This window comes from Caretta caretta, chromosome 1 (assembly GCF_965140235.1).
Source record: "Caretta caretta isolate rCarCar2 chromosome 1, rCarCar1.hap1, whole genome shotgun sequence".
NCBI lineage: Eukaryota > Metazoa > Chordata > Testudines > Cheloniidae > Caretta > Caretta caretta.
In genome coordinates this window covers 141,992,751-142,500,596 of record NC_134206.1, presented here as the reverse complement: position 1 = coordinate 142,500,596, position 507,846 = coordinate 141,992,751, and the positions used below count along the sequence as shown (strand labels likewise).

Here is a 507,846-nt window from a genome sequence, read left to right as displayed (position 1 = left end):
CTGTCTGGCGTTGCAAGCTTCCACAGGGCTATCGCCACTCGCTTCTCAACTGTGAGGGCTGCTCTCATCTTGGTATTCATGCGCTTCAGGGCAGGGGAAAGCAAGTCACAAAGTTCCATGAAAGTGCCCCTACGCATGCGAAAGTTTCGCAGCCACTGGGAATCGTCCCAGACCTGCAACACTATGCGGTCCCACCAGTCTGTGCTTGTTTCCCGAGCCCAGAATCGGCTTTCCACAGCATGAACCTGCCCCATTAGCACCATGATGCATGCATTGTTAGGGCCCATGCTTTCAGAGAAATCTGTGTCCATGTCCTGATCACTCACGGGACCGCGCTGACGTCGCCTCCTCGCCCGGTATCGCGTTGCCATGTTCTGGTGCTGCATATACTGCTGAATAATGCGTGTGGTGGTTAATGTGCTCCTAATTGCCAAAGTGAGCTGAGCGGGCTCCATGCTTGCCGTGGTATGGCGTCTGCACAGGTAACTCAGGAAAAAAGGCGTGAAATGATTGTCTGCCCTTGCTTTCACGGGGGGGGGAGGGAGGGAACGGGGGGCTGACGATATGTACCCAGAACCACCCGCGACAATGTTTTAGCCCCATCAGGCATTGGGATCTCAACCCAGAATTCCAATGGGCAGCGGAGACTGCGGGAACTGTGGGATAGCTACCCACAGTGCAACGCTCCGGAAGTCGACGCTTGCCTCGGTACTGTGGAAGCGCTCCGCCGAGTTAATGCACTTAATGCACTTTAGAGCATTTTCTGTGGGGACACACACACTCGAATATATAAAACCGATTTCTAAAAAACTGACTTCTATAAATTCGACTTAATTTCGTAGTGTAGACATACCCTTTGATAGGCACAACTGAAGTCTGTCATTAACCCTCAAAATTGTTATGTTTTCAATAGTTAAAGAGCCTAGATTACTTTCGGTTTAGATTAAGTGTAAGAGTAGCCACTAGACCTGGGGTGGCAATTGGCCCCTGACAGATGTATTAAACTTTTGTAACACTGACCTATGTCAGGTTCTTGGGCCCAGGAAATAAAATTCAGTCTCTTACAAGTACTCCTACACATCACACCTTTATTATATTAAGGGAAAAAAACAAATGAACAAAAATAAAATTTCCATGAGAAAGAAAGCAATCAGCATTTCTCATTCTCTAAGATCTTCCATTTGAATCCTGTCATAATTCTTCCCACTGGTAGATTTTGTACATTTAATACTCAGTCATAACTTATTTTTTCTGATATAGGAAGCTATTTCAATCATTAATGTGTTGGATAAAGAGAATAATTTATCTCATACTGTGACCCAAGTCTCTGCCTTCCTTCCCAAACCTCTTCAAGCAAAGACAATGATATAAATGTACTATATTGCATGAATATGTACTAATTTGGGATAGTCTTATTTCTAGATATGACTTTCCCTGGTACTCAGCTATAATTTCTAGACCTAAAATTAAGTAAGGGAAGGAAGACTTTACATCCCCAAAGGGCTGTACCTGGTCCTTAGAGACGGACACCCAAGAACATTTTTTGATTCTCTTATTTTAAGAAGCCTTGCCTGTGTACAGCGAATGGAAACTGTGACTGCTCATTGTTATTTCTGGTGTTTTAGACTGCATTATACTGTTTGTGTTGCACTAAAGCATGTTGCAGTAAGATAGTATGACTGCTTTACTCCTGGGAATCTCAGGACAACAAGATCTGCGTCTCATGAGGCTATCCCAGTGTACAAAGTCTTTAAATAAATAAATTGCTAGGTGACCATCTAAAGAACCAGCTCTGATATTACAAGGTAAAGCATCTCAGTCAAAAAGTAAGATATACACAATCAATTAGTTTTATACAACTTCTATTTTCCAAGATAAAAAGTAGTGATTTTTTAAAAATAATGTGAATATGAATATGTTCATTAGATGAGCTTCTAAGAATGTGTTAACAGTATGTTTTGAACAAAAATATGTCTTTTCTATTACAAGTGAACTACTATTCCTGGTGTGTTCTCAGCATCTCATAGTACAGTACATAGTGATTCTGTATAATATATGTTATATGATGGTGTCTAAATTAGCTGTTGCCACTCAAGAAGGCAATCTTGCAGTCACCATGGATAGTTCTCTGGAAACTTCCATTCAGTGCACAGCAGTAGTCAAAAAGGCTAACAGTATGTTAGGGACTATTAGGAAAGGGATAGAAAATAAGACAGAATATCTCATAATAGCACTATATAAATCCATAGTGCACCCTGTGATGGGTTCAGTCACAGAGACCCTCTTAGGACTGTCACCTGACATGCTGAAGATACCTCTGAACCCATTTTCTTTGCCAGTTTGGGACTCCAGAACTCTGCCTTGTTGAGCCAGACACGCTAACGGCTTCCGCTTAATGTTTACATCAGTAAGACAAGTTTATATCTTATTCTCCTAACTCCAGACAAGAAATAATACATGCAAACAAATGGGATGAACACACTCAATAGATCATGAGCTTTTTAATGATACCTTACAAGAGACCTTTTGCATAAAGCATATTTCAGTTACATCGTATTCACACTCATAAGCATATTTCCATAAAACATTATGGCAGTGTTTCCCAAACTTGGGATGCCGCCTGTTCAGGGAAAGCCCCTGGCGGGCCGGGCAGGTTTGTTTACCTGCCGCGTCCACAGGTTCGGCCGATCGCGGCTCCCACTGGCCGTGGTTCACCGCTCCAGGCCAATGGGGGCTGCGGGAAGCGGCACAGGCTGAGGGACGTACTGGCTGCTGCTTCCCGCAACCCCCATTGGCCTGCAGCGGTGAACCCGGCCAGTGGGAGCCGCGATTGGCCGAACCTGCGGACGCGGCAGGTAAACTAACTGGCCCGGCCCGCCAGGTGCTTTCCCTGAACAAGTTTGGGAAACACTGCATTATGGAGTGCAATGTCACACACCCATACCTTGAATATTGTGCAGGTCTGGTGGCCCCATCTTTAAAAAAGGGTATAGTAGAACTGGAAAAGGTTCAGAGAAGCACAGCAAAGATGATCAAGTGTATGGCATGACTTCCATATGAGAAGAAACTAAAAAGATTAGGGCTGTTCATCTTAGAAAAGAGATGACTAAGAGCGGGATAGGACAGAGGTCTATAAAATCATGCTTTTTGTGTGGAATAAGTGCATAATGTTATTTATCCTTTCACACAATACAAAAACCAAGGCTCACTCAATGAAATTAATAGGCAGCAGGTTTAATACAAACAACACAAAGAACTTTTTCACACAATGCACAGTCAACCTGTGGAACTCATTGCCATGAGATGGTATGATAGCCAAAAGTATAACTGCATTTAAGAAAGAACTGGATAAGTTCATGGAGGGTAGGTCAATCAATGGCTACTAGCCAGAATGGTCAGGCACAGAACCCCATGCTCAGAGCAACTCTAAATCTCTGACTTCCAGAAGCTGGAAGTAGAAACCAGGGGTGGATCATTCCAATATTGCCCTGTTCTGTACACTCCTCTGAAGCTCTGGTACAGGCCACTATCAGAGACCTGATACTGGGCAAGATGGAGCATGGTCTGACCCAGTATGGTAGCTCTTATATTCTGTGGTCAACTTGTTAAATCAGCAACTGAATGTATGTGGCAGATGAATGTACAAGTTATGGGGTAGAATACATCTGTGGCTGTACACTGCAAAGCGATTGTAAAACTGGCATTTTCTTACTCAACAAGTCTGCTGTGACATTTTCTGACTTTAGTGACAAATTGTGCTTTTAATGATTTTTACTCCTTTTATCGCAATGTAGTTAACACAGCTAGAGATTTAACTTAATTCTCTTCCTTTTTGTGCATCAATAGGTTTGTTTAATAAATTTTTATCGTTTCCTAATGTGCAAATCTATTGAAGGAAATAGGTCTGAATCGATGTCATTCCAAGCATAATCTGAAGACAATGGAATTGCAGAGGTGCAAGTAAAGGCCTCATGTGGACAGCAGAGCCTTTATTTCTGGTGATGACATAATTAGGGAAAGAACCTGTTTGACTTTCATATCCTAGGAGGGTAAATATGTAGCATGCATGTTGTAGTATCAAGTGAAATACATGAAATGTACAGGACTGGCAGTTAGGAAATCATCTTTTTACCTGTAAACTGAATGCATTTGATATGGAAATCATTAAGACAATAAATGTGGACTGCCCACAATGCAGTTTTTAAAGAGTAACTTCACAGAATAAAGCTGCACCTTAAGGCAGGATCAATCCCCTCGCAAGCATGAGCTACGAGCGCATAATATATTGCAAAAATTCCACTGCTAGCAAAAATTTAAATGTATTATCAGTGCACTCTAAATCATGGCTCTGAAGTCATAGCTGTGAAGTTTGGCATGTTTTAAGTGTAAAAATCCCCTGGCCTCAAAAATATTTTAGTTCCTTCTCACAATAAAACTGGGGTACAAATGAACTAAAGCCAAATGGCAAGAACTTCAAACATAACTCTACTATATAGGCCGCCAAATGAACTGAAAAGGAAAAGCCAGCTGAAATCGCAATAAAACAGTTAATATTTCAGTATAGTTAAGGGAAAAAATGCTTTGACTTTGTTTTTCATATTGTATTGTGCAGTACCACTCATTAGCACTACTGCTGCCACGTAGGTTTATGGCTGCAACTAATTGGGCCCATAGCTGCTAAGTCTTGTGCAGCTTCTTGTGTGACATCTTCTGCAAATTGTGTAATGAGTTAATGTATATATTTGCAGATCATTTGCATATGACCACAGATTTCAGCTTATGGTCAATACACCCTGTTCCAAGCAGTGGTAGGTTCAGAACACAGAGTTGCACAAAACTTGGCAGCTATGATGGGGTAGGTGGGTGGCTGGTTGGAGAGTTCCCTGAGATATGTAGGTGGGCAAGCCACCTCATCGCAGTGTATCATGCCAGCAAATGCATCCATTACTCATAAGGGAGTGGAGCAGCATGACTCGGCACCATCCTGCAGATGATGACAGTGCAGCAACAGCAGCTCTCTTTGGTTTCTGCTGTCTTCTATTATTGGTGTCCTTGGTCAGATGCGGTGGGAGCAGCTGCAGCAGGAAGAATGTCGGTTCCCATGATGTCACAACGAACTGGAGGCTGCAGTCGTGTGAGTGTGAACATGGGGATGATGTCAAACAAATGTGATCCATTTCTTGTGATTCATGTGTGACCTGGACTGATGGGAAAATCTGCAGTTTGGTGCAAAGCACAACTGCGAGGGTATAGACAGATCGGGTTTTAAGCTCTCACTAAAGAGGATCAAGAGATGTCTAATGTGCATGACCAGGAGAGGTATTAGGGATGACTGCTCATGTCTGTGCTCTGCCATGATATAGTATAATGAGGTGGACGTATTGTTGCATTAATCGCAATGACTGCTCCCATTTGTACTTTCTAAGCATTTCTTAACCCAGATCCCTAACATTTAACAAATATTTGTTAGAGCCAACATTTTCAGAAGAATTCATTCATTTTGTGTGCCTCAGCTTTTGGGGGGCTCACCTGATGCCTGACTTTCAGAGTTCCTCTGGACCATTGCAGCTTCCAATGATTTCAGGCCCAAGGTGTGTCAAACTGGGTGCCCAAAAATTGAGTCCAAAAAATTAGTGAGCACCTTCTAAAAACATGGCTGAAAATGTATGTGTTTGTGAGCAATCCTTGGTTTGGTGCAGTGGTAAAGAGATAACATTGTGCAAGTGGTGCCTGAAACAGAATAGGGAAAGTTTAAGGATATGCACTGCCTTCTACCATTGTGTGCTTTGCTCCTGTGCACACCCAAAAACTACAGTAAGTGTGACAGCAAAAAATGACCCAAAGGTGTGTTTCATTAACAGCTATTGCTTGACACTTGAACCCTGTTTTTAAGAGTTCAAGTGTCTCAGAGGGAATGAAGATACAGGGTGTATCAAACTCTATATTTAGGAAGAACAACTGCAAGCTATGACAGGAATTCGCTTTTACACTTAGCTTCTAAACTGAGTTCCACTCCAGCCCTGAGCAGCTCTCAGAGCCATACAGGCACAAAGCACTCTCGCTATTTCAGACACATTTAAAGGCTCACAGTCAAGATCTCAGCTGACTGAAGAACGTGTCTCTTTCAGCATCGAAAAGAAGTGTCTATACTCACTTGACGGTTTGGAACTTTTTTTATATAAATAAATCAGTAAACTAAGCTGAAGGTCTCATTTGCAAACTTGAAAGATTCTGTGAAGTGTCCGAAGTGGTTAGAGGTCTCTGTTTATTTGAACATCTTGTGCATCATATTAATGTGTTTAGTGCAGATTGTTATTGCTACTGCTTTATAATCTATGGGGATCTTAAAAGATTTAAAACAGAAAGCTGCTTTAATACTTAGTGACATCACAAACAAAACTATGTAGCAGCATGCTTAATTTTTTCAAAAAATTTGTTACAGTTGGTAAAAAAAAATGTTGGGGGGGATGGGAGAGATGTAAGTTTTCTTCACTGTAATCATAGCTCCTGTGAACATACAGTAGTGGAGGCAGAAACAACCGTGTTATCGAAAACTTTACGTTATTATTGTATTTGCCTGCAGAATGTAGTAAGTTTGTGCCTGGCAAAGAGGAAGAAGCAAAGTGTGGGTTTCTCCTTCTCCTCAGTACCAGTTAGGTTTCACAGTGGTGTGTAGTTCCTGTCAAAGTCTTTTATAAGAAAACACACTGCAGCTTTCTGGCCAAAACACCCATGGTGTTTGATTTCATGAGTACAGCAGGAGGTAAGAGGACCGCATTCGGGGTTTGGGTTTTTGGTTTTGTTTTTTTGGTTTTGTTTTGTCCTGCTGCTTATGTACAGTAGGATTAAGAAAGATGGAAATTATGATAGTGCCTTGTGTATCTCAGCCACATTTAAAGCAAATTGACTAAGAAATCAGTCAGTCCAGACAGCTGCACATCTTTCTGCACCCCTCTCAGGAATTATTTTTAGCTGAAGGAGAGAAGATAACTTTGTTTTTTAAACTCGTTCCGGAATACTGACTGATTCCTTCCTATTAAATATTCCTGTACATGAGTGATTTCACTACAAAGTAAAAGAGTTTGCATTGGAAGTCAGGCATTAAATAGCTCCAAACCGAAATAAGAGTGTCATTGCTTTCAAAGTTTGCCTTTGCATTCAGGCCATAAAAGGTAAAAGGTAAGGTGTGGGGAAGCCAAAGAGGCTTGAGAACAAGGCTTTGTGTGTATCAGACAATTTGCCTGGCAAAGGGGGTTTGAAATTCTTAGCTGATACTGAATGTGAGCTGTGATTTGTTCAAGTTTGCAAATCTGCTCAAAATGCCAGAAATAACAGAATGTGGGTAACAGCATTTTGTTGAATATCTCTCAGATATACATGGCAAAATAAAAGCATTTATAAAAATATATATTTATTAATCCATGTCCGTCTTTGTGTGGTGTGAGAGAAAGATATTGAAGTAACTTAAGCTTTATTTCTAGACATTTGACAGTCAGTAGTTGTGCTAGAGGTGAATTGGGAGGAGGGAAGGAAGGGAGGGAATGCAGCCAGAGAAGGTTGTCTATTTTTACTCATCAGTGTGCTGTTGTCCTGATTTCTTTGGCAGTAATGAGGGCAGCATGAACTGGAAGGAAAAAATCACCTCCTCCAAAAGCAATCCTACACAATTGTATCATACATCTCTCTTTAGGAACCAGTGTCTGATTGCAATCAGTTTCAACACAGGTTTCTTAGGAACTCACAACATATTACAAAAACTAAGATGGCTTGGTTTAAAGAAAGACATTCTAAGTAAAGATTTAGTCTAATTCCTCACCCATCCATGTTTAAGTATGGCCAAAGGCTGGTGAAAGTATATCAGCTATTTCATGTGAGGTGGGGGAGCGTGTTGCCATATGCTAGAAGCCTTAACTGTAATTTCATTGCTGCTGTGGTTTTGAAGCACTCCCATTGTATTTTTTAAATTCGTATGTGTGTTAATTTCCTTTGCCTTTGTTTTCATTTTTAACTGATCAGAAAGGGGGGAAAGAATTACGTTTTCCCCTGTTATAAGACATAATAGATCATGTCTTTCTAACAGTTTGTGGGTTTTTATAATTCTTGAAATGCAATCACTGAATACCAACACTGTATCAGCATAGGTCCACTTTCTATCAGTCATCTGAGAAAATGATTACTTTCCAGGCATAGTAGCAACTTAAAAAAAATAAATGAATGCAAGGGGTAAAATCCTGAGAGTTTTGCCATTGACAGGATTTCGCCACCAAAGTCAGTCAAACAGACAACACAATGCACTTTGAAGTTACGTAAACTATGTCTGGTTTTAGGTTATCACAGTGAAAAAAAGCACCTGGAACTGTACAATTTATAATTTGTATGATGGGTTTTTTGGTTCGAAATCCTTACACAGACCTACCCAAACTGAAAACATAGCCCTCACAAAAGATAGTAAAAAGCAAAAGCAAAATTCAACCCAATGAGGTTGCTTGAGTGAAACTGATGGTAGAATTTGATTCTTGCTTTCCAGTCAGTCTTTATTGAGCTCCTTGACTTCAGAGTCAGTAGAACTGAGTAAGTGGCCTGGTGTGAATTTGTATATTAAGTCAGTATCAGTTTTTCCACGTTTATCTAAAATGGTCTCCATTCTTAATTCCTTCTTATGCTATTGATCAAAAACTTACTAAAAATCTACTTAATATAAATCTTTGAAGGGAAGGTTCTCTGTGGCCTGAAGATTTCCAAAGGACTTTATAATTTAACAGTGTCTATTCCCCCTCCCACACTCCCCCAGTCTATACACAAATAGATTTGAGAGTTTTTTTAAGCTTTGGGAGTCAGGCGATGGATACATTTTTATTTGTTAAAAGTGTATGCTCCAGGATTACATTTTTATTTGCAAAGGCCAGATGCAGGCTCAGGGCTTTTGTAACCTCTATTTCTATTATGAGGCAACAGTAACAGTACGTTGTTTGCCCCCAAACGTCTTCCTTTTGCTATTTGCTTGTTCTAGAAAGTCCTTAATGTCTTAAGAATTTCTGATTCCCCTCACTATTATTTTTTTTATGTGAAAGCAGTGTCACCATTTCTGGCTATGAAAGATTAACCAGGAAAGCTCAGGTGTTCTCACTCCCTCAGGTATTAGAAGGGAGTATCTAAGCAACTCTGAAACTGAGACTGAAAGAGTAGAAGGGCTGATGAAATGGATGCCTGTCAAGAAGCAGCATGGGTTAAGTTCTAGTTTATCAAGCTCTGCTATCTGAATGTCAGAGCCTGTAACAGTTTCTCATTTTGCTTGCAGGAATTAAGGTGCTCTCTTTAAGAATGTCAAAACAGCCAGTTTCAAATGTCAGATCCATTCAGGTAAGAGACAGTACTTACATTTCTAATATCAGAAAATAATGAATTTTTACATCAATTGCTTCACAATCTGCATTTTGTTTGTAATGAACAACACTTAAGTGTTAGCTAGTGATTATTTTAAAAAGAATAAAAGTTTAGCCGTGGTAGACATGAAAGCACATAAAAACATTGACCTGAGGAATTGCTGGTGATCTGAACAAAAAAAAAAAGATTCACAGATTTGATTTAAAAACAATAGCCCTTCGCATGATAAATACTGTTTGTTGATGGGTCTGCTAAACACAACAGGATAATCCACAGAATTTCCATATATACAGCCAATCACTATTATAAGCCAATCACTATTATAAGCAATCTCCCATCTCTGAAAACCCGAGGGGTTTCTTTAGAATTAATACACTGTGGTAGAAGTATGGGGATAGATAGATGGCACAGCTTTTAATGTTTGTATGTTTTCATCTTTTCATTCTTTTGAACAACAAAATATATAGTTCCAGTATTCAATTTAACTACATTGTTATTCAGAAAGACATTTTATGGGAAAACCAAAATAAAGTAATCAATGACAAGACTGTGCCAGGTAGGGGTGTCTACTCATTCTGGTTAATTGTAGTTCTTAGAGTCTTTTACAAACATTAACTACAGAACAGTCACAACACCTCTCGGAAGTAGGTGAACAAAGCATGGTGAAACTAACCCCTTAATTCTTCTCCCACTGAAGTCTATTGCAAAACTACCATTGATTTCAGCGTGAGTAGGAATTGGTCCTAAAACAGTAAGAGCTATACTTTTTTGTTTGTTTGGGTTTTTGTTTTTTGTTTTTTAAATGAAACCAAAGATGATCCTAGAAACTTCTAGGATGTCAATTCACAGAGGCTGGTTACTATGTGTTTTCTAGGCCCCAAAGGCTGGCTGTGCCAGCAAGTGCAGGATATCATTCCCAGACTAAGCTCATGTTAGATTTTAAACTGATAAAAACTTTTAATAAAGAATATTTAAAATTATAGAACACATACATTGTTGAATACACATTATAAATACCCCAGCCATGTCAATTCATGTTCATCAGAAATGATTTTAATATTGCAAATGAAGAAAGAAATAAAGAAAAATTGTACGAGCTGACAATTGCCTGTGGTAGAAAATACAGACAAGGGTTAGTGGTCAAGCATATAACATAATAAAAAGTACACTAGTTAGTTAAATCAGTTGATCTTAGCCTAAAGGCCAGGGTGCCTCCTCAAATACTAACTTGTACAATATTATTACAATTTTTGTTAAATATATTTTTGCAATAGATTTTCCCAGCATGTTGATAGGAAAAACAGTTTAAGCTTGAAATAGCATAAGAACCCCAAATAGAATTTATCATGGCTGATCTGCCCTAAGTTTTCCCATGATAATACTTTCCTAACTCACTGAGGTATTATGAAGATTAATTAACTAATGGTTGTGCAGCATTTTGAAGCTGCAAGGCCTATATGTGGGTATAGGAGAGAGGTATTATTATTATAAAGTGTGATTTAACTGAACAGAGCTGACTTTTTTGTACAAAAAAGGCATAACTGTTTAAGAGAAGTCTTGGCTATGAAATCAGTGGACATTTTGCCATTGACTTCAGACGGGGAGTCAGGATTTCACCTGACTGTTATGTTAGAAAAGCAACCACTGCACAGACTGAGTTTTTTACTACATTTCTAAGGAAAGCTGTTGGAAGCTGCTGTAGTAAGAAAACCTACACCGCAACTGATGCCTATTTTTCTTGCAGCTATCTCAGATCCATGATACAAGGTGTCAGTGACTTCTATACACTGTAGCTTGTAGTGATTCATGGATTATGAGCTTTTGCTACTACATACTGATACAATAGGTCCTACATCTCGGGAAATGACAATGTATATTGTGCTACAGATATGGAAATGTAAGGATCCATATCCATACACTGACATGAAAAAATGTAGCTGAAGAAGCTGTCAATAATCTGTGTGTGAAATGTTGTCTGTAGTATTAGCTGATAATACATTCTGTCAACATTTACTGCTTTTGATTTTCCTCTCATTTAAGTGCTTTTCTGGTTTAGTGTTTTAGTGGAGGTCCTCTGTTCTGTTCAGAGCTCTGAAAACGTTCATATTTTCTCAATTTATTATAACACAGTTACCTTCAAGTGGCCCTACAGTTTGTTCATCTGTCCTTCTGGATGAATAGGGGTGACCATGACTCATGGGTCTCACCAATAACACTCCTAAACTGGCCTTCTGGGTTGTTTCAGGGCAGTAGAAGGCACTCAGACTCTCTGGTCTGTATATTCTGTCTCTGCAACACTCCCAACCAGAGAATCAAGTGACTGTAAAAATAAGTCCAGCTCTAGTAGTCCAGATCACTGTATAATAGGCCATCAAGCTGACACATCATACATTTTATCTGTCCATTTATAGTCAGAGAGTAATATTATCTATTAGAGAGACAAGGTGGGTGAGGTAATGTTTTTTATTGGACCAACTTCTGTTGGTGAGAGAGACAAGCTTTCGAGCGACACAGAGCTCTTCTTCAGGGCTGCAACCATATTTATCTATCATTCATTCTCTTTTCAAAAATCTTTGTTTTAAAGACACATTTAAACTAGCCTGCAACTTTCTGTCTGAACTCTCGAATAGATAACAGATCAGACTCTGAACTCAGCTGCACTGACATAACTCTAGAGTACTGCCATTGATTCCAACGGGGAGAAGCACTGACCACTGAAAGGTCATGGTTAAGGTGGTCAGGGGTTTGTGCTGATTTGGCTTCCTCCACTAGTGAAGACCCTTTGGAACGGCTGATGAAATATTAAGCTGCCCTGACTGGCAAAGCCCACAAGAGGAGGAAGCAATAGAAACTCTGCCCACCCTTCCAGTTGGATGAATCCCTCCTGGGGTGCAAAGGCACAGGTCTAAGGCAAAGAGGTGAAATTTGCCATTCCCTTTACCAGCAGGGTGAATTTGACCCACGAATGACAATTCAAACACTATTAAGTGTAACTGACCAACTGGAGGCCAAACTGCTTAAGGTAATTATAACAACATACTTTCCAAATGAGAGGAATGGTGATCCAGTGTTGGAAAGCAAGCATGGAATTTGTGACCTGTTGTGCCACAGGCTTCCTATGTGGCCGCTTAGTTTCTCTTTGCCCATTTTATGGATGGGGACCTGAGGCAAAGAACACTTGCCTTCCTCACAGAGGTACTATGAAGTTAAATACATTAAAGATTGTAAGATGCTGAGATGCTCCTGGAGGCTATATGGGTATGTCTACAAGGCAATTAGACATCCATAACTGATTTGTGCTCGCGGAGCTCAGGCTAAACTGCTGTTTAATTGCAGTGCAGCATTTGGGCTGGGGTTGCAGCCTGAGCTCTGGGACCCTCCCACCTTGCAGAGTCATAGAGCCCAGGCTTCAGTCCGAGCCTGAATGTCTACAGCGCAACTAAACAGCCCCTTTGCCTGAGCCCTGCGAGTCTGAGTCAGCTGGAATGGACCAGCCGGAGGTTTTTAATTGCAATGTAGTCATACTCTGTAAGTACCTCAGATAGACATAGAACTTGCTCTCATTGCAGCCAATGTAGAGGGCTTTGCCACTGATTTTATTTACAGTAGAATTGAACATACTAGTGAACTTTCCTGAGCACTCCAACCTATTTGAACCAGAAAGGTGCTTGGGGTACTGGATCTAATTACTTCATGTGCTAATTAAACTGGATCCACATTACAGTATGCATTTTACTACAAATACTATTGTGCTTTCATTGCTCTAAAACTTTCATGAAGTCTGTAGATCTGCTTCTGGCACAAGGCACAAATCCATCAGCTATCAAGCAGATCTCCTTCCCACTAGCTGTGGCCCAATCCAGGATTCTTAGGAAGTCCAGCGGCTTTTCTTCTTCTTCTTTGTCCTTTATGCCACTTTTCCTAGTGAGGGTCATGGCGGAACCATGGAGAGTAGGGAGAATCAGACCTCCTTTTCCTCTGCGACAGATTCCAGCTCCTCCTGGGGGATTCCCCAGCGTTCCCAGGCCAGCCGGGAGATAGAATCTCTCCAGTGTGTCCTGGGTCAGGCTTGGGGCCTCTGCCCAGTGGGACGTGCCCAGTAGAGTTCCAAAGGAAGGTTCCCAGGGGGCATCCTTATCAGGTGCCTGAACCACCTCAACTGGCTCCTCTTGATCTGGAGAAGCAGCGGCTCTACTCCACGGCCCTCCAAAATAGCTGAGCTCCTCACCCTGTCTCGGAAAGTAAGCCCAGCCACCCTGTGAAGAAACCTCATTTCCACCGCTTGTACCCGCGATCGCGTCCTTTTGGTCATCACCCAAAGATCATGACCATAGGTGAGGATGGGGACATAGAGCGACCTGTAAATCGAGAGCTTCGTCTGAGAACTCAGCTCCTGCTTCACCACCACGGATCGGTGCAGCACCCGCATCATTGCCGCCACTGCACCAATCTGCCAGTCAATCTCCCGCTTCCGCTTGCTGTCACACATGAACAAGACCCCTAGATACTTGAACTCATCCACTAAGGGCAGGTGCTCTCCCCGGAGAGGACCATGACCTCTGATTTGGAGGTGCTGGTTCTCATCCCAGCCGCTTCACACTCTGCAGCAAAACGTTCAAGTGCACATCGGAAATCGCAGTCTGAAGAAGCAAGGACAACACCATCTGCAAACAGCAGAGATGCCACCTCCAAGTCCCCATACCAGATGCACTCCACAGCTCGGCTGAGCTGTGATATCCTGTCCATGAAAATCCAGCGGCTTTTTGACCAAGTTAATTAAAAAGCTGAAAAAACAGTCATCTTTAAGCACTGTTTGAATCTATTCCATCTAATAGCATTCCGTTGGTGTAAATCCAGCCTCAATCAAATTTGTGGGTAACACCAAAACTGGAGGGGTAGCAAATGTACAGGTGAACAAAACCAAACTGCAAAGTAACCCAGAGAACTTAAAGCAGTGGGGCTGCAGGCAATACAGGGAGCTAACTACTGATAAATATATTAATACTGTATGCACGGGGGAGGAAATAAGTAGCATGACTTCAAAAGGATGGTGGGTGTGGGGAACGGCCAAGCTGCCATTCTCATAATAGGAAAATGTGATTATTTCCATTTTGTCTCTCTAGTACCATCTTAATATTAAGCTTTTATGTAACTAATCACTATAGTTGCCACAGGCAAGGAGCAGGATCAGGAGCTGGAAGCTGGGTGGAGAGGGCCAGCAAGAGGATCTATATCTTCATAAGCGGCCCATAGAATGAAAGGGTTTGAGAGCCATCGCTCCAGCACCAACTCTGTAAAAACACTGCAGTGGCTACAAATAAAAAACACAGAGAGAGATTCACGCCGGTGATCCATTTTTTTGCAATTGCATCTTTGTCTGTAATTTCATTGCATTTAGACTTTTTTTTGGTGTGGTGAATCCATCATGGTTTCCTTCTGACAGGCTAATATCAACATCCCAATGGGAGCATTTCGACCTGGAGCAGGGCATCCTCCCAAAAGAAAAGAATTTATACCTGAAGTGGAGGAGGTAAGAAAAATAATATTTAAACTTAATGCAGGAGACTCTCTGCAGTTTATGTGCTATGCAGCTATCTAGGCTACAGTACAAAATGCCAATCCTAGTTATCACAGGCATGCGTATACCAATCCCAATTGGAAGTCAACCACTGACTGTTGAATACAGTTGTTATACCTGGTGTTATTTTTGAAGTCAAAACATACATGGTAATATAAACAAGTACCAGGGTATGTGGTCCTGCTTAGTTAAGAGAATGGCATCAGCAGTGACAGGTGAGGGGAAGGCAATGATGGGAAAGCAAACCAGCACTCTGGGGAGTATATATTGCACGGTGTATAGCCCTAGCATAGTTTACGCCTGACTGGGGCGATGGGAGACCAAGAGGGGGATTGTGACACCCCATTCTACTCCAGGGACACCGATGATCTATCCCTAAAAGGGAATATTTTTGGACAAATTATCAGCCTTTTTCCCCAGCTACTATAGACACTTCAGACTTGTAATTTTCTTACTGAAGGTTAATTCTTTCTTCTCCTCTTATCAGTTTCATTGTTAATCAAAACAGAAGAGGTTATTTTGCTAAATTCTCTTATATACTTTACAGTAATGATGCTCTGTTTATAAAGTCATTTTGGGGAAAAAACTGATCTAACTTATTTTTGAACAAGGCATTTTGGAAAGAAAATGTATAAAGTGACCTTGCAAGCACAGATGGTTTTCTCTTCTGAAAAAAAATTAAAACATATTTGCTATTTAGTAATTCAATTTTGAAGGAATGCAAAAGATATTAAAAAGAAACTAATAAAGCATGCACGAGGGTTGGTAGTATATTTGAGAAATAAGATAAATGGCTAGCACTGTTTGATTTAGTTGGATCATTGAATTATAGCTTTGCTCTTCAATTATGTGTATATTATATATGAAACAGGAACTATAGAATTAAAGTTTCTGCTCTGATCCTGTAGCCTTTACTTCCCCAAACCAATGGGACTATTCACATGAGTAAAGGTTCTGCTGAATTATACCTTGTGGTAGCAGTGGAACATAAATGTTCCCAGTGGATTTGTCTTTTCAGTTTTTTCTGTTTATTTAGCTTTTGCAGTACAATCCATGGTTCTATCTTTAAGGCCATTAGAGGCAAATCTATCTGAACATTATGGGCTATATTTTGAGAACCTCTCAAGGAAGATATGTGTCACATTCAATGGGCTGAAATCCTTGTAAGTTTTGTATGTGAAAAAAATTGAGTAAAAGGGCATGTAGCAAGCAAATTGAGTGGGAGGACATGGGAATTTCAAAAAAGAACACTGTCTCTTCACCTAGATATTTGCTTCCCTAATCTTACCACCATCCGGCATTTTATTGACTCTTTAGACCTCCTTTGATAAAGTTGGAGATCAAGTTCTAATCTCAGCTGCACAGTGCACATTGCACATGTAGTGGGGGATAATTTGAGGTACGTAGTTATGAATGCCACATATCTGAGATTAAAAAGTAACCCTAAAAATAATGTATAGAATGGAACATCTCCAAAACATGTCCAAACCTTACATGGTCCCAAAGACCAAAATGTAACCTAAGTCAGTTACAACACAGTACTACAAAAGAGAACTCTGTTGTAAGTGATTTAGGCAGCAATCATTTTTAAACAGGTCCTCTACAGATAGTTCTGGAATTGTAGTGCAACCAGGCCCTTATTCTTTTCTGCTTAGTCAAGTTATCAGGCAATGAAACTGTGTAAGAAAACAATACTGTCTGGTAACCATCTATGTCTCCTGAGACCTTCTGCTGCCTCCCTTCCACTCCTTCTCCATTAATTTACTTACTCTACTTGCCTTAATCCCAGATTGTGAGGTCACCTGGACACTGCTCAGTGCCTAGTACAATGTGGTCCTGATTCCTGATTGTGGTCCTCACACATTACCACAACAGAAACAATATATAATAGTAATAATAAATATAAAGGAAGCCAACACATATTCTTACTGTAGTACAGTATACTTTGTATGGTGCTTAAATGAAGTCAGAATTAGAGTTGGATTTATACTGTGATCAATTTTTTGTGATATCCACTCTAGTTTGTTATTTTTGTGCCCCATTAGCATTCTGTTTCCCCAAAGAGTAGTAGATTTACTTGTACTGGCTCTCACATTTGCAGTAAGCATGCACAAGTATTTCTATGAGAAATGATATATTTTAACTGGAACAGAATTCTGGAATAAACCTTTCACCAATACTCTGGCTCTTAGGCAGTGAAACAAGACAGACAAACATCTGATCACATCATTAGTAACATGCATGCACATGTAAGTTATTTTGCATGAATTAAATGACACAAAATTAAATACAAATGTATCAAGCCAATCAAACTTATAGTAGCCTAAATTTCCTGGAGATGATGCCTCATGAAAAGCCCTTGTGGCGAAGAAAAGGCAGAAGTTAAAATGTTTCTACAATTCTCTGCTGATCTGCTGCTTCTCCCTGAGAAATTGAAGCCACAGTAGATTCACTCTTCCTCCTGGAAAAACAATGAGAAATCCTTGTGGCACCTTAGAGACTAACAAATTTATTTCGGCATAAACTTTCCTGGGCTATAACCCACTTCATCAGATGCACGGAGTGGAAAATACAGTAAGCAGGTATAAATATACAGCACATGAAAGATGGGAGTTCCCTTACCAAGTGGGGGGGGGGGGGTCAGTGCTAACGAGGCCAATTCAATTAGGGTGGATGTGGCCCTTCCCAACTGTTGACAAGAGGGGTGACTATCAACAGAGGGAAAATTATTTTTTGTAGTGCTAATGGGGCCAGTTCAATCAAAGTGGATGTGGACCATTCCCAGCAGTTGACAAGAAGGTGTGAGTATCAACAGAGGGAAAATTATTTTTTGTAGTAACCCAGCCACTCCCAGACTTTATTCAAGCCTAATCTGATGGTGTCCAGTTTGCAAATTAATTCCAGTTCTGCAGTTTCTCATTGAAGTCTGTTTTTGAAGTTTTTTTGTTGAAGAATGGCAACTTTTAAGTCTGTTATTGAGTGTGCAGGGAGATTGAAGTGCTCTCCTACTGGTTTTTGAATGTTACAATTCTTGATGTCTGATTTGTGTCCATTCATTCTTTTGTGTAGAGACTGTCCGGATTGGCCAATGTACATGGCAGAGGGGCATTGCTGGCACATGATGGCATATATCACATTGGTAGATGTGCAGGTGAACGAGCCCTTGATGGTGTGGCTGATGTGGTTGGTCCTATGATAGTGTCCCCTGAATAGATATGCAGACAGAGCTGGCAACGGGGTTTGTTGCAGGGGTTGGTTCCTTGGTTAGTGTTTCTGTTATGTGGTGTGTAGTTGCTGGTGAGTATTTGCTTCAGGTTGGGGGCGCTGTCTATAAGCGAGAACTGGCCTGTGTCCCAAGGTCTGGGAGAGAGAGGAATCATCCTTCAGGATAGGTTGTAGATCCTTGATGAGCTGGAGAGGTTTTAGTTGGGGGTTGTTGGTGATGGCTAGTGGCGTTCTGTTACTTTCTTTATTGGGCCTGTCCTGTAGTAGGTGACTTCTGGGTACCCTTCTCGCTCTGTCAATCTGTTTCTTCACTGCCCACACTAACACGGCTACCCCTCTGAAACCTCTTCCTCCTGGAGCTATATTTGGTCAATCAATTACTAGAAATAATACTATTATTGTATTAATAGTACTATTAATACTATTGGACTGTCACCAGAACCTGAAATATTTTCAAAGGGGATTCCAGCAAAACAAGTTTCAGAACCCCTGATATAGAACTTAGGCTGGAAAAATCTTAAGTTCCTTGCTGGAAAACTACCTACCCACTTTAAAGTCAATTGAGATGAGATGTCCCGGTTGTAGACTGTAGGCACTGCCAAAGTATAAATGTTCAACTACTACAGTTAATAATAATAATAAATGGTCCTTTCTGGTCTTAATGTCAAGGAAACAGTAGGAATTAGAGATGGGAGGATGAGAGGGGAAGAATTAGGCTGTCTTCAATAACAGCATTGTACAGATGGCACCTGGCTTGACATCTTCTCACAGAGAGAAGCTGTCACCAGCTGTCTTGTACTTGTATTAAGACTAGCTTCACTGAAACCTAAATCCAAGAAACACAAGGTGATGTAATTGGGCAAAGAGAAAGATTCTGAAGACTTGGCCAAAACCATGACACCATCTTTTGAGGGCATCTACCCACCAATTGACACAACAAGGTAATACATAGTTCTGGGCTTGTTCTGTATGTTTCACTACTCCTGGACATCTGAATTACAGTTGGGTGAAAAACAGGTTTTTTTGTTCATTGGCAATTTAGAAAAGAAAAAAATGGGTTTGGATCAAACAAAGCATTGCATTTAAAAAGAATGAAATGTTTCCTTGTGATTTTGAGCATTTTAAAATAACTTTGAATTTTTAAAAATAAAATTAAAGGAAATTTTGAAAGGAAAAGTTGTTTCAGACTGAAAAATCAAAACATTTCATTTAGAAAATTTCAAAACTGACTGTTTTGATTTTTTCTGAACTTTTAAAAAGTTTTTTTCAAAATGAAAAATTCAGCAAAATCAACATGTACTCAAGAAGGTATGTGGTATCGCCGAATGTGCATTTTTGCTGAAAAAAAAAAAGTTGTATGTAGAAAAGTTCATCCAGCACTACTCCACATGGTGTTAGAAGCCAGAAATGCATCCCTTCCAGTCATAGCTGGACCAGCCAAAGTGATTTATCACCTCCAGCTTCAGTCATGGCCATGTACGACAAATAAGGGTTGTCAATGGAAGACCATGAAGAAGCTGCAGATAATACAGCATGTGGTAGGCCATGTTATAACTAACACAGATGACAAGAACATACCCCATCCTCACCTCCAATGCTCCAACACTCTACATTAGCTCCCTGTTTGAGTCCAGACCCAGGTCTTGGTCTTAATTTTAAAGATTCCCACTACGCTGTGTCGCAAATCTCTCAAAATCCATCTCTTCCACAGGGCCTGATCCAAAGCTCACTGAAGTCAATGGAAAAACTCCCATTGACTTTAATAGGCTTTGGATCAGGCCCTTAGTGCCCATGAGCTACCATCACAGCTCGGGAGTCGCAGAATATTAGGTTTCTCAGTAGCTAGAGCTCATGGCTATGTAACTTGACAAGATATTGGGTCATAAAAATGGACGTTTACTTTTCTTCCTTTTGACTGCCTATGGCACTCCACCAGATTCACTTCCCATTATTCCTTTAACATAGTAAATTGCTACTCACATGTAGAAAGATGTAAATCCTTGTGCATTCAGCACACTTTAAATGCATTTTTCAAAACATGTGCAGGCATCTCAAGGCATCTACTAACCAAGTTAATTCCTTCTTACAGCTGTCCAGTTTCCATTGTGATTACATTTAGCATCAAAAAAACCTTTTCACATTTCCCAATTAATCTGATCTCTGTTTATGCTCAAGAGATGTGTATGGTTATCGTAAGGTGACTATTTTCCCTTTGCACAGAGCATTCCTGCTTCTACAGAGGAGGAGAAGGAGAAGAAGCAGCTCCCAGGAGCCAAGAAACTTCCAGGCCCTGCTGTCAACTTATCAGAGATCCAGAATATAAAGAGTGAGCTGAAATTTGTCCCCAGAGCTGACCAGTAGTAGAAAAGAACAGGTGAGTAAAAGAGATCTTTCTTTACTGTGGCTTTAGGAACTACAGGCAGATCCAAAGCCCATTTATGTCAATGGGAACACACACACACACTCTCACAATTAGGAGTTTGTCTATGATCAGTAGCAAAGCTTTTAAATAGAAAAATTCATCAACATAGCAAAGACATTGATTTTAAAATTATTTTCACCTGATTTTGAACAAGTCTCTCTAAATCTCGGCCTCTGTTGTCTTACATTCTGGCTATTTTTGGACTTGAGTCCTAAAGCAAGGAACTTCCATCTCTATTAAAAAAAGCATTGGCCGATTTCCTTCAAAAGTCTGAATCTGTAAAGGTACATCAGGCAGTAACAACGAGGGTTCAGTTTTAAAGGGAGGGGGGGCAACTGAACCTGGCTAAAAATAGCAAAAGTGATTTGTGTCACATAGTATCTAACAGAACAGTTCATTTGCCAATTACTTCTATTGAAACAAGTCCTTTGTATCCTGGAGAAAGGGCAGAGGAGCTGTAAGTGAAATAAAAGAATGGCATCCGGAATCTTCTGCCTAGTCACATAAAAGAAGAAAAAGCAATATAGAACATAATGCAGGAGGATTCTGTAACTGCAGAACTGAAGAGTATCCGGGGCCTGGAAGGATATGATGTGCAATCAAAGTGATTTGGCCCAAAACACATTGTAACATTTATTTGTTTGTGTACAACATAAATGTGTCAATTTACAAAAAAACCCAACCAAACAAAAAAACCCTTTAATACTTTATTGTGTTTCGCCTTCTGTGGCAAAATGTTCCTGTGATTTTCAAGTAACAACAGAGGCTTTCTCCTTCGGAAACCTGGAAAAAGGGAAATTAACCTTTTTGTAAAATGTAATATTGTAGTCATCATATTAAACCAGTGCCCAGAGAAATATGAATTTTTAATGTAGAGCTTTAAAGTTTCCTCCTTCTATGAGAGATAGTCAGACCTAAATTTAACCCCAGATTTAGTTTCAGATGACTGTTATTCTTAGTGTTTGAAAATTGTTGTCTTATAATTAGTCTACTGGGGATCTGGCAATGATGATTATCACATGCCCTGAAGTGCAGTATAAGAAAATACATTGCTACATGGATGGATACCCAACTAAATTAAATCTTTAAAGCTGTTAGATCATCATACAGCAAAATAACTTGGCATTGCAGTTGTATTCCCTTCTTCCCCAACCCATCTTCTCATGCTTTTATTGCTTCTCAGGTTCGGAGAGTGACATGAATGGGGGTGCTGAGTCAGGTAGCTTAGGGAAAGTGAAGGGGTTAAAGAATGCCTTAGAAAGGGATGAAGGGGAACTTTTGGTTCTCTAGGGTCTTTTATATCCCAGCCCAGGGAGCTTCCATTAGGAGGTGGGGATGCTATGTGGTGCTGAATCACCAGCTGGGAGCAGCAAGGGCTAGTGCAGTGGGCCCAGTTCCTTCCCATTGGAGCCTAAGCTTTGGGTTGGCCATGACTGGAGGAGCTGCTCCAGGACTGGCAGCGGCATTGGTAGTCTAGTTGCAGGTGTGGGTAGAAGCAAAAGCGGAGACCACATGGTGCTGTAACTCCTTGTCAGGGCCGTGGGGTGGCAGGCCCAGCTCCTTCTTCTGGCCATGTTTATAAATGCGCTCACTTGGGTACCAATCATTTTAGCCAGAATTTGGTCTAAGGAGAGCGTTCAGCCATATGACTTGCCTATCATTGAAGTGTTGTTTAACTCACTAATAGGCTAACCTGACAGACCCTTGTACCCTTAGGTTGTTTGGCCACCATGTATCAACATTGTTATTTTCCAGCCTGTAGTGTGGCCCTGCTCCCCAGCCTTCCTCTCTCTATCATCACCCTTGTGCACAGACCATCTCGTTCACCTTCCTGTGAAGACAAAGTTCAGATTCCTTTGAGAACTGCAGCAAATAACTTTTCTCAGATATAACAGTCAAAACCCAAATCAGTTTACATTAAACAATAGAACTCTTAGGAAACAAGGAATGGCCACACTGGATCAGATCTGAGGTCCACCTACTCTGGTATCCTGTGGCTGACAATGGCCAGTGCTTCAGAGGAAGGTGTAAGAACTCCACAGGGGGGAAATAGGGGATAATCCGCCCCCACATTAGGGCTCATTCTGATCTCTAATAGCTAGAGATTGTTTTAAACCCTGACGTTTGGGATTGAGTTTACTGTTAATTTACAGAAATGAGTTAGGGTACATCTATACAGCAAAAAAGCTCCACAATAGCAGGTCTCAGAGCCAGGGTCAAATGACTCAGGCTTGTGCTACGGGGCTAAAAGTAGCAGTTTAAATGTTCCCGCTCGGGCTGGAGTCTTGGTGGATCTCAGAGCCTGGGCTCCAGCCCAAGTGGTTATGTCTGCACTGCTATTTTTAGCCCAGTAGTACAAGCCCCATGAGCCCAAGTCCCCTGAGACTCACTGCCGCTGGGTATTGTTGCAGTTTAGATGTACCCTTAGTCAAATAACAAGCACAGGAGGAGGAAGAGCTATGGAAAGATATCCTCAGCAGCCCTAGACTTTGTATGGTGGCGATTGTAGGGTTACCTCCTCAGTAACCCATTAGAAATCTGTCTGGCCTCTAAAAAGCTGTCAACAGAGCAGCATCTCTAACAGTGGCTTCACTTGAGAGAAATGAGCCTTCGGGTAGTAGGACTCTTTTACCCCTCAGTTATAAGAATGGCTTTCTTTGATGTGTAGATATCAATTATTTATAAAATATGTTTGTTTCCCTATTGTGGTGTTAGATGGTCACGTTAACTTTCCTTCCAATCAAACTCTTGCTTGTAAGTACAAAAGTATCATTTCTATTACCCAACATAGATTGCCTTTAAACTGCATCGTGCTTGAGAGGGTTTCCTTCTTTCTTTCCCCGGTCATTGATTCAGACATAGCCTTCAGTTAGCTTGTCCTTTGTCCCCCACATTTAAGCAGAACAAGAGGAAACAGCTAACACTGAAATACAATAATACAAACCCTAGGCATCTCCTCTAATGAACATGCGTTGTCCTGCTAACATTTGTACTCTACATCTTGCTTGTACTTTGCCATGGTATCAGCTCACATTGATAAGTCAGCACAGCCTTGGAGTTCCAGATTAAGGGGAAAACCTATCCACTTCCCTATGCTTGAGCAGCTGGGCCTGGCACTGTGGCACAGGGAGAAGGGGGCCATCAGAGCTGGGATGAGATTGCAGAAACCTCCCTCCGGGACCCTGAGTAGTAACACCGGCAAATAACAATAATAATAAAAAAGTCACTGCATGTTTGTTGCTTCCACCTCCAGGCTGCAGTAGAGTCTGCAAGTCTGCATTCCCCCCACACTCTGTACATCCAGCTTCCTGCCCTATCTCTCCCCACCAGGGTATATGACTGATGGATCTGATTGTCTGGAGCGTCACCAGCTCCATACACACTCCTCCCCAAAGCCCGCTGGCTGCTGGGGTACATTCCATCCCCACTGAGCTGGGCTTCCTGGCATGGAGTTCTGAAATCCTAGTTTTCTTCTGCACTGCAGTAATTGCGATGGAGCCAAGGGTCAGGGGGCAGGGTTGTCTCATCAGAGGATAGTACAATATGCTACCACATCCTGTGTATACCCCTCTTGCGCGGGGGCAAGGCGGTAGTGTCATAGAGAGCACAGTAGGGGAGATGAAGGAGTTAGTTTTGGTATTAGGCAAATATGAAAAATAAATTGCATTGCAGAAGGTTTTCTTAGAAAGATTTATATTTTTACTCTTTTTTGAGCTTTAAATGAAATAACATAGCAACATGTTTTATGACAAGGAGCACCTCAAGCTTACGTATATAAGGATCCACTATCACATATGTCTTAATAGCCTGTCTCCTTACATAATGCAGAAAAAACTCCCAGGATACTTCCATAGCACTTATAGGATTATCCTGTGGTGCCCTGATGGGAGAGACTCCTTAGGACTATGGCAAAGTACTGAATACCAAAATGGAAGCCTTCTCTCTCCTCCACACCTCCAAAGAGAGGTCCTCAACTTGGCTAAAGATGGAAGGGCACATTCATAGCCTAAGTCTTGCCAATAATTTAATATCCTCAACCTCTCAGTTTCCGTTGATCTGGGCAAGAATATAAAAAATATATATATAACTAAAGGCAGATCAAAGGATCCTTGTGTCAGATCTCACCCACTCTCTGAGCAGCTTGTAACAGTTTGGTGTAATGACTAACAGATGTAAAGGAAATCAAGATAGTGCAGCTGTGCTCCTGTTTAAGAACTTTAAGTAGGAGGCAGATCGCACAGTCCAGAGTGATGAGGGAAAAGTATGGGCTAGATGAGTTTTTGGCACTCAATTTAACATGATCGCTCATTAGGGTGACCAGATGTCCCAGGGGCTTTGTCTTATATAGGCAACTATACCCCTTTGCCTTAAAAAAAAAAGTATCCGATTTTTCACACTTGCTAGCTGGTCACCCTGCCTCTCACCCACTCATTCACTGTTTAGCCCAGTGTTTGTCTGAGGTAGGTTTTGCATTCTTTACCCCTAGTTTCTCTTTTGTCAACTTCAGAGAGGATCAATCCCTGATCCTCTGCTAAGGGGGCTATTTTCAGTATGGCCAACCCCAAGTGGTCAACAAGCATGTCAGACCTCCCAAAATTATGACATTGGCTTTAAAATTAATAATTGTAGTACATAATAAATAATAAGTATAATAATAACCATCAATAATAAATAATAGTACATTATTTTGGGTCGTTTTGGTTGCCTTCTAGTTTTTGAGCCTTTAGAGTGTGGTCAGGTCATGTTTTCAGGCTTCTCTCTGCGACCACAAGGGCTAGGAACGTTTCTTTTAAAAATGAAAACTGAGATTCCCACATAATCACTTGTCTCCAGGTGCTGAGACGTCAGGAAGAACACCAAATAGCATGAGATTCACAATAAAATCATCAGTCGGTGACACAGCCTCATTCCCACCTGCTCCAGTTCTGAGTCAATTACTCTCCCCTATCTTTTTCTTTTAGAGACCAATTTCTTCATATGTTATTTCCCATGACTAGACAGGGCAGTGAGCTCCTGGAAGCTGAGTAAATGGCGAGGCTGTTGCCTCTGAAGCAGACTCTCACTGCCACCAGGAGCCACTGCTGAGACCCTCCACTCCCTCTCCTCCACTACCCATCAAATGTTACTGAGAGCAGCTACCATTAATTTCCTGCCCCTTTGCAAATCAAGGAGAGTTTTCCTAGAGAGCCAATGACATCCTATGGCTTAAATGGGGGAATGGAGGTAGAGAAAAGATTGAGGAGACTTTGACTGCTTATATCCCTCAGCACAGATGAAGGACCCTAGGAAATTTTTATGAGAGTTACACAGGGTAGAGTGAGGGAAGGAACACACTCCTTCCTACTGATGGGCAGGAGCACCTATATGAGCCAATCAAACAGGCAATAACTGAGCGTTGCCCTTTTGGACATGAAAACTAACTGCACTGTCATCTTGTCAAGGTTCCTTCCCCACTCTGAACTCTAGGATACAGACGTGGGGACCTGCATGAAAACCTCCTAAGCTTATCTTTACCAGCTTAGGTTAAAACTTCCCCAAGGTACAAACTATTTTACCCTTTGCCCCTGGACTTCCACTGCCACCACCAAACTTTATCTGGGTTCCTGAAAAAACATAGTTTGGACACATCTTTCCCCCCAAAATCCTCCCAACCCTTGCACCCCACTTCCTGGGGAAGGTTTGGTAAAAATCCTCACCAATTTGCATAGGTGACCACAGAGCCAAACCCTTGGATCTTAGAACAATGAAAAAACATTCAGTTTTCTTACAAGAAGACTTTTAATAGAAGTAAAAAGGAATCACCTCTGTAAAATCAGGATGGTAGATACCTTACAGGGTAATTAGATTCAAAACATAGAGAATCCCTCTAGGCAAAACCTTAAGTTACAAAAAGGATACACAGACAGAAATAGTTATTCTATTCAGCACAATTCTTTTCTCAGCCATTTAAAGAAATCATAATCTAACACATACCTAGCTAGATTACTTACTAAGTTCTAAAACTCCATTCCTGTTCTGTCCCCGGCAAAAGCATCACACAGACAGACACAGACCCTTTGTTTTTCTTCCTCCTCCCAGCTTTTGAAAGTATCTTGTCTCCTCATTGGTCATTTTGGTCAGGTGCCAGCGAGGTTACCTTTAGCTTCTTAACCCTTTACAGGTGAGAGGATTTTTCCTCTGGCCAGGAGGGATTTTAAAGGGGTTTACCCTTCCCGTTATATTTATGACACACCTTCAAAGCAAGCATTCAAAGATTACAGAGCATTTTGCTCAACACTGGAAAAGACCTGCATTAATTTTTCTTTTAACAGAAATGTGCAAAACAATTCTTTACATTCACCAACATCTTTATTTTAAACAGATAATGTTTATACTTGGATGAGACATCCACAGATGAATAATTCAAAGAACTGTCATATTTTATAGAAAATGTGACAAGAAGCATGTACTGGTAGTTAAAATTTAAACAAATTATATCCCATTATAGCACCTCTTATGTTCAGGAGCTAATTTCCAGAGAGTTTGAAGTTGTGAACACTTGTGCATGCACCTCCCTGCCTCAGTTACGTTTACCCCCCTCAGAAGTTCTAATACACTCTAAGCAACAAAAAGTTTCTCACACGAGTGCTGTGGGGTCAGCAAATAGACCTTTTCATTTCAGTCTACAATGAGGGACAGAATTTTTCAGATCAGCAGGGAGAAGGTTCTAGCTAATTGGTTCAGAAGCAGACAATGCCCTACTTCCATATCATTTTGTGTGTGTGTGAATTAGGGCTAATTGGTTTCCTTCGATCATGGTGTATTACATAATACTGTGTGCTGAGCCTTTGTTGTGAGACATATTTATACACTGAAAACTAAGTTTCCAACAGTGCTGTTCTTGCATAACTTTCTAAGGATTAGGTTACTGTTTAATCACTGGTGAGTTGGAAGCATCCTACAAAGGAAGCCCAGAAACATAGGATGACTCTGGAAGCTACCGGGCTGCAGGTCTCCCTTTCGGTGGAACAGCTTACTTCCCTGATATGCTGGCCAGTATGTGGGAAGATGGAGCACAGCCATTGCTCTGCCTCTTGCCTGCCTCTCTCTACATATGCAATATAAATTACATCAGTTAAAAAAAAACAGTTGGAATGCAGTCTCCTTAGAACTTTCTGAACATGTGATTATCTAGCCCTAAAATCTAAGGCTCCATTTCTACAATCTGATCTGTGTAGACCAGAGGTGGGCAAACTACAGCCCGTGGGCCACATTCAGCCCTTGGGACCCTCCTGCCCGGCCCCTGAGCTCCTGGCCCAGGAAGCTCGCCCCAGGCCCCACCCCTGCTATCCCCTCCGGGGATACTGCTCTGGGCAGTGGAGCTGCGAGCTCTTGCCGGGCAGCACAGCTGCAGAGCCTTGGCCTGACCTGGTGCTGTGCGGTGGCGTGGCCGGCTCCAGCCAGGCGGCACGGCTGCCTGTCCTGGTGCTCTGGGTGGTGCATCTGTAGCGCCGCCAGCCACTGGTGCTCCAGGTAGTGCGTTAAAGGGGCAGGGAGCAGTGGGGGTTGGATAGAGGGCAGGGGAGTTCGGGGTGGTGGTCGGGGGTGGGGATGTGGATAGGAGTCAGGGTGGTCAGAGGGCAGGGAACAGGGGGGTTGAATGGGGGCAGGGGTCCCGGGGGGAAGTCAGGAATGAGAAGAGGGGTTGGATGGGGCGGCGGGGGGCAGTCAGGGGAAGGGGTTCCGGGGGTAGTCAAGGAGAAGGGGTGGTTGAATGGGGCAGAGGTCTGGGGGGGGGGCAGTCAGGAATGAGAGGAGGGGTTGGATGGGGTGGCAGGGGGCAGACGGGGCAGGGGTTCTGTGGGCGATCAGGGGACAGGGATCAGGGGGGTTGGATGGAGCAGGAGTCCCGTGGGAGGCTGTCAGGGGGTGAGAAGCAGGGGGGGTCGGATAGGGGGTAGAGGCCGGGCCATGCCTGGCTGTTTGGTAAGGCACAGCCTCCCCTAACCGGCCCTCCATACAATTTCGGAAACCCGATGTGGCCCTCAGGCCAAAAAGTTTGCCCGCCCCTGGTGTAGACAGACTCTGATTCCCACAGAAAGTCTCGCTGACATAAACGGAGCTTTGCATAGGCTTAAAGGCCCATGCATGTGGATCCAGGTGCCTTTGGTCAGTAGTTATATGGTCTGCAGGAGAAAAATACATACAGTAATATATGATTTTTCTTGGGAGCATCACACAGAACATAGTTACAGAGCTATGAATGAGATTATATAGTGGTTTTACCTACCTATACAGGGGAATTATATCATCATCTTAAGCCATGTGCAGTGCACCCATATATTATGGTGACAAGCCTGTAATAAATATTACAACTACTTAACCATACAAAGTTCAAGCACCATAGATTGTAAGTACCTTAATCAGAGTAAAGGGCTAAGTGCTCTCAAACACACAACATGCAACTCAATCCCTTATTAATGGCACAACGCTTTTTATCAAACTTACATAAATTGTAGTCAATTAAACTGACAGAGTGATTCGAAATATCATAGCTTGGACATGACAATCAAGCTAATTTATTTCTCATAGACTTAGTCCCCTCGTCATTTCATTTTATAATGTTTTCCTCCTGTCATTTGATAGGAGACTACCTAATTAAGTTTTCACAGCCCGGCACTCAGGAACCATCTAAATTACTTTTTAAATGTACTTTGGATTTTTTGTCATCTAATTTGAAACTTTGTACTGATGTCATACAGGCTACTTATAAGGAATATATTCTATTGCCTTTAAATAGGACAGTTTTAAACATATGGAGCCAAATCTAGAGATCCCCTTGCTCCTTTCTCCCTCAGTCTGTAGTTCGGCAAACTTTCATTGGGTTCAGTGATAGTTTGCCAGTCTTGAGGCCTTATCTGTATTTGGGATTAGCCCTGAGTCAGCAATTGATGGCCAACAACTGGTGCAGTTGCATGATTTCACCTGTACTTCATTTTGATGGATGTCACTCAGTTTAGTCCCGAGGTTACCTCAGTGCCACACAAATTGGATGACCTGTCACTTTTCTTGTTGAAAATTATTAGCATTGTAAATAAAGAGTCATGAAATTGAGGCTGAAGTCCAAATTGATTACATTAAGGGAATGAATCCCACAACATTTTCAAGTTTCCTCTCATTCTGAGCCTTTGTCACATGTTATATTCCACATTTGAGCATTGGCATGTTGTAACTGCTCTGGGGAAAACATCTAGTGTAGATAACAAAAGCCAGTTCAGCAAACCTCTGCTTGAAATCTCAAGTCAGCCAAACCAGTACGAACAGTGGCTTTCCTTGTCTACGTTTAGGGATTGCATTGGTGCAACTAGGTCTGTAATGGACCACCAATGCAATAAATCCCAATGACCAACAAGGACAGAGTAAAAGCCTCAGCATTGAGGCCCATAGTCAGAAGTTCCCCTTCCTTTGGTAACATTTACTTTGAGTTGATAACACTGTTATTAATCCTTCAGCTTTTAATTCTCTTGGGTCTTTGTTCATGTTTGTTGCCTTGGAGCAAACCTTGTTCTAAATTGCTACTATGCCCAGCACAACCATACAGAGCCACTCACGATGCACAAAGGCACTCCTGGAGCAAACAACAGCAATCAAAAAAGAGTGCAATCTCCACTCTTCCTGTTCCAAACAAACTCACAGACAAGCAAGCAAACAAGGGGCAGACAAAGAATATAAGAGCTTTTACTGAAGAAACATGAAAAAACGGAAAAAGCATTCCCATAGCAAGACTGCTTCAACTCATGGGAGGGGAACCCATGACAGTAAATATATAGTATTATTTTAAACCTTTGGGGATGCGGCCCTTATACTGAAAACTAAGCAAGCACAAATGTATACAGAAATGGAATAAAATGTCAATACACAAAGCCTTAGAAATGTATGTTCAGGCTTAAATAGGCAGAAGCCAGGGAAGCAGACTTACTGCTGTCACTGCTCTGTTGTTCCTGGGCCCTGTGTCAGTCCCAGAGTTTTCCAGTAATAGACACTATACCCTCCTCTGGGTATGCAGAGATGAATTAAGGACACATTGCCCTTTAGATATCAATTTCTGAATTCCCTTGCTTTTGTGAGTTGGTCTGTAGCCCATTCAATTGATCAATGCATCTATGGGTTTGAGTGCTTTTTTGTCTGGGGGAGGGAACAGGGAAGGACTATCAGAAGGAAGGTACAATTAAATTTTTAAAAGCAGAAAGGTTCTTTCAGGAAAGAGAAGAGACATTTTTCAAGCTGTCAGGACTGGGATATTCCTTCATCTAAGGCTTCCTCAAAGAAGTGTCTCATATGCGAGGACAGTTCAGAGGGTCAGGTACTCTGGTAAGGATGCCACCTAGGGAGCCAGTAGACTTCATTCAATATTGGGGTCCTCACATCACTGCTCCATTGAGGTGACCAAGGACCAAGTTTGTCCGGGTGGGTTCTATGGAAGGTTCTTGGGAGCATGTGTATAATGATCTGGTTCCCAGGACCAGTCTTCTGTCTCCAGTCAACGAGTTACCATATCTTCCCTCTTTGTATCTGGGGTCTAGGATCTTGTGGACAAGGTATTCACCTTGGCCTTGGCCTGGTAGAAGGAGAGGTTGTTTTCGTTTGGGAAAGGAATTGACAGAAGGGTTTAGGAGGGAGACACGGAATACAGGGTGCACCTTAAGATAGCAGGGAAGTTGAGTTCAAAGGTTACAGGATTGATTTACCTACAGATCTGGTAGGGTCCTACGTACTGGTGGTCCAAGTTTACATAAGGGTCTGCCTGTCTTCAGGTCTTTGGTGGGTAGCCATACCTTTTGTTTTACTGCAGATGTAGGGCCCTCCTGCTGGTGATGGTCAGCCTGATGTTTGTATGCTGTGTTGGTTACATCTAGGTTTTGTTTAAACTCTTCCTGTGTTTGGTGGATTTGATGAACCAGGAACTGTGGGTACAGTGGGCAGTGCATGGTGAAAACGGGAGTGGCAACCATAATTTGCACACACACACACAAAAAACAGGCTCATTTTGGTTGAGGCATGATCTTCATTGTTGTATCTGAATTCCATGTATGGAATCAGTGAAGCCCAGTCATTTTGGTGGTGGATTTTGAAGCATCACAGGTATTGTCCCAACACCTGATTCACTCTTTCTGATTGGCCATTGATTTGTGGGTGATAGGCAGTTGATACATGGAGACAACAGCTCTAAGAAGAAGAACACCTCCTGCCAAAACTGAGAAATAAACTGGGAACTCTAGTCTGAGGTAATGTGATCCAGGAGGTGGTGGAGGCAGAACACATATGTGATGAGGAGATGAGCAGTATCTTTGGTGGTGGGAAGATGTGCACAGAGAATGAAGTGTGCCATCTTTGTCAGTTGATCCACTACTATCAGTATGGTATTGTATGGTATCCCTCAGATTCTGGTAGTTCAATAATGAAGTCCATTGTAATTTAGCCCAAGGCCTCAAGGGGGTCTCAGTGGGTATTAACATCTCAAAGGTTTTAGTTTGGGGAACTTTGGTATGACCACAGGCATTGCAAGAGCTGACATAGGCCTGAAAGTCAGACCACAGTTTTGGCCACCAGAATGACTAGTGTGCCATGGGAGTGGTTTTTGCCTTGCCTGGCATAGGGGATGTCAAGGCAAATGCATAGGGCCTCCAAACAGGGGTGTCCCTGAGGGATTTAGATGTGCCCACAAATGAGGAGGAGTCCATCCTTTGTGTGAGCTTACCCTGGGGTTTAGTGTTGGAAGTTTGGAGTGTCTGGACGAAGGGGTCACTTGGTAGGGCAGAACATATGGTCATGAGCAAATCAGATAGCGATGATCCTCTGAGGAAATGATGTGGTTTTAGGATGCAGGAGGCTCTTCTTCAGGTCCCTTAGGATCATTGGCATATTCCCCTTTGTGGGACATAGCATCTGGCTTACTGTTGCAGGAGTCAGGGTGGTAGGTGATAGTAAAATCAAACCTAGAAAAAAAAGAGAGCTCTGCATAGCTGTTCTTGGGTTAGGACTTTAGCAGAATGCAGGTGTTCTAGATTTTTGTGATCAGTGAACACCTGAACTGGGTGTGTGGCTCCTTTTAGATAATGCCTCCAGGTCTCAAAAGCCACTTTGATGGCAATCAGCTCCTTCCCCAAAATTTCACAGTTATGCTTGCAGGTGTGAACTTGCAAGAACAGTATGCACCAGGATGAAATTCTGTTTCTGGGACAGCACCACACCAACGGTGACATTGGGGGCTTTGGTTTCCAGGATGAACAGTTGACTTTGGTCAGGATGTATGAGGATGGGCGCAGAGGTGAACGCCACCTTCAGGTGATCAGAGACTTCTTGGGCTTCTGGCATCCAAGAAAACTTGGTGGTTTTTTGCAGCAGAGAGGTCACAGGGGCCAGGATTCAGGAGTGGTTCCATATAAAGTAGTTCCATAGAAATTCACAAACCCAATAAAGTGCTGAATTTCTTGAATGCTTCACTGGGTTGCCCAGTCGTGAACCACTTCCACCTGCCAGGGATCCTTGCAGACCTCGTTGGCGGATGGAATGTAGCCTAAGAATTCCATGGTGGGTTGACCGAAGATGCATTTCTGCAGCTTAGCATAGTGCACCTATTGATGGAGTCTTTATAGGATTTTGCACACATGCTGGTGATGCATAACTTGATCTTCAGAGAAAATTAGGATGTCACCTAAGTAGGTGACCACATACTGGTCCAGCATATCTCGTAAGACATCATTAATTAGATGTTGAAAGGTTGAAGGTGCGTTAGTAAGTCCAAAAGCATCCCCAGATTTTTGAATTGGCCATACCAGATGTGAAAAGTGGTTTTCTATTAATCCCTGACCGGATTCTGACTAGGGTGTATACCCCCCTGAGGTCTAACTTGTTGAATACTCAGGCTGATCTTACCCAAACCAGAGCTCTGGGATCGGGGTAGCAGGTATAAATTCTGCACTGTGATTTTATTTAGGGCACAGTAGTCAACATAGAGTCTAAGAAAGCTGTCTTTCTGTTTCACAAAGAGGACGGGGCCCCAGTCATGGATGGGGAACTCTGGATCAAGCCGTTCTCCAGATTCTTGTGGATGCAGTGCTTAAGGGTGGCTAAATCAGGTACTGAGATGGAATATATTTAGCTAAACAGAATCTTGGCTCCAGGCTGTAAATTGATCAGGCTGTCATATTCCCGGTAAGGGGGTAGTATGTCTGCATTTTGTTTTTTGAATTTTTGTTTTTTAAAACTCTTGGTATTTTGCAGGGATTGTGACAGCTGACCCTAGTAGCAAGGAGGCCTTCCCTGTTGCCCAAGCATCTCTCCCTGTTTCTGAAGCCTGGACAAAGCGTCTGACCTGAGGTTCTTGAGGGTTGAACTTGGAAGTCAGGAGGCAGTTGTCCTTGCAAAACTCAGAATTAAATGTCATTGTGTGCTGATGCCAAGAGATATGCAGGTCATATTTCACCAACTAGGGGATTCTTCATAACAAAGGGAAGTGCTAGGGATTGGAGCAGGCTGAATCAGAGGAGCTCATGGTGCTCCCCAACCTTCACCTCCAAAATTGTAGTTTTCTGACTAACAGCAAGCGGTGATCCATGGATTGTCTCAATTAAATTGGGGGCAGAGTTCAGCTGTATGGGTAAGCCAAGTACTTGAGCCATGGTAGCATCCATGAAGTTATTATTGGCCTTAGAATCAATCAGGGCCCTTTGTGGGCGGGAAGAGGGTGGGGAGAGAAGTACCTATCCAAAATCCCAGAGCCAGAGTTGTAGCTGGAGTTGTAGTTGTGAGGACATTTTCAATGTGTCAGGCCAGGTGCCCAGAATAGGTTGCTAGAGGGGGCTTGGTGGAGTTTTCCCAATGTTGACGAGACTCGACCCCCTGACTGAGGCTGGGCATGGTTGTTTCCCATAACCATGTGGTTCAGAGACATAGGAGGACTAGACATACACCATGTGGCTAGTGCCACCAAAGTGGAAACACGAAGTTCTCTCGCCATCAGTGTTCCCATTCAGAATGGTCCAGTTAGGTCTGTGTTACGTCCACTTGCATGGGCTTGGGTGAGGAGGTCTTCGCAGGGGTTCTGGCAGTGTCTGGACATGCGATGGAATCTCTTTCCTGATGGTTCCTGTATGCTTTTTTGACTGCCACTGCACATTGAGCAGATATTTTCAGAGAACTAGCCACAAGGACCCCAAAAACCATTTTGTTGAGTGTTAGCAGCTAATTTAGACTCCATCTGTCATAGGATTGATACACCCTGCCATGGGGAGTCAGGCCGAGAAAGACAAAAAAACAGGGGTTACTGCTCAAGTGGCAAGAGTTCCCTGGACTGCCTCTTGCCCCTAGGGAAAGACAACTGCCACTGTCTTCAGGGCACTGTGGCCCAGTGGCTAGAGTTTATGTGGCTGCCCTTGTGTTCAAGGCGGCGTGGCCCAGTGTCCAGGGTCTATGCAGCTGCCCTTGCATTCAAGACATGTTCCTCAGGGTGGTGACCATACCCAATGTGGGTGCGGTGTGGGGTTGGGGGGACCCGGGCTCACCCTATTTCACCGGGTCTTGATCCAGGGCCCTGAGGAACCGATTCTCCTGCGTTCAGGCTCGGTCACTCTCTGTACCAGTTCTATTCCCTGTGTTGTTTTCTACCCTTACTTCCAGCATTGGTATTTTCCCTGTGCGAACAAATTCTTCTCCGTCATCGATGGTGGTCGATAGGGTTGCCGCAGGGACCTCAGCATGGTTGGCTTCTGTAGACTGGAGCTCCAGCAGCTTCCTGGCAGGCACCTGCAACACATGTCCACTCTCCTCCTCAGTCAGACCAGTTTGCGATGAGCTGCTCGTTTTTATACCTTGTCTCCAGTCAAAGCATGCCCAGAAGGGTGAGGGAGTTTGGCCTCTTCAGTCTACAGAGTGTGGTTAACCCTAAATGGGCCAGTGTCAGGTTGATACACCACGTCACACCATCATTTTGTATGTCTGGTTGGTATTAAGTTTTCCAATGTGCATTACTTTGCACATATCACTACTGATTTTCATTTGCCATTATCTTGCTCAATCACCCGGTTTTGTAAGAGCCCTTTATAACTCTTCACAGTCAGCTTTGGACTTAACTATTTTGAGTAGTTTTGACAGTCTACAAACTTCACCTCCTTGCTGTTTACCCCTTTCCAGATCATTTCGGAATATGTTAAACACCATAGGTCCCAGTACAGATCTTTGGGGACCCAGCTATTTACCTCTCTCCACTGTGAAAACTGAGCATTTATGCCTACCCTTTGTTTCCTGTCTTTTAACCAGTTATTGATCAATGAGAGGACCTTCCCTCTTGTCCCATGACTGCTTACTTTGCTTAAAAACCTTTCGGAGAGGGACCTTGTCAAAGGTTTTCTGAAAATCCAAGAACACTCTATCCCCTGGATCACCTTTGTCCAAATGTTTGTTGACCCCCTCAAAGAATTCTAATAGATTGGTGAGGGATGATTTCCTTTTACAAAAGCTGTGTTGACTCTTCCCCAATTTATCATGTTCATCTATGTGTCTGATAATTCTGTACTTTACTTTAGTTTCAATCAGTTTGCCTGGTACTGAAATTAGGATTACTGGCCCGTAATTGCCAGGACCTCCTGTGGTGACTTTTAAAAAAAAATCTGCATTACAATTATTTAAATTTAGGTTTTTCAGACATTTGATTTTTTGACAAAGATTGTAATATTCTGTGGAAAGCAGATACTTTGCTCAAAAAATTTCATTGAGAATCCCAATTTTACATCAAAAATCAGCTATGATGAAAAAATTTCAACTAGTCCTCCAATGCCTGCTGGTTCCTAATGCTATTCTGACCCTTCCTCTGTGCTTCTTTTCTAAATGCTCACTGCTCTTAGGTTGTGAACTCCTATTAAAATCAAGAAGAATATGTGAACAAATAAAATATACTGTATACAAACAGCATTTTAAGGTGTTTTAAATAGCAACCCTGTATTTCCATCCCAGAGGTGACTCATGGTGGGGACGGGCACGCAGGGTTAAGTGCCTCCCCAGATTTCTGCCAGGGTTTATATTTTTATTTCTTTTTTCTCAGGAATTGGGTTCAGAATTATGCCCTCACCCCCACTATCAATAGTCACTTGTTGCCTCTGTTCTCTCCCTCCTGGCCTTCCTCCTCACACCCGCTGTAACACACAAGCAGCTCTCAGGAAAGGCTCATTGTGGGCTAGAGGCTGCACAATTTAAATATTTAACTGAACAATAAGCTCTCAAAAGTGGTGGTAATTAACATGGTACTTGTAATAGTTTCAAAGAAACAAAGATAATGAAGGAAATTAGGCACAGCCCTGTATGGACTAGATGGCTTAATACACATAGCTCTACCATGGACAGTTCAGTGTCTGTGCAAACTAGCAGCATGAGGATGATGCCTTGCCTGGTTGCTTATCCAGCTCTGAGAAGATGTTGTCCATTATGCACAGGCTGGTTCTCCAGGTTCCTGAGCCTATGAAGACCTCTCTCGTACAGGTGTGAGGCAGAGAGGATAGTGTGAAGTCCAAGGCAAAAGTGTTAAACTTTCAAAAGAGGATGCAGGACATGTGGATCTGACAAATGTTGGCAGCTTGTGCTCACTTTCTTTCCACGTGCACCTTCCTCCTTCCCTTCTATCGCTTGGTACATTTATCTTGCTTCAAGTTAGATCATAAACTCTTCAGGGCAGAGACTTGGTCACTTTCTCAGGGTGTGTTAAGTGCTGCACACAATGAAACCCCCATTCCTGCCTGGGCTTTTTGAATGTTATCACAAGACAAACCTTCCACCTAAGCTCTTCCCACACATCCAAGGACACTTGGGCCTGGTGTCTCTTGTTTCAACTCCTTTTGCATACTGTACATGTCAGCATCACACTGAAAGAAACCAGATAGCTGAATTACACCATGTGTAATCCTGTTCACTACTTCACTGTGCAGCAATGCTGCATGTAACATATCCGCTGGACATTGCCTTTGAATGGAATGACACTGTCCCAGCTATCAAAGAAGCTGCTTTGAGAGGCTGAAAGGAGAACTTCTAAAAAATAGTAAATAAACAGCTCACCAAACCTGGGCCATTTTAGTGATTATGAAATATATGAGAGTGTATTTGGTGTTTAAACTTCATGAAAACTAGTGGGATGTTACTTGCATTGTTTTCTCTTGTCTGTATCCCTTTACAATGCAGTAACAAACATTTGCATTGTGCACACCCCTGCAACTAAATAACCCATCAAAGTAGAAAGAAGCCTTGTGGAATGCAAATGAAGAATTTTAACAGAAAAGTGCTCATTTCAAAGCAGGAGGTCACTGTGTGTGGTGAATGGAGGTCAAAGACTCAAAATGCATTCTTCATGCCCCGTCACCAAATTGTAGTGACATTGTCAGCTTGTTTTCTGTGAGAAGAAGCTATAAATGTGGACTCAAGGAAAGATCCTGAATCTATGGACTGTTTGGCCTCTTACAGAGAAGCAGATGCAAAGCAGAGATCCCCAGAGACAATCTGGGTACCCTGAAAAGACTTTTGGGAAACTGGCAGTTTATTACATCACTACCACCATTTGTAATTACAAACTGTGACTCATCTGTGCATAGATTTTACCTGCTTTAACCTCTCAATAACTCTCATTTCCTTTTTCTTAACTAATAAACCTTTAGTTAGTTTACTACAGAATTGGCTGCCAGCATTGTCTTTGGTGTGAGATCTGGAGTACCAATTGATCTGGGTTAAGTGACTGGTCTCTTGGGACTGGGAGCACCCTGATGTAGTATGATTTGTGGTTTAAGTGACCTTTTATCACAAAGTTCAGTTTGTCTGGGTAGCAAGATAGGCTGGAGAGTCTGAGGGAACTGTCTGTGACTCCATGGTTAGACTGGTAAAGTGATCCAGGAGTTCACATTTGTCACTGGTTTGATGAAATCTTATTATAGAACACACCACCAGTTTGGGGTGCCTGCCCTGTTTCTGACAGTCTGCCCTGAGGTAGGCACTCACAGTCGTGAGTCATTCCAGACAGCATCACACATGGCACAGATGCTTTTTGCTGAGAGTTCTTGGATGCATTAATGGGATTTCTGGGCATGAATTTGCCTGTTTTCATCAACAAGTCAGAACAGACCACCAAGCTTTGACTACTGCAATCTTAAAATGTCAGATTTATTTACACCCCTGAAAGATTTGAAACTCAAGCAGGGCTACTTGTGGCACCTTAGAGACTAACCAAATTATTTGAGCATGAGCTTTCGTGAGCTACAGCTCACTTCATCAGATGTATACCGTGGAAACTGCAGCAGACTTTATATACACACAGAGAATATGAAACAATACCTCCTCCCACCCCACTGTCCTGCTGGTAATAGCTTATCTAAAGTGATCAACAGGTGGGCCATTTCCAGCACAAAGCCAGGTTTTCTCACCCTCCACCCCCCACCCAAATTCACTCTCCTGCTGGTGCTAGCCCATCCAAAGTGACAACTCTTTACATAATCAAGTCGGGCTATTTCCTGCATAGATCCAGGTTTTCTCACATCCCCCCCACCCCCATACACACACAAACTCACTCTCCTGCTGGTAATAGCTCATCTAAACTGACCACTCTCCAAGTTTAAATCCAAGTTAAACCACGGCTGTTCCTCTGAAACCTGTCATTATGCAAGGCACTGCATTTAGCTGTATGGAGTGGAAATCTATCAACTGCATGAAAAAACTTGTACAGATACAGACAGACATCATCTTCCTTTCCAAATGCAAACAGATGGACATCGTACCAAAAGGACTGAAGGTCAAAAATCCATTACAATCTACATACCACACAGACTATGCTGACAGCTTGTGCCTCACGCTCTCAAAGAAACTGCGGAATCACCTGATCAAGATCCTCTACAGCAAACAGGGAAAGATTAAGAATGAGCTCTCAAAAATGGATACTCTCATAAAGAACCAACCTTCCACACAAACTTTCTCGTGGCTGGATTTTACTAAAACTAGACAAGCCATTTACAACGCACACTTTGCTTCTCTACAAAAGAAAAAGGACACTAAACTTTCTAAACTACTACATGCTACAAGGGGCCACAGCAATGGTTCCCTCACCCCACCTAGCAATATTGTTAACCTATCCAACTATACTCTCAGCCCAGCAGAAGCAGCTGTTCTATCTCGGGGCCTCTCCTTCTGCCCCTCCACCCCCACGAACATGATACAGTTCTGTGGTGACCTAGAATCCTATTTTCGACGTCTCCGTCTCAAGGAATATTTCCAAAATACCTCTGAACAACATACTAATCCACAGAGGTCTCCCTGCCAACACTACAGAAAGAGGGATTCTAGATGGACTCCTCCTGAAGGTCGAAACAGCAGACTGGACTTCTACATAGAGTGCTTCCGCCGACGTGCACGGGCTGAAATTGTGGAAAAGCAGCATCACTTGCCCCATAACCTCAGCCATGCGGAACGCAATGCCATCCACAGCCTCAGAAACAACTTTGACATCATAATCAAAAAGGCTGACAAAGGAGGTGCTGTTGTCATCATGAATAGGTCGGAATATGAACAAGAGGCTGCTCGGCAGCTCTCCAACACAAGTTTCTACAAGCCATTACCCTATGATCCCACTGAGAGTTACCAAAAGCAACTACAGCATTTGCTCAAGAAACTTCCTGAAAAAGCACAAGATCAAATCCGCACAGACACACCCCTGGAACCCCGACCTGGGATATTCTATCTACTACCCAAGATCCATAAACCTGGAAATCCTAAGCGCCCCATCATCTCAGGCATTGGCACCCTGACAGCAGGATTGTCTGGCTATGTAGACTCCCTCCTCAGGCCCTACGCTACCAGCACTCCCAGCTACCTTCGAGACACCACTGACTTCCTGAGGAAACTTCAATCCATCGGTGATCTTCCTGATAACACCATCCTGGCTACTATGGATGTAGAAGCCCTCTACACCAACATTCCACACAAAGATGGATTACAAGCCGTCAAGAACACTATCCCCGATAATGTCACGGCTAACCTGGTGGCTGAACTTTGTGACTTTGTCCTTACCCATAACTATTTCACATTTGGGGACAATGTATACCTTCAGATCAGCGGCACTGCTATGGGTACCCGCATGGCCCCACAGTATGCCAACATTTTTATGGCTGATTTAGAACAACGCTTCCTCAGCTCTCGTCCCCTAAAGCCCCTACTCTACTTGCGCTATATTGATGACATCTTCATCATCTGGACCCATGGAAAAGAAGCCCTTGAGGAATTCCACCATGATTTCAACAATTTCCATCCCACCACCAACCTCAGCCTGGTCCAGTCCACACAAGAGATCCACTTCCTGGACACTACAGTGCTAATAAACAATGGTCACATAAACACCACCCTATACCGGAAACCTACTGACCGCTATTCCTACCTGCATGCCTCCAGCTTTCACCCTGACCACACCACACGATCCATCGTCTACAGCCAAGCTCTGCGATACAACCGCATCTGCTCCAACCCCTCAGACAGAGACAAACACCTACAAGATCTCTGTCAAGCTTTCTTACAACTACAATACCCACCTGCAGAAGTAAAGAAACAGATTGATAGAGCCAGAAGAGTTCCCAGAAGTTACCTACTACAGGACAGGCCTAACAAAGAAAATAACAGAACGCCACTAGCCGTCACCTTCAGCCCCCAACTAAAACCCCTCCAACGCATTATTAAGGATCTACAACCTATCCTAAAGGATGACCCAACACTCTCACAAGTCTTGGGAGACAGGCCAGTCCTTGCCTACAGACAGCCCCGCAACCTGAAGCAAATACTCACCAACAACCACATACCACACAACAGAACCACTAACCCAGGAACTTATCCTTGCAACAAAGCCCGTTGCCAATTGTGCCCACATATCTATTCAGGAGACACAATCACAGGGCCTAATAACATCAGCCACACTATCAGAGACTCGTTCACCTGCACATCCACCAATGTGATATATGCCATCATGTGCCAGCAATGCCCCTCTGCCATGTACATTGGTCAAACTGGGCAGTCTCTACGTAAAAGAATAAATGGACACAAATCAGATGTCAAGAATTATAACATTCATAAACCAGTCGGAGAACACTTCAATCTCTCTGGTCACGCAATCACAGACATGAAGGTCGCTATCTTAAAACAAAAAAACTTCAAATCCAGACTCCAGCGAGAAACTGCTGAATTGGAATTCATTTGCAAATTGGATACTATTAATTTAGGCTTAAATAGAGACTGGGAGTGGCTAAGTCATTATGCAAGGTAGCCTGTTTCCTCTTGTTTTTTCCTACCCCCCCCCCCCAGATGTTCTGGTTTAACTTGGATTTAAACTTGGAGAGTGGTCAGTTTAGATGAGCTATTACCAGCAGGAGAGTGAGTTTGTGTGTGTATGGGGGTGGGGGGGATGTGAGAAAACCTGGATCTATGCAGGAAATAGCCCGACTTGATTATGTAAAGAGTTGTCACTTTGGATGGGCTAGCACCAGCAGGAGAGTGAATTTGGGTGGGGGGGTGGAGGGTGAGAAAACCTGGCTTTGTGCTGGAAATGGCCCACCTGTTGATCACTTTAGATAAGCTATTACCAGCAGGACAGTGGGGTGGGAGGAGGTATTGTTTCATATTCTCTGTGTGTATATAAAGTCTGCTGCAGTTTCCACGGTATACATCTGATGAAGTGAGCTGTAGCTCACGAAAGCTCATGCTCAAATAAATTGGTTAGTCTCTAAGGTGCCACAAGTACTCCTTTTCTTTTTGCGAATACAGACTAACATGGCTGTTCCTCTGGAATCAAGCAGGGCTAGAGTCCTTTGCTGTAGCTTAAAAATAAATATACACCTGCCAAGATATATCGCTAAGATATATGTCTGTGCAACTTCTAAAATGAAATTATCTAAACACCGAAGACAATTCTCCTTGTAAACTGAATTTCAGTTTAGTTTTCAAATGACTGCAGCACAGAGTGATGGTTGAGGTAAATCTATATGGCTATTTTGCTTTCTCTCTTAAAACATCCAGGAAAATGTTAATTCCACTGTCTGAACTGTGAAACTGAATTCAGGCACTGAAATAGATTTAAACTGCAGGAGCCATTTGCACCTGGAGGAGCCACTAAAGCTCCATTCACTAGAAAGTGCATAGGCTTCCTATCCAAAACATTTATGATCACCAAAGCTTGAGAGAGCAAAACAGGGGAACCTCATTTAGATGCCAGTCTGGTTTGAGTTTATTTCTTTAAATGTCAAGGAACCTTTTTGTTGTATTTACCAACAAAGGCCTCTGGACATTTCTTATCATCTCGGTCTCCTTCTAGGAACAGGATTTGTACAAATTAAACTGCTAGTTTCCTCATTTAAGTATTAAAGCAGAACAAAGTACTCCATGCTGTTCTCAGTTTGCCCTTGTGGGCTTCCCTGACTACCCGAGAAATGTTTCTAGTCCATCCTCTCCCCTTTGCAATAGCAATGTAAATACAGAATATGTTCCACCACTTCTCCAACAGAGTGAAGTGATACAATGCAGATGTCACTTCTTTCAAGAATCACTTACTGTTTCTTTTCGAGAGTGCTTTTGGTATATCTTTAAGTAGTGAAAGATTATTTTTCTTAGTACTAATTTAAGTTAATTTCTATTCCAGACAATACAATTTGTATAATTATTCTGTTTGGAAAAATTAATTCCAAAGATTAATGTTGAATCTAGTTGATATATTGTTGCTTTTCTAACAAGATGGGCAATAATTGCTACAGAAAAGTATAACTGTAGCTTGAACAGCCTCATATATACTGCACTATGACTAATAACTCTTTAGGGAAACCTTAGAGCTGATGGGGAACAGATTTTTTAAAGATATTTAGGCACCTGAAGCTATAGATAGGCACCTAGTGGTATTTTCAAAAGCACCTAGGCACCTAACTCCTATTGGTTTCAGTGGGAGCTAGGCACCTAGGCATTTTGAAAATTCCAGTAGGCACCTATGGGTACATCAACACTGCACTGTAAATCCAGATCTGTGGGACCTGGGTTTGTGGAATCAGTGGCCCAAGCCCATGCTTGAGCATCCACACTGCATTGTAAACCCAGGCTTACAATTGCTGGCCCCAGGTCTCTCAGCCATTCAGGGATTTCCTTATACCCCCTCACTCTGAACTCCCCTAACCTCACCCCAGTGGTCAACTAGTTCCAACTAATGTTTCCATTTTAATCATTTTTCAACCCCCCGCTCTGTAAATTTGACCATCCCCCTCTAATTTCAATTCTTAGGGAAAATACTGAGCCTAATGTGTTCATACTGTACTCCACAGACCTTTCGACTTGGATTGTGGCTTGAGCTGCATCCACACCGCAAAATGACAGGGCTTGGACCTGAGTCTCAGTGGGACTTGAGCTCTGACTCAGCCCCCTCGCAGGGTCCTAGGACCCAGGTCTTGAGTGCTTGCTGACTCCAGTCAGCCTGATTTGTGTGTAGAGTGAAGAAGGACATGGGCTCAATCCTGAGTCAGAACCCAGGCTTCGTGCATAGTATAGACATTCCCAGTCTTCACATGCTTAAATCCCTTTAAAAACCTGGCACTTTTGCATTAAAAAAACCAGCATTAATTGCTAGGCATCAATGACTGAGCAGCTGGCATTCTGACACTGCTACTTATTATTCCCGACATATTTGCTTCACTCTTACCGTGGCCCCTGGTTTATCTGTTTTGTTCATCTGTTGTCTCTTGTCATATACCGGTACTGTAAACCCTCTGGGGGCTGGACTGTCTTTTTGTTACATGTATAAGCAATGCCTATCACAATGGGGCTTGATCTGAGTTGGGTTCCTTTGGGCACTGCCACAAGCTCACATAGAGGCATGAAAAAACCTGGAAAAATGTGAACCCCTGAGGACTAAAACACCAAGAGGCAAATAAAAAGAATTCCAAATGTATTAAAAAAACCTCACAGTTTGGGGGAAAGGGGCGGAGTAATAATTTTTAAATGTGTGGGCTTGGAGGTACTGATATAAATAGTGAAGGGCAGCATCAGCTAGAGGAGTATCTGGCCTCACAGCTCTCGCGAAGTCACATTGTCAGGGTGCTGATGGTGAGGCAGGGGCTCCAGCACCCATTGGGAAGTAGCACTTTTATAGAAATGGGCGTGGTCTCCAGATGACTTCCTGAGATATATGGGGGTTTTGGGGGATATGATCCCACTCCTCACAGTGTGGAGGGGAACTGTAGTAGGATGGTCTGCCCCTTCAAGGGCTCAGGGCCAGCCAGCCTTAGTCAGTTATTAAACCCAGGAGGAAAAGGGTCAGCTGATCCCTATGAAGGTCTGAGAGAGCTCAGTTGGAAGGAGCTGCAGGAGGGAGATGGGCTCCGGCAGTAGGTCATCAAGCAGGGGGATTGAAGGGAAGGGCATGTCTACGCAGCAGTCAAATGTGTGATTGCAGCTTATGTTGGCATACCTTACCTAGTTGTATTCTAATTCGCACAGATAAAAATAGCAGTGAAGATGCGGTGGCAAGGGCTTCAGCGCAGGATGTACAAGCCCGCCCGGGACCCTGGGTATGTACTCGCATTGCTAGCCCATGCTGAAATCTCTACCACTGCATCTTCACTGCTATTTTCAGTCGTGCTAGCTAGACTAAAGTGAGCAGGCGTATGCCTACCGAACCTGCAATCACACTACCGATTGCAGCACAGACATAACCTGAGAGAGGCAACAGGAAAAGCCTCTGGGAGCAGTTTTGTTTTGATGTTAACGTAACATAAGAACAGTCATACTGGGTCAGCCCAATGGTCCATCTAGCCCAGGATCTGACAGTGGCCAGTGCCAGATACTTCACAGAGAATAAACAGAACGGCATTTGGTATTCCTGTTGTGCCGTCAAGTTCCCAACAGCATTGCTGGGTTTACAATGCAGTGTGGGCTTGGAATAGACCATGTTTGTTTTAAACCTGTGGACTATTCATTTCATTGGGTGACCTTAGCTCTTGTGAAGGGCTGTTGTGCCTAAGTTTTAGGGGGATAGGTAAATTGTGATTAATTTTTTTTATTGATTTTCATAAAGAAACAGACAATGAAAAGTACTGACAGGGTGAATGACTTACAGCGCCTCTATCTTTCCAAAGATCGCATGCTTCACGGGAGCTAATTATGCAATTAAGCAATTTTATAACTGGTCAAAGCTGCAGTATCAGACAATAACAATACTACATTGATATGTTAAGTGGGGTAACAGTAACAAAAGAGGAGGGAAGGAGGTGAGCTGGGGGCTGCGGAGAGGACAAAGCAGAGGGGTGGGTGGAATGGAGATTAGCATTCTTCACGCCATCTCACCAATTTTATCCAAATGTGTGTAGAAACAGGGTTCAAATTTCTTCACGTTCATATGATTGCTCACTATAGTGATAAGCCATTCTTTCTTTGGCTGCTAAGGCAGGTCAGCTCCAAATATCACCGTTTTATTCTGAGCATAAGCAACTGTGCCTGAAGGAAGGGCCTGAAAAGATTCTGGGCATGGCACTAGTCCTTCCTGGGCTGGGGCAGACAGGCCAGCAGCCTGACACGTATCCTCTCCCCATATTAACCAATCTGGGGAAAACACAGGAAGGTTAGAAAGTTTTCTTCTCCTTCCTAAGTCTCTTGTTGGATTTGCTGTGGAAGGGAGGCAAGTCTTTATTGTGTGTTGTAACCGATTGTTTCCATCATTCCCTCTTATTTCTAGTTAAATCTTTATTCTTTCTTAAATAAAGCTGCTTTTGTTTTATTGTAAGTGCTCACAAGTGCTGTGCAGTTTACAGGAGGAATGGCTTAAGGTAAAACTGGTAAATTGGGGTACACTGCACCTTTGGGCACTGAGGATCTGGAATTCCTTTCAGTAGCCAATATCAGGGACTGGATAACACAGACAAAGGCTTCAAGGGGAGAGTGGCTGAGGGGCTAGTGTCATCAGGTAGCTGCCACAAGAAAGTCTCCCTCTTGCTGGAGGCAGGGAATAACAAAGTGACTTACAGTCCTGGACACACTGAGAACCATCACAATAATTAACGACTGTGACAGTGATTCACCTATCATCTACCGTAATGTATATCTGACGTATCAATTGACTTCAGTGACACTATGGGTTCAGGTGAGAGGAGAATCAGACCCTCTATTTTAATTTATATATACACAAGACAGTTAGACTGTATCTTCATTACTAACTTTTACATTACTTGCTGTTTGTGGGATTAAGTTATAACCTGAACATTGTTTTAACATAGTGCTTTTGCATTTAATTTCCTAGCCTTTTTTTAAAATCTCCAGCTCTATAAACCTCACCAGTCAGCAAAGACTACTTATCAGTGTCACTTGTCATCTGCACACATGTGGACTTAACAAGCCCCAACAGAGCTTCATGTGTACCACAATTATGTATCTGCAGATTTTGCAATGCAATCTATCCCTGCTGCAAATCTGTACTCCAGAATCAAAGCTTTGTTTCTAGCCCATGTGGTTATGATGATAACCTTGAGAACATGAGCCAATCTTAAACAGAGGCAGCACTGTCTTCCTTGTAACTTCAACCTGGAGAACATGCCAGTTGATTGGGCCATCATGTGACTGGCAGTATGACAATAACACTGGACATCATCACCCATGTGAAATTAGAGAATAATTCCAGTGGCGTTTTGCTTCTAACATGTTTCATTCAGATTTACAATAAAGTTTTGTGCATAATTTAAAAGAAGGGATTCCTGTTTCATTGGAGAGCCACATGCCAGAACCAAATGAAATGTGAACATGGTTGAAATCTAAAATAAGACTCATGCTTCAGATTTTCCTTGGCTTAATAACATGGCTTACTTTAAAAATAAAAGTTTTATTAATAGTTTACTAAATCCAATTATTAGTTTTATGGCAGAGACAGTCTGATCTTATGGTTAAGAGCTCTGTCCTGCAAAGACTTATTCACTTGAATAATTTGATACATGTGAGTATCAATATACCTGTATATTCTGTTGATTTCAGTGAAACTATTTGCATGCATAAAGTTACTTATGTGCAAAGTCTTTGCAGAATCGGTCCTTCCAGAAAGACTCAAAGGAAATTTGGGTTTGTCTTGGAAAATGGTGTTTTTCCATTGAAAATTTCAACAAAAATGAAAAAAAACCACCACATTTTTGTCAAAATTTCAGCAGAAAATGTTTACTTTTGGGCAATGAAAGAAGACCACACAGTCTAAAGTGGTCAGTTTTTGGCTGAAACCCCGTGGGGTTTTCATTTTCCTGACAAAAATTTCCATTTTTTTTAAGGGCAGCAGACTCTTGCCAGGAAAATGTTTGGTTTTGTCAAAATTCCACTTTTATGTCGAAAAATGTTAAGATGGAAAGTTTTTGATCAGACCTAGTACTACTGTATTCCTGGCTTTGCCTGAATCCTGGGCATGACATTTATCTTCTCCATGCCTCACTTTCCTCATCTGTAACATAGGGGTAAATATGTTACTTACCTCAAAGTAATGTTAAAAGAGTATTTCATTAGTATATTTAAAGTACTTTGCTATCTTCTGATGGAAGACCCTATAGGGGTGCAAAGTATTATTTGCATTAACTCTTAACTAATCATTTTATTTTCTGACTAGCCCTTCACCCTTGATTCTTTTAAAAAAAGAAATGTGATAATTTGTGTGTTTCCTGTTGTGCTGGAAATGCCATTAATCATTAGGCAGCATCAAGACCATGACTGAATGAGGTTGGCATAGAGCTCTTAGCCCCTCAAGATTGTTAAAATGTTTCTTTTTTCCTCACCCTGTTGTTCTGTAATCATAACAGCTAAAGGCGATGACATTTACAGGGTTATAATTTTTTTATATACAACCAACACGCTGGTGTATATTTGTTCCTGAGTACAGTTGCTTGGGCTCACTGGCTGTTTTTAGCACATGATAGGACCTGACCAAGCCACAGCTTGTTCTTCTATGCAAATCTTGCTCCTGTGTGCAAAACAAGTCCAAATTCTGAAGTCCTTACTCAGTCAATGGGACTTTTGTGAGAGTAGGGAATAATGTTTCCAAAAGTATCTAGTGATTTTGGGTGCCTCAGTTACTGGGTGCCCAACTTGAGACACTTTTAAAGGGGCCTGATTTTTAGCAGACAGATGCTCAGCACTTTCTGAAAACTGGATGTCTCAGGAGGAACACACAAACATTGGGGAACTAGTCACTTTTGAAAAATCCTACTCAAGGACTTTAGGTTTGACCCTACGATAATGAGGCTGAGGGTAACAGTACACATATTGTACCTTCAGTGACCATGCCTCTTCTTGAGCCTCATCCTGGTAGGTGCCTATGCTCTGACAGCATCTGCCCTTTAGATGTTTCCCATCATGCCTTCTGTTGGCGGGCAACCAAGCCTTTGCTGGGATGATCCCTGTGGTATGGAACTTGGACATTCATATTTAGCCCATCACTCCCAAAGTATAATATATATATTGAAAATACTTCTTTTTCAGAGGTATTTCCTAGTTTAGATCCCAGTCTTGCAACTGGCTGTGGGTGTGTGGATCCCACATGGAAGCAATGAGTCACAGAGCCAGTTGCAGTGTCAGGGTCTTAATCACTGTCAGCCCCCACAGAAGATTCTCCTTCACCCTTTTAAAAAATGATGCTGCTTTCTTTGGCTTTTTGGCATTTGATTTTTACAGTTGTCTATTTTGTACTGATCAGGTATAGTTTTAACTTCTGATTCTTACTGAAGTTAAAGGGAGTTGATAATGCTCCGCACAGCTCAGGTGGCAATTAGTGCTTTGCCCTATGCCTTTACTTCCCTGCTGCTGCTGCAAAATCATTCCTGAGCTTCTAGTGCCTATATAGGATTTATCTCAGATCATCTGAGAGGCTAACTGTAATGAAATGCTAAATTGTATTATACGGTTCAGCCACGAGGTGGAGCTGCATGCAACATACCTTATTTAAGCTAACCTTAGCCATACCTGGCTGTGTGTTAAAGGATCTTATAGTGAACACACACATCTGGGGTATATTTCTCTGCGAAGGAAGCTTTGTGGTCAGTCCATATCCGATACAGAAGCCTGACCTGCTAGTAGCAGCATTGCAACCTACCTCGTACAAGTTGTCTATGACACTAATTATGGGTAATGAAGAGCTAGGGCTATTCTGTCCTTGGAAATTTCTTAATCAGCTACATCTTGTGAATTCTTTACTACTTTGATGCACTGAAATTTTCATGTAACTTTATTAATAGACTATTTGTGTCCACTAGTATGACAGTAAAGATCACCTGTTAGATCCTGTTAAAGGGGCTCTGTTCTATGCATTCAGTACAGCCTGGAGAGATTAATAAGACTGGGACTTTTCAGCTTGGAAAAGAGATGGCTAAGGGGAGATATGATTGAGGTCTATAAAGTCATGACTAGTGTAGAGAAAGTAAATAAGGAAGTGTTGTTTACTACTTCTCATAACACAAGAACTAGGGGTCACCAAATGAAATTAATAGGCAGCAGGTTTAAAACAAATAAAAGGAAGTATTTCTTCACACAATGCACAGCCAACCTGTGGAACTCATTGCCAGAGGATGTTGTGAAGGCCAAGACCATAACAGAGTTCAAAAAAGAACTAGATAAATTCATGGAGGATAGGTCCATCAATGGCTATTAGCCAGGATGGGCAGAGATGGTGTCCCTAGACTCTGTTTGCCAAAAGCTGGGAATGAGCGATTCCTTCTGAGGCACCTGGCACTGGCCACTGTTGGAAGACAGGATACTGGGCTAGATGGACCTTTGGTCTGACCCAATAGCGCCATTCTTATGTTCTTATGGAGTGCCCATCCTACTGTCTCCCAAAGCAAAGACAGGATTGGATGGATGAGAATAATTTAAAAAGTGCCTTGCTGAACTGAGAGAGGGTTTTTTCCCCCCTTGTGGTGCTTGTTATACATGCATATCTGTATCGACCTAAAGAGTGAAGCAATAAGGAGAGAAAGATATATGCTTCCTAGCAGTGTAGCTATACTCTCCAGGTTAACTTGTGCAACAGTATTCTCCTCAGTAGATGCAACTAGTGGATCTTGGCAGGCTCCACTCCATCTTGACGGTGTGATGATGACAACTTTCATTGTGTATCTGGAAGATATGCTTTCCTTGCTTCTCATTGGATATCACAAATTTCCCTAGAAACCTTCCAAAGGAAATTAAATGGGATTCTACAAGGCCTGTTTACACAGATGACAGTTTGGTTGATGGGAAGTCAGAGGGAAAACATAATGAAAAACTGAAATAAGTTGTGAAAGCAATTGAGGGTGCGCACAAGAATCAAATAGAGAAATGCATGCTACAGCAAACCAAACTACAGGTCTTAGGTCATGTAATTGGTGAAGAGGGAGAAGTCAGAGCTGTAGTTAAAGTGCTTCTATCTAAAAATATCCCAGAACTGATGTAGTTCCTCTACATCAGTGTTTCCCAAACTTGGGACACCGCTTGTTCAGGGAAAGCCCCTGGTGGGCCAGACCGGTTTGTTTACCTGCCGCATCCACAGGTTCTGCAGATTGTGGCTCCCACTGGCCACGTTTTCATGGCCAGTGGGAGCCACGATCGGCCAAAGCTGCAGACGTGGCAGGCAAACAAACCGGCCTGGCCTGCCAGGGGCTTTCCCTGAACAAGCGGTGTCCCACGTTTGAGAAACACTGCTCTATATGATTACTAGTCTGGAGAAAATTATACCTAGTCTGTCCTCAAAAGTCCAAGTTCTTTATGAACTGCTTTATTTCACATCTCTGTGGGTGTGAAATAAAGCACAGAATGTACTTTTGAGGCTATGAATAAACTGTTGCTCCCACCCCCAATACTGGCATATTTTGATATTTCTAAGTCTGCCGCTATTTCAACAGATGCCAAAAGCTGGGGTCGTGGAGAGTGCTACTTCAGTTACAAGGAGATACCTGGAAGTCTGTAGCCTATAATGCAAGACAATTTTCAGACTCAAGCCCAGCTATGCCCAAACAGAGAAAGAATGTTTGGAGGACGTATGGGCTTGCAAGAAGTTAACAAGACATTTGCATGGTCTTGATAGCTTTAGGCTTGGGACATACTACAAGCCCCAGAAACTCAGGATGAGAGACGATAAAAAAATGGAGCCCTTTTTCATTACTACTTTTGTGAAAATAGCCTCTTTTTTTTTGGAAAAATTTTGAAATTTGAAACTTTTCAACTGGCTCTGCTGTTACTGAAGCACATGTGTGTGTAGTTTGGAATGGGTTACCAGTGTCACCACAAAAACCAGAAGTGATTCAAATGGCCAATAGCAAGAGTACAACTATAAATCGTATCCAAACGTATACGACATGGTTACCTCAGGAATCCTATGTTCGGCCTATAATTTACATGTAATGAGAAGAATTCTCCATAGCTGGTCTGATTATCTGTGGCATTAATATTATACTTGCACAGTCCTTTCAGGACAATGTACTGGAAAATATATATGAGGGACACAGCCAGGCTTCAAAAAATGTTGCAATGTTGTCAACCTTAAAGGTTAAAAAAAATCCCCTTGTCCTCTATACTCTCGCTCAAAGGATACAGAGTGAAGATATGCCAAATCTAAGAGGACTCAGTTTTTCTTCTTTAATCATCAGAATCCAGTTTATCCAAACTTAAACTAGGAGAGCTAATTCTGATAAAAATGGACGAGGTAAAATATAGGTCGCAACATCAGCTGTTGTCATTGAATATAGCTATACCCCAATAGCCTCCATAATTAAGAGTGATCAAGGTACTGAACACAGACGACATGTTCTGCTGGTTCCAAACCTGGTTGAGAAGAGTTCTAAACCTCCAGCGCCCTTGGGATGTGGTAAACAAACTTAGCCAGCTGGATGAAATTCTCCTGAAGAGCAGAAAGCAAACACAGCTGGAGGAAGAGTGTAGCTGATGGCTCATCTGGACAATTTGTTGTTGAATATTGATTCTTGGTAAAGATTGTTCTTACAGCAAAGCATTTGATAAGAAAGAGAGGATCTGAGGGCATAGGAATGGTTTCTTCAAAACTATAATTCTTTACCATTATCACATGACTGATTTGATGACAGCCGATCACATGTGCTGATTTATCTGAATAAGAAATACATTTAATTGTTTAAGATCCTTGGAGAAGTAATTGGCATTTACCAAATTAATATCAGGACTTACATAAAACCTGGCCATTTCAATTCTGAAAGTAAAAAGATTTTTAATCTGAAAAAAAAAATTCTGTTGTGTTATTTCAACTGATTTAAAAGCTGAATTAAGATAAATACACCCACCCACCCTGAATAAAATTCTCACCTCTAATGTGTTCATTTATTTCCTTGTTCATGCTGATTAATGTCCACATCAATTGCTTACACAAATCAACCGGGGTGCCCCTGCAGTCTCCAAATGAAAGAGGGTAGCCTAGCAACCACTCAGAGACTAATAATACTGCATTTTGACCAAGAGTCCTCCAAACAGATGCAAACACATACCCTTATCTGTTCTTTTTTTATTACCTCAAACTCTCATGCTGGCAAATAGGTCAACACAATACCCTCGTTGGCAATTGCCTTGAAATTTACCCTTTGCATATTGGTCTGAAACAGCCCTCAGCAGCCACCATGCTAAATTGTCACTCTTCTGCAGGAGCAATTGTTAATTCAGCATTGGGGCAAACAGTAGCCTGGCAAGAAATGTGGCAGCAGAAATAACGACAGTGGTATCCCAGCAAGAAATAACGGGAGCAGCGCATCAGGTGAAATGGTTTTATGCCACACTTTGCCCAGCAGTCTGAAGGCCTATTTCTGTTCACTAGATATTCTGCTGCACAGACTCTATTGACGCTTCCTTGTGCACTTCCTACTAAGTTACAATACTGCAAAAAAAGGTCAAAATTTACCTTCATTCACACTGTTATCATCACTACACGGAGATGCAATTTAACTTGAACAATATTGAATGCATCCGATGAAGTGAGCTGTAGCTCACAAAAGCTTATGCTCATATAAATTGGTTAGTCTCTAAGGTGCCACAGGTACTCCTTTTCTTTTTAATAACAGGAAGGAAAGCAAAGGTAGAGATGTTAAAGCTGTTTAATAATGGTCAAAATGTTATTGTCAGCAAACGTGGTTTCAAGAATTTTTTTTGTGGGAAAATGTGATTTTTGTCTACATTGTTTTTTGATGATATTAAAAATATTTTTTTTTTTACTTTTTTTTCATTGTGTGGAGAAAAATGTCACTGCTCTTATTTACTTTTAGTGGTCATCCCCACCACCTGCCTTTCCTCCCCACTTGGTGAGATGAAAAATTATTTTTAAAAAAACTTTCATTTTTAAATTTGTCGTCAATTAACTTTAGTTAATGGAAGGTAAGAGGGCGAATCTCCCTTTGCTAACTCAACCCTCACCCGACATAAGCATGGATATTAGAGAAGAACTTCTCCCTCTAATCCTGTTCTCAGTGCTAATATGTGTGACTGGAACACATTTGGCTTCCTACTGTCTCTTCCACCTTTGCTGACTGCCAGTCCAGATATCCCACATATAATATAAATATTCAATCGAATGCAAAGGAGAAGGTGATCTCAACAGATGGCGTCAGTTGAAAGGAAGTAAGGGCAGCATGATAAGGCAACTAATTAAACCAACTAATTAAGACAGATCCCTTAAAATTGAAAGGTACCTTCTCAGGAAGGGTAAGTCTCTTGCCTGCTAACTGGCAAAAATGGATTATCTAAATTTTCCTTTCACGGCACCAATTCCCTAGAGTAAGCTGCGAACTAAGGATATGGCCCTGAATTTATTTTTTGCACGTTTTCCTTCTTTAGTTCTGTGTGTTTGAAATATCATACCAATTCTACTCCAGACTTGTGAAAGTTCACGAACTCTGTCCCCTTCTTACTTTACTGAATTTAATATCTTTCATTCCCAGGATGCTTATTGGCTTCGAGTGCCCAGCTATCATTTAAAAGCTCTGAGGACAAAAGTCTGTTCTATGGCTTCTGACATCTCTAAAGGAAACCTTTCTCGTTATAATTTGCTCCTTTCTCCCACTTTTAAAACTCTCACCCTGTCCATTTACTGACGTTTTCCAATAACTGCAATGATTTCTCGTTGCTGAAATTCTCATTGCTGAATTTGCATGTTGTCAGCATATAGCACATGGGAAATATGCTGGATGTTTTCTATTGATTATAGTGTATAAGGGATTTGTGATATGGGCACCTGGTCAAACTATAATGCTAAAGGGAAGGGTTAATCTTTATTCCAAACTGTAGAAAGAGATGCAGTACTTTTTCTTCTCTTTTATCGATGCATATGTAACTGCGGCAGTGGTGAGTAACGTGTCTATAAATGGGTCCTGGTGAGAAGTAAACATCATGTGGTCTCCAGTTTGGAAGCTTGTTGAGTGAGAGGCATTTACTGAATCTTTGGGCTCGCAGCACGATTACTCGTTTTCTATTAGGAACATATTTGGTGCTAATAATATGCACCTTTTTTGCAAAGATAATGTCACATGTAAAAAGTGGCAGAGTCAAGCACTCAGAGGCTAGGAGGGGCATGGATAGAGATTGATCATGAAACTTTAATTCAGCCTCCTAACACATATGTATTAGGATACAGTCTTTAACTACATAAGTGGACCACACATACATACCTCTATATTATAGTGCCCCTCCCCTTCTAACTCTACAATTAGAAAGGACAGTTCCATGTTTTTAGCATTAAACTTGGCCATTTCATCCCACAACATCCTGACATGCAACATACAAGATTTCAGCCCAAACACAGATTTATTTCTCTTTTTAAAAGATTCCTTCTCTCACATATTTTAGTCACCTACAGTTTAGTAAATTAGCAAAATGTATTGACAGTTTGGCATCTTTGCTGCTGCATTTTAGAATGTAATTTTTAATCCATTGCCAGTTAGTCAGCGTTCTGGTATGTTGGACAGGGGAAAAGATACAGGAGAGATTTAGGTCTGAAAAAAAAAATCTGAGCATTTGCAGGTCAGTAATGTTATTGCAGTGTATTTTGTAAGTTTATATCAATGTTCGGTGTTACCCAGATTAGATCGCTTCCCATTTTCAAACGCCCCTCATTGAATTTGTTACAATATTAGCAAACTACAATTCTCATTCTTGTTCCCATTGAAATCAATGGCAAAGCCTGATTGACTTCACTGGGAGCAGGATTGGGACGCCAAGAATCTTGTGATTTTTAGAATGAAAAAGTAGAGGGTCTTGGGGGTAGGAAGGGACATGAAGTCCATGATTCAGGAAAGCATTTAAGCACATGCTTAAGACCATCCCTAATCAGGACAGTGCTTAAGCATGCACTTAACTTTAAGCAAGTGTTTAAATCCTATTGATTTATTTTAAAATGATCAGAGTAGCATGATGAAAGGTGGGAGATGATTTGAGTGGCACAAGAGATACTGGTAGAAAGGCTACAGCAGCTGAAAAATAACCAAGGGAGTATAAGTATGAAAATTATTAATGCACCATCTAGTATCCTAGTTTTGAGTTCAAACACTCCCATTGATCTCTGTAGGAGTTTGTATTCTAAAAATAGACTGCATTTGGGACCTGAGAGACAGCAAATTGGAGCACAAAGAGAGAGTTCAGAGCAGATTGGAACCCCACAAGGAGCTAAAAGAGCGGTCAGTAAGCAAGGAAACTCATTTGGCAATAAGTAGCAATTCTAGAGAGCTGGGAGAGCATTGGAGAGTAAGGTAATTGTAACAAATATGGCAATTTCATGCAATTTCCTTGGGAGATCTTACTATATTAAATTTATGTGGGCCAGGGATTGTTTGTAATTCCATGGGGGAAGGTGACCACAGGCCTTTAGGAACTAAGAAGAGTGCTGGGTGATTAGACAAATTCACTCAGGTTGTAATGCCTCCAGAGAGCTACCACCACCTGGAAAGACTTGTATACACTGGTTCAAACTGGATTCTCCAGAGATCAACAGAGAAAGAAAGGACTTTTGGATAAACAGCCTGAGTTTAAATGGATTCAGGGCCTTCTTTCTGATCCAGCAAACTGAAGGACCTATTGTCCAAGGCAGCGGTAGGCAATCTTTGTGGAAGGTCGGAAGGGCTGACACAGACCAGAGGCTTTGTGGGAGCTGGAGTGAGCTCTGATAAGCTTATTAGCAGTTGTGTAGGTTCTCTGTAATGCTTTCACCTTAAGAATAAACATACTTGCTTAGAAAGGGCTGTGTGGTAACTTATAACTATGGGTAATTAACCTGTTCCAGAGAGAAAGCAAAGATCAGGCAGTCTGGCTCGCTAGGAACTCACAGTGTAAGTAGGGTATTGTGTACCTTGGAAAAACCCTGGTCAGGAGGGAGAGAGGTGCATGTCACTGCCCAGGAGAGGTAACGGCTGAGGAGCTGTGAGCCTAGAGTGGGAGCGTGTGCTGGACCACGGAGGGGGAATACAGGTGCAGTTGCCCTGAACTGGGACAGTAATATTATTAGTGTTTGTTAATTTATGAAGCATTGCTCATAACTATCACAGCAATTCACTAAATTAAAACAAATTAAAACATGAAGAGCTTGATTCTCCACTCCAGCTACACAGTGGGAATCCTCGACTGGGAGGCTCTGGCTGAGTTAGGCTCCCTATGTATTTCATAAGTGGTGCAAAGTGAACTTGGTGGAATAGAGCTCAAACTGGGGAATAGAGCTCAAAGAATTTAAAATGTTCAGTAAAAAAAAGAAAAGAAAAGAAAAAGAAAAACTCCTGCAAAGCATATAGATTGCTGGCATGATGCAGTAGGGGAAACAGTTTGGCCTAGTGGATGGAGCACTGGATTGGGAGTCAGGAGACCTGACTCTGCCACTGACTGGTTTTGTAGTATTGGACAAGTCGCTTCACCTATCTGTGCCTCTGTTTCCCCTCCCAAATTTTTATCTGTCTTGTCTATTTAGACTAATAAGCACTTCAGAGCAGAGACCCGCTCTCACCGTCTGCTTATAAAGTATCTAACACAATAAGGCCCCAGTTGAGACTGGGGCCATAAAGCAGTACAAAAATAATATGAATAAATTTAAAGCTTTTAACTTTGTCTGGCATATGCTATTGATTTCAATGGAAGTTGAGAGTCAAAGGACTGGATTTATAAGCAAGGGGCAGAGTTATTGTGTGGGGAAGGTCCTAAGAGCAGATGGAGGAACTGAGCAAGTGACTGAGGTGACCCAAGCAGTCAAACCACTTGGATATCAGTAGCATATTAATACTGTACATAGCAGCATGTGTTTTTACTTTACAAACTCCCATCAATATCAGCAGAGTTCAGCTTACACACACAGAAAAGTAGATCTTTGGAGGAATATAAAATGATATACATACCTGATGATTGGGTCTAAATTAGCTGCTACCACTCAAGAAAAAGACCTTGGAGTCTTTGAGCAGATGTTTTCAGAGAACTATCCACCATGTACAACGGCAGTCAAAAAGGCTAACAGAATGTAAGGACCAAATAGGAAATGAATAGACAAGAAGGCAGAAAATATCATCATGCCACTATATAAATCCATGGTATGCCCACACTTTGAGCACTGCATGCAGTTCTGGTCACCCCATCTCAAAAAAGATTATTCGAATTGGGATAAGTGCAGAGAAGGGCAACAGAAATAATTAGGGGTATGGAACAGCTTCCAAATTAAGGTGAGATTAAAAAAAGCTGTAACTGTTCACCTTTGAAAAGAGACAACTGGGGGGGTGGGATGATGGAGGTCTATAAAATCATAAATGGAATGGATAAAGTGAATAAGGAAGTATTATTTACCCCTTCCCATTCCATAATTATTAGGGGTCGCCCAATGAAATTAATAAGCAACAGGTTTAAAACAAACAAAAAGGAGTACTTCCTCACACAACGTGCAGTCAACCTGTGGAACTCATTGCCAGGGGATGTTGTGAAGGCCAAAAAGCATAACTGAGATCAAAGAAGAATGAGAAGATCATGGAGGATATCAATGGCTATTAGCCAAGATGGTCAGGGACACAACCCCATGCTCTGGGTGTCTCTAAACCTCTGATTGCCAGAAGCTGGGACTGGACAACAGGGCAAGGATCACTCAGTAAATTACCCTGTTCTGTTCATTCCCTCTAAAGCATCTGGCACTGGCCACTGTTGGAAAACAGGGCTAGATGGACCAATTGTCTGATCCAATATAGCCATTCTTATGTAATAGAGTAGAACTGAGAAAATAAGTGAGGCTCAAACTGGTGTAAGAGGGAGTTAAGGGAAGATTAGAGTGGGGAGATGGACCACAGGGGAGCTTTCTGACTTGCATTGACATCATAATGGCTCCTTTGTAGTTGTGCTGACAATGGAGATCCTCCTTTCTGGAAATACAATATTACTGAGTGAGATGTTTATTGTGTTATAGTGATGTTAAAAATCTGACTCGAGCCCATTAAACAAAGGAGCTCTAGTTAAAGCAGCTGCTCATGCTTTATATATATAAAACAATATCTTACACACTGGCATCTTTCAACTTGAAGGATCACAAAATACTTTATAAAGTAAGGGCCAAATTATGCTATAAAGTGTACAGAGCCTGGCTTGCACTGATGTCAGTAAGAGCCCTGCATGCATATGAACGAATATGTCCCCAGAAGTATTTCCATTCACCTATGAAAAGCATCCACACCTCTTCACATTCAGCAAGTCACACAGCAGGGAACTGAAACTGCAGGGAGACTATATGTGGGCAGAATGTAATTACCCAGGTTGGAAGGCATGTGTGTTTGTGTACTGGGAATCCACCAAGCAGACTTTTAAAATTTTGATGTTATTTTTGTCATTTTACGAATATAACAACTTGCAGGTGCAAGGGATTTCAGTATTCAGAGCTCTCAAACCAACAGTGTCTTTCTGGGGCTATGTAACACTTGAAAGGACAAATTCTAGGCACAGTCCGGTGTAAATCTATTGTAATTCCACCAACTTCAGTTGTGTTTCTCCACATTAACACTGGTGAAAGTGAGACCAGAATTTGAAAAGATGTCCAACGAAAGCCATCTGTCTGTGGGATGACTTGAAGGAAATTCAGGCTGAAATGAAGTGATAGGCAGTGGATAAATGTGCTAAGCCATACTGAGATGTGATCAGGCTGCTTTGGTTTCAGAGAAGCAGCCGTGTTAGTCTGTATTCGCAAAAAGAAAAGGAGTACTAGTGGCACCTTAGAGACTAACCAATTTATTTGAGCATAAGCTTTCGTGAGCTACAGCTCACTCCATCGGCAGATTATTATGAGGGATAAACAGCGTTTGAAACATTCTGGGAAAAATTCCTTACCTTGTTCTTTTCGACAACTAATTTATTTTCACCATTTCTTAATTAATTTGACTTCTTTTCCAAAAAGTACGTAACATGTCCAAGCTATCAGTATTAGTCATGCGGGATTATTTGATATAGCACTTCTAGGTCCTCTCTTATTTGTCTCTGCTGTAAACTGATCACTCCCAGTCTCTCTTCCATTCTTGTTCCGATTGATAAAGGCCCCCACATCTTAGGAAGAGCAACAAAACCAGTATTTATGTAAAATATTGTGAGCTACAAACCATGGTCATTTTTCGTGGTGTGATGACTGTTTAATTTTCTGAGAAGTTTAGTAAAAGTTTATTGAGTGCAATAGAGTTTACACCAAATACAGGTATCCTGAAAATACTTAAAATTTTACTGATTAAACAAATATCCCAAGAGATCAAATTTCCTGCATTTCAGATCTGGTATTTCCTCATTATTGATCTGATCTGTATGACTGAAATCAATGGTAACACTTCCCTTAACTTCAATGGGGACAGGATTAGACCCTCTGCAGGGTTATACCTTAACCGTAACTATTCAGGGGGAAAAACCTGAGTGCTAGCAGCAGCCGAAAAATCAAACTGTTAGGATGTGCAAAAATAGGGCAGAAAATATTTCATCATACGCTCTCACCTACAATAATGGTTCAGCGCTGTCAGTCAAAAAATATACAGCAGAAATAGAAGGGTGTGGAGAGAAGTGGCAAAAATAGAGGCGAGGAGAAACTTCCATATGAAGAGACTCGAAAAGGTTGGGGCTGTTTAGAGAGGCAATGAATAAGAGGGATATGATAATTGTGTAAAAGCTAATGAGTGGCATAGAGAAGGAAAATTAGGTCCTCCCATTTACTTTTTCTCATAGTTAAAGAGCCAGGGGACATTCACTGAAATTGAAAGGCAATACATGTTCAACCGAAGAAAGGAAATACTGGAGGGGGGGGGGTTATATTTACTCAATGCATGTTTATTATTTATCCTGTGGACCTCATAGCCACAGGATGCCATAGTGGCCAAGACCTTAGTCAGATTCATTAAAGGATAAGACAATTCGAAGAATCATGAGGACATCCACAGTTTCATTAGACAGATGTGAACTGTGGGTTGAGGAAGGTACCACATCAAAATGATGGTATTTTACACCCACTTTGTATTCCACTCTGCACAGATGTAAATGACTACACAATGTGCAAGGCAAATTGCAGATGCTAAGAATATATGTTCAGTAAGAACTTACATGAACTTTCATGATTTCTCAAAAAATATCCACAAATACAATGGTAAATGATACATTTCTTGTCTTTTTTTTTATCTTGCAGATCTGAAAAGAGAAACAGAATGAAATATAATGAGTGCAGATTATTGAAATATTTTATATATTTGTACGAAGATTATGAACTTCCTAAATACAAGATACTCCATAAAAATGTCCTCTTTGTACATTTATATCCCTTTCTTGTTGTCTATTTTGCATAATGTAAAAAGTACTGGTGACATAACGCAGCACAAAACAGAAAGTGGTGAACCTGTACATATTCAGGAATAAGTTTGATTTTATGAGCAGAGAATAATGTAACTCATAGTTTGAGTAAAAAAAAAAAAACCAAATAAACCATTTTTCCAGGGAGAAAGATCTTCTTACTAGTTGAATTTTTTCTCTTGCTGTTGAAAATAGAAGCTATTGACATAACAGTTTCATGGATAAAATGTTTTAATGAAAGCGCAGATTGCAGACTTTGTGAAAGATAATCTATTCCATGCTTTACTTTTACATATTAATTATTGGTTAACGGGTGGGTTTGAAATTCTGTAAAATAGAGAGTTAAAGTACGGTGAAAATCTTCACGTATGCTCTTTGAAGATGAGTTCATCCTAAATTCCTCCTTTGCTATAGAGCCACAGTATTTTCTTTTGCCTAAAAATGTAAAATGCACTGTTGGTCAGATATTTATGCATTGCTTTTACCTTGTACAGAACTTGGTGACAGAAATGCGCGGTAGAAAGATCCTTAAATAGACCCTGATTCAGGAAAGCACCTCTGTTCAGGAAAGTTCTTAAGCACATGCTTAAAATTAAGCACACACTTAAGTGCTTTCCTGGAATAGTGGGTCTTAAAACTCAATCCTGCAACCTTTAATGAAGCAAATAGTCCCACCAATCTTGATGCGACGACTCACCTGAACAAAAGATAAAGAATCAGGCCCTTAAAAGGTGATATAAAATACTGTCTCCTATATATTTTTCCACTGTATTAATATTGCACAGAAATTGAGTATGATCAAACAGAACTTTAAATATTATGATAAAATGTGAAACCCACATGCTTGTTTTATATGGAATGTACATAATGAAGATTGTTTAAGGAATATTCTATTTTTGGAAATGAAATTTTATTGTTGGAGAAATTCAATACATTGTATTTCCTTGGTCTCGTGTCATTTACTCACTGTGGAGGGACTGTTCTGGTAATGGTATTCATGAGTTTTCTACCAGTGACTGTACTTGTTCTACATGCAATGAAATCTGCCTGGAATGCTTGTAATTTATTCTATTCAAATAAGGATGATTATTCTGGTTAGAAAACAGGTTTACAACGGAATGTTACTAACAATGACATGTTTAATGCACGCAGCAGTTTCTCATTTGCTCCATGACAGGATACCGAAGTCAGCCACTAGCATCCTTACATTTTAAGTCATGACAGATAATATTTGCATGACTCTATACAGGATTCTCAGTCACTTCAACTCAGGAAAAAAGTACATGCTTGTATTTTTGCTTTAAATATGCAATATCAGTGTAGTTTACTAGTTTGCTTTACCCTGTACATGTGTAGCTAATTCCCCTTTATGCACTGAGCAGCCCTAAAGCAAGAGTGTCTACGGTGAAATTAGAGGAAGTGTCAAGATCCAGAATGCAGCAGGCGCATCTTTCATTGACACATTGACAAGATTAGCATGCCTATTTGATCAAGAAAGAACAATTTCCCATCTGCTGCATTATCACTCACTGCAATGCAAAACATTCTCTGGAAAAATGTCATCCTTTGCATTTTTACACAGTCTCCAACTGCTCACAAAATTCTCAAGTTGGAGATGTTTACTTTGTTCTATTTCCCAGGAATCTCAAGGCATGGAATTTTAAACAGACCACAAACATTCATAGCTGAATAAGATACAGATATGCATATTTCCCACTATTTTGTGATCTTTTCCTCTCTATAATTAATGAACAAATTCAATATTCTTTGCTAAAGTCCCAGGTTATCTCATCAACGCTCATGTTCTATTACTTAATATCTAACTTTCAGAAAGAAGAGGCTACAACAAGATGGAAATGGGCCTTTGAAAGAAAGGAAAGGTGGATTGAAAGTAAATGAACAGAATGCACAGATCCTGGAATCAGAGATATGGTATCAATTTTCTATTTTGAGCTACACCAGTTTCTATCACTACTGTAGTGATATGCATTCTTTTACTGGAGCTGGTAAGAATTACTTGTAAGTGTTTTAATGTGCACAGCAAATGTAGGTCATGCCAGAATGAAGGTTGCCTGTGCAATCTTAATTCCGGCCGCCTGTGTACATGCATTATGCTACAGTCTTTAATTACTCAATCACATACCATTTTTTTCCAGAGGACTCTGGCCTCAATTAAGTGATCAATAGCCATCCTGTGCACTAAATAATTAAATATTTTGTTTTCTTCTTGTTGCGCTGAAGACAGAATTATAATTTCCTCATGGGCTTTTCTGTGGAGCTCCTCATTATAGTATCTGACCACAGCATCACCAACAAAAATAAATGTATTTTCACAACACCCATGTGAGGTAAGTGGCTATTAGCCCCATTTAACAGGTGGGAACTGAGACACAGAGAAGTTAAAGTCAAAAGTATCCACTTTGCCCAATTTGATGCCCAATTTGAAATGCTGAAGACCTGATTCTTTACTTAGCATTACAGTGTGTTCAAACCACAGCTCCCAGCTGTAGCTGTGAGAGTTCAGCACTTCTGCAAGTCAGACCAAGAGTCTCAAGCCAGGCATCCAGAAAAGGAGCATCACATCAGAGCTCTGTGGCAGAGGCAGAGATAGACTCCAGTTCTCCAGGGCAGTATTCAACTTCCTTAACCATGAGCCCCATCCTTTCTCTTCCTGCAATCCCCTGCCTCATTCACTGCAAACCTTGCAGTTTCTGCAACAAATGAAGCAAAGATCCTTCAGTGAACAGCCTATTTTACTATATAACTCTGATTCATCCCCAGAGCAGGGCCATCCTGTGTACTGAATGAGACAGAGGTCTCATGTGGTCACGTACTCACCTCCTTCCCCTACCCCTCTGGTCTCCTTGCCCAGCTAGTCCCAGTTTCCCACCTGGCTCCTCAGCCAGCCTCAGTCTCACCCATAGCTACTGGCTTGCAGTCTCCCTTTACTATTGCTGCCCCAGTTCCCAGTACCAGTCTCCCTCTAGTTCTCAGTCTGCCTTTCCCCCAATTCCCAGTGCCATTCTCCCTCTGCCAGCCTCCAGTCCCAGTCTCACCCTCAGGCTCCTTGTCCCAATCTACCCTCTGCACAAATCTGGCTTTTATCCCTTCTGCATGTTAGACAGCTTCCTTCTCCACACTGCCTGAACCCAGAAGGAGGGGCACTGAGATCACAGGAGAGACTGCTCTCAGTTCAGGTTGCCAGGCCCAGACTCGGGATAGCCCACAATGGCCCAGCGCTGCAATTGCTGGGAAAGCCCTTGTCAGCCTGGACAACGTGGACAGTTTTGGGGAGTAATTTAGCAGCTATAAACTGAGAAGTCTCTATTGGGCACATGAAAACTGTGGTGTTTCAAAGACTTATAATTCAGTTATATTTGGGTGGATTTCCACAGGGCTGCATGACGGGGGTACAAGCCCCACACTGGTGAGGTAAGGGCCAAAGAGCAGCTCTGGGCTCAGAAAGCTCTGCTCCGTCTCTCCTGCTGAGCATGCTCACAGTGGAGGCTGAGGTCAAAAGGGAGCAGCTCATCTCAGTCTGGGTGGACAGAGCAGGAGAGCAGTTGTGTGTTGAAGCCTCCTGCTGAGAAGCTACTGAGGCCGGAGGCGGCTGGGACCAGGCCCCACTGCTGGGCCACTGCAGGCCCTCCAACCATGGAGGTGGATGACGACAAGCTGCAACTGAGAGAGGAAGACTCTCTGGAGTGCTACCAGAGAAGACTCCAGCGGGGACTCAGAACCAAACAAGCAGCACCAACAGAGAAACAGAACCTGGGGTAGGAAGTGGCCCATGGAGCAAGCCTAGGGGTACCCGCCCTCCCAGGCCACAGAGTGTGAACTACTATTTACTGGCCCCTGGGTTGGCACCTGGTGAGCAAGGAAGGCCCAGGTTCCCCCGCCCCTGACCACAGACATTCACCCCTGGGCGAGATAGCCATGGACAGTCACTGCTGGGCTACTCGGCCACTGACCCCCCCATCACTAGGTGACATGGCACAGAATATAACCAGTAGACCGTACTGCTGGGCTTGAGCCCCAACCCTTCTCCATCCCCTCACCAACAGACCAGTGAAAGGCACATCCCTGACGCAAAAGCCATTTCCCTATCAAATTTCAAGTCCCTGTTCGAAAGCACGGGGATGCTAGAACTTTTCAAAGAAAAGATCACCAGAATTTCAGAACATGTGAAAAACAACATGTTATTCCATAGCCTCATTTTCAGATATGGCTAAACGATTTTGGCTGAAATTTTCCAAAAACTTTGCTCTGAATTTTACAAAAACACCAGATACCCAGCCTGGAAAACTTAAGCCCAAATGCTTTTATTTTGACAAAGTTATCAGCAGAGCCCTATGACTTTTTACATTTTATTTTAATTTTTGGTTTATTTCATTTTATCATCCCTGGGGGAGGGGAGGGCATGTTTGGTTTCCAGGGGGATGAAATGAAATTCCTGAAAAATTCCCGGTGAGGAGGGGAAACTTGAGATGGGGTTTGGAGAGTGAGCCCACCCTCCCCTCACCCTGGGCAGTGGCATCTCCTGTGTCCCACGGCTTTAGGCCTGGCTCTCCACTCTGGGCATTGCGACCTGGGACACAGGATCATAGCACCTCACAGCTGTGGTGCTCTGTCATGATGAGGGAGGAATGGCTGGGCCAAAGCTGGACAATGCTGTGTCCCCTTTCGACAAGTCTGTTTTTGTTTTTTATTTTATTCTGCATTTGCCAAAATCACGGCGCTCTAGTTATATGCAACTGAAAACAGGGTCAACCTTAATAGGCGGTACAGCCAGCCCCACCAATAACTGTGCCACCTGTATTTGGTTATCTGACAACGTGTGTGGGGGGGTGTCCCATAGTCATGGGCTGTTACATATTCACTCCTTATTAAATTGGTACTCTCTGAATGTTCACAGACAGTGAAGCTAGAGGCATTTCAAAAGCATGGCTAGCACAATAAGGAGCTAATATTAGTGAACCACAATGGGAGGAAAAATAAAACACTTTAAATGTACAGCTTGCCTAATGAGGAACCTACTAAATAAAGTAGAATAGCTTTCATCACTGTTATCCTACACTGTGTTCTCAGAATGAACACGAAGTAACTGAGACTGACAGAGACGGTATTGCATTGTCATCACGAAACTCTGTATAGGTCATAGAATAATAGAAATGTGGGGCTGGACGAGACCTCAAGCAGTCATCTAGTCAAGCCCCTGCACTGCGGCAGGACCAAGTAAACCTAGACCATCCCTGACAGGTATTTGTCTTGCTGTTCTTATAAACCTCCAATGATGGGGATTCTACCACCTCCCTTGGTAACCTGTTCTCTTCCTTACCTATCCTATGGTTAGACATTTTTACTAATATCTAACCTAAGCCCTGGTCTACACTGGGGGGGGGGGGGATCGATCTAAGTTACACAACTTCAGCTATGTGAATAATGTAGCTGAAGTTGATATACTTAGATTGACATATCGTGGTGTCTTCACCGCGGTGAGTCGACTGCTGCTGCTCCCCCATCGACTCCGCCTGCGCCTCTCATGGTGCTGGAGTACAGGAGCTGACGGGAGAGTGCTCAGGGGTCGATTTATTGCGTCTAGACTAACTAGATGCGATAAATCGATCCCTGCTGGATTGATCACTGCCTGCTGATCTGGCAGGTAGTGAAGACAAACCTTAAGTCTCCCTTGCTGAAAACTCAAATAGAATAATGAAAGCCAGAGGAAGAATTTTCTGGGTTAACTTTCTACCCAATATTAGGCACCATAATTTCTTGCCAATGGCAAAAAAGGATCTAGCCTGGTTGTGTTTTACAGAGAAGTTACTGGGGCTACATGGCGGAGGAAAGTTCCCCCAGGAAATTAATGGTAGTCATTATTCTATACCTGCAGCAAGGGATTCAGTTAATGAAACACCAAGATCATAATGCTTCCTGGAGGAGGCTTTTTGTCCTCGGCCATTGAACAAAATATATTGTCAAGATTATTCACATGATCGGCATACAAACACAAACACACATAGCTTGTGGAGTCTAGAGATAGAAAGATCATTTCGTTTACATGACAAATTTAAATGCATGGAGGAACCCCTTCCAGGGTAACAAAGTCCAGCAAATGGTTGGCCTTCTCTGGGGTCTTCAGCCCCATCTCTGGGCCCATTTAAATTCTAGCTACTTTCTTGGGCTTTTATTATTGAGTCCTATCCCCTTTTGGGGGTTTATGTCACTTAGGCCACTTAGACCTGGGCCCACCCACTACTCCAGGTCCCAACCCAGGGACCCTATAAACAGCAGCCACATTCTGCCTCCCTTTAATAGTTGCTGTACTGCCTTCCCTGGGCTGTTTCCTACTGTCTCCCTTATGTGATGTCAGTAAATTATTTCTGGGAATATGCAAGAAGAATCCCATTTTGGAAACTTTGTGTAGTGAGACAAAATACAGAATTGACAAATTGTTGGGAAAACATCTCTGTATTAGAGGAGGTTGCCTTGGGGAAAAAGTTTTATTTTTCTTGTGAAGATTTTAGGGCCAAAAATGTTGAAATAATTTTGTGTTTTGGACTTAAATCCCCTGTTTTCTAGGGCATGTACATTTCAACTAAGAGTAAGTTTTAGCTTTATGAATGAAGCATTTTTAATCATTCACTTGGCAAAAAAATCTATTTCAGTCCATGAGCTCTAACAATTGTCTAGTACCATTCATGTGTGGATAAGTTACAAGGGAAAATCAGTAATGTTAAATGGGAGGATATCACCTTTGCATGTCCAGGCATATACTGAAGCATTCTCTTTTGGTCTACATCATGTGACTGGGTTAAACAGATCTTAGGAGACAAATAAGGAAGAGCTAGAGATAAGAGCAATAAACCATGATAAAAGTCTGTTTCCTATATGTTTAGAAGGAGTCAAAAACCATTTACAAAGTAAGCAGAGCTGCTCAAATGTTCTGGTGGACATTGCCTGAGACAACCTAAGGCAGACTTGTGACTAATTGCAAGTCACATAATCAAGTAGTGAAATATTAAAGAGCTCTAAGTGAAAATATTCTGGCCCTGGTAAGAACAATGTAGTTCACATTGACGGGCTGTCGGTAAATCACATTCGGTAGGCTGCCTCTACTGTGGGTTTGTCAGGATGGTATATTTTGAACCCTAAGACAATATGTTGCTGTATTTTAGTAAATTGCAATATTGGAATTTGAAGTTATTATTTAATTTTTAAAAGTAACAAGATTTTTTAAAAAGCATGATTTAAAGCAATCATTTCACTTTTTTAACAATGTTGAACATATCTATATTTATATAACTTCAGGTCTTAGTTGTGATCAAACTAAAACACAGTATGAGTACTTGGGTTTGAACGGGCTTGGTTTCATATTAATATTCTAGTGAGTAAACAGAAAAATTAACAAAGAAGAGAAAAGTGGATGATACTGTCTTTGTTGTACACAAGAGTAGTTTGTGCAAAAAAAAAAAAATTCTGTAGCTCTCAGTAATCACTAAGTAACCGACCTCAAGCTACGTTCAGCCAGTGAAGTGTATTCTCTTAATACTGGTTTTCTAAAGGTGGCATATATATTCACCGTATTGCCCATATGATTGGAATGAGGCTGAACTTTCCTTCTCCACCTTGCTCATTTAATGTAATTTATTTCATAACAAAGTTGGTCTAATTAGATGCTGAACTCTTAGCAAAAATTTACTTCAGCTACAATAAAAGCATCTCTGGATAGTTTACAGTTCTCCTCTCTGGCTCCTGGCATAGCTGAAATGAGTCTGGAGCCTCCACTTTTTAGCTGATGGGAAATTAAAATAACCTCCAACCTGAACAGAAATTTAACCACCACCTAGCAGAATGTGCGTGTTACAGAAAAACATTGCTGCAATAATAGAGTATCGCTTAGTACGTCACATGCTGGCTACTTTTAGAATTTGGGAGGTGAGGGGAAAATTAGAGAGGTCCAGCTTAATGGAGAGCACACAATATCTCCAGGCTCAAAAGAAGAACAAATCTCCAATGCCTCAGTTGGAGTGTTACCTTAGGAAAGACACCTTACATCTCTCTGGCTACAGCTACACTTGGAACCAGGGGCATGATTCCCAGCTCTCCCAGACGCACTCACCGTAGCTCTCAATGAGCTCTTGTGTTAAAAATAGTAGTGAGACCACAGTAGCCTGGGCAACAGCGAGAGGCTGCAACCACTAGGCACCCCGAGTGCAAACCCTCCTGGAGCACATGAGTAAGTATTCAGGACGTGCAGCTTGTGCCACTGCAGCTACGTGGCTACTTTTAGCGTGCTAGCTCAATGAGAGCCAGAGTGAGTATGTCTGAGAGCTGGGACTCACCCAGTGCCGATGTAGTCTCTGCGACAGTGAAGGGTCATCAAAGCGAATGCACAGTTTGTAAAGAGCGTTCAGCTTTGACAGCGTTCTTAGCACTTCTTGCCCACCTGCTCTGTGCACAGCCATGCCCTCATCCTCTTTTTTTAATGCTGAAGGTTAACTAGGATAAATTAAAGCTTCCAAGTCCATTTTCTGCAGCTCATTTAGATCCAATAGATAATCTCACTTCAGGTCACCTAACTCTTCTAAATGTCACATACGCATGTGACCTGGAAGCATATGCAGGCTGTCTGCGTGCCTGAATACCAGTGAGTCAGTCTCTACAATGTGTGGGTGAAACGGCATCTTTATTCCCTTCTTTGACGAAGGCGGCTCTCCATGCTGATATTTACAGCGGAGCAGTTGAACAGGACAGACTGAGTGGGAGAGCCTTGGATAAATCAGGAGCCTGACCCTGGGAAAGAGCATCCGTATCACATGGCTGAGGGAATCAGATTCAGTGTCAAATTCATATAATTATTGTGATACAAATGTGAATTCTCCACTGAAATGCTCCCACTTGGCAAGACTGTGATGTATGCGTCTGAACAAGGCAAATCCCTGTGTTCCCCACACCATTTGGCAGGTGAGTCAAATGAAGTACACACGTGCTGCAGCCACATAAATGGTCTAAAATGACAGGCCAGCTCCTCAGCTGGTGTACGTTGGCCTAGTTCCTTTCAGGACACTGGAGCTATGTAGACTGTAGACTTTAAAATATTCTGAGTGAGAAATGTTCAGAACAGTTTGTACTGAAAATCATATCAATATAACAGAAAAGGGGGCATTAAAGAAGAATCAGCCTTATTCACTGTCTCTATGTCATAGATACCAGTGGCTTAATGGTGCTCATGGTCTAGTGGTTAGAGCAGCTACTTAATATAATAATAAAGAATTTGCACTTGTAGGGCTTGATCCGGCAAAGTGCCCAGAACCTCCTGCAGGAGCTGAGTGCCCTTGTTCCCACTGCCCCTGTTTTTCTGAGATTTCAATGGGATTTTGGAAAACTCCATCCCCTCAGGAGTTACTCGGTACCTACCGGATTAAGCCCTCATCTGAAGATCTCAAAGGACGTTTACAGTAATTCAGTGCTTGTTTTTCTGAGGCAGGTTGGTGATTTTATGTTTATTTTACAAAGGGAAAAACCAGAGAAGGTAAGTAACTTGTCCAAAATAACCCAATAAGTCAGTGGCAGTGCTAGGAAGCTGTGGCCAGAATCCAGCCCCTTTGCATCACTCAAGCTGTGCCAAAGCATACATCTACACTTCCAGCTGGAGGGGCAATTTCCTACCCTCCTTCTGTTTGAACAAGTGTACTAAAAATAGAAATGTAGCTGCAGCGGTCTGAGGGGCAGCAGAGGGTAGCTGCCCCAAATACGATCCCATCCAAGTCACTAGGTCCGTATTCAGGGTGGCTAGCTCCTCCCACCACCACTTGCTCTGCAGGGGCTATACTCTATATTTTTAGTGTGCTAGTTGGTTCAGAGCTAGCAAGGGTCTGGAAATTACAATTCCAGCCTGAAATATAGACATAGCCAAAGGGATGGTACCGGGGGACGAGAATCTGACCTTTTAACTCCTGCTTCTTCACTGGATCACCTGGAATTTTCCATTGTCTCTCACTAGCGTAGAAGAGAAATGAAATCAATTGGCCTTTAAGAATGCAAGCTACTAACATCAAGAACAGGAATGTTTATATTCTTAAGCTTTCAACGAAGAGAACAAAAAACCACTTAACCTATTTTCCTTTTATGTGCAGGCAGCAAAAAATATTCTAACCTCAGCACTGTTGAAATATATTTTTATACTGTAGCCATGAATTCTTAAACATGCATTCTTATATATTGATCTCAGCAAAAATGCCGAAGCTGGGATATCCCCAGGGAGTAGCTCTTTAAACAGCAATGATGTTAGGCAATGAATTTTCAATCACTCTTCCTGTGAACAGAGGCAATAGACAGACATTCATCCCTTTGTTCTGTACTTTTTCAAATTACTGATATGCTGGGCAAATTTTCAAAACAGGGCAACTGTAGTGTCTCAAAAGTGCCAAATCTCAGTATGGAAACTAGGTTTGTCCTATTTAAGACCCTCAATTCAGGAAAGTCTCTCTCTTCAGGAAAGCATTAAGCACATCAGAAGGACTTAAGCACATGCTAATGTTAAGCATGTGTTTGAGAGCTTTCCTGATTTGGGGCCTATACTAACATTGTAACTTTATGCACAAATTCACAGACAGCATTTCAGGCAAAAGATATATTAGAAGGGGAGCGTCAAAAAGGAAGAGGAAAAAAATCAAAGGAAAATATGAATATGAAAAAACTAAATATGAGTCCCACCATTTCCACAGATTATATTTTAGGAAGAAAGGCTTTAAAAGAGCTTATTTTCTCTGAGATAAATTTACCCTAGTGCAGAGGTTTCATACAAGGCCCCATGTCCCACTTAAGCCTTTAGAGCCAATGACAAAAAAAATCAGTATTGGAAGAATAGCAGCTGGCTCAAGCTGAACCCAGGCAAGACTGAAATTATGCTTGTCAGAAAGGGGAAATGCTTCAAAGAACTGGCCAAGACATTGTGTTCACCTTCCGCGGAAGCCCCCAATTTGGCAAAGTGGTATGAAGCCTCAGACTCCTGTTTGACTGCTAGACTTGGATGACCAGATAGCATCGAGCACCAACAAGTTTGGTAGCTATTGGATGTCTAACATAGTGAATATCAGTGAAAATCACGTAGGATCTGAGGCTAAAATAGGGAATGAACAAGTTAAAAATTACTTAGACAAGTTAGATGTCTTCAAGTTGCCAGGGCCTGATAAAATACATCCTAGAATACTCAAGGAGCTGACTGAGGAGATAGCTGAGCCATTAGTGATGATTTTTGGAAAGTCATGGGAGATGGGAGAGATTCCAGAGGACTGGAAGAGGGCAAACTTAGAATAAGGAGAATAAGGACAACCCGAAGAATTACAGACCAGTCAGCTTAACTTCAGTTTCCAGAAAGATAATGGAGCAAATAATAAATTAATTTGCAGACACCTACGAGATAATAAGGTGATAAGTAACCGTCAGCATAGATTTGTCAAGCTTTCTTTGACAGAGTAACAAGCCTTGTGGATAAGGGGGAAGCAAAATATGTGGTATATCTTGATGCTAGTAAGGCTTTTGATACTGTCTTGCATGATCTTCTCATTAACAAACGAGGGAAATGCAGCCTTGATGCAGCTATTATAAGGTGGGTGTATAAATGATTGGAAAACCATTCCCAGAAAGTAGTTATAAGTGGTTCACAGTCATGCTGGAAGGGCATAACGAGTGGGGTCCCGCAGGGATCTGGCCTGGGTCCAGTTCTGTTCAATATTTTCATCAATAATTTAGATAATGGCATAGAAAGTACGCTTATAAAGTTTGCTGGCAATACCAAGCTCGGAGGTTGCAAGTGCTTTGGAAGATACTATTACAATTCACAATGATCTGGACAAACTGGAAAAATGGTCTGAAGTAAATAGGATGAAATTCAGTAAGGACAAATGCAAAGTACTCTCCACTTAAGAAAGAACAATCAATTGTACACATACAAAAGGGGAAATGACTGCCTAGGAAAGAGTACTGCAGAAAGGGATCTGGGGGTCAGAGTGGATCACAACCTAAATATGAGTCAACAGTGTAACACTGTTGCAAAAAAAGCAAACATAATTCTGGGATGTATTAGCAGGAGTGTTGTAAGCAAGATACAAGAAGTAATTCTTCTGCTCTACTCCATGCTGATTAGACCTCAGCTGGAGTTTTGTGTCCAGTTCTGGGTGGCACATTTCAGGAAAGATGTGGACAAATTGGAGAAAGTCCAGAGAAGAGTAACAAAAGAGATTAAAGGTCTAGAAAACATGACCTATGAGGGAAGACTGAAAAAATTGGGTTTGTTTAGTCTGGAGAAGAGAAGACTCAGAGGGGACACGATAACAGTTTTCAAGCACACAAAAGGTTGTTACAAGGAGGAGGGAGAAAAATTGTTCTCATTAACTTCTGAGGATAGGATAAGAAGCAATGGGCTTAAATTGCAGCAAGAGCAGTTTAGGTTAGACATTAGGAAAAACTTCCTAACTGTCAGAGTGATTAAGCACTGGAATAAATGGCCTAGAGAGGTTGTGGAATCTCCATCATTGAGGATTTTTAAGAGCAGGTTAGACGAACACCTGTCAGGGATGATCTAGATAATACTTAGTCCTGCCATGAATGCAGGGGACTGGACTAGATGACCTCTCAGGGTTCCTTGAAGTCCTACAATTCTATGATTCTATCATCACTGTCTGACCAGCTTTAGGAAATGCAGCAAAACTTTCCTCGTTGAAAAAGCCTTTCCATAATAAGAATGACACTCATTATACTGCCACCCCTTTCTACCTGTAAACCTCGAGCAAACAAAAAAAGGAGGAAATTAATTTTTTTTTAAAAAAACAACCTAAACCAATACCTCTATTCCATGCATATGTTTGACCGTGAAAAGGGAGGAGTACCAGGGACTCTGTGAAGTACACTAAGGACTTCACTGTAGCTATTGATTTCATGTGGAAGGAGCTCAGATACTGCAGTGATGCGTGGCAGTATAAAACCTCAAGAAAGATGGCAAGATGAACCTATTCCTAGACAGAAAAGGAGGGTTGGGGGAGAAGTTGGGGAGCTTTCCCGATGGGAGGGAGGAAAAGATTGAAAGGAAGTCACATCAGATGACTCCAAATTCCAAGAGCTCCAAATTCCAAATGCCAGTCCAGGTGCCGCAGCCCGTCTACCATTCCATGCTGCTCACTTCCCCAGAAAGGCGCCCCGACCTCCATCTACTCAAGTTGCTCTATACAGTTCTAAAAGATACTAGAACAGATCCTCAGTGAGCATAAATCAATGTAGCGCCAATGAAATCAACAGACTGAGGTTATGCCCCAATATCAGGAAAATCTGAGCATGCAGGTATTTCCTGGATGATGTGGGAAAAGAACTAACTCAAATTAAGAGCTATGTCATTCCCCTGAAAATGCATAATATAACCCCCTGAAAGATGTATCAAATGTTGAACAGATATTACACCTTATCTTAGTCAACGGCAGACTGACACATTTTGGGAGGATAGGCAGATGAGTGGCATAAATATTTCATTTCTGTCTGTACCTTTCCATTGCCAACTTCGCAACCCTTGCCACTACCCATTAATATAAGGTTCAGGTCCAGGATACAAGATCTATTTAAATCCTTCAACTACTACTTTTCAAATATTGCTATTTGGTAGAAGAGTGGAGCAGAGGGAAGCCACAGAAATGGTCATTTCAAGCCACCTGCTGGATCTAGGGCCCTGCGTGGATACAAATTTTGTATCCGCATCCGATCCGAAAACATGGTCTGGAGATTTGCACGGCTGTAGCTGGATCTTAATGTTTCCTTTTTTGCTTACAAGAAGATGTAATTGTTAGGGGGCTTATTCCTTCACCCACTTACTTCCCTGGTCCTTCTCGCATGAACAGAGAGCAACAATACCCGAAGTCCAAAGGTGCAAACAATTCAATGTTTATTGGGGTGAACTTCCAGCAAGCATGATTCCAGTTTCCTTCCTTAGTATCCTCCTTCCCAGTTCTGACACCACAGAGCCTTACACCTGTGTCCCTGTTCCCATTCCTGCCCTTAGCCAAACATGATTCCAATTTCCTTACTCCCATTCCCTGTTCCCATTTCCCCCTTTAGCAAAACATGATTCCAATTTCCTTACTCCCATTCCCTGTTCCCATTTCCCCCTTTAGCAAAACATGATTCCAATTTTCTTACCCCCATTCCCTGCTCCCATTTCCCACCCCCTCCCACCCATCACCCACTTCCTCATTGACTACAGATTATATAGTAAAACTTGAGTTCTGCTTAGCTATACCTTAACCAATCATTTTCCTGAAATTTAACTAACCAATCCTAACATATTGTAACATGATTATCTAACCAATTATATCCCACTACCTTAATTAGTTTACACCCAGCAAAATTAATTATACAGCAGACAGGAACAATCACAGAACCAGACAGAGATTATACAGACAAACAATAGCAAAGTGGGAACTATAATGACAAGACAATACAGAAGTGAGGATTTCACATCTCAGCTATTGATAAGTGAGTTCTTGACAGACAGGATGCTATCAAACTCAGTTTCCTTTTACATTTTCTAGGCACTTCCCTTTCTCTGGAGGTGATAGGAATACAATCCTGTCCTGATAGTGCCTGAAAGCCCAATAGCACCTTATTTCAATGTGACTAGTTTGGAATGTGAGGATGTGACTGTTCGCTTCCTAGCTTATGGCTGCCTCTGCTGCTTAGCCAAAGGCCTTAGCCTAAGAACAGGGCCTCAGACTGTCACAGTAAGAGAAGGCCCTTACACCAGCAGACAGTGATTTTGATTCTTTCTTTTATACCTCTAGAACTAGCCAAGTGATAAGAATACACCTAAATTCTTAAAGTACAGGCCTTTGCAGACAGGCCTGAATATCTTTATCCTAACACTCCACCCCCTTTTTTTTTTCTTTTCTTTTGGGATCCTCCTGCCCAGGTATCCCTGGAAAAGCATAGGACATATGGCGACACATTTCCTGATAGGGCCAGGCATCAAGGTGGAAGGTGTCGATATTCCATTCATTCCACTGCCCCTTGTGTAGTATAGTGCCCTGCACCTTCTCTCATACGGGCATACCACACCTATTCCAATTAGTGTTCCAGACTTCCCATTAGAGTGGGCCTGAGAAGGTTAGGTCCAGGTTGTTTAGTACACTGCAGGGTTTGGAGGGCTTATTACATTACTTATAGGTTATCTCCCTATGCAACGTAACACAAGTATAGTTAACAATTCAAAATCCAGAGCAACACTGAGACCTGACCACTGCAGTATGGTCCAACATCCGAGACACCCCCAGAACACTGCCTCTCCTCCTTCGATGGGGTCACGATCTTGTGAGTCCAGTTGCTGGTAGTTGCAACAAGCTACCCCTGCAGGTTTTGCTTGCTTTTGTCCATATCATAAGTCCATTGAATGTTCATAGAGAAATGGGATATTGTCCAAACCAGCTTGACCACTTGGTATGGAATCAGGCAGTAAGCCCTGGTTTGATTATTCACAGCAATAAGATTCACAGATCTATTTGTGCACCAAAGTCCAGATAGCAGCATGTAGATGTGTGTAGTTTAATTATAGGCTGGTGTAATTGTGCCCCCAGTAATACGTACATTCCCAGCAAAACACCTTATACACAGTATACCCAATTGTCCACCCCTTGCATAGGCCATTAATCCTCCTCCTCTATAGTCATAGGGGAGGGGCACATCCAAACATCTTCTATTGATTTACACTATTTTACATACCCCTCCATTGATTCCCAGTGAGCTCCTCCCCTTTTCATTATTTCCATAGGGCTTGTGGGGGCCACCTTAGTTGCCATTCCATTTCCAGGTACCACGGTAGCTATTACACAGATGCTGGCCTCCTAGTTGAGCATTTTGCATTCCCATACACATCTTTCCCCCCAAGGTCAGCCTTTTGAAGCCATCCCCCACCCATATCATGAGGTTTTCTGTTCATTAAAACACAACAATGCTAGCAACGAGACAAACACCACAGACAAACAACACAAAACATAGATCCCTGGTATTCTGCGTTATTCTTCCTGCTGGCGCCAGCTTGCTTGTAGAGTGTCTGAAAAACAAAAGAAACAATTTCCACCCCCCTGGTGGGGACAGATTATTGCTTAATAATAATACTACTTTCTTTTACAAATGTCCTTGCTAATTGCAGAAAAAACAGAAGAATTACCTCCAGGCTGTCCTTATTTTGTTCTATAGTCAGGCTAGTGAATTACCTCACTCACTGGTCATTTATGAAATTCATGAGATGGTGTACCTCAGTTTCCCCTCTTGTACAACAGACCAAGTTTGCAATAGTTTCTCTGCTGTACCAAGCTTTAAGTTTATTCTCAGGTAATAGCTGAGACACAGCTTCAGATTTTAGCACTGTACACACACACACACACCCCTTAAAGTTAACCTGTCCCCCTTATTTTCAGGCTTGACTTGTTTTTTTCACCTCCCTTTCCTGGAGGGCCATAATCTGAGTCTTCTAGTAGCTTGTTTGCTGACCAGATGTATTCGTTATTTGCAGCTCCTTTGTGCCCATCAGCTAGGTAATTTGCATTTACACACAGAGGCTTACTAGCTTGCTTCTGGATCCAAAGCTGTTAGCAGCTCAGACACTGTCTTAAAAGGGAAACATTTTACTTCCACCAGAGTTCTGATTACTTTCCACTTTCATCTCCTGCTCCAAAACACACAGATCTGAAAAAGAAAGCACAACCTATTGTGGCTCCTTTTGGAGCCCTATTAGGATTTTAATGAAGTATCATTTTTATTTGCATTTCATAGAATCATAGAAGGTTAGTGTTGGAAGGGACCTCAGGAGGTCATCTAGTCCAACCCCCTGCTTGAAGCAGGACCAATCCCCAATTTTTGCACCAGATCCCTAAATGGCCCCCTCAAGGATTGAACTCACAACCCTGGGTTTAGCAGGCCAATGCTCAAACCACTGAGCTATCCCTCCCTCCCTTTTACCCTTCTCCAATATACACCGCACACGTCCTGGGAAAATGCAAATTCCTTCCATATAGTTTAACCTCCATAACATCATATTAGCCAAATTAATTTTACACAAGGTATAACTGCCTCCCCCATGCCTACAGAGTTTTCATGCACACCCACCAAAGCAACAATCTAATCCCCCAGAGCCATCCCAAGGCTCAGTGTTCCCATCATTCCTCCCCTTTTCCTTTTCTTTTTCCCATGCACACACACAAAATTCTCTTTTGCCTAACATTTCTTGCACTGTGATTACTCCTTTTACACAACTGTACCCCGATTACACTTCCATTTTGTACAACTAGACACAACCAGGGGCAGCCAAGTTATGTTCCAAAAGAAACCCCTTCCATCCTTTAGTGATTTTGATTACATTACCCAAAAGTCAAATAATTTTGCTCAGATTCTCTCTCCGCCTGCTGCCTGCAGCAGCCCCTTATAGACCATTTCTGTGGGAAAAGGGCCCATTTTCCCTCAGAATAGCTGTAAAGGCTTCTGTGGACAGAAGCGTAGTGGTGATAGTAGCCACTCTACCTGACCCCCTTGGAAAATTTAATGACCAAGCTTCCATCCAATGTGACTGCACAGAGTTGCACATACAGTTACATGTATATAACTGGGTTTTATTATTAAACAAAAACTTCTTTCTTGACATCTCACATAAGTATCCAAAGTACCCTCCATTAAAACTTCAGAAAAACAAAAGAGTGTGGAAAGGCAGGTTGCATTTTGAAACTTTTTTTTTTTCTCTCCACTCCCCCAGGACCAAGTCCCAGCTCCAGTCTCTAAAGGTCATCTGTTAACTCTGCTTTTGACTATAGACCCTTTTGTGCCAAATCATCTTTCACCACCCCTAACTAATTTACAACCCTTCAGCAGCCCTTGCTCAAGCAGCACCAAACTTGAAAGATTACTGGCAGCTTCCCATAATGCTGCCCTTACTTCAAACCTCTCAAGAAGACTGAAGTGCCTCTTTTCCCTGGGAGGCATTCAGTCCCCATGGGCAGGGACCTTCTTCCACTACCCATATACCAAGGAGGGTGGGATCCTCAGCCACCCCCATCCCTCTGGGTCCCCTAACACTTCCTCCATTTCCTTTTTAATCTCATCCCAGGTTGACCCCTGTACCTGGTATGGGCCCTGGTTCTCCCTTATCCATTTATCCAAAAAATCCTTTACCCTGGCTTGCCAGAACCCGCAACTACCATCACAAGAGTTCGCGATACCCCCTCCAAGCAGCTGCGCAGACTGTTGGGGAGGGGGACTTACAGGCTGCCACTCACCTATCCAATGCGATGCATCCGAGTCACGGCACCAAGATGTTAGGGGGCTTATTCCTTCACCCACTTACTTCCCTGGTCCTTCTCGCATGAACAGAGAGCAACAATACCCGAAGTCCAAAGGTGCAAACAATTCAATGTTTATTGGGGTGAACTTCCAGCAAGCATGATTCCAGTTTCCTTCCTTAGTATCCTCCTTCCCAGTTCTGACACCACAGAGCCTTACACCTGTGTCCCTGTTCCCATTCCTGCCCTTAGCCAAACATGATTCCAATTTCCTTACTCCCATTCCCTGTTCCCATTTCCCCCTTTAGCAAAACATGATTCCAATTTCCTTACTCCCATTCCCTGTTCCCATTTCCCCCTTTAGCAAAACATGATTCCAATTTTCTTACCCCCATTCCCTGCTCCCATTTCCCACCCCCTCCCACCCATCACCCACTTCCTCATTGACTACAGATTATATAGTAAAACTTGAGTTCTGCTTAGCTATACCTTAACCAATCATTTTCCTGAAATTTAACTAACCAATCCTAACATATTGTAACATGATTATCTAACCAATTATATCCCACTACCTTAATTAGTTTACACCCAGCAAAATTAATTATACAGCAGACAGGAACAATCACAGAACCAGACAGAGATTATACAGACAAACAATAGCAAAGTGGGAACTATAATGACAAGACAATACAAAAGTGAAGATTTCACATCTCAGCTATTGATAAGTGAGTTCTTGACAGACAGGATGCTATCAAACTCAGTTTCCTTTTACATTTTCTAGGCACTTCCCTTTCTCTGGAAGTGATAGGAATACAATCCTGTCCTGATAGTGCCTGACAGCCCAATAGCACCTTATTTCAATGTGACTAGTTTGGAATGTGAGGATGTGACTGTTCGCTTCCTAGCTTATGGCTGCCTCTGCTGCTTAGCCAAAGGCCTTAGCCTAAGAACAGGGCCTCAGACTGTCACAGTAAGAGAAGGCCCTTACACCAGCAGACAGTGATTTTGATTCTTTCTTTTATACCTCTAGAACTAGCCAAGTGATAAAAATACACCTAAATTCTTAAAGTACAGGCCTTTGCAGACAGGCCTGAATATCTTTATCCTAACAGTAATTACCCATCCCTAGAAAAGACACAGGGTTTCTTTTGTGGTGTTGTGATGTGGGGGAGAACAAGTGTATTGTAATCTTTCTCTACAATGTTTGATTTAGCTTATACATTGGAGCCCACTTATGATGAACTAATATGCAGTGAAACTCCACTAATAGTGACATAGATTGAAAGTACAAAAATATTTCTTTACTTTCCATTGTGCAGATTAAAAACCTGGTCAGAGGAAACATAATTTTGTTAATTTTTATTCCTAGGAGGTGAGGGAGATCTAGATTTCACAGGCTGTGAGGCTCAAGGGTTGAAAAACCATGGCCTTTCCCCCTTTAATAACAGTATCACCAACAAAAATTGCATGAGTGTCAAGATGCTCACAATACCAACCAAAGCGACTGCATGATCTTATTGTTGTCTCCAGTGCTCTCTCTTCCTCCGTACAAGACTAATGATACCAATCCTTGCGATGTCAAGCCTCAATTTAATCTCTAAGCTATCTGAGTCAGTCACACTGGCCTTGATTCTGATCTTCCTTACACCAACTTTACACTGTTGTCCAATACCTCCATTAGGCTGAAGTCTTCATCTAGCTCCATCTCTCTCATATTGCAGGGGCAAGAAGGGGGCAAAAAATCTAATGGCAATAGTTGCTGATAATTACCACCTGCATCAGGGGTTCTTGGGACATCATGAAACCAGCAGATGGGCTCTATGCTGCCCCTCTGTCTCATGGGGTGAATAGGATGAGGAAAGGGAGGAATTAGACCTAACTGACTTCTCACAGAGGGCTCTAAAATGTCAGGAAAGGGCATGGCATCCTGCTGAAGAATACCAAAATACCTTGATGACAAAAGGATGATTTTGAATACTTAAGAGGGAATCCAAGCCAAATCCAACTGTGTGGGAATGGGCCAATGCTGCTCACCCCAGATTGCATACACTTACTCTAAGAACTTTGCTTGGCAGCTTGAAGAGGCTGGAGGGGGTCCAGTGAGTTCAACAGCCATCAGCTTACTGGGGAGCAAATCAATGTGCTCTGCTGAGGGTGGATAGGAGCCCTTAGGAGATGGGTCAGTTGTAGACTCAGGAGCAGACGAGGCAGCCTTAACAGCTAATGAAAGCTAGTTAGTTTTCAGGTATTTTGAGTATGGCCTTGCCTTCTCAGCAAGCGTCCACTGTTAGCAAGGCATTCTGCCCTTTGCTTTCCCCTGCTTGTCTGCCATTTTGTCCCTGTGGTGTGCTGAAAGGCCTAACATAAGCAGTGGCCTTTGCCCTGCTTTGGCAAAATTGAAAAGTTGCCCAGCAACTGCACAGCAGCAGGAAGACACACTTCGCACTGTTAGGCCTTGCCTGCAATGGTTTAACTTAGGCCTGGTCTATACTAGAAAATTAGGTTGTCACAACGACATCGCTCAGGGGGTTGTGAAAAATCCACGTTCCTGAATAGCTCAGTTAAACTGACATAAGTCCTCATGTAGACAGTGCTAGGTCAATGGAAGAATTCTTCCATCGACGTAGCTACTGCCTCTCGGGGAGGTGGATTACTTGTGCTGACAGGAGACCTATTCCCATTGGCATAGGTAATGTCTACACCAGTGATTCCCAAACTTGGTTCGCGGCTTGTTTGGGGTAAGCTCTGGCAGGCCGCGAGATGCTTTGTTTACCTCACAACTCCCAGTAGCAATGGTTCACTGTTGTTTCAGTTTAAGAGTGATTCATCTGATTTAGTTTAAGTCAATTGCTAACCAACTTGAGCTAACCTGAAATAAGACTGTTTAAACTGAAATAAGTGACTACACAGCCCTTTGAAATGGTTTAAGTAAATCATTGCTCTTGATTAGCAAGGCAATATTTGGGAGCTTGCTGGGACAAGAGCTAGTGGAGAATAATGAGAGCAAGGAGATAAATAATGCATCTCACATTTGATAAGGATTCCCAATGTAACCCTACTTCCAGGCGGTGTCAGCAGCAGCAAGGGCCAGGTCTACGGGTTCCTTTTAACAATACAAAACTGAACTGGCTCAAGCCCCTATATCCACCCAGAAATCTGGGAAAACTAAACACTACCCCAAGTGGCTCTAAGAGGCAATGTTTCCCCACTCATAAGCACTGAGTCTGTTAATAAAAAGGGGCAGGGAACACCTCATTAATTTGGGAAAACATCTCAACAATGACTCAAAAGTATGCAAATCAGGAACACTCACCCCATGGTATCTTGGGCAGTCGTCCCTGACCTCACTTTCCCACCTCAAGGTGTGAAAGTCCGACAAACGAATGCCCCTTTAGTGCACCACTCCCCTTTCCCTCTGCTGCACACCGCTCTCAGTTGCTCGTCCAAAGTCAGGCATGCATCCACGTGGCTTCACTTTCCACCCCGAAATGGGGGGAAGAAAGGGGGCAAGCAACGCCTCTGCTGCTGCTCGCAACGGTCGCCTTTGCCACTGCTCGCCACTGCTCGCTGCTTTTGTTATCTCCGCCGCTGTTGTTGCTGCCTTTGCTGCAAGCCGCAGCGCTGTGTTCTGAGGTTCCACCACTTGGCCCAGAGCTTAATGATTTCACTGGGTAGTGGGCACCTCACTGCTGCTGCCCCTCTGCGTTGTCTTTTGCTGCTACATTGTCCCTACGCCAGGTCAATGGTCCAGCCCCCTAGACCTGCTCGCCGGTGCCGACAGCTCTTGTGATCACTGAACAGAAACAAGGACTCTGCACTAAGGGAGGGGCCAGTGGTATCTAGGATTCTTTAATCAGAGTTCACACCACCAGACAGAAACACCTGCGCTCACCCCTTTCACTTGGATTTGGCAGCTCTGCTCTGCTCAGCAAGTGAGGTAAATTAAGGAGACCCCCTCAATTAGGGCATATTAAGTACAGTTCTGCTGCCCCGCAGCCATACAGTATGGGTGGCAACATTTCATTACCGATGGGTTCAAGACTAAAGTGAATTGTAACCCAAAAGAGCTAAAATTGATCACTTCAGCAAAGCAGGTCATGGCCAAGGGATGTTGTGAAGGCCAAAAGTAAAACTGGATTTAAAAAAGAATGAAATAAGTTAATGGAGGCAAGGTCCATCAGTGGCTGTTAGCCAAGATGGTCAGGGACGCAATCCCATGCTCCAGCTGTTCCTAAATTCCACCTGCCAGAAGCTGGAACTGGATGACAGATATTGCCCTGCTCTGTTCATTTCCTCTGAAGCACCTGGCACTGGCTACTGTCAGAAGACAGGGTCCTGGGCTAGATGGTCCATTGGTCTGACCAAGCATGGCTGCTCCTATGTTTTTACTGAGACCCATAAAACTGGGTGCTAGTTCTGAGCTAAAGCTGTTATGAACTGGTGACACAAAAGAGACCCCTCTGGGGGTTTTGAAGGACTCACCTGCCAAAGCCCAGGTTGGAGACAGTTGGGGTGGTATCTTGTAAGCTTATTAGCATGTGTGTAGGCTCTTTTATTGTTTTTAATATGTTTTATCTGTAGAACTTTTAAGTAAGGAATGCAATAGCCTTGCATAGGAAGTGCTGTGTGGTAATTTATAATGGTTGGCAATTACACTGTGAACCATTTCTGAGGGGAGAAGCAAGCAGGCTTGTTGAGGCAGACTATCTTTCGCTAGGAACAACACAGTCAATGCAGGGAACTGTTCACTCTGGAAATACCCCAGTCAAAAAGGAGAGAGGGGTGAGTCTACAGCCTAGAAAGGCAATAGCTGGGAAGCTGAAAGCCTGAGAGTTGAGCCACTGAGGGGAAATACAGGTGCAGTTGCCCTGAGTTGTGACAGTGATCTCTCAGGGACTGATCTGGTTCCCACTGAAGGCAAATAGGTTTGATTCACCTCCGCAAGCAGGGTGAGCCTGTGCAAATTTCCCATCTGGATCACACCAGGAGGGAGGTGGTGCTGCTGCTGTTTCCCAAGGGTTCGCACAACAGACTTCAGTTTTTACCGGTGGTCTGGTTCTCATAGCCAGATCAAAAATGTCAATGTCAAAGTTTCCAGGTAACTGCACCTGTATTCCCCCAACCCTCCCATGGTCCCTTGAGGGCACCCACTTTAGGCTTCTAGCCCCCAGTTGTCACCTCTCTTGAGCAGAGACCTGCGTCTCATTCCCTCCTTAATGGCGTTTTTAAGGCTGCACAGCTCCCTGCCTACGATATGCCCAGCAAACTAAGACTGCCGAAACAGGCCAACACCCGTGCTTTGCTGTCTCTCTGAATGAAGGTCACAACCAGTGTATTGCCCACAGTTACAAGTCACCACGCAGCCCTTTATAACCAAGTACATTTATTTCTAAGGTGAAAACATTACAGAGAAAACACATTACAACAATAAAAGAACTTCTCTGTATTCTAGAAAGCTTTCCAGAGCTCACCCCAAACTCCACCTTAGGGCTCTGGTAGGTTTTATTCCTTCCAAACCCACAAATGAGTTTTTCCCATGGTTACAAGTTCATCCCGCTTAGGGCTTGTCTACACTGGCAATTTACAGTGCTGCAACTTTCCCACTCAGGGGCATGAAAAAACACCCCCCCGAGCACAGCAAGTTTCAGCGTTGTAAAGCGCCGGTGTAGACAGTGCCCCAGCACTGGGAGCCGCGCCCCTCGTGGAGGTGGGTTTTTCAGAGCTCTCTCCCAGCACTGCACCGCGACTAGTGTTGCCAGTGTAGTCTAGCCTTCAGATCCAGAACTAGAACCAAGGCTGGGCCAGCTGCCCATTTCTCTATACAGCTCAGGCCTTTGATCTCGGCCTTCTGTAACAGGTAACCAGCAGACAGTCACCCTAGCCTGTGCATAGCTTCACAGGGCTGGGTTTCTGCATAAGCATTAACCTCTCCCTAGGGATTCCCCAGGAAATCCACTTAACACTTATTGTCCCAAAAGTCCATACTTGTCTAGCCCATTGTCAATATAGCCTTTTGAACTTCCAGGTCTCACATCTCCCTCCTAGAGAGGTTACATAGAATCCCAGCCCACAATAATACATTTAATATCATATGGTCTGTCAAGGATATTGCAGAAAAGTGCTGTATCTGTCACAGTCAAAACCAGAAAATAAACATTAAGCAAAAATGATTCGTTCCCCCAATTGTGGGAGCTACTGTGTGGAGGGACAATGTCTGGCTACCTTCCAGGTGAGCTGAGCCTCCAGCACCAAGTCTCTGGCCCAGTTATCTGTACATACTGTTTCTAATCTCCGGTCTGTGCTTGTCAAACTATCAGTGAAGACTGCTAGTCATGCACTTGGCAACAAACCCATGCCGGCTGGCCCTGTATACAATGTACATCACGCGTGCCTTTGCCACAATCAAGCCTAATCTTATTTAGTCATGCATCATTAAAAAAAATAATCTCTTTACTTGTGAGGATTGCCTTGCACATCATTCATTCTTCCTCGTAAGCTTCTCCACCGTTCATTTCAGCTGGGTTTCACCCAGTCTATAAAATTATGTTCTATTTTCTTACCAGTGAATAAAATTATTCAAACCTTTGTGTGTGTGTTTGTAAATTAAATATGTACAGCACAGCTGTGCATTCTCCCTCCACTCCTCACTCCTCGGGCAACTAAGCTTTTCTTATGGATTTGAAGAACAACGTGAAGATGATGATGATGTATGTAACTCCAGGAATTCTTAAAAACTTCCATTTCCATGTCATCAGTTGTGAGTTTGGATCCGACACTTGCTACCTGAAATGGTAACAGATTCAGTCTGTTTAATAATGTTGCATTATGCCACTGCCTCATTTTTGTGAAGAAGGAAAAATGCTGTGGCTTAGGGAGTACTGGAATGATTTTGAATTAGGGGAGCTGGAGAGGATTTAATTCTAATCATCTGATAGTAAACACATCTTGATCTCAGAAAGACCTCCGTAGTGTCCAGTACACTCTGTAAATATTCTTAGCACTACCTGATTCTGGCGGGGTTTTGATAAAGGAAACCATCATTTGTGTTCTTTCCTCTGCAGTCTCAGGGCATTGGGTGTTCCTTATCCTCTCTTTTCTGTCCATATAAAAGCAATGGGAGGTTAAATTGGAAGTGACCTCATCACATAGGCCACCCCAGCATTGTGGATCAGATGTACATCCCACTGCCAACTGGTGCTGTACGTTAGCAAGCTACTAGAGGCTTGTCACAGGGTAGCTGGTCCCCATGGATAGACTGAGGTGAGCACCCTGGACCAGAGCAGGTGGGTCCAACCAAGCTATTAGAGAGGGCTGGGCTATACCTGGGCCATAAAGTGCTCGTGGGCAGCTGGGGGAGAGAGCCACAGTGGAAGGGAGCAACTGCTGGTGATGGGTCCCTGGAGCAAGGGGCCAGATGCTTAGGGAAGCAGCCAAGCTGACTAGAACTGGGAAGCTGCCAGGAGCAGGAGTGACAGAGATGTGCAGGGGGGGTGGCCCTGAACCCTGAGGGAACAGAAATAAGTTAAAAACCTGTTTTCAGTCTGTTTACTTGCTGGTTTGAAGACAACAAACCTCCTTGGACGAGACTGGGCATGTGGCAGCACGGCACTTTGGAAGTGGGGAGAAGCCCAGCCCAGTAACAGGACCGAGGAGCGGCACACGTTCTAGTGCAGGAATTGTCAGGTTAGTTGTCCAGGCAGGACTGCTCTGTCGCAGCCTGGCATTCCTGCTTTCTAATCAGAAGTGGACAGTCAGTAAAATAGTTTTAATTTAGGGCCCAATCTGGTCTTCGCTAAGCCAGTTGCAAAACTCCCACTGTGTCTGATTCAGCCCCGAAGCTGGCCATACCCAGGGTGCAGGACCCTTGATGCTGGACCACCCATCTGAAGCCTGCAATTTCCTCCCCCCTCTCCCTGCTAGCACCCCAGCACAGCCTCCAAAGTGGGTCGCATTGGCTGGAGAGGGGGATTCAGAGCAACTCCTGGACAGCTTGGGGGCATGAGGCCGCTCTGGGCACCAGACCGCAAGGGAAAACTCCTTTCCCCAGTTGAGCTCTTGGGAGAAAGCTGCAGCATAACCACCACCTCCCTCCTCCTGGTGATCCAAAGCAGAAATTATATAGGTCTCTTTATTAAATATTCTACACATTATTTTCTATGTGCTTGCCCTCATTATTCCTTAGTAGCTCATGTGCTAGCAACAGCCCAAATATTGACATGCCCATCTCACAGCAATCACTCTGACACGTAAACCGTGTTTAAAAGCTTTCCCAACTTGCTTTTTATTCAACGTGGAACACATATTTAATCCATTGAGGGAGCAATAAACACGCTAATTAAATGTGTCCTCCTGGGAGACAAAAAAAAAGAGGACCTGAAAAAGAGAAGAGGGGGAAGAATATTAGAAATAACATCACAAGCTGGACCAGCAACTAAAAGAGATTTGCTTAAAGTGATGATGTCACTGGTGTGCAGCTCAAAAGTCAGCATGTTTTTTTTCCTTCTCATCTCTTTGTAGAGTCAGTGCAGTACCCGCCACATGCTGATTGCCTATGGAACATTTTGTAGCTAAAATCCTGCTCACGGTGCATCTTTGTAATGACTGTTTTACTGTGAACTACTTGTCACTGATGAGCCCAGTTTTAATTGTGTAAAATTGTACACTGTTTTTTCTCTTTTCTGTGCCCTTTTCTTACAAAATAATGGGAACGTTTAAAAAGGTAATAGAAATCTTTGCTAACTTGTGGTCTGTTATAAGCTATTTAATGACATTGGACAAAGTTTTGCAAAGTGTGATATTTCCCAGCTTTTCAACTGGAAAAAAATAATTGCAAAAGTCAAAGCCTAGAAGTTTTGCACTACCCATTCTTATCTGTTTTGTACAACCCATTCTCATCTGGCATTTCCAAGGTATTGAAGGCTGTTGGGTACTTCCATATAACTGAGGTTTTATTCCAAACCATTTCCATTTTAGATAGAAAATATGCTAAAAGTCTCTGCCAAGTAGCTTCACTAAATCTAATGGATGCATATAGTTTTTTTTTAAAAAAAGTTTGGTTTCCCAAGTAAATTATGTGTAATTGAAATATCAATTTTAACCTAACTTTAAAGGCTATCTAGGGATTCATGTAAAAGCATTGGGCTTGATCTTCCAACCAACCAATCAGTGAGAAAAGTTCCTTACTTTGAAATAAAAAATATTATAACCTTTCTCATTATGTTCAGCCAAAAACTTTACAGTTTGGCATAAGGGCATTGCTCTTATAACACCACACTCTGGAGAAGGACTCAAGAAAAGATTTAATTTTATTTCAACTCTTCGTTAAAAAAAAATAAACCACCCCAATGTTTAGGTCTTTCTGTAATTAATGAAATGACCAGTCAGACAATTAAATGCCCCAGATAAATATTTCTACCAGCTAAAATGAACGAAATTCTCCTCTCATCCACTTCAGATTTACATGGGCATAACTGAGGGCTGATCTGCATGTAACTATTGCAACAGTTTAGCTGAAATTGGTTTTAAATCAGTTTAGTTAAACCCATGTGGACACACTTCAATACATTTACAACTGGCATATATCAATTTAGCTTAAGTCAGAGTTTGTCTATAGGCAGGCGTTACACCAGTTGTAGGTATGATGTTAAATAGATTTAGTTAAATCAGCACAACTGTGTGTGTGGACACATATCAGTTTAAAATTGGCGCACACCAGTTTAGCCTGCACCTGTAATTTACACTATGTATTTACAATAGGTACTACTACACCTATAATTTAAAAATGTAAGGTAAACCAATATAAGCCAGCTTGCATTAACATCAGAGTGTCAACATAGAAAGCTGCACCAGTTTAACTAAGTAGGTTATCATTACCCTGATAGTTAAGCTGGTGCAACCCTGTGTGTAGACCAGGCCTCAGTTACTGATTTGAGTTAAACCAGTGCAGCTTTTGTATATAGAGAAGCCCCATTTTGTTCAGCTGCATTCACATCTCCTCTCCTGGTTACAGTGACACAATGGATCAGCTACAGTTTCTAGAGTCTTTTAAACAGTCTGGGCCTGATTGTACCCTTGTGTCATCCACATCATGTACAAAACAAAAGCAAAGGAAGTGTCACCATGACAATGAGAAATGTAGCATTTAACATCCACTCTGAACCCACAGGTGTGACTGACTGCACAAGTTTGATGGCAATGGGGAATCATTTTATCTTTAGTTGGTGCAAAAAAGAAAGGCAAAAGACCAATCAGATTGCTTGACCTAAATCATAGAATATTGCTTAATTTCCTCTTAAATGTTTTAAAATTTCCTCCCAGGGATACAGGAAGCTTATATAAGAAAAAATCTCTCTCTCTCACACCCCCTGACCAGTCTGTGTTAGTTTCACCTAGTTAGCAACACAGATTATTATTTCAACAAGACCCTGATTTATGGTCTCTCATATAATGACAGAAAGTGGGTCTCTGCAGAAAAATCATTTGTAAAATGCTATAGCAATGAACACGCACATTTTAAAAAGTCAGAGTAGGACACACTGTATAATTCTGATGCATGATCAAGTCACTCAGTCTCTGTTTTATCTACTGCAGCTTGTAATCATCTTCATTCACTGTGAAAACAAACCCTCCTAGAAAAAAACACTCCAATCAGCTGTGAAATTGTACCAGTGTACAGAGAATGAATAGAAATTATATCATGTAGCCACTCGAATGCTGAGAAACTTTACCTGTGGATGACAGCAAAGGACAACTGCAGGACTTTGCTCCAGAGTTTGTTGGTCCACAATGCAGCAGGATGCTCTAGCATTTTATCAACTCTGTCACTTTGCAAGCCTTGAGTGTTTGGAAGCAGGGGTGTCAAAAGGAAACTCCTGATTGTTGTCTGTCCCTATTTCAGAGCCTGAATCCAGGTCTACTCAAACAAAGCTAAATCCTCAAGAGACCAAGACATGTGGCCCATCCACACCTCCCTTCCCTGGTGGGAATTAGATCCCAGAAGGCGTAGGTGAGAAATCAGATAATCCTCCTTTATTTGTACTTAATTAGAACAAAATGAAAGTGGAAAAGTTAATATAGTCAGCTATGGACTATCCACAGAAGTTCAGGGATTTGTTTCTAGCTGGTAACAGATGCCAATTCTCTCTCCTCTATAAGCAGAGTTCAGTTTACTATGACATAACATGGGATCTATTTTTGTCACCACTTTATACAAATGTGTTACTCTCGTGATTTCCATTCAGGTCATTCAATGACAGATGCTTTGGCTCAGGCTGTTCATAAAACTACTAGATTCTTCCCCCACCCTATCCTTCTCCCCACCCCCAGCTCAGTTCAGCTCTTGGACAGCTATGTCACGGAGCTTGTGTTTGCATTCTATTCTGGTAGGTGTGAGTTATGGTGATACCATTTAAACCAAAGGGCTCAGAAATGCATGTCAAATTAACCCAGTGACTAATCATGGTATTTTGCCTTTCTTTCTGCTTCCAGGCACAAGATTTATACGCTCAGAAAACCCTTTTGCTCTGCTCCCTGGGTGCTGATTTGCTCTTCAGCCCAGATTTCCTAACACAGTGAGAGAAGATCACCAAACATGCTCTGTTGTCCCACGGTCAGTGAGATCTAAACTTATCTAAGTTTGAAATACAAACAAGGCTTAGACAGAAAAAGCAACAGCAAACGTTCGCCTCATCACTTCCCCCCTCTCATCGGTTTCTGCTCAACGCCATGCACTGTCAGCCACAGACGAGCTATTTGATCAGCCTGCCGAGAAAGAAGGAGCGGGAGAGACGCCTGAGCCGACGCAAAATTCCATGTGTAAAGACTGTCATCTAGCTCCCACATCTGTCACATGATGGCCAGCCAAGCAGTAGCTCCCCGCAACTGTGGACCTTCCATCCTTCTGCATGAAATGGAAACAAGAAAAGTAAGCATCCCAAGGCTGATACTAGGTTCAGCTGTTTTCTCATTGAGTGAATGTGTTTAATTCACTGCAAACGTACTAAGCTAGCCTGCTAGGCTAGGAAAGGGCCTGATTTTCTTGGTTGGGCTTTTCTCGAATAGATGGAGGCTTTGATGGGCATTCTTAAAAAGGGACCTAGAAGTTGATTTGTGCAACTGTTCTAATTGGTCATTGCATTTTAATTTTAATAAATTAGCTTAAAGCATCGTATTACGCACCATGAGTTACTTCCTGGCCTACTGCAAAGCACACTGCAGTACTGTGCTCTCCCAGTACCAAATGCTTAGAGCCGAAGGCTTGATGTGTGATATTTTACTGAAGGTGAAGGAAAATGAGTTTCCTGCGCACAAGTCCCTGCTGGCCTGCTCCAGTGATTATTTCAGAGCTATGTTCAAAAGCTACACAAAAGAATCCAAAGCCAGTGTCATTCACCTACAAGTCATCTCACCAACTGGTCTCCAGCATGTACTGGATTTCATTTATACCTCCTGGTTGCCCCTTTCTTTCGAGAATCTGGAGGACACCCTGGAAGCTGCCAGTTACTTGCAAGTGACCGAGGCTATTGGCCTGTGCAATCAGTACTTGGTTAACAACCTGACCCTGGAAAACTGCTGTTTTTCTGCCAACATTGCCACAAAGTTCTATCTTCCAGATGCTTTGTTGGCGACAGAAAAATACATCATCAGTAATCTCTGGAAACTTTTGGATTTGCATTTCATGGAGCTGCTCTTACTGAACTTCAGATCATTGAAGGCAGTGGTAGAATCCCCTGATGTCCCTATGGTGAACGAATCCTGCCTACTAAATCTAGTGCTCATCTGGCTGAAGCATGATAAATCCAGGTTGACTCACAGAAGTAACCTATTAGAACATATAAGATTTGGTCTCATCCCAGTGGAAGATCTGAGAAAAGTCTACACTCAGTCAGAAGTGTCTCTCACGACACCTATTAAATGCTTGATCATAAAAGCAATAAACTACCATTCATTAGTTTTTAAACAGCCCATCCTGCAGGATAAGTATAGCACTCTGAGAAACCAGCAAACGCGAATCATCCTACTAGGAGGGGGGACTTCAAATGAGGGGCTGGTCAGCGATGTGATGGCCTTTGATGTTTACAATCACAAATGGAGAACTCTAACACAGGTGCAGGACAGAGTACAGAATCACTGCATGTGCGTGATTGGAAACTACCTGTACGTGCTGGGTGGGGAAACAGCAGATTTGCAAAATGACATGAAAAGCACCAGCTTGTCAGTTACAAACAAGGTCCATCGTTATGACCCAAGATTTAACAAGTGGACCCAAATCACAGAAATGCTTGAAAAGAGGTGCCAATTTTCTTGTTGCATCCTGGACAACATGATCTTCGCAATTGGTGGAAGAGGCGAGACCGGATCACTGCATTCATCTGTTGAAGTCTATAACATTAGCAGAGACAGATGGATGAAGGCTACAGAATTGCCATGCAAGATGCATGGCCATGCCAGTACAGTGTGCAAGAACACGATCTACATCTCAGGTGGCAAATACACAGATCAAACCAACACAAGTAAGGATGTGTTCTCTTTGAGCAGCTTGGAAGGACAGTGGAGAAAGCAAGCGTCCATGAGCATTGCTCGATTTGGGCACCAGATGGCAACGATTAGAGAGGCCATCTTCACATTTTTAGGACTTTATGAACCATTCTCTGAAATAGAAAGGTATGACCCTGCCCCAAACCAGTGGACTCGCTTGCGGCCATTGATCTATGATCGATTTTGCTATGGTCTGGCTGTGGTAGAGGAAACGGCACTTCTCATTGGGGGAAAGAAATGGCAAGACTCACAGGAGGTGCCAACCCAAGATGTGGTGGGTTATGATATAGACAATGACTGCTGGGAAGAGATTTGCAAACTTCCCTTCCCTTGGTGTGGATTGCAGTGTGCAGTGCTACAACTCTCAGAATTGGCAGAAACTAAGGACACCCAGTAATAGTGGAGCCCAGCTGCTGAGTCATCGCTTCCAACGGTTGAAGAACAGGACAGCAGGGAAAAAAGAGGAAAAAAGACAATTGCAATGGCACTAAATGTAACAGAGTTGAGGGTTTGCTTTAGAAACAGCCCACACAGCGCTTAGGGACCGAAATTGGGCACTAGAATGGGGAAAATGTGCTGTGACTCGTGTAGCTGAAGGCAGGTTTTGCCAAGGCAGATGTGGCAAGCAGCACATCCTGAACGGATGATGTAGAGGAATCCCAATGCTGTACTTCCATGGAAGCATTTAAAAGCTGTCTAAAGTCAGATTTTGCAAGGGTTAAAAATGTAATCTCTATTTTTTTAAATTAAAGGTCATTTCCCCAGATAGTAAGTGGTATTGGATTTTATACTATAGGTAAGCAAAATGAAAGTGTAATATATAAAGAGCAGAAAATTGTTGCCTGTAACAGCTTTAATAAGTAACACTTAGAGGATGGTATTATTTGAGTAAATAGCTAAGCGAGCATGCCTTAGCTAATCAGCAAGAAATTACCGCACAGAGAAGAGTGATTGGATAAAATGTAGCCTTAATTATGGTTATATATTAAACCATTGATTGTTCGATATAGGAACTGAACCGAGAGGGGAAGCAACCTTTCGGTGAAATAGCTTTTGTTATGGCATGCCCTTCAGGGTGGGGCTTTAAAGTGTGCTCTGTACTGGCACAGTACATATTTGCTGTATCAAAACCACACATTAACTGAGGCAGCCAGTTCAGAATGGGTATAATTATTATAAGGTACAGTGGAACATGCAACAATAGTTGCTATATCCAGCTACTTAAGTGAGTACATCCTGCATACTGTGTCCTGCTAGATGATCAAGATGATGGTGAAATTCTTTTTAACGGTTGAACCAATACATGAGAGGGAAACAAAGTAATAAAAGCTTGACTTTTATTAAGGACTAAGAAGGAAAGAAAGTTAACTTGACTCCTTGAAATTCTATATTAAATGCCTGGCTATACCAGAGAAAGCAATTGCCTCACTTCGCATTGGCAATGCTGACAGAGTAATAGGGAATGGATTGGGAGGACATTTTAAGGCACTGTAAAATGCAGTTATGTGACTAGATTCCAGAGTCTGATTAAAGATTTAATTTACTCAAAACAAATTTAATAAATATTCATTTAAAAGCTAAATTTATTTTAGTTCATTTTGCAATGTTCCCTTTCTAGCCTGAAAGTTAACACGGTAAAAATATATCTGTCCAAGAGCATTTAGTATTCTATGAAGAGAAGGCAGCACAATGAATGGGACAAATGTTCTCCTCTCTTTCATGCTAGACTATCTTAAATGGTAATGTTTAATTTTCACCTTTTACAGCAATCAAGCTGACTTTTCTAAAGTAAAGTGCAGGCAGAATAGCTGTTGCATAGCAACAGATCTACATTGTCTAAACTGCCTTAGTTTCAACAAAGAATCAGCTACGTGATGTGCATATACATCCATCAGATATGAAGAATTTTTATATGAATATATTTACTTTTGGTCCAGTAAAACAATAACAAGGGTGTAAATGCTTGGAACAATAGTACAATTCATATCAGGTCAAGCATTTTTTGTTATGAGAAATATACAAAATCTCACAAATTTAATATACAAGTCAGTATCCATGCAGTAAATAAATGTCCAGTTCATACAAACAGATTCTTCTAAATGGTACAAATATTACACTGGATTCAGAATTCCATACAAACATTAATACATGATTCGTCAGCCATGTTGACTTGAATTAGAATTATTTCAAATGGGCTGCAGAAAGGCCACGCCTCTGTACAATTGTGCAAAATCTGCAAAACATTTGCAATCCAAAATGCATTAAAAAAACTTCAAAACAAATAAACAGAGAGACACTCCTCCTTTCCTGCCTTCATCCCAACAGCAAAGATAATTACCAGTAAACATCTGAGCTCTTAAAGTTTAAGTACATTCACTGAGCTGTACAGGCAACAGTCTAAAGCTGGTTCAGTGAACAACTCATGGTAAGGACTACTAACAGGTGCTTTTCCATTTGCCATGAGTATTATCAAACCGTGTCATGACTCTTAACTTCTGCAGCAAAACATTAAAAAGCAGCACAAATATTTTGTCATGCTCTGTTCACTTTTCATAAACACTAAGCTGGTAAAGGATAAATGCATGATTCAGGATTTTCCTCCTCCATGCCCATTCCAGGGCATGTGCATAAAGTCTAAGTAAATGTTTCGCTCCTGTTCCCTGGGTTGTTTCACATGTAGCTGAAATCTTATGTAAGTTTAAAACATTTTAATTGGTTTGTGAACTCAACACAAGCTGGAGACATCCTTTCCTCTTCAAAAGCAAAACAGAGGCTTTTTAATTGTCACTAGTTTTTCAGATTATAATCTTGACCTTGTTAATATCACATTTTTCCCTGCATACAAAATGTTGAATTTAACAGATTAGGAAACAAGTAGGAGACTAGTCGAAAAATCCTATTTACTCCCTCTCTGCCACCTGGGAGTTGACAAAGTGTTTCAGATGGAAAGCGTTTTGTCGGAATCCTTTTCTTTAGCTACTTTTTTTGGACGAGTTAAACATCCTTAACAAGCATGGTCAAAGTCTGGTTGCTGTCATTGCAAAAAGCTACACATGAACCTGATACCATCAGTGCAAAAGCAATCATATTATTAATGATAAAGAACCAACAATAAAATTAAGGGGGGATAACATACAATTTGGTCTTAATTAAAAATACAAAAACAAAAAAACTAATTTGCACTGATGAAAAACCTGTACTATAGCTCTCTTACAAACCAGCTTTTAAAAAGCATGGGATAGTTAATACCTGAACTTTTGATAACTGAACTTGTGTCAGTGATTTTTTTTTGTTTGTCCTTATTTATTTATCGAATGCTTGTCCGTTTTCATCAAAACTCAGCGATAATCACTGCATTACCTTTTTGTCTGTCACTTAAGAAAATTCCTAGAGTTTTTCATTAACTATAAAAAAATGTTTTATTTTCCACACAATCAAAATAATACCTGAACTCCAAAAATGTAATGCAACACTGGAATTATATAGTATAAAATTACATTTTTAAAGAGGTCAACTGACCTTCAGTCACAAAACCTTGATCCTCTAGAGCTTTCATTTTGAAGCTCACCATCTTCCAAAATGTATTTTTTAAATATATTTTTATTTATTAAAAACCATGTTCATTTGTTTTGCACAAACTAAACACAAGCTGAGCATTGGTAGCATAAAAATATACAAATTCCCATTAAAGACAATGGGATCATGGACCACGTAAGGTTTACTTCACATAGCCGAGTAACATTAAAATATAATTTACCAGACCTCCCAAATATTGATAGAAAAACTACTTTATGCACTGAGTAAAGGATTGGAATGTAGCAAATTGACAAAAAAAGACAACACTTATACATGCGTTTCAATGTATGAATGGGTGTGTGCTAAAGAGGCTATAAGTGCATCTACTTCAGAAGAGCCATTTACAGGGTCCCTTGGGGTACTGTTTTGACAAATATCCAAGAAGAGATCAAGGTACATTTGTTTCCATTCTTGAAAGTCTTTAGATGTCAAATCTGGATTATTGAGAACCTTATCTATAATGGCTACCTCTCCTTCTCTGGCCTGCAAAAGAAAAAAGAACAGACAGCGATAAATTACTAGCAAGAGTATCTCATATAAATGATGAGCAACTTAACAAAAGGGCAAGCACATGTAAGACACAAAGGCATTAGAAAGAGGGGGGCATAATGTGCCATTGATTTGAAGCCTCTTGAGGTCTACTTAAAAATGATGTCATACATGGGTCAGGGTGTTGGACATCACTTGGGCTGCAGGGCTTCCCTTCTTATTACCCCTTGATCTGTTATATAAAAACAAAATCCTAGCTATTTACTATTAGCTGCTTTAGTTTCTAAGAAACTGTTTCACACTGTGAAGTGCCATCTGTTGACTTTTCTTGATTTCATAAGAAATACTGTTAGTGTGTGGGATGCAAACAGATGGCCTGACATCAATCAGTTCAGGGAGGCTTTTCAGCTGTGCTCCTCACTTTGGCATCTGAGCACTACATGTGAAAAATTAAGCAAGGATGTTTTAATTAGATATAACTGCTCTTCATTAAAGATCATAAATACATCTAGTAGAGCCGGTGCTCTGGCCCTTCCCACTGTAAAGGATATGTCTACACTGATTCGCAGCATGGGTAGACAGGTTTGCGACAGCTTGAGATGAGTGAGCCTGCTAAAGATATCAGTGTAGACCTTGCACCACTGGTGATGGCTCAGGCTAGCTGCCTAGACCCAGGCAGGCTTGGACTTGAGCGGCTAGACCAAACCACAACATCCACACTGCTATTTTTAGCATGCTAGTTGGAGCTGAGCTAGCATGAGTCTGTCTACTGGCTCTGGGAATCACACCTCCCAGCTGCAGTGTAGACATACTCATAGGGGCGAGAACCTGGCTGGATCTCCTCCTCAAGTTCAGAGCCAGAAGAGCCCACTTGTACCCTATTCCCCTGCTGTCTGGGGTGCACACGGGTGGAGAAGGTGTGTGGCTGCTCTGTGCTATGCTTTTAACAATCCCTGGCTGGTGAAGGTCTCTTGAGGGGCCATACCCAGCAGGTGTAGATCAGAGCCGGCTTCAGGCTTCCTTGCAGTCACTCCACTCTACTGCAACCAAGGGCAGCTGGATGCAACAGACTCAAGCCTTAATAATACAATTAGCACCCAGGTTTAAGCTTGAGGCCTTTCCTGTAGTAGTGATCTGTTCATCAACAACTTCTCCTTTACTGTTTATTCCTACAGGAAGCTTCATGGTCCCCACTGCTAACTTATCTGTTCCATGATAACTGTACACATATGCTAAACCTTTCATCCATTTTGGTGAGGGTGATGGGTGTAGTTAAAAAAACAGCCTGCTCTGTCTTTCACCTGATACACTTGGAAGAGTCATGGTACCAAGAAGTAGTACATTTAAAATGTTATTAACATGTATAAAGTGATCTTCATGTTGAGAGTGCTTTGCAAACAATAGCTTTTTGATGTTCCCCAGAGTAGTCGCATATTCATTTTTGAGATAGGGAAACTGAGCCAAAGGTTCACATCAAAGCTGAGATTAGAACACAGGAACTCCTGCTTTCCAGACCTGTGCTGTAGTACCGCACTGTGCTTCCCTGGTGCTGTATTAATAACTCCTGGGTACTCTGTCCCTCCTTACTACTGCCCAGTGAGCTTGCACCTTCCAGGAGGAAGGACGGCCTTGTGATTAAGGCACAGGACAGGAAGTACAGCCTTGTGATTAAGTACAAAAACCTTGGTTCTGTTTCTGGCTCTTTCCCAGACTTCCTATGTGAGACTTTGGGAAAGCCACTTAAAAGCCTTACTTTCTCCCTCTATGTTCCAATTCTGCAAAGTGTGACATATACGTTTAACCTTACATACCCCGAGTAGCGCTATTGCCTGAAATGGGATGACACTCACTGTGAGTAAAGTAAATCCTCTGTGTAAGTCTTTGCAGGATCCGGGTCATATAGAATGGAGATAATACTGTTTAAGTGCCTCTCAGGGGGGTTGGAAGACTTAATTCATTAATGTTAGTAAAGCACTCTGAGACGAAAGCTGCTACCAAAGGCCAATGTATTTAGTATCTAGCGGCTTAAAATGTAGTAAGTTAAATTTAATATAGATAACTGGGCCTCAAGGAAGATCCAGCATAAGAGTATCTATTGTTTACTGTGCTTTAAAGGAACATCCCTGATGTAATCTGGAATAGCATGCACTGCGATAACTTTCTGATGATTAAGGGAGTAGACAAGGTGGTTAAAATTTCAAAATATAAATGCTCTGTTTTAAATGTAGGGCCATTATTACAATATTTGTATGTATCATTACTGCCATTTATTTCATAAATCTTTGTACAACCTTCAGGCAGAAAACAAATGTTCAATTATTTTCTAGACAAGCTTAGTAATCATAGAGCAGCAACATTTTAAATAAAACTGCCACTTTCCAAATGATTGACTTTAATTAAGCTTACTCTCAGGTAATGATATAGCACGTTTATCTTGGTAAATGAAAATGTTTTGGGGAAAAAGGGGGATTAATACCTCTTCTGAAAATTTCAGATCAAATCATGTTTAACTCGGTAGGGGAGGAGCTCACAGAGATTTTATCTATTGAGAAATAAAACAGATTTCTCCCCCCCAGGACACTTTTCCTCAGCTTTGAGAACAGAATTTTCCCATGTCTCTCTTTTGTTCTTTTCACACACAAGATTCAGACTGCCTTCCAGCTGAGTATAGTTAATCTTTGATTACAATATAATAAGATCCAACTCTTTGGTGGGATTTCCCCCACCTTCTACTATCTCACCTTTAAAGTGCTTTTCAGAATTCGCAGTTGGTGCAGTTTTTCATTGACTACTGGATCGCTACATCTTTTTATAAAAAACTTCTTGTACTCCAGCTTGGTGGAAATCCGGTATTCTCCTAAAGGCGACAGACTGGCCTGCTCCAAGGCTCTGTACCAATCTTGCAAGGAGTCTTCTGGCTTTTCTTCTACAGTTTCAGCTTTAAAAAACCAGGAAAAAAAAAAACCAAGAGAAAGGAACAGTGTATAATTAACATGGTTATTAAAAACCCATAAAAGCCTCCCTAAAAGCAGTATTTTTAACAAATCCAGAAAAGGATCATTTCACATATAGGGAGAGTATTCCACATCTGCCAAAATCTGCCCCCCCCCAAAAGTATTGCAAGTCAAACATTGCCTAAAGCTATTTTTCTCTCTAATTATTGCTTAAGTAAATCACTTCTAGATACGGTACTTTTCAAGTGAAACAAAAGCAAAACTTTTGACAATACAAAGCTTTCTACAAAGCAGAAAAAAAAGATTACAGGGTATAAGTTTACTGTCATAAGAGACACGTAATTACAAATAACCACCATAGTTAATTCATAAGCTATTGCAAGAAATGGAAGCAATAGGAGCTGCCTACGAAAAGAGAAGGAACTTCAGGTGAGAGATCCGACTGAAAAATAATCAGGGGAAGGAGGCTTAACATTGTCTTGGGGTTTCCCCCCCCTTTAGGGGAATACAAAAAGGGTTCTCAAAAACAAAGTAAAGATGTGCTTCAGTTCAGGAGGCGGCATTTCCCCTATGATTGTGTGTGTGTGTGTGTGTGTGTGTGGGGTGGGGTGGGGGGGCTGTTTCTGTTTTGCTTCTTCAACTGACATTACATTTTCTCTCTCTTTTGTCCCTATTCATGCACATGTGAAAAAAGTAATTTATGAGGTCACCTGTACTATCCTTTGTGCGACAGTAATTCCTAGAGGTTCCGCTTAAATTGGGGCCCTGTTGGGTTAGGAATTGTGCAAAGAGTAAGAGACAGCCCATGCCTGCACTTGTAGTCTAAGCAGACCAACACAGATGGGCGGGAGAAAGGATGAGCTATTCATTTTGCTTCACTGATTCTCCTGCACATATTGTTTAAAACAAATATGGCCTGTGAAAGCACTAAACGCTAAGACAGCATTAGAGAGAGAGAGAGAGAGAGAGGAGACCTCATTTCTTCCCCGTCAGTAGTGCATGTTTTCTTCCCCCAACCTAACCTGCCAGTCTCCTCAACCTGCTTCTGAAAGAACCACTTGTCAAAGTGAGATGGCCATTCAGACTTAAGCACATGCCTGACTTTAAGCACACAAGTTAAGTGCCTTAAATGTGAGCATTCACATGCTTAAGTACCCTGATGAACTGGGGCTTCAGCCTCCATGTATACTCAGACATTAGCTTTTCTACTAACACTACTGACAAGGATGCTAACTGGTGCAAATGGTGACCTCAGCTTTCTGGGGGGCAGATACATGCCAACCACAAACTGGACTGAGACCAACTACTCATTTTACAGAGGCCAAACAAACATCAGACAGTCTAGTAACTACTCACCTGGGTCAGTTTCAAACAGGGAAGTAGAGAGAAAAAAACCTCTGTCTCCCAGAATAATACTTACATTTATATAACGCCTTACATGCTCTAAGCACTTTACAATCATTAATATCAGCAGAAATCCTCAGAGACATGCAGTCCTTTGACTCTTCTGTACATTTCTGTAATCTAATAGTAATTTGTAAAGCACACATTTTGTTTTAAACGTCCTATAGGTGAGGAAGGATTACAGCTCTTCAACTGAGAGAGAGAGGTTGTGGCTTTGAAAAGAGCCTTTGGGTTGTTGCGTGTTCTTTCCCTAGATCCTCTTACTATATAATATGCTGCTGGGAGACAGTCACTGATTTAATCACATGTGTGTGTAGGCAACATTTAAAGACAAATCAAAATGACAAGATGCCATCGTCTTTTTTTTCTTTTCTGTTATAAAGACTGTTATTGTTAAAATAAAAGGAAAAGACTAAATAAGTGAATACTAATACACTGGCTCAAATCCTTTGTGTTCTTGATTTTTTCTGCTTTTTTAGAAATGTCGCTAGGCTGCAATTTTAGAATTTCCATGAGACATTACAATAAATAGGAACATTAGTACGGTCCATGTATTCATGTCTGTTTGCATCTTCCAATGTGTAATTCTATCGATTTAAGGTGCTATCTTAATGGTATCTGAGTGATTTACAAAGAAATCTGGATAAAGTTAGCTAAATCTGACAGCAGATTATTTTGTCTGTTTCTCCCTTCCTTTTATCCCTTGTTATATAAAAAGTGCATCTTTCTCCATCTCTTTCCTCCAGCAACAATTTTTGTTTCATAGGACCATGCTTTCTCCTCATGGGTGGTTAGTAGTTATTATGGGAAAACTATGCTGAAGAGATGAGTTTTTATAATTTAGCCTGAAGCTGTCCAGATTCAATGGCATGTTAATCTCTTGTGGCACGGTGTTCTGGGCCCAGCCACTAAGAAATCTCTCAACCCTATCATGCATTTCACAAGTTACTGAAAATCCCAGCTTTCCTAATGAGCAATTAAGAGGCAGTCCTTGAAACAGTTTAGGCTTAACCCATTTAGGGTTTTGAATAAGAAGAGCATTACCTTAAATTCATCTAAAAAAAGAACAGGAGTACTTGTGGCACCTTAGAGACTAACAAATGTATTTGAATATAAGCTTTAGTGGGCTACAGCCCACTTCACTGGAAGCATGGAATGGAACATATAGTAAGAAGATATAAATATATATATATATATATACACACACACATACAGATAACATGAAAAGGTGGAAGTAGCCATACCAACTGTAAGAGGCTAATTCATTAAGCTGCACTATTATCAGCGGGAGAAAAAACTTTTGTAGTGATAATCAAGATGGCCCATTTAGACAGTTGACAAGGTGTGAGGATACTTAACATGGGGAAATAGATTCAATATGTGTAATGACCCAGCCACTCCCTGTCTCTATTCAAACCCAAGTTAATGGTATCTAGTTTGCATATTAATTCAAGCTCAGCACTTTCTCGTTGGAGTCTGTTTTTGAAGCTTTTCTGTTGCAAAATTGCCACCTTTAAGTCTGTTACTGAGTGGCCAGAGAGGTTGAAGTGTTCTCCTACCGGTTTTTGAATGTTATGATTCCTGATGTCAGATTTGTGTCCATTTATTCTTTTGCGTAGAGACTGTCCAGTTTGGGTTTGAATAGAGACTGGGAGTGGCTGGGTCATTACACATATTGAATCTATTTCCCCATGTTAAGTATCCTCACACCTTCTTGTCAACTGTCTAAATGGGCCATCTTGATTATCACTACAAAAGTTTTTTTCTCCTGCTGATAATAGCTCATCTTAATTAATTAGCCTTTTACTGTTGGTATGGCTACTTCCAGCTTTTCTCTGTATGTATATATGTATCTTCTTACTACATCTTCCATTCTATGCATCCAATAAAGTGGGCTGTAGCCCACGAAAGCTTATGCTCAAATAAATTTGTTAGTCTCTAAGGTGCCACCAGTACTCCTGTTCTTTTTGCGGATACAGACTAACACGGCTGCTACTCTGAAACCTTAAATTCATCTGTAACTCTGCAGTTCCAAAAAGCACAGGTGAAGGATTTTCATCAGCCTGTATTACTAAGTAGTACATCTGCCACTATCAACATCAACTGAAGCTCTTCAGGGCTGTCACATTCATGCTAAGATAAAGAATTATGCAGTAATTGAACCTAGAAGCCATCAACGAATCTGTGAAAGGGCCTGAGGGGAAACTTGGGCAAGAGAATTTCCATTTGTGGTAACCAGATCAATGATTTAAGATGGGGGGAACATCTTGGCTGGATGGAAAATGGTATATTTAGTAGCAGACACTATTCTGATATTGGCAGCAATGAAGAGTCCAGAAGGCCCCCGTTTGCACCCCATCCTGACAACTGGCAGACAGATGTACTCAAAAGATAGTGCTATGGTGTTAGCCACTTCTTTGAAATATTTCCCCTCTATCCACATACCTCACCTCCACCTTGCTTGAGGTTATCTTCATCCAGGCACTGATATCAGTTAGTCATCTGCATTTGGGAGTAGGGCCGGGGCTTTGGTGTGAAGGATTGAGCAGTGAGGAAAAGAGAGCCAGTGAGGTGGCTCTGAGCATTTAGGATTCGCTCTGCATTTAGGCCCCTTTGTTAGTGATGTCAGATACCTTTGCAGAGGCTACAACATCACCTTGTTCCAGTGGACACCCTGGGAAATGATAAAGACGACAGCACTGCTCTTAGTGACTGGAGCCGCCCCTCAAGCAGCTCATGTGGGGGAGTGAGACTATTCACTTAATAACTTCATTTTAAAGCTTCACCCCAAATATGTAAATGCTGGTGAAACCTTTAGCTAACTGGCTAACATCCGGAGTTTTAAAGATGAATTACAAATATTTGCTTTTTTAAATACCTAAATCATGCTAAAGTTTCCAAAGACTTTAAAAAATACAAGCTGTGAAGGAATGGGTTCTCTTTCCCTGTTATTCCATGACAAAGGGGCAAAGGGTGAGGGACAAGAGTGACAGTTCATGGACAGTTAAATATTAACATGGAGGTCCAAGAACCAACACATATGTTAGAGGATTGAAGCCATTTATCCCTCTGTGGGTTCCTAAAAGAAAAGTTCCTGAGGGAGGATAGGCAGAACTCCCTATTCTCCTTCACTTCCTTTCCTGAGGGCAACCACCATCATGGTAACATCCATGTGGTAGCAGTTGTCATGCTGTTGTAGATGTTTGTTGTTTGTTTGCTGTAACTCCGTACTAACCTCTTGCACGATGTGAATTTGGGTATGAGTGGAAGATTGTCCTCTTCCCCACTCAGCTATGTCCTTTCCCTTCTATTTCTTTTTTGTCTCCGTGGCAGGTGTGGTTCTCTGGAACTGTGGTGGGGGCTGGGAGTTTACTCTTGAAATTGGTTCCTATGATTAGACGCTCCTGATCTCACAGATTGAGACACAGAGTATTTCTAAACTGCAGTGAGACACCTGCGGATGGCCCATGCCAGCTGATTCTGGCACGCAGGGCTCTGGCTGTGGGGCTGTTTAATTGTGGTGTAGACATTTGGGCTCAGGCTGCCGCCCAAGCTCTGGGACCCTCCTAACCTCTCAGGGTCCTACAGCCTGGGCTCCAGCCCAAAGGTCTACACCACAATTAAACAGCCCTTTGGCCCGAGTCCTGTGAGCCTGAGTCAGCTGACATGGGCCAGCTACAGATTTTTAATTGCAGTGTAGATATACCCTAAAGGATATGGTATCCTAAAAGCATCATGATTTGAGATTAAATTAAGTGTCTAAACTAGCTCATGGTTTAATCTAAGATAGCTCATGGTTAAGTGACTGGGTTAGTAATACATCAATTTGCCAATGGAAGGCCTCAGGTGGGGCTGTAGCTGTCTGATACGTTGCACCTGCATTACAGTCTTTTTAAGGAAGAATCAGGCCTCAAGGGATACCTGATTCAGATACAGAACAGATTCTGGAGGAGGGCTGTAGGCCTAGAGGGATTCACAGACTAATTTTAGAATGGCATCACAAACATTAGGTTGTTATTCATTATTCTGAGTTGGCTCCTGAGTCCCAGACTGTGTTTCTTTAGCCACCTGGCTCCTATGAAAAAAATGGTTTTAGGATTTCCATACATTGTTGCAGGTAAGAGTCCCTAATCTGGAACACGGATTGTTATTCCTGGCCGCATCCATTTCTTGAGCAGCGTTTTCACTTGGGTATAGAACAGCCCCCACATGTACTTTGCGGCACAGTAGGCCTAAATTCTATAGCGAGGTCTCCAATTGCTATACCACAGTAGCACCAGTCTGTGACAATGAAATTTCTGCTGGAGATTCAAGTATATTCAACATCAGACATTTTTTATTTAATTAAATGTGAAACTGAATAATACACGCAGCACAGAAGCCATTGCATTATTTTGATACTCATCTTTCAATTTTGGAAGGTTTCTGACATGTATTTTACACTGCCTCTGAATTTACAAAGATGCCATAAACATTTTATCAGGAAGGGAAGATGGAGGTTTTTTGCAGCTAATGAGGAGAAAGTTGCGGCTTTTGGTACAACATTAAGGGATGAGAAATGATTTGAGTTAAAGACATGCAGATGCACTTTGGGATTTTGGCAGTTCAATCCCACTTGTGAGTTATCTGAGTTTTGTGAGTTGGTGAGAGTTAACTAGTTTCCTGACCCAGAAATCCTTGTCAATAACTATATTCCTCTTTACATTATTTCCCCCAGTATATCCAAGATCAATAGGTAAAACATTAGCTGGATATTGCTATTAAAATTGTCAGAGTGAACTAGTTACCATTGCTGATATATACATAGTGGTATTAGGTTTCAGACATAACTCTTCATTGAGTTGAACAGGAGCAGTCCAGACCACTGAGAAGAATTACTGTCTGTTTGCAGGCTCAGGAAGACAACACTGAATCAGTGAATTCAGAAGGTTTCATATTCAATCCTATGGGTTAGAGCCTGATTCTGTGGCAGGGGATAGATGTTATAGACAGAGTCACAGAAAACACAGAGCCCTGAGCATAGATTTCTCATCACTCTTCTAATCTTAGTCTCTAAAGGTTTGTTATCTTCTTCAGAAGCTTTCCATATTATTGTTATTATATCAGCAGAGGTGTCTTCTTACACCTTCCATTAGTCCTCTTCCACTAAAGGGTTCATGCCACTACAGACCTGTGAAGCTTTTGCAGTTAAGAAAGGTACCAGAAGAACTACAGATTACATCCAACGCTATTAGCACACACATCATCTGTGAAAAGGTAACACAACACCATCAGCCCTCAACTTTGTCACCCACCAGACCGAGTGTGCAGGTGTTTCAAGGACCTACAGTCCTCCTTTTGAGGCTTGCAGGCTTTTAAGACCTGCTCATCATATTTCTGCTGTTCTTCCCACTGTCACTAAGATTCCTCTCCTCATCTTTAAGTTCCTCTTTCTTTTTAGGTTGCCAGCCATCTGAGCATATCTTCAGTATTTTGGGGAAAGAGAGCTTCTGCAGTTTGGTGAGGTTATCAAGGCAGTTGCCTCTTCCCATTTCCTTTTTGTGGCTGCATCCCTTTTCTCAATTATCCTCCACCTGTCTTCTATCCTCCAGGCTCACTATGTTGTTTTCTTCTTCAAATAATTAAATGTTTTGCTTTGCTAACTTTACTACTTGGTTACATGCTTCATCCAGCTATTCAGCGCCTCACTCGCTTAGCCCCTACTCACCTGTAGTTAATTAAAGATGCATTTGAACAAAATTACCACCTTCTGAAAACCCTGAGAAAGTTGAGCTATAGACTTACTGGTTTCTATGTCAGAGAGTGAGCAAGGTGAAAATGATCAAACTGAAATCCCTGTGCTTTACTGAAATCTAAACTCCTATTTTCATTCCTTTTAATGAGGTCACACTCTCTGGCTGAGAAACCAGCTCAGCTGAGCTTTCCCAGGATCATGGGGAGGTAATTTTATTAAAAAAAAGGCATTAATTACATTATTAAACAGCTACCTTCCCCCCTGGAAATCTCACATGATTTGCTTTGAACTTTACAGTAAAGCCTTGGCAGTTCATCTTTAGCACCTGGAAACTAACTTCATGAAAAGTTTTAAGACCTTTTAGTGGCTGCTAGTGAGTGCCATGCCAGGGACAAGGGTTGGTTTCTGGCCACAGGTAAGTGGACAGGTTGGGAGTATTAGGTAAAGGAAGTCCTGACCCTCCCTCCTTCCCCATGCAAAAATCTGCCCTCCTTCCTTGTTTGCCTTCTTGACACTGAGGGCACATCCACACTAAAAGGTGTTTGCTGACCACGTGTTAGCTAATACATGGTAACTAACATGAAGTAAAATCCTAGTGCAGACAAAGCACTTTCTAGCTGTCACATGTGTTAGCAGGTTGAGATAAACACTAGGTGCCTTGATTTAGCTAATACATAGTAAGCAAACGTGAACTTCTAATGAAGATAAGGCCTAAAACATGACCTGGTCCCCTTATTCAAAATTCCCAAACCCTTACTCAGTCGGTCAGCCAGCAGAAGCGTCAGAATGTCAGGCTTGGAGTAGGGCAGGACCAGTATGAATAAGGCAAGCGAAAAAGAACATGGAGGCAGGTGAGCAGGGTGAGGTGGCATTCTGCTTGGGAGATCTTCTGGTGCTCAACAAAAGAAGGGCTGAGGGAAAAAGGTAGGGAAATGGGAGGGATTCATTATGTTTAGAGAAGGGAGAGCAAGAAGGCCTAAGGAGAGAGAAGGTGGGCTTTGGATGGATGGGAAGAGCCACTGAAGAGAAGTAACCTATTCTTCAGATTCTCAGTGCAAAATACCAGAGTACCATAAATTCTTCAGTGCTCTAAGGGTTAATGTTCATGTGACAGGGATCCTAAGATAAGTCTACATAACACAAAGGGGGAAAAATCAAAGTTTATAATTCAAAGAAATGGGAATTTAAATAGTTTCTACATCTATTTAGATAGAAGACTGATGGACAAAACTGAATATTTTCTCTTTCTCTCTCTCTCTTGATTTAGCCTAAGGGCATGTCTATACTGCAATAAAACACCTGTGGCTGGCCCATGTCAGCTGACTCAGGCTCGCAGGGCTCAGGCTGCGGGGCTATCAAATTGCAGTGTAGATGTTCAGGCTTGGGCAGAAGCCAAGGGGGAGGGCCCAGAGCTTAGGTTCCAGCCTGATCCTGAATGTCTACACTACAATTTCATAGCACCGGAAAGCTAAGTCAGCCGCATGTGTTTTTATGCAGTGTAGTCATACCCTAAACCAAAAGAAGAGAACCACTCAAACCAGCAGAAGGTAAAATTTTTCATCTGCACATGAAGTCACCTCTCTGAGGCACGTTTATAAAGGAAGCCATAGTTAGATGGAAAATCAGCTCATAGTAGGAGAGCAGTGTAGTTCCCACGGGTGATTACTGAGAAAAGAACAATTGGCACAGTGTTTAAGTACAGCACAGAGTAGGCAGGAGATAAAATGTGATGCAATTCTGGTCTGCATGGAAACCAAAGGCTAATCAGCTGGTCAGCATGATTTAGGACAGATTCCTCTATTAAAGTGCAAAAGGAAACCTATATCACTTATCACCTCCTTCTCTGTACTTACAGTAAAATAAAGGTCTGAATGTTATTTGTTTCTTAAAATGAACCCTTTTTCAAAGGTAAATGCAAGCTGTATTAATCTCTGGGATTCTTTTGAAATTCTGCAGATCACTTTCCTTTGCATCTTCCCTCCCTTTTTGCCTTCTACCTCTCCTGCCCTCTCTGTTTCTTGCAATCCCCTTCGTTTTTGTTCTTCTTTCAAAGTAGTAGGATGCTAATATCTAAACTGCATTGTTAAATATATTCACCTAAGTTTGGGTCATTGCTGATTACGTACTCTATGTATCTTATGACTTTTAAAACAAAACTTGTATTTTTGGACAATATAAGCACTGTACCCAGATGTACCAACACTTTTTTCTTAACCTGTGTATTATACAATGTTTTAACATTAGAGCTCCCACTAAGTCAGTCAGCAACACAGAGTTGATGGAGTGCTTCAGAGAGGCCTGTGTACGGTGAAGGGGGTGGGGGATAGAAAAGAGTTTCCTAGAACTCTCCCTGAATTAGGGGAGAGATGCCCTTAAAAACGAGCTGACATACACATTTCCAGAGTAAGTGTTAGCAGCTAGAGAATCAGAGGACAGGAGTATTAAGGTAACAGGCTACACCACTGCCTCCTGTACAGAGGAAGTGTATCTGGGAGATTTTTATCCATGTCCTATTTATGCCTGTTATGTAACCTTCAAGACACAGAGGAAATTGTCGAGGAAGTCTGCACAGCAGAGCTGTGTACACTCCTGTACACTGATTTACACTCATCATCTGAGACCTAGGGCCCGATTCTCCTCTTTTGTTGGTGAAATTGGTTCCTTGAAATAAAAGGAGCTATAAAACTCATGTGAATAAGGGGAGAACCAGACTCCTAGTCTGTGTAGGGTCTGAGGTATATTAAGCATATTGAAGTTGCACCTTACAGGCCTCAGCCCCATTGTGATAGGCACAGTACAAGCACATACCAATATGATCCCTGCTCTGAAGGGCGTACATTCTCAGGCTATTTAACCTCCAGTGCTCATGATCCATCAGCTCAGGCATTAATGCCAGAAGTGACCTTTATGATCACCTAATCTGACCTCCTGCACATTGCAAGCCATGGAACCAAACCCACACCACCCCGTAATAGATCCATAGCCTCTGGCTGAGTTAGTGAAGTCCTCAAATCATGATTTAAAGACTTCAAATTCCAGAGAATCCACCATTTGCTCCAGTTTAAACCAACAAGTGACTCATGTCCCACGCTGCAGAGGAAAGCAAACACCCCACAGGGTTTCTACCAATCTGACCCGGCGATCAGTTAGACCCTGAGCATGTTGGAAAGACCCTCCAGCCAGAGTCCTGGAAAAGAATTCTCTGTAATAACTCAGAGCCCTCCCCATCTAGTGTCTCATCACTGGCCACTGGTGAAATTTGCTATTAGCAGTCACAGACAGCCACTGTAGGCAGTCTCATCATACCATCCCCTCCATAAAGTTATCAAGCTCAGTCTTGAAGCCAGTTAAGTGTTTTGCCCCCACTGCTCCCATTAGAAGGAAGTTCCAGAACTTCACTTAAGTATGACTATACTAGTGAGTGCAAAAGTGCATAGAAAAAATAAAATTCAAATAAAAATAAAATAATTCCTAACAGTAACAGGAAACTGATGATTAGAAGCAGAATTTATTGGCAATGACAAATATTTATAAATCTAACCTTTAATATTTGTTTTAAGTGCTTTACTTACATTATCTTCCATATGGAAATGTCAATTTAATTTTTATTTGCTGCTTTTTATTTTTTAGTGCCTCACTGGGAAAATTTTACATAATGAAAGAGTCTCTCTTGTCAATTTCCTATTTCTTTTCTATGCTACATGTGGAAATTAGTGTTTAATTTTGATGCAAACCGTTAAAGTGAAATAAACATTGCATTCACCATTACCATTCTCCCTGCAAGCTTCCTCTCATTCTCCTCAGTTCAGGGACAAAGTAAAACCATGCCACCCGGAAAGACAGTTGAAGTATTCAGGGGACAGTGCAACTGGAGAGACAGTTTGTGTCACTGTATAGATGGGAGCACTGTGACTTTTAAATGGATAATGATTTCCCCATGGATTAGTCCAGCAGCAACCATTTGGAAGCAAGTATTTCTTCAGCAAAACATTATTTTCATAAATCTAAACTGTAAGGGCACACGATGTTGCAAAAGGTTAAATGACAAATGGTAGGGACAGTTGGACATAGCTACATTACTCATCAGTCCAAATCGAGCAAAACTCACTCTTGTACAACAGCAATATCTGTCAAGGTTTATAGGGTTGGTAGCTAACTAAGTTTGAATAGAGTACATATTCCTAGTACATCACCTGTTCACAGAGAACAGGAACACTACTCCACAGGATAGTAAATGTCATATTGGTATGCTTTACTTTGCTGGATATTACAACACACAGGGTGAAATTTCCAAAAGCGTTTAAGTCCAATTTTCATAAGTGTCTAAGTCACTTAGGAGCCTCAATTCCATTTTCAAAAGTGTCTTAGGCACTTATGAAAATTGGACTTAAGCGCTTTTGAAAATTTTACTCATAGGTTTTATTTAGAACATGTCATATATGCCAATGTTCTTGCAGATTTCTTGATAAATGCATTAATTAGACCTCAGACTAATGAATCTGTAGCTTAATTTATATTTTATTTATTTAAGACGTGACATTGCAAGATGTAAAGCTTGTCAGGTGCTGAATGCCCTCAACACCACTGTAATCTGTTCTCCTCTAAGCACCACCTAGGACTGGGCCCCTATATAGCACCTTTGGTAACAAAACCTAAAATAACGACAACAAAAATTTAACAGCAATATACTCTTTACCACAGATTTCTTATGCAATTAAATGTCCAGATGCTGAATAAACTTTTGAACATGGAACGTGTGCACTTTATTAAAAAAACTTTCTCCGACAATTGGTACCATAATCATGATGGAAGAGACATCTGTCCCATATCCATTAGGAAGAATACGTGTGTGCATTCCCACAGGAAAAGGGAGAAACAGAGTTTATGGGCAAAGGGTATGCAGAGGCAAATCTGGATAATTTGCCAATGAGTAATATAGATTTTTTTTATTAAGCAGAAAATAATACCTTTAAAAAACCTAACCTCATGAATAAATCAACTGTCTTCATTAAAGAAACGTTAACTGCCATTTTCCAAACTTTATTTTAAGGCATACAGAAAAAATATTTGACAAATGTGTATGCAATTAATGTCATGGGCTGCTAATTGCAGCCCTTCGGAATCCCTCTCAAAAATGGTAATGCTCATTCAATACAGTCTGTGATAGGAAAAAATGAAGCTTGAGTTATAATGCACAGTGCGGCAGATATATTAGCTCCTTCTGGCCTTTGGCAAAAAAGAGTAAATGAGCCATCAGTGGAACCCAAAATGGCAGCCAAAGGACATTTTAGATTCTTATCTTGGCTTCTGGTACTCTAATTCATTTCCAAAACATTTAATTTCTAACTGATTCTGGAGTTTAATGACAGGATGCAAAGGACTGGTTCAGGTTGCAGGGCATTCCATCAAGGTTTTAACAATAAATCTTTCAGGTTGCAGAATCTTTATGCACTTAGCACTGATTTATCGACACTGGCAGAGGCAAGTATTTCAAAGGCAACATTATATAAAGAGATGAATTCTGCCTTTGTCAAGTGTTGGAAAGAGCAGTAAATTATATTTAAAAATCAATTCCTAAGGATACGCGAGTAATAAAAACATGGTGGGTTTATCTGTTTGGTCAACAGGCAAAAAACTGTATCAATTTTGTAAACAACAAGTAACACTGGGCATACTTTGCTATAATAGGCATGTTCAATTTCTTGATTGGTAACAATTAAAAATGTCAAAATCATGGTGTTAAATATATAGATTGACTTGTGAGAGGCCCATTAATGTTAAATTGAAACACAATATGCATACTGATGAATATCCAACTAGCATATATGTCATAGTATACTGGATTTTTATTTTATAAAATTAATATTAAAACTATTATAGCTTTGTTACTGCTGTAAAGCAGAGAGATGCAATTTTATCCACTGCACAATTCTTACTTGTGAGGAAAAAAGCATAGTCTACTTATATATAAAAGGGAAATATTTATATATAACTATATATATATAACTATATATATATATATAATTTTATTGGTATTAACAGAACGCAATACCATACATTGAGCCAACAGAAAGAAAACATTTCAAAATACATTTTTAAAAGTATCTCTCCATAAGATAATATGAAATATCAAGTAATTAGCATTGACATTATTACAATACACCCGTAGCCAAATATATAAAGGAAAATCCACATTCTAATCACAGAGATAGAGGCAAACATTAACTCACAGGGGAGCCAGAACATAATGATAAATAACAATATTGGAATCTACTTTGAGTGACATCCAGACAAATACTGGCCCCAAAACAACCCCATGGAGTGCGAGTTCTATACAGAGAATACTTGATGCCTGTTCTGTGAGGCAGCATCACTCACATGTAAGTCCTAGAAGATAAAGAGGATTTGTAGATTGTATCTGTGGAGTCTAATAAATCCCAGCATGAGGTATCTTCTCCATCACCGTCATCCAAATCAGTGTGCCCTCTGATAATTCAGTATAAATCATTAAACATATATTAAGTCTCCAAATAGTCTGTACACACCTTGACTTGGAAGAATACACTTAATTTAGTATGATACAGCAAGTTAACTCCTTCACTTAAGTGAAGTACACTTAAATTATATTAGCTTTCTCTGCTTTGCCTGAATGAAGTCACTGAAGTCAATAAAAACAACAGGATTTTATAGTTACCATAGCTGATCCCTCTTTAATTCCTTGAAGTCTGCAGAACACAATTGTGTGTCATCAGAGCCCTTCCCCTGCCATGACCCTCTTCCCCTTCTGTTCTCCTATGCAGGGGGCAGTATTTTCTGCAACTGCGCTCCACGTAGACAGGATATGATTTTGTGCCTAGTCCCATTGTGGAAAGGATGCATTCTTCAAAAGACTGGTAATAGGTCTGCCCCTTTAACACTTTCCTGGAGTCCCCATATCCAGACATTTGGTTGTCTATGCTTTAAAATGTCTGTTCTTTTATAAACATCAAAGTTATTCAAGAAGAATTAAACTTTCTGAATGGAGGCCATTAGGTTGCTTGCAAGAGGCTGAAGTTGAGTCTCCGTCGTGCCAATTCTCTCCGATCTAAATTCTCTAATCATTAGTATATCAATCTGAGTCCAATCAGTTCAGTGCCAAGAGAAGTGGATCCGATTTGGCATGGAGAGGTTCTATCAACTCTCGCAGTGTATTAGCCTAATATGATAAAGCAGTGATACAATATGATGAAAGAACTGTGACGTGCCATTATTTCCATATCATATTAGTATATTAGAAATATCATGCAATCTTGATACAAGAGAAAATAGCAAATATGGCAAGATTTTCATAAGGTTTTAGCACTACAGTGCTTTTCTTGTCTGCATGCATGTGTGAGCACAAGGACATGGCACTGTTTTGGTTTTATACTATGATCCTTCAGAAATTTCAGTTTCTGGTGCACACAAGCTATGTAGGAGTGTGCAGTTTTGCATTTTCAATTTGCATAGACACTTTAAAAAAACGGAATGAAGACCAATTAAAAGAAGATCAAATAATCTAATGTATATCTACTTCCTCAGTGTAGTCTGTTTTAACCTGGATTAGCCCATTTGGCAAGCACTGGGAGAGGTCATGGGAGTGAGGGTGGAGGAGAGAGGGATCCACCTCAACCCCCTTGAATGTACAGGGCACACACAAACATGTCCTACCAACAGCTAATTATGAAAGAGCAGAAGTGGTGACATGAAATCTGGCTCATTTCACTCTCCCAACTGGAGACCCAGTATTGTGAAGTTATGAGTGGAAGATCAGAAAAAGGGACAGGCCATTTCATTTTACCTAACTTTTGAACAATTGATGTTAGTGTGGGGTTCAAACATCATCACACTCCTGAAACTTATTGGGTCTGTGCTCTTAGAGGGTAGAAGGGTAGAGGGCATATAGTAAAATTATATGAATAGGGTTAAAACAGCTGCTTCAAAAGCCAGGCTGGCATAAATAGATATGTCTATTTTACTATATGCTGTATGTATTTTTATACACACATACATATACACACATATATACATATACAAACACGTTTTGCTTTTTAAATTTAATCACTCTGGGAAAGGGCCCCTGGATTTAAACTACACAGAATAAAAAGGTTTGTGAATATAATCTAGCTTTACTAATATAGCCAAAATGTAATTTAATTGGTGAGGTTCACCCATCCCTTTTCAGGGAGAATTTTTTTCCCCAAAAGAGAACACCTAGGATGGGAAGAGGAGACAAGATCAGGAAGTTCTGCTTTTACACTTCAGCGTACAGTAGATCACCAGGGTTCAATTAACAGAAAAGAGCTACTACTCCAACAATGGAAGAGAGATATTAACACAAATCCTGGATGGAAAGAATGATAGGCCCATTTAGTTCATCCCCAGTCTTCTCAAAGAAAAAAAGTGTCTCCCAATAGGTATAAAACTGAAATGCTATGGGGCTCACATGGAGCTGCATTCTATCTTTAAATTCTTTGATAGTACTATTTCACAACTAGCAATTGTGCAAGCTATTCTGTATGCCAAAGCAGAGGAGGAGTGGGGGGAGGAGAACAGCTCATATAACAATAATCTGAGTATTGAAGTCTATAGGAGTTCTCACATAATCTATTGTCTAAAATAAGGAACACTTATCCTGCTGCAACTGCAAGTAGTAAAAAAAAGATTTCAAAACTTGCATGACTAACAATCCATTTTGATCAGGTATATTAAACCAGAATCCACTTTACTTTTGCACACAACAGGCTGATCTTGTGTGTTTTTTTTTTGAGGGGGAAGGTTGCTTGAGTGGGGAGTGAGTGGGACAGAAAATGGAAACTCCTCAGACTTCCATAAGAGTCTGAGGAGTCTGCTGTTTCTGTATTGCACCATCATCTCTGAAATCTCACATAACTGGGTTCAGGACGTCAACTGGGGTATCAAAGGAGAATTCTCCTTCATTCTCCTGACATTTTACCGGAAATAAGTTGACTCTGGACTTTGCGAAATACAGCAGGATTCACTTACATTACAACAAGGCTGCATTAACTACTGGATATCTAAAATCAGTTCTTTTATGTACCCTAAGTAAGATGGCTGGGAAATCCAACATGCTTTTATAGGAGGGCCTTCCATGTTGACTGTGTCCCCCTTTTTGACTGGCAGAGTGCACCATGGCCTTCTCTGGTTGGTGGCACTGGCAGAAGACATTTTTATGGAGCTAGAATTCAATTATGTTTTCGATTAGAAGGTGACAAATTCCTCAAAGAACTTTTAGCAAGAGATTCCTGTGAAGAGGCTATTCAGTAATGTTTTTACAAGAATTGTGGTAATACCATCATTAAATGGTAAGTTCCTTTTTTGTCATGCTTTAGATCTACTATCACAGTTCCATTATTAGTTCTTCACAGTGTACTATTACAGAAGTGTGAATATACTGCAGTACTATTTACTCATTGGCTGTTTAAAGGCAATCAAAATGAAAACTCATTTTTATAATTATTAAGCATGCTTGGGGGCTAAATAATTTATTTTACTACTTTACAGTAATTGCCTTTAAAATCACAATAGATGCCACTGTGTAACCCCATATTAATAAGAAATATTGTGCTAACTGCATTATGAAGTGTTCATAAATATCAGCTTTTTATGGCAGGCACTGTATGATGTTATCATAGAATCATAGAATATCAGGGTTGGAAGGGACCTCAGGAGGTCATCTAGTCCAACCCCCTGCTCAAAGCAGGACCAATCCCCAACTAAATCATCCCAGCCAGGGCTTTGTCAAGCCTGACCTTAAAAATATCTAAGGAAGGAGATTCCACCACCTTCCTAGGTAACGCATTCCAGTGTTTCACCACCCTCCTAGTGAAAAAGTTTTTCCTATTATCCAACCTAAACCTCCCCCACTGCAACTTGAGACCATTACTCCTTGTTCTGTCATCAACTATCACTGAGAACAGTCTAGATCCATTCTCTTTGGAACCCCCTTTCAGGTAGTTGAAAGCAGCTATCAAATCCCCCCTCAGTGTTCTCTTCTGAAGACTAAACAATCCCAGTTCCCTCAGCCTCTCCTCATAAGTCATGTGTTCCAGTCCCCTAATAATTTTTGTTGCCCTCCGCTGGACTCTTTCCAATTTTTCCACATCCTTCTTGTAGTGTGGGGCCCAAAACTGGACACAATACTCCAGATGAGGCCTCACCAATGTTGAATAGAGGGGAACGATCATGTCCCTTGATCTGCTGGCAGTGCCCCAACATATACATCCCAAAATGCCATTGGCCTTCTTGGCAACAAGGGCACACTGCTGACTCATATCCAGAGTCTCGTCCACTGTAACCCCCAGGTCCTTTTCTGCAGAACTGCCACTGAGCCATTCGGTCCCTAGTCTGTAGCGGTGCATGGGATTCTTCTGTCCTAAGTCGGAAGAATCACTTCACCCTTTTTCAAACAGAAATTTACTTCTTTTCTTCCTCTAGCCCCGGAGAGTTATTCTAGCTAGGGAGTGGGCTGGTGGGAGATAGGTTGCTTAATTTTCTTTTTGCAAATCATTCACAAACTGACTCTGTATTCTTTTTTTCATAGCATTTGCCAAATAATTTAAACAAAGACGTTTCAACCTATAAGTTCTTTCTATGTGAACAGTTCACTTTGGTTATTGCTATTCGTGGTGTGTGACTGATCACCTAAGTCACATGTTATTGCTTCTGTTGCCTTGCAAGAGGTCAGCTTTTCAGAAACAGGAGATCAAACGACACACAATGGACAAGAACTTTTTGTTCGAATAAACATGAGATTTGCAAACATTTTGACAATTAAACCAGTTGTAGTTCACATATAACAATTAACATACCCCGATGAGAGACAGTGAATTGATCTGATCATATTTATTCATCAATTATTAAAACAGTTCTAAGGGCAAATGATTCCTCTAAAGTGATTACACAACCAAAACTGCTTGCTAGAAATCTTTGAAGATCCCTACAACTACTGGAAAAATGTAAGAAATGTGTGGTAGTGATGTATTTGGGCCAGTTCGCAGGAGTTGGAGGTCCGGTCCATATCAAAAGTGGCTGCGCGAGAATGAAGACACAGGATTGTATACGAACCCAGTGAATAAGATAGAAGGAATTTTCAGTCAGGTCCCTTAAACAGTTGGGAATGTCACAAATTTTCCAAGAATGACAACAAAAAAGAAAGCAGAAGGTGAGCAGAAGATTTCCACCTGTGGGAATTGATTGGGAGTCACACTCAATAAGGGAGCTTACTGAGACATCAGATTTTAAAATGACTTCAGTACACAGAGTTCTAAATGAAGGGAGGGATGTAGAAGGTGAAAGCCATCATGCAGATTGCCTCTCTTTTCCCCTGTGAGAGTTGCACATAGAAATGAGGGCACACCAGCAGTCATTAATGAGCAGCTATCTTGAGAGAAGCCTCACTTTGATGTGATTTTTAACAAAACGCATAATACATTACTGCAGTCTTCTGGGAGCACACCTTTCAAATGCAGATGTGTTATGTATTTTAATTTCTAAACAGATTATAATCTGAATAGTAATACCTTGCTTCTGGTAAATTTTCTTATTAACAAAGAAGTATACGGAGTAATAGCAGGTTTACAGAATTTCCTATTCTTGGAGTAAATACTTAATCTGCAGAAAAGCAAGTCTCTGAACTCACACTTTCTAGTGAAAACCACTGAAATACTAATTGCACCTTACATCTGTCTTCTCTCAGTTAGCAGTGTAACAGTGTGTATATGTATTTCTACCTCTATCTACATATTCACAATACAAACAGATATAGCACTCTGAGCAGGAGATTCTGTTCATCATCTGTTCCAATAATTTAACCATATTTCTAGTGCATTTATGTATATGCATTAAGAGCCAAATCCTGTGGCTTGAGTAATCAAGCTGACCTAGCAATGAATACAGGCTTTGGGGAAAGAAACACGCACACCATGAGCGGATTCACTGCTGCTTCTGCAGCTCTAGGGCTGCTGTAACTCCCCCTCCACTGGGGGAAACAGTCAGCATGTCTGAGTATTTTGTTTGAAAAGCTATTCTGACACATCTAAACTCTTCTTGATGAATGCTGGCAGATTTATAACCATTCATTTTTAAGAGTGGAAAGCCATTGCAATCTTCAGGCTTGTTTAGGTCAAACAGACACCTGCAGAGACAAGGGCTGCTGGATGGTACTTGCACAGGAGTAAATGAATGAGGAAGGGCTTCAATGACACAGCTAACACTGCCTTTCAATACCCTGCCAGGAGAATTAGCATACTCCAGAGAAACACATGCTGCACAGCATCAGTGAGTTGTTTGGAGAATGAGGCTTACATGATGAGGAAGTAGTGGGTCACAGGAGCGTCACAGCTCTGGATAATGCCTTATAGAAAGATGCTACTGCATTAAATGGTAAATGAATTGACCTTGCCCAGATGGAGCAAGGAATGTGGAACACCCACTGCTGGATTATGAAGGAACATACTATCTTGCATATAGCAAGTTCCATCCTTTCCAATATTACCTGTCTTTTTAGAATTTTCTGTCTCCTTGAATATTGAACTAAAAATAACAAAATAAGAATACCAAAAGGGAACTTACTAAAATTTACAATACTGGGAAAAGCAGCACTGATCTCACAAAGCAGTGAGGATGGTGGTTACATTAAGAAATGTATACTCATCATTTCTTCTTGTATAAATTTAAAAATATTACCTTTTCCTTTTTGTGGAGACAGAAGCAGGAAAGAAATCATGGGTCTGACTCAAAAACATGGCGATCCCCAGGGAGCGCCTTTTCTCGTTCAGTTTTTACTGAGGTGAGGTTACTAAATGCTTTCTTTTTTACACAAATAAGCATCGATTCTTTCCGTACTCCCATATGTAGTTTATATATCCAGAATGATTTGGTTCCCCTCTCCATCTTTCAATAGCAAAAAGCTACACTAGAAGAATTTGAGAGTTGCAAAATGAAGCCCTCAGAACACTGGCGATGCCAAAGTTAAGGTTGCCTGTCTAAACTTAGCACTACACGCTTGGGAATACACACTGCAAAACAGCACACTACTTTTTCCCACATGACTCCTGCCTTATTCAGTATGTGGGCAGGTTTGTGCTCTGTGAGAGTGAAATTCATCCCTGCGCAGAGGATCAGCACAAGATATATGCACCATTTAAGGCCACAAAACAGGCCTAAGTAGGACTACAGTGGGGATTAGGCCTCATGTTGGCCCTCTGCTCGGAGTGAATTTCATTCCAAATTAGTGATTGATATTTATTTTTATACTTATTGCTCAATGTGTGGCCTCCATGTCTAATAGAGACATGCCTGCACACCATCCAATAACCATACTAAATGAGGTTGGTGTCTTGCAGACCCAGACCTCATTTACACTTCAGCCCTGTTTCCTTCATTACAAGCTATTTTATATAATGGGCAGAAATGTTTTTGTTTTACTCTCTCTGTTCCTGAAAACAGTGGAATAGTTTTTGGTTGACTGCAGGGGAGCCCCTTGACTTTACTGGTCATTTATGAAGGTTTTAATAACTGGATAACTCACCAGCCCCAAACTGGTGGAATGGTAGAACTATTGCCAGCCCCAAATGGTGGATGTTATTATAAGCAGGGCAATAGCTCTGCCATTGCTAAGGCTAAGACCAGCTTTCTGTTTAAAGCCTGATTCTTCCAAGTACTCTAAAACCTACATCCAATAAAAGGTACGGATTGCTGGAAAACAACAGTTCCAGTTCATGAAAATTTCAAGGTTTAAAAATTTGGTTTTGCTCCAATGTTAAACAAAAATGTGACCTTTTGAAAATTTTCATGAAAAAACACGATCTCTCTCTCCCTCTCTCTATGAACAGCCAATTATCTGGCATTTGGGGCACTCACCTGGGATATGGGAGATTTGAGTTCAAGCCCCTGGTCTGCCTGAATCAGAGCAAAGACTTGAGCTTTGGTCTGTCACATCCCAGGTGAGTGCTCTAATCAACAGGTATTGGCTATTCAAGGGTCTCACTCTGTCAATTCCATACTGGACCTGACAAACCTTCCTGATGAAATTTTTGCTGAAACCAATACGTTTCCACAAAACATTTTGATTAGACTAAATGCCATTTTTTGACTGAAAATAATTTTGTCAGAAAATTTTCAACCAGTTCTAAAAATTGGGTGCCTACCATGCATTATTTACAGAAACTATTATTGGTAGATGTGCAGAGTTCTTTTCAATTTTGGTGGGGCTTCTACTTTCTTCTCAGAATTATGAGGATTCCACCATTTTTTGCTTATTTTATGTCCTCCTATCCTCAGTTGAACAGGTTTGAGTTTGGGGCAAGCAACTATGCTGGGACCATGGGAGGGGTCTTCTTTATGCAAGACCAGAGCATTTAGTAACTTTTCTAAACTAGCATGGATGATTATTCCTAGATTCAGGAAGCCAGCTAGTTGGGAAAATAAAAACAGCGTAATTGCAAAGAGTTTGGCAAATGTTCATTGTTATTTGTATAAGTTTGTATATGTAAAGTTATAGGTGTTACCATGTAACTGGAAGAACAAGTGCAGGAAAGAGGGAGCATGATGATGTTCATGTATATTTGCATATGTAGAAAGAGCACAAGATGCTATTTGGATTCTAGTTGTCCCTTCTCTGTGAATTGTGAATTCATAGAGTGGTTATTGACCTTTCTGTATATTCTGTACATTCTCTAGATTCCTCTAGGAAATGACTTATGTATTTCAATTTGATTATTCTCACTTATGAGAATTCCAGATCATATGCAAAAAGGCTATATTTGGAATGGAGGCCAATGCCAGTTCCAATATCAGCATGAGCTGAAATTAGTCAAATTATCTGCGATTGCCTGAAGTTCAACTTCATTTTACCAAAACCTCTCTAGTTTACACACTGGATAGATCCAATAGAACACTCCCTCTGAACTCTTCCTGCCCCACCCCCACTCTGTGCAGCAGGCTCAACAATTCCAGCATACTTATCCAGTGTCCTGATTAAACCACAGTTCCAAATTGAGCCCTCATTTGTGTTTCAAAACTACTCTAATGCTTTGGACTTGAAGCTTGGAAATAATAAAGAGAATCCCTCCTTACTCATTTTGTTCTTTTCTATGTGGCAAACTTATTTTTAACTTATATTCTCTCTAATATAGTTGAATTTAATATTGAATATTAGTGCTATTATCATAACAAAAATGCTTTTTACAGATGCTTCACTGATGTCAGCATAATTCTGGGAATGTTTTTTAACTCCCTGGGAAAGCCAGAGGAAACACAAAACTTTGTGGTTTTGTACATCCAGCAAAAGAATGACTATTTAAAAAAATATCTTAGTAATGAAATGGCAAATTTTAAAAACCCTCATATTTAGAATTTGAAGGGCAGATTACATCAGGTTTTATATTAGACTATTTCAAATGTGTTCTGCAGAACTTGAAAATGTCTGGGTCTAAAATTAGATTGATATGATGATACCTGGAATGAGAGCCTCGCCATGCTCCAGACCCCTTTATGCTATGTAAAAGGGAGGCAGTGGTGTAAAAGGTCTCTAAAAGCCCCAGTTCTGCCCCCTGGATCAGCTCAGTATCAGGAGGGACTATATTGGCTTAAAGCTATTTTAAGTCCTCCCTTCCCTTGGGCTGAAAGTTCTGTGTTGTTGTCAGGACCCTGGTCTCACACCCAGACCCACCTAGGTTTTCAGGAAGCAGCTGTGGCTGTCATGCCACATTGATGTGTTGGATTACCAGCAAATTCAGTCTTGGGTGGCCTGGATACCAGGGTTCTGCAACTAGCTTCCTGATTGGCCATGTGGTCTTGGTCCTGATTGGCTGGTGACTATATATAAGCTTCCTGCTTCCCTTCCGGCCTTGTCTGAGCAACAAGCTTTTTACCACTAGTTGCTGCTTGGACCTACCTGACCCTGCCTTGCTGCCTCACCTGACTCTGTCAGCCACCTTGCTGTATCTTTCCATTGGACTGGATCTCCTGGTGATCAGACCTCTTGGACAAATTCTGACCACTGATCAGGACTTCCTTTAGACCTGCCTCACTCCTGAGCTTTACAGCATTACCCTTTGATTTCCTTGTGGTCTTGCTCCTGTTCCAAGGAAAGGGGGGAAAGGGGCATGGAAACCACCAGGGCAGCATTGCTGGCGCCCGCCAGAACATCAAGTCCCTAGGAGCAGATCGCCCTCCTACAAGAAAACCAAGCCATATGGGTCATGGTGGACTGGCTCCAGGCGAAACCCTCATCGTTCAGGAATGGATCACACAGAAGCAAATGGGAATGTCTTGCCCAGCCTCATGGCTCGCAGCCCCCTCAGTATCTGAGCCCATGGTGCCTTTACTGGAGCAGTATCTGCAGCAAGTTTTGTGGTTTTGTAAATTGGTGCAGGGTCCTATTTATGTTGACGGCCCATGTCTGTGTGACGGACCAAGCTGAGGTAGGCCTCGTCATTAGCCTCCTCACTGGTGAAGCCTTGGAGTGGGTATCTCCTCGTTAGAACAGGATCATCCTCAATTGGTATTTGGGACTCCTTTCTGAGGGCTTTTAGAATGGTTTTCAATGATCCCTACCAGGCCCTCATTGTGGAGGCTGCCTTACGGAGGCTCTGTCAGGCCGGGATCACCAGCATCATATGTGGGTTGTTTCCAATGCTTGGCAACAGATATGGCTTGGAATGAACCGGCCCAGCTGCATGAATTTCAGACAGGCTCAAGTTATGAGATAAGAGATGAACTAGCCCACATGAAGCCACCCCCCCTGCACAGGACTTGACACCGCTATTGAACTTTCTTTTCTGATTGACACACAGCTTAGTGAGTGGCGACACGATAGGAGAGAGGATCCAGTTCAGGTCCAGGCTCTACCTGCAACCCCCCAGTCTGAGCCCACATTGGTGGACTTGGCACGAGTTCGGCTTCTGAACAGGAACGCTGGTGATGAGAGAATATATGATTTTTCCTGAGGCTACATGGGCCATGTGTTATCTGCCTGGCAAAGGCCCCGAACTGTGTACCTTTGGGAAACACCCCCCGCCCAGCCTCAATAAGAAGGGGTTAAGCTTAGGTTACATAGAAAACTCCACCGAGCAAAGTCTTGTAGATCATCCCCTCACATGCAGCTCCAGCCACCACTCTGAGTTTAGAATTCAGGACAAGCTGTTCTCCTCCAGTGAACTTTGACTCTAGGGCAGGTGATAATTTCATGGACACCACTGTAGCCCAAGTACCTGGTCTCTCCATACAGCCCAAGGCTGCTACTGACCTGGTCAAGATAGTCAACGGCTCACTGCTTGCATCTAGGTCCCAGAACAGTGGTTTCCTGACTGATGGAAGCAGTAATTGGTGGACACCATAAACTCTTCAGTTTAGCCAATCTGGTCCACATAGTTTCCTGTCATACTTGGAAACCCGTGCTTGGCCAAGCATGACCCAAGTATCTCCTGGCAGCAGCACATTGTGATGTTTAGCTTGGAGTACTGCTGAACCAACTGCCACTTGGCCCCCAGGCTGAAGCTTTCAAAATCCCCAGCCACACACCCCACCCAGGCGCCAGGTGTGGAGGAGGGTACATGGGGTCAAACAGCAAAATGGGCTTCCTTACTTCTAGGGTCAGCTGTTTCTCTTCCAATGAGATACCAGGATTTTGCAGATGTGTTCGAAAAACAGAATGTTTAGACATCCTGCCACCCATTGTGAATACAACTGCCTGATGGACTTGCAGTCCAGTGCTAAGATACTGTTGGGAGAATTTATGCTCTATATCTGAGCCTGAACTGGAAGCTCTTAAGGAATATATTCATGAGAATCTAAAAAAGGTTTTGTTCCATAGTCCACCTCCCCAGCTGAGGCCTCTGTCTGCTTTGTAAAAAAGGATGGATCTTTGAGGCTGTGCGTTGACTACCGTGCCCTGAATAAAATCACCATGTGAAATCGATATCTACTACCCTAATCATGGAGCTCCGAGACCAAGTAAGAACAGCTGGACATTCACCAAGCTGAATCTCAGGGAAGACTTAAATCTAGTCAGCATCTGGCCACAAGATGAGTGAAAAACCATGTTTTGAATGTGATATGGCCATTTTGAACAATTGGTGATGCCTTTTGGCCTTACCAACGTGCTTGCCACTTTTCAGTACCTGATGAATGATGTTTTGTAGAATATGTTGGATTACTATGTGGTTACCAATCTAGATGACATTTTAATCTATTCTGAGCATCAACCCATGCCTGAGCAGCATGCGAGCAACATATTAGGAGGGCTTTGCCAATACCAACTCTATGAAAAACTGGAAGACTGTGTCTTCAAGCAACCCACCATAGAGTCCAAAGGAGTCCACCATGGATCCCTGGAAGGTAGAAGTGAGCCGTGATTGGGCAATGACCTGAAACATTTGGGAAATCAAATGCTTCATTAGATGTGCAAACGTTTATAGGCACTTCATATGGGATTACTCTCAAATTCTGGTTCCCATAACCTCCTTGGTCAAAACCCACGAAATTTTTCTGGATGGTAGAAGCCCAACATGTTTTTGAATGCCTGAAAAAAGAATGTTCACCACTGCTCCCACCCTCAGGGACCCTGACCGAAGTCAGCCATGCATTCTCGAAACTGATGCCTCCAATGTGTCATCAGGTTGTTGCTGTTGTACCAAATAGAGTCTCTAGAAAGAGCTCGATCCCTGTGCATATTTCTCTTGAAAACTCTCCCTCGCTGAATGTAATAATGCAATTTCAGATAAGGTGCTGCTGGTCATCAAGATGAAAACTGAAGGCACTACCTGGAAGAGACAAAATGCCCTGTGCAGGTATATACCAACTATAAAAATCTGGAGTGCCTGAGCTCCGCTACAGCTTTGAATCAATGACAATTAAGCTGAGCTCTCTTCTTCTCAAGGTTTGATTTTACCATCACATACTTCCCTTGCACTAAGAATGGAAAAGCAGACACCTTCTCCAGAAAACAAGAGCATACCAGTGACCCTAGGGAATCCGATGTAGAGTCACCCTGTGTCCTGAAACAGCATCACTTCCTTGGAGTATCACTGCTATCGGATTCAATGGCAACCACATATTCTGCTCTTCAAGATGACTCTTTTGCCCAGAGGCTCCGAACCCCGATACCAACCCCCCGGCTGAAGTCACACAGAAGTACAGACTTCTTTACCTTCAAGGACTTATGTCATATCTTGCGACACACCTGTGTCCCTACAAAGGTAGCTCAAACTAAATCCTTTGGGATGCTAATAGCTACTGAGACCCTGCAAGGCCTTGATCACCATGGACATCATTGTCGAATTCCCCTAATCCAAAGGTTGCCGTACTATACTAACAGTGGTGGGCCAGCTTACAAAGATGGTGCACTTCATTCCCTGAACACAGCTCCCCACCTGTCGCTTCATCTTACCACCATGGCCTCCCAGACCACATTACTTCAGACTGGGGACCCGAGTTTGTGTCATGGTTTTAGAGGGCAGTATTCCCCTTACTAGAGGTGTATTTCCATACCTCAACTGTCTGTCATCCGTAAACAAATGGCCAATTGGAAAGAATGAGCCAGGTACTGTTCCAGTACCTATGATGCTGCACAAATTTCCACCAACATGACTGGGCTTCATTGATTCCACATGCAGAATTTGCATATAATAATGGACAACACCTCAGTCATATGAGCTTGTTTTTTTGCTAACTACAGTTTTCACCCTGCACTGCCTACGGCACCCGCAGCCTTGAAATTGATACACCAAATCCAACAAACCCAAGAGGGCGTAGGGTGACATCTTGATGCTGTCAAGATAATTTCAAGCATTATGTTGACTGTCACTGACAGGGAGGTCCCATTTTCATAGTGGGACAGCAGATGCAGCTATCAGGTAATCATCTCAAGGCTGGCCAATCCATCCGCACACTAGATCACCAATATGTACGTCCTTACCAGATCTGCAGACAAATCAACCCAGTAACCTTTAAGCTTTGACTTTTCCCATCCCTGAACATGAATTCTGTATTTCATGCTTTCCTCCTTAAACCCCTCTCTGACAATCCCTTCCTTAACACAAAACAGCCCTCCCACCAAGTCAGATTCAGGGACAAGGAGAGTATCTCATCCACGAGATCCTATATTCCCAGATATGCAGAGAAAAGTTGTGGTACCCTCATCGACTGGGAAGGATCAGACCTGTGAACCAGCTCACCATGTACACAGCCCTGGAAAAGTGAATTTCTTCCACAGGGCACACCCAGATAAACCCAAGCCTGAGGCACCCTGAGGTCACCCCAAACGGGGTAATGTCAGGACCCTGGTTTCAAACCCCAGTCTCAAACCTAGGTCCACTGGGTTTTCAGGAAGCAACCTTGGCCCTCATGCCACTCCAATGCACTGGATGATCAGTAAGGCCTTCTTAATTCGTGATATTGTGGAAATTGTAGATCCTGCAATATTAGGCTTCCACGGCAATTTTGTCAGCCCAGGGTGGCTGGTGGCCGGAGTCCCAGAGTCAGCTCCATGCATGGTGGGGCTCCTGCTATCGGCCCTGGCCCGCTGGCACTCTCAGCTCCCACGCGACTGGTAGCCCCCTGTCAACCCCGCTGTTAGCCCCATGCATTAATGACTGTAATATAGTTGCAGCAAAATGTCAGGTTATCAAAAACATTAGCAGGCATAACATAATACTTGAGCATTTATATCGTTCCAGCAAATTTTTCTTAAATAAATAGGTAGTCTCTGGCTTTTCCAAATTACTGCAATTAATAAAGGTCCAGGATTACTTTCCTGTGATTTTCCATGGCTTGTCCCCAACTCAGCTACAATTATTTGACAATCATCCCATGATTCAAGCAGGGCCTTAATTATTAGGGAATTCATGGACTTGATTGGGCCAGATTCTTGCATTCAGTGACCTGCTTTGTGATTAGCTAGTGACTATATATAAACTTCCTTCTTCCGTTCTGGCCTTGTCTGAGCAACAAGTCATTGCTCACTAGTCGCTACTAGGACCTACCCTGACCCTTCATTGCTGCCTCATCCAACTCTGCCTTGCTGTCTCACCTGAGCCTGCCAGGTGCCTTGCTATACCTTCCCCTTGGATTGCATCTCCTGGCGATCAGACTCTTGCATGAACTCTGACAACTGATTAGGACTGCCCTTAGACCCAATGACTCTCATGCATTACAGTTGTGCCAGTGATGTAAAACAAGATCTCAGCCTTGATTCTCCACAGCTTTGCACCTGGTGTAGTCATTTACAGACTGACCACTTTGCACAATTGTAAATGACTACACTGGTCAAAGGCATTGGAGCATCAGGCCCAATACTGAAATAGATAAGAACGGCCATAATGGGTCAGACCAAAGGTCCATCTAGCCCAGTATCCCATCTTCTGACAGTGGCAAATGCCAGGTGCTTCAGAAGGAACAAACAGAACAGATAATCATCAAGTGATTCATCCCCCATCGCCAATTGCCAGCTTCTGGTTATAAATATATTAGCTGTAGACACATACACTAGACAGATCAGATAAATAGAATATTTTGTCTTTTTTCCTCTCCCAACTCAGCTCAATTTCCCATCTCCACCTACTGCTCAGCCTTCCCCTTTCCACATGTAAGGATCCATGGACTAGAACCCAGGTCTGCAGAGCCTTGTATGGCCGATATTCTCACAGTGCAACCATGAGGCTATGAAGAGCCACAGCCTGCGCTAGACTTAAGCAGACTAAGCAATTGCTTAGGGGCCCACGCAGCTCAAGGGTTGGAGGGAAGGCCTTATTAATTATTAGTATGTGTGGGGCCACAAAATATTCCTGCTTAGGAGCCATAATGGGCTAGCACCAACGCTAGCCACAGCCAGGGAGCACTGTGGTGAGTGGGCACCACAGGAAGTACCACCCTTGGGATCCAGAGTGAAAGTACCCTATGGCCCTCTGATTGGCCAAGCCCTATATTTAACCATGAAGGGTGTCCCAGGAAGCTGTCTGGGCAACCACAGACTTCGGGCCTGCTGCATCTCCAGATCTCACCTCATCTCCTGATCTCTAGTCTCTGATCCCAGCCTGACTTAGACACTGATTCCTGTCTTGTAATTCCAGCTTGGTACTACCTCTGATCTCTGGTCTCCTACCCTGGCCTGACTTTGACCCTGACTCTTGCATATTGAGCCCTGTTCTAACAATTCATCTAACCCAGTGGTGGGCAACCTGCAGCCTGCGGGCTGCATGTGGCCCATCATGGTAATCTGATTACGGGCCATGACACATTTTGCTGACGTTGACCAGTCGCAGGTACGGGACCCCCTCTAGCAGCTCCCAGTGGCTGTGGTTCGCCGTTCCTGGTCAGAGGGAGCTGTGGGAAGTGGCTACTTAGAAATAAATCAATATATACGACAAGCAATGCAGTACATAGTTTTCTGTTGGACAAAGATTTTTGTCTTTGATCTGCACAAAACATATTTGATAGGTACCACCTGAAAATTCTATAACCATTGAGTAATACTGGTACTTTGTTTACTATGGATGAGAGCATCACACAAAAGTTATAAAGGCATTTGAGTAGTATTCATGCACTCCTAACAGTGGCAATTTAAAACATTATATTGTGATGTAATGCTGCAATATTTTATGATGTAAATATAATACATTTTCCACTTAGAATCCCAGTTCTTCCTTGTGTTCCAAACAACCTCCTCCTCTATTCAATCTCCACTTTAAAAGTTGTTTCTTTCACAAATCCTCTAGACACTGGTCCACGAATGTAAAGCCCTACTCAAGACTGAACCTTCAGTGTCTGATGTATGTCTGTGTATTGTTTTTGATTTACTGACGGAAGCAAGGAGGGGATGAAGGATAGAGTTCTAGATGGATGGGGCACCGTAACTGAAAGAATGATTCTCAGCAATGAAGAGCCTAGGCTAAAAAGATAGAGAAGGGCCAAGTCTGGGAAAGCATGGGACTTAAGTGAATATAAAGTTAGGGGAAAGGTAGAGTGAGACCACAAGGAACTGTGAAAATCAGGTCGACAATTCTGAGTTGGGTGTGGAGATGTAAGTCAATCAAGGTGGGCCATTATGGTCCTATTTCATGAGGAATCTTGGTCTATCTTTACAACTCATTTTGGACTTTCTAGAATGTAGAAAACAGAGATGCAGGAAGCCCGTAAAAATGAAATAATTAAAAATGACTCTAGAATTTCTAATCTTGTTTGCAGTTAAGTACAACTCATATTCAAGAGTAGGAATTATAGTGCAGCCTGGACAAAGGCAAGACAGGTAGACAGATGGGAACAAGTGGGATCAGAAAATGAGCCAAATGAGATAATGAACTAAGTCACATAGGTCCAAAGTTAAAGGTAGGTAGTACTAAGATGATCCAGAGGGAGAAAAAAATATGGAGAAGAGAGCCAAAAAGTCTTGTTCTCAGTAAAGAACACAGTTCCAGAGTTAGTGTTCTAACTGAAGCACACAGGGACTGGCTTTCTTCATAACTCAAGAATAATAACAGAATATAAATAGATGGTCTCAGACTTCCTGTGTGACCAGGAACAAATCACTTTATTAGTCTGTACCTCAATTCCTTATTGCAATATGGGAATACTACTTTTTCTCTCTCTAACTTATTTAGATTGTAAATGCTTTGGAGCAGTCTGTCTGTACAGTACCTAGCAAAATGGGGCCCAAACTTGGTTGGGGGCTTCTCAGCAATAGTGAAACATAAATAACAAATAATAGAACAAGCCAATTAGAAAATAGATTATTTATAAAAGAATATGTTTGAGAAACTACATTTTTGTATATAAACAGTATGTAATATACACTAGTTTTTTTACTATTGCCCTGAATTGGAATGACATGCTTAGGTATGCTGAAAACAAACTATATTACTGCCAAGAGAGATTCCTCTTCAGTACAAGGGATGGAAACCTGTGATTTTTGGAGTAGCAAGTAATACATTCTGTTTTCTAAATATTCCCTTCCTGATGACTCTATTGTCTCTAGATTGTTGCATACTCTCTGATAAATATTAAGAGTAAATTTGTTTCCTTGTACTCCCCTGTTAATCTGTCCATAGCCATCTGCTGTCTCTTGTCTTATCCTGAGATTATAAAATCTCTGGGGCAGGAACTGTCTTTTTGTTCTGTTTGTACAGTGCCGAGCACAACAAGGTCCTGGTCCGTGGCTGCGGCTTCTAGGCACTGTGGTAATACAAATAACAACTAGATAACTAATTAAATCTCATTTGCAGATTCCTCCCTGAGCTTGGCTGTCCCAAGGTCGCTCCAGGACATGCTGTGTCCTATTTCACTTCTCTATCTCCATTATATCCATATTGAAAGTTAAAGAGCTGTACCTCCAACCACTGGCTAAAACTTCAGTAACTTTACGCTGACACCTGCTAAACAAGTGAGTCAACGGAAGAACCCTGACACACTGTTACACATTTCATATCACCTGTGACCAGAGGATTATGTAGGCCTCAATCCAAGATCAGACTATTTATGAGAGTAGGTAAAACAAACAAACAAATCCTCTTTCTATTCTCTCTTTTTATGACTATGTTTGCTGAACTGTTACAATGCATGAAAAGGAATTTTCAGATGCTCATCCCGTTGAGAACTTTGGATAGGCACATTCAATACGCTGCATAAACTAGCATAACAAGATTCTGCTCTTTGAAATCTAGTATTAATTTGTTTTGTGTAAATGTAGGGCAGCAATCTCTTTTCCTGAGTGTAAAACAAAGTTGCAGTTCCACCTCGATGTGGCTAAGGCATCCTAAAAGCCACTCCTAGTAATACCGTAGTTAATTTTGCAGCAGTGTATTCATTAACCACTTGGAATTTAAAATGGAGAATTAATGATAAAATGTTGTACACCTGGTAGATATTGAAAGGACACATTATCAGCTGGTGAATTTTGCTTTTGCTTTTTGAATGAGAAAAATTATATTTACACTACTGTTCTTACATAAAAAGATTTTACATAAAAGAGATACCTCTGGCATTCCACATATTTCAAATTTTTATAATTGTTCAAATAAAAACTATTAACTACTTTCAAAGCTGTTGGAAAGTTTGCTTGTTTGTTTTATACTGAGCACATCATCTGCCAAACATTGCATTCACCAGAGTAATTAGAGAAAATCAGAGTTGACTAGGGATTTCATTAGGGCAAGGGCTCCTCTTACAGGAATCAAGTGTTGAAAATGTCAGATGATCCCTAGTGGATTACAACTTAAAGATAGCAACAACCAACAGATTTTAAATTATTTCAGTCTCTGCAAGTCTGAATAAAAGTGATTTTTAAAATTGGCTACTATCTTTTCTAGCTTGCTAAGCAAATACATTTACATACGATTGAACAGAAAAAAGCGAAACAACAAAAACAGCCTTATGTCATATAGTGGATTAATCCTGCTCTTGGTTAAATACCTTTACAATCACAAAACCTGCTATTTATTGAAGAAAAAACAGCAATTTTTTCCCATAAACCAACAGCATGCCACAGATGACCCTCAGGAATCACAAGGTTTCACAAACATACCATAAAACTCAAGGGAAGAAACCTCTGCTCAAGATTCTGCCTGAGATCAACTTCCATCCAACTGCCCAACTTTCGAACCAAGGGCAGTCAAACTACCCCAGCCCTTTGGAATGCTCTCTTTCTTGAGAATTGGTGCGCCTGACACATACCCTCTTTTCTTGGGGATGGATTCCCCTTACATGCAGTGTTCACAATGTTTAAAAAAAGATCCTGACCAAATTCTTCTCATTCTAGAGGAGACTAGAAAAGGAAAATCCACTCCTGTAAGCTCTGCTCTCAGGGACCTTTAAATCAAGGAACAAGACAACAGAGTCCAAATTTCCTGTCTAAGACTGAGCCCTTAAAAACCAATCTTTTCTTTCTTCCCCAAGCATTTATTAAATTCAGCTCTATAGAAGGGTTGCTTCCTGATATTTCAGCTATGATGTGGTACTCACCCTACTGGACCCTATATTTCTGTATCATGCCAGCATTTATTTAGCTAAAGAAATTAGGGGTGTTTGTAATGGGGTGGGGTCAATGCAGAGTTAAAGCGGAAAAATCCCAATTTCACGTATTCCTTGGCATTTCTGCATTTGCAGTAGACAGATTTGACCCTGGCCATCTGTTTGGGTTCTTCCCTAGTCTAAAAATGACTCAGAGCCAAATGAAGCTGATGGGTGGGGGTGCAGAGACCAGCTGCTGTGTAAGATTATAGGCTCTGGCCACATGGAAGTCATGAAAACATTTCTGAACCATGAGGATTTTCCCCTGGAGGCTCCACATTATGACGACTGTACTTCTGCATGTGGACTGTAGGATACTGGCAATGACAGACAAGAGGGTCATGATAAGAGTGATGGAAGGCGCTACCCTCACTATGTGCGCTGAGCAAACTGCTTCCACAGCACTCCAACTTCTATCATCTGGGACTGAATGATCAATGTTGTGGTCGCAGACTCAGATCCTCTGCCTGGCTGCATTTTGACACAACTGTTAGACTAATAGAATGCCCAAAGCCAACTATATTTTATACTTTAACAAGAACAAAACAACCCAAAGAAACTCCAAAATACGAATGTTTAATCAGGATATTTACTTCACACAGATTTCTACTGTGAACACTTAAACTTCAGATAGAAAACCCCATGTACTGACAGTCAAAAATTCCTTGAGTAAGGAAAATGATGTTTAAAATGTTCCATAGTACTGTTATAGAATCTAAGAATTTGAAGTTTTCAAGGTATTATGCTATCTACTGTATTCTTTAAAGAATATGCTCTGTTTGCACTAAAAAAAAATAGGTATGATAACAAATTCAGTCCTTAAGTGGGGTTCTAACTTTTTGGTTATCCTTATAATATTTCTGTTTTTAGATCAGATGTAGAAAGGGGCTAATTTGTTTCTTCAAAGTGGATTGTACGCAGTAACATAAAAAACTCTTATAGGTAGAAAGGGGAAGTACTTCAGCAAACTTCTCATCCAGCCTGTAACAGCCTTAGCCCCAAAGACCCCATTTAGGCTGTGGTACTGCTTGTCTCAAATCTCAATTGTGTGGGCAGAGTTGGTTTCCTTGGTGATGCTGAAGTCAGCTGATCAGTGAAGGAGGGAAGGAAGAATTACATTAGTCGCTCCCTGAAGAAACTCACAGGCTGGAGTCAAGTGTAGCCCCTGAATTCAGCAGTGATAAAGCCTGCGGCTCATCAGCTGCTACCTTACCATATGTGTTGCCATAGCAATCTGCTAGGAAACGGGACATATTTCAAAATAAAATTAAGAATAAAAAGCTCAAACTAAGTATTGGTATCAAATACCAACGAAAGTCTTAGCAATATCACACTGCATTGCCTAGGTTCAGCAGGGGTAGAAGTGCCATGAAGGCAATTATCTTAAACGCGGGACTAGGGTGAACATCATGTTGTCATGCAGAGACTCCTACCTGACAGATTAAGGATGAACATTCAGAGGCTCAAAAAGAAAATGGTTATTTCTCTATAACCAGAGTCTGATGGATGTAAAGCAATCCTAGTCTACAGTTAGGACATTAAAGATGGGGAAGAAAACTGAGTGTTCTGAAACTCATGAAAGGAACATCTATAAAAGACAGCAACCCTCAGAAGTTGCCAGGTAACAGTTACCTGCCCTTAGACTATAGCCAGGAAATGAAAGTTTGTTCTGATGATGTAAGGCTTCTGGAGCATCTTGTGTTTGATTAGTTAATTGCATGATCACTCTCCATGAGGGTAGTTCTGGAGCAAACTCGATTTTTCTGGCTTTGTAATTTAAATATTTTCACACAAAGACCTCTTTGCTCATTTACCATTAAGTTTGCACAAGTGCACTTCACATCAATACAGTCACTTAAAATCTAGGAAATCACTAAAGAAGAAAATATTAACATGTATACCACCCCCAAAACCACACAACAGTAGAGCCCTGTGTGGATACAAAATTTGTACCCGCATCCGATCCGCAAAAATGGGCTGAGGATAGCCGCATCCTCACGTATGGCTATCCGCGGACTTGCAGGGCTCTACACAGTAGCACACTCCACACTCCTGTCCTACACACAGCATACTCCCATCTCATATAGCCACAACCAATTATTCAGAATGAAACAAATCCCCAACCATATATATTTTCCTTTATTAACTACATTTTTGTCTATCTAGTTGCCTCTACCCCTCATCTTCGAGCTTTCAAACATTCTTTTCACACTGCCTATACACAAACTTCAGCTTTGTTTCTTTCTATGAAGACATACTCATTTGCTTCTTATTCAAATCACTTCCCACTAGTTTCCTCCTTTGTACCTATTATTCCTATTGTAAAATATACATTTCTAAAAATCAAATCTATGTCCTAAAAAATTAAGAACTGCAGAGTCAGAGTTAAGGTTGAATTTTTTTTTGAATAAGTAATTGGATGTGTGAAATATATTGTTGAGTTTGTGGTATTTTCTTTTAAATGAAACTAGCTTATGTCTGACATTTAGTCTAGGCTTATATGGACCTACACTTTGAACAATCTTGACCAACCCATTTGCTACCTAGAGAAACCCAAAGGAAAAAGTTAGATTTCAAATCTAAACATGAAAACTGAGTCACACATAACAGCTGCTAACTCCTAAACTGAAAACATTTGCTGATTTATAACATTTCAGAAAACTCTTTCTCCATTAAGAAAGTTGTAAGTTTGGTGGCAATACATTCATTATTTTTTTCTATGCATCATAAGAGATTTAATTCCCACTATACGCGTACATTTCAACGCAACTTTAAACAACAGAATTGCTACTGAGGCCTCTATAATCAGCAACGTCTCTAATTTGTCTCCGCTCTCCTAAATACTTTTATTCCAAACACACCAAAGGGGATTCTGGAAGTCTTCACCTCATGATGGTAGTATTGGTGCTACAAATGCACAAAAAGTAACTAGATTCAAAAATAGTCTTATTACAATGTATTATTCATGTCTACCATAAAGGAGGTGTGGAAAACTAGGTTGTCTTTGAAAGAGGGACAAAAGTAAAACATCTAGAAACCCAAGAAGCTCATGTCATCCATCTATAATATCCTTGCTATCATTTGACATATTTTTTTTGGTGTGGAGTTAATTACAGTTACTGAGGTAATGAAGTTCTGTGTGTACTCTGAGATACGTTTTGAAAAATAAAATAAATCAGATGCATCGTGAATGTAAGGCTCTGATGATAGGGCAGGGATTCTCAAACTTTTTCTGTTGGTGACCCCTTTCACACAGCAAGCCTCTGAATGTGACCCTCCTTAGAAATTAAAAACACATTTTTATATTTAACACTATGTTAAATGCTAAATTTAAACCCTATTGCTTAAAATGAATTTACCTTTTCTCATGGCTTTTAAATTAAGACTAAAATATTTTTATCGAATTATTGTTATAAGCAGAAAAGGTATTTTTTTAGTAGAATTTTATTTTAATACTTGACAGCAATTAATCACAAGCAGCAGCCAAAAATCAGTGAGCTGGCTGACGCTGTTTATTTGACACAAGAAGTTTTATTCTTGATGTTGTTTTAGAAAGGGCGCACCTGATGTTGTTCTTCCCATGAAGCCAGTTTTGAGATTTCGTCTTTATTGTGAGAAGGCTGGAGAATCCACTCTCGCATTCGTAAGTAGTGGGAAACGGCAGAAGGACTCAGGGCCATTTCAGACACCAGTGGGTATTCACTTGCAACTGAGCACCAGAACTGGTTTGGAGGCAGCTGTGTGAATTTTGCTTTCACTTCATCATCATTAGGGCCCTACCAATTCATGGTGCATTCTGGCCAGAGGGTTTTCAAATTGGTCAAATTCATGATTTCAGATGTTTACATCTGAAATTTCATGGTGTTCTAACAGTGGGGGTCCTTCCTGACCCAAAATGGGATCATGGGGAGGGGGTCCCAAGATTGCCACTCTCACTTCTGTGCTGCCTTCAGAGCTGGGCTAGAGAAGGTTCCCTGAGCAGGAGGTGGGTTCCTAGCTGCTAGTCCAGGCCAGTGGCAGATTAAGGCAGGGGCCCCTGGCCAATTTGAGGGCCCCCCAAGAAAAACGGATGCCCCAGCCCTGGAAGAAGCCCCAGGGGTGGTAGCCCCTACAGGGTCACCCTGAGTCCCAGCAGGAGCTGTGGGGGAAGAAGCCTCAAGCATGGGCGCACTGAGCCCGGCTGCAGCTGCAAGGGCTGAAGCCCCGAGCCCCAGCTGGATACACGGGAGGCGGAAACCTCGAGCCCAAGCTGCCCTAAGCCCCAGCTGGAGCAGCACAGGGGGGAGATGGGGCAGAAGCCCTGAGCCCGGACTGTCCCGGCTGCAGCTGCCAGGAGCAGAAGTCCCCAGCCCTGGAAGGAGCTGCTCGGGAAGGAAGCTTCAAGCTCCGCGTCTGGAGCCGCACAGGAGTTGCAGGGGTGGGGGAGAGCCCAGAGCTCAACAGCTGGGAACAGAAGCCACCAGCCATGGTAGGAGCTGCCAGGGGAGGAAGCCACCAGCTCGACACACAGAGCTGCAGCAGGAACTGTGGAGGGTGGATGTACCACCTTCATTTCTGTGCTGCCTCTTGAGGTGGGTCTGATCTCCCCACCAACAGAGGCCAGGCAGGGGAAGGAAAACTCCTGTTCCTCTCCAGCCTGGCCAGACTAGCAGCTAGGAGCCCCAGGCCTCAGCAGCAGGGGGAGATCAAATTTCACGTGATCATGTGACAAACTGTTCCTGTGCAGGAATATCCTTAGTAGGTAACTGCTCAGCTGTCACACTGAGAGGGTTCTTCACCAGGGAATGAAGTACTTGTGGTACTGCTGGGAAGTAGCATGAGAACTCTTTTTGAAGGGCCCTCCGACGTTCACTGATAGCTGACTTGAGAGCACTATCTATGTTGACTTCCCCCTCCTCCTTGCTGAATGAGGAAAGTGTCGGAAACGTGCTGTATCTGTCTGTGTCCCACTTCCTGCACCACGGATCCAACTTCACCTGGAAGGCTCTGATTTTATTAGTCAGGTCTATTCATGTTGAACGTTTTCCCTGAAGTGACAGATTGAGGTCATTAAGGCTATCGAAGATACCAACTAGGTATGCCAAACAGAGAAGCCATTTCTTGTCACTGAACCTTTGTTCAGCTCGTTTCTCTTTTTGCAGGGAAAAATCTGCCATTTCTTCATGAAGTATAAAAGCGCGCTTTAATGCACTCCCCTTAGAAAGCCATCGGATTTAAGCGTGGAAAAGCAAAACTTCATATTCACCACCCATTTCGTTGTAGAGCTCTCAAAAGAGATGACTATTCAGAGCATGTTCTTTAATGTAGTTTGGGCTCGTACAACACCACCCACCACAGCATTAAGGCACATTGACAATGTCTTTGCACTAGGACTTCACGATGGAGTCCACAATGAGTGACAATCACATTAGGTGACATGCACTTTACTTTCTGCTGAAAGCCAGACCATGCACTCATCATGGCTGGAGCACCGTTGGTACCCCAAAGATTTTTCTACTCAATGCCACTGCTTTCGAAAAAGCCATTCACCATATTGAAAATGGTCTGTGCTGTTGTGGTTGTTTCAAGTTGTTCACAGAATAAGAACCCATCCTTAAGATCCTCGGCATTAACACACCATACAAACACTACGAATTGTGCGCAGTAGTTTCATTAAGTTGAAGGCTGAACATACTGAAAGCCGTGTGTTTAATTTTGCGCACAACTTGTTCTTTGATTTCTTCAGACAGCTCATATATTCTGCGTTTAACAGTGTCATTTGACATAGAAAGTATATTAAGCTTTTTGGCAGTATCGTTGCCAAGCATAAGGGACACAGTACCTTTGCATGCTGGCAGAACAAGCTCCTCACCTATTGGAGGTGGCATTTTGGTTCGGGTGATACGTAACGACACAACATGGCATGGGCGAGGCCTCCACAGCAGAGGACATTTGTTGTCTAGTTTCAAGATGTCGCTGCAGTTTGCGTGGTTTGATCAATTTAGCAGACAAAGCTTCGCAGCAAATGATGCACTGCAGTTTTTCAATATCAGAGGTAACAATGCTGGTAAAACCGCGTTTAATGTAAGACTCGAGATACTTCCGGTTTTTAGTGGTTTTAGCAGTAGAGGTGCCCATTATTTTCAAGAGAAAGTATATGCCTGTGTGTCTGGCTGTTAAATAATAAAAAGAACAGGAGTACTTGTGGCACCTTAGAGACTAACAAATTTATTAGAGCATAAGCTTTCGTGAGCTACAGCCCACTTCATCGGATGCATAGAATGGAACATATAGTAAGATATATATACACACACACGGATAAGTTGGAAGTTACCATACAAACTGTAAGAGGCTAATTAATTAAGATGAGCTATTATCAGCAGGAGAAAAAAAACTTTTGTAGTGATAGTCAAGATGGCCCATTTAGACGGTTGACAAGAAGGCGTGAGGATACTTAACATGTGGAAATAGATTCATTATATGTAATGAACCAGCCACTCCCAGTCCCTATTCAAACCCAAGTTAATGGTATCTAGTTTGCATATTAAGTCAAGCTCAGCACTTTCTTGTTGGAGTCTGTTTTTGAAGCTTTTCTGTTGCAAAATTGCCACCTTTAAGTCTGTTACTGAGTGGCCAGAGAGGTTGAAGTGTTCTCCTAACGATTTTTGAATGTTATGATTCCTGATGTCAGATTTGTGTCCATTTAGCCTCTCACAGTTCATATGGTATGTATATATATCTGTATGTATATATTTAGATATCTGTCTTACTATATGTTCCATTCTATGCATCCAATGAAGCGGGCTGTAGCCCACGAAAGCTTATGCTCTAATAAATTTGTTAGTTTCTAAAGTGCCACAAGTACTTCTGTTCTTTTTGCGGATACAGACTAACACAGCTGCTACTCTGAAACCTTAAATAATAAAGTGCTTCTTCAGCTGCTGAACAATCAAGCCCTCTCATGTTGTCTCAGTCCCAGGGCTGGCCATAGGAAAAAATAGTGCCATGGTCAAACTTCTATTTGGTGCCCTTTCTTGGAAGTGGAACAGGATGCAGGTGCAGTGGAGCTGGGCTGGAGGGGCTTGGGGCTCACAGCCCCATGCCTGGCTGGGGTCAGGCCTCCCAGTTCGCAATTCTCGCTAACCAGTTTGAGAACCAGTGTGCGATAGGGTGTATCAGAACTGTGGTGTCTGCGATTGGGAATTTATTTTCCCAGGTTACTTTATGGTATTTGATGCACTTTACAATCTGTTTGACTATTGTCAGTGAATGAATAGGGTAATTATAGCTTTAACAAATGATGCACAACAATATTTTCTTGTAGGTTACAAAATACTTTGGGCATTTGATTGGATTAATCTGAATAGCTTTTCAAGAAGCCTCCTGTAACAGAAAAGCCTACTGGAGTAGGATACAGGTGGGAACCAGAGCTCTCAATGCTTTAATTATTTGCTAAATGCTGACAATATCGCCTGTACTGCACATGACAGCACTATTGCCACCCTCCCCGCCCTAGAAAGCTTAGCCACAGCGAGACAGATATAGATAGGATACATGCATCAGGAAACAGACAAATATCTGTCTATACATCTGTGTATATATGTCATAAATTTTAATTGTGGCATTGAAACTATGATTGAACAAGGCAATAGAGAACTGCACATTTGCAAAACACATGTGGACATAATGCTGGTATAGAACAAGATAGAACCCTTACTGACTAATGTTAATAAGGCTATCTTTCTTTAAGAACAAAAACAAACAAACAAACAAAAAACAGTATGTATGATTAAAATATAGTTCCACTGTTAGGCTGTATTCAGCATGGGCAACAGCCCCTTTTGGTGGTTTAATGGAAGGGGGAGAGGGATAGTTAGGGATCTAACAAGAATATGACAGCTCTTCCTCCAGTTGTAGATAAATTGAGATGGAGAGACAGAGTTTTTGAAAGGCTATTTAATAACAGCATTTCTTCCCCCGACTTCCATTTCCTTGGAATAGGCAGAGTAGGAGAATGGCACACTGAGTCAACCAAGGCTGAAACACCTGCACCTAGTAAGATAAAAGCAGAGGAAAGGTTGCGGCAGTTTGTTTTTAAAACGTTGCACATGTTATATACCTTTTCCACTATGTTTATATGTTGTCTGACTATCGTTGTTTAATTGTGTGTCTATTTATTGGATTGTAAACTCTTTGATACAGGGACTGCTTCTTGTTGAGAGTCTGTACCACACCTAGTACAACAGGCCCCCAATCCTAACTGCGGCCTTCACGTAATACAAAGAGAAACAGATCTTTTGCAGTATTCTTAAAGAATTTGAAGGCAGTTTTTACGTTGATTTGCCAGATTTACTGGAGCAGTGACTATGATTTCCTCTATATTCTGCATATTGCTGAGAATATAGCTGGTGCTTAAAAATAAACCAAAAACTTAGTTGAGCTTATTTTGAGCTTTTTCTCCCAGTCGCATCTGTTGGCCCCTACTTGATAAAACTATATTGAAATCTGTGTTTCATTCAGTTAATGTGACAACAGCAACAAATACTGTTATTTTCTGAATATTTTAGACATTTTATTCAAACAAATCTGAACAAATCTTTAAAATCATGGGCAGCAACAAAAACAGTTTTGCAACTGGCAGTTCCGTTATACATTTGTTTGCTTCTCCAGGGACAAATCCTACCCAGGCCCCCTCCAACTCCATCGCCCCGACCCCTACTGCCTACCCTGATCTGCCATCCAGGGCTTAATTTGTCCCCAGGCTTGGCAGGGTTGAGTAAGTCTGCCGTGAAAAGTGATACTTTTATGTTTGTTAATATCACTTTTTACAACAGACTTACTAGCAAGCAATAAATAAACTACATTTATATGGGCATGTATATGAGTATATTTATTTGTTTTTCCTAAAGCTAATTAAGTATTTTAGGGAAAAAGTGTTAGAGCAGCCACCAGCAAGAGTTGATGGCCGCACTCTGAGGCCACCAAAAAATTTGTCCTGAGAACCCAACACTAGCTTTCCTCTCATTCCTTTTCATTGCCCTGCTCTGATGATGATTGGCCAGAAGAGGAAAGCAGGAGCTACTTGCTGAATATTCCTCAGAGAACAGGTAGGCAGGGGTGAGAAGTGGGATGAGCTCTGGCCAGAGCAGCTGACTATGTGCACCAGGAGGGAGTGAATGAACTGTTCCATGAAAAGAGGAAGTAAACTTGCTCCCTCCAGAGCAAGGGAGAAGCAAGGGAGGAATTTGAGAGTCTAAGTCACAATTAATTCTCTGGTCTGTTCCTGACATGATGCAACTCGCTCCAAGCTGATTGTAAATTTATAATCTAGCCCATAATGTTGTAATTTTACATCATGCTTTACAAGGAGCAGAAAATACCACAAAGGAATGGTGTGCAGACTTTATTCCCAGTAGACTGTGCAGAACAGATGGGCTTTTAAGAAGTCTGTCATTGTGGTGATGTGGTATTTTTTATTTTATTTTGTTTTTAGGAGGAGAAGGGGGTCAACATGCTGGGTTATTGTAGGGTGGTTGCAGTATTGCCACCCTTACTTCTGCACAGCCTTCAGAGCTGGGTGGCCAGAGAGTAGTGGCTGCTGGCCCAGTGCCCAGCTCTGAAGGCAGCACCCACCAGCAGCAGCGCAGAAGGGTGGCAATACCATACCATGCCACCCTTACCTCTGCTGCCTTCAGAGTTGGTCAGGACCGCTACAGTTACAACACCATGAAATTTCAGATTTCAATATCTGAAATCATGAAATTTATTATTTTTAAAATCCTATGACTGTGAAATTGACCAAAATGGGCGGTGAATTTGGTAGGGCCTAAAGATGAATAATAAAACAGGATTTGACCCTGGCACACAATACTTTTAGGGTAGCCTACATAGGATTTATTTGTATAAAGGTAATTATTCCATTTTACCATGAAGATGTTTCATATAATTAGGTTTGGAAAGATTTTGAGCTGTTAAATGTCCGTAAACATCAATTTCATCATACACACACAAACTGAAGAAAAAATATTCCATTGGTAATAACCAAAACGTATAAATAGGCAAAGAAAGAAAAACTGCTCAAGAACTTCTTAGAGTTTGATTTAAGGATATTTGCTTTGTATATTTTGACATGATGCTCACAAAATTTGTGCTTTAATGGTTATAAAGCTTTAAGTCTTTCTTGAATTGGACACAGAATTCCAGTAGTGGTCTCACCAGTGCCAAATACATTCTTTACTCCTACTCGATATTCCCTTTTTTCATACATGCAAGGACTACCCTAGCTCTTTTGACCAGAGCACCACACTGCAAGCTCATGTTCAGCTGATTATCCACTATGATCCCCAGGACTTTTCAGAGTCACTGCTTCCCAGGATAGAGTCCCACATCTTGTAAGTATGGCTGGAATTTTTGCACCAAGTTATGTTACTTTACATCTGGCAATATTGAAACACATATGCTAGAGATAACTCATTAAGCAGTAACACAAATAGCAGTGCTTACATGCTGTATAAATTATTCTATCCAGAAAAGGATAGTGGTACAAACAGAAATGTGAAATGACTGACATATAAATGCAGTGTAATATTTTGGAGCCATTGCAGTGACTCCACTTCCCATGACTCGCTGAGGACACAGACCATGGAAATTTCCACCTCAAGAGTTTGACAGACCTGATTGGCTCACTGCTTTACATGAACCCAAGAGGTGTTCCAGAAAGTGTCCAGGCAACAGCCTGGATCTTCTGTTGATGCCATGGCTGTTCCTGCTCCTTGCTTTTGAATTCCTGGCGTGACCTCAGCTTTGTTTGGACTTTGTCTCCTGACTCAGACCCTGAAACCTCACTTGGACTCTGCCCCAGTATAGACTCTGGTCTGGACTTGACAACAAACTTCTCAGCTACTCCTAGCCTCAGGTTTGCCCCTATCCTGACCCTTGGCCCCGAATGCCCTTGCTGGGATCCTAACAATGCTTAGCTTTAGGCTGGAGAGATTTTGGGGGAGGGGCAATTTGAGTTTGTTTAATTGTACAAGCCTTGTACAAGCATGTTGTAAGCCTTAGAAACAATAGGTTTTTTTCCATATTTTGAAAATTCTAAACTCTTCCACCATCCCTATTAATAGCTCAAAAATTACTTCAGCCTTGGTTTGCATATCTATTCCCAGTGAGATTAGTACACAGCCCACTTATATCTTTTTGGTTTCTCTCATTATTTAGATATTTTCCCACCAAATTTTATAGACTTAAGTAATAAATACAGAATGTAGAGTCCAAAAACATTTTACAAAGAGTGTGCAAAGCTACAAGTGTAGCCTGTGGACATTATAATCTTCATGATAGCCACTACAGAGTTTAATGTCTGCATCTATGACTAGCACTACAGAATTATAAAGCACCACAGTGTCTGTCAGAAGCTATTGATTTACTAAACCACAACTCATTAAATTCTAAAATGTATTTTGCTGTTTTTAAAAAAAATCATTCCCCTCTCTCACTGTTTCATTCATCACTGCCAACTTTCTAGGATTTGTATTTGTAACACCTTCCCTAACATAAGAAATACTAGGATAGATATCATTTCTACAGGTTTATCAATATGTATTCCTAGCATCCTTGAGAACCATGTTGCAAATGGCTTTGTTATATGTATGTGTGACCTTTGGCAAATCCCTACATCTTTCTGTGCCACAATTTCCACATATGCAGAAATGGAGAAATTATCATTTGATCACTTTGAGATCCACAGATGAAAACTGCTGTAAGAACCATTATTATTATGAACTCTGTACTGAAGATGAGAACCAACAGGAAAATGTGCTATTCATTACACAACACCTCTAAATGAAGCTTTGAAAATCTTCCTAGTATAAGCTACAGGGCTTCTTCTCCGCCTCAGTGGGTCCTGTGCTTCCTTCTAGCGGTGGGTCAGGATAATGTCTCGTCTCTCAGAATTTCCCCCCTCTGTTTACAGTGGATGGGGAAATTCTGTCTCCAAGCGGCCTTCCCATTTCTGGGCCTACTAGGCCCTCACTGCTTCATTGGGGCTTCTGGCCTGCTCAGTGGGCATCCAGTGAGAGGTTCCGCCCCCTACTCCAGGCCCCAACCCAGGGACCCTACAGGTAGCAGTCTCACTTTGCCAGTTCCCAAGAAAGCTGCTAGCTTCCCTGGGTTACTTCCCCATGCCCGTTGGCTTATTGTTTCCACTTTGCTTGGGCAGGGTTCCTCCCGACCCTCCTGCCAGGGAAGGGAGAGCCCCTAGTCTCTGGTAGCCCTTCTGGGCATGGCAGCACCACAGCAAATGCATGGCTCAGTCTCTCCCTTCTGATAGGGTCCTTTTCTTCAGGTCTTTGGACCTTGAAGGGTCCTTAGCTCCTGTTCAGAGTAGGGTTTCTCCCCAATCTCTATATCTGTGGGGTTCTCCCCTGGTCCTTGTCAGCTTCCACACCATTCAGCTCGCCTCCACTCTCACAACACCTGTCACCCACACTGAGTGGATGGGGGGGGGGGGAAGGCTTTTAATCTGTTCTGGCAGGTTCTTAATTGACTGCAGGTGTCGTTATTAACCTGGAGTAACCTCTGCTCAGTTACCAGGGGAAGAGGGGCCTACTTATACCTTCCTCGGCCTTTTGGCTAAGATCAAGCACAGTTTCTGTTCTTGTCAGTTTAATCTCTGAGATGTTCTCTATTTGAGGACTGTCTCTTAAATTGATTTTTGGAACGGGGGGCTGGAATAGGAGCTTGCTCTGTCCACCCCACGCATCGACCTGGTATTGCAGTGCCTCCAGGAACATTAACAAAAAAAAAGAAAAGAAAAGTGTAAGTAGTCTCTCGGTCTATGCAAGGCCGTGATTAAGTGTCTTGATGTTTTTGGTCTTTTGGCCCCGAGATGAAAACCTTGTTTATGTCTCCGGGACCGTGAAGTACAAAAATTATCTAAGTTATATCTGTTCTTATCAGTTTAATATCTGCACTCTCCTGTAGCCATCTGGCCTGACTTTGTCTCACACACACATTATATGTATATATAGGGAATAGGGGTAGGAAAGGAAAATTCTACCCAACTGACTAGAGTATATCAGAATTAAATAAGATTCACCCAGTATTTATAGAAAGTGATAACAGCACAAGAAGCACCCTCACAGTTAAGACTCAGATTTTAGTTTCACAACACAGATTTTTAAGGCTTTAATAAAATCCATTAAAAATTATAAGGCTTAAACTTGGTATTTACACTGCCTAATATAAACCCAATATACAAACCTTACCTACATGAACAGTGCCAACTCAAGTAAAATACATGAGTAAGGGCTGCTGAATCAGGCTATAGGAGTTAAACCATCATTTCAGATAGAACAATAGTAGATCATTGAATCTTTTGTCACAAACTTCCCCAAACCCTAAGTTCTATGGAAAGAAGTAACAAACATAGCTCACTTTGTAAAAATCTTATCTGGTTGTTAATGTCTGAAGTACACTAAGTTCTTCCAGTATTAAACTTTAAAATGAAATAAGAAAGCTATGATAAAGCTTGAAAAATAGCCACTTAACATACTCAGTAGTAGAGCTAGTCAAAAGTTTTCCCAACAAAACAGTTTTCCATTTGAAAATGTGATTCAACAGAATTGAAATGTTCCACAGGAACATCCCTCATTTCAGGATGAAAAAAATTCTGAAAATTTTTCACAGATCTAAAATCCTGTTTCCCAACCAGCTCTATTCATTAATTTTGAAACCCTTTTTCGTGATAGTGGAAACAATTGCAAAACTTCTATCTATGTGAATGGGACTTGACATTGCCAAATTACACAAAGTCTCTGTACAATTCTACTCACCCAGGTGAAGGGTTCATGTAGCGTTCATGCACCTGGAAACAGTCAGGGCACACCCTGACTGTTGTGTAGGAGCAATGCACACATTGCTCTGTTCTATCCAAGGACATGGACCATGAAAACATGGACCATCTGGGAAGTCAAAATAAGGACATCAGCCGTGGGAAGCTTCCTCGGCCGAAACTCAAGGCCTGAGAATAAAGATTGTAGTAGATAGAGGCTAGTAAATAGGAATATTAATCAAAGTCATATTATTTCCTTTGTTGATGCCTTTTGCGGTCAGTTGGGGTATGTGATGCACAGGGGGGAGAGAAATAAAAGAGGTGAAAAAGCTGACAGGAAAAATCCCATCAGCAGACCAGCCTGCTTGCTTGCCTAAAGCTGTGTCCTGTCTTGTATTGAACCGCCACACCCAGGGGCAGCAATTTCTTTGGCAAACAATCTCTATTCATTTACAAAATATGTTTAGGTTTTTGCATTAACATAAATCGTCATGGTAAAGACTGTTTTAATGATGTCACTGGTAATTTTTTATGACAACTTTACAAGGCTATATTCATGGAGATGACAGCGGAGTTTGAGTGGGAATTCTGTTGGAGGAGAAGGTATTTGTAGGTATTTGTACTGGTATTATACAGGCTGGTAGGGGCAGTGTGCTGGGAGAGAAGCTGAGCCCTGATTAGGGGTTTGGGGCTTCTCTGACTAGGGGTCCTATAAAGGTAGCCAGTCAGTCAGGCAGTGGCACAGACAGCTGCAGCAGCACAGGAGCCAGTAAACAGAGCTGTAAACAGGGGAGTTTGAGTGGGAGTTCTGTTGGAGGAGTTTGGGGGGACGACTAAAAGAGCCAGCCAAAGGAACAGAGAGGCTAGTGAAGGGAGTGTGTCGTGGTCTGGCAGCGTTGTGGTGCTCGTTGGGGGTTTGTTTTGGTTTGGTTTGTGTTTCCCGGACTGACAGGACTTAGGTGAGAAGGCGATGACAGATACAGAGGCAGCAGTGGGAATGACCAAGCAGTGGAAGACACAATGAAGATGACTGGATGTAGAAGCTGCGGCATGTACATGATCCTGGAGGGGGTACCTGAAAAGAGTTTCGTCTGCATGAAGTGCCGCCTGATAGAGCTGATGGAAGAAAAGATCCGAGGATTGGAGATGCAGATGGAAAGTCTGGTTGAGTTTAGAAGAGGGTTTGAGTGGATGATGGAGCAAAGACATGAGGAGGCTGAAGGGAAAAGCTCAGACTTGCAGATGGAAGCGGGAGCAAAGAACTCTGAGGGGAGACTGTTGGGTGAGGAAAGTGGACAGTGGAAGCATGTGACTAAAAGAACCAGGCAGAGGAAAAGACAGGTTAGTGAAGGAGAAACAGAGCTCAGGAACAGGTTTGTGGAATTGGAAAATGAAGAAGGGGCTCAGCAGGTGGTCACTGAAGGAGAGAGGGCAAGCAAGAAGAGAAGAGCAGCTAGTCCTATAGGAAGAGGGCAAGAGTCAATGGAGATAACACCAAATATGAGCCCCAGGAGGATAGGGGATGGATTGTAGAGGATTGCAAGGGACAATAGAAATCGAGAGGACTTGCAGCCAGAGGGAACAGGAGATAGACTGGAGAATCACACTATTGCCAGGAAAAGGCAGGTCTACGTGATTGGAGACTCCTTACTCAGAAGGATAGACAGACCTGTAACAAGAGCTGATCCAGAGAACAGAAGGGTGTGCTGTCTGCTGGGTGCTAAGATATGGGATGTGGACCTGAGGCTGAAGAGGATCCTAATGGGAGCGGGAAAGAATCCACTGATTGTCCTTCATGTGGTAACAAATGATACCGGTAGATTCTCACTGGAATGTATCAAGGGAGACTATGCCAGGCTGGGGAAGACGCTTAAGGAAATCGAGGCTCAGGTGATCTTCAGTGGGATTCTGCCTGTTCCTAAAGAAGGGCAACAAAGGTGTGACAAGGTTATGACTATCAACAGAAAGCTCAGGCACTGGTGCTATAAGGAGGGTTTGGGATGTATGGCCACTGGAAAGCACTCATGGACAGAGGACTGTTCTCTCGGGATGCACTTCACCTGAGTAAGGAGGGAAATAGACTTCTAGGATGGAGGATGGCACAACTGATCAAGAGAGCTTTAAACTAGGAATCTGGGGGAGATGGTTGGGAGATGTCCAGGTAATCTCCATGCCAGATTTTAACATTGAGAGGGAAGAAAACGAAGTAAGAAAGGATACAGCCATGGGTAGGAGAATGGACATAAGGAGGAAGGGTAGTGTACATACCAGTCTAATAGGTGATACTGGCGGTAGAATGTCTGTGCCTAATCGGGTAAAGAATGTGAGCGAGGCCAACCAGCAAAAAATTAAGATGTTTGTATACTAATGCGAGGAGCCTCGGTAACAAAATGGAGGAACTAGAGCTACTGGTGCAGGAAGTGAAACCAGATATGATAGGGATAACAGAAACATGGTGGAATAGTAGTCATGACTGGACTACAGGTATTGAAGGGTATGTGCTGTTTAGGAAAGACAGAAATAAAGGCAAAGGTGGTGGAGTAGCACTGTATATCAATAATGAGGTAGACCAGTGGTTCTCAAAGCCGGTCCGCCGCTTGTTCAGGGAAAGCCCCTGGCGCACCAGACCAGTTTGTTTACCTGCCGCGTCCGCAGGTTCGGCCGATCACGGCTCCCACTGGCCACGGTTCGCCGCTCCAGGCCAATGGGGGCTGCGGGAAGGGCAGCCAGCACATCCCTTGGGCCGCACTGCTTCCCGCAGCCCCCATTGGCCTGGAGCGGCGAACCACAGCCAGTGGGAGCCACGATCGGCCGAACCTGCGGACGCGGCAGGTAAACAAACTGGTCCGGCGCGACAGGGGCTTTCCTTGAACAAACAGCGGAACGGCTTTGAGAACTACTGAGGTAGACTGTAAAGAAATAAGAAGTGATGGAATGGATAAGACAGAGTCTGTCTGGGCAAAAATCACATTGGGGAAGAAAGCTACTAGAGCCTCCCCTGGGATAGTGCTTGGGGTGTGCTATAGACCGCTGGGATCTGATTTGGATATGGATAGAGACCTCTTTAATGTTTTTAATGAAGTAAAATTTTAACAATTTTAAGTGACTTCTAAATTTGACACAAAAGTAGCATTTATATTGTACTGACTTCAAGGTTTATAGTCTAATATGAAAATCATATTTAATGGCCAGTGGTGTTCTGTTATTTTCCTTGTGGGGCCTGTCCTGTAGTAGGTGATCTCTGGGTACCTGTCTCGCTCTGTCAATCTGTAGTGTCCAGGAAGTGGATCTCTTTGTTTGGACACTACCATGCAAATAAGTGATGGTCACATAAACACTACCCTATACCGGAAACCTACTGACTGCTATACTTACCTACATGCCTCCAGGACACCTCACATGATCCATTGTCTACAGCCAAGCCCAAAGATACAACCAAATTTGCTCCAATCCCTCAGACAGAGACAAACACCTACAAGATCTTTATCAAGTATTCTTAAAACTATAATACCCACCTGGGGAAGTGAGGAAACAGATTATCAGAGCGAGATCTGTCCCAGAGATCACCTACTACAGGACAGGCCCCACAAGGAAAATAACAGAACACCACTGGCCATTAAATATGATTTTCATATTAGACTATAAGCCTTGAAGTCAGTACAATACAAATGCTACTTTTGTGCCAAATTTAGAAGTCACTTAAAATTGTTAGAATTTTAAAATGGAATTTTGATATTTGTGCCACAGTATCTTAACAGTATTAATTTTAAGTAATCTAAATGATTAATAGTGTATGTGGGAGAACTAGGGCATTAGCTGAAGCTTTTAGAACCTTGAGCTTCAAATAAATAAGGTATTTAATTCTGTAATACACCTCCCCCACGTTCTAAAATCTATTCTTGTTACCCTCAAATGATCAATCAAAATGGTCTCCCTTTGAAACTTTTCACAGTACCTGCCTTGTTCTTCTGGGATGTAATACCACAGGGATTAGCCCCTGATGTATGTAAAACCTTTGCATAGCCCTATGATATGCTCATCTAAATATTACTGGAATGTGTAAACCTAGCAGTATTACTGTCTGACATGCTGGAATTCTGACAAGTCTTAAATTTACAAATAGGGGAAATATCCCAAAAGAAGCCTGTTGAATTTTCTTCCCCGGATTCCTATAAACCCGTGCAAAATTAATTCTACACTTCAGAAAACTCACTAGAAAAATTACTATAGAAATTTGTCAGCAAGTCTCTAACTGATTTTTTCCCCCCATCACATTAATAGCTCAGACCTTTAAAATGGGTCAGGGCTAATATGTCATTTTATATTTTAAGAGGCCAAAATTTTCTCCTCTATAATCAGAGAGAGATAATTGGTTGTATTTATTTTGAAACAGAAATGCCCAAAGTGGGCTCCAAGTCAGGCCTTCCAAGTTAAACATGCAGCCATTTTGGCCCTCCTTATCTTGTAACTACAATATGAAGCTGATCATTTGGTTTATATTAGGGTTGCCAACTTTCTAACTGCAGAAAACCGAACACCCTTGCCTCGCTCCTTCCCCGAGGCCTGCCCTTGTCCTGCCCCTTCACTGAGACCCTGCCCCCAATCACTCCATCCCCTCTTCCTCCGTTGCTTGGTCTCCCCCACTCGCTCATTTTCACTGGGCTGGGGCAAGGGATTGGGGTGAAGGCTCCAGCTGGGTGTGTGGTCTCTGGGTTGGGGCTGAGAGGTTTGGGCTGCAGGAGAGGGCTCTGTGCTGGGGGTGTGGCTGAGGGGTTCAGAGTGTGGGAGGGAGCTCCAGGCTAAGGCAGAAGGTTGGCGTGTGTTGGGGGGTATGGACTCTGGGCTGGGGGTGCGGGCTCCAGGGTGGAGCCAGAAATGAGCGGTTCAGGGTGAGGGAGGGGACTCCAATCTGGGGTAGGGGTTTGGGGCATGGGAGGGGTGCAGATTGCAGGCTCCGGGCAGCGCTTACCTCAGGCGGCTCCCAGGAAGCTGTGTCATGTCCCTCCGGCTCCTAGACAGCCATGGGGCTCTGTGCGCTGCCTCCACCTGCAGGTGCCACCCCCGCAGCTCCTACTGGCTGCAGTTCCCAGCCAATGGGAGCTGTGGAGCCAGCGCTTGGGGCGGGGGCAGTGCACAGAGGTCCCATGACCACCCCTGAGCCAGGGGGACATGCTGGCCACTTCCCAGGAGCCAGGCAGAGCCGGTCAGGGAGCCTGCCTTAGCCCCACTGCGCTGCCAACCGGACTTTTAATGGCCCGGTCAGCGGTGCTGACTGGAGCCACCAGGGTCCCTTTTTGACTGGTTGTTCCAGTTGAAAACTGGACTTCTGGCAATCCTAGTTTGTTGTTGGGGAACTCGAACAAATAATCTGTATCTATAAAGAAATATGTAAGTACTAACAAATGCTAAGGTTGTGTACATTTAATTTGGACTAAATAATAAGCATGAGTATAAACACTAGGGGTGGTTCTTGGCCCATGGGAAGCTGCCAGTGCACTCCCCAGAATTATAAAATTTGAGTCTCTGCTATTCCTATAAAAGTATGTGCATCCATTAAGTGGCAGAAAATATTCTGAAATTTCTCTGCTTCAAAACTTAATTCACATTCCATCAATAACTTCAGTACTATTTGCTTTTCACTTCTAAATGCAATGCATCATTCATTTCATTTTATTTATCAGACTCTCACCAGGATGGATAACAAATTTATACAAAATCTCAATGTATCATCTCGCAGCTCAAAAATAAAAGTAAAAGTATGGCTTAGATGTCAGACGCAAACTAAAACATTTTTAAAAATTCCCCTATAATATTATAATTAGTAATAGTTTTCCATCTGTAATGCAGAATTTTTAAAGGCTGTTTCATGAATGGTTATATCCATTACATCATACTATTTAATAATATAATGCTAGCTATTCTGGTGATATGGTATTCAGTATTTTCAATCAAAACTAATGAGTCAGGCCCACAAAAATAATTAGATTTTTAAAATTAATAGATTCAGGGTTCTTTTTATCTGCCCTCTATCTTTTGTGACTTTAGTGTGCACCTGGGTCATGTTCTCAAGCTTTCCACCATAACCATGAGGTCTAGAAAACTGACTTTTTATGTTTTAATGAAAGCTGAGATTCCCACACAATCACCTTTCTAGAAGAGCTGGGACTTTAAGAAAAACATCACATATTGCCAGATTCCTGAGACTTGGCAAAACTGAACATTCAGGCACATGCCAAAAGGGTTACAAAGAAAAAATCATCCAGTGAATTTATTAGAACTGCAAGCATCAGGCTCTTGAAGAACAAATGCAACTCCCAGCTGCCAAGAAATAACTCTTAATTCTTCACAGACCTCCAGAAAATACTTTGCTGTTTGGAAATAGAAGAATGAACATGAGCTGCACTACCTGATCAGGGCTGTAGAGATAGACAGACAGAAGGTGTGTAAACTGCATGCTGTTTGTGAGCAGACATGGGTGGGAGCTACAACAGCAAAACATTGTGAGGTGCCTAAGGTTGCGGGGTAGGTGTTAACACAATCCCTCATACTCTGGATTGCACCCTGGAATATCACAGGGTATATACATTTTTCAAACATTCTTATACACACAATGTCTTATTAACTTCTCTTCATTGTAGCTGTCTCAGAAATCTTTAAGATTAGGCTAAATATCTGTTGTATGTCACTGAAGAGATGAATGATCACAATTCTGCATACATCCCCTTGCTAAGAAGCTTCCTCACATCCTGGGCTGAGGTTAAATTTGAGAGCTTCTTTAAAAACATTTTTAGTGAGTTTGCTGCAAGGAGATTTATGTAAATGATTAAACCCTGACTGTAATGCATTAATTTCAGTCTCTCACTGAAAAAAATGCAAAATTCAGAATAGAAAAATATTCTTTTAATTGTAATTTATACAGCAAGTTCTGAAAAACAAGCTGTATGTCTTTCCATTTTGCATGCAAAATATATATTTTTAAAGTAAATAATGTAACCTAATTTAAAAGAAATTCAGCATATTATGCTTTAGTAGGGTGACCAGATGTCCTGATTTTATAGGGACAGCCCCGATATTTGGGCCTTTTTCTTATACAGGCGCCTATTACCCCCCACCCCCGTCCCGGTTTTTCACACTTGCTATCTGGTCACCTTATGCTTTAAAATGAAGGCAACTTTTGTACTTTTGCAGAAAACATCTCCAAACATGCAAAGAGTTTTATACTTTGCCTGAGAGTCATGACAAGCTAGTAAACCAGAGAGCAATCACACATCATTTAATCCTATACATTAAGAATCTTGCAGGGACAGGACATAAGAACTAATAGCCTAGATTATGTCCTGCAGAATAGTGTGAGAAGGGGTACTCCATGTAAGAATCAATCCTCCATATACAAATGGGGCTATGGCCTCACCATATCATCTGCCTCCCTGCCCAAATTCTGGAGTTTATGCAGGGAAGGGATATGGGGAAAGGGAGGAGGATAGAAAAGCCGAGGGCAAGCCATATGTTGCCCCTCTGCTCCATGGAACTTATCAGGAAAAGTTAATTAATGCAACCACGGAGTATATTAATTTATCCACCTATTCCTTACCCCTCCTCCCAACCTGGGGACAGCCAAGGGAAGTCTGTGGGGGCATGGATCTATTAACCACCTCCACTCCAATAACACAACTTGGGGTACACTCTGCAAGAAATCCTTTGGAGAGATTGTCATGTAGGAAGTCCCCTCCTGTGGAAGGATACAATTATAGTCATATATTCTAAGCAAAAAACTTCTTTACCTTTGCTGCTAACTATATCTTAAATCATTAAAAGTGAAATAACTTATAAAATCTACTGAACATGTAACTCTTTATGCCATTCATCTATTTTTCTTACAGCTTAGGCAATGAAAATCAATTAAGGCACCAGATTTCTATGGGTAGATACTTGCACCCATGTAAAAGACCACTGAAGTAAAAGGGCATCTGGCTAAGTCAGTTTTACTTTTGTTAATAGCCAGTATCGCTTTCTGAATTGCTACCTTGTAAGCGATGTGGTCGTTTGCTTTCAAACACTGCAGAAGAATGTTGGTTTTCACACTAATTTAAAATTTCACACTCATCAGTGTACAGAATCTTTTACAATGCCCACTGGATTTACAAAAGCTTGTTTCCCCCACCCACAAATGTCAATGTTGTGCCAAATGTAATGTGAACAGTAATAATAGTAATAAAATAAATAATAATAATACTTAGACTGCAAGCCCTTTGGGGAAGGGACCATCTTTTTTCTTCTGTGTTAGTGCAGCACCCAGCATATACATTAATCATACCTAGCTCTTATACAGCACTCTTCCTCAGTAGATCTCAAAGTGGCTTACTAAGGAGATCAGTATCGTTATCTGTAAGAGGTATGCCTATGCACAGTACTGATTTCTCTAAGTGAAAATCTTTGTAGGAGTAGTACATATTTTATATGGGTAGTAGACAAACAAGTAAGTGAACAGACTGGAAACAGTTAAATGGCTTTTAATGGGGTGCATGACTTCTCATGGATATTAGCGTGCTCTTGAAAGTTTAGAGCAAAGCTTATCTAAAATATAATAATTACACAAAACTGTAGCTCCTATACAGGAATAAAAAATGGCACAGGGCCAAAAGTAACTCTGTCAGGCTTTATAGTCTCTGGAAGAAGGCACATTAAGGTGCATGCTCGTCCTTTGCTTAGTTGGTTACTATAAGGCTAGGATGAAGTGAAAGCAACTTCTCTCACAAGTGAGCCAGCCCTAATGAAACCGTAATGATGGCTACCTTCTTTCCTAATGAAACTGGAGAGCTGCAGACAGAACATAGATGTGGCATTGCACATATTTTAGGAAATGGCAAGATGCGTGGGGCATCCTTCTCTTTCCCTCCGTTCCCATGAAAGAGGAAAACTAAAGTAGAGTAGGCTGTAGTTCTGATTAAGCAGAACTGTCCAGTCTTCTGGTAAAAAAATTAAATGGGAGTTGATGGCACTCATTACCTCACATAATTGGGCCCCCAAAACGTTCACTAATGCACAGTGAAACCTATACAAGAGACCATTCTTATTAGGCAAATATCTGCCTTAAGAGACACCTTACAGTATCCCTGCCTATATGGAGTAAATATGTGCTTTGGCCTTATTAAGAGCATAAGAACGGCCGTACTGGGTCAGACCAAAGGTCCGTCCAGCCCAGTATCCTGTCTGCCGAGGAGTGGCCAATGCCAGGTGCCCCAGAGGGAGTGAACCTAACAGGTAATGATCAAGTGACCTCTCTCCTGCCATCCATCTCCACCCTCTGACAAACAGAGGCTAGGGACACCATTCCTTACCCATCCTGGCTAATAGCCATTAATGGACTTAACCTCCATGAATTTATCCAGTTCCTACTTGTGTTAAGCAACTAATTTTGTCATCTAGTAAGACAATTTTTTATTATATATGAATATATAGAGCTATCCATGTGAAATTATAGATTTCATAATGCAAAAAGAAGCATATTAAAATAACACCCAACTGGACTTTGTAAAATCAGTGAGGTTGGGTTTTTCAGCCTGGATTAGCTTTTAAATATATTTGCTCTCTCATATAATTGGATCTTTAAGAAATATTATGTCAACTAGATTAATAAAGACCACAGGAATATGCACAACAGAATGTCCTATTTGTTTTATAAAGCATTTTGTTATTCATTTAAAACCAAGAGCAGAAAATACCAGAACAGTTAGACACAGTCTTCTGTCACTATACTTTTTCACTGCCTCCAACTACCTGAAACAGCAATCTGCTACAAATGATTTGCCTCTCTAAGAAATAAATTAAAATATTTTCTTTGCACTATGAATTCATGTCAGCAAACGCATGTAAGGCATTGTGAATATATTCCAATATAATTGGAATAATTTAAAAAAATACTCTTCTAACATTCCATGCTACACTAATTATGAGTTAGTAGTGAGAGCTACTACTGGAAGTCTCAAAGACAATTAAGTGGTGGAATTGCTGATAATAGTCTGTAAATGAAAACAGCAACAAGCTGTCGTGAGGGAGGCGCTCCAGCCAAGGGAAAGTCATGATGAGAACCTTCAACCAAGCATTTAAAAACAGGTCAGATTGTAAAATGACATACAAAAATGCAGCCAGGAGATTAGCCCACTTGAGTCACAGGCTGTACCAGACAGAACAACAACAACGGGAAATGTTCTGATTTTAACAAGACATATAGTTCATATTGTAGGTTAGAATAACATCTTCCTTAGTGACCCTGAAGATGCTGTACTTTATGCCATCCATTAGGTTTCATGAGGTATGTTTCCAACCTGACATATTACCTATCATCTCTCTTATTCCTTCCTTCACCCATCTCAGACACTACATGACACACATACCTTTATTAACCCAAATAGTCACAGTGGGGAAAATATAACATGTTAATGGTCCTCTCCTGTCTGCTGGTGCAGATTTAAGCTGTCTAACAAGGTGGTCAAACCACAGAATATATCTAATGGAGTCCTCTCTATTGGAAAACAGAGTCAATGGTTCTATATCAGAAAAGCATACCCTGTCCTACTCATTTCAGGCACACATCATCCTCAGTTTACATTCACCTGAGCTTCACAGATGAGTGCTGCTCACTTCTGGATGTTTCACTATCTTTTAATCCCACTGTAAAAGTGAAAGGTACCCTATTTATAAGAAAAATAGAAAACAACACCCTGAAGGCTACATGGCAGAAACCCAGTTAAAATGGAGATGCTACATAGCCTTCATTATTTAAGCAAATATTGATCTTTCTGAGAAGTACTATGTTACCATTTGGTCCAGCTATTAGCCCACTAGGGTTATGTGTCATACAGTACTTCATTAAAATGGAATGCTGCCTTGCCTACTTTAGAAAATGAAAAAAAGCCTCACTGCTACCAGTTTGGGGAATCTGAAATACTTGACCTTATCCACAGTTCACTTTTTGACTAAAACACTCTCCCTCCCCAAGGTGAAACCCTGGGTTGTAACCTTCACTATGGAGATAACAACGGTCTCTCCCAGAGCTGATCCTATGAGTGTGGACACTGGCTTTCCTTGTTTTGCCTAGTTGCAGCTTCCTGCACTCCCTCGCTATAAACACTAGGTGGTGTGGAAGCAGCAAATTCTAGTTTCTCTAAAAAAAAGGAGTACTTCTGGCACCTTAGAGACTAATACATTTATTTGGTTTTGCTGGGTAGGGAGGGAGAAGCAAAGAACTCAGTCCTGGCTGCTGAGAGATGCCAGCAGCAGCTGCAGCAGTTCCTGCCCTACCATTTAACAAGGAGCTTCAGATGAATCAAGCCCCAGCTACGTTAAAGAATGAATTTTGATCTATGAACCTCCAAGACAGCTGAATTCCTCAGGCACAATGCAGATGACAAAACCCAGGACAAAGCATATAACAGCTGGAGACAAAGCATTCTTGAATGAGGGTTTCTGGCTGTGAAACAAACGGAGAGCAGGTTAATCTAGAAAGTCTGATCATATTTAGGAAACACTACAAAATCTTCCTCTTCAACACTCTCACCCCAAAACAACCACCCACTGGCTTCTACAGTAGTAAGAATGACACAGCATCGACACCCATTGTATCCACACACCTCTCTATAAAACAAAAAAGCAAACAAACAAACAAATAAAAACCTGAAACAAATACTCTAAACAGAGCTTTCACCCTGAAAAAGGACGAAAGCCCGAGACTCCATGAAATCAACTAGGGACTTCATTATTGCTATCAGTTTTACATGGAAGGTGCTCAGATGCTATTGTGCTGGGTAGCAGTATAAAACCCTAGGACTTGCAAGGCTGTGGACCAATAGGAGAAGGGCACAGAAGGCTTGTAGGGGCAGAGAGAGACTATATAGGACAGGAACTTTGCAGAAGAAAATGAGCCTGCAAAGGGAAAAAATGGCCTATAAGGGTTTTTTTCTTCCACACGTTCTCAAAATCCATAGATCTAGCTATACAATAAGCAGTTTTGTTTTAAAATGTTTTCTATCCATATTCTTTACAACAGGTTGATTCTATATAATCAAATTATTACTTATTACAGTACCCACTGTGCCTACATGATCAAAAAGATATTGCTAGAATTCATCTAGAATTCATGTGTTTATCTGCTGAGGCTAGGCCAAGGATCAGCTTTAACCAATTCGAAGTTTCCTTTCCAGTTGCGGCATGTGTCCTGGAGTGAGGTGCTAGGCCACTGGGGGCCCTAAGCAGGGATATTTTTTTGCCCTCCCCAACATATAATAAAAAGCTAATAGCGGCCTCCCTTGAGCTGCTCAGGGCCCTAAGCAATTGCTTAGTCTGCTTATGCCTAACGCTGGATCTGGTGTCCTATTAGTTATGGCAGCAGAGACTCCAACTGGTCCTCTTGTGGTCCATAGAAGATAGTTTTAGTGAATGAGCAGGAAGGGAGCATTCCCTCTGGCCAAGTCAGTAGGAGCTATGCTCAATTTGCTGCTGCAGAGCATTCGTGTTTATTACATGCTAAATATTAAGATTAGTAAATCCACCTTCTCCCACAAAATCATTGGCCCTATGAAAATGAGAGAATAACCATACAAAACTAACTTTCAAATAGTAAACAAAGTAAAAATGAAGTAAGCTTTTTAGAGGCAAAAAGCAAATAAACTGTTCTGTCAAGAACAACTTTAGGTGCTCTTTGGCATCCTGTGGTAAAATCTATGTCAAAACGTACAGATAAACTTTAGGCCTGAAGGAGAGTGGGTGGCAGTGATGTGATGCATAACTGTCTAATTCTATTACCTCCATCTACAGTGAGGCAAATCTGAGAAGGCAGGACTTGTCCTTTGTGACTTAATCACGGATACGTAATGTGTTTTGCCATTACCAATTAATACATTCATCATGTGCAGCCTGCTTTAGAACAAAACAAGAGGCGGTTTGCTCCCAATGAGGATCCTACATGTTCCAAAGAATCACCCCTGAACAATGTCTGCCTGCGTAATAATCTCAGAAGTGAAAACATGCACGTATATACATACACCACAGGAGATAAACTCCGGTTTAAAAATAACAATAATCACAAGACAATGTCAATACAGAGAAAGAAAGACTAAATGATTCATTAAGGAAATAAAAATGATAACCCAATTAGAGATTACCAGTACAATGTTAATGTGCTGTAACAAGGAGTAAAAATATAGAGATTGTACATAATACAGTTAATGTTCTAACAAACCAACATAGGAAAGGGCATTCAGCATCTTAAACTCACCACAATGTATCAAGCTATAGTAGCAGAGCAGGTACACAAAATCATCCATTGCAGTGTACCTGCAATGCCTACTCTGGGCATGAAATAGCGATTTAAAGACACAGGGACAGATCCTCAGCTGTCATAAATCAGTGGAGCTCCACAGAAGTCAACAGAGCGATGCCAATTTACACTAGCTGATGATCTGACCAAGAGTCATAAACAAAGCACTGAATTCCTAAGCTGTGTGCAGTTGTCTGAACAATATTTTTCAAAAACATGGGATCGGGGATTGTCGTTTAAAATTAGTTGATTTTATTTTTTGTATTTTTTAATGGTGGGAATTAAAAACAAATGAAACAAAAAGACCCAAAGACAAACTTCCAGCAATGACATTTAACTCACATGTTAACAGTTGCAAAGGAGTTGTATTTATTATCCAAAATCAATAGAAATGATTCAACTTTAACACACACAATTTATCCAATAGATCATAACTATTTGAGATTCATTAGGGTACTAATCTAAAGAATCTATTGCAAGGTACAGGGTCATCTGAATCCCAACTTGGATTGTCTCTAAAGGTAACACTGTCTATGAGAACTAGGGGTTATTGTTCTCTCTCTCTCTGTTCTGAAAGAATGAATCTTGTCAATTTCAATTTTTTGCTTTCTCACAAGAATGGAGAAAGCAGGGCCAATGGTGCAACATGCACAAATGCACCCATCATCTCAGAAAACTCAATGTTTTGAGCAAGTTTGTATCACCACAGTTCAGAAACTGAGATTCTACATTTTGCAAGAAGGTTGGCAATAAAATCCTGTCTGTCTATTGGTTAGCGCACAGGAAAAGGCCAGTCCTATAAACAGAACACTGTAGCCATAGCAACAAGCAGTTCAAACTTTTCAACATGCTACTTGATATTTTCTTCACATTTTTATATTCTCACGGTTAATAATTCACCATGAGCATTTTGCTCCCCTAGCTAGTCATTAACTTCTCTGAAATGATCACTCCTTTGGTAATTACTTGCTTTCCTAAAATTAAAACGCAACAAAACAAAACAAAAAAAACCAACATGAGCTTGTCAAGGAGACCCTTTCAAAATGGAAACATACGTGTCAATTTTGGAGAAGGGGCTGGAAATGGGGGTGGGGTGGGGTGGGGAGAAGGTAGTCCAGATTCTGGCCCGTTAATCCAAAGTGTGTCCCTTTATTATTGCTGTGTGGTTTAAAATGCAATGACAAAAAGCTTTGCAACTGAACTTTAAATCACCTAAGAACACAGGGTCCATAACAAAGACTCTAAGCCACCCCTAGTAGTGTCAGTGCTGCTATTCTTTTCCTTTCATAAATTAGGAGGCTTTTGTCATTTTTATTGCTACCATTAAAAGCTCATTTGAAGGCCAAATTCCCGGGGTAAAAGTAGTTAGGGTAACATGTTTTGTCTCTGGGTAATGGAGTTTAATCATATAGCAAACTGCATCAGACATCTTAAGTTCTGACGCTTTAGTAGCCCAAATGTTACCCTATTAAATGTAAATGTTTGAAAGGTGCTGCAGATGAGCTGAAATGACAATTTGCCTTTAAAAAATGGCACCAGGATTAATTAAAAGCCAGGTGCATATAACAGAATATCTAGTATCTATCAATTAAAAACATAAATATAGAGCAAAACTCACATCTGCCATGGAGAATAAAAAAAAATTCAACACTAATTCCAATATTCAGCAGTACTGTTAGGTTTACAGTTTAATGGATATTTTTTTTGTCTGTTTTGTGAAACGTCTTTACTCTTTCCCACCTCACTGCCTCTACCATTTTCAAACTCCTTATTCATGCCAACTCTGCCAACAGGCCCTCTACACATTTCGAGGGATCCAGGTTAGTAGCAACCACAGTTCCTTCAAGAGGCTGGTAGGTTATCTGCCTTCTTCATTCCTACAGATAACTTAATTGTAGCATAACCCCATAACTAACTGATGCAGCCCTTGTTTGCTGGCCCTTCAAGATGGTTGGTAAATGAACGTTGATAGCCAACATATGTTAAAAAGCTCTATAAATAATGGTGATGGATAGTTCATGAAACAGATAAGGGGTAGATTTGTCTGATACCGGTGTATGCATGTGTGGGGAGAAGGTTCCTCTGAAATCCCCATTCTAGAGGTTAATTTGGATTACTCTGACAAAAAAGCTGATCTCAAGACAAGCTAATGTGCCATGACAGAAGTGGTTATGCTGTTTCAGGTGGATTTTTATCCCAGTTGTTCATGTAGATATCTTCTCTGAAGTTCTTGTTTCATAAATTGTTTCTTGTATTTTTATCTTTCAAATTGCATGTTAGAAAATGGTGAAGAACTGCTGAAAACATATGCTATTTATTTTCTGAACTAGTCACAACCTGTTCAGCTGTCTTGTCAGGATTCTACAACCTACACACTAAGCACTTAGGGCCTTGTCTTGCACTATTGAATTTAGTGGGAGTTTTGTTATTGACTTCAACAGGAGCAGGTTCTGAACTGGAAAGCCCACCAAATACGTCTCAAAGGCATGAGTGTGTTAGTCGAGATGGAGAGTGAGTAGAAATGGAAAGGAAAGAGAAACAAAATCCATTAACATTTAAAACTAAAAATTACTAGAAGGAAATAGTAATTCTGTTCTGTAACAATGGGTGTTCTGAAATCTAAGGTACATGACTCATCATTCTGTTAGTTATTAGGGAACTGTACAAAAAACAAATCAGAAAGGTCATTTCAATTGCATCTGCAACAAGGGTAAACTGTTAAATTTTAAAAGAAAATTAAAGAGACTATTCTTTTTGTTTTAATTAAAGAGGAAAATATTTTCAACTTGTACGTTATTTAAATAGAAATCTTGAATAGCCATAGAGAATATTCAATACTTACTTTTATCTTCTTGGTTTTCTGCTGCTGCTTTCCCTTCTTCCTCCTCCTCATCTAACTTTTTCTGTTGTACATCTTCCTGGTGATCAGAAGCACTAACTGAAAGGTTCTGACAGCAGTGGTTGAACCCACTATCCCGAGGCAGAGTAAAACTACGGGGCTTGCCCCCATTCCCATTTAGCACTTGCTTTCTCTCACCCTCTACCAAGGGAAATGGACCATAGTGATCCTGTAGGTGGCACTTTTGAGTTGGAAGAGTTGACTGCCGCCTGTGTTCTGGAGAGATTACAACTGAGTCAGAGAACACTGAATCCTCAAGGGGCAGAGTCTGAAGGTAGTGCAGTCCCGAGCTTGTCAGTGGCGTCTCTATTAAATCCTGCCAGGAACGTCGCTGACTGGCTGTTTTGCGTACAGGTGATTCAGTGGTGCTTCCTACTGCTTCTTGACGGAACTCTTCATGCGAAGACTGTGACTGGGAAGTTTCTGTAGATGAAAGTCGGCTGTGTTTTGGTTCCACGAAAGGGCTTGCACAGCTCATCTACAAAATGAATATTAATGTTGTTTTTAGATTAAAATACATTCACATCTACTAATAATAAATACGCAGGTGTCGTATTCACTCTAATCCTGAGGGCATGTATTACCAGACTAACTAGTTTGGTCTCCTATGGTCATATTTTGTCTCTGCATATAAATATATATATGTAAATTTACCATACAGATACACACACACACACACACACAAACACAATTACTGTGGATAAGATTCTTACTAACATTGAATGCTCCTTACATGCACAACGGCCCCATAGACTCCATGGGATTACTCACATTATTCACAGAGTAAATCACTACTGAGCATGTACAAGCATGGGAAACTCTGGCCCTGTATTAGCTTGTGAGTACTATCTTCAGATGACATCCAAATTCCACTTCAACCTTATTTAGTTGCATGTAACTCCTTAAACAAATTTCTTTGGGATGAAGTTTTCAGTGCTTGGACTCAGTGCAAAGGTGAATGCTTTGGAGAGTATACATAAAAATGTCCTTTAAGTTATACAGCCAGGAAAAAAATACTTCCCCCATATGCTCCAATCCAACATTTTGCACTCCGATAACTCATACATCTCTGAAACCAGGAATTTGAAATTTTGTCTTGTTTTGTGCTCCTACTTTTGTTTATTCAATTTTTAAAGATCCACTAGTCAATTGTTTCTCTGTACATCGACAGAATTTAAAAATTCTGAAGGCGGTCTGAGTTCGAGCTTCATAATCTAGCTTTATGTTAACTACTGCTGGGAGAAGAAACTGAATAGAATTTACTTTTTTGTTTTAATTTATAGATATACACACGTTTTCACAAACAAAACAACTGTAATCACTGGAGACAGAACTTGTATGTTAGATAACTACTGAAGCTTTTCTGGAGATAGAGTTCATTTTTCTACTTAAAAGGTTGTTGCTTGATGTGTACACTTGACAGCACAATCATTGTGTGTTTTGGAAGAATCTCTGAATGTTACCTAGGGTAATTGGGGTGCTACTTGAGTGAATAGGTTCTGTTTTGTGCAGTGGAGTGGTCCTAGAAATGGTGTCATAAGAGGGGATGGAAAGAATTCTATGACTGAACTAACTTTGTCTGGTGAGCAAGGTTATGTGTCCTCACAAAACCAGGGTTTTGTACACATTGGTGGAGATAGCAGTGCTGGTTGTCCTCTTATTTCTAATTGTCATAAATAAAATTTGCTTCCCTGGGCCTGTTCTAATGTTAGTAAGTTGTGTTGTTTAATGAATGTTTTCAATAAAGCAGTGGACTGGAAAGTAAAGTACTATAACATCTTTGGGGTTTTTTTAAAGGAGAAAAGCATCATCAACCCACTATTTTTTTTTAAACCGAGTATTTCACTGAACCATAGCCCTATAAATGTCATCCTTGTTGCCTTCCATGTTCACGCAGGCTATTTAGGAGCAACAGGTTTTATTTTTGTGTGTGTTCTTTGTTTATTTATTTTTAAGTTTATGGCATAGCAGTCTTCTCTCCCTGATTTTCCCTTCTCCTTGTAGAGAACACAGATTCTTTTCTCTGCAGCTATGCAAGACATGATTATTAAATCACAGCTTCCTTTCCTGCCCCTGGACAAAATTTCAGCCTTACAAATGACACCTTTGTGCCCCGTTAACTGGTGCTAATCCATATTTTATCTATTTTCCAGCTAGGGCTATTTCCTGACCACTAATAAAATGGAGGTTTTGAAATTCAGGAAAACTATACATTTAAAAAGATACACAATCATCATGATCTTAATTTTGATCAGAAACAGGTTGTGACTAAAAATGTGTTTTATGATCTTTTTTTTTACCTCCCTGAGATGAATGCAAACATTTTATCAAGGACTGAGATAATGAAATTTGTTCTTTTGAAAGAGTTTTATACTTACAGATTTTTTTTAATCTCACAAGAAATAATTCAAGTAGGCAAAACTGATGCTTTATGCCAAACACATTTCCAAATAAGTAACCGTAGATGACTTACCGAAGGAGGTCGTGGGTATGTATCGTATGGGGGTGGTGGACTGTCTTGTTTGGGTGTTGATGGAGTGTCTGCTTCTTCCTTATCACTCTCACTCCAGTAATCTAAAAGGTTGTGTACATGTCAGATCCAAAAATTAAACTATCTTGATACATATATATACACACACTATCTTTCAAGAAAACAAATGCCAAGACAAACCTCAGATACCACTATGAAATAAGCATTTTCAACTGCTGACTTCATAAATGACAACCACAATAATTTAAAGTTCTTACAATCTAAAGAAGACAGACTTCAAAACATTTTTTACAGATCTAACGTACCACTCCACCTTCAGCAGATTACATACTAATCTGCTGAAACACTGTGAATACAAACTGTACAGTATATAAACGATAAATGTGGCATTTGTACAAAATACCCATAGTACTCTATAAAATGTTCGGCTCTACACAAAATTACTACATCAACATTTGCCAAATAAAATAGGACAAAAATTGGTTGGAGTCTGTTGAAACTATACTTCAAGTAGAAAAAAAATGAAAAAAATATTAACTTGCTAGTATCCTTGAGTTATGAAGCAACATGAACGCTAACAAACTTAGCTAACAATAAACAAACAAAAAATCCTACCACCTGTATAGTCAGGTATAGTCTTTTCATGAATTTCTCACAGTTCTTCATGCTTTTTGACATGATTTCCAGTGGGAATCGGTTGTATGGGAGGTAAGACAGGAATCTGTCTCTGTCTTAGGCATATTGGTAAGGTTCCTACCGCCTTGTTATCACAGCAAAAATGTGACTGATAAGATAATGAGCCAAATTCAGCAAGTGCAATGGACATGGAAGTCCTTGGGCCAAATTTAGTGGTGATGTAAATTGCATATTAGACTTAAATTGGCCATAAAATGGGGTCTAATTTGCACCTATTTGGTAAGTGGGCAACAGAGAAAAAGAAATTATAAAAAACAGCCTTTGTAATCTATAATTCTGTGGGCAAGCAATGATAGAAAGGTAAGGGAGGTGTCATTTAATTTGTAAAAATCTAAAGAATTATAATTTCTATGGTGTCATCCTAGGTGGTCATCCTCGCTGCCCCTCACTCTGGGTCCTCTGGGTGATGGAAGTTTTGATAATACAATATCATCAGAAATGGGTCAAGTTGGGTATCATTTGAAAACCCTTTCACCCACAAACACAACGATTACAGATTACTATACATGGAAGGAGTACTTCTAATTGATTTGCCATCATCAGCAAAAACAGAAGTGGTTCAGTAGTATTGTTTATCAGCTTTGTTTATTATGTGAAAAGAGTTGTAATGAGGCTCTAGTTAAGAGGTCGATATCCAGCCAGAAATCATTGGAATCCATCTGTAAATGGTATGAGCATAGTTACATAACATACATTATATAACATAATTAATTATAATCACAAAGTAATTTATTACAAACACCTTCTTGTTTTTACTTTGGTCTTGATCATTTTTAGGTATCAATGGGAAGACAGAGTACCAACCAGCAGCTGAATCATTGGAGAATACCAACATGAAGGACCTGGTTAAATACAGTGCTCGATGGCATCTTACACACTATAAGAAATTCACCTGCAAACTGATTTTGGCATGATTGGAAAGGAAGTACATTGAACAACAGGAAAATGTTGAATATACTGGGACAAGTGCCAGCTCTGGGTGAGACTCACCTTATCCTCGGTCCCATGGTATGCATTTTGAGAAGAACAACTGCTTTTTCTGTGGTAAGCTGGAAGCCCAAAGGCATTCATTAAGCACAGTTTCAACATGTGAGGCAAATGAGAAACTGTATGAAGCAGTCACTTTGAGTGAGAATGTTGTATGGAAAGTAAAGTTAATAGAGTACATGATTGGGATGACTTCCCCAGACGTAACCAAGCACCACCTAGATTCATTAGACTCTTTCAGTGCCAAGAAGGGGCAATTTTAAAGCTACAAATGAGCTTACTCATGCTAGCAACCCCTTTGTGTCTGATGGACCAGAGCTCATTAATATCATGAGGAAAGCAGTCTTCAGTGACGAGATAGATAAAGATGTCAGTTGAATGGATACTCTGAGTCATGATTTGTATGAAGCCTTCACAACCCAAAGAATTACCCAAGGCTCTGTCAATTTATGGGCTCCAATCAAGAAGAATAGACTAAAGCTGTTCTCGAATGCAAAAAGCTAACCACAGATAGGTCATTGTTTGCTCATCTCCTGGTCCTGTCCAGATCTGAGTGTGATGTTCATCTATGTGAGACTTTGAGAAAGGACAAATTATCCATGGTAACACAATCAATGTTTGAATGTGGCTGAACAATGCATGTTGACATATGAAAAGCAAACTAATGCACATCTTGCATGGTCTTCCTAAGCCAGCACCTACTGACAATGTGACTGGTACCTCATACCAGCAAAGGCCTTTCAGGGTAGCAATCATAGATGGCATGGCTGAGGTACGAGCTCTCAATAAACCAGAAACTGTTAACACCTGCCAGGATGTGGTTGAATACTTCATTATGTGGCTACAGAGAAAATACTGGACCTATGACAAAAACCACTTCATGTTTAACACACATGCAGAGGAATCAATTAAAAATATTACCAGAAAGAGGTGACTCCAAGGTATGACCAGTGCAATGACTCCATGAACATCTCCAATGTCACAATGAAGAAGCTAGTGTCTCATACTCGCATAAAGGATGAGTTAACTGCATGCCTTGCAGGAAAAATGATCCAGCATGTGAAGAATTGCTCAAGGAATTTCATCATTGCATGGGTAATGAAACTGCTACCTTATACTGTTCAGTGGAGAGTCTTCATAGTTTTCGTGAGGAAGCTGACACTAAAAATATCTTGCATGCCCATCAATACCACTGAGGGAGGTGCTTCGAAACTCTGGATCTTTGCACAAGACAAAGATGTTCTAGTACTCTCTGTGAGATGCTAACCAAGACTTTTTACAAGATTCTGTTTTGGTGCCTGCTGCTGGGGACCAGAATCACTGCATATCCCTCAGAGATGTACTCGTATCGCTCAGACCATTTTAAGTCACCACACCTACCAGATTTCCATGCTCTTTCAGGTTGTGACACTACTTGAAGGTTGGCTGGAAAGATTAAATTATCTTGGCATTTGATTCAGCCTTCGAAGACTCTCTCCGCACTCTGATGGTTCTCGGACCAACTGAGCATAAATGCACCAGAGTTGTTCATATGCCGAGTTTACGAAGACCAACATTAGGACAATTGCAGGCGATGTTGGCAGATGTTTTCCAAGAAGCAGACAGATGGAGAAAAATTGCCACCAACAAGGGGGTGCATTTATACCTGCTATCAAGAGGGCAAATTATCAAGCAATAGGATGGCTCCAGGATGATCAAATGCATCCAAAATTACTCTCCCCTTAGGTCTGGGAAGATGGCCTGATCACACCAGTTGTGTGTGAAATACCAGGCGCTCCCAAATCAATCCTTCAGCTAATCAAATAGTAGGGTGCAAAGACCAAATCCTCACCACCCTGCAAATGTTTGGCCAGCAGCCTGCCTTCCACGGGGACATGTGAATGTGGTGTGGATGAGGATCAATGTGACGTGTCTAGCAGTGGTGCCACAGACAGAGATGACACCGACGATGTCTTTGATAAAGAAATGTTTTCAGTCCTACACAAGGCATGCTTCCCTTGGATTACCCAAGATTAATGTTTTTTTTATGTGCGCAATGCATACCTGTATTAAAGAATAATTCAAAAAGAGTTGAGTTTTAAATATTTGCACAAATATATATCTACATAAATAGTCTAGATTTGTCACATTTGGCACCACCGTGTTCGGGAGAAAAAGGGCTTTCAAATGATACCCAATTTGACTAATTTCTGATGACATTATATTATCAAAATTTCCACCAACTGGATGACCTGGAGCTGGGAGCCAGGAGGGCAATGATTCTCCCCTGCCATGCCACAGAGGGTGACACCATTGAAATTATGATTCGGTAGATTTTTACGAATCAAATGATATCTCCCTTAGCTTTCTATCACTAACCTGCCCACCGAATGAGATTTTACTGCATTATACTCCCGGACTAAGAGTTCAAGATAAAGCACAGATTGTATCTTACATATGCACCATCCCAAACATGTGTGGGCATCATATGTGGGCACCACTCCCTGAGTTTGAACTCCACATAATAATACAAGATGCATGAGAGTGACAATTATTTTGCACACCCACTGACTGCCACGCCAATTTAAGTTGAACAACGTTGCCACTTTCATGTGATGTGCAATTTTGACCACTGGTTATATATCACCACTCAGTTTTTCTCTGTATCAGCACCTGGTATTTAGGCAGTACAGTAGAATAGCTTAGTCTATAGTTTTTTGTTGGTAATTCTACCTTCTTCACCAAATATAGGTCCAAAGAAGTATATTACATGGTTCTAGTCCCCTTTGATATATTGATAAAGAGTGGCTCTTGCTGTAACATAAGCTATTTGATATTTTCAACCTTTTGTTAATTTAAATTTGAAGTTCATACATCACATAGCCCTTACTTACAGATTTTATTGGGTTGATCAATGTACTATCCAATTAAAAATATACTGTACCTAATACCATATTTAAGGGTATAAAAGATATAATAGAAGCTATTCACTTTTTAAAGGAAAATAAGATCTTACTGTAAACTATTTCCCTTTGGTTTTGGTGTACTTTTAAGTGCTAATAATTTATGGTTGCTTTTATAACAAGCCAGTTTTCCTGGAATGATTTTGTCTGTCTTGATTTGTGACGGGCATGCAGCTGTCCTCATAAAGCAACTGAATATGAATACAGGTATCATGAATCATTAAAACACCAACTTGAAGTAATTATGTCTACACAGAAATCCCCAAGTAATTTCCTTCACGTGATCAGAGGCCTAAGTCTGAGAAAGAGCAAAAAATACAATAAAATAAAAAGTTACAAGCTCTTTGAGTCTTAGTCTCTCTCAAATTACTTCTTAAAAAAAGTGTCTGTATCCAAGTATGTGCATGTGTATTACAGCAAAGCCTGAGGGAGCTGCTTATGGCGAAATGCCTGTCAGCAATTCCATCGCAACCCACGGTTTTTTCTGGCTTATATATTCTGGCTCAAATATTTAGTTTGAGGCTAAAACTTAGCAACACAGGATAAAATTTTCTTTAAAAACACCCACCTAGTTGCCGTTTGATTTGTATAAAGCAAAAAATAGAATTTGACCAATGCTTTTGTGCAGTTCACTAGTCAAAATTAAATTTGGCTGACAACCTGCAATTTTGCTGTCTGGAAAGAAATCTGCTGCTGTAGGTGGCGTCTTTTAGATAAAACAAATCAAAAAGACTTCTTGTCATCTTTAAAGGTATCATGACTATTGTAGCAAGAGAACGATTGTTAGTATCAATGTGCTGCCCTAATTCCTAACTGGGATAAATGATTACATTCTAACTACCTAAAATCTGTAAGATACTATTAAACCATTGCCAGGTTTTACTCCACAGGTGACAGAATTTCAATGGTGGACATAATCAATGGTTAGAGCACGCTTTGGAAACCTTCTGGATTAATGGTCGTAGGTTGAATCAGGGTGTCAATTCAGAAATGTTCATCTTAAATCGAACATCATAAAGTTGAGGACTGCCTATTTTCTACTGGTATGAAAAATAAATATTCCTCTCCCCTATTTTATAACATTGGGAAAAAAGTAATTTGTGTGTCCAAAGATGTCCCTTATCATGTCATTAACATTCACTACATTTAATGTGGAACAATTTTGATATTGATATATAGTATTCTGTGAAGGTTTCACTTGAAGAAAGGGACATTTCCACCAGAACTTCACCCACAATTCAGTGATTTGTGCATCTCTGAAGAACGTGAGATATATTTATGCACAGTAGGTTCAGAACCATTCAATGCTTAATTGAAACAGGTTTGACAATTGCTGTTGAATTGTTTCAATGGTATTAAAAGCCCTTGTTGCAGAAGACTGAACAGAATAGAAATAAAAGACTTTTTGAAAAATCAAGCATGTAGCTGAATAATGGCAGAGCCACCGAATCACAGAAATTTTGGCTTTAGAGTTTCATATAGTGCAAAAATGCTTAAAATCATAGATTGTTTTTATTTTGTTAACCTGATGCCTTTAGTAATTAAGGACACTATTCAGAAACAAAACAGCCCTTGTGCTTCCAGTCAAGGGAGGCTCCACGAAGGCACCCAACTGAAATAAAAACCCTATACTCTGGTGAATGATGGATGTGCAATTGCAGCTCCCTCTAGCTACATAGCTCTTGCCCTGCTTAAACGCAAATACACAAACAAATACAGAGGGCATTGTCTACCCCATATGATAAATCAATGCTAGGGGATGATGTTAGAGAGATAACAAGGAACGTTCATGAGAATTGCCAGGGATGTCTTTCTGGAATAAGCGGGAGGAGGGAGTCTCACTGCTGACCTTAATTACCTTGGAAGCCATTTTAAATTTAAATAGTCTGAGGCCTCAATTTTCTTAAAATGTCTACAACACACTGAGGTCTATGACCCTATGATAAGGAGGACACTCGTCTTTCCTTTCTCTGGAGGCCCTTCCTTCCTCAGTCCAACAGAGCTTGATCCCCAACTACTGGAAGTTGTGTGTGCTTTCAGGTTAGTGTTAGCACTTAAAGAGCATTTTAAAATACCAACTAATTAATCATCATGGTGCTCTTGGGAGGAAAGTAAATATTTTAATGTTCCTTTTAACATATGGGGAAATGAAGGTGGAAAGTTTAAATGACTTGGCCAAGGCCACAAGGCAATCAGCATGAGACAGGATTAGAACATGGAAGTTCCTTTTCCTCAGAACTATGTTTAGTCTACTAGAACGTGCTACCTCTCACCCTAGTGAGATGTCCACTCTTGTGCCAGAGATCACACTGGCTGCTCAGCAGAGGCTGAGCATCAAAGCTAACAAGCCAGCACACTGCAAATGCATGTGGGAAAAATACTGGTATTGTAAATCTGCCTTTAATGTAATGTGCTGTTTTAGATAGGTTGGTAGATTTCTATGTCCAACTCTGTCTAGTGGAAATGGCAGAAGTCATAAAACATTAAATTAGCCCTAAACTTAAAGTCTTTAAGGGTAAGCAAATTAAGGCTCTGTCTACACTTAAAAAATAGATCAACCTAGCTATGTCACTCAGGGCTATGAAAAAGTTTGCACCAAACATCATAGACAGGTTGACCTAACTACCGGTGTAGATGCTGTGGGCCTAGGTCTTTAGAAGGATTCTTTTTTGTACCTAACTACCACCTCTTGGAGAGGGGATTAATTACACTGGTGGAAAAAGCCCTTCTGTCAAAGTAGGAAGCATCTACACACTATGGCTTGACAGTGGCACAGGTGCAATGCCATAACTGTGCCACTGTAGTGCAGATATACCCTAAGTCAACAGTCTTTAGAAGAAAATTTCTTTCCTGTGAACTCAAGCTTCAACCTTGTTGAAAGGATTTTGCTTGTGAGTGAAGAAAAACAAACAACTCCCCAGCAGCTGTGAAACCCATTTATGAATTTTTCTTAGATGATGGGAATGGGACCTGGGACACACAGAAAAATATAAAGAATAAGTCAGCCAAGAAAGGGAGCTAGGGTTGGCAAATTTGGTTGGACGTATTCCTGGAGGTTTCATCACAGGAAATAATAATTAATTAAAGATTAATCTGTAATTCCTGGAGACTCCAGGACAATCCTGGAGGGCTGGCAACCCTAAGGGGAGCTAAATGAAGTAAACAAAATAATACCACTGTACCTTGTTCTTGTTTGATCCTCTCTCTTTCTGCACAGCCAGCAGCAAGCATGTTAATTCTGTTTAGCCATCTGAAATAATATTTTTAAAAAAAGCAGTGATACTAATACAACATGTTATTTTTTTGGGCTTTGCTACTTTTAAAAGGTTATAAACCATCTGAAAGAGACACATGACAATGATATTTTATGTATAAAGCAGCTGATTTCTTTGATATTTCTATTCATAGTGTCTTCAAAGAGCTATAATTTTGCTGTTGAACAATTGTTTCCGAACCAAAGTTTCTGTTTCAAAAAGAAAACCTTTAGTGAAGATGTCAAACTTCTATAAAATAAAGACTTTTGCGATAATCAAAGCCCTATTAAATCTGGTGCTCACAGATGTGTCACCCTACCGATACTCCCGCTGTTCTGATTTCTCAAGAACAAACACTGTTTTACAGAGATTTAAGCAACACTTTAAGGCCTGATTTGGCATCCTAGCAGGGGAAAAAGATCAAACCCAGTAGTCAAAAGAACAGGTTCACTTCTGAACAGACAAAGGGGTTTAATTATGCCATTATGTGTTGTAAAGTTTACCTATAGTGCATAGTATAAAGAGATGGAAGCACACCAGAACCTGTTTTTTGTGTGTTGGGGAAGCAGAGGGAGGGAAAGGTAGTTGCATCAAAACAGAATTCACATTGAAAGTTCTAACTTCTACTTAGATCTGAAAAAACACATCCATAAACTGCATGAATTAAAAAAAAGCACCTATATTCTTTTATTCTAGTAATGAATTCAACTGCCTGTAGCAATGCACTGCTTCAACCTCCCGTCATCCCCCCACGGGGCCCTCAGTGTGTTCATTATCCAACTGCTCACACTACATCAACTCCTCCATCACTGCGGCTTTAAACCAACATGACAACCTCCCATAGGTAAATCTGGAATTATTTCTCCAAAAAATTCCATTGCCAGGGTTATAGAACCCTTGCTTGCCAAGCTAATGAACAGCATTTTTAATGCTTAAATATCCAACAAAATGAGAGGGACCACCACTCTGTTCTTACTTGAAAAATGTATTCTGCTAATATTCCTGTTTCAGAGCCTGCTATGCCTCCTTTGCACACTCAAGATAAGGAAATAGAATATTTTCTTGACAAGTGAGGGATAGCATCTTTTGCAACTGTTTCCAAATAACAGTTTCCAAGGCATTTCAGCGGATGTTAACCATACATCAGATCATGATGTGCTGAATTTCTCCTTCAAAAGGACCACAGCACTGTCCTTTGACAGTTGAAATCATGTACAAGAACCATAAATCACTTTACATTAGGAATAACAGTAGCTAGCTGCGAAGTTACTGTTGCTGTGACTACAGAACATCTCACATGACCCTCTAATTAATGTTATCACGGGGAGGAGAGAAGACAAGTGAATCAGAATAAAAGATTACAAACTTTCAGTTATAATAGTTAATAGCTGCCATACATTTATAAAAATAACTGGAGTCTTAAAGCAAAAACAAACAAACAAACAAACAAACAAACAAAAACCAACTAATTCTGCCCCACAGAACTGTTCATGTCTTAAATTAGAAGAGAGAAGGACCCTTTGCAAAGAACTATCGAAGTGTTACATTAAGTTCCTCACAGAGACCAACCTAAAATATGTTAAAAGCACTGCAGTGAAGCATGACCCATGGTTTTTACTTCAGTTCACAGTTTACTACTACTAAATGCAGCCAATGTGCACTGAAAAAACAAAAAACAAAACAAATAAAACGAACCCCAAACAAACCCAAACCACCAAACAAACACACACACAACCCAGTGAAACATTTCTGGAAAGGCCTTATGATCTCAGAACACTAGATAATAGAGCTAATAAGGTTTTTCTTTTAGCAAGATCTCATTTTATCCAACATCCAAGAAATAATAAAATCCTCATGGCACTCAATTAAATTAATGTTTAGTTATGTTAATTTGCACTAATGGCTTGGTTACCTTTTGCAAATTACTGGTTTTTGTAAACAATCAAATGGCATAAACTACATTTTAATAGGTAATTTTGTTGTCAGAAAATGCTATTTCCTGAAAAATGCAATCTGACAATCTCATGAAATGTGCATTAACTAACGGAGTTATAGAATAATTTATATAATAGTTATAAAAGAACTAACAGTTAATAATTTACAGTAGCTGACAATCTGTCCAATAATCTGGAATACTATCTAAACCAGACATGCATACAATATGGAATAAATGACTAATCTTTGCAATATGGCCCAATATGGCAGAATGTTCAAGCACCATCTTCTCGTGAGTGGCTTGTAAATTCAGATGCTAAAAGAAGGACTGCATTAACTTCTGAAGCATATTTAATAATGTAATAAATGAAATTGCATGTAACATGGAATCCCCCAGCATAGCTCCTTTAGATATGGTGGGTTTCATAATGAAGATCAGAACATTTTTTAATGTGTGCATAAGCAATGGGTAGAGTGACTAAAGCTGGAAACATATGAGGATGACATGGAATGTCAGGGAAGTTATAAAAACCTTCTGAAGAACAGAAAAGGGATACAATATTACAGCATAAAGATGAAATTCTTTGGGTTGTTAAACCAATAGGAAGATTAGCATTCACTGGTTTTGGAGACCTCACATATGTATGTTGTTATAGTGCAAGAGTTTCCTGTTACTAGTATGAAAAGATATAGTGCAAATATGCTTGAAAAGAATCTGAAAAATTGGTGAGTGCGTTGAAAGACTCAAACCTTGGTTGGTTGGTATACTGTGTCTTGGTAACCAGTGTTTTTTCTGAAGTGCAGGAGGTCAAGATGATACTCAGCACTCACAAAGAGTTTAGGGTGTGCAGCTTTAATTGTTTTGTGAGAATTACGAAAAGTATTTGTTTGCTATAAAGAATAAATACAGTACCACTGATATTAGCAGCCATCTTGTTCTTCAAGAGAAAGTGAAGATAAACAACATATACATCCTTTGTCAACATCAGAAGAAGGGAACTTTGCGACTCACCTCAAAACCTTATAGAATATACTCCCATTTATCTGAAATCCTATTGCCTAAACCTCTGCATTAGTCGAATCCCTTCCTTGTCCCCCAGCATCTGTCTCATGCTGGGGGAGAAGGAAGGGATTTGAATAATGCAGATGTTTGGGTAACACAGCAGAGACCCCCAGCCAGGACTGTAAGGAGGACAAGGCCCCAGACATGGGAGAGGCCACCCTGCTTCTCAGTGGCTTCTGCAGCAGCACAAGAGGCCCTCTGCAGCCCTGCTGGCATGGGAGTGAATGTGCAGGCCATGACAAAGGAGCAACAGAGGGTGCTGCTGCAGGGCCAGTGATATCGGATCCCTGCAGGCAAGAGGTGTGGAGATCGGATGGGGAGGCTGTAGTCTGGGAGGGGCAGAGCAGAGACCCTCCCTACCACCCCAGCCAGAACTGCGAGGAGGAGGACTAAAAGGCCGAATGTCTCCTATTCGCTCTATTATCTAAGCTCCCGATTATCCAAATAAAATCTATGTCCCCCGTGCTATTCGGATAATCAGGACTATACTGTATATAACCGTGGCAGACATCAAAATAATTTTCTGCCTTGCCATATATAAGAGGCAATATAATGTTTCTGGTAAAAGGAAGGTGTCAAATTCTCCCCATCACATGGATCACAACTGCAAGATAGGTTCACTGTATTGCAACCCAGATAGCCCCAAAAATCTAAGTGACACTGGTAACCAGTTGTACTCTAACCAGTATCTAAAGAAACTATACATATTCTTAGACATTTATTGGAGGCTTAAAGAATGGAACCTTAAAGGACTGCTTCTTGGAGCAGCTAGTCCTGCAACCCACAAGAGGAGAGGCAATTCTTGATTTAGTCCTAAGTGGAGCACAGGATCTGGTCCAAAAGGTGAATATTGGACTCCTAGGTAACAGTGACCCTAATATAATTAAGTTTAACATCTCTGTGTTGGGAAAAACATCACAGCAGGCCAACACTGTAGCATTTAATTTCAGAAAGGGGAACTACACAAAAATGAGGAGGTTAGTGAAACAGAAATTAAAAGGTACAGTGCCAAAAGTGAAATCCCTGCAAGCTGCATAGAAACTTTTTAAAGACACCATAATAGAGGCTCAACTTATATGTGTACCCCAAATTAAAAAATATAGTAAGAGAACCAAAAATGTGCCACCATGGCTAAACAACAAAGTAAAAGAAGCAGTGAGAGGCAAAAAGGCAGCCTTTAAAAAAGTGGAAGTTAAATCCTAGTGAGGAAAATAGAAAGGAGCATAAACTCTGGCAGGTGAAGTGTAAAAATATAATTAGGAAGGCCAAAAAAGAATTTGAAGAACAGCTAGCCAAAGACTCAAAAAGTAATAGCAAGCATTTTTTTAAGTACATCAGAAGCGGGAAGCCTGCTAAATAATGAGTGGGGCCACTGGACGATTGAGATGCTAAAAGAGCACTCAAGGACAATAAGGCCATTGCAGAGAAACTAAATGAATTCTTTGCATCCGTCTTCAAAGCTGCGGATGTGAGGGAGATTCCCAAACCTGAGACAGTCTTTTTAGGTGACAAATCTGAGGAACTGTCCCAGATTGAGGTGTCATTAGAGGAGGTTTTGGAACAAACTGATAAACTAAACAGTAATAAGTCAACAGGACCAGATGGTATTCACCCAAAAGTTATGAAGGAACTCAAATGTGAAATTGCAGAACTATTAACTGTAGTCTGTAACCTATCATTTAAATCAGCTTCTGTACCAAATGACTGGAGGATAGCTAATGTGACGCCAATTTTTAAAAAGTGCTCCAGAGATGGTCCCAGCAATTACAGGCCAGTAAGTGTTACTTCAGTATCGGGCAAACTGTTTGAAACTATAGTCAAGAACAAAATTGTCAGACACATAGATGAAAATAATTTGTTGTGGAAGAGTCAACATAGTTTCTGTAAAGGGAAATCACGCCCCACCAATCTGTAGAATTCTTTGAGGGGGTCAACAAGCATGTGGACAAGGGGGATATAGTGTACTTAGATTTTCAGAAAGCCTTTGACAAGGTCCCTCATCTAAGGCTCTTAAGAAAAGTAACTGGTTAAAAGATAAAAAACAAAGGGTAGGAATAAATGGCCAGTTTTCAGAATGGGAAGAAGTAAATAGTGGTGTCCCCCAGGGGTCTGTACTGGGACCAGTCCTATTCAACATATTCATAAATGATCTGGAAAAAGGGGTAAATAGTGAGGTGGCAAATACTGCAGATGATACAAAACTACTCAGGAAAGTTAAGTCCCAGACAGACTGTGAAGAGCTACAAAAGGATCTCTCAAAACTTGGTGACTGGGCAACAAAATGGCAGATGAAATTCAATGTTGACAACTGCAAAGTAATGCTCATTAGAAAACATAATCCCAACTATACATATAAAATGATGGGGTCTAAATTAGCTGTTATGACTCAAGAAACAGATCTTAGAGTCACTGTGGTTAGTTCTTTGAAAATATTCACTCAATGTGCAGTGGCAGTCAAAAAAGCGAACAGAATGTTGGGAATCATTAAGAAAGGAATAGATAATAAGGCAGAAAATATCATATTGCTTCTATATAAATCCAGGGTATGCCCACATCTTGAATACTGTGTGCAGATGTGGTTGCCCCGTGATGTTATTGACATGAACTGTGACTGTATAGATCATTGTTACAACCAAGGTCCTATAGTCGCACCAAATCTTGTACAAAGGAGGTCAAGTAAGGTGTCTATAGAAAGGTTGTAATTTGCTGGTTATGATTATGCTGTTTGTATGTGTGTATCATTTTTGTATTTGAAGCTATGAATATTGGCTATGTACTTGTATCTTAATGTGTTTGATTCTAAATAGACTCAGTGAAGCATTTGGTCAGCTTCTTGCGAAAGGACTATTCTCAGTAAGTGCCCAATCAAGAAACACTTGACTAACAATGGACTTTGGGAAACGCCAATCCACATCTGAGCTTTCCTGGGAATGTTCAAACTAAAATGTAAACAATGCTGTCGGCCTGCAAAATACTGAATCATTCATGGACATGTGACTTGCCCAGGTGGCTACAAACACCATCTTGTTGCTGTGATTTTGCACAGAAGAAAAAGGGATTTCTGCCCACAAGAGAGAATATAAAAGGCCCTGGAAACCCCTCCATTTGGTCTTCAGCTGTCTCAAGAGATGGTCTCTCTACCCCAAAGAGATGCCTGAAAAAAACTGGAACAAAGGTCTGTAACTACGGGGTGTGAGTGATTGCTGGACCAAGGCTATAAGCCACAAGGTTGGTCTGAAAAGGATTGGATCCAGACGAGGAAGGAGTCTAGTCTGTGAAAGAAGCTTATTGGAACATCTCTGAGGGTGAGATTTACCTGTAGTCAGTTTCCTACTGTATTAGGCTTAGATTTGCATGTTTTGTTTTATTTTGCTTGGTAACTTACTTTGTTCTGTCTGTTATTACTTGCAGCCACTTAAATCCTACTTTTTATACTTAATAAAATCACTTTTGCTTATTAATTAATACCTGGGGGAGCAAACAGCTGTGCATATCTCTCTATCAGTGTTATAGAGGCCAGATAATTTATGAGTTTACCCTGTATAAGCTTTACACAGAGTAAAACAGATTTATTTGGGGTTTGGATCCCATTGGGAGCTGGGTGTCTGGGTGCTAGAGACATGAGCACTTCTTAAGCTGTTTTCAGTTAAGTCTGCAGCTTTGGGTCATGTGGTTCAGACCCTGGGTCTGTGTTGGAGCAGACTGGCGTGTCTGACTCAACAGGGCAGGGTTTTGGAGACCCAAACCGGCAGATAAAACGGGCTCAGAAGTAGTCTCAGCACATCAGGTGACAGTCCCAAGGAGGTTTCTGTGACCAAACCCATCACAGCCCCATCTCAAGAAAGATACACTGCAATTGGAAAAGTTCAGAAAAGGGCAACAAAAATGATTAGGGTATAGAATGGTTTCCGTATGAGGAGAGATTAATAAGACTGGAACTTTTCAGCTTGGAAAAGAGATGACTAAGGGGGAATATGACTGAGGTCTATAAAATCATGAATGGTGTGGAGAAAGTATATAAGAAAACATTATTTACTCCTCATAACACAAGAACTAGGGTCACCAAATGAAATTAACAGGCAGCAGGTTTAAAAGAAACAAAAGGAAATATTTTTTAACACAACGCATAGTCAACCTACGGAACTCTTTGCCAGAGGATATTGTGAAGGCCAAGACTATAACAGGGTTCAAAAAAGAACTAGATAAATTCATGGAGTATAGGTCTATCAATGGCTATTAGCCAGGATGGGCAGAGATGGTGTCCCTAGACTCTGTTTGAAGCTAGGAATGAGCAACAGGGAATGGATCACTTGATTACCACCTGTTCTGTTCATTCCCTCTGGGGCACCTGGCATTGGCCACTGTCAGAAGACAGGATACTGGGCTAGATGAACCTTTGGTCTGACCCAGTATGGCTGTTCTTATGTTCTAAGTCTTTGTTCTCATGGTATCAGACTGAAATTAGACTTGTGCCTTTGTTTCGGTTCACAGAAGGGTGTCTTTAGAAAGGAGATGCTTATAAATATCAATACTCTGCCTATTCACAAAAATGGAGATGGTTGAATGGAGACACAGTGGGATGAGCAAACAGGTTCTCTGAACACTCTCCCACTGCAGGTTTATTGTCTCTATGTCTCCCAGCTCAGAAAATGGGATTTTAATGTTGATGGCACTGATCATTTTGAAAAGCAGATATGTTTTAGAAAGGGAATGGTAAATTCCAAGCTTGCCAGCCTTGGAAAGACAGTGTCCCTTTAACTAAGGGATGAGGTTAGGAAATACACATTCACTGTACCAAATAGCAGAACAATGATCACAAAACACAGAAGTTTCCAGCATTACATGGAAATCTAGGCCTCATAAAATCAACATGATCATCTGAACAGTAACAAGACTATATAGTCTAAAATGCATACATATCATAGGTATGTATGTGCGCACACACATATATAGTTCCTATATTCTGTATACATAAGTACAATGAAATAACGAATAATTATTTTTATTAATAATTATTGAAGGAATTTAAATACCGGAAAACACATTTCCCTCTCAATGAGGCTATGCTTTTAGTAGATTCCTGCCCTTCTCTTCTGCCTCCAGTAACATGGTACAAACAGTGCTGAAAGGACTGCATTATGAAAGTAGTTGTCAGAAACCCAACAATAAAAATGAACAGAAAATGATGGAACCATTTTGTGTAATCAAAATGGTTCATAACATTTTAATACTGTTGTGACACATGGCTAGAAAGCGTTAAACATCCTGCAAACTAAATGACCCTCAAAAGACATATGGGGAGATAATGTTTGTGTTTTTACATGTATATGAGTAGGGTTAACAATGTAATCAACAAAAGAAAAGGAGTACTTGTGGCATCTGATGAAGTGAGCTGTAGCTCACGAAAGCTCATGCTCAAATAAATTGGTTAGTCTCTAAGGTGCCACAAGTACTCCTTTTCTTTTTGCGAATACAGACTAACACGGCTGTTCCTCTGAAACCAATGTAATCAACAGTCCCCGTCTATGCTGTATTCTGATAATTCAGAGATCAAAAGAACATCCTAGCATTTAAATGAATTGTAACCCGGGATATCTCGGTATTCATCTGTCTTTGAAATGTAAGGTGAATGAGGGAGGAACAAGCAAATAGCCTTACGTTAATTCATATAGCTAAGTACCGGTGATGGACCTCCTTCAAAGTCATCCTGATTACCTTTTGTTCCCTGAGAAACTCCAACTTGTCAAAAGACATGAAATTGTATAAAAGATTCTTGGGTCCTGATTCTGTCATCTCAGATCTGCTTTGGCTTCATCAGGGGAAGTTTGAGTCACAAGACTGAGGTCCCAGTTATGCTGGTATGCCCTGAATATGAGATCTGGACATTGGACTATAACTTATGAACTATTTCTGAAAGAACTCTTTGCAATTACAAAGCTCACCATCTATGTTATGAATCTGAACCTCAATGAACTGAATGAATGTCTGTATGTATATTGGTCTTTTAACCATACTCTCTCTTTTGTTTTTTAATAAATTTTAGTTTAGTTAATAAGAATTAGCTGTAGCATGTATTTGGGTAAGATCTGAAACATTCATTAACCTGGGAGGTAATGTGTCCGATCCTTTGGGATTGGTAGAACCTTTCCTTTTATATGATGAAATAAGATGTACAGAAATTTTCATCATATTTGACGTGGGTACATGGATGGAGGCCTGAGGCTGGATCACTTTAAGGGAACTATTATTTGGCATGGTGAATCTAAGTACTCGAATATCCACCAGCTTTATGGGGATTGTCTGCCCCAATCTTTGCAGTTCACCCTAACTGAGTGACCATAGCTGGCTCCCACTGGGACCCTGGTCACAACCATCTATTTTTAAAGTTTGAGTGAATATATGTAAGGCTGGAGTAGGATGTAACAAGTGCTCTTAAATACTTTGTTATGCTGTCTCTGAACCTAAAGGATTTATTCTTTAGTAATCACCTTTTAAAAAAAAAAGGTTAATTGTGTGAAGTCAGTGTTTTTGGAAATGAACCAGAGCTTGGGACTAGGGGTAATTATTTTTTGATACTTTAAAAAAGAGCAATTTTACTATCACAGGGCCAGATTCTGATCTCAGTTATATTTGGTGGAGTAGGGCCACTACTTCAGATTTTGGTCCAGTGTGTGTGTGTTTGTTTATTTATTTAATTTGTGACCTGCTAAGAACTCATTCCAAAATGGCAAAATGTAAGTCATGATGTAGGGTTAAAAAAATCAAATTAACTGTGATTAGCCACAGACCCATTTAAACATTTTTCCAAGTACTGGTGTGTACTTTCTGTTTATTGCACAGTTATGTATTTTTACCCCCCCCAAAACCTGGCATATTTTCATACCAAGTGTTGATCTACTGATAGAGATTTTACTTATGTTTAATACTCGTGGTATTTTCAGTGTGGTCAGGATTTCATTTGTCCTGAGGGTATTTTGTTCAGTGCATAGTAAAGTGCATTATTAGTAGCTAGCCTGATGGAATTACGTAACACAATGAAGAGCAAAAGCAAAGTCTTACAAACAAATTTTGAAAATGAGACTTAGGTGCTTTTGCAAATTTTACCCTATATCCATTTTAAGTAAAAGTAAACATAAATGTAAAACTTTAATCTATTTTCTGGTCAACAGATCTCAGAAAGAAATGAAAGTTTCCAGAAACTGACTGTTACCTAAAAGCAGTTAGAGATGGTAAATATAGGTATCATCATTCTTATCACTGCTAAGGTATTTTATTAATAAGTTATATGGACTGTGTAAGGTTGTCTTTTTTCTTTGTTTTAAAAGCACATTCACCATTTCACTGATTAATGGAGCCTGCAAGCACAGGATTAATTCACACTGATTAATGGAGCCCACAGGAACAGGATAACCAATTTAAGATGGGAAACTTTAATTAGGTTCTTTTACCATATAATGAAAGCCACATAAATATATTTTTTCAAAATAAATGTACCCCATTTTATGCTGGGAAAAATAAAAAATGCTGTAGCAAACACCTGAACAGACAGGGGTTACCAGAGTTTGTATAAAGTTCACCTAGATGAGTTAAAAGTGATTTTGCTTAAGTTTTGTTGAAAATTAAAGCATTTTTAATAAGATCACAAAACTGGACTAAGGAACAGACAGTTAGCTCTACTCTGCAAGGTGCTAAGGGTGAAATCCTGGGCTCACTGAAGTCAATGGAAGTTTCGCCACTGATTTCAACAGAACCAGGATCTCACCCTAAGTGCCTTCTATGTGAAATTCACACCGTGTAGAGGTGTGCACACAGGCCCTCAAAACTGGGTTTAAGTTGAATAAGCCTTGTACTGGCCCTCTGCACAGGGATGAATTTAGCCAGTTACACTCCCACTTGAGGACACTTGAGCATCCTTGATGGATTGGGCCCAAAAGCACCACTCTCAGAAACATCATTACCTGCTGTTTTTCCTGAAGAAATCACCCTGCAGAGTTCATGTTTCTTCAGCCATAGTGGAAAAGCACAGTAGAGAGCACAACCACTATCATCATAGCTCAAAGAAACATTGACCTCTAACGCCTGATTTTACTTCCTTGCTACCTCCTTCTGGGCAGAAATTTATCATGATTAGTTCCACCACAAGGGTGATAATAGATGTGTGTTTGTTTTTGACATGTTATGGACGTGTTTCAACAAAATCGGAGGTCATTTTTGCATAAAATTAATATTAAAAATATCTTCTTTCTCCTTAATGCTGCTTTTCCTGGTGAGGGTCGTGGCGGCAGCATGGAGAGTAGTGAGGACCAGACCCCCTTTTCTTCCGCAAGATTCCAGCTCCTCCTGGGGGATTCCCCAGTGTGTCCTGGGTAGGCTTGGGGGCCTCTTCCCCATGGGACGTGCCCGATAGAGTTCCAACGGAAGCCTCCTAGGGGGCATCCTTATCAGGTGCCCGAACCACCTCAACTGGCTCCTCTTGATCCAGAGGATAAGAAGCTCTACTCCGAGGCCCTCCCAAATAGTCAAGCTCCTCATCCTGTCTTGGAGATTAAGACCAGCCACCCTGCGGGGAAACCTCATTTCTACGGCTTGTACCCATGATCTTATCCTTTCGGTCATTACCCAGAGTTCATGACCATAAGTGAGGATGGGGATTAAAAACATATTTTTCTCAAAAAATTAAGATGCTCTTTTGCACTCATCCATCTAAAACTTAACCTTTAATGAAAACAAATATATGACATGTTATCATTGGCTTCAGAGGAAAGCACTGTATTCAGAGATGGTTTCCTATATGATTTTATACTTTATTAGGCTTGATTACCTGTTCATGTCATCTAGATGTTCAGCAGCAAAGTAAAAGCTTTTGATCTTAGGATGGCAGGCTTTGAATGCACTGTTGGAAAGAAAAAAGTCAAAACATAACGTGCAAAAATAATAATTATACAAAACATCTTTTTCAAAAATAAAGGTAATTAGAAATCCAAATAACTTAATGAAATGAGACTGTGTTTAATTTTCTTTCAGGTTGGTTAAGCATGTATTTGTTTTTTTAATTCAGCCTTATAACTTTTGGAATCCATCCAGCTGTCACTGATTAAAAGGCTTTATTGACCATCTATCTTTAAATAACATCTGCATTCAAACATGCACAAAGACAATTCAACAGCTATTAACATGATAGATGTTACATCTGGATAAGATGAAGCAGTTAAAATAGTTTATACAACAGGCAATTGTGTTTATGTGGGTGGAGGTGTCAAAAGAGTTTCTGAACAGAAAAATGACTGAACAGTTTATTTGATATAACAGAAAAGCTCTCGTTCCTCTGACTTTTCACATCACAGTGCCCTTGGCATCACCTTCAGCACTAACGACTGGGAGTCAAATAGAAAAATGTGATGTGCGGATTGATTTTTGACAAGCTGTTGTAATCCAACGGGGTGTTTACGAGGTCATCTAGCATGATGGGTAATGGCATGTCATCTTTCCCACCCACCAAAGTAATCAACATGAGTTGTCACTGCAGCTCAATAGTATTTCATCTATTTACTGCAAACAATTTGTTAAAACAAAAAGTGTGCAGAGAATTTTCTACAAATACAGAAAGCTGTAGTGAAGCATTTGGAGATCTAGATATGAAAACTATTCTATGAAAGCTAATTATTAGTAATGTACAATATAGAAATAGTTTTTAAAAACTAATGGCCTCCCAAAGATTGCTTTAAAATAGCATCAAAACACAGAGCAAAGTCAAAGAAAACAAAACAAAGAGTATGGTATATTAAGTGCATTGTCCTTGTTTTCAAGGGAGATAGTCAATTAGATAGACAATTGTTCTTTTCTCTGACTATATGCCGAGGTATTAGAAGAAAGAAAGGCATTGTCAGGGAAGGAAATCTGTAAATGTTAGACAAAAAGGATTCCTCTACACATCAGTGCACAGCATAATATTACACAAGCGAGAACAGATGTTGAGCAGCATCTGCTCTGTTTAAAAAGATATAATCAAGTTGTTGAGACCCAAAACTTGACTTATCTTAAAATTGTTATAACATCTGTCATCTGGATTCTAAATATCTTTTTTTTTTATCTGCCACTCAAGTGGATGTTTTTTATTAATCATATTTGTGTGCTCTGCTACTCAGTCGACAGGACTCAGAGTGAGACAATAATTTAAATGAAGTGCAGTTTTCAGAGATGAACTGACATCATCAATGACGCTGCTTCACTAACAAGAAAATAAATGAAGCAGAGCCACATTGCATTTAATCTGTGGAAAAACACAGAGCAATGACTGAACACTGAAACTCCCAAAACCACAGGTGGAAGTTTTTTCATTTTTTTACCCTTTTTAAAGACTATTACACAGAACAGTTTATTTTAAAGAGCATTGTAAACTAATGGTAACAACATTAGTATCCTTTTTAAAGGGGCATGTAAGTCATCATGACAAGCTTTAATCTCTAAACAGCTTATCTGGTACAGTTTTCATGGTTTCAAAAGCACTCTTTGAAAAACTTGAAAGTGACACATGTGCTAAAATACAGAGGTCTGCTGAAAGAATTACAATGGTGCCAGGTGAGCTTTACACAAAAGAACCAAACCACACACTTGCCTGTGACAGAGCAATGCACAGAGATTTCAGTGGTAAGAATGAAAATGTGTGAACGCAGGTGCACAGCAAGATAGATACGTATGTATGCCAAAGATATATAATTAACTAAGGACAAAAGTAATAAATTTGTTAGTCTCTAAGGTGCCACAAGTACTCCTTTTCTTTTTGTGGATACAGACTATCACGGCTGGTACTCTGAATCCCGACCTACCGTAAATCAGTGTAGCTTCATTAACTTCACTGGAGCTATATTGTGTTATCCCTGCTCAAGAGGCAGCCCACAATGTCAGCAGATGGTTGAAACTTAGAAAACTCTCCGAGTTAGTTTTGAATAAAATAAGGCTTGTGTCTGGCCATGGATTTGGCAATATGTCTCCTAAAGATCTTTTCACTTACTTTGTATTTAAAACACTTGGTTGAGAGCCATAATAAATCGCAAGTTAGCTTTTTTCAAACACATTGCTATTTATTTTAAAACAATGACACAAATTATACAGATACAAATTAACTACGGAAAAGCAAAAAGCTCTTAAAATAAAGCCATGTACAGCTACTGTACAGCTAAGCATTTTTTTTTTTAGCAAAACTTTTTATTTCAAACATAGAATCCCACAGCGGCAAAGGGATTTAGTGGATGTAAATAACTGACTTAGAAAAAGAACAGGCCTCCTTTTACCCCTCTCTTCTTTTTTTGTGTTACCTCTGTAATATTTCACCTCCTCCATCTCTCAGCGCTTGCTTTTTAAAAAGGTTTCAGAGTAACAGCCGTGTTAGTCTGTATTCGCAAAAAGAAAAGGAGTACTTGTGGCACCTTAGAGACTAACCAATTTATTTGAGCATAAGCTTTCATGAGCTACAGCTCACTTCATCGGATGCATGCTGTGGAAAGTGTAGAAGATCTTATTATATACACACAAAAGCATGAAAAAATACCTCCTCCCACCCCACTCTCCTGCTGGTAATAGCTTATCTAAAGTGATCACTCTCCCCTTACTCTTTTGTTATTTCACTGTATGATTTTAAACACACTTACTATTTCTTGCGGCACTCGCTGGCTCTATCAATTTTAAATTCAGGTAGACTGATGAATCCCTCTGCTTTTTCATCCTGTGAAGACAGTTCTATATGTTACTCAAGTTAATGAGGCTTAAGACGAAAGTCCATTAAAACTTAAACATAAACAAAGAGAGAGTTTTACTTACTTTCCTACATACGGCATATTATTGTACTCCTGGCAAATCAATGGGAGTATTGCCAGAGTGGGAGGTCATGGACCTTAGTCTAGAACAGGGGTCGGCAACCTTTCAGAAGTGGTGTGCCACGTCTTCATTTATTTACTCTAATTTAAGGTTTCGCGTGCCAGCAGTGGGGCCCCCAGGTGAGGGCCCATGCTGGGCGCAAAGCCTGGAGGTACTACAGCACCCCCTGCTCCCCTACTTCCCACATGTATGGAGACCCACTGGCACTCTGCATTGCCCTCCTGTGGTTCGGCAAATTCTCTGGTTCAGCACCGGTCAGGTCCCAAGGGTGCCGGACTAGAGAGGTTCAACCTGTAATTTACTATGAGAACAAAACAACCCCACAGTAATCTAAATCAACCGAATTTTAAAATACAAATGTGTAGTGTTTGCCATCTTTACACGATGTTGCAGCCAAGATGAATGAATATCTCTCCAGTTATTCTTATATCTTATCAGTTACACTGACAGAGGGGGAATCTTGGCCTCTTTCCCTCCTCCTCTAAAGACTTGGTAATTGTGAATAGCTTTACTGGACTTTGACCTGTCCTCAACTTTTCACAACTTAAAAGCACAGCATTTGTTTTAGGACACCAATACATCAGCCCCACAGGCTGTGTTATACTGCTGTTTATAACTGTGAATTATTAACATCACTAACATAGAATCATGAAATTGAGACTAGAGAAAACAGATATATGTTAAAGTAATGAATCCACATAATTTTGTGCTCTTCCCTTTCTATTTTTTTAAAAAAATGTATCTATCAATCACTTTGTTCTTTGTCACATATTTAGTCCTTGGAAGGCTGAGAGATATACCTTTATTTGAATCCACGTACCAGGCAATTAACATTCCACTACTGTTTTTGGTAACCTCTGCTCTTATTGTTCATGCAAAGAACTCTTACATTCTCTGACACCCGTGACAACTATCTTTGCCTTTAACAATTTTAGTCTTCATTTCATCTATGCTTTTGATTTTCACCACCTAACTCAAATATGTGTTCTTCTAGCCTACGTAAAGGACTTTCCATTTGTTTCTGCGTATGCTTAGGTTTCCCATTTATAGTCACATTGTCATAGCAACTTGTTTTTCATTTTTAATGCTTGGACTGCTTGTCAATTTATTTGTCTAGATTTTGGTATTGCTCTACTTCTCAGAGAACACTATCTACCACTTTTAAACATTTTTCACTGTATTGCTCCAGCTTCATAGATTTTCTCTGTCATTGCTCCCATTAAATTATATTAGATATTCACAACCTCTCCAAAAGGGGGAAAAATACATAAGGATTTCTTTCAGAGGAACAGCCGTGTTAGTCTGTATTCGCAAAAAGAAAAGGAGTACTTGTGGCACCTTAGAGACTAACCAATTTATTTGAGCATGAGCTTTCGTGAGCCACAGCTCACTTCATCAGAAGTCTGCTGCAGTTTCCACGGTAAACATCTGATGAAGTGAGCTGTGGCTCACGAAAGCTCATGCTCAAATAAATTGGTTAGTCTCTAAGGTGCCACAAGTACTCCTTTTCTTTATAAGGATTTCTGGCATCATGGAACACAATCTTTATGTAAAATGCTTTTGTAGCAATGTCTTCAGAAGCACATACATCACACATCTTTCTCCTTTTTCTAAAAGTGTACCATTCACCAGTGCATAAGCATGCAACAAGCCTTTGTTTAATCATTTGACACTGTAATTTCTCTCTCTCTCAAGACAACAGGAACAGGTATTCCCAGGAATACAGAATGTATTCATTTAAATTCAGTAAACTGCCTCTTTTCCATCCTGGTGCAAGAAAACCAACTAGAAAGGGACTCAAAGGGACTTCAAATAGATTCATAGAGTCTGTATTACTTTGAGGTGCCTTTATTTCTCCATTGCTATAGGACAGTATAATAATAAACGTGGTTGGTCTTATTATTAACAACATTTATAACATTATAACATAGCATTATGACTATACATAAAATCTTACAGACAAATAGAAGCTATCAGGTCGCCATTATAAGGAGCATACAATCTAGTACGCTCTCTGATGATGAGCCCTTAAAATAATTTTCAATGTAAGAACTAAAGATATTCCAAAAAATTATTTTTAATATTCTAAATGTCCTTCTATATGGCTTTTTATTTATTTTTATTTTATTTTTAAAGGCACAGATGTACAGAGAAAAGTAGAACTGAAATAATTTGGAAGGAAAGTATGGAAAGGACAGATCCTGCAATGCTGGATATCTTTAAGCACATTCTTTTCTTGGAGGAAAAAGTAAAGTTATCTTAGTCACAGGAGCATATTTACACATCAAAAGAAAGAACACATTGCTTATTCTTGTTCTTTATTTTTTATAGTAAGATACCACACTTTGGAACCACAATGGTCTTAAATAACAAGAATAATCTAAATGTCCAAAATGCCTCCCAGGACTAAGCATCATACAGACAAGTATGGCAGGAGGGATAGCTCGGTGGTTTGAGCATTAGCCTGCTAAACCCAGGGTTGTGAGTTCAATCTTTGAGGGGACCATTTAGGGATCTGGGGCAAAAATTGGGGATTGGTCCTGCTTTGAGCAGTGGGTTGGACTAGATGATCTCCTGAGGTCCCTTCCAACCCTGATATTCTATTATTCTATGAAGTAATAAACAAAAAAGTCTGCCCCAGAGTGTTGAGAACTCACACGTTGATGAGGAATTGGAACTATTCAGACTAGGGCTATTGATTAATCGCAGTTAACTCATGGAATTAACTCAAAAAAATTAATCACGATTAAAAAAATTAATCATGATTAAACGCAGTTTTACTCGCGCTATTAAACAACAGAATACCAATCGAAATGTATTAAATATTTTGGATGTTTTTCTACATTTTCAAATATATTGATTTCAATTACAACACAGAATACAAAGTGTACAGTACTCACTTTAGATTATTTTTATTACAAATATTTGCACTGTAAAAATGATAAACAAAAGAAATCGTATTTTTCAATTCACCTCATACAAGTACTGTAATGCAATCTCTTTATCGTGAAAGTGCAACTTACAAATGTAGATTTTTTTTGTTATATAACTGTACTCAAAAACAAAACAATGTAAAACTTTAAAGCCTACAAGTCCATTCACTCCTACTTCTTATTCAGCCAACATCTACGAGAAACAAGTTTGTTTACATTTATGGGAGATAATGCAGCCCGCTTCTTATTTACAATGTCACCTGAAAGTGGGAACAGATATTTGCATGGGATTTCTGTAGCCTATGTTGCAAGGTATTTACATGCCAGATCTGCTAATAATTTGTATGTCCCTTCATGTTTTGGCCACCATTCTAGAAGACATGCTTCCGTGCTGATGATGCTCGTTAAAAAAATAATGAGTTAATTATTTTGGGACTGAACTCCTTGGGGGAGAATTGTATGTCTCCTGCTCTATGTTTTACCTGCATTCTGCCATATATTTCATGTTACAGCAGTCTCGGATGATGACCCAGCATGTATGTTTTAAGAACACTTTCACTGCAGATTTGACAAAACTCGAAGAAGGTACCAATATGAGATTTCTAAAGATACCTATAGCACTTGACCCAAGATTTAAGAATCTGAAGTGCCTTCCAAAATCTCATTGGGACAGGGTGTGGAGCATGCTTTCAGAAGTCTTAAAAGAGCAACATACTGATTTGGAAACTACAGAACCCGAACTACCCAAAAAGAAAATCAACCTTCTGCTAGTGGCATCTGACTCAGATGATGAAAATGAACATGTGTTGGGTCTGCACTGCTTTGGATCGTTATCGAGCAGAACCCATCATCAGCATGGATGCATGTCCTCTGGAATGGTGGTTGAAGCATGAAGGGACATATGAATCTTTAGTGCATCTGGCATGTAAATATCATGCAACACCAGCTACAACAGTGCCATGTGAACGCCTGTTCGAACTTTCAGGTGACACTGTAAACAAGAAGCGGGCAGCATTATCTCCTGAAAATGTAAACAAACTTGTTTGTCTGAATGATTGGCTGAACAAGAAGTAGGACCGAGTGGACTTGTGAGCACTGTACACTTTATATTCTGTGTTGTAATTGAAATCAATATATTTGAAAATGTGGAAAACATCCAAAAATATTTATATAAATAGTATTCTATTATTGTTTTTTAATCGCTTGACAGCTCTAATTCAGACACATGGTGTAAATATATTTTACTGCATGAGAGTCTATCAGAGTTTAAAATTATCTCAGTTTCCTAAAAAGAGTTCCATTAAGAAAAAAGTTGGATTTTCTAAAAGAAATTCTGATCTTTCACACAACTGGCAAAGAGTCCATTCCACCAAAAAGGGATTTAAAAAACAATTATTCTTCCAAAGAAGCAAATAAATTAGATAAATGAGGGACCCTTTCAGGATCAGGGTCTTAGGCAGCTTAATGATGCTCTTCCAACATCATCAGTATATAATTAAGGACTCAAAACGATAATCCAAATTAGATACAATGTATCAAAAGAGAACACAATTTGAGACCGTTTTGCATAACTACAGTGGATTTTAGTAATACCACAGATTCCTTATTACAATTAAATAAGGTACCCCCAAATGCAACATAAATTATGGCTATAATGTAGTCTCAGTTATCATGACAGGGACAAATGACTCTAGATTTGCTCTTCTAAATTAGTGTTTTGTTGTCAAGAGAGAATGATGACTTTATTACACGCTATTAACGGTATGGAAATATAGAGGTGAGTAGTTACATTCTTCCTTATGTTCCAAAAAAAAAAAAAACCTTAAAGGGCAAATCCTGCAAACTCTAATGCATATGAGTGACTTTAGTCATACAAGTAATCTTACTGATTTAAGTAAGTTTATTTGGGTGAATAAAATCACTCACCTGTTTTCAGGATGGTATTTGACCTTCCATCTAATTATGACAACAAAACAGTATAAGACTTATTAGCATTAGACAGGATGAGCAACGAATGGGCCTATTTCTTACCTCCTCATTGATATACCAGTATAGAGAAGTATCCTTCAGAACAAACCAATATTTTTTCCATTTCTGGGAGAAATAACTCTTGGCATCTTTCTTTTTCCAAAGCCAGCCCTCGCAGTCCCCACGGCCCAGATCTTTACAGGAAATCCGTCTTTTGCTCTTACCAGGAATTGGAGCTAAAAATGCAAATAGTTAAATTGAAATGAGTATACGTGAAAGGCTTCACATTATGCATTTAATCAATCAAACACAAAATGCTAAATTTGTCTAAAAATCTGATCCATCTTTACAAACTTAACAGAAACATTTCAATAATAATTTCTTTGTCATTATTATTATTTCTTTTTAATCAAGCAACAAAATGTGTGCATGGCAAAAGAAAAAAGTACATATATTCTCTTATCTTACAGATATTATAATCTGAGCACAAGACAAAATGCAATAAATGAAGGCAACAAGACGGATTCTATAGGAAAGGAGGACAAGATATATAAATACAGTGTTATGTGGGTACATATGTTTGTGTACATCCTGATAGTTCATTTCATGGCAACATATGTAAACACACAAATAGCTACACACGAATGTACATACAGGCAGGGCTGCTTAAAAATATATATTAAAAAGATTAAAATAGGTTTATATTGGATAATACTTTGAAAAGTACAGCTTTACTAACATTCGAAAGACCCACAAAACCCTGCATAGTGCAATTCAGTAACATGCTCAGACCTCTGTAAAACAGAATGTTGAATACAGTTAAGATGTGCTGAATCAGAGAAGGGCTGTTAATCCTGGTTGGATAGTTCTGTCATATGGATAACTGATGACTATAAATTTGGTTCAGGCTAACAAACTGCAACCTGTAAAATACTACAATATTTTAAACAGTAATATTCACATTTCTGTTTTTTACCATCACTTCAAAAAGTACCCATTTAATGCTTACCTTTGTTTTTCTTTTTAGTTTTCTGCTGTAGAGAAGACTGCTGAAAGGTCTGTAAGCAAATGAAGACACAGAAAAGCAGTGAAAAACTAACAGTGTACTTAGTGTGTTCCAGACCCTTCCTAAATTCTTATAAAAATAGCAATCAAAACTTTGAACACCAAAAGCATTACTATGCGAAATCTAAAAAATGTCCTCGGCAGATTTCTAGCACAAGTGGAAAAATACAATTTTATTTCAGACTTTCATGAACGCTTGAAGGAAAACAATACAGCACAATAAAATCAACTCACCAACTAGAACTAAAGTTTCTCTCAGAAACAGGCTTTATTTTTTTCACTATGTTTTGTGTTAATAGGACATTTTTCACACATTTAGAGTGGTAGTGTTCCTGTGGGGGAAGTCCTTTAGTTCTGTTTGGTGGTCCACTGGATAGCTGATCTTAATTTCTGATTTTAGTGTATGTGTTTGCTTTTTTTTTTTTATTTCAATGCCTTATGAAACTATGAAAAATATTTTTCGGCTGGTGCTAGAAAGATTTGGCTGGGAGTTGGCAGATTTGCTTGTAGATGCCTTCAGTATTTGAATTTTTGACTGCTATACTATTTTGTATTATGTATTAATAAACAAAGGGGAATGGGGAGAGAGAGATAAAAATTGAAAAAAAAAAGGAAGGGGTCCAAAAACAAAACTCAGGGAGAAATCTGCTGAAATAAATGAGTCTTATTATTATCATGTCCCAAAAGATATGGAAGATTGAGACAGCTCCACAACTAAAGACCCTTGACTTACAAAGTTATGTCCTTTACCTGGTCCTGACTGAACCTAGTAACCAAGAGCCGACACACCCAAACAGTTTTAAGTATTGGCATAGAAATAAGGTCAGAATTGAATTATCTCTGTATTTAGGGCCTCACTGATAAAAAGCTATACTACAGGGTCACGTCTGCAATAAGACTCAAATCCAATAAATGTCCATTATTCAGTGAGTGAAAAATATAATAATAATAATCATAATCATAAAAAACATGCACCACTTTAGTGTTAGTTGCCTTGTATTTTAGCTTAATATATTGTTGGTAGCAGCAATAAAATTCACAGAAGAGAGTCTGAGTGTAAATACCGCTCACCTCAACTTTTATTTAGCCAATATCAAAATCAAAGGTTTCAGGCATCTGCTAGTCTTACTAGTTACAAATAAATCAAAGTTAAAATACTAATGGCCCCACAGGGTTAAAGCCTGCTTCTACTTAATAAGACAAACCTTCCCACAGCAGGGTGGGGTGTGATGTTACAAAGCTCTCTTTATTTTAAGGTCCATTCCACACCCAACTTCTCTTTCTCACTTCTTGCATATACGTCATGACTTAGCTCACACGTTCACATTATGGGAAAAGGACAACCCGTCTCCATGTCCAAGGGGTTTCCTCCTATGAAGTTCTGACAAATTCTCAAACAGCAAATTAAATCCATATAACAACATTGCCACAATAATTAACAGTAACATCATGAAACTAAGCAGCTGGCCTGGACCCTGATGCCTGAAAATGCACTGGGGAAGGCCAATCATCCCTATCTCCACCCTGTCTGATCCTAGATAGCATCAGAGTATATGGGACTGGGTGGGGTGATATAGGAGACTGAAAGAGTGATTATATAACGGGAGTTTCATGTTGGAAAAAATCCATAGGGCCCTGCTTGAAATCATCCTGCCTTTGGTGGTAAGTGTGGGGACAACTTCTCCTGATTGACTGTGTCTAGTCCCTTTCCTTCCTCTAATGGTGCTACTCCACTGGGCCCAGCTAGCAAAGCCTCATCAAAGGCAACCAATTCCAATTCTGAATCAAGTTCAATGAGTCTATTTATATAGGCCTAAATATGTCTGTATTTCTCTAGAAGGAAAGATTTAGGGTGAGATGTTCTGAAGTGCGTAAGTGACTTGTATTTCTAAGTCATTTAGGCAATTTTGCAAATCTTACTTTAATTCAGTGTAGACAGTTTGATACAGAATTTAAAAAAAATTCCTTAAGAGCTGTCAGTGCAAAAAACCCACTGTTTTATTTCATTTGACTTTTCTGTATTAAGTGTTTTCATCATTAATTCACCTAAACTGGAAGGGAGAAGTTTTGCTTATTTTCTCCTAAGTGGTACTTAATACCTTAAAAAAGGTGTTTTGTTTTTTAAACACAACCTATAAAAGTGCTTCTGGTGTGAATGTATAATCTAAGTGTGTTCTGCAGAAATGAGTTTCCATCTTGCTGAATTTTGGTGTTTTTGGAGGAGATGTTAGCGAAGGGGTATTGATCTTTGTCACCTCAAAATAATTTAAGTAAATAGCCATTTTTGTCTATAATATATTGTACTGAAAAGCAGGAAGGTTTTATTACAATTCAGTGTTCTGAATTAGCACTTTCAATGAGATAATAATTAAGGGCCTGGTCCAAAGCCCATTAAAGTCAATGGGAGCCTTTCAATTGACTTCAATGGGCTTTGGATCAGGCCTTAACTTACCTTCTTATTTAGATTTTAGGTTTTTAATTTGTTTGACTGGTTCTATGCAGAACAAAACTGGCTCCAGTTTCACCTTGGAGATGACATTTTCCTAGAACAGTATGTGTAAATAGACCTAATGACTCAACCGCATACTCACAGGATGTATGATTCCAAAAACGTGTGTGAGGGTCAAGTTCACAAAGTGTTTTGTTTCTTTATTTACTCTGTTGGTGCTGCATGGTGACACAGTGATTACTAGACTCCCATGATGCTGCTAAATGCCATCAACTGGCTAACTGCAGCTCCTCACCAATTATTAGATATTGTTTTTCCACGCTGTCCTGAAATTGTTTTTCTCCTTTTCTATTTAGGTCTGGAACATGCCACACACATAACAAGGTAAAACGTTAAATCCTATGAATTCAGCAAAAGCAACCCATAGCACACCATCAAACTCATATTTTGCTGCAAAATTCTATTAATCAATGGCTTATCAGACTGGATACCGAAATATTTTTAATGAGCTACAAAGTAGAGTATTGATTTCAATACACCTTTAAGTTTCACCTACTATATTTAAATAGATGACTGGCCCCAGCTTTCAAGAATTCATCTCTGTTACGCATTTTGAGAACAATACTGAAATTAAAAAGGAACCTGGTTTCACACACAAAAGAAAGACAGGTTTCAGAGTGGTAGCCGTGTTAGTCTGAATCAGCAAAAACAACGAGGAGTACTTGTGGCACCTTAGAGACTAACGCATTTATTTGGGCATAAGCTTTCATGGGCTAAAACCCACTTTAGAAAGACAGTTAGTGAGGGATATGAGTTTGTCGTGAAGGTCACTGATTCCATAACTTTAATGAACCTCCGTGACTTCTTTGGCTTCAGCCCCTGCCACAGCGGTGGGGCTGGAGAAGCCGCCTGGGGCCAGAGCCCCCATATTTTCAGTAAAAGTCAGCAACAGGTCATGGGCTTCTGTGAATTTTTGTTTACTGTCCATGACTTTTACTAAAAATACCCATGACAGAATCTGAACCTTACTTATTAGTTATTCAACATAACTGATAGAATAGAAACGGTACTGCCACTGTACATATGACACAAAGGGTACATCAACTCAAGTAGAAATAGCTGCTAATGGAAAAGGTTCCAACTGTTTATTCATGTTCTGAACGATATGCTACATACCACAACTTCAATTAGCAAAACTTCTCATTCCAAAAGCAGGGCCACTTCACTTCATGTCACAATTACACTGAAAATTCCCTCCATTATCCTATATCTCATTTATTTGAATGGAGTCAATGTCTCGTGTTTTAGTAATATACCAAACACTAAAGTGCCTGAATGATACACATGCCCAAACCAGAGCATCAACCATAAACTATAAAAAAGTATCTTAAATTATATCGTTTCCATTGCAACTGCGGCCACTAAAACACACCTATTTTAAGAGTATTAAAGACAGAGCTCATAGAAATGTGGTGTTTTCTTTCTAAGGCATTTAACCATCTCAGCCCTGGTCTACACTAGGACTTTAGGTCGAATTTAGCAGCGTTAAATCGATTTAAACCTGCACCCGTCCACACAATGAAGCCCTTTATTTCGACTTAAAGGGCTCTTAAAATCGATTTCCTTACTCCACCCTGACAAGTGGATTAGCGCTTAAATCGACGTTGCCGGCTCGAATTTGGGGTACTGTGGACACAATTCGATGGTATTGGCCTCCGGGAGCTATCCCAGAGTGCTCCATTCTGACCGCTCTGGACAGCGCTCTCAACTCAGATGCACTGGCCAGGTAGACAGGAAAAGAACCGCGAACTTTTGAATCTCATTTCCTGTTTGGCCAGCGTGGCAAGCTGCAGGTGACCATGCAGAGCTCATCAGCACAGGTGACCATGATGGAGTCCCAGAATCGCAAAAGAGCTCCAGCATGGACCGAACGGGAGGTACGGGATCTGATCGCTGTTTGGGGAGAGGAATCCGTGCTATCAGAACTCCGTTCCAGTTTTCGAAATGCCAAAACCTTTCTGAAAATCTCCCAGGGCATGAAGGACAGAGGCCATAACAGGGACCCGAAGCAGTGCCGCGTGAAACTGAAGGAGCTGAGGCAAGCCTACCAGAAAACCAGAGAGGCGAACAGCCGCTCTGGGTCAGAGCCCCAAACATGCCGCTTCTATGATGAGCTGCATGCCATTTTAGGGGGTTCAGCCACCACTACCCCAGCCGTGTTGTTTGACTCCTTCAATGGAGATGGAGGCAATACGGAAGCAGGTTTTGGGGACGAAGAAGATGATGAGGAGGAGGAGGTTGTAGATAGCTCACAGCAAGCAAGTGGAGAAACCGGTTTTCCCGACAGCCAGGAACTGTTTCTCACCCTAGACCTGGAGCCAGTACCCCCCGAACCCACCCAAGGCTGCCTCCTGGACCCAGCAGGCGGAGAAGGGACCTCTGGTGAGTGTACCTTTTAAAATGCTATACATGGTTTAAAAGCAAGCATGTGAAAGGATTACTTTGCCCTGGCATTTGCGGTTCTCCTAGATGTAGTCCTAAAGCCTTTGCAAAAGGTTTCTGGGGAGGGCAGCCTTATTTCGTCCTTCATGGTAGGACACTTTACCACTCCAGGCCAGTAACACGTACTCGGGAATCACTGTAGAACAAAGCATTGCAGTGTATGTTTGCTGGCATTCAACCAAAATCCGTTCTTTATCTCTCTGTGTTATCCTCAGGAGAGTGAGATATAATTCATGGTCACCTGGTTGAAATAGAGTGCTTTTCTTCAGGGGACACTCAGAGGAGCCCATTCCTGCTGGGCTGTTTGCCTGTGGCTAAACAGAAATGTTCCCCGCTGTTAGCCACAGGGAGGGGAGAAGGTTGAGGGGGTAGTCACGCGGTGGGAGGAGGCAAAATGCGACCTTGTAACGAAAGCACATGTGCTATGTATGTAATGTTAACAGCAAGGTTTACCCTGAAAGAGTGTAGCGACTGTTTTATAAAATGTGTCTTTTTAAATACCGCTGTCCCTTTTTTTTTCTCCACCAGCTGCATGTGTTTCAATGATCACAGGATCTTCTCCTTCCCAGAGGCTAGTGAAGCTTAGAAAGAAAAAAAAACGCACTCACGATGAAATGTTCTCCGAGCTCATGCTGTCCTCCCACACTGACAGAGCACAGACGAATGCGTGGAGGCAAATAATGTCAGAGTGCAGGAAAGCACAAAATGACCGGGAGGAGAGGTGGAGGGCTGAAGAGAGTAAGTGGCGGGCTGAAGAGAGTAAGTGGCGGGCTGAAGACAGGGCTGAAGCTCAAATGTGGCGGCAGCGTGATGAGAGGAGGCAGGATTCAATGCTGAGGCTGCTGCAGGACCAAACCAGTATGCTCCAGTGTATGGTTGAGCTGCAGCAAAGGCAGCTGGAGCACAGACTGCCACTGCTGCCCCTCTGTAACCAACCGCCCTCCTCCCCAAGTTCCATAGTCTCCACACCCAGACGCCCAAGAACGCGGTGGGGGGGCCTCCGGCCAACCAGCCACTCCACCACAGAGGATTGCCCAAAAAAAAGAAGGCTGTCATTCAATAAATTTTAAAGTTGTAAACTTTTAAAGTGCTGTGCTTAAAGTGCTGTGTGGCATTTTCCTTCCCTCCTCCACCACCCCTCCTGGGCTACCTTGGTAGTCATCCCCCTATTTGTGTGATGAATGAATAAAGAATGCATGAATGTGAAGCAACAATGACTTTATTGCCTCTGCAAGCGGTGATTGAAGGGAGGAGGGGCGGGTGGTTAGCTTACAGGGAAGTAGAGTGAACCAAGGGGCGGGGGGTTTCATCAAGGAGGAACAAAGAGAACTTTCACACCGTAGCCTGGCCAGTCATGAAACTGGTTTTCAAAGCTTCTCTGATGCGTACCGCACCCTCCTGTGCTCTTCTAACCGCCCTGGTGTCTGGCTGCGCGTAACCAGCAGCCAGGCGATTTGCCTCAACCTCCCACCCCGCCATAAACGTCTCCCCCTTACTCTCACAGATATTGTGGAGCACACAGCAAGCAGTAATAACAGTGGGAATATTGGTTTTGCTGAGGTCTAAGCGAGTCAGTAAACTGCGCCAGCGCGCCTTTAAACGTCCAAATGCACATTCTACCACCATTCTGCACTTGCTCAGCCTGTAGTTGAACAGCTCCTGACTACTGTCCAGGCTGCCTGTGTACGGCTTCATGAGCCATGGCATTAAGGGGTAGGCTGGGTCCCCAAGGATACATATAGGCATTTCAACATCCCCAACAGTTATTTTCTGGTCTGGGAATAAAGTCCCTTCCTGCAGCTTTTGAAACAGACCAGAGTTCCTGAAGATGCGAGCATCATGCACCTTTCCCGGCCATCCCACGTTGATGTTGGTGAAACGTCCCTTGTGATCCACCAGAGCTTGCAGCACTATCGAAAAGTACCCCTTGCGGTTTATGTACTCGGCGGCTTGGTGCTCCGGTGCCAAGATAGGGATATGGGTTCCGTCTATAGCCCCACCACAGTTAGGGAATCCCATTGCAGCAAAGCCATCCACTATGACCTGCACATTTCCCAGGGTCACTACCCTTGATATCAGCAGATCTTTGATTGCATGGATTGATCTACTTGCATCACAGCAGCCCCCACAGTAGATTTGCCCACTCCAAATTGATTCCCAACTGACGGGTAGCTGTCTGGCGTTGCAAGCTTCCACAGGGCTATCGCCACTCGCTTCTCAACTGTGAGGGCTGCTCTCATCTTGGTATTCATGCGCTTCAGGGCAGGGGAAAGCAAGTCACAAAGTTCCATGAAAGTGCCCCTACGCATGCGAAAGTTTCGCAGCCACTGGGAATCGTCCCAGACCTGCAACACTATGCGGTCCCACCAGTCTGTGCTTGTTTCCCGAGCCCAGAATTGGCGTTCCACAGCATGAACCTGCCCCATTAGCACCATGATGCATGCATTGTCAGGGCCCATGCTTTCAGAGAAATCTGTGTCCATGTCCTGATCACTCACGGGACCGCGCTGACGTCGCCTCCTCGCCCGGTATCGCGTTGCCATGTTCTGGTGCTGCATATACTGCTGGATAATGCGTGTGGTGGTTAATGTGCTCCTAATTGCCAAAGTGAGCTGAGCGGCCTCCATGCTTGCCTTGGTATGGCGTCCGCACAGAAAAAAGGCGCGGAACGATTGTCTGCCGTTGCTCTGACGGAGGGAGGGGCGACTGACGACACGGCTTACAGGGTTGGCTTCAGGGAGCTAAAATCAACAAAGGGTGTGCCTGTACATCAAGGAGTATTTCAGGCAGGACTGCACGGAGGGTTCCAATAAGAAATGGTGCACCTAAGTTATCGTTGTTATTGGAACAAGGAGGTTAGCCTGGCCTCTGATTGATACATGGCTAGATTTACCTCGCTGCACCTTCTCTGTGAGTGACTGCAGTGTGATCTAGACAGGGGAGGAGGCAAATGAGTACAAAACAAATCTGGTCTATTTCTTGTTCTGACCCACTCCATCTATCTTTTACATCTTTGGCTGGCAGCAGACGGAGCAGAAGGACTGCATGCCATCCACATCTCATGGCTGCTCGGCAGAAGATGGTACAGTACGACTGCTAGCCATCTTCATCTCTTGCCTGCCTGGCATAAGATGGTACAATACGACTGCTAGCAATCCTCATCTCTTGCCTGCCTGGCAGAAGATGGTACAGTACGACTGCTAGCAGTCCGTATCGCCTGCCCGCTCACCATAAGACGGTTCAATAGGACTGACTGCAGGACTAAAGAGAATGACCTGGTCAAGTCACTCCAAATTTAGTCCCTGCGCCCATGTCTGCCCAGGCGCTCCCAGCCGACGTGGCCAGGAGCACCTCGGACACGACGAGGACGACTACCAGTCGTATTGCACCGTCTGCTGCCAGAAGGCAATGGGTTGCTGCTACTGTGCAGCAAAGCCGTACCCAGGAGACATAGGGTGATGGTTACCTGAGCTGGCTCCATGCTTGCCGTGGTATGGCGTCTGCACAGGTAACTCAGGAAAAAAGGTGCGAAATGATTGTCTGCCCTTGCTTTCACGGAGGGAGGGAGGGAACGGGGGCCTGACGACACTTACCCAGAACCACCCGCGACAATGTTTTAGCCCCATCAGAGTGCTCCATTGAGACTGCTCTGGACAGCACTCTCAGATGCCCGATTGTTTGCCATTGCTCTGACGCTGGGAGGGGCGCTTACAGGGTTGGCTTCAGGGAGCTAAAATCAACAAAGGGGGTGGCTTTACATCAAGGAGTATTTCAGGCAGGACTTCACGGAGGGTTCCAATAAGAAATGGTGCACCTAAGTTATTGTCCTTATTGGAACAAGAAGGTTAGCCTGGCCTCTGATTGATACATGGCTAGATTTACCTCGCTGCACCTTCTCTGTAAGTGACTGCAGTGTGATCTAGAAGAATGAGTCCCCTAGACAGGGGAGGGGGGGAAGCAAATGAGTACAAAACAAATCTGGTCTATTTCTTGTTTTGATCCACTCCATCTATCTTTTACATCTTTGGCTGGCAGCAGACGGTGCAGAAGGACTGCATGCCATCCACATCTCATGGCTGCTCGGCAGAAGATGGTACAGTACGACTGCTAGCAGTCCGTATCGCCTGCCCGCTCACCATAAGACGGTTCAATAGGACTGACTGCAGGACTAAAGAGAATGACCTGGTCAAGTCACTCCAAATTTAGTCCCTGTGCCCATGTCTGCCCAGGCGCTCCTGATCGACCTCACAGAGGCGACCAGGAGCACCTCAGACATGACGATGACGGCTACCAGTCGTACTGTACCATCTGCTGCCACAAGGCAAGGGGTTGCTGCTACTGTGTAGCAATGCCGTACCGCGTCTGCCAGCACCCAGGAGACATAGGGTGACGGTTACCTGAGCGGGCTCCATGCTTGCCATGGTATGGCGTCTGCACAGGTAACTCAGGAAAAAAGGCGCGAAATGATTGTCTGCCCTTGCTTTCATGGGGGGAGGGAGGGAACGGGGGGCTGACGATATGTACCCAGAACCACCCGCGACAATGTTTTAGCCCCATCAGGCATTGGGATCTCAACCCAGAATTCCAATGGGCAGCGGAGACTGCGGGAACTGTGGGATAGCTACCCACAGTGCAACGCTCCGGAAGTCGACGCTTGCCTCGGTACTGTGGAAGCGCTCCGCCGAGTTAATGCACTTAATGCACTTAGAGCATTTTCTGTGGGGACACACACACTCGAATATATAAAACCGATTTCTAAAAAACCGACTTCTATAAATTCGACCTAATTTCGTAGTGTAGACATACCCTCAGGATAATTCAAACTAAAATGCATTAGGGGCCTGAATCTGCATCATTGAATCTATAGACTACCAGGATTGGCCTCTAACTGTAGAAATTCTTATGCAGCTGTTTCTCCTTAGTAGTTAATTTGCAAAATTACTAACTGGCAGTTTGTTTAATATTGGTTTCTCAGAAATAGTCAGTGTTAAAAGCTAATTCGTTTGAAATTTGACAATACTGGGGATGGTTTGGTCTATGCCGAACTTGGTTTGCATTAATAGCAGAAAAAAATCAAAATAATTCTTTTTAATGAAACATTTTCCCTTTTAGTTTTGTCCCAGATGCACGCTGTACTTAAGATAGTAGTGCCTGACATTCAAATAAACTAAACAAACATCAGTATAGTTCCCCTGATAATTATATCGCATGGTTTGATTTTTCCAATTTAAAAAAAGTCACAGTTTTTATATTCAGAATCTTTAAAATGGATCACACATTACATTTAACTATACACATTTATTGGTGAAAGCACACTGTCCCAACTCTTTCTCACTCTCTTTCACAAAAATTATTTACAATTTTTAATTGTCAAATCTTCTACATCTCACTAGATTTCAAAAATCTTCAATATACTGATATTTCTATATAGCAGGAGTGAATGATATGCACTGAAAATTTTGTAAGCATAGTTACTGTAGGGCAATAAAGCAATTAACCTTTGAGGCACTTAAAACTAGAGATAAGCATCATATTCTTTAGTTATCTTCCAATCTTAAATTAAACACTATACATTGAAGACAGATTCTAATTACTTAGTTGCAATGCAAATGTGTGCAGCTGAGAGTAGGACTAATATATGACTATTCTCATATCATCATGAACAGATTTAATGCTTTCATTCAACAAAACATTTATTCATTTGCTTAACTTCAGTGGGGTTAAAGCACATACTTTAGCACTAAAATATTATACTAAAATATTATACTGATCAACTTTATTTTAACCAATGACAACAAGTTATAAATTACTATTTTAATGTAAGTCAGACAGAAAAGACTCAAACCAGAAAATAACTAGTCACCCATTTCAATGGGACTAACTTGGCACCATGAGGAGACATTTTTCATCAGAGCTTGTTCACGTTGTGACAGCCTGACAGTATCCTGTTACTATCCTAAACAAACTTTATGGAATTAAGATAAACTTTACTGAGTTAAATTAAACCTTACTGAATTAGGGTTACCAAGTTTGGGGTACATTGTATTAAAATGTAACTGTATATGTTATTGTGGCACTGTATGTACCTTCTCTAATAGGCAGGGGAGATGCTAATGGACTTCCTCCAGGATCAGCCTTTGTAGCCACTTACATCCCCCCAGGAGATATGTACATACACGTTCAAACTGGATTCTCTAGAGACCAAGAGACAAAGGAAAGACTTTTGGATAAAATCTCATTTTTAAACTAATTTAGGGCCTTCTTCCTGATCCAGCAAATGGACAGGAACTGTGGTATACAGAGGGCCCAATCCCTAAGGGAGAAATGGAAGGATTTGGTCTACAGAGGCCTCATAAGTCTGTGTACTTGTTCTGAACTGAAGCTCCAATGAACTTGCAAGGATGCCCCTAGGGTGGGGTATTAAAAGGCTGCACCTGCCAAATCCCATTTGAGAGTTAGGATGAAATCTGCTAAACTTATTAGCATGTGTGTAGGTTCTTTTATTGTGTTTACTATATTTTCTCTGTGATGCTTTGTACCGTAAGAATAAAGTAGGCTTGCTTCGAAAGAGCTATGTGGTAACTTATAACTGTAGCAGTTATGCAGTTATCCATCTCTGAAGAGAAAGCAAGCAGGTGTTCGAGGGCAATCTGTCTGTGCTAGGAATTACACAATGAAGGGGCCTGGGAATACCCCAGTCAGAAGGGAGAGGGACGTGTCTCCCCCCACCCGGAGAGACAACAGCCTGAGAGTGGGTGCTCTTGCTGAATCACTGAGGGGGAATCCAGGTGCAGTTGTCTTGACCTGTGACACGTACCTCCAGTATTTGCATACTGCCATGGAGTATGCTGTCTTCGTGCTCTTTGTTCTCTGACGGGCGTGCATGCACAGACCCAGCACCAGAACTTTGTTGATGTCAGCATGGAGGAAACTACTGGCTGCTGCTGTAGTGCTGCTTTCTTTGTGTGGTGCAACTGCTGCTTGCCACTCCCGCCACTGGTCTCTCCAGCTCCTCAGATTGTCTTCTAAACGCATAGCACAGCATATATGTCTGATACTACCCTACCAGGCGGTGCCGGGGGGGTGTGCTCCAGTGTAGTTATTCTCCTCTCTTCACGGCCTGGCTGCCCTCCAGCACACAGATGGATGACCAGGTTAATCCCTAACTGTGAAGTGCTGCCAGACTAGATAGCCCTATTCAACCTTACTTGGTGGTGGCTGAAATCAATTTTCTCCACACCACCTCCCTAGTGCTGATTTTTTAAAAAGTTTTATTTTTATTTCTCTTTCCAACTCCCTTGAGCATTGGCCTGCTAAACCCAGGGTTGTGAGTTCAATCCTTGAGGGGGCCATTTAGAAATCTGGGGCAAAAATTGGGGATTGGTCCTGCTTTGAGCAGGAGGTTGGACTAGATGATCTCCTGAGGTCCCTTCCAACCCTGAGATTCTATGATATGGCAAAATGCTTCTCCTTACAAAACAGCTGCTGGAGCTCTCCTAGTGAGAATGAAAACATGAACATTATTCATGCTTGTTTTTATGATGTCTGCTTCCTAAACACATTCTGATGAATAAATACTACCTCTCTAGAATGTTCACGAGTTAGTGAATAAAAGAGGCTATGAAAAACAGTGTGGCAAAAGGGGAGGAAGTTCTAGACACACAAATATTTGCAAGTAATTTTTTTTTATTTACTAATAGGATTTGGGCTTGTTTACTTTCTTGGTTAGCCTGTCCCTAGTGTTTTGGAGTTGTGACTGGCAGCATGTGGGAACTCAGAAAAGAAAGAGAAGAAAAGAATTCTTCACTTTGACTGAATTGCTTCTAACTCGGGAATTATAGACTACAACTGAAAAAATAGCCAACTGATTAGTAGAATTTATTTAGGTGGAATTCTACACTATTATAATTTTAAAATGTAACTTTATGTACATTCTTTGAATCAAAGAATTTCTGCAGAAAATGATAATTAAAAGGTTTTTTTAGTGCTATGTGGAGGGAATGAAGAAGTTTAACCATTAACAGAAATTTATTTGGAACTTTCAGGGAACTTTTACTACTGAAGCCATATCTAAGACATTCTAGAAGCTTTTCCTCCCTCCCTCTCTCTCTCTCTCTTTACGGGGTGATGGTATTTGAAGAGATGGCTTCTAAGGGCTTGACTACAGTAGAAATTTCTGCACTAAGGCAGGTACCCTGATGCAGCTGCACCAGTGGAAAGAATGATTTGCATAGCAGTGTAGCTTCCCTGGTTTCAAAAGCTAAATCAGTGTAGCTACACTAGTGCAAAAATTCCTTGTGCAGGAAAACACAAAATAGTCACCAGGGATTTAAAATCTATTATATTTATTCTTTGGTGAAGAGAGGGAAATGTTTAATCATGTTTAGACTGAATATTCAGTGATATATTGTATGTGTGTGATATCACAATTTTAATTTGTATAGTGTGTAAATATTAAAAGCTGAAGTGAAAATACTAAATATTTTCTCATTTTATATTATTAACATTAGCGGAAGACACAATGAAGATGACTGGATGTGGAAGCTGTGGTATGTACATGATCCTGGAGGTGGCACCTGGTCAGAGTTTTGTTTGTATGAAATGCCATTTGATAGAGCTGATGGAGGAAAAGATCTGAGGTTTGGAGATGCAGGTGGAAAGTCTGGTTGAGTTTAGGAAGGGGTTTGAGCAGATTATGGAGCAAAGACATGAGGTATCTGAAGGGAAAAGCTCAGACTTGCAGACGGAAGCAGGACTGGGGAATTCTGAGGAGACACTGGGTGAGGAAAGTGGTCAGTGGAAGCATGTGACTAAAAGAACCAGGCAGAGGAAAAGAGGGGCTAGTGAAGGAGAAATAGAGCTCAAGAATAGGTTTGCAGAGTTGGAAAATGAAGAAGGGGCTCAGCAGGTAGTCACTGAAGGTGGAAGGGCAAGGAAAAAGAGAAGAGCAGCTAGTCCTATAGGAAAAGGGGAAGAGTTAATGGAGACTACACCAAATATGAGCTCCAGGAGGATACAGGATGGGTTAAAGAGGATTACAAGGGAGAATAGGAATGGAAAGAATTTGCAGCCAGAGGGAACAGGGGACAGGCTGGAGAATAGCACCGTCACCAGGAAAAGGCAGGTCTATGTGATTGGGGACTCTTTACTGAGAAGAATAGACAGGCCTGTAACCAGAGCTGATCCAGAGAATAGGAGGGTGTGCTGTCTTTCAGGTGCTAAGATATGGGATGTAGACCTGAGGTTGAAAAGGATTCTAAAGGGAGCAGGAAAGAATCCCCTAATTATCCTTCATGTGGGAACAAATGATATGGCTAGATTCTTGCTGGAAAGTATTAAGGGAGACTATGCTAGGCTGGGGAAGACGCTTAAGGAAATAGAGGCTCAGGTGATCTTTAGTGGGATTCTGCCTGTTCCTAGAGAAGGGCAACAAAGGTGTGAGAAGATGATGACTATTAACAGATGGCTTAGGCAGTGGTGCTATAAGGAGGGTTTGGGATGTATGGCCACTGGGAGGCATTCATGGACAGAGGACAGTTCTCTCGGGATGGACTTCATCTGAGTAGGGAAGGAAATAGACTTCTAGGATGGAGGCTGGCACAACTGATTAAGAGAACTTTAAACTAGGAATTTGGGGGAGATGGTTGGGAGATGTCCAGGTAATCTCCACGCCGGATTTTAGCATTGAGAGGAAAGAAAACCAAGTAAGAGAGGATACAGCCGTGGGTAGGAGGAAGGGCAGTGTAGATACCAGTCTAACAGGTTATACTGGCTGTAGAATGACCGTGCCTATTAGGGTACAGAATGTGAGTGAGGCCAAACAGCAAAAATTAAGATGTTTGTACACGAATGCGAGGAGCCTAGGTAACAAAATGGAGGAACTAGAGCTACTGGTGCAGGAAGTGAAACCAGATATTATAGGGATAACAGAAACATGGTGGAATAGTAGTCATGACTGGACTACAGGTATTGAAGGGTATGTGCTGTTTGGGAAAGACAGAAATAAAGGTAAAGGTGGTGGAGTACCTTTGATGGAGTATCAGTGATGAGGTAGAATGTAAAGAAATAAGAAGCGATGAAATGGATAAGACTGAGTCCATCTGGGCAAAAATTACACTGGGGAAGAAAACCATTAGAGTCTCCCCTGGGATAGTGCTTGGAGTGTGCTATAGACCGCCAGGATCTAATTTGGATATGGATAGAGCCCTCTTTAATGTTTTTAATAAAGTAAATACTAATGGAAACTGTGTCATCATGGGAGACTTTAACTTCCCAGATATAGACTGGAGGTCGAGTGCTAGTAATAATAATAGGGCTCAGATTTTCCCAGATGTGACAGCTGATGGATTCCTTCATCAAGTAGTTGCTGAACTGACTAGAGGGGATGCCATTTTAGATTTGGTTTTGGTGAGTAGTGAGGACCTCATAGAAGAAATGGTTGTAGGGGATAATTTTGGCTCAAGTGATCATGAGCTAATTCAGTTCAAACTGAATGGAAGGATTAACAAAAATAAATCTGCAACTAGGATTTTTGATTTCAAAAGGGCTGACTTTCAAAAATTAAGGAAATTAGTTAGGGAAGTGGATTGGACTGAAGAATTTATGGATCTAAAGGTAGAGGAGGCCTGGGATTATTTTAAATCAAAGCTGCAGAAGCTATCGGAAGCCTGCATCCCAAGAAAGGGGAAAAAATTCATAGGCAGGAGTTGTAGACCAAGCTGGATGAGCAAGCATCTCAGAGAGGTGATTAAGAAAAAGCAGAAAGCATACAGGGAGTGGAAGAAGGGAGGGATCAGCAAGGAAAGCTACCTTATTGAGGTCAGAACATGTAGGGATAAAGTGAGACAGGCTAAAAGTCAAGTAGAGTTGGACCTTGCAAAGGGAATTAAAAACAATAGTAAAAGGCTCTATAGCCATATAAATAAGAAGAAAACAAAGAAAGAAGAAGTGGGACAGCTAAACACTGAGGATGGAGTGGAGGTCAAGGATAATCTAGGCATGGCCCAATATCTAAACAAATACTTTGCCCCAGTCTTTAAGAAGACTAAAGAGAATCTTAGGATAATGGTAGCATTATGGGAATGAGGAATATGGAGGTAGACATTACCATATTTGAGGTAGAAGCGAAACTCGAACAGCTTAATGGGACTAAATCAGGGGGCCCAGATAATCTTCATCCAAGAATATTAAAGGAATTGGCACATGAAATTGCAAGCCCATTAGCAAGAATTTTTAATGAATCTGTAAATTCAGGGGTTGTACCACACGATTGGAGAATTGCTAACATAGTTCCTATTTTTAAGAAAGGGAAAAAATGTGATCCGGGTAATTATAGGCCTGTTAGTTTGACATCTGTAGTATGCAAGGTCTTGGAAAAAATTTTGAAGGAGAAGGTAAAGACATTGAAGTCAATGGTAAATGGGACAAAATACAACATGGGTTTACAAAAGGTAGATCGTGCCAAACCAACCTGATCTCCTTCTTTGAGAAAGTAACAGATTTTTTAGACAAAGGAAACGCAGTGGATCTAATTTACCTAGATTTCAGTAAGGCGTTTAACTAATAATTCCACATGGGGAATTATTAGTTAAATTGGATAAGATGGGGATTAATAGGAAAATTGAAAGGTGGATAAAGAATTGGTTAAAGGGGAGACTACAATGGGTCCTACTGAAAGGTGAACTGTCAGGCTGGAGGGGGGTTGCCAGTGGAGTTCCTCAAGGATCGGTTTTGGGACCAATCTTATTTAAACTTTTTATTACTGACCTCGGCACAAAAAGTGGGAGTGTTCTAATAAAGTTTGCGGATGATACAAAGCTGGGAGGTATTGCCAATTTAGAGAAGAACAGGGATATCCTACAGGAGGATCTGGATGACCTTGTAAACTGGAGTAATAGTAATAGGATGAAATTTAATAGTGAGAAGCGTAAGGTCATGCATTTAGGGATTAATAACAAGACTTTTAGTTATAAGTTAGGGACGCATCCATTAGAAGTAATGGAGGAGAAGAAGGACCTTGGAGTATTGGTTGATCATAGGATGACTATGAGCCGCCAATGTGATATGGCTGTGAAAAAAGCTAATGCGGTCTTGGGATGCATCAGGAGAGGTATTTCCAGTAGGGATAAGGAGGTTTTAGTACCGTTATACAAGGCACTGGTGAGATCTCACCTGGAATACTGCGTGCAGTTCTGGTCTCCCATGTTTAAGAAGGATGAATTCAAACTGGAACAGGTACAGAGAAGGGCTACTAGGATGATCCGAGGAATGGAAAACTTGTCTTATGAAAGGAGACTCGAGGAGCTTGGCTTGTTTAGCCTAACTAAAAGAAGGTTGAGGGGAGATATGATTGCTCTCTATAAATATATCAGAGGGATAAATACCGGAGAGGGAGAGGAATTATTTAAGCTCAGTACCAATGTGGACACAAGAACAAATGGATATAAACTGGCCATCGGGAAGTTTAGACTTGAAATTAGACGAAGGTTTCTAACCATCAGAGGAGTGAAGTTTTGGAATAGCCTTCCAAGGGAAGCAGTGGGGGCAAAAGATCTATCTGGCTTTAAGATTAAACTCAATAAGTTTATGGAGGAGATGGTATGATGGGATAACATGGTTTTGGTAATTAAATATTCATGGTAAATAGGCCCAATGGCCTGTGATGGGATATTAGATGGGGTGGGATCTGAGTTACCCAGGAAAGAATTTTCTGTAGTATCTGGCTGATGAATCTTGCCCATATGCTCAAGGTTTAGCTGATCGCCATATTTGGGGTTGGGAAGGAATTTTCCTCCAGGGCAGATTGGAAGAGGCCCTGGAGATTTTTCGCCTTACTCTGTAGCATGGGGCACGGGTCAGTTGCTGGAGGATTCTCTGCTCCTTGAAGTCTTTAAACTACGAGTTGAGGACTTCAATAGCACAGATATAGGTGTGAGGTTTTTTGCAGGAGTGGTGGGTGAAATTCTGTGGCCTGCGCTGTGCAGGAAGTCAGACTAGATGATCATAATGGTCCCTTCTGACCTAAATATCTATGAATCTATGAAACATTGAATTCAATAGGATGACTTGCATGCTTAAAGTTAAACATGTGTTTAAGTATTTTGCTGCTTTACAGACAGAGCTCCAGAACCTAAGTCCCAGTTTTATAGCACTGCGATCCACTTGGCTATTGCCTAACCCTACAAGCACCTAAACTCACTTGTTGCCTAAAATGTCTGCTGTAGAATTTCTCCAGGCACCTAAGTTTCTACTTCTGGGCATGTGCACTGCTGTTTCTCTTGGCGTGTGGATGCCTATCTCCTGGCTAAGGCCAAGAGCAGTCCAGGAACTGGGTTTGGAGCATCTAAGACACACACTGGGCCTGATTTGGTTGGTGTGGTCAGATGCCATCTACCAGATTGGGTCCCATCAAAACACGGGATGGATGGTGCCCATTAGGCCATTGGTTAGAGCACTTATCTGGGAGCCCTGGATTCAGATCTCTGCTCTGCCTGATGGGGAGAAAGGATACGAATAGGGGTCTCTCACCTCCCAGGAGACTAGTCTAACCACTGAGGTATGGGATATTCTGATGTGGGCCTCTCTCCTTTTGATGCTGTTCCATCATGTATAAATAAAGGATCCCTGGAGCAGGGGATTGGACCCTGGGGCCCTGGCCACCAGGCTGCAGAGTCATTCTCTCTGGCCCTATGACTCTTATAATTAAAGAGCCATTGGGGCGGAGAGAGTGAGTGAGAATGGTTCAATCATTTACCACAGTCAGAAGAATCTTGGGGTCTGTGGACAAAGCCAGGCCACGAGTTTCCTGCACACACGCTACAGATGCTAGTTGGTGTTTATGACAGGAGTGTATACATCTTCTGCAGCAGCAAGGAATGTTGCTGGGCATGTTACCCCAGCCAGATCTCTCTCAGCCACCATTCAGCCTGCATGCACTGTGTTTGGGGGTTGCCATTCCCCTTGTACCTGTCTGTGCCACAGTAATAGGGTGACCAGATGTCCTGATTTTGTAGGGACAGTCCCGATTTTGGGGTCTTTTTCTTATATAGGCTCCTATTACCCCAAACCCCATCCCGATTTTTCACATTTGCTGTCTGGTCACCCTACACAGTAATGAGGGCAGAATTTTGCTGTAGTGTTTTGAATGCCAGACAATACATCTTTGTAAACGACTCTCCCTTAAACACTTTGGAATATAAGCTATATGAATAAGACAGGCAATACAAAGCATCTGCTCTGACTTCCAAAACTAAATCAAGTTTCTGGTGAAAACAAGCAGCAATACAGAGGAAATATACTAATGGACTTATTTGCAAGACCGTGCTCCCATTTTAACATGAATCAAAAGTTTTCTAGAGTTATGAGGAAGGAGTTTATAATATACTTTGATGGACTAGGCAATCAGCATGGAGTAGCCTCTTAGAAAGGCAGACTTATACCAAAGGATCTGATGGAGAGGACATTTACAATTAGCGTACTGTTCTCTTGCTCATCTTCTGAAGAAGAAAATTTCAACACAACCTTGTTGTTTGTACAGCTGGTCAAATTTCTTTGTACCATTCATCATGAGAGAACCTCTATCTACTGGTTAAGTTACCAAATATGTGTCCTTATAATTAGTTCCAAGAGTTGGAGATTTCACTGAATTCATACCCTTCAGGACTAAAACGACATTTCCAGCAAGTGGTGCTTTGTGCTTCTTTATCACTGCATCATATCACCAGGAATAGCTCTAATAATAGCTGCACACATCAGTGCTGAAGTCAGGTAGTCCTTGACCCAAGAAAATATGCAGGGAAAGTTTCCACAGGGAAATGAGGGAAAGAACATTTTAGTATCTGTAACTCATCCATTATAAATATATTTAAAAGTCATATCACACCATTTTTCTTTTCCCATGATTTAAGGCTTGGTAAAAGAACTGGTCATTCCAGGATACAAAGCACATTGCCTTCTGTGAGCCTAATGGAATCTCCTTTAAGTGCGAAGTGAAACAGAACATCTCAGAGTGTGGAGAAAGGTAACATGAATATTTTTTTTCAATCATAAGCTTGCACTAGTGATCCCTGAGTTACAGTACTGAGAGCCATTCTAAATTCTAAATTCCCTAGAGTCAGAAATCCCATCTGGTTACAAGTATCAGAGGGGTAGCCGTGTTAGTCTGAATCTGTAAAAGCAGCAAAGAGTCCTGTGGCACCTTATAGACTAACAGACATATTGGAGCACAAGCTTTCGTGGGTGAATACTCACTTTGTCGGATGCTTATGCTCTAATACATCTGTTCGTCTATAAGGTGCCACAGGACTCTTTGCATCTGGTTAGAGTTAGTGTCAGAGCAAAGATGAATATTTGAAAAGGGGACAAAAGGAAATTATTGGCATATAAAAACAGTATCATTTTCTGATGTTTAATCTATATTTACATTTTTCACAAATACAAGAGCAGAAATGGATCGGCTGAGTCACAAGCTAGGATACTAGGCAACAAAGCAAAAGCCAATATCCTCTTTCCTAGTGCGGGCAGATGCTCACACACTCCTCTCCCCAACCCCACCAGTGCAAAAATAAAAATAAATAAATAAATAGAGTTATTCTCCTGACAGTGCAGGCACGAAACCACCTGCAGTGCTGATTGATAGCTTGCAGGGTTGTGGCTACTGTGGGCATGAGAGTTGTGTAGCACTGGGAGTACTGATAATGCTGCTGGGACTCAGACTGAACAATCTTCAAAGCATCCCAGGAGCAGTGCTTAGAAAAACTTGCTCATTTAAAAAACATTGTGCTGATTTGCCAAAGTGTTTGCGTACACAGGAAAGGCACAAAACAATGGACCTTAAAGTCTGAATGTTACCCAATTCATTAAATTACATTTTCAGTACTTTTGTTATTAATATTTTATTATGTACTAACTTCTATATAATTTCACAAACCATACAACATAGACAATGGACCTGATTCTCCACGGTTGGAAATCTTGTGTAGTTCATTCCAGTGATCCCTGGATGTATAAGCAGAGGAGCAGTGAATAGGATTAGGGAGGTTATACTAGCACTAATGCAACTACTGCTGGAATACTGTTATTCTGGAATACTGTTAATGCAACTACTGCTGGAATACTGGAATATTTGGTGCCCACAATTCAAGAAATATGTTGATAAATTGGAGGGGGTCCAGAGAAGAGTCATGAGAATGATTAAAGTATTAGAAAACATGCCTTATAGTGACAGATTCAATTAGTTCAATCTATTTGGTTTATTGAGGAGAAGAAATGGTTAGTCACCTTCTCGTAACTGTTGTTCTTCGAGCTGTGTTGCTCATATCCATTCCAATTAGGTATGTGCACGCGCCATGCACACAGTTTGCTGGAAGGCTTTTCCCCGAGCAGCAACTGTCGGCTTGGCTCTGGAGTCCCCTGGAGTTGCACCTTCATGGCGCCACATATAAGACCCGTCACCTCTCCAGTTCCTTCTTGCCAGATACTCCGACGGAGGGGAAGGCAGGTGGGTTTGGAATGGATATGAGCAATACATCTCAAAGAACAATAGTTACAAGAAGGTGAGTAACCATTTCTTCTTCTTCGAGTGCTTGCTCATATTGATTCCAAATAGGTGACTCCCAAGCCTTACACAGGAGGTGGGGTTGGAGTTCATGGAATTGCTGACTGAAGCACAGCCCTGCTCAAGGCTGCATCGTCCCTGACATGCTGGCATAATGTGAAGTGAAGGTGTGGACTGAAGACCACATTGCCGTTCTAAATATTTCCTGATCGTTACCTGGGCCAGGCCGGCTGCCGAGGATGCCTGAGCTCTGGGGGAGTGCGCAGTCAGAGCAGGGGCAGGGACCTTTGCCAGGTCATAACAAGCCTGGATACAGGATGTGATCCACGACACTGGGAGGCCTTTCATCCTGTCCGCAACCACAACAAATAGCTGGTTCGACTTGCAAAATGGCTTAGTTTGTTCAATATAAAATGCCAGTGCACGCTATATGTCCAGGGAGTGAAGCCTCTGCTGGTGGCTATTGGCATGGGGTTTTGGGAAAAAGACTGGAAAGAATATGTCTTGGTTGGCATGAAAATTCGAGACCACCTCTGGGAAGTCGGGTGAAGTCGCATTTGCACCTTAACTTTGTAAAAAAATGCTATATGGAGGGTCGGATCTGAGAGCCTTGAGCTTGGACATCCTTCTGGCTGATATTCTTGCAAACAAAAAGGCCACCTTGTAGGAAAGGTACAGAAGTGAGCATGTTGCTAGGGGCTCAAATGGTGGCCCCATCAGTCTTGAGAGTATCAAGTTAAGGTCCCAAGTGGAGGTGGGCTGCTGAATCTGAGGATATAATCTGTCCAACCCCTTGAGGAACCACCACACCATTTGGTTAGTGGCCATGCTCTTCTGGGTGAAAAGTTGAGATGGCAGCCAGGTGAACCTTTATTGAGGAGTGAGACAAGCCCTGCTCTTGCAACTTCAGGAGGACCAATTATTGTGTCTGAGAGATACGGCTCTGCCAGCACCAAATCATGAATCTTTTCCACTTGGCCAAGTAAGTAGCTCTGGTCAAAGGTTTTCTGCTACCCAGAAGAACCTCCCTAACGGGGTCTAAGCATGTGAGCTCTAGCGGGTTCAACCATGCAGCTTCCAAGCCATGAGGTGGAGAAACTCGAGATTGGGGTGCTGAAGCCTTCTGTAATGTTGAGTGATGAGGTCCAGAACTAATGGTCGAGTTATTAGAGTATCCACTGATAGCTCCAGTAGCATGGTGTAACAATGCAAACGTGGCCAGGCAGATGCCACCAGGATCACCGAGATTCCATCGCTCTGGATCTTGAGGAGGACCTTGTGAATCAGTGATATAGGAGGAAATATGTAGAACAGTTAGTCCTTCCATGGAAGCAGAAATGTGTCTGCCAACGAACCCGGGCTGTGGATCAGGAAGGAGCAGAATTGTAGGCACTTCCTGTTTGCCCTTGTGGTGAACAGGTCAATTTAGGGAACTCCCCACTATTGGAAGATATTATTACATCCAGGTGGATAGACCACTCATGATTGTGAAAAAACCTGCTGAGACGGTCTGCTGGTTCGTTCTGCGACGCTGGAAGATAGGATGCTTCCAAAAGTATGGAGTGTGCTATGCAGAACTCCCAGAGCTGGAGCGGAGGTGCGGTCTTGCACTGGTCCCCCTCCCTTAGGTGGTTCCTGTTCCCTTGCACAGGAAGGGGAGTGCCCTTTAGCAGTCTTCCTGTGCTTCTTCTTTGGGACAGGAGACTGTGAGCGGTGCAGAGATTGATCCCACACCATCCTCAGCGCTGGGGAGTGGGTGCCGAGGATCTCTGACACCAGAGTCCTTCCTCGGCACCTCCCGGACCGAAGCCTGCACCCTGTACATAGATGCTGAGGAGCCCAGTGCTGTGTCCATGGGGCTTGACTCAGACTGAGGGCACAAAGCTGCTTCCATTAGCAGTAACTTTAATCTGTGGTCCCTCTCTTTCTTTGTGTGGGGGCCTGTAAAGGTTTGGACTCACCTGGTGGTGCCTCCTGCTGGTAGTTGTCGGGAATTAGCTCGTTCAGCCACCAGAGCGCCCTCTGCAGGCTAGTGATCTGCCTTACTGCTGGCCCCCATGTCCCTCCCCAGGACCTGGTGCCCCTTTCTCTGGGGTGCAGCCCCCCTGGCAGTACCCCCACACTCTCAGGTTCTGGGTCTCCCCACCCAGGGGAACCCCCCACACTCTAATCTCACCTCAGCCTGGGCTACTGCCAGTCCCCACTTAGCCCCTTATATCAGGGGCAGACTGCAGTGTATACGCCACTCATCACAGGCAAGGGGTTTTTGGACCTGCTGCCTCCGCCTACCCATGGGCTGCCCCCCTGCAGCCCTGCACCTATTTGGCCTGTAGTCAGGCCTGCAGCCTGAGGCTTTCCAGGCCAGAGCTCCCAGCTCCTCTGGCCCTTCCCCAGCCCTGCTCCAATCTAGGTGTCCTGCTCGGCACCTTGCAGCCAGGCCCTTCTCCCTCTACAGGCAGAGGGAGACTGCGTGGGCTCCTGGCTCACAGCCTCTTATAGGGGCCAGCTGGGCCTGACTGAGTTGGCCATAGCTGCAGGTGCTCCCTCAATCAGGCTGGGCTTTTCCCCAAAGCCCCAGCCCTCTCTCAGGGCTGGCCTCAGCCCTGTCAGGGCCGGAGTGGGTAACCACCCCACTACAGGGCCAAAACTCCTACAGCTCTTACAACTGTCCATTTGATGGGACTCCCCCAAGCACTTTAGACAAGACAAGTGTGGGTTGCCCTTGGGCACAAGCTTCTGGCAAACCTTACATGGCTTAAACCCCTGGGTCCGAGGCATGCCCCGGGCCTGGGAGAGGAATGGGGAAAAGGGGCAGGGAAAACACCCCCAGTACCCCAAGTCCTAAAGTCTAACTAAAGACAAACAACTTTTTAAAAAACTATCTAACTATTTACAGAAACACTACACTAGAGGATCGCTCATTGAACATGAGAGATGAAATGCTCCGGCGACCGTCACTGGCAGTAAGAAGGAACTGGAGAGGCAGTGGGTCGGCAGGGCCTTATATGCTGTGCCATGAAGGCACGACTCCAGGGGGCTCCAGAGCCGACTCGATGGATGCTGCTAGAGGAAGAACCTTCCGGAGAACTGTGCATGCGGCGCGCACACACCTAATTGGAATTTATATGAACAAGCACTTGAAGAAGAAGGCTATGGGTAATTTGATCACAGTCTATAAGCACCTACATGGGGAACAGAAATTTGATAAGAAAGGGCTCTTCAATATAGTAGATTGTAATACGATCCAATGGCAGGAAGCTGAAGCTAGACAAATTCAGGCTAGAAATAAGGCATACAATCTTTCAACAGTAAGGGTAATTAACCACTGGCACTGCTTACCTACAATTGTGGCGGATTCTCCATCACTGGAATTTTAAAATCATGACTGCATGTTTTTCTAAAAGATATGCTCTAGTGCAAACAGGAATTAATATAGGGAAGATCTGTGGTCTGTGTTATGCAAGAGGTCGGACTAGATGATCACAATAGTCCTTTCTGGCATTATAATCTATCAATCTATGGAAGTGCTTGCAAACAGGAAATAGCAACTACTTTTGATGTCAGTAGCAGCATTGGACTGAATTCTCATAAATTAGGTGGCACCCACCAACTAATTTAAAATCAGGTCATTCTGAGTGTCTTCTGTGGAGTGCCTGGAATACTTTTGATTGCTACAATATATGAAAATAATGAACAGCAATTACACCTCATTCTATTACTCTTCTCTACCAGTGTGGTTAAGAATCCTAGGACCAGAAGGCCTTTGAAAGTGATGGATGCATTTATATCAAGCAATTTCATCAGTGTCTCAGGGAAGAACCTCAAGCTTCAACACACTTCCTCAAGGCAAAGGGAAGCCTGAATGTGTGTGTCAATGAAAATGATGTTCACCCTACAAAACGGGGAGGAATTCTTTAGCTATTGACTATATAACTTTTTAAAAAAAGCATCTCAGAATGTGGCCGAGCAGACAAAAAGAAAAAAAACGAAACATATTTAGGGCTCAGTTACAGATAAAACTTTTCAGCTGCAAAATCAACATTAAAAGCAACTACAAAAAACTCAGAGAGAACAGTCTTTTTTCCTGTTTGTTTAGGGATATACAGTCTTCTTAATCTATTACCAACTTGTTTGAGAGTTATAACAATAGTTTCTGTGTAAAAGAGAAATCAAAAGCTTTCCAATCTGCAAATAATTGCTTTGAGAAGAAAATTTGACAAGAATGCAAACAAATATTCAGATTCTCAACTGTAGAGAAAATAAGCAGAAAAAGGCCTACTTTCAGACATAGAACTAGGCTTTTTCCCACTTATTTGCTCTATATCTGTTCTCTAAATATTTAGACAGTAACTGGATGGTTATTGCTGCTGTGTTTTCCAGCATGAGTTTCATGTACTTTAATGGTTGCTGTCTTGCCTGTACACTTGATGCTGATCCTGATATGCAGATACTTTCACTGAACACATACCAGTCTACCACAATTGTTCACTATTGAAAGTAATGACAAGAAGCGATGGCATCAAATTGCAGCAAGGGAGGTTTAGGTTGGACATTAGGAAAAACTTCCTAACTGTCAGGGTAGTTAAGCCCTGGAATAAATTGCGGAATTTCCGTCATTAGAGATTTTTAAGAGCAGGTTAGACAAACACCAATCAGGGATGGTCTAGATAATACTTAGTCCTGCCTTGAGTGCAGGCGATTGGACTAAAAGACCTCTCAAGGTCCCTTCTAGTCCTATAATTCTATGATTGGTAGCAGATAATAAGCAGTGATGTACTGTAAATTGTGATGGGATTGTTTCCTTCAACTCTGTCATTTGGAGACTTTTTTAGAACTCTTTTCTACTTTCTTTTTACACTACAAAATCCATCTATTCAGTGGTCCATGACAGATTATGTAATGGTCAGCTCACCATCTTTGACTGCCATGAACAAACACTGAGCATCATCTACAATAAGGGAAGAAAGAATCAATTTTCTTCCTTTTGCTACCACAAAAGCCTCAGAGGATTCCAAATCTCCACTGACCTAGTGGGGCTGCTTCCATACTTGAGTATCTTGTTTGCCAGTCAAGGAAATTAGTGATTTACCAGAAACTGGTTAAGACAGAGAACAATCTGATTGGCAAACTAAGTTTCTAACCCATGACTTTATGTGACAACTATATAGTTCAATAATATTTAACCTTACTATTTATTTTGCCACTCAAATGACCAGGTGTACAATTTTCTAGGTGGATTAAAAAACACCAGGGAGTCTAGTTGTTATGAGATAACCCTACTTCAAGGTTTCTGATGTGAGACAGCCTGCTGCCTCACCATGTACCCAAGATGTATTTTTGTCTGAAACAACTACACATCTTGCCACATTTAACCTCTTATTTAACAAAAGAGAAACTGGGTTACTAATTCAACTGGCCTATAACAATCTCTAAATTGTACTACTATAGGATGATGTGACAGGAAAGCTAGAGCTATAGGGAAGATGTAAACACCACAGAAAGAAGAAGAATTCTGTAGGCTGATACAAGGGGGACATAACCAGGAATGATTAAATGAAATAGATAACAGGGAAATATAGACTGAACAAAAATCAAGAAAGCTTTCAAATGGTGAGATGTATTAGACTGTAGATCTACCTCTCTTGACAATGTAAAATTAAACTTGACAAAGCACTAGATAATATACCGCAGGGAATAATCTTGCATTGCCAGGGTAGATTAGATACCTTACTATCTCTCTCTCCCTCTATTTGTTTTATCATGTGAGACAAAGACAGGCTTGTCAGCTGTAGGAGGGTAGTTTTGTTTTTCAAAACAAAATTAATCTGCAAATAAAGAAATAAAATTTAGTTAAGTTATATAGTTTTCTTGATGGAAGAACCTTAAAAATGGCCAATGGTGGCTTGTTAATCAAAGAAAGAGAAAAGCTACAAACTGAAGTTCTGGAATTCAACACCTCAGTTTCACAACAGTTGTACATATTTGAGATTATGCAAACCAACTGCTGCCTGGATGATCAAATCACACTTAACAGTTCCATTTTGAGATTTGCCGCAGAGAAAGGTGAAAAAACCTCAGGGTCTATGCCAATCTGACCCAGGGGAAAATTCCTTCCCCACCCCAAATATGGTGATCAGCTAGACCCTGAGCACGTGGGCAAGATCCACCAGCCAGACACCTGAGAAAGAATTCTTTGTAGTAACTCAGAGCCCTCCCCATCTCAGCAAGAGATTGGGGGGGGGGTCTGTTACAAGAGTGGGTGGGTGAGGTTCTGTGGCCTGCAATGTGCAGGAGGTCACACTAGATCAGTGGTTCTCAACCAGGGGTACATGTTCCCCTAGGGGCACACAGGGGTCTTCCAGGGAGTACATCACCTCATCTAGATATTTGCCTAATTTTACAACAGGCTACATAAAAAGCACTAGTAAAGTCAGTACAAACTACAATTTCATACAACTTGTGCTGTGACACTTTTGTATGTTTATGTCTGATTTTGTAAGCAAGTAGTTTTTAAGTGAGGTGTAACTTGGGCTACCCAAGACAAAAGGGGCACAGTAGTCTGGAAAGATTGAGAACTATGGGACTAGATTATTATTATGGTCCCTTCTGACCTTGAAGTCTATGAGTCTATGCTGTTTGTTCTAAGATGGTGTGACTTTGTTCATGTATTAAAGCTAAAATGATCTCAGAGACATTACTTATCAATATAATGAATATTTATGTTCTAAACTCTTCACATATGTTGCATGTGCTTTATTATTAGTGGCCTTGTGGTTAGTACAATGTAAGATGATAAGAACTGTAGTACAAGGAAAGACGATGTACAATATCACTCAGATTCTTATCCTTGGCAAACAGAGGTTGGAAGCCTGTCTCCTCCACCCCAAAAAGGGAGAGGTGCTTATCCATTATGTAGGTCACGTTTGAGAAAACTGGTGGAGACCTGGACTAGACAGCCATGTGCTCTGGCTATGAGACTCTTGTGACTGTGCACATGACTGCTTCATGCTCCAGTAGGCGTGAGGCTGGAATTCTACAGTTATTTCCTCAGTCTCCTCATTTCCCAACTGAATGAAACAACTAAAATGATTGGTAGAGGAACTCCCTCCATTAAGGCAACCGTCCATAACGGGGAAAGCCTTATATAGCTGAAGCATGGTGGGGAGGGTTACAGCAGAAGGTCTGAATAGGTGTCAGATACATCATGAATACGTGTCAGATAGCACTGACTTGGCTGTTTCACCCTGCATCACATGAAATGGAATATTTTACTAGCAGCTTTGCTTTTGAATAATTTTTTAAGCACACTTTATTCTTCTATTACTTTGTAAGGCTACTACTTATTTTTCTACTGAAGAAAGCAGGGCTGCTCTGCATTCTTACAACTTCCACAGATGCACACCTACAGATACTTTATCCCCTCCTTCCCAGTTTTTAGTGTAGATTTGTTGGCCCAGATTCATCCATGCAGAAAGTTCAATGAAGGGAGACTGATGAGGTAGAAAGGAGGCAGTTTCCCATCCATCTGGGAGCCTGCACCAGCCAAAAAATAGGCAACACCGGGCAGCTGGGAAGACACTAAGTCAGTGAAGGCTCCGATGGAGTTTCATCTGTGACTTACACCTGCTCTCCACTGAAAGTCATGAAGGACAGCAGGCAGTGGTACCGCCTGTCTTTCTTAAGGTGAATCCCTTTCAGGCACAAGTGGATATCAGTTAGCATAGGAAGGTAGAGTGTATCATCAGGTAAAGTTTGAGTTAGTTAATGCAACATGTATTGATTTCAAATCATTTTCATGTACCATAGCAGGGTTGGATTTTTATAGAATAATATTAATATTTCAGTGGGAGCTGCGGACACTCCACACCTGAAAAAAAATCAAGTTGGTTCTAGGTGCTAAGTATGTAGTTAGGAGTCTAACTGTAGGCACTCACTTTTTTCAGAATTCTGGCCGAGGTTACAAATAATTATTTATTCATCTGCAGGGGAATTTTAATAGTCATGTGTACCACCTTTACATGGGATTTTATTTTCTTACGTCTTCAATGGAAGCTACTCTGTGTACTGTAGCATAGTTATATCTAAAGCTAAGGGATTAATTTGTAACAAATTAAACTACATTTTGCCTCCTCCTCCATCCCCCACATGCATAGTGCATAGATTGTGATTTCTTCACCATGTATGCATTATTCGACAAAGAAGTATTCATGAATTTTATTTAACCTATGTCTGGTTATTTGAAATTCAAGAGTTGTTTCTTATTTGTCAACAGATATATAGCACTGGTTTTGTACACTAACTAGATGTGCAAAATTCTTTTAATCAGGTGTCTGATAAATGTTTGCAAAAAGAAATATAAAACTTGCCTTCTCTGGGAATTCAAGCATATAAACCTAAAATCATTCTGCAAACATTCATGCTACTCAGCCACAAAAGTTCATGGAAAAAAAATGAAAAAGAGGCATGAACACTGCTGAAACTAGTGTTTAAAAATTAAAGCAAATGTTTGTGGAAAATATTTTCCACTCTTCTCCAGGTTTAGTTTGCTCTTCAGAGCAACTGGTGGATTTTTTTTATACTACAAAGTGACCAGAGTAACTATAGACTATTGCATCAAAAAGAGATAGCCACAGTGCTTAATTTGTAATGAAAGAGGTGCTGGGGCGCTAGTAATCAGGTGCCAGGGCTCAAGCAATTTTTTTACATTCATAACTGATACAGCAAGCCCAGACATGCCAGGGCTATGAACTGCCAGCCTAGAGGTGCCGGGACTGAGCCCCGGCAAGCCCTGGAACAAATTAAGCACTAGATAGTCATGATGTTTAAATAATTCCACTCTGTGAACTTCAAGCAACTGAAAGTAGAAAATACGCCAAGCAACATATGTTGCAACAGTACGATAACAAGTGTCCAGATTTAAACACCTACTTAAAATCTGTTTTGTTGTATTTTTTACTTTTTCCCTGTAATTGTTTTGTTAAAAGTGCAGAATTAGAAGGAAAAATAATAAAGCGGAAGTAATTTAAACACCGTTCTCCTTAAAATGAAAATAAAATTCTAGTTCTTTTCATCTACCAACATGCAATCTAAGAGCTTTAATCCTTTATTTACATGTTAAAAGGTCTCTGTGTACTAGTTTATTAGGAAACTTGTGTTGTATGAAGAAGTGCAGACCCCTTTTCTCATGTGCATGTTGCTACAATGTTTCATGCAGATACACTCTATTAATATACTTACTTGATTCAAAAAGCTTAATAAGGGTAAGTAGTATTTGTTCAAGTATTTTCTCTTTTTCTTTTATCTCAGCCTTCATGTGGAGAGGAACAGCAAGTTTATGAGAGAGAATCTACCTCTCATCAAGGGCTGGCCTTTGGGTTCTAGAAAAATCGGTAGCCACAGTCCCTCTTCCCCATTGGACCTCTAAATATGAAAGTTAATCCTCGATTTAATTTACTTAAAAATGTTTCTACATTTTTTTCTTTGCCAAAAAAATTAGATTTGAGATTATAAACCAATGACTAGGATTAGAAGTTAGTTAGATTTCTCCTAAATATCATGGTCTTCTTTCCATAGCCACCCCATCTGGTCTTTTGGGTCCCATAAAACCTGTTAGCTTAATGTTTGGTTTCACTCCAGATCAATTTTTATCTGCTGGGATCAGTGCCACCTGGGTGATCACGGACGTTGCTGAGACCTCCATGACCTCAGCTGGTTGCCTGCTGCTGAGACAGCAACTCTGGTGAGCAAACGTAATCTCTGGAAACAAGGTGAGAGTCAACTAAATAATATGACTAGTCGCCTCATCTAGATGACGGACTAAAAGCAAGGGGCTCCCTCTAATCCCAACCCTGGCACTGATTCTGTGGCCTTGGACAAAACACTTAACCTCTCTGCCTTTATTTCGCCATGTACAAAGTGGGGATATGAATGCTAGGCTTTTTCACAGGTGTGCTCATTGTGATGAGTATTTAATTAGTTGAACAATACTACAGAAAGGTGCTGAAAATTACCTAAATATTCTCCCTTCTTTTTTGGATTGCTGTTCCTGGTTAAAAAGAAAGCAGTTTTTGTTTCTTTTTTTGTTTTTGGGGGTTGTTTTTTTTTTCAGTTGCAAGTATGCACAAACTGTACCAAATCTGCAGCGAGAAGCTAATGGTGGACTCAGGCTCACATCTTCCCATATTTAATATATAAATATAAAAAAAAGGGGGTATCTCAAAGTATAAATTAATTAATCCTCAACAAAAAATCCCGAGAATTGCTCTGCTTTTCTCCCTTCTCGCTCCACCCACCTTTTCTGGCTTCATAGGCCTCTATCAGTTATATCTCAACCACCAAATAAGTCCAGTCTTTTGAATGACAAGTACGCCACTCAAAAAAAGTATTGCTATCTCAGTCTCAAAATTATTTAAAATGGTGCTGTATGTCTAGAGACCATGAGAAGTTGTAACACCATTTAGCCACCTTTACAAACAGCAGATCAACAGGAACTGACTAATACACTGAACCAACAACAGAGTATAAAATCATTTGGAAAAGGAGGAAAATGACATACATGTAAGATGACCATGTGTTACATTATAGTATGGTAAGGGGAAAATGTTAATACCCTGCCTTTCACAGGGAGCCTGATTACTAGTGATGTAAACAATTTGGTACATTTGATTTGGGAACAATTTATGAATATTGCTTGTTTTACTTGCATAGTGTTCTACTGTGTTAAGTCAGTTTCTTTTTCCTTCCAATAGTAGTGCTATTTCTAGAGGGATAGAAAGTATTATTTATTTACGTTATACAACTTGTCTTGACCCCATGACACAATTTATCTCTTAAATAACTACTTTCTTTTCCTGTAACAAAAATAAAGCATAACATGGTGGAGAAATTCCTATGAAGTGCACTACAACAAACTTACAAAAATGTAATTGTGTGTGTCAGAGCCCTTATCTGTTGTGTCCCAAAAGTCCAAGACAATTTTAACTGCACCACTTTGTATCCAGAGTAATACATCACTTTGAACATCTGACTGTGCTTTGGATTAGCAGCAACTCAAAGAGTTTGCCTTGACTTAATAAAAATATTAACACTCTGGTTGATATTTCCTCAACAACACTGAAGAAGAAAAAGAAGAAGAAAAAACAATTTGGACAAAAATCAGTGTAGGTTTGCAATGTTTCCTGGAATTAAAAAGACCCAAAACTATGCAGTGACATGGTGGATAATCTTAAAATTATTATTTCTCTCTCTTATCCACCTTCAATCACCTTTGCAGACTAAAATGTATACTAGTTTGCTTTCACATTTTGTTAAAGAACATGTGTATACTGATGTAACAGTTCAACACATTTAGTGGATATAATTAACAACTATTTAATTTTCAAAGCCATAACTCTTTAACATGTTTCCTGAGCAGACATTGTTGCCATGGTAAATCAATTACAAATCTTAAACTGTTTTAAGGATTTGGTAATGTCACTGTTCTGATAAAGTAAAATAAATAAAAAACAACAACAGAATAATACAATTCACAGACTACCATGTTTTTAAAGGCCTCAGGTTATTAACTCAGAACAAATCATTAATTTTTAGTGTCTGTGTGATAACACATCTCTTTTGAATTGGATCACATTTCAGGAGATAATGGGTTGATATTTTTATTTTATTTTAACACATAAATGGTAGTTATGTGCTTTTGAATTATAATGAACATTGCTAATTACTATTACCAGCTTTATTTACAGGACAGTAGTGTATAATTTATGTAGGCAATAATCCAATTTGTCAATGTAGGTTTTTTTGTCATGCATTTTTTTTTCCTGAAGAGACATGTACAGAACCAGCTAAAAGCAAAAAGATAGAGCCAGTGCCATAGAACCAGCTGGCTCTATCCGTGAATAACCAGCAACATACAAAATGAACACAGCACATATTAAATGGATTAAACACTGGCTAACTAATAGGTCTCAAAATGTAACTGTAAGTGAGGAATGACTGCATGGATTTCTAGGGATCCTATGTTATGTGACACTTATCAATGACCTATAAATAAACATACAGTCATCACTGAGATAGTTTCCAGACGACATAAAAATTGGGGAGTGGCAAATAATAAGGATAGATTAGTGATACAGAGTGATTTGGATCACTTGGTAAGCTAAGTGCAATAAAAAAACCTGTTTCGATACACCCATATATAAGGTCATACATCTAGGAATAAACAATGCAGACCATACTTACAAGATGGGGGATTCTATCCTGGGAAGCAGATTTGGGAGTCATGGTGGGTAATCAGCTGAACATGCTTCCAATGTGATGCATGGCCAAAATGCAGTGATTCTCAACCTGCAGCCCACTTGCAGCCCAATCAGCACACTGCAGCCCATGTGACATCCTTGGGGCCATACAGGTAGTATTGGATGCAGCCCACAATGGTAAATAGGTTGAGAACCACTGCGCTAATGTAATCCTTGGATGCATAAATAGGGACTCTCAAGCAGGAGTAGGGAATTATATTACCTTTGTATTTGGCACGTGTGACTGCTACTGAAATACTCTATCCAGTTTTGGTGTCCACACTTCAAGAAGGATGCTGACAAATTGACAGGGTTCAGAGAAGAGTCATGTGAATGACTAAAGGAATAGAAAACATGCCTTATAATGAGAAACCAGAAGAACTCAATCTGTTTAGTTTATCAGAGAGAAGGTTAAGGTGTGACTTGATAAGTACCTACTTGGAGAACAGAAATCTGATAATAGAAGGCTCTTCAATCTAGTAGACAAAGGTATAACTAGGTCCAATGTCTGGAAGTTGAAGCTAGAAATAAGGCACAGATAATATTCAGACTAGAAATAAGGCACAACATTTTAAGTGGATGTAATAATTAACCTTTGGAACAACTTATCATGAGTTGTGGTGGATTCTCCATCACTGGAAATTTCTAAATCAAGACTTGATCTTTGAACTGGAGCATATCTTTTAGACAATCAAAATTATTGGACTTGAAGCAAGAATTAATTCATGAAAGTCCAATTGCATGTGTTATGAGGAGGTCAGAGTAAATGATCACAATGGTCGATTTTTGCTCTTAAAAATCTATGAATCAAGTACTCTGTAGATAACTGATGGTTCACAGAGCACCATTGTGACGTTGCACCCCTTAATGCTTTATAGAAATATGCTTATGAGTGTAAATATGACACAACTGGAATATGTGTTATGCTAGATATGTACCATATCTTTGCAAATGTTATGTTCTACTGAATGTATTCATCCTATTCATATGCATGTATCATTTTTATATCTGAAGTTCTGAGCGTTCACTCTATGCTTGTATTTAAAGTGTTTGCTTTAGGTAACACATAAAGAAGATTTGGTCAACATAGTGTTAAGGGGTTATTCAAGTAATTGGGAGTACTTAGCTAACAACAGACCTTGAGAGATGCCAATCCACATCTGAGCTTTCCTGGGAACATTCAAACTAACATGTAAACAATGACATCGGCCTGTAAAGAACTGAGTCATGCATGGACATGTGACTTGCCCATGTGACTCCAAAACTCCATCTTGTAGCTGTGATTCTGCACAGGAGAACCCAAGGGGTTTCCACCTACAAAAGAAAGACTATATAAGGCCCTGGGAAACCCCTCCATTTTGTCATCAGCTGGCTCAAGAGATAGCCTCTCCACCCCAAAGAGATGCCTGAAAGAAACTGGAACAAAGGTCAGTAACTATGGGGGTGTGAGTGATTGCTGGACCCATACTAGGAAGGAGTCTAGTCTGTCAAAGAAGCTTATTGGAACATCTCTGAGGGTGAGATTTACCTGCATTTAGTTTTCTACTGTATTAGGCTTAGATTTGCGTGTTTTTGTTCTATTTTGCTTGGTAATTTACTTTGTTCTGTCTGTTATTACTTGGAACCACTTAAATCCTACTTTTTATATTTAACAAAATCACTTTTTACTTATTAATTAACCCAGAGCAAGTAATTAATTCCTGGGGGGAGCAAACAGCTGTGCATATTTCTCTATCAGTGTTATAGAAGACGAACAATTTATGAGTTTACCCTGTATAAGCTTTATATAGAGTAAAACGGATTTATTTGGGGTTTGGATTCCATTGGGAACTCGGTATCTGGCTCTTGGAGACAGGAGCACTTCTTAAGCTGTTTTCAGTCAAGCCTGCAGCTTTTGTGGGACGTGGTTCAGACCTGGGTCTGTGTTTGTACAGGCTAGCGTGTCTGGCACAACCAGGCAATGTACTGAAATCCCAAGCTGCCAGGGAAAACAGGCTTAGAGGTAGTCTCAGCACATCAGGTGGCAGTCCCAAGGGGGTTTCTGTGACACAACCCATCACAACCATTTGAGGACATATGGTCTATTGTTTATCATGCAATGTTTTAAAAGTATTTGTCCTTAAAATGTACATGTGCACGCACATGCATGCATGCACACATACACATAACTTCTTGTACAGTATGAACTTCATGCTCATTATTTTCTTCAGGAACTAGAAAGCAGAAGTTTTGCAAGCTTTCAAGACAGCTATTACTTTCATACATACCCTCAGTATAAGTAAGAAGTGGCAAAATCTATGTATTTAAGGAAAATGCTAATTGAAACCACACAATTATGAGTGAAGAAGCAAGTTTATCATCTTAGTTTAATTCAGCAGTATAACAGACAATGCTGTAATCATAAACAATATTTTCAGAACTATGACCTAAAAGTATTTATAAAACTTTATTCCTCTGAAGAGATTTCCATTTTACTCTTCTGCCAATATTTCCTCTGTTGTACCTACATTACTAGTACAATTTTCAGGGTCTACCATTTAATACACAGAATTTTCAATGTCTTCAAAGTGCAGCTCCTCTCTACAAAGCAACACCAAAGATGGTGTTGTGTGAAGGATTCCATGTTTGTCTCTTTCCTTCTCAGCTTCACTGCTAGTAACAGATTCTGGAAGCCACATTACACCCTTACTTATGTAGGACGTCAAGCACTCTATTTCACAATTGCTTAATGAAAAACAGATAGACCAGAGGTGGCCAAACTACGGCCCATGGGCCGCATCTGGCCCACCAGCCATTTTAATCTGGACCTCGAGCTCCCGCTGTGGAGCGGGGTCTGGGGTGGGCTTGCCCCACTCCGATGCTCCAGCTGGAGAGCAGGGTCGGGGGCCACTCCGTGTGGCTCCCAGAAGCAGTGGCATGACCCCCCTCCGGCTCCTACACGGAGGTGCAGCCAGGCGGCTTTGCTGCAAGCTGCCCTGTCCGCAGGCACCGTCCCTGAAGCTCCCATTGGCCGCGGTTCCTGGCAATGGGAGCTGTGGAGGCGGTGCTTGGGGCAGGGCAGCATATGGAGCAGAGCCGCCTGGCTGCACTTCCATGTAGGAGCCGGAGGGGGGACATGCCGCTGCTTCCAGGAGCTGCTTGAGGTAAGTGCACCCCGAGCCACCACCCCCATGTCCCAACTCCCTGCCCCAGCCCTGATCCCCCTCCTGCCCTCTGAACCCCTTCGTCCCAGGCCAGAGCACCCTACTGTACCCCAAACCCATCATCCCCAGCCCCACCCCAGAGTCTGCACCTCCAGCTGGAGCCCTCCTCCTTCCCCCTCCTCATTTCTGGCCCCACCCTGGAGCCTGCACTCCCAGCCAGAGCCCTCACCCCATCCCCGCACCCCAACCCCAATTTTGTGAGCATTCATGGCCCGCCATACAATTTCTATACCCAGATGTGGCCCTCACGCCAAAAAGTTTGCCCACCCCTGAGATAGACCGTACTGTGTGGTAACATGGTGCAGCTTAAGCTGTTTTCCTCCATCTCAGAGCTGGAACACCAAGGAGACACAGGGTCTACGTGTTTCTAGCATTCTGAATAAACAACTCCCCTTGTGTTTACTATATCTCAGTCCTGTCTCTTCTTTTTTTGACAGACATGTACAATCTCCCTGAAGGCTAATGGCACTACACAGGTATCCTTACTGGCAATTATACATAAGCAATAAAGACTTTAGATTCATTTTCAAATTTTGGTAGAGTTTGTGGTGCTACAGACAGAAAAAACACATTTTTGGAAACTAAGCAAATTGGATATGGAAACTAAGCAAATGGATTTTGGAAACTAAGCAAATTGTGGTGCTACAGCCAGAAAAAACACATTTTTGGAAACTAAGCAAACTGAGAGACAACAATCATGGAACCCCAAAATAGCATTTTTCAAAAGAGACCCACACTTAAAATATGTATATAAAGAAAGGAGAGCATCAAATGGAGAAAAGTGGTGAATGCAGAAAAAAATGCGCATTATAAGAAGAACATAAGAAGAGGTGCTGAAAATTCATTACACTTGTAAAGACAGAAAAATTGCAACTTCGAACTTCCCAATTTTCAATACATTTGATTTTAAGGTTTCTTGGCTTGATTTATATTTCTGCTAGCACTGGCTGCAGACATGAGGAAGGGGATACAATTTATAAAATTTACGTACATAGAAGAGTGCAATAAAGCAATCTGACTTCACAACCCGTTAGATGAATCATTTGTTTCTACTTTCATTGATTACTCAGAGATGACAGTTTATGGACTTAATGTGTATTGCTCTAAAGGTGACACTGCAAGATGTTAGCATGAGATAAGGCAAAACACCAACTGCATGTGGATTAACATACCAGGAAAGCACATTCATTGCTCCTGTGGATCCTGTTAATTAAAGTGAACCATGAGTAGCTCTACTGTACCACATCTATAAGACCTTTCTTGAAAATGATCAGACTTGTATACACAGTAGCATCAAAGGAAGTATTAAAATTAATGGGCCAGATGATCAGATGATGTAAATCATTGTTGCACCATTGACTTCAATTAAACTATATCAACTGACAACTGCTGAGGATCTGGCCCAGTGTGCTATAAGAGGAGAACAGAGCACCTGTTTCCTACTAGTCTCAGTGGAGCTCCATCTGCTGTGAACACACACCATCACAGCAGAAATTGGGATCAAGCCACAACAACAGATCCCATGCATACTGACATTCTAGATTATGGCTCTTTTCCTGATATATGAAAATAACAGCAATTAGTTTGATAACCCTGCTGTAGAACTTATTTGCTTCTCCTTTGGAGGAATACAGTAAGCCTAAGCAGTTTATTTTTGCTATGCTCCTTCCACCCGGAGAACACAGCTATTTAGCTCAAAAATAAAAAAGTTGTGAATACATTTGTTTTCCTCCTTTAAATGTACTCAAATGAATTATTAGCAGTAATACACTTCAAACGAATGTACGAAACAAGAAGAAAATCCCATGGTATGAGATTAATTGCTGATCAAGTTTCACTTTTGGTGGAGGTATATTATGTTCCTCTACTCTGTATTAAGACCTAAACATTTAATATTTAGTAGTTATTGTGGGTGGAAAAATGATAGCAGGTCCAAAACATCTTCCTATTTTCTAACAAATACTTCATTTTTGGACATACCTAGAAGTTACTGATTTACCTGACATCCCACATCAAATTCAACACTCTTCTCTTTCAGCGTCACTTGAGTTACTGAGGGCTATATGCTAAAAGCAGCTACAGACTTTAGGATTCTTCTTAATCAAAAATAATAAAAAAAAAAACCTCAGTTTTTCCCACTATTTTATCAATCCTTTCCAGGTCATATCAATCATAGACATAGTAATATGCCTAATGATATCTGACATATGAAATCACAGTTAAATATATACTTGAATGATAATAGTTATTTGATCAGATGAGATCCCTATGCAGAGGCTGGCAAGATAAAGATGTAAAACACTATTTCAAACATAATCCCCTTTAGGATCATGAGTTGATTTTAAACACAGTTGTAGATATATCCATTCCCCAGTCTGTAAGATTAAAATCAGAATTCCAAAAGATGGGGGGAAGAGGGCACAATTATAGTGAGAACTGTAACAACTGAAATAGGAGCAAACAGAAAAGGGTGCAATAAGCAATATTAAAAAGTCACAAGCCGGTCTCCCATCATCATCATGCATCTTGTTATTTTTACTCACATGGTAGTAGGTGGTGTCTGGCCCAGGTGTACCAATGACTTCTTGTCTTAATGAATCCATTTGTAAACTAGGCAGCAAGGAGTAATGACTTGGACTACTATTCTTGTCTCCTTTCTTTTTGGATTTTTTCCCTGTATCCTTTTTGCTGTTCCTTTGAAACATATAGTCATCTTGAGCTATTTTCTCATTGCTCATATAGCGAAGTAATGAATTTTCTATTGAAAAAGTAATAAAAGACTGAATTGCAAATCATTTAATAAATGCTACTACTTCTTCCTAAATATACTGCACTTTACTGTTGCTAAGGTTTACTGTCATTTTTGAAGTCTTTAGCTCTGCCTCATAAAACAAAATGTATTCCAAAAATTATTTGTATGTTGTGAATATATTAACATAGCAATAGTTCTTTTGGGATGGACAAGGATCAAGATTCATGTCAAAGAAACTAGAAAAAAAATCACTTGCCCTCTTCTCCCAAATACACAGCTATTACTTTATTATGACATCTGCAGTCTTGTTCTTAGAACAATACCCTTAATGAAACTAGATCACAGATGAATATGGTGGTGTATATTTTGCATTGACTATTTCACTTTACCTTGTTCTCCCTCTGGTTTCTAGCCATTTGTTGAGTTTCATCTTACATTTGGACAGCAAGCTTCTTAGGATAGGGACAGCTTTTTAATTGTGTGTGCACCAAGCATAGGCTTCTGATCCTTGAATACTAAACACCACCACAATACAAATAATTCCTTTTTGTAGTGGTAAGACAAACTAAGCTAGTGGTCTTTTGCTGCATACAGTAAGCTATATCCATTTTTTTTATTAGTGTATCATTGGGGTTTAAGAGTTAGCAATACTACAGCCTCAGAACTTCAAATTACAAGATGTGAACATAAAACAATGATGGGGTAAGAACAGTTTGTTAAAACATTGGTCGGTTTGTTTACCTGCCGCGTCCGCAGGTTTGGCCGATCGTGGCTCCCACTGGCTGCGGTTTGCCACCCCAGGCCAATGGGGGCTGCAGGAAGGGCGGCCAGCACATCCCTCAGCCCACATCACTTCCTGCAGCCCCCATTGGCCTGGAGCAGCGAACCGCAGCCAGTGGGAACCGCGATTGGCTGAACCTGCGGACGTGGCAGGTAAACAAACCGGCCAGGCCCACCAGGGGCTTTCCCTGAACAAGCAGTGGACCACAGTTGAGAACCACTTCCCTAGATAGTATGCTTCTCTGGGTTGGGACCATGTCTTCATGTATTGGTATAGTGCTTAGCACAATGCAGTCTCTGGGTCCTACTGTGATAAAAACATTCAGCAATGGGCATGTTTTAAATTTGTTTTGCCTTGGGCTCAATATATGGGCAACTGGGTGAAATTCTATGGCCTGTTATACAGACAGTCAGACTAGATGTTCTGATTGTCCCTTCTGGCCTTAAAGTCTGTGAATGTATTGGATGGAGGCACAGTGGAATTCTGCAGCTGAACCTTTTATCTGGGAACATTTCATCTCCGACCAGTTTCTAGCTGAGCCCTCCTAGCTCCCCCTGGGATGTTTTCCAGCCAAAAATAACAATCCATCAAGCTAAGTGGATTTAAAATATCCACATTAATTGTGTATCATAACAGTAAAACGAATTAACTATCATTTTATGGAATTTTGGGGCCAATTTCTAAAAGAGAATCAGATGGCACTATGTTCAAATAATGCAATGTCAATATAATGAAACACGGCCAAACTGAATTGGTACCCCTCTGCTGTGTAGCTTCCTCAGGCCTTATACGGAGAACATGGGGATGAGCAAAAATAAAGTATACATAATGAAAAATGGGAACACTCCAAGATTATGTTAACAGAAATCCACATGTTAAGGGAGGAACCAAATGAGGTCTTGACTTAAGGAAAGCTCCTTACAGTTTAAGTGATGCTAAGAAAAACACACAGCATTGCACAATATTAGTGTCCCAGGTCACTTACCTCTCCTACTATCTCTTTTTATCTTATTGGGATCTTCATAATCCCCTACCCAGTTATATTCCACTGGCATAGAGATAGGTCTTAGTTTGCCTAAAACAGAGAAAAAATGGTGTCATGCCACCTTCTTACAATGTCTTGTATAACTCAAAATATTTTGAATGAAGTGTTAATATGTATGTTAATCCTACAAGGCTAATTATTTATGGGAATAGATCCAGTATATCCTCTGGACAAGAGGTTAAAACACAAATTCATTCAGTCCATTATTGTTAATGGTCTAAGTGGAAGTTAAGTATTCCATGGAACTTTTCAAAAATGTTAGGAAATAACCCCACTAACAGAGAAAAAATCCCTCTCAGTAACATCAGACTTAAAACTCAAGGTTTAGAAGGAGCTTCTTCCAAGCACATAAAGGCTTCCAAGTCATTTCCACTTAGCATCTGTTAATTACTCTGTAATAAAATTTGAGATATAGAGAGAATTGTTTTATGCCCTATGTGAAATGAGCTTTTGGTCTCAGACTAACTGACATCAGATCTGTGTCCATATCACAAAAATATTACCACAAATGGCCACTTTGCGTCTGTCTTAGTAGATACATCAGTGGCTGAATGGGCATGGAAACAACTATTTCAAAGCTCAAATGTAGCCTCTCTTGGTGAAGCATTTCACCCACCCCAAAACACAGCATATTAAGTCTTGAAAATTCACTCACATTTTAGAAGACAACAACAGAAAAGAGACAGATCAAATTATTATACTTAAAAGTTTTAATTTGAGAGCCATGGAGGTATTTTCAAAAAATGTTGTGAACTGTCACTCCTTTTAAGAAAGTTCCACAAGTACAGACATTGGTCAATGGAAAGGAGTTTTGCACAACCTAATTACTAGCTATTTAAGGAGATCTGAAATATTCAACAAGTTAAATAATGTACTGATACAAGATAGCAATGCGACCTCATGGCGTATAATTCAATATCTGGCAGTCCAAAAACAAAAACGTTTTAAACCCTTTTACAAACAGAATGAATTCTTACTTTTGCTTACCAATCCATTAGTCACAATGCATAACAGTATGAATATAACTTTAGTCTCAAAACACAGCAACATTCAAATGAAAATAATCTGGAAAGTTTTATTCATTGACATTACTAGAAAGACTTCTGTAAATAAATATATAGGAAGACAAGATATACAATTTGTCAGGGCTGAAACCCCACTCTGTCACTTTGAGTACAGAAGGTGAGGACCCACAAGGATTTTAAAAATTAATACTTGCCACTCCAGGCTTGTATTAAACTCCCAACATTACAGCTTTTCTCTGACCTTGGCTTGGTAAACGCTGCCACTACCTAAATGAAAAAAAAACCCTTGGACCCAAGAAGGAGCACTTGGGAATTCCTTCCTGTGGGCTACCCTCAAGCCCTTTCACCCCCACATCCCGGAAAGAGCTGAGAAAGAAAACAAGAAAATTAGCTGTTCCTACCAGCTAATCAAACAACATGCACAAACCTCTTAGGACACCAAAAATCCAATCCTGTTCTTAAAAAAGGTAAATTTTATTAAAAACAAAAAGGAAGAAAATACATCTGGAACTTAAGCTTTTGCTAGATTTTAAAAGAGCAATTCTAAAAATTAAGCACCCAAAATAGCTTTCTTGGGGGTTAGCTTAAAGTTTATAAGCAAACTAAAGCATCTGGGGTTAGCACAGAGGAGTCCACAAGCCTTAAAAAATAAACAAAAATAAACCTAATTGCATCTTCCTAAACATTCCTAATTTATTTACATATTTGGGTTGTTAAAAGTAGTTCTAGATATGATCTGATAGTTTTCATATCTGGTTCAAACTTTACACAGCATCCCTGCTGCCCGCCTCTTCAGCCCAGAGAAAACAACAGACAAAGGGAAAGTTTCTTTCCCAATTCTAAAAAGTTCTAGCCTTCCCATTGGCTCTTTTGGTCAGGTGCCCACATTTTTTTTTCTTTACCTGGGGGACTTTTTAACCCTTTACAGGTAAAGCAAGTAGAGAACAGCTACCAAGAGGGATTTTACAGCTAACTGGCTGGGTGGGTGTCCATCAAAGGGAGCTACCCCCTCACCCTCTCCCTCACATACACACACACTTCATTTATCACACAGTTATACCGAAAACAAATATTCAAGCATGTCTGTCAAGCTATTCAAGTATGTCATGTATGGAATTATTAAAATCACGCTATGCATTTTGTACACTGCAAGGGTTATTAATAATCCTCAAAAATAAATAAGACAGCATAGAGGAATATCTTTAAAAAAAGTTCTGTATTGTCAATGGGCACAAATCGGGGAAGTATCTCTATTCAGGAAATCGTTTAAATACTGTACCTGCTTAACTTTAAGCATATGCTTAAATCCCCTTGAAGTTACTGCTTCACTGAAACACATGCTTAAGTGCTTTCCTGAATAGGGCTAGTGTTGAACTGATGCCTATATTAGCCTCCTATTTTGATACAATTAAGAATTTTCATGGTTAATTCTCTGGAAATATGAACATTTCTCTTCTGTGCTGCACTGTACTGAACTCAAACCACACTATACAAAAAATACTGCATCTATCACAACAAGACTTTTTGTAAAGCTGTAATAAAAAACAGGTAGGTCTGCTCATTACCAAGGTCCACATTCATAACAAATGTTTTCTCTAGATACTGATTTCTAAAGCTCCATATTTATTCATAAATGAATTATCCATTGGATTGCCTAAATTATCTCCTTCCCATAATAGCACATTTCATTCATCTTCCTACTCTGCCAATCTCCTCTTCAATTCACATGGATCCTTTACATCTACTTTCTCTAAAGAACATTCTCAAGGAAACTTCTAATTTGGGATGTAAGCTGAAGCTCTCAGAGGTCAATTAGCAATAACTGTATGGTAGCTGCCAGTCAGTAATAGAGAACCAGTCAGAAATCTATCCTTTAAAATTGTCAAAAAAACAATTCCCTCATTCCTGAAAAATAGCTAAGTCTTTTTGATCTCAACTGAAGCAGCAGGCCCAAAGGCATTTAAAAATGATTTTATCATATTACTGATTATGAGCTTGTGCTGAAAATAATTAATGCTCTGGACTCTCCAACTCCATTTGGCATGCACCAGTAATTCACCACAAAACAAAACAAATTGTTTTGGTTTACACATTTCTGTGAAATTACCATGTCATGTTCATATGCCACATATAAACCCTGTGTTGATAAATTACATGTGGAAAGCTTTGGAGGCATTTGAGTGACTGGAACTTCAATACACTTAAAAAATAAGTACATTTTAACTAATAAACTCTGAAGGGATTGAACAGTATGGTGTACACAAGAAAAACAAATTAAAATAAAACCAACTTACAAAGATGAAAGGCTCTATAGAAGGATTAAATAACCCCACTGTTTCCCAGTGCTAACTATGATCCACATATTTATAGCTCAGTTCTTAGAGTGGCAACTTGGAAAAGTATCATGGAGCATAATAATGGACCCCGGGCAGATCTTTAAGCATCCCAGTGTTTCTATGCACCTGAACTTTGGCCATCTCTACTCTAGTTCTGTGGCATTCTAATGCAGCTCAGGATGTGACTGCACTCTGAAATTATAATAAATGAAACATCCAATTTTAATAGCTGTAACTAAGTTGATGTAATGCCCTGAATATTTTAGAGAGCCATGTGAGATGTTACAGAAAATGTGCACATAGTTCAAAATTAGAGGGATGATGAGAATTTTGCAGAAGAATTTATTTGCTGTGATATTTTGAACCAAGAAGAGGTATTGCACCAGCCTCACAAAAGCGATACCCAGTAGCAAGACACTGTAGTACATACCCATTCATAATGATGCATAGGTATAAATAGCAATTTAAGCATCTGACTTAGAAGAGGGCACAGTCGGGCAACATAGCTCAGTTAAAAGGCAACATAACTACCTTTCTGAGCTCATACAATGGTCAATAGAGAAGTGAAGTGAAAAGTTATTACCCCAGTTTCTTTTAATGATATACAGATGTTGGGCTTTTTTCATAAGAGTATAATCACATTATGATTAGAAAATGAACTATAATTCTCTAGCTAAGACAACACCTTAACAAAACAATGAGCGCTACTTTCCCCTCCACCCATGTTAGAAACACCATAAGAAAATATGCATATGCCTGTTTTTATCTAAAATAACATGGAGTTGTCCCACTGCAACAACAATCTAATTCTAAGTAAGAATGCCAAGGGCAAAGAATAATCTCTATAGTCTGCTCCTTTGGGCCAGTGTAGGCTAGCTACAATATATTCAGTCTTTGAGAGAAAATAATGTTCATGTGGTTCAGGCCAGCATACTAGAGAATTTGATAATCAACACCAATTACTGATTTGAGATGCATAGAAAATTCACCTACAGTCTTTCTAGAGGCTATTTTAGATGGAGAATGTATTTGAACTACATTTTATTTTGACAGGTTTCAGAGTAACAGCCGTGTTAGTCTGTATTCGCAAAAAGAAAAGGAGGACTTGTGGCACCTTAGAGACTAACAAATTTATTTGAGCATAAGCCTTCGTGAGCTACAGCTCACTTCATCGCATGCATCCGATGAAGTGAGCTGTAGCTCACAAAAGCTTATGCTCAAATAAATTGGTTAGTCTCTAAGGTGCCACAAGTACTCCTTTACATTTTATTTTGACACTGATCTTAATAATAACTGGCTTAGGGCTGGTGGAGGGGAAATAAGTGAGAAGAAGCTTTAATCATTTAGGCCTGAATCCTGCAAATGCTCTGTGAACTATTCTTATGCTTAAAGTTAAATACATGCATAAGTGTTTGTAGGGCTTTGACCCTTAAAATATAGTGACAATTCTTTTCAGTAGAATAAAAAATTAAGCATCAACATGTACATGGAAATGTAGTTTGTTTCAGCATTTTGGGGAAAATTGTTGACAAACACTCAAAAATAAGTAGAATTTGTGAAGAGCAAAAATCTGGTGCACACAAATATATCTCAATGATAGCATTTCTCTGTCTGATCAGCTTAGTTTAGAAAAGTATTCTCTGAAACCAATGCACCCATGAAATAATTCTTATATATCTGGGATCATATTGGAAAGTTTTCTTTTTAAATAAAGTGAATGAACGGAGCTACAGAGGAATTGCAAAGTACTGTATTGTCACACGTTTTACTTACTACAGAGGAAATTATTATTCTCAAAACACTAAGAGGGCCATGCTCATTCACCCCCATGAAAGAACAGAGGGAAATAAAATCAGAGGCAATAATGATAGGGTCAGCGGAACATGACAGAGTAAATGCCACTCCCTGCATTCACAGCATCATTCAAATATCTGCACCTTACATCCACTGTTGGGTGGTTAAACACATTCAACGCAATGGTCACAACCAACATATACTTTTTAAAAAAATTAATGCTGCAACATGTGTGTTGCTCCAGTAGACTGGAGCCACACAAACATTCATATGGTATTTTTGCTAAACAGTTTAGGTTTTAAAGGTCCTTACGCTTCATGCTGCCAACATTCCCTTTGGCTGCTACAACTAAATGATGTTGGTCCCTCAGTTACAGGAGCAGCAAGCAGGTGGGAATTATTACTGCTTTGAAAAAGAAATTCGGAGGGATCCTAGACTACCCCACCCAACAATTTTTATTTTATATATAGAGAACAATCACTTGCTTCTCCTTGTTTTGACTCTTTCCTTTAAAAAAAATAAAGTGAGGGCTGGGATAAAACTGACAATAACTGTCTTTAAGGATGCTCCAGGGCTCATCTCCTCCACTCTTATCTTTTTAAAAGGCACACTCTGCAAACAGATGCATCTTCATGAAAATGCATCCTTTAATATTCTGTATGTGTATTACACCAAGTCCTGAGAATATTTTATACAGCTTGAGATCAGTTTGTACCTTCTCTCTCAAAGGATTTCAAAAGCTTGGCTGCAATCAAGGCCTCAGTATGATGTACCGAATCTGTGTATTGTGATAAATTAATTCTATTTTGTCTTCTGCTCAAAAGGAAGGTGGTGTCAAGGATACCATAGTTATGCCAACATGCAGCTTACATTAAACTTAATAATTAAAATAGAACAGCAAATGCATTGAACAGTATTCAATAATGTGCTCAGCTAAAATTGCAGCTGTCAGGGTTCCCTCCCTACTTTGAACTCGAGGGTACAGATGTGGGGACACACATCAAAGACCCCCTAAGCTTATTTCTACCAGCTTAGGTTAAAAACTTCCCCAAGGCACAAATTCTTCCTTGTTCTTAGAACGGTATCGCTGCCACCACCAAGTGAGTTAGACAAAGATTTAGGAAAAGGACCACTTGGAGTTCCTGTTTCCCCAAATTATCCCCCCAATCCCCTTCACCCCCTTTCCTGGGGAGGCTTGAGAGTAAACAATGTGAGCACAGACCAGACCCTTGGGTTTTTAGGACACTAAAAAACCCAATCAGATTCTTAAAACAGAACTTTTATTGTAAAGAAAAAAAAAGTAAAAGAAACACCTCTGTAAAATCAGGATGTAAGGTAATTTTACAGGGTAGTAAGATTTAAAATACAGAGGATTCCCCTCTAGGCAAAACTTTAAAGTTACAAAAAAACAGGAATAAACCTTCCTCTTAGCATAGGGAAAACAGAAGATACTCTAACGCAGTGCTTCTCAAAGTCGGTCCGCCGCTTTTTCAGGGAAAGCCCCTGGCACGCCAGACCAGTTTGTTTACCTGCTGCATCCGCAGGTTCGGCCGATCGTGGTTCCCATGGGCCACGATTTGCCGCTCCAGGCCAATGGGGGCTGCAGGAAGCAGCGCAGGTCAAGGTACATGCTGGCCACCGCTTCCAGCAGCCCCCATTGGCCTGGAATGGCGAACCGCGGCCAGTGGGAACCGCGATCGGCCGAACCTGCAGACGCAGCAGGTAAATAAACTGGTTCAGTGCGCCGGAGCTTTCCCTGAACAAGCGGCGGACCGGCTTTGAGAACCACTGCTCTAATGCATTTCCTTGCTATTACTCACTATTTCTGTAATTTTAGATGAATCATTCAGTAGGAGGTGGATTACTTGTTTGGTCTCTCTCTTTGTCTCCGGAGAGAACAACAAAAGCCCAAACAAAAACCTCCCCCCCACCCAGATTTGAAAGTATCTTCTTTCCCCATTGGTCCTTCTGGTCAGGTGTTAACTAGGTTAATGGAACTGATTAACCCTTTACAGGTAAAGGAGGGATTTTATGCTACCCTTAGCTGTATGTTTATGACAACAGCCATCAAAACATCTTGTTAAGGGCAGTCTGATTCTCTACACAGCAGTTATGCTCATTACATTCTGATTATTTTTTGGAGACAGACAAAACTTAGTTGAATTCCTTTTTTGACAAAGTAAAGGTATGAGAGTGGTAGCATATATGTGAGGGAGTGGGTACAAACTAATTTGTCTCTGAAATGGCTCAATTTGCTTCATCACTACATTGTAGTGGTGAAAACCCCACTGGTGTAAGCCCTGTCTGAATTTGGGCAGTGAGGAAAATGCCACAAATAGATGCCTCAGTTGGACCTAAAACAGAAAGTGTATGGCCCTATATGATACCTGGGGACTCCCTCCTAACTTCTTTCCATGCCATGGCAACTTCTCAATTTTCAGCAGGAACAAAACCAAAGTTCTTCTGTTCCAAAGCTGTGAAAATGTACTACTTCAACTAATGCAGAAGCTCCAATAGTGTGATAGCTCTACGGATTATAGCCGGGGTTTTCAAAGGAGACTAAGGGTGTTAGGTGATCAACTCCAATTGGTATTTCTTTGGAAGTCCCACCCTATATCTTCTTTGGGCCAGGCACTAGAGGGAGACATGAACAGGTCTGAAATTCGATCCAGCAGAGCGCAATAGTGTTGTGTATACACACACACACCCGTTTGCACACTCCATATTACTAGATGAAGTGTTGTTGTAACCATATTGGTCCCAGCTTCACATCAAGACCTGAAGATGAGCTTGTCTCTTTTGCCAACAGAAGTTGGTCCAATAAAAGATGTTACCTCACCAACCCTTTCTCATTACTAGATAGACATATTCATAGAGTGTAGAGGAATACTGAGTAACCTGCATGCTGGAACAATATATTAACCTCAGAAAAATTGTTTGACAGTCATCATAAAGAATAAGGTATTGGACTAATCTCCCACTTTTTATGCCTTAAGTCATTCAGTAGGGTTTTTTGATACACGATATCAAAAGCTTTTAGCCTGAGATCTTTCCGTAATAAAATTCATAGAAAATCAGATGGATATGCACATGTTTTCTGTTTCAAAAAGAAACATAAACCAACAAATTTACTAAAACTAAACAAGGGGATTTGGATTATCCTTATTAGAACAATGCCATACCGTACGTTGGAGTGCTCTCTCTCCTCCCAGAGCCGCCTGTTCTTCCTTTCTCATATTCATAGCAGTATAAGACTGCATCTTCTTCAACCACATTAAAGCGCTTCCGATATTCCTGGTCAAGAAATGAATTTGGAGATTCGGAACCCTTATGAACTGGCTTGCCCACTATATGTCTGCCAATATCATCACATGGAAGATTTCCCTTTTCATCCCTGTAGTAAATGAGAGAGATTTTGAATGAATCGAGATAGGACTTTTTTTTTGTCTTGAACATATTTTTAAGAGTGTGGGCGCATATCAATATTTATATGATCAAGAAATAGGTCATATTGACTAGAGCCATGATCTTTGGGGGCTGCAGTACTATGCAAGCTGTTCCATATATCTCTGGTAATTCACTTCAATTGCAACCTGAATTTACTCCTTCCTAGTCTTAAAAATAGCCTGAATTCTGGATATGTTGCAAAGCCCATCTATCATTCTTGGTCTTTTGAGAAGGGAGGTGGACAATGAAGGCTTAGATGTTCTGCATGGTAAACTACTATTTGGATTTTTTTTAAACTAGCATTTTCTGTTTTCAGATTAGGAGATGATGCTTGCTTTATTCTTTTATAATCAATTTTTAATGTGTCAAGGCTCCTGGCGTCATGAATAGATGACTTTATGTTGTAAATAAACATTGATTAAGTATACAGAATCCGAGAGAAGTGTGCCACTTACTGGGTCACTGACAGCTTCTCCTGCATGCCTCAGATTGTCCTTCAAAGTCACCCTTCAAAAAACTGACCAGACCAGATCCTGTTTAGTTTTTGAGATGTGATGGTATATTAATGTATCGATAGCCACCAAGTACTCCATGAACTCCTTAGCTTGAGTGATGAAAAGATTGTTTCTGGAGTTCATAAACCCACATTCTATCCCTACTTATGACGAAGTCCTGGGTAACCAGAGGATGAGGTAAAATGACATCAGAAGTCCTAAACCCATCTAAGACAGCTAAGCCCCACCCTTTACTGAAGCTGTAGTCACAATCAGCAGATACAGTAGTCAAAAGAATAGCAAACTTCACACATTCTTTCTTTGGGAAATGAATGTAGTCTCTTTAGCTCCAAAAACAAAGACCTCTACTATAAAGAAAAATAGTTTCAGTTAGTTGTGGTAGAGTTTATAGCCTCTTTGCAGGCATTGTAAAGAGTCTGGGATCACAAAAGGAATCACCTTAAGCTCAAGTTTTTGGAGCTGAAGTTCCTCATTTCTAACTCTCATGCCTCACATGTGCAGTTCAGCTAGTGACTCTGTTTGCTGCCATAATTTGTTACATACTGACACCCAACTGCTGAATATGAACCTCAGATGTTCATGCCAAAATTTTGCTTCACTGCATTTGGTGTGAGAGAAATATATATAAGTATTGGCTAACTGGGCCTATGAAAATATGTTGGATGGGTAACTCTGTTCAAACAGAATATATAAATTCTAAATGACTGAACCACAAAGAAGATAAGCCCCAGTACTGTTCCAACTAAACATTCTCTAGTTTCACTGGTAACTCTTGTCTCTGCTGTTTGTGGATATAGTCAGACCCCACGGTGGTATGGCTACAGAGATATATACTATACATTGAAGCAGTGAATCCCTATTATTTTTCAGTAGCAAAAGAATTATTGCTTTTGTTGTAGTCAACTAAGAACGCAAACAGTAACAGCAACCCAGGAGAGCGGCACCAAGCTATTTGATGGTACACAAAATAAAAATAAAGAGATGCATAAATACATATAATTATAGACAAAAGTCTGCTAAAATGCCAGAACACATCTTTCAATCAAGTCATATTATGCAGTATATTATGTGATGGGTTTGTGAAGTGAAATACAGTTCAATAGGATTAAGCTGACAAAAAGATTACAGAAATGCACAGCTTAATCATGCAATAAGCTTAGTTTTTTAGGTGCATTGAACTGATAAGTAATTGATATAGTATTTCATTAGTGTCGGTTCACACACCAACACTACCATGATTTATTTTTTTTATGTCTAGAATAAATCATATAAAGGATGAATTTTAAACATCACAACTTCTGTGATAGATGGGTTATCAGCTGTTGAAGTAGGATTGCACATTAAAAATGCTGTGCAAAACCAATTTATTTTCTCATTTAATAAAAATAACATAGTAAAAGAAACAGAGCTAGATGTATGATAAGCAGTTTATAGGCCTTACTTCTCTGAGCCCAGAAACATATTTTAGCTTCAGTTTCAAAGATAAAAGATTGATAGTCTATAACTGTAAGGTTTACATCTAAAGAGAAACCTGAAGAACTCTGACTGCTTTTCTTTTAGCCTAAAGTGTTTAGAATTAAATCTTTGAGGCCTGAAGATAATTTTTCTGAGGGCACAATGTTCTTTCTGTAGCACTTGCATAGAGATATGGTGACAAGATGAATTAATGACATGTTTATTCCCTATGGGCATTTCAAACAAATTAGAAGAAAAAATCCTTAATGAGAAACTACCTGTACTGTCTGTCATTTTTTAAAGACACAGATTGGAATAATTGTTTAAGCAGGGGCTAGCTATGCTGCATACTACATAAAGTGGCAGCACATAGCATTTTTTCTAAAAGTGAATGATAGACTAGGTAAGACAATGGAGTGACCAGGAATGAATTACAAGATTCAATTCAGGGCTTCATAGAAGAACTGTGACATCATCAAAACCATGAACAAGACATTCAGTATTCTGACTCAGAAGGTTTTCAGTATCTCTGAAGAATAAAGGGTTTCTCATAAATGCACTATTCTATCCCCCGGCCAGTTTAAGTTGCCATTCACCTCACCCTGGGATAACCCATAAGAAAGCCTTGTCAGCATCAGGCAACACATCTTATCAACTGGCTGGAAGAGTCACTGTTGAGTGACTCTAATCACCCCTAAGGAAATATGCACATCGCTCTCCCAACAAAGCCCAGTAAATGTAACAAAAGACTGCTAGGAAAAAAGGCTTTTTAATCACTATTTGGTCATATAATGTTCTATACACACTAATATCAAAACATTTTAAGAAAAATCTGTTACTCTGAATTATGTTCTATTGCTATTCTCACTGTGTATTTTAAGGTATCTGTATGGCTTACAATGCATATTTTACAAATGTATTTATATGCTTTAATGTCCATATAGGATTATTGGAGAGGAATAACAGGGTATACTGCGGTAGCACACTGAATTGGATGAGTGATAATAGGACAGTGTGATAAACCGAAGGATGAACCTGCTGCTCCTCTTCTGACTCCTAACTGGAGGCTGACAGCTCAGTCAGAAGGAAAAGGTTCTGTGACACAGAGGAGGACAGATGGAGACTTGAAGGGACAGTGATGAAGGTGGCTGTTTCAGCTCAGAGTGGCATATATATTTATGGAACAATTGGGTAGCTACAAAATATAGAATGTAAGTCATACCTCAAATATTGTCCTAGCAATTTGCTCCAATGATGTTATATAAAACGTAACTAAAAAAGGAATTACCCTGGCTGTAGAAAAGTAGCAATCTATTGCAGGAAGAGCCTCTCCCTTTAGCTCAAGCTATAGAAATTCACATTTTTAGCTATGGAGTGTTCCAGTTCAATCCCTGTCATTGGCCAAGGTGGTGGACATCACAGACACAAAGTATTCTTTCTACTTTTGCTTCAAGGTTCAAGACAATCTTTCACTACTAGGGATTAGGATGACACCATCATGGGGTAGATTAGCCCACATCTACCTACTCTGGGGGTCTTGCACCTCTTTCTGAAACAAATGGTGTGGACCACTGCAGGGGGCACAATGCTGGACCAAACAGATCATGGGTCTGATCCAGTGTAGTCACTCTTATATTTCTAACAACTAGTCAAACTCTATGGGTAAATATCGGAGGCCTCGTCCTCCAATCCATATACATGAATACGTACTTTCAACAAGTGTAATCATTTTTCTTTTCTTTAACTATTGTCTTAAACTTGTTTGAATGCTCAGTCTTTTACAAGTGCCATTCTTTGTCCATAAACTGTATGAACCTGCAACATCATCACTGGCTTTTTACCTGGGAACATAAGGCTCTGCTGGAGGAGGGGGTATGTAGAGATCCTGGAGTGCTGAACTGTCTCTTTTAGTGGGTGTGCTGATCGTGCTGGATGGTGTAGCAACGCTGCTTGTAGGGCTTCTAGGAATAAGTGGCTGGTTAAAATAAAAAGAGAAAAAAAACACATGGGTATCTATTATATCTAGCATATTCTTATTCACATTAAAATTAAAGACAAACTTTACATACACTGATAAAATAAAACCTAAAAATAAATACTTTTGATATTATATGGTTGTTTTAAACTATCTGAAAAACTATTCATATTAAAGAGAAAGGGATATTCACAAACTATAAAAGGGACATGACCTATGCTTGTGAAACAGACTCCTCCTCCTGTCCTTTCTCCTTCCCTCTTCCTTAGTACAAGCTACTCTATTGCCAGTGCCCATAAAAATAATCATGTAGGGACACCACTGGAAGCTTCACTAATGTAAGTTACCCAGAAGCTAGTGACTTGTTTAAACTCTAGAGTTTACAATAAAGGTTGTATAGGTATGTATTAAAAATTATGTCATTTAAATTAAAAAATACCAGCGCTATTATGTAAGAAATATCTGTGGAAGTTTCAGTTTTTCTACAACTTTGGATTCTGTAGCTCTGACTTCATATTTTATAAGCAGAAATATTGTGATACAGAGCAAATGGGAGTCTATTATTCTTCACTCTTCAGGGCACATTTCCACCAAATAACACTTCACATGTTTTTTAGCATTTATTACCCTACCTAAGCCTTAGTCAGGCAGTGAACACCTCCCTTTCAGACTATGCCTGGATTGTAGCTACCACTCCAGCCGAGCTTGGTGTTCTCTCTCTCTCTCTCACTAGCTCTGATTAACAGCCCCATCAGTTCTCACATCTCTTTCTCTGAGTGAGAGAGAGAAGTCCAATGAACGAAATAAGAGACACTCCAGTTTGCTCAGCCTCACAATATTTCTGCTGACTAGCGTTAAGTTTGGGCTTTTATGCTAACTACACTCACAAAAGAAAGCAAATGCCATTATTTTGATCCATGCTGAGTAATTCTAATATTAAAAATGCGTTGTTTTTTATTTTGTTTTGATTTTAAAGCGCTCGCTCTCTTTCCATTTGTTAAAAATAAATGCCTTGAAGAATAAATCTTACAGGCTTGAAAGTACACAGTGGTCATGACAGCTATGGATTCCTCACGTACATCAGTGCTTTAGGACACAACTTTTTCATGTTGTACTTAGAACAGAAAAGCTATGAGCTCAGGTTAAAAGGACAGTATGCATAGAAGTCACTTCTGCAAGCTCTGTAAAGAATAAATTGTGACAGGTCAATGGGGCAGTCTGTAAAGAGTAATCAGCTCTCCTTCCCCATATATTAATCATGACACCTCTGCAGTGTACCTAGACTACAGCAAACCCTGAGGGTTTAACAACAGACCTTCTTCCAAATTCTGGCCTTCTGTAAGAGAGCAATGAGCTGCTGTCTTCTTGCTAAACCAATTAGACTTTTCAATCTTTCACAATAGTAATTGGATACATCAAAAATTGTCTGCATATTACTGTAGTATTTCCTTTTTGCATCTTTAAATATTATTAGAATAATGTGTGCCATTTAGGATATCTGAAACATCTTACAAACATGAACGGAAATCCTGTGTCACAGGATATCTTCAAAATGTTATTTGGGGGTGGTATTGTGTTAGACTTCATTCTGGAATTTTTGTTGGTACAGTATGAATCTTGCAATACGTTTTTGGAATATTAACTTGATGACTACTTTTAAATCCTGTCCTGCTAACTCTTAGTGATTTTTACCTTTAGACAATGACAAATTGAAGTGTTGGCTAATTTTATTGCTAGTTAGTTATTCTAAAACCGCTAGAATAAATATGAGTCCCCCACAGTTTGAATATGTAAAAAAAAGAAAAAAACAAAACAAACTACAGCCTCCATTTGAGGGAGGTTGGGCAGGGAGAGAAAGACATACAGAGGAAGGAACAGATAAAAGACCATATGAGTATTAAAAACAAGCATGAGCCTGAAATCCGTTTCAGGAATTCTAAAAACCCCTCCTGAACCAAGGCAACAGAAATCTCATCACTGAAGATTTCAACCATGAAAACTAACTCTGAATCCCTGAACCATCTACTAAAGCAAAGTATTTTATTTCCTTTCTAATGGATGCTCAATATGGGAAGTGCCTTTTCAGGCTTACTGAGTGTGATGGGGAGTAAACTTTCCCTCCAGGCCACTGCCAGTTGGCACCCCAGTGGCCTTGATTCACTAGCCTGAAGGTGCAGGGAGGAACTGGCTAACAGTTTTCCTGTGTGTTGGCCTAGCTGACACTCCAGGCCTCATATATGTTTGTGAGACAGACCCAGCTTCTGATAAAGCTATTTGGTTGCAAACTGGCAGTCCTGCAGCTTCATAGCAGGTGGTACATGAGTCCAAAATTTGGTTAAGGCAATCCAGGTTTATTAGTTGGTTTGCTGTTCAGAATAGTTCTGATAATGGACTCTGGATATTTGATGGGTTCATGAGTCTTTAAGAATGAGAGATTTCAGTCTCTTCACTGTTCAGGTGAGCCAGTGGAAACTCTGATCTTGTCTTGGAAAATGTTATATTCAGTCCATCAGAGACGAGTGTGTGTGTATGTGCGCACATCCTGCTGACTGGGGTTGGGGGTCTGAAGATAACTTGAGGGAAACCCTTGGTTTCCATGTTGGGCAGCTGAACTTGGGCTATGGTATCAGAGTTGCTTTTTGAGTGAATTCTCCAGGCATCTGAGCAACTCTAGTGTCTTGCTGGACAGTAGCTTGTCTAGCTCTCCCAAGATGACATGGGTTTTTTTAAGAAGGTCAAGAATCATAGAATCATAGAATATCAGGGTTGGAAGGGACCCCTGAAGGTCATCTAGTCCAACCCCCTGCTCAAAGCAGGACCAATTCCCAGTTAAATCATCCCAGCCAGGGCTTTGTCAAGCCTGACCTTAAAAACCTCTAAGGAAGGAGATTCTACCACCTCCCTAGGTAACGCATTCCAGTGTTTCACCACCCTCTTAGTGAAAAAGTTTTTCCTAATATCCAATCTAAACCTCCCCCACTGCAACTTGAGACCATTACTCCTCGTTCTGTCATCTGCTACCATTGAGAACAGTCTAGAGCCATCCTCTTTGGAACCCCCTTTCAGGTAGTTGAAAGCAGCTATCAAATCCCCCCTCATTCTTCTCTTCTGCAGGCTAAACAATCCCAGCTCCCTCAGCCTCTCCTCATAACTCATGTGTTCCAGTCCCCTAATCATTTTTGTTGCCCTTCGCTGGACTCTCTCCAATTTATCCACATCCTTCTTGAAGTGTGGGGCCCAAAACTGGACACAGTACTCCAGATGAGGCCTCACCAATGTCGAATAGAGGGGAACGATCACGTCCCTCGATCTGCTCGCTATGCCCCTACTTATACATCCCAAACTATAAGTTTGAGTATATACTTACTATATACTTACTTACTATATATATATATATATATATATATATATATATATATATATATATATATAAGTATATACTTACTTACTATAAGTAAGAACTATAAGTAGAGTGTACAACATCAAGCACAAAGCTTGGGAATAGTGTTCCACAATAGATCTGGAAGTGTCCTACCCTTGCCACCTTTGGGTCAGGTTGTAAAATTCACCTGTTCAGCTTATTCCATAAAAGCAGAGTAGAAGAAAAACCTGGCAGTGTGCATAGAAGTAGAAGCCCACTTTTAAACAAAAGGAATGGAAAAGTGAAACAAATTGTCCCTGCCAGATGTTTGTCACTGTTTTCAACAGATATGACAACAACAAACCCTTCAAAAATGTGTTCAAATTGGGCCACCTGGCAGCAGTTCAGCAAGCTGGTACTTCTTTGTGGTGGCTGCCATCTTGTGCTACAGAAGCTCAACTTTCATTAAAAAAAAATTATAGACTTAAGGTCCTTATGGCTATGAAGATAACCTTTCAAATGAGAAGTAAAAGCAGCTGATAATGGGATGAAAAGCAGAGCCTGAAAACAGATTGGAACAAGAGCTGTTAGGTATGAGCTGCTTTCACATTCTAGCTCAGTGGGATGTTAAACTTGAGGCCTAATTCTGACAATTCTCAGAATGTTCAGTGTTTAAACATCAGAATTCTGGATAGAGATCCAAGCATGCAACAAAGGAAGAGGACTAAATGAATGGCATAACATATTAGCGGTACAAGTGAGTGGAGCTTTGATTGTAGGCCGAGTCTTGCAGAGTACAACTACTTTCATCCACTCTCTCTCTCCCCGCTACGTTCAACCACAGAGGATCTCAAAGCATTTTACAAACATTAATAAATAAAGCTTCACAACATCCTTGAAATGAAGGTAAGGAAAAACTGCAATGACGTACATTGTTTCCCGTACAATGGGACTTGCAGAATCTAGAAGAAAGCAAAATCTTTTTCACAGCTTCCTTCTATGTTATCAGAAGTGATCCTGTCACTAAGATCCTTATGATAAAGGATACATTAAGACAAGCTGAGGCAGCTTACTCAAAACATTTCATGCACACACATACACATGCTAGTGCCAGACAAAACCAATGATGAAATACAGTATACTCCCTCCAAATATTTCTACTTTGGTTGTGTCTGGGACTGCCATTTTCACCTAATTGTTTCCCTATCATTGCCTGGAACTTGCAATGTTGCAATCAGTGCCATTCTGTAGACTAGGAGGGAGTGCTCACCTAGTAACACTATTAAAATCCTTCCATCTCCAGAGACCAAACACGTTACCAATTGTATTCCTTGGACTAATAGTGAAGTTCAAAGTTAGGATGGTTAGAGAAATGGTGATACTGTGTGTGTGTCCACACACAAACACATGTAAACACAGAGAATCATAGTAGTCAAGTAGTAATAAACAAACTCTAGAAGAAAGGTATATAACTTTTACAAATACAAGTTAAACCAACACAAAGTTTTAGGTAGTAATATTTTTTTACAGTGTCTTCAACAGTAAACAATTGTGTTTTGGTCATAAGAAATAATTTATTGAATAAAACATTCCTAAGAAACTACATTGTTTACACATTTCAGTCTATTTCAGCATGCAACTAAGAAATGAAGAGGTAATGAAACATTGTATAAAAAATTATTTGTAGGAAATCTGGTCAGAATCCATTTAAACAACACTAGAGAGAGTGCCAAGCTCCTATGTAGTTAAAAGACAACTAGGCAACTAAATATCCTACAGATTACAGGGATTTATTTAAATTTAATGATTAAAACTCTAATTTCATGAATTTAATCACAAATAACTGACAAAAACAGAACAAATGTTATCACTAGAGGAATGCAAAGGCAATATAAGCAAATTAACAAAGCGGGGTGGGGGGGAAGGGGAGAATGATAAATAATCAAAGTAGAATTTCCTCTCCAACCTCAGATAAGGAAAAACTTAAAGATCATAAGAATGGCCACACTAGGTCAGACCAATGGTCCATTTAGCCCAGCATCCTGTTTTCCGACAGTGGTCAATACCAGGTGCTTCAGAAGGAATGAACAGAACAGGCAATCATTGAGTTATCCATCCCCTGTCATCCATTCCCAGCTTCTGGTAATCAGAGCCTTGGGACACCCAGAGCATGGGGTTGTATCCCTGACCATTTGGCTAATGACTATTGATATGAGTATTGATGGACCTATCCTCCATGAACTTATCTAGTTCTTTTTTGAACTCCATTAAACTTTTCACCTTCACAACATCCCCTGGCAAAGAATTCCACATGTTGACTATGTGTTGTGTGAAGAAATACTTCCTTTTGTTTGTTTTAAACCTGCTGGCTGGGTGATCCCTGGTTCATTAGTTATGTGAAGGAGTAAATAATACTTCCTTATTCAATTTCTCCACACCAGTCATGATTTTATACAACTCTATCATATCCCCCCTTAGTTGTCTCTTTTCCAAGCTGAAAAGTCCCAGTCTTTTTAATCTCTCCTCATTCAGAAGCTGTTCCATACCCCTAATCATTTTTGTTGCCCTTCTCTGCACCTTTTCCAATTAGAAGATATCTTTTTTGAGGTGGGGTGACCAGAACTTTACTCGGTATTCAAGGTGTGGGCACACCATAGATTTATATAGTGGCATGATGATATTTTCTGTCTTATTATCTATCCCCTTCCTAATGGTTCCTAACATTGTTAGCTTTTTTGACTGCCACTGAACTTTGAGAAGATGTTTTCAGAGAACTATCCACAATGACTTCAAGATGTCTTTTCTTTCAGCAAAGAAGCTGGAGAGTTGAGTACAGCAAAAGTGAATATGTAACCACAAATGAAGTTCTAAAGCCTCAGAACCTTGCATGAATAGCTACTAAAAATCCTTTACCAACAGCCTTAGCGGTGCACAGAGTAGTACAATACATTATTTAAAAATGAACAAAATCAGTCATCCAAATATTCTAGATCAAAATGGTGATGACTAATAATGGATTAACCCAGAACCATAAATCATAGAAACGTAGGACTGGAAGGGACCTTGAGAAGCCATCAAATCTAGTCCCTTGTGCTGAGGCAAGACCAAGTAAACCTAGACTATTCCCGACAGGTGTTTGTCCAGCCTCTTCTTTGAAACCTCCAGTGATGGGGATTTCACAACCTCCCCTGGAAGCCTATTCCAATGTCCAACTACCTTTACAGTTAGAAATTTTTCCTAATATCTAACCATATCTCTTTGCTGCAGATTAAGCCTATTACTTCTTGTCCTGCCTTCAGGGAACACTGAGAACAATTGATTCCAATCCTCTTTATAACAGCCCTTAACATATCTGAAGACTGTTTTCAGGTTCCCCTCAGTCTTCTTTTCTCAAGACTAAACAGGTCCAATTTTTTAAAACCTTTCCTTACAGATCAGGTTTCTAAACCTTTTATCACTTTTGTTGCTCTCTTTTCGGCTCTCTCCCAATTTGTCCACATCTTTCCTAAAGTGTGGCACCCAGAACCGGACATATTACTCCAGATGAGGTCTTACCAGTGCTGAGTAGAATAGGACAGTTACCTTCCATGTCGTGCATACGACACTCCGATTAATACACCCCACAATGATATAAGCCTTTTTCACAATTGCATCACATTGTTGACTCATTCAATTTATGATCCCCTGTGAACCACAGATCCTTTTCAGCAATACTATCAGCTAGCTAGTTATTTCCCATTTTGTAGCTGTGCATTTGACTGTATTTTGCACTTGTCTTTAATCATCTTATTGATTTCAGACCAATTTTCCAATTTGTCAAGGTCATTTTGGATTCTAATCATGTTATCCAAAGTGCTTACAACCCCTCCCACCTTGGTGTCATCTGCAAATTTTATAAGCAAACTTTCCATTCCATTATCCAAGTCATTTATGAAAATATTGAATAATACCAGACCAAGGACTGACTCCCTATAGGACTCCACTAGATATCAGAGAGGTCAGGAAAATTCAGGTCAACTCTTGACAAACATTCTAAAGTCTGGATGCTGACTACCCATTTGGACCTGATCCAAAGCTCACTGAAATCAATGAGAGTCTTTCCATTGACACCAATGGCGTGCACAGGGCCCTCATAGCTTAGCTGAACCCTCCAGAAACATCACTCCCTGCTTCTCTAGTCCCGCTATGAGCTTGTGAAAGAGTCCAGTCTGGATCAGGAGTCTTCAGCAGGTTAGTTCAAAGTCCTTTTGGCCAACAGCACAAGCACATACCAGGGCCTAGAGGTAGGCTTTGCAGCTTATCCCAAAACAGCATGTGGCAGTTACAGCCCCTGCTGCTGCCTATTTTAAATCCCATGAGCTCAAAAATCTTCTTCTTCATTACCTTTCACCTCAGAGGACAAAAGCATACCTTGGAATGATCAAATTGTACTGTGGGGAGCCACTACCAGGGAAGCCCCAGAAATAATAGAAATGGAGAGGTCAGGAAGAAGAATGTAGACTGAAACAGAAGGTATGAGGTACAGCAAACATGCTAAATCTCAGAAGGATTGTTCTAAGGACAGACAAAGTTTGAATACTTTATCAGAGAACTATGCAACTATCTCAAATTGTGGCAGAAATGAAAAACATAGCTTGAAGATAAAACTCCATACCTGACACATATCATTAAGTCTAATGATTGTTAAAAATATGATCATTATGATCTGGAATGTCATTTTAGACTCCACACAATGAACAACAGTAGCAATGGAAAGGGAGTGGGAAAAACAAATCTAGTAAGATTCATGGTTGCATTCATGAAATGTTAGCATTTATTATATGATCACATAATAATTAATATTTCCAACTGCAAAACACATCTTAAAAAGTCCCAATATTGCAGCTGCCTAATTCTAGTTTTATAAAAAATATACATTGAAAATCCCCGTATTCCTAAATTATGACATGATAAAAATGTATAAAACATAGAACTTTGATAAGCCACAAAAAGGTGGAAAATATTAATTTATGGAGGTTTAAACAGAGAGCCTTCAGACTGCTGTCAAAAAATTCATCTGTTAAACAGGTACAGAACAAAATAGATGTTTTTTCCACTTCTGATGGACATTATACTTCAACCTATGCACATGCATGTACACAGGCTGGGACCTCATTATATGATGTTGTGCAATATATAAAGCCATATTCTAGTCAGCATTATTCTGTATGCCGAGTCATATTTTTGCACTCTGGTTTCTAGCATGCCTCAGAGATTTGGCTTTTTTATTTTATTTTACTTTTTTACTTCTCAGAGATATTTTCAGCTTATAATAATTGTGAAAAAACAAATGAGTCAATTTCTGCTAAAAGAAGGAAACCAAATGAAGGAGTCAACAGAAAGTTTCATTTGTTAAATGTCACTTGTGCATTATCAATGGCAAGACACTTACAACAGGAACAAGTTGTGGAAAATAAACATATTTCATTCACAAAAATACGCTTGTGGGACTCATAGTTTTTCAGATTTGCCAACTGGCACTACCAACAAGCCCTTTTCACATCTACAGACCATGAACTTTTGGTTGATGTATTACAAGTTTAGAGCACTACAGGAGGAGAAAAGTTTTTCAGTGGACAACAGGTGGTTAAGAATATTACCAGGACATATTAAAAAAAGCATAAAACTCTCACAACCCCTGTCATCTCCTGCACCTAAATGATTCATATACAGAGTCATTAGTAGCACTTACACAGTGCTGACGTTGGAGTACTTTACTAGTAGTCACCCATCTTATTGGCATACTTAATATTTCTCCATTAAATCTTTTATTTTTTATCTTGCTGCAAATGACGAATTTTCATGTTCGTACATACAATTATCAACTAAGCAGGCAGAGGGCAGTTTACTGACTAATGTGTCAATATTATTCACTCTCTGTTAGAACTGTGATTTAAAAGGTTTCAGTTACAACAACCCAATGTAAACGAGCCCCTTAATTTAATTTGCTGAACCGTTTATGCCTCCAAGTTTGATGTGACAACTATTAGAGGTGTTTGCTGATGGAGGTGCTTGCAAAAACTAAATCTCTGTTTCACAACCAGTGCTTCTTACATTTTGCCAAGTCTCACTTTCCCCTCTCACTCTCAATATGATTTGATTAATCTCAGAAATCACATTTTGCCTTTTTCTTCTGCTCACTCCTCTTGCAGAAGTGAAATAAAAAGCTAATTTACAGGCGCTAAGTCAATAACTAATTAGTACTTCCTGTCCCTACCTGTTGCTACTAATATATCTTATATTTTTTGCTTTCACAAGATCTTGTTTTGGGGTATGGATTTTATTATTGCTTATGTGTGCTGAAATTGTTGAACAGTTTTAGCTTTGAGATGATTGCACACTTATAACATTATCAATTATTTCATGGCATCTTGATATAGCAAATATGTTATGGTTCAAAAAAAGAGACCATGGAAATGCTCTTTTATCTATTTATGTTAACATCCATTTTTCACCCTCTCCCCATAGTAAGTTTTTCCCACTGCCATTAAACAAAATATCAGCTGTCTGTAAAACTGGCACATACAGATCTTAGGAAACACAAAATAGCAATTTCTAATTGCAAAGTGCAAATTTTGGAGTAAACTGTGTCCTCGACAGTGATATTAGGATTTGTAGAGAAATGAAAATATAATCAAAATAGTATGGATAATTGATGCAGATGTCTGATGCTAATCAGTTAATACTTTTGAACAGCTGTGAGAGTATGGCACATTTTTTGCTTTTATATTAATCAAAATTTGCCATAGCTATTATACACTTATTTAGTATTGAAGCTTTAAAATTGATTTCATCTGGGGCCAACTGGTATTCTGTTTCACTCTAATTTGTTTAAGTTAACAAGACAGATCTTAGCATTATGCAGATTCTGAAATTTGTCTTACTTATTGTTGAAACTTTTCCTACAGAAAATAATTATCCCTCACTTTAGAAAGCCATGAAGTACTGCAGATATACACATATATATACGAACATGCGAAAATAAGATTCCTGGCTTTTTTTTTAATGTCATGTCTAATAAGACTATAACATATCACCATGTCACATCAGGTCTGTATTTATAATATTTTAATAGGATTTCAGTTTCTATTCATCAAAATATCCTCAAAAACTACCAGTATTATTATTGTACAATACTATTATTGTAAGAAAAAATCTTTAAAATTTCACTTTAAAAACTGTATCTGCTCTGTGTCATTCTAAGTATGCTAAATTGTAAACTAGACCCAAATCAAACAAATTAAGAGAGAAGTGAATTTTCATTTCTGCAATATAGTGCAATGTGCATGTGCAAACCTTTTTCATCTAGCGATTAAATTAAGACTTTGAGGAGTGGGTGAATTATAGGACTCATGCATGCATGTTGGTGCATGCACATTCATTAGAGTCATCATTTCAGAAAAAAATCATGGAGTGGGGGGCAAAGCTGTGTCACCATCCACACTTCCACCTTCTCACTCAGGCCACAGCTGCTCGTGCGGGGTTAGGGTGCTGGTCCTACTCTCAAGGAGGGCGTGGTGGTGGCCTGGTCCTATCCCAGAGAGATGGGAAGGGTGGCAGGCCACAAGAGGTGTTTCACACATGGCTGGCCTGGTGCAGGGACCGGGCCTCTTCCGCCTCTTCTCAGACCTGGCCCAGGTCACTGGCCCATCCAGCTAGTCGGGAGAGGCGGTGCTGACAATGGCCTGACCCCAGTGGCTGCTGCAGGCCTGGGGGAGACACCACAGCACTGAGTGGTGAGGAACTATGAAAACTGTAATTGCCTCCTCATCCCATAGCAAATGATGTCCCTGATGCACACATCACAGCAGCACAAGCATCTTAACAAGGGAAGGCCGGTGGCTCATGTACACTGCCCTGACATCAGAATCTTCAGGGAAGTTTAATGGAGTCTCACTCCCATGTAACAGGGCTCATTGAGCCATTTAAAGACTCATGCTCTTTTGCTGTATGAAGCCTAAAGGGTGGAAGCTAGTTGCTATCTGATTCCCCACCCAACCTGTCCCTTTAGAGTAGCCTGTCTCCTCTCTCGATTTAACTGCATATTCATGTGTCTCCACTACTGGTATCCCGTATAAAATCCTGCTGTGGGATCTTTAGTGGAAATAGTCTAGTGGCAGACACTTTAGTAGAGTCAGAACAAATATTTAATGAAATGAACAGACAATGTCACCAAAAAATACTACAGGGGAAACAAGGTACAGTCTCATTTTAAGCAATGATGTGTACTTTTCACTCATGGTTATATTGTCAGCATTGATAAAATCACAGCTTTCAAGTAAGTACATTCATATGCCCATTATCATGCATACATATTTTCAGTTATATTCTCATATGCTGATAAGCTATTTATTGGTTTAAACTTAATGCCACATTTCCAGTGAGTACTTCATGTTTTAAATGCTAAGACAACTTAATCTTTTTAACAACTACTCAAGTTGAAAGACAATGGCATATTTAACCATGGGGGTGGGGTTGAGGAAAGGAAGCAATGAATGGTATTAGTTGCTTTTATAAACCTGTTAGCATTTTAAATGGCAAAGAAAGCCGCTATCAGCAGTAGCATTTGCATATTTAATTTTCCTTCACACTATGACTTTTTATTCCAATGAACAGTATTAATTTTTAAATTAGACTATGTTTAAAATAGGATAATAATCTCTCTTAAGAATGAAATTTTTATGCAAGGAAAATAAAGTTCTTCCTTCTTCCTAGATTATGTCCCAACTGAAGTGAAGAGGAAATTTGTTATTTTTCAGCTTTCATCAATTGGTAAAATGGTTTAATCAGTCTGGAGATAGATTATTCTGGACTTCCTAAAATTTAATTATTAGGAAATAAAGCTATCACAGTGATGTTTTATACTAAAGTAAAATGCCAAATTTTTGACTAAACTATTTCCATTTTTGGCATACTGTAGTTTTATTAAAAAACAAGAGAAATAAAGGGTCAACTTAGACCTTCTGTAGACCTGCACATATTTTAAGTATTAAGGAACTGATCCTTACAAATAATTTAGACATACCTTTGCTCACATGAGCAGACTTCAATGGGACTACTCAGTGGAGTAAAGTCATGCACTTGTCTAAGGTCCTGATCAACAAAATATTTAGGCACATGCTTAAAGTCGTGCACTTGATTAAGTACTTGGCTAAATTGAAAACAAATCATGTTTTTTCTCTATTTATAAAATATGCTGCAATGTAACCTTAAAAAGAATCTAAACTATAATTTAGCAGCTTCCTAACTATGCATAGAAAAATGAATGGGAGCCTTCAAACAATTCATGTACATTAGAAGAATTACCCTGTAGTTATCTGGGATCATTTTTAAATACTTCCAAACCAGAAAAGATCTTATGGATTGTCTTTTCATTTTAAAAGGTCTAACTAATGGATTAATTTCAACTGAGCCTATGAATACAAGCTGTGGAGATATCATTTCACAAACAAGTTTTCAAAGCATACAAGATTAAATCCATATGCTGCTGAGATGAAGCACAATAAAGCATCACTGAGATAATCTATAGTTAAAATGATGGTGTATGACTTATGATTAAGCTTCATTACCTGCAGAGCAAGGGGCTTCCATCTCATATTTTTCAGTAAAGCTGGTGCTGAGGTAAGCATGCTCTGAGGTCGCTTTTTCAAAGTTAAGATAACACCACTCGGATCCTCTCGTAGTGCATTCACCAAATTTTTCAACTGCCACCCCACCTGGTAACCAGCAAAATCATTACAATAAAATTGAGGTACAGTATTCAAGAGGTAATGTTCCCTTCTTAATAATAACATAATAGGTTTGTGTATATATATATATTTTAGAAGATTAACTCTGTAAAACTGTCAAAATTTAAATTACAGTGTTAGAAAACATGCCACCTAAAAATAATACTTATTATGGTACACTAAAATGGATATGTACCATTTCAGCTATTAGAATGAATAAACTGCTGCTACTCCATCCTAAACACACAATTTAATCTCATTGTGATTTTTAAACTAATTATAACTGAACACTGATGTATTTCCTTAGAGGTTAAAGGGTTAAAAGGACCTAGCCTCTATCTTGTATAGTCTAACCCATAGTAAGATAATATAACTACACATCTTATGCTTCATAATTACTGTAAACTCTACAAAATATATGTTGCCATACCTTTACTCTTTAAAAATGCTATTATACTATTAATATTACTGTAAACACCATTAAAATATTACTACTTCAGGCAGATGCAAGCATAACAGGGTTCAGTTAAGGCTTCTACTCTTTACAATGCTATAAAATAAATGTAAAAGGCTAGTTAATTTAAACACCACAGCTTTTGAAATTTTATTCTAAATAATTTCATCAATTTAAATTACCATAAATTAATTAATGAAATCTAGCTACTATACTTGACCATCAGTCCAAAAACAAATTTTCCCATTTATATTACTGTACTTTGCAAATATTGTGAAATATGGCACTTGATGAGTCTGAAAAGACTAATTGTCCTTTTCTTCTAAATCCTTAGTAGAATTTTTTGGAATAATTTGTTTTATGTAGCTTTTGAAAAAAGGAATGTTGTTATGGTACACAAGTTGAGTAAGCTTTTCAAAAGTGACTAATGATAGATTTTAGATCACTAGTATGGGGCACCTTAAAGGCATCTGATTTTCAGAGAGCAAGCCCTCAGTGTATTCTAAATAAATAAATAAATAAATAAAAAATCATGCCCTGTTAAGGTGTCTCAGATTGACCTCCCAAAAGCTGAGGTACCCAAAATCACAAGTCACTTGAAAATCTTAGCCTATGTGTTTAGAAAGCTATTTGCTTTAACATATTTTACATCCCTCAAGTCTGTCTCTCCTTTTAAACATTAATAACTATGTTTTCTCCTAACTTTAAAGGATCATGATTAAAACATTCTTAATTTTGTTATTTTTACAAGAAAATTTTCTAACTGGTATATGAAATTTCCAAATCCATGAAGTAAATACACATAGTATAATGCTACCTATAGCATGCTGCTACTTATGGAAGGATAAGATGGAAAAATATAAAGAAGTGGAGCATTGATGTTGTCCTTCATTAGTCTAGTACAGCAGTGAAACACATCTGTATGTTGTTTCCCTTTCACTTCAAGGAATTTACTCTTGGGTGCATAAGAACAAACTCAGACTTACTGCAAAACTGGTAACCAAATTTATGCTGCCAAGAAATTAAGTGCAATGCAAGATGCTCAAAATATACATATTATTTAGCTTGTTCATCCATTATGTCAGATCGCACATTGATTTTTGCAATCACCAATTATTTTCAGAGTTGCTGATCTCTGATGAATATGCAATATGCCAATCTAAGTCAGCAACGGTGCCTATGTCAATAGTCTTGAGGCACAGGAAGGCTGCCATCATCATTCTTCATGTGCTACAGTGAACCTAGTCATCCTTTCTCATATAGCAAAATGCATTGCATGAAATGTTAAATTCTCATCTTCTCTCCACCAAGGATGTGTTTGTACAGTACATCAATGTAAACAAGGAAGCAGAACACTGACAAAATTGCTCCTATGGAATCCCTTCTGGACTCCACCCTGGACTTCCAAGCGTGGAAGTAAATATATAAGTTCCAGCCACGCTTAGAAGTCCAGGGTGGAGTCCAGAAGGCATTCCATAGGAGCAATTTTATATATATACCTTCACTTCATATATGTCCTTTCCCAGTGTTTTTCACTCCAAAACCACTACTCATTTTGCTATAGTACTTTGAATAAAACTACACATATTCATTTATCAAGTTTTGTAGAATACATTCTCCATCTTGCCATAGTCTCCATTTTACTTTAATAATATGTGTAGCAACAAGAAGGTTACAGAATAAAATTTAAAACTTTTTGTTCTCAGTACTACTATCTTAAGAAAAACCACTTTGTGTGTCCATAATGGTGCTTTCTGATTCACACGGATGTAATCAACATTTTTTGTGTTTTTAAGGACCAAGGAAAGTTACCACCTTGAATATACCTGTAATTTCATTCTCCTTTATGCTGTCAGAAACACTGAATTAAAATTCTCACTTGTTAAACACCCTCTCTCTCCATGTAACCCACTGTTCATTTTAATTCTATAACCTTGTACACCAACTGAAAAGATTTCTGTGAAGGAATCCTGGTGAAGAATAAAGCAAAACTAAGAGTCTTGAAGAGGATGACGTGGTGCAAGTTACAGAGTTATGGCAGTAATGCAAGATTCTTGTCATATAAATTGGAATGAGGTCGCATGAGAGAATCATGTCTTGTGCTTTAAAGCCATCCCCTTTCTAAATATAACAGGCAGAAAGATATATAAACTGATTTTTTGGTTATGCTCGTAGGTTTTTAAAAACTACTTAATGTACATTTTCAAACTATGCGGAGATTAACACTGTCCTGCCTTTCCTGGAGTACTTTCAAATAAATAGAAGATTCTCTAACCTTTGTGTAAGAGTTGCAGGGATTAAAGAACAACACTGAAAATTATTAGGATTTGTACATTCCAATTTAGATTCTCTAGGGCAAAACCAATCTTACTTGACTAAGATCTTTCCAGTGAAAAATTAGCTATAATCTTCAAATGAAGTCCACCTTCTGCTTTCATTGATGCCCTTGTAAGAATCTCATTTCTGGACCAGTCAGCCCTCAGACTGTTTCATCTCTCTTGAATAGGAAATAATAACTTTCTTGAGGGGAACTAGACAGCTATCAGATCGGCAAGGACAGATTAAGGGAAACTGCTACTCAGCACTGATGATCGCCGGGAAGCATAAACAAACCAATGATCATTATAAGATCCCAGCAAAACAGAATAAAACAGAAGTATAAATATAAACTGAATGACAGAGTTAATTTTATTTTAGCTGAGGAGGGGGGCGGTTAAAAGTAGGAAGAGAAGGGGGAGCATGCCTGAAACTGAAAAACGTCAGAGCAAGCTATCCTAAAGGCACTGGATTAAAGCCCTCTTCCAAATAAACTAAATTTATCTTCCAGGAGATCTCTTCAAGATCTCCCTGCTACCATCACCCCCAGCCATTCCCAATTTCCCCCTTTAAGACTTCAGACTTTCAGAACCCCTAGGAGTCCAGGGCACCCTCACGTTAGTGTAGGCCAACAGTGGGATTCTGGTTGGAGACAAGATAGGAAGGTAACTTGGCTACTTGTAGTCAAGCCTTTCTTTGTGTGACACAGTACACATATTTTGTCATCAAAACTGCTTTGTTCTTTTGAGCCTGCTGTTGAGAGAGGTTGGATTGTGTCTTGCAAGGCCTGCCCAAATTCCAAGTAGCTACCCTGCTACTTCATGCAAAGCTAGCTGATTTGCTGCCAAAATTGCTGTTTACTGCTATTCTCATTTATTCACACGGGGAGCTGTGTGAGCAAGACAAGTCACCTCACATTAGACAGGAGAACTAGCTGTCAGTCAAACCACTGAGTACACGTGTATGAACACTGAATGGATCAATTTTGGTGACATTATTGGGACCCTGTCATCTTCGCCCACAGTAGATAATCACATCAGGGAGAGGCAAAGTCTAGCCCATATGACATAATGCCTTTGTACTTTTGGTTTCCCCATTTATGATGTACCATCTCCTTGGTAAAGCAATTTGAATTCCTTAGATAAAATATGTTTCTAAAAGCCTCAAAGAATTAGAAAAGTAAATGAAAAGGAGTCACAAGTGTTAACAGTTATCTCCAAAATTCTGTATAAAGAAGCTCCTTCCAAATTGCCCTAACACACACAAACTCATGTACCAAAAAGAGGCACTTCAGTGCTAATTATTCTGTGGGCTGCATGAGGAGGAACATATATGTATTTCTAACAAGTTGATTCACTTACACCTAAATTAAATTCAGGGTCATTGATTTCTACATTTTCACCACTATACAACACTAAACTGATTCTGTTTCAGTGTGTCTTGTTTTGTTGATCTTGAGGTAAACAACAAACCCAGTCTGGACACCCAACGTTGCTATATGCAAGGTTATGCAAGAATTTCCAGTTTTTATTTTATTATGAGACAAATAATTTAAAAGAATATAAAATACACAATATTTTACAAAATAAGCACAGTGTGGCAGAGCTATGTTTGAGCTTTCAAACTCAGCATTGAATTTCCTGATTTCTAAATATTGAATTAATACTAGCTTTTTGTATGGAATTTCAAAATGCATTAATAAAAGTCAGCTAGTCAACATGTAGGATTTGACCAAAGAGCAGAAATAATTTACAAAGCAACAATGTTTTTAGACCACTGTATTTGGTGCATTTTATTATCTTAAATTCTGTGGATTATCCCATGTTCTTTAAAAAGGAAGAATAAGCAAAACCAACAAAAAGACATCAAAGTTTTAGTACTCAGTTAAGCATTCAAGGAAAGGAAAATTTCATTTACAGCAAACTCCTTTATTTGAATCCTGTTGAAGGGTTCAGAGCTGGTTTTGTTTGGATAGGATTGCTTGGGTTTGTTTTAACACATTGTATTTTAACTCATGATATGACTTAAGAGGCCTACCTGTCCACTTTTAAAAGTTAAGGTTAATGTAAGTAACTTAAAAATAATTTACAACATCAATTTTTTTCAACGTGATCTAATCATGACAGGTCTTTTTAGTAGAAGGCAGACCCCATCGTTTAATTTTGCTAAGTACAATGCATGTTACCTCTGACTCAGGACGCATTACTCACGTTATAGTTGATTATCTAGAGGTAGAGCCTGTAATGACAGAGACACATAGATCTTTAAGGATGACAAGAACTACAGCTCCAACAAACTCTCCTCTTTGGTATGTGAACCCTGCTTGTAGCAGGTACATTTGGGTTATAGCGTCACCACAGTCTAAATTAATACTTTTATTCTGAATTCGTATTTTCAGTTGCTGTTAAAATTTGATACAATAATTTTTTTAGCTTGGTCTTAGCCCAGAAACTTTTTTTCACCTCAGAAAGTTAGTAAAATCTTAAGTTGTCTGGATATGAAAAATACTCTGTACCCTGATCATTTAAAAATAGCTTTGTTAAAATCTTCACATTTAGCATGCATGCAAGAAGAGACTGCATCTTCCTTACAGCTTAGCACACTGTGGATACTACAGAAAATAAATAATAGTGCAAACGCCTCCTACAAAATCTTCTTTGAGATTTCCCCTCTTTATGTCACTTTAGAAAAATTGATATTAGCAGCCCTCTTTTCTTTATCTCCTTTCCTAAAGTAAAATGGGAGAGAGTCTAACTACTCCCTTACCCTCTGTCACCCCCTTTGTCAAATCAAATCATCTGTGGGGCAAAGGACTGTCAGCCTTTGAATCCCTTTTCCGCCCCATCCTTCTGGCATTTTGAAAGAGTTGTGGACTGGGACTGACTTTCTGCTCCTTTAGAGCGCCAGATGGTAAACCAGCTCCCCATCCTCAAAAAGCTATGTCAGCACCTTCTGAGGCACCTGTTCTCATGCATAGTACTACAGGGCAGCCGGGCCATCTCCTCAAAAACATTTACTGGCTCAGCAGAAACGTGAGGACCCAAGTGGAGCATTTTTAGGATGCCATGGGATATAGGCAGATGACAGCACTGAATTATCTAAAGTTCCAGAAATTCAGCAAGCATATCTCAAACAACAGAGGCATATGAACTGTTGCATTTTTTTAAAAAATTGGTAGTCTAATTCACATTGCAACATTTATTGGTTGGAGTTAGGGAAGGGATACAGTTCTCTGATAAAATGGATTGGTAAAGGATTTAAAGGAGGTATTCTTTAAAGGAGCAAAAATGGGAGGCTTTGTGACTCCTAAAATTGGCGCGATAGGGAGCCAACCCCTTCCCTCCTACATAGCCTTCCCCCTTAACCTCATTCGAGAGGGTGGGGATGGTGAGGCCCCAGCAGCAAGTTGGCTGGGTACCAGGCTAGGTAAGGGGGAGGGCTTTACAGAAGCCCCACAGGTATATATCAAAAAGATCATGGAATTACCTGCAATATACACTTTTATCTGCTGGGTACTCCCAGACATTTAAGAAAAAAGTTGTAGCCTAATTAAACTACATCCAGAGTCTCCTGTCCTCCTTCTAACATAGCCAGAAAAAAGTGTGTCTAAGGAAGAGGGTTGGCAGTAAGCAATGCCTCCATGAAGGGAGGACTATATTTCTTGCATCTCTGTTAACTCGTTCCCAATCTACAGAAAAAGAAAAACTGGTGATGTCATTAGATTTTTGCAGGAAAGAGATACATTCCTTCTAAATATAAACTGTAAGGCAGTGCTGGACAACCTGCGGCCCGCAGGCCGCATGCGGCCCATCAGAGTAATCTGCTGGCAGGCCATGAGACAGTTTGTTTACATTGACTGGCTGCAGGCATGGCCGCCTGTAGCTCCCATTGGCAGGGAACGGCGAACCACAGCCACTGGGAGTTGCGAGCAGCCATGCCTGCAGATGGTCAATGTAAACAAACTTTCTTGTGGCCCGCCAGCGGATTACCCTGATGGGCCGCATGTGGCTCGCGGGCTGCAGGTTGCCCACCACTGCTGTAAGGCCTTCTATACTGTTTTCCTGCTTAGCAAACATGCTGATTCTACCAAAAGATTTAATTAAAAGTTATTGTTGAAGGAAATCAAAGCATTTTTATTCTGCCAGAGGTTGCGCTGGTAACATGACCTTAAACTATCTGCCATGAGGGTTGGTAAATACGCAGACTGACTCCCCCAAAAGAGGTCAGAGGGGAAGGGTATCAGCTGGTAGTCATGTGAAAATCCAGAAAGAATGAAGCAAACAATAGATTCACCTTTCCTCCCTCCATCCATTCTGAAGACAATGGAAAAGAATAGAATGCTTCAGCACTATCTCCTCCAGAATACTTTATAGGGTTGGGAAGGGATGGATGCCTAAACTTTAAAGAAGCATCAACAGATACCAAAATTCTGATTTTTTTCAGGTTAGCTCGTCACCAGTAATGAATAATAAATACTCCACACTTCTATAATATTTTTCATCCAAACATCTATGCTTATACTCCCTGTGATTCTGAATGAGGAATACATCACTTGAAGAAGTTTGACTTTGAAATAAAGTTAAATATGATTTTAAAAGTCTGTACTACACATGCACAGTGTTAATTTTATTATTAAATCTAATCATAACCAAAAGAGTGAAGGCCTCAAATAACACCACCACTCCAACAAAGCTTGCATATAAACTATATTGAAGTAGATCACATCTTTTCATAGAATCATAGAATATCAGGGTTGGAAGGGACCTCAGGAGGTCATCTAGTCCAACCCGCTGCTTAAAGCAGGACCAATCCCCAACTAAATCATCCCAGCCAAGGCTTTGTCAAGCCGGACCATAAAAATATCTAAGGAAGGAGATTCCACCACCTCCCTAGGTAACGCATTCCAGTGTTTCACCACCCTCCTAGTGAAAAAGTTTTTCCTAATATCCAACCTAAACCTCCCCCACTGCAACTTGAGACCATTACTCCTTGTTCTGTCATCAGCTACCACTGAGAACAGTCTAGATCCATCCTCTTTGGAACCCCCTTTCAGGTAGTTGAAAGCAGCTATCAAATCCCCCCTCATTCTTCTCTTCTGCAGACTAAACAATCCCAGTTCCCTCAGCCTCTCCTCATAGCTCATGTGTTCCAGTCCCCTAATCATTTTTGTTGCCCTCCGCTGGACTCTTTCCAATTTTTCCACATCCTTCTTGTAATGTGGGGCCCAAAACTAGACACAGTACTCCAGATGAGGCCTCACCATTGTCGAATAAAGGAGAACGATCACGTCCCTCGATCTGCTGGCAATGTCCCTACTTATACGTCCCAAAATGCCAATGGCCTTCTTGGCAACAAGGGCACACTGTTGACTCATATTCAGCTTTTCGTCCACTGTAACCCCTAGCTCCTTTTTTGCAGAACTGCTGCCGAGCCATTTGGTCCCTAGTCTGTAGCGGTGCATGGGATTCTTCCGTCCTAAGTGCAGGACTCTGCACTTGTCCTTGTTGAACCTCATCAGATTTCTTTTGGCCCAATCCTCTAATTTGTCTAGGGCCCTCTGTATCCTATCCCTACACTCCAGCATATCTACCTCTCCTCCCAGTTTAGTGTCATCTGCAAACTTGCTGAGGGTGCAATCCACACCATCCTCCAGATCATTTATGAAGGTATTGAATAAAACCGGCCCGAGGACTGACCCTGGAGGCACTGCACTTGATACCGGCTGCCAACTAGACATGGAGCCATTGACCACTAACCATTGAGCCCAAATTAACAAATTAACAACATTTGTTTGTTAACCTCCTAGTGCTTTATAAACATTTGTTAATTAAATATCATTATGCTTTTGTGAAGTAAGCATTGTTATACTCATTTTACAGATGTGTAAACCAAAGTACAGAGAAATTAAGTGACTTTCCCAAGAATACAAAAAGTCATGAGCAGAGCTGATAATAGAATCCAGGTGCGTACTGACTCAGAGTACCCCGCTCTTGTCATAAATATAAAGGGAAGGGTAAACACCTTTAAAATCCCTCCTGGCCAGAGGAGAAACCCCTTCACCTGTAAAGGGTTAAGAAGCTAGGATAGCCTTGCTGGCACCTGACCAAAATGACCAATGAGGAGACAAAATACTTTCAAAGCTGGAGGGGGGGAGAAACAAAGGTTCTCTCCGTCTGTGTGATGCTTTTGCCAGGAACAGAAAAGGAATGGAGTCTTAGAACTTAGTAAGTAATCTAGCTAGATATGCGTTAGATTCTGTTTTGTTTAAATGGCTGATAAAATAAGCTGTGCTGAATGGAATGTACATTCCTGTAACTTAAGGTTTTGCCTAGAGGGATTCTCTATGTTTTGAATCTGATTACCCGTAAGGTATTTACCATCCTGATTTTACAGAGGTGATTCTTTTACTTTGTCTTCAATTAAAATTCTTCTTTTAAGAACCTGATTGCTTTTTCATTGTTCTTAAGATCCAAGGGTTTGGGTCTGTGTTCACCTATGCAAATTGGTGAGGATTTTTATCAAGCCTTCCCCAGGAAAGGGGGTGTAGGGTTTGGGAGGATTTTCGGGGGGAAAGACATTTCCAAGCGGGCTTTTTCCCTGTTATATATTTGTTAGACGCTTGGTGGTGGCAGCAATAAAGTCTAAGGGCAAAAGGTAAAATAGTTTGTACCTTGGGGAAGTTTTAACCTAAGCCGGTAAAAATAAGCTTAGGGGGTTTTCATGCAGGTTCCCACATCTGTACCCTAGAGTTCAGAGTGGGGAAGGAACCTTGACAGCTCTACACACTAAAACAACATTCCCTCATCATTCCATTCACTCACTCACCTGGCAAAGGTGACCAGAATAAGGAAAACAGCCTTAAAAGAAAGTAAATGCTGAAGGAGCCTGCCCAAAAGGGACCTGCAAGGCAAAGTCTAGGTGCTGCTGAGGACTGACTGGATGAACCATCACTTTGTAGAGATAATGGGGAAAAACTTCTCAATTTAGGGATGTGGAGCAATGTCCCTGTTCTCAATAAGGCCTTGAATAGCAACTGTAACAGAGGCATGCAAATGGAGAGCACTGATGCTGATACCTTTGCTGAAGCCTGACATTAGAAAATCCAAAACATGCCAGAATGAGCATAATAGGGCAGAGATGTTCCCTGACTCAACCAGGCTGAAAAGATCCAATAAATCCTAAGATTACATGAGGTAGACATTTTCTGCTGCTAACCAAGCAGTCTGCCACTATGCTAAAGAAATCATCCCTTAGGAAGCAACTCCATTCAGTAGCCACGTAATCATTTGTGTATGGGGCAGGTGGGAGCAGTGCACTGGCCCCTGAGAGAAGATTCAAGTTTTCTGCAAGCATCTGGGAAGAAGAGAGAAGTTTCACAACTCAAATCAATAAGGGGACCCTAGTTATAAAAGGGATGGGGATTAGATTTCTGTCACTCATCAGGTGTGAGAACCAGGGGTGCCAGGGCCACCACAGAACTACCAGAATCCAAAATGAGCCAAACCCAAGGGACTAAGGCCCAGATCCACAAAGGGGTTTAGGCTCTAACTTTCACTGATTTCAATGGCAGTGAGGAGCCTAAACACTTTTGTGGATCTGGACTTAAGTCCACACAGGCTAAGTAGCAGCCCAATAACTGAAGGTTGCTACTGGGAAGAACCAGGGAGGAGGCCCTGACAGTCGACAAAGTGCTCAACAAGAGTCTGTCTAGGGAAATGAAAGCTTTTCATAGCAGAGAGTTCAGGATCAGACCAAAATGGGGGTGCTGGAAAAGATAACTCTGCTGAAACTCCTTAAGGCAAGAAATTGAAAGAGCTCAAACAAGGATAAGGGTACAAACGTCCAATCACGACAAAGACTGGAGATCAGCATCACTAGGATCTTCACATATACACCCGGTGGGAGGGGGGAGAAGGGAAGACAGGCCAACTGGAAAGGTAATGAATTGATAATGGGTCTTCCTGTGGGTGTCATGAAGGAAGCACCAGTTGTCATATAGAATGCAGATATGTAAACAGGCATCTTTCAGGTCTGTACAACAGACCAAGAACCACCCCTTTGTAAGAGCAGACGCTTAATCTCTGACAGAGGCTTGAGAGGAACCAGGAAGGTTTCAATCTTGGACTGAACTCTATTGAGTACCCCTGAGAAAATACAACCCTAACACAAGCATCCGATGAAACATCAGCAGATGGCTTTCCACAGTGGTGGAGCTAATGTTCCACAGCAGTTGGGGGGTGGTCCTGGCCTGATTGCTGTAGGGTTGCTTTGGGAGATCAGGAATAGGAAGGGAAGTGACTGGCAGTATTCTTTTTCTTCTCTATTTCCCCCCTTCATTATAGAGAAATAAAGGGGGAGGAAGAGGGGCAGAAGGAGGGAGAAAGAACAAACTCCGGTGACTATTCCAAAGGGGGCAAAGCAAACTAAAGCGATCATGTCTGGCAGAGGCTTATATCCTACAGGGGCAGGGTCTCAGGTTTTCCGCCTTGCTTCCAGCTAGTGGCACCATAGTACCATCTGGCCATGACTCCTATGTCATAATATGAGAGAAGAGATAGACATATGAAAATTATCTATGTATGTGTATACACATACAGATGAAAAACAAATATGTCTAAATTTGTTTAAAAAGGCAAGGTAGCACCTTCTTCTGGAGATCTAAACTCAAACTGAAGTCGAACAACATTGTGTAATGTGTGTAGTACCTGTCAACTGGATGCTTGATTGACAAATTCAAAGCATAAAGGAGTTCAGAAGTATCGAATCCCAATAGAGCAGGGGGGCGGAAAAAACCTCCCAAGTACACAGTCTCTTGGTTAGGTACAAAATTGTGACCACTGTATTCTTACTTGTTAAGCACCAGCACTATGCTCACTTCTGTAGACAACACAAAGAGACAGTCTTTGCCCCAAGCATCTTACAATTTAACTTTCTTAAATACTTTAATTATTTTACCTCAACATTTTTATTATATATTTATGTGGTGACATTATATGTACATGGTATTAGAGAATCATCTCCAGAGAACCAATATCTAATTCTTTTGAAAAATTCATCAGCATTTTGATTTCAAAAAGCAACACAAATTCCCAATTACCACTATTTTGGTATGATCATCACACTCTGTACCGCAGCAACACCTTGTAATACTTTACAGCATAAGCCATCTAACAGTTAGGAACTACAATATTGTGCCATCACTTGATAAGTATTAGATAGCCCACACCTTCACAGTCCTGGAAGGTTCTTCCAATGCTTTTGCTGATGATTTATAGCATTCTTAGTGCAAATTCATATAATGTGCCACATCCTTAGGGGATAATTTATGTAAAGGACTGACTTTTTTTCTTGTAATAAGCACTATTACTTGAAGTCAAAATGTAGCACAACCTAAATGTTTGTTCAGTAACACACATTATTAATACTCTACATTTATTCAGAAGTTTCTGTACAGAAAAATCCCAAATGAGTTTACAGACTAATATAGATAGATAGATAGATAGATAGATAGATAGATAGATAGATAGATAGATAGATAGATAGATAGATAGGAATCATTCGGTGGAACACAGCAGCTGCCCTCAGGCATGACCATTATAGAACATTTTTTCCAAAGGAAAGGGAAGGGGAGAATCCCTAATCTACTTAAATAGTAAACAAAACAAAATATCTAAATTACAAAGGTAAATTACAGCAGAATTATACACAACAGAGTTGTCCATATTGGGATTCAGCCAGGACAATGGGATTAATGAGAAACACACTTATAAAAATGCTATTGGATATATTAAATGACTACACCTGGTCAGGATCTCTGTTTTACATCTCATTTGAAGGAAAAGACATCCAGGAGAGTGCAGTGGTCCCAAAGCAATGCCAAGGCTCCAGTCATGTACTGACTGAGGGGGAAGAGGGTTTCCAACTGTATCACAGTCAGCAATTCCTTCTGTTCTTTCCTCTAAAGATCTCCAATCCAGTTCCTGACCAAGTCTGATTTTACTTAGTTTCGCTCTCATTTTATATACACAAATGCCATATTTACATATAATGGCATTCATGCTCATCACAATGGTGTCTGTTCACCTGACATTGCTAGCAGGGGTTATGGTTGGAAGTAATGACTGAAGGATAAAATGGAAAAGAAATGAAGTAGAAAAATATATAGAGCAACTGCACAGATGGGCTGGCCAAAGATCCACAAGCCCCTTCTTAAAATTCTGCCAAAATGAAGGCAAGCTTGAGATAATTTCGATGCCTCTGATGGTTAATGCGAAATCCATTCTGTCAGTGATGATTTAACCCCAGGGCTGCCGACCTAGCTATTGTTCTCTTCTTTTTTCTTTCATGTATTCTTTGGAACAAACCAGATTCCACCAAATGATAGGTATTTTCAAAAATTACTGCTGAGGAGACACCACCCCTTTGATCTCTTATAAGGCCTTCACACTACCTCTCTTCAAATTACCAGTTGAAAACTATATATATATATATAGTTGAACATGGTATATTATGACTATACTCAATAATTTTTTTTCCTGAAGGGTATTTCCAGCAAAGGGCAGCTTAATACAGGTGCATTTGTTAAGTAACAAGGCCTCTTCCTTGTTAGTTACATGAAAGGGTGTTTGTTCACATGTGGAAACAAATGAGTGAGATTTGTAACATACACATCTCTGGTGCACATGATTTAAGCACAACACTATTGTGTGTGTGGGTTTTATATATCTATCATCTCTCTCTCTCTCTGTATATATATATAAAATAAAAACATCATTTTTATAGAATGTCTTATATAATGTCTTTTATATAATGTTCCTGACAGATTTGAAATTCCTTGTACAAACTTAAATTGAAATACAAACTGTATGCAGAGATAATTTAATTTCAAAATACTTTAGAGGGTGTGTGTGAGGGGGGCACCACTATTTAATACCTTATACCCATATTATGTAACCATTTAGGAAACTAAGAATGAGATATCCTACTGAAACTTCAGGAGGAATTAGGAGGGCAGAATCCAATCACCTAAGCTGAAGTTTAAACCTGGATCGACAGTATCCTGGCGGGCGGTGGTCTATGACAGGGGACTCAGGACAGAGTTCTGAAGTAAATTACAAGACCATTTCCATTAACTAACATGGGCTTGACATTTAGCATTTTTGAAGAGGCCTGAAAAAGCATTTGGCTGCAACATCCTACCACCCCTAAAAACAATTGATTCCTGTCCACCAATATCAAACCATGATTCACAGGACTGACCAGAGGATTTTCAGAAGGGTTAGAAAGATGATTTCTTTGGGATATGCTCCTGACTCATCTTTCATAAAAGCATGTGCATATGATCAACAGAAGAAGTAGATCCCCATTCTTTGTTCCTTTTGAACCTTCATGATTTTTGTTGCATTATTTTGTGTGTTCTTTATATGGAAAAGGACTAGAAACTTTATATATAAATGTAAGATAAGATGCTTCTTTACATTTCTATTTCTAGCCAAATTGATTTTTAATTGCACCTGCATTATCAAAGCGTGATGGATGCTGTAGTCCAAGGTGCTACAGACTCGATGTTTAGAACTCTCAGGCGGACTCCCAATACTCCACTAACCCACCTGGGACCAAATTTCTTTTTTGAATTATTTCCCTCAAGGCCAGATTTATAAGGCTTTGAGCTAAAGCACTTTCATTGAGGAGAAAAACTGGCTTTGAAACCTAGACCTTGAGAGGTCTTCTATCCAGTCCCCTGCACTAAAGGAGGATTAAGCATTATCTAGACCAGTGATTCTCAACCTTTTTCTTTCTGAGGCCCCCCCAACATGCTACAAAAACTCCACGGCCCACTTGTGCCACAACAACTGTTTTTCTGCACATAAAACCCAGGACTGGCATAAAGGGGTAGCAAGGAGGACAACTGCTCAGGCTTTGGCTTCAGCCCTGGGTGGTGGGGATAGGAGCCCTGGGCTTCAGTCCCATGCAGCTTTCCACCCTGGGCCCAAGCGAGTCTAACACTGGCCCCAAACCCCTGGTTAAGAACTGCTGACAGGTGTTTGTCTAACCTGCTCTTAAAAACCTCCAGTGATGGAGATTCCACAGCCTCCCTAGGCCATTTATTCCAGTGCTTAACTACCTTTACAGTTATGAAGTTTTTCCTAATGTCCAACCTAAACCTCCCTTTCTGCAATTTAAGCCCATTGCTTCTTATCCTACCCTCAGAGGTTAAGAAGAACATTTGTTCTCCCTCCTCCTTGTCACAACCTTTTATGTACTTGAAGCCTGTTAGGTCCCATCTCAGGCTTCTCTTCTCCAGAGTAAATAAACCCAATTTTTTCAATCTTTCCACATAGGTCATGTTTTCTAGACCTTTAATCCTTTTTGTTGCTCTTCTCTGGACTTTCTCCAATTTGTCCACATCCTTCCTGAAAGGCGGTGCCCAGAACTGGACACAATAGTCCAGTGGAGGCCTAATCAGCATGGAGTAGAGTGAAAGAATTACTTCTTGTGTCTTGCTTACAACACTCATGATAATACATCCCAGAATTATGTTTGCCTTTTTTTTTTTTTTTTAAACACACTGTTGACTCTCATTTAGCTTGTGATCCACTATGATCCCCAGTTCCCTTTCAGCAGTACTCCTTTCTAGGCAGTCATTTCCCATTTTGAATGTGTTCCTTACGAAGTAGAGTACTTTGAATTTGTCCTCATTGAATTTCATCCAGATCATTTTGAATTTTAATCCTATCCTCCAAAGCACTTGTAATCCCTGCTAGCTTGGTATTGTTCACAAACTTTTTATAAGTGTACTCTCTATATCATTATCTAAATCACTGATGAAGATATTGAAGAACTGGACCCAGGACCAATCTCTGCAGGACCTCACTTGATATGCCTGTCCAGGTTGACTGTGAAGCACTGATAACTACTCTCTGAGAATGGTTTTCCAACTTGCTATGCACCCACCTTATAGTAGCTCAATTTAGGCTGTATTTCCCCAGTTTGTTTATGAGAAGGTCATGCGAGATAGTATCAAAAGCCTTACTAATGTCAAGATATCTACTGCTTCTGTCAAAGAAATCTGTTAGGTTGGTTTGACATGATTTGTTCTTGACAAATCCATGCTGACTGTTACTTATCACCTTATTATCGTCTCCGTGTATGCTAATCGATTGCTTAATTATTTGCTCCATTATGTTTCTGGTTACTGAAGTTAACCTGACTTGTCTGTAATTCCTTGGGTTGTCCTTATTCCCCTTTTTATAAATGGGCACTATATTTGCCCTTTTCCAGTCCTCTGTAATCTCTCCCTTCTTCCACGATTTTTCGAAGATAATCACTAATGGCTCAGATATCTCCTCCGTCAGCTTCTTGAGCATTCTAGGATGTATTTCATCAGGCCCTGTTGACTTGAAGACATGCAACTTATTTAAGTAATTTTTAACTTGTTCTTTGCCTATTGTAGCCTCAAATCCTCTCTCATTTTCACTGGCATTCACCATGTTACATGTCCATCTGCTTTTAAACTAAAAGTCCTTTAGCACTTCTGCCATTTCCACATTTTCTGTTATTGTTTCCTGCCGCTTCTCATTGACTAATGGGCTTACCCAGTGCTTGGTCTTTCTCTTGCTTCTACTGCATTTGTAGAATGTTTTCTTGTTACCCTCTATGTCTCTAGCTACTTTAATCTCGTTTTGTGCCTTGGCCTTTCTAATTTTATCTCTTCATGCTTGCGCTATTTCTTTATATTCATCCTTTGTAATCTGACCTAGTTTCCAATTTTTGTAGGACTCTTTTTTTGGTTTGAGATAACTGAAGATCCCCTGGTTAAGCCAGGGTGATCTCTTGCCATACTTCCTATCTTTCCTATGCAGTGGGATAGTTTGTTTTTGTGCCCTTAATAATGTCTCCTTGAAAAACTGCCAACTCTCTTGAACTGTTTTTCCCCTTAGAATTGCTTCCCATGGGATCTTATCTACCAACTCCCTGAGTTTGCTAAAACCTGCCTTCTTAAAATCCATCTTCTTTATTGTGCTGTTTCCCCCTTGCTATTCCTTAGAATCATGAACTCTAGCATTTCACGATCACTTTCACCCACACTACCTTTCACTTTCAAATTCTCAACCAGTTCCTCCTTATTTGTCAAAATCAAATCTAGAAGAGCCTCTACACCCTAGTAGCTTTCTCCAACTTCTAAAATAAAAAATTGTCTCCAATACTTTCCAAGAACTTGTTGGATAATCTGTGCTATGCTGTGTCAGTTTCCCAACAGATGTCTGGGTAGATAAAGTCCCGTGCTTTGGATGATTTTGTTAGTTGAACTGCAACAGCTGCTTTTAAAAAATGTGAAAGAAACTAAGGTTTTCCATAGGAGGAACAAACAAAAACATCAGAAGACCACTCTATAACTAGTAATGGAGAACAAATAAATAAATGGAAACTCAAACTAAACAACTGATATTGTCCTTTTAGCTCATACAACACAGAGATATGGATGAACTAGAACAGAATATGCAAGTATAATCCATCAGTGTGGAACAACAACAGATGCTGGGTTCTACTGGGTAGGATCTTTGATAGTATAGGTCCAGACAACTTAAACTTCACTCAACTTCAAAAAAATTAACTTCTTAAGTATTGAGAAGGTCTGGGAAAATGAAAGTGCATTACATGTAACAGCATGTACCACAATACAAATGTCTGTGAGGTGATTATTATTATTTTCTTAACACAATTTGACACTTCTCTGCTCATACTGTAAGCACTGTATTTTCACCCCAACAAGAACTTAGCTCAATACTAACACTCTTTAATTTTATGAGGGGATAGCTGGGCAGGTATTAGAAACTATCTCCAAAACCAAAAATAATCAAATGTTTTATGTTGCATGCAAGTATAGGATAGTTTACACTTTGATTAAACCTTCTAAGCCATGAGAGATTTATTATTAAGAATGTGTCAGTTTTCTGTGTGAAGACATGAAGCAACTTCCACAGCCACTGTTGACTTGGTCAATGTGATCCAAAAGGATTTTCCCATATTAGAGAGGCCAACATGCTCTGAGAGAGATAGATATTATTATTATTATCTATGTACCACCTAGCTCCAAATTAAAGTTTAAACTGTAACTGTGTGTAGTAAGTACATAGGAATTATTAGCCACCACATAAGATTGTCCACCAGTGATATACCTCAGATACATCAATGATATTTTCATTCTCTGGACAGACAACTTAAACTCCCTCATAGATTCCCACCACAACTTCAGCAATCACCATCCATCCATCAAACTCTCTCGAGAACACGTCCACATCAGCATCAACTTTCTGGACACCAAATCAGCTTCAACAATGGAACCCTACAGACACTGATATGCAGATCACCACACCTACCTTCCTAGACCCAGAAAACACCCCAAACACAACAAGAAATCTGTTATCAACAGCCAAGCACTCTGATACCACAGAATATGCTCTGAGGAGAAAGTCCAGGATATACACTTTCAACTACCTTCTTCAAACAAGGACACTCCACTAGAGAAGTAGATCACATCATGGAAGAGGCCATCCCAAATAGCCCAAGAGAACCTGCTTCAATACAGAAATAAAATCCCTTCTGACTGCAAATCCCTAGTTGTCACCTACCATTCCACACGGAACCCATATGGGGTATCATTAAACAACAACAACGCATACTCAGTGGGGATCCCATCCTGAAATAAATCTTTCCTAAACGCCCACTTCTGGCCTTCAAACAACCCCTGACTTGTCCATGATCAACATCAGAAGAAAGATCCCCACAGAGCAGGACAAATCAACTCAAAGCAGCAACAGATTCTGCCACAACAACAGTGCAGACATATCTTCACTGCTAGAATGAACAATATCCCCCACAACACATCTTTCAAGATTCATGGACCCTGCACATGCCTATCACAACAACGTGGAATACCTCATCCAGTGCACTAAATGACCCAACAACAATTATGTAGGTGAAACCAGACAATCTCTACATTCTCAAATGAACTCACAGGAAACCGAAGAAAGACAAAGACACTATCACCTGTGGATGAATGCTTTTCACAAAACTTCAATCTATATCTGACCTTTCAGTCCTCATCCTCAAAGAAAATCTGCACAATACTTTCAAAAGACAAACCTGGATGCTTAAATCCATTACTTTACTCAACACCAAAAATCATGGACTGAACAGACACACTGGATTTATGGTTTATTACCACAATCTGTTACCCACTAACCTCCTTTTTTTTGTCCTATGATTGCAGAGGTGTTAACAGGGCATTCTACCTTGAATGATCCCTTAAAATACCTAAAAAAAGAAAAGGAGTACTTATGGCACCTTAGAGACTAACAAATTTGTTAGTCTCTAAGGTGCCACAAGTACTCCTTTTCTTTTTGCAGATACAGACTAACAAGGCTGCAACTCTGAAACTTAAAATACCTGTTAAGTACTTAGGCTAAACAATCTGTTCCACCTTGCATTTTACTGTGAGGCTGGGAGTTCCTTTCCCAGACCTGAAGAAGAGCTGTGTGTGGCTGTAAAGTTAGTGTCTCTCTCACCAACAGAAGTTGGTGCAATAAAAGATATCACCTCATCCACCTTGCCTCTCTAATGTCCACTAATTAGTTCAATTTGCCCTAGTTTTTGACATCCATTGGTAGACACAGTCAGAAATGCTAGTACATATTTTCTGATGAGTTTTAGCTAATAAAAATACATAAAATATAGAGATCTACTGCTACACGTCAATTCAACCTTTTATCAGAACTGCATATAATATGCGAAAGACATTTCCAAATTATAAAAAATACTTCCATTTCACAGGAGATTGATTAACAATCATCAACCACTCAGCTATCCTCCACTCTCAGTAGATACTCCTGTGGTTTCTCCCTTACAAACCTACAATATAGTTTTACTACAGACATATCCAAAATTCAAGAGGTAACAGTGAACAATAATAGTTCACCTGAGAGATATCAACAACCTTTCTCCCAAGACTTTTTGACTGATCAAGAGGGTGTAAGAAGGGTTGTCTTGGAACATGCTTGAATAATAAATATGAAGTTGTTTGAACACTGGTACATTATACACATTCTGCTATGTTTGGTTTTTTTAACTTTTGTACAAGAAATATTTTAGGCAAAAAGGCATTTTATGGAAATTAACACTGGAATTTTCAAGGAAACCTAAGGGAGTGACAAGCCCAAAATCCACTGAATTTCAGTGAGAGAGACGGGCATCTAAACCTTAGAATACTTCAGAGATCCCAGCCTTCAATAGTAAGGCAAAATATTGTATTGATGGAACTCTGCTGTAGCTATTTAATTTCAGTAAACTACAATAAACAAGGAAGCTTTTCCGAATTACAAATTAACATTTTCTAAACTAATTTAAACTTAATTTTTAACGTTAATAAGAATATTTAAATTCCAATGGTTATGCCAGAAAAAAATGGATTGTGTTATATTATGTAGGTTTCATAGCAATATAGCATAAAGAATCATGACTCTCACTTGAGACCTTTTGATTCCAGTGCCAATTTCCATAACCATATGCATTAAATACCAGCACTTGCACAGAGGATGCCAATAAAGAATGGTTTGACATTCAGCACAAGAACACATTAATTGGAACATGTATCATGAAAATAAGCATGAATAAGTCATTTATCTTGCTTTGCCAGTTTGTTATGCTGTTTACTTTAAAATCAGCAGACATTTGCAAAGAAGAAGCTTTCTCAAGATTAAAATACTGATATTGGGTCAGGAGTTAGCTGAAAATCTTGTTCATTATGCAGAGTTATAAATTAACATCTTCTTTTCCCTAATATATATACATTCTCATATTGACGCAGGAAAATTAGCATTGAAAATGTAGTATTGATTTTTAAAAACATAAGCAAAACGTATTCAACATTTTGCTCAATTTTTCACTTTATGCTAAAGTTAAAAGGAATCTTTTAAGTAAAATTATGTTTAGGTTTCCCGCATGCAAGGTACCAAATTAATTACAATTATAGGTTAATAATATTTGTCTATAGTTCTATTGTAAATCTCCAATGACTTGGTAATAATTATTTAAACCTTAAAGAGGGGTTTGAAAAGGACTCAGGATTGATAAATGGATAGGTAAGAGATGATCTACAGAAGCATGCTGAAAAATAGAACCACCAGTCTCAATTGTCTAATAATATAATAAGTGAGAATAAACAGATGCTTAAAAAAACAGAAAGGCTGGAAAATCCAGTGTGTAGGATCCTCAGAAACCTGAGCTTCCAAATGAGGAAAAAGCTGAAAGTATAATTGATCTATTTATCTGTTTTCAGAGAAAAACGGCTTGCCACAGTTAGATTGCAAGTTCTTCAGGACACATATCAGCCTGTTCAGTAATTAGCATAGCAGGGTCTGATCATGGCCAGGGACACAAAATAGAATATATTTTGAAGTGAACAGGAGTATTGAATACCACCGACAGGATGATAGATGCTTATCATATTGTAAGTTTCTAATCACCAAAAAAAAGAAAAAATCTTGGGTGCAGTGAGACCACAAATATATAAACAAAACATATCTATATAATCACTGCACCCATGATCCTCTCTCTCTCTCTCTCTGAGAAACAGAAAGAGAAAATATGTAATAGAAAAGATCCTGGGTGCAGTAAGGCCACAAAAAAATATTTTTAAAATTTGCATTTAATCGAAATCTAGTTTGTAGGAGATAAAACTCAGACTTTTTTTTTTGCCTCCACAATATCGTTTGAAGCAATTGTCACTTTTAGCATTGTAGCCAAATGGGCTTTACAATTTTTCAACGCTCCAAAATACATACATATGGATCAAATCTTGTGGGTCTACAAATCCAAGTCAAATGGAGGGCCCAGTCTTCCTTGTAAGACAATGTAGAAGCTGCATTTCAGTATCCAGCAAAAGTGCTCATTTGTCATAAGGGGAGAAGCAGTACTTATTTTGGAATGCTGAAAATATGTAAAAGCCATTTGGCTACAATACCAAAGATGACAACTGCCTCAGAACATATTGTGGAGGCAATAAAAATCTGTGTTTTATATTCCAGAAACTAGATTTTGAATACATGTACTATTCTATTACAATATATGTACTCTATACTGTATGTTATAGCATACAAAATAAAATTGTAAATTATTTTTACTTCAACAATTTCCTATTACATAAATTGCAAAAGAATTATACACCTCAAAAGTCACATTTGCGGTGTCTGGTTTATTGCTCAGGGGGAGAAATGAACTTTCAGAAATTGAATTTAAAGTGGAACTATGATTCTTAGATAACAAAAGATCATCTCAAGATTTCTGTCATATTATTTACAAGTAAAAATCTGTCCTCATTACAAAGTAAAGGGAGTGCAGATATGGCACGAAAATCAGATGGTTGAAATTTTTAGAGCTGACTAAGCGATTTAGTGACAACTTCCATTGAAATTAATAGGAAGAACATTCATTCCATTCTAGAGACTGAGTGCTTGTTGATGTGTTTCTTAGGACTTTTATACTTTTTGGTTGATTTTAATAGAGTTTTGATATGAAAAGCTTTTAAAGATTGAAGGGCTCTTTGGCTTCCTGTAGTTGGGAAAAATAAAGAAGAGACTCACAATGTATGTGTATGGATAATGGCACCTCGCTTTAGCATTTTATATAGTTGAACTTAATAGTACAAATTGAAACGGTTATTCCACAGATCAAAAACAACAAGGAAAAAACTCCACCTTGCCCTGTTCTGGTTAGGCTTATCAATTTAAATTTCCCAGCACAAAAGGTAGCACCTCATCAGTTAACTTTCATACATGTACAGTATATTATATATCAAATTTAACTGGATAGCATAATGAAATACTATAATGAGCTGTGCAGAGGAACTGACATACTATACAATTTCATCAGTTCCCAAAACCATAAATGGAACCCGACAAGGAATTAAGAAACGTATTTTTAACAAACTATTGCTGTACTAACAAAAGTTTAGAAACTTTTTTGGTCAGTTAAATTGTTTGCAAGAATACTTTTTCATTAAAATGTATTATTTTCACTATTCTTAATGAAAGACAGATAGCCTATACATATTCCCAACTATACATGGGAAAACAAAGTGTATCTTTTAAAATTACAATAATATTTATTTTATGTTACAAGACACAAGAATATGTTTATCATAAAACCGCTTAGAAAAAGAGATTTTTCTTTAGATTGCAGTAGTTTAATAGTCCTAAATAAGGTCAGCAGAAACTAATATAAAGCACTTCAATTTTGGTAGTAATAATAGGAAATTATTAAGTATACCTAATGGTGTTTTTACTCCTAATTTTCCAATTTTGAAAAATTTAAATTATGTGTATCAACAATGGTTAGATTAAGTCAGAATAGTAACTATATATGCACCTTTTTTTCTGGCACACAAACATAGGCTGGGTGCATTCTATTAAGTTTTAAATTAAAGAAGCTTTCCAGTTCCTAGCAAGTAATGTCAATCTTTAGCCTGCAACTATAGTACCATTCAAATTATCTGAATCTCTCCTATCCAAAACTTCTATTGCCCAGAACAAAGCTATGTCCATTGATAATGCCTAGTCAAAATGAAAATTCCCTAGGTTATCCAGAACCTCCGCTATCTAAGATAATTCAACATCTCCCATAATATTCACAAGAACATAAGAATGGCCATACTGGGTCAAACCAATGGTCCATCTAGCCCAGTATCCTGTCTTCAGACAGTGACCGATGCCAGATGCCCCAGAGGGAATGAACAGAACAGGTAATCAACAAGTGATCCATCCTGTCGCCCATTCCCAGCTTCTGGCAATCAGAGGCTAGGGACACCATCCCTGCCCATCCTGGCTAATAGCCATTGATGGACCCATACTCCATGAATTTATCTAGTTCTTTTTTGAACCCCTTTATAGTCTTGGCCTTTACAACATCCTCCAGCAAAGAGTTCCACAGGTTGACTGTGCATTGTGTGAAGTAATACTTCCTTATTCAGATGATAAAGGATAAGCACGAACACCACATATTTTCCTCTCCCAGAAATTGTGAGATTCTGTTACAAAGTGCATTTGGAAGGTGGGGGAAGAGGGCAGGGAATAAAAAAAGCCTTGCATGTAAAACCCACTATTAAGTTAGCAAAATATAAAACATTTCTACACATTTCTTCATATACATGCTGATATGCCAGTGCACCTCTATTTCCAATTGACACAGAACATATTTATACATACCACAGTTTGGTGGTTAACTTGAATCACTTCATCTCCAGCATGGATTTTCTTGCACCGATCTGCAGGTGACTGAATTTAAAATAAAAGAGGTGATAAAGAAGACAGTTCTTACTGGTCACCATCTCTCTTTCAGCAGTACGATTGCTACGCTATGTAAGTCAGGTTAGATTCATAATTACATTCTCCAATGAAGTAAATAAATAAAAAAGATTTTTAATTAAGCCATTCACAGTTGTTTGACACAATATTCTGTATAACTGTATGCAAGACAGTAAAATGTTAAAAAGATAGTAATGTTTATGTTATCAAAGGTTAACCAGTTTCTAAGGATGCCTTTTTAATACTAATAAGTTACCAATCGTTTTAAGACATCTAATATCTGTAAATCTTAGAGGTCCACCTTCTGCTAATGCTCAGGGTGCCAGAGCTCTAATGGACAACAGCTTCATAAATATACTTTGCAACATTATGTCTTTCATGTTCTAATCTAATTAAAACAAATACTTTAAGTGAACTTCAGAAAAATCAATATTTTTTTGCATGCAGATACAATCAGTATCTAGGGTAAGACAGATTAACTGTAAATTTATATTTCTAAACTATTATTAGTTGTGAGAGATGCAACTAGAACATGGATCCTGTAAAAATCCATACCTTCAAAGATGAATTAGTAGAGGTAGTTTTGCTTCTCTAAATAACAGCCTCATTTAAAAAACCCATTTCTATTTCTCATATTTCTATCTTTAATATATGCAGTGTTGTCTTAGAAGAGCTCCGTGGAGCCCAAAAGCATATCTCTTTCACCAACAGAAGTTGGTCAGATAAAAGATACTACCTCACCCACCCTGTCTCTTTAACATTTTCAATAGACTAATTACTCTTGGTGCAAAACAATTACACTAAGCTTTCTATAAAGCAATACTTCTTTGACTTTTCCCACCCAGACTGCAGCTGATAGCATGTAGATAGAGCCCCACCAACTTCAACTGGGCTCCGCACAGATACAGAAGTTCACTTGCTATCAATAGAAGGATCAAAGAGCCACAGTATGAAAGTGTCAGGATCTATGCCCCAGGAACTGCAAAAAGTTGCTACATTTTTGTTTTGAGCAACTAGAATCAGACACATTAACTTTATCAATGGCTTTACTAAAAAAGAAATGATCTAGATGTAATATTCCCAAAGTCCAGAATTCAGTTTAATCATAACAACATAACTGAACCATTTTGTCTGTCAAAATGTTTGCCTCTTGCAGTCACATTGTCCCCTTCTGCTGTGATCATGCAGATTTCACCATAATAAGCTGAGTCAGCATTTGGATGGGAGATGTCCAAGAAAAATATGTGCGTTGCAAGAAGTGGTGTTAGGGAAGAGGACCACCCATGGAATCATAGACTATCCCATATAGTGTTGTGCAGGTGAAAGTGCCATTTTGCATATAACATGTAAAATTGAAGTCCTGGCCACTCACTGAGCTCTTTCAGTACTAGAGATAATTGCATTCCTCTCATTAGAGGGTTGTTGATTTTGTGATTGGCTGGTTTTTCAAGTAGGAATCAATACAGACACCTGCACTGATGACTATTTCCTTTTACAGTTTAGTTTAATGAAATCAGAGGGGGACTTTATAAATAACTACTTTCTAAGAACTTCATATGGTGATTGTTAGCATAAAAAAGCAAAGATCCGACTCTTGAAGCACTAGTGTGTGGACTGATACATGTCACAACATGACTCCAGTTTGAAAATATTTCCTTTTGAATCTCTTACGAGGATACTCATCAGAGAATTAAACATTTAATTTTGCAAACAATGATCAGTTCAGGTTTGCTTTCAACTAATGAATCGAGTCTCTCATTTTTCTTACATATTTATATTATGAATTGTAAAAATGTACTCACCAGTCTTTTTACACCATGTACAAACTCCCTCCCCACCCTATGCACTCATTCCTGACCCATCACCCCGCCTCAAGGCATCCCACATAATCATTACTTTCAAGCTAAAGTCTGAGTAAAGAGATAAGCCTTGAATCATGAGGTTAACACATTCTAGCTCTACAGGAGCACCAGAGAAAACACAGTACAGAGCCAAGAGACCCTCCATGGAGAATCTGACTCCATTCTCTCTGAGCTAAAATCTAAAGATTTATAGCACAAATGCCCAACTAATTTTAATGGCTAAAATGGTATATTGGGAGAGAAATGGCTTCTAATGTTGCCAAGATCCAAATCATAGATGGCTGTATAGACGGACATCAAAGCCTTGAATCGCACCTAGCAGGCGATTGCAGAGTTAAGGATAACAAACGTAATACGCACTGCATGCTTTGCAATACTAAGTATATAGGTAGCTGTATTTTGCATAGGAAACAGCTTCTCAGTGGTTTTCTAGAGTAGCTTCATGGAAAGAGTATTGCATAAATCCTGCCTGGAGGTTACAATAGCTATGAAATGCTCCATATCAGAAAAAAAAAGATCACAAACGTTTGGTCATACGTAGAAGCAAAGAGATTTTTTGACTGCCACTGCCATTTAGAAATCCACTAGCATCCCAGATTGCAAAGTATCAATGGAAAAAAGGTAGGTAACATCTTCCCAGAAATGACAGGCACCAATCCTTTCAGAATCTGTAGATGCTTCCTCTTGTACACCAGTATGACGCCTGTCTTTTCCATATTATGCATGGTCCTAACAACCAAATGTTTGAAAGATGCTAACAGCTTACTCTCCATTAAAACTTTATTAGCCATTAGTAGTAGTATGTCCATATCCAACCAGTAGGCTGAAGCTTTCTTAACACCTCCAGGGCTTCAGTGCATGAAACTGATCAAGACCAAATTAAAAAAAACATTGTGTTTGCTTCCTCCTGACAGGACTCTGCTACTATATAATTATATCGATGCATAAGAGAGGAAATGAAATGAATGAAATCTCAAGATTCTTAGGGAATTCATTATCTTCCCCTTTGTGAAATAAAACATCCCAGTAATTTGTAGACTTTGTTGGTTGTATATCTTAGTTTTTTAAGTTTAAGGGAAACTCAAATTTCAAAACTCTTCTCTCATTTTTGCTTATGTCTCCCAGAAATATCACAACCCTCCTGCACCAACACAGAACTGTACTTAATTCCACCGGTGATGTTGAGAGCTGTGGTTTGATTTGTAAGAACCCTGACTGAGTCTTCAAGTTCCTTAATGGCTTATGTTGTTCCTCCTTCAGGAAGACTGGTGTTCACAGAGGTCCTACCACAGACATATTGTAGAATACAGCCCAACAACATTGTCTGCAGCAAGAGAAAGAAGAAATGGTCAAAGGTCCAAGGAAAGCTTGCATGCTGCAGGTCCTGTGGAGGACCTGATCCTTCCCCACACACATTCCTATTCTATCTGGCATTCTATCTGGCATGAGATATTTCCAGAGTCCCAGTGCAAAAATCAGATGTAAAAGTATTCAGTATTTTAGACGCTTCATGTTTGTCAGGAAATGATATAGTAGCAGAGTAGAACAAGTATTTCTTTGTAAGTTTGTTTGAGCATGAGGTCATCAGGAAGTTTTCAAGAGAAATTGACTAAACAATCCTGAAAGCTGCACAGTCTTGTGTTAGAGGCCTGCTCTGTATCTATTGTTATGGATTAAAGCCCTAAAAAAAACCCATCAGCTTGCCATCTCCCTAATGGGCAGCCAATTCTGTACAAAGGGGGTGGAGGAGAAGGAGAAAGCAAACTATAAGGCAGCTGAAAAGTATGCAGTTGTGTTTTGCTTAGAGTTCCCTTTGGTGTCCTTCAATGAATAAGCTCACATCTAAGTGATCCCTACTATAGAGAGGCAAGGTGGGTGAGGTAATGTCTTTTATTGGACCAACTTCTGTTGGAGAGAGAGACCAGCTTTTGAGCCACATAGAGCTCTGCTTAGAGATCTGTGTGGCTCCTAAGCTTGTCTCTCTCACCCTCAGAAGTTGGTCCAATAAAAGATATTACCTCACCCACCTTGTCTCTCTACCATCCTGGAATTGATATGGCTACAACTACACTTCCCTACTACAATGTTACTCAGAAGTCTATGCAGAAATGTACAACAACATTTTTTAATATCAATTTCAAAGGATGCACTTATTTCCAAATTTACTTCCATTACAAAATTAAATGAGGTTGGATAGACATAAAAACTATTTTTTCTTGTGCCACAGCAAACTCCAGCATATAAGTCAGTACATATTAAAAACATTTATCTTTTACACACAGTCCAAGAAAACCCCAGCAAGTCAGTTGTCTCCTAATTTGATCAAGGGAAGCATTTTAAATACCTTGCAAGAATGAAGTAAAGATGACTGTCCTGGATTAATAAACAAAAGCAATCTCATTTTTGCCCTCCAACTTGCCATTGATCCCTCACAGCCAACTAGCAGAGTTTTGCAAACAAAATATAGTCTGTAGCGAAGGGAAGGCATTAACCAAATGTAAGGTCAAAAAAGCTTCCAGGCCTGAATGTACAGTATTAGCAATACTTACATTTTCTGTTGTTCCAGTAATTACATGGAGACCATCATATGTTGATTTAATGTACATACCCTAAGAAAAAGACATCATGGGAAAGAATTTGTAAAGTATTTCATAAACTATTACCATCCAAAACAATTTGCATATCTCTCTAAAAGGAAAATCTATCAATTATTTGAGCTATAAATTAACACATGCCACAAGGAATACCTCTCTGGACAGAAAAGTGTGGTGCGGTGTTTTTTTTTTTTTTTTCTGGAATGGGGGCGTAAAGGAGAGAAGTTAACTGAGATAGAACAATAAGACTGAATGATTGTGGCACCTATACAGAAGTTACAATTTGAAGCTTTATCTTTGTGAATATCCATGGCTTTAGTGGTACCTCACAAATATCCCTTATACTAGAAACACCACTGCAACATTATCTGCTTACAAAGAAACCCAACTGCTGTATTAGGATGACTGGTGCCTTCAGCTACCAGAATCTAAGGTTTCATTAAAAATAAGTTATTTAGCCATTAATATTGCAAAGATAAACTTTCAAATGTGAACCAAGTGGAAACCGAACCTTTACATAAGTTACCTGCAACAACAGCTCTAAGAATTGCTAACTGCCTCATTCACCTCAACACCATGTTAACTGTAAACCTTAATCATGACAATTTGCTAACTATTTTAATGCTGATCAATGCACACCAAAAAGAAGAAGGATTACCATATATGTAGAACTGTATAATCTCCTGTGAGTGACATCTCATTTTGAAGTCATAAGAACATAAAGATTAGTTTGTGGGCAGATGTTGGGACCATACCAGAACTACCTGGTATATTTTAATAGCAAGCACTGAGCCACAAACGGGGGAATACACTACAAAACTAACTGCTTTCTTTTTTAAAGAGAGACCCATCTGTAGTATGATAGTATGTTGTACAAGTAAGAAAACTAACCTTATCATCTAATCATGATTTTGCCAAGTTTAAGACCTACATAACACACTCTTAGCAAACCAGATGCCTGGCAACCGTAGCGAGAACCAGAGTTGGGGGAGCTGCCACATTCCAAGTCATGCTCTGCACCCTCACCCTCCTTGCAAAATTCTATCATTCTCTGGGTGACATCAGCAAAGAGGCCCAAATTGTTCACCCTAGATGCCATGTGCTGCTGTTCAATCACTTCTACAACTCCCTTCCTTCCCTTTCAACAGACCTCTCTGCAGAAAGGAGGCGGACACTGGGCAGGCCAGGAGAGCACTGCTTCCATTCTAGCCCCTCAGATCAACCCAGGAAAGATAAGTTTTCAGGTGACATGCTGTTCTCTCTCCTCTACCTGGGGCACCACAGCCAAGAGTGAATCCCTAGCAGAGGACGTCAACTGGAACTGTGCTGCCAGGGAGTGGTCACCAGAGACTAGACCAGTGGTTCTCAAGCTTTTTAGGGTCGCGCCCTCTCTTACCCGTGTCCATGCTTGCCCCCTTCCCACGAGCCGGGGCCTGGAGTGGGGATGCAACTCTAGGTAAGGCAACCACAGCTGGGACTGCGGCTTGGACCGGGTCTGGGAGCAAGGTTGGCAGTCGAATTAGGAGCAGAGCCCCAGACAGGGGCTGAGTCTGAGGGCGGGGCCAGAGCTGCAGCCGGGGCCAGGAGTGGAGCTGGGTGGCACTCCCTTCCCACCCTCTGTGCGGGCTTGACTGGGCCCCGCCACACCCCCAGGAACTTTCCTCCATGTCATCCTAGGGGGACGTGCCCCACAGTTTGGTGACCTCTGGACTAGACAGTGAGGATGCATGGAGCCTCCAGATGGAGGGTTTTGGATGCCTGCAAATCTCCTGGGATTAATAATGCATGGGGCCAGTCTCTGCAACCTTTCTGATGATGAGGCGGGGTGGGCAACCACTCCCAAAATGGAACAAAGTGAGGGGAGAATCCCCCAAGAGGACCATTGAAGATTTCCTCCCACAAAGCCTGCCTGCTTCCACCTCCTCCCCAAGAAAGGGATTATCTGACTCCAAATTTTTAACTTCCCTATTACTCCATCATTCGGCTCTGCAAAGATATCCGCAAAGATCATTCTGCTCCGCATAGCCCGAGGCAGTAAATCATTGGCATCACCCCTACTGGACATGCCATGCTACCACGGGCAAAGTAGAGACTGAGTTCCACTCCATGCTGCTCAGAACGCTCCATGAGGATTCCTGTCTCTCTCCCCCCCCACCCTCTTGTGCCAACACACAACTTGCTCACTCCACAGTCACTCACTACTGGGGACTAGAAGGGAAAGTCATTGTAATCCACAGATTCATAGGACAATGTCATTTTCCCATTAATATGTTACCCAGCATCATGCGATTTTCTATTTATTTAGATAAATATCTTTAATAGCTATCACCTGTGTAAGGTAGGAAAGTGCTATTATTCCCATTTTACAGATGGGAAACTAAGGCATAACGAGGCTAAGGCCATATCTACATTATGGGCACTATAGCAACGCAGCTATAGCACTGTAGTTATGCCACTGTAGCACCATGGATTAGATGTTTCCTACAGCGGCGGAAGGTGTTTTTCTGTTACTATAGCTAATCCACCTCCCCAGGCCATGGTAGCTAGCTTGATGGAAGCATGTTGATCTAAATTCTGAGTGTAGACCAGGGCTAAGTGACTTGGCCAAGGGTCACAGAGCAAGCCTGTGACAGAGCAAGGAACTGAAACTAGATCTCCGAGTCCTGAGTTAGCATCCTAACCACTGGACCATCCAATCTCATTTGTGCAGGAGTTCAGCACAAATCAATGTTTTCAGAATTGTTAGGGTAGTAAAACTCCAACTGACTTTAGTGAGAGCAGAATTAAGCCAACACTGAGAGATTTAAAAAAACCCTCACCTTTAACGTGCAAGAAAAATGAGCTATTGCATTCAACTATAACAGTGAAATATAGACGTTTCCATTACTATGTCATCTCTTGAACGACCAGAAGAGCTAAACAAAAAAGTTTTCAGTCAGATTTGCTTTTAATGAAGTTATATTTACTATACACACAACATACTGATCTTGAAAATAAGGTAAAAACTAGGGCTGATGTGTCACTGAAACAATGCACATAACCTTAGTCAAAGAAAAAAATCAAGCATAATCAAGAACAAAATAATCTTAATGTAGATCTCCAACATAAATTAGATCTATGAAGTGAACTCAGTTCAAGATAGGTACATACATAAATTGCAAAGTACTGAAAGGAAGTAAACAATGATGAGTATTATTAGATGTTCAGTCAGAAAGTAAATGGATAGAGTCTCAGTGTTTACTTCTGTATTTTAGCTTTAATTTAGCATTACTCTGAAGATGCTAAGGGTTTACAACTATGCTTTGGCAAAGGATTACAGGCCCCTTGCAATCTATTCCTTTCCAGAAATGAAAATGGTGACTTTTAATTCAAGAATAGGAAAGAGGTGGGGTTGTGGAAAATTTTCCTTGAAATGCTGAGATCCAGTGTTGGATTTGCATACCACTCAGGGCATGTGGGGACAGAGGGGGAGAGGAAGCTGTTCCCTTGATTATATAACATCACAACTGTGTGAGAGCCAAGATTGGTCTATATTTCCAAAGCATTTTTTAAATGAACAGAAGAACCCCCTTTTACCCTAAAAGGTAGTGAGGATACATGGCTTTGAGGGGATATGTATGATTTGTAGTCTCTTAAAAATGAGGAAACTACAGAAGTTTACAGGGTTGTTTTTCCCCTAACGATATTGTAATAGCACCCTCACTGAACATGGTGCTTCATGTGTGCTGTTCAACAGCACTAAAGTTGGCAGGGATAATGCTCTAGTATTCAAAGGCAACTCTAAAGTTCTGGAGAATTTATAAGAATAAGTCATGCCAAACAAATTAAGTGGTAATCCAGTTAATATGTCTGAAATAACCTTTGAGTGCAATCACCATAAGAACAAGGAACTCGTGTGCACTTAATTTAAGGACTAGCCTTCTTAATGGATGCTGCATATTTAATAACATCGGAGACTACCCAGATCAGTTACTGGCAGATGGTCTGATTTAAAACCAATTAACAAATTTTATCTTGGGGCTAAATATTATTCAGTTAAAGATAAAAACTTCTCCCAGACTCTCTTTTTTAAAAGGAGGCACAAATAAAGTTAGATGTACTTTAGGCAGTGCTTTGTTATGTATTGCATTTTGTGAATTAGCTGTCTCTGATACTGGACTGAATGGCAACAGCAAGATGCTAAGTTTATTTTACCTCATATTTAACTCAATTTGAATTCTTCTACTGAGATGGTCATATAATGAAGCTCCCCCCCAACACAAAGAAAAGGTCACAGGCTTCTTTAGTAAACATTACATGTGCTCTGAAAGTGGTCTAGTCAGCACCCTTCAAAACTAAAGCAACACACCTCTCCAGTTCAACTCTAGAGTTCAGTGAAGCTAACAAGGACCATTAAGAGCCTCATAAATGTCATATAGTTTCATCCATCCTCATCTCAAAGTCCCACCTTCCTCATTATTTCAAGTTATATGACTCAGAGGAACATTAACATACCTGGACTTTCAGCTAGCAAGGCCACCAGTGGTATACTGCTCTCACACTGCTACACTCAGCTTCATTCCATTTATTTGCCATGTGAACAGGGACCTTCTGTCTATAACAGACTAATCTGAAGTTTGTTCCAGCAATCAGAGAAACACCCAGTCTGTAAAATGTTTTGAAATACTAACCTCTATATTCCCTAATCCATAAAAAAATATAACCCATATGAATAACTAGGTCTTGAATGAAACTGTCTGATAACAGTATTTGAAGTGTAAAGGACAGCACTAAAATGAAAAACTGAACTAGAAAACCTGGAAATCAATAAATTAAATTTCATAATGCCACAATCCTGCTTTGAAATTCCATATTATCATTTTTAAAAGTTAAAAAGCTATAGAAGTGTGTCAGAAAACCTTGCTAAGGGTTGGAAAAACATTCACAGCTGTAACAAGATTATCTGTTTTTCTTCTAACAAAACACGTGCACATTTTGGTTCTTTGCAGTGCTGAACACACTATTCTCAAACTCTTTATGTAAGGGGACTGTTGCCCCCTTACTAACATTCAGTGGGGGTGTTTTAGTTGCTAGCTCCCAGTACTAAAAGGGGGAAGGGTCAATGGGGAATCAGGACCCTGAGACTGCCAGTCCCTAGGAGCAATGGGGAGAAGCCAATGCTCCAGGTCAGCCTGAATGACAGGGCGGGCAGGCTAATCAGACAGTCAGGAGGCCAGGGAGGTCCCATCCTCCGTGTGAGCTGGAATTGCCTGGGTCAGACAGAGTGGGGCCGAGTTAAGGAGAGAGCAGGGGGCCCACGCTGAGCTGGGGAGGAGAGCTGGGCCAGATCCAAAGGGACCAGAAAAGCAGCCCAGAGAGAGCAGACCCTGTGCTGGGAGCAAAGCTGCAGTCCCAAAGCCAGAGGCACAGCCCAGAGAGAGCAGACTTGCCCTGGGAGGAGAGCTGCAGCAACCAGAGCCAGAGGGGCCAGAAAAGCAGCCCACAAAGCAGATCAGTGCTGGGAGCAGAGTCACAGAAGCAGCCTTCAGAACAGACCTGTCCTGGGAGCAGAGCTGCAGCAACCAGAGGCAGAGGGGCCAAAGAAGCAACCCAGGGAGCTGGAGGCAGAGCAGCAGCAGCGCAGAGACAGAGTGGAGCTGGAGCAGTCTGGAGCTGGGTGCGGTGAGCAGCTGGGGAGACCGAGGGGGACCCTGGGCAGCGAGCCCAACACAGGGAGACGCCTCAGCCAAGAGGCTCTGCAGGCCAGACTTGGATCGTAACCCCGGCAGGGCGGGGGCGACCCTGGGAAAAAGGGTCCTACCACTTAGAGCCTGAGAGTGTGTGGCCACCACCAGAGCAAGTGTCCAACCAGCAGCATCCCTGCAGCACAGCCAGGGCCTGAGAAGGCGGCCTGGGACTTACAAGGAACAGACTGTGAACTGCCCTGACATTCCAGAGACACTGTTTGTGATGTTCCCTGCCACAGAGCGGGTTGATATGTTTCCTTTAACCTTTCCCATTTTTCGTTATTCTTTTTAAAATTAATTGTTAATTAAATAACTTGCATTTGCTTTAAATTGTATGTAATGGTCAGTGGGTCAGAGAAGTGCCCAGTGCAGAGAGAGTACCCCAGAGTGGGGACACCCTAGCCTGTCCTAGGTGACCACAGCAGGGTTGGGGGTCGAGCCCCCCAGGAATCCTGGGCCCAGCCTTGTTGGGGTTACGAGGACTTTGCCAGACAGGAGAGTGGAAGGGGAGTCCTCAAGGGCAGGGAGGCCTCTGGCTAAAGGAAGTGGGAGCGAGGACTCAGATCCTTTCGCTAGCCTATTCCCCCGCTTACATATAAATCAGTTGAAATATTTCAGATTCCATTTCCTTAGGGTAAAGGATTACCAGCTAAACTAGTCAATTTCTTTTCTCTGAAACATAAACAGCAGAAAGAAACACCAAGTTACATTCTGTCCAATGATACAGAAGAATCAACTTTCAAGTATTTTCTCAAATGGGGTATCTCTACAAATTTCTGCAAAGCTGACCAATATTTAACTGATATTAAGGCTTTTTTAGGAGAGATCTGCATTTTACAATTTCCTTTTCATCTTCACTTTTCTCGATGCTGCAGGCTGTATCCCTTCTTCCTGCAATACTCATGAGGTACTACATATATGCAAACAACCACAGAGCCAAAATCAGGCACCAGACTGGGGAGCGGAAAAAAACCCAACAACAACAACATAGCACTCTACTCAAGCTCCATCCAAAAAGAATTCCCCATACATCATGACAATAGTCACAATATTTTCCTACTTGCTATGCTTATTTTGTCTGTCTTTCCACATGTTAACTACAATATACATTACTGTAAAACTCAGGAAATATTTAATTGTGAAAAGATAATTTGATACTTCACATTTATGTATGAGTGATATTTAAATTTCAGTAATATTTTTCATGTACAATTTCAGAGGTATTTAATTAAAAGTGATATTTTAGTACTCATATACCAGATGTCAAGATTAATTTTTTTTAATTTCAATTAAAGTTTGTCTCTTCCAACACCATGCACAGTAACCACTCATCCATCCATACACACCTTTCCCACTCCCCAGATCCCAAGAACAATTTACAACAGAAATTCAGATAAGTCTCACTCTGCTTTCTATTTTTATTTCCCTCCCTCCTCTTCCCATCCTACTTTAACTTCTTAGAGAGACTCTCCTCTCCAGCTATTTTAGATGTTTCACTTATCCTGGTTGGCAGACAGTACCATCTTCAAAGGTATGAGCCACTCTTGCCTATTTACTGCCCTGTTTGCAGACAGCCCTTCCATTTCTCTTATGTTAACAACATTAATATTGTTAACAACTTTGCCAGTAGAAAACTCCAGTATGTGTCCAAACCACTGAAAGTAGGTCAGTCATAACTCTATCTTCCCAATTCCATTATGATATGAATCCTGGAAAAAAGGTATTGTTAGGTCAAGAAGTCATCACAAGTTCCTTATGCACTTAAGTGGTGAAAGGCCCTCAAGGTGCCATCCACTATCAACTACAAAACCTTTCATAACTTGTAGAACTGACAACTTGGGAACCAGGTCAGGCTAATGACAATAAATCAGAACATGTTGGATAAATCTTAAAAACTCCACAAAATGATGCACCCTTCATACAAAACATCAGAAAATGGTTTAACAAAGATAACCAGTTATGAGGATTACCATTTTATACAACCCAGAAGTTTGATAGGCACCTCATACTACAAATAAACAAACATCTGGTCCCTGCTCCAAAGAGCTTACAGACTAGATGATGTCCATTCTAAGCAGGTGTGCGCGTGCATGCCAGCCGGAAGATTTTTCCCCTAGCAATGTCCGTAGGATCAGCCTGGGTGCCCCTGGGGTGGTGCCTTCATGGCGCCCAATATCAGGCCCCGCCGACCCCCCACCCCCTCAGTTCCTTCTTGCTGACCATTCCGACAGAGAGGTAGGAGGGTGGGTATCGGAACGGACATGAACAACACATCTCGAAGAACAACAGTTATGAGAAAGTGAGTAACCATTTTTTCTTCTTTGAGTGATTGTTCATGTCCATGCCAAGCAGGTGATTCACAAGCTAGAGCTCAGGAGGTGGGGTCGGAGTTATCCACAGAAAATAGCACAGCTCTCCTGAAAGCCGCATCGTCCCTGGACTGTTGTGTAATTGTAATAGCGGGCTCCTTTGCCAGGCTATAGCAGGACCTAATGCAGGACATTATCCATGATGACATACGTTGAGATGACACCAGAAGGCCCTTCATTCTGTCTGCCACGGCTACGAAGAGTTGGACAGACTTCCAGAACAACTTAGTTCTCTCTATGTAGAAGGCTAAGGCCCTACGCACGTCCAGTGAGTGCAGCCTGCGCTCCCTGTCGGAGAAGTGTGGCTTGGGATAAAACACTTGGGATAAAAAAAAAAGATGACCTGGGTCACGTAAAAATGGGAGACAACCTTTGGGAGAAAAGCCGGATGAGGCCTAAGCTGAACCTTATCCTTATGAAAAACTGTGTAAGGGGGCTTAGACGTGAGGGCCCTGAGCTCCGAGACCCGTCAGGCTGAGGTAATTGCCACGAGGAATGCAACCTTGAATGAGAGATATAGTAGGGAGCAGGTGGCCAGAGGTTCAAATGGCAGGCCTGTAAGCCTGGAGAGGACTAAAGAGAGGTCCCAGGCAGGGACAGGCTGACACGTGTGTGAGAAGAGCCTGTCCAAACCCTTGAGAAAACGACTGACCACAGGGTTTGCAAAGACCAAGAGACCGTCTGAACCCGGGTGGAAGGCGGAGATAGCGACCAAGTGGACCCTTATTGATGACCGGGACAAGTTCTGGTGCTTTAGGTGAAGGAGGTAGTCCAGTATAAATGGTATGGGGGTGAGGAGCGGTGGCTGACTACGTTGCTCTGCCCAGATGGAGAACCTTTCCATTTGGCCAGGTAAGTAGCCCTGGTGGAGGGCTTTCTACTACCCAGGAGGACTTGTCTGACCTGGTCCGAACAAGAGAACTCTGTGGCACATAGCCATGGAGCATCCAGGCCATAAGGTGGAGCGACTCCAGATTTGGGTGCTGGAGTCGGCCCTGGTCCTGTGTGATCAGGTCGGGAACCAGTGGTAAGGTGAGAGGGGCCGCTATGGACATTTCCAGGAGCGAGGTGAACCAGTGCTGATGCGGCCACCCCGGCGCTATTAGTATGACTTGAGCCCGGTCCCTGCAGATCTTGAGAAGCACCCTGTGGACTAGGGGGATGGGTGGGAAAGTGTACAGCAGGCAGCCCTCCCACGAGAGGAGGAAATTGTCCCCCATGGATCCCGCACCGTGGTCCCCAAAAGAACAGAATGTCTGACATTTCTTGTCTGGAGTGGCAAACAGGTCTATATGGGGAGAGGCCCAGAACTGGAAGACTGAGCTCACCATGTCTGGCCGAAGGGACCACTTGTGGCCATTGAAGGTCTGGCTGAGGCTGTCTGCCAGTGTGTTTCGCACCCCTGGGAGGTATGAGGCCTGCAGGTGGATCAAGCGCTCTATGCAGAAATCCCACAGTGCAAGGGCTTCTCGGCACAGGGGAGAGGAGTGTGCACCTCCCTGTTTGTTGATATAAAACATCACCAAGGTGTTGTCCGTGAGGATCGAAACACATCTGCTCGTTATGTGCATTTTGAAAGCGTAGCAGGCCAGATGCACTGCCCTCAGCTCTTTCACATTGATGTGAAGAGCGAGGTCCACCAGAGACCAGAAGCCTTGGGTCTTGAGGTCCCCTAGGTGAGCCCCCCAGCCCAGATCCGAGACGTCTGACACCAAGGTAAGCGAGGGCTGAGGGCTGGCAAAAGGCACCCCTGCGCAAACCATTCGAGAGTTGAGCCACCATAGGAGGGAGTCCAGTACCAGGTGGGGCAGGGTTACGACCCTGTCCAACACATCTCGGGCTGGTCGGTACACTGACACCAGCCAAGACTGGAGAGGGTGCAGCCTGAGCCTGGCATGCTGCACCACATAAGTGCATGAGGCCATGTGTCCCAGCAGCTTTAAACAGTTTCTTGCTGACGTCGTGGGGAACTGCCTGAGGCCTTGTATGATGTCCCGAAGTGAGTGAAACCTGGCCTCTGGCTTGAGTAGAGTCCAGGACCGCGCCTATGAACTCTATCCTCTGTACCGGGGACAGAGTGGATTTCTCCTCGTTCATGAGGAGACCTAAGTCGAGGAAGGTCCTTCTTATAAACTTGACCTGAGCCTCCACCCGGGCCCTCGAGCAACCCTGGATCAGCCAGTTGTCGAGGTATGGAAAAACCTGCATCTGGTGCTTGCGCAGGAATGCCGCAATGACTGCCAGGCATTTTGTGAATACTCAAGGGGCAGTCGACAGTCCAAATGGGAGGACACAAACTGGTAGTGGCCTGTGTTCACCACGAATCTGAGGTAGCGTCTGTGATGTGGGACTATTGTGATATGAAAATACGCGTCCTTCAAGTCGAGGGCAGCGTACCAGTCTCCTGGATCCAGTGAGGGGATAATGGAGGTTAGCGAGACCATGCGAAACTTGAGTTTCTTTACGTACTTGTTGAGTTGTCGCAGATCCAGTATGGGTCTGAGGCCCCCCTTGGCCTTCAGTATTAGGAAGTACTGGGAGTAAAAACCCTTGCTCCTTAGTTCCTGAGGAACCTCCTCCACTGCCCGTACTGAAAGGAGGGACTGCACCTCTTGACACAGAAGTTGCTCGTGAGAGGGGTCCCTGAAGAGGGACAGGGAAGCAGGTTCAGGGGGGTGGGAAGGTACAGAATTGGATAGAATATCCCCTCTACCGTGCGGAGCACCCAATGGTCCAAAGTAATTTGAGACCAGGCATGGTAGAAAGGGGATAGACGGGATGAGAAAGTAAGACGGGAAGGATCCAAAGGTCAAACTGGCAAGCCGTCCTCAACCGTACCCTCAAAAGGGTGGTCTAGAGCCCTGTGGGGCCCTAGGCTGGCCCGAGTTTTGCCCAGAGGGAGGACGTTGCCTCCTCCAAGTGCTCCTGTTCCACCTACGCGGAGTGTCCTGGCGGTTCTGGGGTTGGTAAGGACGAGGAGCAGGTTGAGGCCTAAACTGTCTGCACTGGGTAGCAGGTGTGTGAAGCCCCAGCGAACAAAGGGTACCCCTCAAGTCCTTCAAGCTGTGAAGTCTCTTATCTGTCTTCTCGGAGAAGAGACCTACACCTTCAAAGGGAAGGTCTTGAATGGTCTGTTGGACCTCGAGGGGAAGACCAGAGACCTGTAGCCAGGCGCCCCTCCTCATAACCCTCTCTGTGGCCAAAGTGCGAGAGGCCGCATCCACCGCATCCAGGGCCACTTGTAAAGATGCTCACGAGACCAACTTCTCCTCCTCCACAAGCACAGAGAACTCCCCCCGAGCTTCCTGGGGCAGAAGCTCTGTAAATTTTGCCATGGACGAGCAGGTGTTATGTCTGTAGCGGCTTACTATGGCCTGTTGCTTGGCTATACAAAGCTGTAGACCTGCTGTGGAGTAGACCTTCCGGCCAAACAGGTCCAGTTTCTTGGCATCCCTGTTTTTAGGCGTGGAGCCTTGAAACCTCTGACGTTCTCTCTGATTGGCCGCCTTGACCACCAAAGAGTCCGGAGGAGCGTGGGTATAAAGGTGTTCATACCCTTTAGAGGGAACAAAGTAGCGGCACTCAGATTTCTTGGCCGTAGGTGCCAGAGAAGCAGGGGTTTGCCACAAGTTCTTAGACGTTTCAGTTATTGCCTTGATAAATGGCAATGCAACCCTGGATGAGCCGGAGGGAGCCAGGATGTCTATGACAGGGTCTAAGTCCTCTTCTACCTCCTCTGCCTGAATCTCCAGGCTTTGGGCGGTATGCTTCAAAAGTTCTTGAAGAAGCCGGTTGTCCTCCAAAGCTGGGGCCGTCAAAGTCCCCGCGACCACTTCAATGGGTGAAGACGAGGAAGAGAGAACCATAGGTGGACCCAGTTCACTGCCTTCAGCCCCCCCGAGGGTCCCTTGGCATGTGGTACTTGACCGAAAGGCTAGGCAGCAGTTCTGCGGAAAAGGACCTAGGGGTGACAGTGGACGAGAAGCTGGATATGAGTCAGCAGTGTGCCCTTCTTGCCAAGAAGGCCAATGGCATTTTGGGATGTATAAGTAGGGGCATAGCGAGCAGATCGAGGGACGTGATCGTTCCCCTCTATTCGACATTGGTGAGGCCTCATCTGGAGTACTGTGTCCAGTTTTGGGCCCCACACTTCAAGAAGGATGTGGATAAATTGGAGAGAGTCCAGCGAAGGGCAACAAAAATGATTAGGGGACTGGAACACATGACTTATGAGGAGAGGCTGAGGGAGCTGGGATTGTTTAGCCTGCAGAAGAGAAGAATGAGGGGGGATTTGATAGCTGCTTTCAACTACCTGAAAGGGGGTTCCAAAGAGGATGGCTCTAGACTGTTCTCAATGGTAGCAGATGACAGAACGAGGAGTAATGGTCTCAAGTTGCAGTGGGGGAGGTTTAGATTGGATATTAGGAAAAACTTTTTCACTAAGAGGGTGGTGAAACACTGGAATGCGTTACCTAGGGAGGTGGTAGAATCTCCTTCCTTAGAGGTTTTTAAGGTCAGGCTTGACAAAGCCCTGGCTGGGATGATTTAACTGGGAATTGGTCCTGCTTTGAGCAGGGGGTTGGACTAGATGACCTTCTGGGGTCCCTTCCAACCCTGATATTCTATGATTCTATGATTCTATGATACTTGGTCTGTGGAACCGGCACCGATGAAGAACCCTGCATCACAGCTGGTGCCGGGGCAGGTAAAACCGGTGAGGCCAAGACCGTTGAGGTCGGTAGGGACGGAGCTGAGGCTTCCACCAGTGCCGTCAGTCGGGGAGCCAGTGCTGGGGCTGGCTGAGGCATCGGTGCCGAAACCATGTGAGTCAGCGGGGCCACTGCAGTCGAGGGCGGCGCTGCCATCGGCGGTGCCAGCACTGACTGTGGCACAAACGACGCCGAGGACACCGACCCCGTTTTGGAGTGCGGACCCTGGCTCTGATGGTACACCCAGGGTGCCCGGAAGGGCCATTTAGCAGGTGGTTGCCACTGTTGTTGCCACGGTGCCGGGTATGGTTGGTGACTGCGCCGGGACCAGCATCTTTTGCTGCGCGATTTGCTTGATTGAGCCGAGTCTACCTCCGACTCCGAAGTCTCCAAATAAGAAGACCGCGGAGGAGCAGTCCACTGGGTCAGCAACAAACGACGACTCAACTCCGGTGAACGGCGCGCTTCCTGCGTCTGTGCGGGCAGTGCCGAAGATGGGGACCGACGAGCCATCATGGTTGGCTTGCCCCTGGAGTGAAACAGGTGCCGTGTGGTTGCCGGAGACTTGTCCCTCCTTTGGGGGGAGGACAGCACCGGGAGGCGCATCAGGTCCCTTACAACCACCATCGACACCAGAGGCGTTCGAGGCAGCATGTCCACCAGATGGTCCGGGGACCGAGGAGGGTTCGGACTTGACTGGACCCTGGCTGGGGCAGGACTCGACGAGACCCTGGGTGGAAGCAAGGTGGACGCAGTCTGTGCCGAGCCACTCGCGAACGGTGCACTGGCCCCTTAGGCTTCGGGGGGGTGATCGGTCCCTCGCCGGCCTCTTCTTCTTTACCTGCACCGGAGATGGAGAACAGTGCCGAACTGATGCCGATGCCCTATGTCCCGAATAGTGGCGGTGCCTGTGGGCTTTAGGGTCCTTAGTCTGGCCCGTTTCGTGTGCCGTTGGTGCCGGAGCGCTGCGGCCAAAGAGGACGTGCTCGGTGCCGGGTCGTTGGGTCCTGAGTCGGATTGCCGTCTCAGAGCCGCCTCCATGAGCAGGAGTTTCAGTCTCTGCTCTCTGTCCTTAAGGGTTCTTAGGTGGAAACCCTTGCAAACGCAGCACCTGTCCTTTTGGTGAGTCTCACCAAGGCACCGCAGGCAGGACAAGTGAGGATCACTCTTGGGCATAAACTTGCCACAGGACTCACAGAATTTAAACCCCGGAGACACAGGCATACCCCCGGAGGGGAAACTAACTATCTACCAAACACTACTAACTATGTGATAATTTCAACTACAGAGAAAAACTATTTACACTAAGAACAAAGACACTGCTAAGGCGCTTGCTGCAAGAGCAAGCAAAGTTCCAGTCAGCTGTCACAGACGGTAAGAAGGAACTGAGGGGGTGGGGGGTTATTGGGCACCGATATTGGGCACCATGAAGGCGCCACCCCAGGGGGCACCCAGGCTGACCCTACAGACATTGTTAGGGGAAAAATCTTCTGCCTGGTGTGCATGCGGCACACGCACACCTGCTTGGAATGGACATGAACAATCACTCGAAGAAGAACTGGCAACAAAACAGTGGCATGGGGACAAGGGGAGGAAGGGGAAGAAAGAAGACACAGTAACAAAATAATGCACAGCTAAAGCTCGTACAAAGCACGGTTAATTCTTTCCCCCACCATTAAAAATACACACAATTACAACTATTTGTATTACCATAGTGCCTAAAGGTCCCATCTGAGATCACGGCCCCATTGTGCTGGGTGTACAAATGCATATTAAGAGACAGTCCTTGCTATGAAGTGCTTACAGTCTACACAGACGTGATAGACTGAAAGCTGGGGGACACACAGAGGTGCAAGGAGGGGAAGTGACTTGCCCATGGTAATGGCAGAGCTGGAAATAGAACCACAAAAATAATTTTGCTTTTAAAGAAAACTGTATTGGTTGACTCACTTCTTGTCAGAATTATGAGAAAAGAGGGTCATAAGGAGGGATCTGAGGAAAGAGTGCTGGAAAACCAGTGCAGCCATGGAACAGGCCTTGCATCAAACACGGAGAGAGCTCCAGAAAGATGGGACAGAAACAGTGAGAATGTCCCTTCCCAGTGAAAATGGGATAAAGAAAGGGGTGAGCAGGCAGCAGAGTAAGAGACTAAGATGCCAGATTGGTAGGGTGGAGTCCATGGAGAGCTGAAAACCTGAAGGGCAATTTTAAATGGATTCTGACATAAAAAGAAAGCCAATGAAATAAACGAAAGGATGGGGTAATATTTACCAATTATAAATAAAATTCCTTTAATTTTAATTGCTATTTGTCTGAAGAGAGACATACCAAGTAAATCATTATTTCTAGGTACCTGGGCATAAGATTAAAATTAAATAAAAAATAAAAACCACTAACCCAAAAAATAAGCCATGGAATGGGAGCACAGCAGTACAGATATTACACAAGTAAATGGACCATGGGTGTGTGTAGGCAGCAAAAAAGGGTGTAAAAGCAATTTTTCAAGAAAATGATTAATTGAATTCCGAACATTATCTGGTGTCCCCAAGGTAGGTAGGTAGCACTGTTATTCATGATGTCAAACGTCATTTCTCCAGTTGTAATCAGTGTTGTTTCTTTTATGCAACGGTTGCTATCTGCATGCGTAATCCAAGCAGCAGTGGTCAACTCGTTAGCGACACTCAAGGGATTGCTACATTGGTCTTTTACAGCCATCTGATTAATCATGTAGATTTCTTGCAATACAATTAAAGAATCTACTTTTCTCCTGGGAATTGCTATAGAGTCCTTGAATAAATTATAAAAGTGTTTTATTTCTCAGCGAGAGATGTTATGATGCAAATTCCAGAATTTGACAGTTTTGTGCATAATCTCACCCAAACTTCATGGCCACCGTTTATTTATTAATTTAAATCCCCTCACCCCATGATTTCAAGATCATAGAATAGTCTAAAATATTTCAGAATTTGATGTAAACTGGTGAGAATTACTTTCCATTTCTTTCTATTCACTACATTTTGATAAACAGTTATTCATGTGAAAGACCCATAACATTAGCCCAACTGTGTGAAAATCAAACTAAAGAAACATTTTTAAAAAAAGAAGTGGCTTTGTCCCTACCCCCCAGTACAGATTTTAGTTATAGAATTAACTCTCTCATCTTGGACAACTGTTTTGATTAACTGCGTACTTCTTACCAGCCCTTCACTTGGTTTTATGTTTGTTAGCTGGATCACTTCAAGGTGAGCAGACTGCGAAACCAGAGGATCAGATGAGAGAGAGATAATGTGGTCACAGACGCCAGAGAGAGTTTTACACTAGAAGAAAAATGAAAGGAAAACTACAGTAAATATACCATGATTATTTGAACAGTTTTCTTCCCAATAAAAAACATTTAAAAGAACCAGCATTCCTAACTTATACAACTAAATTACATTCTTGAGTCTTCCTTCCAATAAGGTTATCTGGTATAAGGCAAACACAGATAAAAGACTACTACAGACCACTCACAATGTTACTGAGTTCAATTATCGTTCATTCTTTGAAAAACAAATTCAGAGTGTCTAGGAAGTTAGGATCAATCATCCTCATTTTACAGTCATATAAAAAATTCAAAATGGGAACTTTGAAGTATTTGAAGTTTTCTACTACTATGAAATTAATTGTATTGGTCCCCCAAAATATTTTATATTTTTACTATACAATGATATTTGTGCGGGTTTTTGTTTTGTTTTTTAAAGTCAAAGATCACCAAAGTTAAGCCTTGATCCCGCATGAATGGACACTGCATTTGTGTGGAATTCTACTGAAGTCAGTGGATTCCATGCCGGTAAATTTAAGTTCAGGTTCAAGGGTTTCTATCAGAAAGAGTTAAAATAAAATTGGGGAGAGGGAATAAATTTGGAATGAAGCATTAAAAGTTTCAGCCTTGGCAGAGAAAATACATGTAATTACCTCACAACTACCATGGCCTATAATGAATAAATCTCTTGGCCCGCACAATTATAGTTAGCTTATCAAACACAAAATTTGGTGGACAAAATTTAATTTCATCATCACCGACAAAACTTCAATTAGCAATACAATACAGGACCCAATCTTTGTAGTGGGACAAAACTGGCACAACATCAGAACAGAAAACACAAACTCAAACACTTTTGCCGCAACAGGAGAAAAAAACAATTCAAGTGTGCATTCTCTCCCCATTCCCTATCATTAAACCCATTGCACCAGTGCCTTAATGTTCAGATGCACAGCATGTGCATGGAATATAGTCTTCTCACCTGTTTTCAAAGGTGCTGAGTACCTACTGACTTTAGTGGAGGTGCTCAGAACACATGAAAATCAAGTCATTTTAACAATCATGGGCAACTCACATTAATGCTGAAGGCTGTTTTGTAGTTATCATAAAAATTTCCCCAAAAGTCAATTTATATAAAATTTAGCAATTCCAAGAGTGAGTCTATTTATTGATACAGTCCATGGCAAAAAGGGACCATTGTGATCATCTGGTCTGACTTCCTGTATAACAGAGGCCATACAACTTCCCAAAAATAATTCTTAGAGCATAGCTTTTAGAAAAAAATCCCATCTTGATTTTAAAATGATCAGTGATGGACAATCCACCACAACCTTTGGTAAATGGTTCCAATCATTAATTACTCTCACTATTAAAAATTTACACCTTGGAGTCAAGAAGTTGAAGCCTACAACAGATAAGCATGTTCATAATGGGGCGATATCTTAGACCTGCTACCCCAGACAACATTTCTTTTCTGCAAAACTAAAACAAATAAAAAATACTGGATGTTTCTCAAGGCCTGCAGTTATAGTGCAGGTATTTTATACCTCTCCCTGTCATGATTTTCTCTTGCCTGAGGATGGTAAGTAGTGATAATTTGTTTTTTGTACTTCTTTTGTATTTTTGGAGCTCGTAATTTTGGAAAGCTTCAAAACTTTGCCTGGAAGGCCTTATTGGTGGCCAGAACTCTGGGTTTCACAACTCAGATTTCCCATGAGAGCGTACTGTTAGCACACTGAAGGATGACAACATTCTTTTGGTCACAGCACTGTGGCAACTGAAGAATTAATTAAGAACCAGTGTAATTGTCCTCATATTCAAAAGGACTAAAGCTAATCAGACTGCTCAAATAAGTGAAATGCCTCACTTGCTCACAGTACCAGTCACCCTTTCAAATAGCAATTAATGCCTTATAATCAAAATGAATCCACATGTTAACTTCTCTTCAGGAGTCTATAGAAATACCTGTAGAAAGCTGTATAAATGATTTGCATCAAACTAACCTTTCCTTGTCAAACTCACAGTTGTAATTTCAAACCACAAAACAAACACCTGATGTAAAAGGTGAAATAAACCCAAGAGGAACAGATGAAAAACAAACAAAACAGTATTACAGCAAATGTGATAATATGGCAGGATCCTAAATCCTAACCCCTGAATTTCCCTTATTTTTATCTCTTGAGGGCAGCAGGGACCTTGGTTTAGCATATAGATGGCATATTTTATTGAACTCTAATGTTTCAGTCTCTTTATAACAAGAGTATGTAGGGAAACCTTTCCACCCTAATTTATAATAATTTGCACAGCAGGAGCAAGAAAATTAGCAGATGAAAATGAAACTAGTATTTCTTCCAGAGTTTGACTGTTGCTATATTTCCAAAATGATTGCAAATCAGTATCAAATCACTAATAGCCTACTTATAAAAAATAAATACAATTTTAGGGCCTGATCCTATAAACACATACAAGTTGAGTTAATTAACTCTTTTGTGTCAGTGTTTGCTAGACTGGACCATCAAAGAGTTTTGAATAATGTACACACAAACTATTCTTACAACAAATATTTTCTACAAAGTTTTAAACACCAAATCATAAAAATACCTTCCAACATAGGAGATGCATAAGAGTGGCATGTCTCATTTAAAATATGCATTTACAAAACACGGAACATGCTCACCCAGTCATTGCTCAACTAAAAGTAGGTAATTGTTTGCTGAGGAACCCAGTTGTACTATTAGCTAGCAGAATCAGGGCAAGTCAGCTAAAGAAGGGGAACAAGCTGCGAGGACTCCACAGCACCTGTATGCCAGGGCACTATGTTCTGAAGAAGGCCTTCACTTCAAAAGGGGTTTGGGAGACAGACTGGAGAAGAAGGTGGCGAGTGCATATGCCTGTATACTGATTCACCAACCAGCTCTCTACCACAGAGCATGCAAACAGGAACTATGAGATCTTCCACAACTAATGCTGTAGTATCTGCTCCCACTGTTTGGAGTTCCATCTCCCTTTACCCTCACGGAATAACCAACTCTTAGCCCAATAACTCAAGCTGTGCCCTGGGCACTGGATTAGGACCTCAAGGAATAGCAACAGCGATCTCATCAGACTCCTCCTTCCAGCAGCAAGGTAATGCAATAAAGAACTGACTCACATTTACTGCAGTTCTCCTTTATTGCACTGCTCCCAAAATAACCATTTGGCACCAACAGTAGCTTATTAGAATGAAAATAAAAGGTTATAGACAAACAAACAAAATTGATCTCACACAAAAATATCACATTATATTAGGACAATGGAACTTGGCTATTACACTGATGTGTATTCATTTCATACATCATTCTACTCCAAGCATACTTTTCCTCACAGTTTGACCTATTCTCTGACCTGTATCTGAGGTTAAGAAGTCAAGAGCCATTTAAGACGGCATTAGGAGAGTATTTGGTAAAATCTATTTAAATTAATCAAAACTAGAGATAGAAAGTGAAGTTAACCAATTAGAGTTGGTCAAAAATTGGAATTTATGTTCCATGAAAAATTCTGATATTTCAAGGTTTGTTCTTGTCAGAATTATTAGCATTTTTCATGGAACAGATCCAGAAAATTTCAATTTAGAAATGCCAAAGTACTTTGTATTGACATTTTCAATTATAAAAAGAAAACATGGATGGATTGCCAATTACCCAGAAGTATTGTATAACTTGTACAGTGTGCATATGCATGCACACACAGTGAAGATACTCATACTATAAATTGCAGAGCTTTCTGAAACACATCTTTCATGCACCCTTACGCTCTTTAACCACTGCACCCATATTCTTCCCACGTCCCTCCCAATATTACTTCTAACACTACAAAATCCTGAGCAACATCAAGCACCTGCCATTTTAAAAGAATCAACATGTTAGACAAATGTTTCTTCCTATTCATCCAAAATTACATCCTGTTCAAGTGTCCAGGTTTGAGGCCCATTATCTTGTGCACTTTCGAGGCTAGAAACAGGATCTTAATACCTTCTCACACTTTCAGCTTTCCAGATGGACACAAACTACTCATTTCTCTAGACACAGAATCTCTCAAAACATTGGATGTAAAAATCACCATATTATTATGTACAGAAGAGCCACCTTATGTAGCTTTTAGACATTTCAAAGTATACTAGAATTTTTCTCTCCAACAGCTCTTAAATGTGTGGCATCTATATACATAAGAGTTTTATACTGCTGCCCATCAAAGTAGCTGAGCACCTTCCACATAATATCAATTTGCGATAGCAAAGTCCCGAGCAGACATTATGAAGTTCTATGCTCCCATGGCACAGTGAAGGTTCTCGGGGTACCCAGGACTAGGAGTTACCTGTTACCCCCTGACTCAGCATGAGGGAGTCTTGCCTGTGGTAGCTGGGTGTCAACTCCCTAACATCATCAACCTTTCAGCCACCCAAGCTCTCTTGCTTTGGGCTATGCCAGCCCTGCTATCTCCTTGCAGGTGAACAATAGGTGCTCTCCAGTCCCAGAATCCCTTTGAAATGTTCCCATTATATCTCTCCCCCTGACACTGGCTACTTACAGAAATCCCAGATCCTCTGCCTCCAAAGGAACACTGTGCTCCAGTTTACTAGTTTTACCTTAAACCACTGCTCCTGTAAACCACACAGAACTTGTGAGTACTTATAAATAAACCTACTTTTGTTTTAATAAGAAAGAATACAGATTTAACTAGAAACAACGAATAACGGCAACATATAGTCACACTATGAAACCAAACCATAAAACACGAACATGGGTCTCCATTTATCAACAGTTACCTTTCCTATCTAATCAAGCTGGCTGGCTTCACAGGAACCAGGATCCATTCATTTTTTTTTTTTTTTGGTATGAGGACACCTCGTTCCTCAAGATGTCTCCTCAATGAGAGGATTCAGAGAATGTCTCGTTTGTTTTTACTCACAGAAAGGGAGAATTTATGTCTTGTTGTAATGTTCCTTTTTTTCCCTTCAAGAGGTTTTGGTTGTTTGCAATTGTCTCTGATGGATTTCCATTGAAAGTCTTGGGATTGAGCAAGGTTTAAGAATTGCTCTGCATCTCTGGCTAAACATTCCAGTCATTCAAAACGAAGGTACCTCAGACTGGAAAAAGCAATTCATCAAGCCTTTGAAGCCTTCTGTCATAACTTGAAAGCTGTGAAATGTGTTTCAGTAGGAAAAGCACTGTTTTTATTGATAAACGAGTGTGTAAAAATAAAAAATAATTCTTAGGACATTTTTTAAAGGATTTTTTTAAAAGATTTTTCTGCAGAACTAGCTTTTATGCTGACATTCAGAGTATATCAGCACAACCTATAGAGCACCTCCTCTAGTATCTCAGTTCCTAACATTGTAGTAATTAGCAGTAAAATTTTCAAGAGAGTCTCAGGAACCTAAGTCCCATTGACTTTCTATGGGATTTAGTAGCCTAAGGATATATCTATAGTGCAATCGAAAGTGTGAAAGCAACACAGGCAGGCATACACATGCCCTAGTTTTAGGTCTAGCTATCACATCTAAAAACAATTGTGAAAACATGGCAGCAACAGCTTCAGCATGGGCTGTACAAGCCTGCTTTGTCCCCCGGGTAAGAACTCACCTTGCTAGACTATACTGCAGCCTCTTCACTACTATTTTTAGCTGTGCTAGTTAAATGAAAGCGAGCATGGGTGTGCCTACCCAACCTGCAATTGCACCCTTAGGGTATGTCTACACTGCACGCTTGTTTCGGCAGGCTGTAGTGTACATGTCATATAGCCCCCTAGCATAGGTATAAAGTGTAGCTGATGTGGCCCAGCTTAGGCAGGAAAAGAGATGCCTGAAGGATGGGGGTATGTATGTGAGTACATACCCATCACACTCTCTACTCACCCAAGAAGTGCCTCTCTGTCTACGCTGATTTTATTTTTTAAAGCAGTCTACCATCCCACTGCCTCCCCACTACTGGAGTCCTTCCCCGTCACAGGAAAGGCTCTCCCAGCAGAGAAAGGCATCAGCAGCTCCCTGCTATGGAGCCTTTCCCCGCAGCAGGGAATGCCTCTGGCAGGGGAGAATAGCTCTGCCAGCTGACTACCACTGGAGCATCTCCCCTCTAGAGGGAAAGGCTCTGGCAGGAAGGAAGCAGCTTGGAAAGGCTCTGGCAGGGGGAAGGCAGCTGGGAGATGCCCCCCACTGCCAAATCCATTCCCCTGCTATGAGGGAAAGGCTCTGACAGCTCCTTGCTGCTGGACCCCTTTCTCTGCCACAGTGAAAGGCTCTGGTAGCATGGAACTGCTGAAGCTGTCCCTGCTGCTTCCCCTCTGCCAGGGCTTTTCCCTGACATGTGTAGCTACACCACTGCCATGTACTCAAAACCTGCTTTACACTGCAGCATGTAGCTACATGGACACTAGACACCACTACCAGTGGTGTGTAGTGCAGACGTAGCCCTAGTGACTCAAGCATTTTAAAAAATGGGACTTAAGCACTTTAATTTTTTTATTCTAAATGTCTGTATGTAACAGGATCAGCCTCCTTCTGATGGCTGGGGGTGGCTCTTCAGCACCCTGCCTCAGTTTCCTCTCTCAGGAAACCCAATACCATTATGCAGACTCTCCTCTCTCAATTCCACCCCACCTTCGGGCTGGTTTATTATTAAAGTATCATGTAAAATAATCCATAACCAAAACCTCAATGTAAAATCCATTTATTACCCCCAATGCAAATAGTCATCAAGATCATCCAACATTTCATCCCTCGATGTTCCATGTACAAGCACCTTCAGCCCTGCCTGGACTCTCTGTCAGTCTTCGTCTGTCCTTCTGGCTCTGACAGTCACCCCAGCCGGACTGCAATCTTGCTCTTCCCAGCAGGAACCCCCACAACCCCTCTGATGGGAGCATCCCAATCTCCCGACCCCTCTCACTGTTCCTCTGGGTCCAGCTGGCTGGTCTTGGAGAGGTCAGTGGTAAGCTCCCCACTTGCTCCCCTCCTTCAGCCCTCTCTAGCCATTGGCTCCGGCTCTCTGGCTTGGGCCCACCAGCCAGCAAACCCCTCTTGCTACTCTCCTGCCTTCTGCCTTTTACCACGAACCATTAAGTGTCTAGCTGTTCTCATCTCCTACTCAATCTCCTGCTCCCAGGAAGCCCAGACTCCTAGGTCTCCTCTGCCATAGCCCAGATGCCATCTTTGAAGACCAATTAACTAGCCAGATTGGAGTGTGCTGATGAGTGTACTGGCCTGGCTCCCTCTTAAAGGGACACTGTCACCCAGAGACACTGTAAAATAACATGCTACCTACTACTAATACAGAATAAGCCTTTGCTATACAGTTCACTTAGCATTATTCTATGTAGCATCTCCAGTTTAGTGTATGGAAGTTTTCGTCCAGAATCTTATGTCAAATCAGAGGACAGGGTCTACTGTATTTTAGTTCACAATAAAAGAGGTTTTAATATATTTGTTTCTAAGAGGAAGTCACAGCTTAATGTAAGGAAAAATGATCATCCAGAAACATCTTACCTCCTCAAATTCAAACTTCCTCCTCACCCTTCTGGTTCTATAACTTTCTCCCAGTCCTTTCTCCTTATTGTTCTTTTCATCTCATTTTCACACTCAGCTTTGCACCGTCTTTTATGCTGTCTCCTTCCCTGGAACAGCCACCCACTTCTCATCCATTAAGTACCTGTCTCCCCTCCTAAAGAGCTATTTCCCCTCCCCACCCACACACACACAATAAGCCTTCTCTCTTTGCTCTTCTCATCTAACATGTCCTCACACACTCCCTCCACCTTGAATAGTCACCTTTTCATTTTTGCCCAAGTTACGCTGTCAACTCTTTGGGAAGAGGAGGTTACTCACCCTGTGCAGTAACTGTTGTTCTTCAAGATGAGTGTCCCATGGGTGCTCCACTCTAGGTGTTGGTGCGTCCCCGTGCCTTTGCTCGGAGATTTTTACAGCAGTATTCGCACCAGTCACGCTTGTGCAGAGCCTGTCCCCCCGCTCTGAGTGTACCTTAAAAGTACGCATGCGTGACTGGTCTCCTCAGTTCCTTCTCTACAACGGAGGCTACCCCAACTCCAAAATAGAGGGGAGGTGGGTGGGTAGTGGAGCACCCACAGGGATACTCATCTCAAAGAACGTCAGTTACTGCACAGGTGAATAACCACCTCTTGGAGAGAGAGAGAGGTCCCTGAGGGTACTTCACTCTAGGTGACTGAAAAGCAGTGTACCTCAAGGAGGTAGGGACTTCGGATTTGGTAGGAATGCAGTAGATAATACAGCTCTGCCTAATCATGTATCAGAGAGAGGTCCTTGAGTAAGGGCATAGTGCTTAACAAATATGTGTTCAGAAGATCAACTGGCCGCTTTACAGATGTCAGCCAGGGGAACTTTGCACAGAAAGGCCACGCAGGTAGCCACAGATCTAGTGGAGTGAGTTCTGATGCCGGCTGGAGGCGTCACTTTCTTTATCTGATAGCACAGTCGGATACACTCAGAAATCCAGTTTGAAAGTTTCTCGGTAGAAATAGGTGTCCCTTTGGAATGCTCTGTGATGGAGACAAAAAGTCCAGAAGGGTTCCTAAAGGACTTGGTTCTATCCAAATAGAAGGATAAAGCCTTGTGTATGTCTAACATATGCATGGTGGATTCAAAAGAGTTTGCATGTGGTTTAGGAAAGAAAGTTGGTAGGTGTATCGGTTCATTGATGTGGAATGACAAATGCACCTTTGGAAGGAATTTGGGGTGTAATAGGAGGGTAATCTTGTCCTTAAAAAATAGTGTATATGGTGGATCTGCCATCAGAGCTGATATTTCTCCTGCCCATCTGGCCGAGGTGACTGCCACCAGGAATGCTGCTTTCATAGAGAGGTGTTAGAGGGAGCAAGTGGCTAGGGGCTCGAATGGTTGTTGAGCTAGGCAAGATAATACTAAGTGAAGGTCCCACGAAGGGGTAGGAGGTTTAATGTCCGGGTACAGGGATTGGAGTCCTTTGAGAAAACACTTGGTGATTGGATGAGTAAAAACAGAGGTATCGTCGATCTTGTCATGAAAAGTTGTAATAGCAGCTAAATGGACTTTGATGGAGCTGAAAGAAAGGCCTGATTGCTTGAGGTCTAATAGGTAGTCAAGTATGATCGGAAGAGGTGCAGAAATAGGAAGAAGCTGTTTAGGTGAGCACCAGTGTGTGAATAGCTTCCACTTACAGAGATAGGTGATGCGAGTAGATTGTGTTCTGCACTCGTTGAACCTGCTCAGAGCATGCTAGTTCGTTTTGGGAGAACCATGTAGGAACCAAGCTTTGAGGTGAAGCATGGACAGGTTGGGGTGCAGAAATCGGCCATGTTGCTGTGATAGGAGGTTTGGAGTTGGGGCAATGAGACTGGTGGGTGGACTGACATTCTGATGAGGAACAGAAATCACGGTTGTCTGGGCCACAAAGAGGCAATCAGAATTACCATGGGACGATCTGTCCGTATCTTTGTTATATCTCTGTGGAGAACTGGTATTGGAGGAAAAGAATATAGCAAGTCCTTGTGCCATGGGATCATGAACACATCTCCCAGGGAATGTTTGCCCAGTCCTGCTCTGAAGCAAAATTCGGGACATTTCGTGTTCTTCGTAGTTGCAAAAAGGTCTACGGTTGGGTAGCCCCATATGCGGAATATGTTGTTGATGATTGTCTCGTTTATCTCCCATTCGTGATCCCAGGGAAAGCGTCTGCTTAATTCGTCCACTGTAGTATTCATAGCTCCAGGAAGATAGGCGGCCGATATCCGAATGTTGTTCGCAAGGCACCAGTTCCAGAGCTTCATTGCTTCTGTGCAAAAGTGAGTGAGAGCGAGCCCCTCCCTGCCTGTTTACACAGAACATGCAGGCGATGTTGTCTCTCATTATCCGTACATGTTGGTTCCGATTAATGGGAGGAAGTGACGGCAGGTGTTGCATATGGCTCGAAGTTCTAGGACGTTTATGTGCAGGGAGGATTCGGTTGAAGACCATAGTCCCTGGGCTGTGTGGTGGGACATGTGTACACCCCACCCTGTGAGGGATGCATCGGTAGTCATTATGAGGGATGGAGCATCCTGAAGAAAGGAGACTCCAGAGCAGAGGTTGGAGGGAACTGTCCACCATAGGAGAGAGTCTTTGACTCTGAAAGGTATGGATAGAGGCTTATTTAAATCGTGCACATTCGGTCTGTAAACCGTGGCCAGCCAAGCTTGGAAGCACCTCATGGATAGTCGAGCATTTTGGACCACGAAAGTGCAGAGGCCATGTGACCTAGTAGTTGTAGACAGTCTCAAGCGGTGACCTGAGGACTGTTGCAGAGTTTCATTGCCAATAATTTTATGGTGTTGAAGTGATCAGGCGGGAGAGATGTTATTCCTGTCTGGAAATTGAGGTGTGTTCCTATGAACTCCAGGTCCTGGGTAGGAGATAATGTGGATTTTGTTTATTTGTAGGCCGAGGGATAGGAAACAATCGACAGTAAGCTGCATGAATCGAAGAGCTTTGTCAAACATTGAGGCTTTGAGGAGACAATCGTCGAGGTAAGGAAAAATTTTGACCCCTTGTTTCCTCAGGTAGGCAGTGACTATGGCTAGGAGCTTGGAAAAACATGAGGGGTGGTGGATACGCCGAAGGGTAGCACCCTGTATTGAAAATGTGTCGAGCTGAGGGTAAAATGGGCCGGATGTATAGTCACATGAAAATAGGTGTCCTGTAGGTCGAGGGCTGAAAACCAATTGCCCTGCTCCAGCGCTGGGATTATGGTGGTGAGGGTAACCATTGTGAACTTTTACTTTTTGATAAATTTGTTGAGCTGCCGGAGGTCGAGGATAGGTCGCCATCCACCGGTTTTCTTTTCTATTAAGAAATAATGGGAATAAAACCCCTTCCCTCTGTGTAGTTCAGGCACAAGTTCCACTGCTCCCAATCGAAGGAGATGTTGTACTTCTTGGATGAGTAGTTGCTCGTGAGAGGGGTCCCTGAAGAGGGATGGGGATGGTGGATGGGTAGGTAGGAGGCAAGGATAGGAAAGGGATCGAATAGCCAATTGTGACGACCTCTGTAACCCACTTGTAGGTGCTGATGTTCTGCCATTGATGGGAGAATGGTCATAGGCGGTGTCCAAAAATAGGGGTATGTGGTGTAAGCACTGAAGTGGGAACGTTGTTTTCTAAACCCTCGACCAAGGCTCCAGATCTGCTTATTAGTTGGAGTGGGTTGAGACGCTGCCGAGGAATTGGGATGGCAACACGGGTATCTGGGACTCTGGCATTGTTGTTGTTCATGTGATCTATGGAGTTGCCAGGTATACGCAGGGTAGCGTGGATGCTGGTAGGGTTGATATTGATATTGTCGCCTTCTAGTCGTAGGGGTTTGAATTCCTAGAGGCTGGAGAGTTGCCCTTGAGTCTTACATTGAATGAAGTATGTCTTTCGTGGTGGAGGCAAAGAGTTTGTCACCGTCGAAGGGAAGATCTTCAGTGGTATTCTGGACCCCTTGAGGAAAGGAAGAGGAGGAGAGCCAGGAACCTTGGCGCATGACCACTGCTATAGCAGTGGATCTTGCTGCAGTGTTGGCTGCATCGAGGGCTGCTTGAAGAGTGGTACGTGAGATGATTTGTCCCTCGGAAACTAGAGCTGTGAATTGTTGTTTCTTTTCTTCTGGAATGCCATCAATAAAGTCCATGAATTTGTTGTAATTTTTGTGGTCATATTTTGCCAGAACAGCAGTATAATTAGCAATGCAAAACTGTACGTGGAAGATGCATATACTTTATAACCAAGCAGATCTAATCGCTTGCTGTCCTTGTTGGATGGGGTGGAGTGGGGAAATTGGTGTTTGGTCTTTTGGTTGACTGCATCTGCATGACTACCAGCGAGTTTGGTGCTGGATGAGTGAAAAGGAATTCAGAGCCCTTGGAAGGGATGAAGTACTTGCAGTCTGCCCATTTACAGGTAGGTAGGCTTGCAGCAGGGGTCTGCCAGATGGCCTTAGCAGGTTCCAAAACGGCTGTGTTGATTGGCAAGGCAATCCTAGAAGAAGAGGGCTGCAGGATGTCCATTAACTCATGCTGCTGTTCAGGAACCTCCTCCAAGTTAATTCTTAATTCTCTGGCAACTCTTTTGAAAAGGTCTTGAAATTTTGAGAAATCATCCAAAGATGTGGGGGAGGAGGAAGTAAGGCTTCATCAGGTGTAACAACTGGGTATACTGGGTTTGGGGCAGGTCGTGACTGATCCTGCAGTTGTGATGGTGCTGCTTGGTGCCTTATGTCAGTGGCAGGTTCGTCAGCTGGTGGTGCTGGACAGGTGTGCACCTGGTAGAGGTGGCATAGCGAGTGTGGTCTCGAGGACACCCATGGGGCCCAATATTGCCACTGTGGTGGGAAGGGCATAGGTGGTGCCATCCAGGGATTTACCCACCCCAGGGCAGGATCCTGAGAGTATGACGAGGTATTTTTTTCTATGACCTCTATTGATTGGGGTCTGAGGACGGGAGATTTGATATGGTGAAAATTCCCTCTGCAGTCCAGCATCCTCATCACTGAACTGAGCATTTGGAGAGAAGTAGGCATTGAGTAGGGGTGACTGCAGGATAGGCGATACCAGCAGGTCCCTTGACTGTGTAAATTGCAGTGCTGGAGCTCCTCTGTGAGGCGAGGGCTGCGCAAGAGGAATCTGCCGTAAAGAAAAATTTCTCTGCACCAGTGTCCAAAGCATTGTTTCACTGCCGGCCAGCTCAGTAGGTGTCGATGCCAGTGCCGGGAAAGCAATAACAGCCTGCGGGGGGTCAGGCACGTCAGCATGCGTCGGTACCGCTTCCGTCACAGTGCCGAACAGTGCCATACGAGAGGCAGGCAACTGGAAGCCTGAAGCCTCTACGTCGGAGTTTTGCGGTACCGTTGCAGCCACAGGCAGGTTTCACGTGGCGCCGGAGGAGCCTGGTGCATCAAAAGTGCTGAGCCAGGAAAGCTCCGGGAGGGAGGCTGTAGACCTGCCTGAGGAAGTCTTCTCCCGTGAAGTTGAGGGTGAAAGAAGGCGCCCCCCCCCTTTTTTAACAGTTTTCTTGTCTCTCTTTGTGGCAGGGGGGCTGTGGCATGCAGTGGAGCCGGAGTCGGTGCCCAGGTCTGAAGCTGACCCTAATGATTTTTGAAAGAGGAGCAGTTTTAGTCTCAGCTCCCTATCTTTCCGTGCCCTAGATTTAAGTTTGCTGCAGTGGGCACATTTTTGAGGGATGTGGCACTCCCCCAAACATTTTATGCACTTTGCATGGCCATCTGACAGAGGGATGGCCTCCTTGCAGGTAGAGCAGCGCTTAAAGCCTGGAGAGCCAGGCATGTCAGATGCGGCTGCCACTGACAGGAATGAAGAAAAAGCTGTTTTTTAAAGAGAAAAAGATAGAAAATGGTAACTAAGTAACTACTGGTTACAAACTAACTAGAAAGGTAATTGTAACAAAGAGAGAGAAAGTTTCTAACAAGTCTGCTGAGCTCTGTCTCAGGCCGGGAACGGTAGAGAAGGAACTGAGGAGACCGATCACGCACGTATACTATTAAGGTACACTCAGAGCGTGGGGGGACAGGCTCTGTGCGTGCGTGACCGGTGCGAGGACTGCTGTAAAAATCTCAGAGTGAAGGCGCAGAGACATACCAACACCTAGAGGGACATCTCTCGAAGAAGAAAGGGACCGTATCACCGCTCTATATTTTGCAAAATAGCAGGTCCAGGACATTTTTGGTAATATGTAACCTCTGAGTACATATCTGATCTATTCATCCTACAATTTTCAGTTGCCTTATATTTCTGATAAGCACTATTTTCCTCACTAACACTGCCAAGAGATGCAGAAAAGGAACAACCAACCACCCTTAACTAACTGAATCATTAAACTTGGCAAGCATTGAAGGAGAAAGTTATTTGCATCAGGTATACATTGAGTCTTATGGGATGGTTACCTGCTCAGTCTAAGGCTGCTACGCTTCTCAGAAAGAAAAAGGATATGATTCATCCATTTGTTGCCAATTATTAGATGGCATGAAGGCAACTTTAGCAGCAGAACACTATTTTGGTTTTGTTCATTCCTTGTGGGATAATTTTGCTCTCACTATAAGAGTTGCCAGGAGTAATATTCATCCCTCTTTTATTGAAAGCAAGCACAGCATGGTGTAAGAAAAGTAACAATTTGATGCGTATATGATACAGTTGGAATGTTAACCTTTTCAAAATTCCTGAAAAATTAAGGACGTCATAAGAACAGATGAAAAATTGAAGGAAAGACAATTATGCATGTAAAAAAATCACCAAATCTGGGAACATATGAACACTAAAACTAATAAAAGCATGTTGTATCAAAACGTATATAAGCTATTTCATTGGCAAAAGAACTGAAACATTGGACTGAGGGTTATATTAATATTAGATGGAATAATGAAACCAAAAATTGAGAGATTAAATTGAAGTATATTCAAGATGTCTTATGCAGTTTAAGTTTCTAGCCCTTACGGCTGCAAATATAAACTTCCAAATGTGAACTGAAATACTGCTGTTCATTTGAGCCTTCATATACCTACAGACTACTTTCCTTGGACATCCTGGTGGCTTAGATAGCTCAGTGTCTCATGAGGAGCTTTAGTTTTTAAGATCAACAACTCCACCGAAAAGACTGCTCTTTGTTCAATGAAACTACTAATGGCACTGATGTAATACATTTTCAGAACCTTAAGATGGCAGCCTTTTAAAGATCTGTTAAACATCATCAGTGTGTGTTAATATGAGAGCCAGTCAGAAATACTGGCAGAAAATAAAAAGCCATACTAAAATGGAAATAAAAAATTTCTGTGAATCATTTGCCTCATTTTCTGATTAGCTCTACTTAATATGACATTCAGAAAAAAAAATAAAAGGCACCAAGCATTAATAGACTTGAGAGGTTCAATAAGGTGCTATAAGAGTGAATCCTTAAAGAGGATGCCTCGAGAAATAGTTACTTTAGATAATGAGATATAATTATAATGTTGTCTACTTAGTAATTAAAGAATAGCTTGGTCCAATACACAAACTTCATAAAAACAATGTTTTGTTTCACCACTGAACCTTCTCCAATCTATTTTGTTGCTGGAGGGTATGAATTACTGAAGGATAAATTGGGAAGTATATGTTGTATTTACTTGCTCTTTTGTTTTCATGTATGTTTGTACAGTACTCATCAGACTGAAGACACTAAGTGTTTTGGTTTCTCTGTTCGTTTTTACATAGAATACATACATGAGAAATCATTGCATACATGAGAAATCATTGCTTTAATACTAGAGAGCAAAATGAGAATGGATAATACTCTTGGCCAGCCATCTCCTAAAGACCTTCGGAATGACAATCTTAAAAGATACTGCCTGATCTTGCCTCACCAGTCAAAAAAATTTGGCTGTTCTTAGAAAATCTCTGATGCCTCTTGTAAATGTACTGAAAATACATACCTATATAAACTTTTAATAGTGTACCCTACCCAACTGTTACCGACCCAGTTGATTATATACAATTTAGTCATTCTTAATTACAATTAATTCTAGGCCAAAAGATACTACCTGTCTAGCTACCTTTCACAGCTTATTAAAATTTTCTCTTAGGTTTTTAAAACAATTATCTTTATCATGTTTATTGTGGTAATACCTGGGGCAACAGAACAGATCCCCATTGTCCTAGGCACCGTACAAACAGAGGATAAGAGGCATATAATAAATAAATAAAATAAATAACTCTTTGCCTGCCCCCAAAGAGTCTACAATCTAAATAGGGAAAGGAAATGGACAGAACTTATAAGCAAGGAGAACAATACAATGGCAGGAAACGTCACATTAATTACAGTATTTTTTTGGTTTGTTACAAAAAAAAGTTTTTGTTGGGGTAATGTAAGGAGGGTATTAGCTAAATGGAAAGACTCACAGACTCATCGACTTTAAGGTCAGAAAGGACAATCATGATCATCTAGTCTGACCTCCTGCATATTGCAGGCCAAAGAACCTTACTCACTCCTGAAATAGACCCCTAACCTACGGCTGAGTTACTGAAGTTCTCAAATCATGGTTTAAATATTTCAAGTTACAGAGAATTCACTATTTACACTAGTTTAAACCTGAAAGTGAACCATGCCCCAGGCTGCAGAGGAAGGAAAAAACCTCTCAGGGTCTCGGCCAATCTGACCTGGGGGAAAATTCCTTCCCGATCCCAAGATGGAGGGAGGGAACAGGAAGCCATGAAAGGTGAAGCAGGTGCAGTTGGAGCAAAGAGGTGGTCAATACAGGGGACAGAATGCTCAGAGTGTAAACTGCAGAAAACATTCTGATGATTATTATCAGTGTCCCTCAGTCCCTGCTTGAAATGCTTTATGCAGCTACTGTGCTGGCTTCAGTCTCTGACCGGCTCCTCCCTTTGTGTTATCTTAATTCATCCTCCCGGTGCATATGCATGATGATACTGGTTTTAACTACATGATCTCATACTATTTTTTCCAGAGGACCCCTCTCTCATTTAGTGCAAAGGATGGATGCTGCTAGAGATATAAATTCCAGTTAGAGGAGCACACCTCCTGTGATAAATGAAGGAGGAGGAAGCTCCCTTTTATGGTCACCCTGTTAGTAGCTGTTCTCTACTTGCTTTACCTGTAAAGGGTTAAAAAGTCCATAGGTAAAAGGAAGGGAGTGGACGCCTGACCAAAAGAGCCAATGGGAAGGCTAGAACTTTTTTAAATTGGGAAAAAACTTCCCCTTTGTCTGTCTGTGTTGTTCTCCCAGAGAGCAGAGATAGGGCTGGAACTATGCTGTAAGAGCTTGGGCCAGGTACGAAAATCATCAGATCATACCTAGAAACTACTCATTTGAAACCCCAGATATGTAAGTAGATCAGGAAATGTCTAGGAAGATGCGATTAGGTTTCTCTCTTTTATTTCTTTATGGTTTCTGGACTCCTCTGTGCTAACCCCAGGTGATTTTGTTTTGTTTGTAACCTTTAAGCTGGACCTCAAGAAGCTATCTTGACGCTTAATCCTTGTAATTTTTTTTTTAAAACCTAGCAAAAAGCCTAAGTTCCAGATGTATTTTCTTTCTTTTTGTTTTTAATGAAATTTACCTTTTTTAAGAACAGGATTGGATTTTTGTGTCCTTAAGAGGTTTGTGCATATGCTGTTTCATTAGCTGGTGGCAATAGCTGATTTCCTTTCTTTTCATTCTCAGCTCTTCCCGGGGGGGTGGGGTGGGGGGTGTTAAGGGCTTGAGGGTACCCCACAGGAAGGAATTCCCAAGTTTGCCTTCCTGGGTTCTGAGAGGGGTTTTTGCACTTGGGCGGTGGCAGCATCTACCCATCCAAGGTCAAAGAAAAGCTGTAACCTTGGGAGTTTAATACAAGCCTGGAGTGGCCAGTATTAATTTATAGAATCCTTGCGGGCCCCCACCTTCTGCACTCAAAGTGCCAGAGTGGGGAATCAGCCTTGGCACCTGCACTAGCTCTGTTTGAGCAAGCTAGTTAAAAATAGCAGTATAGCTGCAGCAGGACAAACCACCTTAAGTACACACCTGTCAGAGACGCTAGGTGCATGCTCCAGAAAGCTAGCCACTCGTGCCGCTGCAACTACACTTCTATTTTTAGCACTGGCAGAGGTATGTCTCATCAAGCTGGAAATTATATCTTCCAGCTCCAGTGCAGACATTGCAAGCAACTATTTGCTATTTCCTGTTCTCCTTCTTATTCATCGTATTGCTCCTGCCTTATTTACTGCACACTATTCAAACCCTGCTCTGAAGACTGAAGTTTTAATTTGCTCACAGGCTCATCACCAGAGTACAGTGCCTCACAAACATTATAGTCATAATTTATTGTTTCTATTTTACTGAGGGGGAAACTGAAACAGAGAGAGATTACTGTGAGAAGTATGCACTAAACGTTGATGCCCAACTTGAGACACCTAGGACCTGATTTTTCAGAGTATGTAGCATTATACATAACTTTATATGTTGAAAGCACAGCTCCCATTGGCTTCAGTTGCAGCTGGGAGCGCTCAGCACATGTTCAAATCAAACACCGCGGTCTCAAGACATGCCCCCAGAAAATGAAGAACATACATTTAGTGATCACCTGGGGGAAGTTTGGTTTAAGTGTCTCAACTAGCATCACACTAGAACTCTGTGGCAGAGGCAAGGATACAATCCAATTCTTCAGGGCAGTATTCAGCTATCCTAACCATGAGACCCTACTTTCTTCCTGCAATCCCCTACCTCGTTACTGCACACCTCCCAATTTCTCCAATAAACGAAACAGAGGTCCTACAGTGGACTTCACTATGCAACCCTGGTTCATCCCCAGAGCAGGTCTATCCTATGAACTGAACGAGGCAGGGGTTCTGTGGAGAGAACACTATGTGATCATGTAATTAAAGACTATCACAGTGCATATCACAAGGGGGCCAAATTAAGGTTGCACAGGCAACCTTAATTCTGGCATTTTCTAACTTCTGAGTGCTAGACTTCGCAACCTTAATATGCTTCTTTTATCATAGAAATTGCACACACAACAAAAATCAAAGGTTTAAAAAAAAGCTAACTGAAAAAACATGTGGCAGCATATTGACACCCACATGGGTCATCAGAAGGTTTTATTCACCTTTAGATCCACCACACAAACCTGTGCCACTTGAGTTAACAGAGTAACTGACAGCAGCAATAGCTTGTAATCCTCTGTGTGGAGCAACCACTAGAGGGGGAGGAGACACACACTTTGCCAGCAGGCTTCACAGATATTTGCTGACAAAAAGAAATGGCGAGACTCAGGAATCTTCAGGATCTGGAGGGGAGCATCCTCTGCTGGGCAGAAATGTCTTCCCATTCCCTTCAAGTCTGATCTGTTCTGCCCTTTCCCCTCGGAACTGTCCCTGTCCTGTTTCTTCCCCACTCCAGTCCCATTCTCCTCAACTAGCCAGTACCAATCTCACTCCTCATGCTTCTCAGCCCAGTTGCAAGTCTCCAGCCAGTCCTAGTCCATACTCTGGCTCCACTCAAATCAGTGCCCCCTGCCCCCACCCTGCCACACACTTCTGGTTCTGAGCCCCACTCTCCCAGCCCAGCCAGTTCCAGACTCCCCTCCCCACTGGCTTCCAATCCTCACCCTTTCCCTCCCTCATTCCTAGTCTCCTTGCCCAGCCAACCCCAGTCCCCCTGCACCTGGGTCCCAGTTCCAGTCTTCTTGCCCAGCTAATTCCAATCTACTCCCTCTCAACCCCCAAATACAACCTTGAGTCCCAGTTTCCCTACCCCTCACCCCCCAGCTTCCAGGGCCAGTATTCTGGCCAGGAAGGTCTCTGAGAGCACAGGAGGGAGAGACTCCCTGCTCTCGCTACCAATACCCGGACCTGTCACCAAAATGGCACAGAGCAGCCAGAAACTGCAATCACAAAGCAAGTTCTGCACAGGCCGCTGCAGTCCCAAGATGGAACATGCTAAGTGCAGATGGAATCCTTATGGAACTAAACTACAAAGTTCTAGCTTGTCTCTACTGCGTAAATATAAACTGACTTTACAAAGTCTTATAATTTGGCTAAATTTGGATGGATTTTCATGGAGTCAGCAAAAGGCACATCCCTGACACAAGGCACATCCCAGTCAATTTTTAAGTTTCTGCTCCAAAGCATGGGGGCATTACAACTGTTCAAAAGGTGGAAAAAAATTGGCCAAAGGGGCAAAACAATGTATTTTCCCCCACCCCCATTCTCAGAAATATTTGAACCAGTTGGGCTGACATTTCAAAAAACAAAACCAAAAAATTTAACCTGAGGCAGACACCCAGTCTGGCAAAATTATCAACAGAAAATAGAATCTTATAGTGGGAAGTGTCAGGCTACCAGCACTGCCTATAATATGTGATTATTAAATAAATAAATACATCCAGTTACTCTGAAAAACACTTCAGAGACTAGATGATTCTGGGAAATGGAACAGGATATAGATGTTGCAACTCAAGGCTAGAAAAGGTTAGCTGTGATAGAAGATTGTTACCATCTGATGGCAGTGACCTCTGAAGAGAGTTGGTGGACACAGCTCAGTCAGTTCCTGTCCAAATTACAGTTGTTACCCTTATTGGCACTTTTAATAGACAGAATAGGATTGAAAGGGCATGGAGATGGAACAATCTTCTCAGCTCATGCTTCAGGATTTCAGCTGGCCACCTGCAGGGGTCTGGAAGGGATTTCTCCCCATCCCCCAACATATTCTGGATTGATTTTTATCTCCTTCATTTGAAGCTTCAAGGATGGCCACAGCTGGAGATGGGACATTGAACAGGGAAGGCCAGGGTTCTGAGTTGGCACTAAGTATTCTCTCTCTCAGGTGCTTGGTTGGCTGGTTCCTGCACATGTGCTCATGGTCTAACTGATCACCATATCAGGAATCACCAAAAGGAATCTTTCCCTCGTCAGATTGGCAGAAAAACCTCCTAAATTACATCTTCCTTGGTAGCGTGTGGGTGTGGCTCACTTGTCAGAATTATCTGGGTATAATTTACATAATCACTCTCTGCCTTTGTGGGGGTCTTGGGCACTGGTGCACCTTGATTCCTCCCATTATCTGTCTGTGACACGTAACACTCTAGACTCCCCTGGGCTGTAATAAATTGGTCTGATTTTGGTTGTTGAATTTAGTGTATGGGTGCTCAGTAGTGTATGGGTGCCGGCTTGTGATGTTCAGGGGGTCTGATTTGTGGTCCTTTCTGCTCTTAAACTCTATGACTCTAGCTTCCCACTCCTGGATGGAGGAGCCGGGCTCCGCACCAGGGGACAGGAGCCGTTGCTCCCAGATGAGCGTGGGGCGGGCTCACTCTCCAGCCCACCACCAATGACCCATCATTCAAATACGTTAAGGTCTGCTATAAAGAGGGTGGTGATCAATTGTTCTCCATGTTCATTGGATGTAGCACAAGAAGTAATGGGCTTAATCTGCAGCAAGGAAGATATTAGGAAAAACTTTCTAATTATAAGAGTAGTTTAATTCTGGAATAGACTTCCAAGGGAAGTTGTGGAATCCCCATCATTGGAGTTTTTAAAAACAGGTTGGACAAAAAACACCTGTCAGCAGTGGTCTGGGTTTACTTGGTCCTGTCTCAGTGCAGGGGGACTGGACTTTATGATCTCTCAAGGTCCCTTCCAGCCCAACATTTCTATGACTCTATTATCCCCCTGGTTGCAAAACCTGCTTCCGCCATTGCTGAGGTATAGGGGGAACTTTGCATTGCTGCTGTTCATCTTGTACCTTTGCTGTGGATCAAGGACTTCAGTCTGCAGGAGATGCCAGCACTTTTCAGAGCTGAACATGCTAATTTAAGAAACAAATATTTAATGAATTTTGAAGCAAATAATTCCTGATTTCTTAATACTTTCCTCCACAAACGTTCCAGAGAGTTTAACGGTGGTTGCTTCTCAGGATTAGCTTTGCATGCTTGGACTTAAGACCATATAAAACTTTGCATGTTACTGTAAAGTAGCATGGAATATACCTTTACTTCACAGCTTTAACCAAGCTTTCTCTGACTTTCCCAGCGTGAAGGAAAAATCTAGTAGGCCTAAACTAATAGGCCTAAAACTTTGGTCAAGCTAACTGTGTATATGAAAAAAGAAAAGGAGTACTTGTGGCACCTTAGAGACTAACCAATTTATTTGAGCATGAGCTTTCGTGAGCTACAGCTCACTTCATCAGATGCATACCTGCATAGCTGTAGCTCACGAAAGCTCATGCTCAAATAAATTGGTTAGTCTCTAAGGTGCCACAAGTACTCCTTTTCTTTTTGCGAATACAGACTAACACGGCTGTTACTCTGAAACCTGTGTATATGAAGCATAAGAAGAGAGTGAGGAAAATTCCATGAAGGGGCAATTGCAACAGCACAGCTTAAGAAATGTAACCATAACCTCTAGAAGTTAGAAAAAAACATTAACCTCAAAGGAAACACCTGTCAATAACAGGTAAAGCTTGTTTTGCTAAACTCCAAGTAAAGCAAAGCTACTGTTGAAGCTTGCACTATATGCCAAATAAGGAAAATGCTGTTGAAGGAAGAGGGTTTGACAAATTGTGGTTTTCAGCAATATAAGCTCCTGTATTTCTGTTTTCGCCAGAGCAGCTCCAGCTGACTCTCCCTGTATGCGCATGCTTGAATAAAGCTGGCCTCAGGCTTGTTCTGATCCAAACACAACGCATGGTTAATTTTCCACCACACCAGCCTTCCCTGATTTTGAAGCTTGTTTGATGCAAATGGAGCTAATGACTGAGGAGGAACAGGAGAAACTAATTTTGTTTGTACTTAGAATCATAGAATATCAGGGTTGGAAGGGACCTCAGGAGGTCATCTAGTCCAACCCCCTGCTCAAAGCAGGACCAATCCCCAATTAAATCATCCCAGCCAGGGCTTTGTCAAGCCTGACCTTAAAAACTTCTTAGGAAGGAGATTCCACCACCTCCCTAGGTAACGCATTCCAGTGTTTCACCACCTTCCTAGTGAAAAAGTATTTCCTAATATCCAACCTAAACCTCCCCCACTGCAACTTGAGACCATTACTCCTTGTTCTGTCATCAGCTACCATTGAGAACAGTCTAGAGCCATCCTCTTTGGAACCCCCTTTCAGGTAGTTGAAATCAGCTATCAAATCCCCCCTCATTCTTCTCTTCCGCAGACTAAACATCCCCAGTTCCCTCAGCCTCTCCTCATAAGTCATGTGTTCCAGTCCCCTAATGATTTTTGTTGCCCTCCGCTGGACTCTTCCCAATTTTTCCACATCCTTCTTGTAGTGTGGGGCCCAAAACTGGACACAGTACTCCAGATGAGGCCTCACCAATGTCAAATAGAGGGGAACGATCATGTCCCTCGATCTGCTGGCAATGCCCCTATATATACATCCCAAAATGCCATTGGCTTTCTTGGCAACAAGGGCACACTGTTGACTCATATCCAGCTTCTCGTCCACTGTAACCCCTAGGTCCTTTTCTGCAGAACTGCTGCCAAGCCATTCGGTCCCTAGTCTGTAGCGGTGCATGGGATTCTTCCATCCTAAGTGCAGGACTCTGCATTTGTCCTTGTTGAACCTCATCAGATTTCTTTTGGCCCAATCCTCCAATTTGTCTAGGGCCCTCTGTATCCTACCCCTACCCTCCAGCGTATCTACCTCTCCTCCCAGTTTAGTGTCATCTGCAAACTTGCTGAGGGTGTAATCCACACCATCCTCCAGATCATTTATGAAGATATTGAACAAAACCGGCTCCAGGACCGACCCTTGGGGCACTCCACTTGATACCGGCTGCCAACTAGACATGGAGCCATTGATCGCTACCCGTTGAGCCCGACAATCTAGCCAACTTTCTCTCCACCTTATAGTCCATTCATCCAGCCCATACTTCTTTAACTTGCTGGCAAAAATACTGTGGGAGACCGTTTCAAAAGCTTTGCTAAAGTCAAGGAACAACACGTCCACAGCTTTCCCCTCATCCTTGATGAAAAACAATGCACTATTATTGAAATTGTGCATATGGGCAACCAACTATTTTGTCTCACTGTGTAAGAAAAGCAGACAAACAGCACTCTTGTGTTAATCATATTATTATAGGCAATTTAGGAAGTTATTAGTATTCAATACAACCAATTCAGCACAAGCTATATCACAGAAATGTCGAGTTTCATTGAAAAGTGGTACCAATATAAAGCACCTGTTTTCAGGAAATAGATAATACCTTTTATATTTTCTAAAACTGCATTACAGATTAAGGAAATTTTGCAAATAGTATTCATGATACTTTATCAAACTTAATGGTATAACTGTTGATTCCCTACTGCAGTGAAATTTATGAACACCTGGCACGTATTTCAGTAGTTGATATGTTTGCTGAAATATTGGAGGGAATTACATATTGTGGTAGTGAGTTCCACAGGATAACTAGTATTTTCATCATTTGTTGATTTATTGCCTTTCAATTTAAATGAATGTCCCCGTTTTCTTGTATGACAGAGAGAATTAACTTTCTCTCCACATAGTTTTTTTTGCTTCATCTTTCCTCTTATATACCTCTAAACTTTCTCTGTTTTTCTAATTATTCATGGGATTCTTTCCATACCGCTAATCATTTTAGTCACCATTCTCTTGATCTGACCTCAAATTATTGCCTCATCTTCTTTCTACCCTTCTTCTCCACACTCACTGAGCACACCATTTACACCAGGTATTTTATATTCCTCACCTTTAATCCCATTCTACAACACCTCAAATCTGGTTTCCACTCTCTGCGCTTCACTGAAACTGCTCTCATAGAGATCTTCAGTGACCTCATCCTAGCCATATAAAGGGCTTTCATCTTCACTCTCCTTGAACTTTGACATTGTCCACTATATTCTTCTCAAAATCCTATCATTCCTAGGCCTTCCTGACCCTATCCTCTCCTGTTCCCCGCTCTCCCCAGTTCTTGGATCACTCCCTCAAGGTCTTATTTGGTGAGTCTTTCTCCACAACTCTCCCTCTTTCAGGGTGGGCCCCTCAGGCCTCTGCCTTACCTCTTCTCTTCTCCTTTCAAACACACTCTCAGAAACGTGATTTTGACTTCCCTCCTTGAAATGATGACTCACAAATCTGTGAGTTTGCTGCAGACCTGCTTTCCTCCATCCATACTAAAATTTCAGCCCCTCTCTGACATCTTTTCAAGGATGTCCATCTCCACCTGGCCAAAAGCAAGCTGCTGACCGTTCCCCAAAGCACCCCATCTTTCAATCTCGCTGTATTATTGCAGAGAGCATCCCCATCATCCTATTACTCAAGCCCATAATTTCAGTTTTATTTTCTGACTCTTTTGCCCTCTCCTTTGACAAAGCATCCAGGCTGTATTTAAATCTCAACATGCCTTTCTGCACAACTTCAAGACCGGTCCTTTCCTCTTTGCCCACGTTGCTAAAAATCCCAGCCAATCTCTGAACATCTCATTCCTTCACTACTTCAATCTCCACCTCTAAGGCCTCAATGCCTGCAACTCTGCCGCACTCAGATCTATTCAAAGTGTTGCTGCTACGATAATCTTCCTCACCCCTTCTCAAACTCCCTCCATTGGCTTTCCCTTTTTCCATTTCATGAAGAACAAATTTCTCATGCTAACCATCAAAACTCTCAAAAATTGAGCCCTGCCCTACCTGTGTCTTCTATTATCTTATTACAAAGCTGGCTTCCAGTCTGGTTTTACCTACTATGCCAGCTTCAATCACCTGCTTGTCTGCTTCTCCCACATGTACCTTTACTCTTTTCCCTATGCCATCCCTCATATATGGTAATATCTCCGAAGGAAAATCCATAAAGTCTCTGCCTTCATCTGTCTCCTCAAATTCACCAAAAAGCACACAGAAAATTGCCATCTAATAACAGGTAGGTAGTTGGCAACTTGTGATCCCTGCTACTGATGGGATGAGAACCAAACACACTGATAGGAGGCTTTGATAGGTTATCTTTTGTTACCTTGTGATCCCCACCTCCCTGCTTGACCTGCTTCATTTTGTCTTTTAGACTGCAAGTTCTTTGGAACAGGTACTGTCATTTACTATATTTATACAATACCTTAGTAAAATGGGACTCTGACTCAGCTGATCTCTCTAAGCACCGCTGCAAAATAAATGTTAAATAATATTTCTGCTACATTTTTCTTTTGAGACAGGGTGACCACAACTGAACTTCATGTTCCAGGTGAGTGCATAACATAGATTTGAATAATGACATTACAGTATTCATGTTATTTCTATACCATCCTTTGCACATTCTAACACTGTTTGCTTTTTCAACTCCTACTGAGCTGTGAGTAGGGAATTTCATTAAATTGTCCACAATGACATCTAGGTCTTTTTCCTGAGTGGTTACAGTTGAGTAAAACCCAGATGTATGTATGGAGTTCAAATTATGCATGGAAATGCACACTGAAAAGTATTTGTCAACAATTCCATCTGTATCCAATTTGCCTATTCACCTAGCTTTGTTAGATTCCTCTGAAGTTTTTCCACAATCTTCTAGTCTGGACTATACTAAATAACGCTGTAGCACCTGTAACTATTGCCACCTCACTTTTCGCCCTCTGTTTCAGACCATTGGTAAACTCAATATATTTTCTTATTTTTATTTATACACATACATATATACACACATACACACAAATACAGGGTATTATCTCTGCGTGTGTAAGAAAAAAACAGTTACTAACTTTTCTCTAGCTGTTGTTCTGCAAGATGTGTTGCACATTGTCCATTCCAATGTAGGTGGGCATGCCCCAAGCACAGCATGCCCCAAGCACAGCATGCCCCAAGCACAGACCTGCCAGAATTTTTTCCCTTAGTGGTATCTGTAGGGTTGGCTCCAGTGCACTCTAGTGCCAGCGCTCATAGTGCCGGTATAAAGGGACCTACCAACCCTACGCCCCTTCAGTTTCTTCTTCCCAACTGACTCCAATAAGAGGGGATGGAGGGCAGGTCTTGGAATGGACATGTGCAGCTCAGCTCAAAGAACAACGGGTTTTTTTCATTTTCGAGTGCTTGCACATGCCCATTCCAATATAGGCAACTCACAAGCAGTTGCTCAGGACATGGGCTCAGAGTTCAAGTACAAGCTGACTACAAGACTGCCAGCCAAAGCTGGCATCGTCTCTAGCCTGCTGGATAATGGCACAGTGCACTAAGAACGCAGGCACCAAAGACCAGATTGCTGCCCTGCAGGTATCTTGAATAGGAATTTGCGCTAGAAAAGCAGCCAAAGATGCCCAAGATCCTATGGAATAAGCAGTCAGGTTATCCAGAGGAGGGTCTCTCATGAGTTTGTAACATGCCTGGATACACAATGTAATCCCAAGATGGAATCCTCTGGGCAGAAATGGAGAGTCCCTTTATTCTCTTTGCTATCATTATAAACAGCTGAGGCGATCTGTGGAATGGTTTTGGGCATTTGAATATAAAATGCCAAGGCCTGCCTAACATCCAAGGAATGTAGGCGCTGTTCCTCCCTATTCGCATGCAGCTTAGGGCAGTATACTGGCAGAAAAAGTGCTTGGCTGCAGTGGAATTGTGAGACTACTTTCGGGAGGAACTGTGGATGCGAATGCAGCTGCACTTTGAAGAAGATTGTATATGTGGGTTCTGATGTGAAGGATCGGCTCTCCGAAACTCTCCTAGCCAAAGTGATGGCCACTAAGAAGGACGCTTTCCAGAAGAGGTACAACAGCAAGCATGTTGCTAGAAGCTTGAAGGGTGTACCTATAAACTTTGACAGGATGAGGTTTAGGCACCAAGAAGGAATCGGCTCCTTTACCTGAAGGTACACCGACTCCGGGCCTTTGAGAAAACTGATTACCATTTCGCACAAAAAGACTGATCTTTTGTCGATTTTAGGATGCAAGGCTGAAATGGCTGCCAAGTGGACCTTGATTGAGGAAAAGGCCAGACCTTGCTGTTTCAAGATCAGAAGGTACTCCAAAATAAGTTGCAATGAGGACTGTGCAGGAGGAATGCCACACTGGAAAGACCAGGTGGAGAATTGTTTCCACTTTGCCAGATAAGTCACACTGGTGGAGGGTTTTCTACTGCCCATTAAAATTCTACAGACCTGCTGCAAGGAGGCTTGCTCTTCAGGATTCAGCCATGGAGGTTTCAGGCCGTCAAATGAAGAGAGCTGAGGTTCACGTGGTGCAGCCAACTGTGGTCTTGGGAGATCAGGTTCCAATGTAGCGGAAGCCAGACTGGGATCTCCACCGAAAGGCTTGACAGGGTGGTGAACCAGTGTTGTCTGGGCCATGCCAAGGCTATGAGGATGGCCCATGCTCAGTCCTCCTTGATCTTCAGCAGAACCTGGTGTATCAATGGACTGGGAGGAAAGGCATAATACAGGTGAGTTGTCCATGCTAACAAGAAGGTGTCCATAGGAGACCCAGGCTGCAGCCCCACAGGAAGCAAAACTGATGGCATTTTCTGTTGTCATGGGTAGCAATCAGGTCTATAAGGGGAGTCCCCTACCTTTGAAAGATGTCCCTTGCAATGTCTGGTCGAAGCGACCACTTGTGGTGAGCGGAGAAGGACCTGCTGAGGCAATCCGCGAGTTGGTTCTGTGTTTCTGGCAGGTAAGATGTTCCTAGATAAATTGAGTGTGTGATGCAGAACTCCCACAGCCAGACTGCCTCCTGACATAATGGGGAAGAACACACTCTACCCTGCCTGTTGATGTAATAAATGGCAGTTGTATTGTCCGTGAGAACTGAAACCGTCTTGTCCATAATGTGGGGTGGACCACCCTGAGTTCCCTGATACTGATATGAAGAGAAAGCTCTTCTTGGGATCACAGACCTGGAGTCCTGAGGGACCCTAAGTGGGCTCCTCAACCCAATGCCTAGGCATCGGAGACCAGGGTCACCAGCAGTTGAGGCCTTGAAAAAGATGCTCCTGCACAAACTGTGCTTTGGTTCAACCACCAGTCAGTGAATCAAGGAAAGTGTTGCAAGGGTCATGGTGTCGCAAGGGTGAATATACTGTGGCCAACCAGGCCTGGAGAGGTCTGACACATAGCTTGTGTGTTGTACCACATATTTGCATGATGCCATATAGTCCAGAAGGCTCAAGCATATCCAGACTGTGGTGACCGGATGGATCTAACGGGAACTTATGTTCGAGACCGAGTGAAAACAATCCTCTAGAAGTAAGGTCATTCCTGTACAGAGTCAAGAACTACCCCTATGAACTCTATCCTTTGTACAGGAATAAAGGTGGATTTCTGATAGTCTATTAGTAGGCCTAAGGCCCAAAAGATCGATTGAATGAGATGGATGTTGGATTCCAACTGAGCTCTGGACCTTGATTAGCCAGTCTTCAAGATATGGGAATATAAGAACTCCCTTTCTCCTGAGGAAAGCCATGACTACTGCCATACATTTAGTGAAGATCGTGGGGCGGCTGACAGGCCAAACAAGAGAACCAAGAACTGGTTCACAACAAATTTTAGGAACCTTCTGTGGCTTGGAAAAATTGATATGTGGAAGTATGCATCCTTTAGATCAAGGGCAGCATACCAACCCACGGACTAAGCAAAGGAATGATGGAAGCCAAGGAGACCATGCAGAACTTCAAGCTCTTGAGATAGTGGTTCAAATGATGCAGGTCTAGGATTGGTCTGAGACCCCCTACTCCAGCTTCTGGAATTAGGAAGTAATGGGAATAAAATCCTTTTCCTTTTAGATGATGTGGAACCTCTTCCATGGCTCCTACCCGAAGGAGGGATTGGACTTTTTGTTCCAATAGTTGCTTGTGAGAAGGGTACTTGAAGGAGGATGAGTGGATTAAAAATTGGAGGGTATAACCTAATTCTATTGTGCTTAGAACTCAACGGTCCAAGGTAATATGGGTCCAGGCATTGAGGAAATGGCAGAGTTGGTTGTAAAAGGGGGTAACTGGATCCAGAACTGAAGGGATTGAGATGTCGTATTTGAGCATTTTGTAAAAACGAGGGCTTCAAGCTGCCCAAGGGCCTGGGGCAGATTGTGTCAACCCTGAGGAGGAGGTTGGTGGACAGGGTCTATGTCTGAACCATTTGTTCTTCCTCTTCCACTGGTCTTGCCTGGCAGGCTTTGTAAAATAGCGTCAGTCTGTTGAGGACTGTAGTGTTTTCTGGACACTGCCAGTGTATAAACCCCAGAGATTTTAGGGTCGCCCTGGAGTCCTTAAATCCATGGAGTTTGGTGTCTGTTTGCTCTGAAAAGAGTGAGAGCTCTTCAAATGGGAGATCATGGAAGGTTTTCTGTACCTCCTGAGGAAACCCCGAAGACTGTAACCACGAGCTTCTGCACATGTTAACAGCTGTGGCCTTCTACCTGGCCACAGAACTGGCAGCACCCAAGGCTGCCTGCAGGGAGACCCGGGCTAATGTCTTCTCTTCAACTAACAAAGAGAACTCCTGCCTGGCATCTTGGGAGAGTATGTCCTTAAATTTTTACATATTAAAATCATAGAGACCTAGTAAAGCTTGCTAGTTCATTATTCAGAGATCTAGCCCATCTGTCTAATAGGCTTTTCAGCTAAACAAGTCCACCTTTCGGGGGAACTTTGCCTTGGGTGTGGGGCCCACTTGACATTGACAGTCCCTCTCATTGATGGCCACCACCACTAGGGACCCTGGAGGAGAGAGTGAAAACTGAAATTCATACCCTTTGGCTAGTGTGCAGTATTTGCGCTCAGTCCTTTTGGCCGTAGGAGGAAGGGACACAGGGATCAGCCAGAGCACTCTAAACAGGTCCATGATTGTCTCATTAAGGGGTAGAACCACTCTTGAGTGACCTGCTGCTAACAAAATGTCCAGTAAAGCATGTGTCATCTCTTTGAGCATTTTGGTTTGGATATTCAAGTTCAAGGCCACCCACTTCAATAAGTCCTCCTAGGCCTTGTGATCATCTTGAGGTGAGAATACATCAGTATCCATCACTGCCTCATCTGGGGATGAGCAGGAAAAGGCTAAGGCTGGTTGAGGGTCCTCCACCTCTTCCTCTGTTTCGAATGAGACCTGTGGGATCTCCTCTTGAGGTTCAGCACCAGAATCCAGGTTGGGGGGGTCTCACGGCACGGTACCAGAGGTGCCCTACTTTCCAAGGCCACAGAATATGAACACCTTGAAATGTTACCCTGTCTCAGGGGAAACCCCCAAGGTTCCAAAAAGACATTGCATGGGTGCTGGTCCCCACAGTCCCAGAGGCCAAGTGTTCAGGGGCAGCATAGCGATTCAGGCAAGAGCAGAGTGGAAACAGAGCAGGGAGTAGTGCTGGCCGTCCTGATGATGGTGAGAGTAGGATCCCTCTTCAGACTCCAATAATGAAGACGAGCTGCGGTGGGGAGACCAAGTTCCCTCTTGGTGCCAGTGAACAGCACCATGGAGAGGCCCAAGCTAAGGCTACCATAAGAGGTTTTCCCCTAGAGGGTGGCCGTAGTGCCACACAAAAGCTGGGAAATGTCTCTCTGTTGCTCATACATACTGGTGGTGCTGAGTCCTGAATCTCCAGGGACCTCAGGACTGGGAGAATGAGTAGGTTTCAAGTAGCCACAAATGCCTCTGTGGTTGACAGTACCACATACTGACTGGTACGCTGTCTGCTGGAGGATGGCACTTCCCATGCCGAAGATAGCAGAGCCTACGGGGGTACTGAGGCTGGCGGAGGTGGCTGCTGTAGTGCAGAAGAAGGAGAGCAGCCTGACACGGGTCTCACTTTATCCAGAACCCCTTGCCTGCTTCCTTTTGGCACAGGGGAACAACTCTTCTCCTGGTGCTTACAGTGCTTCTTCTTAGGGCACCAGGTAGGAGAATCACTGCCAAACTGGTGGGAGGAGCACTTCACACCAAAGCTGAAGTGTTTGGTGCTGAGCCCAAACACTCCAATGCTGGTCTTAGGGCTGTGTCCATGAGGAGGACCTTCAACCTCACCTCCCGGTCTTTCTTGGTGCGGGGTCTGAAGTCCCTGCAGATCTGGCAACAGTCTTTCCAATGAGCTTCCCCTAGGCACCTGAGACAGCTGGAGTGCAGGTTGCACAAGGGCATCGACTTGCCATAGGCAGTGCAAGGTTTGCAGCCTGGTGTCCTAGACATACCCTGGCACTGGGGAATGGACAAGCTTCTCCAAGCAAGGGCAGAGGCATCCAAAACTTACTAACTACTTAAACTACACATACATGAGAAAGAGAAGAAAAACCAGTGGGAGAAATTGCCTGAGCAATGAGGGAAGTTCCAGCAACTGTTACAGGTGGTAAGAAGGAACTTAAGGGGCGCAGGGTCCGTCCTACTGGCGCTATGAGTGCGCAGGACCAGAGGTATCCGACGGATACCACTAAAGAAAAATAATCCAGCAACTGTGCTTGGGGCAAGCACACACCTACATTGGAAAGGACATGTGCAAGTATTCGAAGAAGAACAGTTCCAACAAGCAGCATTTCAACTTTTTGCCAAGGCTGCACCATTAAAAACTTCATTATTTAAATGCTTGTAGAAATCAGTCAGTCAAAGATGACAAACTCAGGCTTACTACAAATGCTCATACTTTTTGTCCCACAGGGGAAAAATGTCAGTGCAGCTGAAGAATTCAAGGAGACTTTTTTGTTCTACAGTTATTGTAAAATGAAAACTGTCAGCAGCCTGAAGAATTTCTCTTGCTAGACATTTGATTTGGAAGCATTTAAAAAAATATTTATAGAAAATCTTTTGTACAGCCTCATATCCAGCGAAGTAGAAATGAAGATAATTTACTTGAGTACTTAAGTAGAATAATGACAGGTTTCAGAGTAACAGCCGTGTTAGTCTGTATTCACAAAAAGAAAAGGAGTACTTGTGGCACCTTAGAGACTAACCAATTTATTTGAGCATAAGCTTTCGTGAGCTACAGCTCACTTCATCGGCTGCATACTGTGGAAAATACAGAAGATGTTTTTATACACACAGACCATGAAAAATTGGGTGTTTATCACTACAAAAGGTTTTCTCTCCCCTCACCCCACTCTCCTGCTGGTAATAGCTTATCTAAAGTGATCACTCTCCTTACAATGTGTATGATAATCCAGGTGGGCCATTTCCAGCACAAATCCAGGGTTTAACAAGAACGTCTGAGGAACGGGGGGGGGGGGGGAAATAGGTTACTTTTTATAATGAATCAACCATTCCCAGTCTCTATTCAAGCCTAAGTTAATTGTATCCAATTTGCAAATTAATTCCAATTCAGCAGTCTCTCGTTGGAGTCTGTTTTCGAAGTTTTTTTGTTGAAGGATAGTCACTTTGAGATCAGAAATCGAGTGACCAGAGACCACTCTCTCTCTGGTCACTCGATTTCTGATCTCAAAGTGACTATCCTTCAACAAAAAAACTTCGAAAGCAGACTCCAACGAGAGACTGCTGAATTGGAATTAATTTGCAAATTGGATACAATTAACTTAGGCTTGAATAGAGACTGGGAATGGTTGATTCATTATAAAAAGTAACCTATTTCTCCTTGTTTATTCCTTTCCTCCCCTCACTGTTCCTCAGACGTTCTTGTTAAACCCTGGATTTGTGCTGGAAATGGCCCACCTTGATTATCATACACATTGTAAGGAGAGTGATCACTTTAGATAAGCTATTACCAACAGGAGAGTGGGGTGGGGGGAGAGAAAACCTTTTGTAGTGATAAACACCCGTTTTTTCATGGTCTGTGTGTATAAAAACATCTTCTGTATTTTCCACAGTATGCAGCCGATGAAGTGAGCTGTAGCTCACGAAAGCTTATGCTCAAATAAATTGGTTAGTCTCTAGGGTGCCACAAGTACTCCTTTTCCAAGTAGCATAAAGAATAGGTATCAAAGTCTATCTGACCAGTGAAATAAAAAGTGTGTTGTAAGTGAAACCAATTCATTACTTGCTCTCAGGAACAGCACTATTTGTGGCTGACTTTAGAAACATGGTCAGTATTAACTCAATACCTACCAAAATATAGTTATAGTCTGACAAGCAATTAAATATTTTATACTGGGGTTCCACGTTCATTGCCTCAATCATTTCCAGAAAAACTTCTCACATTTTTGTCTCCTCACCCCCTCCATTGAGCAGCCCTTCAAACATAAACTGCATTTTGAAAGTCAGACGTATTATCAACAGCAATAAAGATTATGCAAGTGGAACGTAGTAAGCATTTCTGCTAATGATACATGAGCCAGGAGGAGTAGGTTTCATTCTCCCATAGTTTTATTGGGTCTGCAGTGGTAACAGGAGTAAAAAGTAGTATAAACTTTAAACTTTTTCACTGAAATAAACAGATGCTACTGTGTATGCCTAGAGAGCAGATTTGTTGAGTCAAATGTCATTTTTACATAGCCATTTCTGTGACCATAACCACATTTTAATATCTGTTGTCTATCAGCAGAGATGGGCCCAAATCAGAGTTTGAATTGGATGCAATCTTCTCCAAAAAGGGATATTCAGATCCAGCGTCCTGCTTCAAGCATCTCCCTACTTATTTGCTAATGATTCCCCATGTTGCTGGTTATTTAAAATGATGCATCGTGCCCAAATTAGTTCACCACCACCACAGACACTACTGCTAAGAAAAGAAAAGATAAAGTCATGGGTGTTACACAGTAGAGATGTGTGTTTATAGAAATCCAAGGACTACTCACCACATGAAGAATTTTATTCTCCGTTTCATATACTGTACAATCCTGAAAAGAGAAAGTAGACGACGGACATTAAGTCACTAAGTAAAACATTCCTTGGAAAATTGCTTTTTTTTAAGGTTAATCATACTGAAAAATTTACGGAGAAAACCCCATTTCAGTGTCCCAACTATGATAGAAGGATTTATGTAACCCAAACAGAGAGAGTAGAATAAGAAGAAAATCCTGAGTAGCAAAGACCTATACCTCTGGTTCTCCACCTTATTTTTGTTGAAATCCCACAAGATGGATTTTATTCCCCTCTCCCTAATATCCTTTTGTGCCATGCCCTACTACAGTCATGGCTGGCTGGCGTCTTTCTCCTCACCCATATCTCTTTCCTCCTCCTTTCTCATTTTATCCTTACTTTTCCTTAATATCACGGAAACATCTCCCACCCACCAAAAAACAAAATGTAACCCAGCAAACATTTCAATCGATTTAAAATAGGTGTGATAGATTAAAACATTTCCCTAGTGCAGAAAGCAACTGTCCCTCCCATTCCAATCTGATCAAGGAAATTGGGAGAGGGAGTTGAATTATCCACAATACACTGAGTTGAATCATCATGTTTATGTAGCACTTCAGAGAGAGAGGGCAAAGTTTAGAGAAGAGAAAAGGTGAGTTGAATCATCACCCATGGACTTGGGGACATGGAGGATGGAGAATGAAGAAGAAAAGTGAGTCAGACTGTTACATACACAGAGCACACTGAGGGTTGTACACATGTGATCACTTTGCAAAGAATGTAAGGTGCTATCAACAAAAATGAGAAAGCATAGAAAGATAGAGGATAGAAGATTCAGGGGTTGGATTTTCTGCAGAAAAGGACCTCGAGGTTACAGTGGACGAGAAGCTGGATATGAGTCAACAGTGTGCCAAGAAGGCTAACGGCATTTTGGGCTGTGTAAGTAGCAGCATTGCCAGCAAATCAAAGGACATGATCATTCCCCTCTATTCGGCATTGGTGAGGCCTCATCTGGAGTACTGTGTCCAGTTCTGGGCCCCACACTACAAGAAGGATGTGGAAAAATTGGAAAGAGTCCAGCGGAGGGCAACAAAAATGATTAGGGGGCTGGAGCACATGACTTATGAGGAGAGGCTGAGGGGCCTGGGATTATTTAGTCTACAGAAGAGAAGAATGAGGGGGGATTTGAGAGCTGCTTTCAACTACTTGAAAGGGGGTTCCAAAGAGGATGGATCTAGACTGTTCTCACTGGTACCAGATGACAAAACAAGGAGTAATAGTCTCAAGTTGCAGTGGGGGAGGTTTAGGTTGGATATTAGGAAAAACTTTTCACTAGGAGGGTGCTGAAGCAGTGGAATGGGTCACCTAGGGAAGTGGTGGAATCTCCTTCCTTAGAAGTTTTTAAGTTCAGGCTTGACAAAGCTCTCACTGGGATGATTTAGTTGGGGATTGGTTCTGCTTTGAGCAGGGTGTTGGACTAGATGACCCCCTGAGGTCCCTTCCAACCCTGATATTCTATGATTAGGGACAGAAATCGTGGCAGATACAGAGACTAGGAAATATAGGGAAGAGAGAAGCAAAGAGGAGGAATATTTTTGTGCATATGAAATAAAATGTACGCTGTTGAAAGCATTACTCCAGTTTCAGATGGATCCTTTAATCTCTACTGTAATACAAATAATAATTCAAAAAATGGTGCTCATATTTTAAGTCTTACATTTCTTAAATGTTTTTTCCAATAGTGCAGAGAGTACAAGATCAATTTTTGGCAGAAATACCAGTGTGGGCAATTCTAAACCGTGAAATACTTCTGGTGCTAATCGTGGGGGAGAAAGAAAAAAAACCACCCAAAACTAACCTGTTCTTAAGTTTCACAGAGTAGAACCAACAGGTTAACTTGGGAACACTTTCCTAATAGTAGCTGTTTGTATTGGCAAGGCATTGCTAATAATATAGCCAATGAAAATCTAGCCAAATAAAAAATCTAACAATTATATGCAGACATCAATGAAGCATCTGCATTCTTACCTGCAAAAGACACGTTTCACTTTTAAATGTGAGAGGGTAAGTAACATTTTCAATTTGGATATATTTATGTTTTGCAGGAATCATTTTGCAAAAATAGCAATGAGAAACTGCAAAACATTTTAGCAACATTTAAAAATCCAAGTATCACTGAGCAGACAGTAAACTATTCATATTACATATGAAACTACTACAATCAAGTAGTCAAATTAAACAGAACAGAGTCTAATCAGTTATCTACTCTGGAGAAAATGCTATTTTTCTTTATGAGCCTGAATTACATAATAATACTGAAAACAAATAAAACAGTTCAAAATGAGAGTACTTAAACTATAATAAGTAAAATATTTTTTCTTCACTTAAGTAAAACACGAATGACTATATAGCAAATATTTTAATAGCCAAGAGGAAAAACTATTAAATTGTGGGTAAATAATATAAGTCACTTATGATGAAATATCTATAGATATTTTAAGTAGAAGTGCTAAATTACACAATAATTTACTCTAATTCATATTTTAAACCATTTAAAAAACACACACAAAAGAGAAAACTAAATGTATAAAATAATGGATTTATGTGGGCTTCGGGTTACAAAGTTTGTCTGCTGTTGCCCCTTCTTCTGTTTCATCCCAAAATGAACCAATCAGAAACTTTGTATCTAAGTGGTCATTGAGAAGCAGTACTTTTAGTATTGGCAATTAAGTGTGACAGACAACCAGCACATCCTCAACGTACCCAAACCAGAACAAAAATATTATATTTTTTAAAAAGCAATATTGTTTATTACAAACAGCAGAAGACTAGCAAGGATCAATATCAATTGCCACTCTGTCACGTAACAGTTAAATAAACATTAAAAGAAACCATATGTCCTGGGCTTGGAATCCAAAGAAAGGGGAACAAACTGTCTAGTTCTGACAGACCAATAACTACAATGCTAGAAATTGAAAACCAACTGGGAAATTCTTAGAATTAGATTTCTAGGTCTGAACAGAATAACATGGCCAAATGGACTTATACTCACTGCCAGTCATACATCTATGATGAATGGACTCACCAGCCCAAGCTTTATTGTAATCCTGAAACTCCCCCAAAAGACACGCCAAAGCTGAAAAAGCAAATAAAATCAAAAGGCTGTATCTCAAGGCTTGTCTATATACAAACACTTACGCTATGTCTGCATAGTTTAGTCAATAGGGCTGTGAATAGCAGCGGGCACCAAAGTTCTGAACTGTAAGTCCCCTAGTTTTCATTAATGTAGTCCTGTTTGAAAGGAGCATGAGAAAGGGTGCTAATGGGTGATGGTGAAAGAGATCAGGTGATGGTCAGAAATGGGGCACTCTGCGAGAGAGAATGCACATGTGCAGTGTTTGGTAAAGACCATGTCAAGTTAACAGCCTTTTTGGTGAATGGAAGAGTTGAACAAGGACTGCAGGTCAAATGAAGAGGTCAGTGCGAGGAAACATGCAGCTAAGAAAACAGATGGGTCATCAGCATGGAAGCTGAAGGACTGAAGTTAAGTGTAAGAGATGATGAGGAAGAGAGTGACAGGAGTCCAAGTCAGAGAGGAAGTCTGATGGGGGAGGAACTAGATGCACAGTAGATGACAGAAACATGGAAGGAGAGAGGAGAGGAAAGTTGGATATACTATTGTTCAAAAGGAGAAAGAGTTGGAAGGGGGAAGAAGGCAGAATTGGAAGTAGTAGGAACAAGGGAGCAGAAGCCCAGCACCCTCACCACAGTCTGATCCAGAGCAGGGAGAATGAGAACAGAAGAGGCCTCCAAAAGAGGACAGCTGCAGAGCCAGTGACACCAAAGGATCTATTTTCTCTCTGAGATCCAGGAGTGGGAGAGAGCAAGGCATGAATAGTTTGTGGATGGCTATGATCTTTTTTACAGATGGAGTGAGCGTTCCAGAGAGAGCAAGAGAAGGGTAGGGTGGGGGCAGCAAGAGTTTGGGAAAAGTGGCATGAGAGGGGCAGAGGTGCTGGTAGGGGCAGGTGAAGGAAGTGAAGATGTTGGGTGGAAGGGAGGGGTCAGGGTTAGGGAAAATGTCACCAGAGGTGAGGAGCTGGTGGATGTAGCATATCCTAATAATTTAGGAGGTGTTCCTGAAGTCAGTGAAACTTGGCAGGGATGCAAGTGCCCAGGCATGCTAGCAGATCCTAATGCAGGATCAAGGTCTTGGGTTCATCTAATCTAAATCCCTACCTCACAGCATGTTTTATTTTATTGTTTCTAACTATCCCTGTAAATAAGCATTTCACTTTCTTGACTATCTCCAACAATAATTTCACAACACTCCAAACTTAGTGATTTTTTCCTAATATTTAAGCTAAATTGCTTCTGCTACAGTTTCAGTCTATTACTTTGTGTTCTATCCTCACCAACTGATCAGAATAATTAATGCCAGTCACCTTTATAACATCCCTTTATAGAGAAGGAAATATTGGCCACTTATTATGGAGATGCTTACAATTTGCAAGTATGGCTTTTCATACCCATTTCATTTAACAATTTAAAAAACTTGAGAACTGCAAAGTGTTGCTAACGGCACAATCAGCACCTAATTAGTGTTTTTAATACCACACCACCCACAGCTAAAGAACTTTTCTTCCCTCCACACCTAGAGAGTTAGCCCATGTCCCACTGCTGAAAATTCCCCTCAAAAAACAATTCAATTAGGTTATTTGAATATTGCAATTAAGTTGGCTCACAGCTCATGTACAAGTTGAAGTTAAACTTTTTTTCTCTTTAGAAAAGCTAGTATGCATATAAACTGTCACCCACAGCCAAGCCGTACTCCCACAAGAGATGACAATTAGTTACCATTTCTGTGAAACAATAGCACGATTACTCCTCTAAGCAGAATACACATGAACAGAAAGATTTTTTGCTCTACACATTAACACTCTGCACTCCAAAATTTTCTTAATGAACAAATTTTAACTGACCCTAGGCTATTTGACCCTACTAGTACCATTTCAACTAAAACAGCTGAACAAGGTTGATGGTTACTGCAAATGGGTGAATACTGCAATATGCGTAAAGCTAGAGCTACTACACATATTGTATGTACCAGAAAAATCAAAAAGGTTTCTTTAGCCTATGTGATGTGCCAGATCCCCAGCTAGTAAAATATGGCATAAGCTAGTGCACACTGATTTACACCAGCCAGGATCTGGCCCCAAATTTATATTTCAGAAAATCCAGCAAAGGGTTTAGAGCATAAGCCACAAAACTTGTGCTCTAATGAATTGGTTAGTCTCTAAGGTGCCACAAGTACTCCTGTTCTTTTCGTGGATACAGACTAACACGGCTTCTACTCTGAAACCAGCAAAGGGTTTATCTCCAAAATAGTACATATCCCATCATCAGGCATCAAAATGAAAAGGAGTGATGAAATTAATTATCATCATCAGGCTCCAGTGGTCTCTCCCTCCACAAACAGCAGGAACAGCAAGAATGAACTCTACAAAAGCAGCTGGGAGCAAGCTAAGTATTCACAACATGAAAGGAAAAGATAAGACTCAAGATAGAGAGGGGAGGAAAGGATTACACATGCGGAAGAGGTTACAAAATATACGTAAAGGTTAAAATGCAACAAAACAAAACAAGCCTATGGAAAGGTAGAGTTGGTTTACTTTAGATTTTAATATAATTAAAAATATAAATGAAAATATAATTTTAATATAATTAAAAAAGCTTGGTAAACTTCAGTACTGAAGCACTCAAACTGCACCCCTCATATTCCTCATAAACATTCTTCTGCATTCTGTCTATTAAGATAGTAAGGTATTTAGGACAGAATGAAACTCATCTGCAAAGTGCCTACCTTGCTTTGGGTATTACAGACACAATAGAGAATTTAAAGAGAAAGTAATCTAACCAAAATTAGATATACTGTATTTGAAGCAATGGACCAAGTAAAAAGCACTGACATATATCACAGATATATATATATATACACATTTCACACATACACAGAGCAGCTTAGAGGTAGAGTCTATTCGAGTCTCTTCACGACTCTTTCAGGGCATCCCAAGTAATTACTTGGGGATTTATGTCCAATAGCTAAACTTTCCCTGTTAAAGTTCAGCAGACCAGAGCCGGCAGGATCCTGCCTGAGGTTTTTCTTTTATAGCTGAAACAGGCTGCCAAGTGTTGTGAGCACAGCATGTGTTCAAAAATTCCTCATTGTTGAGCCCACAAGGACTCATTCCTTGAAGTTAAAATTCTCTTTCCTATGTATACACAAGTAACCCAGCTATATTGATTAACATAAAGCAATTGTCGGTCATTCATTATAACAGGGAGAGATAAGCTGAAGATGATACAAGTAATGTTCATTTGAGTCATACAGTATATACACATCTTGTGAATACACAACCAAATGTTAAATACAGACCTTTGATCTAATGACAACTGAGTATCGTTGCATATTTGAGGTAATTAGAGTTACAGGATACAGACAGACAAACATGCACACAGCATCTTCCTTGATTTCTTATCAACACAAATGAATGGGCTTTTCCTATTAACCCCTTTTAACATCTCTTTGATACCCCCACATAAGTGAATTGTCCTGATTCCTGTTGCAATGCCTCCACAAACCTCTAAGGTTCTTACACAGTTATTTGGCCTGTTGATCCTAACCTGACTGCTGGTTTGCCAGCATCACACATGCATTTATCGCAGTTTCCATTTTCCTCCCCATCACTAACTTTTATGATCCAATACGTTTCTAGTGTCTTCTTCCCTCTCCCATTGTGTCTCTAATTCTCCTGTTTATTATTTCCCCGGTTCTGTTTTCCACTTCTTTGAAAAAATAACTGCAGCAGCACCTTTTTACTCTGTTGTCCACTCCTTTGAACCACAGCTTGTTGTAAATCATCTCACAATGAAGTGATGTTATTTTACAGAATCACCAGCTCAAATAATATCCTAACATACCATAGGAACAACACTCTTACAATTCCACTGAATTCACAGAGGGCAACATTCAACAACAAAAATCAAAGTTCCACTGGTATGATGTTGCATAGGCTAGTGGAATCCAGATTTAGTAGCTAATAATATTCTTTTTATCAAATTGATCACTATACTATGCACTCCTCCCTTTGACTTCATCTCCCAAGCCTCCTAATGTATCAATACTTGGAAGTTGGCCAGGGCAGATTACATAAACTGTTAATGAATGAATTGGGCATACACTAGGGCTCAATCCTGCAAGGTGCTGAGCACTGGTGGCCCTGATCCAGCAAAAGCAATTCAGCGCATGATTCACTTTAAATGTGAGTAGTCCCAGAGACTTCATCTGCTTAACTTTATTTGAGTAGTCCCACTGAAGTACTTTGCTGAATCTGGGCCAGAATGCTCAACACGTAGCCTACAAGAGAACAATTACATGAATACATGGAAACATTAATCACAGAATCATAGACTATCAGGGTTGGGAAGGGACCTCAGAAGGTCATCTAGTCCAACCCCCTGCTCAAAGCAGGACCAATCCCCAAATAAATCATCCCAGCCAGGGCTTTGTCAAGCCTGACCTTAAAAAACTTCTAAGGAAGGAGATTCTACCACCTCCCTAAGTAACGCATTCCAGTGTTTCACCACCCTCCTAGTGAAAAAGTTTTTCCTAATATCCAACCTAAACCTCCCCCACTGCAACTTGAGACCATTACTCCTTGTCCTGTCATCTTCTACCACTGAGAATAGTCTAGAACCATCCTCTTTGGAACCACCTCTCAGGTAGTTGAAAGCAGCTATCAAATCCCCCCTCATTCTTCTCTTCTGCAGACTAAACAATCCCAGTTCCCTCAGCCTCTCCTCATAAGTCATGTGTTCTAGACCCCTAATCATTTTTGTTGCCCTTCGCTGGACTCTCTCCAATTTATCCACATCCTTCTTGCAGTGTGGGGCCCAAAACTGGACACAGTACTCCAGATGAGGCCTCACCAATGTCAAATAGAGGGGAATGATCACGTCCCTCGATCTGCTGGCTATGCCCCTACTTATACATCCCAAAATGCCATTGGCCTTCTTGGCAACAAGGGCACACTGTTGACTCATATCCAGTTTCTCGTCCACTGTCATCCCTAGGTCCTTGTCCGCAGAAAAACCCGATAGGCTGAAAATAACTTGGACCATGTACCATGGACCATGGACCAGTACCAAAAAATTTGCACTATAGGGAACCTTATGGAAAAGACTAAGATGAATCTGGATTTCTGTGCCCATGTGAAACAGATGTATTTTATATAGTTTTATATACTGAGTTGGCAACCTGCTGAAATTGTCTGTCACGGGCTTCACTTCTCCAAGTGCCTATGGGCTATGATCTTGTGTCACAATATTGCCATTGCTCTTATACTTTCTGTCACAGTTTCAGGGTATTCCCCACCCCCATGTTCCACTCCATGAGTGTCCAGTCAGGTCTCAGGCCTCCAGTTATCACCCATCTCTGGACAGGAGCCCTTATTCCAGTCCCTTCTTGACTGTTTTTTGTTGTTGTTGTTGTTGTTGTTGTTTTTTAAAGAACTGCACACCTCACTGCTTACACTGGGATATCACCAGCAGCCAATCTACCAAAAGGCCAGTCCCTGTGCATTGCTTTCTCTCCGAGGGCTATGTCCCAGTGTATTCCCAGTAATTGTGAGTTACCACACAGCTCCTTTTAAGCAAGCACATATACTATTAAAGGTAAAAGCATCACAGATAAAACATAATAAAAATAACCAGATTAGTACCAGCAGTCACTCATCAGTCTTATGGGACCTTAATAGGCAAAAGTCTTTCCAACCCTTTTGCAAAGATTGCCCCCCCGCCCCGCCCCCCCGGACAGAAGGCCCTGTTGGTTTGTTGGATCATAAAGAAACCAGAAGCCTGTGTAAACCCAGCCATTTATATCAGAAGCCCTTTCTTTGTCTGTTGGTCTCTAGAAAACCCAGTTTTAACAATATCTGAAGCCACCCCAGAGGTGACACCTCTCTAGAGTTGCTTAGTCTCAGTAACTAGACTTAATCACCCCCCGGGCATCTTTTTTAGTTCCTGTAGGAGATGTGATAACTCTCCCACACACACAGTAGAACACAATCATATGTAAACATTCATACATTTAATACAATGTCTCCCAAAGATACTGGCTGCGGTTGCAATATCGATCACACCACATTCGCTAGACCCTTGCCGCATTATAATCGGTTTGGCAGTTGCAAGTACTTGTGAACCCTATGATTTTAGTCCCATTGCTGTAAAGTTGTGCTAATTAGAAAATAAGATGCAGTCACTTACAAACAGTTATGGGATACCAGAAATGAAAAAAAACCACACAAGTAAATCATAAACTTTCATTTGTTAATTGCAAAAATAAATAAAAAAATTAAATTAAATTAAAATTTCAGCCATATTACTCACTCTTAGATGTGGGAGTGCAAGAGGCAATAACCACTTCTCATATTTGAAGAAGGACTGTGTATATTCCTGGCAATCAGACTCCCTTATTCATTAATTTATTTAGTTGTTCCTGCAACACCACTGTGAGGCAAGGAAAATTTACAGATGGAGATCTGAGAAACAGATAGATTAAATGATTTGCCAGAAACAGAATCCAGGTCTCCTTATTTATTCCTAATCTTGTAAATTAATCATAAAATCATTCATTCTTCTCCACTTCTTAGGGCCATGTGAAGTCAGGGTTGTTCAACCAGGCTGCATGGCACTAGGAAGGTAGAATAAACTGGAATAGAGAGTTGCAGAGCATAAGAATTCATCTATGAGAGGTCTCATCCCCAAGGCAGCTCTTGAATTAACTGCATTTCAGCTTCTTCACCACTGGTTTCTTTGCTTTCTTTCACAGCCTTCCAGAGCTTGCACAATTAAGGCACCCATGTATATATCTTTTATTATGTCAGATTTTCAGTCACTGAAACACACACGAGGTTATGAACATAATTCAAGAACGGTAATCAAGTCACTTGGGAAATAAAAATGTCCTTCACGAGCAACTCAATCTTCCCTCCACACTTAGTCATATGAGGGCAGCAACTAAAGTTTGTTTCCAGCTTAAAAATAGTTGGTTGATAAAACTGCTTTTGCTTTTTGTTTTAAAAGTCATATCAGATGTTCTATACTAGATTACTGTAACTCCGCCTCCATCCACCCCCCAACAAAAACTAATGATTAATGACAAAAAGGATCAAGATGGTCAGGGACACAACCCCATGCTCCCGGTGTCCCTAAATCGTCAATGGCCGGAAACGAGGCCTGGTTGACAGAAGACGGATCATTCAAAATTGGCTTGTTCTGTTCATTCTCTCTGAAGCGTCTGGCCCTAATCACTTTCCGAGATAGGATACTGAGTTACATGGACCATTGATCTGACCCAGTATGGCTCTTATATTTTAAAATGATCCCTTCAAGACTAAAAATAAAGAAAAAACTAGACACAGAAACATTATAAATTATTTTATTCTGTATGAACTCTATCACTGTAACTTTAATAATTACACGGGATTAAAATGAGTGTTTGGAGGGAGGCTACAATTTATTTTAAAAAAAAAGCACCAAATGATTTCAAGGTGATACTGCAGCCAACCTACATCATCAGTAAATCAGGGCAATTACTGCAATAAACACATGCACATCACCAGAAGATTAACATTTAATATTCAGAGAGCATACAATGAAAAGTTTATTTTCCTGTTTTTCTCTATACCACCTTCAAACAAATAATAACTGGGAGCAGATTAGTAAACTTTTACAGAACACTGAAGTCCTTAATTAACCTGGAAGGAAATGGTTCAGAAATGCTTTAATACTGTGTTTTCTTTCTGTAACTGTTCAGCACCTATTCTGCAAACCTTGCTTTTTACAGTATATTATAAAAGCGCTCCAAAAATTCTATAATAGTTTAAAAACTTACCTAAGCAAATATGTAAAAAGTGTAAATCATCATTTCTTTGTACTTTTTAAGTTCGCGTGTCTACTAAATAAATAAATATATTGCCCAAGATGAGGAGAGTGTACATGTCATTATACCCATCTTGTATGGGAAAGGAAGGGCGATCAAAAAATGGATATAGAATTACTCCCACGTTACTTTTACAAATAACACAAGGCAAGTGAGATCTGACAGATTAAATTATTTAATGTTCCTTTAATTATACCCAGAAGCAGTTCTTTGGGCCCTTCTGCTCCTCTAGTTACAAGTCTATTATTCATGAGATTTTACAGGAATGAATAGTGACAATCCTTGCTGCATCTATGGGATATTTATATATTCACCTAAGCATATAAGGTATATAGAAAAATCTTCATGATGTAAAATGAAATGAATCTGACAAGCTATTAGTCTCTCACACAATTCTAAATTATACAGTAACAAACAGATATCAATGGAGTTCTTTTCACAAAAGTGACTCTAAACATGGGTTCTATTTTCCCTTAATCACTTCCAGACTAAGTGTTTTCAATTTACGAATAAAATATACTTTTTCTAACTATCTGTCTTGCCCACACAATCTGGAATACAAATATCTAGCTGGGTCTTTTCCTTCTCACCTCAAATACTAATGGTTCCATGGGTCTAATTAGGTCTTTCATTACACCTGTGACAATCCCATTGTGTTCAGTAGGTGTGCTCAGGTATAACTGATTGTAATTGTACTTCCAATCAGAGTTTAGCATACAATTCTGTTGCTGATGTACAAAGAATAGACACAGTCTCTCTTTCTCAGCTGTTTGCTCTGCTGTGCTGTAAGAAGTTAAAAGGTCATACAAATCTGCACTTAACACTAGCAGTATCTTCTGTAGGGGCCTCTGGTCAGGAGTAACATCCAGCCCTCCCTGCCCCCTAATGATCCATTTTGGGAAGGGCTTCATTTAGCTCTTCTAAAATCCTAGATACCTATGGAGCATCACAGCTTTTTTCTCCTCCAAATCTCAACTAAGAGAGTCTTCCTCAACAAGATCCAGGCACATGCCACCTTTGGAGTTTCTGTTTGAGCTGTAGCTCACGAAAGCTTGACAAATTGTCACGAAAGCTATGCTCAAATAAATTTGTTCGTCTCTAAGGTGCCATAAGTACTCCTTTTCTTTTTGCGAATATTGACTAACAAGGCTGCTACTCTGAAACCTGTTTAGTCATTGTTGCATTAGTTTCAAGGTAGGTGTGTCATTCATCCCACTCCTCAGCTAAACATGTTCAGGTTGCTTTGATCTCTCTATCTGTGACCTCTCCATCTGTTCCCTTCTCACCAAGGTATTTAGACAGGTGCCCCAACCCCGGTAATATAGCAGCCAATCTTTCATGCAATGTCAGTTGTCTGTTTGCCAATTCCATTCAGGACTGAACTTGAGGCTTTTGATAAAAATCTCTAGGTTCTAATTTTTCTTACATGCTCTTTACAATTTACGTCTTCAGAAGTTAATTTGAAGGTTTATCACACAATTAACAGTTAGTCCTTCCTGCACCTGCCCTCACTTACTTCATCCCCAGTGCAATTGCCTTTGGGTTACGGACATCGTTTTGGAATGCTAATTAACCTCCTTTTAAAATCTCTACTGTATCTAGGCTAGTGTTATACTTTGGAATCAGCTCTTTAAAGAGACATTCACCTAATATTTCAGTAACTTTATTTTAAGATTTCTTCTGATAAGAAATTTTTGACACTCTGAAGTTGATCTGTCACAGGAACCATCACTTTAAAGAGCAACATACAAAAGCTTTTCAGATAAGGGAAATATCTCATAAGTGAAATCAAAATATCCATAAGTAAGTATTGAAAGGAATGATTTTTCATAAATGCTTGGTTTAATCTGTTCCCACTGAAGGCAACCAAAGTTTGCTCCCATTGATTTAAGTTGTAGAATTAGGCCACTGCTGAGCACTTTTGCAAAACTCACCTTAAAATCAATGAAAAATATGAATGTAATAAACAAATAAATAGAAATAAGAAGAATTAAAGTGACCAGTAGTGCCAAATAATTTATATGACTCTCTCGTTTGTCAATGTAACCACTGACCGGAATAAAGCTCATTAATCCTTTTAACGCCTTTGCTTCTAAAGTTGGTTAGAACTGTAACTGAACTCTTTATTAGTAGAATTTCCAGCAGTAAGATGGTCTGTCAGTATTGCTACTTAGTTAGCAAAAATAAAGGTGATTAACTTGTTTTTTATAAAATGTTACCCTCTGTTTCTTCATCAGTCAGCACTGCATTAGCCAAAAGAATGTTGTTTTGGCCTCAAAATTATTCTTATCCAAAAAATTCATTTAGGGCTTGATCCTGCATCAATATTTCAATGGAACTTAGTTCAGTTTAAAACTATATTTACATAGAGCATTAGTTGTGAAGGTAACTCCTAAGAAGTTAAATTAGTAACATACAAAATTAGACTGTTAATGAGACCACGAATCAGGGATTTAATTGGAATCTTTACGGTAGGCTATGACAAGAGTTCTTTAAAAATAGTCTAAAACTTAGAAAGGAGTGCAGCAGGTGGAAGATACTCTGCAGATCTATTTATCATCACTATTTATTGTTTGTATAGTGACAACAATGAACTAGGTACTTTACAGAGAACTACAAAAACAAGGTACATGCAATCAATTTAGCCTGTCATTATTGAAAATACCAAATGCATGAAAAATCTGATTAATGAAACTCAGGTGAGAACAGAATAACTCTAGGGTGGTTCAGAAACAGTAAATTAGGTCAAAATAATCTAACCTATGGAAAAATTGAAGCAGATGCTGTTTTGAGCACACTTTAGTACAGCACAACTCTTGCATAATGATTAGAAAACTGAAGATATTTAAAGAGCTTTACTGCCAAAACCATGATTTATAGGTATGCAATCAATAAATGTACAAAGCTCCTGATTGTTTTATGATAAGTAATCAAATTTGATGTGTGTGTGTGTGTGTGTGTGTGTGTGTGAGAGAGAGAGAGAGAGAGAGATACACAAGTGTATTTTCTAAAGAACTACACAAAACATTTGAGCAAAAAATGCAGAAAAACAGCCTCATTAAAATATATATTTGCTTTAGATTAGAAATCTAGAAAAAATAAGGTAAGGAACAAATGTGCATTAGTAGGGAGGCAAACTGTATGATCATTAGGTATTTTACATTTTGTAAATTTTCTGTGTGTGTGTGTGTGTGTGTGTGTGTGTGTGTGGTGTAAAACTGTATTTCCAATAGGACAAAGGTCGCAATCAAAAGGAGGAGGTTTTGCTTGTTTGTTTGTTTTGGTTTTGAGTTTTGTGCGGGGTTTTTAAAATACATTACGAGATCATGCCATACCATGAACAACTTCTTAAAAAATATACACATTCCAAATGAAATGGACAGTGCCTATTTAAAGTTAATATAGCTTAAAGATGACATTTAATCTTTGAATTTCCTTGCTTTTCCTCTGTTACAGTTTAAAAGTTACCTCCTTATATAGTTTATTTGTACCTTTCTTTACAATTTCTTAACACATCAATGGACAACATATGAATAGGAAAACTCATCACTCATAGGACCACACAGTATGAAAGTTAAAAGGGCAGTTTAATGGAGTTATTAAATTTTATCACATTTTAAAAAGATTTTCAGATATTAAATATAGCTATGGGCAATGAGTAGTAATGGCTACACACCTGATGCTCCCCCCAGTGCACACTATACCAGTACATTTACCATGGTTTTGTTTAACTCCCAGTGGTGCCAGGATTGACCACGGAGTGGCATATATGCCTAATAAAGAAGGGCCCGGGCAACAGAGCTCTTTTTGCATCTGGACCTCTCAAGTACCATTACTGAGCACAGCACGCACCAGCAAAGACTTAGCTTGGTGCTTGGTGTCACAGTTTTAGGACAAGTGCATCCCAGGAGTGTCTAGTCAGGTCTCCAGCCATCACCTGTCTTTGGGTGGGGACCCTTGTCCCGATCCCTTCTGACCAGGGGTTTTAAGGCAGCACAGCTTCCTGCCTTACCCTGTAATATCACCAGCAAGCCAAACTGCCTTAAGGCCAGCCCCTGTGGATTGCTCTCTCTCCAAGGGCTATGAACAATGTATTGCCAGCACTTGCAAGTTACCACAAAGCTCCTTCTAAGCAAGCACCTTTATTACTGAGGTAAAAGCATTGCAGAAATATTACAAGGAAAACAAATTAATTTAAACAAACACAATAAACATAACAAGAGTCACCAATCACTTTTATGTGCCCTAGTAGGTGAAAGTCATTCCAAATCTTCCACCAGGTTAGGGTCCCCGCTTTGACAAAAGTTCCTCTCCCTTTGCTGGATCAGAAAGAAGGCCACAAATCAGTTCAAGCTCATGCTTGTATACCAAAAGCTCTTTGTCTCCTAGTCTCTGGAAAACCCAGCTTGAGCCAGTATATGCAAATTACTTCAGGGGTGGTACCTCTCTAGAACTGTTTAGTCTCGGTGATGCACATTAATCATTTACCACTGTGTCCTGGAGGAGCTGTGGTAACCTTCCCCCATGGAGTAGAACACAATTATACATAAAGCTACGATTTAGTCAAAGGTATTTTCAGTAAAAGTCATGGACAGGTCAAGGACAATAATCAAAAATTCACACCCCATGACCTGTCCATTACTTGTACTATAAAAATCCCTGACTAAATCGTAGCTGGGGGGGCACTGCTCTGTGGGAGGCCCGCAGGGCTGTTGCTTGGGGGGAAGCCCGAAGCCAGCAGCACCAGCTGCTAGGGGCCACCGAGCAGCAGCTGCTCCAACCTCCCTCCCGTCAGCCCACCTACCACTGCTCTGGCCACACCTAGGACCGCTGCCGGAACCTGCCAAGCTGCAGCTGCTCCTGCTGCCCCCCTGGGCTGCCCAAGCAGTGGCGGGGGAAGCTGACTGCAGGGCCACCTGAGTGACTGGCTGCGGAGCTGCTCCAGCTCCGACCAGTGCAGCTGGCCCCAGAGCTGCTCCAGCAGCAGCCAGTGTGGCTGGCTGCAGGGCTGCCTGAGCATCTGGCCCCAGAGCCAGCTACTTTGGCAGCCCTGGGTCAGCCACAGTGACAGCTGCAGAGTCACTGCAAAGTCATAGAGGTCATGGAAAGTCACGGAATCCATGTCTTCATCTGTGAGGGACACGGAACCCTACTCATATGTAAACCATTCAGAGATTTAATACAATATGGTCTCCAAAGCTACTGCATGAGATTGTGACCGATATTGCAATTTGGACTCCTAACCCTACAGAATTAGGCAAATGATGTAAGGCTCTTTTCTGCCAATAGGAAATGGGTTAGGGGTTTCCTTCTGCCGTCGTGCAAAATGCCTTTCAATAGAGCAGGCCTAGAGTAAATTCCTTTAAAATTCATAAATGCTAAAATGTTTTTTTAAAAAGTCAAGGCTTTGGATGAAATGGTATTGGGCCTTGGACAGTTTGGCAGTTCTAAATTTGAACATCAAAGTGAGGGGGAAGATGAGGCTGATGAATGCCAAAAGCAGACACTGCTTCCACCCTTTTCACTGCAGTTGTCCCTAAGGGATGAGGGTGGATTTTTATTTTATCATCTTAACTTTTAATGAATTTACCACTACTTAGTAAAATCTAATGCCTGTGTCTCTCCTCATTGGCCCCTACCACGTTTGCCGAATATTTAAATTATTTAGTCACTGACAAACAAAGATTAAAATGATATATGATACAAGAGTAGGTGTCACAGTCTCTATACCTTCCTGATTCTCTTCCTATCTCTTTAACTATTCCCTAAGGGTCTCCCATACCGGCTTGTCCTTCTCCATCTCATTTTGTCAGTGTCCCAAAGAGCTCAGCTTTCAACTCTCTCCTCTTCTACATCTACCCCCCTGTTGTTGGGCAGCATCTTAAGTTCATGCTGCTTTAATTACCATCTCTGTGCTGATGATTCACAGATCTCTCTCCCCTTCTGTTCACATTTCACAGCTTTGAATCTCCTCCTGGATATCTGTCACCAACTCTAACACTACATGACTAAAAAATGAACTCATGTTTCCTCCAAAATCCTCCCCCCTCCCTTCTTTCTCCATCCCTGTCAACAACTCCACCACCTTCTGTCCCTCAGGCTCAGAACCTGGGTGCCATTTTCAACTCCTCTTCCTTTCCCACACACATTCTCTTGATTCCCTCCCTGCAGCATTTCAGAAATCTTTTCAGTTCCCTCAATTCAAACTACAAAAATTCTTGTCCACACTTTCACCTTCTGGTGCCTCAATGGCTGTAACTATCTCCTCTCTAACCTCCTTGGCCCTCATCTTGTCCCCTGCTCCAACCAACTCTATCCAGAATTCAGCTGTGTAAAAATTATCTTATCCACCACTAATACAATCAGGAACATCATATCTAAGCACAATTGGGGGGGAGAAGAGAATATATCGTATACATCCATTTAGGGAAGATAAAGAAAACATTCTTTGGAAAAGAGGCATTTGAGGGGAAATATAACGTAAGTTATTAAAAATATCTATTTTATAAAAAGTAATTGCCTATAAATCTTATAACAACTAAAATGTTGTAAAAAACGTAGGTCTTTTTTTCCCTGAATATTTTGTGAAACCGTAATTTTCTCTATCCTTAAATATAATGCAAACTAAAAGTAATCATTACCCAGGTAGTTGAACACAAAGAGAATTGCCTTAACATTACTTATTTTAAAAATTTATATACAGCGGCACCTATCATCATGGCAACTAGACATTTCATGCAAAAATTCAACTTACATAAATCTGCCAGAATGGGTAGCACTAGATCAAGCCTCTGCTGTTACAGCTAGAACAAAAGAAATCAATAACCATTTTCTGGGATACAATTAATAGAGAGTTACATTATATAAGAGAAGGTTCTTTTCCTCCACCCTTCTAAACTGAATTATTTTTATCCTTTCTGTAAAAAAAAGTGCTATCTTATTTCCCCTAAATATCTGGTCACATTTTTGTCTGCATTTTACATATGCTGTGAAGACAGTAAAATACCTTCCTGATGTAATAATTCTAAGATGAGTTGATACGCTGAGGGCAGAAATCACAACAATCATTTCAGTGCTGACAGGAAGTGCATGGGTATCTACCTATATATCTCGCTGGCTCTAGCTGCTGACAGAATTCTGAATGCAACTTCAGTTCTAAGGGTGATTTCTCCAGCTAAAGGCATTTTCAATCAATAGGTGAAAATCTCCACTAAAATCATTAACAGATGAGAGGCTGAAAATTATAGTGTGTCCAAAATGTTTCTCATAGACATAATAGTTTCTCTTCTTTTCAATCACAAAAAAGGGCAACCCATAAATATTGGTTTAATAGCTTGATACTGGCAGGTGTCATAAACCATAAAATAAAGGTTTTTGTAGTGACAAAATTTCATTCCTCTAATGAAAAACTTTCAATTCCACTTTCTATGTTCAAATGCTGAAGATCATTTAGGACCAAATGACTTTCTAGCTGCCCTTTACTCATATTTTCTTCCCACACTATAAATACAGTAATTGCTCCTGGGTATCAAAATAATTTGTAGCAAAATATATTTTTAGATACATATACTCCTCAGATGCTCACCTGGCCACAGAGGGAATAAAATTAATTGAATTTCAGCAATACAAAAAAAAAAAAAGTACACAGTATTTCTGACTCAGCTATCACCTTAACATTTATACCACAAATTTCAGACAATCTCATTTGAAACATTTGCCCTAATAAACAAACCTATGATGTGCACACTGACCTTACCAGTTTACTGAGACAGGGCTTGACCCTGCATTTCTTGCATATCTAAAGCTCCCATTTCCAAGCAGGTTCACCATGGTAAAGTTGAAGTGTCAGTTTTAGGCATGCAAGAAATGCAAGGACTGAACCTTCACTTCTACAATTAACTCTGAGTCACATAAATACAGTAAATGACAACGTTAACATTTTTGTGAAGAGTTACCAAGAGAGTAGGTGAAATATCCTTTTTCTGCCCCTATTTAATACAGAAAATAACTGTGGAATCTAGGATACCAATGTGCAATAGTTGGTAAGTGTTGTCTTTAACAGTGTCCAAAGTATCTGTCTAGAAAGAAAGCCAGATACCTATAAGTAAATTTTCTTTAGATTTGTTTAACTCCAAAATATGATTGCCACCCAACTCTGGTCCTCACAGCGTCCACAGCCATTCCACTAGGGTCTGTGAATAATCATTTCACCTCATTTGGTGGCAGAGGTCTATTATTCCAGGCAGCACATGGCTCTCTCATTCAAGTGCCTTTCCCAGGCCCTTACCAGGAAAGACTTAAAAGCCATAGTTGTTTCTCATCAGCACTCTAAGCAGAGAGATTCCCTGTTCTCTCACCCAGACTGACCACAGGACCTGCCTTTTATCTCCTGCTTCTCTTCCCAGGCTTTGCTCAATATTGCCTATCCTAAATGTTCAAAAACCAAGAGGCACATCCAAATATCATGAGATTGGCTTAAAAATCTCTCTCTCTCTCTTTTTTTTTAATTAAAATATACAATTGGGGCTCATTTATTTGCTTTCTAGTTATTGTCTTTAAGGTGCACTGAGATTATATTTTTTATGTTTTTCTCTCCAACCATGATTGCTAAAAACTTTTTTAATGTGAAAGCTGACAGTTCATATATTCATGTATTCTGGGAGCTGAGGGTTTATATTACTATTTTATAAAATTTTTAAAAGCACCTCAGTGACTTGGGAAACTAAGGGTAAATTTTTCAAATAATCTGTATGACTTAGGAGTCTAAGTCCCATTTTAAAGAGCGACAGTTTTCAGAGCCCAGGTCTCACTGCAAGTCAATGAAACTTTAGATATTTTTCAAATACTGGACCATTGGTGGGTAAACAATGAATGTCTTCAGACTTGGGTTCTGGAGTGCCCAAATCATTTTTGAAAGTTGGATTTAGGCATACCAGAGCCCATTAATGACATTAATAAACACAGTATTAGAATAGCAACCAAAAATGGATTAAAATTATGATCAAATTTACAAAATATATACATAAACACCTTATAAATTCACTGACGTCCAGGGTCAGACTGCAACTTATCCAAACTACACTATGTCCCTTGAGGTTTGCAATTTAAAAAAATTGTATTATACAGAAATAAGCTACTCTAATTTCAACAAGGTCATTCTTACCCATGATTATCTCTACTCTTAGAGAATAATATGAAACGGCTGTTGTATCACTTTTCCTAAATAGAATCAGGTTTTACGTTTCCAGTGTTCCTTTAACCTACATTTCACCTTATCACTAGCCATCATATATTCTTTGAATTATAAATGGGAAGAAAATGACAACCAGGGATAATGTGTACCCTGGAACAATTCTCATTATGAACACGGTTTTGAAATTTAAACAATGTGGATCCTAGGCAGTAAAGGTTTTAAAATATTAAATGTTATAAACCTCTGTTTCCAGTCAGTTAGAGCATTCCAAAACCTTCATCATTTGGGCTATTTACTATATTTAGTTTGTGCTTGGAGGCCTGGATAAATGTTTTTGAAACTTTCAACCAAACATGGAGAGAGAGGCTGCAAGTGTGTGGATTTCCCTGTCCACTCTCAATGTTTTTTATAATGTACTTTGTTTTCAAGATGGATTTGCCTGCAAATATCTGATGATAGGTTCTGGGGCTTAAGTGTACACTTTGAAAAATGGTGTTATCCACTTAAAAAGCTACTGTATTCATATTCCTCAAACTTGACCTGTTTTATAGATCTCACTGAGACTGAAAATGTAAAAGCTTCTTTAAAAAGACACCAATTAGTAGTTTTAATGGTGTGAATACTTAAAGACAGATCATTAGTTAAGAATAGCTGACACAAACAACTATCTAGCTGAGCTGAGCTTAAGACCTACAGTTTTAGTGTTATATTTGGCAAGTTCTTACCAATTAGCACTTTAAAAAATGGAAATGAGTCATCCTCAGTGGGAAAGATTTTAAATAAGAAGCACAAAAATATTATTTTAACAGATTTATCGTTATATTTATGTGTATTTTAAGTTTCCTCAGTACAAAAAATAAATAGGACAATTCTGTATATCTCATGTAAAAATAACACTAAACTATTTCGGAAGTGATATGCAATCATATTTATTATTGTCTAAATTATAGATCATTGCCCCACTATGTTAGTTGCTGTGCACAAGAGGCTGACCTTGCTCCAAAGAGCATACAATATAAATAAACCAAAAGTGGGAGAAAGGAAGTAAAATTATCCACATTCTACAGATGGGAAACTGTGCCATAGAGAAATTAAAAGATCTGACCAAGGTCATACAAGTAGTCTGACAGAGCTCGGGACTAGGGGCAGATCTCCCAAGCCCTGGTCCCAGTCAACCACAAGGCCATCCTGGCCTTCCATGACCCCTGTTCAGTAAGATACTTAAGCACATGTGTACCTTTAAGCACGAGTAATCCTATTAAAGCATTCAGTGGGACCATTCACATGTTTAAAGTCATGCATGTGCTCAAGGATCTTGCTAAATCAGGTCCCACATTATTAAAGTTTATTTTAATGTATAAGCACAAGAGGGCAGGGTTAAGGTTGTGAGTCAAACCCTAGCTTTTGCTAAGCTAAAATTACAGAGAATTGTTAAAGAAAGGTGCAAGAGTCTCTTTTGGAGAATAGCATAACATACACAAAAAATAGGAATAAGGCATAAAGTATGTTTCCAGTAAATATTTTATTTTAATGGGGCTGATTACTTTGAAGACAATGAACATAAAATCAGACTTCTCGGATATTCCCAGTGTTTTCAGGATTTGAATCCTGAGGAAGAAGATATTCCAATCTTTTTATTGAAAAAAATCTATTAGATACTCCAGGAATGTCAAGAATGATAATCATAGAAGAGCTGCCTTTAGATGGCCTAGAAAAGCAATAAATCTTCTGCTCCTTCCAGTACCATCCTAGCCACTTGTACTACTTTACATGCAACAAAGGCTATGGACTACCTGAATCTATAGGATGATATTCCAGCCCTACTGAAATCAATGGAAAATCTCCCATTAACTTCAACAGTAGAAGGATTTCACCCTTATCATGATAGTGCCTAAATGCCAACTGAGAGGTACTCTGCAATCCTCTGCCAAAGGTTCCTTGGGAGGGCTGCACCCTTGCATCCTCAGTTACCCTCAGGAGTGAGATATCAACTTCCATTCCCCAGCCCCCGCCTGTTGAAAATGGCGCCAGTATTCAGAATAGTGTCCCTAGGCGCTTGTATTGATCCCCCTCTGAAACACCCAACACTTTTTCCCATCTCCTCCGCCCCCTCCCCTCCGCCAAACTCACCATGGTTAGTGCTCTCGCCATGCTGTGTGCCTGCCAAGAGAAAGTGAGAAAGTGGTGTATGTAACTTGTATGAACCAAGGCTGAGAGAGTGCAGTCAACAGTTCTTCTGTCTATTGTTTCTTTAGATTCTGCAGAGGTGCCCTTGAAGGTCTCCTGCTATGCACCAGCTGAGCAACCCAGCCTGATAAATGGTTCCCTCAGGTGGAGTAAGGAAGACATTTTCAGGGAGTTGCGGCAATTGTCTGATGCTGCTGATAATCTCTCTCCATGCTCTGTGTTTGTTATCAATGAAAAACTGAGAGTGGAGAGCCAGGAGAGAGGAAACAGGGACAGGAGCAGATGATACAGCTGCTCAAGGACCAAACAGATATGCTAAGGTTCCTAACTGTGCTGCAGGTGGAACACATCTGTGCTATCCTCCACCTGCGACCCATACCAAACTGCCTTTCTTGCCCTCCTCAAACTCCCCACACACATTCCTCACATGTTCCTGGCTGTTGCAGTACCCCATGTGCTCCATCCTGAGGGATATGTTTCGCAAAGACAGCTGGACAGACACCCAGCTGTGAGAGCCTCATTTCAAAAAGTGCTCTTCATTATCTTGTCCCTTGTAGGAAATTGAAATGTTTGCATAGCTGTAGAATAAAAATGTACTTATAAAAATGAATCTTTATTTGTCTCCTACACACGGTGGTTGCTGCTGAAATTCATAGACAGTAGCAATCAGTGGATTTGCAGAGTAAAATTAATGCACTCACAGCAATCATTACAAAGGTCATATTAAGGTGCAAGAAAGAAATGCCTGGCTCAATGCATTACAGAAAGACACATCACTGGGGCTCATTGTCAAAATGCTCCTTCAAAGCCTCCCTGATTCGAATACCCGCATTGAGCCCATCTAGCAGCCCCGTATCTGGCTGCTCAAAAGCAGCTGCCAGCCATCCACCTCAACGCTCCACCCCAGAGAAACTTTTCCCCCTTAGCTTCAAAAATGTTATGCAGAGCACAGCAGGCTGCTATGACCATGGGAATATTTTCCTTGCTGAGGTCTAATCTGCCAAAAAGGCAGCACCGGCGACCCTTTACTCTGCCAAAGGCACATTCAACAGTTATTCTGCACCTGCTGACCCTACTGATGAAGCGCTCCTTGCTGCAGTCAAGGTTGCTGGTTTAAGGCTTCATGAGCCATGGGGTAGGGCTGGGTCTCCCAGAATTACAACTGGAATCTTCTGATCTGGAAAGAAAATCCCTGCTTGCTGCTTTCTATACAGGCCAGCATTCCTGAAGAGGCATGTGCCATGCACTTTCCCTGACCACCCCACGTTGAGGTCGGTGATCCACCAGCACTTGCAAGACCATAGAAAAGTAGCCTTTTCTGTTGAGGTACTCGCAAAGTTGTCTGGGGCCAAAATGAGGATGGATATGCATGCCATCTATTGCCCCACTGCATTTAGGGAATCCCATTGCCTCAAAGCCATCTGCTATTTCCCGCACATTGCCCAGAGTCACAGTCCTTCATAGCAGGAAGCGATTACTGGCCCTGCACACTTGCATCACTGCAACCCCCATGGCGGACTTCCCCACTCCAAACTGATTCACGACTGACCAGAGGCAGTCTTGTGTTGCCAGCTTCCACCCAGCAATCGCCACTCGATTCTCCACAGTTAGGACAGCTCTGATATTGGTGTCCTTGCGCCAGAGGGTGGGGGGTGAGCTCTACACACAGTTCCAGGAACGTGGCTTTTGCGCATCTAAAAGTTCTGCAGCCGCTGCTCCTCATCCTGCAATCATCAATGCAATCCCACCACGCAGTGCTTGTTTCCTGAGCCCAGTACTGATGGTCTTACTGTGTGCAGCTGCTCTGGCCAAAAGCAATCTTGAATTCTTTCTTTTCATTGCACACAGCAGGGGAGACACCACGGTGTCATTATCAGATTTGCAGCTCATGAAATACTGTAGGATGAGTCACTTTGTGTTCGTAATGTCCACCACAAGACTGGAGAGCAGTGCAGGATCCAGGCTCTCAGACAGAGATGGGGGTGCACGGTTTACAGGGGCTGTTGAAAAGTGGCACAGAAGCCATAGAATGATAGGACAGAGCTGAGCCCACCCCCCAGGAGGCACTGCAACCCCTTCCCAGATGCAGACGACAGCGAATTGCGCAGTGGGATAGCCATCTATGGTGCACTGCTCTCTCCATCGATGGAAGAACACCAACTGTGGACGTGCTCTGCTGTCACAAGGAGCGTCATGTAGACGTGCAAAAGCGGTTTAATTACAGCTATAGATGATCGTTAATGTAACTTAAGTCGACTTAGCTTTGTAGTATAGACATAGCCTAAGAGACAGTCCCTGCCCTGAAGCGCTTACAGCCTAAGTAGACAAGACAGATAAAGATTAGGGGAAAGGGATAGAATACAAAAGCAGAGTAAGCAATGTGAAGGAGGCAAACATTATGCTAGCAACACGAATTTTGTTTTTTAAATACTTTCAGTAGGGTTATGCTAGGAAGGGATTAGTTAGATGGAAAAACAAAGGGAGATGGTGGGGCAAATAGCCAATCAGCATATAGAGTTCAGAATGTTTGCAATGACAACGGCAGAAAGCACTCTGATAATATCAATGTCTGTCAGTCCCTGCTTCAGACGCTCTCAGGACCTGCTTTGCTGGCTTCATTCTGAGGCTGACACCTCCATGCAGTTTCTTTCTCAGAGCCCACATGGCCCAGGGAAGAGGTAGGGAACGCTGCATGGGTCACACTGCCCCAGAGAAGGTCTCCTCTGCATAATTCTGGATAAAAGGGATAGTGGGCAGAGTAACACCCCTGGTCTCCAGTACAGCAATTCCTACTTGAACTTCTTCAAACTGCTTGATCTACATGAAAACAGAATTGATCAAAAGAACATGTTCTGATTTTCAGCTCTAACCAGGAATAAGAGAACTAAAACTAACAAATAAGTGAACTAGTGAAGAGGAACAGCTGACAGGGGAGTTTTGCGAGGTAGTTTAGAGGAGTAGTGGGAGAGTGGGAGGGCTAGATACACTTCCTTTACATCCTTTAAACTTAAGGCAGTAAACACCCCCTGATAAAAACAAAACAAACCAATGAAGGAAAGAGCTGCAGGAGTAAAAAAAAGAATGCAGGCAGAAGTCCAGCAATAGAGTGTGGGCTATCCAGTTTGCTGCACTGAATGCAGCATGTATGATTACCTGCCTTATGGACAGGTGGTGTATGTGTGCATTCGATACAAGGACCTCCTGGCCCTCAGAGACTGTGTACAGGCTGTGGAGGCCAGGGTAGCTGAGCTGGAGGAGCTAAGGGAGATAGAGAGGTACATAGATGAGACTTTCCAGGACACAGTAGAATGGTCCCACCCCCGGTCTCACAGCCTCTGTGCTGTTGAGGAGGATGAAAGTCTCAGGGAAGAGAACATCAAACTCGAGCAGAGGGAAACAATCCCATATTTGGGATCCTCCTTCCAGAAGATGCCATGGTATCCTCTCGCACTGAGGATACCTCTCCGGGGGAGGGAACTCCAGTTATTAGGAAGAGATATGTATTAGTAATGGGAGATTCATCATTAGAAACAGGTAGCTGGGTTTGTGATGACCAGGAGAACTGCATGGTGACTTGTCTGCCGAGTGCAAAGGTTGCATCTCTCTTGAGACATCTAGACAAGCTTATGTGTTATGCTAGAGAGGAGCCAGTGATCGTGGTACATGTAGGTACCAATGACATAGGGAAGGGTAGGAGAGAGGTCCTGAAGGCCAAATTTAGGCCAAGTTCCTGAGCTAGATGGACCTTTGGTCTGGCCCAGTATGGCCGATCTTATGTTTCTTAAGACTCCCTCAATCTGTTTTTATCACAATCCTGCAACTGTTCTAATAAAGTGAAGTCTGACACGTATGTGAACTAGCCTGTAAACATACAGTATTCTCACCACATTCTCTCAATACATCACACACCTTAGTGAAGTGTCCAAAACTATCTTCTTCATAGGCTTTGCTTTTGTGACTATAACAAAACATTAGCCTCAGATCAACCTTAGCTTTTCCTAGGGATTCTCCCTGTCAGAAAGGAAATACTTACCAATTAGATGAGGAACCCATGATGGAAACAATTTTTAATAAGATGTTCAAAATGATTATTGTAACAGGTTATTTTATTGGGTTTCTATATAAGTGTATTTTAAGTTTCCTCAGCACAAAATATTAATAGGATTCTTCTACTGTGCATGTACAAAACATTACAAAAGTAAACTCTCTCAATCCCTATTTCCTGCTCTCCAGAGAGACATTCCAAGTGGCAATAACAAGATCCCCTGGCAACTATGAGTTAGCAGAAATTATTCTGCATCTGCATGCAGTGCTGTAGCACCTAACAGGATGACTCAGCTCAACAGCCATAAATGCCCCTATTCAGGGCCATAGATTTTGATGTCCTGCTACATGACCTGTACAGCAGAATCTCAGTTACAAACACCTGTGGAATGGAGGTTGTTCGTAATGCTGAAATGTTTGTGACTTTGAATAAAACATTATGGTTGTTCTTTCAAAAGTTTATAACTGAACATTAATATAACACAGCTTAGGTTAGGGTGGTTTCCTTCTTTAAAAAGCCCCAGGTATCAAAGTGGTTAGTTTTTATGCTCAGAAATTAGATAAAAGATAGTGGAAACTCTGATTATTATTTTCTGTTCTCCATTGGTTAACCTGTTATTGTCTGGAATGGATAGCCATAAATGGATTATATTTTAAAGGCACAATGGCTTTTTTTGAAGGATGTCTGCAAGGATGAGACTATAGGCATTACAGAGTCATGAAGGAGTCCCAGATTAGGTTCAAATCATATCTAACTGTGTTGAAAATTAATTACCCCTGATACAGTGCTTGGCATTACTTTTTTTAAAATATACAGTCAGATGTGATGTTTTATTTTTTCTGGTTGAAATTGTTAATTCTGCAGCAATTCATACAGCACCTCTTGCCCGCCAACCAGGATGAGATCTCCATTGCACTAGGCACTGTACCAACACAAGGGAGACAGTCCTTGTCCTGACAGTATATAAACTAACAAGTGTTTTCATTTTGAATTACTATGACTCTCCTCCATAGCTCCCCCCAGTATCATAGAATCTTATCTTCATGGGTTCTATACTGTTGTGTGTGTGTGTGTGTGTGTGTTGTTTTTTCAATCCTGCCTTTACTCCCACTGTCTAATTACTTCTAACTGATCTTCTGAAGAACATGATTCAAGAGTTAAAAAAATTAACTTCATACCTTTGTAAAACTATATTATGAGTGTGACATTAGTGACATGAACTGTGACCATATAGATCACTGTTGCAACCAGGGTCCTATGCACAAGGTCTTGTACACAGGAGGTCAGGTGAGGTATCTATGGAAAGATTGTAGTTTGCTGCTTATTATTATGCTGTCTGTATGTGTGTATCGTTTTTGTATTTAAAGCTATGAATATTGGCTACGTACTTATATCTCAATGTGTTTGATTCTAAGTAGCCTCAGTGAAGCATTTGGTCAGCTTCTTGAGAAAAAACTATTCTCAGTAAGTGCTCAATCAAGAAACACTTAATTGACCGTGGACTTTGGGAGACGCCAATCCACATCTGAGCTTTCCTGGGAACGTTCAAACTAACGTAAACAATGCCTCTGGCCTTCAAAATGCTGAACCATTCATGGACATGTGACTTGCCCAGGTGGCTACAAACTCCATCTTGTTGCTGTGACTTTGCACAGAAGGAAAAAGGGGTTTCCGCCCACAAGAGAGAATATAAAAGGCCCTGGAAACCGCTCTATTTTGTCTTCAGCTGGCTCAAGCGATGGCCTCTCCACCCCCAAGACATGCCTGAAAGAAACTGGAACAAAGGACAGTAACTACAGGGGTGTGAGTGATTGCTGGATGCAGACTAGGAAGGAGTCCAGTCTGTGAAAGAAGATTACTGGGACATCTCTGAGGGTGAGATTCACCTGTATTCAGTTTCCTACTGTATTAGGTTTAGATTTGTTGTGTTTTGTTTTGTTTCGCTTGGTAAATTACTTTGTTCTGTCTATTATTACTTGGAATCACTTTAAATCCTACTTTTTATACTTAATAAAATCTCATTTGCTTATTAATTAATACCTGGGTGAGCAAACAGCTGTGCATATCTCTCTGTCAGTGTTATAGAGGAAAGACAATTTATTATTTTACCCTGTATAAGCTTTATACAGAATAGAATGGATTTATTTGGGGTTTGGATCCAATTGGGAGCTGGGTGTCTGGGTGCTAGAGACAGGAGCACTTCTTAAGCTGTTTTCAGTTAAGTCTGCAGCTTTGGGGTGTGTGGTTCAGACCTGGGTCTGTCTTGGAGCAGACTGGCGTGCCTGGCTCGACAAGGCAGGGTTCTGGAGGCCCAAACTGGCAGAGAAAATGGGCTCAGAGTTAGTCTCAGCACAGGTGACAGTCCCAAGGGGGGTTTCTGTGATTGAATCCACCACAATGAGATCAATCCTGAACCCAATAGAGTCAATGTGGGCTTTGTAATGATTTCAGTGGGAGCAGGATCAAGGCTTTCATAGTTAAGGGTGAAGGTCAATAGGAGTAAGTATAACCTAATTTCAAATTTACTCCACAAACTACCTCACTGATCTCAACTGCATACCTTGTGGAGTAAGATCCTTCTCTACATATGGGTGGCAGAACTGGACCCTGAACAACTTCAAGATACAAAGCCTATATAACCCTGTAATGGAAGTGGCAGAGAAAGATGTCTGAACTGCCACGATTTGCAGTACCTCTGGAATCTAAGGTTTTTCTCTAGGTCTGAGATGTTTTTATAAAGATAGCCTTTGAAGTCTCCAGAGTTAGCAGAAGAGTATCAGTAAAATTGACTTGCATTACTGCTCAGAAATCAGCTACTAGTTAGGACTTGTTTCAACTATGCCAGCGTTCCCAAGATGAAAGTTGGAAGATAAAGCTACTACTTAATAACACTAAAGTCCCAGAACAAAAAAAAAAATTAGACCAAATAGTACAACAGCAGAAAAGTAGATGTTTAGTGTGAATAGAGTTTTCTTCAGGTTACAATAATAGCCTGCAATGCTCTGAGGAAACTATTTGTCAATGGCAGATATCCATTTCTGCGGCAGAAAAATACAGAACAGTTACTTGTAACTAAAATAGAAAATGAACTAGTTAATATAATGTTTAACATATACTATATTGCATTATATATAAGGCTACATTTATGTCACAGAGGTCATGGAAGTCACGGAATCGGTGACTTTCAGAGAACTCTGTGACATTCTCTGCTTCAGCCCCAGGGGCTGTTGGACTCTGGAGCTGGTAGCCAGTGAGGCCCTCGCAGGGTTCCAGCGACAGGCCATAGTGGGCCCCCTGCAAGGTTCCAGCAACAGGTGACAGACTCCTGAGGAGGCCCTCCTCAGGGTTCCAGTGACGGGTGACAGCCTCGCACAGGGGGAAGGGAATGCATCAGGTGAGCAGCTGCAAGTGTCCCATTTTCTCTTTGGGAAGTATGGTCACCCTTGAGCTCCCAGCTGCTGTGGATGGAGCCCACCCCCACACAGCTTCCAGCTGCCGTGGGCAAAGGGGGAACCCCAAAACTCCCAGCCACCATGTTGTGGGTAGGGAGAAACTATGGGGCCACAACAGCAAAAGTCACAGACAGGTCAGAGCTTCCGTGAATTTTTGTTTCTTGCCCATGACCTGTCCATGACTTTTACTAAAAATAATCATGACAAAATCTTAGCCTTAATTATATACAATGGCTTGTCTTAAGAACTCTGTATTAAACCTCATTTTCCTAGACTCCATACTTTCAAAACTCTGCCAATTTCTTCTTCATTATCCAGTTTGTACGGATAACAGAAAAATGTAATCCTCTTTATGCCAAACATTATCCCTACAATTAACCTCAAACCAGCAAAATTATTTAAATATGCCAGTTTAATTTTACCCATTTTAGCTAGAGAACAGTGTTTTTGTTAATAATTCTGAAGACTTTTCAGCTGTAAGCGAGTGATACAAAAATTGGGTTTGAATCCTCACAGGCCTCATTCACTGCATGCTGAAGCTCAGGGTGCTATTTTTAAACTGTATATGAAAAAGCTGCCTGACAACAATTTACAAGAGCCAAAGACAGAACTTAAGCAAATGCACACTTTATGTGTAGACATTTAAAAACACCACTTGTCTTTTTAAAAAGCCTCTTAATAGCTAAGTTCAGGTACAGGGCTTTTGTAAACTCACATAGAAGTATTTTAAATGCAGAAGAAAAGAGAATCGGAGATTAAAAAGCTGATGCAACATTTAGACATTCAGTTTGTAGCCCACAACAGTAGTACACTGGGTAATTTAACTGTATTCAATTTGGAATACTTAAATACGGTTTACAATTCTGATCATCCATACTCAAGAAAAATGAATTTAAACTGAAACAGGTGCAGAGAAGATCTACTCGGAAGATCAGAGGAATGGAGGGCCTATTTTATGAGCGGATACTGGACGCACTTGGCTTGTTTAGTCTAGCAAAAAGAAGCCTGGGAAGGGATACGATTGTTCTCCATAAATACAGTAGTGGGGTAAACACTAGGGAGAGTGAAGAGCTATTTAAGCTAAAGGACAATGTTGGAACAAGAACAAAGGGGATATAAGCTGGCTGTAAACAAATTCAGACTGGAAATTAGAAGAAGGTTTCTAACCATAAGAGGGATGAGGTTCTGGAACAGCCTGTCAACAGGAACTGTGGGGGCAAAAAATTTAGTTAGTTTTGAGAGAGAGTGCTAGACAAATTTGTGAGTGCAGCCATATGATGGAATTACTTGTGATGGTGGTAGGCAGGGCTCAACAGCCCTGGGTCTCACTTCTGGTTTATGTCTTATGTTCCTAAAGCTCATGCTTCAGGGTTTTATTTGGCCACCAGCAAGGGTCAGGAAGAGATTCTCCCCACCTATGTCAATGTATTCTGGGATTTTTTTAATCTCCTTTCTCTGAAGCTTGAGGGATGACCAAGGCTGGAGATGGGACACTGGGCAGGATGTGCCAGGGCTCTGAAGTGGCATAAACCATTCTCTCTCTCAGATGCTTGTCTGGCTGGTTCTTGCTCACATGCTCAGGGTCCAACTGATCACCACACATGGGGTCAGGCAGGAATTTTCCCCAAGGTCAGATTAGCAGAGACTTCAGGGGATTTTCACCTTCCTCAGTAGCATGTGGATGCAGCTCACCTGCCAGGATTATCTGGGCATTTCTCACTTCATCATTTCTCTGCCATTGAGGGGGCCTTGAGCACTGGTGCACCTCGATCCCTCCTATTCTCTACCTGCACATAATAGTCTAGTCTCCTGGGGGGTCTCATGTACTTTGGTTTAATTGCCACTGTTGGATTTAGTGTGAGGGTGCTAGGTGGTGCTCGTGGCCTGTGATATAGAGGAGGTCAGACTAGATGATCTAGTAGTCTCTTCTGGCCTTAAACTCTATGATCATATGAAACAAAAGATCAGTGAATAGATACTAAGTTACTGGAATGGAACATATGTGCTGTAAATAAAAATCAGAACAGATGAGTTTGGGACCAGCAATGGAATTTATCATTGTCCCTGTCCTGACTAAAGTCCCAAGATAGCTTCAGCACATGTTAAGTGTCATGCTGCAGTGCTTTCTTGATTGGGGCTTAATGTTACCTTTGGGGATGATGAGTCTTCTCTTTTGTCGTGGCAAGTGAATAAAATTTGCTGTTACTACTGTAGGTGAATAACTCTCAGACCTCCCCCATTTCAAAGGTTGAATGTACTTTTCAAAAAATGTAAGGAACTGGCAGTAATGAGAAGGGGGATGAATTTGTGAGGAAATGATTGATAAGTTACAAGCTCCCCAGTTAGTAAAAAAAAATAGACCTGTGAAAAGGAATAGGAGGCATTTTCAGTCACATTAAGTGATGGACAACGATGTGCAAGGGTGTCAATAGGTGGACTGCTGGCAAATTCGGACCATCAGACACTTTGGAACAGACCCTGAAATCTTTTTATTTACCTATTGTAATCATTATTCTTATTTTTTATTATTTTCTCTGGAATCTGGACGTTGACTATACCTTGTCCAAGAAATATGGACCTTGACAAAAATATAATTGACTACTCCTGACCTACAGCCATGACTACAGATAGTGACAGGTGCAACTTTGGCAAGAGATGCCCACACAGCCATCCTCTGAGGTATGGCCCTTTTCGCAAAGCACAAGAAGGGCTCTAATAAGTTTTGTAGGACAAACACATACTTTAAACCACAAAGAAACCAACTAGAGTGCTTAGTTCTTCTCTTAGCCAAATGAAATGCAAACTCAATCAAATTCTGGAATTGTAAAATTACTGACTTTAAAAAAAGAAGTAAAAAGAATTTATTATACAACCAAGGCAAGACATATTTGTTGCACAAGATACAAAGATAAGTCAAACCAAGCTGGGCAAAAAGTTCATAGCAAACGAATAAAGCCATTCAAATGGCTGGTTTTCACAATGGTGAAATCTCACAAAAGTTCTGTGCCCCAAACCAGCCAATTGGCTGGCCCACCTCCCTCCCACCATGCCTCAACACTCCATTTCTTGACAGCTGCCCTCTTCCTTCATTTTGGTGAGCAAGCAGACGGGGCACTGCCTTCTGGGTGGTAAGGAAAGTTGTCTGACCTCCCCCTCCCACAACTTCCCATATGGACATGAGAGAAAAACCAACCCCCTTCTACTGCAGAAGCCCTGCATTACTTTGAGTAAGTAGAGTCCAGTAAGGCTTGGCACGGTAATTAGGTATTCTCTGGCAATAGGAAATGAAGCCCATAGTTTCTATATGAGTCAGCAGTGTGTCCTTGTTGCCAAGAAGACTAACAACATATTGGGCTGCATTAGTAGGAGCATTGCCAGCAGATCGAGGGAAGTGATTATTCCCCTCTATTCAGCACTGGTGAGGCCACTTCTGGACGACTGCATCTAGTTTTGGGCCCCCCACTACAGAAAAGATGTGGACAAATTGGAGAGAGTCCAGCAGAGAGCCAAGACAATGATTAGAAAGCTGGGGCACATGACTTACGGGGAAAGACTGGGGGAACTGGGCTTGTTTAGTCTGAGGAAGAGAAGAGTGAGGGGGGATTTGATAGCAGTCTTCAACTACCTGAAGGGGGGTTCCAAAGAGGATGGAGCTTGGCTCTTCTCAGTGGTGGCAGATGACAGAACAAGGAACAATGGTCTCAAATTGAAGTGGGGGAGGTGTAGGTTGGATATTAGGAAACACTATTTCACTAGGAGGGTGGTGAAGCACTGGAATGGTTTACATAGAGAGGTGGTGGAATCTCCATCCTTAGAGGTTTTTAAGGCCCAGCTTGACAAAGCCCTGGCTGGGATGATTTAGTTGGTGTTTGTCCTGCTTTGAGTAGGGGATTGGAGTAGATAACCTCCTGAGGTCTCTTCCAACCCTAATCTTCTATGATTCTATCCCTGGCCTTAGAGCATAGCCTACTGCAACAGGCAAGTCAGTCTCCCTCCCACTTTTTACTGGAAAGCAGTAGGAGAGGGGGGGAAAGAGAAACCAGGATGCCTCCCAACCTCCATTGAAAAACTGAACATTTTTGGTCAGTGGGAATCTTTTGAGTCTCTTGTCCCCACCAAAAAATAGACGATGGGAGGGGCAGTTAACTGGTACCTATTAATCACCAGGAATAGGCCAAGCCCAGAGAAGCAGCGACCAGCACTCCACCTTGAGAACACTAATAATAAATAAGATCAGTGTGTGAGTGGGGGGTTAGTAGATATGGAGTAATTTGTGGGGCAGGAACGATTAAAGCTTTGATTGAGCTCTTGTGGTTTTGAGTTTGTTCAGCTCTAACTTCCAACATGCCTGAAGGTACAACTCTAGCCTTCAATAAAACCCTCAGACCTAAACTACAGGTTTGATTTTGTCAATACACCACTGCAAGCTGAATTCTACTGGGTTTGCACAGGTCAAATCAAAAAGCAAGGGGCACCACAGGTTCATAGAAATGAATAACAATTCATAAGGACTAAAATATTCCGAAGCAAACAAAACCATCCTTTCATTTAAAAATAATCCATCCAAAATACAGAATTTATTATCTAATCCCTCACGCCATCTATTCTCCAGTCAGGAATCATAACTAACAAATAAGCAGTCCCTCAGCTTTGCATTTTTAAGAAACAAAAACATCATGAGATAAAATAGGGTAGACTCTCTGGATAGCCTATAAAATTAATTCACTGTTGAATGGGAATTCACAACTGGCCCCTCAAAAATTAGATAACAAACAGGGGTATTAACTAAACCTATATAATTAACAAGATTTAAAGGCAATTGATTACAGCCACGTTAATCATAGGGGCACTGGAAAACACCAGGACAGATCTTTGGGCTGTTCGAATCAAAGGTATATGACTCAGCTGAAGAGAACTACTTTAATTTCTAGCATTAATCCATCTAATGGAGTGGGTGCCAACATTGGTTTGGACTATAACAAAAGTTGCTTTTCACTTTTACCGGAAGAAGGATAGCCAAGAGTGGGGACAGGTCCAAACTGCAGACACACAACGGTATTATTGTTCTATAGAACTTTTCATCAGTAAATCCCCCCAAAATTATGGAAACTGGGGAAGGTTCTAGGTTATATACACCCTCAGAATGCAAGCAATTTTCCCTTCTATTTCGGGAAAGTGAAGTCAGACCTTTAAGCAAAAGACTAAGTAACTGCTTGTGGCTCTCTTGAAGTCCGAATTTAAGAAAACTAATATATAACATTTTAGACAGATTAGAAAATATACACTATCTGCAGAAGATTCTAGGTATTATGAATTGTGCAAAAATGAAGGTGACTGCACAAATGCAGAGTAATACAAAGAGATCTTCTGAACTACTCCATTTAATGAAAAATAAGTGAGAAACTATTACAAGTAAAATACAATATCAAATAGGAATTTTCAACTTGACAATTATATAGACTAAGGAATTCACAATAAAGATCAGCATTGCAACACAGGAGAGAAGTACAAGCATAGGACAGCCAAAATCAAAGTTATGCAGATATTGAAACAGACATTTCTAAAAAGTTTTTTACTAACACAACCGTTTTCCTTTTATGCTGTAACTGGACACAGAAAAATGGGTGACATAAAATGATTCAATTTAGTTGCAAAGGGCCACTTACCATTAAATAGGCAACAATAAATTCAAATGAGAATAAGTGTATAGTCTCATACCTGTTGTACAATTGTTGTTAATTCCAGGCAGAGCTGTATGACATTATTTCTCGTTACTGAGTAATCTGTCACAGCAGCAAAAGGTGATCTAAAAAAAGAAAAAGAAAGAATGTTCATAGGGAAGATGATTTTTTCCCCGCTTCAGTGGCACATAATGCACTTTAAACACAGATTGCTTTAATACTAATTCTTAACAGGACAGAATAATACAATGCTAACAATGGATTTTCAATATTTCTGATGTATGTACCAGAACATAGTTTTAGAAAATGGCTACTTCAACTGTCTTCTTGGCTTTTCAGGATTTTTTAAATCATTTTGAGAGAAGTTCTAATCATAGAGGCATCATCTCCTCAAAACCCTGTAGCTTCTTTCTGAAACTGCCTCCACTTTACCATACGAGTCCCAGGTATACAGGGGCATGTCTTTTGAGGTAGTCTAAGCGCACAGTTACTGAGAAAAGAAAAGCTATTGTTTCCATATGTTGTACAGCTGGTGCCCAGGTATGAATACAGTCATTAATACATTTGGCTAATGTACTGAGTGTCTTAGGGTCTGAACTAAAGCCCAGGGAAGTCAATAGAAATACTCTGGGTCAAGCCCTTAGGTCGGCTTCTAAAAAGGGCAAAACAGTCACAATCAGAATAGATTTCAGAGTAACAGCCGTGTTAGTCTGTATTCGCAAAAAGAAAAGGAGTACTTGTGGCACCTTAGAGACTAACCAATTTATTTGAGCATAAGCTTTCGTGAGCTACAGCTCATGAGCTGTAGCTCACGAAAGCTCAGAATCAGAATAGACTTTCTAAGAAGCAGAGGTAAAGGTTGATTTGGAGCCAGGATCTTTCAATCCCAGGGGTTTTGTTATAAGAATTTTAAAATATTACTAAAGATACATTTTCTGAGGACAGCAGTCCTCGCCTTTCACTATTGAAGAACTACATTCAAATACAGACTTGGTCTCAAGTTATCTTAGTCTAGCACTTATGTCTCTTTTCCATTTTAAACAAACTATCATACTCTTTGGCAGGACTGAAAGTCTCTATAGGACAAGTCCAAGATTTTAACAGTAGGCATGTTGCTAATGAGGATTTGGGCACATTGACAGTTTTACATGGATGGTATCTGTCCACAATCAACTGGGAAGGAATGTTCAATGGACTGCCTGGGATGGATGCAGTGCTTGTAGGTATGTGGGCCATAGACGCCCCCACTTTGGGCCCATCACCTAACCACTGGCTGGGGATGGGTGAACAAGCTAACCAATTGGCTCTCATGGCCCCCACCACCTAGTTAAACTCCTGTAGGCTTTTCAAAAATGTCTTGCTCTGACTAGCTTCCCCACTCTCCCTCCCCTTTGTTGCAGTGTTCGTGCCATGTTTTTTAGGATGCTACAGGTCTGACTGATCACCTGTTTCAGTATCAGGAAAGTTTTTTCCCTTTGGACAAAACTGGTAAGAGGTATCATGGAGTTTTTTGCCTTCCTCACAGCATCATTCAGACACAGTTAGGTTATAACAATAAGTCTTAATGTTCAATATTAGCAAAGTAAGAGTGTTTAACTTGTGGCCAGTGTCCACTATGGTAAAGGCTAAAAGGGACCAGCTCCAAAAGGTAAATATCATGCTGGTGGTCCTTTTGCCCATAGGCACCAACTTTCTAATGTGCTGGGAGGTGCTCCCCCCCCGGCTCCACCACAGGCCCTGCCCCCATTCCACCCCTTCCCCCAAGTCCCCACCCCTACCCTGTCCCCACTCCACCCTTTTCCCCAAGGCCCCACTCCTACCCTGCCCTGCCCCCGCACCACCTCTGTCTTCCTCTTCCTGTCCCATTCCACCCCTCCCCCAAGCATGCCCTGCCCTCGCTCCTGCCCCCTTCCCCCAGCACCTCCTGCATGCTGCGGAACAGCTGATCCGCAGCAGGTGGGAGGCGCTGGGGGAAGGTGGAGGTACTGACAGGGGGGCTGCCCACCATTTTTTTTCCCCCATGAATGCTCCAGCCCTGGAGCACCCACAGAGTTGGTGTTTATGGTTTTGCCAATAGGAAAAAAGGAGACCTGAAGTTCTTGCAGGCTGATATCCTCTTTTGGCAACTTCTATATCCCTCCATGTGGGAAAAGGTGGGGAGGATTCAGAAATGAGCTGAATCCAAGGGGTGGGCCTAGGTGGGTCTACATCGAGTTACTGGTTGTTTAGTGGGACTCCGGAACACTGCCATGGATAAATGCCTACTATGTGGGAGCGGGAAGTGTTTCCCTCCAATGTTGAACAACATTATTTCCTGATGCTTAAAATCCATCCCTTGTGTGTTGTTCATTCACCTGTATGTCCTGATCAGTTGAATCTCTCTCTCTCTCTCTCTCTCTCTCTCTCTCTCTCACACACACACAAAACACTGAAAGAACAAGTATAAAAAAAACATGATGCTGTGATATAAAGGTATTATTGCCACTCATTTGAGATAAGCTCAGAGTCCACTCATGTAAGTAATTCAGCCACCCCAAAATGAATATCAATAAAAACTTTATATTATGTCATCATGTATCTTCTGTATGTCACATACTTTACAGGAAATGTTTAGAGTTTTACCATTTTTGTTGATATTTTTCCTACTGCAAAGCCAGCCAAAGTCCAGTAACCATGAGTTCAGTAATAAAAAGCTCTGTAGACAAGAGTCATCATAACTAGTATATTTTAGATAGTTCTTATAGGTTTCTACAATAGTTTCTCCATGTGCTATAATATTGCAATTTTTAAGTCAGCTATCCTGGAACTTTCTGAAGAACTAGCGGTGTTTCCCAACAGAAAAACGGAATCTCCTCCCCTTTCTAATGGTTTAAAACTCCCATTCTAGCCCTCATAGGTCACAAGATACAATTTGTCAGAACTGAATATGCACCTCAATTTGATGTAATTCTGGGGGAGGAAATTCCATATATTAGATGGAGGAAGGTAATATTCCTCTGGCAGTGTGTTCTTTTTATAATGGAAGTATGGTTGGTAGAAGCTGTGCAGAGGCTAGGAAAACTAGAAGCAGTCCTGAAAGTGATGGATTAGTGGACAGAGTGCATGTCAGGAGTTCAAGGGTGCTTGACAAAAGCAACTTGTCAAATGCTACAATCACTGTTTACATGCAGCTTTTATATATACACACACTACAACAACATGTGTACAGTATACAAAGTCTACCTAACACACACACACACCCCACCTACCTTAGCCAAATTACAATAAAAATATGAACTTATTATATGTTTGAAACCTGAATTAACTCTTCAGTTATGAACTATAATCTCTTAAAACAAGACTATTGTATCCAAAAGGGTCACAAATATTTGTATTTATTTTCATTCACAATTGCCACTGTTAAGATGAGAAAACCCTTCTAAAGCAATGATTTAAAAAGATGATACTCATTTATGACTCTCACCATTATTTAGAACGAATGGGTTCAAGCCACAAATGGTATTATTTTACTTTATGTTTGGATGTTATTACAATTTGATCTTCAAATTACACAGCTGGAATCTATTTGATGGCTCAAAGCCTCTAGCATTTTTCCAAACAAAATTCTATGGTAGGCTTTTGGTTCTAACGCAGCATGATCTCTCATAGTTTTACTATTCGTTAGGTTACACAGTTCATAAAGACAACAATGAAGCCTTTATGAGCATTGTTCTTAATGAAGAACATTGAAAATACCCAAATAAATTGGGTTTAACTCAAATTAAAGAACAAAAAAATGGCACATGGACTGCAAATGTAAGTTAACAAAAACAAATGGAACCTAAAAACAAAAATGAGAAAACGGACACTGAAAATACAAAGTGAAACTAGTAACAATGGTAAGGGTAAGTGGATTTTGGGGCAGGGGAGGCAGGAAACTAGTAAGCAATTGTCTCATTCCAGCAGCTAAAATCAACAAAAAATGGTGAGAAACAAGGTGGGTGAGGCTAATCTCATTTTCAAACATTGAATTTCAATGAGACTTCCACTTCTAAATAAATTTTGAAAATTTCATCTAGGATGTTTAGTATAGAATCACTGGCCAAACTCCATGATGGACACAATTTGAAGCCTCAATTTAACACATAAAATCCTGTTTTCATTAATAAAATGTCCACCTTGACAGTAAGGCGTGTAACACTGTTTTACATTATATTAAAATTATCAATTTATTTCCAGACAGGACAGACCAAACCTAAATAGCAGCACATAACTGTTACATCTTGATAACCTTGTGATTGATTATCACAACAACCTCCTGACACGTGTGATAATGCCATTTGAATCCATCAAAAATGCAACAGGTAAAAAGGCATTCCACACCCAGTCAGAACACATCCTCCCTACTTCTTTTAAGTCCCCAGCCAACTCTATAAAGTTTCAACTTCTGCCCTCTTCCTTCAAAAGCAAACTACTCTACTTTCCTCTGACCTACCACTCTCAGCTAGCATTTAAGACACCGATCCAGGAAAGCACTTAAGTATGTATATCATTTCAAGGATGTGACTAGTCTGACTTGTCACATCTTTAAAGTTATACACATGCTCAAATGCTGTGCTGGATTGGGGCCCTATTACATTCGCTCACTTTTAGAAGTGACGTCAGCCTTCATGCCCCATTTACCCTCCTCTCCCATAGCCATCCCTAGAACTTTTTCCATGTTTGTCTCTATATGTGTGGAATACCCTCTCTTTCCCAGTCTTTCATAAAGTTATGCTTTGTCCATTCAAAACCTTTCTGAAGATTCCCTTCCTCTGCAACATCCACAAAAAATGTGGCAATAATGCAAGAAGTGCTATAAATCCTATTGATTTCCTCCCACTGGCCTCCCCAGCATTTCCTATCTACTCTCTCTGTCAGCCTTTTTAGATTAATAGTTTTTTCTAACTGCTGTTTGACAAAGTAAATAAAAACAAGAGCCATAGAAGGTTTGTTTGTTTTTAATTGGGACTTTCATTAAATCACTAGTGATATCACAACCTTTTAGGAATTTTAAAAAGTTGATAAGTTCACTATTAAATTCACACTGCAGAACTGGGAGAAGAATCAGCTAAAAGAATGCATCTTAAGTAACAATGGTTTAGTCTCATGTTACTGTTCTGTATGTTATAGATTATTCTTCTCAACAGCCATATGTAACCAATGATTGCAAACAAATGAAAATTATAGTTCAAGAGTACATTAAAAACTAAAAGACAGAACACTAAAAGAACAATGGTTCCTTTGTATCCATGAGGATGCATAAACTTGGTACTTCCAGACCATACATCTTTCAATATCATAATCAGACACATTCACATTTATCCTCCACCTTCTGTTTGATTTGACTTGGTCGAGGCAAAGTACTGGTAACCCCTACTCTGAGCTGTAGTTCTGAAAATGAAAGTGTTTGTAAATAAATGCATCACTTAACACAATTTGTATTTGTATGACCTAAATGTCTTATTAACAAAAACGTTAACAAATGCAGTAACTAAGTTCCACTACTGACAATAGAAACAAACACTTTTATCAGAGTAGAAGTAACGTGATGCCTAGAGTTAACCTCATTCTTATCTTAGAATCAGATCAAGGAGGACAAGTGTGCAAAAGAACTTAAACTTAATAACCAGAACCCATTTTGAGAGTTTCTTCTAGCATAAAAAATTTCAGGATAATCCAGTCTGTATCATAATTCAACCCTCAGAGAGGAGAGGCAAGGCAAACAAAACCCCAAACAAACGAAGAAAAACATAGTAGTTTGCATTGTAGTACATGTAACTGTGTCAGTATCCCATCTAAGAATCATGGTGGTAGACTGTCATATACCATGTTTTACTTGCACTTGTAATTGGACTGTTTAATTCACTATAAGCAGGAAATCCAATGAACTTTACATTGAATAAAAGAAACTTTTAAATTAATCCTTTGTTAAACATTTGCAGCTGCTCCTGTGGCACTAACAGGTGTAAGTGCGTAACAATTTTATTGATATGTTCATTACCCCAATTCAAACAAATATAAAGGGGAGTAAATAAAGGGAATATAAGGCCCATGGACAACAAACTGAAAAACTGACAGAAAAGCACATAGATTCATTTTTTTTATCTATTTATAGACACAATTAATTGTTTTTTCACCTCATGGAATACTAAACAACTGTCAGGACAACAAACAACCAAACATGGCTCACAAGGTTGTACAAAATCACAGCACAAAGTGAAGGGGATTGGTACTTTCAAAGTATGAGTTATTGGTTTAACACATTTTGGTGACTGGGAACACGTTAGGCACCATACTTCCAGGCAATGCATACCTGTTATTACCTTTTCCTCTGCAACTAAAAACCAACCACATTGTGGGTAAGGTTCATTGACTGAAAACAATGAGAGAAAGAAATCCAACTATTTTTAAGTGCTATAAAATGCACACAAAATAGTCTTACTGAACATAGCACAGTGGCAAAAAGAGAACAATTTCTTAGTGAAAGGTGAATTCTACAGTGAAATTACTGCAATCCAAAGCATTCAAAGAATTTACTAAAGCTGAACACTAAGACACTTCTGTATTTGAACGGCAATGGGTGAATCAGCACATGCTGTACTGGACATATAAATAGGAATCCTAAATTGCGTTCCAGGGTACCACCATACACAGCTGAGAGCAGGAAGGCTTATAGGTCCCGATTCAGCTGTCCATATCTATTCAGCAATGCACTTAATTTTAGGCACATACTTACATCCCATTACAACAGGACTTAAGTATGTGTTTAAGTGCTTTGAGGAGTAGCTTTGCTCAGTTGAGGTCACAGTCTCTTGCACCTCAGAGGAATTAATTTCCTTAATCTACCTTCTTGGTGTGAAATTTAAGAACTCCTACTTTTCGCGAAAGACAACATTCATCAGCCTGCTACTGTAGATTACCACCTTTTTCTCCTTATTAAACATAGGTAGGAAGAGTAGGGCTTCTAACTGACTTTTTTAGTCTGCTTTTTCACATATAAGACACCGGGATGCTAAATTGTCAAACTAGTGGGTATCTCAGCCTGTTAATTCTTCTCTAAGCACCAGACTGACTGGTTGGAAAAAAACATCTCACCACCACAAAATGTTTTTGTTCCCATTTCATAATGTTTAATGTACATTGTAGCAGTAGTTTAAGCATTTGATATGCAAGCTGTGGCCAGTACTGGGGAGAAAACATGGATCATGTTACGGTTCAGCAGCTGTGAAAGACAGATTGAGTAACAATCCACAGGGCTGGCCTTACCATGAGGCGAACTGAGGTGGCTGCCTCAGGTGCCAGACTGTGGGGGGGCGCCACTAGGACCCAGCGTTTCAAAGTTTTGGCCCAAGCGAGGTGGCATGGGGGCATCATTTGAGCTCCCCACCTCAGGTGCCAAAATGTTGTGGGCTGGCCCTGCCAGTCCGCACGTGGCTAGGACAAACAGCACACTAAGAAATCCAATGTTCCCTGTAGAAATACCTAATACACAATTAACACCCTTGTGAAAATACTGTGGTGGTTACTGCACAAAATATCAACTAAATTTTCTTCAATTCTTAAATGAACATTTCTCTGCTACATTATGGTACACGAGGCTTCGATGAAGAATCCCGTAGAGTTTTGAGATCGGTCCTTTCCCAATCCAACTCTCCAAATACAAACACTTCATAGATTACATAGACATCATTCATTATTTATTAAGAGCCCATAACGTTCCTCTCAGCTAGGGTGACCAAGTGTCCGGTTTTCGACCAGAACACCCAGTCAAAAAAGGGATCCTGGTGGCTCCAGTCAGCACCGCAGACCGGGCCACTGACTGTCCAGTTGGCGGCACTGCTAGCCTCCGTGCCAGGCAGTTCGCGGGAAGCATGACCCCTCCGCTCCTATGCAGAGGCGCAAGCAGGGGGCTTCCGCACGCTGTCCCTGCCCCAAGTACTGCCTGTGCAGCTCCTATTGACCAGGAACCACAGCCAATTGGAGCCACAGGGGCAGCGCCTGCAGATGGGGCAGCGCGCAGAGCCACCTGGCCGCACCTCCACGTAGGAGCCAGAGGATAGACATGCCACTGCTTCCAGGAGCTACTTGAGGTAAGCGCCACCCAGAGCCTGCACCCCTGACTCTCTCCCAGGCCCCAACCCCCTACCACAGCCCCATCCCTGATCTCCCTCCTGCCGTCCAAATCCCTCAATCCTAACCTGGAGCACCCTCCTGCACCCCAAACCCCCCAACCCCACCCCACAGCCTGCACCCCCAGCCAGAGCCCGCACTCCCCCTCCTGTGCCTCAACACCCTTCCCCAGCCCTGATCCCCGTCCTGTCCTCCAAACCCCTTAGTCCCAGCCCAGAACCCCCTCCTGCACCCCAAATCCCTCATCTCTGGCCCCTCACCAGAGCCCATACTCCCAGCTGGAGCCCTCACCCCCTCTCAAATCCCAATTCCCTGCCCCAGCCTGGAGACCCCTCCTGCACTCTGAGCTCCTCATTTCTGGCTCCACCCTGGAGCCCACACCCCCTCCCACACCCCAGCCCCCTAGCCAGCCTGGTGAAAATGAGCAAGTGAGTAAGGATGGGGAGAGCGAGCAACAGAGGGAGGGGAGATGGAGTGAGCGGGGATGGGGCCTCAGAGAAGAGGTGGGGTCTCAGAGGAGGGGCAGGGCAGGGAGCGGACCAAAGGTGTTCGGTTTTGTGCGAGTATAAAGTTGGCAACCCTACTCTCAGCTCTGCATAAGACACAGCATACAGACAGCTCCGACCCCCAAAAAATTTACAACCTAAACAAGACAGAATACAGAAGTGTATTGGGAAGCCCAGATACAGTAGTAATTAGGAATTTTCTTTACAGTTTATTATATTGACTCATTCTGGATAACAGAAAATACGTGAGAGACAATGTGGGAGAGATAGTATCTTTTACCGGACCACGTTCTGTTGAGACACACACAAAAACAGGTTTTCAGAAGTGGTTTCTTTGTCAGAAAGACAGCAGCTTGGTGGACTAGAATTAAGAGGACATTCCAAACAGAGGGCAACGTGGCAGAACATACAGATGGATGCAGGAAAAGCAGACAAACAGAGCATCAAAATTAGTATCACTGGTGGAGCAAAGGGGGCAGATGATGAGAGACCATACACACAAACTATTTTAGTGCTACTGCAAGTCACACAAGGACCATTCTCTATTAAGAGTGTTCATGAAATGGTGGCATTATAATGTAGAGCAGGAGCAACTCTTTTCTGGAAGCTAAAATGGTGGATGTTATCTTTTAAAATCGAGTTTCCCCATGCTGGAATGTGAGGTAGAACATGATCTGAAGAAACAGGTACTCTCTTCATTGAAACTTGAAAGGTCCTTGATTTTGCAGGAGCGTCCCATGTAGGAAAAAAAAAACAGAGTAGTGCAGAGGCATAACCAAGGAACTGGGAGTCCTTGCCCAATTTTAGATGAAGACAAAGACAACCTTTTTGTTTGACACATCAGAATACAGCTAAACTTTATCGCAGGAAGAATGGTGATCTGGTTAAGAAACTGAACTGGCCTAGACTGGGACTCAGTTCAGATTTCAGTTCCTGGCTCTGTTGTACACTTCCTGTGTGCCATTGGACAAGTCACTTAAAGTCTCTGTGACTCAGTTCCTCATCTGTAAACTGGGCTTAATATTGTTGTGAGGATAAGTACATTAATGTTTGAGGTCCTCAGATTCACAAATCTAGGGTTCATTTCAGAACTTTAGGTGAGACCCATAGGTGCTGGAACAAGGGGTGCTGCTGCACCCCCTGGCTTGAAGTGGTTTCCGTTATATACAGGGTTTACAGTGTGGTTCAATGGCTCTCAGCACCCCCGCTAAAAAAAACTGTTCCAGCACCTCTGGCGGGACTGCAAAGATATGGACCACAGAAAGTGTGGGGAACCCATTGGAAGCAGTGTGAAGGAATAAAAGAGACCAAAATACAAGAACAATGAATTAGCCATGTCCCAACTGAAGAAAAGATGACCTCTAAAGGCTGCTGCACTGCTCGACAGTCAGGGCTTCCGGGGTGTTCTCTCAGGCGGCACCTCTATGATGTCACTGTTCTGCAATTTTCTTACTGCCTCCGGACAAAGGGACCCAACTGTGAGGCGTGCACAGGTGCCACTAAGGGTACAATTTGTGTTGTAGAACCTTAAAAATGGTGCTGGAGATAGAAACAACAATAGCTTGACCCTCAGAAGCCTGGTTGAGTTTACGATGCTCACAGAAAAAACTGATTAACTGTATACATTTGATATGGAACTCAATGAAAAATAGTTCAGATGGAACCAGACAACTGCAATTAATTTTTACAGGGTACTTTCAATGGGGCTATACAAGAGCAACCCCAACCAAAACTTTGTAAACAATTCTACCGAGGATTCCGAAGATGGAACAGAATTTTCATGGCCAGCAGGAATAAAAGCGTACTTTTTCAATAAAGTCAGCAGCTATGATCAGTTAACTTCTTACTCAGTAGATTAGTGTATCATTTTTACAAAGTGGCTTTATACCATAGAATTGCTATGCACTGAGACTGTGTGGCCATAACCACAGTTCACTGAGCTTTCACTCCCTAAACCAGTCTGCAATATAAGATTCCATTCTAGTTTGCCTTAATTGTATGTTTATCTCCAGCGCACAAACAATTTTTAAACTCAATTTTATTTTCCATTTAATTTGTAATCAGTCTTATATTTAAACTGTCTCAGTCAGCTCTGTGTTTTTTGCAGTTCATTTTTGGAAGGTGAATGTTTTATTGTGTCTTTTTTTCATTCCTTTTATCAGTTTTTTCTGACCATTTTGTTTATTTTCTTTTCGACAGAGCTTTTTTTATTGCCACTGTTCCAATTTTCCTAGGTCTTTTTTCTATTTTTTCCTTTGCATATTTTAATAAAAAGATGTAAAATAGCACTCTCTACTCCAGTGGTTCTCAAACTGGGGGTCATGACCCCTCAGGGGGTTGTGAGGTTAAAACGCTTTGCCTCCAGCATTTATAATAGTGTTAAATATAAAACAAGTATTTTTAATTTATAAGGGGGGTCACAGTCAGAGGCTTGCTGTGTGAAAGGATCACCAATACAAAAGTTTGAGAACCACTGCTCTACTCATTACAGTGGCTGCTTCAGTTCTGTGTTATCTATAAACTTTGCTGCTTCATGGCCAGAAACACAAAGCAGTGCATTGCCAATGTGATTCGAGTGCCTAATTGGTTTTTTTTTTTTCTGTCTTCTCCCCTATTTCAGAGAGGTTTTCAATTAAAAAAAAAGTGCCTCAATTTTTGAAGGCTGCATGTTATGGCTAATAGCCATTCAATAGAGATGATGAGAAATACATTCCACAGGATTGTTACAGGTGATCTTTAGAGAGACAAGGAGGGTGAGCAAATATCTTTATTGAACCAACTTCTGTTGGTGAGAGAGACAAGCTTTTGAGCTACACAATGCTCTTCTTCAGGTCTGGGAAAGGTACTCAGTGTCACAGCTAAATATAAGGTGGAACATATTGCTTAGCCTAAGTAGTTAGCACATATTTCAAGGGATACAACAGATGATCTTTGTAATTAGGTACCAGACAGACAGACACAGCACTGAAGACTCTCCTCCACAGGATAGAATGCATCAGTCCTAAAAGACAGAAAAAATAGGAATCTACCATGTCAGAAAAGAAGAATTTATAATAGTGCTATATATTATTAATCTCAAGAGAAAATAAGTTGCTGTGACTGCAGAATCAATGGCTCACAGTAACTCTGAGATAGATTTTAACAGTAGTTGTATGGGATACCCAAATGGCCACAACATAATAATTCTGTAATACCTGAACATATTTCCTTAAACAAAAATACGTCCATACATATGGGGCAGTATTATTTGACCCATGGGCTTGATGTAAGCCCATAGAAAGCAGCAATTCAAGGCAGCTCTTTGGTTGCCAAGGCCTGTATTCCAAGCCAGTTGGCATCTACATGTACCCAAAGATGGTTTTTTTAAAGAAAACAAAGCTCTAACAGGCAAAAGATCAGAGGAACAGGGAAAAGAGTACAAAAACATGACTATAAAACATTAGGACAACACCCCTTGTAGAAGTAGAGGAGAATTCTATGGCTTGGTGAGAGAAAGAGGGAAGTCAAAGTGTTCTTGTAAGCAAACCACAACCACCTTAATGTCCTGAGCCCTGATACTTTTCAGAGTGCCTAGAACAGCCAGACTGACACATCTGGAAATGGAGGTATGGAAGCCTTCTACAAAAACTCCCAATCCCTACTATTAAGTAAACCAAAAGACTTTAAAAAGTTGGCAAAAATAGAAATTTTAAACTATTCCCTGATGCTCATTGATCTCTGGTGCTGATCAGTCACTGGAAGAAGCAGATTCTAGAGGAATGGACCCTCCACAAAGAATGGCCTGATACCAGCCATGGTCAATTCAACCCTGGGAACCAACAGTGAGAGTAACCCAATAGATCACAAGTCTCAACAGACCATAGGGGAAAAGGATATCTGGGCCCAGCTCATTTAGGTCTTTATAGGCTGTAACCAACAAGTTGAAATTGCATTAAGAAGTGAACAAACTGCTAGTGCAGAGATGGAGCTCAAGTTTTATGTGCTCTCCACCCAAGAAGCAAGCTGGTGCATTTAGACCCAGCTGGAGCCACTAGCTGCTTTTTCCAGGGTGGCCCCAAGTAAATGTGCATACCAGTGATCCAGTCTGGATGTTACAATGGCTTGTATCACTGTGTTAGTGTCCACATTATTCCTTTTAATTAATTTATTTGTCACAGATGAAAAAAGTTGCTGTAAGCCAGAGCTGCCACCCGAGAATCCAAGGACAGAAATATATCAAATCACTCCAGGGCTGCAAACTATTGTCAGAGGGGAGGCATGCTAATAACCCTCACCCTTTTACCTCAATGCCTCCCTTTCATTTTATATGGGGCAAGTCTATGCCAACTTAATCACAAATGTCCCCCCATCTCTCTCAGGCACTGAAAGCACAATAGTGAAGTTACATGAAAAATAAGATTTGATATAAAATGCAGATTTCCCTAAGGCTAGCCATGAGAAGCAGTCAGACACTTGAGCCACCCTGGCTATAAAAGCATCATATAGAAAATGTCTTCAGGTCTTCAAGGCATAAAGAAATACTAGAAAAACACTCCGACTGAGAGAACCTATCAAAAAATACTGCTAGAACTATTCAACAGAAAAATTCAGTCCATTTTATCTTAGGTAGCACCAACCATCATAGTATCTCTGCAACAGCAAAGTCTGGAGCTCAACTTTGATTGTTAGGACTAATAGTAGCAAAACCATATCTGTGTAAAAGAAGCTTTCTATCTCCCCCAGTTGTCATTTAACAGGAAGTGACAGAACCCTATGGATCTCCAGACATTCATGCTCTTAAGAAGGAAGAATACATAGCCATTAATCTGCCCCCTTGAGACATCTGAAAGAGGAAAAATGGACCTACTGAATGAAAATTATTATATACTAGAAAAAAATCTTAAAATTTCACAAAAACGTACACAAGAATGTTTAAATTACATACCTGTTCAAAATATCTGTTTACTGTATAATTAAGTGAAATTCAAATATTGTTTCTAGAAAACCCCATTCAGGTACTAAAGACAACATTTTCAAAAGTAGCCTCTCATTTTTGCTGCCCTAATTTCTGAGTGCCATGAAATTTGAAACACCTTGAGATTCCATTTTCAGAGGTGCAGAGCAGCCACAGTTCCAGATGAGCTCAAATGCGCAAGTAACAGAAAGTAAAATTGGAAACTATATTTTTAAGATGATTTTATTAACTCTCTTTTAATTTTTTGTTTGCCTGTTGTATTATCTATGACTGATATAATGTGGCTGCCTTTATAAATAATCTTATTATAATTTCAGTACAGAATGACAGGGCATGCATTGCTGGGCCATACCCACTCTTATCAGGGGCTTTGGCTTTGTGTCTAATCCTAAAGTATGCAATCTTGACACAACCTTGGATATCATGTCACACATTAGTGCTCAAATGGAGCAACTATTATGTTGAATTTGGATTTTAGAAGCTGATTATTCCTCAAGAAAAAGCATGAGGGCATGTGTGTTTTCATCTAGAGTTTATGTTTATAGAGGCAGAGAAATCAACTGTCAGCTGATCTCATCACCTTCTAAGAGTCTCTTGCCATCAGTAAGTGTAGTACATCCATATTATAAACTCCAATCAATAGCACAGTCATAGGTGACAACTCTGTGGGTGCTCCGGGGTTGGAGCACCCTCGGGGAAAAAGGCTCGGCGGTAGAGCAGCGAGGACATGGCTTGCTCAGGGGAGGGGGAGGAATGGGGTGGAAAGAGGTGGGGTGGGAAATGGGGACTTGGGGAAAGGGGTGGAGTGGAGGCGTGGCGTGGGGCTAAGCCGGAGGTTGAGCACCCCCCAGCAAATTGGAAAGGAGGTGCCTGTGATAGTACTACAAGTGTGATGGACACTTCACAATAGATAGTGCAATTATATTTTAGAAATAATAAAAAAGTTAATTTATTTTAAAACATTTTCAATTAAAAATCCCTCCATTTCATAACACCCAACAGTCTTTTGGACTCAAACATTTTAAGTCTTGCACCACTTCTGCCACTAAAAATGTATGTAACAGGATGTATAATTACAGTACAAGTTGTAATGTGCTGCAGCAGGTAAGCAGGAAACTGTAGCCTTACGTTATTGACATTTTTTAAGAGTGCTAGGCCCTAAATATTTACTTTTAACCCTCAGCAAAGAAGAGCTAAAGTATTTTAAAAAGGCAAGTTAAAACTAGTGAAATTGCAGGTAAGTTTGAAGTTTAATTTTTAAAAATAAAGGTGCCTTCAATGAGGTTATTCTCAGTAGAGACTTAACTATTAATGTGCTTTTGTAAGTGCAGATATCAGAAATCAGAAAATATGTCAAAAGATATTTTAAACAAAATGGTTCTTAAAGGAAAAGACTTTTCCTGCTTTTTAAAATAGGTATCTCCGTTGGGTTCCTAAGTCTATATTTAGGCATTTAACTAAACAACTGGCTTTTCAAAAATGCAGAACTGCCAGGTCAATGGGAGCTTCCAGGTGCTTTGCCTTTTGATAAACCAGGTTATACTTACTACATAATAAATAATAAATAATAATAATAATACCCAGCTCTTACCTATGGCTTTTCATCAGGAGAGCTCAAAGTGCTTTACAAAACAGGTAAGTATCATTTATATTTTATAGGGTAGCTGAGGCACAACGACTCACCCAAAGTGACCCAGCAGGTTAACAGCAAAGCCAGGATTAGAATCCAGGTCTCCCGAGTCCTGTTCAGTACTCTGTCCACTAAGAAACATTACCCCTCTTGGTGCCTGAATATGGACTTACAAGTCCAACATTAGGCATCCATTTTTTAAAAATTCTGGTTGCTATGATATTGCCAAACTTAGAGCAAAACACAGTATCTGTGTTATTTACGCCATAACCAACAAATTATTCCTTAAACTGCAAGATGTCTCTTTTCCATTATTTGTTTTCCAATTTTAGCCCAATCTTTTCAAACTTCAATGGCAGTTACGGTTCCTACAGCAAAAGCAGGACTTTGAAGAATACATTCTTTAAAACTGGACAGGTACATATCTCACTTAAAACAAAACACTTCTGTCTTTTAGGGGACAAAGGTAATTTTCCTGACAAAAAGAAAAAAAGTATCCCTCCCCCCCACACACACACTTTTTTTTTTTTACTTAATCTACAGTGTATCACAGCTTCAGTTGGTAATACACAAATATGAATTGCCCTTTACCAACTGCATATTCAAATCAAGACAAGACAATCAGCCTATTTATGTTGACTATAAAATGACTTGTGAGGTGTTTTTATAAAGGCATACACTTAAAAGCAGAATCATTTTAACCACTTGAGAAATTGTAATAATCATCTTTACTACCTGGAGAGTCTCAGTGCCATGATGAATAAAATTGGAACATAAAAATGTAGTAAGAAGGTCAGTCCTGGTCCTGAATATTTGCATGGTATTGTAAAATAAGGGCATGATACAGCTCCCACTGATTGCAATGGGAGCCTCTCTATCTAGTCATCTGAGTTTGATCAAATCCTAGGAGCGCAACATCAAAGGCAGCTGATCTGAAAAGTTCTATTTGTTTCTAGAGCTTCAAAGACATTCCATAACTGCACGTAAATAATTCTATAACTGCATGTAAAGACATTCCATAACTGCAACATAGATACCGTGGAACTATGTATTAACATTGGTACAATGACCAATAGGTTCAAAAATTTTACCAGTGCAATAAACATCAAAAGAACTTGTTTGAATTAAACAGTTCACTTAAAAGTTTGTCCCTGCACCAATATAAAAATTCATCAATTTGCCTTATCCAGTTTAGCCTTGATATTCAATTCCAGATAAGCCCACTGTTACAGTATTTTTAAAAATATGATGCTGAGTGCAGTCCAAACTGCATGCTAAAGCTTCATCTTTTTAAAAAATCAATTCATATTTCCATTCTTTAAAGTCAACTTGTGGTTTTAGCTTACACTTAAAATCAATATAAAATTATTTTAAAAGGTTTGTTTTGGGTGTGTGCATGAACTGGTTACCTGTGAAACATTTGGGAGATTTTACCTGTCCAACCAAGCCAGCAGACTTTTAGCTGCTCCAATCAGATCCACCACAGAGGTCAGGAAGTCATTTGGTAATTTTCGGCTGGTCCTGCCATCATAGTGACCACTCCTCCTCCTCCCAATTATAAAGTTCTGCAGATTTTTGGCAGATGCGTTTAGCTTGTGAGAAAGGGTTTTTAGATTTTCTGTTTCCAAACCATAGTTCTGCATTTAAAAGAAATAAAATTGAAAGAAAGTTAGTACTTTTTGCCAAGATGTAGAACTGAAAAACAGTAATAATGCTCTTATGCTTCGAAACTTAGCCATTCCTGATACTTAAGGTAGGAACATGCCTACTCATTAATGTGGGGTTTTGGTTTTTTTGTTCCTGGCATGTTCTGTTTCTACAGGATACAGAATAGAAATGGAAAAACAGCAAAACTGTAATTAATCTTTTAACTGTTTTAAAGTATAAAATCTGTGTGCTTAAAAATCAGAGCTACCATTGGAAAAGAAATTTTTAAACATGCTTCTGCTCTGAAAAGTGGCTGTATAAAAGCAGTGCATTACTACCCAAGAGATCTGATGCCTATGGGACAGATTCTGATACCTTTACTCACCCTGAACAATACCTTACTTTACAATTAGTCCCATTAGTTTTCAGTGGGACCAAGATACTACACAACATCCAAATCTCACCTGGTGCATTCCAAATCACATTTGCTGACTTTTGTGAAAAGAGTTTTTACTCCTTTTTACTCCCATTAGTAGTATAGCAGAACTATGGAACACTGAGCACAATACAATTCTAGCTCATACCTCAACAGAATTGTTAACTACATTCCAATTTTAAAGCCAAATTCTGTACTGTAGTCCCCTGTACTGTGCAACCCCTTACACTGAAATTATGCAATATGCAATATCCAATATGCAGCAGATATGCACTGAATTATACAGTCATATAAATTTATTACAAATATTTGGTAATCCTTCCATTTTATGGAAATATTACTGAAAAATGCATCATAAAATAAAATATAATTATCATATAAAATTCATGTTATTAACTGTACCTATACAATCAAATCCAGGAATGTCACTCTGAAGCCTAAAATGCCTGTTGACTCAATGTGAAGCATTGGAAGCAGCTACAAGCATGGTCAAGAGTTCTTTTTGTTCAGAATATCACCAGGCTGGATCATCACTGGGTTTTCAAAGTCTCTTACCATTATATTTTTAAGTTCTCAGCCATTTTGACTTTACAAATTTCACCCCTGTGGTGCACAGCTATAGTAAGGAATGTACCCATGCCTTGAAGCAGCGCAGGCCGAGGGATGTGCTGGCTGCCGCTTCCCGCAGCCCCCATTGGCCTGGAGCAGCGAACCCCAGCCAGTGGGAGCTGCGATCAGCCGAACCAGTGGACTCTGCAGGTAAACAAACCAGCCCGGCCCACCAGGGGGCTTACCCTGAGGAGCTGCATGCCAAAGGTTGCCGATCCCTGTCCTAGACCATTGAGATATCAGAGGTAATTCAACCAGTCACCACCCTTACTCTACAACTAATTTGCATACAACAGTTCAATAGCTATATGACAGAGACTGCACTGATAGTGCATTACTTGGCCCAACTACCACCCGTGTGCCCAACTGCCACAGCCATGCAGCACACACAAAACTCCCCCAGCACAACACAACCAGTATACACAATAACCTCAAACACACAAAAAGAAAAGGAGTACTTGTGGCACCTTAGAGACTAACCAATTTATTTGAGCATAAGCTTTCGTGAGCTACAGCTCACTTCATCGGATGCATACCGTGGAAACTGCAGCAGACTTTATATATACACAGAGAATATGAACAGAGAATATTCATATTCTCTGTGTATATATAAAGTCTGCTGCAGTTTCCACGGTATGCATCCGATGAAGTGAGCGAATATTCTCTGTGTATATAGAAAAGGAGTACTTGTGGCACCTTAGAGACTAACCAATTTATTTGAGCATGAGCTTTCGTGAGCTACTGTAGCTCACAAAAGCTCATGCTCAAATAAATTGGTTAGTCTCTAAGGTGCCACAAGTACTCCTTTTCTTTTTGCGAATACAGACTAACACGGCTGTTCCTCTGAAATCTGTGTATATATAAAGTCTGCTGCAGTTTCCACGGTATGCAGCCGATGAAGTGAGCTGTAGCTCACGAAAGCTTATGCTCAAATAAATTGGTTAGTCTCTAAGGTGCCACAAGTACTCCTTTTCTTTTTGCGAATACAGACTAACATGGCTGTTACTCTGAAACCACTCAAACACACAGAGTCCCTCAGTTCAGCACATACCCATCATTCCCCACAACTCTCCTAGCATAACACAACCTACACGCAAATCAACACCACCACTCACACAACACCACAAGTAGCACACATAATAACCTCAAAACTCACATCGAAGCCTGTAATGTCTATCGAGTCATTGTGAAGCAATGGAAACAGCTACAAGCATGTTTGAGAGCTCCTATTTTTTAGAATGTCACCAGAGTCAATCCCTAAGATTTGTGGCCTCTTACCATCCAATTTTTAAACTCTCACCCATTTTTGGCTTTTTTACCCACATTACACCCATGCGACCACACAGGCTTTCAGCAACTATTAATAGAATAAGGTCACCCAACATTTTCTGCTACTTCCACAAAAACCCAACTTTTGACAAAAATAATTATGAAGAACCAGTTACCAAACACCTTCATCTCCTACCCTTGTGTCTGAAGGGTATTATAAATTATATTACTCCTGGGGGAATTCTGCGTCACTGCGCAAAATTTCCTTTCCCCCCACAGAAATGGGCTGCATAGCTGCTGGCTACCACCAGGGGGCTGCTGGACCCAGCAGAGCCCAGCTCTCAAACAGAAGACACTGCTTGGGGGAGATAGGGAGTGGAAGCTGCAGGGTTCCCAGCAGTCGCAGTTCCCTTCATACAAGCCCAGGACCCAGCATCAGGCTGTTTCTCCCTCTGCATCCCTGGGCTCTGGGAGGGTACAGGGTGCAAATATCTGGGCTGGAGGGCTCCCCGTGGCTGGGTTCTGTGAGTAGGTAGGGTAGGTGTCTGGATTATGGGGGAACAGCTGGGTCCTGAGGGGACAGGGGTGCATGTGAGTGTCGAGGCTGTGGCTGGGCTCTGAGGAGTAGAGGATGAGAGTGTCTGGGCTGGGGGTGGCCCACAGCTAGGTTCTAGGGGGAAGGGATGCAAGTGTGTGGGCTGGGGAAGGCACAGCTGGGCTCTGGGGGAGGAGGTGGTGTGAGTATCTGGGCTGGGGTGACACGACTGGGCTCTGGGGGGAGGGGGTGCAAGTGTCTCGACTGAGGGGTGCCCCATGGCTGGACTCAGGGGGAAAGGGAGTGGGGGTCTGGCCCCTTGGCTGGAGGGGAGAAGGCAGAGAAACAGGAACTGGGTTATCGTAGGCGTTTCTTTAACTCTGCCCCTGGGAGAAGTTTTGTGTGTCTGTATTGTTACAGACATATTTGCTGACAGGTATTTTGAAATAAATTACCAAAATAATTGAAACTGACATGATTGTGTAGTGTTAGTTTAACAAATAAAATACTAAAAAAATTGCAGAATTTTAAAATATTGTGTGAAGAATTTTTAATTTTTGGCACAGAATTTCCCCAGGAGTATTTTTAACCATCCTGTGAATAAGAGAGGAGATGGTTAGGATGTATATAATTTGCTCCTTGGGATCACTTCAGAGCAGAACTTCAGTACAATGAATGGGTCTTAACAAGTTATTCAGGTGATAATAGAAAGGGAAGTTCACACTTGCTGCTGCTTATTAGCAGGATAGTTTTCTATAGGTACTGTTGATGGAGTGGTAGAATAGAAAGCAGACACCTCCACGGGGGCTGAGATCCACATGGAAGAATCTGCCTCCTGCAAGCATTCCCTGACCACAGAAATACCGTGGGCCCTTTCACCACTGGCTGCCCCCTCTATCCCACACCTTTGGCTGGTGACACAGTCTCTGCTCCTGGAGAGGTGTTACAATGCGCCAAAGGGAAGCAACCTAAGAGCTTGTGCGTGTTTCCCATCATCCTAGCCAGAGTCTCTTTTTACTTGCAAAAAGAAAAGGAGTACTTGTGGCACCTTAGAGACTAGCAAATTTATTTGAGCATAAGCTTTCATGAGCTACAGCTCACTTCACTGCATGCATCCGATGAAGTGAGCTGTAGCTCACGAAAGCTTATGCTCAGATAAATTGGTTAGTCTCTAAGGTGCCACAAGTACTCCTTTTCTTTTTGCGGATACAGACTAACATGGCTGCTACTCTGAAACCTGTCATTTTTACTTGCAGTCATTCAGCAACTACACGTTTACTTTTCACAGCAGAGCTGCACTTTAAGACTATTTGAATAATGTAGCGGGATTTAAGATAAATAAAGATTTATTTAAGGTAAATAAAAATAAATCACAGACACACATACAACCCTGAGAACCAGAGGCTTCAAGACAATCTTATCTATTGACCTACCACATATTTTCTGACTACAGAAGCTTTAGTACTTAATTCTTAATTGTACAGTTGCTGACTTTTCTTCCTAGTCATACACAAGCCCTTAGAAAGGGACTTAATTGCTGATTAAATACACAGTATACTGAAGGCAATCATTTTTCTCCACTATTTAAAGATGCTATACCAATTATACGATAGATATATTTAGAATATAAACAGAAAAACTTTCTAAGCCAACATTAAAATTAACATGGAAAAAACAATACATGCTTTGTAATGCAGTGAAAGAACTAACAGTAATTAATCACCTTATAAAAACCACTAACTTATGTTAGCACCATGGACAACAGATACAATAAAAATAGATTTGCTATGCCCAGTAGTTGGAGGGATATGATGAGCATAATAGCAGAACTAGGACTATTATTTTTCAGTAAATAGTAAGTTTGCTGATGAATGCATTTTTCAGGGCATCAAAATTATTCACAAATTCAGGTCCAATTCAGCAAATAGATTTAACCAGAAATTTTATTTTAAAAAGTCTAAACTGTCTGTTTTGACTATTTTGAACTGAAACATTTCATATCCAAATGCCATTTTGTTTCAAATTTAATTTAATTTTAATAAAATGGTGCAACATGACTGAAAATGCCCAAAAGGAACAAAAACAAAACACTGAAAAGGTTTAATTTCTGCTCAAATTGTTTTGTTTGACCTGAAACAAAAGTGTTTTGGTTATTTTGTTGCAGCTAGAAAAACTGAAAAAAATTCAGTTTCAGTTCAGACCAAACCATTTTTTTTCCCCCTGATTTTTTTGGTTCAGCCCCCAAACCAAAAACTCACTCAGCTCTAGCTAAGACACGTAAGGAAAAGGTTGAAGAACCGAAGGCCATCTCTTTCTTGTCTGGTCATCTCTCCCAAATGTCTGGTTCAATTCACCACAAACAATGCAGGAAACAAATGAACGAAGAAGTTACACTGGGCTAAGATCTGGCATGTGAAATTTCATACAAGATCATTCTGGGTTTGGCAAAGTTAGAGGACGGGAATCATGCTTATGCCAGTAAGAAGTATTCCTCAAACTACAGAGGGACTGGTATCTCCATAATAAACCTTTAATGTTGAGAAGTCAATTAAAATTATATTTTTAAACACACACACACTTACTTACTTAACAGTTCATCATCAGTGAAGATGCTGTCAAGCAGCCACATGTAGTTATCAAATCACCTCCTAGTCTTCTGCAAACTAGTGATGAAGGTTTATGTTTTCTTATCAGTTCTTCAGACAGTGCATCTTAACTTTTCCAAACCCTTTGTTTTAGAGAATCATTTTTCAAAACAGAATTTGTATTTGAAAACTGACCATAAATAATATTGCTTTTATTGTATTGCCCTGAGTGCACATGGTAAGACTTCTAAATGCAGTCATAACAACAACACTATACAGGAACTATCAATTCCATGATCTATCTGATTAAGCCTCTTTTATATAAATCAAAACAAAATGTCCTATAGCTACAAACTTATATTCATGTTCTGTTCACCATCACAAAACATTTCGTTCACATTTCTCTTCCGCTATACTACGTATCTCTGTTTAGGTTTATTATAGTACAAATTCACTTGCATTTCTTCAGAAATTTAATCTCTCACACTGTTAATTTCTGCTCATTTTCCAAATTTATCTTATATATGTTGATACTTTAGATAAAAACCCAACTGAGGCAGAGATAACTAATTATACTCCAAAGATTCATCTGTCTTGTCTATTTAAGCTGTAAGCTCTTTAACACAGTTATGTGCTTGTACATTGCCTAGCACAGTGGCACTCCAAGCAAGGTTTAGGCCTTGAATTCTACTATAATGCGAATAATTAAACTAATAATAATATGCCATTTGCTCAATTCTTCACTTTTACATCAAGGCATACAGGCTTAGAATACTATTCTTAATACACTTTTGCTACATTTGAATGATGAGGTAAAATGCCATACAGATTTACATTAAAAAAATACTTAGAAAAGTACTTACTATGAAAAGCTTAGGGCCATAAGTTAAAGATGCACATTTTGACTATTTAAAGATTTCTGTCTTTCTTTTGGATGTCTTCCCTCATTGGCACAGGTGGGGGAGGGGAAATAATGATGGTAAAAACAACAAAACCTGTTGCTCTTATAGAACCATCACCTGCTCTCATTTAAAAAAAATAAAATAATCAGGAGCACAAGCTAATGCCTGACATCAATAAATTTTAGAACTATTTTATATTAGCAGTGGAGTCTATTTCAATGAAGTCTCTACGCAAAATAGAACACAGTTATAGCAAGGAGTGTGAATATAGATATATCAAATTTCCACCAGAATATCATTTTGCACAGCTGTAAAAATACCTTTAAAACAGTGGGCAAACCAACAACCCTCTTTCCCCCATCACTGGGCTATATTAAAAAGAAAAGTTGTACATGTTAAGCTTGAAAAAACTTGCCCAAGTAATAATTCCCAAGTCTGATCATAATTTAAATTTGGAAATGCATCACCATCAATGTGGGTTTCTAAGCAAAACTATGCATTTATTTTCAAGCAACAGAAAAAGACATAATTGCATACTATGGAAAATATTATGGTTCCACAATCCAAAATAAAAACCAACCACTGAAGAATTACCAGAGATTAAACAAGTTCGGAAATCTGTTTTTACAACTGAAAGACATGAATGACTGAACTCCATTGCAAAAGGAGTTACCCTAATCATACCACAATACTGCAGTAATGGGTCTAAAGGAGTCTTCTATAACCATCAGAAAACAAGTACCTGAGGAAACTAAACGATAACAGAAAGCTGTGAAGCTTAGCAGCAGGTGTTTGAGCTAAAATTTTACCAGTTAATTGCTTTTCTACATCTTCATATGATAGTTTGTGAGTGATGAATTGCAGTTCCTTCTCAAATTGACACACAGCAGCACCAATCACCATCAATTATTTCTATATTTTGTGCAGGGCCCCAGCCTACTCATTCTGCCTGCAAATGCTCTGTGCCATTTGTAGGGCCCTACCAAATTCATGGCCATGAAAAACGTTTCACGAACTATGAACTCTGGTCTCCCACTGTGAAATCTGCTCTTTTGTGTGCTTTAACCACATACTACACAGATTTCACAGGGGAGACCAGCTTTACTCAAATTGGGGATCCTCATCCAAAAGGGAGTTCTAGGGAAGTCGCAAGGTTATTTTAGGGGGACCGTGGTTTTGCCACCCTTACTTCTGCGCTGCCTTCAGAGCTGGGTGACCGAAGAGCAGCAGCTGCTGGCTGGAAAGTGGCAGCTGCTGGCCAGGCGCTCAGCTCTGAAAGCGGCACCCCACCAGCAGCAGTGCAGAAGTAAGGGTGACAATACCCTACCATGCCACCCTTACTTCTGCGCCGTTGCCTTCAGACCTGGGTGGCCAGAGAGTGGCGGCTGCTGACTGAGGGCCCAGCTCTGCAAGCAGCAGTGCAGAAGTAAGGGCAGCACTGTATGGCATCGTCACCCTTACTTCTGCACTGCTGCTGGTGGCAGCTCTGCCTTCACAGCTGGGCTCCAAGCCAACAGTCGCCACTCTACAGCTGCCTGGCTCTGAAAGCAGCGCCACCACCAGCCTTATGACACCTCCCGGCACACAATTCCTTTCTGGGTCAGGACCCCTATAATTACAACACTGTGAAATTTCAGATTGAAATAGCTGAAATCATGAAATGAATTATTTTTAAAATCCTATAACCACAAAATTGCCCAAAATGGACCTTGAATTTGGTAGAGCCCTAGCCATTTGATGCCATGAGGAGAAAAGCTGAATAAAAACACTTTGGACTAGCTTGAACAAAGTTGCTTAACTACCAAAACAAAACAAAAAAGCCCACTTCAAAAACACAAACCTAAGAAAAACTAGGGGAACATTTGCTAATAGGCTAAAGCACTTCACGCCGCAGCATAGATAAGTAGAACGGCTGGCTGTTCCAAACTGGTGTACAGATATAGCGTTAACCCTAGTATATCTGCTCTGTCAGCACACCAGTTTAAAGCTGCTGGGATCCAAGCCTCAGTTCCAATAGCAGTTTCTTAGCCCTTTAAAATAGATGGGTGGATCATAGCTTCTTACACTGGCACTACTGCCCTGATGTCTTTGAGCACATCTGAGATCAAGGTCACTGCATGTCTTTTAAAAACACACAAGGTAGAGGAAGGACCATATGGCCACCTGGCATAATTCCCTCAACCATTGTTTCTCCCTTTTCACCACAGCCAGCTGCTGCAATCCACGTGGAGGAAGTATACATATTCATTGACCAGAATGGCTTTGCTGCTATGTAGATTCACTTGAACTCTCTAGCAAAGACAACTGACAGTCCCATTGTGTGTTCCACCCACTAAGTGATAAAAGTGGTTCTGACCGGCAGAAATCTTTACCCCTTATAGTAGATGTAAAAAAAGGGATACCATTTCCCCTAGAGGACAAAAAACCAGAAATGCCTGAGAAATTATTTCGTTTAGGTGAAAAATAAGCATTACCCAAACCACAAAGAATAGGACTACTCTACAGAACACAGGAGTAGATATTACTGCAAATATTTCTGCTTGAGGCAAAGGAAAAAATAGGAACAGAACTAGGACAGGAATATATAGAAACTCAATGACGGTGATTTATTGAGCTGCTGCCTCCCACCTGGAGGAGGCAGCAAGAGCACTAGACATCTGGTTTTCGACTGGAACACCCGGTCGAAAAGGGACCCTGGTGGCTCCAGTCAGCACTACTGACCGAGCCGCTGAAAGTCCAGTCAGTGGCGTAGTGTGGCTAAGGCAGGCTCCCCCTGCCTTGGCTCCCTGCAACCCCCGGAAGTGGGTGGCATGTCCAGCTCCTAGGCACCGGGGCAGCCCTGGGGACTCTCTGCGCTGCCCCTGCCCCGAGCGCCAGCTCCAGAGCTCCCATTGGTCAGGAACCACGGCCCCTGCGCCTAGGAGACAGCCATGCCGGCTGCTTCCGGGAGTCTCCTGAGGTAAACACCACCCAGCCAGAGCCTGCATCCCGAACCGCTGCCCAACCCTGAACCCCTTCCCGCATCCTAAACCCCTCATTTCTGGCCCCACTCCAGAGCCCACACCCCCTGCCAGAGCCCTCACCCCCTCCTCCACCCCATCCCCAGACCCAGCCCAGTGAAAGTGAGTGAGGGTGGGGGAGAGCAAGCGATGAAAGGAGGGGGGATGGAGTGAGCAGGGGTAGGGTCTCGGGGAAGGGGCGGGGCCTCATGGCAGGTAGCAGGGCAGGGATGTTTGGTTTTGTGCAATTAGAAAGTTAACAACCCTAAGCAGCAGCAGTAGCAGCTGAGTGAATAACAGAAGTAGAAGATTTGTTTTCCCTCTGGCAAATATTTGTCATTACACCTAAAACATTTTTAAAAAGACAAGGATAATTATGGATCTTTTAAAAAATGCTTTTAGTTTAAATAATCAAGACAGCCTTTTGAAAATATAACTGCTAAAGTCTACAAGATAACTGCACTACATCCTAAATAATAAATTACATATTTAGAAATGTAACTTCTTGATTATGCCTGACATTTCTCGATGATATGAATAAAATTTACAAGGATGAAGTTATACATTTTCTTTCCTCTAAATTATTATTTTACCCATTCTCTGAATGAGTCAGTGTCTTGTGAAAAACATTCTGTGTGATTGTATAATTAAAGACTGTATAATGATACAAATGCACAGGGAGGGCCAAATTAAGGTTTCATGCAACCTTAATTCTGGCATTTTCCAACTTCTAAGTGCTTGATTTTTCAGCCCTAATAATGTTCTTTAAAAAATTATCTTAAAAGAAGACAAATAAAAACATTCCATCATGTGGAATATTGACACCAAATGGTACAACATCAAGGTCTGAATATTTCGACACACAAAACTCTACCATTTGAAGTAACAGAGTAAATGGTAGCTGTAGTAGACTGTTATCCTCTATCGGGAGCACACAACAGGGGAGAGAAGAGATACATACTTTGCTACTGGAATTCAGTTATTTGCTGACAGCAGAGGAATGTGAAGACTCAGGATTTCTGAGTTCAATTCCAGGTTCTAGAGGGTAGTATGTGCTCTAGTGGTTATTGACCCTTCTGCCCCTCTGCCCCTAGCCTCACTCATCCTGTACTTCTATCCAAACCCCCACCATACCTCACCACCAGCTCCTGTTCACTCTGCTCTGATTCACTCCCAAGCTCCTGGCCACCTCCTGTTGTAGCTTGTGGAACCCTCTCTTCCCTTGTCCCCCCCCCACCCCATCACATTTCTCACCTCTCTACATTCCAATGTAGCTGCCTCCTCCTTTTCAACCTCACTGAATGGGTGCTAGACAGGAATAATTGAGAGCACAGAAAAGTCAGTCTGCCTGCTCTTAGTTCCTGTGCCCAGGACCACAGAGGACCCAATCAGCCAGGAGAAGTAATTACAGGAAAAGTCCTGGTCAGCCCCTGTTGCTCGCTGAAGATGGAGCATGCTCAATACAAACAGATTCTCTGGAGGAGAATTTAGCCGCCAAACTGAACAAGTCTCTACTGAGCTTATGCAAACTGAGATTTTCAGAGACTTAAAACTTGGCCAAATTTGGGTCAGTTTTTGCAAAGACAGCGCCCTGACACCAGGGCAACCACCTTGCCAAATTTCAAGTCTGCTGCAAAGCAAGGAGGTATTTGATGAAACGGTTGCAAAATTTGTGTGTGTGTGTGTTTTAACATAGGCCAGGGGTTCCAAAACTTGGTTCGCGACTTGTTCAGGATAAGCCCTTGGTGCGCTGCATAGTGCTTTGTTTACCTGAGCGTCCACAGGTACGGCCACTCTCAACACCCAGTGGCCGCAGTTCACCATTCCCAGCCAATGGGAGCTGCGGGAAACGGCATGGGCCCGGCCACCGCTTCCCGCAGCGCCACTGGCCAGGAACTGCGAACCATGGCCACTGGGAGCTGTGAGTGGCCGTACTTGCGGACGCTCGGGTAAACAAAGCGTCTCGTGGCCCACCAGGGGTTTACCCTGAACAAGCGACAAACCAAGTTTGGGAACCCCTGACATAGGAAAACAATATTTTTCCCAAGCTTCGTTCTCAGAAATAGCTGAACCATTTTAGCTGAAGCAAAAAACAAAACAAAAAAGCCTGAGGCAAACAGCCGGCATTGAAAATTTCACCCCAACCGGTTAGATATTTGCAAAGTTATAAACATATAAACAACTGAAAACAGGCTCTTACAATGGGAAGTGTTGGGCATCCTTAACCACAGACATTGCTACCAGCTCCATCGAGAATATATATTTCTCAGTGCCACCTCTCCCAGGGTCTTTCAATGCCAACACAAAGTTTAAGAAGCGTATCATCCTTCCTTCTCATTGAAGAAGCACTGCCAAGCAGGTTAATCTACAGTGTTCAAATTATGCTGTTTTATAAGTGTACACTGTGTGCTCCTCACACCATCTTCATAAATACAAAACAATAAGATGACTAGCTTTGTTTCAATAATTATTTATTCCAAATGATTTATTTAATTACTGAGAGATACAAGATGGTCCAATCTTTTATTGGACCAACTTCTGTTGACGGAAGAGACAAGCTTTGGAGCTTCACAGAGCTCTTCTGCAGGTAACCAGAGTGCCACAGAATGACACAGCTAAATACAAGGTGGAACAGATTGTTAAGCATAAAGGGTAAACACATGTTGCAAGAAACCACATAAAATGAAGTGGGCAATTAACACCTCTTCAATCTCAAGACAAAAAGGGGTTACTAGGTTACAAATTGTTGTAATGAACCATAAAACCAGTCTCTACTGAGACCATGGTTTTTAGTGTCTAGCAGAAGTTATGAAGTTTCCAGGCTTGTCTTTTGAAAGTGAGGTACAGGTTTCCTCTGAGGACAAGGACTAAGAGGTCAGATATGAAGTTATCACATTTTGAAAAGTACTTGCCCGTAGGGCTAGACAATAAGACAGAAAATATCATATTGCCTCTCTATAAATCCATGGTACGCCCACATCTTGAATACTGCGTGCAGATGTGGTCTCCCCATCTCAAAAAAAAAGATATATTGGAATTGGAAAAGGTTCAGAAAAGGGCAACAAAAATTACTAGGAGTATGGAACGGCTTCCGTATGAGGAGAGATTAATAAGACTTGGACTTTTCAGCTTGGAAAAGAGACGACTAAGGAGGATATGATTGAGGTCTATAAAATCATGATGGCTGTGAAGAAAGTAAATAAGGAAGTATTATTTACTCCTCCTCATAAGACAAGAACTAAGGGTCACCAAATGAAATTAATAGACAGCAGGTTTAGAACAAAACAAAAGGAAGTATTTCTTCACAGTCAACCTAGGGAACTCTTTGCCAGAGAATGTTCTGAAGGCCAAAACTATAACAGCGTTAAAAAAAGAACGAGATAAGTTCTTGGAGGATAAGCCCATCAATGGCTATTAGCCAGGATGGGCAGAGATGGTGTCCTTAGCCTCTGTTTGCCAAAAGTTCGGAATGAGCAACAGAGAATGGATCGCTTGATGATTACCTGTTCTGTTTGTTCCCTCTGGAGCACCGGGCATTGGTGTCGGAAGACAGTATACTGGGCTAGATGGACCTTTGGTTTGACCCAGTATGGCCGTTCTTATGACATCATTTTTTGGTTTGAGTTCGTTGTAGAGCATGATTGCTTGGTTCCACCCACATAGCTGTAGTTGGAGCATTTGATGCACTGCTTGAGGTACACCACACGTTGTGATAGGCCATGAATCTTGAAAGGTGTTTTGTAGAGGGTATTTATTATTGTAGCAATGGAAACGCATCTGCAAGTTTTGCATCTCTTGTTTTGGTAGGGTCTGGTCCTGCTTTGCATTGGTGTGTCCTGGTCTGTGGGGAGCTTGCTTCTGATGATAAGCTTGGTGAGTTTGGGGGCGGGGGTTGTTTGAAGGCCAGAAGAGGAGGTTTGGAAAAGATTTCTTTCAGAATGTGGTCCCCACCAAGCATGGGTTATAACTGTTTGATGATACTCCATATGATACTCCTTATGCTTAGCAGTCTGTCCCAACTTGTAATTTAGCTGTGACACTCTGGATACCTTTTACAGACCTGAAGAAGAGCTCTGTGAAGCTCCAAAGCTTGTCTCTTCCACCAACAGAAGTTGGTCCAATAAAAGATATTACTTTGCCCATCTTTTGTCTCTCTTCAGATCAACACGACCCATCCCGATGAGTCGAAAGAATAGTAAATATGGCAGGCGACCAGCTTGGCTTAATGGTGAAATCCTAGCGGATCTTAAACATACAAAAGAAGCTTACAAGAAGTGTAAGGTTGGACATATGACCAGGGAAGAGTATAAAAATATTGCTCGGGCATGTAGGAATGATATCAGGAGGGCCAAATCGCACCTGGAGCTGCAGCTAGCAAGAGATGTCAAGAGTAACAAGAAGGGTTTCTTCAGGTATGTTGGCAACAAGAAGAAAGCTAAGGAAAGTGTGGGCCCCTTACTGAATGAGGGAGGCAACCTAGTGACAGAGGATGTGGAAAAAGCTAATGTACTCAATGCTTTTTTTGCCTCTGTCTTCACTAACAAGGTCAGCTCCCAGACTGCTGCGCTGGGCATCACAAAATGGGGAAGAGATGGCCAGCCCTCTGTAGAGATAGAGGTGGTTAGGGACTATTTAGAAAAGCTGGACGTGCACAAGTCCATGGGGCCGGACGAGTTGCATCCGAGAGTGCTGAAGGAACTGGCGGCTGTGATTGCAGAGCCATTGGCCATTATCTTTGAAAACTCGTGGTGAACCGGAGAAGTCCCGGATGACTGGAAAAAGGCTAATGTAGTGCCAATCTTTAAAAAAGGGAAGAAGGAGGATCCTGGGAACTACAGGCCAGTCAGCCTCACCTCAGTCCCTGGAAAAATCATGGAGCAGGTCCTCAAAGAATCAATCCTGATGCACTTCCATGAGAGGAAAGTGATCAGGAACAGCCAGCATGGATTCACCAAGGGAAGGTCATGCCTGACTAATCTAATCGCCTTTTATGATGAGATTACTGGTTCTGTGGATGAAGGGAAAGCAGTGGATGTATTGTTTCTTGACTTTAGCAAAGCTTTTGACACGGTCTCCCACAGTATTCTTGTCAGCAAGTTAAGGAAGTATGGGCTGGATGAATGCACTATAAGGTGGGTAGAAAGCTGGCTAGATTGTCAGGCTCAACGGGTAGTGATCAATGGCTCCATGTCTAGTTGGCAGCCGGTATCAAGTGGAGTGCCCCAAGGGTCGGTCCTGGGGCCGGTTTTGTTCAATATCTTCATAAATGATCTGGAGGATGGTGTGGATTGCACTCTCAGCAAATTTGCGGATGATACTAAACTGGGAGGAGTGGTAGATATGCTGGAGGGCAGGGATAGGATACAGAAGGACCTAGACAAATTGGAGGATTGGGCCAAAAGAAATCTGATGAGGTTCAATAAGGATAAGTGCAGGGTCCTGCACTTAGGATGGAAGAATCCAATGCACAGCTACAGACTAGGGACCGAATGGCTAGGCAGCAGTTCTGCGGAAAAGGACCTAGGGGTGACAGTGGACGAGAAGCTGGATATGAGTCATCAGTGTGCCCTTGTTGCCAAGAAGGCCAATGGCATTTTGGGATGTATAAGTAGGGGCATAGCCAGCAGATCGAGGGACGTGATCGTTCCCCTCTATTCGACATTGGTGAGGCCTCATCTGGAGTACTGTGTCCAGTTTTGGGCCCCACACTACAAGAAGGATGTGGATAAATTGGAGAGAGTCCAGCGAAGGGCAACAAAAATGATTAGGGGTCTAGAACACATGACTTATGAGGAGAGGCTGAGGGAGCTGGGATTGTTTAGTCTGCAGAAGAGAAGAATGAGGGGGGATTTGATAGCTGATTTCAACTACCTGAAAGGGGGTTCCAAAGAGGATGGCTCTAGACTGTTCTCAATGGTAGCAGATGACAGAACGAGGAGTAATGGCCTCAAGTTGCAGTGGGGGAGGTTTAGATTGGATATTAGGAAAAACTTTTTCACTAAGAGGGTGGTGAAACACTGGAATGCGTTACCTAGGGAGGTGGTAGAATCTCCTTCCTTAGAGGTTTTTAAGGTCAGGCTTGACAAAGCCCTGGCTGGGATGATTTAACTGGGAATTGGTCCTGCTTTGAGCAGGGGGTTGGACTAGATGACCTCCTGAGGTCCCTTCCAACCCTGATATTCTATGATTCTAACACAGCTACAGCAACACTTCTCTTATTACTAACATTTGCTATGAGATTTTGCTGACTGAAAAACAAACTATGCCGAAGTGATTGAAATGTTTATCAATACTATCCTGCTTAAGGAAGTGCTAAAAAGGGAAAGCAATTCTGCACAACTCCTTGGAGTTTGAAAGTCTCACATAAATGATGATCTTGGTCCCAGCAATCCCATCTGTGCTTTTCAGATAGCGACTTCTGTATCACTGCACTATCTTCTGGGACATCAGAAATACAAATTCTCCTTATGACACTGAAGATTTTCACTAATAAAGCATGTATACAATTATTTTGTTAGTCCAATTCAATCAGAGACCATAAAACAAAGCAATAATTATGTATTTTTCTGTATGTTCTCTCAAATAGATCACTGTGGTCCTAGTTAGACAATTGCTCTCATTCCTCTAGAATTTCATATGTCAGAATACCATTGTATGGTAGTAAACATCACACCCAGATCTCAGACTAATATCTTAAAAGAAGCAGTAAAACCACTGGCATTGCCATGAATGTGACACCAGTTTAAATCTTGTTATTCCATAATGGACATCTTTAAACACCAATTCCTCTGAATGGGTGTGCACCTTTTTAAACTCTCATAAGCAGCCACCAAAGTTAAACAAATAAAAATTAAGATCCACAACACAGACTGTAAACCCCTTAATTTCACATGGAGGGGGAGGCAAAGGCAGTTTTGTGCACAGGCCTACAGAAAGGGAAATCAGGTAACATCACAGTGCCATCCTCCTCCCTCCTACATGGGTTTGAGGCACATGTGTGAGGAAGGATGGAGGCTGGGTGGACCAGGAGAAAACTGAATAAGCCAAAGGCAAAAGGGAATAATCATCCCCAACAGGTCCCTTCAAAGACTCCCCATAAAAGGTAATTCAGCTTTGAGGTGTGTTATCTTTTCCCCAGAACCTCCTCTCAGGAGTCCTGGTGCCACATGGGGCTATAAAAAGAAAAGGAGTACTTGTGGCACCTTAGAGACTAACAAATTTATTTGATCATAAGCTTTTGTGAGCTACAGCTCACTTCATTGGATGGAGATGGAGTTCCTAGTGACATAGCTCCAGTGGCAACACCAGAAAAAAGCCCATGCATAAACACAGCCCCTCCAACTGGATGCCTGGCCTCCCACAGCTCCCTGGGAATCCATCAAGTTTGGTCACCGTTTCCATGGCCTTATTCCCACGGGGAAGAAGGCCTGAGAGAAACATGTGCATGGGATATCTCTGCAAATGGATCCTCTCCTCACTGAGGTTTTCGTCTCTTGAGGCTGCTACCCAGGGTTTCTCTGTTTTTGTCATTTTGTGGGAAGGGCTGGGGGATCATTTGTGCCTCTAGTATTAACATAATTTTCCTGCAAGGCTCTAAGTGAACTGTCCAACTACACCTTAAAAAACCAATAAGAACCTTCAAAGTGACCTGTGTGGGCTATTGGAGATATCCTTTTACTTCCTCATTTTATTGACCAGTTATGGACTTTTGATTCTGTTGTTTAATTCAGGCCAAAGATGGGAAAGGAACAGCCATATGAATGCAACTGTAGCTTATGAAGGCCAATGATAAAAGGGATAAGTAATTTTACTCCTATGAACAAGAAAATATTGCCAATAAATCTTAACTTTAGTACATATGATCTTCCGTTCCTAAATGGAATCTTCTCTCAGTAGCACAGGGATGATTAAGTTTAATGTTCACCATTAATGACAAATGTAATTTTGAGATCTAACTACTGATAAAAGGCAGGGGAAAGGATTTCTACCTAAGAAATGGTTTCAGAAGACGAGATTAAGACAAAAAGTATATTCTTAAGAGGAATAATTCATGGATAAAGTAGTTCTATTCTTCCATGCATTTGCACAGAAATGTTTCATGTTAGTGATAACTAATTTCATAATGGGTGCACATCAATATTTTCTCCGGCAAATCACACTGATGCCTTGTCTGTAGTAATCCTCAAGGTTCACAATTTTGAATGCACCGAATATAACCAAGTTCTAGTCCCGGCCATAGCCATTTAAGCAACTGACATTAAGTAAGTTTCTAAGCATGCCGTATCTGCTACTTTCCCCATGACCTATGCAAAGCTCAAAGTAAAAAATATCTATTATTTCCTTTTTTTAGAGGGGGTTTCCTCTCCCCACCACCACATTCTCCATCAATAGATTGCACGTCAAGGATGGTTTCATTAAGTGACCGATCTTCAGCTGGTGTAAATCAGTGAAGCTATGCTAATTTATACCATCCGAAGGTCTGACTCACAGTTTTTAAAATGCTGTCAAGAACCAGCCTCCAAAATCCCAATCCACAGAACTTTTAAACATAAAAACATAAGAATGGCTATACCAGGTCAGACCAACAGTCTAGTGGCCAGTACCAGAGCTTCAGAGGGAATGAACAGAACAGGGCAATTATCAAGTGATCCACCCCATATTGTCTACACCCAGCTTCTGGCAGTCAGAGGTTTAGGGACATGCAGAGCATAGGGTTGCATCCATGATCATATTGGCCAATAGCCATTGAGGAACCCTTCCACCATGAACGTATCTAATTCTTTTTTGATTCCAGTTATACTTTTGGCCTTTAAACCTAGTGCCTAATAATATCTTTGAGTGATCCCTAATTCTTGTGCTATGTGAAGATTCAAACACCACTTCCTTATTCACTTTCTTCACACCAGTCATGATTTTACAGACCTCTATCATATCCGCACCCCTGGTCATCTTTTTTGTAAGATGAACAGTCCTAGCCTTTTAAATCTCTCCTTACATGGAAGTTGTTGGGCTCTTACCATTCACCAGGCTCCAGCTGTTAGTCCCTGTGGGCCTGGGGAGGAACAGGACTCTCTCTTCCCCTGCATGAACCGCTTCTGGGGCTGGGTCAGACCCACCTCTGGGAACCTGGGAACAGGAACAGGAAGCTCTGCGGCTGCCACCCTGACTTCTGCGCTGCTTTCAGAGCTAGGCTCCTAGCCAGAAACTGTGGAGCATCCTGCCGCAGCTTCCAGCTGGGCTCTGAAGGCAGCACACCCGTGGAGCTTCCTGAAGCTGTGGGGGTTCCCAAAGATGGGTCTGACCCAGCCCCGGAAGCGGCCCCTGGAGGGTAAGAGGAAGTGCCACCCCTCTCCAGCCCAGCCAGGACTAGCAGCTGGAGCCCGGTGCATGGTAGGAGCCCGCCTCCACTACAATAGCCAGATTTCATGGGGGAGATCAGATTTCATGGTCCATGATGTGTTTCTCATGACCATAAATTTGATAGGGCCCAAACCATAATTAATGGTTTCATACTGCCTTTCAAGGGTATACAGACATAAATGAGGCAAAGTCTGCAAACGTCTGGAACTGCACTCAGTCTAAGCAGTCTGTATAAATGTAGGAGTTGACCTACATTAGTTAGGAGTGTTAATCAGGTCCTGGGACTAATATAATTATTTGGGAAGTAGGTTAAAAGGGTTGACTGCTATAAATCCATTGGAAAGGAGACCTGGGTGAATTGGCACATAAGTAACTGACCAAACTGTGTCTTGTGCTGTAGTTTTGGATTGTTTTACCTCTTTTGCATTATCAACACCGGTGGTGATAACCAGTTGTCACAAAGCGAAGCCCTATTCTGAGAAACTCAATCAAAAATCTAAACAACGTGCTTAAGTGTAAGTATTGTTTTCTATTGTGGTTGTGTGATTTGAGTCTGAAAAATGTAAATGGTTATATCAACCAATTTTCTAGTTTGTGCTAGCCAAATCATAACTCAATGCTATTTTTGTCGTCTGATATCCTTATACTATTAGCTGCTACTGTTAATGATATTTAATAAACTCAGTAAAACTAAATTCAACTTGAATCCTTTTCTTTAGTTAAGCAATTGAAATTAAAAGAACCCCAGAAAAGGGGGTATAGGTAATCAATTAAGCACTTGCTTAAATAAGGTTAGTTTTATACCCTATCTTTCTTAAATACCTATACATAACATTGATCACTAATGTCTAAACCAGGGGTAGGCAACCTATGGCACACGTGCCAAAGGCGATATGTGAGCTGATTTTCAGTGGCACTCACACTGCCCGGGTCCTGGCCACCAGTCCGGGGGGCTCTGCATTTTAATTTAATTTTAAATGAAGCTTATTAAACATTTTAAAAACCTTATTTACTTTAATATATAACTAAACTATTGTTGTATGTAAAGACTTATAGAAAGAGACATTCTAAAAACGTTAAAATGTATTACTGGCACACGAAACCTTAAATTAGAGTGAATAAATGAGGACTCGGCACACTACTTCTGAAAGGTTGCCGACCCCTGGTCTAGACAATAGCACAAACTAAGCATGATGTTTAACCTTCACTACAAATTCCTCATATCCTGTGCATGTAATCCAACTCCATTATATTATTTTATGTGCGTGGTAATTATAAATATATGGTGCACCCATTTCTCAGAATGTAAATGAGAGTAACTGGGCATGAGGAAACAAGCTTATACTAGCTATAACAAATAACGCTCACTCAGTGTAACTAAATGCTTTTATGAAAAAAAAGTTACAATCTGTCTTGTTTACACTAGTGTGCAGCCACTCCAAACACACTAAGTTCAATTTTGTTTCTTCTGAGTTAATAAACATTTGTTTTCTTTATATTTTCATTGAACTTTATATTATAGCAAATAACCTACTTTACATCCCTCTGAACATCTGCAGCAGTTCTCAGAAGAGTCCCGTGTGCGGGTCTCTCTCTCCACACACACACACACGTGTATGTACACATACAAAATCTTAAATATGTTCAGACCCCAGGGCTAGGTTCTCCTATTGCACTCAAGCTCTGTGTGTCACTGTCAACAGTGGTACAACTTTACAGAATGTTCTTAGAGGAAAGCGTGTTCAAAACCCAAACCTCTATCTTATTTCTTGTCTTATTGTATTTCCCTCTTTTTTTTAATTTGAGTCCCATCCCCACTCCAAACCCCCACCAAAGAAATGACAATACAACCTAGAGACATGTCACATGGAAAAACAACTTTGGCAGATGCACAGGACTACAAAGCCCCCTGAAGACCACTTGAATCCTTCAGCTTGGATTCGCTCCACTGGGATTAGGCTTCCCTACAGATGCTTCTGAAGCTCTGAAAGCTAGCTCATATTAAAAACCCCAGTAATTTGGAAAATCAAGAACATTTTAGTGGAATCACACTCTATCCTCTCATTCTATAATCCCATGCCCAGTAGGAGCATCTATCCCACATCTGAGAATGCAGACAACCTTCTTAGTGAGCGTTATACCATTCATGTCTTTAATCAGATGTCAGGAAGCATACATATTATGAAAGGAGACTCAAGGAGCTTGGCTTGTTCAGCCTAACTAAAAGAAGGTTGAAGGGAGATATGATTGCTCTCTATAAATATATCAGAGGGATAAATACTGGAGACGGAGAGAAATTATTCAAGCTCAGTACCAATGTGGACACAAGAACAAATGGATATAAACTGGCCACCAGGAAGTTTAGACTTGAAATTAGACGAAGGTTTCTAACCATCAGAGGAGTGAAGTTTTGGAATAGCCTTCCAAGGAAAGCAGTGGGGGCAAAAGACCTATCTGGTTTTAAGATTAAACTCAATAAGTTTATGGAGGAGATGATATGACGGGATAACATGATTTTGGTAATTAACTGATCTTTAAATATTCATGGTAAATAGGCCTAATGGCCTGTGATGGGATGTTAGATGGGGTGGGATCTGAGTTACCCAGGAAAGAATTTTCTGTAGTATCTGGCTAGTGAATCTTGCCCATATGCTCAGGGTTTAGCTGATTGCCATATTTGGGGTCGGGAAGGAATTTTCCTCGAGGGCAGATTGGAAGAGGCCCTGGAGGTTTTTCGCCTTCCTCTGTAGCATGGGGCACGGGTCACTTGCTGGAGGATTCTCTGCTCCTTGAAGTCTTTAAACCACGATTTGAGGACTTCAATAGCTCAGACATAGGTGAGGTTTTTCGCAGGAGTAGGTGGGTGAAATCCTGCGTTGTGCAGGAGGTCAGACTAGATGATCATAATGGTCCCTTCTGACCTTAGTATCTATGAATCTATTCACACATTAGATAATTATTCAACAGTTAATCCTTTTTACTGTAAAATAAAAGCAGCTATGTTTTAACAAACTGGAATAATCATCCAACATGTAATGTATAATACTCTAAGGGAGTGCATGAAAGGGACACTGGAAACTGACTTGATTAATATCAGGACCTTTTGTTTTTAAAAGGCAACCAGAATCCAATTATTGCACTCTCATACAACAATTTCACATTACAATTTGAATAGAAACTAGCCTTTGAGAAGGGGAGTTGATCTAGGATGATTTTTTTCTTAAGGCTGATGTGCAAGCCTCTCAGCCTCAAATCTGTGACACCAGTTTATTAAATTAAAAGCCTCTTTCTAATCAACAACTGAGCATGATGGCATGCACTACTTCCTATTTTACAATATATAAGCAATTTAGCATTTAATGTGAAGAATTTGTTTAACTATTTATTCAGCAATCTCTCAAATAATATATATTTCCTGTTTTTCTTTCCTCCCCTCCTTCCCAGGAAGTTTACCAATGCGCAGAGCAAGTCAACTGCTTCCAAGATAAGCTCCTGGTGGCCAATTCGTGTGACTCCCAGATCCTCCAGTTCTTGGTGAGTAATACGTAGTAGCTGGTCCCCACTAATCTTCTCTCTCTCAAAGTTCTTAATATACTGCTGCAGGCAATCATCAAGACCTACAAGAAGAGAGGGAAAGGGGAAAAAGTTAATAACATTCTGGACTCCACAAATAAAAAGTCAAACTAAAATGGACTAAATAAACAAAAGCCCATGAAGGATAAGCAAAATGTTTAAGCATTAGAAAAAAAAAATCAAAGGATCTAATTCTATGCTGCACAGAGAGGAGAGAAGGTGGCTTTATGCCCCTTTGCATGCTCCAGATTATGGGCTGCTCCTGGGGCCAAAACAGCAGCCCTGGTTCCTCCATTTATGGCAGCCCTGAATCCCTGTAGTGCTATGTGTTATGCATGTGAATCTGATACATCTCCTATGCCAGGTCTTCCAAGGGCAGCAGCCTAGGGTCACTTATGGCAAACCTATGCTGCTGAGAATCTCCCCTGGCCAGCTGCAGTGTGTTAATAGCTGCCAGACATTAATAGAACAATATATGGCGGTTGGAATAGGGGAAAGAATCTGTCCCAAAGAGTGAGCAAGACTATGTAGAACACAAGGTTTAAGACTTAGTTGGAGTCTAGCTTACTACATATTTTTGCCTGCACCAAAAACCACCAGATTACTTGACATAATTTGTTATAGGTTTTCGGGGCATTTTTTGGACTGGTAGTCTTTGTTGGAGAGGCCCAAAACTGGCAGAACTTATGGGGAACCTTGTGTAACCCACACACCTCCCGGGTGTGGTGTTCTGTCTCCTCTAGTGGCACTGAGACCTTTTAGAGATTAATGAGTCTGCTCTACAGCCTTACCTAAGGGCCATGTGGCTTTTAGCTCATGCAGGAGAGGCTCATGCATTTAGCTCCCAAGGTCCCAAGTTCGATCCCGCCCGTCAATGACTGGGGTCTGTCGGTGTTACGCTTGCAGAGCATGTGGCCACACTATGTCCATTGCTATTAGTCTCTGAATTGCATGAAGGCAATGAAGGACACTAGAATTTTATTAGGTGGTTATAAGGTGTCTTACAAGTTACTTATCCATCTAGAAATTCACCGTGTAAGATTTAATAAAATTCCTAGTTAAGTACATCATATATTTAGAGTTACCTGAAGTCATTTAGTAGCATTACTTAACAGAAAGCAATATCCATAACTAATTTGAAATGAACTACCTTTACTATAGAGACAAGGTGGGTGAGATAATATCTTTTATTGGACCAACTTCTGTTGGTGAGAGAGACAAGCTTTCAAGCCACACAGAGCTCTTCTTCAGACATACACCTCACCCACCTTGTCTCTCAAATATCCTGGGAACGACATGGCTGCAACTACAGTGCATACCTTTACTATAGACATTTTAACAAACAAACAAAATCACAACTCGTAACAGGAGTTTCCGCCATCCTCATCTTGATATAAAGGTAATAAGCAATCTGCTCTTTAAAAATTGTTACCTTATTTGGGAACGAAAGACAACACTTTTACTGAACAATCAGAAAGCATAAAAATCGAAGTAAGGCAGCATGTGAGTGCAAGAGCCCATATGTCTGCTGAATAGGAACTTCACAGGAGTCCCCAGGTTATTCAGAAAATTCTGTGGGGTTTTGTTTTCATTTTGTATGATTTTCTTCTCTCGGAGAGCAACTAAAACACCACGCACACGGCCATAATCTCTTCATGCATCTTAAATCCACATACTTCAAACTACAAAAACAAACCGTACATAATCATACCATGTAAATAGGAAAACTCAGTCTTCCTGCTCTGATTTCTAGACAGCAAATCCCATTCACTTTACCACATGAAAGCAGTCTGGGCCTGTTTGAGGTTCTGAGCATAATTAGGTGCATATGCATTTAATTACCTCAGCTCAGAGAGGCTTTCAAGTAGAGCTCTGAATGGCCCTGCCAGGATTCAGTCCTCAATCCACTATGTGGCCTCACCCCAGCAGCACCACTGGGTCATGGCTGGCGGTTCCCATCCCAGGCAAAGCAAGAAGTCTGCATCCCAGCACAAGTACATTTACCTAGAATATGTTCTCTACAGCTGGGAAGTTGCCAGTCCAGCCTGACAGATTCTTCTGTGGAGGACATCACATGGCTTATTTGTATTACAGTACACTAGAAGCCCCAAACAAGATTAAGTCCCCATTGTTCTAGACACTGCACAAACACACAGTTCAACTCCAGGCTACCCTACAGTTTAACTCAAACTGCTGATCCAAGTTGCCATGTCTTCACTGCTATTTTTTACCCAAGTTAGCCAAGGCAGGTTATAAGAACACGCTTTTCTCCTCCTCCCACAGCAGTATAAACAAACTCATTGAGGCAACACACCATCAAACTATCATTTTGTGCCCTCAGCGCTCCTTTTCCTCTTCTAATTGAGTAGCTGTCCACTTACTGAAAGAGACACATTCAGCAACATATTAAGAGAAAAATAAGCCTTTTCACAACAAATGGTGTTCTCTGACTCATTTTACACTAAATACTCCCTCCACCTTCTAATTTTTGAATTTATAGGCTTGGCTCTTGGAAAGCTAAAAATGTCCCCTACTCTCCAGTAAGGGAAAAGGCAATAGTCTGGTGTTCAATAATGAGAGCTGATGTAATAAAGTCCCTACCCTCTTATCTCTTGAATCAATCTTGAAAAAAGGGGAGAAGGGATTCTGGATTGGTTAAACTGGACCACTGAAGACAAACGGTAGATCCAAACACTGTATGGTTTGGTTGCCATCAATAGATAAAAGGGATGATTTAAATAAAGTAGAAACACGCATGATCTGCCAGGCCAAAACAAAATGGCCTGTCATTTTGGATGTGTTACCACATTAGCCTGTCCATTTGCTATTTATTAAATACTAATTGTTGTTGTTATTATTTTTATTATTAAAGGGAAAAACAAGATTGATGCTTTGGGTATCCAATCCTCATTAAAGAAAAAATGTATAAAAAAATGTAAGATTATAAATGAGGATACACACCCATGGCACTGTGTGTGCGTGTGTGCGCACGCACGTGTGCATGCATGTTTAAGAGGATCCTGCTTCTTTCACAGAATATAGACACCATTACCTCCTCCAAAGATAAAATCCCTATTCTTAGTCCAGAAGTGTCAGTTCTATTTGTTCCCATCATTTGAATGGGAGGTCCTCAGTTCACCCAAGTGCTGCCATATCCTTCTGGGACTCTCACTACCGGTTACATTCAGTATAGAGACATGGGGAATAAAGTCCAGCACTGTTATACGATACATAAATAGCAGTACTTTCTCCCTGTCGCTTCCCTTGCAAAAAAGGCCACCTTACATTCCTACATTCCAATTTGTGCATGTGCTGCCTCCCTTTGCTGTAAAGCTTAAAGTACAACTAAAGTTGAGAAAAGGATTGATCTGACTTTATTCAAAGATTAAGGACTCCCAAAAAGCATTTATTCAGACCCACACGTGCACCACTCCCCCAAACACATGAAAATAGTTTTCACTGAATTTTTCTGAATAATCCATATTCATATACTTTCCCAGAAAGCTGTTAGAGACCTTGTTAGGCTTTTGAAATTTGAGAATCTCATTTTCCAAGTTATTTCACATCTGAAATCTCTCATATAATGGCACATGTATTTTCTGAAAGGAACTAAATATAGTACTTCAAACGGTTGGCAGAACATTTTTTCCTGATGATACAACATGAATTATATATTTTAAAAAAGTGTTAAAACAGATTGCAGACATTTGATGTCTTTTCATAGTAGGCCAAAAAAATTAAATAAATAAAGCCAATAAGTACTTTTTTGATATTTCTTCATTTAACAATTCCCACATTGCTTACGTAGACTGTGGAAATAATCAAATGAAACACTGATGTAATCAGAAAAACTAGTTTCCTATCACTCCCAGCTAATAATACAAATTAAGAATGAGTCATTATAGAGCCATTCAATAAACATATATTATATGTCAGTTCTAAAGAAAACTGCATTCAAATAGACTTTTTTTTTTTTTTTTTTGCTTCTTGTATATTTTTTAATTGTTGCTCAGGTATAGAAGAGACTCATGCAGACAGTCTGTAGGGGGAAAGAAATGCAGGCAACTGCCTGCCTCACCAAGTTCATAAAACCAAGAAAGAGCAAAGCCATAATTTAAAGGACATTTTGAGAATAGCCTGCCACAATAATGAATGAGCTGCATTACTTCCTATTATCCCAAATTAGAACATCCTTTCTAAGTTGCTTATTTTTTTCATTCTATTTCTTACTTAAAGAGCAACCGAAAACCAGGGCCAGATTTATGGGCAAGTGACTGCCTGGCATGCTGGGATTGGGGGGTGCCAGGCTCAGGGTGCTGTTTTTGTTGTTAGTGGGAAAAGGGAAAATAGAATGTTTGAAGTAAAATGTTCCTAGTATTCCATATGTGGATTCATTATTCACTAACCTCCTAGAATATTCTGGATCTTTATAGAATCTCATGGAACCTTCTAGACTTTCTGAGAACTACATTTTCTTTGAACCTCCTAGAATGTTGTCAGCCATGCCTTTGTGGGTATATAAGGGGTGGGGTGTCACCAGTCAGTTAGTGAGATATAAGAACAAAGTAAAGTAAGAGCTCAGTTGTGATACTGTGAACCTGGTTTTATTGTGTAATTGTGAAAGTGTACTTGTGTTTTAAGACTTGAAGAGGAGGTAATAACTAAAAAAGGACGTATTTAATGAGACTCCAGAGATATCTGTCAAACCCCTATCTATGCAACAATATAAAAGAAATACTGTTACTTCTTTTGCCATAATGTTTGATGACTTTCTAGGACTGTAGAACACAGACTTTTGCTCTCCCTATGACTGTCTGTTTTCTCCCGTAGAAATAATAAGATGCCCTCAAAGAAGCCTTCAGGAGCTCAGTATAGGAAACAAAAATATCTGAAATGAACAACATAGACTGGGCTTTAGACAGTAGCAATCATCCCACTGCAGAAGAAATTGAGGAGCTAAGCATACTAAGGAATTAGCAGATTTACCTGAAGATAAGGAATGGAAAAGTGAGGAAAGTGATGGAGAATCATTCAATTTTCCTGGTAGTATAAAGGGGAGTGATGATAAAGAAGAATGTAGCTCACATGAAAAGGAGAGAAACAAAGACGAATCAGCCTCGTATGATGACAGAAACAGCAGTGAAAAAAATTGCAAACCACAAATCGATACATCAGATCCTGCTTTATAGCCAGTGATCTTAAACTCTGCTGATATTGATCATCATATGAATGGGCCAGGAAAAATTAAGGATATGACACCAGTAAATGAGCAGAAGAGACACTTCTCAGTTACACTACAAAAGAGTGCTCAAGAACGGTAAGAAACTAAATTGGCGTTGGCTAGTTTACTTGAAATCAACTGACAAAGTGGTCTGTTCTTGTTGCAAAATATTTGAAAAGAATGCCAAATCGTTACTTGTGCTTTCTGGGTACAACCACTGGCATTACTTAACTGTTGCTCTGAAGCAACATGAAAAGCCTCCTGGCCATTTTATGGCCTACTCCAAATGGATGGAGGTTGAGTCCAGGCTCAAGCTGAGTAAATGCACAGATGCAGAAAATCAGTGCATTAGTAATGTAGAAACCCAGCATTGGAGAAACATGCTCAAGTGTCTGATCTCAATTACCCTCTTCCTTACAAAGAATAATTTGGTTTTCCGGAGCTCTTCGAATAAGTTGTTCACTGAACATAAAGGTAATTTCCTCAGTTTGGCAGAGCTCCTTGGGAAATACAATGATGTCATGTGTAAGCACCTACGTCGAGTAGTTCATAAAGAAGCTATGGACCATTACTGCAGCAAAACAAATCAAAACAAATTGAATGAACTTATGGCTTGATAACATATTGATGAGGCTCGGCAAAACCAAGTACTAGACCGTAATTATAGACTGCACTCCCGACATTAGTCACAGTGAAAAGATGTCATTTATAGTAAGATTTGTTGACAAAGAGGATGGCTGTATCCAAGTAAAGGAACACTTCATCTGTTTTCAGTCTGTGGACAACTCTACAAGAAAAGACCTAACAGAACTGTTTATGAACATTTTGAATGAGAATAAAATAAAGCTTCAGGACTGCCATGGCCAAGGCTACGACAATGGCGCAAACATGAAGGGAAGAAACAGTGGTGTCCAAGCAAGGATCCTTGCGCTAAACTGAAGAGCTTTCTTTGTGCCTTGTGGCTGCCATTCCCTTAATGGTTGTGTCAGATGCAACATCATCTTCTTTAGATTCATTATCTCTCTTTGGAGTTTTGCAAAGCATATATATCTTGTGTGACATTCTGTACCCGAAAGCAACACCATGGCACCCCCAATATTTACCATGCTGAAATTATTATATGTTTTGTGCAAAGTATGCCTTGTAAGATATCATTCTAAAAGTCTTGAACTGTTGAACATTAATATCCTGTTGGATTGTATGTGCTGTCATTGTATCTGAAGTTATGTATGTACTGTAATATGTACCAGTATTTCAAATGTGTTTTCTCCTGGGGTAGTTTACATTCAATCCAGGGAGCACATTGTAGAAGAAACATTCAAGATAAGGGCCCATTAAGAAACACAATAGGCCATGGAAACAGCTTATCCACACCGGATGGACTTTCCTGTGAACGTTCTAGCCACGATATGGGGAACGGTCCCTGCTGTGACTCATCGAAGCATGCAAGGGCATGTGACCAGCTCATGTAACACTGGACTCCATCTTGTGCCTGCACTTTTCCCACAAACTGTGCTGGGGACTTTGCTTGGAACAATGAAGCTATAAATGGGGGAAGGAACATCATAATTTGCCCCACTCTCCCCACAACTGAACACCTGGAAACACCTTAGGAACAAAGACTGAACTGGGGATGTAGTCCCAGGCTGAAGGGATTTATAGCCTGTGTATGGAAGATTGGTGGACTGTTTGTACCATCAGGATGAGACTCTGATTCAAATCCTGTCTAGTGCATAGAACTTACATTGCAATTTTGTTTTATTTCTTAGATAACCAACTTTGATCTGTACACTATTACTTACAATCACTTAAAAATCTCTCTTTCTGTAGTTAATAAATCTGTTTTATATTTTTTACCTAAAACAGTGTGTTGTTTGAAAGGCAAAGGGAAATCCGCTCAAGAACAAGGGCTGGTGCGTTGTCCTCTCCACATTGAGGGAGGGGTGGACTGGGTAATAAATGTCCATTGGTCAGGCTTTTGGGGTCCAAGGCTGGACAGCTGGGGGGAAATGGCTGAAACATCTCTATTGTTGGTTCATGAGTGGCTAGAAGAAGCATTCATGTAACTGCAAATGGGTGTATCCTTGCTCGTGTATGACTGTGTAAGTGAAAGACCTGGAGAGGACTGCAGCTTGTCACAGCCTCACAGTGTGAGAGGGGACCCAGATTGGTATGCCAGAGCGCTCAATGGTACCCCAGTTCCAGGCTGCACCCTGAGGAAGCCCATCACATCCTGTTTTCAGCATTAACTATCAGGTGAGGATCCTCACGGACAATGTTACAAAATCTGACCATGAAGCCACTAAGTGACACTTGCTGGGAGAGCCACATTGACAGCAGAAGGCCAGTGAGGTATCAAGTGACTGAGGTTTACGACGCCCTGATGGAACTGGCGCATTCAAGTGAAGCCAAGGCTGGAATCCCACATGAGGCGCAATGCCTGGAAAACCAGATCTTCAAATTTCTGGTCTGAACTGTCGTTTGGCATGATATCCTGTTCCAAGTAAGTTCTGCAAGCAAGGTGTTACAAACTCAGTCAGTGGACATCACGACTGCTACAACTTTGATGAGAACCTGCCTTGATTTCGTTGTGGCCCACAGAGACAACCACTTTGAAGATGCTATCACTGCTGCCAAGGAAATGGCAGAAAATGAGCCTGTCTTCAAGGAAACTCGTATTTACTGGAAGAAGAGAGTTTGGTTCCGAAAGCAGAGATGAGATGATGGGAAGCTCAGAAGAAAAATTCAAGAGGGTGGTTTTTTGCTCACTCATTGACATGGCCCGCGTGTCCATCAAAGAAAGGTTTGGATATATGAAGCACTACAAAAAGACCTGGGCAATTTTGTATGACCTTAGTAAGCTGCCGGCAAACAGGAAAACACTCTTGAGCAATTGTACAGACCTTCACCAGATGCTGACACATGGGGAATGTTCAGACATCATCAATGATAAAGATCTCTTTGTCGCATTGGACAATGTCCGTCACATTTTGCAACACGGGAAGCACTCTCCAATCCAAGTTCTCCAATTCATTCATGATGCAGAGTTAAAGGACATTTTTCCTAATGTGTGGATAGCTTTGAGGATTCTGCTCATGCTGCCCGTCACAGTTGTGAGTGGTGAGGACAGCTTTTCAAAGCTCAGGCTCATTAAAACATACGTTCAATCGATGATGGCCAACAAGAAACTGACATTGCTTGCTGTTTTATCGTTTGAAAATGCCACTGGTCAGTCTTTGTATCTCTCTGGTGGTGTGCTTCAGTTCGTGTGAGTAAAGGTGAGAAAACCAACCTTTGAACTAAAGGAGTAGGGTTAACATTCTAAGGCTGTCACCTACTGGAACACTATTTAATACTGGCCCACCCAATGTTGGTGCACAGTTCAATTGCTTCATATTAGTACATTTCAGTTATTCTTAAAATTAAAAAACTTCTATAAACTTAGACGAAACAATTTTTTTTATTTGTTTATATATGGTATGAATAAACACAGATTTACAGATCTTAGCGTGCAAATTTATCATCTTATATGACAGGGTTAAATCATGCATCAAAGTCATGAAATGGGCTGCAAATGCAATAAAAAATAAGGTATTCAAAAGGTTCACAAATTGGGGGTCTGTGTGTAAAGCTTCTCAGTTTCCATAGCCTCTTTTGGGTCACTTCAATTGACATTCCAGTGACCCTTTTAACAGAACCTAGGCATTGCCTGCATTCTCCACCATGTGGAGAGGGATTTGTTGTCTGAGCCAAGCAATACCATCCAGCAATGAGAGTCCATGACCCCCATGTCGCCCAGCAGCAAGAGTCCATGGCCAGGGATAGGGGAACCTGAGCCCTCCATGTGCCACTGGGTTCCAACCCAGGCCCCAGTAAATAGTAGTTCACATCCTGTGGCCTAAGGGACCTGCATTTGAGATACAATGTGGGTGAAGTAATACCTTTTATTGGACCAACATCTGTTGATGAGAGAAACAAGCTTTCAAGCCACTCAGAGCTCTTCTTCAAGTCTCTGTGTGGCTCAAAATGGTCCATGAAAGATATTGTCCCTCACCCACTTGCTCTCTCTAATATCCTGAGACCAACACGGCTACAACTACACTCCATAGAGAGCTAAGGTTGTCAGCACAATATTCGGCTCCATTATGCATATGTATTATGGCTGTATGAAGTTTTTCCTACCAGAGGAAACAGCATGCAGATAGTAGTGACCTAATTTAGCAAAGTACCACAAATGCACAAGGAGACAAAGAAGTAGGAATTATGTTTTTTATTTTTCCATTTTGTTCTATTCTTTATCAGGAGAAGGGGAGCAATATGCTATAGGACAGGGGTCTGCAACCTTTCAGAAGTGGTGTGCCGAGTCTTCATTTATTCACTTTAATTTAAGGTTTCACGTGCCAGTAATACATTTTAATGTTTTTTAGAAGGTCTCTTTCTATAAGTCTATGCATTATATAACTGAACTGTTGTCGTATGTAAAGTAAACAAGGTTTTCAAAATGTTTAAGAAGCTTCATTTAAAATTAAATTAAAATGCTGATCTTATGCCGCCGGCCCGCTCGGCCCGCTGCCAGCCTGGGGTTCCATTCACCTAGGCCAGCAGCGGGCTGAGTGGGACCTGCGGCTGGGACCCAGCCAAGGGGCCAGCAGCCAGAACCCCAGACAGGCAGTGGGATGAGCGGCTCAGCCCACTGCTAGTCTAGGGTTCTCTCCGCCGGCTCCTGCCAGCGCCGCTCAGCCCACTGCCAGTCTGGGATCCTGGACCCGCCCACATAGAGTGGGTACCTACCTTCTCCCTGGTTCTCACCCATTCTCTTCCTCTCTCTCTGCACTGAGCTGAGGGTGGGAGTGCACTGAGCACAGAGCTGGGGGTGAAGGAGCAGGCTGGGGGTTGGGGTGTAGGGTCTGGCCAGGAGCTAGAATGAGGGAGGGGGCTCAGGGTTGGGGCAGGAGGTTTGGGTGTGGAGTGCTTACCTGGGCAGTTCTCATTTGGTGCAAGGGGTGCAGGTGGGAATGTGGGGGGGGGGGTGCAGGAGCTCCCGTTTGGTGCTCAGGGTGGGGGTGGGAATGTGGGGGTTGCAAGAATCAGGGCATGGGGTGTGGGCTGCTGGGTATGTGTTGGGGGGGTGCAGGAGTCAGGGCTGGGGGTGTGTAAGGGAGTGCAGGGGTCAGAGCAGAGGCCTGGGGGTGTGGGCTGGAGTTGTGGGGGTGCTCCCAGCCCCCTGCCCTGAGCAGCTCACGACAGGGGGCTGGAGGGGATATGCCCTGATTCCACCCCCCCTTCCCCAAGTCCCTGTCCCTACCTCTTCTCCGCCTCCTTCCTGGAGCAGCACTTCTCTCCCTCCCTCACAAGGGCCATCAGCTGATCGGCAGCAGGGAGAGAGAGGAGGAGGGGCAGGAACCCAGTACCCTGGGGGAAGAGGCAGGAGCTTGCCTGCCCTGCAGCAGCAGCCGGCAGGACTAAGCTTCTTCACCCTGCCCCCATGGGAAGGGGGTGGGCCGAGGCGGGCAGGATTTTTATTGGCACGCTGCTGCCTACCGGGGTCCCAGCCTGGGTTCGGCAGCCGGCTGAGCTGAGCCAGTGGCTGGGACTCAGCAGGTAGCAGCGTGCCATTAAAAATCCGCTCACGTGCCGTCTTTGGCATGCATGCCATAGGTTGCCGACCCCTGCTATAGGAGTTGAAAGGACCATCAGAGGAAGTATGGGGATCTTCACATTAGACTGGATCTAGGAAGCAAAGAAGTGTGATTGGGGCAATGTGAAGGGTTCCAGTAGAAAGGTGGGATGAAATAGCCACCCTCCCCCCATCTCTGATACTACTCCCCTAAGTTAAATTCATGTCCTGTCCTCCCAATGTGATTAAAATTTCTTCTGTTTTCATGCCTGCAGAGTTTGCTGTTGACAAACTTGAAGATTCACACTCCTCTGGGTGCTACTGGTTTCAATATACGCGCCTGCCAACTCAGAAAGATAGTTTTAACATTGCCAAAAGTTCACAGCAAACCCATTTTCTTTTTTTGTAAGGAAAACTTAAAATATGTAGAATACTGCTAAATGCAGTGAGAAGACCCAAATTTTGCAATTCTGTCCATATTTCTATGAAAACCGAGGATCAATGTCCCTGATTATTCTTCTTCTCAATGTAAGAAATTATCATTGTTTTATTTAGGACTATTTTTATTGGATTATAAATGATATATTGTTCAACATACAGCTGTGGCCTTTGCACACCAAAAATGCTGAAGCATGCTGAAAGTTTGTGTGGTTGTCAATGGGAATAGAAATGTCTTGGAGGTAAAGGGGAAAAGGAGGAAGGAGCCTGCCAAACAACCCACAGCAGCAAAAGTCAGGAATCCTTTGAATGAAGCCAACATTAATACCATCTCTCATACAGGGAATGCAGGCATTTACTCAGAATAGTTTGCTATGACTGGCTGCAAAGGGGGAGGAGGATGGTATGCATTCATCATGGTATTTGATACTTTAATTTGAAAGATCCTCTTTGCCTGGTGTTGGAATGGTTTAAAGCCTCAAAGTTCAGCACAATTTGAGGGTTTAGTTATAAACTAGAGATAGACCAGAAACAACATGAAACATCAATTTTGAGGAAATTTAGATCTGGATCCAAATTTTGCAAGCTAAGCCCATCATTACTAAGAAAAAATTGTTTGTTTGTTTTTGAAATAAACATAGTTTAGTTGTTACATTATATTTTTTAAAAATCCTCCAGTAAGGTGTCCAAGCATTATCTAACATGCTTAGCACAAAGTAAAAATATCTACAGATAGTTTATCACAGTGAAGCTTCCATCATGCCCTTAAAACTTTCCTTAATAAAATTAATGTTTTCATAAAGAATGATATTGAACTTGGCACATTAGCAAGTGAATTGTATTTACAGCCTAGACCATAGCAATTTCTGAAAAAGTTGAATGAAATTGTTGTTAAAACTATAAAAAAAAAACCACAATAAGAGGTATGACACCTCAGGTTAAGATTATATTTAATAATAAATTATTTAAGGTTTGTATGCAGAGGCCCCAATACAAATCAGGGTCCCAGGGTGCTAAGCTCTGTACAAACACAAACAAGGTCCTGACCCAGGATGCGTAACAAATAATTTAAAAAGCTATCTTCTGACTACTAGAAGCTGGGACTGGACAACAGGGGATGGATCGTTTGATAATTGCCCTGTTTTGTTCATTCCCTCTGAATCATCTGGCACTGGCCGCTGTTGGAAGACAGGATACTGGGCTGGATGGACCCTTGGTCTGACTCAGTATGGTCATTCTTATGTTCTTATTAACACATATTAGAATTTTTAATTATTATTTATCTAACATGATTTCTACCATTTACACATTGTCTTTGCAATTCGCTCAGCTATGATAATGAAAACTAACAAGTCAACCAGCACTTTTCCTTCCAGTGTGTTTTACTTTCTGGTTTTAATGCACTAGCATGCTGGTTCTCTCCCCACCTCCCTCAATTTATTTTGCATATCCCTTCACAAAAGAGAAACTTTCTTGCTGGTCAACTCATCTTGCAGTTCTGTACCAATTCAACATAGCATTTTCTGTCTGTTCTTTGCATAATGACAGGTTTCAGAGGAACAGCCGTGTTAGTCTGTATTCGCAAAAAGAAAAGGAGTACTTGTGGCACCTTAGAGACTAACCAATTTATTTGAGCATGAGCTTTCGTGAGCTACAGCTCACAGCTGTAGCTCACGAAAGCTCATGCTCAAATAAATTGGTTAGTCTCTAAGGTGCCACAAGTACTCCTTTTCTGTCTGTTCTGATTGCCCTGGAGACCAGAGGAAAGAACAATGTAGAAAACTGGTTGTTGGACAGTTGTAATTTGAGATCTACTGCATTAAACACAATGCTGAAATATATGGGCTACAAATATTATAGGGATGATGTCTAAATCCCAACAGCGTGGGTTTTTTTTTAAAGGTTCTTAATATTTTTTTGTTAATATTAGGATTTGTAAAACCTTTTATGCAAAACCTAAATGATGGATCTGGAAACTACATGATGATATCTTTCTATACTATATAACTAGAACTTTTCACATCTTATAAATATACATTAATTTTTATACAAGTATTAAAGATTCATAATTTGTATTTGTTACCTTTAAAAGATCTATATGTATTTGGTCAAGCTCATCTCATTATCTGTGTATTTATTTTGTTCAAATTCCAAAAATGGTAGCCATATATTTTAAAATCTACTTGATCCTGATATAAGGCTGTCTGTAATTTTTTCCATTGAACAGATTTCCCATACTTTCTTTTCCTCTGTGTATCTAAAGTTGTAGGATCTGTTGTCCCCCACCCGCAAAAAAATGCATTATCATACATCTGACTGTAAGTAATAATTGTGCTATAAATAGGTCATTTGAAAAATATAAAGCATCCTTTTTAAAAAGAGATACTGCGTATAAAGTACTTGAAGATTTCTTAACTGTGTTTCCTTCCAGCTTCAAGTCTGCCTTTTCACTAGTGGGAGGCATTTGAATAAACATTTATTAAAGTTTAATCTATAGATAAATAGTAAAGAGATAGAAACCATCTTTTTACCCTTCTGAAACTTAAGGAAATGGAAGCAGCTTCTACACTGACATTCTATTAACCCTTTCACCTCTGTGCATCTTTCTTGACCAAAAGTATCTCCCTTTTGAACCACGAGGAAACTTGAATGTGGACACTTACCAAGAATAGCATGCACTTGTGTCTACAAGTCAAAAGAACAGCTCAAGAGTCCATCTAACATCACCATGCCATTCTATTGATACTGTGGCTGCTTTCTACCATCTTTCAAGCAAACAGCAAGCACTAACAAAAATTAGGGCTGTCAAGAGATTAAAAAAATTAATCACAATTAATTTCACAATTAAATCACACTGTTAAACAATAATAGAGTACCATTTATTTAAATATTTTGGGTGTTTTCTAAATTTTCAAATATACTGATTTCAATTAAAACAGAATACAAAATGTACAGTGCTCACTTTATATTTATTTTTATTACAAATATTTGCACTTTAAAAACAAAAGAAATAGTATTTTTCAATTCACCTAATACAAGTACTGTAGTGCAATCTCTTTATCATGAAAGTTATACTTACAAACATAGAATTATGTACAAAAAAATAACTGAATTCAAAAACAAAGTGTAAAACTTTAGAGCCTACAAATCCACTTAGTCCTACTTCTTGTTTAGCCAATCGCTCAGACAAACAAGTTTGTTTACATTTTCAGAAGATAATGCTGCCCTCTTCTTGTTTATAATGTCATTTGAAAGTAAGAACAGGCATTCACATGGCACTGATGTAGCCAGCATCAGAAGGTATTTACATGCCAGATGCGCTAAAGATTCATATGTCCCTTCTTGCTTCAACCACCTTTCCAGGGGACATGCATCCATGCTGATGATAGGTTCTGCTTGATAACTATCCAAAGCAGTGCGGACTGACGCATGTTCATTTTCATCATTTGATTCAGATGCCACCTGCAGAAGGTTGATTTTCTTTTTTGGTGTTTTGGGTTCTGTAGCTTCTGCATCTGAGTGTTGCTCTTTTAAGACTTTTGAAAGCATGCTCCACACCTCATCTCTCTCAGATTTTGGAAGGCAGTTCAGATTCTTAAAACTTGGTTTGAGTGCTGTAGCTATCTTCAGAAATCTCACATTGATAGCTCCTTTCTGTTTTGTCAAATCTGCAGTGAAAGTGTTCTTAAAACGAACAACATGTGCTGGGTCATCATCTGAGACTGCTATAACATGAAATATAAGGCAGAATGCAGGTAAAACAGAGCAGGAGACATACAATTCTCCCGCAAGGAGTTCAGTTACAAATTTAATTAACGCATTATTTTTTAAACGAGCATCATCAGTATGGAACCATGTCCTCTAGAATGGTGGCCAAAGCATGAAGAGGCATACAAATGTTTAGCATATCTGGCAGGTAAATACCTTGCAACGCTGGCTACAAAAGTGCCATACAAACGCCTGTTCTCACGATCAGGTGACATTGTAATTAAGAAGCAGACAGCTTTATATCCCGTAAATGTAAACTAACTTGTTTATCTTAGCATGGCTCAACAAGAAATAGGACTGAGTGGACTTGTAGGCGCTGAAGTTTTACATTGTTTTGATTTTGAGTGCAGTTATGTAACCAAAAAAAAAAACACTACATTTGTAAGTTGCACTTTCATCATAAAGAGATCACACTGCATGAGGTGAACTGAAAAATACTATTTCTTTTATCATTTTTACAGAGCAAATATTTATAATCAAAAATAAATATGAAGTGAGCATGTACACTTTGTATTCTGTGTTGTAACTGAAATCAATATATTTAAAAATATAGAAAACCATCCAAAAATATTTAATAAATTTCAATTGGTATTCTACTGTTTAACAGTGAGATTAAAACTGCAATTAATCGTGATTAATTTTTTTTATCGTGATTAATTTTTTTGAGTTAATGCATGAGTTAACTGCGATTAATCGACAGCCCTAACAAAAATCTAAAGTGATAGAACAAATATCACCTTGGTTCAAGGGCAACACTGTTATAATTGTGCCTGATGGTTGAAAACATCTGGAGAGTGTGTAATATGGTCTGAAGCCAATCAAACTCAGGAATTGTTCTAACCCTTAGGCAATGTGTATTCTAGAGGTCTGCAACTCAGACATTTATGTAATACACAGTGCATACTTTATATAAATAATTGTGTACTTCAAATATTTCCCACATAGTGATACAATCACCACAATCCCTAAAGATAATTCTAAGCATAAATGCAAAGCGTTATGATAGAACACACTTTGATGGAAAATCCATGGTAGATTAAGTTAAACAAAGCAGAACACCCAAAAGGAAGCAACATTAAAAAGTAAGGCTCATCATATAAACATCTCCATTAGTTTTCATTTTGCTTTCCCACGACCATACACAGTAACCCAACTAGTCATAGTTTCAGCCAAAAATAAACATTTCTGTGACCAACCTTTAAAGGATGGCCTTTGATATAGGGAATGGTTTTTGTACAGATAATACTTCTAATAGTTTCATCTTTTCTAGACACCAGTCTCAATCACAGCTTTTTATGCACATTAGACTAAAAGACAAATGACTCTGACAAGCTAGACACATTGGGCCTAATCCCCCACTCTCTTTCACCTCACATAATCATTTGCAGCTGTGCTAACCAAACGTAAAATGCACCCATATTTGAATGGTAGTACTTGACATCATTACAAATGACTACACAAGGTAGAGACTATTAATAATCAGGCCTAACGTAGACAGTCAGAGTGCAAGCTTCCCCAAACTGCGAGCCAAGCACTCTTAATCCTCCCTTGCAATGCCCATGCAATTCCTAGTCTTCAGCCTTTCACAAACAGAAATTTTTACAATCTGGCATAATTTGTGATTTATAATGGTTTTGCAATTTGGACCAAAAAAAGTTCTACAACCTGATTAAGCTGGTAAGAGACTTTTTGTAACTTAAAAGCATTGATCAAATATATCAATGTATTAATGTCTAAAAAAACTAGTATTTTGTTCTTAATACCCTTAATCATTTTGTCAGAAATTACATTACTAGACAGTGATACCTCATGAAATTTTTTAAAATTATTTTCATCCCACAGATTTCTAAAGAAACAGTTCAGTGAGTTGTACTAGTTACTTACCTTAGGTATTTGCTTACCTGGGTATTTTTGTTATGTATTTTACAGTGACATCAAGCATGCCTAAAGCATATGGCTAGCTGCCCTTTTTAAGAATTGCACAAGTCCAAACGAATAGTTCTTAAATAGGAATAGTAATCCCAGTTTACTTTCCCCATCTCTATGCCTTGGATCTGCTGTGGAATCTTCTGGCACCATAGCAAAGCTCCTGAACCAAGATAATCCTCCAGAGGATGACATTTTAGAAAGTGCCTGATCTGAAGAATCAGCAAACATATCACTTAACATCCATTATTCCTGACTGCCAAACCACTAATCAAACATGTATTTATCAGTCACACTCCTATCTTCCATTGTTCTGTACCCATACTAATGCTTAGGTAATATTTCAGTCTCAAGTATATTCCACACATACAGTACCTTAAAGTCTTTACTTCACACTGAAATTCCTCTATTAATTAGAACCCCTCTTCCTTTATTTCCACTGCAATGGTGTCTTTCAACAGTAAGGCTATTGCCTTAAGCCAAGTACTAGTGGATAAGGACAACTTGTACAGCTTATGAACACAGACTAAGGTTCACCCAGACGCAGACAGTATGCCCCACTGACGTCCCACTTACAGCTGATCCTCTGCACAGTGATGAATTTCACCATTCTGAAGAGAGGAAAAGTAAGGGAATGGAAAAAAAGGTTTCATACACATTACATTTTTGAAACGTTGTAGACACACATATCCTGCACTAAAAATTCAACAACATGTTAGCTGGTGTTCTTTAAAAGGATCTTTCGAAAACCAAAAGGAAAAAAAATAGTGTGACAAGGTGTTACATACAGATTTGTGACAGTACTCTGTTTAAAAATAAACATACATGAAATTTTGGATTTTATTAACTGTGACAGTCACAGAAGAACCCTTCTAACCTAGGTAGCCTCTCTCACCACATTATCCTAATAGCTCAAATCACCATCATTGTATCTTCGAGACAGAAGGATAAGCATATGCTCTCCTTCAAAGCAATCACCAGTGTAACTCTGCAGACGAGCCAGTGGAGAGAAATTCAACCATTTTGAAGCTAGCTTCTTAATTTCCTTCATCAGAAACTGTAGCACTAGCACAGTGTTCCCAGCCTCTAACAATGAAAGGAGCACTCTGGTTTCTTGCACAGCAGTGAAGGCTTTCTTCACAATATATTGATCACAATGACATAAGTCTTCACTAGATGGGGATCTAGGACAGTGCTTGAACTATTTTACTAGACATTTAACAGAGAACTAAAACTAATTGTCAAAAGGTGGACAAGAAAGATGTCTATGAATGACATTCTGCTGAGAAACCGAATTCCTCCTTCCCAGCTGCTGAGAAAGGAGAAGATGCTCGGATTCCTGCATGGGGGATCCTTCTTACCAACCAGACAGAGATAGATATAAAATTATGGTAAATTTGAAGCTGGACAGAGAAAAGATCTCAATCTCACTTCCCCCTTCCTCAGCCCCAAAACTAGCCAAACCCACACCTCAGAACCTCTGCTGTTTTACCCACCACATAGCTCCAGTGCTTCCTCTACTGTCCCTCATAGCTTTCCTAAGCAGCAGAAGCACTGAACAGCAATGAACTGACAAGCCTCCTGATGATTTCACTGCTGCCTACAGGGTTCTGAATAGCAACAGTGAAACAGACTGGAGAGTCTTGTTAGTTTCACTCTGTTGATGATGCTTGATAAAGCTATGAACAGCAGAGTAGAGTCCCTGGAGCCATCTGTCTGAAGACTCAGTCAGACAGTTCTGTAATGGGTCACAATCAAAAGGAATATAAAATTTCTAGGGCTGTCAATTAATCAGTTAATTCAAGCAATTAACACAAAACAAATTAATAGATTAAAAAATTAGTCATGATTAATCAGTTTTAACGTTAAACAATAACTGAATACCATTTATTTAAATGTTTTTGGCTGTTTTCTACATTTTCAAATATACTGATTTCAATTACAACACAGAATACAAAGTGTACAGTGCTCATTTATATTATTATTACAAATATTTGTGCTGTAAAAAAGAAAAGAAATAGTATTTTTCAATTCACCTCACACAAGTACTGTAGTGCAATCTCTATTGTGAAAGTGCAATTTACAACTATAGAATTTTTTTCTTACATGACTGCGCTCAAAAATAAAACAATGCAAAACTTTAGAGCCTACAAATCCACTCAGTCCTACTTCTTGTTCAGCCAATCGCTAAGACAAACAAGTTTGTAAATAAGAAGCAAGCAGCATTATCTCCCATAAATGTAAACAATGTCACCTGAAAGTGAGAACAGGTGTTCACATGGCACTGCTGTAGCCAGCGTTGCTAGATATTTACATGCCAGATGTGCTAAACATTCAATTCATCGCAATTAATTTTTTAATCATTTGACAGCCCTAAAAATTACTATTTTACATAAAAAATTAAAATTCTTCAGAAATTGATGGCTGACATCCCCATCATTCATTAGGGAAAGCTTTCCACTATCACTGGTCAATAGATTTTACAAAGGCAGTCCCAGAATAAGCTATGGATATTGTAAACCAACCTTTGATGAGAAAAAAGGAGCATTTTGAGAAGCCCTTACTTGATTTTAATGTTACTACCTACTAAGTGTCCTAATTTCAATGACACCTTACTGAATCACTTCATTTTTGCACATACAGTCTGATTTGTGTCTAATGTAGTCATAGAACCAAAGTGACCTAACCATATTTTAGTGTTGCACCCATCTTCTCTGACACAACTTAACATTTTAGTCATATGTTAAACTCTGAAGCATCTGTTCGATAATAAACCATTAAACACTTGCCAGGAACCTAAGGATTGCCTCTTGAATAAGCATTGCTAAATTGCAAGCCATAATTTAATACTCGTTTGTTAGGATGGTGACCCAATGTTTAATGGAGCTTAATGATCTTCTGATGCTACTGATTAAATTATGGTGCAGTAGCCCAGTTTCATAATCTACAGTTTGCAAGGAGACAAGACAGATATCCAGACACAGTCTTCACTCATGTCAGTGAATCACTTAACTATCAGGAAAAGGTTTCTTAATTTAAGTTATATTTAAGATACACCGAGTGCATCATTCATTGGAATTGTTTTAAGACCACTATCTTATTATGAAAAAGCAAAGCACAAATTATTCCTGAACGTAAAGCGGGAGGGACAGGGGCGGAGGAGGGGCAGGGGAATGGGTAAGGACACTGACCCAGCTTGTGCAATGACTTCATAACATGCAGAGCACTGCCCAGGAAATTTAATGTTCCGGCCAACAAGCATCTCTTATTCATTTTCCTCCACTAGGTTGTTTAATGGTTTGGTCACTGCCTAGATGCAGCTGTGCAAACAATCTTTCAATGTCTGGCCAGCCACCATTGGATTTTAGTCCAAAGCCTCTCTCTCTTTTTCAGTTAGGATGAGGAAGGCTAATAAGCAAATCAAGATTTGCAAACACAGGATTACAGGTTTTCTCAGACAAACAGAATTAAGTATGCCGGCACTAGGAGATTTTGAAAGCATCTTATAAAGTAAATTAGTGAATAATATTCAGTTTTACATATCAGGTCAATGAGCAGGCAACTGAACAACAATACTTTCAAAATAATCTGAAAAAGATTTAACCTTCCCATCTTGTATAATATTGTAGGTTCAAATTTTCAAGGATGTACTACAGAAATTACGACATTTTCACCAAATGCTTGGGAAACAGTACTAACTAGGATTTCCATTTTGAAATACTTGGAGATAATATTATTGCTTCCCTCAGTGAATCAGTTGCTCACAGCAGCCTTAAACGGTGCAAAATTGCATATGGGCTCCTTCTTCAGAGTAGCATTATCATACTATGAACATAAGATAAGTAAAGAACAACAGAGAATATACACTGAAATGTAAAAGTAACAACATAAATATACTTCTGCTTGAATACTACTTGCACTATCAGCAACCATGCAAGAATGTATGACTGTCATAGAAAAAGAGTGAAGGACAAATTAAATGCAAGACACTAGCATTAATGCACTATTAAAGCTGAAAAAAATAAATCAACCCCTCCCCCCACAAACAAAATCCCTTCACAAATCAGGAAATTCCCCCATATTAAGATTTCTCTTGTAAATGTAAGTCAACCAGGTTGCACATCCAAAATATAGGTCCAAGTCCTACAAAATATGCATGAGTTTAAGTATATGAGAGACAAGGTTGGTGAAGTAGTATCTTTTCCTTAACTAACTTCTGTGGGGAGAGAGACAAGCTTACAAGCCACACAGAGCACTTCTGCAGGTCTGGGAAAGGAATTCCCAGCAAAATGCAAGATGGAACAGATTGTTTAGCATAGCTAGTTAGCCCTTATTGTAAGGAACCATTCAAGGTAGAGCGGCCTCTTAACATCTCTGCAGACATAGGACAAAAAGGGAAGGTAAGTGGATTACAGATCGTTATAATAAACCATAAATCCAGTGTCTCACTTCAGTCTGTGATTTTTGGTATCTAGCAGAGTAATAAATTTAAGCTGCCAGGATTGTCTTTTGAAAGTGTTGTGCAGATTTCCTTTGAGGATGAAAACTGAGAGGTCAGATATAGACTGACCGCTTTGTGAAAAGTGTTCACCCACACGATAGGCAAACGATAAAAGACAAAAATATCCTATGTGAGTTGATTTGAGAGTGTAGTTATTGTCTGGTTTCACCCACATAATTGTTGTTGGGGCATTTAGTGCACTGGATGAGGTATACCATGGTGTTGTGATAGGCATGTGTAGGATCCATGGATTTTGAAAGGTGTATTGTGGGGAGTATTGATAATTGTAATAGTGGAGATACATCTGCAGTTTTGCATCTGTTGTTATGGCAGGGTTTGGTGCTGCTTTGAGTTGGCGTGTCCTGGTCTGTGGGGAGCTTGCTTCTGATCATGAGGTTGGAAGAGTTGTCTGACGGCCAGACGTGGGGGTTCAGGAAAGAGTTCTTTCAGAATGGGGTCCCCATCGAGTATGGGTTGTACTTTGATTATACCACCTAACACTGGAACCCCTACAGGGTAAGTGACAACTAGGGATGTGTGATCAGAGGGGGTTTTATTTCTGCATTGAAGCAAGTTCTCTCGGGGTATTTGGGTGGCCCATTCCATGAAGCAATCTACTTTTCTGGTAGTGTCTCCTTGTTTGGTGAAGACAGTTTTAAGCATGTTAAGGTTTATATCCTGGACTTTCTCCTCAGAGCATATTCTGTGGTATCAGACTGCCTGGCTGTAGATAGCACATTTCTGGTTGTGTTTGGGGTGGTACTGGATCTAGGAAGGTAGGTGTGGTGATCCATAGGTTTCTTATATATGATTGTCTGTAGGATTTCATTGTTGAACCTGAGTGTGGTGTCCAGGAAGTGGATGCTACCATGGGTGTGTTCCAGAGAGAGAATAATAGATGCATGGTGATTTATTGAAGTTGTGGTGGAAATCTATGAGGGAGTGTAAGCCATCTGTCCAGAGAATGAAAATATCATCCATGTATCTCAGGTATATCATTGGTTCTGTGGTGCATTTGTCCAGAAATCTTCTGTAAGGAGGCCTATGAAGAAGTTGGTATATTGGAGAGCCATCCTAGTATCCATGGCTCTTCCCTTAGTTTTGACAAAAAGCATTTGTTGTTGAATGTAAAACTGCTATGGGTGAGGATGAAATGAATGAGTTTGGCAATGTGTTTGGGGTGGATATCTGAGGGTTGTCCATGGTTTGTAAATATTTGAGGCAGGCAGCTATGCCGTCATTATGAGGGATGTTGGTGCAAGGAGGTAGGTGACATCCATGGTGGCAAGAATGGTGTTCTCAGGGAAGTTGTTAATATTGTGGAGTTTGTGGAGGATGTCAGTTTTATCCTGAAAGAAGCCGGCCCTTTGTATGAAGATGGTTTCTGTGAGCCCAATATTCCTTCAATAAGGGTGCCATGGCCAGAGATGATGGTCTTCCTGGGTTCCCTTGCTTGTGTATCTTGAGAAGCATGTAGAAGGTCCCTGGGGTGGGTTCGTGGGGGATGAGTTTGTAGACTCTCTTGGAGGACAGGAAGACGGGAAGCCTGCCTCTGCATCCCGGCTGCGCAGCTAACCAGGAGCTGCTGGAGGTAAACCCACGCACCAACCCCATGCCCCAATCCCCTGCCCCAACCCTGAGACCCCCAAACCTGGAATTCCTTCCTGCACCCCAAACCGCTCATCCCCAGCCCCACCCCAGAGCCTGAACCCCCAGGCCAGAGCCCTGACCTCCTCCCACACCCCAAACCCCTGCCCCAACCCAGAACCCCTCATTCCCAGCCCACCCAGCAGCCCTCACCCCTGCACCCCAACCCTCTGCCCAAGCCCTGAGCCCCTGCCATACCGCAAACCCCCCATCCCTAGCTCTGCTGTGTCATGGGCATCAATAATTTTCTTCAACTGGGTCCCCAGAAAATTTTTTTGAAAGCCACTGCTTTATAGTAAGTGGTGCCAGGGAGCTGTAGGTTGGCCTCATTAACATAGTCATTGTGGTTGAGGACTACAATGGCTGTGTACTACTTCGTCGGGGGAGGGATAGCTCAGTGGTTTGAGCATTGGCCTGCTAAACCCAGGGTTGTGAGTTCAATCCTTGAGGGGGCCATTTAGGGACGTGGGCAAAAATTGGGGATTGGTCCTGCTTTGAGCAGGGGGTTGGATTAGATGACCTCCTGAGGTCCCTTCCAACCCTGATATTCTATGATATGCTAGTCTGCTGGTTTGATCACTATCTGGTGATTAGATTTCAAGGACTGTATGGCTGTCCTCTCAGAGGTGAAGAGATTATGGTGGATGTCATGTTTATTGAGGATTTTGCAGTCAATTCAATACTCTACTAAAGTCACTGGGACTACTCATGTACTTAAAGTTTTAGAATCATAGAACTGGAAGGGACCTCGAGAGGTCATCTAGTCCAGTCCCCTGCACTCAAGGCAGGACTAAGCATTATCTTGACCACCCCTGACAGGGGTTTGTCCAACCTGTTCTTAAAAATCCCCAATGATGGAGATTCCACAACCTCCCTAGGCAATTTACTCCAGTGCTTAACCACTCTGACAATTAGGAAGTTTTGCATATGTGTGTTTGCATAATCAAGGCCATTGGATGATGACCATCTGCATTGCACAAAAAACCAACAAGATTGCTAAAAGTATGGGAATCTGAGTAGCCAAGGATTTAATAGGCCTATTATCCCAGAATATTCCCAGATTCACACCAGAAAAGGTCTGAGACGCAACCACATCACAATTGAGGAAGCTTGCATTTCTCTCTTGTTCTCTAATTAGAAAATTTCAGTCTTTTGGCTAATCAGTCCCTCATGACCACTTATTTCACTATAATTATGGGAGGAAAAACACTGCATTGATATAATTGAGAAATCATTAAAAACATTTATACCTTGTTTACCTGTTAATTACTGTAGTACATTTTTAAAGTCTTAAACACAGTGTCAAACAAAAATTGTGGAAATATTCAATTTTTTTTCTTTTAACACACACACACACACAAGCCAACATAAAAAAAAGTACTAGAATCTCACAGGATGCATCCACAAATAATTCCAGAACAGTTATAAAATCCATGTAATATTGTGTAGATGATGTTCTCTAAATTCTCACCTTATGTTAGCCAGCAAACACTTAAGCACGTGCATAAGTTTACTCACATGTTTTTGAATGTGGGTCTATATTTACAAGAGTTTTTACTTTTGTATTTGTAAAAAAAATTCACCCTGAAAATACACCAAACTGGTCAGTGTCATGAAAATATAGGTGTTACCTTGGAATTAAATATGGCATTTACAGGAAATAAAGTTCTGCATAGTGACAGAAAACCTAATACTACCACCAACAAGAATAGATTTTAGGCCTCAATCCTGCAATGAATTCTGAAGATGCAGACCATCTGAGTGGTGCTCATTGCACGATCAGGGCCTCAGGCTTCCATAGATTTCAAAGCACTTTACATAGAGCAATCTATGTTTTCAGAATTAGAATCATAGAATCATAGAATATAAGGATTGGAAGGGACCCCAGAAGGTCATCTAGTCCAACCCCCTGCTCGAAGCAGGACCAAATCCCAGTTAAATCATCCCAGCCAGGGCTTTCCGTAGGCTTTTCCGTAGAATTCCGTAGGTTCTAGATCATGAGGGTATGTAGCTATTTTTTGTTCTCTTAAAATGTATTCCATTTTGTAAAAAATAACAATAAAATAAATTAGCAACCTAAAACCTGACACTCATCATTAAGCATTCTCTAAACATTATTAAGGAAATCTAGTCCAACATAACACAGGAATTACAGAATCCAGGGATGGTTTTACTTGATCAGGTTTTCACAGTTACTCCTTAACGAAAACATTGCCATTCAGCATAAAGTAAAAAACAGGCATTTATAGGGAATTAAATTTATTCTCCTGCATTTCAGTTTTCACCAAGCTCCATGATTGCTACATTCATCATTCTGGGACCTATTTTCCTCAGTCATCTTCAGCATAATCTATTTCCATTTGTTGCCTAGCATTCTACAGGCAAGGGAGCCTCTTCTTCCCCAGCTATGCTGCCATGAGATTTGTATATCTCTATCACTATTGGGGGAGCTGGCAGCAACCCCTATACTTAGGTTGTCTAGTTTTCCCTTATAAAAAGATTTATGCAACCATTGTTTGCAGCGGCCTTTGGTATTTGTCAGGGGAAACAGTACAGGTCTAGGGAACACCTTTTCCTTGTCCTGTGAGATTCCATTTAGCTTTTACAGAGATATAAACTGTTAAAAATTGCCTTTTGCCAATTTCCTGTGCTCAGATATTTTTAAAAGTATCATCAATAAAAATTAAGATGATTTTGACAAAGCTTCAATTTTGTGCTGCTGTGTATGTTCAGAGGAGGTCTGGATTTAGGAGTAGGTTCTTTAATTACAGGTGTATGTGGGAGTTGGAAGTTTTATTTTACAACTATTTGGAAGGCAGTTGTATGGGTAGGTTAAAATGAGGAAAAACTGTGCTTTACAACTTTGCCGTGCTCTGAAGATTAGAAAATGTCCTTTGATTTATAATTCAATGTTTCCTTTATTGTAAGCAGTGTAGTTGCACATTTCTAAATGTTTTGGGTATTTCATGTGGAGGAGAAGCAAACCAATTTAAGCGTTACTCTTAGAAGACTAGTGTTGTATCAGCCTTTTAACATTTCATTAAATAGTAGACCCTTCACTTTAATAGAGAGAAAAAATTATCCTTTTGTCTCAAACACTAAAGATACCCAAAGCCTTAAAGCCAAATGAGAGGATCCAGTTTCCAGATTTTAAGTTTTTAAAAATCCTGAATGCACAGAAACATTTTATTAATGGTTTCAGTTGTTAGGCAATTAAAAATAACTTTACAGAGGAGAATGACACTCAGTTTATTCAAGCCAGTAGTCAAAACATTTCACAAGGTAAACAGCAAGATGTATGTGACACTGGTAGACCAGGTGCCAATTCATGCCAACGCCCCGGCCTCACTGAACACTGACAGATGTGTAGCTGGATACCAGTCTCTCTTATCTCTGTGTTAGCATTATCAAAATAAATATTAGATGTTAAATTGATAAGAATGTGTTTAGTAGTTTATAAAATGCTTGTAGGATGCTGCATGTCTTGTTCTCATTCAACTATATCCATCTTATAATGTAACAGCAACCATTTGCATTGTATATAATCCTGTAACTAAGTAACCCATCAAATGAGAAAAAGCCTTGTGTAATGCAAATTATGGTCTCTTACAAGAAGATGTTAAATTCTGTTAATTAAACACAAATGAGCCACTGTGTAAAATCAAGGAGCAAAGACTTCCTCCCCACTCCCACCCTCCATGGAAAAGGGGCCTGTGTGGGAACTGTTGCTGTTAGCTTGGTTTCTGGGAGAAGAAGTTATAAATATGAACACAAGGAAAAATTCTTCATCTCTGGACAGTTTGGATTCTAACAGGCAGAATAACCGAACGAGAAGACTGAGATCCCCAGAGTTACTCTGGGTAGCCCTAGAAGATTTTTGGGAAACTGTCACAGAATACTATATCTCTGCTACCTTTTGAAAGTATAGATGACTCACCTGCACATATATTTTTACCTGCTTTAACCTCTCAATAAACTCTCATTCCTTTTTCTTAGCTAATGAACAGCTAGTTAATTTACTATAGAATTGAGATCTAGGATGCAAGGCGACCTGGGTGAGTGACTGGTCTCTTGGGACTGCTTGCAACCTGAATATTTTGTGATTTTTGGTGTAAGTGACTATTTATCACATAAACCAACTTGCTTAGGTGGCAAGATAGATGGAAGCGTCTAAGGGGACTGTCTGTGACTCCATTAGAAGACTACTGTAGTGCTTTGGGAGTTCACATTTGGTACTAGGTTGGTGAAATCTAATTATAGAACATACCACTGGTTGTGGCATCTGACCTGCTTTTGACAATCTGCCCTGACATATGCACTCATGGTCATGAGCCAGTCCATACAGTGTGACAATGTATTTTACATTGTAATCACAATTGGTATTTTTGAACCTGGCACCACTGGCTGTCATTCTGTTAAGAAAGGGCATCATGATTAAACATGTTTCAAGCATCTTTTAACAAACTTACCTTAAAATGTTAATATTTAAAGATGAGTGTTCAAAGAATATGTTAAAAAAAATCAACTATTATAGACTTTCCTTTGATGCTAGTGTTGACCAATGTACGACCTGCTTTAGTTTTGTTTTAACAGTCAGAAGTGTATTGTAAATTGTAACTGAAACATTCAACCTAGATATTAGCTTATTTTATGATACACTGAAAGAACTTCAATGTGTTTAGACTCACACATACCTGCAGGAAGGGTTTTTTTGACTGCCCATGTTACATATCTCACACTTCAGTAAGATGACAGCCATCGGATTAAGAAATGCAAACTGTAATTAAAATACTAATGTTAAAAAAAAATAACCACACCCCTTACCTTATACAGTTTAATCCATCTCAAAAGGGCTTTGTTTACTTTGAGAGTGTACTACATGCTATAAGAAAAGGAGGACTTGTGGCACCTTAGAGACTAACCAATTTATTTGAGCATGAGCTTTCGTGAGCTACAGCTCACTTCATCAGACTAACACGGCTGTTCCTCTGAAACCTGTTACTACATGCTATGTGGTTGCAAGCCCTCCACAGCTGAAGCAGATTCACTCTCAGTGAGCATATCAACATTCCACTAATATTAATGGGAGGCATGCATACTCACTAGGAGATATTTGGTCTAACCCTTGTGTACAGCCATAATGTATACAGAGCAACTTTTGAGGGGTATATGTGGATGCATAAATGGCACCTCTGCCCTCCTACTTCTGAGCCTACTTAGTTCTGGGCTGGTTGCCACGGTGAAGCAACTAGAGAAGCACTTTCTATGCCCCCTATACCAGAAGCAGGAAGGAGGTGATGAATGAGCCTCTCTGCTAGCTCTCCACCATCAGAGGATTCCCCTACAATGAGGTGATCATCCCCAACAGATTATACTGCCTTTAGAGATAAAACTGCTAAGAAGACTGTATAAAGCAGACACAAGATCTAATTTCATAGTGTTTGGCATATGGTAAACAGTCATTTTCTGTTTTAGATCATGTTTATTTAAGTATGAATGTTTACAGTTTCTCACAGAGTGGACTGGGACCTTTAGGAAGGAAATGCTGCAGCCCATCTGTGTCCCATTAACAGGCTTGATGGGGCTGCATAAGAGGACAGGTATTCCCCATAAAGAGCCAGAGGAAGCAGTAAATAGAAGCTCTGGCAGACAAAAGCTGGAGTGAGTAGAACACTATGACTAGGAGAACGGTTGGGGCCTGAAAGGCAGAGCCAAAAGGATGAGCTTCAGCTAGAGGTACTGGCAGACAATAAAGAAACTATGACCCAGCCCAGGAAGGAGGACTGTAGCTCCCCACCTCAGGGCAGAGAGAGACTTACCTAATGCAGCATCAGGACAGCCACTATGTGTCAAGACTAAATAAATTAGACCCCAGAAGGGGAGTTGTTTTAATTAACTTTGGTCTGATCTTAAGTTTTTGAAGGGAAATTGAAGCAGGGCACTGCAGAGGGACCTCTGGCACCAACAGGCACTCAACAGACATCTGGCCCTCTTACATACAATATTATAAAAATGGTGCATAGTACATTGAGAACATTTTGCATTATTTATTCATTTTAATTAGTAGGTTAAAATTTGTTGCACCACATTTTCTACGGAACTTGAAAATTATTCTGATTAATTATTTTGTGTGAGCATCACAGTAGAATATACAGTTTTTCCTTGGTCTCAAACTATACAATGACTTCACTTCAAAATTCCTTTTAAAATGTTTTCTGAGTCTGCCAGTAAATGCTTTGACCAAGAAACTACTCCAATTTTTAAGAGCTGTACTGAACCTCAGAAATAAAAGCTGAAACTGAGAAGGCTGCTGTTATAGAAATGTCAAAGTTCACTAAACACTTGCTAGAGAGTGTTCTAGAGGATACCATTCCACATTTTGTATTATTCTTTGGCGCATATATATACACACCAGATAGACTCGAAGGATCCATTAGTTACATTTGAAAAGTTTTTCTTAAATATATATATATATATATATATATATATATATATATATATTTAGTTATATATGGTTATGCTCAAAGGTATTGGTGACTGCTTGGATCACAAACTTCTTTGCGATTGGGTGTGAATGCATCCTTCAATTAACATAAATGTCAGTATAAATTAATGAGAAGCCCCTCAACTATGACAAAAGGGGATTGTCAACCCGCCCAGGAGTTTGGACAGAGTAGACAGAGGGGTTTTGCAGCATACTGGGGTGGGGGGGAGGAAGAGGATGCATGTGTATTCAACACAACACAGAGACAAAATCTGGAAGAGACACAGAAACAGACAGGTAGCCAGAAGGAGCAGCTGAACGCATGGTGTCTGACCCCGAAAAAGGTTTTTGGCTCATGAGTGCAGGCCGAAAAAGAGTATTCTTGGTGCTGTGAGCAAAAGAACCTGTTTCCTGCTATATGTATTCAGAGACACAGGATTTTACGTGCATATAAACAAGACTGCTTCAAAGAAAATACCAGACTCCATCAATTTCTGCTTCCAACCGGAATGTCCCCATGACCCCAAATTTTGACTCATCACTCAGGTCAAAAAGGGGTAGTATTATGTGAACTTCATAAAACTCATGTTTTCAAGCCCTGTGCACTCTGCAGCAAGCAGGATATAAATTCAGTAGCTAGAAGCCCCAGCTCTCCTCCAGATGAGTGTGGTGCATCATATTAAGTTCTGAAGGACACACACATTTTTATTACAGCTTTACCTGAATTCTGAAACAGGATTATGTTTTATCAGTACAACTTTGTCTCCATGAACAAACATTAAATCAGAACCCAATGGATCTACTCCAATTTACATCTAGTGGCACTCCATGACTATCAATTGTTCACAAAGCTCATCTATGGGGAAAAAACACTTATTACTCTTACCCTTTCTTCCTCCCTCTATTGATTTCACCCACCTGTTATGTACTGCCTTAATCTAGATCATAAGGGACTATTTTTTACTACATATCTGTACAACACATAACACAGTGAGGTCCCAAAGTGTACATCCACAATACATTAATTATGAATTATAAGTGTTTTCTCTCATATTAAACTCAGGATAACAACTAAGCAGGTGGCAAGTTGCAATGACTTCTGCTTTGCCAAGAAATGTGCACACCTTTTATTTTTGTTACCCATCCTCCCCCAGTTATCACCCTGTCTGCATGTTTGTCTCATCTGTTCTGTCTTGTCTTGTCTTTTAGACTGCTGGCTCTTTAAGCCAGGGATACTTGTTATAATGTTGATACAGTACTTCACACAATGGAGCCTCAACATATTTGATCTCCACACACTAAGATTATTTATTAAATATAAATACTAATAAACTCAATATGAGTCTCAGTTTTAGAATATTTATCAATTCATTTTACTCAAATTTTCTGTTTTCAGCATGTTGCAGAATTGAGTGTCTACACAACAGTACAGTAAGAAGTTGTCAGGGATTTTCACAGCGGGGGCAGAAAGAAGTATGGGGGTTTTGGTGCTCAAGCCACAATTGCAGCTTTTAGTACTGGAGAAGTTGTATAAAAAGCCAGTCAGCTGCAAACTGAGCAGCGAACAGCACAGCAGCTAACAGAAGGAGTTTGCCTGGGGAGAGCCCACTGAGGCTTACATCTTGCCAGATTCTCTGAATAATTACTACAACTCCTGAGGAAGCTTGTAGAAGGAAGGTAATATGGATGGGGGATGTTCAGCTGTTGTGACCTGCACTGGATGTGCTATGTTTGTCTTTCTTCCACAGGACAGAAGCGACTTTGTCTGTACAAAGTGCAAGCTGGTCTCCATATTGGAAGAGAAAGTTCAAGGTCTGGAGCAACAGGTATCGACCCTGCATTGCATAAGAGAAACTGAAGATTTCCTGGACAGACGTCACGATATGCTTCTACGGGCACAAGGTTCTGAAGATTCAGAGCAGGCTGCACATCAGGGACAGAAGGACGGTGAAGAAATTTGGCATCATGTGACCTCCAGAAGAAAAAAGGGGAACGTCCATGTACCAGCAATGCAGATACAGGTAAGTAACCGTTTTCATGTTCTCTCCACAGGTACTAATGCGGAGAGTAGACCAGATGATACATCTGAGGGAAGGGAGCAGAAGGAGGCTCCGCCGATTGGAAGGCATGAGATGCACTGTCCTAGGGTTGGGGGTTCCACGACCACCGCTCCCAAGAGAAGGAGGCGGGTGGCGGTGGTCACGGACTCTCTCCTCAGGGGGATTGATTCATCTATCTGCCACCCCGACCGGGAAAACCGAGAAGTCTGCTGCTTGCCAGGAGCTAAGATTTGCGATGTGACAGAGAGACTGCCGAGACTCATCAAGCCCTTGGATCACTACCCCTTCCTGCTTCTCCACGTGATACTGCCAAGAATGACCTTGAGCGGATCACTGCGGACTACGTGCCTCTGGGAAGAAGGATAAAGGAGTTTGAGGTGCAAGTGGTGTTCTCATCCATTCTCCCCGCGGAAGGAAAAGGCCTGGGTAGAGACCATCGAATCACGGAAGTCAATGAATGGCTACGCAGGTGGTATCGGAGAGAAGGCTTTGAATTCTTTGACCATGGGATGGTGTTCCAAGAAGGAGGAGTGCTAGGCAGAGACGGGCTCCACCTAACGAAAAGAGGGAAGAGCATCTTCGCAAGCAGGCTGGCTAACCTAGTGAGGAGGGCTTTAAACTAGGGTCACTGGGGGAAGGAGACCAAAGCCCTGAGGTAAGTGGGGAAGTGGGATACCGGGAGGAAGCACGAGCAGGAGCACGTGAGAGGGGAGGGCTCCTGCCTCATACTGAGAAAGAGGCAACCTAGTGACAGAGGATGTGGAAAAAGCTAGTGTACTCAATGCTTTTTTTGCCTCTGTCTTCATGAACAAGGTCAGCTCCCAGACTACTGCACTGGGCAGCACAGCATGGGGAGGAGGTGACCAGCCCTCTGTGGAGAAAGAAGTGGTTCGGGACTATTTAGAAAAGCTGAGTCCATGGGGCCGGATGCGTTGCATCCAAGAGTGCTAAAAGAGCTGGTGGATGTGATTGCAGAGCCACTGGCCATTATCTTTGAAAACTCATGGCGATCGGGGGAAGTCCCGGATGATTGGAAAAAGGCTAATGTAGTGCCCATCTTTAAAAAAGGGAAGGAGGAGGATCCTGGGAACTACAGGCCAGTCAGCCTCACCTCAGTCCCTGGAAAAATCATGGAGCAGGTCCTCAAGGAATCAATTTTGAAGCACTTAGAGGAGAGGAAAGGGATCAGGAACAGTCAGCATGGATTCACTAAGGGCAAGTCATGCCTAACTAATCTAATTGCCTTCTATGACGAGATAACTGGTTCTGTGGACGAAGGGAAAGCAGTGGACGTGTTGTTCCTTGACTTTAGCAAAACTTTTGACATGGTCTCCCACAGTATTCTTGCCAGCAAGTTACAGAAGTATGGGCTGCATGAATGGACTATAAGGTGGATAGAAAGCTGGCTAGATTGTCGGGCTCAACGGGTAGTGATCAATGGCTCCATGTCTAGTTGGCAGCCGGTATCAAGTGGAGTCGGTCCTCGGGCAGCCGGTATCAAGGGTCGGTTCTCGGGCCGGTTTTGTTCAATATCTTCATAAATGATCTGGAGGATGGTGTGGATTGCACCCTGAGCAAGTTTGCAGATGACAATAAACTGGGAGGAGAGGTAGATATGCTGGACGGTAGGGATAGGATACAGAGGGACCTAGACAAATTAGAGGATTGGGCCAAAAGAAATCTGATGAGGTTCAACAAGGACAAGCGCAGAGTCCTGCACTTAGGACGGAAGAATCCCATGCACCGCTACAGACTAGGGACCGAATGGCTCGGCAGCAGTATGGCAGAAAAGGACCTAGGGGTTACAGTGGACAAGAAGCTGGATATGAGTCACCAGTGTGCCCTTGTTGCCAAGAAGGCCAATGGCATTTTGGGATGTATAAGTAGGGGCATTGCCAGCAGATCGAGGGATGTGATCGTTCCCCTCTATTCGACACTGGTGAGGCCTCATCTGGAGTACTGTGTCCAGTTTGGGGCCCCACACTACAAGAAGGATGTGGAAAAATTGGGAAGAGTCCAGCAGAGGGCAACAAAAATGATTAGGGGACTGGAACACATGACTTATGAGGAGAGGCTGAGGGAACTGGGGATGTTTAGTCTATGAAAGAGAAGAATGAGGGGGGATTTGATAGCTGCTTTCAGCTACCTGAAAGGGGGTTCCAAAGAGGATGGATCTAGACTGTTCTCAGTGGTAGCAGATGACAGAACAAGGAGTAATGGTCTCAAGTTGCAGTGGGGGAGATTTAGGTTGGATATTAGGAAAAACTTTTTCACTAGGAGGGTGGTGAAACACTGGAATGCGTTACCTAGGGAGGTGGTGGAATCTCCTTCCTTAGAAGTTTTTAAGGTCAGGCTTGACAAAGCCCTGGCTGGGATGATTTAATTGGGAATCGGTCCTGATTTGAGCAGGGGGTTGGACTAGATGACCTCCTGAGGTCCCTTCCAACCCTGATATTCTATGATACTAAGGAATATGCCTCCAGTTCCCCTTTCAGTTGGGACCACAGGAGAAAGGGGCTTGAGTTTTACCTGGGAGGAAAAATGAAGCCTGATTTTCTAACTACCTGTACCAGCAAGTTTTGACAGCAATCAACCATCTCACTCTTTTCATGGTCCAGGCACAAGAGATAAGCATGTTGATGTTTTGGCTAAACATTAATATTTTATATTCCAATAGCGTTCAAAGATCCCATCCAGGATTATCAGGGCCATTGTGCTAGGCACTTAACATACACATAAAACATAGTTTCTGTCTCAAACTACAGCAAAGTAGTTAATGCTAACATTTTAACTGATCATCAAGTTTCAAATTTAAGATCTCATTGAGGTAAATATGTCCAGTTCTCAACTTTACTTTTTACTAATTTCAGGCTGTTTGGAGATTCAAGTAGACTAAGCCAACCGAGCGTAAACCAATACAATCTTCACAATCATAAGGGAAAGAATGTTTGGGTGGGATTTTTTGAAAACACTTTGCACTGGTCTAACTCTGCTCTCATTGATGTTAATGGGAAAAAAATTAATTGACTTCACTAAATGCACACTTAGGTCAATGCTGAGTGCTTTTGAAAATTCCCATTCCAACATATTTTAGAGGATTTTGCAATAGCACCCTGGATTCTGGGGCCAACTTCGTGGCAGTAGAAAGCATGAGGTCCTGATCATGGTACTATAAATGAAAAGGGGAAAATGCCACCTGGAAATGTAAAGATAAGAGTACATTATAGCTGGTTGAAATTTTTCAAACAAATATGTGCCAGATAAAATATGAGGTTCACCAAAGTATCAAAGTTGTTCCACAGGAGGATGTCAATTTCAACAAAAAATTCTAATTAGTCCATTCAACGTTTTGACATTTCCCTTCCATCAAATATGTATATGGCTACCCTCCATTCTGCCAGCCAGTTAGCCTCTGCTAGTGATGAGCAGTGTTATTTGGAGTGCCAAAGCTCCATATCAGTTGTAAGAAGGAAAAGTGTCCTGCCAGTGCTCAAGCTTCTCCAGTGTGCACTTAAATCAGTTCTGAATAAAAAAAGTGCAGCAAGTGAAGTGGTGGATGGAACAGCATAATGACTTAAAACAATTCAAAAGGGCTGCACCTAACATGGAGCACTTGGGAAAGAACAGTTTTGCCTCTTCACTAAAAAAGCATTTTTCCAGCCTGACAGCTTTTAGAAAGGTTGCTTGTTAAGGCACATTGTGTGTTATAATTATCTTTATTTAAAGAAATTCCTAGGTTTAAATGTATCAAACTAAATTTTCCCTCAACTTAGCCTTGCCATAAGGCAGAGCCACTCATGCATGTGGAACTAATGGTCTCTTATAACAAAGAACATTGAAAATACTCTCTAGTATTATTAATGGCTTTTGTATTTTCAAATGTATAAAATGTTTTAATGCCTTATTATTTCTTAGTTTATACAAATTCGGTACAGCGGAATCCAATTAAACTAACATCAACAAGAAATAAATCTGCCAAGGAGAATATAATTTTTGCATACCAAACAAGATATATGTAGAATAATATAATGGAGATGTTTTAATTAGATAGCCATATAAAGAACTTATTAGAAAAGCTTCTTTTTAATAAACAGGAAGGTAGGCAATTAGGACCATTTTCAGTATATCTAAAGATGACAATCTTTTATATACAAAGTTTTTTAGAGCAGAAAACTCTGAGCATTTTCTTGCAGCATAATACATAGTGAGGAATCACTACACTCATCACGAGAATGCTGCCAATTCTGGGTGAAACACATAGCAACCCTACATGAGAGGATATGAGGGACACAATATGTATAAAAGGAAATATTCAGCAGCAAAAAGTACAATATTACCCAAATTGAAGTTTGGCTAAAACAGCAGGTCTAACACCCTTACTCTTCCAAAAGGAGTTACAGAGTCTTTAATATCCAAGAGTAATTAGGACCTAAATTGCATGTGAGCAAAAAGCTGGTACCTCCAGTGATACTGTATGCCATAGCAATATACAGAGGAAAAAGTAACACCTACACCACCATCTCATGCAGCATTTGGATGTTCCTTAGAAATCTACCACATGACTGAATAGATTATAAAGCAATTTCTGCTTTACTAAACAGTTTAGATTTCTAATATATTGAAATATTTGTTCCTTAGCAATGCCTAAAACTCTCCATCATATCTACTAGGGGAACTCTGCACCACTGCATGGGTGTAGAATTCAGATCCCTCCGCAGATTTATTTGCTTCCCCGCAGAAAATGACGGGGAAGCAAAGGGAAGCCGCAAAAGCAGTCACATGCCCACATGGTTTCTGGTGCCCAGAGCAGCAGGCTTGGGGACACCTATGGGTATAGTTTGGGGGGAGCATTGCCCAAACACAGGCAAGGCATGGGGGGCATGTGCCACTGCCCCCTATTTCTGCAAGTGCAGAGCTGCCCAACTGAAGGATGATTTAGCTCTTGCTGCTGACTCTGCAGCTGGATGCTGCCTCCTGGGTCCTAGTGCTGGTCATTCTTCCATTCTGTGTGCTGGGAGCCTTCCTGTTTTCTGTACAACTGTGAGTGCCCGTGGTAGGCGCAGGGTGAGGTGGGGCAGGAGAAGTGGGGGAAGGGGAAGGGAAGAGGCAGTGGGGAAGGAGGATAGGATGGGGAAGGGGGATGAGGAGAAAGGTAGGGAAGCGGGAGCTCAGTATGTGGCATCCTGTCAGCAGCAGCTGGGACTCCCCCATTAAGCAGGCCCATCAAACCACCACCCAATGAGCTCCTCCCTATACCTGGATAACCACAACAAGCCCCGCTTACCTGAACCCCCACCCCACTGAGCCCAACCACCTGCAATTAGACCCCCACATTAGCCCCTGTAAAGAGTGTAAGATGGTAACAATATATTTCAATTGTTTTCCTCTAATGGATCCATCTTTAGTTCTGTGATGAACTGGAGCTGCGTGTGCACAGTTTAGGAATTCTTATTATGAGTGCTTATAGGTATGGCCCCATCCCACCAAGTCCCACTCCCTCAGCACACAGCCCCCACACAGAGCCCCACAAATTCAGAACCCCTCCCCCCGACTAAGCCCAATCCCCCCACACCCTTCCTTCCCTCCTCCCATCAGGGGGAGTTGAACTAAAATTATTTTTTGTGGATGCAGCTCACCCATCGTTCCCACGTATTTGCACCAGAATATGGATGTTGAGTCCTAAGCATCACTCCATTGTATCTGTCTGGGGTGTACCATCCTGCAACAGTACCTGTCAGTAAGGGTGGCTCCACATACCTATAAGTAGGGCTTTACCAAATTCATGGTCTATTTTGGTCAATTTCATGGTCATAGGATTTTAAAAATTGTAAATTTCACGATTTCAGCTATTTAAAACTGAAATGTCATGGTGGTGTAATTGTAGGGGTCCTGACCCCAAAAGGAGTTGTGTGAGGAGTTGCAAGGTTATTGGGGGGGGCGGGTTGCGGTACTGCTACACTTATTTCTGCGTTGCTGCTGGTGGCGGCGCTGCCTTCAGAGCTGGGCAGCTGGAGAAAGGCAGCTGCTGGCCGGGAGCCCAGCTCTGAAGGCGCAGCCACAGCACAGAAGTAAGGATGGCATGGTAGGGTATTGCCCCCCTTATTTCTGTGCTGCTGCCTTGAGAGCTGGGCCCTCAGTCCGGAGCCGTCTCCCTCCGACTGCCCATCTCTGAAGGCAGCAGCACAGAAGTAAGGGTGGCGTGGTAGGATATTGTCACTCTTACTTCTGCACTGCTGCTGCCAGGGCGCTGTCTTCAGAGGTTGGTGCCCAGCCAATGGTTGCCGCTCTCCAGCCACCCAGCTCTGAAAGCAGCACAGAAGTAAAGGTGGCACTACCATGACCCCCCCTAAAATAACCTTTGAACCCCCCTGCAAATCCTTTTTGAGACAGGACCCCCAATCTGAGAAACATCTGTCTCCCCCACAAAATCTGTATAGTATAGGATAAAAGCATACAAGAGACCAGATTTCACAGGGGGAGACCAGATTTCACAGTCTGTGATGCATTTTTCATGACCATGAATTTGGCAGGGCCCTACCTATGAGCACTCATGATAAGAATTCCTAAACTGTACACACACAGACCCAGTTCATCAGAGAACTAAAGATGGATATATTAGATGAAATATATTGTTACCATCTTACATGTTTTACAGGGGCTAATGTTTTGCAACACACCTTTAAAACCTTATTAAGCTTATTACTTTCTAGCTCCTGACCACGATGACTTCATTTCAAAAACTGGCACAAGTCCCATTATGAACATTTAAATCTTTAATAACTTATTCTAATCTACATGAACATTTAATTCTGAATGGAATTCAAATGAAATATTTTAAAGTTTAGTGAAGTCTATAAAGAGTTAAAAAATAAAATTATTTTTACTAGATGAAGCAACTGGATTAAGAAAGCACAGACAAAATTTTAAAAAGTATATTACATATGCAACAGCGAAATGGCAATAAAAAAAAGGCATGCAACAGTTTTTAAGTTGGCCTTACAAGCTCCCTCTGAACTCCAGTTTACTTCCCATCTGCCCCATTACAGTAAATTTAAGGGGACCACATTAGTGCCTCACCCAAGCCGACTGAAGTCAAAGATCCTTAGAAAGCTTGATTACATGAAGGAACTACGTATCACCTCTGTACAGTTAAACAACTGTGCTGGCTACTTCTTAAGTATCTTAAAGTGCTAACTAAACTATGATAATGCAAATGTACCTATATACTGCAATGATAATATTAGGAAACTGCAATATTGATTTTTTAAAAACCTCACATATTTGGAAGCCACTTTCATTCCAGAATTTGCAGTATATGGATATTTTTAATTGCTGGTGTGCCTTGAATTTGAGAATTCTACAGCAAACTCTGATATGCAGCAATCAGTTCTTTTAGAGGTCCATAGTCTCATTGTAATTCTTCCAATATGACAAAAATTTTGATTTTGTAACATTTACCAATATGAAATTCTGCCAAGGCAGTACTTTTGATACTTTTAAAATAATACAAAACAGAGCATATGCTTAGGATTTCTAGTTAATTAACAGTGGAACACAGTATCCTGTGTAGTCCTAGTTGTTGACATGTACGAAGTTTAATAATATAATAGGAGTGAAAAAAAATCAGAGATGTCTCACAATAACATTTGTGCTTCCTAGCAGTTATTGCATTTAATTCTGTCTTAGTTATTGAAACCAATATAATTTAATTGAGCTGAAGCTTGTATGTATGTAAAGTTATGAGAATACTAATTTTTCTTTTGAAATGTGGGATAAAAAAAAGTCTGCCTTCTCAACACAGTCCACAATAATATTATTTTCAGTTGAAAGAGGCTAGTATATTTCAGCATATTACAAAGCAAATGTTCATACCTTTTTCAGGTTGGGTATTGTTTTACTTTTTATATTAAATATTAATAAAAGATTGGACCAGAATTTATTGTTATTCTATTTTATTGGTCATCTGTATTTTGAGTAAGAAAGATTCCTTTCAGTTACCTAATCTTTTTCCTCAGTCAGTACTTTTAAACTCTCATATTTCTAAATGAAATTTTCAGTTATTCTATTATGCACCAAATGCCTGACCTTGCAAAGTGCAGCGTGCCCTGAACTCACATTGTTAGGAAGATAATCAGAGTTCATGGCACACAGCATCTTGCAGAATCAAGTCTCTAAACCAGAATTTGTCATAATTCAAATGCACAGGGTTCCATCTAACATATGCCATCACAGGAGTCACATTCTACCTCAAAAACACTGCCAGCAACCCATCGGTCAGATTGCTGCATTGTTGTCATTTTTTTAACCCAACTTATCCAGGCTTACTCATTCAGAGGCCATCAGACTCATCTCCTTCCAAACCTGGGACAGAACTTGCAATTCCACAGTTCAATTTAGCTTACGGTGATATAGAATAGCTTGGATGAAGAGGACAAAAAATTAATTGAGGCTGAAATAAGTGAAGATGGTTAATAAAAATTATTTCTAAGACTGAATGCCAAAATAAAAAAAACCTCACTGATGAGACTACCATATCCTGACTTTCAACAGTTTAGCAATTGATTAGAATCTCCCCTCCATTTTCCTTACCAAACCCCACCTGCTATCTTACAGTGAACATTAGATGCTAAATTGGATATATTTTTATAGAAAAGAAAAATTTTCTTTTGCCCAAATGTTTCATTGTCAAATACTCTTGTAATTACTGCAATTCTAAGTGAATGTCCAAATGCTAATATTTCAAACAAGGTGATGAATTGCACACCTTAACAGCTCTGGCATGACTCTTCCAGCAGCCTCATCTAAACCAAGAAAATTATTATGAACTGTGGTGCTAAAAAAACAACAATTTAGGGGAAACACAAATTTCAGGATGACTGAAAGTTTCATAATTACAGAAGCTTTCTTTTCTTTTGTAGAGTTGTTTACTACGGTTTCATGATAACTTGCATGCATATGCAGATATTACCCTAACACACAATTTGCTAAATCGTATGCTTAAAGCAATGTTGAGAAATTGGAATGAAAAGTCAAAGAGAAACCTGAATCAAACACCTTTCTCTGTTATTAAAGAGTCTACCTCAAACCTTAGAGACCTTCCCAACAAAAACTTCCTTGAAATAGATGACATCTCCACAAAATGTTTAATCTTAGATAAAAAAAAATTCATCAAAAATGTTCCAACCCACTCTATTAAGTGTTATTTTGCTGCACAGTCCAAGAATAAAAGATTATAACGGAAGAAAGAAATCCCTGAAACAGTAGAGCCAAATGTGTTACTACTCTGGATATGCACAGTACTGAGATTAGTGATAGTGTATAAGTAGATACCGTTCATACTAGTAGTCAGAAATTGGAAAGGGTCCATTAATACCATTCAACTTCATGTCTATTGAAAACCATCATTCAGAGCTTGCTTTCTTTGCAAAGTATTAGGAAGAGCGGGCCAGCTTGCACAGTCTTGATACTATGCTTCACTGAAGCACTTCAAATCCACATGGCATGAATTCACACCATTTGCAATACAAAAAATATATACCCTACTACAATATTAAATCTAGGTCTTCTTAAATACAGGTACTACTGGAGAGCCAAAAGGGCTAATTTACTGCATTATATCAAACAGCAACTTTCTTGATTTTTCTCCCCCCGCCCCCTCCATCTCTTCCCAAAACATTTATCCAAGTTGAACAACCATTTCGGCTGATGCTACGATTTTTTGAGATGAGTGTACATGCTGCTGCACATCCGTTAACTAATTTTTGTAATAATTTAGTAACTTAAAAAATACCTTGGGAACTAATTTCACTTAAGAAACAGAGCAGCAGATGTCTTTTCTAGTGATCATCAGGGTGTATTCTCCTCCTTCAGGACCTTTCCCTTGGTTTTTGGGCCAGCTGAATGCAGGTTTATCCATTCCATTTGACATTTGTTCTCATGAATTCACACAAAGGAGCTCATGCTTGTCTTCGTATACATCCCACAACAAAGGGATCATTTGAAGCCTGCACTACATGCAGAGGTATAACTAACTTCTACTGGACTGAAACCAACCACTTTTTACTCTCCCAAGCAAACTTTATTTATGCACAGATACAACTGCACATGTTATTTTAGACAATGGGACAATGACAATGAGGGACAATGAGCACATACGCAATACCTATATTGTCCCCAACTCTCTCTCTCTCTCTCATGCCAAAGCTACAGAGAACCTTCTGAAGATCAACAACGGTTAGGACAGCACAGATGTACTTGCAAAGAGTTCAGGAGATTAAAAGGGAAATTGTTGTTGTCGTAGTATTTGTTCTGAAACTACAGATATGTCTAAAAAGATTTCTTTATTTAACTGGGACTAATATATACAAGCCTGTTATTTTCTTAAGAGAACAGTCCACAATAAATGAAAGTAGCAACAAATCTAGAAGCCAAAGTTGGTAGCACAGCAACTTAAGAAATAAGAATTCACTTACTTACTGTACTCTACTCCTGTCATTTCAACCCCCATTATTGCCACATATACTACTACACAAAGAAGAAACTTAGTATTTGTTTTTAGATCTATATATGGCAAGCCATATTGTAGAAAATATATTTTCAAAAGTTTAATAGATAATATTAATCATTTCTTGATTAAACTTGTTCTAAGTTGATTGTATGTATATCATTATCATTAAAAAACAGCACACATATTCCACTCCAAATACTTTAATACAACAATATTTTAAGTTTCTACAGCATGAACTAAACAGAGGAATCTCTTCATCCACCAAATAAACCTTACCACCACTGGATAAAAATGGCAACTGTTTAACAACCAGCAATTTACTACACAACAATATAAGACAGTATTGAAAAATACTCTATTCATAGAAACCACAAGGATAATTTAATTATTCAGAATATAATCAGAGAACCATGTTTAACATTTTTACTTTTCTACATTTACAAAACATGCCAAGGGGTGGTCAGGACTTCTTTTTAGCACCTTACTAAAAGATAGCCTATTTGGCAGCATTGCATTTTAACACCATGCAGGGGAATGGATTCAATACAGACTCAGAGGGAAGAATGCCACCTAGTGAATCACCAACACAGTCCTACAACTCTTCCTATCCCCCAGAATAACAGCCGTGTTAGTCTGTATTCGCAAAAAGAAAAGGTTTCAGAGTAACAGCCGTGTTAGTCTGTATTCGCAAAAAGAAAAGGAGTACTTGTGGCACCTTAGAGACTAACCAATTTATTTGAGCATGAGCTTTCATGAGCTACAGCTCACTTCATCGGATGCATACCATGGAAACTGCAGCAGACTTTATATACACACAGAGAATATGAAACAATACCTCCTCCCACCCCACTGTCCTGCTGGTAATAGCTTATCTAAAGTGATCATCAAGTTGGGCCATTTCCAGCACAAATCCAGGTTTTCTCACCCTCCACCCCCCCACACACAAATTCACTCTCCTGCTGGTAATAGCATTGTGTAGAGAGTTGTCACTTTGGATGGGCTATTACCAGCAGGAGAGTGAATTTGTGTGTGTGGGGGTGGAGGGTGAGAAAACCTGGATTTGTGCTGGAAATGGCCCAACTTGATGATCACTTTAGATAAGCTATTACCAGCAGGACAGTGGGGTGGGAGGAGGTATTGTTTCATATTCTCTGTGTGTATATAAAGTCTGCTGCAGTTTTTTTTAAAAAGAAAAGGAGTACTTGTGGCACCTTAGAGACTAACCAATTTATTTGAGCATAAGCTTTCGTGAGCTACAGCTCACTTCATCGGATGCATACTGTGGATCTTTCCACAGTATGCATCCGATGAAGTGAGCTGTAGCTCACGAAAGCTTATGCTCAAATAAATTGGTTAGTCCACAGTATGCATCCGATGAAGTGAGCTGTAGCTCACGAAAGCTTATGCTCAAATAAATTGGTTAGTCTCTAAGGTGCCACAAGTACTCCTTTTCTATCCCCCAGAAATCTCTCATCGAAAAAATGTATCTGGCCTGACCTCAATGACGGGATCACAGCACTAGATGGCATAGGTGCAGATTTTGTTCATCTTTATTAACTGCATACAGATTATCAGGGTGAAAGGGAGGGGTGAGGAGAGAAGGACCTATTTTAAAATAGCTCATTGACAACTGTAGCACTTGTTGACTTGTTAATCATGTTAGAGTCAGAATAAAATGAATAATAAATATTACTATCTTAAATTGTAAGAGTTCTGCATTGTAAACAGTCTTTCTTTGTGAACCTCATTGCATGAGGTCATTGCAGACCCTTGCAGGTTCACAAGGGTACTCCAGGGGGTCCGCGGGCTCCGCTGATCAATTCTTCCCACTCCCTCCCTACCAGTGCCTCCTGCACACCAGGGAACAGCCCTTTTGAGACAGCCTGGCTAGTAATCTGACCAGATCTGAGCTCCAGTCTAGAGGATCTGTGGCTAGAAATCAGTAAAATACTAGCAAGTGATTTTGTATGGCATCCAAAATCTGAAGATGACAAATAAGTTTCATATGCATTTCCTAGGGAACCTTATTCAGAAATGTGCTCTGCCTATGTTGCTCTAGCTGTTTTGCAGGCCAGGACGAAAAATGTTTTCAGCAATACACCCTCCAACATATGCACTCCCAGCATCCAAGCAAGACAATCAGTGGGGGTTGGGAGAGTGGGGAGGGCCAGCCAATCAAAGTGGGGGAAAAAACCCAGAGGTACAGTGCCCAGTGGAAGTTGCGTCCCGGAGGAGTGCCCTGCTTTCCCACCCCTAGAACCAACCCTGAAAGCACCTGGGTGCCTTAAGTGGCAGGATATCACTGAAGCCAACAGGAGCTTTCCCAATGACTTCAATAGGAGCAACTGCTAAATCATTAAAATAATTTATTTACATTACAACATTTACACTTTAATTTAAAGTCTGAATAAGTTCTTAGTAAATTTACTATTTTACTTTATGAAGCCAATCTACTTAGCTTAAACATAGAGGAATAACATGAATATGCAGCACATGGCAACCCATGGTATTAGAATAACAGTATTATACAGCTTAACCACAGAGTAATCTGGTGTGCTCTTTTATATTAATTAACAGTTTACTTGGAAATTACTGCCATATGGTATGGTAGCAGAAGTTAATTACGTAAAGCCCAATACTGCAAGGACACTCTCTGTGAGGTGCTGAGCTTCCTCAAATCCCATTGAAGTAAATGTGAGTTCAGGGTGCTTAGCACCCACCAGGATCAGACCCATACTTATTTTCAAAGAGTATGTTCTGTGAAGGCAGACAGAACATGAAAAGCTGGATTCTCTGGCCCACTAAGGACTTAACACGGCTGGATATAGCCAGCAGAGAATTCCCTTTATGTAGGACAGCGTTTTTCAAACTGGGATCTGCAGACCCCTGCAGGTCCACAAGGGTACTCCAGGGGGTCTGTGGGCCCCGCTGATCAATTCCTCCCACTCCCCCCCTACCAGCACCTCCTGCACTCCGCGGAACAGCTGTTCAGTGGCATGCAGGAGGCGCTGAGAGGGAGGGGGAAGGAGGGGGATGGGAAGTGCTTGGGGGAGGGGACATAAAGAGGTGGGGAAGAGGAAGGGCATGGGTGGAGCAGGGTCGGGAAGAGGTGGGGCCTTTGAGGAAGGGATGGAGTGGGGGCAGGGCCTGGGACTGAATGAGGGGGTTGGGGCTCCACAAAAAAATTTAAATCAAAATGGGGGCCCTCAGGTTGCTAAAGTTTGAGAACCACTGGTGTAGGGGGAACCTGCTGGGATTGAAGGCTGGGACTTGGCTCCTTCACCTCCAGCCATCCTCCTAACCCTGCTGTATGGGAAGGGTGGGATGTGATCAGGGGATTCCAGGGTTGAGGTGAAGGAGTGTGGTAGACCAGAGCTTCATAACACCTTATCCCACACTGGCATAAGGCCCACAGTGGGAAGTTGAAGCTCCAGGAAATGGCTCCATGCCCTCAGCAGCCCAGCTGCAGCAGATGTTACAGCAGGCCCCCATGCTGGTCCTATTTACTTACACCAGCGGAGCAAGTTACAGCACGCTCCCTGGGGCTGGAATGCCAAGGAGCAGGGAACTGAAACCTTCTCCTCTACATCTGAGCACAGCTTCAATATAGTGAAGTATCAGGACCAAAAAATCCTTTTCTTTTTTTGCAAATTACAGCTGAACAAATACCATTCTCAAATTCTCGCTTTAAAAAAAAAAAAAAAAAGTGAATCTGAACTAGAACAGAAGAATGAAGAAAGTAACAAGAACCTGTGAAATATCCTGAATTTAGCTTTTTGAATATTTAAAATTAATTTAACAATCTTATGATATCTTTTAAAACAAAAACCAGGCATTTTGAGATGTGTTCTACTGAGTTTTTCTTGTTATCCATTAAACTTTTGGCTGTGATAGTTTTCCTTAAAAAAAAACACCTAAGAGGATTCAGTTTGACTAATAAGTACCATACTAGTACAGTTCCTTGATTTGGGCCTAATACAAATGGGCAGCAGGTTTAAAACAAATAAAAGGAAGTTCTTCTTCACTCAGCGCACAGTCAACCTGTGGAACTCCTTGCCTGAGGAGGTTGGGAAGGCTAGGACTATAACAGGGTTTAAAAGAGAACTGGATAAATTCATGGAGGTTAAGTCCATTAATGGCTATTAGCCAGGATGGGTAAGGAATGGTGTCCCTAGCCTCTGTTTGTCAGAGGGTGAAGATGGATGGCAGGAGAGAGATCATTGATCATTACCTGTTAGGTTCACTCCCTCTGGGGCACCTGGCATTGACCCCTGTTGGTAGACAGGATACTGGGCTGGATTGGTCTGGATATTGGATATTGGTCTGACCCAGTATGGCCATTCTTATGTTCTGATTTTAGTTCTAAAGCTAAAATTAACGAGGTAAAAGAAAAATGTTAGATTACAGCTTTAGTTGAGGTGATAATGCCAACATGATTTAATCAAAACAAAAATGTCTTTAAAAATGTATGCAGTGTAGCTGTAGCAATGTTGGTCCCAGGATATCAGAGAGACAAGGTGGGTGAGAGAATATCTTTTATTGGACAACTTCTGTTGGTGAGAGAGACAAGCTTTCAAGCTTACAAAGAGCTTTTCCTTCAGGTCTTGGAAATGTACTCTGTTTCACAGCTAAATACAAGGTGGAACAGACTGCACAGCATAAGCAGTTAACAGATATTGTAAGGGACAGAAGTTGGTCCAGTAAAAGATATTACCTCATCCACCTTGTCTCTTAAAAAATAAAATCGCACACACGCACATATAGTCAAAGTTTGAAGAACCAGCTGCAGACATCTCTTCTTGTGATACATTTTACTTTTCTCCTGGCTACACACAATCAGATCATGTCTGAAAATGAGGAACACTCTCAACAACAACACAGGCTTGCTTGCTTCCTTTGAAATCAGTAACAAAAACATCCATGGATTCAATGTGAGCAGAACTGCGCTCAATAGAATGTCCATCACTGAGACATACAGAATAGCATCCACAATCCAACTGAATGTCACTGAGATTTGGTAACGATCGGTGGTTCTTGGAAGCAGACACAAGTTTGGAGCAACTCAGCATTTGGGGAATTTACACAGTGAACATGTACAATTAATTATTAGTGAACTAATATTAGAAAGCATGCTGCCAAAATTCCTGTAAAATAGACATTTCTAAACTCTAATATGAAGAATTGATATGGTTCACATGACTTCTACAATTTTGCAAGACTGCCATCAAATAGTAAGCCTGTCAAGAATGCTCCATGCCCATTTGTAAATTGTTTGGCTTAAGAGAGCATGCTGTACTGTGTAACAAAACCCAAAATAACTATGAAAGATCAGAACAGTACTGCTATGAACACAGCATATAATCGTTGTGGAAATCACTTGAGAAAACAAATTGTGAGGCTATGTTTAAACCAACAGATGTTTTAGAAACAGAACAGTATGTTCAAGCAAAATAAAGGTATAACAGGCAATATTAAAAGGCCACTACAATTAGCACATTTACTTTCATGTTGAACAAAATTGCCTCATCCAATAAGACTACCTACCTAGAAGATTAACAACTTATCTAAAGTATGTGCTTTCTGTTATGTTTAAAATATGGTTTTTATTAATTATTTGCGAAGTGGCTGATTGCCATAGCAAAAACAATGTTACCCAACCAAGGGACTTTTAAGCATTGTCGAATATATTAATTTCAACTCAAGATTTGGTTTCGGCTCATAAACCATGGCACTTAAAGCGTCTCAGCCTCTGACTAATATATCTGAATAGATAACCATAACTGATTTAAGAGTCAGCTATCAATGTTATTAAAATTCATAATGTCATAAGGATGAGCAAAAATATTGAAGAGATGCTCACAGAAAGAAAAGAGGAGGTAAAATATGTAACTTTCAGTGATGACCCTCCAGTGCAGTTTTAGAAGTGGAATCCTTTTAAAATGAAATTTGATACAGTAAACAAAACTAAAAAGAGATTAGCCTTTTCACTACTGTAGGAAACAACTCATTGTTATTCTGAAATTTGCATTAATAAAATTTTCAGAATAGTATCAAAGCTCTAAGAAAGAAAAACATTCAACGGTTCCTCATAATAAAAAGTCTGGAGTACAGCCCTATTTCATTGTTTTTCAACAACAGCTTTCCTTGTTATGCTTCAAAGTCTAATGGCATCACTTCAAAAGTGAATGGAGTGTTGTATGCACCCTCTGATCTGGCAGAATTTCAATTTGTTTTTCTGAAAGAAACTTTATATTTTAACACCAACACCATGTAAAAGTCTGACCTGTTCCACACAGGACAATTAGCAATGACCATTTTTCATTGTTGTGCAATACTTGGACTACCTACACAGTCTCACCAATGAATGCAAGATTGCAGATCATGTGTATTTTTCATACCTAGGCAGACTTATTTCCAAAAGGAAAAAAACAGGGAGATTACAATTATTTCTGGTGAACACGTTTTGCAAGTGGGTTATGAATAATCTATTATAATACAAAAAGCCAGGCTGACAACAGTAGATTCTAATGTAAACATTTGTTCATATAAAAATGGCATTACATACAAGAGCTCAAAACGTTTTAAACCAAAGACTAAAAAAAAAATTTAACTTAATAAACCATTGGAGGACATTTGGAAGGAGGTAATATTGAAAGGCTTGTCTATGGGCCAGATTGGTGTCTCCCTCCGTTCCTCCCCACCCCCCAACGTAGAAGAGTCAAGGGTGAAAACTTTGTGACTTCCTCCCCAGGGAAAACCACAGCTGCAGGGACAGGACATGGAAATGGGAGCCATACTGGTGGGTGAGTATGAGAGGGAAGGGACACAGATATTAGCAGCAGTATAGCAGATAGTTTGATTAAATTATAGTTTTACTGTGTTTTGATTACTAATGTGTTTGCATGTCAGAGGAACTTTATTCAGGGAAAGCCAAGTCCAAAAATGGGTTTTGCAAAAGTTCTGAAAGTGGCCATATCTATGGTCATTCTTAGCGCTTATAAGAATGAATTCCATATTCCTTGTTCAGCTCCTGTGAAAGTTCTCTCTCCTTCACTCATGAGCCTCCCCATTATTGCTTGACAGTTTCATTGTTCCAGTGGAAAGTAGCTGTCATTGCAGGTAATGGACAGAGAGGGATAAGTGATCTTTCTCAGGCACCTAGGCCAGTTCCATGGAGAGATCTGAATATCAGGAGAGAGACCTTTAACTGAGCTGACTCCGCATTTAGTGGAAAGCTAGTGCAGAGAAAACTTGGGTGGTATGTTCATAGCGAATGCTGTTGCTACGCAGACAGTGGCTGCATTTTTGCCAGTTAGAGTATTTTCAGAATGTGGGGCTTCATTCCTAGATGTAACCAGTTGCAATGATCAAGCCTGGAGATCACAAATGCGAGTTTCAACATAGCAATATCTGTGTTCACTAGGATGGGGCATATTTTTTGCCACCATAGCTCTATGGACATCCAAATACAAGGAAGATTCTAAAAGACTCCTAAAGATAAAGAATTCCTAAAGATGCAGACCATTCTTAAAAGAGCATGTCTCTTTCTACCAGTCTTCTCCAAGTTCAAATTTAGCCATCGTTTTTCCTCAAGGTGCCAAGTATCAAGAAAGCTGGGAGATATGAGATAAAGAGCTGTGTCTCTGTACTGCTGGCACTTCACCCCATGCTGTCTAAATAACCTTCCCAAAGCCTTAGCATAGATTTTGAATAACGAGATAAAGGATTAAACCTGTGGAACTCTGGAGGGGAGGGCTCTAGATTCGGCAGAACAGTTGCCCATGAAACCACTCTGGTTTGGTCTAAAAGGAAAGACCAGAGCCATTTCAGGGAATTTCCATACAGCCCTGCAATTTCTTGGGCCAGGAGTGCTGGGTGATTGTTAAGCATAAAACATAGATCACTGAAATGCCGCCACCAGAGGGGTGGAAGCCATCTGTCAATTAAAGCACTGCTGTCAGGAGGGAAGGGTGATACCCAAACAAACCCATGCTCTTATGAAAAGGGCTATGGAATCTCTCTTTATGCAGGATAGACAGGGACTCAGTTTTGATGTCTCATCAGAAATATACACACACAGTAACCTATGTAGCACTCTACTTAACTTAAAAACATTATTATTCTGAGGAAATTAACAGTATTTAATATTAAACACAGTAAAATTAAGAATCTTCTTAATTACTTTCTGCTTTTATTTATTCCATGCTACTTGTCCCCCCACATGCACTGCTTTAAAAAAGATATTATGGATGGAAAAAAATATAGCATTAAAAGCCATGAGAGAAACTCAACACATCAGATTTCAGTTTCTGTTTACTACAAGCGAAGCTACAAGGCAATATTAATCTACTGTGTTCTCTTTTGATATTAAGATAGCTCATTTGGTAAAATATCACAGGGTACCGTTAACAAAGGTATAAGGTTTATTAGATGGTTTAATTTAGCTTTTCAAACCTGATTAACTTTTTCCCCAGCATGGCATCCTTTTTGGTGGACAGGGACTGGGAGCATTAGATTAAAACTAACTAACACTTTTTGAAAACTAATGAGTCACCATATCAACCACAGTAAATCAAGCTATTGTCAGCAAACTACAGCTATTATAAATATTCTTACAAGGGATATAGTTAATAAAAATATAAGATTCCGCAAAGTGCATCTTGGTGTTTGGAGAGTAATCATAAATCTTGTCCTCAACATTTCCCCAACGCTTCAAAAATCTGAAGTGTATCTGACAGCTCCACTTCTCGAAGAAGTGCATACCATGACTCCCAATAAGAATCATCCATGGAATATGTCAATGTCTCACAATTCCTCAGTGAAATCCACATATGTCCTCATAGGAAAAGGCAGAGGAGTTGATTGACACCAACTTAGTTCAGTGATCCATGAAGGGCCTTTAAGAATAGTCATTAAACATGTGAAAAAGCACAAAAAAAAAAGAAGCAGTTTTAAGACATTAAAATATTCCTTTCTTCCATCTTCACCATACAAGACAACATACTGTATGTCGGAGACAGAGAAAAAGCCAATCCTTCTGCTGATCTGACAGCTCCGTGTCAGTTCAGTTATAGTAGATGGGTTAATTTTAAAGTTTGCAAAATATCCATGCTGACACAAGCTGAATGCATTTTGTCCTTTTTTAATTGTGAGTTGTGACTAGCTTATATGGATTCTTCTACTTTTATAGATTTTCACTGGTCATTTGAATATTGACCAACTAACTGCTAAGCCAATTCTATAACCACTATGTCCATTTCAGTACTGGAATCCATAGATCATTTGAAAACTATTGGGCCACATTGTGTATACTGGAATCATTAGAAGTTTAAAATCTTATTTTAAGAGATTTTTATCCAGTGAAATATCCATGGACTTCATTCCTATTCCTTGCACACCCAGATCTCCTCCTGAAGTCTAGATATATTACATACTGCTTCTGAGCTTATAATGCTTTACTTACATTAGTTTATCTCCATTTATAATATAGAGCTCAATCCTTTAGTCCTTACTCTAGCAAAATGCCCCTCTTTTGCCTGAAAAAATAATTCCAGACTGGGCCATTTATTGCAAGTGTTGAATTTATACCAGTAAGATTATCGTCACATAAATACCAAAAGCAATCATCTGAAGTGTTGCATTCCCCCCCACACACACATACGCATACACACATACCTTCCAGATAACAGTAATCAGTAGGATTTTTTTTCCTTTTTTTAAAAAGATTTTGTGCTTTGAACACTGAAAACTGATCTAAAGAACAATTTTTTCGACAAACTGTTGTACTCTGTTGAGACATCTACCCTTAGCAGACACATTCTATAAGGGAACACCTATGTAAAGCAAGCTTGTTTACAGTTTAACAAAATAACCCAATTTCTAAAAAACATTCAAACAGCACTTGATTTCTAATAACGAAGATTCAGTGCAATGGATGCAAACCAGGACTGATAGCCATTATTATGAAGATCCTTAATGCATTTTCCTCAGCATTCCACTGAAGTTCTAATGAAATAAGACAGATGTACTAATTACACACTTTATTTCTTTATCTTTTTATAGATACAAATTAGTATCTATTAAGTATATGAATACGCTATTTACTTGAGACTTTCTGTAATACTGTTAGTAATAAATGTTTAAAAGCATTAGGAAAACAAAAAGTGATTGAAGTGATATCAAATGTCACCATCAGATAATTTGTAAAAAATTGCAATACTTTAGAACAGTAATGATGGGGGTGAAATCACTGTGACCACTTCCACTTAACCTTTTCCATTACAGTATTTCCAAACATTTGCATGTCATTATTCACCAAGTACAGTACACCACACCACTATTTATGTTGCTAATTTCTAAACCAAAGAGTTATAAAATTATGTAATTATCTACATTTTTCTGCTAAGAGAGTTCTAGTCAAATGCTGAAGCTTCTTTCATAATGAGATGCAATGAACGTGAGCTTTCACCTTCGGTGCCAAGTACAAAGAGAAAGAAAGGGAAGGTTAGAAGTGCTGTATGTCTGTTCACTGAGGATGAGGTTACTTGCATAACGTGGCAGTATCACCACCCCTTCAATCTGCACACTTCCATGCACTAGAAAACTCCACAATTGTTTCCTACATTCCTTTAATATGAACACTCAAGAGGCCATTCTATCCTTTTTTAAGGAAATTATTTCACCGCCACCTCCTTGAGTAATCTGAATTTTCATTTCATTCCTACAAAGATTAAAAACACTTTAACATTACTTTAAAACCTTTAAGTATGTCATCAGTATTACTTGCTCTGCTACTGCAGTTTCGTTGCTAAGGCCTTGTCTACACTAAAGGGAAAAGTTGATCTAAGCTATGTAATTTGAGTTACGTGAATAGTGTAACTCAAATCAAGATAGTTTAGATCTACTTACCATGGGGTCCACACTACGCGATGTCAACGGGAGATGCTCTCCCATCGACTCCCCTTACTCTTCTTGATCCGGTGGTGTACAGGAGTCGACGGGAGAGCGACTGATGGTCAATTTAGCGGGTCTTCAGTAGACCTGCTAAATCGACCGCTGCAGCATCAATCCTCCAGTAAGTGTAGACAAGACCAACTAAAGCCAAACTAAATTTTTAGTTTAGATACATTTAAAATCAAGTTTTGCAATGTAAAATTCAAGCATAATTTGTGTTAACCATTTTTCTTTGATAAGCTTGCATGTATTTTTTTTTCAGACAGATGATAGTGATCTCTAGACATAGGTTTCAGGATACAAGTATTTAAATAGTGATATAATTTTGAATACTAGATCTTATTAGAGTAATCATAAACAAGCTGAAATTATTTTAATGACTGATTTTACATAGGTGCAGTATTTTCAGGAAAAATATATAATGAATACATCTTACCAAAAAATGTTTAGAAAAATTTGTTGGCATGTTATTACATTTCTAGGGCAGGACTAGAAAATATGATATAGCTACAAATAGACTAAGACCCTCTCTTCCCAAATCTATTAAGCCAAGAAGGGAGAGACTATAACTTGTTTAAAAATCAATAGTGGAGGAAGTTTACATTTGTCCACCCTATTCTAAGGCATCAATTGAGAAAGCTCCCAAATATTCTGTAATCTTTTACTTTTATTGGACTTGAATATTTAAATTAATACTTCTCATGAAATATTTTACAGTTACAAGGTACATACTATCAATATTGACAACTTTCAGCCTGTTTCAATGGCTTTGTAAAATTTGGTTACTCTGTAATTTCTTAGAAGATGAATGACCATGTTATGTTTGTTGGTTTGTTTTTAAATTCTGTGGATGGAGAGGACTTCTGCAGCAGCAAGAAATGTGAGTGTTAATGAACATTATAACTCTGTTTATGGCTATAAATGCCAGGGTGGAATAACTGAAAACATATGCTATGTGCCTCAAATTTTAAGGATGATGACGCTGTTACATTAGTAGGGTGCAACATGCTATGAAGAACTCCCACAATGTAGCAGTTGTTCAAAAGTCATATTCATCCAGTTGTGCTGTCTTTATTAAAGGATATATAATACTAGATGTGATTTATTCAAATCACAGCTGCAGCCTAGATTAAAGATACTAAACATTCTGGTTTTTAAATTAGAGTTTTAAAACTGTATCTGTATATAAGATAATATGAAAACATGTCAAAGCTCAATTCCTATCTGGATAAGATTTGTTTTTAAGGGCTTGAGCTGTGGGGTGAATAAATACGGAACGGTTCAATAAAGAGTTCCAGGTCAATGTAAATAATGCATCTTAGATCACGACCAGAAAGCTTTAAAACTTTTGCTGGAATCTAGGGTTGAGATAGGCATTGTTTTATACAATGAAATACAATTTATAACAATATATTGATTTCCAAGGGGGGAGCTTTTTATGGTGCTCACAAGAGATGAAACCCTGACTAAAAATATACCGATTACATCTCTCACATATGGTAGATCTTGCTTAAAGTTTTAATCCTCTGAAGACAAAATACAATGATTAAATCAGTCATCTCTATTAACTAACATTAGACATTATGTTAAACTTTTATTATATGAGTCATTTCATATCCCATCTGTCAAGAACTGCCTGAGCTCAAATGTGTAATGTGTTTTTTTTAATTGGACCAGCTAATCTATTTTTTTTAAAAAAGCTTCATTTTCATGCTCAAGTACCGGGAGTTAATTTTTAAAACAATCCACCCGGTTTCCTCCTGAACATAGGTACTGAATCTTAAAGCATGTGAATTACAGTGTATGAAATACATCATCGGTGGGGGGGGGGGGTTCAACCATACTCCTTCCATTCCCATACAACCATCATTGAGCTGGCAAATACTATGCGCGCTACAAAGGTAGTGGATTGAGGCGTCAGGCAGCGTTACAACATATATAAGAGCCTTATAATGAGGAAAGAAGGGTGCAAATGACATTCAGTCTCAATAAAAAAAGGGGGGCGGGGAAGCCGCCTTAAAAGACTGGAAGGACCTAGCGTCCCTACTGATGTAAATGGATGGAATTGTGCGGGGAGAGGGACAAGGGAACTGTTGCGCTCTCCGGCTGTACAGCCACCATATACCGGCCCCCTATAAACAAATACTCCACCGGCAGCCAGGGCTGGAGGCGCCCGATCGCTCTGGCTGTACAGGGAGAGGAAAGGGAACCAACCGCCCTCAGCCAGTAACGCCAAACATGCCAAGCCCCGCGCCCCACAGCGGAAACCAGCCTCCTCGCGAGGACCAGCAAGCCGGGCCGGCGCGTGGGGAGGACCAGGGGGCAGCTCTGGCGATCCCGCGCTCAGACGGGCTGGGCCGGGCGGCAGAAGTTGTGAAGGGCAGCGCAGCAGCGAACCACCGCGGCAGCTCCAGAGCGGAGGGGTGGGAAGGGCCCGTCCCGCGGGCCAGGCAAGTCCCCTGGCCGCTCCAGGGGTGGAAAGAAGAGGCTGGGCGGGGAAGAAGGCGGCTGGCGGTGGCGGATCAAACACCTGCCTGCTGACAGGGGACGATGAGGATGAGACGGAGAGAACTTGATCGCTATGAACCAGGCTCTCTCCCAGCAGCGCCGTGGCGGCCGAGTGCGGGGACCCCTGCCGAGCACACCGGGGCAGCAGCGGGGTCAGAGGGAGCACTCGGTGCCTCTCCAGCCCCAGAGCTGGCATCTGCCCACGGAGAGCAGCAGCAGCAACCTGGCGGCGGAGGGGCAGCGGCACGGAAGGGCGCTAAGAAGTGTCCATCCAGGTTCAGTTAAAGTCTCGAGCGTAGCAGACTGCGCGGGACACGGATCCTGCCCTCCCGGGCTGCGGACCCGGGGGCAGGTTATTTCTCAGCCATCGCACCACACGCCACCAGCTCGCTTGGGGGGGGGGGGGGGGGGGCGGGATAAAACAAACGTGCGTGACACCCAGATTACACGAGCTCGGACACACCAATGCAGGGAAGGCTGCCGAGCCCATAGCAAGGGGGGAGGGAGCAGGGGGGATAGAGACCCCGGGGATACCACACAGCCTGGCCACGCTAGTTACCTTTCATCCAGTCCACCACTTGACTCGGAGACCATTTACTCACGGGTTCCATGATGAGAGCCATCGGGGACCTGGCCGCTGCTTGGGCGGGCGGAGAAGCGCTGCCCCACTCCCCTCGTCCTCCCGGGCAGCCGAGCAGTGGGAGGCGGTGGCGATGGGGGGGAGGCGGGAGAAAGCTGGAGGCTGCTTTCTGCTGTAGCAGGTTTTCCAAGAGCCCGCTCGCAGCCCAGCCTCTGCGCCGGAGCCCGCCAGTGGAGGGGACGCCACCACAGCCCCGCGCGCCTCTCCCGCTCGCCGGCTCTGCCTCTGCCTCTCTCTCGGGGTTTCAATTCATGTTGCTGGCTCGGCGGGGAGCGGGGAGGGTGGAAGCTGCTGCACGCTCCGTCGCCTCGGGCCTCCCGCCCCCGCTGCTCCCGAGCGATCCCCGGACTGCTCCGAAGGCAGAGGGCGTGAGCGGCTAACCAGGCAACCGCGGGGCTGGGGCTCAGCCACGCTCTCCCCCCGCCCTCACGGCAGCTCCCCGAGCTCCACGCTTGCCTCTTTCTCCCGCACGGCCGGGAGCCTGGCGGAAATGACGAGCTGCAAATAGCTGAAGGAAAAGGCGAAGCCGCCCGGCTCCGCGCTGGGGAGATGCTGCTGCACGAGGCGCCAGCCGCCGCCGGGGGAAGGCGGACTCTCACGCGCGTGGGGCGAGCTGCACCCGCGCTGCCCCAGTCCCCGGCGCAGCGCGCGCGCCCTCCCCGCCCGGGCCGGCGCTGGGGGCGGCAGAGGTGGGAGCCGGGGCGCTGCCGAGCGAAAGGCGCGGGAGGCGGCCGCGCAGGGCACCTGTTTCCACGAGTCCAACTTCTGAGCGCGAGGCGCCGGCTTTGCTCGAGCGTCTGCTTAGCTGAAAGGCAAACCCCCGTCTTTCGCGGGGAGGGGGAAGTAGCAGGAGCTGCTGATGCATCAGGAGGAGGTGGAGGAGGAAATCAAGCCGGGAGGCATCGTGTTCCTTTTGAAAGCGTTTCTGAGTGGGCTCCGGGAGGTAATTGCTGAGAAAAGCCCTGCTGGAAAATGGCTGTGATTTTTAATCTATTCAAATACCTAAAATCCACATGATTGGACTAGCAGAGTGACTGGGACGTCAAGTGGATGGTGGTTTTGCTCCTTCATGCATAGTCAACACGTAATTCACCCGCTACGCCTATACAAGGATGGATGATTTAACTTCAGATAGTTGTGATTTATTAAGACTCAGCCCACTTCTGCAGACTTTACTCCAGCTGAGTAATGCTCATTTCCGCCACTATTCCACTGGTTTTAATGAGATTACTGGTGTAGTAAGGGATTGTTCGATGTGAGTAAAATTGGCAGAATCAGGGTCAGATTAAGGCAATCCCCAGACTCACCGCCATATGGGCTCCCTTTAGTCCGATCCCTGCCATAGCCTTGAACTCCACACCATCGCACCACCTGGGGTGCTGGTCCTCAAATGCAATCTTCTGGGGTGGGGTGGGGTCTACCACCATTTCCTTTTGAGTAGGCTAGGCCACCCCTGGTCTCCTCCCTACTCCTTGTCTCCAGGTGATCTTGGGTCCATCCAAGAGGAGAAAGGACTCATCCTCCCCCCACCTGACTGCAGGACTCCCTATGTACCCAGCACCACCCAAACAAAACCAGGATGGGATGGCAGCAGCAAGAGACCTCTACCAATGTGATGTAGGTGTGCTTCTCCTAATCAACCCATATGCAGGAACCCCATCTCCAAGGAGATAGTAACTCTCCCAACCATTCTTATACCAAGGGGTGAGGTGAGGACCAGCATTCCTTCTTGGCTGTGTGCAGAACCAATGGCTACCCACACTGAAATGTGACATCTCTGAGTGAAGACTCTCCTACTCTTACTCTATCCCTCCCTCATTCCATCTACACATTCATTTTCTCTCCCTCCTCATTCATTCCATATCCCATATTTATTATTGCCTACTTTCCACCACTGAGTCTTCCCCCTCACTCTGGAGAGTAAGGGGGAGACCAAAAGAGTGAGAGAGTGAGCTGTAGAGAGAACGCCCATCTGGCAAGGAGCAGTGGCAGCTAGGTCCCCTACCTTTGTGAGTGGTGGGGTGACAGCAGAGGGCTCTCCCACACAGAGAGATAGGCATGACATCTTGGGTCTCCTCCTCTAGAGAATGGCAGAGATTACAGAAGAGGTCCCCCCTCAGGAGAGTTGGGAGCAGCAGAAGCGGTCCCCTCCCTCCAGCTAGCCAGGGGGCAACCTAGTCCTGCTCATAACAGTGCTGATTTCATTATACTCAGGTCACTTTCAAGGTTTCTTTGTAATTAACAGATCTAGAAACTCTTTTTTAATGAGGGATGAGATTCTGACATCATTACTTGACTGCATATATATATAAGCCCTGCACCTTATATAAGCCCTGCACCTTGTTCAATGACAAGTTAAAATCTTTCCCTGGAGTAAGAGAAGGAACTTGTTCTTCCAAAGATATTGTTTTCTGAATCTCAGGATTCCATCTGCAAAGTTTGATTTTAGTCAATTTCCCCTCTGAAAGGGTCAAAAGATGCAAATCCTTACAAAATTAAAGGAAACCATAGGCTATTGCTATTGTTAAGAATGGTTTCTATTAGCAACTTTTATTCTGAAAGACTTAGAAATGGATATCCAAGTTCAGTCCAGACAGAAACATGGCTTGTAATTCATACCACTAATGTATAATTTACAACATTGTGGCTGAGGAGAGGGGCAATCATTTGCATGCTTGGTGAAGAAGAGTTCAAAAACTAATACAAGTTCAAATATTTCACATTTTTTCTGCAGCTTTTCTGCCCATTTTCTCAATACCCACACGTAAGAGTCCTATAATGTATACTTGCAGAATAAACTACAGTTACACTGGGCAAAAGATTTGCAACATTGGAGAAGACAATAGGTCCATCTCTGACCCTTTACCTCTAGCAGCAGTCAGTATCTGTTGCTTGAAACTGCTCTGACCTAATTATGAAATGGTGAATGGAAAATCCTTCCTTACTAACCTCTTAAGTAAACAGCATATGCTCTGAAGCAAACGACTTGATTATATTTGTTATTTTATCTGGTACAGCTATCATACCACTATTCAGTTAAATCCTGGTATCTTTCGCAAACAAGTAAGTATTTTTAGTGAAGTCAATAGAACTACATGCATGGATTAAAGGAGAAAGATTTGGCCCATTATGAGTGATAAAATTATCCAGTAATAGTATTTAACCTGATGACCTACTGAAGCAGCAAATTCTTCGGCCTGAGAATGTGCTGCAAAAATGGTATTTTTTTCAAAAATTGTTCTAAATTCATTGCTCAGTTGATTTTATTCTTGTTCTCTTGCTAGGGTAAGGAGTCAAAAGGTGAGACTGATGACTTTTACAGTGACTTTCCCAATCTTAAATATCTCAATCAAATTATTTTTGATGCTTTTCCTTTCCAGGCAATGGTCCTGACCCTGCAATCCAATCTACATGCACCATCTTTTTGCCTGTTCAGAGCCCTCTTCAATGGGATTCTGCCCAGGTGCAAGGATCCATTCAAGTGCAGATTGTATAATCCTAGTTTTTGTACTAACTCATCCACTGCAACTGACCTGATACACACAATACTTTAAAATGTTAACATGTATTTTTAAAAGTGTCTAAATTTGTATTTGTGCAGTCACACATGTCAATTAAATTTTCCACTTTTAGAGCAGTGAAAATAAAGATAAAAGTAAATCTGTTGTTAAATAAAAATGGCGGGGGGGGGGAGAAGAGAAATTTATTTAATGCTGTATTACAAGTCTTATGTCAAAAGCAGAGGATATGTCTGCTTAGGCTAGGGTGACCAGATAGGGACAGTCCCGATATTTGGGGCATTTTCTTCTATAGGCGCCTATTACCCCACACCCCCGTCCCGATTTTTCACACTTGCTGTCTGGTTACCCTAGCTTAGGCCCTGATGCGGCAAACACTTATGTACATGCTTAATTTTACTACCACAAGTGACTTCAATGGGACTACTTCCAGTAGTAAATTTCAGTAGTAAAATAGAAGTTTTTGTTAGGATTGAGGCTATAGAATGTAAGATGTCTGAAGAAGGGGCAGTCTTTTGTTGTGTTCATAGAGTGCTCAGCACAATGGTCCCCTGATGCTTGACTGGTGTTTTAGGTGCTACTGCAATACAAATGATTAATAATAACAATAATGATGCAAAAGAGAATTAAGGTACTCTTTAGACCTACTGGACCAATGTGACACTCAGCTTTAGGGTGACAGAATTAGGCTCTGGATAGGCACTGCATGGCTGGTCTGTTCAGCACCTTAGTAACTCTTTAGACAAACACTCTCTCAGTTTTTATCTGCTGGAGTGTAAATTATCCTTCACTTTTTATACCTTAATTTTATTTTATTTTATTTTTATTTTTCCTGAGTGAAGCAATACAAATCAAGAGGCTGTCACTGAGCATCTGTATTATTTACATGGGGCCAATCTGCACACTGGCTCTCAGTGATGGATTGCTGAATATATGTGGATTTCCCAGAAATTTCAGAGAACGCTGATGGGGTATATAAGCCCTGCACCTTGTTCAATGACAAGTTAAAATATTTCCCTGGAGTAAGAGAAGGAACTTGTTCTTCCAAAGATATTGTTTCAGATTCCAGCAACAGAAATAAGTTATTCTAAGAGATGGAGTAATAAGGCTAATGGAGATAGATCCCAGCTAATTTGCCTATTTTGGGGCTATTAAACATACCCAGAGGAAGTATGTGAAAAGTGTAGTATTTCTTTCAAGCAAGGAAAGCTTGCCCATGTTTTGGCAAGATTCAGTTAGGAATTTACTTCAAGAAATACATTTCTTATTCTCTTTCCTCCAAATGTCTTTGAGAACCTGATTCTGCCATCCATACCTGCACTGAGTGATAGCTTATTCTGCAAAGTTTATGGGTCAGATTCTGATGTCCTTAGGTTGGGTAGCACCCCAAGTTTAGTAGGACTAGCATGAGTAACAATACTGAAATCTGCTACCAAATTGATGGTGCACATGGGACTATTTGTGTAGTAAGCTACCACTCAGTACAAGTACTGAGGAGCAGAGTCTACCCCAAAGTAAAGAGGTCCAACTGGTCAGTGACATTTCTGATTTAATTCTTGGCCTACGTTCAGTTCTTCTCTTTCCTCCCCATCCCCTCACCACTCAATTCATCTTTTCCTCCTTCAATGTATTTTAAAGTATTATTTTAATGACAAATGTCATCTTACCCTTTGGATATGTCTTAAATCCATGATCACTTAATATGATATGAACTAATTTTTGAGGATTAAACATTTTAATCTTGATTGTGTAATAACTACTTGATATATTTATTGTGTAATCAGAAATACAAATCATAATCCCCCAAAGGATGTTTAATCATTTAAACCACTCAGGACTCACTTAAGGCACTTAGATGAGAAAGGTGGCCAAGGGGTAAAAATTCAAAGACTTCAAACACCTTTCATAAAACAAAAGATCATTGTTTTTAAAAGGATTTAAAAATGAATGACCTGAGTATTTCCCCAAGAAATACCTATCATTTTAATTAGGTTTCTTCATTAAACAAAAAAGAAACCCTGCCTTTGAATCTGTTTTATATACAGTTTGAGTCCCATCACATCTCTTAAACAGGGGCAATCAAGTAAATTGTGCACTGGGACTTGCTCCATTACTGGCTGTATAAGGAAATAAACAGGTTTAATAAATTTTAGGATCAGAAAGGACAACTGTGAACATCTAAGCCTGACCTTCTCTATAACACAGGCCATACAATTTCACCCAGTCATACCTGCAAAGACAGGAGGGGGAGGGCGGAGGATTATTCTTTTCCATGGTTATACTTGTTTTTGTACCAATATGTATCAATTACTAATCCCTTTCCATATGGAGTTAAGGGTATGTCTACACTACGAAATTAGGTCAAATTTATAGAAGTCAGTTTTTTAGAAATCGTTTTTATATAGTCGACTGTGTGTGTCCCCACACAAAATGCTCTAAGTGCATTAAGAAAAGGAGTACTTGTGGCACCTTAGAGACTAACCAATTTATTTGAGCATGAGCTTTCATGAGCTACAGCTCACTTCATCGGATGCATACCGTGGAAACTGCAGCAGACTTTATATACATACAGAGATCATAAAACAATACCTCCTCCCACCCCACTGTCTTGTTTTATGATCTCTGTATGTATATAAAGTCTGCTGCAGTTTCCACGGTATGCATCCGATGAAGTGAGCTGTAGCTCACAAAAGCTCATGCTCAAATAAATTGGTTAGTCTCTAAGGTGCCACAAGTACTCCTTTTCTTTTTGCGAATACAGACTAACACGGCTGTTACTCTGAAACCTGTCATAAGTGCAGTAAGTGCATTAACTCGGCGGAGCGCTTCCACAGTACCGAGGCTAGCGTCGACTTCCAGAGTGTTGCACTGTGGGTAACTTTCCCACAGTTCCCGCAGTCTCTGCCGCCCATTGGAATTCTGGGTTGAGATCCCAGTACCTGATCGGGCAAAAACATCGTCGCGGGTGGTTCTGGGTACATGTACTCCCTCCCTTCCTCCCTCTGTGAAAGCAATGGCAGACAATTGTTTCATGCCTTTTTTCCTGAGTTACCTGTGCAGACGCCATACCACAGCCAACATGGAGCCCGCTCAGCTCACTGTCACCGTATGTCTCCTGGGTGCTGGCAGACACGGTACTGCATTGCTACACAGCAGCAGCAACCCATTGCCTTGTGGCAGCAGACGGTACAATAGGCCTGAAAATCATCCTCATCATGTCTGAGGTGCTCCTGGCCGCCTCGGGAAGGTCAGTCAGGAGCACCTGGGCAGATATGGGTGCAGGGACTAAATTAGGAGTGACTCGACCAGGTCATTCTCTTTAGTCCTGCAGGCAGTCCTATTGTACCATCTTATGGTGAGCAGGCAGGAGATGTGGATGGCTAGCAGTCCTATTGTACCATCCTCTGCCGAGCACCCAGGAGATGTGGATGGCTTGCAGTCCTTCTGCACTGTCTGCTGCCAGCCAAAGATGTAAAAGATAGATGGAGTGGATCAAAACAAGAAATAGACCAGATTTGTTTTGTATTCATTTGCTCCCCCCTTCCTCCCTCCCTCCATGAAGTCCTGCCTGAAATACCAGAGGGAGGGATAGCTTAGTGGGTTGAGCATTGGCCTGCTAAACTGAGGGTTTTAAGTTCAATCTTTGAGGGGGCCATTCTGTGTGACAGTTGTTTTTGTTTCTCCTTGATGTAAAGCCACCCCCTTTGTTGATTTTAATTCCCTGTAAGCCAACCCTGTAAGCCATGTCGTCAATCGCCCCTCCCTCTGTCAGAGCAACAGCAGACAGTCATTCCGCACCTTTTTTCTGTGCAGACGCCATACCACGGCAAGCATGGAGCCTGCTCCGATCACTTTGGCAATTAGGAGCACATTAAACACCACGTGCATTATACAGCAGTATATGCAGCACCAGAACCTAGCAAAGTGAAACTGGACGAGTAGGCGACGTCAGCGCGGTGACGAGAGTGATAAGGACATGGACACGGACTTCTCTCAAAGCACGGGCCCTCGCAATGTGGGCATCATGGTGCAAATGGGGCAGCTTCGTGCCGTGGAATACCGATTCTGGGCTCGGGAAACAAGCACAAACTGGTGGGACCGCATAGTGTTGCAGGTCTGGGACGATTCCCAGTGGCTGCGAGACTTTCGCATGCGTAAGGGCACTTTCATGGAACTTTGTGACTTGCTTTCCCCTGCCCTGAGGCGCAAGAAAACCAAGATGAGAGCAGCCCTCACAGTTGAGAAGCGAGTGGCAATAGCCCTGTGGAAGCTTGCAATGGCAGACAGCTACCGGTCAGTTGGGAATCAATTTGGAGTGGGCAAATCTACTGTGGGGGCTGCTGTGATGCAAGTAGATCAATCCACGCAATCAAAGATCTGCTGATATCAAGGGTGGTGACCCTGGGAAATGTGCAGGTCATAGTGGATGGCTTTGCTGCAATGGGATTCCCTAACTGTGGTGGGGCCATAGATGGAACCCATATCCCTATCTTGGCACCGGAGCACCAAGCCGGCAAGTACATAAACCGCAAGGGGTACTTTTCAATAGTGCTGCAAGCACTGGTGGATCACAAGGGACGTTTCACCAACATCAACGTGGGATGGCCGGGAAAGGTACATGACATTGGCATCTTCAGGAACTCTCATCTGTTTCAAAAGCTGCAGGAAGGGACTTTATTCCCAGACCAGAAAATAACTGTTGAGGATGTTGAAATGCCTATAGTTATCCTTGGGGACCCAGCCTAGCCCTTAATGCCATGGCTCATGAAGCCATACACAGGCAGCCTGGACAGTAGTCAGGAGCTGTTCAACTACAGGCTGAGCAAGTGCAGAATGGTGGTAGAATGTGCATTTGGACGTTTAAAAGCTCGCTGGTGCAGTTTACTGACTCGGTTAGACCTCAGTGAAACCAATATTCCCACTGTTATTACTGCTTGCTGTGCGCTCCACAATATCTGTGAGAATAAGGGGGAGATGTTTATGGTGGGGTGGGAGGTTGAGGCAAATCGCCTGGCCGCTGGTTACGCACAGCCAGACACCAGGGCGGTTAGAAGAGCACAGGAGGGCGCGGTGCACATCAGAGAAGCTTTGAAAACCAGTTTCATGACTGGCCAGGCCACGGTGTGAAAGTTCTGTTTGTTTCTCCTTGATGAAACCCCCCCGCCCCTTGGTTCACTCTACTTCCCTGTAAGCTAACCACCCTCCCCTCCTCCCTTCGATCACCGCTTGCAGAGGCAATAAAGTCATTGTTGCTTCACATTCATGCATTCTTTATTAATTCATCACACAAATAGGGGGATAACTGCCAAGGTAGCCCAGGAGGGGTGGTGGAGGAGAGAAGCACCAGGAGGGGTGGTGGAGGAGGGAAGGACAAGGCCACACAGCACTTTAAAAGTTTAAAACTTTAAAACTTATTGAATGCCAGCCTTCTGTTGCTTGGGCAATCCTCTGGGGTGGAGTGGCTGTGTGGCTGGAGGCCCCCCCACCGCATTCTTGGGCGTCTGGGTGAGGAGGCTATGGAACTTGGGGAGGAGGGCGGTTGGTTACACAGGGGCTGTAGCGGTGGTCTGTGCTCCAGCTGCCTTTCCTGCAGCTCAACAATATGCTGGAGTGTATTAGTTTGATCATCCAGCAGCCTCAGCATTGAATCCTGCCCCCTCTCATCATGCTGCCGCCACCTTTCAGCTTAAGCCCTCTCTTCAACCCACCACTTACTCTCCTCAGCCCGCCACCTCTCCTCCCGGTCATTTTGTGCTTTCCTGCACTCTGACATTGTCTGCCTCCATGCATTCGTCTGTGCTCTGTCAGTGTGGGAGGACAGCATGAGCTCAGAGAACATTTCATCACAAGTGCATTTTTTTCACCTTCTAATCTTCACTAGCCTCTGGGAAGGAGAAGATCCTGTGATCCTTGAAACACATGCAGCTGGTGGAGAAAAAAAAGGGACAGTGATATTTAAAAAGACACATTTTATAGAACAATGGGTACACTCTTTCACGGTAAACCTTGCTGTTAACATTACATACATAGCATGTGTACTTTCGTTCCAAGGTCGTATTTTGCCTCCTCCCACCACGTGGCTAGCGCCTCCCCATGGCTAACAGCGGGGAACATTTCTGTTCAGCCACAGGCAAACAGCCCAGCAGGAACAGGCACCTCTGAATGTCCCCTTAAGAAAAGCACCCTATTTCAACCAGGTGACCATGAATGATCTCACTCTCCTGAGGATAACACAGAGAGATAAAGAACGGATGTTGTTTGAATGCCAGCAAGCATACACTGCAAAGCTTTGTTCTGCAATGATTCCCGAGTACGTACTACTGGCCTAGTGTGGTAAAGTGTCCTACCATGGTGGACGGAATAAGGCTGCCCTTCCCAGAAACCTTTTGGAAAGGCTTTGGGAGTACATCCAGGAGAGCCGCAAATGCCAAGGCAAATTAATCATTAAACATGCTTGCTTTTAAACCATGTATAGTATTTTAAAAGGTACACTCACCAGAGGTCCCTTCTCTGCCTGGTGGATCCAGGAGGCAGCCTTGGGTGGGTTTGGGGGGTACTGGCTCCAGGTCTAGGGTGAGAAACAGTTGCTGGCTGTCGGGAAAACCGGTTTCTCCGCTTGCTTGCTGTGAGCTATCCACAACTTCATCATCATCATCTTCCTCATCCCCAGAATCTGCTTCCGTGTTGCCTCCATCTCCATTGAAGGAGTCAAACAACATGGCTGGGGTAGTGGTGGCTGAACCCCCTAAAATGGCATGCAGCTCATCATAGAAGCGGCATGTTTGGGGCTCTGACCCGGAGCAGCCGTTCGCCTCTCTGGTTTTCTGGTAGGCTTGCCTCAGCTCCTTAAGTTTCACGCAGCACTGCTTCGGGTACCTGTTATGGTCTCTGTCCTTCATGCCCTGGGAGATTTTGACAAGTGTTTTGGCATTTCAAAAACTGGAACGGAGTTCTGATAGCACGGATTCCTCCCCCCATACAGCGATCAGATCCCGTATCTCCTGTTCGGTCCATGCTGGAGCTCTTTTGCGATTCTGGGACTCCGTCATGGTCACCTGTGCTGATGAGCTCTGCATGGTCACCTCTGCTGATGAGCTCTGCACTCATCTGCAGCTTGCCATGCTGGCCAAACAGGAAATTGGAATTCAAAAGTTTGCGGGCCTTTTCCTGTCTACCTGGCCAGTGCATCTGAGTTGAGAGTGCTGTCCAGAGCGGTCACAGTGGAGTACTCTGGGATAGTTCCCAGAGGCCAATACCATCTAATTGTGTCCACAGTACCCCAAATTTGATCCAGCAAGACCGATTTCAGCGCTAATCCCCTTGTCGGGGGTGGAGTAAGGAAATTGATTTTAAGAGCCCTTTAAGTAAAAAAAAAAGGGCTTCGTCATGTGGATGGGTGCAGAGTTAAATCGGTTTAACACTGCTAAATTCGACCTCAACTCCTAGTGTAGACCAGGGCTAAGTGGTACATTTTTCCCCTCACAAGAGAAGTAGTAGTAATTTAAACACTTTGGAGCCCTTTAGCACTTATATATGCATTGTCTATAGTATTTATAACTAATCTAAAATACTCATGTGTAACTAACTTCAAAATGACAGAGTTCAACCCAGGGATGGTAGGGATACATTCTAAACGGAAGAGCAATTTTGAGGCTCAGAAACTGTGGTCCCATGGAGTGACTGTGAAAGCTGACAGACTATGATGTTGGTGCACTCCACCTCCTTTTTAGATGTAAACTAGTTAAATGACAAAAACAAGCACTGAGCACATAGAGAATTTTCAGGCAAAGCACTATTTCAATCATTTTTAAGTTTCACATCCTTTTTGGAGTTATGGTGCTTCTCTTTAAATAATTTGTAGCTAAAATCCTGCCTGTGACAGAAGTATTTGGGCTGCATACATAGTAAGTATCATATGACAGATCAGGAGCTACAGATTGGGTTGGGGGCTCATAGACTCACAGACTTTAAGGTCAGAAGGGACCTTCGTGATCATCTAGTCTGACCTCATGCACATTGCAGGTCACAGAACCTCACTCTGACCTGGGTGAAAATTCCTTCCTGACCCCAAATATGGCAGTCAGTTAGACCCTGAGCATATGGGCAAAATCAACAGGCAGATACCTGGGAACAGTGGCTTCATGGCTCTGGGGGGATAGAACCAGAGAGCTGAAGAATATGCGTCCCTTAAAATCTCTTTGGAAGCTTTTGCTGGTTGTAGCAGTAACTCCCATTTACACAACTGCAGGAGTGGTACTAGAGTGTTGTTGTGACATCAGCAAGGAATTTCATGACAACATAGCTCATGCGAGATGATCAGTGCTGCCCTGGGGAAGAAAGAGGCAAGTAAGCAGTGTGGAGGCTGTGGGCCTTCATAAAAATAATATTGCACACATGAACAGCCCAAGATATGCAGTTCCATGGCGATGTGGGGCAGAGGGAAAATCCTGCTCCACTTTGAAAGAGAAAATGAGAACTCATGGAGTTTCCTATCCCCTAGGAGAAAAAAACACATAGAGGTAGTATGTGACCATTTATGTTTTCCTTTTTTTTTTTGGAAGAGGAGAGGCGGCTGTTTCTTTGTTCAACTACCTTTTTAGAATAAGACTACATTTATACTACAGCAACAAATGTACTGCTTGAAACAATAAAAATCCCAAGGCAAATATTCATAGAAGTTCTTCTGTGTTAAAAGACTACTACAGCAGATTATAAAAGAAAACAGCCACTAATTATAAACATTGGGTTTCCACACATTAGCATCACAAATGTAAAAAGGCAGCCCACAAGAGTCAGCTCAGAAATCTCATTAAAAATGCAACTTAAAAAAAAATGTTGCAGTTTATTTGTGGTTGTACGTACTCTTACCACCTTTTGAATGTTCATATTGCTTGTCTAACCACAATGGGCGATATCTCTTTAAGTATATTTTTACTGATAAATGTATATATGTGAAAGGATAATTAGCATCTGATCATTTTCTAAACCATTCCAAAAATAAAACAAAATTCTAGAATTGCCTAAGAATGTAGTAATCCAAATTGCAGTACAAAAGGAAAAGAATAATGCTATAGCAATATAAAAAGGGCAAAACCACAGTGAGAAGGGACATTTGTCAGTATACTCAGAAAAGTACAATCTGTCTTCCTGGCAAGGAGTACAAGAAGTACTACATGCCAATTCTTCTTACTGACTTCAAGAAGAGTTGCCATATGTCTTCAAAGTCAGAAACCTCCTCTTAAATATAGTATACTGTTTGCTTATACTGTATGTAGCTGTAGCAGGGATGGGTGGCGTTCACACTGACTAAATTGGAGCAGTTATAAATCTTCTAGTGCCACAGAATAACGTGTCAATCCAGTTTTTGTGGGGTTTGGATATCTGAAATAGGAAGGAGCAATCTGGTTGCTAACAAATAAGGAAACTTCACAGTTTTACTTTGTCTCCCACACCTAATAACTTGCTCTAAAAGTTCTTTTTTAATGGAAAAATCCCCAAAATTTCTCAAATTGAAGGTGATTTTAGTATTTTCATATGTATACCACTTTATTAGAATGAATTACATGCATTTGCAAATGCAGCATCTCTGTGCAACATTAAATGTGTTTTGATGTTTCTTAATGTTACTATGATTAAATATCACTCATAAAGTATCTTGAATGTATATGGTTCTTCATACATAATGCATCATACATTAAGTAGAAGGAATTGCTGATCATGTTTCTGTCAACACTTCATGAACACAAAAGACAGCCATAGAAGAGTGTGACTGATGACAAATTTGACCACCTTCCCTATGACTAACAAATTGCCTTTTACTGGATGGTTGTCCGCAGTCTAGTTATGGGGATCAGATTTCCACCTGGGAAATGGACACCATCTTGGCCAGACAGATTCCCGGCAATCAGCAATAACACCCTTGGGATCTGTTGAAGCTGGTCTCCTTTATTGGGTTGACTTAGACAAGCACTAAAAAATTCAGGAAATGGGAAATATAAGTACCTCTGAATGAGGTTTTGGCAAAGGAGGTGAGTAAAACCTCTTAGCTCTGTTCTTTGAATAAATCTCTTTGAATAAATCTGAGAAATCCCTGAACCTTCTTAATTTTAAAAGGCCTGTTGAAGGCTGGTATCTCACCTACCTAATCTATCTGGGCATTTCAATTGTGATCCTTACTGCGGTGTCTGAACATTTTATGGAATTAAATGGGTCCACTATGTAGTCAAATTAATATTGATGTTTGGTTCTCTCTCTTCTTCACCCACCTGGGAAGGAAGTGAGATATATTTTATTACTAAAGTTACTACTGTGGAAAAGCTATGAAGAAGAGTGGTATCTTAAGTTTTGTCCAGAAGGCAGTGAGATTCATGATTATACTAAACTCTTGAGGAAGAGAGTTCCAGAGCTGTTGCTCACCCATCAGAGAAAGCTGTGTCTCCCATGCTCATGACTCATAGGGCCTGTTTGCACTGATGTAATCATAGAATCATAGAATCATAGAATCATAGAATATAAGGGTTGGAAGGGACCCCAGAAGGTCATCTAGTCCAACCCCCTGCTCAAAGCAGGACCAATTCCCAGTTAAATCATCCCAGCCAGGGCTTTGTCAAGCCTGACCTTAAAAACCTCTAAGGAAGGAGATTCTACCACCTCCCTAGGTAACGCATTCCAGTGTTTCACTACCCTCTTAGTGAAAAAGTTTTTCCTAATATCCAATCTAAACCTCCCCCACTGTAACTTGAGACCATTACTCCTCGTTCTGTCATCTGATACCATTGAGAACAGTCTAGAGCCATCCTCTTTGGAACCCCCTTTCAGGTAGTTGAAAACAGCTATCAAATCCCCCCTCATTCTTCTCTTCTGCAGGCTAAACAATCCCAGCTCCCTCAGCCTCTCCTCATAACTCATATGTTCCAGACCCCTAATCATTTTTGTTGCCCTTCGCTGGACTCTCTCCAATTTATCCACATCCTTCTTGAAGTGTGGGGCCCAAAACTGGACACAGTACTCCAGATGAGGCCTCACCAATGTCGAATAGAGGGGAACGATCACGTCCCTCGATCTGCTCGCTATGCCCCTACTTATACATCCCAAAATGCCATTGGCCTTCTTGGCAACAAGGGCACACTGCTGACTCATATCCAGCTTCTCGTCCACTGTCACCCCTAGGTCCTTTTCCGCAGAACTGCTGCCTAGACATTCGGTCCCTAGTCTGTAGCTGTGCATTGGGTTCTTCCGTCCTAAGTGCAGGACCCTGCACTTATCCTTATTGAACCTCATCAGATTTCTTTTGGCCCAATCCTCCAATTTGTCTAGGTCCTTCTGTATCCTATCCCTCCCCTCCAGCGTATCTACCACTCCTCCCAGTTTAGTATCATCCGCAAATTTGCTGAGAGTGCAATCCACACCATCCTCCAGATCATTTATGAAGATATTGAACAAAACCGGCCCCAGGACTGACCCTTGGGGCACTCCACTTGATACCGGCTGCCAACTAGACATGGAGCCATTGATCACTACCCGTTGAGCCCGACAATCTAGCCAGCTTTCTACCCACCTTGTAGTGCATTCATCCAGCCCATACTTCCTTAACTTGCTGACAAGAATACTGTGGGAGACCGTGTCAAAAGCTTTGCTAAAGTCAAGAAACAATACATCCACTGCTTTCCCTTCATCCACAGAACCAGTAATCTCATCATAGAAGGCGATTAGATTAGTCAGGCATGACCTTCCCTTGGTGAATCCATGCTGGCTGTTCCTGATCACTTTCCTCTCATGTAAGTGCTTCAGGATTGATTCTTTGAGGACCTGCTCCATGATTTTTCCAGGGACTGAAGTGAGGCTGACTGGCCTGTAGTTCCCAGGATCCTCCTTCTTCCCTTTTTTAAAGATTGGCACTACATTAGCCTTTTTCCAGTCATCCGGGACTTCCCCGGTTCGCCACGAGTTTTCAAAGATAATGGCCAATGGCTCTGCAATAACAGCCGCCAGTTCCTTCAGCACTCTCGGATGCAACTCGTCCGGCCCCATGGACTTGTGCACGTCCAGCTTTTCTAAAAAGTCCCTAACCACCTCTATCTCCACAGAGGGCTGGCCATCTCTTCCCCATTTTGTGATGCCCAGCGTAGCAGTCTGGGAGCTGACCTTGTTAGTGAAAACAGAGGCAAAAAAAGCATTGAGTACATTAGCTTTTTCCACATCCTCTGTCACTAGTTTGCCTCCCTCATTCAGTAAGGGGCCCACACATTCCTTGGCTTTCTTCTTGTTGCCAACATACCTGAAGAAACCCTTCTTGTTACTCTTGACATCTCTGGCTAGCTGCAGCTCCAGGTGCGATTTGGCCCTCCTGATAACATTCCTACATGCCCTAGCAATATTTTTATACTCTTCCCTGGTCATATGTCCAACCTTCCACTTCTTGTAAGCTTCTTTTTTATGTTTAAGATCCGCTAAGATTTCACCATTAAGCCAAGCTGGTCGCCTGCCATATTTACTATTCTTTCGACTCATCGGGATGGTTTGTCCCTGTAACCTCAACAGGGATTCCTTGAAATACAGCCAGCTCTCCTGGACTCCTTTCCCCTTCAAGTTAGTCCCCCAGGGGATCCTGGCCATCCGTTCCCTGAGGGAGTCGAAGTCTGCTTTCCTGAAGTCCAGGGTCCGTATCGTGCTGCTTACCTTTCTTCCCTGTGTCAGGATCCTGAACTCAACCAACTCATGGTCACTGCCCCCCAGATTCCCATCCACTTTTGCTTCCCCCACTAATTCTACCCGGTTTGTGAGCAGCAGGTCAAGAAAAGCGCCCCCCCTAGTTGGCTCCTCGAGCACTTGCGCCAGGAAATTGTCCCCTACGCTTTCCAAAAACTTCCTGGATTGTCTATGCACCGCTGTATTGCTCTCCCAGCAGATATCAGGAAAATTAAAGTCACCCATGAGAATCAGGGCATGCGATCCAGTAGCTTCCGTGAGCTGCCGGAAGAAAGCCTCATCTACCTCATCCCCCTGGTCCGGTGGTCTATAGCAGACTCCCACCACTACATCACTCTTGTTGCACACACTTCTAAACTTAATCCAGAGACACTCAGGTTTTTCTGCAGTTTCGTACCGGAGCTCTGAGCAGTCATACTGCTCCCTTACATACAGTGCTACTCCCCCACCTTTTCTGCCCTGCCTGTCCTTCCTGAACAGTTTATAACCATCCATGACAGTACTCCAGTCATGTGAGTTATCCCACCAAGTCTCTGTTATTCCAATCACATCATAATTCCTTGACATCACCAGGACCTCCAGTTCTCCCTGCTTGTTTCCAAGGCTTTGTGCATTCGTATATAAGCACTTGAGATAACCTGCTGATCGCCCCTCATTCTCAGTATGAGGCAGGAGCCCTCCCCTCACAGACATTCCTGCCTGTGCTTCCTCCCGGTATCCCGCTTTCCCACTTACCTCAGGGCTTTGGTCTCCTTCCCCCGGTGAACCTAGTTTAAAGCCCTCCTCACTAGGTTAGCCAGCCTGCTCGCGAAGATGCTCTTCCCTCTCTTCGTTAAGTGGAGCCCGTCTCTGCCTAGCACTCCTTCTTGGAACACCATCCCATGGTCGAAGAATCCAAAGCCTTCTCTCCGACACCACCTGCGTAGCCATTCGTTGACTTCCACGATTCGACGCTCCCTACCTAGGCCTTTTCCTTCCACGGGGAGGATGGACGAGAACACCACTTGCACCTCCAACTCCTTTATCCTTCTTCCTAGAGCCACATAGTCCGCAGTGATCCGCTCAAGGTCATTCTTGGCAGTATCATTGGTGCCCACGTGGAGAAGCAGGAAGGGGTAGCGATCCGAGGGCTTGATGAGTCTCGGCAGTCTCTCCGTCACATCGCGAATCTTAGCCCCCGGCAAGCAGCAGACTTCTCGGTTTTCCCGGTCAGGGCGGCAGATAGATGACTCAGTCCCCCGGAGGAGCGAGTCCCCGACCACCACCACCCGCCTTCTCCTCTTGGGAGTGGTGGTCGTGGAACTCCCAACCTCAGGACAGCGCATCTCATGCCTTCCAACCAGCGGAGTCTCCTTCTGCTTTCTCGCCCCAGACATATCATCTGGTCCGCTCTCCGCAACGATACCTGTGGAGAGAACATGAAAGCGGTTAGTTACCTGTGTCTGTGTTACTGGAACCCGGACATTCCGCTTACCTCTTCTGGAGGTCACATGTTGCCAAGCTTCTTCACTGGCCTCTTGGCTCCTCTGTGCAACCTGCTCTGTATCTGTAGAGCTTTGTGCCCCTAGAAGCCTATCCTGAGTTTTGTCCAGAAAATCCTCAGTTTCCCGTATGCAACGCAGGGTCGTTATCTGTTGCTCCAGACCTTCAATCTTCTCTTGCAATATGGAGACCAGCTTGCACTTTGTACAGACAAAGTCGCTTCTGTCCTGTGGAAGAAAGACAAACATGGCACATCCAGTGCAGGTCACAACAGCTGTAATGTAATGATATTGATGGTTTAAATGTAGACATGCTGCATAGGTGCAGAGTTTATACCACTGCAGTGTAGTCTGGTAACATACCAAAATAAACTGTGCAAGTGTAAGACATGGTTTGCATCAGTGCAAAACTTTTATATTAGGGCTTGCACAATGTTGTTACACTGATGCAAATTTCCCTTATGTAGATAGAGCTTCACACTTGCTCCTGAGGAATGCAGCTATCATGAAAGGTCATAGTTACATAGAAAGAGCTGAGTCCCTGAAGTAGCCTAGATTCAGCCCTTTGAGGGTTTTGAAGGACCAGAATCCTGAATTTGGTCTGGTATTTGTTAGGTGGTAAGTGTAACATCTGGAGCCCCAGGATGATGTACTTGCATTGTGTGTGTTACTTAATAGGTGGACTGCTGCATTTTGAACCATACTGAAGTTTTGTGTTCCCCCCGGAGATGATGATGTTATTTCCAAAAGCAGCACACTGCATTAGTTGAGCCAGAAAGTCACATATACCTGGATCCATACAGCCAAGCTAGTCTCTTGGCCAGTGGTAGATGGAACAAAGTGTTTCTGGCAGCTGTGGCTATTTGAAAATCCAGTAGCAACACAGCCCATGAGGATCCAAAGGCTGTGAACTCTTTTGGCCTCCTTGACTGAGGATGATATTAGAGTTTTGCTTAGTTCTTTGAAATGTTCTCTTCCCATTAACATTTTGATCAGGTTTAGATGCCCTCAGTTACTATTGATCCCAACATTGATCTTGCTTAGGCACTGGGATAGCTGGGAGATGGTACTGTTAGCATTTACTATGGAAGGTAAGTAGAGTTTCATGCCATCCTCATACTGGAGGTATTTGGAGCCAGAATCTCCTTAAAGGTTGTAGATACATGTTGAAGAGAATAAGAATGTGGACAGAGCATTGTATAACTTCACAAGTGAGGTCTCTAGAGGTGGAGGTGCAGATGCCCATTACAAACTGTTCCAAGAGGAAGGATCTGAACCAGAGCTGTACATTTTAATTTTCACTGCTGGAGTTTTGAGGTGCAGCAGTAGCATCTTCTGGGTGATAATATGCAACACTTCTGTGAGGTCCAACAGTATGGGAGTGAGTGTTTATCCATAGTCCATGCCAAAAGGAAATGATAGTTTTTGCTGCCAGCACCATCCATGGACCAAAAATGAACTTGCCTCAATAGACTAGATATGGAAAATTACACTAAATCATTTTGGTTTTTTCTATCAATTCAACAGAGAGAAAGTGACAGTTCAAAAGGAGAAAATCTTGAGCAGAATTCATGCCTGACACATCCTACTACACTCTGCAAAAATTACCATAACTACCTCCAATAATTAAAGGCTATATTCTACACAAATGTATAAAACAACATGAAGATATCCTGATTTCCATGACACCTGTCTCATCATTAGCAGCAAGAAATCTTCTATATAACTGCCAATAATCCTGGAGAAACTAGTAGGGCTATATGGTATGAATGTGTCATTTATGCAGTTATCATTTGCTCAAGGAAGAATTAAATCAATTTGTGAAAGACATGATGTTATAGGCTTATATACATATATCTGAAAGGTATAAAAGTCTTAGGGATGTAGTTTTATTTTGGATATTTTGTATGAGCTCATATCACTGCACATTGTATTGTAAACACAGCTACAGCACAAATGTACCCAATGGGAGTAAAAAGTGATGTTAGAAGATAGCTGATGACATTATATCTTGTATGAGATCATAATTAAACCATTAGTTTGACCAGATGATCCAGTATTGCTATGAGAAATGAAATTAGAGCCTGATATAATCCATTCAAGTGGAAAGAGTTTGTTAAACTGATTGCAGTAAAATAAGATATTTTTTCTGGACTGGTTTTTTGTTGAGTTGGACACATGGATTTCAGGAGACGGATGTGGCTAACAAATTCTGATCTCTGCATCTACTGTGCCAGATCTGCAAAGATGAGAGTTGTTGGAAAATTGGCCCTACAAATTTACTTTACTTGTGAGATCAATATGAAAGTTCATAAAATGTTAAAATAACCTATAATAACAAATGTGTAACAGAAGGTAAGCCAAGTTGCTTTCAATAATGAATGTTATAAACAGATGCAAAAGAACCAGACAGAAAGACTAAATTAGTCCAAACAAAAAGGCCAAGTTGAATAATTTAAGGACTATGTTGAAATCATGCTTGGTAAAAACAGAAAATGTGGAACTAGAAATTAATTAATTAAAGTGTGCTGGATATTAGGCCAAACTGATAGACAAAATAATGAGGGGATGAGCTATTCCACGCTCCATTCCCTTTGTGGTTCCTTAAAAAAGAACAGATGGAAGAGAAATACATATGGAGGCTACTGGAATAAGTCTCACCAACATGGCTGCTACTCCAACTGCCTCCTGAGACCCCAGGTCCCAAAGGATAGTATATAGGAGAAGGAGGGTTTTTTGACCTGATGCTTCTCTGCTTTCCCCAGAGAACACACCAACAAAGTCTTCCCCTCCACCTCCGCCCCCCCAGATTTGAAAGTATCTTCTTTCCCCATTGGTCCCTTTGGTCAGGTGCCAATTAGGTTATTTGAGCTTCTTAACCCCTTACAGGTAAGGAGGAATTCTAGGCTACCCTTAGCTGTATGGTTATGACAAATTTAACAGCAACAGCTCTAGCCCATCTCAATTAACTTCTTCTCTTTTCCCAAAAAGGACAATTGCCATCTTTGGTACCATCTAAGAGACTGGAGGGTTTTGTCCCTAAAACTCTCTCCAGCTAAAGGGAAATGGAACAAGAAGTGCTCTTAAAATGAAAACCTTATGTTACATTTCAAATACTTTAATGGTTTTTCCTTCATTTCTGTATCCTTAATAAAAGGTTAAAAAGGATTTTTAGTGGTGTGTTAACCATGGTACTAAGCAGGCTGAGGTCTCTATATACCAAATCCCAAACCTTGTTTAACCCCCAGTCACTGTCCAGCACTAAATAGTGTTATGGTAACACCTTTGGCCCAGTTATTCCATCTAAATTAAGACAACAAAACCTTTGTTAGATTGCTTCTTTTTATTCAATCTACTTTATAAACTTTCATAAAGTCCTGGTAAAATACAGTAATAGCATCTACCTGCCAATACTTTTGATACTAACACAATAACCTCTGCAGGATTTGTTGCAAAATCAATATTGCCTGTCTTTATATATATTATAAATTTCCAAATAATATATATTCTCTGGGTAATTCCTGTTTTAAGTATCTTCTCCATGGATGGTGTAAAGCTTATAGGCCTAATGTTTCCAGGGATATTTTAAATACAGATGTTAAACTGTTCTCCAGGCCAGTAATACTCATCCCTTTTTCCAAATAGATTTAAAGCACACATCTGTTAGGCGATTCCAAAATCTTTAGCTAATTCTTTAATAATTTTGGAAAGGCATTACAAAATATTTGGTTGAAACTTAGAGACTGGGAGGTCTCTGGGAGCAGGGTGTACTACTGCTGTCCCCCTGCAAAATGCTGACTGCCTTCCACTCTCATTGAAGCTGCTAAATCAAAATGGGGGATGAGTTTACTGTACGTCAGCTTTTTGTCTTCCTACCTTTCTAAAATGTCCTTTGAGTCTATGCACTATTAATCTCCTTGACCAACAGCATACTGAATTACTCCACTGGGCCAAATTCTGCTCTGAGTTACATCTGTGTGAATCCAGAGTAATGCCATTATCCTCTGTGGACTTACACTGGTGTAAATACAGAGTACCTAAAAGTGGAATCTGGCACATTGACTTCAACAGAATTATGCTCAAATAACATCAAAATAGTGACAACAGAATTAGGACCCCATTGTGCAACAGTGGTTGTTAATGCCAAGTGCCTTAAAGTTTGTTTTAGAGACCTTTGTTATCACTGTAGCAGTCATGGCACAGTAGTCCTTAATACTTTTTAGAAATTGTTATATTATTTTTCCATTTTGAAACTTTGACCTTTCTGTACAGGATGAGGGATACTGCAGAAGAATAAATTGTTCTGCTTTTTTCCTCCTAAAAGTCAATTAATTAGGTTTGTCAAACTATATCACCTCTCTCTCTCAAACAGGTCAAGTCTTTGCAGAGAAACCAAGCCAATACTGAGAAATATATGTTGAAATATTTTGCAAATAAACTGGTATACAATAATGATTATTTTTGTTCCTTTTGTTTTACTTTTGCAGTGAGAACAAAAAGAAAAGAGTAGTTATGCTAAATCCTAGATGATATTTTTAAAATATTTATTTTTCATCTATACTAAACCCCACAGGTTGCCAATGTTTTTTGTAATGCTTCAAAATGTCTTGCCTTGATAATCATAGAATCATAGAATATTAGGGTTGGAAGGGACCTCAGGAGGTCATCTAGTCCAACCCCCTGCTCAAAGCAGGACCAATCCCCAACTAAATCATCCCAGCCAGGGCTTTGTCAAGCCTGACCTTAAAAACCTCAAAGGAAGGAGATTCCACCACCACCCTAGGTAACGCATTCCAGTGCTTCACCACCCTCCTAGTGAAAAAAAGTTTTTCCTAATATCCAATCTAAACCTCCCACACTGCAACTTGAGACCATTACTCCTTGTTCTGTCATCAGCTACCACTGAGAACAGTCTAGATCCAGCCTCTTTGAAACCCCCTTTCAGGTAGTTGAAAGCAGCTATCAAATACCCCCTCATTCTTCTCTTCTGCAGATTAAGTAATCCCAGTTCCCTCAGCCTCTCCTCATAAGTCATGTGTTCCCGTCCCCTAATAAGCAACTAATTCCTCTTATATGAAAAGTCAAGATTATTATAATTTGAAATCAAGCAGCTATTCAGGAAGCAATAGAGAAAATTCTGTCAAAATGTAAGAATTGTTTAAATAAATTTTCATCTAATCCATAGAGAGCATAATATCTTACAATATTTAAAGTTTGATGGAATCCTAATATACAGTTTACATCTTACAAGGTAAGTGAATAGTTAGGGTTGTTTTTTTGTTTTCCCTCACTGAGGAAGTATTAACAATCTAAGATCTAACTTGTGTCTCTCAGGAATTCTCTCACTGTAGGTCCATCATTATGCACAGCCTATTTAACATGATGTTTGAGTGTAGAGAGTATGTAGTTTTGGTTCTAATCATGGAATGCAGCAGGCAAACAAATTGTACTGTTTCCTGCTTCCATTGCTTCACAATACTCATAATTAGCTCCTTCTCTGTTTGTGTTTCCTTCTAAACTACCAGCATAGGCACTTTTGTCCCAGAACCAGATTAACCATTACACCACTTAACCTCAGACCTAATGGCCCAAATCATATATATGCTTTGTCCCCTGATATAGGATGACCCAAATGTTTGTATTCCGTATTCTGATCTTTCATTGACTTCCAGAAAGATTTTAATTAATCAAGCTCAGAAACTATGTATGGGTGTCTCTTCTGTATCATCCATTGTATAAAAGAACTGAAGAGCTGCCATACTGGGTTAGACCAATGGTCCATCTAGCCCCATAGCATGTCTTCCAACTGTGGCTATTGCTAGATACTTTGGAGGGAATGAACAGAACAATTGTCAACTGAGCCATTCCCTGTCATCCAGTCCCACTTTCTAGAGGTTAGAGATTTAGGGACACCTTGAGCATGGGGTTGCACCTGATCATTTTGGCTAATAGCCATTGACGGACCTATATGCTCCATGAACTTATCTAATTCTTTTTTTAATCCAGTTATACTTTTGGCCTTCAAACATCCCATGGCAATGAGTTCCACAGGTTGATTATGTACTTAGTGAAGAAATACTTCCTTTTGTTTGTTTTAAACCTGCTGCCTATTAATTTCATTGGGTGACCCCTAGTTCTTGTGTTATGTGAGAATAACTTCCTTATTTACTTTCTCCATACCCTTCATGATTTCATTGACCTTTATTATAACCCTCTTTAGCCGCCTCTTTTCTAAGATGAACAGTTCCAGTCTTTTAAATCGCTCCTAATATGGAAGCTTTTCCATACCCCAACAATTTTTGTTGCCCTTCTTTGTACTTTTTTCAGTTCTAATATATCTTTTTTGAGATGGGGTGACCAGAACTACGTGGGAAATTTAAGGTGTGGGTGTACTATGGATTTATATAATGTTGTTACGATATTTTCTGTCTTCTTATCTATCCCAGTGGTTCTCAAACTGTGGGTTCGGACTCCAAAGTGGGTCACAACCCCCTTTGAATGGGATCTCCAGGGTTGGCTTAGAGTTGGTAGGGCCCGGGGCTGAAGCCCGAGCCCCGCTGCCCAGGGCTGAAGCCAAAGATGAAGCTTCATCCCTGGGTGGCAGGACTCAGGTTGCAGGCCCCCTACCTGGGGCTGAAGCCCTCGAGCTTCTGCTTTGGCCCCCCTACCCAGAGCAGTGGGGCTCAGGCTTTGGCCCCCCTACCCGGGGCAGTGGGGTTTTGGTGGGCTCAGGCTTTGGTCCCCCCCTCCTGGGGTTGTGAAGTAATTTTTGTTGTCAGAAGAGGGTCGTGGTGCAATGAGGTTTGAGAACCCCTGATATCCCTTTCCTAATGGTGCCAAATATTGGTTGTGTTTTTGAATGCCTTTGCATACTGAGCAGCTATTTTCACAGAACTATCTATGGTGGCTCCAAGATCTCTTTCTTGAGTGGTAACAGCAAATTTAGACCCCATGTATGTATAGTTGGGATAATTTTTCCAGTGTGAATTACTTTGTACTTTTCAATATTGAATTTAATCTGCCATTTTGTTGCCCCATCATCCAGTTTTATGAGACCTGCTTCGTAACTCTTCACAGTCAGTTTTGGACCTAACAATCTTGAGTAATTTTGTATTGTCTTCAAATTTTGCCACTTCACTGTTCACCCCCTTTTCTGGATCATATATGTATTTGTTCAACAGCACAGGTCCCAATACAGATCCTTGGGGGACCCTGCTATTTATGGTGAAAATTGATTACTTATTCCTACAATTTCCCCCCCTATCTTTTAACCAGCTACTGATCCATGATAGGACCTTCCCTCTGATCCCATGATTGCTTACTTTGCTTAAGAAATTTAAGAGCCATACGGATGATGGTTTGTGGAAGGAGGAGGCAAAAAGAAAGGTCAGCTTTTTAATTTAACTAATAACTGACCTATTTCACTGCAGACTCTCTGTAGAGATAACAAACACCTCAGAGTGCGTCAAACTATTTTTTGAAGAATAATTCCAAATGAATAACAGAATTATTTTCTATTCTTTTTATTCTTCAGGTTTTAATCTAAGAGGTTATTTCAGCCAGCTGTCAATCATATAAATAATACTACTTCATATTTATAAGACACATTACGTTCAGTAATCTCAGGCATTACAAATATTAATGAATTAAGCCTCACATTATCCTTCTGAAGTATGTATTATCATCCCCTTTTTTACAGATAGGAAAATGTGACATAGAGAAGCTAAGCAACCTGTTCAAGTCACAAAGTAAGCCTGTGGCACAGCTGGGAAGAGAACCCAGATGTCCTGGCTCCCAGCCCTGTAAATACACAACTCTCCTTGCTTTCATATATTTCAAAGGGTGGGCATATAAGTCTCAGAATTATTTGCAAACTAATGTACCATGAGGCTCATGCAATTTTACAAAATGAAAAACTGAATAAAATGTAGCCATAGCATTGGCTGTATATGGTAAGGACCCAGTTATTTACCATGAAATGTTATATATGATAGCCTGCCATTTTGAGTCTTTGTACAAAGGGATTCTTTCTGATGCCCTTTATTGTCCATTGGGGTGAGGAGGAGAACTCTGTTACAAATTATTCATACTGTCACAATATATCATTAAAGATCAGGTAACTGAAATAATCATTTATTGTCTGTAGCTAATTAACATATGCTTTCATAAACCAATGGTTTATGTGAATGTCTGTGCATCAAAAAAGAGATGAGGTTGTCAGTGAAGAGGGACTCAGTGTTCCTCTGGACTGTGGCTCAAGTTCAGATGATGTAAGTTAGAGCATCTTACACATTACAGCCCCAAGGAGCTTCTTGCATCCATATTACCAATATGTAAGGGAGTCTGAGTACAAGCAATGTATACACTAAACAGAAGTGTGTAAAGAGGTGTAAGTCAAAGTTGTCCCCAAACTCCTTTAACATACATTTCTCATACCTTCTTCCAGCTCCTCAGAATGTAAGTATAGCTGAGTGTAATGGAATCTGAGTGTAAAGGCATCTAATATACAATACCTTACACATCACCTCTGTATTTTACACGTCTTTGAATCCTAGTTCTTCCAGTCACTTTGTACCATTGTGGGGTTTTTTTCATTCTTCCTGCTCCCCCTCATACACCCTCTCCCAGCTGCTAGATGTTTAGAAATTGAGTAAATAAAAATTGATCTTCCTTTTTTCTTGAATGGGTTCCTTAATGGCCTACATATTTTTTACCTTTAAAGGAGATGACCTATAAAACTTAAATATTCTTTAAGATACTTAATATATTAATTAATATTCTTAAAGCTTTAAGATGTACAATGACAGGGCTAGACCAAGAAGATTATGTAGCAAAATGTGGAACTACTCTATACTTTTCTTGATGTCACTGTCCCAAGGTAATTGAGATTCTAAAGCTTCTTGAAAAACCAGTTTCGCTAATGAAAGGTCTGTTTTCCAAGGAATCATGGAGTTCAGCTACAGACTTATGAAACAGTAGTATTGCAAAGTGTCTTTGGAGATAGCCTTCTCCATCTCAAGGAAGCATTTTTTTCCTTTAGGTTTTATAAAAAAAAATATAAAAAACAAACAGTCTTCTTCAGGTCAATGACAATCCTGTACTGTACAATGAAACACAGATCTACAAAGACAGAGATTTTAGGATCCATTCCCATAGTGTTAATCGCACAAAACATTCAGTGGTACTCTGCAACCATTATTGTACTGCAATCAGCACCAGAGTAGAAATAAGTAACATTAATTCTTATCCCATTAAAAAAAAACAACAATCTGCAATAGAGAATATATCAGTGATGTAGCTTCTCTAAATAGTTTTGTGCCATTTAAAGAATGTTAATGAAGAAGCTAAGAATTATTATTATAACTTTAACAAACTGTAAATCCAAATGACAGGTTTCAGAGTAACAGCCGTGTTAGTCTGTATTCGCAAAAAGAAAAGGAGTACTTGTGGCACCTTAGAGACTAACCAATTTATTTGAGCATAAGCTTTCGTGAGCTTTAGCTGTAGCTCACGAAAGCTTATGCTCAAATAAATTGGTTAGTCTCTAAGGTGCCACAAGTACTCCTTTTCTTTTTGTAAATCCAAATGTTAAACTGTATATCCATGGGGCAGGAGGGGGTGCTTTTCCTGAGCCTCAGCATCAAATCTGGGGATATTCCAGTCTTTTTGCTATGCACTGCCATTCTTAGGTCTTTCTTTCATAATAGAAAGAGGTGGATTCCAAATCTTTGGGCTAAATTCATTACAGGTTTATAAAGTAGTGTAAGTTACACTCCTTCAAACCTCCTTAAACCAGCTTTACTGGCTTTACATTTCTAGGATTAGGGATGGTAATTGAAATGGCTATAACTTACTTTTTTTTTTTTTGGCACATTAACATGTCCTATAAGAAGGTATAAGTTAAAATAGCTCTACCTGACTTTAACTTACATCTACTTCCATTCTCAGTGTGTAAGTTTCACTTGCTTAAACACCTTTGCACATTGGTAAGAGTAAGTAGCTCTAAGAGTAGAATCCATGTATTGGAGTCTAACTTATGACACTTTAAGCACTGCTTCTGATTCTGGTCCTTTGTTTATAAAACACACTGGGTGACAGCACTTTACTGTCTCTTCTGTAAACACTGGTAATTACACTGATATTACTATAATGATAGTTTTATAATTATACAGGATCTAATGTTAATATATTAAAATAAAAATGCAAAGTATTCCATATAAAATTGGTACAGTACTATAGAGGAAATCACCATTACCTAAATGTACTTGAATATGACCTTTTTGGTACAGTGCTGTATTTTTATAAAGTATGTAAGTGTGAAGATAGGAAATGGATCCTTGGGTGTGAGGTACATACTGTGTTTAACACTTTTCATAAGCGTTAATCTTCTACTACTTTCAAACACAATTTACACGTTGGGCCTGATCCTGTAAGAAGTTGAATGCTTCCACCATCCAATGAAGTCAATCTGAAACTGGCTTTACAATGCTCATAGCCTTGGGTTCACAGTGTGTGTGTATTTGATTATATGAAGATAAATAGTTCCAGGAAGTTATGGAAGTACGAGAACTGGCTTTAGGTGTATTACTGTGAAAGGAACATGAAAAGGAGGCTAAAAGGACAATATTGGAAACAGAGGAACAGAACAAAAAAAGAGAGGAAAAGAAAGTTTAAAAAGAAAAAGGAGGGAAGGGGGAAAGAAGGCATTTCCCCACTAACCCCCTCCTAGTGCATGCCGATTTGTTAACATCATGAGAGGAGTGCTCCTGTTCAGGGCAGCAGATATTATGCCACATTATTAGTATTTTCTGTTTCTTAGAGAATGGTATTCAACTGTGCTGTGTTGGTTTAGCTTATCTAGAATTAATGTCATATGTTTTTTAAATTTCTGCCGTACACTAATACTTATTTTTTAAACTCCCTTTTTCTTACCATCCACTACTGTGGCAACCTTTTCCTCTGGCCAGGAGAATAGGAAGCATGGTCTGCTGCAAGGCCCTTGTAACTAGTGCACAGTAGATTTGGCTGTCAAAAGGGGCCTGAGGTGATTTGCAGCCTGAACCCTGAAGACCACACATGTCATCTTCTGTGATTCTCCATCTGGAAGGGAAGCAGCAGTCCGGAGGTTACTCCTGAACTCAGTTCCCCTACCCTGAGTTACTAATTCAGTTTCTCTGTCAGAGAATGTAATATGTTTCTACTGAGTCAGCGCTTTGGTTGTATTTTAAAATGTTTATATATATGCATGTATGCGTGTCCATGCGCGCATACACATACAGAAACTAGTTTTAGTGATGGGAATCAAACTATTATTGTTTCAACACTGTAAACTCACTGAAAATTAATGAGTCCTGAGAATATATAAAAACAAAAGATTATTACAATGGTCAATTCTGAGGGTCTGATCTCCCCATTTCCCTCCACCCCCCGCATTTTACACTAAGTATATTTGTGATTGTAATAGAGCTGGCTGGGAAATTATTTTTTTCCCATGAAAAATTTCAGTTTTCATTTAAAAACTCTGAAAGTTTTCTACTAAAACTATATTTTTTGTAAAAAAAAAATTCATTTAGCTGGAAAAGCCATTTTTCATTGCAAAAATGTTGCAACAGAATTTTTTTGACCAGACCTAGATTCTATTATTTTTCCTCATAAGAAATTGTTCTTGAATCTCATTGAGCATGTTTGGATTTTTATTGTATAATCATAACTGGATTAATGGGTAACACTGATCTTTGCCAATGTAGCTCAAAGTTGCTTAAGGAGTGTGAGTATTTAAGGGTTATGTAATATGTAGAAATGATAACCCATCTTGTTTATTTTGGGAGACTTGATTTATATTATTTGAGTCACTGGATATTTTTCATGGATCATTTAAAAAGTTGTTAGACTGGAGTTATATTAACATAAATATACACAACTATATTTTGTGTATTTTATATATATTTTGTATTTTGTAAATATACACAATATTTTGTGTTCAAGTTTCAAGAAAAAGTAAAATTATTTTGTGGAAGACAAACAGCTTTTGAGCAAAATTTTATTCAGTCAAAACCCCTTTTTCTGCCAAAAAAATAATTTTGGCAAACAATTTATGACTGGCCCTACTTATCACTGCATGTTAAATCTAGACCCTTATTCAGATTATAGTGATTACTCTCCTTTACAGCCATATTTAGGGCCAAAAACAATACAAATTCTTAATTAGCCAAATAGAATACTGAATAGTATCACTGCTCATTAAGGGCCCAATCTTGGAAGGGCAATCAGCTCCTCATGGGAAGAGGAGCTACTTTACAGGAGCACTTTACAGGATAAAGTGTGGTAGTAGGCAGTCCACTATCAACTGTCATTAATATGTCTCCAATTCCAAATTTCATATCATGAAATTAGAGCACTTACATGAAAAATAAGCAAAAGCTAATGTGGTGACAAAGCATTACACTTAGTATCAGACACATGTATGTTTGAAACAAGTTGTAAGAACAATGTACTGTATTGCATATTTCTGATACCTCCTACATGCAAAGAGGGGAAGATATGTGGTTGCTCTGGGGGCAGAGTTAAAAGGATTTGGATGTCTTGCTTGAGAATTGCACCCATAATTCCTTCATTTCTTGGGCTCCCACATCCTTGAGAGTTAATATTAACTCAAACCACTGATAGGATACTGCAACCTTATCTTTACCATACTCTTTATGTATGGAAATTTAAATATTATACACATGCTCAACAGATACTGTAAAAGATCATTCCACATATATATATATAGACCAAGTGGAATCTTTCCAAAAAATCATAGTTATCCATACCCTCCTCATTTTCAGGCACTTCAATTATTTTCACATTTTATACATGAAGATGATTTTCCAGCATAGCTATTGTTGAGTGTAGAACCTTATTCTTTTTAATCACAGCTGTTCATAATGCATTAATCTTTTTTACTTCTCTTCCATTTCTAATCTGGTCTGCGTCATCAACTGATCTACTGTATCCATGCAAGTCTTTGTGCTGAAGCTGGAAGCTCCCAAAGACAACAGTTCAAACTTATTGTGCACTGCAATAATGCTTGCGTGGACAGTGTCCATCTTTTTACTTAGAGTATTTCACAGAGGACTGCATTGAAAGGTACTAAAGTACAAACAGTAGCAGTGTCTGCCACATCCCCTTAATGTTCTTTGGGTGAATTCTTGGCTTCATGGAAGTCAGTGGCAAACTCCCGCTCACTTCTGCAAGGGTTCCATTTTTCATAGAAGTTGTGGCTCTTGGAGCCAGATCCTCAACTGTAAATCAGTTTAGCTCCATTTATTCCACTTTTGTCAAAGAACTAGGCTGATTTACACCAGCTGAGCATCTACCACTTAATTCCCTTTAGGTTTCATGGTATCCTAGATAGAACTTCGATTTCAAAAGCTCTAAATTAAAACATCTGTTATTTACCAGCATTAAGGCTTTCATGCCAAGTTGAGAGAAGAGAGAGAATTTTAATAAAGTTTACTAACCTAGTGACATCCCTATGTGGTTGATTGAAAGCCCATTGAAGTAAATAAGAGTCTTTCCATTGACTTCAGTGGGCTTTGGATCAGGTTTTATAGCAAGAAATACATGGAAGAGTCAATTTTAACCAATACTTACAAAAATGAATAGTTTTATTAGCAACACGCATGAGGACTGATCGTTTTTTAAAACTTATAAAAGAGATTACGTTATTGATAAGTCGATGGGTTGGTAGTCAGAGTGTAGTAAGTGGATAGAAAAATCCTGCTGCTGTGGACAGAAAATTCTATAGAAGCAATGCATTTGCAACAGGTGTTGGAAGTGAAATTTTTGAGCAATAAAAGAGAGGAAGTCATTGATCAATGTCTTCTTAAATCTGGAGGTGTGTATTTAATTTATGGAAAGTGCTAAGAGTAATTGATGGAGGAATTATATACTGTCTTTTTAAAAAGTACTTATTAAGAATTCCACTTATGCCTGAAATAGCCTTTCCAATTTATGTATGCCAAATTCTCTCCCTTTCTTCATTCAAAAAACACACCCTCAGCTCTAGAAGCATTCTAGCCATGTGACTGTCACACTTTGTGGCTCACAGTCTCAGGTGAACATCGCACCCATGTAGAATGCTCGATACAGCCACAAGGGTCTCCCCATGTGGAACAGTTTACAGGCTGGGGTCTAAGTTTGTTTGGTTTTATTTTTTCTGTTTGTTTCTGTTTGTGCCTGGAGATTGTAATGTCTTCATAAATTAGATTCTGCTAGCTTGTCCTCCCAGCTCACCCATTGTAAACTACATTTATATGGGCCTACATTTTACTGAGCTGCATGAAATAATTTTGGTGTTGAGTCATGGTTCTTGAAAAAATCTAACCCTTATTTAAGATTAAAAATATAAGAGTTTCACTGTAATAAAAGTTGTTCTTTACATTTGTTTTATAACTCGGTGAACTGAAGTTGTAATAACCAGCTTGCCTTCCTAATTGGTTTTGAGCAAATTGCTAAATCTGAGAAACTTCCTTAAATGAAAAACAGAAAGGATAAATAAGACTTATAATTACGTTATTCAATATAATCAGATTAAAGAGCCAGACCATCTTTATTTACTTGCTGTTTAATGAACATTGAGCAGATTTTGCAGACAATGCATGTCTGTTTAGCCAGAGTTCACATGCAGGAGGATCTGCTCGACTGGATTAGCAGGAGAGTTCCAGGTTAGGACTAAGGTGCACTGGCACATTACTTAAACATGTTATGCTGGGATCTATCCAGCGCCTTTATTATAACTTTGACCTTAATAAACATCATATTTTCACAAAATTTAAGAAGAAAAATCAGACTGGCACACATACACGTCCAGAGCAAACCCAGGAAATTCATGTTGCATCCGATGAAGTGAGCTGTAGCTCACGAAAGCTTACACTCAAATAAATTGGTTAGTCCCTAAGGTGCCACAAGTCCTCCTTTTCTTTTTGCGAATACAGACTGACACGGCTGCTACTCTGAAGCCATGTTTATATCTGACACTCATGGTATTGTGGAAGGAAAAATAGGCATAATGGTGTGATTTTGTGAACTTTGAATCTAGTGGTTCATATTGGTTTCTTTTAGAGCTCTAGTATTTTTTCCAGTGTTTTTTAAACTTAATTACATTTCTTGGGGGCAGGAGTTTTTTTGAGAGAGAAAACTTCCTAGAAGAGTATTAAGCAATCTTGAAGATCCTTAGATAAACACACTACTGGGCTTTCCAACCACATTAAGAAATAATCCATATTATTTATTATACTGTTGGCCAACATATAATACATACACAATAACAGAAGATGCTTTAGTTGATTTTTTATCATTTATAGGTTAATTTAATAATTAAGATCATAAGAATGGCCATACTGGGTCAGACCAATGGTCCATCTAGCCCAGCGTCCTGTCTCCTGACAGTGTCCAATGCCAGGTGCTTCAGAGGGAATGAACAAAACAGACAATCATTGAGTAATCCATACTCTGTCATCTACTCCCAGGAGTTAATTGAAACAGTTATTATGTCACAAAGGCCAAAAAGCCTTCATCAGAGCCAATCAAGTCATTCGGTTTAATAAGCAATAAGGGATAACATGTGAACAATATTTATTCTGCACAGCAGTTTTGTTCTCTCATGTAAATACCTAATTACAAAAAATGATCCAGATTGTTTATCAGAGCAGCATCTGTTCTCGTCTTTTGGACAGGCTGCATGGTTTGGCAACTTATTACCAGGAGTAATACGTAGCTAATATGTGATAGAAAGATTCTACTGGAGCTGTCCAGTCTGATTATTAATCTAAGCATTTTGCATAAAGTACCATAATGTGTTCAATCAAAGTTATACTCCATGTGCACTGAATATTTTGTCTGCCTTTAATATTCAATTATACAAACTCAAACAGAAAATTAATTTAATAAACTGTCACTTTCTTTGCCATGACTACCACTCCTAGTATATTCAATTCAGCCTTCTGTACACAGATTAGGACAGGCTACCCATAAGTAATTTACATACCTTATGTTCAAGTCGTACTGTATCCTCTGTTCTCTGAGTATAAGATTATTTCTCCCTTAGATTTTGTACTACCAGATTCTCTGTTCTTGATATCTTCACTTAGATTATATTAATCTAGAATAAAACGAAATTGTTACAACCTAGAAGAGTATCAACTTTGTCTGGGCATATTACTAGTGCTATCCCAAGTGGAATCTTTCCCCCTCTCTTTCAGTATACAAACCAACAAACAAAGCTGCTTACAAGATGCTGCCACTTATCACAATTTTCACATTAGCAACTCTGGAATATGATTAACTCCTACTAAAATCAGATCACATGTATTTATTCTACAGTAAACAGAGTGACCTTTTCAGTACCCCTTTGCATGTCTCATATGTGCAAGAAAAGAACCCCATGATAATGAAACCTTCGAAGACTTTCGGTAGATGTACTTTGCAGGCCCCCCCTCCCAAAGCCCTGTTAGAATTCACTTACAGTGATTTTGGGGATAATGCAATATGCCATATACATTTTACTTGCCTATGATGCTCAATACTACAAAGGCTCCATTTTGTAATTACCCTTAATATTCTTAATAGGAGATAAATTAGGGGGTTGCTCATTTGGTAAATCAGAATTCTTAGACCTGAGCTCTAGACTTTTCTGCTGCTGGTAGTTATATTTTGGTTGTGCAAATACATGCACACTGTAATAAAGCAATGCTCCAGCATGGTTTCAGTGACTATTGTTCTGCAGCATGTGCAATCTTTTGAAATGTAAAATCGGAATTTTTGGCTGATTGAAGTCAATGGCAAAACTCTCATTAAGTTCAACAGAGCTACAGTATCCCTCCAACAGTATTCTTTATTTAATATTCTAATCAATTTAGTGTTCCTGTGCTCCTCTAAACCACCACCTCATTTTACCTCAGCTGTATCTGTATTTCACTGGGTATATATTATTTACACTGTATATTATTTGAACATCAGTTTAGTGAATTTGTTGAAAGAGCTTTGAGATACTTTGGGATGACAAGCACTATGTAAATGTGAGACCTGATCCCTTTTTCTACTATTGTAATTTCAGTATGCTTTTGTGTATTTTCCCTCTTTTCAAATTAATTCACTATTTCCCTAGCATGGAACTAGTAACATGCAAGAAAAATATGTCTATTACCTTTTTTGGTGCTTCGTGTCTAAAACTCTGTTTCTGTTCCAATGTCTGGCCCCACTGTCTGCTGTCTATGCTATTTAATTTAATTTGCTCAATTTAAGTTATATTAAACTCCATTCTTCTGAACTCGAAGGGGGTGAGTGGATGACATCTGGCATAAATTCTTCTTGCATTCAGGTATTAGTACATGGATTGATAACAATCCAATTGCAATAGGAGTGAGCCACAGATATATCCCTGATATTGTCCCCAAACTAGAAAAGCACTTAAAACATGCTTAATTTTAATTTGCTGGACTACTCATATGTTTGAGTACTTTGTTGGTTGGGGCCATTGTCTTTAAGGTTAGGACACATCCTTAATATTGTAATATCTTATTCCAAATGTCAGACTCTGATATTCTGTATTTGTGTATCGTCAGAAAAAATTCACATAAAATGAAGCCGCTTATATATTTGTAAAAAGAAAAGGAGGACTTGTGGCACCTTAGAGACTAACAAATTTATTTGAGCATAAGCTTTCGTGAGCTACAGCTCACTTCATCGGATGCATGCAGTGAGCTCACGAAAGCTTATGCTCAAATAAATTTGTTAGTCTCTAAGGTGCCACAAGTCCTCCTTTTCTTTTTACTGATACAGACCAACATGGCTGCTACTCTGAAACCTTATATATTTGTAGTATGTTTTCCCTTTAATTGAGGTCTATGTGAAGAAATGCATCATCTCACACTGCACAAATACACTGTTTTACATTTCTTAAAAAGGCATATTTATATGTAATCTGTCTCATGCACAGAAAGTTCTAAGAAATACCATGGCTTTTAAAAAATGAAGCAAGTGCTAACATTGGCACTGAAGTTGAAGTACTTTGGGATGCTAATATTTTAGGTGAGGTCATGTTCTTCTGTAATTTGAGTCTTGTGGAAAAAGTTAGGTGCAGGGACATGTTAAAAAGAAAATGCCTCCATCCTATTGGCCCACTCTGGCCCACACATGTTACAAAGTTTATAGTCTAACCTCATAAAAATGTGAAAAAAAATAACCCTCCTAATAAATATATTTTACCTCTTTGATAAAGATAAAAAGCAAAGTCC

The 507,846-nt window shown here is 41.1% G+C and overlaps 3 protein-coding genes, 2 long non-coding RNA genes and 1 other non-coding gene across 11 annotated transcripts; 4 read left to right on the top strand and 2 right to left on the bottom strand.

The window, feature by feature from the left end:
• The first annotated feature begins 6,000 nt into the window (after positions 1-6,000).
• Positions 6,001-63,783, top strand: SMPX (small muscle protein X-linked). 3 transcript variants are annotated; one of them, XM_048862901.2, is made up of 5 exons: positions 6,001-6,160; positions 9,299-9,360; positions 14,828-14,914; positions 20,408-20,561; positions 61,285-62,394. In XM_048862901.2, exons 2-4 carry the CDS (start codon positions 9,322-9,324, stop codon positions 20,546-20,548), a joined length of 267 nt encoding a protein of 88 aa, XP_048718858.1. In that variant the 5' UTR covers positions 6,001-6,160; positions 9,299-9,321; the 3' UTR covers positions 20,549-20,561; positions 61,285-62,394. The 3 variants fall into 3 exon arrangements, with proteins under 3 accessions (XP_048718858.1, XP_048718850.1, XP_048718840.1); XM_048862893.2 differs by lacking the exons at positions 6,001-6,160; positions 61,285-62,394 and adding exons at positions 6,677-6,763; positions 63,276-63,783; XM_048862883.2 differs by lacking the exon at positions 6,001-6,160 and adding an exon at positions 6,682-6,763.
• Positions 63,784-88,012: 24,229 nt separating this feature from the next.
• On the bottom strand, positions 88,013-90,609 carry LOC142073042 (uncharacterized). The gene is made up of 2 exons (XR_012669747.1): positions 90,484-90,609; positions 88,013-88,129 (listed from the first exon to the last, which is right to left on the bottom strand). It is a non-coding gene; the product is annotated as an uncharacterized LOC142073042 (long non-coding RNA).
• Positions 88,119-94,060, top strand: KLHL34 (kelch like family member 34). The gene is made up of 2 exons (XM_075131878.1): positions 88,119-90,761; positions 91,244-94,060. Exon 2 carries the CDS (start codon positions 91,935-91,937, stop codon positions 93,687-93,689), a length of 1,755 nt encoding a protein of 584 aa, XP_074987979.1. The 5' UTR covers positions 88,119-90,761; positions 91,244-91,934; the 3' UTR covers positions 93,690-94,060.
• Positions 94,061-95,195: 1,135 nt separating this feature from the next.
• On the bottom strand, positions 95,196-471,986 carry CNKSR2 (connector enhancer of kinase suppressor of Ras 2). 4 transcript variants are annotated; one of them, XM_048862811.2, is made up of 23 exons: positions 471,781-471,986; positions 415,472-415,635; positions 393,111-393,313; positions 376,473-376,560; positions 363,201-363,230; positions 340,872-340,913; positions 306,566-306,685; positions 290,520-290,579; positions 286,010-286,078; positions 261,821-261,967; positions 248,718-248,851; positions 244,642-244,853; positions 236,245-236,334; positions 234,270-234,484; positions 194,669-194,717; positions 193,723-193,895; positions 188,533-188,606; positions 185,706-185,777; positions 173,815-173,882; positions 165,990-166,090; positions 163,460-163,994; positions 100,099-100,295; positions 95,196-97,351 (listed from the first exon to the last, which is right to left on the bottom strand). In XM_048862811.2, exons 1-23 carry the CDS (start codon positions 471,842-471,844, stop codon positions 97,136-97,138), a joined length of 3,123 nt encoding a protein of 1,040 aa, XP_048718768.1. In that variant the 5' UTR covers positions 471,845-471,986; the 3' UTR covers positions 95,196-97,135. The 4 variants fall into 4 exon arrangements, with proteins under 4 accessions (XP_048718768.1, XP_048718778.1, XP_048718787.1 ...); XM_048862821.2 differs by lacking the exon at positions 363,201-363,230; XM_048862830.2 differs by lacking the exons at positions 261,821-261,967; positions 363,201-363,230.
• LOC125630722 (U2 spliceosomal RNA) lies at positions 146,081-146,272 on the top strand. The gene has a single exon (XR_007354771.2). It is a non-coding gene; the product is annotated as a U2 spliceosomal RNA (small nuclear RNA).
• A 513-nt stretch (positions 471,987-472,499) lies between the features above and the next one.
• LOC125642106 (uncharacterized) lies at positions 472,500-477,124 on the top strand. The gene is made up of 2 exons (XR_007358271.2): positions 472,500-473,570; positions 475,242-477,124. It is a non-coding gene; the product is annotated as an uncharacterized LOC125642106 (long non-coding RNA).
• Positions 477,125-507,846: the final 30,722 nt, after the last annotated feature.

What these genes read in the sequence shown, in the direction of transcription:
- CNKSR2 (XM_048862811.2), bottom strand. Translation starts at nt 471,844, where the DNA reads ATGGCTCTCATCATGGAACCCGTGAGTAAATGGTCTCCGAGTCAAGTG. An exon ending in TGGCGAGAGCACTAACCATG is followed by an intron (nt 340,914 to 363,200) that starts GTGAGTTTGGCG and finishes TTCTCTTTTCAG; the next exon opens with GATTGTACAGTATATGAAAC. An exon ending in CATACCCACGACCTCCTTCG is followed by an intron (nt 163,995 to 165,989) that starts GTAAGTCATCTA and finishes TTCATTTTGTAG; the next exon opens with ATGAGCTGTGCAAGCCCTTT.
- SMPX (XM_048862893.2), top strand. Translation starts at nt 6,733, where the DNA reads ATGGTGTTTGATTTCATGAGTACAGCAGGAG. An exon ending in CAAATGTCAGATCCATTCAG is followed by an intron (nt 9,361 to 14,827) that starts GTAAGAGACAGT and finishes TCCTTCTGACAG; the next exon opens with GCTAATATCAACATCCCAAT. An exon ending in TTATACCTGAAGTGGAGGAG is followed by an intron (nt 14,915 to 20,407) that starts GTAAGAAAAATA and finishes CCCTTTGCACAG; the next exon opens with AGCATTCCTGCTTCTACAGA.
- KLHL34 (XM_075131878.1), top strand. Translation starts at nt 91,935, where the DNA reads ATGAGTTACTTCCTGGCCTACTGCAAAGCACACTGCAGTACTGTGCTC.